General features: G+C 40.6%; 5 protein-coding genes across 8 annotated transcripts; 1 reads left to right on the top strand and 4 right to left on the bottom strand.

Annotated features, from left to right (window-relative positions):
• The first annotated feature begins 35,067 nt into the window (after positions 1–35,067).
• LOC117431089 (CCR4-NOT transcription complex subunit 6) lies at positions 35,068–69,365 on the top strand. 2 transcript variants are annotated; one of them, XM_058996043.1, is made up of 12 exons: positions 35,068–35,139; positions 53,131–53,252; positions 55,742–55,928; positions 58,616–58,701; positions 59,300–59,404; positions 59,526–59,594; positions 60,636–60,793; positions 61,152–61,306; positions 61,472–61,626; positions 64,782–65,015; positions 65,506–65,708; positions 66,720–69,365. In XM_058996043.1, the coding sequence occupies exons 2-12, from the start codon at positions 53,141–53,143 to the stop codon at positions 66,930–66,932; spliced, it is 1,677 nt and encodes a 558-aa protein (XP_058852026.1). In that variant the 5' UTR covers positions 35,068–35,139; positions 53,131–53,140; the 3' UTR covers positions 66,933–69,365. The 2 variants fall into 2 exon arrangements, with proteins under 2 accessions (XP_058852026.1, XP_033907608.2); XM_034051717.3 differs by lacking the exon at positions 35,068–35,139 and adding an exon at positions 35,158–35,328.
• A 3,430-nt stretch (positions 69,366–72,795) lies between these two features.
• Positions 72,796–83,129, bottom strand: LOC131699511 (alveolar macrophage chemotactic factor-like). The gene is made up of 6 exons (XM_058996585.1): positions 83,117–83,129; positions 76,684–76,750; positions 75,193–75,381; positions 74,268–74,388; positions 73,563–73,646; positions 72,796–72,988 (listed from the first exon to the last, which is right to left on the bottom strand). Exons 3-6 carry the CDS (start codon positions 75,251–75,253, stop codon positions 72,958–72,960), a joined length of 297 nt encoding a protein of 98 aa, XP_058852568.1. The 5' UTR covers positions 75,254–75,381; positions 76,684–76,750; positions 83,117–83,129; the 3' UTR covers positions 72,796–72,957.
• A 26,218-nt stretch (positions 83,130–109,347) lies between these two features.
• Positions 109,348–112,498, bottom strand: LOC131699510 (splicing factor 1-like). 2 transcript variants are annotated; one of them, XR_009308187.1, is made up of 3 exons: positions 112,100–112,498; positions 111,584–111,669; positions 109,348–109,578 (listed from the first exon to the last, which is right to left on the bottom strand). XR_009308187.1 is itself a non-coding variant. In XM_058996584.1 (2 exons), exons 1-2 carry the CDS (start codon positions 112,473–112,475, stop codon positions 109,535–109,537), a joined length of 420 nt encoding a protein of 139 aa, XP_058852567.1. In that variant the 5' UTR covers positions 112,476–112,498; the 3' UTR covers positions 109,348–109,534. The 2 variants fall into 2 exon arrangements, 1 of the variants encoding a protein (XP_058852567.1); XM_058996584.1 differs by lacking the exon at positions 111,584–111,669.
• A 26,472-nt stretch (positions 112,499–138,970) lies between these two features.
• Positions 138,971–151,429, bottom strand: LOC131699417 (HAUS augmin-like complex subunit 7). 2 transcript variants are annotated; one of them, XM_058996041.1, is made up of 10 exons: positions 151,316–151,428; positions 148,670–148,785; positions 148,508–148,575; positions 148,236–148,297; positions 148,052–148,131; positions 146,495–146,668; positions 145,826–145,925; positions 140,553–140,777; positions 140,232–140,343; positions 138,971–139,553 (listed from the first exon to the last, which is right to left on the bottom strand). In XM_058996041.1, exons 1-10 carry the CDS (start codon positions 151,370–151,372, stop codon positions 139,435–139,437), a joined length of 1,113 nt encoding a protein of 370 aa, XP_058852024.1. In that variant the 5' UTR covers positions 151,373–151,428; the 3' UTR covers positions 138,971–139,434. The 2 variants fall into 2 exon arrangements, with proteins under 2 accessions (XP_058852024.1, XP_058852025.1); XM_058996042.1 differs by lacking the exon at positions 140,553–140,777 and having other exon boundaries at positions 151,316–151,429.
• Positions 151,430–154,642: 3,213 nt separating this feature from the next.
• LOC131699416 (A disintegrin and metalloproteinase with thrombospondin motifs 2-like) lies at positions 154,643–388,042 on the bottom strand. Its single transcript, XM_058996040.1, has 24 exons — positions 387,605–388,042; positions 382,295–382,659; positions 313,538–313,700; positions 240,234–240,433; positions 203,947–204,030; positions 200,387–200,543; positions 197,543–197,648; positions 196,955–197,098; positions 196,362–196,494; positions 194,630–194,743; positions 193,526–193,671; positions 192,847–193,022; positions 191,384–191,517; positions 190,562–190,685; positions 190,234–190,314; positions 189,766–189,929; positions 188,606–188,765; positions 188,219–188,351; positions 187,625–187,832; positions 186,928–187,057; positions 186,527–186,619; positions 180,318–183,665; positions 164,463–164,698; positions 154,643–158,379 (listed from the first exon to the last, which is right to left on the bottom strand). Exons 1-22 carry the CDS (start codon positions 387,687–387,689, stop codon positions 183,202–183,204), a joined length of 3,564 nt encoding a protein of 1,187 aa, XP_058852023.1. The 5' UTR covers positions 387,690–388,042; the 3' UTR covers positions 154,643–158,379; positions 164,463–164,698; positions 180,318–183,201.
• Between the last annotated feature and the right edge of the window lie 188,674 nt (positions 388,043–576,716).

Genomic DNA, 576,716 nt, shown 5'->3' with positions numbered 1-576,716 from the left:
CTACTGGGGTTACTTGGACGCTGAAAAATGTCATTCCCAGAGGTTGCATCTAATGTGTGAAGATATGCATGTTATAAATCTGCATGAAAATTCAATAGCAAAAAGTTCCACTATCTAACAGTGCTTTGTCCTTGAATCTCACTGTTCTGCAGTGATCAGATTCTTAATAGGTTTCAAGCAGGGAGCCCCCCAGCCCCACCCCACCGCACCCCACCACACCCCACCACACCCCACCCCACCCATCTCCTGGAACCACAATTGTTTTAGATTATGGGCTGTCCAGATCAGAATTTACTCACACTGTACTACAGACACATTTCACAACTAGTGACGCCATTTCAAACCTACACAACTTTCAATTTGTCTTGGAAACAGGTTTAGTAATAGCAGTTTCCATCACATGTGCCCTCATTGTGGATGCAGCTGGGAAACAGACAGCCTATTAGCTAATGTCTAATTGCTGCACAGTAATTCAGCAGGGGGTATAACATGACATCATCAGCATTACAGATTGGAGTACAGGGCGCAGTACTTATACAATGCTATGATTTACCACTGTTGTTGAACCTGATTATTTGTGTGGTGTTAACAGCAGTGAGCTTCCACAGTGATACAATATACTGAATGTCTGACTGTACACAATGTGCAGATACTGGGTTAGGAAATGCCTTCTCGCCCCCTAATTCCCAGGTTTCTTTGTCATCCTTGACATAATACCACACCCTATTAATAATACTTTACATTGAACAGAGATATTTTGCTCAGATTGGTCAGGCTGCAGTTCGAAATACTCTTTGAAGATCCAGCAATCAAACCCACTCCTTCCCTCCTATAGCGCTATCTTCTCGCAAGATGATTTGAAAATCGCGTTCTTGTGACTTGTAAGGAGTGACCTGCACTGCTGAAGCGCTTTCTGATTTCCATGTTAGCCAGAGTCCTTTTTTAAAAAAAAATTTAACTAAAAGTAACAACGTTATTTTTTTCACATAAAAGGAAAAATGAACCACTAAAGTTACAAGTCACTGACCAATGTGATCAGTTCTGTGCTACATGTCATTGTGAACTTTTGGAGCAGAAAGAGAACTTTTACTGGCAAGATCTACGGACCACCCCTATGAGAACAAGCCTGTTAATAAACACGCAGTCAGAAGGGTGAAAGGTAGAATTTTAGGAGGGGAGGGGTCACGGATAAAGGCTGGATCCAGCAACTAACCTCTTCTGGTTTAAGCTAATACAGTAACTGTGTAATGACACCAGGAAGCACACATGGTCAACGGGCTTGCACTCGGAAGTAATTGAAAGGGCTGGACGCTCGTGTTACTTTCAAATACCTTGATGTGAAATAAAAAAAGAAACAAACAATGCACCATATGAAAACAAAATAAAATTAAAAACCCTATTACCGACACACAACACGGTAATTTGCATGGCATTTTGCTAAATGAAATTAAAACTCTGGTAGCAATTACTGTGCTAGTTTTGTAACAGAACTAGCACTAAACAACTAAAGTGCACGTAGGAGCTGTTAATGAACCTTCTGCATAGCTTACCTAAAATGTGTTCTTTTCTTTTCATTTCTTTTCAAATGCTATATGAACATGGCTATATGCAGCGCTCCGATAAGCTGAGTAAAAGGTGTCTATGCATTGAAAACAAATCTATGTATTATATTGATTTGGAATGTATGATGAATATGCATAGCAATTTTGCTGCACAGCTTTGAGTTTGCACATTATCAAGTGTCTTGAACTTCGTTGATTCCTGGCATCTCAATGGTCATTTGTGAATACAGTGCACGCGTTAGCTAGAGAAATGACGGGACAGCTTGTAGCCTGCCTGGGAATTACCAGAAACAATAGTAAAACAACAACAACAAAAACATAAGGTTGAATCCACTCACTTGCAATGCATGTTTGTGATGGGTGGATAAGCGGCTGTCGGATATTGCTATAACAAGGAGATCAATCTGGAATACAATATTATCATTTCTTTAGAAATATATAGCGTGTGCATGCAGGCCTTTTGTTAAGTATATTCCATCTGCAGCGTTAGAATAAAAAAAAAGTGTTTATTTACATCACTGCGATATTGTTTGTGGTTAATAAAGCAAATAAGAATAATTGTTTTGTTTTTTTATTATAAGACCACGTTCCCAGAAGACACTGCACGCCCATATGCCTATTGCATTGTGCCACTGGAGGCATCAATAAAGTGAGATATATTTGGAAGTTGTGTTTATATTAATGTAGCCCTTCCCCAGCAGTGTTTGTTTAGTTTCCCCATCCCTGTAGTTTCATAGAGAAGTATTTTTAATCTTATACAGTATATCATTAAGTTTAGCAAATTAAGTCTATATAGGATGTGCTTGATTTTTGTCTGCCTTTCTCCTGCCGTAACAACCGTTTAGAAAATATTTTATGCAAAGCATGTTAGTGACGTGCTCTTCAAAATGCTATATCAATGTTGTATGCAGTGCATTTTTAAACATACGCTGGCAGTGTGTAACAGTTAAGTATATTAGAATAAACTATGATGGGCTACTGTTTTCTTTTCTCTGTTGGCTAGTGGAAGAAATGTGTCTAACAGCCAGATTGGGGTAAACCTGTTCAGACTGCACTTGTAGATCTCTTGATCTGCCCCTCCTATGCACTGGACTTCCCTGATCTACGCACCACGTTACTGGATCCTCAGCTAATGCACTTTCAGGCACTGTTACACTACTGTGTCATTGTAGATATAACCTCTTATACTCCTAACTTGCTGCATCTTATTTCATATTGTATTTTAGTTGTGTTATTTGCACTTACTGTAAACTATACTGTATTTAAATATTCGTTTTGCATTGTAACCCTGTACTGCCCTGAAACATCTGTAAGTCGCCTTGAATAAATAATAATAATAATAATAATAATAATAATAATAATAATAATAATAATATGTAAAGTGTTGTCAGTCTGAATATAATAAGATTCTACTGCTGCTGGGAGTTTAAGGGGACCCCAAGCCCTCTGTCTTTTTTCTGCCTCCCCATTTTTTTTGTCCACCAGCCACCACTGGTGCAAAGTGATTTGCAGCTGCAAAACACCCACAATGCTGCCAAAAATATGTTTAACTGGCGGTAAGTGTCATGGTCACTAAAAATGGGACGTTCGTTAAGAATGGTTTTCACCTGGTGTTCTGCACCTGCATTAATCAATTTAAATAATATTGAAATGTATTCAAATGATGAAAAGCCTACTAAGTGGATGCAAACATTATAATGAGATGTAAGGATTTTGCCTTGCACTTGGGCAATTGTTGACCCTCCAAATACTTTCCACCTCCTCTTACAAGGTACAACATTGTAGAAGCGAGTAATTACTGTATAAAAGCACACACCTTCAGAGACCTGTCATTGGCCTCAGGATGGCTGCTGTGGTACACTTCCTGATGCGGACAGACAGAAGACCCTGCATGCTCAAACCCAAGGTCACTTTGTTTGGGATGGATTGTCCTCCCTGCTTGCCTCTCCAGCGGTGTCAGCTGTGATGTGGATGGCAGCCCTCCTCCTGTTCCTGCTGCATGTTTGTCCTGCGTTCCGAGTTTCGCTTTTGTTTGCCGCCTCAGGTCCTGCCGTCTCGGTTCACTTGGTTTGATGCACATCCTGGTGCGATTACGTGGTTCTCTGAGGTTTCACTTATCAACTCCAAGCGAACCGAATCGCAAAGTTTTATATTCGTTTGTTATATTTCTCTTCAGCAATAACAAAACATCCATTCTGGCAGTGCCAAAAGTACTACAGCTACAGGCACTCTGTACAAAGTACAGTACATTGTGGCAAATTATTTCACTTATATTAGATACAATACTGGACTTATCCTTAGTGTTGCAAATTGTAACGAGGTGAACCACGTCACTTTTATTTAGGCACTTTTTTTATTAACTTTTTAAATTATAGTAATCACGTTTTGATTTATCACTTTGATTTAATGTTAGTTAGTTTATTTTAACACATTTGTAAAGCATGTTTATTTTGTATTGCACATTGCTTTTGTACTTTAAACACAGATCCCATTGGCACATTGATGCTCTCCTGTTCTCAGCCCCCATAGGTGTCAATTGGATAATTTGAAGAAGCTGGGCACCTGGTATAAAAGTTCCTAATTTCATCCATTTGAGACACTGGATTTTATCGTTGATGTGAACCTGGGTTTCTGGAGTGGAGTGGAATGGAATGGAGTGGAGTGGAGTGGAGTGGAGTGGAGAGTGGAGTGGAGTGGAGTGGAGTGGAGGGTGGGTGGACGCACGCACTCACGCAGAGCAGGAATTGGACTTGTTTGTGTTCAGCAGTGGGTTGAGTATTTTGGACTTGTCCTATTTGTTAAATATAGTTAACCACCTGTATTTAATAAAACGATAATAAAACAATTATATTAATTGCCTTGCATATTGCCGTGGTCTTAGTTTATTTCCTTCTAGTATTCTGCCTGGCTGATCACTCGTTCTTTTAGATCCCACGATCTAAAAGATCGAGTGCGCCTCCCTGGCGCTACATGATGCTTTGTGTTGCATACCTTTCTTCAATAATACTATTGTTACCGGCGACCTTCATTATAAAAGTACATTTGGTTGTGAGGAATGTATAGTTGAAAAAAAAAGTCCAAAACAGAGAAGGTTTCATGAACTGCAACCTTGATTTAAAAAGCATTCCTTAAAGCAGCCCTGGACAAAACATCATTTAAACGGTTTGTACAGTAAAACGTTTTGTGCATTATTTCAGTGCCTCATTACAATCCACCTTGATTGCATAACTTTCCTCTTGTAATTGAGGTGACAGAGAGAGGGAGAGGGAGAGTTTGCCCTTTGACATAGAAATTCTCCAAAACATGTTCCTGTGATAATGTTCATTCCTCAAGAGGGCAGGAATAGGCAGACCCAAACATGAGCTAAGGGTAATATCCAGTCATACACAGATGCAGCAGAGACTTGAATTACATTTACAATTGTATTAATTTTTAGTGATGCCCAAGTGACCTGCAACAATTAGGTGAGTGTGGTTATATTGATAGAGAATGCCAGGCAGTGTGATAATTACAGTAGGTTACCATGGATAACTCCATTCTTATTTAAACGCTCATTTACAAAAAAATAGATTCAACTGCTTTCTAAAAACGAGCTAAACAAGGTTGTCTAGTCTTGTTATTGCCATTTTTTCTCCATTCATTTAATCTTAGTTCTCAGCACTGTCTTAAAACTCAAATCTGGGTTTCATACACTGTGCTTTTATCACAAACAGTGTAACAAATTGAAAAGACTAGAATTGTACATTGTAAGGGATGTATATACACCTTGGTGTTGGGTCTCTTGGTTTATCATGTGACTCCTAGATTAGATTACAGCCTTATTGAGACTCATGGGTTTATAGTCCTCATCTTCATGTGGAGTATTTTCTATTTGTAATATGACACTGTCAAGTGAGGCCTAAACTGACTCATTTCAACAAATGGGAAAAGGGGGGCCTCCAATTAGACACACAGGAGAAAGCATTCTGGAATAGTCCAGGAAAAACCTGGGAGGGAGTCAGCTGTAAAGGAAAAGGCAACAATGTAGGACTCCCCTAGGGTTACTATTGTGGATTTTATCTGAGGGGAGCAGCCACACAGACCAAACTGGTAAAACCAGGCCTGGTGTGCAGATGAGTTTCACACTGGGAATCCAACAGAAAAGAAAGAAGCCTTGTTCCTCTAAAAAGATTCTTCACTTCACTGGAAGGGGACACACAGGATGTACATCCGGGAAGAAGCCACTCAAGATAGTGCTTAAACAGTGAACGACTTGCACGGTACCTCGAGCTCACTGCACACGTACTACAATGAGTTTTGTTTCAAACTGGATAATGTTATGGGGTTTTATGGCACAGACAGTGAATCACAGAGATACCATGGCTGTGTAATGACTCTCCTCCTAGAAACTGATGAGTCATTAATATTGACATCAGCATACTGGAGCACATGTAGTTATCTCTCGACTACAGAGCTTGCGTCCAGCTCTTGCCTTCCCATTCCCATTCAATCCAGTGGGCTGCGATACTAATTCATTCCAGTTGGATGAGCTCAAAGGGTGAGGCTGCAGGATGATGCATCAATCCAAAATACACCTAATCTATAAATAGCACAGAACATAGTTCACTGTTTCCTGACGTCATATGCCATGTCACTCCCTTTTTCTATGACTTAATAATTGTAAAAAAAGGTTTGACTATTTTAAAATATTATTTCTAACAATGCTCTTCCGTTTCCTAGCAACTAATTAATCTCAAAACTGTATGAAGTCTTAAAGGATCCAAAAACATGTTTGGCAACCCATTCCGTATACCTATCACTCGCAGTGTATGCGTGCGTGCGTGCGTGCGTACGTGCGTGTGTGTATGGGGGAGGAGCAGGGGACTTACAGTATACAAAATCTAATTTCCCTGCGTGGATCACATTACTTACAGTGTTAAGGTCATTTTCTAACTGCTATTGTATTAATGATCACAAATGAAAGCAGAAAAAAACTAAAACTCAGTTTGCATACTGTACCTCATCTTTAACCAGATCACTGGTAAGCCAAAGTTCTTGCAAAGCTATAGGGCGTGTTAGGGTGTGTTACTCTGCAGGTGGTACAGTAGATCACTGAAGTCTTTGTCCCTTGTTGGCCTTTCCCTGTACAGCTGAGTGGTCCTCTTGATTCAGGCTTGTATTTTGACATATACTCATTAACATTATTGGGGAGGAGCAGCATTCACAGCAGAACCCACTCCTGTCCAGGCAGCACTGTTCTGTGTGTGTTTCACTCAGCAGAACCCACTCCTGTCCATGCAGCACTGTTCTGTGTGTGTTTCACTCAGCAGAACCCACTCCTGTCCATGCAGCACTGTTCTGTGTGTGTTTCACTCAGCAGAACCCACTCCTGTCCAGGCAGAACTGTTCTGTGTGTGTTTCACTCACACCAGAACCCACTCCTGTCCAGGCAGAACTGTTCTGTGTGTGTTTCACTCAGCAGAACCCACTCCTGTCCAGGCAGAACTGGTCTGTGTGTGTTTCACTCACACCAGAACCCACTCCTGTCCAGGCAGAACTGTTCTGTGTGTGTTTCACTCAGCAGAACCCACTCCTGTCCATGCAGCACTGTTCTGTGTGTGTTTCACTCAGCAGAACCCACTCCTGTCCAGGCAGAACTGGTCTGTGTGTGTTTCACTCACAGCAGAACCCACTCCTGTCCAGGCAGCACTGTTCTGTGTGTGTTTCACTCAGCAGAACCCACTCCTGTCCAGGCAGCACTGTTCTGTGTGTGTTTCACTCAGCAGAACCCACTCCTGTCCGGGCAGCACTGTTCTGTGTGTGTTTTACTTAACAGAATTGGATTTAGTTTAAAACACTTACTTAATGTATTGATAACCTTATTGAGATCACCAAGCCTGTGTGGGATGCAATGAGATAACAGAGAGAAGTAACTAAGTATCTAATGCTGACAGTGCAACATGTTTAATTGTAAGCTTCTTCACTGTGTAAAATTCTGCTTTACAGCTTTAGATGCAGAATTGCATGTACTGCAATTAGCATTGTATGCATATTCCATCAGTAATGTGTTAGCAAAATAATGGCCATAAATCCATATACGTCAGATAGAATAGTGATATTTAATTTCAGAGTTTGCTTCCAGCATACTAAATAATCCAAAGATATGTATTAGCAATTAAAATGTTATTCTTATGACATTCCATTTGAAGTCATTTCAATTTTACAGTCATAAACGTCAATTAGAAATATAGAAACACTATCAGAACTGTGATACATTCGATGACAACCGATTCAACTAGAAATACAGACAAAGAGGAGGCGATGTGATCACTTTTAAGCTTTCAAGACCTCAAAGGTCTTTCCTTCAGGTGAAAGTGAAAGCTCTCTTTCCTACTTTCATCTGAAGAAGAAACCTTTGAGGTCTTGAAAGCTTGTGATTAATCATTGTTTAGTTCATCCAAAATCATCTCTGGACTGATACATTTCAGTATAGAGTGTATGCGTCTCAGTATAGAGTGTAAGCATTTCAGTATATAGTCTATGTGAATATCAGTGTGAACTATGTCCTAAACAGCACCTCATAAATACATATGCTGCATTTTTACAATGTGTTGACAAAATACACCAGTTCAGAAATCAAAGTCTGGTTTGTTTGTGCATGTTTTTATTTATTTTTTTTATTTTTTTTTCATAACATTTTATTTAAAAAAAAAAAATAAATTAACTTAATCGCTTTGACATTAAACGCCAAGATTAGATCATAATAGTGTGATCTACTCATCAACTTAAATTCTAAACTTCTTTGCTTTTTAATTTGAAAACTTAAATTTAAGCTAAAAAATGTTCCCTAAATGAATGGGATTTGGTGGGACTTCTATTACTTACCATTTCTCAAACGATTTGCCGTCTTGGAGTCACTAAAATATTTCATTTAGTCTCCCCACAGTCCACGCTAACAGATTCCATGGAGGCGTTTCTGTTGAATCTCGGCAGCTTTTTATCCCGGTGAGTCTGGTGGCTCATCAGTGAATTCAACAACAGTTCGGTGAGCAGCTCCTGTTGATTTTAACAACTCTTATTAAACACTAGCTCTCTCTTCTTCAGGAGTAAGTGGGAATGTAAAGAATGCATTCGTGTATATATAGTATGATCCTGTCTATATATTATAGTGGAGACCGGGTTGTGTGTATGCTAGACTGATATAGCTCTATTTTGAATTCGCACCGTGGCGGGGATGTATGTTTCTTACATACTTGTTATGTATGTAAAAAGGCAGGGAGCACTTGAACAATTGAAATGGGTGCGGTTAATCACTCACTTTCAAATACAGTGTGGGTATTTTGTGCAAAACTGTCGTTGGCTGCATCTTGATCTGACTTGTCACACTATAAATTAACATAAAATGTTGTCCTTGCTAGTTTGGTGTCATTTTCCTGGTACAAATGTCATGTACAAATCTTTGATAGAGACTATAAATGTATGTCCTTAATGCACAATTATACCAAGTAGGTTGCTTTTAAATACAAAGTTATCCACGCAAATGTGCGATGCTGCACCTACAGTAGTGTGTTCAGCAGCTGTGGTTTAAAAAAATGTTGTTCATTACGTCATCACTAGTCTCTGTGCGCAGGAGGGAGGTGCTACTGTATTTATCTGCAAGACCTGCATCTGCATAGCACTGTAAATGAAACCAGGCAGATTCTTTAATAATAAACACATGGATGGGTTTCTGAAATGCAACTCACAATAAATGGTTGGGTTTTCTGTGAGGGGAAGCTATAATGATACTCATATAGACACTTCTACTGACTTTCACTAAATTCAGAAGAACGAAAACTGAAACAAAACATGCACCTCATTAGAGATTCAAGGCGTGTCATCTCTGGAGTGGGGAGGCATGTTTAAACATGTTGTAAAAAACACACATTTGTAAGAAATACCACATAGCACACATGTGGCATTTCTTACACCCACTAGGGGCGCAGTATTGCAGCAGGGCAGGGTCATGTTTCACTTCTGAGTTTTAAAGTCACCAAATTGATTCACTCAGGCCCTAGCTCTCTGCTAATCTGATTCAGTTTACACAGTCAGCTGTTGGTGTATTTTGCCTGCAGGTTTTTCAGTTTCTGTTTGGTTTCTTATTGCCGTTGGTTTGTGTCAGTCACTAGGCATGCACATGTGACAATGATAAGAGGGTTGGGCTTTAGAAGCTATGCATACCATTGATGACATTGAGACATAGTTTATTTTAGTGTTACTACATATAACACATTTATGTTTTTTATAGTTATAGATGATCCTTTAAGATCCGACTTGACACAATGTTGGGATCAATCAGTTACTAGGAACCGGACATTGATGGACCAAAAGCCTTTTATCGTTTGTTAAATGGAGCAAGGTGGAGAACTGAATGGAAATAGCTTATTTAAATGAAACGATACCTGCTAAGCAGACGGCAGACTTGACATGTTCTATTACAAGCTAAGATCAAGTTTTGTTAATGAAGTAATTTAACAAGACAAAGATATGTACAACATGAGGACATTATTGGAAGGGAACGGTTAAAAGGTACCCTTAATAACTGCTACAGTCAGAGTACCAGTGATAATAAAATAATCCCAGTCCTTTCATTTTAGATTAAATCACCCAAGATACTGGACACTATTCCAAAACATTTTACTCCTATAGACTTGGTAAAAAAAAATCTAAAGAAACCAGCCTTGGACAGTTTTATGACTATCAAGCTTAACAGCAGAACAGAAATGTTCTCATGAGTTGAATAAGGACCCACAGAGCCTTGTACCAATCCCCTTCACTGCCCTAAGATACTAGTTAGTGCTGGCAAAAGCGGTGTGTCTTCTTGCCTCGTATTACATGCATTGCGTGATCCATGCCAAGCATTACTTTTTTTTGTCTAAGACAAGGCGTGGGTTAGGCTGATGTAATTAGTTAGCTAATTGATTGTACATGTATTTAATTGTTGGTTTATTGATGTATTGATGTATTATATTGTTTAATTGCACGATTTGTTTCTGTTATGGCTTTGCTTTTGCCTTTTTCTCTTTGTTTATTGTGTGAGGTTGGCTGTAGGGTTGTTAAGGTGTATTGCTGTATCTAATAAAAGCCAGATTGGACTGCATTACTGTGTGTTGATTTCTTTGTGTGGGAAATACTTATGGTGACTGATCTGACTACACAGATCAAAAGAACTTGCCGGGCATTACACTATTCTGCAGTTAAACCTCGTAAAACAAAGAACATGTAAATAATTAACTATTGACTATAATAATAACTATTTGTACAAGGAAATTAGCTCTCAAAGTAGTTTCCCAAAGAAGATCACAGTGACCCTCAGTACAGTATTACAGAGTCCAAGTTCCTGTATACAGGAATCAGGATTTTTATCAGGATGTTTTTTTCTTACACTGTAAATTTTTTTTATAACTGTGCATTATTATTATTAGGGCTATAACATTATAAACCTGTCACTTTGACTAGACATTATCATTTCTATTTTATTTGCCTATATTTATTTTTTGGTCAGGACCACGGGTCTTGAAAACACATGTCTTAATAATTTGCTTTTTATAACAAATATGATTCCTGTATACAGAAAAATAAACTGCAGCAAGATAGTATTGGCGGACTGTCAATCAAAACAAAATTCGCAAATCACAGCTGTCAGATTGTCTATCTGGAGGCGGAACACAGAGCAAGCGCTCTGGCAATAAGTCACTGTTCAGGTCATGTGATTGTTCTGCTGGGAGAACCCTTGTACTCAGACCCTTTGTGTTCCCACCACCACATTAAAAAGAAAAACGGGCGTACTGCACACCGAGCCGATGTGCTTCTGTTGTGTAATGATTGTGTATCCAGGCGCTGTCAAACACTTCCTTTCACACAATGATTTGAACTTTCGCGGCAGCGGGACATACCAATCCTTCCCCGGGGCCCATGACGGCTCTCGGGGGCCCTGCTTGTACTTGATAACATTCATTTAAAAATCCAGTTGATGCCCGTGATTAATATGTTTTGTGACTAATTTGAAGCTATTAATATGTTTCAATATTAACTAAATTGAGTTATTAATCAAATTGATTAATATTGTTACATAATTGATTATTAAAATGTTTGGATATACTGTTAGTTGATTGATTACTGTCTTGTTCACAGTCATCTTAAAATAATGTTAGAATATAGTTTGTTAGAAAATAAAAATATATATATGTTTTTTAAATTAAAATTTTGCTGCTGATTTATGCATTTTCAAAAGGGTTTAATTAGGTTGTGCTGCATTAGAGCTGTGTGTTTTTTGTTGTTTTTTTTGGGGGGGGTCAGCACTGGGTCATTTAAAATGTTTAGAATTTAAAAATGCATGTACAGTACTAAGCTATGACACCATTTTTTTGAGCTCAAAGTCACCGCAAACTTTTTTTCTGCTAGAATGCGATTTAGGGTATCTTTGCAGAAATCAATGTCTATTGCTATATTACAATTATTTTCATCTGTATCGAATCCTATATAGGCCAACTAACATAATGTGATCACCATCTTCAAACAACTTCAGTATGCTGTTTATAAGAGGTCATTAATATGACAAGATTACATTGTTTAAAATGTGGTCTCAGGGTTTATGCACTTGTTTCCTCTCCCCTTTCATTTCCAGTGTTACAGGTAAAAGGACACCAGCTAGGGAAGAAACTAAATATTGTAGAACAGAGTTCCGATCATCATCCACTATCCGCAATGTCATTGCACACCACATGCATTATTAGTTTGATTTTTTGCATTCTTTTCTGTTATATGCCACATAGTTACACCTTACCCGGATATTCAGAACTTGAGTGGGCATGTTACTTTAAAAAAAAATAAAAAGTTACTTGACAATATAGAGGTAGATATGAACACGATAATAATAATATGCAAATTGTTTTTTTTAATGTTTCATCTGTTTGTAGATTACTGTCCTGTGTTATATTCCTTGAAAAAATGATTGCAATGTAGGTAACTCCATAGTAAGGGCTTGACACACATTTTCTTTTAGTCCTTCTCTGATTCATCATATTATTCTTTATGCTTATGTTGTGTCTTGGATAACAATTCCACTATCATATTGCATGAATGTCAGGTGTTTCGTACAATGAATACCATTGGTCATTGGCATTTCTAACACATGTAAAATCAGATCAAAACAAAATGATTTTCAAAATTCCAAAATCAACGCATCACTCTTGTATTGGAAATTACAGACTTGGTGTGCAAGGTACAATAGGAAATATACATACTTGTTAAATTATTTTTCATGCAATCATTTCATATGTTAATATCGGATAAAGAAACAGGTGTGTTGTGCAATGGCCTTCATTTTACTGTAGTTTCATTTTATTGGCAACATATGTATGAAAGCCCAGTAATATAAATAAAACAAGACGGGCGTAGGTTACGCTAATCACATTCCTAGAGATGTTTTGCGGCTATGCCAAGTAGTAAGCATAAAGAATGACAAGGTGTGTATTATCCTCACATAATGACACACCTAGTTAGACTTCTGCAGGCTGTGATACCAGATTCATATGAAACATTCCCCAGGGCAAACTGTAAGATGACTGGATATGTGAAAAAATATGTGAATCAGATCTGCCAGTCCTTTCTTTTATGCCCAAGTTGTTTTATGTGTTAAAGTTAATAACACATATCCTTGACATTTAAAGTTCTCTTTCTTGGTTCCCACTGTTCTGTAGCTGAAGCATTCTGTTCCTCTCTCACACACACCGGGAGTATGCTTGGTACTGTGTACTCCATTCCTCAGCTAATAGCCAGTTTGAGAATTTCAACAGACATTCTGTATACAGGTACAGTTTGCAAAACATATTTAACAACCTTATCCTTATTAAACCTTTAGCCACCAGAAGCATCTATTTTTAAGTGTGTACCATAGATAACACTGCTGTCTCTATATACAATACAGAGAATATATTGAAAAAACTTGCTGCGATAAGAACACGGAATACTTTGCAGGGTGTTTGTAACAATTGAAATGACTACTTTATTTAATACCCCAGAATGTATTATTATTATTATTATTATTATTATTATTATTATTATTATTATTATTATTATTATTATTATTATTATTGTTTATTTATGTATTTATTTATTTATTTGCAGATACCCCTATCCCACGGCGACTTACAATTGTTACAAAATATCACAGTACAAAGTATCAAATTACAGAATATCATATCACAGAGAACAGCAGTTATAAAGTACAATAAAATCAGTAGCAAATAAGATCATATTCCAATACGATCATGTGACAGGGCGGCTGAGTGGTGATGTCAGGCCAGAACCAGGAACTGAGACAGACAACAATACTGCAGTGCAAAGCGCTGTTGCACCGTTTTTATTAACATAAATAAAATAAAAGGTTGTAATACAAAACACAACGGCTCACAGAGCGAAAAATAAAACAGTTAAACAAAAAAAGTCTCAAACACAATAACCAAATAACTCTAAGGTCAGGCTGGGCGGTAGCCTTCACTGATCCTTCGTTCTGTTTCGTTCAGCTTCTTTAACTCTAACTCCAAAACACTCACCTACTCTCCACCCCCAGCAGGGAAGACTGCAGGGTTTTTATAAGGCCACCTTCTGCACAGGGTTTTCACAGTGATGTATTGTAAATATTTATACTGTATATAGGCTTCCTTTTTTTCTATAATATATTTTTTGCTTGGGGACAAGTAGCTGTTCAATATATGCTACCTTCGTAAGCCTGTTCCTTCTGTTCATGATTTTAAATCCCAGAAGATTGGGGTTTTTCAGCCTCAACAAGGAGCGACAGCTTGCCATGGGCCCCCCAAAAGGGAGCTGTTACCCAAGCCCTTTGGCATCTCCTGGGGATCCAGAAACCTGAGCTGATTCAAGCTGGGGGAAAGTGGCCAGTTCTGTATTAAATGATCCTTTATTATAGAAGCCTCAGGGTCCTGCTGCTGGATTCCTGGAAATGGTTAGTGTATGAGTGTGGCAATGCGCCCCGCCCCTGTGTGCATTTGTGTGTTATGTGTTGTATGTTGCGTGTGTTAATGTCGGTGTATAGTCATCGGTACACGGGATATAAACGGGTCTGTGTTTCACGTGTGATTTAAAATGTAGATTTGTATTTAGGCACGAGGAGGGCACAAATCACTTCACGTGCTGGTTAAATGTAATATGTGAGCACGGGGTTGCACAGAATTAATTCACGTGCTGGGATTCAAGTGAATAATTAATTAGTAATTGAATCCCAGCACGTGAATTAATTCTGTGCAACCCCGTGCTCACATATTACATTTAACCAGCACGTGAAGTGATTTGTGCCCTCCTCGTGCCTAAATACAAATCTACATTTTAAATCACACGTGAAACACAGACCCGTTTATATCCCGTGTAACAATGACTATACACCGACATTAACACACGCAACATACAACACATAACACACAAATGCACACAGGGGCGGGGCGCATTGCCACAATGAGGTATTTCTGAGAAGCAGTAAGGGGTCAGCCATTAAGAATGTCCCCAATAGAGGAGGGATGGGAGGAAGACTGCTTTTGGTTGTCCACTGTTTAACATGGACATAGTCCAAATACAAGCTGATTTATTCTTCCTAATTCTGTTGAATATCATTTAACAAGACATTTTGTTTGCAACTGTGGGACCTCTCCACACAGCTTTTTGTTTTACACATACAGCAGCTTATTCTGACCTCCTCACTCAGCTAATTTTATTAAACAGTTTTAATCCAGATAACGTCTTCGAATAACTTCTGAGAATAGAAAATGTATGTACACTACCCTCCAACAAGTACTAGGACTGATATAAATATGATGGACTGTAGGGACTCTCTTTTTATTTTTCCCAAATCAATTCCAGGTAAAGACCCCACAGAACCCAGTCAGCACATCATAAGGAGATTCACAAGTAGCACCTTGATTCAAAACACTACAGTGCATCTGCTACTGCTATAGTGCAAAGAAAAAAACATTTTGATTTTCGAGTAGGATAAGCAGAAAATGTGAACATGCTTGGGGAATACAATAATACAAAAATGAAGAATGAGGAAAGACATGCCCAACCTCACATTGCTTATTTCTGCATTACTCTGACAGGGCGGAAGCTCTGCCCGTGTACAGTGTGTGTGTTTTGTTATTTTTGTATTTAAGTTAGGCAGGGATGGTGTTAATTCCATCCCTGCCAAAACCTTGTGCAGAATGTGGCTGGAGCTTAATTGATTAACTGAGGATCAATTACACCAAGCCACATGCTATGTGATGGGAGTTTGGTGAGTTTTGACCTGTGTTTTAATGTGTGTTTGTATCTGTAGTGAAGGCGAATGCCCAGCCTACCTAATACAGTATTGTATTGTTTTGTTTGAATCTTTGTTTTGGCCCTTGTGCCGGTTTCTTTGTTTTTTGTTAAATGAAAGTGTGCAACAGCACCTTCAAACTGCAGCTTCTGTCTCCGGGTCTGCTTCCTGCCATTCCCCGGCTTGGGCCATGACGCTATCCTGTCACAATTACCCATTTAAAACTATTGGTACCTGTGACAGGGTAGCGTCGTGGGCCCAGATGGTATTCGGCAGGCAAAGAGACTCAGAGACAAAGAAACTGCAGTTAAAGCGCTGCTGCGCAGTTTAATAACAAAAGGAAATCAAAACACTGCTCACAGAGCAAAATAAAACAGTTAAACAAACACAAAACTGTTCAGGCTGGGCAGAGCCTTCACTGAACTTGCACCTTTAACAAAAATACAGCACCACACCACCAAACTATTCACTCAGCAACTCCCACCCAAAGGATTTTCCCCTTTTTTTATAGCATGTGGCTGGAGCCTAATTATCAATTATTCAATTAGCTCCAGCCACATTCTCACATGTATTTTGGCAGGGATAGGAAATTAACCCCATCCCTGCCAACCACCACCAAATCACCACACAACAATATTTACAGGCAGGGCTCTGCCCTGCTACATATCCCCCCCCTTGTGCGCAGCACACATGGCCCCACGGCCACCTCCCCCCCCCCCTTTGAAAGCCATCCACCCTCCCTCAAGTCCCCTATTGTCCTTCCTCTCCCATCCTTGAGGGAGGGTTAGTCCATAGTCCGGCGCCTTCCTGGCGGGACCGAGACCCGGCGACAGGGGACCCAGGCGTAGTGGATGGGGCGTCAGGAGCGCAGGCAGGCGAGCAGTCGGCTGCAGCCCCAGGCAGAGGTGCGAGCCCAGGCGACTGTGGAGCGACGTCTGGGCAACCAGGGGGAGCGGAGCAGGAGACCAGGCGACCTCCTGTGCCTGGTGGTGCTGCGACCTGGGAGTCAGGCCCAGCGACCAGAGGTCCAGACATGCAGCCTGGGTGTCTGGGAGCCCAGGTTGAGGGAACCAACCCCCAGGTGCCGGGCTATGGCACAGGGGTGGTGGTCGGGGCTGTGGTGGAGGTGGTCTCCTCACCTCCCCCCCCTTCTTCGTAGCCGGTAGCTCCTCTTTGTGCGGCTCCGGCCACAGTATTCCCTGCTGCCATGAAGGGCTGGCAGCGACCCCAAGCAAAGCTAAGCCTGTAGTGACCACAGGCAACAGCGGCAGCGGACCCTCGGGAGGCGACGGCGGCAGCGGACCCTCGGGAGGCGACGGCGGCAGCAGCGGACCCTCGGGAGGCGACGGCGGCAGCAGCGGACCCTCGGGAGGCGACGGCGGCAGCAGCAGCGGACCCTCGGGAGGCGGCGGCAGCGGACCCTCGGGAGGCGGCGGCGGGAGGGGAGCCCCTGGCCATGAGGGCGGCCGCAGGAGCTCCACTTCTCCTTCGTCCCCTGTATCCTGTGGGAAACAAAAGGCAGCCCCAGGCGATGCAGAACAGCCCTCCCCAGGCAAGGGCGACGGTGGGAGGGGAGCCCCTGGCCATGAAGGCGACAGCAGGAGCTCCACTTCTCCCAATGGTGGTGGTGGTGGAGGTAGAGGTAGCTCCTGCTCCTCTCCTCCTGACGGCCAAGGCGGCAGGGGCTCCTCCTCTTCTAGCGGCCAAGGCGGCAGGGGCTCCTCCCCTTCTGGCGGCAAAAGCGGCTCCTCCCCTTCTGGCTGCACAGGCGGCTCCTCCCCTTCTGGCTGCGAAGGCGGCAGGGGCTCCTCCCCTTCTGGCTGCGAAGGCGGCAGGGGCTCCTCCCCTTCAGGCTGCGAAGGCGGCAGGGCTTCCTCCCCTTCAGGCTGCGAAGGCGGCAGGGCTTCCTCCCCTTCAGGCTGCGAAGGCGGCAGGGCTTCCTCCCCTTCAGGCTGCGAAGGCGGCAGGGCTTCCTCCCCTTCAGGCTGCGAAGGCGGCAGGGCTTCCTCCCCTTCAGGCTGCGAAGGCGGCAGGGCTTCCTCCCCTTCAGGCTGCGAAGGCGGCAGGGCTTCCTCCCCTTCAGGCTGCGAAGGTGGCAGGGCTTCCTCCCCTTCTGGCTGCGAAGGCGGCAGGGCTTCCTCCCCTTCTGGCTGCAGCAGTGGGACCAGCAGGCTCTCTCCCTCTGCTGGTGGATGCAGAGGCAGCAGGCATTCTTCTGGTGGGAGGGGGCAGTTAGCTGGGAAATGGCCCCACTCCCCACAGATGCAGCAACAATACTTTACGCCCATGCTGCGGAGGAGGGCTTCCCAGCCATCCTCCTCCTGTGGCTGTGGCTCTGGTTCCACCTCTTCTTCCTGAGGTGGGGAGTGGTAGTAATCGGGCGACACGTGCCCAACCTCTCCAACTTCAAAACACCACTCCTCCCCCCTCAAGCAGGTCATGCAGACGTCCACCTTGCCCGATGCGCGGTGGGGCTTGCGACCAGCCCCACGCTGCTGCTTCTGCCGCTGCTTCTTTCCCATTTTTTTTTTTTTTTTTTTTTTTTTTTTTTTTTTTTTTTTTTTTTTTAAACTGCAGTCCCGCTCCGAGTCTCTAGGGGGCGCTATCCCACTTCTGACACCATATGTGACAGGGTAGCGTCGTGGGCCCAGATGGTATTCGGCAGGCAAAGAGACTCAGAGACAAAGAAACTGCAGTTAAAGCGCTGCTGCGCAGTTTAATAACAAAAGGAAATCAAAACACTGCTCACAGAGCAAAATAAAACAGTTAAACAAACACAAAACTGTTCAGGCTGGGCAGAGCCTTCACTGAACTTGCACCTTTAACAAAAATACAGCACCACACCACCAAACTATTCACTCAGCAACTCCCACCCAAAGGATTTTCCCCTTTTTTTATAGCATGTGGCTGGAGCCTAATTATCAATTATTCAATTAGCTCCAGCCACATTCTCACATGTATTTTGGCAGGGATAGGAAATTAACCCCATCCCTGCCAACCACCACCAAATCACCACACAACAATATTTACAGGCAGGGCTCTGCCCTGCTACAGTACCCCTGCTTACAAAATCAATTCTAAAAAGATTTTTAATCAGGGACAATCTTGTATCCAATATATAATTGTATTAGTCTTACATTGTAATGATCCGAAGAGTGTGTATGCTAAACCACCACTGAGTTTACCTTCAACCTGATGCCTTGTGATATAGGAAATGCCCTCAGATTCTTTAACAGATTCACAAAGCATTTTATTTACTCCAGTATCAGTATTTTTAACACATTTTTGTGTGAAGAAGAAAATATCCATGGGTAGTGTTATAAATCAAAAGAATTTCAATGGTACGCAATGTACTGCACCATGGGGCAACGGTAGCAAGTACAATGGCCCATCTATGCTTGCCCGGTTCCTAGTAGCTGATTGATCACAGAACTTTGTCAAGCTGGGTCTTAAAGGATACATGTGATTCTGCTCAATAACATTACTAGGTAGCTTACTCCACACTCACTACTCTCTGTGAAGGAGCTGATGACCTTTTCTCTAAACAGTTTCTCTGCATTTGCCACAGCCTCTTCTCTAAGACTGTAAGTTCCAGAGTGGATCATTTTGTCTTTCTTTGCAATTCTGTCAGAATGGTTTGATTTACGCAAGCCATACCACCACAAAATAAATGTTCCTGTCAGCGTTGTTGACGTTATAAGAAAGTTCATTTCATTGGTTATAAGAATGGGACAAGTTCATTTCATTGGTTATAAGAATGGGACAAGTTCATTTCATTGGTTATAAGAATGGGATACGTTAATTTCATTGGTTATAAGAACGGGACAAGTTCATTTCATTGGTTATAAGAATGGGACAAATTAATTTCATTGGTTGCTTTATTTGAAACTTCCCAGTCATTTTCCATTAGCAAAAACATGCCAGTAAAACAGAACCGTCACTATATTTACCCTGACAGTGGTTTTATGAATCAGACAAAAAAAAAACATCACGGTGTACTGTCTATTGTTATGCATAACCTGATCGTGTTTCAAAAAGAAATGTGTGCTATAACATATGCTTCTTTTAAAACTGCATTTTGAGACTAACAGGGGATGTGTTACGTGGGTGGGTCGTCACTGTATAATCATGAGGCATAGAAATCAACAAATTTCAACCATGCAAAGCTAATAAATGGACCATGGATCGTAACAGTATGGGCTTTAATTAATAGCAGGTGTGGGGTGTTGCATTTAGAAAAAATAAAGTGACTATTAGGTCAGTATTATGTAACACACATCTCAGGGTATGCATGTGTACGTCACTGAACTGGCACACGTGAGCCTTTGGCAGTACTGTATATTTTAAATATGTTAAACAATAACAAAAATCAATCATGTATTCCACAAAACATGGATTTATAGGATGCAGAAATGTGCCGCTACTATTGAAAAAGTAATTTGGCAGAGAGCAACACAGCGTTCAATTTCCTTGACAAAATCATAGCTTCAAGCGTAAGTCAGATCCCTAATGAACCCTGTCCTGTTGTTCAGAATATGTTTTGTTTGAGCTGGATCAAGGGATTTCTTTGCTGCTTACATCAGAAAAGAGGGGCCCCCATTAGTCAGATGTCCCTCTAGCGTAAGAGAGAACTGTGCTTGCATATGTGACTGATCGTTAGTACTTTAATTTGGCACCTAAATCTCACAATTATGTCCCAATTTCCCATGTGTCTGTTATCTACTCTCTTCTTTATCAGAAAGAAAGTAGACTCTGTTCACGGTTTCTTTACATTGTCCAAATGCAATTTTAGCTGTACAGACACAAGCTTAATTTTCCTTGAAGTCTGCTTTTACTGCATTGCTGTGTAAGCCATACAGGTACTGTATGCTGGTGTTGCTACTGATAAAAGTTTAAATTACATCTTCAATCTGTTTGGAAAACTTTAGATATAGTAAAAGAAACGTTTCAACTGGTACTCTATTGTCTTTTCATGTAGTCGAAACGTTTGACATTGAATTAAAGACATTTTGTTTCAGTGCTTCTGTACTGAGCACTAGCGGGCAGCACTGTTGTACAGGTGATTAAATACCTTTATGGTAAGCAACAAGAGTTTCAAATATAGAAAATGCATTTACTAACATTTTATTTTGTTTTTCTAGGCACCAAGTGGATTTTAAACTTTAAAATAAGGCACAGTATTATTATTATTATTATTTGTTTATTTAGCCTTTATCCAAGGCGACTTACAGAGACTAGGGTGTGTGAACGATGCATCAGCTGCAGAGTCACTTACAATTACGTCTCACCCGAAAGACGGAGCACAAGGAGGTTAAGTGACTTGCTCAGGGTCACACAATGAGTCAGTGGCTGAGGTGGGATTTGAACCGGGGACCTCCTGGTTACAAGTCCTTTTCTTTAAACACTGGACCACACAGTAACGAATGAAAATGCAGATCTAAAAGAAATAATTTCTAGTTGAAACAAGTTGAAACAAGTCTTTTATGGGCTTTCAAAGAGCCAGGGCACTATTTAAAAACAAACAAAAAACTTGCATTTTTGTAGTGGTTTAAGCATATGTTTACAGATACTTCAGCTGAATGTTTCAGCGGTGTTTCAGTACTAAACTAAATGGAAACTATTACTAAAATCTGTTCCCATGGCTACAGACCCAGCTCTCAGACCATCCAGAAAAATAGTCAGTTCAAATAACTGTCCTATAGATTTCTTACATTCTGTAAAACCACAGTCCAGTAACAAGTTGCTCTTTAAGTATAATGTTGTAGGTTTTGTTTCTTTTCGTCTCGATTATTGCAAAGCGTTGTTTGCAGGTGTCTCCAAGGCTGCTATTAGCTTCCAGAACTCTGCTGCTCACATGTCCCCCTGATTCTTCTTTGTTCCAAGCTAAATAGATTCAGTTCTTCAGCCTTTCTTCGTATCTCAGTCCTTTAAGTCCTAGGATTAGTCTGCTTGCTCTTTGCTGGACTCTCTCCAGAGCCACAATGTCCCTGTGGTGCTGTGGTTTCCAGAATTGGACAGAGTATTCCAAGTGCAGTCTCAGCAGTGCATTATATAACCTCATCAAAACCTCCTTGGATTTGTACTCTACACTTTTGGCTATATACCCAAGCATTCTGTTTGCCTCTTTGCTTGCTTCCCCACACTGTGTGTTTGCTGACAGCAGAGAATCTATTACAACACCAAAGCCTTTTCTCTTGGTCTGCCTAATTCTATCCCCCCAATTTGGTATTTAGAGCTCACATTTTTGCGGCTGGCGTCTAACACTTTGTATAATTCTCAAGCTCTAGTGGCCCCTGCTGAGAGGCTGCCTTCCTACTTGATTCACTACACTAGCTGAATCAAAATACATCCATCTGCCCTTAATTGCTTCAATCCTGCATCTTTAAAGCCTGCATAAGTCATTATGTTGGACACTGCTAGAACTCTCATTGTTTAAGACTGGTTTTGAGATTTGAGAATGGATGGATACACTTTTGTTAAATTTTTGTATTAATTAGTAGCGTAGTGGACACACTGTGCTAGCCCCCTAGCACCCTTGTGGTGAAAGCATCACAATATAATGAGTCATCTAACAGTGCAATAAGGTAAGGTGCAATACATGACTATTTAGAAGTATAAACATTTTTACAAATTAGATACAGTGCCTTGCGAAAGTATTCGGCCCCCTTGAACTTTGCGACCTTTTGCCACATTTCAGGCTTCAAACATAAAGATATGAAACTGTAATTTTTTGTGAAGAATCAACAACAAGTGGGACACAATCATGAAGTGGAACGAAATTTATTGGATATTTCAAACTTTTTTAACAAATAAAAAACTGAAAAATTGGGCGTGCAAAATTATTCAGCCCCTTTACTTTCAGTGCAGCAAACTCTCTCCAGAAGTTCAGTGAGGATCTCTGAATGATCCAATGTTGACCTAAATGACTAATGATGATAAATAGAATCCACCTGTGTGTAATCAAGTCTCCGTATAAATGCACCTGCACTGTGATAGTCTCAGAGGTCCGTTTAAAGCGCAGAGAGCATCATGAAGAACAAGGAACACACCAGGCAGGTCCGAGATACTGTTTTGGAGAAGTTTAAAGCCGGATTTGGATACAAAAAGATTTCCCAAGCTTTAAACATCCCAAGGAGCACTGTGCAAGCGATAATATTGAAATGGAAGGAGTATCAGACCACTGCAAATCTACCAAGACCTGGCCGTCCCTCTAAACTTTCAGCTCATACAAGGAGAAGACTGATCAGAGATGCAGCCAAGAGGCCCATGATCACTCTGGATGAACTGCAGAGATCTACAGCTGAGGTGGGAGACTCTGTCCATAGGACAACAATCAGTCGTATACTGCACAAATCTGGCCTTTATGGAAGAGTGGCAAGAAGAAAGCCATTTCTTAAAGATATCCATAAAAAGTGTCGTTTACAGTTTGCCACAAGCCACCTGGGAGACACACCAAACATGTGGAAGAAGGTACTCTGGTCAGATGAAACCAAAATCGAACTTTTTGGCAACAATGCAAAACGTTATGTTTGGCGTAAAAGCAACACAGCTCATCACCCTGAACACACCATCCCCACTGTCAAACATGGTGGTGGCAGCATCATGGTTTGGGCCTGCTTTTCTTCAGCAGGGACAGGGAAGATGGTTAAAATTGATGGGAAGATGGATGGAGCCAAATACAGGACCATTCTGGAAGAAAACCTGATGGAGTCTGCAAAAGACCTGAGACTGGGACAGAGATTTGTCTTCCAACAAGACAATGATCCAAAACATAAAGCAAAATGTACAATGGAATGGTTCACAAATAAACATATCCAGGTGTTAGAATGGCCAAGTCAAAGTCCAGACCTGAATCCAATCGAGAATCTGTGGAAAGAACTGAAAACTGCTGTTCACAAATGCTCTCCATCCAACCTCACTGAGCTCGAGCTGTTTTGCAAGGAGGAATGGGCAAAAATTTCAGTCTCTCGATGTGCAAAACTGATAGAGACATACCCCAAGCGACTTACAGCTGTAATCGCAGCAAAAGGTGGCGCTACAAAGTATTAACTTAAGGGGGCTGAATAATTTTGCACGCCCAATTTTTCAGTTTTTTATTTGTTAAAAAAGTTTGAAATATCCAATAAATTTCGTTCCACTTCATGATTGTGTCCCACTTGTTGTTGATTCTTCACAAAAAATTACAGTTTCATATCTTTATGTTTGAAGCCTGAAATGTGGCAAAAGGTCGCAAAGTTCAAGGGGGCCGAATACTTTCGCAAGGCACTGTACATAAGGAAGGCCCTCATAAGATGTGCATTTGATAGAGAATAATGAATACAGATGTACCCAGCCGCACATTTTACACTTTGACATTTTTTGGATCCTTAAGTTATTTACAGTCATTTTTAGTAAGTTCATTTTTTTAAGTTTAAAAAAAAAAAATAATTTATGTATCTAATGGAAGTTGAGATCAACTACCACACGGTAGAGCCTTCATCGAGAGGGCACTATCGCTATTAGAAAACTAATTTTCTTAATATGTTCTTTTAAAAAAATCAGGCTAAAACCTGAGAAATGTTTTAGGAAAATAGTCCCGAAAATGTTCATAAAGGATCACATAAATATTTAGAGAAAAAAAAACAAATCTCTTTTTTACTTTTCAGAGTTGTTTATTGTTTATCTGGACAGTACCAGATATCAGAATGGAGCACTATTACTGAACTGTTTGTGTCTCGGTTTGTTGTTGAAAGGTCCGGAGCTCCAGTCGAGCTGACAGGCTGTGATTGGCTGATTCGACAGTTGCAAATACATGACTGGCTGCTTTCGTTGGTGCAAAGTATTGATTGGCTGCTTTTGATGAAAAATTAAAAACATTTATACCACCTTTGTTTTGTATTTGCTGTCCAATAGATTTAATAATAGCTTTCATTACGGCACGTCACAAGGAAAAAGCAGGTACAGTACTTGCTTTTCGGTTTGATTCACAGGTCATGCTGGGATGTTCCAGTGGGCATCTATTGTCTGATAGAAGCTGGTAGCTGATTGGCTGATGGTACTGAATCGTTTTCTAGTTTTTAATTGCAAAAAAAAAAAAAAAACATGCAATGTATTGATAGTATATTTTAAGCCATTATTTAAATTAGTTATAAAATAAGCTTTATCCCTACATAAATGCGACCGAAAAAGGTGAAGATCAAGACTTAAACAAGTCCTACCTTTGTTTAACAAATTCTACCGTATTTTGGTTAGCTGTGTCTAAAATTTAGAACAGATTTAAACGTGTGAAGAGATTTACATGTGCTTTAACATGCTTTATGAATAAGGCCCATCATGTTTATAATGACAATTCAATATCTGTCATTGATCTGTGATGTATTGCTTAACTAGAACTGAAGAAAATATTTGACATGTATAAAAGCTAAACAACAGGCATTTATGAAAGGGGCGATTTTAAACTGATTGGGCCCTTTTTGTAGATATCATATCTTTAAAAGACTAATTGCTTTTTGCTAACTTGGCAGTTTTTAGACATGTAAAATGTTTTGTTCAGTTCTAATTAGGCAATAAAGCATCGACCAATGATAAATAGGGTTGTGGGCCCTGCACATTGGAACACTGTATGAGCTGGTGTGTGTTTTTCTGTAAATAAAGATTGTTAAGATTTTAATTCAAGTTTGGCAGGGATGGGGTTAAAAGCCCATCCCTGTAAAAGCATATGTGGAATGTGGCCATCCCCACATTGGTTACTGGAGTGCCAGTTTGGAGATATCGAGAGAAGAGGAGCCAGTTCCTTTGTTCTGGGGCTCAGTTAGGAACACAACCCAGAACAGCAGCTTGTGTTCTGGATGTGTCAGTACCTTGACAGCAGTGGCAGCTGGACAAAAAAATGAGGGCTTGGGGTCCCCTTAAGCTCCTAGCAGCAGTAGAATCTTATTATTGTATTTGGACTGACTTTTCATATAATTATTATTATTATTATTATTATTATTATTATTATTATTATTATTATTATTATTATTATTATTATTCAAGGCGACTTACAGGTGTTACAGGGCAGTACAGCGTTACAATGCAAAACTAATATTTAAATACAGTATAGTTTACAGTAAGTGCAAATAATGCAACTAAAATACAATATGAAATAGGATGCAGCAAGTTAGGATTATAAGAGGTTATATCTACAATGACACAGTAGTGTAACAGTGCCGGATAGTGCATTAGCTGAGGATCCAGTAACGTGGTGCGTAGATCAGGGAAGTCCAGTGCATAAGAGGGGCAGATCAAGAGATCTACAAGTGCAGTCTGAATAGGTTACACACTGCCAGCGTATTTTAAAAACAACATTGACATAGCATTTTGAAGAGCACGTCACTAACATACTTTGCGTAAAATATTTTTCTAAACGGTTGTTATGGCAGGAGAAAGGCAGACAAAAACCAAGCACATCCTAAATAGACTTGATTTGCTAAACTTAAATAAATGACCAACGAAATAATTATATACCGTGCAGGCGAAAAAGAAAGTGAACGAGTACCTGCGCTGGGGAAAATAAACAAACACTGCTGGGGAAGGGAAGGGCTAAAAATGAAAATAAATACAACAAACACTAACAAATTTGTTTCCCGAGAAAGGAAGTGGCTTCGCCTTGTGACTTATCGCCTTGTGACTTATATCCCACACCCTGTCATGCCTTATTGCTTACGTATACCATACAGTATACTACAGGTAGTTCAAATTGTGTAATAAATCAAATTCACTCTCTCAAGCTCTAACCTTCTGCATGATGTATAAACTACCTATTACATTCTAGCTGCAGAGGTATAATCATGGCGATTACTAATAAACACACTTGAAACCTGCCTTTTAAATATTATGATATAGTATTCAATTGTCACTGGTCAGTTTAATTAGCAGAATGGGTTAGTATGCTCTCTAATTCGACTCATTTTTAGTTAAAATATGTTTTATTTACTCCAAGCCATATGTACATTTTATTATTTATCTTCAAGTTGGCTTTTTTTTGGTACTTTACTTTGACTGTATTGCCTAACACAAATATAGAAAGGATATTGCAACTTAAAGTAACTGAATCATTTTAGGTGCCACTGACTCCTGTACTGGTGGGATTTTAACTTAGCACACATCGCCATCTAATGGCCAAACACTGTAATTGAGATTTATTTACTCTAAAAACATGAATGTATGTTTCACCCTCAGATCCAGACATGTATTTGCACACTGCACATTATACTGAAGAAGCTGTCAGATATGGCCTGATCGTACACAGCTGTCTCTTCAGGAGAGTCCATTTGTGTTGCTGTGGTCGCTTGACAGTTGTAAAATGGCTGGTTTCACACACTCGCACTAATCTTGGCCTCCTTAATGTTAACTTAGGCAAGGTAGCTCACGATTAGTGAGTCGTGAAATATCGAGGGTGTACTTTTATAACGCTATGAAGCTTCCCATTTAAATTATGTACATCTTATGGCAGCTCTTACCATATTTTATTTATAGCAATACAGTGACGCAATGCAATAGATCTGTACTATGGGGCAAGGGCAGCACAAACAAGGGGTTTTGGAGTCACCATTGCTAGAATGATAGCACAGTAACAACATGTGCTTATTTAAACTGCCCTAAAATGTAAACTATCTGATAAACCATTTGAGAAGCAGCCTTTATATGTATATTAATATTAGCGTCAGAGATGCCATTCCCTTTGCATTATGCCCTGTTCACCCAATGCATATTATCCTGTGTAATCACCAATACACACTGCAGGTAATCCAGTGCAGTGACGCACAGTAGCATATCAGTACCAGCTGGGGTTCTGCCAGTATTTCATAGGATCAAACTTTAGTGAAGTTGTATGTAAGGGAGTCACAAAATACTATTTTGTTTATTTGCACAACCCCTTTTCCATTAAGAGAGATTTGATGAGAGAGATTTTATTTTAAATCTGTTGTGTCTTCCTCTGAGATTCCCCCTTGCTCATGAGTTTTATGCTGACAATGATAATATATGGCATATCCACTTCATTCTTCTGCTTTCCCAAAGAAAACCTTCATTGAAAACATCACTTATTTAAACCAGGCCTAAGGTGGGAAGATATCCATTTAGCTGCACTACAGCAGTTTCTGCGATCATTTGAAGACAGTAAGAAGCCTATTTTTGTGTGTTAGTACTTAGCAGCAGGAACAAACTTCTGGGACACAGGCCTGTCAAAGTACATTTTGCGTGGCACAGTGAGGCAGACATACATTCACAAAGCTGCAGGGACTACATCCACACATCTTCTGAAATATTCATTCTGTGCGTATTTGTAGGAAACTGGGTTATTACTTTTTCATTGTATTTAATGATAGAAATGAGGAAGTCTATGCTAGTTTACCAGATTTATCATTTTTTGGAATGCCTATAAAAAGGTTATCTTGGTAAATTTTCACAGCATTTTTGCTGCTTACTGTATACTATGCATAGACCATTGTTCACCATGGTTCGTTATCATAATAAAGGGGGTACAGTAGTTACTAAGGATCGAATGTCGGTTTTGAACGCAACACGCTGTCTACTGTGCTAAAATAAACAGGCTCAGTGTAAGGCTGCCTCCTTTAAATACTACAATATACAATACACAGGATCCAAACACTATACATGAAAAACAAAGGATCCAAACACTATACATGAAAAACACAGGATCCAAACACTATACATAAAAAACACAGGATCCAGACACTATACATGAAAAACACAGGATCCAGACACTATACATGAAAAACACAGGATCCAAACACTATACATGAAAAACACAGGATCCAAACACTATACATGAAAAACACAGGATCCAAACACTATACATGAAAAACACAGGATCCAAACACTATACATAAAAAAACACAGGATCCAGACACTATACATGAAAAACACAGGATCCAAACACTATACATGAAAAACACAGGATCCAAACACTATACATGAAAAACACAGGATCCAGACACTATACATGAAAAACACAGGATCCAAACACAAACTGTGTCTACATCATCTGCTGCACCCAGTGTAACTCACAATCATCACTGGACTGGATATTGCGCAAATATGATTGCAATCACATTATTATACACTACATGCAAACATTTCAGAATTTGAACCAAAATCTAAAGGAAACAGCAAGAATACAAAATATCACTTCCCAGAAAATCTACTTTACTAGATAATTTCCCATCATCCTTCTTTTTGTTAGTCCCTTAAAGCGATTGTAGCTTACAAAATAATTCCATACATTTTTAACGCCATAAGAACATAAGAAACTGTATGACCAAGTGAAGGTCATCCAGTCCATTTAAGCCTGTCCAGTTCCTAGTAGCTGATTGATCTCAAAACTTTGTCAAGTTTGGTCTTAAAGGACCAAAGAGAGTCAGCCTCAGCAAAATGACTAGGTAACCCCTGTCCTCCCCCACCATCTGTGTGAAGAAGTGCCTCCTCCTCTCTGTCCTAAGTCTATCTCCACTTTATTTCCAACTCTGTCCTCTGGTCCTGGTTCCTGTATTGCACTTAAAGTATTGGTTAGGATTATCAATGTCAACCTTAACCAACAGGTTTTAATACTTCAATCATGTCCTCCCTAATTCTTGTTTGCTTTAGGCTAAATAGAGGAAGTTATTTCAGCCTATCTTCATTTCATTCCTTTAAGCCCTGGTATTAGTCTGGTTGTTTTTCATTGGTGGGTGCCCCGCCCCTGTGCGTATTTTGTGTTTTATGTTGTATGTGGTGTGTTATTGTTGGTGTGTATATTGGTTCTCGGGTGTCAGGATGCGAGGGGTGTGGTGATGTGTGTGATGTCAGGTTCCAGGAAAGCAGTACACAAAAAGGCAGGAATGCAGGGCAAAAACTGTGTGGCTGTGCAGTGTTTTATTAAACAAAATAAACGGGCACAAGGGCCAAACAAAAGGGTTTCACAACACAGGAACAAAATAAATCAAAGAAAGAAAAAAAGAAAAAACTTATTTCTACTTTAAAAAAATAATAATAATAATTCAAATCACTCAAATCCATAATATGAAACACAGACTAATTTCTTAACTGGATCCAAATAAGTTTTCATTATGTTTTGCTCATGTTTATTTGCACTCCAACCAGACAAACGATTCCTCCTGGCTTTCACAGTCTGTGGCTGGAGCCCAATTAATCAATAATTAACAATAAGCTAATTAAGGCTCCAGCCACATTCTCACATGTATTTGGCAGGGAGGAATTTAACCCCCTCCCAGCCGATCCCAAACAAACAAGAATCACAATCACAATAATGATGAAAACCACAATAATTACAATGAAAATCATAATGAAAACAACAGTAAAAATTATAATAATAATAACACAAATTATAGGGGGGGGCACCCTGTCACACCTGGTATAAATTGGGCTATGTAGCACGAGTGATGTATATTTGTATTTAGGCACGGGGATTGCACAATCACTTCACGTGCAGATTAAATGCGTATTAGTATGTGGGCACGGGGATTGTGCACAAATTAGTTCACGTGCCAGGATTCAAGTGAATAATTAATTAGCAATTGAGTCCCAGCACAGTTGTATATACAGAGGCACGAATCACTCACTCGGGGTTGGGTGTTCAGATTGGAGAACGGGAGAGAGGAGGAGAAAGAAATATAAAATTAACAATTGCTATGTGTGCTGGTTCTACAATCACCTGCTACTTGTTATAGGTCAGTGTTTGTTTGACTGTTTCTTTTGGCGATTGTGCCGTTTGTTTTTGTAAAGTGTTTTGTTTTGATAAAACTTTTTATTTATAATAAACCGGCGCAACAGCGCATTCAGTCACCAAACTGTGTCCTGTCTCTTCCGGATCTGACGTCACCACCAGCCACCCAGGTCACACAGCTCTGCACCTCCCATTTTATTTTTAATTGTGTGGCATGTAACACTTTACATTTGTTGCCACTGAGCTTCATGTTCTACATTTCTGCCCAGTTCTGTATGCAGTTTCCTGGGTGTGTCAGCCACTCCCAGAAACATTGTGTTGTCGGCAAATTTGACAAGTTTACATATTGTCCCCTGATCTAAGTTGGTGTAGAGAAAAAACAACAGGAGTTGTACTTTGTCAAAGGCGTTTTGGAAGTTCAATTATATGATGTCATGGGATCTTTTTGTGTCCAACCTTGCAGTGACTTCTTCAAGAAGTCTAAGAGGTTTGTCAGACAGGAGAGTCCTTTTCTGCATCTGTGTTGGCTGTCTTCTATGATACCGTTGGTGTATAGATACTCCTTTAGTTTCCCTCTTCTGTTTGATTCCATGATTTTACGTGTTATGAAGGTGAGGCTGATGGGTCTGTTGTTTCGTGGTTCCGCATTATCTCCCATATGGTTACTCACTTAGCAACGCAGCAGTAAGCTGGGGCATCTCCTGTCTTTATTGATTTGTCAAAAATCTTGCTTGCCGATGCCCTCCCTTGTTTCTTTAAGCACGCTTGGGTATGTGCCATCCAGACCAGGGGATTTGTCAGTTTTGAGAGCCCCCAATCCTCTTAGTACTTCGGTTTGATTTTGACTGCATGTTGCACATCCAGTCACTATACTGCAGGTTGCACATCCATTCACTATACAGGGCTCACTATAGGTCTGTGTACTTTTGAAACCTGTGAAGTCTCTGTTTGCAGGCCTTGCTAATCAGCAAGGCTAACACTTCATTGCACCTGGAGAGTGAAAGTGTGCTTTAATAGGAAACGTGCGCTGAAAACATATTATTTAAATTAAAGAAACACAGCCATTCACAAATTAGGTCTCAGTTTTGTATAATCTGTTTAAGCAAGCATGTCTTCAAGCATGATATATTGTATTACACAGTGTTACAGAAATCTCTGTTGGAAGGCTTTGCTTCTGATAGTCTTGCACTTTTGTGAAATTGTCCCCACCTTCTTTCCCATCCTTAACCAACCAGCTGCCTCCCCTAATGACTGATAGGATTTGCAGCAAGTAAGATGCTTGACCCTAAAGAAACTGCTCTGAGGTGAAATGATCCAAGGATCGTAAAAAGAAGGCTAGAGCAATGATGTCATAGATGGGCGGAGCTAAGACAGGGGCGAGTGCCTGGATCCCAGAAAGGTATCTTGTTCAGATTGCATATGGGAATAGAGTGCCAATGAATACATTTTGCAGCTATTTTGCAGTGACTACTAGAGTCCAGCCAAGCTAGAAGAATGGCTGGAGTAACACTGCTGTGACTCTCGACAGTCAATGCAAAATACCTGCAAAATTAGTTGTTATACGTTCTTCAGTAATCTATATCCAAGAGGTATCAAAAAAGGGGTTGTAAGTTATATGCAGAACCGTTACATCATATATTCATTACAACGGGATTGTAGTGTATAATCTTTATTTTTTTGGTAATTTTGTAATGCATACAACTGGTAGCACCAAACAGTGTCTTTGCTGGGTTAATACTATATATAGGTGTGACAGGACAGCATCACTGACAAAGCTGTTTTGACCAGGAAGGAAGACTCACACACAGAAGCTGCTGTTCACAACGCTACTGTGCTCTTTAAATAAACAAATACATAAAACAAAACGGACAAAACACAAACAAAATGGGGCTCCCGAGTAAAAGCACTCGCTAGAGTGCAGGATGCGCTCTATAGCCTGGATGTCGCGAGTTCGAGTCCAGGCTATTCCACAGTCGACCGTGGATGGGAGCTTCCAGGGGGCGGCGCTCAATTGGCCGAGCATCGACTCGGGGGAGGGAGGCTTAAGTCGGCCAGGGTGTCCTCGGCTCAACCACGCACCAGCGACCCCTGTAGTCTGGTCGGGCGCCTGCGGGCTTGCCTGTAAGCTGCCCAGAGCTGCGTTGTCCTCCGATGCTGTAGCTCTGAGGCGGCTGCACGGTGAGTTCGCAGTGTGTAAAGAAGCGGGCGGCTGATGGCACACGCTTCGGAGGACAGCGTGTGTTTATCTTCGCCCCTCCCGAGTCAGCGCAGGGGTGGTAGCGGTGAGCTGAGCATAATAAAAATAATTGGGCATTTCAAATTGAGGAGAAAATAATAAAAACTAATTGGCAACGACTAAACCCCCCCCCCCCTCGCCATACTGCCACAATAGGTTAAAAGATATTGTGACACCGTGTGTTCAAATCTCACCTCTGCTGTTTGTTGTAATAATGAAATATACATTTTAAAAAAATTATTGTAAGTAATTTAATGAAATATGCAGGCTAGAAGTGGTAAGAAAATGGACTTTTTCTTTCAGTATTTTTATTAGTGTATTGCTCCCCACAGCCATTATGCTCATTGATTAATATTCCCTTTGGAGGAGTATGAACAAATAAATACATGACAACCAGTTTATTTGTTAAAGCTTTTTAAATGTTTCAAAACAAAGAACATAACATGTGGTCAAGACAAATGTATGATCCACACCAAAATATTTCACATGTACAGAAACATTGTCAACTATATAGATGAAACTAAGTTCAGCTGTTATGTTTTTATTTTATTCTACAAATTTTTTAAAAAAGGAAAAAACACACGTTTCAGTGCATTCACCCTTTCATCGGGGCATCAAAGTATAAACAAGAATCCCACAAATATATAATTACAGATAAATACAGGTACATAAATGCTATAAATGGACCCAGTTAGACAGATTTATACAAAAACAAAAATAAATAGAAAGAAGGAAAAAAATACACATTGCATAAAAATGAAGTTGTAATTCTTCATAGATACTTAAGGTCATAAGTGCATATACAATCTGTCTAGGAATCAGACGACTGGGATTATAGCACATGCATATAACATGACAGAATTACACAATCATTTTCAACTGTCACATAATCATAGACTGGCTCTTAAATTATCTTACAAAATTAGAAATTGTAGAAAAGTCTGTTTCTTCTGCTGTCCAATGCTTTGCGTTAGCCTCCACCTCTGAGTGGGCTCCAGTAATGGCTCCTGTAGTGATCACATGCACTGAATCATGGGATAGCTTGTCCTATCCTTTTTACTACCCTTGAAATGATCTAGGAAGTACAAGTGTAACTTTGTCTGGAAGACAAAACAAGCAAACTGACTATGTTCTTTTACCAGGTGTAGTACTAGATGTCATTATTAGATTGAAAATATATGTTTGCAATATGATACTTTGTTTCAAAACTGCACATTAAAGGCCAATTTAGTGAATAAAATTAAGATGTAAGAAAACATTGTATTAGTTACAACCACTTTAAGAAAGCAATAACACACCCCAGGGTGTTCAAATATGCCTAGGCCTGCAGATATTGGACCATATTTGAACACCCTGTGTGTTATTGCGCTTATAAAATTGCACCCCCACCAGCATACCCTTCCCCAGTGAATTGAGTGTCAAGTGAAACAGGCAGAATACTTCAAATAGCTGTGTTGGTATTGTGACATAGCTGCACAGGTTGGAATGCTTGTTAGCCAATGAGATTGCTCCTTCTATTCTTGCCCTTTTATAAGGGAAACATGTACCAGTGAAGAATCTGTTTAGTACAAGGGCTCGGCCTATTCAGTTCAGTCTATTATATAATTCACAATGGTGTGTCCAATAATTACACTGAAGTACAAATCTGAGTAACACATTACTAATTCAGTCTATTTCCTGAGGGGTCAATGGGTAGAACACATCACAAAACTGCAGAGCAAAGAATAAGGCATTAGCCAAACTGTCTCTTAAAGTTTGACCTCAGAATGTCTGATTGGTTGTTTGATACCTTTCTGTGATGCCACCTGTCTCCAGTACATGCTTCTCTATAGCTGTCGCTGCCCTTTTTGAGTTGTTTAACCCTGCGACTGTGCCTCTTGGCTCTGGGTTATGGTGTGAGGTGTAACCTACAGTATCAATCCTGCCAGCCCGCCTGCTCTGTGTTTTGTGTGCAGTAGAATACATCTTTGCTTATAGGGCATGCTGTCAGATAATTCAGTATACAGACATCACCCTAATTATAGTGTACACTTTATTTTTACTTAAAATACACTTCTTTATCCAAAACAACAGTTTTCAACAGAAACAAAACAGACCTCATTTTTCTATGACCCACCAGTACTATATATTTTAATTTCTGTGTACAGTGGGCTCAGGCAGCATACAGTGCAGGGTTCTATAATTCCATTGTAATATTTGTTGTGTTCCTGTACTGTAGGCCTGCACGCTGATGTAGTGCATTGGATCGCCTTGTTATTGTTGTGCCTGTGGAAAGCGTGAGCGGTGAGGAACGTCTCAGCGTGCGGAGGTGGTGAGTGCTCCAATTGTACTGTCCATCTCCCCCGCAGCCAATGGCGTCGAGCTGTGTTATCAGTGACTGAAATCTAACAGCCGCCATGATGCTTGTTTGCTTTTGGTGTAGCAGCAGCAGAGACTGAGTGAGTCAGAAACAAAGAGAAACACCACACACTGCTCTTCACAATCTGGTATGCGTTTGCAGGTAATAAAAACAGAGCATTTTACACATTTTTATTTTATAAAATTAGCCCATGAAAAACATACAATAATTGTTTGATCAAATTACGCCGCTTGTTAGACAATGCCGTTCGCTATTGTTGAAATATGTTGCGAAAATCAAGCTAGTGTACTGATAGGCGAGAATACATGGCATAGGTACCTCGAGGAAATTGTTCTTTATTTTTGTACCATACGCTACACAGCTGTTGGTTTTTATTCGTTTATCATTGCTTTTACATTTTTGTTTTGTTCAATTATTTTATTGCACTATACTTAAACTTTTGTATACTTTTCCTTTCTAGGAAGGAGAAACGCAGTTAAAATGTTTAGGATGTGGCGATTTGTTTAGACACGTTAACAAAACATATACATATATATTTAAAATAGTGTAAGACGTAGCGCTGCTTTGCAGTTATTTTAAGTTTATGTTGTGGTATACCGTAATGCCATGTACTATGTAGTATTGATGGCTTTTTTTTTTCATTACTTGACTTCGAATATAAAAACGTGTTATTTTTCAAATATTGGTTTCAATTAATAAATCGTGAAATAGCTGCGAAATGTGAAATGATGTTTGAAATTCGATTTTCATTTTTAGCCTTGAGGCCTATCACACATTGAAAAGCCGTGTACTACTACGGAACACAGTAAAAGGAAGCCTGTGCAACATGATTGACATGTAGACTGCCCAATAATACTACTAAAACAACCGACCCAAAATTTCTACCGTCTAGGAATACACATTTCGTTTACTGTTTAGTTTTAATTGTTAATTAAACGTGTTCCCAGTATAGCGCACAGCCCAGCTAATAATACATTGAGGGTACATGCACACAAAGATTCGCAGTTTGAAATACACACCAAGACTAAAGTAAAAGCTCAAAGTAACATAAGTATGTCAGAATGGATGTATGTTTACAAAACTTGCTTACTGTAGGATTCAGCTTTACTCACGGTAGAAAATACATGTAATCTGGTTAATTTATTACTCAACTGCTTTTGTTTAAATCTGGCTACTGTATTAAGATACAATATTTGTAAAGCATTTTAACGAGTTGCTTTTATCAGCACTCCCCAGGTTACTGTGTGACAAGGTGCCAGCAATGTGAGCATTCAGGCCTGGTGTGAATATCTATGTAAATTACATTTTTATATGTAAATTGTGTAATGGTTTGCTGCAGATATCTGGAAATCGGCCTTATTAGAGGTTAGTTTGTTGGTCAACACTAAGATTGGCATAGAGTTATTTGGGCTTTCTGCAGTTACTGGACAGAATATTTGCATTTGGGAGTAACTTTATTTAGTCTTTTGGAAGTATTGCTTTGTTGTTTTTAAAGCTGTGCAGTAAAAGTACATTTATTGGTGTGTGTACTGTGATATTCCACAGGTTTTGCTATATATGCAGCTGCCTGTAGACAGTGCTGTTTGTTTCTCAAGGGATTTCGGCTGTGCGGAAACAAGACCAAAAAATCAGCTACTTGTACACTGATGGAACAAAGTGTAAGCCATACTGTAGATGTGCCTGCAGGTGTCATTTACAAGACTGGGTGGAATAAAAAGCTTAAATGCGTCTTGGCAATCGGAGGGAGTATCCTAGCCTGCTGTGTGCCTTGTGCTCTTGAGCACAATGATATAATTGTGCGCCTACAGGATTTTCAAGACCTAAGTCACCTATGCATATATATTTAATTTAAAATTCATGTTGGCTAACGTATGGAAAGGTAGGAATAAGGTGTTGTGAAAATGCATTAGTGTTAGGTGTTTTTATTCTAATTTTATTTAGTCCAATTCAATTCATAGATTTTGTGATAAGGATCCTGTGTAGTTTATTGCTTAACTACCCTGACCTGGTGGGTCAGGTACCACTCTCGTAGGCCACATTCACACAGGAGCATTTGGAGCAAACAATCTGCACCCAGGACTTTCATAGCATAATGTGCCACTTTTGTAATTAAAAATATTGGTATTCCCTGTTGGTTTGGACAGGTTTGACAGTCCTCTGATTGTTTGTTAATGCTTCCATCGAAATGTGGCTGGAAGGCATGAGGTTAGGGAGTTGGATTACTACACCATGTATTCCTTATTTGTTAGTTCTTTTTTAAAGTATTGATTTTAGGCACAGTGCAAAAAAATGTGTAATAACGGACATTGATGAAGACTTCTTGTCAGACTGTCTAGAATGTTACTACCGGTGTGGAAATGCTCAAGATGTGGACCCTGATGCACTGATAGTGTCTGATCAGTTTTCCAAACTTATCAGGCTCCTATACTGTACCTATACTTGACTATAATGTCGATGTAACAAAAAATGACCCTGGAAGTAATTAAGCCAGTGTCACTAAAGTTGAGGCTGACATTGTAAATGCCAATTTAGGCTTTTAAATTTTGTAGACAATGCAGACATTTTTCATACATTTGCTTAGTTCCTTGCTTTAATAAACAAAGATCTGTTTGAAGAGGCATAGTAGCACTTGCACAGTTTAGTTTGTAGCACTTATCAGTGTGTTCTGTAGCGTTCTTGTATTTACCCGAGTAGGTACTGTTTTATGCAAGCAGCAGACTTATGCATTTGATTGTCTTTTGCTATTAGAATTCCCTAAAATACCAGCAATAGGCTGCCATTACTATAAGTAACAATGAAACAGGAACGGTTCAAGCAATGCAAACGAAAAGCCACAGTTGTGTGTAGCTAAAACCACAAATGTAGTTTGTTTAATCAAACTCGCTACTGTGCTAGCTCAGTAGCCTGTATTACTACAGGTACGTTACAAAAAATGGATCTAAATAAAAACAATTGGTCACAGGTTGAATAGTAATAAGGCTATGTGGCCCTACATTTTTCTAAGTAAACCAAAAAATATTAATTAATAAATCTGGTAAATAACACAGTATGTGAACAAAATAATTGAAGCAAACTGATTTGTTTTATTTTGACAAAAGAATATCGCGTCTTTAAACTGAATTACTATGTTTGCATCAGCAGTAGAGAAAGTCACTTTTAGAAAGAAAGACTTTTACTAATTATTACTTGAGACATGACCCTAAAAAGGGTGTTTCTACTGCTGGCCACATCAGCCCTGGCTGCTTTTTCTGGCCTGGTTTGCTGTATCATACCTGATGTGGGCAGACCTGGGCACAAAGGTCATCACGCAGCAGGGAGGCGTGTGCTGGATAAGAAGCCAACGGGAACAGAGCTACACGTTGCAAGCTTTTTTCATGACTGCAATGGCTGTCGGAAGTGTTTCGCCAAAAAAGATTGTGGCTGCATGTGGGAGAACGAAGAAATGACAATTCTTTTAACAATCTGAGCTGACTCTAAAATCCAGAAACGGTTAATGGGTGCTGTGTGGAATATATGCGTGTGAGAAAATATCCAAAGTCCTTGGCAAACAGTTACGTTGAGTGGGAATAAAAATAGTGACGAATGTTGTTTCAATTGCAGCATCCAGTCCTCTGGCAGTGTGTTTTTTTTTTTTTCTAAACGTAGTACAGCTACGGGTTTCTTTAAAACACAGCGCAATACTATCCCACAAGCCCCATGATGACCCTTTAACGCAGGACAAGAACCTCAGAGGTTAGCCACGTTTGGGGTGGGGGGGGAAGAGCAAAACAGGTTTTTCTTGCGCAGTTGGCCCCGGCTTGCAGTGGAAATGAGGCATAGCACTCCTAATATCTAACTAGAGGACACATTTAGTGATCCTAGAGACAACTGCCCCTTTGTTGTAACATCCTTGACTTTGTTTTGGATTTTATCCACTAGGAAGACTGTTGCACCTCACACACCAATTTTAAATAAATTGTGATAAATTGTGATCCTGACCTATGTACTGTTTGAATGTGCCTCTGTGTGCATATCTTTTTATAATGTGTTTTTACTTACTCGCATGGTAATATGATGCACATAAAAGAAAATGTTTATTGAGAAACCTTATCTGTGTTCAACACATGAAAACAATAACATTTGTATCTGTTGTGTGCAGACCAGATGCACTTTATGCAGATAGTAAGTCAGCACATTAAACAGTGAAAATGTACATTAATATTGGCCTCAATAAAGCTACAGAACTGGACAGATGACTGATTTTTTATTATTATTTATTTATTTATTTTTATTAAAAACACAGTATGTGTGTTGCCTTGCATGGTACCCCTCTGTAATCTGCCTCATCCTATTGTACTAGATCATTTTTATTTTGGAATAAAGGTTAAGAACATGCATGGGTGGTATATGTCTCTTTTATACTTTGTATTTCGCCTCATTATTTCTTTATCGGGGGGCTATAGCTTGCTAGTTTTATTTAGTCTTAGGTACTGGAATACAATTCTATAACTGTAGTTGCATGTGTTAATGTGTGTGTGACTATTGTTAACCAAGACATTGAAACCGTGCTTGTAGTGTTAATTGTGTGTGTATTCTAAATAACTATTAAACCCTTTGTCAGCAGCAAGGTGCACCTGCACCCCATGGTGTTTAAAATGAACATGTCTCATAACTGAAGGTCGCGGCATATACGTACATGTGATTCAACTTGATACGCTTGCAATTATTTTGATACCAAGAACGCCCTTATCCATCTCAGGGAAACGGGAGTAATCCTTTCACAGTATGCGTGGTACATTTTTGGAGTGCATTTGCACTCCTTTCTGCCTTCCGAGGGTTGGCATAATAGGTTGCTGGGAGCTGTAGAAATGGCATATTGGTTCTAAAATTATTGATTTATCCCTAGGTTTTTTGTTTTTTTTTCTGCCTAGAGTCATTTTCATAAAACTGTGTGTCCTTTTTGTAATGCATTAGTTTCCAGCACTCTTTGATAGCTGAATTCTTTACTGTACCCTGCTTATTAACTGTTACAGTATTTAACAATATGATATTCTGTTTTCACGGAGCAAAAAAGCCTTGTCTTTCATATACTGTAGAGGCTACCACACATCACCCCCTTTTTATTAAAGCCCTGTCCTATCTTGGAGTGTATATGCGTGTACAATGCATGTGCTTCCAGCACTATTGGATTACTGCATTATTTACAGTGCCCTGCTTATTACCTCCTACAGTACATTATTTAAAAAAAAATCTAATGCAAAAATACAACGTTTTTCATGTAGGCTACAGCTAGCACTAATGCGCAGCCTGTGTTGACTTGTAGAATCAATGCCTGAAGGACAGACGATTTCAAAGTGAATGTGTCCAATCTACAGGACTTTGATAACAGCACTTTTTGGATTGGCATTCTTTTTAAAATTATTTTGAGAGATGGAGCCTGTTTTTGTGCATTCTTTTAAATGCACAATGCAATTTTTATTTATTGAAGTAATGTGTTGGCAATTTATTTTTGTATTATTATTTATTTCTTAGCGGACGCCCTTATCCAGGGCGACTTACAATTGTTACAAGACATCACATTGTTTCACATTATACAGATCACTTTATTTTTTACATACAGTTACCCATTTATACAGTTGGGTTTTTACTGGAGCAATCTAGGTAAAGTACCTTGCTCAAGGGTACAGCAGCAGTTTCCCCCATCGGGGATTGAACCCACAACCCTCTGGTCAAGAGTCCAGAGCCCTAACCACTACCAACCACTGTATACAGAAAGATTGTGAGACGAAATGTATTTATCATTTTCACAGTGTAACAGGTTTAATATTTATAAAAATAAACAAGGTATTGGACCTACTTATTACTGTACTTTGTTTATTTTATTTTTTCCCCTCCAGAACACTAGGGTAAAGGGACTTAATCACCACTTATATTCTAAGGAACATAGGCTACTGTACTATGTTCCATTTGGTTGCCAAGTGTTTTTGCATGTGAAAAGGTCAACGTCCACATATTTAAGACACACTTTTTATTGTACATTTTAATAAGCATACAGTCAGTTGTCGTTAAAACAAACTTGGGTTAGATGAATTTCCTGATGGTACACATTTTCTACAAGGTCCTGCCAAAATGTAGCGGTCACTTACTGTAAATTACTACCTGTAATATGAATTCACTTACCACAAATTTCCTGTCTCATAGGCTTGCATAGTCTCCTAGATTAACCAAGTAAAAGTGCTGACCTTCAAGTTCATTCCATTCCCCAAGCGATATCAGGATCTGGGGAAAGTAGGTTTCAAGGGTATCCTGATTTTGAAACTACCTTTGGTGAATGTTTTTGAATTGAGAATGAAATGGTGTAAAACTGACTGATTGCGGGACACTGCAGCTTTAACACTGAGCAAGTGAAAGGTAGTGTGCAGAGTACACAATGCCTTCTATATTGCTGTGGATACAGTATGCAATGGGGCTGCATATCAACAGTCAGGAGTCAAGAACAAGAACATATTTAAGTAATGATTTGGCCACATCTTATACAGTGCTGGCAAGCACATGCTTCCAGCTGTTTCAGTTTCTCAGTGTTAAGCTTTGTCGCTATAAAGAGATCTTGACTTTTGCAGTGTGTTTATTTATTTTACTATAATGAATATTTTTTGAAGACCACTTGTGTAGAAGGACTACCAAGACTTTAGTTCTCACACAGACACATTTCTGTTTTTCCCCTGCAATATCCTTTTACCCAATATCCTTTTTACCTAAAATATCATTTTTACCTTAAGCAGACAAGTAGGTTGGAGAATAGAATGTCCAATAAAGTATAAACTGACACTTTAATAAATATTTAACTTTAATTAATATTTAATTTTATGTTGACAAACTCACACTAGTTGTGCACTCTTAAGATATATTGAAATGATCAGGTGCCAGAAATTCGTGCAGTCTGCTAATCTCCTTCGAGCTGATCACACTTATGACAGTGTGTGAATCTCACCTGAGTCTGTATGTTTACCATTAGGACGTGTTCATGCAACCATAGGGGATGAACAGAGCATTTAACGGGCCTGGTTGATTAAACGCCTCGGTACCTGTTTTATTTTTTAAATATACCTAAAGCCTCTTTTAACCCGGTTGGCCTGTGAGCGTTATTGTGGGTTATAAAGAAGGTATGTTAGAAACGGCACTGTTTTAAAACAAACATTTATTTTGTGTTTATTGGGAAAAATGTAAAATCTGCCTTGTTTTGAGTTGATTTTGTGTTTCATTAAATATGTTTTACTAATTTAGGGAGGAGTGCAGTTTTATTTTAATTACTTAGTTGGCATTAGTAATGTAATTTACAAAAAAATGTCTAGAATACACACACACACAGGTGGTCAAATTGGGTCCTGTAGCACATGCAGGTGTGTGCTGGGAGGGAGTTAACTCTGCTGCGTAAATGACACCTGAGAATTAGATTTTGGACAGAGTTCAATCACACTTTCTTTTTAACTGCAACTTTTTTCACAGAAAAAAAAACATAAATCATTTTTATTATTGACACGTTTCTCACTTCTGATTGAGATACACAAATGCCTTAACAGGTATCAATTGAATTCTTAAAGAAGTGTGAAAGTCTCTTAATGTATTCAAAGTACTGTAATCAGATATAAATAATTCCTTTGAGAAAAGCCAGCATGAGTGACTTGCAGTAGGTCCTGTATGAAAAGCAACATTACAGTTGCTTGAAATTGTTTTCCGTGTTTGGCTACACCAAGACCCTGTTCACACTTGTGATTTGAGATGCCTCAGGGCCTCCTTTTCTCATATGTGAACGCTCCAAAAAAGAAAAAACAGCCCATTCAACATTCAGATTGTTTCTTTTACATAATATACAAGCTGCAGTGCATTCATAATTATGCTTAATTTGTCACAATTACATTTTCTTCCTGTTTAGGATTGTGGATCTCAATAATGGTGCTGGCATTGTTTAGTTTGTACTCAACGATATACATAGCTACAGAAGTGTGGGTCTTTACATTAAAATGCTGTTCGTTTCTTTTAGCTGCTTGCTTTTACACAAAATACTGTTCTCCACCAATATTAAGATAGTTGATGTACCATGTGAGGGTGAGATCCTCACTGTATTTCAATTGTTAGCCATATGTTCGGTTATCTTCCAAGAGAAGGGGTAATGCTAATGTTCAGTCTTTACTGGTAATGGTTAGGGACTAGAGAATAATAATAACAATGATAATGACGAGTAAACGATAGACTAGTTTAACGATCGTGTTTGTAAACAGACGGTATTCATGCAGATTAAATTAAAAGAAACACACGCAATGTATTTAACATTATTTTCATGTCTTTCCTTAGGAGTGAGCAGTAGTACTATTAGGTGGTCAGTGGTGAGTTTGCCTTGTGAATGTCAGTCATTGTGTGCAGCCTGATAGTCATTTGCAATCTGAGTGAAGTATCCATTACAAAAATAAATATTTATACTGTCAACGCTAGCAAGTAGCTGTTTCACGCATTCTAAATCCCTCTGTGTTCTTGAGAGAATAATGTGATTGTGGGCGGGGGTAAGCTCGGACCGTCACCCTGTTACACACCATAACAGTAAATCAAAATAGTCACACTGGTGTTTTTTTTTTATATATACCATAAAATTGCTACTGTGCTGCATTGAAAAAAAAATATTAATAAGAAACATCTGCTACAAAAGGATTACTGTGTATCCCGGTAGCTCTTCCATTCTGAGTGTGGGCTATCGTTCCATAAAGAAAACCAAGCAGTTTGCCACATTTTAGGCCTGCTTTTTAGTCACATGTGAATGCGCAAAGGCGCCTTGAAACCACAAATGTGAACGAGGTTGCAGACCTAAATATGGGGCGGCCCAGTAGTGTGAATGGGGTCCAAGAAACGCATTGCATTTTTTTTAATGAATAACAAGAGCTTGTAAACCATTTTTCTAACGTGCCCATATTCTGAATGAAGACAATACATACTAGAAACATAACTGTTGGGTGTTTTTAAAGATTCCAAAAAAACAAATTTCCGCAAAATACTGTCACGCATTGCATATTTTGAAGAGGGGATGCTGGTGTTTTGCTTTAGTTTTCAGAGTTTTGCAAATAGCTTACAAGTTCATTCTGTCAGATTTAATCTGAGGATTTGGGAGTTTACAGTATTATAGGTCAAGTCCCCATGTACTACATGGGAATGGATTGTTTTAAATAAAAAAAATAATAAAAATAAAAGTTTACAGTACATGCCAAACTTAATTTTGGATGAATCTAATATGATTCTGATTCTATGTACTTCTGCTGAATCCGATGAAACACGATAACCTGGTTCCAGCTCAAATGGTTTACATGCACAATATATAAAGGATTTGGGAAACGATTCCTCAAACGGGTAGCTTGAATCTGGTGCATTTAAACAGGGTAATTGATAAATTAACCAGCTGTGCATTCTGGCATCAATCATTATTAAGCGTTCCTGTGAGTAGTTTATATTCATTTGCAAATCTGCCTCTGCAAACTGCTAATATCACAGAAAAATTTGAAACTTCATGTTTCCAGTCTTATGGAAACTCCTTGGGTAAAATCTAATGTTACCCTTAACTTTGACCTGTGACTTTTTGGTTTCTGTATGACAGACCAACTGTAATGCTTGAAGAACTCTATACTCTGTAAACAGCTATATTCCTTTATTAAGTTCGATAGTGGGTATTGTACAAGTTAAATGTGTTAGTGACCATCGTATTGACTGGCTGCCATGTCTAAGGTAATGTGACTGGTTTCTCCTTTTTAAATCCCGATTTTCGCACTGGACTAAAAATCACCACATAAACAGGTGGTTTCTGAATTTTTACCAACACGGTGAAATTTAGTCACGTGCAAATCGTCCATTCATTTTATCCCAGATCATTTTCTCAGAGGTTTTCTCACATTTTTATTTATTTTTTTTAAAACGGGACAAACTCAAGCATCGTGTCTTTTTTTACTCTCGTGCAAATCGACTGTGTCAGTGTTATGTTAGAACAGATGTAGCATTTCCAGGGTATTCGCCTCAAAGCAATACCAGCCTTCACAATAAACCATATACTACATTCCTTCAAATTAAGATGCAGCCCAAATTTCCCACCCTCAATTTGAGGAAAAAATAAAGCTGCATTTACAAAGATACAACCCAGGGTTGGCCAATTTTAAATCAAGTTGGTTTAAATCACTGGTTTTAAATCACTTGATTTTTTTTAAATCATTGATTTTAAAATCATTGTTTCATTTACTACCTATTTTATATAGTTTCTCAAGGAAAAGACATGTGTTTTTAAAAATCTTTTAACACAAACATCTTAAACTCTTACTGTCTGTAACTAAAACTGTGAGGGCTGTATTCTGATCACAGCGCAAATGCAAGTACAAACAGCGCTTGCCCCCAGTTCTGTGATGCATAAGTGGGGAAAAAAAATAAAAAATACTGCACTGAAATGGTATTCTGAAGACTTGCCTTGTCTTGCCCCATTATAGAGCGCCTGCCTCATCATTAACATATTCCCTGAAGCGATTCTGATGAAAGTGCAATGGGTTCCCAAATAGACAATTGAGCTCTGTGTTAAGACCCGCTGAAACCAGGTTTATTTAGTGGTGCAATCAGGAACTTTATAAAAAGCAAAGCAGTCGTAAGTAACAACTGCGTGTGTTTGGACTGACACAGAAAGAGGAAATCAAAGAAAGAAAAGCAAAAGAAAAGAATGACTGGGATGAGTGAGGGTTTTTTTTCTTTGGTGTACTCCATCGCTAAATTCTTGTAGTTCACGTTTAGAGGATGCCACAATGATAAATAAGTTGCTTTATTTATGTATTCATTTAAGATTGAGTAATTTAGTTTGGTATGTAACTATTCACAAACCACCATTTCCAACATCCTTAAATTTACAGTTTGGAGGTACTGTAGAGCTACAACTACAGTACTATAAAAAATTCCATAATTAAAAAAAACTGATTATCAAGTAAATCAGTTGTGTTTTTCTTTTTTTAACAATCAAAAAAATCAGCAACCTGCTTTTGACCAACTCTGAGGACCACTTTTTTTTTTTTTTTAGTCCAGTGCGAATCATGCTTAAGACAGTGTCTTGACATGTCTCTACATTGTCTCTGTATTCTGTCATTTTCTCAGAAGTCCATTACATGTGATTTCCAGTAGAAATTAACTTTCACATTGTTTTAAATCTGGACATATCTGTTCCATATCGCTTGAGAATGGGTCAATAATATAGATAGGTAGGTAGGTAGATTGGTAAATGCTGGCAGAAGATAATATACCCAGTTAAAGATAATTAACGTGTGTTGATGGTTTACTTCAGCTAGCACTCTTGGTTACAAACTACTCCCAACCGTGTTGAAGATTGCAAAGGAAACACAGTTATATCTTTTAGAAATGTTATCAAATGTTTGTAAAAAAAATGGTAGAAAAGAAGGTTAATATGAAAAAAATCAGCACATTAATCTCAGTAAGCAATCGGTCAGGTAATATCTCTGCTTCAGAGAAGATATAACTTACATGTGCAAGCTAGTAGTGCTGGAACAAAAATAGATTATGTAACGTTTTTGCATATCTAGTGTTTATATAGTGTTTTATTGAGTTGAAAAAATATAAATGTATCATCGTCCGTTACCCAATATGGTAGGTTTGTGGGTAACAGTAGCTCTGCATTGAAGCAGTAAGCGGCACTGAACTGTCTGCATGAGGCATAAATGTACTTTCACAGCAAGCACTTTGAATTCAAGCAAGCTTAACATTGATTTTTTACAATGCTGTACATCTTGTGGAGGCTTTCACACCCGTCATGTAACGTAAACGGACAGCATTGAATATATACTGTATTCCTATTACTCTGTGGGTGTATATATATATATTCAATAATAGTGAGACATTGAGATTGTAAATGGTTGTTTCTGAGTAGGCTACAGGACTGAAAGGTCACAGCATAGGTCACAGGCAGGCACCTGTACAGTTTCCAAGAAACCGGTTTCAGAAAGATAGAAAGACAAACAGAGAAACCTCTCGTTTATCTACAGTTTGCAAAAAGATGTTCACCCAGTGTGAAGTATTTTGTTTAGTTTTGGAGAATTTGCATTTTTTTTTTTTTTTTCAACATCGGGTGGGACCAGGGGAATAAATGCTAAAAAGATACACCAGGGTACCTGCATTGTGCAAGTAATACAGTAAGTATTACTTGATCATTATTTTATAAAGGTTCCAACCCTACTTTATTTTTTTCTGCTGAAACTGTTCAACAGCAGAATTATATATATATATATATATAATTTTTATCTCAATTTATGAACTGGAAAACCATTTTTTTAAGCACCTTTTTTTTATTGTGTCGCCTGTAACTTTTCTTTTACTAGTTAGCAATAACAAGACACATTACAAGAAATGTTATGTTTTATTTGTTCGATAACAGACTTTCATTATCGTCCAACACAAAATGTTAGCATACATTTAACTGTCTAATTTGTCTTTCTATAAGAACTAAACACTCTTAAGTCAGCAGGCATGATATAAATATGCAAGCAGGATAACTTGAGTATATATGAAATAAATAAATTAATAATAAATCAAGCACCTGATGCAATTCAGTAGCTCGCTGTTCTGTTTTAGTTATTACATTACACTCCTCAAATGTTAAACTAGCCCCTTTTTGTTAGAAAACAAAGTGACACCCCCCTTTTACTTTTCAAGGTCAACCTTTCTGCAAATGTACATTTATTTCAGTCCCCAAGTATAGATTCTGTAGTTCTCTGTTCTTTAGTTTAATTGGAGAAAATACTTCATTCAGATTGCAGCACTGATACAGCGTGTGAGGACTCGGCAGGGCGGTGTCCCTTCTTTCAGGCTTTGTATAATAAGAGCAGATATTCTTCCAGTAAAATTGATTCCATGTAGGCCAATTTTGTCCATTCATTCTTGAATACTACCTTTTCTTCAATGGCAATCCAGTTAATGGAGCTCTTTTTAAGTCCTTTTGAACACTATTTGAGTTTTCTTCTGTTAATTTGAGTCATTCCGGGTTCTTTTTCTTGATGTTATTTTCAGCCGGCAGTTTAAGTTGTTATCCGCTCTTCTTCCTTTCTCTGACTGATGAAAGCAAACTCAGCACAAAGCAAAACTCTTTCCTGACCTTGAAGCTCCTTTACAATAGTCTGAATTCAGACCAGCACCTGGGCTTGAAGCTCCTTCACAATAGTTTGAATTCAGACCAGCTCCTGGGAATTAAGGAGTCACTCTTGGTTGTGCAGTGGGCCTCAGACTTTATCAGTGTAGTTACCGAGCTAGCCTCATTCCCTTTCTCATCATGATACAATTTTGAAGGTGCAGTGCAATTATAAATAAGTTTGACCCAAAAGAACAGGGGCATCAAACTTTATCTCTGGTTATAGAGACGAGGCCAGCTGGGCTCTTAGAAAGATGCTGGATTCTTTTTACCTGTGTTATGGTCATACATAGATAAAGATATTTATTTGTATTTGTGGTAAAGTGCATGGAAGAGTGGCAGAAGGTAAATATATTAGCCTTCAGTTAAAAAGAGCATTTATTTATTTTTTCTTATTCAGGATCTGTATACAGCATTTATGGTACTTTGGCTGCAGTACCAACATGTTGACCACTAGAGGTCACTGGTCTCCAGGACGGGTGTGGACCTGAATTGCCAATTGTAACCATAATCTTATCTAGCCTAGGTAAGCTATTTAAAGCCTGTTTGTAACAGATTTAGGGGTTGAGGAGTAGGAGACAATGGTATGTGAAAATGTGGTTTTGCGAAGTGTGTTTGCAGGGAAATGGCTTAGCTGTCCTGTTAGTTGAGGGATATAATGTGTTGTGTTTTTTTTTTTTTTTTTTTGTAAACCATATTTATTTAGCAAATAAAGTTCTGTTTATTTAAACAATCTTTGTGAAGATTGTTTTCTACCTGCCAACCACGTTACACTAATAGATACATAGATAGATATAGATAGATATACATGCTGGGACGAACACAGGATTTCCATGTTCTGACATTTGCTGATAATTTAAATATTCATTTGGAAATATTTTCATTTTTCAAAAAGTAATAAAAGCCATTATATTGCTCTGAACGCAGGCAGAGACAGCATAGCAGGGGGCGTGGCCCCTGTGTGTGTGCCTTTATTTTACAGCAAGACCTTACACTATGTAACACGTTTAAATAGAAAAATATCCCAGGAGTAAAGAATAAGCTGTGTAGAACTTACTTTACCCCAGTGAAGTAACTACAAAACAAAGGATGCCAAATAACAGTTAAAGTTGAACGTTGTTTTGTTTATTCCAGAAATAAATAGTACATAATGTTGACACTGCATTTTATTTTATTTATTTTTTCATTCCTTGCCATTGCTGTTTCTTCTCAGTGAACAGTGGCCATAGACATGTTTTCATAAAGTAATAACACAAGGTTTACTTCTGCGTTTTTTGTAGCTGAGCAAGCAAACAAAAACTGAAATTTAAACTTTAAACAATTCCAATAAAACAAACGTGGAAATGGCTTCATAAAACTAATGTGAAAAAAACTCACTGTTTTTTGCATCTCGTTTATTACATTCCACATCGCAAGTCGGAAGAAAAAATATATAATATCGGGGCTAGAAGTTAACTTTAAGGCAGTATGGAGGATTTGCTACCTGCATGGAAAGTAGGTAGCAAAATGGTCTTATTTGGTAGCGGTTTATTCGACTAATAACTATATAAAAACCTAACCCAAACTATCACATAGGCAACAGTGTGGAGTAGTGGTTAGGGCTCTGGACTCTTGACCGGAGGGTCGTGGGTTCAATCCCAGGTACTTTACCTAAATTGCACCAGTAAAAACCCAACTGTATAAATGGGTAATTGTATGTAAAAGTAATGTGATATCTTGTAACAATTGTAAGTCACCCTGGATAAGGGCGTCTGCTAAGAAATAAATAATAAAATAATAGTAGGCCTGTATTTAAATCGGATAGTATTTATTGAAACCACCTTGTGTTCAACTAAGTGATGGAACTAATGCAATTCCTTGTCTAAAAAATATTTAGTTTTTTCCTTAAGTTCTAGAAGAATGCAACCAGATCTGTCATCTAAGCATCTGATATGCCATCAGTACGGTTAACTAGGTTATGTTTTATCTGTGCAAATTTAAGTGGTACGAAATTATCCTTATCTGTCTTCAGTTGTTGACTGAGGTTTCGGTAACTTAACAAATTATGCACACCTTTTAATGAAAGCGATTTAAAAAAAAAAAAGAAAAAAAAGGTATCGTGTGCCACAATATCATAGAATCCTGCATTGTATGACCTTATAAATTATAAGGTTACAACCACAACCAAGCTGTTTTGAAAGCGAAAGCTAATTCCACCACGGTACAGCTACATTTAAGTTTCATGCAATGTGTTACTAACTGGTTTGTTCATAAATATGTATGCTCGTACCCTGCCTTTTCACTGGATTTTTAAATGCTGTACAATTTTGCAGACATTAACTAAGAAGTAATAACAGAATAAGGGATCAACCAAGGTTTTAAAAAAAGAATACGTTGGGTTTGTTTTATTAAACAGTGACACTAGTTAGTCATGTGTGTATGTATAACATTGTGTTAAAGCACACGTTTCACTAGTTAAACAGGAGAAGTACGCAAGGTAGTGATAATCTATTGTAAAAAGAAAACAGATAATGAATGCACCTCAAGATTGTATTTCATTATTCGTACTGACAAAACAAGGAAGCTGTTACTTGGATCATGGTAACATTAGCTAGCTATTTGCTTCTGTTTTTTGTGGTGTGTGTTGTTGTTTGTCAGTTGTAATAAAGTAATTATCTACCTATTATGTGTTCATTTTTAGCGTGGGTGAAATCAGGGTTAACATTATAACAAAATAATCTCCATTTAAATTAGCATTTTGTAGACACTGAATAAACTTAATATCCTATTAGGTCATTGCTTGTTATCTTATAAAATTGTAATGTTTTTCACAGTTTACTTTTGGTCTATAAAATAACCTTTATACCTTTTTAAACTGTATCCACTTTGTTCTGTACTGTAGGTATTTGTACTCTACTTTCCAATACGATTTGCATTGTGGGCCTCGTGTGTATCTACATGGGGCGGGACAAGCTATTAGCAACGGTTACCCGCTTTATGAAAGATACTAATAATGTACGTAAAAAAAAAAAAATACACTAATAACAGTAATTCTGTACGTGTTCACTCAGGGTCGGTCATATACTGCAGCGTAAGGTATCAGAAAAATGCTACTGCATAAAAAACTAGTAGCAAATTTAAAGAGTTTTGGGTAGCAACATGCTACCAAATATACATTAACTTTGAGACTTGATAATATACACAATCTATATGAAAATCACTACACAACATTTTCAGGAAGTTGGGCAGTTTAAGCGAGGCATTTCAGAATGACGTGCTACCTTTTTTCCTGTCCTATGAGATTCTGACACGCTCTAATGCAGCGCAACGCGTTTTTGTCCTAGATGGCCTTCCATAGAGATCACTATGCGTGCTCGTGCACATTCTGGTTTGTTTACTTTTTGCTGTCAAACTTTTACATAAAGGCTCGAGCTGCTGTGTTTTCCATATACTTAAAGAAAAACTGACAACGGAAAAATGTGACGTTTTGAAATCTAAAATTAAATACTGCACTATAATATGGCTTCCAGTAGACTTCTGTGATAGCATTTATTATTTTCTTTGATTACATGATGGTAAATAAAATATCTAAATCATGTTCATATATTGTTTTGTTTTTTAAATTTAATGGTGTCAATCGTAAAATTCTAGGTGCTGCAAAACTTTTGGCCAATCTCTAGGAAGGTTTCTAGAGATATTTGTTGAAAAATGTCCTGACTATGCCAGTGCTCAGCAGTTACACATATCTGGATGTTAGAACTCTGTAATAGTTACCATTGAAATTCACCAGTTCTGAAACCAAACATGTGCACATTTGTTGCATGACGTAGAAAAGGGAATTGCAAAGGGCAGACTGCTGCACAGCATTACACATTGTAGAGAATATATATATATATATATATATATATATATATATATATATATATATATATAAAATTTATTTTTTTAAATGTATTTAATCTCACATATCACAGGAAGCTCTTTTTCATTTGCCGTTTTTGTAACTAGCGCAACTTCTGGTCAGTTAGTAAATAAGTGCAAGGTCTTTTTGTCATTTCTAGTGAATACGAACTTCTGATTTTTGCATCCGAATACATATAAAAAAATATATATTTTACACAAATATTATTACACACGCAGAGGTAGTGGACAAAAAAATGGAAACACCAATGTAAAGTCACTTAATAGGGCGTTGGGCCACTATGGTATCACGCTCTGTGGAGTTCTCAGCGGACCGTTTTTGATGAAACTGGCTGCTCACGCCCCAGGTTGAAATTTGCAGTCATTTGATCTGCAGTTGCTCGCCTGTTTTGCCTTGCACTTTGAATTAATGCATGGATATCCTGGAGTATGCGCTTCCGCCCTCTGTTGCCCTTTGCTGATGATGTCCTTCCCTCGGAGTTCCATGCCGACATCACCTTAGACACCGTTGCTTGTGAAACATCAGCAAGTTGAGCTGTCTTGGTCACTGAAGCTCCTGCCAAGTGCCCCAACAATCACCCCTCTTTCAAAGTCACTGAGGTCTCCTCTTGCAGCCATGCTAGCCATAATTATAGGCAACCAGGCCTGTCCAGCATTTTTATACGTGACCCTAAGCAAGCATGCTGGGATGTTATTTGCTTAACGCATGAGCCACACCTGTGTGGAAGCCCTTGCTTTCAGTATACTTTGTGTCCCTCATTTACCGAGGTGTTTCCATTTTTTTTGTCCTCTACCTGTGTGTGTGTGTGTGTGTGTGTGTATCCTTTCTTTGATGTTAATCTTGTCTTGTATTTTGTTTGTAGTATCACAGGAATGCCAAAGGAAAAATATGATCCGCCTGATCCACGGCGGATGTACACAATAATGTCAACTGAGGAAGCAACCAATGGGAAGAAATCATACTGGGCAGAGTTAGAGATCAGTGGTAAGAATTTGGATGAGCACTCTTCTGGGGCACTTCTCCCTTGTAGAGCCCTGGACCATGAACAGTTATGTCTTCTATTTGAAGGGTTACTTTTGTCTGTGTTTCTTTAAGGAACTCCATGATGGGGGGTGGGGGACAGGGGACATTTGTAAAGTAAAGGTTTGCTGATACAGAAGAATGACTTGCTTGCTGTGTGTTGGTGCTTGTACACCCTAATTGTACAGGTGACTTATGCTCAAGGTTTGTGTCAGAATCTTTTGTGCAGTGCTAAATGTTTAGGTCGGCTCACCTCACACCAGCAACCCCTGTAGACAGGCCGGGCACCTCCGGGCCTACCTGTTGCCCAGAGCTGCGTGGACCTCCTCCGCTGTAGCTCTGAGGTGGCTGCATGGCAGGCCTGCAGAGCGAAAAGTAGCGGATGGCTAACGGCACACGTTTCGGAGGACATGTGTGTCCGTCTTTGTTTCTCTTGAGTCAGCGCGTTGGTGGCAGCGGTGAGCCGGGTTGAAAAAACATTAGTTGGGCTTACCAAATTGGGGAGAAAATTAGAAAAAGAATGGCTGATTCCAGATTTTTTTAAAATGTGACTGATAGATAACCTGTTTGGAACGGTGACTATTAAATATAGCTTTGTTTTGCCTAAGCCAGCTGCAGTTCTTTTAATTGGCCGCAATAGGGTGCTGCTGCAATGCAAACTTACAGTATATATCGCAAGCAGCATCAATTACGTGTACATAAACAACTTGTATTTTTATTTAAATAAGAACATGATTACTGTTTTATATAACGTATTTAACTACATGTAAATATTTTATTCCATTTACATGGATTAGCTGTAAGAATAACATTCAATCAAATATAAACTAATAGTTGTGATTTCATCAACAGCAAATTAGTACCACTGAAGGGTCGAACCTTCCTTCGGTAATGTGTTCCGAACCTTCGAAGGTCAAAATGTACCCTTCGTTACACCCCTAGCCTATTATGGATGCACAAGCTCGTTTGGAAATAATGAAGTTTAAGAACTAATTGGACTTTGAGCAAATTAAGTGATGAAGAAAAAAACATGCGCAGTGAGTGGATTGCTGTAAAATGAACTGTAAATAAAATGAAGGAGAATACTTGCAATATGCTTACTGTATATAGCTACCTGCTCGGAAACAAGCCAGAGAATATTACAAATATTCTTGTTAGTTGAAATTTTGTTGGCTCTGTCTCAAAGCACTTCTGCCTGTGACAGAGTTTAGTGCAATGAACAGATTAAAAACCCCACTATGCTCTCGCCATGAATGATCTCATGAGAATCGGCATAGCTGGACTCGCTGAATTTCAACCACATGCAGCAGGGGAACATTGGATGTTTGAGACATGTGTCTCGTGCCAACAAGCAGGACATGCAGTCTGGAAGTCATCTATCAGTGTGGAATCACCAGCAACTTGGGTGTGTAAAATTCAGAGCTACGTGCCAGACCAGACATGTCAATATTTGAGGAATGTTCTACCCCTGAATTATGAACATCGTAGCCTAATTTCTAGCAATATGTTGGTGTTGCAGCGGCAGGCTTAGCATGGTAATGAGTCTGTTCAGACCATTTATATCTGTTGCAATACAAGACAGATTATACAATTAGTAATTCTGTATTACTTTTTAAAACAATTTTCTAATTGATTACTTGAATAAACATTTGCACATGCCCATCCCTATTTCTTATCCAAAAATATGCTACGCTGCTGCCTATTCAAATTACACAACGAGTTATTTGACTAGGTCCTGTTTAAATTAAACACTGAATTCTTTGTCTAGGTCCTGCTTTAGCTGAAATACAAAATGATTTCAGGAAAGTATCGTTATTGCTACTCCTTGAGTTTTCCACAAACCTTGATTATTTGCCCGAGCAGCGTGAAATCGAAGATGGAACATTTGGACTTAGTGTGGGGTTTACCAGCAAGCGTGATGGCTCTGTTACTGGAAGGAATTGGTTGTACCTGGTTGCACTGCCTCCATTACCCAAGAAGTATCATTGTGGAGATAATGTGGAGACTGTTTAAAACAGACAGGACAGCTAGTTAATTTCACCAGCTATAGACCAAACAATAAACCATGTTATAGTAAGAGAGACCAACTGATAAATCTATTCAATAATCGGTAAAGTGGGCAGGTTTTCAACCCCTTTCAATATCCACCACTGCTTGCAGGGGTAGCGTTTACAACTGAACAAATGGAACTGGACAAGGCAAGGTGGTTGAGAACAGAATGTATCTGCTGTATGAAAATGCTATAGAAGCAATTCAGTTTCCTACAAAGCACAGGGGTTACTTTACAAAGATTGAAGCATAATAAATCTAGCCATTATCGAAGAAAATGATAAACCTTCCCACTGATAATTGCAAAATTGATCCAACAGGCTCTTACTGAACCTCACGGATTTACATTTAAAAATGTCTAATTTCATGAAATCACTTAATTTCACACAACTTTTATTTTGCAGGCAGAGTAAGGAGTTTAAGCACTGCACTGTGGTCACTTACGCACTTGACCGCGTTGCATATCAGTGACAATTGCCTAGCCTGCATTCCGCCAGACATTGCCAAACTCCATAATCTGGTCTACTTGGATCTGTCCTCCAATAAGATCAGGAGTCTACCAGCGGAGCTTGGAAACATGGTGTCACTCAGGTAAATGTTCATTATGTATGCATACATTTATGGTGATTGTCAAGTCAGTTGGCCATTTAACAGTTGTAGGGGTGATAATGCATTCCTATTTAATGATGTCATCTGCCTGAAGGTTCTGCAACTAAAAGGGCAATTTGGACTGAAGGTTTTACAAATTCATTTTTCCACCAACATGTTTTGGAAGCATGTCTCCTATACAATACAATGGTTAGACCCCCAGAAATAGGTGCTGTTTTTCAGCTTGGACTCCAGGGAGTATACATTTGTCTGAAATATTGTACCTGGAAGTTTGAGGATAAGACAAGCTCAGTCAAATTATGTCTATGGGACATAGGCAACAAACATATATTTTTTTTAATATTGGCTATAAAGCGTATTCAGCTAGTAGCCTGGAATTTAAAAGGTAGTGATGAGCGATTAATCTAAAATACAGTTGATTTCCAATTTATTAAACACCGAAACTGACTTCGAGCGAATAATAAACTGCGCAATTTTGATCGATTTATTATACTATAAAACTTCACTTCTTCTTTATGGTCGCTCATCATAAAAGTTTCTTCCGCATCCCAGACACCTTTGGATTCCAGCGGTTCACGTCAGTCAGCCACTGAAGCTGCTCTCACTCTGGGATCTGCAGTCCAAGGGAACCGCGAGACCCGCCCTCCTGTTAAAGCTCCCATAATGCATACAAAACAGCATCAGAAACAAAAACATACAGGGAGCGTAGCGTAGTGTCAGAACTGTTCGTTATAAACACTTGTCAGAGAAAGAAGTTGAGAGAGTGCTTTAAATGCTGTAAGTTTATAGATAAAAACTTTATTTTCTTTACACAGGCAGGTTAAGAAATGTTTTTTTAATAATAAACAAATGTTTTAATTTCCTATTGTATTACGTTTAATTTAATAATGACTCATTATTAAATTACAAGTAATACAAGAATGGCAACCTGAAAAAAAATATTCAATTATTTGAAATAGTTTTTATATTTTGTTTGTTTGCCATTCTTGTATTCTGTTATATTTAAGGCGTTTACTGCCAGCCATGTATTATTATTATTATTAATATTAGTATTATTAATATTATTATTAGTATTATTTGTTATGCAGCATTATCAACCCTAGAGAGTTAGGGATTTAAAAGAGCTTAAGAAAAGATTTCAGGCAGTGGAGACCGAGAGTGCTTATCATAGCAGAAGCTGAGGTACAGTTTAGAGTCCAGACTGTCCCTCTGCAAATTTTGTCCGATTGTGTTTGTGTGTGCTTTTCTTGATTTAAAAATAGTTTCTGTGAAGTGATATAGTTTTATATATTGGTTATGCTGCTTTAGTAAAGACTTCAATATAATGCGTACTGTATGTTTTGTAGGTTTGAAAGTGCTGTTGAAAAAAGTTATTTAAGTTTTATTGTAGTTTTTAATGAGAAATAAAAAAAAAAAAAAAAAAAAATTAATCAGAAACCTTTGTGACTTTTTTCCCCCCTAAGAATTATGTTATTATTATTATTTATTTCTTAGCAGACGCCCTTATCCAGGGCGACTTACAATTGTTACAACATATCACATTATACATTATTTCACATTTTTACAGAGATCACATTATTTTACATACAATTACCCATTTATACAGTTGGGTTATTACTGGAGCAATCTAGGTAAAGTACCTTGCTCAAGGGTATGTTATTAGAATAATCGATAATCGTCATCGCGATTATTTTCAAATAGTCGATAATTGAATTGACTTGTAAAAGTGAGAATCGCTCATCACTAATTAAATAACTTTTTTTTTTAAAGCATCCCCCTCAGGAGAGCCTATAAAAGCAAACCCACCACCTCCCCTCTTCTGCTAATATCTCATAAACTTCCAATTTTTAGTGTTATGGAAACTTCTTGGGCAACATCTACCACATTTTTTTGACTTGTGACTAGATGGCTGCCATATTGTGGTCATGTGACTTTTCGGTGTCCAGGTGATAGGAACACTTGGAGATGTTGGCTTCATCCTCGGTACACGTGTGTTCTGTGACTTTCTAGCTCAAGTTTGATTGTGGGTGTAATACAAGACAAATATCTTAAACCATTAGTGCTAGTGACTTTGTATTGGTGCTAGTGATTTTTGTATTTTCAGGGTTTTATAAACCTGCATGTTTAACGTTTTGACATCTGCACTAATGTGGCTGCCATATTAAGGTTGTGTGACCTTTTTGAAGTTACAGCTGCATTTAGTAAACTACATCTTGTCTAAATTTGATTAAACTTGTTTAATTTTCATCAAGTTAATTTATTAAGTTTTTATTTCTTAGTGCTGATATTGGATTGTCAGACTTTTGGGGTCTATTGAACTGATCTACAGTAGTGGATACAGTAATAAATTCCATCATGGTTTTTATTATGGGGAACACTGAGATCCAAAAAATCCATCAGTGTTTGAGTGTCTTAATGTATTTTTGTAACTCTTGGGTTTTATCCCAATTTAATATTTAACATTGGTAGTATTTATATCAGCCAGTGTTTAGATCAGTTGAGACCCCTCTGCCTTGAAAACAGCATTATACAGTTAATTGATGACTCTAAAAGGGGTTTGGTTATGACATGAAATTTACCTATGGTAGATTTTCACAGTAACTACACCTGTAATGCATGTTGTATCCTATGTAAATTACTGATGTACTTTTTTTTTGTTCTTTTTAAAGGGAACTGCTTGTAAATAACAACCTGTTACGGGTTCTACCTTTTGAGCTGGGAAAACTGTTTCAGTTACAAACACTGGGGTTGAAAGGTAGGCTGGTGTTTGAGTTTAGAGCAGCAGTCTTAATTCAGTTTGACCGCCTAAATATCGCACACCTAGCATCAGACTGCCAAATGAATCTCTGTGTAGAGGGACTGCCTGGCTCAGAGTCCTGCCCAAGCCATTTTAAAGTGGAATTCATGTGTTTAGGCAAAGTATTGCTCCATATTCACTCTGGTTTGACCTCCAGTTAAACACGTTAATCTGCAGGGAATTTTGTACTGTTTAGAAAAACTAAAAGAAACTAGAAGTATTTCAGTGTCTTCAATGAAAATATGAAAACATGTCTGTACTCATGCATTGCACTTTTTAAAAATGGTGTAATTTCTTTCTAATCCCATGTTTTACTTTTTTTGTATTTATGGAAGAGCTTGGAAAATAAAATATTTCAGTTGAATCCTTTTTAATTCATTATTAAATGTAGAACTTGCATTTAAAAAAAATAAATGGATCCACTTAATTTTCCCTTCAACTAGTTCCAAACCAGGGATCTATACATTTGCTAGAATGATTTAATTATGATGATCCCACTGTGCAGTGAACTCAACACTATGATATTTAACAGATTTATGTATTTTTGTATCTCCAGGAAACCCACTTGCACAAGAAGTCTTGAACCTATACCAGGAACCAGATGGAACGCGAAGGCTACTGAATTACTTGCTTGATAACTTGGCTGGTACCACGAAAAGAAGTAAGTGTCTTTTTCACGTGGTAATAGTATACCGAAGGATGCATATTGTAATATTCAAATACGTATCAACTTTCTTTTTTTTTTGTTTAACCACCCACCCCTTTTTTTTCTGTTCCAACAGTACCAACAGAGCAGCCTCCTTCAAGGTCATGGATTGTGTTGCAAGAACCTGACCGAACACGGGCTGCAGGTATTAAAGCAGCGGGTCTTTTCTGTTTATTTTGTAATTAGCAAGTGATGCTTATAGAGCTTAGTGATTCGGAAGCTTGAGTTAGATCACATACAATTTTCATTTGCAATGCAATTGGGTGTCTGTCAAGGACTACATGAACATGTCTTGTTAATGGCACAGCAAGAGCAATATTTATCACACAAACCATGTGGTTACACAGGGGATGCAAGAGGTGCACGTGTTCTACTTCAATGAGAATATTCATGTCTGTCAGTGTGATCCTTTTTGTTTGGCTTTTTTAAATGCAAAACCATGTTTACAAAAAGTTGTTTACAAGGACTTTACCATAAGTTTGAACGTGATAGTTACAATATCTCTGCACTCGGCTACCTCCACACCAACTTTGAACAAACTTTTTTGGTTTTAGCTCTGTAGCAAAAAGCAAAGTATAAAACAATATCCGATATTTTATACACAACATGCTTTTTGTTCTCTTGGTTTTTGATTTCTTGGTTCTACATTTTGATTTTTAAATTTGTATTTCATTAATTTACATTAGGCATTTTGCTAAAGCTACATAGAACAGATAAAAAAAGAACACTTTTTTGTACGTATTTGTATTAATTTATATTACATTTTTCACAATTATTGCTGTAGTGCTTAATTGCACGTTCCAAGAGCAAAATTCTGTATTGTTGAGTATACAATGAGCATATATCGTTGGTTTGCTTTTGAAGCATGTTATTGCTAAGCAATGCAAATCATTAATATCAACCTAAAAGTATATAAAGGATACTTGCCATTTTACTGTTTGACATAGCTGGTGTAATACTGATATTAAAGGTAAATAAATGAAAAGGAAGTCCTACACTCCAAATCGATTATTTGATGCATTAATTGCTAGAATATTAGATGGCAAAATAATCATTTGGCACAACGCTAGATCTAAATAATAGATGGTCTGAACCAATCTGCTTTTGTTCAAAAGTCTTGGCAATAAATGACAGGAATTTATTTTTGGTGCTTGCGTCTAATGTCTGATTTTTTTTTTCCTTCCAGCCCTGTTTTCTGTAATGTGTTACAATGTACTTTGTGACAAATATGCTACCCGACAGCTGTATGGCTACTGTCCATCGTGGGCACTGAACTGGGAGTACAGAAAGAAATCAATAATGCAGGAAATTTTGAGCTGTAATGCAGACATCATAAGTCTTCAGGTAAAAAGCTTGTACAAACATTAATTGTTCACTTAACTGTTAACGACAAACCTGCTTAGAACAACCACTTTTAAAGAGTTATCTTAATAAAGTGTTTGTTCTACTAGTATCTACTAGTATTTGACTACACGGACCCATTCTTACAACTATATTGTTTGATTCGCAAGTTCCAAAATTAAATGTTTCACAGCCGCATTGTTGTTTCTGACAAAATGATGCAGATCTCTGTCACTTTTGATTACTGTTGTCGTGCAAATAATAATAAATCCCAAGATGCCACTTGCAGATAATCTGGAGGTGCCTTGTTATGGTTCCAAATAACACCCATATCCAATTAAAATACTGTGTTCTCTTACAGGAAGTTGAAACAGAGCAGTTCTTCACCTATTTTCTGGTGGAGCTCAAGGAGCAAGGCTATGATGGGTTCTTCAGTCCCAAGTCCCGAGCCAGGACCATGTCCGAGTCCGACAGGAAGCATGTGGATGGGTGTGCAATATTTTACAAATCGGATAAGTACGTACATATGAATACTGCAAACAGTTCTTTGGTGTCTACAGTATTTTATTTTTTAACCTTTGACACAAGCGCCCTCATTTTTAAAAATCTGCTTTTTTTTATTTTCACTCTGCAAATCAAACATAACTGTGTATTAAACTGAATAAATGACTACTTTTACAGATTTAATTTGATCCAAAAACACACTGTTGAGTTCAACCAGCTGGCCATGGCAAACTCGGAGGGTTCAGAAGCCATGCTGAACAGAGTGATGACAAAGGACAACATTGGCGTGGCAGCATTGTTAGAGCTGCGGAAAGAGCTCATGGAAATGTCATGTAAGTCTCACTTGAACTCGTGGTGTTAAATTAGGCAATCCTGCAGTTGTGATGGGATAACACTGCATCTCCGATGGGGTGTGAGGCAGGAGGCGAAGCACAACACTCACCCTGAAGTGTGCAAGCAATAGATCTCGTCGTGGTATATCCATCTGCCTCAGAAGTGCCACTAGGACACACATTATTATATGTGATTATACAATGGCTAACCCTAATCAAATAAAAAATGACTAACAAAAATAGGTTTAAAGAGAACCTGTGACATAACACAGCTAATTGAAATGAATAGCATCACTATCCTTGCCGTTGTATAACTTGACTGGGAAAGAAAAATAAATATATATATATATATATATATATATATATATACACACACACACACACAGTGCCTTGCAAAAGTCTTGAGACCCCTGACCAATTCTCTCATATTACTGAATTACAAATGGTACATTGAAATTTCGTTCTGTTTGATATTTTATTTTAAAACACTGAAACTCAAAATCAATTATTGTAAGGTGACACTGGTTTTATGTTGTGAAATATTTAAGAAAAATAAAAAACTGAAATATCTTGCTTGCATAAGTATTCAACCCCTGTGCTGTGGAAGCTCCCAGTTTACACCGATGAAAGAAATTGCCCTAACGAGAACACAATTACCTTACCATTGGCCTCCACCTGTGAACCATTAAAGTTGCTGTCACATTTTCTGGATAAAAAACCCCACTGTTGAAGGATCATTGGTCAGGCTGTGAATCTGAAGGAAGATGAAGACCAAAGAGCATTCTACAGAAGTTAGAGATAAAGTAATACAAATCCATAGATTAGGGAAAGGGTACAAAATAACATCCAAGTGTTTGGATATCCCAGTGAGCACAGTTGGATCAATAATCAGGAAGTGGAAGCTGCATCACACCACCCAGGCACTGCCAAGAAAAGGCCGTCCCTCAAAACTCAGCGCTCAAACAAGGAGACTTGTGAGAGAAGCCACAGAGAGGCCAACAATCACTTTGAAGGAGCTACAGAGTTCAGTGGCTGGGAGTGGAGTAATGGTGCACCAGTCAACCATATCAAGAGCTCTGCATAACACTGGCCTGTATGGGAGGGTGGCAAGAAAGAAGCCGTTACTCAAAAAGTACCACCTGAAAGCACGTCTGGAGTTTGCCAGAAAGCATGAGAGTGACTCAGCTGCGATGTGGGAAAAGGTTTTGTGGTCAGATGAGACCAAGATGGAGCTTTTTGGCCAAAACTCAAAGCGCTATGTGTGGCGCAAACCTAACACTGCCCATGCCTCAAGACACACCATCCCTACAGTGAAGTATGGTGGTGGCAGCATCATGCTGTGGGGATGCTTCTCATCAGCAGGGACTGGGCATCTTGTTAAAATTGAAGGAAGAATGGATGGAGCAAAATACAGGGAAATACTGCAAGAGAACCTGCTTCATTCCGCTAAAAAACTGAAGCTTGGGAGGAAATTCACATTTCAGCAGGACAATGATCCCAAGCACAAGGCCAAAGCAACATTGGAGTGGCTCAAGAACAAAAAGGTGAATGTCCTACAGTGGCCCAGTCAAAGTCCTGATCTCAATCCCATTGAGAATCTGTGGCACTATTTGAAAATTGCAGTCCACAAGCGTCGTCCAACCAACCTGAACAACCTGGAGCAAATCTGCCAAGAAGAATGGGCCAAAATCACTCTGACACTGTGTGCAAAGCTGGTACACACTTACCCCAAAAGACTTAAAGCTGTTATTGCAGCGAAAGGTAGCTCTAACAAATATTTATGTGTGGGGGTTGAATACTTATGCAAGCAAGATATTTCAGTTTTTTATTTTTCTTAAAAATATTTCCCAACATAAAACCAATATCACCTTACAATAATTGATTTTGAGTTTCAGTGTTTTAAAATAAAATATCAAACAGAACAAAATTTCAATGTACCATTTGTAATTCAGTAATATGAGAGAATTGGTCAGGGGTCTGAATACTTTTGCAAGGCACTGTATGTGTGTGTGTGTGTGTGTATATATATATATATATATATATATATATATATATATATATATATCTATATCTGGCTGTGTGGCATGGGGCATTGTCCTGCTGGAAAAACCAATCCTCAGAGTTGGGGAACATTGTCAGAGCAGAAGGAAGCAAGTTTTCTTCCAGGACAACCTTGTACTTGGCTTGATTCATGCCAAAGCTGCCCGATTCCAGCCTTGCTGAAGCACCCCCAGATCATCACCGATCCTCCACCACATTTCACAGTGGGTGCGAGACACTGTGGCTTGTAGGCCTCTCCAGGTCTCCGTCTAACCATTAGACGACCAGGTGTTGGGCAAAGCTGAAAATTGGACTCATCTGGGGGTGCTTCAGCAAGGCTGGAATCGGGCAGATTTGTCTTTGTGAAGGATGCATGAATCAAGCCAAGTACAAGGTTGTTCTGGAAGAAAACTCACTTCCTTCTGCTCTGACAATGTTCCCCAACTCTGAGGACTGGTTTTTCCAGCAGGACAATGCTCCATGCCACACAGCCAGGTCAATCAAGGTGTGGATGGAGGACCACCAGATCAAGACCCTGTCATGGCCAGCCCAATCTCCAAACCTGAACCCCATTGAAAACCTCTGGAATGTGATCAAGAGGAAGATGGATGGTCACAAGCCATCAAACAAAGCCGAGCTGCTTGAATTTTTGCGCCAGGAGCGGCATAAAGTCACCCAGCATCAATGTGAAAGACTGGTGGAGAGCATGCCAAGACGCATGAAAGCTGTGCTTGAAAATCAGGGTTATTCCACCAAATATTCATTTCTGAACTCTTCCTAAGTTAAAACATTAGTATTGTGTTGTTTAAAAATGAATATGAACTTATTTTCTTTGCATTATTCGAGGTCTGACAACACTGCATCTTTTTTGTTATTTTGACCAGTTGTCATTTTCTGCAAATAAATGCTCTAAATGACAATATTTTTATTTGGAATTTGGGAGAAATGTTGAGACTCATTAACCCTTTTAATTTTTACAAGTTTTTGGCAAAATTGTTGCAGTGATCGTGTTTAAACTGTGGGAGACCACTGAATTATTTTAGTTTTTTAGTGCATGGTGCTCCATGTTTTTTAAATGTGATCTGAATAGAATAATGTTGTGTTTTTCACCATAGCTGGGAAGTCCCTTCACGGTATGGAAAAGCAGTTAATCCTTGTGGCTAATGCACACATGCATTGGGATCCAGAATACCCTGATGTCAAGTTGGTTCAGACCATGATGTTCCTCTCTGAGGTCAAAAACATTATTGACAAGGCTTCTCGCAGTCTAAAATTGTCATCGGTTTCCGGGGAAGCAAACGCCATCCCGCTTGTACTTTGTGCTGATCTCAACTCCCTGCCGGACTCTGGTAAGACCTGGTGTTTATACAATCTTTAGTGGGTTGTTTCTCTAATCTTTATAATTTACTATTTCACTGGTGATGGAAATAATTAAGTGTAGGAGTTCTTTGTAAATCAAGATTGAGAACTCTTGGCATTTTGTATGTAAAATGACATTTATCATTGTTCGATGGATCCAGTAAAACTTTAATCCGAGATGCATTTTCATTAAAGTGCAAAAATGCAGCAGGAGAGGCAGGTCTGCACAACTCCAGCGTCTGATTTGCTGGTGATAATTGATTGGCCTGCAAGGAGCAGAAATCTTGACGGCTGCAGACGTTGTACTCTCCCTTGGATTGTTCATGTTTACTGCAAGATGGCAAATCCTTGAGACAAACGGCATTACTACTGAAAGCTGTTGAATTTATGGATATCCACAAGTTTGCATATGGTGCCCAAAAACACATTAAAAAGGAATGAGGGTCATTTCTATCATTTCTGTCTTGTTTTTTGTTTTAGGTGTTGTGGAATACCTCAGCACTGGAGGGGTTGACACAACTCACAAGGATTTTAAAGACAAGCGGTACAGCGACAGTCTGACCAACTTCAACTGCAATGGGAAGAATGGAACTTCAAATGGAAGGATAACTCATGGCTTTAAGCTGAAGAGTGCCTATGAGAATGGCCTTATGCCTTACACTAACTACACTTTCGACTTCAAGGTGAGTTGTGATGTGGCGCGTCGCCTAATATTGTACTAATTTTGTTTTAATTAAGAATGTGAAAATGTTAGTTGCTTGTCTTCATTTTGGGAGACTGGTATTCATCATCAAGAAGTGCAGGCAATTTTTTGTGCTTCCCAAAGGTGTCCAAAACTGGCTGTAAGAGCTTAGTTTGCACATACAGATTTAATTGATGTCTGTTTTAAGATGTAGTTATGCAATGTTTCCATCTATCACCTGGACTGATTTTGACAGTGATGCAAACAGTATGGCTTAATGAGCAGCAGAACAAAGTCAAACTGATTTCATAGGGCCCAGTTTGGACTGTGGGCTTCAGATAATGACAGTTAGGACAACAATATTTGCCCTTTTTTTATTTCAACTACTAGGTGAATTGCATCTGACTGCAGGTAGAAAAGCCTGTAGCTCACAAGTTTTATTGGTTTCATGGTGCAGATGGAAACCTAGCACTAATTTTATTTCAAGGATCAATATTCATTATCTTGGGATATTCTTCTTATTTATTTCTTAGCAGATGCCCTTATCCAGGGTGACTTACAATTGTTAAAAGATATCACATTATTTTTTTACATACAATTACATTATTTTTTTACACATTATTTTTTACATAAAATTACCCATTTATACATTTGGGTTTTTACTGGAGCACTCTAGGTAAAGTATCTTGCTCAAAGGTACAGCAGCAGTGTCCCCCACCTGGGATTGACCCATGACCCTCCGGTCAAGAGTCCAGAGCCCTAACCACTACTCCACACTGCTGCCCTGAGAGTGGATTGATTTTAAGTTATGCTTGAACAATTTAAGACCCGACCTAAGTTTTGATCAACAAGTTACAGAGCCGGACAGGCATTGATGGGCCGAAATGGTCCCCCCTCATTCATAAATGTTGCTAATGCAAAATAAGTGAAACTTCTTGGATAAAGCATTTATAAAATAATGGTCACGTTGGATGCAGTATTTAATGAAGAATTTCATTTTGTTTTGTTCCAGGGTGTTATCGACTATATCTTTTACTCCAAGCCTCTGCTTAATGTATTGGGCATCCTCGGGCCACTGGACCCTCACTGGCTTATTGAGAACAATATCAGTGGCTGTCCGCACCCGCACATCCCTTCTGACCACTTCTCTCTTTTTGCACAACTGGAGCTTATACTGCCCTATGTGCCTCCTGTCAATGGAATCCATCTTCCTGGCAGGAGGTAGTCGCTAACCTTTCAGAGGGCATGGAACGATCTTGTAAACTAACTTGTAAAATCAAAATATAGAGGAGTGAGGTATGGCCAACAGGGATGTTTTTTTTTTCTATTTATTTTTTTTTTCATCTGTTTTAAAAAGTTTAATAAGTCTGCTATTCAGCACAATGTAGTTATGAGCCCCTTAATACTTTGTATACTGTTATATGAGCTGAAAGGTTGGGGTGTTTTTTTAGCACCCACCTTTTGGTTTCTTGCTGTTTACCACCTTGTTTTCATACAGTAATATACAGTTTTAAGCCTCAGAGTATAGATTTGAAATATTAAATCTGTAGCACTACTATTTTGAAGCCAGTAGTAGCAATCTTTAAACAGTTCTTTCCATACTTCACTCCCAAGGTTTTTACAGAAAAGTGTTTGTATAAAATAGAATTTGGATTTAGCCTTTAATGATTGTATATGAACCACAAAAGACAATATTAATGTCATTTTTGTACTTTAAAAGAAATTTAAAATTTGGGAAAATGATTGTATTTGTAAACTAAGGCTACATTTTTATCTGTTTCATTTGTAATTAAAAGAAAATTACCAGCTTGTAAAGACGTTAACAAGTGTTCTCTGCTAATATTTGCACTGTTCTGGGTTAAATTGCCCATATGTACCACATTTTATTTTGAGAACATTGCTTATTTTAATTTCTAGAAAAGCTTTTTTCAAATCCGCTTTGTCTAGTCCTTAAAACCAGCTTTCTAGCCCCTTAATTATGCAGCTCCTGTTTTTTGTATATTCCCTCTCCCTATTTCAGTTCTATTGAACTTGCTTTTCTGCATTCTCTGCTTGGCCACATGGAGGAAAAAAATCATGACCTTTTATTCTGACATATCCTCTTAAGGACTGTTAATATTAAGTTTGATTTTTGACCTGTCTGCAAAACAAATTGAGGGAGGGAACAAATACAATTTGAGCTGCTGGGGAAAATCAATTTGATAGGACCACACTCTTTTAAAAAAAAAAAAAAAAAGTTAATAAATAAATGTAAAAAAAAAATGTGCCTCTCGTTTTCAAACAGCACTGCCTGTGCAAGCAGAGAATACCTGTACAACCTCTTTTCAGATTTTTTTTTTTTTAAATACTGTACGCATTTGTGAAGATTTTATGAACTTTTGTATAAGCTGTGGCATTTTTGTTCTCATGGATTCTTGAATACCATATTGATCAGGTAGAGAACGGCAAATTAAATTTTACACCTGCCAGTCCTTGGCATTGCTTTCATCTCTTTTGCACAGTGCTTTTGAATCTGTTTTTCATTAAGGAACATTAATCATGTGATACCTTTTTGTCATTCATTGTGTGCTCTGATCTTAACATTCTTTGGTTGGGCTTTTAAAATTTAGTTTTTCAGCAGCGTAAAACCCCCCATCCCACCCCCAACAGACTAATCGCCCATGCAACTATTAAAGATAATTCTATATTCATAGTGACCAAACCATGCTCTTCTGTTAAGCTAGGACATTGCTATATATTCTATTTGTGTATGGTGCCATCTGTAGTATATTCACATTAAGCCAAGTGTAAAGATCTTCTAGTTTAGCTGTTGCAGTGCTTTCTGTATAAGGTGTGTTTTTTTGTTGTTTTTTTTTTTTTTTTAAAGGGAAGGCTTTCTCAATGAGCTATAGCCTGGTCTAGCTTGTTTTGTTTCATCTGCAGGCAGGGAATCAAAAAAGAACAGGATATGGTGGTCAGTGTGATTTTAGGACAGTGGTTCCCAACCCTGGTCCTGGGGAGACCCCCTGTGTCTGCTAGTTTTCATTCCAACTGAGCTCTCAATTACTTAACTAGATCCTTAATTGGACTGATAATTTGCAGATTTCAAGTTAGCTATAACATTTTATAACTTAAACTCAGCAACCTGTTTTAAGAGCTGAAAACCAATTAAAAAGGTATAATTAAGCAAATTATCAGTTTAATTAAGAGTCTAGTTAAGTAATTGAGAGCTCAGTTGGAATGAAAGCCAGCAGACACAGAGTCCCTAGGACCAGGGTTGGGAACCACTGATCTAGGAAGTCATACATTTTGTATGAATTACAAATTGCAGCCATGAATTGCTGCACTGAATGAAGAACAATTGACAAGCACTTAATGTAGATCAATTGTGCAGCTATACCTGAAAATTAATCTTCCTATTTCTATTCAAGTTTTTAAGAAAATAAATTAAAAATGCTCAAACTTGCATTTAGATTTTAGCAAATTTTACAGAAACATTTTGATCTGAAGTCCTTGTCTGGGACCTGCAATTACACAGTATATATATATTTTTTTTGTGCAAACATGTCCAGTTTGTAATTAGTACTTTAAGACGCTGGTAGTATTGTAGTAGATTAAATACGTAGTTTCTTTTGTAAAGTGTGAATAAAAGGTGTTTACTCCTGTTTCCTTTCTTAAACATTGTGCTGTTAATGTGTCATGATATACAATAGTAATGTGTGTTTTTATATATATAAAATGTGTGTGTGAAACCAAATTCTGACTTCTTTAGAGATGTTAGCAGTCTGAATTATAGATTTTTAATGCTGCTAACACTGGGGTTACAATTTTATATTAGCAGGGCACAAATCAGGGTATGTCCCCCTTTTTTTGTTTGTTTTTTGTTTTTAAAAATAAGTGTTCATTTTTTTTACCAAATAATCTCAAGACTTGTAGCTTTAGTTTGTTTCGCATGTCTCTTTAGCCCCAGCTAGTGGTGTAAATTACTGGGTTTATTTTTTTCACTAAGACTCCTCCCTAGTTTTCTAAAGATCGTGGTATCCCTTAATAAATAATAGTAACCCTTTTATTTAATTTAAGCAATTATTTAAATATCAACTTTTTAAGCAAGACATCTCACAAAAGTAGTTTCACCCAAAATATGACCAGTTTTTACTGAGTGATATTTCTCATGTTGTTTTTTCCCCAATTGTAACGGGGAGTGATAACAAGGTATATATCCTTCCTTGTGAGAACACCAGGGGTATTTAGACACATTGCATTTTAGACCAATAAAATAGACCAGTCTTGGCAGTTAACACTGTAAAACTTGTATTTCTGGGGTAAAGTCAAGAATAAATATCTCGGCTGGTAAATGCATAATGTTTTATTGATTGATCTCTATTTGATGAGGGAACAATGATCTATTCAGAGTACCAAAATGTTAAGTAAAGAAGGGGTCTGAGTGGGGAAAGGGCACAACTTTTTCCTCCCACAGTCGATCAGTATTTCTAGAAAATGTGTAACATTTTGGGGTACCACTGCTCTTGTGTGACTGCTTGCTCTTTAAATTAATTTCCATATATGAAAGAGCAGACTAGTATCTAGTCAGGGATACCAAGATATTTACAAAGGAATGTCCCACCCCAAAGCACCACAAACCAGCAGGGGGTGGTACAACACTTTTTTCCAGGATGCTGTATATATTCCTGAAAGCGCAAAAGGTTATTTTAGTACCACACTTACACACACACACACACACATGAATCTGTTGCATCTTTGTGTACTTTTTTTTTTTTTGAGGAGTCATAGCTGTGGTCAGATTTAGAAGAAGTGATTTGCATTTCTAAAAGTCCTTGTTTTGCTTGCAAAATTAAAATCATCTTTCCATTTGTTTAGAGTAGAAAGAACTTGGCAATAACTGTTCATTTTGGATATTTTGTTGTTGACAGCCCTGATCCATTTTGCAGAAATGCACATCTGAACAGCAGTTTTTAATTTCCATTCCTAAGCTTTGTGTAAATCTATGATTGCCACCTCCTGTTTGCAAGTAGTGATAGTAGTGTAAATGATCAGGATTGCATATCTTTAGATGGCTGACGAATACATATGTTCCACTATGTAATGCACTGGACCAACTCTTGTTTACCATTTGTGAAAAACCAGCAAAAACACACAGTTTAAAAGAATGTTACATCAAAAAAGGCAGCTGTTTTTAAATAAATATTAGGAACTGTAGGGTCCTAATGGTAAACAAGGGATTTTCAATCTACTGTTATCCTTAACAGTTTTCCTGGTTATCTTTAAACTAGTTTTATGTTTATATAGGGTCAGCTTGTTTCTTTTACACCTATGTATTTTCCTACTTATGGTTGAACAATAAATGATATATCTGTTTCAACCTTTGTGTAGTGAATCTTTATTTTCCTCCTTCAAGGTGGCATGTGGAAATCTTCATAAATGTTCCTTCTAAATCACTATGTCTCACTGGAATTGGGTTTATCATAAGCTGTCTATTGGTAAATATTTAAAGATTTGTTTGAACGCGCTGCAGTTAATACAGGCAGCTAGTTTCTTTTTCAAGACCCATAAGAGGATCCATATCCTGGAACTGAAACACCTCGAAGATGTGATAAGCACATTCGTTGATGGTCTACCAGTGCAATGTTTACCTTAATTGTAGTTTGCTATCTGATTTAAGATAAGAACGTGTACAAATGAGAGGAGGCCATTCGGCCCATCTGAGCTCGTCCATTTCCTTGTAGCTGATTGATCTCACAATTTGGTCAAGTTGGGTCCTTAAAAGATCCCAGTGATTCTGCCTCAACATGACTAGGTAGCCCATTCCATGCCCTCAACACTCTGAAGTGTTTTCTTCCCTCTGTCCCAAGTCTATTCACTTAATTTCCAACTATGTCTTGGTTTGTGTACCGCGTTTAAAGTATTGGTTCAGGTTAGGTCAATGCCTTTTTAAGATTTTAAAGACTTCAATCATATCCCCTCTAATTCTTCTTTGTTCTAGGTTAACTTATAAGTAATCCCAAATCGTATGCACTCTTGCTGTTAGTAAAATACAGCCGCTCCTAATATCAGAGTGCAAACAGGCTCAATCCAAATCACATTTGTAGAGGTGGATGGTCATTTCCAAACTATAGTCAGACTGTAACCTTTGAGCTGCTAAACAAAAATGCAATATTTATGCACAGTGGTTTAGATATACTACTGTATAATACTGTTAAATCAATTCAAGATCATTATTTTCATTGACATTTTTTCCATTTCTGAGTTGTCCTGCGTACCCCCTGTGACCCTTAGAAGTACCGCTGGTGGAAAGCCTCTGTTCTGGGCTAAATAGATTGAGTTCCTTCAACCTATCTTCAAAGCCATTTCCTTTAAACTCTGGGATTAGTGTGGTTGCTCTTTGCTGGACTCTGTTCAGGGCCACAATGTCACTTCAGTACTATGCTGACCAGAATTTAGACACCGTATTCCACGTGTGTTCTCACCAGTGCATTATGCAACCTCCTTGGATTTGTACTCTACACCTTTGGTTATATACCCAAGTCTTTCTCTTGGTGTGTATATGTATATGTGTGTATATATATATAATTATACATACATACATACATACAGTAGCATATACTGTTTTAGTAATTTGATTGCTTCTCAGGTTAACTGTATAATTCAGGTTTTCCATAACAGGTTAGTCATGGAATTGTCTGACTCCCATTAGATCATACAAGTAGCCTTTGTCTTATTTTATAATTCCTGAGATATCGAATTTAACATCTCTACTGTAGGCTATTTCTTTTGTCAAATAAACTGTTTCATTTTATAATGATTTTCACTATTTAGCCAGTAGATGACAGTGTCTAAATTAAGAGAAATACACAATCTCTAACAGAATGTTCAGTTTTAAAACTTTATTTGAAGGCAGTAAGCAAGCTTTGCATACAAAATATAGGCCTATAGTGCACACAGAGAAAACAAAACAAAGGCAAACGTGTGTGTGTGTGTGTATATATATATATATATATATATATATATATATATATATATATATATATATATATATATAGATAGATAGATAGATAGATAGATAGATAGATAGATAGATAGATAGATAGATAGCTAGCTAGCTAGATAGATATTTAAAGATATATTACTCAATTATTTTAACTTCAATTAATTAAATGTATTAGAAATTTTTTTTTTTTTTTAAATGAAGGTAGCTATGGAATAATCAAGGTGCCTCTTCCATTGAATCTTCATTGGGATCTCAGTGAAGACTTTCAGATAGTTGGATTTGGTTTGGAGCTGTTCCTGTCAAACACAATTCAGGTAAAATAATCAGAAAATGGACAAACAATATATTCTGAAGATCTTCATTTACACATTTAAAGAACAGTTTGACTTTCTCCTTAGGTTAAAGGAACTGTGGTTAATTAGAAACCCCTTGTCATTTATTCTGTGTTCTACCATAAAACAACACTATCACTTAAAAGTGATACTGTGCTAACAACATTATTTGTTCATATCATTAAACAACTATAATTATTTTTAGTGTCAGTTTTGTAACAGTTATAATGCTTATAATAGTTACTTCTTAGATAACAAGCTATCAAACCCACTCGTTTCCTCCTCTGACATGACATTTATTTAGCAAGATGATATGAAAAGCACGTTCAAGGTTTGACTCGCACTGATGAAGTGCGTTCTGATTTTATGCATTAACTGTAGTCTTCTTTTATGTAAAAAGTATATTATTTTTTTCACATAAAATGTAATCCGTTACCTCATTGTTACTTTATTACAGTCACGATTTACATGTAATGCATTACTCCCCAGCACTGTGCATAACAAGAATGAGTCTTAAAAACCAACGACTGCAACGTACCTTTCCATCAGCCGGCTGAGGGCTTTTTGTACTCTTGGAGCCTCTGGATTCAAACACACCTGAATCCCATTTTTCAAGGTAGCACTGTACAGAGAGACCGTAAAAGATACATTTACCATACGCATGTATCAGTTTTCAAACAATCCACTGGATTACTATAGTTAATAAGGAACTTCCAAAATGCTAAATAAAGTGTTGGGTAGGATGCGTTTTAGACTGCATGGATTTGTCTTTTAGTGGAAAGAGTTTTATTGATAACATTGAGAGCCAGCTTTGGGGGAATAAATGATTCTGTTCTCAATACATATAACAAATGACACCTTAAAATGAGTGCCACCTGATGGAAGTTCATTAATTTCTGTACGTTGTCCGTTATATAAACACACTACAAGCCTCAGGTGCGTCTCTCTGATTTCATCACAAAGGAATCACAGACACAAGTTTGCCACTCTGTGATCCAAATCTGTAAACTGGTACTATTTCCACTAGTAGGAGTGTATTATCCTTTCAAAACTTGTTTTAGCACAGAAAGTGTTTGATCTCGGTTGTATGTTGTTATATAATAAATAAATATAGTATATTATAATAAATAATAAATATAGTTTTCAGAGATAACATGTACGATAAAGGGCTGTTGTACATCAATGTCCTGTATGTAACAAATTACAAATTCTAAATGAACAAATGAACTATTGCCATACTTACATGATCTCAATATTGTCACAGGAGCTGCTCCGAGGAATAATTTCAACTTTGGTTATGCGTCTGACAGGAAGACCTTCCTTTACGGTGCGGCACAAGCATCGAGAACCACTGTGCCCTGAAACTGTGAATTTCAAGATTTAAAAATGACGGGTCATTGGGAAGAACACTTAACATTACACCTGCACTGTAAGAGCACAGTGTAGCTTCAGTACAGCTGCATGTTTAATTACAATATCGAGTCTGACAGCGTGTATGGACAATGTACTGTAATTGTTAAGAGTGCAATAATGGTGTACATCATACATGCAATTAGAGACACTGCGCAAAGTGTTCTCGTGAAACACTTTGTTAAAATGGTAGTAAGCTGGTATACCAGTTCATTAACTAAAGTAAATCGCTGATTGAAGACCTGCCTTCAATAGAGCAGGTCTTTGGTCTTTGCTGATATTTCAGTTTCTCCTCAAACTGCATTGTTCCTACTACACAAAATACCCCCGCTGCAACACCTGAAGTACACATAAAGCACTGAGATCTGTAGATGTTGGGACGTTTGTCTTGCAAATGATTAGGTCTTTCTGACTTTCAGCCCGATTTTACAAAAACTGCATGTCTTATATTGCCTTAGTTGTTCAATATAGCAGATTGGTTCACTGACTTACCATTTGAAGGCATTAAACCAGCCTTGTGAAAATATAAATCACTCCAAAAGTATCTTCATCTAAAGAACTAAGTTAATATAAACTGAAGTCTTATGCATGTATGAAAACTCTCCGAGCAGTTTACAGTTAGAATCACAAACTGTCTGCCTGCATTCTTCTCTAATTAAAAAGGGTTACACTTCTCAAGTTGTTGCATTGAATGCATTTTCTATCAGAATAACCCGCCTGCTTGTAAATATGAAAGTAGAAGAGAGATCAGTGCTTACCATCTACAGCAGATGCTATGCATACTGTGAGCAGTGCAAGAAGAATCACTCTGCAGACCATTGCTCTTTGTTGTGTCACTTCCTTCTGTGTGAAAGCTGAGTTTGAGTTTGGTCTTGCAGTCTGCAGAGCAGGTTTAAATACAAGGTGCTGACCGCAGAGCTGCCGGTGGTATTGTATTGTGTTTCTGTCTGTAATGGAATAAAAGATCGGGTACAATGCAATCGTCCCCCAGTGGAAGTTTAACACCTAAGTGGGTAAAAGTCATTAATCGTGTAACTTGGCTTAGTGTGGTTAATGAAACCTATGATGTGTGAATCCTCCACTGGGGGAACTTTTATTTTCATCCCACTTAGCAAATGCAATTAAAACAATGTATTGGAACTTAAGCTAAAAGTTATGTCTTCATTTCTTTTAAATAAACAAATGGTGGGTGGGTGCCAGACCTTAAAATGACAGAAACAGTCCGCTAGATGATTATCGTACAATACCCATAGGTAGGTTAAAACATGAAGATTCAAATTTAGTAACATTTTCAAAGACAATTTAAATAGAAATGGCCGATGCCACGTCACAGGTGCATTAATTCAACATCACCAGCATCACCTCTAAAAGTAAAAAAAACTCTATCAACAGCTATGGAAGCAGTTTGCTTGTAATTTATTGAGATAATCAGCCTTTTATGAGTTATCATAAACCTCATCTCTCACACATCATCCGGTTTAAATGCATCAAAGCCACTGTCAAGCAAGAGACTCTTCACCATTTTCTTCAGAAGAAATCCAATTGTCATAAAACTGATTACCACAGATCTACCTACCGTTACACTGGGTAGTCCAGGATGGGTGCTAATCAAAAATCTGTGAAACCAGCCCAAAACTTTCTTTAGCAGAGTGGCAGACCAAATAAAGGCTCCTCGGATTGAATGAACCTTAACAAAGCTTTCCATGAATATTTGTTTCAAAATATTTTGATATCTTTTTTTATTTTTTTTATTTTGTTTTATTTAACACCCATTGGTTGGTTAAATTCATATAAATGTTGCTAATGCTACTGATATTGTAACAGTTATATTTAAATGGTTAATCAAGGGGTATTAGTTTTAATAATTAGAAAGTCTAAATAACATTTATTGTTAACTGAAAGTGAAACAGTACAGTGTTTAAAAGTAAATCAATAAGAGTTTGTGATATAGTGTTTCCTAGGGGGAATGTTTTGGGGGGAGCTCAGTTCCGCTAGGGGAAAAAAAAAAGAAAAAGCGGGCGTGTGTCTTGTGGTGGTGTGCTCACATTATGCAGCGAGAGAACGGTCCGTGAGTTTAATGTGGAATGCCTGTAATGTTGGACTGTGATTAGAAATCACCTTCTTGGAAACAATATCTGGAATGGTCTTGATTTACAAACCCACACAAAGTCTCAGCAGTCTTACAATATGAACAGAAAGCATCTGTGAAAGTTGTATGGTTTTAGATGTCATTTTGGTTGTACATATACCTGCTGTATGTAGATGCTGGTATGAAATTCCTATAGCAATTACAAGAAGCAGCAGAACAAGAGGCAGCTGAAACGAGAACATAAGAAAGTTTACCAGCAAGTTTGTAGTCATGTCTTTTATGTACACATACAATGTGCCTATTCAGCCAGTAGGGGTCATTCATTATTATTATTATTATTATTTATTTCTTAGCAGACACCCTTATCCAGGGCGACTTACAATTGTTACAAGATATCACATTATTTTTTTACGTACAATTACCCATTTATACAGTTGGGTTTTTACTGGAGCAATCTAGGTAAAGTACCTTGCCCAAGGGTACAACAGCAGGGTCCCCTACCTGGGATTGAACCCACGACCCCCTGGTCAAGAGTCCAGAGCCCTAACCACTACTCTACACTGCTGCCCTCATTACAATTTGACTGCAAAGATGACCTCACTATATTTTATTGTCATGTTCAATACATGTAGCATATTGGTTTTATCAAACCCTGTAAATATGAAAACACCATCTCAATTGTTTTTGCCATATGAATCTTTTGCCGTGGCAGTGTTGTAAAATGACTACCACTAAAGGGTACATTTTCTTGTAAAATACCAATGATCAAACTTGACTACATCACCCAACCACAAGTCCATGACTACAATAGTTCGGATGTTTTAGGTCACAAATGGAAGTGAACAGTACCTTTAGATTGTGATGGTAACATTGAAACTATTAAGATGGCCTCTCGTGTGGTTTATGAGATATTAACATGTGAAGTAGCAGAGACAATCAGGGTGTGCAATGACATAGGCTTAGAAATATTTTAGAGAACTAAAAGCCGTATTGTCTGATTAACATTTTTCAAATGATCTAAACATATTGTTTTGTTTTAACAACATTGCTGGCATACAAATGTTACAACTGCTGATGACCAGCGTGATTATTCTTGATTGCTATTCAAATTAAAAATAGGATTTCTTTTTAAAGACATTTGATTGAAAGAATAATAGATAACAGCTGTGCACCACTACTATAATCTGGTCTATATCATTGATATGGTCAGAGGTTCAAACTATGAAAGCATTTACTCTAGTCCATTATTATTATTATTATTATTATTATTATTATTATTATTATTATTAACAATATACAATTACTCCCATGACTGTAATGTTTAAAAAATAAAAGAAATAATTAAATGTATCGTTTTTTCTTTTTTTTTAGCATCACATGTCTAATTATTATGTTTGCTGTTTATTCAAATATATTCTATGACAAATATTGTTGGAGTTCACTTTGTACATTTCTGCTTCAGTCAGCACCTTTTTAAAACTAATTTTAAAGCAACTCTGTGGCTTTAACAGACCTCTCAGAAATGTCTATCTGGTACACCACAGTGTAATACAGTACTGTAAATACAAACCAGCCCTTATTAATGCTGTTGAAATAAACATCTTCCTATCTCAGGACTGTAATCCAGTGTCCTTGCTTTGAGTTTCGAATGTGTTTAGTCTACCGCTAAACTGAATCAGCTGGTCTCAAATATCTATGCATATCACAGAAAACCACCAGCACTGGAACATTATAATACACAAAACGTTTCCAAAATATTATAGAAAGAAAAGATAAAGAAACATGTTAACATTGAAAGACACTGAAAAAGATTTCCAGTTGAAAGTTTGTCATTGAATTTTAGTTTCTTGTAGTATTTCTTAATTCAGAACTATTGAGTGTTTATTAATTATGGACAAAAAATGATATTATAAACAATATATAACACAGCACCTCTACATTCACAAAGCACATTCACCCTTTGATCAGCATTGGAGCCCTGTATGAAATACACATTCTGTGTGTTTATCTGTGATGTAACCCAACCAGGTTAGGTAGGTTTATAAGGTGAGCTGCTGGTGTTTAAATAATTAAAACAGAATCCCTTGACTTTGCTGCCCAAGAACATGGGAATAAGTATGTCCTTATAGAGAAACAAAAGTCTTTGTTTTAGGTAGAAACACAATGGGCACATTCTTATAGGTTCTGGATAACAAAAAAGGATGATTTAACAATAATTATGAAATCTAAAAGCTAAGTATAAATAAATACATTGTTTTAGCTTAAAAGCAGAGGATATATAATCAAATACCTTGAGTTAATTGAAACAAAGATGTTCTAATTTATACAACATTTTACTATCATTATCACTATAAATGTATCATACACAAATTAAAAGTGCAAGCTTAATCGTTATTATTGCCACATATTAACATGTCAATCCTATCCACTGCAGTGAAAGACTGCATGTTCAGTATTAACATGTCAATCCTATCCACTGCAGTGAAAGACTGCATGTTCAGTATTAACATGTCAATCCTATCCACTGCAGTGAAAGACTGCATGTTCAGTATTAACATGTCAATCCTATCCACTGCAGTAAAAGACTGCATGTTCAGTATTAACATGTCAATCCTATCCACTGCAGTGAAAGACTGCATGTTCAGTATTAACATGTCAATCCTATCCACTGCAGTGAAAGACTGCATGTTCAGTATTAACATGTCAATCCTATCCACTGCAGTAAAAGACTGCATGTTCAGTATTAACATGTCAATCCTATCCACTGCAGTGAAAGACTGCATGTTCAGTATTAACATGTCAATCCTATCCACTGCAGTGAAAGACTGCATGTTCAGTATTAACATGTCAATCCTATCCACTGCAGTGAAAGACTGCATGTTCAGTATTAACATGTCAATCCTATCCACTGCAGTAAAAGACTGCATGTTCAGTATTAACATGTCAATCCTATCCACTGCAGTGAAAGACTGCATGTTCAGTATTAACATGTCAATCCTATCCACTGCAGTGAAAGACTGCATGTTCAGTATTAACATGTCAATCCTATCCACTGCAGTGAAAGACTGCATGTTCAGTATTAACATGTCAATCCTATCCACTGCAGTGAAAGACTGCATGTTCAGTATTAACATGTCAATCCTATCCACTGCAGTAAAAGACTGCATGTTCAGTATTAACATGTCAATCCTATCCACTGCAGTAAAAGACTGCATGTTCAGTATTAACATGTCAATCCTATCCACTGCAGTGAAAGACTGCATGTTCAGTATTAACATGTCAATCCTATCCACTGCAGTGAAAGACTGCATGTTCAGTATTAACATGTCAATCCTATCCACTGCAGTAAAAGACTGCATGTTCAGTATTAACATGTCAATCCTATCCACTGCAGTGAAAGACTGCATGTTCAGTATTAACATGTCAATCCTATCCACTGCAGTGAAAGACTGCATGTTCAGTATTAACATGTCAATCCTATCCACTGCAGTGAAAGACTGCATGTTCAGTATTAACATGTCAATCCTATCCACTGCAGTAAAAGACTGCATGTTCAGTATTAACATGTCAATCCTATCCACTGCAGTGAAAGACTGCATGTTCAGTATTAACATGTCAATCCTATCCACTGCAGTGAAAGACTGCATGTTCAGTATTAACATGTCAATCCTATCCACTGCAGTGAAAGACTGCATGTTCAGTATTAACATGTCAATCCTATCCACTGCAGTGAAAGACTGCATGTTCAGTATTAACATGTCAATCTTATCCACTGCAGTGAAAGACTGCATGTTCAGTATTAACATGTCAATCCTATCCACTGCAGTAAAAGACTGCATGTTCAGTATTAACATGTCAATCCTATCCACTGCAGTGAAAGACTGCATGTTCAGTATTAACATGTCAATCCTATCCACTGCAGTGAAAGACTGCATGTTCAGTATTAACATGTCAATCCTATCCACTGCAGTAAAAGACTGCATGTTCAGTATTAACCTGTCAATCCTATCCACTGTAGTGAAAGACTGCATGTTCAGCTGTGGCCAAAAGTTTTGCATCACCTAGAATTTTAGGACTGAGACATGAAAAAAAGAAATTATATGGAAAACTACATTGCGTTATGTAATTAAAAAAAAAAAAAAAAACATGGAATGATCCACAGTGCAAAGAGAGCTGTTCAACACACTTCAGTGACGGGGTGTGCAGGAAATTAACCTTCAGGGGCTTCCTTTAGTTGCACATGCACCTGACAACTTCCTGTAAAGGAAAATAATTACGAGACACCAGTGACTAGCGTGTTTCTTAAGAAACATACAAACATAAAAACATATTTTATGAACGAGATAATCTAGATCTTTTATTTAACATTATGTAATCAAAAAAAAAATGTTGATCTCTTTTTTAATTGCTGTTTTTAATTGAATGGTTTGTTCATTTTTTGTGTGTGTGACACGTTTTGGGATCTCTATACCAATGTATTTTATTGTGATTTTCTTTGTTTTGTCTTATACAGTTCTTTTTTGTATGAAAAGTGCTTTATAAATAAAATTTGATTTGATGATGTAAAATCAAATTTAATGTCAATAAATTAAAAATGTTATATGCAGATCACAAAATGAGTTCAACACTAAACCTGCACTACATATAGGACATTGTGGCCTTGGAGAGAGTCCAGCAATGAGCAACAAGACGAATCCCAGGGTTTAGAGGACTGAGTTCTGAACAGGGATCCTAGGAATACGTTTGCTGCGGAATAACGTGGAAAAACACGGATTTTCTATGCTATCGGATAATTTTTAGTTTTACACTTGAGGCGGGGCAAAAACATGCAGGGCTTTTTTTTGTTTGATAACCAAATCAATACACTTATCATATATAATCATCAACACAGGCAATTCTGCTTTAAATTTAGTAAACATACTTGGTCAATAAAACTGCTTCTGGTGTACAGAGGTCAAGGTTGAACGAGGTGCACTGTCAATGTCACATTCGTGTTGAAACGCAGCTGCAGTTTACTTCAGTATCCAGTGCGTTGTTACTACTGAACAAGCTGTACAAAGATGCTGAAAATGACCCTTAAAGATCGAGTTAATGAGTTTCGCAATAGCCATCCTGGTGACAAAGACTAACGCGAGATAAACTAATATAAATACTATTTTTTTGGTTTTTATTATTACTACACAGGCGTATTTGTAATATTTAAAGTAAAATGTTACGTTTGTTTATATTATTGATTGAAGGCGCTCTGACGAGCTTGTAACTTCCTTCGAATTTGAAAGTGTACCAATAAGTACCTCCTGTGTTAACTGTTATTCAATAGTACTTTGTGTATCTTATAATGTAACGGGGGGACTCAATTTTAGCCTTTTATTTTTGTTTTATTTTTTATCAGAGAATTTCTTTGTTTTTATTGCGGAAAACTTGGCTACCTGGTTATCCCTAGTTAGGTTGAGGGAAATTAATTTAACCTAGAAAAAATAATGTTGAAAGGATATGAGAAAGTTAACCCAAGTCAATAATTTAAACTCATAAACGGTGTTCAGATGACATAGCTGGAAATTAAATGGAGGCAGACTTAGGACAGAGGGTAGTGAGAGTATGGTGTGGGTCATCAAGCCATATTATTGATGCTGAATCACTGGGATCCTTTAAAACCTGATATGACAAAGTTCTGGAATCAATAATCTCCTAGGAGCCAGATGAGCACTGATGAGCTGAATAACAACCTCTCATTTCAGTTAAATAGTATTCATTAAATAGGATATATGTGTATATTTTGTGGTATAGGCCTATTTATTTACATTATGAACTTTAGATATAAATGGTAGAGAACATCTTTGAAATGCTGAATGCAACTTCTGTCTTGCAAAGATATGTGGTAGGCACACATACATTTCAATACCTGATTGTCAGTTCCGGTGAAAAACCACCTGCATCAAACACCCACATCAAAAACATATTACACCACCCTCTTCCAATGTAAAGGTTTGTGTTCTTAAAATACATACCAGTGTGTGAAAATAATGGTAGGAGGAGTAATATCAACATGGGACCACCATACATTGGATTTCCCCAGAGATGTGTAATCAAAAATAAGTAAGTCATGTAATACATGTCATACACAATGTTTACACACTTTTCTGGACTGATGTATGCATCCATAAGTTCAAACACTTAAATATGTAATAGGTACCTTTAGCTTTAAAATATGTCTTCTGTTTTTCCATCATAGATGCTTACTTATTCCTTGTTATCATCACTTAAATACAAATACAGTTGACGAGGGTCCACAGTACAGGAGGGTGTCACAAAGACGGCCGGAGTGGGTGGCGTCAGACCAGAAACAGGAACACAAACGACAGAGAGATGTGGAGTTTGGTGGAGCTGAGCGAATGCTTTCGCTCAGCATTTAATGAATAAACAGACAGAAAATAAACGGTTGTAACAAAACACAGGACACGGCACTATACGCCAAAGTAAAAAGACAAACAAAACGCACTAAACACAAACGGTGCACGGAGACAAACAAACACGGTGAGTACACACACTTATCTTTACTTCTAATGATTTTAACTCTCCTCTCTCTCTCTCACCCGTTCTCCTCTTCCGAACACCTAACCCCGAGTGACAGAAACGTGCATCTATATATACTGTTGTGCTGGGATTCAATTACTAATTAATTACTCACTTGAATCCCAGCACGTGAATTAATTCTGTGCAACCCCGTGCTTGCATATTATATTTTAAATGCACGTGCGTGATGTGCAATCCCGTGCCTAAATACAAATATACAATTTAAACACACGTGAAACACAGACCTGCTTATATCCCGTGTACCAATCTATACACCAACATTAACATACGCACGCATATATACAACACAGAACACACAAATGCACACAGGGGCGGGGCACTTTGCCACATATACCCCCCCTTGTGCGCAGCACACATGGCCTCAACGGCCACCTCCCCCCTTAAAAACCCAGCAGTCCAGGACAAAGTCTCGGGCTGGGAAGGGAGGCTTCAGTGGGCCCATGGCTGGAAATGCTGTCAGCTCCCCTGCCGGTAGTGGCACGGCTGACAGCATGCTGGTCCCGTCCTGCAGCGAAAAAGCTGCGGGGGCAGGTGGTCCCCCGACCTCCCCCTTCTTCGTAGCCGGCAGCTCCCTCCTGTGGGGCTCCGGCCACAAGAACTCCTGCAGTGAAACTGCTGCTGGGGAAAGTGGTCTCCAGACCTCGTCCCCCTTCTTTGTGGCCGGCAGCTCCCCTTTCTTGGGCTCTGGCCACCGTACTCCCTGCGGAGGTACGGGCAGCAGAGGCAGCTCCTGCTCCTCTGCTCCGGGCGGTGGCGGAGGCAGAGGCAGCTCCTGCTCCTCTGCTCCTGGAGGTGGTGGAGGCAGAGGCAGCTCCTGCTCCTCTGCTCCTGGAGGTGGTGGAGGCAGAGGCAGCTCCTGCTCCTCTGCTCCTGGAGGTGGTGGAGGCAGAGGCAGCTCCTGCTCCTCTGCTCCTGGAAGTGGTGGAGGCAGAGGCAGCTCCTGCTCCTCTGCTCCTGGTGGTGGTGGAGGCAGAGGCAGCTCCTCCTCCTCTGCTCCTAGTGGAGGAAGCGGTGGAGGTGGCGGAGGCAGAGGCAGCTCCTCTGCTCCTGGCGGCGCTGGCTCCCTCCGCTGTGGCGGCTGGGCTGGTGCGCGCCGTGCTGCCTTCAGCAGCATGAATAGAGGCTGCTGGGGGACACCAGCCTCCTGCCCCTCTCCCCCCCAAAAATTTCCAGGGGGTTGGGCCTGTAACTCCTCCCCTTCCGGCTCTTGGGGCTGAACCAGCAGGCATTTTCCCTCTGCTGGTGGCTTGGGTCCCAGAGCTGTGGAAGCCCCGACTTGCCTCCCTTTGGGCTGTGGACGCACTGACTCCTCCCTTTTGGGCTGTGGACGCACCGACTCCTCCCTTTCGGGCTGTGGACGCACCGACTCCTCCCTTTTGGGCTGTGGACGCACCGACTCCCCCCTCTTGGGCTGTGGACGTTCGGGCTCCCCCCACTCAGGCGTAGGACGTTCGGGCTCCTCCCACTCAGGCGTAGGACGTTCGGGCTCCTCCCACTCAGGCGTAGGATGTTCGGGCTCCTCCCACTCAGGCGTAGGATGTTCGGGCTCCTCCCACTCAGGCGTAGGACGTTCAGGCTCCTTCCGCTTGGGCACTGGCGAGCTGGCATAGGGGCATCCTGACCAGTCATGTCCCCCTTCCTCACATCGCCCGCACCAGCTCGGTGGCACCTCGGAGCAGTCCCTCCAGCGGTGATCCACCTCTCCGCACCAGGTGCACCAGGGGAACAGGTTCTCTGGCTCCTCTGGCCGCTGTTGCAGTTCTGGTTGGGGCGGTGGGAGCAGCAGTCTACCCCCCCCCGCTGGTCGTGGAGACTGAGGCGACCCCTGCTCCTCCCTCTCCTGATGGACAGGGCAGTGGGCCACGAAGTGCTCACCTCTGCAGATGGGGCATCGTTGGGGTAGCTGTCCGAGGGGGTACCAGGGGCAGTTGGTGCTGGAATGCCCAGGCTCAGCACAGCAGTAACACCCGGGCTGCTGTTCCTCCGGCTGGTGTTGTGGTTGCTGTTGCTGCTGCAGCGTTCCTTTCCCCCTTCTCTTCTTACTCCTCCTCCCCACCTTCCTCTCCTGGGCCGGTTCCTCCTCCTCCTCACCTTGGAAGGGGCAGATCGCCACCGTGTGTCCATAGACTCCACAGGCCATGCACCAGCCTTGGTCCTCGAGGCCCCCGAGGAGGTCCTCCAGGTCCCGGCAGCCGTCTCTCCAGCCTTCCATTTTCACTTTTTTTTTTTTTTTTTTTTTTTTTTTTTTTAAACCAGTCCTGTGGGTTTTTTTTTTTTAAACACAAAACCCCCTCTCCTGGTCTGACGCTTGGAGGCGCTGTTATCCCACGATGACACCACGTGTCACAAAGACGGCCGGAGTGGGTGGCGTCAGACCAGAAACAGGAACACAAACGACAGAGAGATGTGGAGTTTGGTGGAGCTGAGCGAATGCTTTCGCTCAGCATTTAATGAATAAACAGACAGAAAATAAACGGTTGTAACAAAACACAGGACACGGCACTATACGCCAAAGTAAAAAGACAAACAAAACGCACTAAACACAAACGGTGCACGGAGACAAACAAACACGGTGAGTACACACACTTATCTTTACTTCTAATGATTTTAACTCTCCTCTCTCTCTCACCCGTTCTCCTCTTCCGAACACCTAACCCCCGAGTGACAGAAACGTGCATCTATATATACTGTTGTGCTGGGATTCAATTACTAATTAATTACTCACTTGAATCCCAGCACGTGAATTAATTCTGTGCAACCCCGTGCTCGCATATTATATTTTAAATGCACGTGCGTGATGTGCAATCCCGTGCCTAAATACAAATATACAATTTAAACACACGTGAAACACAGACCTGCTTATATCCCGTGTACCAATCTATACACCAACATTAACATACGCACGCATATATACAACACAGAACACACAAATGCACACAGGGGCGGGGCACTTTGCCACAGAGGGTAATTGTGAAATTAATGAGACCCGTTGCTGTTTGGATCATTAAAATAGACCTCCTGATTCATGACATCTTCAGGAATATTATAATAAACTAAATTTAGGTTTACAAATGCTTCATCAGGCTGTTATCTCCAATACTCTACAGGGCTGATGTAAGGATAGGCGTAGTGCAAACAATTGTGGCTGCAAAATCCAAATTGCCTAGCGACCAGGCAATTATTTTGCACTGCAAATAATTAAGAGCAATGCAAATTACTCAACACGCACAAATAATGAGCTGCAATCATGATAATGAGGGTTGCAATGAGTGCTGCCTGTGCATCAGGGTATTTAGCGGCCGCATTTACAGCCCAGAGGTGAGGTGAGTTATGAGTACAGAGAGCAGCAGGCGCTGTATGAGATTTGTGAAGCACAAAAATCAAACCAAACTAAAAAATATGTCAGAAGAAGGGCAGTAATGTCCTCTTGGCGCACGGAAAAGAAAAGAAACTTTTTCTGAGGAGGAGAGGCCTTACAGCTGAGGTCACTCCAAATAAAGTCAATGCTGTGAGAACAGTCAACCAGGTGATTATAAAATTCAGCTTTTAGGTCTAGGATGACCTGCGAAGGGGATAATGCCTTCCCACTACATCCTCCAGCATCCCAAATAAAGTGACCCTGGGTTTGAATATGCAGGGTCTTCTCCGCCTTGCCCTTCTCCTCCAAATGCTTTCCTACCTGTCCTCAACAAGAGCCAAGCATGGCCACATCAGGAAGTGTACCACAGCAGCCATCCTGAGGCCAATGACAGGTCTCTGAAGGTGTGAGGTTTTATACAGCTCTTAATTACTCGCTTCTACAATGGTTTGTACTTTGTAAGAGGCTGCAATATGGGTGTTTTGCAGCTTCAAGTCACTTTGCACGTATCCTTACATCAGCCCCCACGTGTTTTATCTTCATTCTTTTGGGGGGGAAGAGGGGGTGCAAGATTATTAACGACTCCTATAGACAATTGTTTTAGAAATGTGTGCACATTCTGATTGATATGTATACTGTAGGTTTGATTTCTACAAAAATGAATGCACATTTGAAATGCCTTTGTGTGTTGTTTTTAAAGGCAAAATGTTGACATTTCTGGATTAGGAAAACACATTATCAATGTGTCTTGAATCTATACAGAGATGCATTTATTAATACCGGTACTTATTTTGTTTTTAATAAGCAGGCGTTTACTGTGGAATACCATGGTGGTAAAAATAACCTTCAGTTCTTGTTCTGTTAGATCTGACAGCCTCTGATTCAGGATCACCTTCAGTTCTTGTTCTGTTAGATCTGACAGCCTCTGATTCAGGATCACCTTCAGTTCTTGTTCTGTTAGATCTGACAGCCTCTGATTCAGGATCACCTTCAGTTCTTGTTCTATTAGATCTGACAGCCTCTGATTCAGGATCACCTTCAGTTCTTGTTCTGTTAGATCTGACCGTCTCTGATTCAGGATCACCTTCAGTTCTTGTTCTGTTAGATCTGACAGCCTCTGACTCAGGATCACCTTCAGTTCTTGTTCTGCTTTTGATACTGCGGATCATTCTGTTCTCCTTCGTGATTTAGAGCTGGTTTTAAGATCCTAATCTTAATCTATAGAGTATTAGATGGTCTTGCTCCATTATGTTTCATGGAATTGTTATCGCCATACATCCCTGGCCATACACTATGCTCACAAGATGCCTGTGTGTTGCAACTTCCAATGTTTAAAATGCGCATCAAGGGAAAAGGTCATTTTCTTACCTCGCTCCAAGATTTTGGCATTCCCTACCACCTTTAGTCAGTCAAGCAGTCTGTGCCTTTTTTTAAAAAGCATTTCTTTGTACAGTACATTGCCTTAAGGCTGAGAATTGGTTTTAAATAACTGGCTAACAATTAAAATATGTCTTATTCATTTTAAACTATTAGTTTGTATTCATATTTTTTCTGCTAAAAAGTCTTTAGTGCTTTGGGAGGACCTGGTTTTGAATGGCACCACATCAGTGCAATGTTGTTGTTGTTGTTGATATTGTGTATTATATAAAAGAATACAGAATCACCTATCAAACATAAGAAATACAAAAAGTAAATGAACCAATAGTTCAGCAAAATGAACATTACAAGAATGGCCTACAATTTGTAGTTTTAGAAGAAATAAAATTAAATCATGTACAATACAGAAGAATAAAGGAGAATAAATAGATTTTTTTAACAGGGGATCAAGGATGTGAAAATCATACTTCACAAAAAAAAAGAAGTTTCCCTCCAGCGCATCCCGTGTATGAGTATGGCAGTGGAAACCCCTGTCCTCCTGAGTGTTCCGTAAGTTCACTTCATCTTCATCAGTACTACAGTACATCAGTAGTTTGCTCTTGTATAAAGAGCTGCAGAACATGCTTCATGTGCTGCGTTCTGCTGATATTGTCTTGACACTGTCAGCCAGTGTGGTTAGCACCTCTTAGGTAAGTTTCCTCTAGCACACTTCATGGGTTTTCCAGGTAATGAGTGAGCATATTAAAAGGTACATAAGGACCTTTTTTATTTTATTGTGTTACATGTTCCCACGTATTGCTACAACTGTTAGGTGTATGTATTGTTTTAAATTTATTTATTTTTTTACATTTTGACCACTTTTTTAAACTTTTAAATTGCATTCCCTGCCTCAAGAAGGCTTCACATGTACCTGCATGGACCTCTCAGAACTACATTTCCCATCATCCTCCTGCTCACATATGTAACTGAGATGGATTTACCAGTGAGCATGGTGAGTATATAGTTCAATGATTACGTATTTAATAAGGGGGGTTCTCCTTTTAGAAATACAACTATGTTTCCAATTCCCAGCATAAACAGCCTGATCCCCTTGAAGTTACTACACAACTATAGACCACGCCATATCATTGATCAAAATAGTAGGTCAGGTTGTTTGGATAGCAAAAGCAGACATCACCAGCGCTTTCAAAATCATGCCAATCCACCTGGCTTAATGGCATCTCTTCAACAGCGAGATACATTTTATTTCTCAGTCCACCTGACTTTGCAGAGGCAGTCCTAAGATTTTCAACACCATGTCAGAAGCTTTTTGCTAAATAATGACCACATTCCTTTCGTTCTTTATCTTCCCAATGAAAAGTGGAAGCTCCTAGGCATCCCATCAAGGTATCCAAGCTCACATCATCAAGCTACTTGGCCGTTGGTCATCTGAAGCCCACCACCTCTATATCCGAATGACATTAACAATCAAAAAATGCTTTTTCACTTCATTACATCTAAATCAGCACATGTGGCATTGGGGTCCCGCTTGGTTATCTTTTGGGGGGGGGGGTCTATTACTTCATTCAGCTGGCCACGCAGGTTTGGCCAAATGACTCATCTATATCACGCTCCGTAATCATCAATGCAGATATCACTATTCTCAAATTAGTGTGGGTTTTGTCCTAAATTACTTTAATTCAGAATATAGCTCATGATTGTCAGGACTGCCCAGTCCCTGACCACATTCCGGCGCCTCCTTAAGACTCACCTCTTCAAACAGCACCTGTAGAACTCCTCTGTTTGTATCCTGGGACACTATCACCCTTCATTTAAATGTGCTTTATTTTGCTCTTATCTGCCCCCTATTTTACTTCATTTAATCCTGTACTTCAGAATACTGTAATCTGCCAAGTGTTTAACCTGTAGTATTTTGTATTTAATCATATCCTGATGTAACTATCACTATTATCTGCTGTATTATTGAATTGTGGTTTGTCACACTTGAACAAAAGTTATTGTATTTCTTGCTCTTATTGTATTACTTGTATTGTAACACTTGAAATGTATTTGCTTACGATTGTAAGTCGCCCTGGATAAGAGCGTCTGCTAAGAAATAAATAATAATAATAATAATAATGATTGTAGATGCAAATGAGGGAAATATATTGGAAACCTTTATGCTCAATTTGACTAAACATTGCAGACATGTGTTACAATAAGCAACTGAATATACTAGTCATGCAGATTATATCACAGCAAAAAAGTTCCATATCTTGTTTTGTTCATATTTGCTCTGTTTCTATAGTTTATAGTTTTCATTTCAGGGAAAACAGTAAATCCAATTGCACTCTGTGTGTAAAATCTCTTGTTCAGTAAACCTCTTGGTAAGCTTGAGTTTTAATCTAGGATGGCTGAGCTCATCTGAGTTTGTTGGTATAGTATCAGCTCAAGGTTTTGATCTCCATCACAACACAGCAACACAACTGAGCAAATATGCAGTCATTTCCTCCCTCACCTTTCATCTGCATTCATTACTAATACCAACATCAATAGAAATGCTTACTGTTGCTGCACTGCAATTAGAAAGGACCGCAGCACAGACTTACACAAGCACTTTTATTTTAAAACTACAAAGATAAAATGGACCCCACATAGAAGTACCAGAGAGGTAATGATCTATTACTCCAGTATCTTTTCAGTAACAGAAGTACCAAATATTTATCATTAAAAAACACACACAATGTGCTCTATTCACAAAGCTTTCACTTATGAGTGACTAAGAATGTTTTTTCAAATGGTTTTGTTTTTATAAACGTTTAATATGAACTAAACTGTTCTTTACCGTTGTTAATGAAACCAAAATTAAACTTGACTTTATTAATAAACACAGCCTTTGAAAAAACATTCTTTAAATAATGTTCTGTATATTTCTATTAATGTGTTTACTGACATAGTAATTTTAATCCAGCTGTCGCTTTTTGGTTAAGCCATGGCTGGATTAAAAAGATAAAGACAAGTACTTACATGATTTCCACATTGTGACATTTAGGATTTCTATCAGCACCAGCTAATGGAAGAAATATCTGAAACAAAAAACAGTATTTTACTCAAAACTACAGTGTAATCTTTCTTTTCTCATTTAAGCGGGGTATTTTAAGTTTTCTGGTGACATAAAAATTCATCATTCAGTGAATATCTCATCAACCATTTACTGTAATCTAGCAACTTTGTATTTTGAGAGTATAGACCTGTGACCTAAGATGGCTGCCATAATGTGTGACTTTTAGCTTTCCAGATGATAAAGACCCAATGCTTTGAGATATTGGCTTCATGCTTGGTACACAGCTGTGATTCTCTCTGATCGTATCATAGAAAAAGTAACCATGACATTTTTAAAGCTGCCACTGCTTCATATCTCAAAAAAACATTACAAGTATCATTAAATCATATTTGCTGCTCTAAAAGATGAACAAAATGAAATTGTTAATTTCACGTAAAATGATATCCCTGGAGTTTGAGATTGTGTGACTGTTGAGTCGTTTGGGGAAGTTACCATCCTTCCACGACTTTAAACACACAGTATCTGAATAAAAAGCAAAGAAACATCTTAATAAATTGAAGACTACATCAGCCGAAATGCTTACTTGACTATATAGTCAAGTACTGACACACTATTTTAACCACCTCTACTGGACCAGAGAACACAGTTGGAAATGAAGTGAAGATTGACGTAGGACAGAGGGTAGGAGGCACTGGGTTACCTAGCCATTAATGCTTAATCACTGAGATCCTTTAAGACCCGATTTGAGAAGGCTTTGAGATGAATCAGCTACTAGGAACCATACGAGCATAAAAGTGATTAGGTTCATGTTTTGATTGGGGATTATATTTAAAAAATGAAACCTTTTCAATTACATATATAGCATTGCATGCCTACAAGTGAAGAAATCCCAGTGGAAAAAAAAGCAGTCAGTCGGCAAGGTTGCAGATGCTGCAGTGCAAAGCACTATCATCACGAGAGCCACAGCTCTGAAGATCATCTTCATGCCTCAACACCACCCACTTCCTTTTGAGAGTCATCTACTGGGGCAAATGGCAGGCGTGTCAGTCGACTGGTTGCACAGTATTTATAGATGTGGCTGAAGTGCTGTGTATACAGGCAAGGGGGAAATTTCAGAACATAAAATGATGCATAGCAACAGAATTTTACAAGGCCCATGGCGGCTAATAGGTTATACAGTTCTTTTTTGAACTGCATAGTCTCTTAAACCTTAACGTTTATCGCATGAATATAATAACAATGTCCGACGCAGTTCTATATTTGTATATAAACCAATGCCATATGATTGCATAAAGAAAGAACTCACCCTTATTAAAGTCCCTTCTGCAGTAGGGTTTATTATTGAATTATACAATCCCAGTCGGCCATTAATAATGTAACATTGTGACCTTTCCTGCTTCTCGACTACAGCATGGGAACCTGGTATAGATCCCAGGTTCTAAAATCCCTATTTCTAAACTATAGCATGGGAATAGATGGAGACAGGTCACAATGGTATAGCGCTGTAGTCTGGAGCCATAGGTAAGACGCAGTGCAATGTGTGTTCCATATTATAACGTGAATGCAAGTACGAGATCATTGGCATTATAGGGAGTAAATCGAAGCCTTCTAGTCTGTCCCATGAAATAGCGAGAGCACTGTACTTTGATTATTTCTTGTTAAAATGATCAGTTTGTTTGTTCTTTTATACTAAATGTTTAGTACAGTACATACAGGCCATTATTTCTTCAGCTGTGTTTATTCTGCCTGTTCACTTGTAAATGCCCTGGCCTACCAAAATAAATGTTTCCTGTTTTACTCACTTGCCTACAAGTGAAAGACAAATGCCTGGGAGGGGTATTTAGCCATTTAACCATTTAACCCCAATGGAACCTCTTGTTCTTTATACGGGAAACCAAACTTTTCTGGAAAATATCCTTCCAATCATTCTGCCTGGTTAAGAATAAGTACAATTTAGGGTACCACATGGTAAAAGCATAGCAAAGTGTAATAAAGATTTGTAAAACCCAGAGAGGAATGGTAAAGCCTATTTTAAAATACAGCAATTCATGGGAAAGTATGCTAAATGTATAGTATAACCATGGGAAAAGCATAGGAAAACTGCAAAATTACTGTGCAAATTTACAGTGGAAAACTTTTATAAGGGGTCATGTGTATTACTATTAACAGGGGACTGTTATCTATTCAGTGACAGCAAGATATTTAGTCATCACAACACATTTTATAATACAATGCTATCGATAAAAAAAATTAGAGAGAGAATTTGATCTTCATTAGAGGAAGTTATTTGGAACAAAGAAGCACCAGCAGGTTTGAATGTGTTTTGGATTATTATGTGACTGTCCCAGGTAATTTACAACACAAGCAAAGAACCAAAAACATATTCAACACACAAAATGGGGACCAGTGATACAAGAGATAAGAGAATTCAGTTTACAGCCTTTGTATTTAATTTTATTAATCTAATACAAAATACATTTAACAAAGAAGTTGCAACATATTTACTGGTACTGTTGTTATTTATAGAACAATTGCTAAAATAGTTTTCACTTAGTGGTTAACACTTCTTATCTCTGAGATTCTCCTTATCTCCGCATCATATGACGTATATTTTTCCATTCTCTAAAGACTAATTTAGTTGGTGTTCGCACAATAATATGTTACCAAAATGGAAAGTCTAGTATAATCTGTGGTTCTTTGCTGAAGGTAAAAAAATGCACTGCTATTACCACTTGAAATGGTGTTGAGATTATAACCTGTTTTAGATACAGTGTGCTCACATGTGGTTACAGCTTCTTAAAAAGTAGTCTGGACAATATGTGAGTTATTATATAATTCACACTGTTCTTGGAAATACGGAAATTAAAAATGATGATCTCTAAAACAAAGACAATTATAGATCAGAAAATACTGCCACTGTCAGTACAATCTGCATGTACCCAAATAGACCCAACTCTCTACAGTACTTTTAACATGAGACTCAACCCAAAAAGTCCCAACTCTGTACAGTACTTCGAATATGAGACTCAGATTTCTGTCACACTGTACAAGCCATGTTGATTATCCCACAAAGTGATACCAGATTAAAAAAGGAACAATAATTTGATTTCCCCATGGAAAAGAGATTGCTTCATCGGTGCCCAGACACAGAAAATAGAGCGGTCGGGCGCCATATAAGCATTCTTAAGTTAATACTTAAGTTAAGGTTCTGCCTATAGGAAAAGTAGCAGAATGGCGTTCTGGTGCATTTCAGCACGACTACACCAGAAGGAGGGGTTCTCGTCTCCCCAACATGCATAGGGGTCGAGAAATGAGCGATTAAAGGGGACGGGAGAACGTCAAAGTGCTAATTCTTTTTTCGCGAGTATGAAAGAATCTAACGAAATAAGATCCCTTTCACGACAAAGTAAATCAAAGTCCAAATGATTTTTTCTTGCAAACAGATTCTTTGTTTGTGAGAAGAATTATTTTGACGTGAGATGAGTGACGAAAAAAGATTTTAAAAGATAAATTAAACACATTTCTGACTCCCTAAATGGAAAGATACGGTTACAGTTTTTTAAAAAAAAGGAAAGCAAGACAGCTGCCTCACGAACAAATACTTTTTCTCACCAAAAAATATTGGACCTTCAAGGCAAAGAATCTTTTTTTGCCAAGTCCAATTCTTCTTCCCTGAAGAGCTGTACTGCGCATGTTTAGACCAACCCCACATTTCAAATCCTTATAACCAAACCAGCGAAAGGCACTATTCTGGACCGGTCCATTTTGTACCCTGAACATTTTAGACCAAAATTAAGCCGTTCAGATTTTTTACATTACATGGCCTACCTAAGAGATCTAGCCCCTGAGACCACACCTGCAATATTTAATGCAAATCCATCGAACAGGGTTAAATGATTAAAGTACAAAAATTGGGGTTTAACATTAAAGTGCCTACGTAACCCTAACTGTATATTTGCTGCTGATATGTTATTAAGCCACCAGCCACTTCAAGGATTCTTACAGAGTGATAAACCTCTTTATTACATAAACCTGGGCAAAGAGATCCCAGGTGTATTTGTCTTATTTTTCTGTCTGTTTGTACTGCCTTTATATACCATATAAGATGAAAAAGATTCATACTGGATTGCAATATTACATTTATAAAAGATATAGGTTCATTTAGGTATATTGTGATGATTGCAAGAGTTCAATGATTGGTAATTGCTTGTATGTTGTACTGGCCTATAGGCTTAGATTGGAACACTGCTGTGCTTGGTTGTGTTGAAATGCACACAGACTACTAGTTTTCATGTTGTATTTGAAAGTGTTTTATGTGTGCTTTTCTTTGAGATTATTGAGTGTTGTGGTTTTGTGAAGCACGAGTCACATGAGAATTACTGTTCCTGTCTTTATTAACTTATTGGTTTACTTGCCTTTGTATCACCTATTTAATCTCCTTGCCTTGGTTTGTGTAAAATGATGACTCTTGTGCAACTTTAAATTGGGATATAATTAATACTGTAAATGACTTTTCTGTCCTTAATAGTTAATAGTATCGATGAAAAGTACATTCTTGCATTAACTTATGTGATTATGGCTGGTTCACTATCCCAAACATTAAATGTTTTTTCTTTTTTTTTTAAATAAATATTTTATACTTAAATTCTTGTGGTGTGGTCTGTTGGGTCCCTGAGCTTCTCACCCTGGATTAAAAGAACTTGTATTGGTGTCCCTTTTAAAAATATTTTCTATTTTTTAAAACAAATTATAGTCTTTTCTATAGCAGCCCCTGGTTAACAGAGATTAGGTAAACCTTTGAGACTAAGTTTACCACACAGAGTGAACAGAAACCAGGTGTTGATAAACATTTGCTGATTTTAATGTCTACAGATCCATCCCTGTGCTACAGTCGGACATGTAAAACAGGGGAAATCCCTGACTAGCAAAGTTCAAAACCGAAACAACACCTTGTTCACAGTTTTGAAAATGTCCTTGTAGTTGAGTCATATGGTAAAATACCAACGTGATTTCACATCTTATAGTTCATTATTATGATTATTATTAATTAGTCATTTAGCAGATGCCTTTATCCAAAGCGACTTACAGAGACTAGGGGGTGATCTATGCATCACAACTGCTGCTGCATAGCCACTTACAATAGGACTTGGGTTTTACGTCTCATCCGAAGTACAAGTCATTTGGTAAAATAACAGAATGACAGTCATGTCTTCAGTTTTCACAGGTGTTACTCCCCAACACAGCAAGAAAACACTGAACAACATTGAAGAAAATGGTTACGAAATACACATCATTGTTTTAGTTTAAAAAAAAAATACTTAATTCTATATTATTATCTTTGTAGTTTTATTTTCAAAATAAAACTGTATTTGGTGGATTTTGATTGATACATTCCAATAAAGAGATGTGCATCCAGTTAACTATACAGGAGATTCCGATTAATGAGGTGTCACTGAATTTAGAATTGATCAGATTGTGAGAAAGTCTAATAGACTATGGTAAAGTGTTTAAACTGTGCATGAGTCTAATAGACTATGGTATAGTGTTTAAACTGTGTATGAGTCTAATAGACTATGGTAAAGTGTTTAAACTGTGCATGAGTCTAATAGACTATGGTAAAGTGTTTAAACTGTGCATGAGTCTAATAGACTATGGTAAAGTGTTTAAACTGTGTATGAGTCTAATAGACTATGGTAAAGTGTTTAAACTGTGCATGAATCTAATAGACTATGGTAAAGTGTTTAAACTGTGCATGAGTCTAATAGACTATGGTAAAGTGTTTAAACTGTGTATGAGTCTAATAGACTATGGTAAAGTGTTTAAACTGTGCATGAGTCTAATAGACTATGGTATAGTGTTTAAACTGTGCATGAGTCTAATAGACTATGGTAAAGTGTTTAAACTGTGCATGAATCTAATAGACTATGGTAAAGTGTTTAAACTGTGCATGAGTCTAATAGACTATGGTAAAGTGTTTAAACTGTGCATGAGTCTAATAGACTATGGTAAAGTGTTTAAACTGTGCATGAGTCTAATAGACTATGGTAAAGTGTTTAAACTGTGTATGAGTCTAATAGACTATGGTAAAGTGTTTAAACTGTGTATGAGTCTAATAGACTATGGTAAAATGTTTAAACTGTGTATGAGTCTAACAGACTATGGTAAAGTGTTTGTTGTTTAAACGTTATCATTAATACATAGATGGTGAGGGACCTGTGAAGAGTCATACTGACCACCAGGCCACTCTGATATTGTTTACATTTCGCCACAATTTGGGTGCAGTCTGGTCAAGGCATCTGTAGGCTAGTACAAGAGTCTTGAACTGGATGCGAGCGGTGATCGGGAGCCAGTGGAGCGAGCGGAGTAGTGGAGTAGTGTGGGTGAAGCGAGGCAGAGAGAACACCAGGCGGGCAGCAAAGTTCTGGATGAGCTGGAGCGGACGGGTGGCGGACGCAGGGAGGCCAGCCAGGAGGGAGTTGCAGTAGTCTAGGCGGGAGAGTACCAGGGCCTGGACCAGGAGCTGGGTAGCATAGTTGGTGAGGAAGGGTCGGATTCTTCGGATGTTGCTCAGGAAGAATCGGCAAGTGCGTGCCAGAGTGGAGATGTGCTGGGAATAAGAGGCAGGGGTCCAGGGTGACTCCAAGGTTCTTAGCTGAGGAAGAGGGAGAGAGTGTGGTAGATTCCAGAGGAATAATAATTATTATTATTATTATTATTATTATTATTATTATTATTATTATTATTATTATTATTATTATTTAGTAATTTGGCTGACTTTACTCAAGATGACTTAGAAGTATTAATCATAATTTGCGCAAAATACTTAACTATAGATATGATTAATTTTGTATGTGTATAAAAAATAACAAACACAAATACACATAGGCTACAACTAGTAATGATTAATTTTATTATTTATTTGTTTGGCAGACTTACACAAGGTTACGTACATAGAAAACTAAGAAGAACTGTAAGAAAAATAAAAAATAAAATTATGGTGCACAAACTTGTAATCTGAGTTTCTGACAGCGTGAAGTAGCACTCTAGAAAGAACACACCGTCTGGATCAGAGATATATAGCTATGGTCTGGAGGATGTAACTGACGCCATTTTGGCTCACACAGAGTTCTTATCATGCACTAAGTAAGCGGGAATTTGGATCCAACATGGCACATACGGTCTTCAGTTTTATAACACTCAACGAACTGAGAGACAACCCAGTTTCCTTGTTACAATGAACAAATCAGCCAGACTCGAGAGGTAAGGAATCATTTCATGACTTTTGATAGGCTGGTAACTCGACTCCTGTGCGCCACGCAGCTTGTTCATAGGGTGAATCAAAAGAACTGATTCAATAGGGACTCTGATCTGATTCCCATCGTTCACCTTAGTGAGTCGTTCAAAAAGAACGATTCGTTCGCGAACTACACATCACTAGGGAGGACAGTGCATCCACCGACGAAGTGCCCGGAGCAGGTGCAGTTTGGACGGAGGCTCAGTTGAAGTAAAAGCAAATGTATAACCCCTGGCTTGTCATGCAAAATTCAAAGCTGGGCTGTACAACATGCAAAAAGGTAGGGAGCTTGGGTCCGGAAAAGACTGTAGGGATGAAACTAGCAAAAGAGTGGGTGGAATGTACAGTAACGTCCTGTGCCTCCGACGTGCCCGAACCAAGGCCCATTTAGCGGCAGCAAGCATTGTAGCCAAGGCTAAAGATGACACCTTAACACAGGTTATAATTACATTGTCTGGCTACATTGTGTTTGTCACTTTTTTTCTCATGTGTTCCGGTACCTCAGAGCCCCCCGGAAACCCCCCCTCTCGCTCTCACTATGTGTTCCAGGACCTCCCGATTTACAAATTAAGCACTGGTCATACTTGTACTTGCTAGAACCAAAGTCATTGTATTTATCTTGCTCTTAATTGTATTATTACTTGTACTGTGATTCTTGAAATGTATTTTTGTTTACAACTGTAAGTCGCCCTGGATAAGGGTGTCTGCTAAGAAATAAATAAATAAATAAATAAATAAATAAATAAATAAATAAATAAATAAATGGTTGTTTATAAGTTGTTTATAAGGAAGAGATAGTCATGTATCAGTGTGTATAAAATGAGCAGTTTTGTTGCAGCTGGTGCATGTGTAGTGGTTGAATGAACGAGTGCTGGCAGCCTGTCTCAGTCGCTGTAGACACAAACACAGGTTCAGCAATGTGGTCCAATGTGACTGTTGTACTGCAGGAAACAGTAGTAATTTCAATCATCATCTTTCAGCACCCATGTGTCAAAAACATGTAAGAACACAACTGACTCAACCCGATTCACTAATCTCATGACACAGTTTACATGACCAGAATCCATTGTTTTATAATCCGATTTAAACAGGATTTCACATGCCATGTAAAAGTACTAATTGACTAAATATAAGGTAGAATTATTACTTTTCCCAAACATCTCTTGTAGGGCTTCCATTTGTTCTGCCTTGTGTGTGTTACCTTGTATACACCATTACAAATGTATCAGAGACTGAATAGAAACCATACATTGTGATAAGGAAAATACATCTGATAGCATATCTTTATATCAGCCACAGGAAGGAAGAAGGTTTACCAAACGCTCTAGAGCAGATTGATTTTGCACACACACTGTCATGGCCTAGACCTGCCTTGCAGCACAAGAATGCTGAAGGCCCACCAGTTACATACAACAGAAACAGAATGAAAAATAAACCTTCCAACAGCATGTTTCAACGACAACTTGACAACAAATGGCAACAAAGAGGGCAAAAAGCACAATAGTTCAGTAAATCACTGTGTATAGGGTGAAGTGGTGTAAAATGCTGTGAATGAGCAGAGGCCTGTCAAATGTGGTTGTGGGCATCTGTTGACAAATGGGAGACAGAAAGTTGCCTATAATTGTTGTAGTGCTGCTCCTCCTATAAAGGAAGGTCCCGCTGCATGAACCTAGCGAACCGTCCTTGTCACTGTTGCAAGGCCATTCAGCCCATCCAGACTCATCCAGTTCCTTGTAGCTGATAGATATAACTTTGTCAAGTGATTCAGCACCAGTGAACACACGTACAGGAGGTTATCATCAATTAAAACAAGTCAAACCTGTCAACTCTCCCTTATTTGTTGGGACTGTTTTTTGGTCACTTCTCCCAGACAACTCCCAGGACAGATTTCCTCCCTTAATGTCAGCAAACCATTAATTTCTGCAAAAGTCATGTACGGTCTTTGGTTACTGCAATCCCTGTCTGTACCTATCAGGGTTTAGGACCCAGGGGAACACTATGGCAGGCATGCATCAAGTGCACCAGGCAGGCTTACATATCGTCTATGTCAAGTATACCTACAACTACAGTACAATAAGAACCACAGGGGCCAGAGAGAATCTGATTGCTAAGCAAGTGGGAGAATGCCTGTTTGCACATAGAGGTGGAGCCAAACATCGTTGAGAACAAAACTGACATTCAGCATTGTGCCGTATGTAAGTGGAGGTTTATTCCAAATTTGCAGAATGAGGTAGAATCTTTGAGCTCCAGTTTCTTCAAATGAGTCCATTAACTCCCATTTGTGCAGTTTTGCTAGTTGTGCGCGTTGCCGAGCAAGGCTTTCCAGATTTGAATTTAGAGTACGAAACGTTTCAACCCAAATATCCGACTCCTTGAAGTCAGCGACTTCCAGCTCCAAATCACCGACTGAGATGCCAGTGGGGACGAATCATAAACTTGAACAAAGTACTGTGTCTGTGAAAGTCCACAAAATGAGACTTGAACGACATTAGCAAAGCAGATGTAAATGCCACAAGCTGCTGCAGATTTCGATTGTTGCTAGTGTCCTCTGCCATGCATGAATCTCAAAACATTCGTAACATCTCAAAGTGAGTCGGTCTGCCAGTCTTGATATCTCTGATGAACAGACTGAATTTGCAAAAACTGCCTTTGTAGAGACAGGACGGTGTTTCCTTGCCCTTGAAGTTCTCAGTAAATGACAAAGACGCATACTCCTTAGACATGCGTACACTTTTAATCCAGTCATTTGGAGACCACTCAAGTTGTTCCCACCAGCCTTCTGGTCGGAAGATTGCCCAACTGTTTCAATCTACTGTCATGGTAGCAGTACTACTGGGCAGCAGTGTGTATTTTTCCTCGTCTCACCTTCTGTATTTTTCCTTGTCTCACCACCTGTATTTTTCCGTGTCTCATCTTCTGTATTTTTCCTCGTCTCATCTTCTGTATTTTTCCTCGTCTCATCTTCTGTATTTTTCCTCGTCTCACCACCTGTATTTTTCCGCGTCTCACCTTCTGTATTTTTCCGCGTCTCACCTTCTGTATTTTTCCGCGTCTCACCACCTGTATTTTTCCGCGTCTCACCTTCTGTATTTTTCTGCAAATGCAGCCTGTTTTTGTCATGAGATGATGTTGTAAATTCGATTTTTTTGTTTGAAGCCAGTCGTTCACTGCACATGAGACAAAGTGGAAATCCTGACTTCTCCACAAAGACGTACATATCAGTCCATTCTGGCTTAAAAGAACGGTATTCCTCATCTGACTTCTTTCTTTGCCATTTTTTAAATGAAACTAAAGAGCTCTACACTACACTTCGAAACTGAAAAAACGCAGTAAAAGCATGGTTACAGATTGTGGCTCATGTGGATATCGCTTGTTGACAGATCTGTCGACCAATCAAAACACGATGAAACAGAATCCAGGAATGCAAGCACATAAGAGCAGTGTACAAATAAATAAATGATTAAAGCGAGATATCACGTCCCGTGATTGTGTGTGTGTGTGTGTGTGTGTGTGTGTGTGTGTGTGTGTGCGCTAAAAATGATTTGGGATACCTCAGGGAAGCCTATTATGAAATGCCTGTGAGAATGTACAGCCCTGTGAGCTGTCCTGGATGGGATCTTTATTTATTTATGTATTTTACCAAGTTTCATTGGCCCTTGTGTTTTGATTGTGCATTAAGCATTTCTTAACACAAGCTAATCGAGCCAGACTGACACTGGCCTACCCCCTCCAGGCATTCCCAGAGAGGAATGCACAGTTCCAAAATCTGGAGAAGTAGAGTATGATGACGTTATGATGACATCAAAAATAAAAACATTCCACTCTGGGTGCCACAAGTCGCTGTAAACATTGTCATTGTCAGTAATTTGGGTTCTCTTATCTTAAGCAAATCTATCTGTGTCTGAATAGCATGCGGCAGCTTGTGCTTCTGGTTAAACTAGGCACATAGAAACCAGTAATGGAGTGGATATTAAAAGCACTGGCTGATAGCATATTCTTTATTCATGTCTACTGTTCGTTTGTGTGTTACTCGGGTGCCTCTTAACCATGCTGTTAAGTGTGTTCTGGATACTGTCTCTCCTTTGGTTGCAGATTCTAAAGGCTGAAGGTATGCATGTATGTATGTATGTATGTATGTATGTATGTTCAGATTTTTACTATATTTGGGTTTAATTCAGACTACTAAAAAACTGCTAAAAATCTGGATTTATTTCACATACAAAGAGCTGTTTCAATGTTATACTCTAAAATGTTTTCCAAATAGTAAAGCTTAGGTCAGATCAAACACAAATGTTCTTGCTGTATTTATGTGTGCTGTTTTTACCACAGTTGTATGGTATGGATGGTTTATTTCTATAAACCCGTGTTCTTTATATCTTTTTATACAGCTTCATAATGGTGAAGGAATGAAACAGGCACAGTTAGATTTTTGTCAGTTTCCCCCATATCCACCTGCTGGATATTAATAAGGCAGGGGCTGGCACCAAATATCCACCAGACATAACGTTACCTTTTTAATAATACATTAATACAAGAACAAACATGGCTTGGGAACCCATTCCACACCCTCATCTGCTTGTTTTTCCCCCTCAGTCTTCCCTCTAATTACCACCTGTGTCTTCTGGTCTTGCTTTCTGTTTGAGTTTAAATTATTTTAATCAATTCTTTTAAAAAGTGTAATACTTGAATAAAGCAAGCAAGGGTCCTAGCACCAAGCCCTGTGGAACCCCACTCAGTACATCAACATTTTTACAAGTCAAATTTTACCTTTCTGCTTTGGGAAGAGTCAGTTCAGTGAGCTCATGGTATCCAGAGTGTGACCTTTTCTTTTGCAATGACTTTAATTCACCCCCTGCTCAAGACATGGAATATGGTTAAATGTTATTTTCTTATAATTCAAAGATCCCTCATTTTCATTTCAAGTAATTTCTTTTTGTTGGTGAGAATGTGGTAAAATATGCAGTGGTAAGGTGGCAGGGCTCTACGGTGTGACCATCAATTTTGTTTTACAAATTTTGTCAACTACAAATATAAATTGATCTGAAAAACAAAATCAACGATGTGAGCTTTCATCACTGTTTAGTTTAGAACCAAACAATATTGTATAAAACCAAAAAAAGTCCAAATGTGTCTTTTTAATTTCTCATCTCATATCCAGTTAGAATCGATGAACTTTTTTTTTTATGTACTGTACAGTATTGAAAGATATAAAAATGATGATTCCAAGGACATGAAATAACATTTCAGTGAGGTGCTATACTGACATACAGAACTACTACATATACCAATTAATCTAATTGTTTTTTCCATAATAATAATAATAATAATAATAATAAACATCTATCAGACTAATCAATGTTAACGGCACCATTAACTCAAACAGGTGTTTTGACTATTGATAATGTTTAGTACCTGCAGTCTCTGCACTTAAAAAGCAGATTTTATTGGATTGGTCAACAAGAGTGAGGCATGTGGCTAAACTTTGAGTGCTGAACTCTGTAACAGTTACTTTGTTGTTACAAGATTGTGTCATTTTTTGAGATTTTTTTTATATATGCCTAATATTTGTAATTGTGCACCAAGTCCTGCACTGAGGGAGGCATGCTGGCAGAATCTGACCCTACCAACTGTGCAATTAAAAAGTGCTAGCATACTAAAACGTGGAGACCATACTAAAAAATCAAAAACATCTTAAAGCAAATTAAAGATCATTTAAAAGATTTGATATTTTGGAAAATAATAGTCTATTTATTTCGTTGATGCAAAAGTATTCAACTCCGCAGGTGCTACTGTATGTAAAAAAGGAAAAAATATATATAGATGTTCAACCTCACATAAAAGTACTACTTATTTTTGCAAAATTGTGTATTTCTGTATTTTTTTTTTAGTGTATACCCACATGTTTTCACTTGGGCGCACTAAAAAAAGGTAGTGTAGAGCTGTGATTGAGCTTTTCTTAAGAGTGTCCCACTATTTCAAATCATTTACAAAACTAAAGCAGTTAGTTTAAAGAGATACTGCACTTGTAAAGAAAGGCTAACACTAAGTCATTTATTATCGAAGGTACATTTAATGTCTATTAAATCATTATTATCATTAACTGTTACAAGCTTTATTTACTAAGCTTTATTTGTTTTTTTGTGTTGTTTTATTAAGATAGCTTTCAGTATATTATGTGAACAGCCGTAACCATGGAAAAAATAAACAAACAGTTACACCACACTTTAGCAACAACAGTTTCCATTCTATTGGGCAGCAGTGTGGAGTAGTGGTTAGGGCTCTGGACTCTTGACCAGAGGGTCGTTGGTTCAATCCCAGGTGGGGGACGCTGCTGCTGTACCCTCAAGCAAGGTACTTTACCTAGATTGCTCCAGTAAAAACCAAACTTTATAAATGGGTAAATGTATGTAAAAATAACATGATATCTTGTAACAATTATAAGTCACCATCGATAAGGACATCTGCTAAGAAATTAATAATAATAATATTGAAAGACAACTGTTTTATCATACCAGTCCCCAAGAAATATGCATGTCGGTGCTTGCGTGCTGTAGCCTTGTGATTTCCAATCTTGTCATGACATTTCTGGTATTTTTCCTATGTTCATACAATTGCTCATTATGCCAGCCTGACGGAAAACACAGTCTTTCAGATGAACTAACGCTATTCTGTTGTTTTGACCAATGAGTTTAAGTAACAAAGTAAGTAGACTAGAGGGAAACGTGTTCTATTACGTGGCACTGCTACTAAAGCCCCTTTCACACTGGCACTCCTGCCTGGGTCCCGAGCAGGGTTCTGGCTCCCGGGTCACAATCCCGCGTAGTGTGAACCCACGTACCTGGGTGTGTGTCAACACGCTTTGTCCCGGGTTGAGCGAGACAAAATGCATGACGGCCGTTCATAAGCCGATGAAATAACAAACAACCATGCCTGCGTGAAAGTTTCACTTCTGCAAGAAACATTTCTGTTTATTCTGTTTAGCTATATTTTTGTTGATTAAGACACACCATGAGTCAGATTGCAGCAGGGATGTAGAAACATTTGCTCTAATCAAGATTTGGGCCGACGGTTCAATCCAGAAAAGCTTGGATGGAAACGTCAATAACAAGCTGCTTCCGGGCCATTGATACGTGCATTGCGTACTTGCGTCTGTCACCCAGGTCAACCCTGCTTTATCAAAAGCAGTGTGAAATTGGGTACCCGACCCATATGACACTGGGTCCTGACCCAGGTAGATTCCGACCTGGGTAGAACATGCCAGTGTGAAAGGGGATTTAGACGAAAAGTTCCCTGTTAGTTTTATAATTTAAAGATTCCTGTGCCTCTAACTATAGAAAACATGTGTGTGTTGTCATTAGAAAACATACACATACATCAATCTAAAAAAGAATTATCCTTAAGAACCAAAAAAGCAACAAAAAACAATTTCACAGTTAGTTTGATGGGTCATAAAAATATATTTTGTAGATATACTTTGGGGTACTAAAACAAACAAGGAAAAGGTATAAAACCTGGGTAGAGAGTTCTGGCAAAGTACACCATAGTGCCTGGTCTTGAAATTCTAAATACATTTCACTGATAAAAAGTCCAATGATAAAAACCCTTTACACCTAGGTAGTTAAGGACTTAAGCACAGTCTACATTTGTATTTTACATATGTAGGTCTTCCTGGACCATGATCAACATTTTGCCATTTTTCCTTTCTAGGTGGGAATGCAATGCAGAAGCAACAGGTAATATACAATTCCAAAAATCCCCTTGGAGTATCTGAGTTTAAATGCGGCTCAAGGTCAGACACTGGGACACAGCCTGCTTGAAGCTGCTTCTTCCCTCAAGCCGATCGGAGTTCAACCTGAGTGAGAGTCCTGAAGTTGAAACCCACAATGGACACAATGGATTTGCCCCTGAAAGGAAGGGCTATTCATTTATTTCAGTTTGAAAGTACATGTACAGCAAAGCACTGGGATATACTGTATAGTCAGAAATATGCAATCAGGAGGTTATGATAAGGTTTTATATTACATGGATAGTAGCTATAGTTACACGGTGACTTTCTCGGTCAATCAAGATTAGCTCGGGCAAAAACCATTTGTCTCACAAACTAAACATGTTGTGCAGTTTTCAACACCCAATGATGCCTGAAATCTTTGTATTAGTCAACAAGAAAATGTAAACACAGAATGAGTATTTTCCATCAAAATGGTTCTGCCTGTTTCAAAGAGTCCTAATGGAGATGGGAACCTATCTCCATCTAGAATAAACCACCTGTTTGGACCTTAGAGAAGAGCAAGTGCTCCGAAGATATCAAATGCAGTAGCTACGATATTGTATTTACTGTATGTGACAAAGTTAAAGAGGATTTAGAGTCAAGCCCTTCGGCATGTTAATACTGCAATTTTACTCTGTTTTTTCTGTTCATCAGACATCAGATTCCAGTCTGACATGCAGCAGTCTGTTTACAAGACCGGGTAAGATAAATTCCTTTCTTTTCTCAAGAAATTCCCAAATACTGTCATTTGATTCTGTGCCTTCAAAGAGGTACAGAATCAAATGAAAAGTTAAGAATTACTGTTTGGTATTCTGTCCTAAACCAGCAATTTGTCAGTCCCAAACCACTGTGACATAAATTAGATATTAAATAAACAGGGAAACAAATGTTAATCAGATTATTCTGCCTTATTGCAACTGTGGTACCATTCAATAGAGTGGAAATTGTAAAGGGATACTTGAATTGAAACCACTGGTATAGGCTACGCAATAATTATTTTTATATTTAGGAAATGTTTTATATTTTTTGTTTCATGTACCCAACTGTGGCAAACTGGTAAGTGGTAACAGGTGTATAGCAGGTGCAGTGCGGATACAGTAATTCCAAGAACGCACAGACAACAAAGTACGGGTGAAAATGATTGTTTTAATGGTTTATAATCCAATGGTCTGATGACCCGCCAGTAAATAATAAAGAGCTGGCAATACACAACAATGTGTATTGCACAGTAATAAAACGAAGGGCTGCAGTCCCGCAAATAATAGACACGGTACAAAACACACACAATTAGACACACACAATCACTGTTCCAAAGTGAGTGCTCTCAGTGCTTGTGGTGAAGTACAATATACTACGTGCTATTAGTGAAACAAGTGCTGATAACAATGTTTATTCGTGACGGTAGTGCAGTGGTGATCCGGTTTCGTGCTGGCCCTCGGCGACAGCTCCGGATCTGTGTTTAGCCGTCTAGTGATTACAAACACAGACAATTACTAAACAGACAAAGAAACAAACAAAACACTCACAAACTCCTTTCGTTATTTATTTTGGGCAATCTCCCGGTCCTTCCAGTTTCCACGTAACAAAAACCCAAGAGAAGGAAAAGATTTACAATTCTCCAGCCCCTTTATGCGATTATGCATGACCCCTTGGTAAACGATTACAGCTGACTCTATTGCCTGCAGCTGTTACCTCGTTTACCTTCCAGGTCAATACATTCTCGCACTGGAGTCTCGTCTTTTTCCAGGCTGATTGACTTCCCGACCCAGGGAATGAACTGTCAGGACAACCTGTCCAAAGCCTTTCCCTTTCACTTCTTTGTATCCTCACAGGTCGAGAGAGAGATTTACAACCAGAACTCATTATATTTCTGTCACATATCCCACCGCTCAGAATGGAGCCGAAGGAACACTCAGCTGAATCTATCTTTCCCTTTACTCCCCCCTCCCGGGAAAAATAATCCGCATTTTGATGGTCTTTCCCTGCACGGTGTACCATGCGGTACATGAAGGGCTGCAACGCCAGATACCACCGAGTTATCCGGGCATTGCTGTCCTTCATTGTACTTAACCACTTGAGTGGGGCGTGGTCTGTGACAAGATCAAATGAGTGTCCCAGCAGGTAGTATCATAAAAAGTGAATAGCCCATTTGATGGCCAAACACTCCTTTTCGACTACGGAGTAGTTGCATTCCCGAGGTAGCATTTTTTTACTGATGTACAGTATCGGGTGTTCTACTCCATCTACCTTTTGAGACAAAACAGCACCCAAACCCACATCCGAGGCGTCGGTGTGGAGGATGACTCTTTTGGTGAAATCTGGTGTGATAAGAGTGGGGGCCTGGCAAAGTCTACGCTTAATAGTATCAAACACCCCCTGACACTCAGCTGACCACTTAATTAAATTTGGAGCACTCTTTTTGGTGAGGTCAACTAAAGGGTTAACCACTGTGGCGTACTTGGGGATAAAACGGCGGTAATAACCGGCTATTCCCAGTAGTGACTTCACCTGAGTCTTGGTTTTGGGGATCGCTGCATCAACCAAAGCCTGGATTTTAGTGACTACAGGTCTCACCCTTCCATTCCCCATTAAAAATCCCAAATATTGAGTCTCTATCTTGGCAAACTCACATTTTCTCAAGTTAGCTGTCAGCCGGGCTACCCTTAGAGACTGAAGGACGGCTGCAATCCTAGCCAAATGCTCTCGCCAGGTGGAGCTGTAAATGACCACATCATCACGCTGCTGCATATTCATGATGTGGGTGTAAAACCTGATCCATCAGTCTCTGAAAGGCAGCAGGCGCACCATGTAGCCCAAACGGCATGGTTTTAAAGTGAAACAGCCCCTCTGGTGTTGAAAATGCTGTTTTCTCTCTAGAACTGCGGGTTAAAGGGATCTGCCAGTATCTCTTCGTCAGGTCCAAAGTGGAGATAAACCTCACCTTACCCAGTCTGTCTAAAAGTTCGTCGACCCGAGGCATAGGGTACGCATCGAACTTGGCAATAGCGTTTACCTTCCTGAAATCCACACAGAAGCGGTTGGTGCCGTCTTTCTTAGCCACTATGACAATAGGACTGCACCACTCGCTCCTGGAAGGTTCAATCACCCCAAGTTCGAGCATTATTATTATTATTATTTATTTCTTAGCAGACGCCCTTATCCAGGGCGACTTACAATCGTAAGCAAATACATTTCAAGTGTTACAATACAAGTAATACAATAAGAGCAAGAAATACAATAACTTTTGTTCAAGCAAAGTACGAGTGTGACAAACCACAATTCAATAATACAGCAGATAATAGTGATAGTGACATCAGGATATGATTAAATAGTGATAGTTACATCAGGATATGATTAAATATAAAGTACTACAGGTTAAACACTTGGCAGATTACAGTATTCTGAAGGACAGGATTAAATGCAGTAAAATAGGGGGCAGATAAGAGCAAAATAAAGCACATTTACATGAAGGGTGATAGTGTCCCAGGATACAAACAGAGGAGTTCTACAGGTGCTGTTTGAAGAGGTGAGTCTTAAGGAGGCGCCGGTCCCATACCTCTTTGCGAACGCCACTTCGTCAACTTTCTGGGATCCGGTAAGGTCTCTCCCGCACGATGACACCTGGTGGAGAGATAATGTCATATTCAACCAAATTAGTTCTGCCGGGCAAGTCAGAAAAAACATCGCTGAATTCCTCAATAAGCTTACGCAGCTCCCGTTGCTGGTCTGGAACCAATTGTTCCCCCATCGGAATGATTTTTGTGCTAGGAGTCTCTGGAGAGGGGCCTAAATCATCCTCTATGTTGCCTGGGGCTATAAACAAGACCTCCCTTGCCTGCCAGGGCTTTAATAAATTGACATGATAAATTTCACGTTCATTACGGCGATCGGGCTGTCTAATTTCATAATTCACCTTTCCTATAGCCCGAATCACTTCATATGGCCCCTGCCATTTAGCACATAACTTGGATTCTGAGGAGGGAAGCAGCAGCATTACCTTGTCTCCTGGTTGAAAGGTTCGAATTAGTGCATTTTTGTTGTAATGCTACTGTTGTCGGTGCTGAGCCGATCTGAGGTTGTCCTGGGCCAAACGACCGACCAAATCTAGGCGATCTGGCAGCCACGAGGTCAGGTGGCCATCTCCTGTATCCATGGAGACACGGCGGCATACCCCACACTAAAAGTATATTTATCGGTAGGACCGATAAAACGTCACCTGGTAGTAGGGGTGGCGGAAAGGGTGCCACACCCAGTTATTCTGGGCCGAGACTGGCCAAAATTTAAAGAACTAATGCAAACAATGACAGTCTCGGCCGCACACGTAAACGTGGCAGAAGAAAAGAAAAGGGAACGGATTGGTGATGTGTTTCCTTTTCAAGCTGAAATGTTTTCTCCTATTTTCCGTCCTAGAAAAACAAATAAGGAGAGACGGACCGCAAAATGGGAGGGAGCATCCCTGAGACAAGGCTGGGGTCTGGTGGAAGAGTGCTTGAATGGTAACAAACACCAGTCAAAAGGAGTCGGAACGCAGTGTGACCGAGAGGGTCACACTGCTTCACTACATTTTTGGAGGAGCCTTTGTGCTCTTCCCACCCCTCTGTCAACAGATCGAGGATGCCGCGAGGCTGTCGGCCATACAAGAGCTCGAAGGGGGAGAACCCTGTCGAACTCTGCAGCACCTCTCTCACTGCAAAAAGGAGGTAGGGAAGGAGCGATGCCCAATGTTTTTGCTCTTGCGTTACAAACCGTCTCAGCATCGACTTCAAGGTCTGATTAAAACGTTCCACCAAACCGTCCGTCTGTGGATGATAAACAGACGTCCTGATGGGACGTATTTTTAATATTTTATATACCTGCTGTAACGTGTTAGACAGAAAATTGGTTCCATGATCAGTCAAGATCTCTTTGGGGATCCCTACTCTCGCCATAATCTGTACTAACTCGGTGGCTATTGCAGCAGCACTAGTGGACCTCAATGGAACTGCCTCTGGATATCGCGTTGCATAATCTACCACTACTAATATATGCATATACCCAGAGTCAGAAGGTAGTAGAGGGCCCACTATGTCCATTGCAATGCGTTCAAAAGGAGTGGAAATAATCGGCAGTGGAACCAAAGGGGCGGGGCGCACTCGACCCAGCGCTACTCGTTGGCAGTCTGGGCATGTGGCTACATATTTCGACACATCAGTATGAAGACCTACCCAACAGAATCGAGCCAATATCCGCTCCCTTGTCTTGTCAGCTCCGAGGTGCCCCGCAAAAGGGATATCATGCGCCAGCCTCATGACCTCGGTCCGACAAGACGGGGGAACCAATAATTGTGTTACAGGCTGTCCTGTGCCCGCAGCTAGATTTACCCTATATAGTAATCGCCCCTTGATACTGAAGTGTGGATATACTAGCGCCCCAGCGCCATCAACATCCTTACCTTCAATAGACCGGACCTGCCCCCGAGCGTGCACTAGTGACGGGTCATTATGTTGGCCCCACACTATGTCCGCACTTGAGTGCCACATGTCCGGTATATTGAGAGGGGCCGGAGTAACATCTGCCCTGGATGGCCCAGTAACCTTGCCCTCTCGGTCACACTGCGTTCCGACTCCTTTTGACTGGTGTTTGTTACTATTCAAGCACTCTTCCACCAGACCCCAGCCTTGTCTCAGGGATGCTCCCTCCCATTTTGCGGTCCGTCTCTCCTTATTTGTTTTTCTAGGACGGAAAATAGGAGAAAACATTTCAGCTTGAAAAGGAAACACATCACCAATCCGTTCCCTTTTCTTTTCTTCTGCCACGTTTACGTGTGCGGCCGAGACTGTCATTATTTGCATTAGTTCTTTAAATTTTGGCCAGTCTCGGCCCAGAATAACTGGGTGTGGCACCCTTTCCGCCACCCCTACTACCAGGTGACGTTTTATCGGTCCTACCGATAAATATACTTTTAGTGTGGGGTATGCCGCCGTGTCTCCATGGATACAGGAGATGGCCACCTGACCTCGTGGCTGCCACGACACACCGCCCAAGAGAGCTGTTCTAATCAAGGTTTGCTCACATCCCGTGTCCACTAATGCGTGGGTTTTCACATTGCCTAAAACCACATAAATCATACAAGGCCCCTCCCGACCGTTTTCCCCACGCTTACCTATCTCAGGTGTCCAATTACATACGGCCACGTCACACTCCATGGCAGCGGGGCATGACCTGGCCAGATGTCCCTGTTGGTTGCATCTAAAACAAATCGGGGGGACAGAGGAAACAGTGGTTAAGTGTCTATCCCGCTGCTGGTATGGCAACGGGGCAGGGGCAGCACCTCTACCCCAGCTGGGGGCCAACCTTGGTCTCCATGGAGGGGAGGCAAGGTGGCCCATTGGGGTCGGAGGTCTGGGTCCCGGGATTGATGGTGGTGGTGGTGTTGGAGGAGAGAGAGATGAGGGTCGGTTGTTCCGAAGGGCAGGAGCCGACAGTATCCCGGTCCGGGCAGAAACTAGGGAGTCCTCGTAGTCCTCGGCCAGTTTCATAGCGCCCTCCAGGGTGTCGGGGTTGTGGCGCCGTATCCAAGCCTGGGTATCGGCGCCGTATCCAAGCCTGGGTATCGGCGCCAACCACATGGCAGAACTGCTCCACCACTATTGCTTCCCTCATTTGCACGTTGGTTTTGGTCTCGGGGGTCAGCCAGTGCACCATGTGGTCACATAACTGCTCAGCAACCACCCTGGGGCGTCTCTCCGGGGATCTTCGGTACTCCCTAAACTGAACCCGGTGGGTCTCTGCCGTTATGTTGAGGCGGCGGAGAATGGCCTGTTTGACCAGGTCGTAGCTGGCGGCGTTGAGGTCGCTCATGGCCTGGTAGGCTGCCTGAGCCTCCCCGATCAGGCAGGGTCCCAGCTGGCTTGCCCAGAACTCCCGTGGCCATGACGCAGTGGTAGCCATTCTTTCAAACGCCACTAAGTACGCCTCCGGGTCTTCCTCCACTGACATCTTCATCGCCCGACATCGCTGGTGCTGCGGTAGGGGCTTGCACTGTGGACAATGCTAGCCCTACCCGTTCAATGAGTGCGGTGTAGCGCTCCTCTCTCCTTCTCTCCTCTGCGTCCCGTCTGCTCTCCAGTGCCTCCAGCAGCTCCGCTAGTGCGTTGCGATCCATCCCACTACTAACACCACGTGTGGCAAAGTGGTAAGTGGTAACAGGTGTATAGCAGGTGCAGTGCGGATACAGTAATATTAGTGAAACAAGTGCTGATAACAATGTTTATTCGTTACGGTAGTGCAGTGGTGATCCAGTTTCATGCTGGCCCTTGGCGACAGCTCCGGATCTGTGTTTAGCCATCTAGTGATTACAAACACAGACAATTATTAAACAGACAAAGAAACAAACAAAACACTCACAAACTCCTTTCGTTATTTATTTTGGGCAATCTCCCGGTCCTTCCAGTTTCCACGTAACAAAAACCCAAGCGAAGGAAAAGATTTACAATTCTCCAGCCCCTTTTATGCGATTATGCATGACCCCTTGGTAAACGATTGCAGCTGACTCTATTGCTGGCAGCTGCTACCTCGTTTACCTTCCAGGTCAATACATTCTCGCACTGGAGTCTCGTCTTTTTCCAGGCTGATTGACTTCCCGACCCAGGGAATGAACTGTCAGGACAACCTGTCCAAAGCCTTTCCCTTTCACTACTTTGTATCCTCACAGGTCGAGAGGGAGATTTACAACCAGAACTCATTATATTTCTGTCACACCAACGTATTACAAATTTGACAGAAATGAAAGTTACAAGCAGAAATATAATTGGATGCATTAATCTAACCTGACCTACCTGAAGTGAATGTTTATTATACATTTAATAACTTTATAAATATTTCCCCTATTGACATGGTTGTTTTATATACACTGACCAGTCACCTGGTAACTTTATACATGTACAGTTTTTTTTTAAATAAATTGACCGATTTTGCAAAGTAACCGTAACACATGCACAGTTGCCATTTGCTTTAGGAACAGAAGCTGAAAATAAAAGTTCAATTTTAAACATTGGAATTTGAAAGGATATACTTTGTTTTTGTAAACACAGTCTATCTTTCTCTGCAGGTGGTGACACAGTGAAGGTTCTTCAAAATGTGCCTCCCTTCACTACACTGACAGTAAGTACAACACATATTATTTTAGGACTGTATTTCCAAGGCGACTTACAGAGACTCGGGTGTATTAACTATGCATCAGCTGCAGAGTCACTTACACAACGTCTCACCTGAAAGACAGAGCACAAAGAGGTGAAGTGACGTGCTCAGGGTCATACAATTAGTCAGTAGCTGAGCTGGGATTTGAACCGGGGATCTCCTGTTTATAAGCCCTATTCTTTAGCCACTGGACCACACAGCCTCCTAGCATTTGAAGTAGTATGAACTTACCTGTAGCATTTCTGAATTCAACCCATTATCCGTTGTGACAAGGAGGTAAATCTAAAAAACTAAGGCAGACATGCGTTTTAAAAAGCTGCGAAAATTGTGCGGCTTTCCAGTGTCTCTTCTGCAGCATCAAATCAAACAATCCCTGAAATTTAAGGGGCCGCAAAATACTGTGATTGGCCTTGGCATATTGTGTCCGGCGGTCAACTGTGTCTTAGAGAACACTTTGCTTGCTTCATGAGGGGTGTTCTCTTAGCCAGAGTCTACTGTATATTAAAGCATACCAGCTATTCAAGGTGAAGAAGGAATAGAGGAGAAGAGAAGAGATGAGTCGAGATGATTCAGGTCAAAACGGCAATTATTTTATTCAGTAGACAACTCAGACAGCTGTTCAACCAACAGTGACTGCATACAGCTGTACAACACAACACCGACTGCATACAGCTGTACAACACAACACCAACTGCATACACTCTGCCCCGAGATGCTCACAGGCTCCCCTTCAGCAGTCCCTTATTACAACATTACAACATATTACTTCTGCCCAATCACAGCCCCCCCGCCCCTTGTTTCAGTCCAGTTGCACCCCTCCGTCCCCTGAATCCCTTGACCGCACCGGCAAGGGGTCACCACCGGTGCAAAGTTGCATTAATGTCTGTCCATTGAGGCAGTCTCATGCAGCCCCTGCAGGCTCTAGCTCCCGGGAGCAATTACAGGCAGGCCACCCTGCACTGTGCACACAGGTAGAAGAGAAAAAAAGACAAGAAAACAGACAAACCTCTCGTTTATCTACAGTTTGCAAAAAGATGTTCATCCAGTCTGAAGTATTTGTTTGAACAATGTTTCATTTTGGAGAATATTTGCATTTATTTTCAACAGACTAGGGTGGAGCCAGGGGAATAAATGTTAGAAAGATACACTAGGGGCCTTGCATTAAATGACCATACAAAAAAAAAGTTGCAAGTAATACAGTGTAAGTATTAATTAATCATTATTTTATAAAGGTTGCAACCCTACTTTTTAAGTTAAAAATTAAATTAACAAGAGCTGTATCTGAAGATCCCAACGGGGTTACAGCAGCATACTGTTTGGAATGTGAACAGTCGATCAGCAGCAGGTAGAAAGTGTTCAAACTATTTTTGTAAAATAATTATAAAGATAGTCATTCCTGTCTGTGTGTGAAATGGGAAGGTGCTTAACTTTCAAAAATGAAGTACGGTAAAGAAAGACTGCAAATACTGTACAGTGCAGCAAAGATAACAGCACTCAAAACAACTGATGAAATGTGTAATTAGAGCTTCTGTTTTTCTGTGTTTATTAGTCACAGGCATATTCTTCAGGTGTTTTTGTGCGTCTAGGCATTTTTTTTACAAGTTGCAATTCTGTTTTAAATCCCACGAGCGTGTAAATCCTCCCTATCTAACTGTAACATAGCTTTAAATCCCGAGCAAGAACAATCCTGTTTCTAATTGTAATCTCGTTTTAAATCTCGACTGTATTCAGAACGAATCAATGCCAGATATAAGTCAAGAAGAAGGGACTTTGCCCAACTACACTGGGAAAGTTTTTTTTTTTTGTTTTTAACATTTCCAGTGTTTTTCCGGTGTTTATTGGATATACACCGATTTAAATAATCTTTTTATCAGGGGTGTTTTATTGGTAGTTATTGGTTAAAATTGAAAATCAGAAGCCCTATATATAATGTATACTAAATATTTATAACATTCCCATTCCCATCATGATTATCGTGATAATTTACAGTCGATAATTGTCCAACACTAGGATACCTAAAAAATTAGATAAAGTGGGTAATCTTGAGGACTGTTTTCATAGTAATATCATTATAGGTAATAGCAAATCATGTTTACTTGATAAAAGTGTGAGCTACTCAATAGTAGGGTTCTCCTGGACATGAGTACTCTCTCCTGGTCAAACAGCCAGCCTCATGAGTACGCTCTCCTGGTCAAACAGCCAGCCTCATGAGTACGCTCTCCTGGTCAAACAGCCAGCCTCATGAGTACTCTCTCCTGGTCAAACAGCCAGCCTCATGAGTAATCTCTCCTGGTCAAACAGCCAGCCTCATGAGTACTCTTTCCTGGTCAAACAGCCAGCCTCATGGGGACTCTCTCCTTGTCAAACAGCCAGCCTCATGAGAACTCTCTCCTGGTCAAAGAGCCAGCCTCATGGGTACTCTCTCCTGGTCAAACAGCCAGCCTCATTTTGCTCACAGACTGACATCAACATGGTAGGTCACTTCTCTTGTGAGATAAAGTATTGTCTTTTCTTCTGTTTAGTACAAAATGAGTACATTGCCTCCATCTGCATCGTCTCTGTTTAACATTACCCAAAATGGAGAAATCCTTGTTCCAGCCAGTGGCTACAGCTCCAAACAAGCGGATCAGGTAATGTATTGTCTAACAAGACTTCAGTGTGGAAATGCTATGAGTATACATTACCCTTGTTTCATTTTAATGTTTTCATGCAGTTTGTCAAACTCCGAAGCTCAATTTGAAATGTGTTTCCTGCACAGACATGTTTTAAGACTACCGTATTCCCTTGCTTTTTTCTGTCAGACACATTTTTTCAAATTATTTTGGCCTTTTAATATAGTTTTTTGCCAGTCCACAATAGCAATCTCAGTAGCTTTAGCTGCTGTATCATTAAATGATTAGTATGTGTGTGGGTGTGCGTAGGTGCGTGCGTGAGTGCGTGCGTTGGAGGAGGTTGGTTCAGTTGGCAAGTGTGTTTGTTTTTTATTATTTTCAGACTTTTTAATAAATTAACAAACTTTAGTCAAAACGCAACATCGTACATTACACTACATGTATTATATTCATCTGGGTTTGCCAGTTACCATGGCCTACTTTGTTTTTACTCAAACCATGTTTAATAAAATAAACCAGACGCCAGACTAACCCATGTCTAATTATCTTATACATGTCTGAGGTGTGTGGTGCCTGAATCACTTAGGATGTGCTGAAAAGATATAGACAATGTCGACCCAGTGGACTTTTTCGACCTTCAAAAAAGAAACAAGGTCACAAATGGAGATTAGGTAAAGGGGCATTCAGAACAGAAAATAGGAGACACTTTTTTACACAGCGAATTGTGAGGGTCTGGAACCAACTCCCAGATAATGTTGTTGAAGCGGACACCCTGGGATACTTCAAGAAGCTGCTTGATGAGATTCAGCGATCAATAAACTACTTAACAACCAAATGAGCAAGATGGGCCGAATGGCCTCCTCTCGTTTGTTATGAGATCTTTCGTATGTTCTTATGTTCTTCTATATATATATTGTGATGGAGTATACATTCACAACACAAAGACTGAGGCATTAGGACCCTGGGGTTGAGGAATCTATACTCCATCTTGGTGAAGGAGCTGGTGGAACCGGCAGTCATATTGCTAAAGGCCTTACAAAATTGGTTAATTGCTTAATTGTTTGTGTAATGAAGGGCACCTGTGATACATAGATAAAACAAGCACATGGAAGAACCATAGGGGAGCGGAGAACAAAGGAATGAGACCAAACGCTGAGGTAACAAAACTGAATGGATAGTTTGTTTTAGGGTAAGCAGAATTAGCCTGCCCCTGTTTAGTTTGGAGAAAAAAAATAAGTGTTTAGTTTAGGACCCAAGAAAGGGTTAGGTTTTGTTTGTTTATTTGATTTTGTTTTCCAAAATAAATACAACCCACAGAGGGTAACTATACTACTGTTGTCGGTGTTTGTTATATAAACATACCTGGTAGTGGGTGGAAGACTAGACAATACAGTCATAGAGTGCAAGCAGGAGCAAGAATTCATCACAATATATATATAGATATATAGATATATAGTAACGATCCTGGTTCCTGCAGGCAGGCGCACACACAGGGCGAGGCAATCCACACACAGACGGAGGGCGGGCGCGAACCCGGGACCTCTCGCACTGAAGCATAGCGCTGATACCGCTGTTCAAAAGAGGGGAGAGTGTAGCGTGCACGGGGGAAGGCAGCAGCAGGGCTGGTAGGTGACGTAATCTCAAACAATGACATAAGCCCGATATACACTCCTTGCAATGGAGCCGGCTCTTTTGTACAGCAGTATTGGCGCTATGCTTCAGTGCGAGAGGTCCCGGGTTCGCGCCCGCCCTCCGCCTGTGTGTGGATTGCCTCGCCCTGTGTGTGCTCCTGCCTGCGGGAACCAGGATTGTTACTATATAGATAGATAGATAGGTAGATATAGATTAATTCATTTTTACAACCCCCCACTGCGATGCAGAATATTCACTTATCCCGATCATCCGAAAACACAACCTAACTCAAGCAGTCAGCAGCAACGTCACAGTGCGCGTCAGTCTTTCAATTAAAGCTACAGAACCACGTTAGCTTCTGAGATCAATTAGTTACTAGCGACGGGATGCACTTGACCCTGTCATTTGTGAAAGTTCTTATGTTCTAATGATGTTTTTTTAGTATTAAGATCACTGCAGGTCACAGATGCATGTGGTTCTGATTGGGTGCTCTTTCGTCTGTTTGTACAGACGTACAAGCTGACCATCACTGTGGAAGAGGAACCAGGGGGAGCATCGTGCACTGGATTAGTGAATACACCGTGTAACAATTTTTTTTTTTTTTTTGGTTCCTGGGTAGTAAGTGTTATTTCCTAATTGCTTATGCCTCAAAAGTATAGAAAATGGCTATTATTCCCCACAAACTTTGCTTTTGTGACCAGGACAGTGATATTTTGAAATTTACCTATTTTCCAGAACATTCCAGATAGATTCAGTGCTGAGTAAACTTGGAGTAACTTCTAGAACTTTCCAGTAATATAAATAGTAGTATAAATACAGGGGCCTTAAGCCCACCAGTTCAGTTTAGTTCCAGCTGCCTAACTGGATACATATCTGCATTTTTCTGAGATGGCATCAAGGTCATAGGAGACTTCAAAATGGTGGCATTCCTGATGGGTCTCCAAGGCGGTTTTACCAAGTTTCCCTGCTATCTTTGCCTTTGGGACAGCAGGGACACCAAGGCGCACTACCACAGGCGGGACTGGCCACAGCGGACCGAGTTCTCTGTGGGGAGGAACAACGTGAAGTGGGAGCCACTGGTGGACCCCCGGAAGGTGCTGATGCCACCACTGCACATCAAATTGGGCCTTATGAAACAATTTGTCAGAGCTCTAGATAAGGAGTCGGCAGCCTTCAAGTACCTTCAAGACTTCTTCCCTAAGCTGTCTGAGGCAAAGGTCAAAGCCGGTGTCTTCGTCGGACCACAGATAAAGAAGATCCTGGAGTGCAATGAATTCCCCAAGAAGCTCACTAGTAAGGAGAAAGCGGCTTGGAACAGCTTTGTCGCAGTGGTTCGGGGCTTCCTAGGCAATCACAAGGCCGAAAACTATGTGGAGCTGGTTGAGACTCTGGTGAAGAACTATGGCACAATGGGCTGTAGGATGTCCCTCAAAGTCCATATCCTTGATGCTCATCTTGATAAATTCAAGGAGAACATGGGAGCGTACTCGGAGGAGCAAGGCGAGCGCTTCCACCAGGATATACTGGACTTTGAACGCCGCTAACAAGGACAGTATAACGAGAACATGATGGGAGACTACATTTGGGGGCTGATTCGTGAAAGTGATTTACAGTATAATCGTAAATCTCGAAAAACTACTCACTTCTAAATCTTTTGTAGTCATTTTTGTATTACTTTAGTATAAATACATGTTAATTTGGATTCATATGTTGTTTTTTTCTGACTTTATGTGAACGAAAAGACACAAATTCGCCCGTTTTCTCATTGGAAATAGGTAAATTTCAAAATATCACTGTCCTGGTCACAAAAGCAAAGTTTGTGGGGAATAATAGCCATTTTCTATACTTTTGAGGCATAAGCAATTAGGAAATAACACTTACTACCCAGGAACAAAAATTGTGTTACATAGTGTTTCCGGTATACTTTGTGAACTTCACGTAAGGTCAGAAACGTTTTTTTGTTGTTGTTGTCTACTCAGCAAAAATATAGTTATTGGGTTTAACATATTCATTTGCAATTACATATTATGCCCACAATGTATTAATATATCCATACTGGAGACACAAAAAAAGATATTTAGTCATTAAATGTATTGTATTTCTTTTATTATTATTTATTTCTTAGCAGACACCCTTATCCAGGGTGACTTACAATTGTTACAAGGTATCTCATTATTTCACATTACACAGATATCACATTATTTTTTACATAAAATTACCCATTTATACAGCTGGGTTTTCACTGGAGCAATCAAGGTAAAGTACCTTGCCCAAGGGTACAGCAGCAGTGTCCCCCACCTGGGATTGAACCCATGACCCTCTAGTCAAGAGTCCAGAGTCCAGAGCCCAGAGCCCTAACCACTACTCCACTGCTGCCCCTTTTAGTATGTTGCGTCCCAGTTTATCAGTACAACTGTATGACTAATGGTTACACCAAGTGTCAAACATGAAAGCGAACGAAAGGAAAAATAAAAGGATACATTTACATTGGTTTTATAAGTAGCATATACGATGATAATTCATTGTGTTTGTTATTCACCATCCTTGTAGTACTGTATATTTCATTTGTTTATAGTTTGAGTTCAGTTTCCATAGTTATTTTCACATTCACATGTCTGCCCCCCTCCCCTCCCCTCCCCTCCCCTCCCCTCCCCTCTCATAAGTCCTGCCAATCAATTTCCAAATCTTGGGAAGTACATTGACATGACAAACACGTGTTCTTAAAATACACAGCGACCCAATGGCAATTTGGAACTTTTTTCTTAAAAAGGGCAGATCTTTAAATGTTCAGAGCTTCATGTGCACCACCATCCATAATCCATTATTGTTCATTTTGTTCCTAGCCCATGTATTGTTTACATGCTGTTGGACGCGAATAGGGGCTTGTGTCCCCTGTACTGCCCCTCAAAAACACAGCATTGGGGTGGACAATGCAATTACACACAAAGAGCATAGTGCAGTACTTTCACCTATGATTAGTGTTCAATAATATTCCATTAGAATTGGGCCGTTTGAATGGGAAACTACCCCAGCACACATTTTTCATCAGAGCGCCAGAGTTGTTGTAAGAAAAGCGTTCATATGGATATAAACAGGATGCACTCATTTATGACATAGGATGTGGGTAATAAATATCAAAGGAATTGTGATTATTATTTGAAAAATGGTATCCTCCTTGATAAGGGTGGGGGAATGAAATATGTACAGAGTTCACATAGACGTAACTTGCTGTGTGAGACACCATTTTAGTTCTTTAAACCTTTTAATGATTCTTCCCCCAGGAAGAAATCATACTCTGCAAGTATTCGGGAGAATATAGGGCCTATGGCACTTGTAACGAAAGTGACAGCAAATGGCGTGTGTGTGCATTATGAGATAATAGAGCAGAGCCCGACAACCAGCAACTTTCAGATTAACGAAGGTAAGAAATCTTCAGGAGAATCCTGTATTAAAGGTATGTTAATAAGGGATCGTCTCCATTAGTATCTTGGCTTTTCAATTGTGTGGATCAGTCATGGGTCAGTAATTGATAAATCATTTTTAATACGCTAGAATTACCCACTGGTACACTCCTGTTGACACTATTCTATGTGCCTGTGTGTTCAGAGAATTATAATGTCATCTCACTTTCCCTTAAGGCTTTTTTTTGTCCTTTGCCTGCTTTGCAGTTACAGGGGAGATCAGGACCACCTACAATCTGGATCTGGACTTTCTGGACAAGTCCATCTTCAGTTCAATTACAGGTCAGAGCATATGACCCGATCCATCTGGTCAGCGCAACAACCCTCGTCAACATCACTGTGCTGGAAGCCAATGACATTCCTCCCTTCTGCACTCCTGCTGTTTTTGTGTAAGAAAACAATATGAGGGTTTTAATTAGGGGTTCAAATACACAATAGGTTTTTTCACTTGGTGTGTTAGGGGTGGGTCAGGGAGTGCCACAGAACGTGAGAATATGCATCAAGTAGGACTAGTTGACCAAACTACAGCCTAAAGCCCACTATCCAGTATTTACAAGGCAGGTAAACGGAGAACAGTTACAATGCAAGGTGTGCCTAATCTGATTGAATAAATGCTCTCCACTTGGTTCATCAGTGACCACAGTTCACAGGCGTATGTGAAAGGAGCTCACTGTAACATACATAGGTGGAGGAAAAATCTGAAACACCTGCCATAGCACTGTCAACAGTCTACACCAGCAGCAGCACTGTTTCAATGTAAATAGTCTAAAAGGTGTTTAATCAATAGGAAAACAAGGAAGTACATTCAAGTGAATGCATAAGTGGTTAATGAATAGGAAGCAGAAGTTTGATGTGGAGAAAGTCATATTGCAGGCTAGTACTCAGTGGGGTGACGCAGGGATCGGTCATATTGAAGGCTAGTACTCAGTGGGGTGACGCAGGGATCGGTCATATTGCAGGCTAGTACTCAGTGGGGTGACGCAGGAATCAGTGCTTGGATTTCTGTTTCTTATTTACTGTATATCAATGGCTTAGCTCAGGGCATACTGTAATTATCAAACTTGTAAAAGCAGACACAACACGATTTTAGCCATGCAGGAAATCCAAAAGGATATAGAAGATACATGGCAAATTTAATTTGATGTCAACTAATGGGAAGTTCAAATACCAGCAGAAAACAACTAGAAATGGCCCACCAAGAGAAAAAAGCTTGATGTTATCATGAGCTTATTGCTGTAAGCAATCAGATAGTATGGGAAACCAAGTAAAAAGGCAAACAGCATGCTTGGGTATATGGTAAGAAGTGTAGAGTACAAATCCAAGTGGTTATGGTGAGGTGGCGTAACGTACCGGTGAGACAGGTATTCAGATCTGGTCATCACAGTACCAAAAGGGCAGAGTCCAACAAAGAGCAACCAGACTAATCCAAGGGCTGAAAGGAATAAGCTATGAAGACAGAAAAACAGCGAGAAGGGCTCGGAGGACCTGGTTTGAATCTAACCAGTGAATGTAATTCTCAGAAAGCATCTTAATGGTTACAATACAAAAAGGAACAAAAAACATCCACTGGTTTTATGACTGTTGACGATTAACAATATACTTGTTTGTGATTGTTGCTGTCTTGTTTCAATGTACAGGGATACAGTTCCTGAGACCACACCCATTGGGTATAAATTCTTTAATCTAAACTGTAACAAGGATCAGAAAAAACAGACGCTGTCCTACAAGATCATTACCAATGCCAACTCCCTTTACAAGTTCTGACTTCAGAATGGGGAGTTTCAGGTGATTAGCTACTATTTATTAACTTTGTGTATCAGTCACATACAGTATGTTGATTGTACTTCAAAAACCTGAACTTAATACAATTAGCCAAAATGTACAGCCCACACAGATAAGGAACAATAAAGAACTTCGTAAAAAGTCAGAACGTCTTCTGTAACATTACCACACAGAAATATCTATACGAATTTCATAACTTTCTATGTTTATCCAGGTGAATAATACTATAACATATGACTCTGCTGAAATGGCAAGCGTCAATTTCCAATATTTTGCCTCCATCAGTGTGACAGACAGCAGCACAGTGCCTTCACTCTCAAGTAAGTATCAAAATCCTCATTTTCAAAGGGTACATTTAACTGACACATTCATTTAACAAAATTAAAAATACATATTAAAATGATTAATAGACTAGTAAAGCTCTACTATACTTAAGGTTATTGGACGTATTGATGTGTACAAATGTTATTTTTTAAATTGGGTGCATACCTTTATATCCCAGTCAGAGGGCAGTACTGAAATATATGAGTGATAGACAGGAGCAAAAATCAGTGAGAACAATTAAACCTAAACCACTTGTAATTGTCAGTAGTATCAACACATAGAGCAACCAACAAATCAGACTAGTTTGTGATTGTTTTTTTCTGGCACTGCTTAGTGCTTGGCTTCACTCTGTTCACATGATCATGCACTCGGAGAAAGCTTGTTGGAGTTAATTTGAGTTAATAAGCATAATCACCCACAAGGTAGGCTTACATAACTTGGGATCCAACCATAAAAATAACAAACAACTATGATGCCTTTGATTTGAGCAATCACTCCAAAAGTTTCATTTTTTCATTCTTTATAATAATTCATAATACATTTTAGTGTGCACATGTAAAATATAGATACAAATAACTGCCGCTGTATACCACTGGCATACTGGTAACTCTGTATACCATAGAAAAACATGGAAATACATAAAGATATTTTTATAAGGACAAATAACACAGATTGTGATTTGGAACTGTTTGTAAATTCTACATTATCTAGCAACAACATGACTAGGTAACCCATTCCATCCCCTCACCACACTGTAAAGAAGTGTCTCCTACTCTGTCCTTAGATTCCAGCTGTGTCCTCTGGTCCTGGTGTCTGTGTTGCGCTTAAAATATTGATAGATTTAGCATTTTCAACTCCTTTTAAGATTTTAAAGACTTCAGTCAAGTCCTCCCTAATTATGCTTAGGCTGAACAGATTCAGTCCCTTCAACCTGTCTTGGTAGCTCATTCCTTTTATATATGTATGCACTTTGTATTTACCTGTGAATTTCGAAATGTCACATTCTTCCATTTATGTCAGTTTTCCGTTAAGTATATGGAAAACTACAAAGCGGTATGTAATTCAATATGTTAACGTAACATTATTCAGCAGGTTTCATTTGACTTTCTGAAGCATTTAGGGTGATGCAGAACTTTTGGCCATAGCTGCACATTGTATGATTGCATTTGATTTTCTGAGGTTCAGCATTCTAAAGTTGCACACTAGATGATTCAGTGTCACACAGCCAGTCCTGACCCCTGGTAAACGGGAATAATTTTGACGGATTCCTGCAGACCTGACGATCAGTCAAGAATTTGTGACACAACAGAATTGACTAGTGTGTGATCAGCTCAGGCTTTTTTATTTGTAAAAACTATATTATAAAATATATGTGCTGATGCTGTGTTACTCCAAGATAAATGTAATAGCTACAAATAATTTATATAAAATGTGAAAAAATATTGAACAATATGTAAAAAAAAAAAAAAAAAAGGTATATGTTCAGTTTTAAAAAGCTAGCACATGAATGCATCAAAAAATCCAATAACCAGCCTGTACACTGTTGGACTAGTTTTTTTAATTGAAAAATGCCAGTATATTTTACTCTGTATAAGAAACACTTCAGACATTTCTAAAAATCCCAAATCAATCACAAGGGGCATTTAGTAAGCAGAATCTAAGCAGAATGAATATATATATATATATATATATATATATATATATATATATATATATATATATATATATATATCTGTAAAGCTACATCTTAGTTGGTGCTTATCTTGGCGAGAGCCGAGTTCAAATCAGCATGAAGTTTTAACATCTACTCTCGTGTAATGGAAATCATATATATATATATATATATATATATATATATAGTTCATAAATAAAATGACACGTTCATATTTTTGTTAATAGCAGTAGTCAACATATACATCACTGTGACACCAGTCAATCAGTATGCTCCAGTCTGTCACCCTCCCTGCCAGTTTCCTGTTAAAATGATGAGTCCAATAGACACTGCTGTGGGCACAGTGAATGCTACTGACCGTGACTGGAAATTCAACAACGTCCAGTTTAAAATCATTGGAGGGAATCCCAATCCACCACTGTTTGATATCGGCCGTCGCACTGGTGAGTGTCCTGAACCCAACCTGGAGAACTGCTTCTGGTATTATTCATGTATAGGGCTGCTGGGCTATCTTCAGTTCGTTCTGAATGTCTGGAAAGTGCACCCCAAGGGAAGACACGTTCCAGAAGTGTACTCTGGTGTGACTCCACCATTTGAGAGGGACAATTTATTTAGGTCTGTTTGCATCTTTTACTGTTATGCCCTCTATGGACAGGAGATTGGTCCAACCTTAATTAGGCAATAGCTGCTTGTATGATTATAGAAGTGAAGCAAGTGAAGCACTGGTTTTGTTTTTTATTTGTGGTCTGTACATACATACATACATCAGTGATTTGAAAAGCAGGTGCATCATTACCTGTCTGTGCTGCAATGCCTTTATACATGCAGGGCTTATTTTAACACTCGCCAAAATTGTCAAATGCAACACCTTTATTTAATGGAGATTATAAATCAGCATTTTTTTATATATTTTTGCTGCTGATTTTGTATGAACATTAATAATGTTTGCTTATGATTTAATCCAACTATCTCCGGGAGCCGATTCACAGCCCCTCACTAAAATGGGCTTGAAAAACAGCGGCGATACCAAACCTGCTGCAGAACTCAAAAGACAGATCCTGTCATTTGAGCTTTTTTGGGTGGGCGTAGAGAACGACCAATACAGGATGAGAACTGAACTTCAATAAATAAACCTAATACCCCAAATGAATGTAAAGAATATTGCATGTGAGTTTGTGGCTAAAGTCAGCTACAATCTAGTAAGGCTTGGAGCAGGTGATTTATGGTGTGTTTACACTTACAACTTGGACCACAGCTGGCGTTGAGTAGATTAGATTAAAAGATTCTTATCATTTGAGCCATCCGTTTACACTTGAGACCTAAGCTGGCTCAGGACCCATACGCACGCATAGCCCCTGCCCTGTAGTGTGGGCCCGATGACTTCATATCCATCACCCCTTTTGTGAAGACATTTATTTATTTTTTGGTGCTAAAATAAGCCATGACATGTAAAGTTGCTGTAATATTAAAAAATAAAATCTGTGAATTGTTCTGGAACTAACCAGTCTATCTGGTTGGTATTCTTGCATAATTAATACCCACCAGTATCTGATACCGTGTCTTTATTTTCTATGGGGGTAATCCATCTCCTCAACAATCTGGAATATGAACAACTTAGAACCTTCAATCTGGAAATCCAAATAGTGGATTTAAACCAGGATATTGAGCCAGACCCCAAGAATCAAAAGACTGGCAGCTGTACCATCATTGTCTATGTGCAGGTAACAGCATCAGAATCATTGTCTATGTGCAGGTAACAGCATCAGAATCATGTCTATGTGCAGGTAACAGCATCAGAATCATTGTCTATGTGCAGGTAACAGCATCAGAATCATTGTCTATGTGCAGGTAACAGCATCAGAATCATTGTCTATGTGCAGGTAACAGCATCAGAATCATTGTCTATGTGCAGGTAACAGCATCAGAATCATGTCTATGTGCAGGTAACAGCATCAGAATCATTGTCTATGTGCAGGTAACAGCATCAGAATCATTGTCTATGTGCAGGTAACAGCATCAGAATCATTGTCTATGTGCAGGTAACAGCATCAGAATCATTGTCTATGTGCAGGTAACAGCATCAGAATCATTGTCTATGTGCAGGTAACAGCATCAGAATCATTGTCTATGTGCAGGTAACAGCATCAGAATCATTGTCTATGTGCAGGTAACAGCATCAGAATCATTGTCTATGTGCAGGTAACAGCATCAGAATCATTGTCTATGTGCAGGTAACAGCATCAGAATCATTGTCTATGTGCAGGTAACAGCATCAGAATCATTGTCCTTGTTTTTCACATAGTTTCGATTGGTAATGTTGGTCTGGACAATCATGCATTAAAGAAGATGATAAACTGAGTTGGCACGGTTATTTCCGAACAACTGGAAATATCCATCAGTGGGTTCTTTTTTAAATACTTCTGGCAGAGGACAAGCCGCCAACCAGAACACATTTAAACAATAACAAAACCTACGGCTTCGCCGTCATATTTATAAATACATATAAATTACTACAATAATAATAATAAACAAATACAAAATAATACACCTGCACAGGGGCGGAGGGGTACTCCGTTCTAAAAATAAATAAACAATACATTTTAAATCAAAATGCAAAACAAATACATTTTAAAGAAGGGCTTCGCCCTGCCCCCTTTTCATGTGCAGGGCTCCTCGCCCTGTCACAGGCCTGTATAAATCTTGGCTCCTTACTTGTTGTGTAACATTAGCAGTTTTCATAATAAACACATATATTAAAGTTCTCCCAACGCTTTTACTTGTGTCTGCAGGATACCAGCCCTGTGTGTAACCCATGGTATTATATAAAGACCATCTGCTCCACATATTCACCAGAAAGTCAAGTGATAACTCTCTATTGCACTTCTACCAATGCCTCTGTTTCCTATGAAATTATAGGAGGTAAGATATTCATAAATATAGAGAAGTTTTACTGAAAAGTTGTGTTCCATCAAACAGTGGTAGTAGATACATGAATTCCCATGGCTTCGTAATGAGGGCAGTTTGCAGGTAGAGGTTGCATTGTAAACATATCTGTAGAACTTTTCATTGTTAGTGCAAATGCATCCCTGCAAAATAAAGTGCAGTACAATGTTGTTTTAAAGCAATAAAAAGGCCAGGCACCCTCAATACAGCAGCCACCATCTTCTTAGCTAACAATGTGACCTCCCTTAATGAAATATGTACAAGTACATGAACCTGTAATATACTGTACACTGTTTACCAGACATAAACAAATTTGAAAGGCGGACAGGATCTTGAGTATTGTTTTCTATCTTCTTATTTGAGAATTAGGCACTTTGCTCTATCTATTAATGCCTAATTCAGTCAAATATAATTATACATGTAGTTTGAACTTTCATGGACGCTCTTTTATGTATTTAAACTATGTGCTATCTACAGACATGCTCAGATTTGTTGGTACCCTTACAGCTCATTGAAATAATGCTTCATTCCTCCTGAAAAGTGATGAAATTAAAAGCTATTTTATCATGTATACTTGCATGCCTTTGGTATGTCATAGAATAAAGCAAAGAAGCTGTGAAAAGTGATGAATTATTGCTTATTCTACAAAGATATTCTAAAATGGCCTGGACACATTTGTTGGTACCCCTTAGAAAAGATAATAAATAATTGGATTATAGTGATATTTCAAACTAATTAGTTTCTTTAATTAGTATCACACATGTCTCCAATCTTGTAATCAGTCATTCAGCCTATTTAAATGGAGAAAAGTAGTCACTGTGCTGTTTGGTATCATTGTGTGCACCACACTGAACATGGACCAGAGAAAGCAAAGGAGAGAGTTGTCTGAGGAGATCAGAAAGAAAATAATAGACAAGCATGGTAAAGGTAAAGGCTACAAGACCATCTCCAAGCAGCTTGATGTTCCTGTGACAACAGTTGCGAATATTATTAAGAAGTTTAAGGTCCATGGAACTGTAGCCAACCTCCCTGGGCGCGGCCGCAAGAGGAAAATCGACCCCAGATTGAACAGAAGGATAGTACGAATGGTAGAAAAAGAACCAAGGATAACTGCCAAAGAGATACAAGCTGAACTCCAAGGTGAAGGTACGTCAGTTTCTGATCACGCCATCCGCCGCTTTTTGAGCGAAAGTGGGCTCCATGCAAGAAGACCCAGGAGGACTCCACTTTTGAAAGAAAAACATAAAAAAGCTAGACTGGAATTTGCTAAAATGCATATTGACAAGCCACAATCCTTCTGGGAGAATGTCCTTTGGACAGATGAGTCAAAACTGGAGCTTTTTGGCAAGTCACATCAGCTCTATGTTCACAGACGAAAAAATGAAGCTTTCAAAGAAAAGAACACCATACCTACAGTGAAACATGGAGGAGGCTCGGTTATGTTTTGGGGCTGCTTTGCTGCGCCTGGCACAATCTGTGCAGGGCACAATGAAATCTCAAGACTATCAAGGCATTCTGGAGCGAAACATACTGCCCAGTGTCAGAAAGCTCTGTCTCAGTCACAGGTCATGGGTCCTCCAACAGGATAATGACCCAAAACACACAGCTAAAAGCACCCAAGAATGGATAAGAACAAAACATTGGACTATTCTGAAGTGGCCTTCTATGAGTCCTGATCTGAATCCTATCGAACATCTATGGAAAGAGCTGAAACTTGCAGTCTGGTGAAGGCACCCATCAAACCTGAGACAGCTGGAGCAGTTTGCTCAGGAAGAGTGGGCCAAACTACCTGTTAACAGGTGCAGAAGTCTCATTGAGAGCTACAGAAAACGTTTGATTGCAGTGATTGCCTCTAAAGGTTGTGCAACAAAATATTAGGTTAGCGGTCCCATCATTTTTGTCCATGCCATTTTCATTTGTTTTCTTATTTATAATATTATGTTGAATAAAAAATCAAAAGCAAAGTCTGATTTCTATTAAATATGGAATAAACAATGGTGGATGCCAATTACTTTTGTCAGTTTCAAGTTATTTCAGAGAAAATTGTGCATTCTTTGTTTTTTGTGGAGGGGTGCCAACAAATTTGAGCACGTCTGTAAGTAAAAAAGGTTTGTGTAAACATCTTCCAATGAAACAAATACATGCATTTCTTTAAATGTGCCATTGCTAGGTAACACCAATGAACAATTTTCTATGAGGGGATCTACAATATTCACCCAGAATGCCTTCACTTATTCACTCTGGGGGTGGTTGATCCCACCTCCTTTGAGCCCCTGGTTAGAGTAACCGTTGACACAGCTCCAGAGCACACCGCCACGGCAACAGTGTTAGTGCAAGTGGCATACTGCACGACCACAACCACTACCACCACTACTGCGGTATGAACAACTGCCAAGAGAGTCTATATGTATTCACTGTGGGACTTGAAGCATCTTGCCTCAGATATTTTACCTTGGAAAAAAGATGATCTCAAGTCATCTACCTGGTTAAATAATGTTAAAAAAGACAGTTACCAAAGCATGTTATACTATGTGAAATGTACGATACAGGTACAGGTTGTTAGATCCCTCTCTTGGGATTGTCTGCCCCTCTAACATGGCCTCTTCTCACCACCCAGACAACCACAAGAACAACAAGGATCGTCACAGTGATGGAGTATTACTGGGCTCCGGAGCCTTGGTTTGTGGCAGTGATGACTGTAACTGGAGCTCTCCTCATTGCGGTTGTAACACTGCTGATCTGGAAATGTTTCAAAAGGTATTATAATTTACTTAAGGGTTTACTCCTTTTCATATTCTTAAATTAAGGCATAGGTTTAATTTGTTAACTGAAAGTTCTCCTGAGGTTTACAGGCAATAAGTATCCTCAATGGCATTTTATTTGCTATTTTAACTGAGTGGTTCTGGGTTTTGTTGTTCCAATACTGAGTTATATTTTTTTCTCAAAATCTGTGTTTACCTGGCATTGAGCTTTTCTGGAGAATCCCAACTGTCGGGTCAATGACTTGAAAGGAAAGTGGAAGTCTGTTCATAGACATTGTGTGTGTCTGACAAAGAACTTACTGTTTTCTTTTACTGTGCATTATGTGGAAAAATGAGCAGTAATATATTTTCCTGGGTAACACTTTATATTAAGGTGCTGCTTATTAACGTTTTATAAATGTTTTATAAATATGTGTGCTTAATAACTATGTTATAAAGTGTTAATAAGCATTACAGACGGTTTATAACCATGCAATAGCCATAGACTGAATTAGTTTTGTAAAGGGGACACTTTGTAGCCACCTATTGTACTTTGGGATGTTTAAACATAATTTGTCTGTGGCTATTGCATGGTTATAAACCATCTATAATGCTTTATTAACACCCTATTGCATAGTTATTACACATATATTATACATTTATAAAACATTAATAAGCAGCGCTTAATATAAAGTGTTACCTTTTCCTGTAAGAGGATAGATAAGATATTTTTTGAAGTTCGTGTGCTGTTAAACTTTTTTTTCTTGTGGTCTTTCAATTCAGATTCACTTTCCTTGTTTGAGTTAAACCACAATAATCTGTAGCATTAAAAAGGGTCACTTCAGAAGCTGTGTGTGTCAATTAAGAGGAGCACCGATTTTCTAAATTACTTTTTTGGAAAATGTGTTTTGTGGATATCCTGTCTGCATTTTTAGTTACTAATCCAAATCTTTGTCCCACCCGGTTTCTGGCTCTGGATTTTCAGGTCTTCCCTGTGTAGGCAGCCTCCAGTTAAAGAATCTAAGCCGAAACTGCAAATTAAGCAAGTGTGTAAGAATGGTGGGCTAGGTCATAGATGAAGAAAGTAGAGTAGCTGCTTTTTTCTGATGTCATTGTGACATACCATAAACAAGTTGTGAGGGTAATGATAGGAGTATCTATACAGCAATGTCATCATAGGAGACAGCCAACACGGAATGAGAAAAGGACTCTCCTGCCTGACAAACCTGTTAGGCTTCTTATACACATCATGTATGTACTTGGACTTCCAAACAGCCACTGACAAAGTGCCACATGAAAGGGCTGATCCTCAAGCTGCTTTTCTTGGGAAAACAAAGTAGAACAAATGGATACGAATCTAATTAAAACACAGGAAGCAGAGAGTACTTGTGAGAGGGGAAACCTCTTACTTGGGAACATACTCAGTGAGCTGATGTTTCTTATCTACTCCTGTCAACTTCTTAGATTGGGGGATAATAGTTATGGACAGTTACAGTCGTGAGGTTATGGAATGGGCTACCTAGTCATCTTGCTGAGGCAGAATCACTTGGATCCTTTGAGACCCAACTTGACAATCAGCTACTAGGAACAGCTTTTTAAATATTACTTACAGTGCCTTGCATAAGTATTCACCCCCCTTGGACTTTTCCACATTTTGTAGTGTTACAACCTGGAATTAAAATGGATTTAATTGGTATTTTTACCATTTGATTTACACAACACACTTAACACTTTGAAGGTGTAAAATATTTTTTTATTGTGACACAAAAGTTAATTAAACAAAAAAAAGACATTTGTTGTTTGCATAAGTATTCACCCCCCTGAGTCAATACTTGGTAGAAGCACCTTTGGCAGCAATTACAGCTGTGAGTCTTTTTGGGTAAGTCTCAACCAGCTTTGCACATCTGGATCCTGCAATTTCTGCCAATTCTTCTTGGCAAAATTGCTCAAGCTCTGTCAAGTTGGATGGGGACAGTTGGTGAACAGCAATTTTCTTGCCACAGATTCTCAATCGTATTGAGGTCTGGGCTTTGACTGGGTCATTCTAAAACATTCAGGTTCTTGTTTTTAAACCACTCCAGTGTAGCATTGGCTGTGTGTTTAGGGTCATTGTCCTGCTGGAAGGTGAACCTCCGCCCCAGTCCCAGGTCTCTTGCAGACTGAAACAGGTTTTCCTCTAGAATTTCCCTGTATTTGGCTCAGTCCTGACCAGTTTCCCAGTCCCTGACGATGAAAAGCATCCCAATAACATGATGCTGCCACCACCATGCTTCACTGTGAGGATGGTGTTCTCAGGGTGATGAGCAGTGTTGGCTTTGCGCCACATGTAGCGTTTTGCGCTAAGGCCAAAAAGTTCAATTTTGGTCTCATCAGACCAGAGAACCTTTTTCCACATGTTTGCTGTGTCTCCCACATGCCTTTTAGCAAAATCCAAATGGGATTTGATATGGGTTTTTTTCAGCAATGGCTTTCTTCTCGCCACTCTTCCATAAAGCCCAGCTTTGTGGAGCATCCGGGTTATAGTTGTCCCATGGACCGTTTCTCCCATCTCAGCTGTGGATCTCTCCAGCTCCTTCAGAGTTACCATTGGCCTCTTTGTTGCTTCTCTGACTAATGCCCTCCTTACCAGGTCACTGAGTTTTGGTGGACGGCCTTCTCTAGGCAGAGTCGCGGTTGTGCCATATTCTTTCCATTTTTTAATAATGGATTTAACGGTGCTCCGGGGGATGTTCAAAGTTTGGGATATGCTCTTTAACAAACTCTGGGGCCTTCCAGTGTCATGTGACACTTTAATTGTACACAGGTGGACTCCATTCAAATAATTATGTGACTTCTGAAGGCAATTGGTTGTACCAGAGCTTATTTAGGGATGTCACAGCAAAATACTTATGCAATCAAGACTTTTCAGTTTTTTATTTGTAAATAATTTTGAAAAAGATGTAGATTTTTTTCCCCACTTCGACATTATGGACTATTTTGTGTAGATCAGTGACAAAAAATTAAATCCATTTTAATTCCAGGTTGTAACACTACAAAATGTGGAAAAGTCCAAGGGGGGTGAATACTAATGCAAGGCACTGTACACCTTTTTTTTACATTTTCTCAGGTCTTCTGATCTAAAAGGTCTGTCATACATGCAGGGTGATCCACCTCCCAAACCAGATGACCCTCTGATGAAGAAACCGAGTATGCCGTCTCTGAACCAGCAGAGCACAGTAAGTGCTGCCAGTCTGCTTCATAAAACATGCCATTACCAGTCTGTCTGCTACATTTCCTTTGGGAGAGGATTTACATTTCTGTTTGCAGGCACTACTTACAGTTTTTTTAATTCCTTTAATTCCCATGTGTTATTAAAATGTTTATTTTGATCAAAAGATGTATTTTAGTTTACAGCAAAGCCTTAAATTATTAAGGGCATTTTGTACACTGGGTACTCTACAGGGCTTCTATGTACATCTAAACCTACAGGGCAGGTTGGCAGACCATGGCATATCAGCACAGTTATCTTGCCGTACCATACTTTACCATGGTTAACCATAGCTCTAGTGATACACCATGTCTGCCTACGCTTTACCATGCTTTCACTGCCCTTTTACTATACCTGCATGCTATTACTACATTTACTAACACGTTTTAGGGGTGCCATTTTTAAGGGAATATTGCTTTCTTGCTCTGTCTGAACTTGTAGGAGCAATCTATATAATAAATAGGCAAATGTGTATAGTTAAAGAATAGAACAGAAAGCAAAAAAAAAACCCCAGTGGCTTAAATTATTCATGTATCCTTTCTTTTTAGAAATTTGATGGAAAAGCAGAAGACCCTGGTAAGTTTTCTATGTAATCCTTACATGTTTTGTCTATTTTTTCTTTGTTCACATCTGGCCAGTACAGTTTTTTTCTTGTTAAGATTTTATTTGGTGAAGTGTGATGCTTTTGTTTCAGTGGGAATAGTGATCTGTACCATTAAGGGGGGATGGTCATGTGGCTCCATGCATTCAAATCCATAGGAGACTATATAAGAGGTGTGAAGGGGTAATGAAGAGTGGTTGGTCTGAGACCCTTTGTCAGTATACCTGTGTGTTTCATTCAGGTTATGGAGATGTATAAATGATGGTACCTGTGTGTTTCATATGTGCACACATCCATCCATCCATCTATCTATCTATCTATCTATCTATCTATCTATCTATCTATCTATCTATCTATAGTTTGTTTTTATATATAAGACATTTTCAACATTATAAACACTATTTAAAAATAAATAAAACAAATATATAGCTTTTTTGCTTTTTGTTAACTAGCCTATTACCACCCTACCACACACACACCATAATAGATAACTGTACAGATGGCCATTTCACTCATTCTAATAACCTCTTCAGTCTGTGCGTCAACATTAAATAGATTTGGGGATTTTTTATTGATGATCAAACATGATCATTCAAGGTCCCAGCACCAAAAAGACACACACACACCATGGCATCTGTTACAAGGCAATATAATACAAACTTGGGAGCCATGTTGTACTTGACTCGGAGAATGGTCCTATTTGACTTCACATAATATATGCTAATAAAGTAAGCTAGTGTATCATGAATCTCTATTGCTATTTAATATTCCTTCACAACTTCTTACGGTAACCGCTACAGAAACAAGCCAGGTTTATACATGACAGCCTTAAGAACCCCAGGATACCTACAACCTTTACACATACAGCCCAGATAAGCAGGGGGATTACTGCAGAAAACAGAACTACTTGTGGAAACCTGGCTTGTTGTTTTCTTGCAAGATTGTTGGAATTTTAATTGTGATTTATTTTGTGTGTGTGCGTGTGTGTCAAGCACTAAAATAAACCAGTGCGGTTTGCACTTGAACTCCTGAACAGGAATGTTTTATACACCCGGCCTCTTACACCTTACAGAAGGCAAAGCGAAAGTATTCCTGAGGCACCACAACGATGGAAATAAGTCAGTGTTTCAAGTTTGAACCTACACAATTTCTATCCTGTGAGCTAATTTAAGATTTCAAAAATAAGAAAGGATTGTGTCTTCACATTATTTTTTAACAAACTTTCTGTTTAAAATATTGGTTTAGTTATACAAACTGTTAACAGACCTGTTGTATTGTTTTAGTTACAGGCCAGCAGTATCTCTACAGTTCCAGCACTGGAGAGCGTCGCTGGATGTGAATGGGGATTGTGTCTTGGGGTTAAAGGTTGTTTTCACATATTGTCTTTTACATAAAACACAAAAATAAATATATATGTATGTATGCCAACAATTGTGATTGTACAGGATAAGCTATATAAATATATTTGTACATCAACTTATATTATGGGACACATTTCCTGAGGGGGCTTACCTTAACATTATCTAAACGTAATGAATAAATTAAATGAACAGGACAAGCATGATGTGTTAAACAAATCAAAATAAATGACGGAATCAGTGCACACACTGTGTTTGTGTTCTCTTGTCTTGAACACTCTCTGACAGAATCAGTGCACACACTATGTTTGTGTTCTCTTGTCTTGAACACTCTCAGACGGAATCAGTGCACACAGTGTTTGTGTTCTTTTGTCTTGAACACTGACGGAATCAGTGCAGTGTTTGTGTTCTCTTGTCTTGAAAACTCTGACGGAATCAGTGCACACACTGTGTTTGTGTTCTCTTGTCTTGACCACTGTGACGGAATCAGTGCACACACTGTGTTGGTGTTCGCTTGTCTTGAACACTCTCGGACGGAATCAGTGCACAGTGTTTGTGTTCTCTTGTCTTGAACACTCTGACGGAATCAGTGCACACAATGTTTGTGTTCTCTTGTCTTGAACTCTCTCTGACGGAATCAGTGCACACACTGTGTTTGTGTTCTCTTGTCTTGAACTCTCTGACGGAATCAGTGTACACAGTGTTTGTGTTCTCTTGTCTTGAAAACTCTGACGGAATCAGTGCACACACTGTGTTTGTGTTCTCTTGTCTTGACCACTCTGACGGAATCAGTGCACACACTGTGTTTGTGTTCACTTGTCTTGAACACTGACGGAATCAGTGCACACACTGTTTGTGTTCTCTTGTCTTGAACACTCTCTGACGGAATCAGTGCACACTGTGTTTGTGTTCTTTTGTCTTGAACACTCTCTGACGGAATCAGTGCACACTGTGTTTGTGTTCTTTTGTCTTGTTATATATGAGTGTGCTGTTGAACGCTCAGCTGGTATATAGGTAAAGGGCAATGTTTGGAATGGTTATCTGATTTTACTGGCTGGAGAATAATGGTATCAATTTATACAGATGTGGGGCAACAACTGCAGCATATCATTCTGAATTTAAAACACAAACAAAGTCTAGTCCTTTATGCAAGAGAGATGGGTCAGAGATACCAACGTCAGGTGCTTCCCAGAAGGGAGGTACAACCTATTCCATTGAAGATGGAACACCTGCTTAACAAATGCTAGACAATAACATTAAAATAGTAACATGGAATGTTAACGGTCTCAACACATATGATACAAGGAAAGAAGTACTAACCTACTTAAACATTAGAAAGCAGAAATTATATTTGTACAAGAAAAACATTTGTTGAAACAAGATGTACACGGGCTCGGACAGCCATGGCTGGGGTCCTACTATCATAATACATATGAGTCTCAGAAAAAGTGTCAATACTTTTTGCAAAGTCATTACATGTGGCAATCCAGAAGGAAATAAGTGACAACGAAGGAAAAGTCTTAAGTTTAAAAAATAAAATAAACGTCTACATAAAGAAACGCACGATTAAAAAATGCATCTCCAAAGAAATTAATGCATTAATCACAGAAGTTAACTGATATGTATACAATTTAATAGTGTTACATGTTATGCATTCATACATTTCAAAACAACAAGGCACATAACAAACGTTTCCTACATACAGTATACATATGTACAGCAGCTGCACCTTTTTAATTCATCTTACATTGTACTCTAAACTGCAGTACAAGAGACTGACTGACTGTCAAACATAACAGCCAAACATTTATCCAACAATCAAATAAGGGTTTATAGATGAACACTTGGCCAAAATTTGATGACCAAAAATTAAATATTTACTATGAAAGTTGTTTCACCTTTACATGAATAACCAGTGTGTATTTGCAGAAATGAACCTGTCTGCTGCCACATTCTTATTTTCTCCATGTGTATCGAATCCTATGGTTACCCACTTGTTCTCATTTTAAGGTAATTTAAAAATTATTCATCTTTTAATATGTATTACATCTCATAATGCTAAACAATCCTGGAAAATGAAGTGTTTTAAAGATGGTAAGTAAATTAAAAAAGGATGCAAAAGCAGGAAACAACACCTTAAAATAAAGCAAAATTGCACAAGTTGGGTCTACATAATACTGATTTCCATAGTAAATATTTCACTTGTAGGCAACCCCCCACCCCGACCCCCACCCCCACCCCCACCCCCACCCCCACCCCATCCTATACAGACCCCTGTCCTTTCGGATTGAAGAGTGAAATAAATGGAAGTTAAACAAACCAGTAAACAGACTCCTCAATATTTAAATTCCTGGGTTTTTGTTTTGTCCTGGAAACTTTATAACACACAATTTCAGATGTACCTCATTTTGCTTTACATTACAATAAGCAAAATTGAGACTATTGTATGTTTTTTTTATATATATATAAAAGAAGCAATGATATGTTATCTAAAGAAGATTTAAATAGTGGGTTATCAGGTTTTTCAAAAAGTGTGACTTCTCTTTCATGATGTACCTGAACATCAACCTGTGACCAAGGTGACAAACAAACGACATCCTCTCTGTTACTCTCTCCTCTCCCACACTTGGAATCCTCTCTCCTCTTCCACACTTTAAATCCCCTCACACACTCCCCTGCACTCTCTCCACTCCCACACTTGAAATCCCCTCACACACTCCCCTGCACTCTCTCCACTCCCACACTTGAAATCCCCTCACACACTCCCCTGCACTCTCTCCACTCCCACACTTGAAATCCCCTCACACACTCCCCTGCACTCTCTCCACTCCCACACTTGAAATCCCCTCACACACTCCCCTGCACTCTCTCCACTCCCACACTTGAAATCCCCTCACACACTCCCCTGCACTCTCTCCTTTTCCCCTTACTCCCTCCTGTAGTCTCTCTTCTCCCCTGCACTCTCCTCTCTCATGCGCTCTCTGCTCCTCTGATATATGCACAGGAAATCCTTGTATCTCCTCTTCAGCTCTTCAATCTTAGCAGCTGAAAGAGTAAGAGAGATATGACTGCATACTTCATTGCATGCATGTGTTTCTATGTTACAGTCTTTAGAAATACTAAAAGTATTTTTCAGTGTCTTCACCCTAGAATTATTATTATTATTATTTATTATTATTTATTTCTTAGCAGACGCCCTTATCCAGGGCGACTTACAATTGTTACAACATATCACATTATACATTATTTCACATTATACAGATATCACATTATTTTTACATACAATTACCCATTTATACAGTTGGGTTTTTACTGGAGCAATCTAAGTACCTTGCTCAAGGGTACAACAGCAGTTGGGGATTGAACCCACAACCCTCCGGTCAAGAGTCTAGAGCCCTAACCACTACTCCACACTGCTGACCATAATAATTACAATCAAGCTTCCAAGGGTAGACAAAAGCACTAGAGTTCAGTAGTCTCAAGTTGGTACAGACCTTGCCACTCAATCATTTGTCTCTCTTATAATTAAAATGTAGCTCAGGTTACATACAGATTTATGAAATGATGATTGGTGATTGGGATGCGGATCATTGAACCCCACTATACCAGGATTAGGTACAGTATTGGGGATCCCCACTCCCACTCCCACTCCCACTCCCTACACCTACCCTGTCTAAAGGACCCAAGGAGGAGGGAGAGAAAAGATGCATGTGTGCAACTCACGCAGAGACTGCATGTGTCCTCTGCTCCAGAACCGTCTGCACTGCTGCTGTCCTTCTACTGTGCTTGTCAGTGCCAGGGAGGTGACAGAGAGCTGATTCAGGGCCTGGAGCTCCTAGAGACACAAACACAGACACAGAGCTTGTCACAACTTGATAGAAAACCAATAGCCAGTGTTTGTAACTCCTTGGTGCTGGCTGTGTCCAGTATTGAAGGCCTGTGCACTCTCCTTCAGTGTGTGTCACTGTCACTGTCACTGTCACTGTCACTCTCTCTCTCTCTCTCTCACAACGTGTCCCCCTCAGTCTCTCTTCACCTCAGTACCTTGGTGCAGGCAGCGAGCAGGCTGTGTGCAGTACTGAAAGCCTCTGCACTCTCCCTCAGTTGAGGAGCAGCTCTGTTACAGTACTCTCTAAAGTCACTGTCGTAGAGCTGGCTGAAGGCAGTCATGAGCTGGGAGAGGTCGACAATGGCCAGGCGGAGAGCAGGGGGGGAGAGGTGGGTAGTGCTTCTGCCGCTGCTCTGGGGGTCCGAGTGCAGGAACACACACTGAAACGAGAGGAATACACTGGCGGTCACAGTCGGTTTCATTTAAACTTTAATGGTTGTAACAACTCGGATAACATTCCAATAGAGTTTATAATAAAAAAACACTCCAGTATTAATGTGTACGAGACTTCATGTGTACAACACTTATGTGTAAGTGGAATATGAATAAATACTGAATATTAAAGTAAATGTTGATACCTATGAAAGTGTACTTTGTTTTGTTCACGTTCCTACTTTTCACAGATGTATTTTTTAGTTTCTTTTAGCTGTTTGAACATTAAAATAATGATATTACGTCAGGTTATCATCACAACTTTGGTTCCCCGAAATAGAAATGTAACCATTACCGCATGGGTATTTACCTCCTAAAAAGACCCGAAAACCTGAATCATTTATATCAAAGCTGCTAGATGAGCCTGTGGTCGCAGTCATGGTCCGCCCCCAAGGACATTAATTTACTGCGCTCACAGACCTGAACGTCATTTTTCCTTCAAGCCTGCTGCAATCACAGACGCAGCGACCTTGAAGGTTAATGGTTATTTTTTTATTTCGGGGAATCAGGGTTATGATAATAACCTTCCCTTTCAAGTACAAAATGTAACCATTACCACATGGGTGAGTGTACCAAAGCCGTTGCATGGGCAATATTGCAGAACAACTGGAATCCTACAAGGCTAAGCCGAGAGGCCGCCCTGTGTGTTACCATACGCAACCCCACTAACAAGTAGCTAGAGCAAAAAAATTGAGGGAGAAACTCACCTTTATTCCTGTGTTCTAAGGGTCGACTAAGAAGCCACCCTTAACTCTCTAGTTTCAAAACCAGGGTTTTGAGTATCCAAGACATTAAATGTCTGTAGAACCAAGTAAAGGTATGGGGAGTAGCTCACATCGCTGCATTGCAAATGTCCTTGACATTTGCACCCTGGAATAAAGCCCACGAAGTTGCCATGCCCCTGGTGGAATGGGCAGTGAGCTTTTCTGAAGGGGGCAAGTTGTCCAGCTCATAGGCAGTCCTGACTGCATCTGCTATCTGTTTGGGCAGCCTCTGCTTAGACGGGGCTTGACCATGGGACTTCGCCCCAGAGCAGATGGACAACCTCCAATCTTTTGCCCTATCAACATAGTAAGCCAGGTTTCACACTGGGTAAAGCATATGTAGCCGTCACTCTGTCAGACTGGAAAGGAGGTGGATGGAAAGCCTCAATTTCCACAGACTGGTTGACATGGAATGCCGAGATTGTCAGAGACAAATGGATGTGGGGTGCTCGTACATTTCACTAGAGAACATTTTTAAACTAACTAACTAACTACTAATACCTGTAGAATCCATGTGCATCAGCACACTGCAACCAAACGAAGCATTCACCACTCTGCAAACTTCAACATTTAGATGACCAAAACCAACATCACGAGAATGAAAGAAACAACACCCAGGACCCTATAAACAGTGCTGACCAGGCAGCAAAAAGAAGGGAGGTCATGATTGTTGGGGACTCCATACTGAGGAACACAGCAAGTTCAGTTCGCAGTTTGGACCCCCTTACTACAACAGTGTGCTGCCTTCCAGGAGCCTCAGTCAAGCACATCACTGAGAATGTGGACAGGCTCCTAGAACGAACAGGAGATGACCCGGTAGTTGTCGTCCACATTGGTACAAACAACATTGGAAGAGACAGGCCAAGATCCCTGCAAAACAAATTCAGAGAGCTAGGAAGGAAATTAAAAGACAAGACCAAAACTGTGGTCTTTTCTGGGATACTGCCGGCGCCTTGCAAAGGACCATATGGACAGCTGGAAATACAAAATCAAAATGCATGGCTGAAATCGTGGTGCACACAGGAAGGCTTCACCTTTCTTGAACATTGGAGCACTTTCTACAACAAGGACTATCTATACAGGTGGGACGGACTGCACTTAAACAGAAAGGGAACCAATCTACTCGGAGAAAGGATCCTTCAGGCGGTACAGAAGCATTTAAACTAGAAAGGAAGGGGGGAGAAAACAAAAAAACAGAAGGGAGACTACATCAAAACAAGAGCAACAACTCAGGTAAGACCACTATTAAATGTATTTATCTTAATGCTAGAAGTCTCAGAAACAAAATGTTAGAACTTGAAGCTACTGCACTAACAAGTAACTACGACGTGATAGGTGTTACAGAAACTTGGTTGTCTGAGAGTGATGGAGACGAATATAATATTAGTGGGTACACACTATATAGGAAAGACAGGCAGGACAGAAGAGGCGGAGGGGTAGCGCTATACATAAGAAATAGCCTTGAAGCCCAGGTGTTAAATCAGGACAAAGAAAACAATGCAGAATCAATATGGGTCAGAATAATGGACACAAATTCAAAAGGCATAATAATAGGAGCATGCTATAGACCGCCAAATTCAGACGCTGAGCAAAATAATCAGTTATACAATGACATTCGAAATGCGTGTAGAAAAGGAGAAGCCATACTAATGGGGGATTTCAACTTCCCCTGTATAAAATGGGAAAACCCAATGGGGGGCACGACGGACGAAATTGAAATGGTGGAAATGACAAATGACTGCTTCCTAACGCAATTTGTCAAGGCACCGACTAGAGGGGAGGCATGCCTTGACTTAGTCTTTTCAAATAATGAAGACAAAATAACTAAAACAGAGGTCAGAGAGCCATTGGCAAACTCAGACCACAACATGGTCTCATTTGAAATATTTTTTAAAACCCCAAAAGTAATGACTAAAGCTAAGGTTTACAATTTTAGAAAAGCAAACTACAAAGGTATGAAACAGAGACTAACAGAAGTAGATTGGAGTAAAATAGAGAAAACATCCACAGAAAAAGGGTGGCTGTTTTTTAAAAATGTAGTACTAGAGGCACAAAACAATTACATCCCAAAAGTAGACAAATCTAAATCTAAAACAAAATGGCCAAAATGGTTTAATAGATCAATTAAAAAAAATATTCAGCGAAAAAAGGCACTTTACAGAGCGTTTAAAAGGGACCAAAAACAAAGCACACAGAAAGAGTACTTGGAACTGCAAACACAAGTCAAAAGGGAAGTTAGAAAGGCCAAGAGAGAGATAGAAATCAATATTGCTAAGGGGGCTAAAACCAATTCCAAAATGTTTTTCCAATATTATAACAGCAAGAGAACATTCAAAGAGGAGGTTAAATGTCTAAGAGACACAAATGGCAAAATCATAGATGAAGAAAAAAAAATAGCAAATATATTAAATGATTACTTTTCACAGGTTTTTACAAAGGAGGACATGGACAACATGCCCCACATGTCGACCTGTTCCTATCCAGTTTTAAATAACTTTAGCATAACAGAGGCAGAAGTGTTAAAGGGACTAGGAGCTCATAAAATAAACAAATCCCCTGGGCCGGATGAGATCCTCCCAATAGTACTCAAAGAAATGAAAGAAGTTATTTACAAACCTGCTAACCAAGATCATGCAACAGTCTCTTGACACAGGGGTTGTACCAACAGACTGGAAAATAGCAAATGTAATACCAATCCACAAAAAGGGAGACAAAAAGGGACCTCAAAATGGAGTGAGGTAACCAGTGGTGTACCACAGGGATCAGTATTAGGTCCTCTGCTATTCCTAATCTACATTAATGATTTAGACTCTGATATAGTAAGCAAACTCGTTAAATTTGCAGACGACACAAAAATAGGAGGAGTGGCAGACACTGTTGAAGCAGCAAAGGTCATTCAAAATGATCTAGACAGCATTCAAAATTGGGCAGACACATGGCAAATGAAATTTAATAGAGAAAAGTGTAAAGTATTGCATGCGGGCAGTAAAAATGTGCATTATAAATATCAGATGGGAGATAGTGAAATTGAAGAAGGGAACTATGAAAAAGACCTAGGAGTTTATGTTGACTCAGAAATGTCTTCATCTTGACAATGTGGGGAAGCTATAAAAAAGGCTAACAAGATGCTTGGATATATTGTGAGAAGTGTTGAATTTAAATCAAGGGAAGTAATGTTAAAACTCTACAATGCATTAGTAAGACCTCACCTAGAATATTGTGTTCAGTTCTGGTCACCTCGTTACAAAAAGGATATTGCTGCTCTAGAAAGAGTGCAAAGAAGAGCAACCAAAGGCATGTCGTATGCAGACAGGCTAAAAGAATTGAATCTATTCAGTCTTGAACAAAGAAGACTACGCGGCGATCTGATTCAAACATTCAAAATCCTAAAAGGTATAGACAATGTCAACCCGGGGGACTTCTTTGACTTGAAAAAAGAAAAAAGGACCAGGGGTCATAAATGGAGATTAGATAAAGGGGCATTCAGAACAGAAAATAGGAGGCACTTTTTTACACAGAGAATTGTGAGGGTCTGGAACCAACTCCCCAGTAATGTTGTTGAAGCTGACACCCTGGGATCCTTCAAGAAGCTGCTTGATGAGATTCTGGGATCAATAAGCTACTAACAACCAAACGAGCAAGATGGGCTGAATGGCCTCCTCTCGTTTGTAAACTTTCTTATGTTCTTATGTTCTTAAGAGTTTTGAGTGCTCCCAGATCTTATTTGTGGCCTAGCTGAACCAATTCGCCAATTTAGCTTGACCACATTCTCAAGTGTTTTTTTTCTTTCCCTCCTAATTAGGTCAGGCCTTCTATTCAATTACAGACATTTTCAAATATTTGTCTGGCTTGCCAAGTAATTTATATTGCAAGGATGGGCAAATATTTTTATTCACACATCAGGAGTCATAAATCATCTGGAGAAATACATTTCTGGAAATTGTTAAGCTGTGAGACATCTTCTCAGTTCAGTCTGGGACTCCAGAGAAGCCGGTGCTTGTGCTCTAGGCCTAGCTTTCATCAGGATAACCTCAGCTTGTGTGACTATTGTTTTATTTTGTGTCTTAACTGCATCTGTCTCTAACGTTTACCAATTCCATTGCTAGCCAGGACTGACCGTCCAGCTACCCTTCCACAAATGCTTCCAATGTATTTAGAAACGTATTTAGAAAAAAAGGACCCACCCTCTTCTCTGCTGTCCTCTCCTCCCCTCTGTACCCCAGTGGTCTCACCTCTTTGTGGATTTCCTCTAGCGCAGTGTTGGTTTTCTGCAGGCTCTCAGTCACCTCCTTCAGGGAATCTTCCCTCTGTTTGCTGGGGAGGTTGCGGCTTCTGAACCAAAGAAAAGAAACAAACATATAACAACGATTTAAAGTAAGCAATGACGATGATGACTCTGACTTTACATTCCAACAGACTCCCTCAGAAGGGTTCAGAGAAACACTATTTAGTTACTACAGGTTACGGACCACACCAGATTTGTTTTAAGCACTTATATAGCACTCCCAGTATAACCATGGATATGTAATCCAGGGTGTCCCACCCCCAGTTCAGTAAAAATGCTCAAATTAGTCAAATTAGTACAGACCAGACAATTGTTCCAGCTAAATGTGTTATGATAACACATTCCCCTTAGTTATGATAACACATTCCCCTTCCCCTCTCTCACTTCTTGGATGTAGTGTTGCTGCTCTGCCCTGCAGCCTCCCTCCTGCTCAGCAGCTCTCTGATCTCCCATCCCCTCCCCTTTCTCTCTCTTTCATTTCCTGTTCCCTCTCTCTCACTTCTTGGATGCAGTGTTGCTGCTCTGCCCTGCAGCCTCCCTCCTGCTCAGCAGCTCTCTGATCTCCCATCCCCTCCCCTTTCTCTCTCTCTCTCATTTCCTGTTCCCTCTCTCTCACTTCTTGGATGCAGTGTTGCTGCTCTGCCCTGCAGCCTCCCTCCTGCTCAGCAGCTCTCTGATCTCCACCGGCCAGGGGTTGCATGTGGGGTGAAGCATCGTTTGGAGATGAGGGCTGGAGAAGAGCTCCTTTAGAAGCGCCTCATTCCTGCACACCTGCTCACTGAGAGGCTCCCTGAAAACACACAACACAATACAGTACAATACAATATTTGCCATACAACACAGCACAGGGTTACAGCTGGGGCTGTGCCAAACAATTATTTTTCTGATCAAATATTCTATCAATTAATATATTGAATAATCAATTATTCGGATAAACTTTAGTTGCTACAGAACTAAAGTTGTTCAAAATAAAAGTCACAGGTGGTGAGTTGCACTTGCACATTTTCTTGGGTAAGGCTAGATTAGCTCATTAATCAACAGCATGCAGCAAGTCCAGCTGCTGATATACTGGTATCAGAGATGGAAAATCTCCGCTTTTAATTCAGATTATGGATTTCCAAAGCCGTACAAACGTCATTACTTGTCTGTGTGTAAAACAAAAAAAACAACCCTCCTGCCCCCCCTCTGTGTTCCTATATTGATCACTGTCAGTGCGCACAAAGCAGGTAGTTCTTAGCTTTACATATTTTTCATAGCATTACATCTACTGAGGCAAAATACATTTTATTTTATTACAAGTCCCCTAATGTATGTTTACTACTTATATTGAAAAAATACTTATTTCTGACAAAAGAATTGTATTCTTCTAGAACCCCTTTCACACTGGCATGCTCTACCCGGGTCGTGACCTGGTGTCATGCGGGTCGGCTATGCGATTTCACACTGCTTTTTGAAGAAGTAGGATCGACCTAGGTGACGGAAGCAAGTACACAATGTGCATACGCAATGCCCCAGAAGCAGCAAAGTTCACATGATCACCCTTTCATCTGTTCAGGCTTTCAAGATGAATCGTCTGCCCAAATGCCGATTAGAGCAAATGTTTCTTCATCCCTGCTGCAATCTGGCTCATGGTGTGTCTCAATCAACAGAAATATGGCTAAACAGAATAAACAGAAACGTTCGAAACGTACCTTCACGCAGGCGTGGCTGTTTGTTACTTCGTCCGTTTACGAACACCCTGCATGCATTTTGTCTTGCTCGACCCGGGTCAGTGTGTTGACCCACATGCTGAGGTTGGTCGCTGCCGACACGGGTACATGGTTTCACACTAGGCGGGATTGTGACCCAGGTAGGCAAAACCCAGGTTGGGACCCGGGTAGGAGCGTCGGTGTGAAAGGGGTTTAGTACAAAGTACAAAAAATGTGCAACAAATGTTCTTGTGAGCGGGAAAGGAAATGTGTGCTAACATTAGAAGATCCCTTTTCTCAACCAAAAGTAAAATATCATGAACTGTGACAAATTAAATTTCTGGTGGTTATAGTTATTTTTCTCAGGAAGGTGTGTCAATATTTCAAGAAGCATACACTGGCCCTCGACCCACCTCTCAGCTTTGTATGCTTTCAGAAAATGTTATATATATATTTGAAGATGGCATGATGGTCATGTCTCTTACCCTGCCTCACTCTCATCTCTCGGTAACACATCCACCAGCTGTTCCAGTAAGGCGAGCTGCCGCTGAGGACTGGAAACACCCTGAAACCAGTAAACAAGACCAGTCACACCAGTAACAAGCCAGCACACAAGAACAGTCAGTGCTCCTCCCCACACTGGTTTGTTGGGCCCCGTTTGTAACTCACCTTGATGAGATCAAAATCATCCTGGCGACACAAAAGCATCTCATGGCAAAACTGCACTAGCTCTGACAAATGGGATGGGGAAAGAGAGAGGAAGAGAAAGCGGTAAATAGATTAAAACAATAATCTATTTATTTATGCAATCAAGAATCTGTAATGTTTGCATTTACAGTGCAATACTTCCTGCTCTGCACTAGAAAAGTAGAAGCTTTCATTTCAACATCTTCTGCTGTATTGGCGGTCCCTTCAGAAGCTGGGTTATTTTATTATTTCACCTTTTATCTGGGAGTCTGGTTGGGGTCCCTTCAACTCAGAGAAGCGCTTCTTCATGGGGGGGCAGATACTGTAAGATAGAGAAGGGAAGCAAGCAAGTGGATTTATAGCATACTTGATATTTGTGCTTCTCAGTGTGTGTGTGTGTGTGTGTTTTACGTTACCTTGTGCAGATCCACTGCAGAATGTCCAGTCTGTGCATGGAGGGGGTGCACAGCAGCTCCTTCATGCCGTCAGCCTCTCTGAGAAACAGCCCTTCAACTGAAGGGCAACCCAGAGCCTAACGAGAGAAGGCAAGAACGAGGGAATGAGAGTATAGAGATTTATTTCCTTTCTTATGTCATCTTAATAAAAGCTCAATTTCCACTTCTCTACCAGTCAAACACAGTACAGACCTGGGTTTTCTTACTGGAAGCAGGACCCTTAATAAATGCTTGTTTTCTCTGGGGGGGGGGGTTATACTAAACACCCTTTTTAATGGCAGCCGCATGTCTACCCCTTCCCCTTTAAATCTAAGCCCTGATGTTTATCAATAAAAACCTTGGTTTCCCTAATGTTAACCTCGTTACATTTATTATTTTTAATAGATGTCACGCCATTTTATTGGTAATAAAAATATCCCAAATAAGGGCTGTCCTAATTAAACAAGAGGCGTTTGAGATGACCTCAGTCACACTTTGTTTCTAAATGAAAAGAAAAAGAATGAAATCACATCACATCACATTATTATTAAATGTTAAATACATCATTTAAAAAACGAGTCAATTGTTTTTTTTCATTCCTAAACAAAATGAATCCGTTTTTTATTTCTACATGAAATGAAAAAGAATGAAATCTCATCTTATCACAAGACAAGGCACCTGCGATGTTGACACGCCAACTTTCTTTGCAACAGCAGCCTGAGAAACCACAGGAGACTCCAGCAGCTCCTTCAAGAGTTCAGTGTGTTTTTACAACATGTATTCGTGTGCTAAATAATGTTTTCCACTTTTAATTACATGATTTCCTTTATTGTTTATAGCTGCTACAGATTTGTGCTCAACAGACTTTCTAATCCTTCTCATCAAACTCATAGTGTTAAATAATCAAGTAGATTGCTGTGACAAATTCCTGAAAGCTATAAATGTGAAGATATGCTTGTGGGGAGCCTGTGGTCTGGTGCATTGATAGCAATGTACCTGGATCCTATTGTTCAGAGAACCATTGTAAGATACATGTACTGTATAAAGTTTTATAAGCATTTTCTGCACGGATCTACCTGGGGTCGACAATCTTTCTTTCTTTGTTCAATTTTTGCTCTTAATGCTTTAATTGAACACATTTATTTATGGAAGTAACTTAACATTTGTCTAAGCCTTCAGGAGTTAAAAATATAAAGCTATCTGTCAGGATTGCAGCTCTGGCCCTTGGAGATCAGTGTTGTGCACGTATCCATCCATCCCTGTGTGTACACCACCGACATAGAAATGGTTATTATTCCTATTCTCCGTTTGATACATTTTTCAATTACAGTAATATGACTGTCAATGATAAAAACTAATTCCTGTAAGGATGATGTACACAGGTAATTAAATGTAGAAAGATCAACAGGACAGTTATTTTTCTGTCCATGTAATGATTGCATGTCAAAGACTAAAAGGCAAGTAGCTACTATGTGTCTTGGTACTACTGTAATAACTCAAAATAGTATTTACTGTTAACTTTGCAGCAGTGTTGCCCCATCCCCACAGAAAAAAAAATGAAGGACAAGAGGTTTATAGAACATTAGGGATGTTAGTATGAAATTAGCCTACGAAACAAAACATTTGTGTTTGGGTTGAATGAGAAAAGTAAGTGTGTGTGTGTGTGTGTGTGTGTGTATGTATATATTCGGGTCACAAGATGAACTTTTTCGCTTTTGCGTTTTGGGTCAAAAAATGTGACTTTAGGGTCAGGCTCGGGTATGAATTTGAATCACCAAAAACGTCTGTAACCCTTTCCCAAATAACGTATGATTACGAGGCAAATAAATATACCGGTATTTCGTGCACCAAAGCAGGAGGCGATTAGGGAGGAGTCAGCTGACTAAGCAGCGTTCTCGTTATGTTTTCGTGTACGACAATCACAAAACTGGTACATCACCTCTGTGAAAGCACAGGTGTAGCTCCCTTTCAACTGGTGGCACGAAAGGGCTAGCCAGGTATTTTACAGTAAAGTAGACAGTTAATATGTTACAATGTTAACATATACCCAGACCACTAAAAAAATCTACCACGCTGTATAGCCTATTGTATAAACTGAATCTGTGTGTGAGCGTGAGAGTCAGACGGCGCAGGCAGGAGGTAAAGGACACACGTTTGCGGGTCGGGTATAGAGTTAGAAGACGGGGCTGTAGCGGGTTGGGGTCGGAAAAGGGTCGTACAAATCTGACCGCGCAGGACTCTACATATGCTACGCGTTCATCATTTGAAAATACGGTATCACAATTAAACGACATAAATAGCATTGCGAAGAACCGTCTCCCTGTTGTATCCCATTTAAGCAGAAATCCCGATTATCAGTATCCCGATTAGGCGGCGCAGACTGTACAAAAAACACAAATATAACTATTATTATTATTATTATTTATTATTATTTATTATTATTATTATTATTATTATTATTATTATTATTTACTTCTTAGCAGACGCCCTTATACACAGCCATAAATAATATAGGAAGTACCGCGTCTAGTTGTGTACCGCTATCAATAATCTCAAAATGGGCTGCTGTTCCGTTTCTCTCGTTTTAAAAAAAAAATAATATCCGCTAAATCAGTCTATCTTGTTTACCTGCAATTTGTTGTAAATCTTGACAGAAAGCTCACGTTCTTTTAAACTACCCGCCATCTTCCTTCTTTCCTTGAAACGGAAGCGAGTTAACGTCACAATGCTATTGGATCTATTGCTCTTATCCCGGGCTACTATTGGACAGCGCTTCTACCCAAAGACCGGCTAGTTGCTTTTCTTATTGGTCGCGAGCGATCGATCAAACTGCAGTCCCGCCTGTCCACAACAGAGTACCGTATAACCGCGCAAATAGGTGTATGTACTTTGATACGCACATTTTTAGACAATTCTGTTAATCCTTTGGTTTTCATTTTGAAACTTTTCATATATGCCCACCATATTCTGCCCCAGTCCATTTGATTGGGGATAACCTGGGCTTGAGTGTGTGTTTTATTACCAATCCTGCTGCAAATTTGCACACCGCGGTTGAAGAAGGCACTCTGATTGGCTATAATATAATTGTGTTAATAAAACAATTAATAATCCTCTCCCTATACCGAAACCCTAACCTTAAGGCCAGTATCCTATACTGCAGCCATTACACATCTAAAGTAGTTCACGTTTGGCAGGGAATAAGCGTTTTTGTTACTTTAAAGAAAAGTGACAGGAGGTGCTGACATTTCATGGTACCTTTGTAAGCACTGCTTCCAGAAGGAATCAGTAAAATAGGACAATCAATCCCATGATTCATTGCGTGTAATCACTACATGCGCCATTATTGGAGCCCACTCAGAGGTGGAGGGTAAAAAGCATTGGACAGGCAGCAAAAGAAACGGACTTTTCTGCAATTTCTAATTTTGTAAGATAATTTAAGAACCAGTCTATGTGACCGTTGAAATTGATTGTGTAATTCTGTCTGTGATTATAGCACAATGCATGTGCTATAATCACAGTCGTCTGATTCCTAGTCAGATTATTTATAAATACTTTATGACTAGAAGTATCTATGAAGAATTACAACTTCATTTTTATGCAATGTGTATTTTTTTCCTTCTTTCTATTTATTTGTATTTTTTAAAGTCAATGTGGTATGCTTTTGTATAAATCTGTCCAACTGGGGTCCATGTATAGCAGTGATCAAGGCAAAGGTCAGTACAAGAAAGAACAATGCATCAATTAAGTTAATGGTAGTTAGTAATAAAATAGTTACTGTAAGAATATAACAGGTAAGCTTACACATAATGCATCCAAAACACAGGAATCCCAATACTTTAAACCACCTTTCTAAGCAACGGTATTATACTTTCAATCTTCAGTTGCAATCCGCTTGTGCTTGCTTTATTCATGCAATCTTGCCAAACTTAAAGACCTATGCTTTTTTAGCATTGAAAAGATGATTTCAGGACCGAACAGGAAAATACATGACGTTTCAAGTACAGTATGACTTTTCTTCAATATAATAAAGCTAGATACAGGTAGTGAACAAAAAAATGGAAACACCAATATAGTCACTTAATAGGGCATTGGGCCACTATGGTATCCCGCTCTGTGGAGTTCTCAGCGGATCGTTTTTGATGAAACTGGCTGCTCGTGCCCCAGGTTGAAATTTGCAGTCAATTGATCTGCAGTTGCTTAATTAACGCATGAGCCACATGTGGGAAGATTGTGTGTTATGAGATGTTGAAAGAATTGTGCAGCGCTCCAGTTTCTCTGATGCAGCATAAAATCAAACAATTCCTCAAAATGAGGGAGCTGCAAAACGAGAACACAAGGGCAGGTTCCTAGCTCGGGTTCTAGTGAGGAAGCCCAGCTTCTCTGGCAGAGTGACAGAGACTGAGAGGGAGTTTGTGTAAAGGAGTTAGGGAGAGAGTGTGTTGCCTGGAAGACAAGGAGGCACAGTTTCTTCAGGAGGAGGGGGGTGAGGGGACAAGAACGGGTGTGTGGAAGGAGGCAGCAGGGAGTGAGGGAGAAGGGACAGAAGGAGTAAGAGTATGGGAGTGTGTGTAACTTGAATTAGGATCCCCAGCCCCTCCAGGAGAGACGGGCGGCTGGAGGGAGGGTGTGTGTTACATGGAAGAAAGGAGGACATGAGAATGTTAGGGGACAGATGGGTCAGGGAGATATAAGGTGAAAATGAGAAAATAAGTACAGGGACCACAGCGACAGGGAGACATGATGTCAATACATTCAGATAACATAAAACAAAAAATGGATGGCAGCGGAGCTGGAGCCGGAGTCGGAGCCGGAGCAGGTGATATTACAGAATAGCTCCATCTACAGACCAATACTGGTACTAACCTTTAATTAAACAAAACTTATGAATTAAAACGAAAACCACATTAAATAGTTTCTTTAAATTAAATTTGTTTATTTACATATCTTAAATATTTGCAAATTGAATTCAATCAACAAAAAAAAAAACCAACCAACACATAAATGATTGTCCTGTATCTAAAACAGACTCTGGAGACTGGCATCACCTGCCAGTCTCTCCCATTGCTAATTGACTAATGTGGGGATTAGCTAGCAGTATAAATCAGATCCAGTTAGACCTTGTATAGTTTCTTCTGTAGCCATGCTACAACCTATTATGCTTATGTCACAAAAAAAGGTTCTTCTGTTGCGATTTGTTCATAGAAGTAGAACTGTCAGATGGGATTTAGTGAGAGGGTTTTAATTTAAAAGGTTTTAGAGGAAGATGCATCATTTGTAAATGAATCCATCATTTCTGATAAAACAGTGACGTGTACAATAAACAGTTATATTCTTTTATATTCTCGTGATTACTGATGAAGTTGGTGGTGTTGTATAGTGAGTGTATTTTAAGCAGCTGCAGGGGGCTAGCGACATTTCTGTACACTTTTTTTTACTGTTCCTCTAAAATAATGCAACAGAGATAGAAACCGTTCATTTTTTTTTCTTTTCCAAACTGAGTTTTTTTATGTGATTAACCCAGTTTGACCCTGTAATTATGTTTAATGTGTTACAAATTAATGTTGGACTTTGCAAACGTGTTATTGAGTACACATTTCAAATATGTCTAGATGTGTTTTAAATCTATGAATACATGGTCCAATTTGATGAACCAGTGAAGGAAATGTGGACCACATTTTGGTGCATTAGCACTATGCTATTGCAGAAATCTGATCCTTCCCTTCTGAAAGTTTACCACAGTACTGTTGCACGTCATTTTTGCAGTTGTGCAATTCTTTTCTCATAGTTATACTGTGCATATACCATAGTTGGTCTTGGTTTGCCAGGTGTATTAATATGCTTTTACCATACCTCGCTATTATTTACAATGCTTACCTATGCCTTGCCATGCTTTCACTGTGCTTTATTACACTTTGTCTTGTATTAATCTCAAAGCACAAAAAAAAACAACATACATTTTGTTATATAAAGCTTTATTGTTTACTGACCAATAATGGACAGAAGTACAAAGTTTAAAATATATACATTATCTCAATTTGCAGTTTTTCTAACTTGCATTGTCTTCTGACAAAAGTTCAGAATGTTTGTAGGGTGACATTCTGATCCAAAAGAAGTTCAGAAAATGAAACAATATTGGAATTCAGGTTCTGCACAACAAAGTAAGAGACAGGTCTACTATAACGGAGCTCCGCCTCGCGGCTAGTGAGTAAATAATACTCCCATAAGCCGGTAACATGTACTTCCCTCTCAACTACAGAGCTTTGAACAGTATGGTTTGCAGTTCACATCCAAGCCTTGCCTTTCCGTGCATTCACTTCAATTGTCAGAGATGCCAATTCATTACACTAACCTGTAAATGATGGAATTCTGGGCGGGACAGAAATTCCTCCAGGCTTAAAGTTGCATATGTGAGAAACTTCAGTCTGGGTTTCGGCCTTATCATAGCACCGAGACAGCACTAATTAGAGTGGTTAATGATGTGTTGTTATCCTCGGACACGGGCACACCTTCTTATACTATTAGATTTAAGTGCTTTGTTTGACATTGTTTTAATTGATCACCTTGAAAATCTGGTAGGATTGTCAGGTTGTGTTCTGTCTTGGTTTCAATCCTCTCTCGAGAACAGGTCACAATTTATTAAAATAGAGGAGGAGACCTCTTTTTTGTCAAAGGTTACACGCAGGCTCCCACAGGGCTCAGTTCTTGGTCCAGTTCTGTTTTCTTTGTATATGCTGCCTCTGGGCAATATTATTTTGTTGCTATGGGGTTAATTTCCATTGTTACGCAGATGATACGCAGCTATATTTATCCCGAAAACAGGGTGACACCTCAGCTGTAAATATTTGAGTACCTGTCTTGCTAACATAAAAGAAATGGATGTTTGAAAACTTTTTAATGCTGAACTCAGATTACAGAAGTGATGATTCTGGGATCTCGGAAGCAACAAAGTAATATGTTTGATGTACTCCTCGGTGGCTTCTCTTATGAACTCACAGACAAAATGAGAAATGTAGGTGTGATCTTCGACCCAAATCTTTCTATTGAGACACACATCAGGAATATTACTAACATTTATTTTTTATCATCTAAGAAATATTGCCAAATTAAGAAGTAATCTTTCCCACTCAGATACTGAGAGATTGATGCATGCTTTTGTATCTTCTAGAATTGATTATTGTAATGCCCTATTCTTTGGTATTCATAGCCATGTTATATCTCAACTGCAACTTATGCTGCAGCTAGATTTTTAACCGGGACTAAGAGACAAGGTCACATTACTCCTGTGCTAGGATCTCTGCACTGGCTTCCAGTCCGATTCAGGATAGATTTTAAGGTGTTGCTTTTAATTTATAAGGCATTAAATGGTCTTGCACCATCATATTTAAATGATCTTTTAATACCATATATTCCTAGATCCCCACTCACAGGTTGCTTACTGTCCCACAAATTAAAAAAAAAAAAACAGGTTGTAGAGCATTCAGTTATAGGGCCCCAAAACTCTGGAATGATCTGCCTAGCTCTGTAAGAGAAGCATCAAGTGTCACTCCTTTTAAAACAAGATTAATGGAGCGTTTCTATGCTAAAATGGTTTTCCTTTTATTCTCTGCATTGTTTTACTGTTCTGTGTGTTTTTTCTTTTGTTTTTCTTGCTTTCTCATTAATATTTGTCAATGATTTTTATTCATGTGAAGTGCTTTGAGGCAATTTGTATTGTGAAAGGCGCTGTATTAAAAATAGATTATTATTATTATTATTATTATTATTATTATTATTATTATTATTATTATTATTATTATTATTATTATTTCCATGGTTACTGATATGTATACTTTAAAACCAGATTTTTGTAACCATTTTTTTCTACTTCAAGATAAGATATTGGAATCAATATTCATTGAATCAGCATTCATAGCGCTAGTCGATTGCTTGTTTTTTATAGTATGTGCATTGCCTTGCAATTCCATATCTTACCATGACAACGTAGCTCTTAATGGTATAGATACAGCATCACTTCCCACCACAACCACTCCACTGCGGGCTTGTTAGCACACTAGTTATCGAGCACCTTTTGTGTCAAGATTTAAATAAGGATTTACAGGGGTTTCCCTTCATCTTTAAAAGCTGCCATACATTTAGATGTTCTTAGAAACAAAATGAAATCAGTACAAATCACAGCACTGTGAAATTAGTAGCTCATTGTTATAGATTTTGTTAAGTAACAAATGCTATATTAATTTGTATAACAATATTTGTATGTAAAAATTAAAACGCAGTCTGTATAAAATGTCAAAGAGCACTGCTTCACGCAGTTTGTTTGAATGACTTAAAAACAGTGGTAAGAGCTAGCTTCAACACAGGACTCCCTTCCCTCCCACCAGGGGGAGCACAGTGAGTAATATACAGTATATGGAATAGGTTGCTGTACTATACTCTCAACAAGAGTCACTACCTACTAGTGGACTTGAGTGGGTGAAGAATCAGCTTGTATCTTATGCAGCACCCTATACTATATATTTTTAATATATGCACTTAAACAGTATAGCTAAATTGCATGTGACTTAATTTCAAGCTGATACAAACATGCGAAGATGGCGGGTGAACTCCTCATCAAGGCAGGGAACTCAGCAGTTACTATGGCCTCCCCTACTAGCAAGACCATACGAGCTCTGGTACCAATAGAGTTGGGATGAGGGCGGGGCGAGAAGTGAGAGGTGACACTGGGCACAATATGCTCTGTGAGCAAGCACAAGCTACGGTAGTTTCTAAGTAGTGGCATGCAGATTTATTTTAGCTCAGCTAGATTTACATTTCCGCGATGGCGGGGAGCATACAAGCTGTGACCCGGGCCTCTTTCCAGGCACTTCTGCAGTCCGTTATCCAGTTATAAATCATGCCGTGCTTCTCTGGAAACTCCGATTTCAAGTTGCACAGGTTTTCCTCACTCACTGCAGCACTGCTGCCTTTGCTTTTGAGCTCTTCTGGGATCTTGACAAGGCTGTGGTGTCTCCTGGCGTTGGTTTTAGGGTGTCTTTCTTTGAGATTGTTTTCTTTAGGAGGACAAGGCCAGACTTGAGCTGGAAGATTTGCAGAGCTGGTTTCTTTATTGCTTGGAGTTCCAGGAGCACACTGGGAATCCAGTTTGGTTTGTGCTTCCAGGTTAAGTTCAGGACAGCTGTTTTTCCGGGGCATGGTTCGGACAGGTTCCCTTTGTGTTTTGCTGAATCTGGATGGTCCCTTTGAGTCTTTGAGATGAAACGTGTCTCTGTGTCCATACAGCTGTTCCAGCGGGTCAGCTCTAAAAAGAGGGGAGACGTTCTTATTGAGAGTGAGGCTGACCCCCTGTAGGGAGATGATGTCAGAGAGCAGGGTCCTCTGAAGGCAGCTGCTCAAATAAGGAATCACGGGAGTCGGGGGTGGAGCCAGGGGGGGCAGTCTCAGCAGGTGAGGAGCTTGCTTCTGGGAGTTGAGTCGGTTGGAGCTCTGGACTTCACAGTCCTCCAACACAGGGAAGGTGGGCCGGGCCAGCTGGCAGATGGATTGCAGGTAGTCTTCTGAGGACAGGGAATCAGAGTGGATGTAGAACCCACTGGAGAACTTGTTACTGTCATTCATGTCCTGCAGGATCTCCTCATAGGCTTCACAAATTGTGGGGAGCTGCTTCTTAGCGAGCAGTCGAGATCGGGGACGCATGTCTGTCAAAACAAAATATGATTTACTATATTAGAAGCCAGATATATAGAGTAAAGAGCAGTAGAGAGGGTGGGGTGAAAGGAATATTAAGACATGTAAAGTGCCGCCCCCTAGGAACCCCCGGTCACGGTCAGCAGTGACATAGCCTGGATTTGAACCTGCGATCTCCAGGCTATAGGGTGCATCCTGCACTCCACACAGAGCGCTTTTACTAGATGCGCCACTCAGGAGCCCCATAAAGTGCAATTTTAATAAAAATTTTAATTGTTGTATTTTAGTATCTTTTGAAATGTGAGTTACTTTTTTTTGTATGACCCAAGCTGATTTTTTTCTGTCTACTCTAAAGAAGCTTTAGATTTAATGCAAATGTATGCAGAACTGCCCCTCTTAATATACCAAGTATAAAGAATAAAAGAATATACTTAAAACATCAACTACAGTGACATGTTTAATCAAGCAATCAATCTATTTTATATAGCGCCTTTCATAGTGGACCACCATCACAAAGCGATTTACAAGATGCAGTTACAAGAAAATCCATAATACTTTAAAATACAGAGAACTGCATAATATATGGTATACAAAAAAAAAAAACGCATAATACATTAAATACAGTGGAAACCTCAATATTGCTGTCAATATCAAAATCAGTGTTGATTTCATCTGATTAAATCTGTGAATAATTTCTGTCACAGTGAAGCACTTCAAAACAGAACTGTGTTTGCAAGTAATGACGCAAATGTCAGTTTACGAGGAGATTTTAGTTTTGATTAATTTTGCCAGACCAATCTTACTGAAATAAATATCATTGGGGTTGGCAGGACATGAAAAGCTTTCGAATTGACACAGACAGGTTTGCCTTGTAAATCTTTGACACATGGGGAGCCAGCATGCTGTGCCACTGCAGTTTCTAGTTGCTAAGTGCCACAGGATACTTGTTTAAGTATCTTACAGTTGGTCTTGAAAAAACAATGGCAGTTTAATGCACAGTGGTGCATACGCATTGTCTAGCTGGTTACAAAAGCATGTTTGACATGTCTGTGTTTTTTTTTAAATTTAGTCGTCGCCAATTATTTTTACCCCGGTTTTCACCCCAATTATTATCTGTATCCCCGGCTCACCGCTCGCAACCCCCCCGCCGACTCGGGAAACGGAGGCTGGAACACGCGTCCTCCGAAACGTGCTCCTTCCAAGCCGTCATTTTTCGCACTGCAGATCCACAGCAACGCCACCAGACCTATAGTGCCGGAGGACAACACAGATCTGGCGGCTCCACTGCAGAGCCACAGGCGCCCTATCGGCCACAGGGGTCGCTGATGCGCGGTGAGCCGTGGATTCCCCTGCCGACCTAAGCCCTCCCTACCCGGGCAGCGCTCAGCCAATTGTGCGCCGCCCCCTAGGAACTCTCGGTCACGGTCAGCTGTGACATAGCCTGGATTCGAACCTGCGATCTCCAGGCTATAGGGCACATCCTGCGAGGAGCGCCTTTACTGGATGCACCACTCGGGAGCCCCTGACATGTTTGTGTTGATTGAAGAATTCAGTCATGAACATGTAGGGTCTGATATGTTGGGGTTCCGACTGAAAAATATTGGGTTAAAAACAGGTTTAATCTAAAAACTACATTTTTATCACCAATTTCATGTGAAACTGGTTTAACACTAATTAATACTCCATTGGTGTAGTCTGATGTCATGAAAATAATCTTCAACCTGTTCACTGCGTTTCATCCAGTATACTGGACCATCAATACACTCGTTCACAATCAGTGTGAAGTGTTGATAGCGCTTGAATGCTTTTCATGCTTAGAATATTTTAAACGCTGTTTATTTATTCTCAACCTGGATACAAGTTTTGAGGGATTGATCCATTTTGATCAGTATATTTCTGCTTTAGTTTTGAAATATTCAATAACAGGTTTAAGATATTTCACTGGTTCGGGTGCTAAGGTGGGTCTCCCCCTGCAGCAACACATATCATATTTTCACGACTTTTAAGCCTGAAAGTTTCATATTAACAGTCTCTGTCAATGTCACAAAGACGGCCGGAGTGGGTGGCGTCAGACCAGAAGCAGGAAATAAAACGACAGAGAGGTGTGGTTTGGTGGAGCTGAGCGAATGGTTTTGCTCAGCATTTAATAAACAGAACAGAAAATAAAAAGGTTGAACAAACAAAACACAGGACATGGCACTTCACGCCAAAATAGAGACAAACAAAACGGACTAAACAGTAAACAGCCAAATGAGCAGACAAACACGGTGAGTGAGAACACTTATATTTATGTTCTTATTATTTTTACAATTATTACCTCCGTCTCCTATCCCGTTCTCCACTCACGAACACCCAACCCCGAGTGAGTCAAACAAGCATCTATATATACTGTTGTGCTGGGATTCAATTAATAATTAATTATTCACTTGAATCCCAGCACGTGAATTAATTCTGTGCAACCCCATGCTCACATACTATGCTTTAAATGCACGTGCAGTGATGTGCAATCCCGTGCCTAAATACAAATATACAATTTAAATCACACGTGAAACACAGACCCGTTTATATCCCGTGTCCCAATCTCTATACACCAACATTAACACATGCAACATACTACACATAACACACAAATGCACACAGGGGCGGGGCACATTGCCACAGTCAAATATAAAATGTCTTGTCATATTAAGAATATTTACAACTGCATTGGCAGTACTGACATCAATGCATACACTTTTTTTTATCTGATACAAACTAGAGTCAGTGGTGTAAATACTAGAGCAGTAGGTATTTATGGGAATGTGAAATATTACATTGCCATGATCCCTCTATCATTTCAAACACTCGGTGATAAACTCTGATCAGACATTTTGGCTGATGCCTTGCAAGACTTCTAATTAACTTTTATAACAAAAGCATTGAAAAATGTGTTTGTTTTTCTACCGGAGCTCTAGCCATAGTGATGTAGTCAGAGTAGCAGTGAAATGGCTAGACTGCTACAATAACACATTGGTAAACAGCTACATCTACCCTGGGCCCTGCAAGTGCAGGAGTGCAGGAACGCAGGTCCAGCTCCGATCAAGTGGATTTCCTCCAACACTCACTTTAATTAGGCTGTTTGGTGCATTCGAGAAACACAGCAAAGCCTGAGTTCAAATATTCCTCCCTCTCCTCAGCCCTGCACTCCTCTCCCTACTCAAGAAACTTCATTATATAAAGGGAGGGGGGAGGATTGTAGGCATTGATCCATTCCAGTTGGGAGGTTATTCATCTGCTGTTAAAAATGGACTTTGGTTTTCCTTGTGCATAAGAACAGGACCAGGAGAATGATATGCTAAATATTATCATTTAAAATAACATTATCTACTGTATCTCTTTCCTTTGGTTTAAGAAAGTCACGTTGAGAAAAACATGACGGATTAAAATGGAAAAGTACAGCTTGCAGTTAGGCTGGTGTGACAGATCAGAGGCTCTGTACATGTGTGCGTGGGTGTGCACGTGTGTGAGAGTTTGGTGGCTGGTGGCCATCTTGGTGAAGGAGGCTGAAACCAAGATGGCCACACTTGCACAGCCACATGGCATTGTTTGATTGATTGTTTAATAGTTTGAATGGAAATGTGTGGAATGTGGCAGGAGGTGATTGGATGCTTGATTGAATCAAGCACCTGGCCAAATGGTATGAAAGGAGAAAAAAGGATGTTTGTTTGGAGAAAGCATGGAGGAAAGAAAAGGGAGCGTGGAGGAACCTTCATGAGACTTTCTCTGATGACATCCCAACTCTCCTTTGATACAGTTGCTTGTAACCTGCAGTTTGCACATCACTTTTTACAAAAAAAAAAAAAATCTCCCTTTCTACAGTTTTCTGGCAGTTTTATGTCCCCTTGGCTTAAAGCTGAATGCTCTGTCACCTGCCTTCTTTCTCTGTATCATGGAACAATATGCAAACCTTCATCCTGTGATCTAAGAGAGCAACTAAGGTCAGCAAATCTTTTAGATATAGGGAGCAAGGCTATTTAAAGCTGTATAAAAGTTAGAAGCAGGACCTTAAAAATCAATCCAAAACCGAAAAGCAAGCCAATGCAAGGCTGCTAACACCGAGGTAATGTGTTTGTGCTTCTTTGTTCTAGTTACGACTCCGGCAGCAGCATTTTGCACAAGCTGAAATCGAGATAAAACACAACTTGAAATATCAGAGAAAAGAGCATCGCAATAATCAATCCTAGATCTTATAAAAGCATGCATCAGTCTCTCAGCATCTGGCAGCAAAAGATGTGCATTATAAATATCATATGGGAGATACTGAAATTGAAGAAGGCAACTATGAAAAAGACCTAGGAGTTTATGTTGACTCAGAAATGTCTTCATCTAGACAATGTGGGGAAGCTATAAAAAAAGGCCAACAAGATGCTCGGATATATTGTGAGAAGTGTTGAATTTAAATCAAGGGAAGTAATGTTAAAACTTTACAATGCATTAGTAAGACCTCACCTAGAATATTGTGTTCAGTTCTGGTCACCTCGTTACAAAAAGGATATTGCTGCTCTAGAAAGAGTGCAAAGAAGTGTGGAGTAGTGGTTAGGGCTCTGGACTCTTGACCGGAGGGTCGTGGGTTCAATCCCCAGTGGGGGTCACTGCTGTTGTACCCTTGAGCAAGGTACTTTACCTAGATTGCTCCAGTAAAAACCCAACTGTATAAATGGGTAATTGTATGTAAAAATAATGTGATATCTTCTAACAATTGTAAGTCGTCCTGGATAAGGGGCGTCTGCTAAGAAATAAATAATAATTGCTGCTCTAGAAAGAGTGCAAAGAAGAGCAACCAGAATTATCCCGGGTTTAAAAGACATGTCGTATGCAGACAGGCTAAAAGAATTGAATCTATTCAGTCTTGAACAAAGAAGACTACGCGGCGATCTGATTCAAACATTCAAAATCCTAAAAGGTATAGACAATGTCGACCCAGGGGACTTCTTTGACCTGAAAAAAGAAACAAGGACCAGGGGTCACAAATGGAGATTAGATAAAGGGGCATTCAGTACAGAAAATAGGAGGCACTTTTTTACACAGAGAATTGTGAGGGTCTGGAACCAACTCCCCAGTAATGTTGTTGAAGCTGACACCCTGGGATCCTTCAAGAAGCTGCTTGATGAGATTCTGGGATCAATAAGCTAAACTTTCTTATGTTCTTATGTTCTTATGAAAACAGCACATAATTTACCACTCTGAAAAGTCAGTTTCAGTACTATAACCCTGACTGAAATGTCTCATATACATTATGTACTGCAAGAAATGTAGTAAGTTGGTTAGCCACTACTCTCTCTAGAATTTTTGATAAAAAGGGGAGATTAGGAATAAGCCTAAAATTGTTAAGAACTTTTGGATCCATAGTAGGTTTTTTAAGCAGTGGTTTTACTACAGCAACCTTAAAAGGAGTTGAGAACACCACCAGAGGAAAGAGAACCACTGATAAAACTGTAGAATGAATTCTAGAGAATACTAGATCATGTCTGTTTATTGAAGTTTAATAGTATCGTATACTCTTAGAACAACAAAAATGTAACTTATCATTTCTATGAGAATTTTGAAAACATTTGATTAGCGTTAATCCCACAGAGTGACACATATACAATACTTTCTATGAATTTCCATTAAAACAGTATACGCTACTGTTTTTATTGTCAACAGCCATAAAATTCCTTTAAAACGGGACTAATTTCTGAATACTTAGTTTTGGTGGTACTATTTGCATTACAACACTCTTCTTCACAAATAATTGCTTTAAGAACAAATTCAGTTCTCTATTAATGGAAAACGATTGAAAAAAATCCATATTGTGTCTCTGAAGAATAAACAACCACACAATGTAGATTCTAAGCCACTTCTGAATTCCATTTGTGGGGTTTAGTGACTCCTCTGAACCAAACCACATACAGTTATTTCTAAATCTAGTCAAGTGCCAGATAAAATCCCATAGCCTCTTCCTTGCTACTCTTGCTAAACAGCGGAGGTCTGTCTCTACACAAAATGCTAGGTTTAATAACTGACAGCAGAATATATACTTTTGAATGATCAAGCACTGTTTAAGATGCCTCACCTGAGCAATGTATTCCTCTAATGTCTGTAGTGCTGGTCTCCTCGCTGTGCTGCAGGCTGCTGTACAAGAGCTCCTGAATTCCAGTCTAATTCAATATGCGTCTCAAGTCTGCTTGTGCATCCACTGGAACAGCTCGCAGTCCGCTCCTGCTGAAATTATTGCTGTTGCTAAATATAGCCCTGTGGACCCTGGCTGTGCTTGAGAGCTATCATTTGATGAATGGATGTTATTGATGCCTGGGGAGAAGGAATGAATGAGCAGTTGTAGTAATCCCCGGTCTCTGCCTTATCGGTTTATACTGTGTACAGCGATTCAGTCAAAAATCTACCTGCCTTTTTAATTCTCTGCTTTATTTCTATATGTTATTTTTTTTTAGTTCCGAACACTGCGGAAATAACGCAGAGGTTAGTAGCATATTAACGGAAAGCTGCGTTGTCTCCCATTCATTCAATTTGACATTACAATATACCTTTGTAAGTTTACTGGAATCCTCATAGTCTTGCCTGGGGTTCAAAAGGATATGAACTGGGGCTCCAGGGCAATTTAAGCTCTCAAGGTAGAATAAATAGGGTGTACAAAATGTAAGGATTGTCTCCCCCACACATCGTTCATGCTCTTTGATTTCCAATTCTTGTTTTGTTTATTTTTTTTTTATCCCTGAAACATTTTTTTAAAGTTTGAGATCAGGAAGGATCATAGCAGTATGTTCACTGTTGCAGTGCTGCAGCCCATTAAAACGCTCCTTCTCGTTTGATCCCACAAGGGCTAAGCAGTTTTATCTTTGTTAATTGTGTTAACATATTTCTTTGGACTTGATAATCTATGTTTACATTTTAAAGATATATTTTTGGGGGGTTTGGTCAGGCTGCAGCTCAAAATATTCTTTGAAGGCCCAGCTATAGAAGCTAGTCGTTCCCTCCTCTGACACAATGTTCTAGCAAGATGATATGAAAAGAGGATTCCTGTAACATGTGCTGTAAGGTTGGACTTGCACTGCTGAAGAGTTTCCGATTTCCATGTTCTGCATTAGCTGTAGTGATTTTTTTAAAAATGTAACTAAAAGTAACTACGTTATTTATTCACATAAAATGTAACGTTACCACATTTAGTTACCTGTCTGAAAAATGAACCATTAGAGTTACAAGTGACTGAAAAATGTAATCCCATTACAGTAATCCTACCACTGGTTATCAATCAATCAATCTTTATTTTACATAGCGCCTTTCACAGTGGACCACCATCACAAAGCGCTTTACAGTGAAAAAGGATAATACATTAAATACAGTGAAAAACAATGCATAATACATTAAATACAAGGCTAGGATGTGAAAAGAATTCTAAAACATTGTGGATGCATAAAAAAAAAGTAGCAACGACACAACAGCTAATAACAGATATCAGGCTTAAAGAACATGGAAAGCAAGAGAGAACAAGTGGGTCTTGAGAGTTCATTTAAAGCGAGCGACGGTGGGAGCGTCACGCACCAAAGCTGGGAGAGAGTTCCAGAGAGTCGGAGCCATGAAGCTAAATTATTATTATTAACTGTTATTATTAAAACGCCACACAAAGAGACTCTTCTGAAAAGAGTTCACACATTACTTCAAAATGTAGATAGATAATCTTATCACAAACCCTTTGCTACAATTAAGGTCATTATTAGCCTCACAAGCTTTTTGATTTGGTCTTTCTAACCATGTGTAATGAGCTCACAGAAGGTTGAATTCAGAGAACAGCAAGTAGTGTTTGAAATGATAGTTTCATTGGGTCCATTTGATTTGTTTGATTATCATTATAATTTTTTCATTCAATATTGCCTGTGTCAATTTCCAAGTGACTTTCAATGCCACGTGTTCAGAAGTAAAATATATGGTTTCTTTTTTTTGGAACCCAGTGTGAACAGAACAGAAGGGCATATTGTATTACATTCATAGTCTCTTCAACTTTCTCTATAAAGAAGCATGTGCAGCCTAAAAAGAGGATTTCTAACATCTTTCCCAAAAAGTGACCTCACTTAGTAAGCTGAAAACCATCAAATATTCTGCTGTAAAAAGGGAATCTAGTTTGGTTGTCACTAGAGAGCTCTCTCAGTTTTCAAGACTAATTTGCATTAAGGAGCACATGACCTAGTTTGCAATGAATAACATTCTTAAAAGTGTATGTTGCAAGCAACTCTTAAGAACAGTGCAATAATATTTCACAAAAAATTAAACGTTAATCAAAACATACTGGTTAGTTCAAGCTTTGTGAATAGGGCTTATATTGGTGGATGCATGGCGTTTTTACACATTAAAAAATCCGAAATACGCACTAAATTTAAATTGAATGTGCACAGCTTGTTTGCCTCCCCTCCAACTTCCACTAACAACTACATCTCCCAGCATACAATGCCTTCAGTTACTAGGAAACTGTACACAAGAAAAACCAACCCAACAACATTATCCAATCTAGCTAGCCCTGTTGTCTTTGCAGCCAATCACAGTAAGAATAAGAAAAATTCAAAGTCCAGCTACAAATCCAACTGGAACCACCGTAAGAGGCGTGTGAAAGCTTTCCTTTTGCATAGTTAACTGTGTTACCACACACTTAAAAGGGGTACAATAGAGTAGGGCATCTGTGAAGCCTAAGGGCAAAATGGCTGCATTTTTGCAGTCTTTAAAAAAAGAGGTCCCATAAGCTGGCATTTCTGTTCCATTTGTTGTTATTTTGAATGGCCAGTTTTCTGTTGAGTTAAAATGGTCAACAGCTTGAAGCAATGTGCCTGACTCCCCCTGTGTCTCAGGGTTTGCTGACACTGGGAGCTGGTGTTTGCTCACAGCATATACACAGAGGACTCCTGTTTTAAAGCCATTAGAGGACCACTGGGCACTCGGCCCATACTAACAAACCCCAGGTCCAATTCTTCCTTTTTACACTGCTCCACGCGAGGTGGTCGCATTTAGTTCCTCGGAATAAATATATGTATATTAACCTAATGAAATATAAACAATTGGGGTAAACTTGGCCCACTATTTTATTGCAGTAGGAACTAGTAGCAACATGAATACAAAAAGTGTGTCTTGTTTAAGATTTCATTTTACACGGCTGAGCCTTTTTTGTATATTACTTGAACTCTTTTGTAGATTTTGGACAGATATACATGTGCATATTACTTATTACACCAGGCTATTCATTCCAATGAATTTCCACTCCCAATGGTATATGGCAGTATTCAGGATCTGCGATTACACAGAGTGCATTCTAAACATTAAAAATCGAGCCCTACAGAACGCAACACACTGTGCACAGACTGGGATCCAACAGATTAATGTTAACATTTATTTGACTTAATTTACAAAACATATTCAATTTAGTAGCAGGGAAGTTGACCCCACATGAGTTGAATTACTCAAAGATATAAAAACTATTACATTTGTTACAAAACTAATCCTCAGTATCCCATGTGCATGTACTGAACTAGTTATCTTGTACTTTCCAAGCAGCATACCAAGTCTGTGAAAGCAAGGCTTGATATTTAGAGTAGACTTCTGATCAACTGCTTCAGTCTTACACCATTAAAAAAAGACACATTCTACAGAAATGATTTTAAAAAAGCATTACCTGCAGAGGTTTCTCATAGGCGGGTGCCTGTCGTCAAGAGTAGTATTTAATTTAGAACCTTGAAAAGGTCCCTTGTCTGTTCTCTGCAGTGCGATAGGCTTAGCCTGTGCTGGTATGCTGCAAGTGTGCTCTGTACAGGAATCTAGCCATGCACTATTTATGAGCTAAAGAACTACCACCTGGGGGGCTGGGAATGGGAGGGGCCGCATAAAGCTACAAGCTGGATTTGGAACTAGAGCTTTCTGGCAAAAGCTTAATGATTCGTTGCTTTGATTTAACAAGGACTTAAATCATTTTAACAGCAAGAATGCACATCAAATGGGTTCATTATTATTATACAAATCTGTAGTTTCACCAATCAAAACTAATTTAGACTTTGAGTGTTTAAATAAATACTTTTTTGTAAATGCATTGTCCTTCACAAGCATGATTCTTGTAAATGGTGTCTGACGAGCTAGATACCAGGTGTTCAGTTGGCAGGTGCTTCCGTGTCCAAGTTAGCTAATTATTGATGTCTCACTGGGAATGCCCTCAGAAGTGCTGATTCTTTGGAACATTATGGAGAGCAGACTTTGCTGCAGACTGCCACTCTCTTCTTCAAAGAGCTTAGAGGCTGGTGATCATTGACCTGGGAGGTGCAAGGGTAACAGAGCCCCTGAACCATGGAAACGGAGCACTTTCTTTAACCTAATTTATAACTCATTCTATCAAAGATGTATGTCCCGGGATGCTTTGCTTTTGTTTTCAAGAACACCCAAGTGCAGCTTAATCTTGTTCCCAAGTGCAGTTTAATCATGTTCCCAAGGCATTTTCTGCTGTTGCTGTGCCAATTAGTGAACAGATGTTATAAACTGAATGCTAAATTGAGTAATGAAAATCACAGGAACCTTTAGCATGTGTTCAAAATAAACTCTGTTTTAAATATCACTTTCCTTATTATAATGAAGGACATCTGGCATCTCATTTCTTGAGTATAATTAGAAGCAACATTGAAAATCCTGCACACAAATTATTCACACAACTCAAATCAAATATTCCAATAGATTTGGATACATATGGATCAGCGCATGGCTATTCTCTTCTCAAATGGAAATGTTATTACCTTTTAAGAACTGATCTTGGCTGTGCAATGGTTCTGTCCGAGGGGGCAATGGTAGCACACAAGGTCAGCTACAATGGCAAAAGCCCTGGTAGATTGCAGTACTATGGTACCACATCAGTGCCAACGTGTTACAGTTTCACAACCACTGTACAATTGTTCCAAACTCAATGTGTTTCCATTGATTTTTAGGCTGTGGTCGGCTAATTCTACATCATTTGTGTAGAGTATTGGTGCTAGACACCTATCAATCTCTACAGTTATACTGCAGCTATTCACAGAGCCAAGCTCTGCACCTATGTACACAGTCATGATCACAACGGTGCAGTATTCATGGAACGCATAGACCGGCAACAAGTTCAGCTTAAGGTAGAGGAATGGTAAATCTACAGGTGTAAGATTGCAAGGCAATTTTAAATTCATAGCACATGTAAAAGGAAGACTCTTGCTAAGCATCACTGCCAGCTGATAGGGAATGCACTGCACAGATCCACAGCCACCATTTCCCACAAAACCACCCAGCTAACACCTCCAATATCATGCCTGCTTGTTCCAGACTCTTGTTTTTTAATAGAAACTCTGCTTCCCCTCGAGGGGTAGCACTGAATAATGAACATAGCGCCGACACCGCTGTACAAAAGAGTCGTCTCCTTTGCAAGGAGTGTATATCGGGTTCATGTCTGTGTGTGATTACTTCACCTCCCAGCCCTGCCGCTGCCTTCCCCCGTGCACGCTACACTCTCCCCTGCCAGCCTCGGACTTGCTCACCAGGCTACAGTCCGACAAGTGCGTGCCGGGGTACCTGCATCCACTTCTGACACCAATGTAGGGCAGCAGTGTGGAGTAGTGGTTAGGGCTCTGGACTCTTGACCGGAGGGTCGTGGGTTCAATCCCAGGTGGGGGACACTGCTGCTGTACCCTTGAGCAAGGTACTTTACCTAGATTTCTCCAGTAAAAACCCAACTGTATAAATGGATAATTGTATGTAAAAATAATGTGATATCTTGTAACAATTGTAAGTCACCCGGATAAGGGCGTCTGCTAAGAAATAAATAAATAATAAATGTAGCGAGCGATCTCGGTTAACGTAGGCAGGCGCATCACACAGGGCAAGGCAATCCACAAAAAGAGGGTGGGCGCGAACCTAGGACCTCTCGCACTAAAATATAGTGCCGATACCACTGTACAAAAGAGCCAGCTCCTTTGCAAGGAGCGTATATCGGGCTCATGTCTTTGTGTGTGATTATGTCACCTACCAGCCCTGCTGCTGCCTTCCCCCGTGCACACTACAATATAAATGACATTTTAGAGCATTCATAAATAGTGTCAAACTTCTTCTAAAACAGTTTTCTAAATTTAGTGCATAAAAGGGTTTATATATATTATATATTATATATATATATATATATATATATATATATATATAACAGTATTAAAATAGGTCAAATGAATACAGAACAGAATGCATTGTATAGATGACGTTTACATTTAACAAAAGCTATGTTATTTTGATTCTTGCATCCTTGCATGTATAGACGTTATCCTTCGGGCACCCTCTGCTGCAGCAAACCACAACTCAACTCCCACTATTTATTTGAACAAATGTCGCACGACTCTCGCAATGTATGCTAGAGATCTCACTAAGACGCAACAAATATTTAAATTTGTATATTGCGGCTCTTTTCATTAACATATTTTCTCTTCGTACATATGACGAAAATGCAAACTGTGGTATGTTTGCGCTGCGACTGGCCCACCTTAGTACATCTATCACTATTTCTTTTGTGTAATTAGCACAGTGACATCTTCAAAAGTGCCTTTAAAAATCAATGTATCCCCATTTCAATGACAATTGTCTACTTTATAATTCCCAAGTATGAATCTTTGCTGAACATTTTTAGCTAACCTTTACCAGTTCGTAAACAGGTTACTACCATATAATACCCAGCATTCCCCAATTAAACAACATTTCACTGTTAGTGGGCTAGGTATTAACAGTTACTAGAATAAAAACACTGAAACATAGAGGCAGAGAAAAACCCACTGGAACTTCCCTTAGTAAATCACAATAAAATTAAACATTATCACAAGGTTCCTAATGTTCTTTCAAAGTCAATGGAAAAGGAATTCATGAAAGAAAACTAACATTTCTGTGTTAGTCATGTTGTCATAATAAATGGTTTCTCATTATCGGTCTTGCATGCCTTCTAAAATGCTAGGGATGTTTCTTGCAAACATGTAAGAACTTGCCCAGTACAAACAAACTAACAGAGCGTTTGACCCACACCGGACACTTGTTCAATCTAGTTTTTATTGGTTTGTAGTGGCAACACTCATTGTAGTTTGTATTTATTTATTTATTGCATTTATAAAGCGCTTTTTATACAAAAGTATTGCAAAGCACTGTACAGTGCATAGCAGAAAAAAAGAACAAACCACAATACATTTGTATAGCATGTCACACATAAAACTGCCACAGTTACATTAAAACCCACTAAGATAAGAAAGCCATTTTACAAAAGTGTGTTTTTAGTCCTTGACTTGAAAACTGTAACAGTCCCAGCTTCCCTGGCAAATGAAGGCAGAGCATTCCATAATTTAGGAGCGCTACAAGAAAAAACCCTACCTTCCGTGTTGCTTTTGTTGACCATAGGAATAACTAGCAGCCCCTGCAAAGTCTTAAAATCAATTCTATACTGCACAGGGAGCCAGTGTAAAGATGCCAAAACAGGGGTAATATATTCACTTTTCCTGGTTTTAATCAGAATTCTAGCAGTGGTATTCTAAACAAGCTGCAAGTGGGATACCAAATGTTTTGGGACACCAGAAAAAAGTGCATTACAATAATCAATTCTAGATGAAACAAAGGCATGCATTTTTATTGTTTGTAGTGGCAATGCTCGTCGTAGTTTGTATTGGTTTGTAGGGGCAATGCTCATTGTATAACATGGTGTGGTAGGGTAGCGCGTGCTCATTGTATAACATGGTGTGGTAGGGTAGCCCGTGCTCATTGTATAACATGGTGTGGTAGGGTAGCGCGTGCTCATTGTATAACATGGTGTGGTAGGGTAGCGCGTGCTCATTGTATAACATGGTGTGGTAGGGTAGCGCGTGCTCATTGTATAACATGGTGTAGTAGGGTAGCGCGTGCTCATTGTATAACATGGTGTGGTAGGGTAGCGCGTGCTCATTGTATAACATGGTGTGGTAGGGTAGCCCGTGCTCATTGTATAACATGGTGTGGTAGGGTAGCGCGTGCTCATTGTATAACATGGTGTGGTAGGGTAGCCCGTGCTCATTGTATAACATGGTGTGGTAGGGTAGCGCGTGCTCATTGTATAACATGGTGTGGTAGGGTAGCACGGCAGACAGGCATAAAACATCATTTTTTTCAAAATAAACAAACACAAAAGAGGCAGGGCTGAGTTGTGATTGCAGAAGCTCTCATTACCCTTGTGTTAGCAGCCTTTCATTGGCTTCTTGTAAGGTTTAGGTCCTACTTTTAACTTCTAAAGCTTTAAATGATTGATTGATGCCTGTCTGCAACGTGCCTGCCTGTATCATGTGTCTTTATCCCTGCCCTTTTTATGAGAGAAAAATGAGCTTTGCAGCCCATGGACATGTCAGTATTAAAGGTTCTCTGCTATGTATCTTTCACATTTACTGCATACAGTCTAGCTTATTGGAGTGTTCTGTCTATATCCTGGTAACCAGTCACTTACATACCAGGTTATATACAGAGATCCAGGTCAATTGACTGAAATGCAGGAACTGAATCAACATCTTCTATACTAAGATCACATCCATATCGTGCAATGCACTACACCTAGTAAATTTAAAGCAGTAATTTATGGAGAGCGCTCATGCCCCTGTTTCTGGTGGCAAGCCCCACTAGCACTTGTCCTGTCCTCTATTATTAACCAAGCTGATCTTATCCTGCTGCAGGCCCTCATTTACTCCCTTGTTTGCAGCATCCTGTTCCCCTTGGTAACTGATTCATTTAGACCTTGCAGTAATAATCCCCTCACAACAACTCATACGAGCTTCACATTTTTGTTTCCACTTCATTGGTCTTGGACAGGCCAAGATAATGATTAAAAGGAATTTGGGCCATTCATCAGTGTCTTAAGCTCTTTGCAAGTAAATTGCTTTACTGTCCCAAATGCTAAATTATGACCCTTAAATTAGGAAACCAAGGCTTGTAGAGGTTCTTTAATCTGCCCAGGAGGTTATGTGTCACCAATACACAGAACACTATAATTTATCCCATAGTTTCACTTCTTTACCCCTCCACTCAGCAGCCAGTCCAAGGCTATCAAAGCCATTGTAGCAAACAACATTTCCTTAAACCTTGTTACCTTTTGTGCAGTTATATTACATAGATCTTAAATATGTATTTTTGAAAAAAAAAAAAAAAAAAAAACACACATGTTATAGTTAACTTTTCTTTGTATTAATAAACCTCAATAGAAAAGGGACTTGGCTGTCTGAGTGTAGATGTAGTTTGTTTTCTACATCTTGGCTGCTGAATGTTGCACTGGTTTTATTTGAGCCATTAATAAATGGAGGTCCTATTATCACATTATATTCCTCTGTGATCTGGAGTACCTAACAGCTAACTCACATCAGTGAATCACTGAAGCAATAATAAGATCAGTGAAATGTACTGCAAGAATTAACTGAGCGCTCGTTCAGCACCAGACTTCTTTCCTCCAGTATATTAATGGGATTGTACACAAAGCGCACGAGTCAAACACACTGCAGAGCAGAGCTTGTATTTCCTAGCTCTGTTCAGCAGTACAGTACAATTGTCTAAATGAATACTTCACACCACCTGCATTGGCATAGTATTTTTGTTTTCATCATTTTATTAATTCCATAATGTGTGCTTCCTAATTCCGACGTATTAGTGTTTCTGCACTTATGGATGCAAGGTCTGTTTAATAGAGTCACCAGTATACAGTATTTAACCTCTGGGCATTCTTTGCGCAAGCCTGAACAACTTCTCCTGAACTAGCAGCTTTCTTACAAGACATTACTTTGCTGTTTTGTTGTTTGGTGTCTGCTCTCGTTATTTATTACCAGTTTCTCCTTGTGGTGTTCTTGGTCTTGCACTGTGATTTAGCTCTTCAGAATAGCACGTATGATTTTATTTTTCTAATACGTGAATGCTGTTCGGCTGCTATATGTCAAATTACAGGGTGATATATTATTATTATTATTATTTTTTTTTTTTATTTCTTAGCAGACGCCCTTATCCAGGGCGACTTACAATTGTTACAAGATATCACTTATTTTATTTATTTTAATTATTTTTATATACAATTACTCATTTATACAGTTAGGTTTTTACTGGAGCAATCTAGGTTAAGTGCCTTGCTCAAGGGTAAAGCAGCAGTGTCCCCCACCTGGGATTGAACCCACGACCCTCCGGTCAAGAGTCCAGAGCCCTAACCACTACTCCACACTGCTGTCCATATATAAATGTCACTTGTTATGTGGGTGACATGGTGATGGTAATTTTTCTTAAAACAATAACCGCATTTATTATAATGTATAAACCCATTTCCAATATCGCTCTCTGAAAACGACAGATTTACACGTTACAACAAACTAAAACAGACCACTCTAATTTAGTTCATAAATCAAGGTTGTTACACGGGCAAATGATTTACTAGGAATCTATTTAAAACAATGGAATTTATTAAACATGCATTCAATCTAATAAGTTCAGAAAATCAACACAAACAAGTAATAATGCAGAATGTCACCCTAAACAATCGCACAGTCAATATTACATAAAAACAGCGTTCCAGTCTAAGTTCCACGGAAAAGCCCTGTCTAAACAGCAGCTGTCGAGGTGGATTGCAGACTCAGTTAGGACTACATACGACCTAGCCAACCTACTCCCACCAGAAAAGGTCACTGGTCACTCCACAAAAGGCCTTGCAACCTCCTGAGCGTTTTTCCAGGGCACATCTGTCGCAGGCATTTGCAATGCTGCAGTATGGGCCACGCCTCACTTTACCAGGTTCTACAGACTGAATGTCATAGATCAGCAGAACCCTGGTTTTGGGACCAGAGTGTTAAGAGCAGCCACTCATTCTGCTTTTTAACACATTTTATTGTGTTCCACTTTAAGTCCTGGGGTAGTTAGCCATTCATCCTTTTTTGGACTCCTGGTGTTAAATGCTGAAGTATATACTGAATGAGGGTTCTCTCTCACTGTACTGTGAACTATATGCCATGGACCCTTACGGTCCTCGGCCAGAATGCTAAAGGCAGTTTATCTTTGTTTTAGCACATCTGCCGGTGCTGCAAGTCCTTCCCTTGCGACAGTTTGGGTATTGTATCCCATTTAGTAATGATGCATACAGGGCTCTTAAAGGAGCAGCTTTGATAGACGTGCTCAGGTAATTCAGGCTAGAAGAGATTATATCCCATTCGGTAATGGTTACATTTCTATTTCAGGGAACCAGGGTTATGATAATAACCTAACATTTGAAGAAAAAAACATTTGTTCTGATTATGGTGCCTCTACAGAGTGGGTGACGTACCATTTGGATTTATTACTTCAACATGTACTGTAACTCAGTCACTATTCAAGACATGCAATGCTTTCTCTTGGCATTAACCCCTTGTTTGGGGTGTTGAATCTATTGATTAGTTCAATAAGTTTCCTCCTCTGAAAGGTACAGCTCTGTACTACAGCCCTCTCCTCCATGGTGGTGCGCAGGTTTTGGAGTCCTCTGGGACTTTCTGGATAGAGTGGTTCTTCCAGAAGAAATATTCCAATTCCACAGTTAAAGAAGGGATGTTCAAAGGAAGACAGGAAGCAATAAGCCTTGCTGTAGTAAATGTTTTGAAGTTTGAAATGATAAGACATTAAAACCCTCTAAGGTTTGGAATTGTATTTCCTCAAGGAAGTGCAAAAGGCAACAATGTAGCCATTATATTTCTCAGTGTGTTTATTATAGGGCTCCATAAACTCCATTGCCACTTCACTCCTGTTTACATAAAGAAAATTCTTATTATTTTCCCCAGACAAAACGTGTGATGCTATTCCAGTTTTTAAGAAACCCACAGCTATTCCAGACTCCAGGGCTAATGTTAGCATCGCTATTGGGCTGAGTGGGAAGAACAGGAAGTTACACAGCCTCACCACTGGAGGGGATAACTACTCACAGAACACAACTCATACAGTATTTCACAATAATGTCTATTCATCTCTGTGAGATGTGAGCTTCCGTCATTCCTCTGAAACAGAGCTCACATAACATTCAACAGCTCAATCAAGGCATTCACTCCAAGATCCATGTTTGTATAAATCACTCCTGGGCTCAACCTTCATCAACCAGCTTCATAGAAATGTGGCCCAGAAGTCTAATCTACCAACCGCTGGTGCCTTCTAGAAGCCTAAGTCACCAATCAAAAGATAATTTAAAATAAAATATATACATAATTGATTATTTCAATTTTAAACCAGAGAATGCAGAGGGTCCTCATAACTGCATAATAATCGCACAGTACTTGAAAATATGTTTAAAACCGAGAGCATATCAAGTGAAATGCAATCCGAAACATCACTAAAAGGATAGGACTGTAGGATACAAGTTGGGTGAAGATTGGTGCAAAAAACAAAGTTTGCTGAAGATTAGTGCGATGACAGACAGACAGACAGACAGACAGACAGACAGACAGACAGAGACACAGTCAACCTCGTGGGAGCCCAATATAGGCTTGTGTAGAAATCCTGAACAAGAACACAGGCACCTCATTTCAAAATCAATATGCTCAATGCAACAAACCATACCTACAACCTCTGTTATATGTTCTTTAGCATTGGAAACTAAGAGGGAACACATTTTGTAAGAACCCTGTCACAATTGGCTTTTACTGAGTGAAACAGGTAGGACTATATACCTGGGAGGTGTTTGCATACTTCTTCATTGGTGAGTTTACAGATACACTGTAAACTACAGCGTTTAACTACATTGGTAACCTGTAGTGTTTAATACCCTTATAAAAGTGTCCCATAGTAAAAGCATAGCAAAGTGTAAAGAAGCACTGTGAAAGCATGGTAAAGTATACGCAAGCATTGTAAAGAACAGCGAGGTATGGTCAAGCATATTAATAAACATGGCAAACCAGGGTAAGCGATGGTAAACGCATAGCATAAGCATGGGAAAAGCATGATAGCAAAATATTGTGGTACACTGTTATGGGTAACTAACTTTTTTGTTTTTTTACACAGCCACACTAACCCGTTTATCAAAGCTTTCTACACACATATACACCCCTTTCTTGTGAAACTAAAACACACCAACAGTGTAGCACACCAAATAAGAACCAGCTGGTCGTTTCTCGTTAGCTCTCAGAGAGTTTCCTGAAATTGGTGCAAGTTGTGTTCAATGGTCTGTATCCCTTTACAATGTCTGCTTTGTACTCACAAGAGGGCCACTTGTTATCTCCTTGTACGGTACATTGTGAAGGTGAGAATGTGTGGCTCTCTGCTGCCCTCTAGTGTGAATTTAAAGTAAGTAACACTTGTGTTTCGTGCTATAATTCCTGTTATAGTAGCATTTGTCAGGTGTATTTTCTATATTTATTGAAGTGATATATACTGTATATACCCATGATATGCTGTAACGGTACATGAATGGTTAATGTTTATTTCAATGTTTATGTACGGCAAAGAGTTATAAGCAACCTTTTTTTTAAGATAACTTTAAACCCTTTATTTGATTTGCATTTCTGAGCTACAGGAGCTTGTAGATTACAAATCACACTCTTGCTGCTGCAGGGAGTAGAAGATGCATATCTGTTTAGCTGACGGTTAGAGAGGCTTCAATGAGTCTTGCATACCTGTCCCATTGAGTTTTCAAAATAAAGTAAACTAAAATCTTAGTGGCCTGAATTCAAATGAATACTTACGTAAGAAAAGGCATACAACTATTGTTTTATATTATTTGGTAGAATGATAGACTGTGATACAACGCTCCTTTAATTGATTTTAAAAAAAGTAAAAATATCAAAACATAAAGACAACCATGAGATGCTTCTCAATCAACTCAGCCCCCGCCGCCCCTGGTTCTTACGATTGGTCAGCAGCCAATACGTGATTTTGCACGACAGCAAAGCATACACAAACACTCTTTCCATCCACCTATCGAGCTAGTTTATAATTTACTCGGTAAAACTGCCACAAACATAGCAGCGATTTAAGGAGGAAAAAACAGTTGTCCAACTAATGCAGATTATACCGAGTAAAAGGGGTTTCTCTGTGACGTTTAAGGTCGTTATCTCGAATTTGCATGTGTCTCAAAGTTTTACTCTCATTAAATATATTCGACGGATACTCGATCGCTAGTCTACCAAGTAAACACGCTAAGACTTGTCAGCCCCTATTCCTATTGTAAAGTCGCTGTGCGACGTGTAAAAATACCTTCATTTCTTGCTGCGATGGATCCTCGTATGGAAAATCCCTTAAGAATGTTTCTGTTTGGAAGACTCCTTTTGCTGTACCTTTGCCAGCTGTGACCACCGTTAAAACGATTAACAGAGACGGTGGCGGCACAGACTGGCCCTGCTGCAATTGGAATTGGAATTGGAATTGACCACAGGCCGGTTATACACAAGCTGTAATTGACCCATAGGGTCCATTAAATTGGTTTAATTTAATTGCTCAAATGAAAAGAAAATAAATAAATAAATAAATAATCCTGTAAAAATGGAGCATCATGACTACACACTCAAATAACTCAAGCAGGAGAACATTAGGTTTACACCACTTTATTTACTAATGGTCTAAACTTGTTACAAAAAATACAAATGTTCATTCTTTTACAGCTTCATAAATAAAAAAACTACTAAAAACAATGTTCTTCCACTTATGTTGTTAGCTTGTTAAAGTTGTTCTAACATTTTCTTAAATAAAATAGTAGTACAAAAACAAAAACTACTTTTTTTTTTAAGTAAAAAAACAAACAAACTTTAAAATAAATAACTACCAATGACTGGGTAGAAAAGCTGAACTAAAACATGTAAACAAATCACGGGCCTGTTGAAATCACCTCCTCTTGTCACCTCATTGTTCTCTACCGCCCTCCTGGACCGCTTACTCACTTTCTTGATGAGCTTCACTTCCTCCTCTCCTCCCTCCACCCCTGTTGTTCTATTAGGCGACCTCAACATCCACCTCTCCAACCCTAACTACTCTGCTGGATTTCTGACCCTTCTTCACTCCTTCGCTTTCTGCCTCTCCTTGTGGCCCCCCCCCCCCCCAACAGCGGGCCGTCAACTGGACCTTGTCTTCACTAGGGACTGCTTGCCCCCAGCCCCCTCTGTCATTCCTCCTCTGAAATGTGATACTTTACAATGTGAAATTTTGCAATGTGATACTTTGTACTGTGATATTTTGTAACACCTGTAGGTCTGCCGAGAAATAAACCGATACAGACGGGGATTGCAGGGTCACACTTTAAAATAAATGTCTGTAATTCCAATGTATCTAACACATGCTTTCCTATTGATTTCAAATGAAATTCCTATTGAATTCAAAAGTCACAAGCATGAAATCATAACATTACCCTTAATACAAATGAAATAATCATGAACAGACACTTATTTTAAAGTTTTATCGATTGCAGTAACAGACCGGTATCCATGATTTTATAACCTGAAATGTTAGCGAGAAATTGACTTGTGCAGAAATTAAAGGTTTGCTGACCAAAAGGGGTTTAACAGTAGAGTTTTGAGCAAAATACGGGAGAACATCTGTCCTGGGAGTTGTCTGGGAGAAGTGTCCAAAACCCGGAAGAGTCCCGGCAAATAAGGGAGAGTTGACAGGTCAGAGTGGAAGTGTGTCCCCACAGATGAAACTACCTTTAGGCTGAGGATAAGCTCTGCTTTCTGATACGCAGAATACATCAAATGAAAAAGATCATGTCATTCTTAAAAACTGCAAAAATGTTTGGCAATAGGAAACATTTTAGTAGCTTATTGTATAAAGGCACTTTATTTGGATCAGGTGCTATTTTATTTTTCTTTTTTTTTTAGATAACAAATGAGAAAATAGCGTAGGTGTGTTGTCCAGGCAAAATATTATGTATGCATGCATACAAGCAGACCAAATAAATGCAAAAACATGACAAACTTACCTTTCATTTCAGCTCAATCCAGCCTGATGCTACAGGTATTCTCCTGGTCCTACTGCAAGTCTTTCAGCCCTTGCCTTGCCATTAAATTCAATTAAATTCAATTCAAGAGGCCAATTCATTGCACTTTTGACACCTGTGTGAGTGTCCCTGCTTAATGAGAACACTTGTTAATGAGAACACAGAGTTTGGTGTTTTATTTTGGTTTTGTTTTTAGGGAAAAGATTTGTAATTGTATTATATTTATGCAGTGTTGCATCTCAAGAATGCTCGGCTGGTTTGTATTAATGCTGTAAAATATTTCAAACAAAAGCACCAGACTTAACTCAGGTGAACAACACAATGGGCAGCAGGACAGCGCAAACAAGTGTTGAGCATGAGACTGATGACGAAAGCAAGCTCCAATGATGTGATGAACAGCAGAAACAAGGGCTGGAAAACAAGCACCATGGGCGGGGAAGAGCACATTCTATTAACCCTTTCTATTCTACCTTTCATGGTTTCAATCTTAACTGCGTGGCTTTAGGGTTTCACACTTCTTTGTACCTAAAATGTATTTGTTTATTTTATCACAGAATATGATATAAAGAAAAACACAGACACCTGTTTTGCAAAATACCACAGACACTTGAACTTTAATAAATATTAAAAATAAAGTTCTAATTCATATGTACAGGTAATGTACAGATACATCCTATTCATTGCCGCTACACTAAGACGCTTGTTAAAGTGTTTAAGGCAGTGTCCTTAATTAAGCCAGCTAAGCTAGTGTTGTAGTTGATTAAAGATAAGCCAGTACATAGAAGTGCATGAAAAGGTCATGGCGCCCATTTGGAGTTTCAGGTGTGGAAAGTGGTCCCTAATTACTTTGAAAAGAGTTTTTACATGTTTTGCTGGAAATTCCTGTAAAATCTTACAGTATAACAAGACACCTTCTGCGGTTCCTTTTGGCTTGCCTCTCTGAGCTGCAGCAGAGCTTGAAGATGACATTCACAGCGGCATAACTGAAGGAGCATTCCTCCCGCTTCAGAAACCTGCTGCTGACACTGCCCTTGAGTGCACAGAAGGGTAAACTATGAAAGCATGAAGCTTGCAGTTTACCAGGAATCCCTGAATAGCGATACTTAGCAAACTGTGAGCATTTCAAAATCGAGAATATCAAATAAAAGGTCTATCTAAAGATGGCATTGACAACAATGTGATGGTACACATCGTTTGTGTAGTGCGGCACTCCAAAGATTCACGGTGACCAGTTCATTTCTACAATTCAAAGCCATTCTAATATACACGTGCAATGAACACACATCTCCTGGTCTCCTTGTTGGAATTTATTGTGTGCTAAGGTCAAGATTCTCTTTCACGTAAGGGGAGAGCTGGTTGAAATGTTTTTTGTTTTTATCACAGTGGAACGTCACTCATCCAAACCTCAACTAATTTGGGAGCATTTCCAGTGTCAATGGCTCCATGAGCTTTTACCCACTCACTCTAATGCAAGATAGCACAGTCCTAGCCTAAGCACCCAGCCTGTCATTCAGCCCTGGGCCTCCATCAAGAGACTGGTAAAGTCATGTTCCATCTAGCCACCCGCTGCTTCATATAGTCCAGTCTGCAGGCCACTTGTTACAGTGTATGAAAAGCCCAGAGGAAACTTCAAGCTACCCTGTCTTTAGTGATCTGACACCAGCTCTGCCCTACAGGACAGCAGATCAGATAGACGGCATAACAGAGAATGCTTAGGTGGATTGTAAAGTAATTCTAGATAGCAAAATAATTTCATAAATCTTACCTGTTTTGTACTTCCATTAGCTAAATAGGTCTGAAATGTGCAGTTTTGAAAGAAACACATGTTATAGCACACATGTTTTTTTTTTTCATTTTAAAACAGGATATCCCTCCAGGTGAAATGGACAAGCAAGTGCAACACTAAATGAATGCTTGACTTGCAAACTGATTTCTTTAACCAAGTGTAGTTCCAGATTAAAATAAACATATATCTACATTGCAGAGGACATTGGGCTGAATGGCTTTCTGTTTTGTGGCAATCTGACTAATGATTTTTTATTCTTTTATATGAACCTGATTTGAAGACCTATCCTGAATCTATAAGCTCTAACTTTTCAGCTGTTGGTGGGTTATGCACAACACATTTTACACACTAGAAATGTCAAACAGGCACTTGGATAATTTAATTTGTCCTGTAAATCAGGAATGCTGCTGAAGCAAATACTGTATTTGAATATTATTGCAAAAAACAACCACATTCATGTGCCCAATAAGTTTCTGTTTTCTTTGGTAATTTAGTGGCTTACCCAGCTTGAGTGGAGTCTGGAGGTGTTTCACTATTATAACACAGTGTTGCACTGTACATTATGGAGTTCTGTTCATTAAAGTTCAAAACATATTCTAATATTCATTTGAATTGTTTAAGAATATTAAAAAAAATCCAAGCATAACAAATTCCCGGGACTAAAACTAAACGTTTGCATTCCATTGCAAGAATCTCAGTTTGTTGGTTTGGCTCAATAAGATGCAGTTTGGATGAAGAAGATTCCACATGTAGTGTACCGCAAATATGAAATAAAACAATAAATTGCATATTAAAATGCAAAATAACTTTTTATAAAATCTTGGCCAATAGGTATCATTTAAAGTGACTTAGTCATTTAAACAAATTGTGCAAATAAATTGTCAGTTTAGTTTTTTTTTTTTTTTTTTTTTTTTTAGCATTTCTTCAAATTGAAGTGATAGAAACATCTGTATGATTCTTTTGTTCCAGTATCTGACATAGCACCAATAGAGATTTCTTAGGTATTAATTACAATGTATGATAAAATGGTTATATCTCTATAAGAGAAATGCACACTGTCCTTCAACGCCTGGTTTGTCTTTAGATTTCAATCTTTAAAGTGCCTTCCTTTTGTTTCTCAGCTATAAGCTGCTGGATTCTTTGGTTCTTAGTTTTTTCCACAAACAGCCTTTTTCTGGGTATAACATTGTGCTGTGGGACTTCGTTGTCCACCCTGTGAATTTTATTGGGCACATCGATGGCGTTGGTTTCTCTACTGTCCTCAGTTCCATTTTGGCTGCTAGGTGTAGTGGTTGTATGCATGGCACTGGCTGGCTCAGTGGTAGGCCACATTGTGGTAGGCGACATTGTGATCGGGTCTGGGGAGGTAACAGTAGGGGGTTGGTGCTCCTCTATGTTGTTGCTTTTGTTTGAGAAGGAATGTGAGCTGTTGTTGATCTCATTGCAGGACTTGCAACACAGCTGCTGGTAGCCTGGAATTGAGCAGTACCGCGCCAGGGCTTCCATGCGGCAGAACACAGACTTGTCACCTTGGCAATGGTGCCCTGAAAAATATGGAATGATGTTAGCTTCAGAGTGGCATAGAAAATGGTAACGAAATCAGTGGGTTTGTTTACATGCGGTCTTAAAATATAGCATGCACCATGAAAGTATGGTGTAGCGCCCACTTGTGGTATGACAATGGAATGCATGACACAATTTATGTGCTGAAAGTCCAGGCCAAAGCTGTATTTCACAAGTAAAAGCACACAAAATATCGACGTAAGACAAATATGCGCCGTGTGCATGCAAACACAACATGTTGCAGCATTATTAATGTTACCCGACTTCAGTAGAAATCTCGCTCATTGAGAAACCAACACACACCTTGAATGATTTCAGTTTGTAATAAAGCAGACCTCAAGCATTAGAAAGAGAAAGAGAGAGAAAGCACAGCACTTTCACCTAAGGTGAGTGGACACAATATTTGTATTTTACTATCAAAGGTACTATAGAATGTTTTGTGTACATAAAAAAGCATTAGCAATTGCATTTATTAGCAGTAAACTAAGCGTAGCCAGCAAAAGGCTATTGCACACTTCATTCATTTCTTTATCCAAAAGACAGAGAAAATAATTGAACAACCATCTACATTTCCTCCTACACCTTGCACACCAAGTCCGTAATTACTGTGTGACAGTGATGTGATCATTTGGGAATCTAATTCACTTTGCTTCGATATGATTGTATGTGTATTCAAAATGACAGTGACCAATGATATTCATGGTAGGAGAAACCTGACATTCATGCAATACGATCGCAAGGCACAACATCAAATTGGAAAAAAAATTCATACTGGCTGCAGCCAAGCATAAATAATGTAACAATCAATTATGAACCAATATGAACATGATAGGCGATAATAACATGAAGTACTCTGTATGCTGTTCAATGCCGATCTGCAGATGGGGACTAGCTTATAAAGATGTCCGGGCAACGTGTTTTGAAAAAGCACCTCAACTGAATCACTGATGTCTTGAAATGAACGCGGAAGCTTTGAGCATCCAATCTGAGTAGAAAATGATTATAAAAAGGACATTGCTTGCACAGGAAAACGTCCCAGATGTTAATTTAAAGGCAAGTTGCCTATTCCACTCATCACACTGTTAGAATGTACACTTTTGTTAACTTTTGTCAACACATTGCACATCAGAGACTTTGAAAGCAGAACTCAGGGAGATTGTTTGAATTTCTACAACATTTTAAATAGGATTTTATTTGCAGTATAGTAAAGACAAAACCTAAACAATGAGATGCAGGCTTCCCAAATTTCTTTTGTATGAAAAAAAAAATGATAGAAAGTTACAAGTTCACAGTCACTTTGGTAAAACACTTCATTAGTTTGAAATCTATAAATAAATAAATAAATAAATAAATGTGTCATAATAAATATTTACAAAACATTAATAAAAGTATCCCTGATAACCTAAAGTGCATATAATGTAATGCACACTGCCCACTGACCCTCATAATGCCTTTCATTGCAGCTGTTATGGCATTGGGATCTTTAATGCCACTAAACAGGGAAGTTCTTGTTTAAAAAGAAAGGAGATAACAGTCATAAGAATGGTTAGTACAGTCAACACCAACGCTATTTACAGCATTTCAGTGCAAGTCCTTCTTGCCAGTTTCATTATTGAACTTGGAATACCTTCTACAGATTCACAACAATAATATGTGATCACATTATAATGACATGCTTGAAGTGCTTAGAGAGGTTTGTCTTTTCAGCCCTGTAAACTGACAGATATATTCAAGTGTTTTCAAAGCTGCCGTAACTCAGTAGCAGCTTTTGGTATTGGTAAATACTGATTTGTGTTTATATATATGCGTGTGTGTGTGTGTGTGTGTGTGTGTGTGTACAGTATACGCTTTCAGTTCTGGTAGTAAATGCCTGTACATTCAGTCTTGGATAAGGCATTTTTGTAATGCAAATAAATAAGCTTGAAGGTACAAGAAACTGCATGAGGTATTCAATTGTAACCAAGATTTAACTGGTATGTTTGGCAAATACAAAAGAAACACACACACACACACACACACACACACACACACACACACAACACTACACATGTACATGTCAGGATGAAAGATCCTTCAATGGAGAACATGTAACCCTTGGCTTTAATGCCATAAGTGCCTTTAGATATTTACTGCAATAATTAATAGCCCCCCCCCCCCCCCCCCATTAGTCCATATTCATGTAAAATTAATAACACACACACACACTGAAAACATTAATATTATATGTTCAACAACAGCCAAAACGGTTATATTCACCACAGCTTATTGTATGAAGTTTGCAAGCACAAATAAGCTGCATCAATTAAGGTTAGTATTAACAGTCAGGAAGTGAGTAGAAACGCAAGGAAATGAGGGATACCCTCCCATACTGCAAACTACCCAACTTCAGAAATGATTGTTGAACTAGTCTTTCTTTTCTTTTTTTGTTTGTACTAAATAAATGAGTAAATTAGCACTTAGAAGATGTCATTATCGTGATGCGATCACATTCACAATAAAATTACCTCTGGCTTCAGCACAGAGGAATATCGACCAGTTAAGAGCTTGTTTCCACAGTAACCGAGCAACAGGCAGGCAGAAGACAACACCCAATCAGAGGCCTGCAACGGCGTGGAGCTCCTGCTTGAAACAGCCAATTGAAACTCTTTGGCCTTTGTAATGACCAGCGCAACAACACAGCTCCAGAGAGAGAGAAAGCCTCGGCACCTTGAGCCAGGCAACAACAAATCAGCCCTTAGTGCAGCTCAGCTCATTAGAGAGTAGGACAGAGAGAAATAGAGGGTCCATGTCAGAAATGGCATGCATTTAAGGCCAAGGTCAGAGTTATAAAGTGGTCGTTTACTTGAAGAAATCTTCTGGATGGGGAATTCAGAATCTGGTCTGGAGAGCCACTGGATCAGGAAGTTTCCTTTTTTGCTTTGGTCTGAAGTGTTTTCTGAAAAACAACAAACAATAACTTACAGTAAATAGCTTGTGCTTGTGACCTTGGGTGCGGTAATAGTTTATCTTAATGAGATATCTCACCCAGTCCTTTGTTTTAAGAAATCAATGCTGACCAGTAAGACCTGGCATTCTAAAAGGGGTACAGCAATTTAGAAATTGCACAAACAAAAGGAGTCTTAGATTTCTGTCATCATCCAATATGTATAATAAGGAGAACCGGGTAACTATAAACTACAAGCCAGTGCTCATTCACATTGTGGTTTAACTGGTTTGATCAGATGCTCAGACAGAGTGACTCACTGGGGCAGGGAGGCAGCCTGCAGACTCTGCTGCTCTCTGGCTTGGCTTCCACACACAGTCCGATGATGTTGTCCCTGGTACGACACAGCGCCTGTCTCTCCTGAGTACCATTGCCACAGGTCACAGAACACTGGGGACACGAAGAACAAAGATACAGGCATTTCCAATGAATCAGTGCCAGAACACGTCATCTCAAGTTATTCAAGTGGCTTTGATGGGGGCTGTAGAAATGACGATCCGTGTGGCAAGGCAACAAACCCCACTCACACCAACATTTTTAGAACCACCTACTAAAAGAAACTGAATAAATTCAATGACAAACATTTTGACTTTCTAAATGTCTTCAAAAAGCCAAAATGCTTCAATGTTTGTTTTTTTTCCTGTCAATAACCAACCAGCTGCTTCCCTTATTGACTGACATGCTTTTAGCCAGAAACACACTTTGACTCAGAAGACACTCCTGAGGGGAAATGACCTAGGAAGTGCAGAAGAACTGAATCCTGAGAATAAGGCATAGAAACTAAGATCTTTCTTTAACCTTAAGTACCAGCTATCATGTTCAAAAATGAAAATACATATTTGCATGACGTGTTTCTTTCAAAACTGCACTTCGAGACTTGTCAGTAATGGAAGGTAACATTTCTGGATTTGTTTTGTCAGCTACAGCCATGCAAGTCCAGTGCTTGCAGCCCCTCACCTGTGACCATGGTCCTGTTCTCCACTGCGCCGGGCACAGCTCTCGGTTGCAGGGCTGTCTGGATTCGGGACGGTCATCGTTGCAGTATTTGCTGTGGATGGATCGGTTGGTGCCGTCGTGGAGGGGCTGGATGCAGCGCACAGATCGCACCTGCTGTCCCGTCTTCCCGCAAGTCTTGCTGCAAGACTCCCACTCGCCAGTGACCCAGCTGGTAAGAAAGAAACTCAGAACTTTGTAACTCCTGGGTGGAATAAAAGCTCTTCAACTGCTGCGTACCGTTGGAACATTTCAACCTAGGCAAGCTTGGAGAAGCACAAAGACATGCGGTTTGGTATTATGTGAACATATTGACTGGTGAGAATAGTCTTTTTAAAACAAAGGCAATGGGTCTGACCAAGCAAATGTTCCTCAGCAAAGATTGCTACTGAAATCATGCAGATATTACAGTATTTATAGAACCGTCCTGCAGAATATAAAAACGAAGCATCTGCCTCCTAGCAACAGAACTTGAGGGTAAATCAAGAACATTTTTATAAACAATGTAGAAAACAGAAGCATGACACACAAGCAAGGTATAAAGTTGTGCTTTCTTACATAGGTTGGGAGCACTCCTGTAAGTTGCACATCCTGCGAATAGCCTTGGGCTTTTTGATCGTTTCACAGTAGCTGCGATGAACCATTTTGCCATCGGTCTTCCTGCGACACCCATACCTTGTAAACTGATAACCTGGACATTGAAATAACCTGTTAGTAGGGAGTATGATCGACTGACAGACTTCTCTCCATTATTTTAAAGCAATTTTAATACATTAGCGGCAGCTTCCCAAAGACATTTGTTACCTCGTAATATCACCTTTTTCAAATTTGTTTAACAGTGCTGGTAAACTGAAAAGCAGGCACAGAGGGAGGGCTCTTGTGTATACATGTATGATATGTTCCAGACGGATTGATCAATAATAAACATTTCTAAAGTGTAGTTACCTCCTCCACAGGGCTTGGAGCAGTGGGACCATTTCTTCAAAGCCCATTCATATGAAGCCACATCTTCTAGAACATTGTTATTGTCAAGAGTGGACAGAGAGTCTTCGTGGATCATGTATTTGTACAAGAGAGAGATTCTGGAGTCTCCATTTGGGACAATCTGTGAAGTAGAACACAATTTCAGTGCTATCAAAAACATTGCATTTCTTTTACAGGCACTGGCAGGTGGTTTAGGGCTCCATAAGATGGGTAACCAGGGGCATCCCAGAGACAGCAGGGCAAGCTCACAATATGCGCAACGTTGCGTTGTGACACCGGGGGCAGCAGCAGTAAGTAGTGAGAATGTTTTAAAAGTCAGGGCTCCACAGACAATACAGGTCCGTATACTTTAAGGCAGTGGTACTCAATTTTGGCCCTTAAGATCCAGTACAGTTCAGGTTTTTGCTCCAAGCAGGTTCTAAAATACCTACTAAGAGGCACTTAACTAATTTAGGCCCTGCAATAAAGACTAGGCCTGGAATGGACCTAGAGGGCCACTGCTTTAAACGGCAAATTTGGTCATACCTCAGACTTGGTCAATATTGAGATATACTGGATGTTTCATCAGTCAACTGGCCTTGTTTCCAGTATCAACCAGACATGGTGCATAAACAAAAAACAGATACGTATCTATAATACTACAACTACAATATGTCAACTCGTCCATGGTATTGTGAATGAGAGTCAGGTGCAAGGATACACACAGTGCACCAGTGTTGAGGTATGCTCTACAGCTGGCTGGTATAATATCAAACCCAAAGAACACCATGTGCATCCTGAGTGACTGCAGGCAGATAAGAGGTCTGTAAATATCGGAGTGTATGGAGTGTTTCGGGTCCTCATTAATAATCTTCACTTCAACTTTTATCATACACTCCTACCTTGCTATAGATGTTGGGATTGCATTTGACCATGCTACGTCGTTGTGAGGCCCTCTGCATGTGTGTTATGTTTGTGAACCACATCCCATCTGGTCGGAACTTTCCGGAAACATGTCCAGTTGGCAGAGGAAAGATTTCTGAATATGGACTAGAACTAAAGAGAGGGCAAAACTGCAGCTTTTTGAGATTCTTAACATTCACACTGATTTTTTTTTTCCGCCTACACTACTAGCAATTTACCATAACCATAATCCCGTAGTTCAGCGGGCCGGTGGTCTGTATGGTCTCTTTGTCATCGTCATTGTGATACTCCCACTCCACTCCGGATTCAATGAACGATCTGGATTCAGGAAATTCACCCTCTCCGTTCAGGATAAACTTCCCTGTAGCCTGGTTCTTAACAGCTAAAAGTCAAATGATAATCTTTGTAAAATCCAGTGTTATCCAGTAATAAACGATGCAACCAGATTAAAAGCATTTAAGGATATGTCAAAACAGGGCAAGTATTGTGTAAGGGTTTAAAAAGAAACGCTCAGAAACGCTTCTCAGTGATGCAATATACTGCACAGGACTTCATGTGTATCAAGGTCTTGTCAAATGTTTTTTTTACATTTTAGATTGATGCACACTGTGTTAACTCACTTGCCTTTCACCTATGAAGACAGGAGTTTAAATCTGATACATAAGGTTTTTTTTTTCAAGCCTTACCTAGAATATGCTGAGTGGTGTCTGTTTCCTGAATGAACAGGTGTCTTGCTCCAGGTGGAACTTCAAACATCTTAAGGAAGCCTTGAGTGACGCAACATAAGAGGCAATTATTTTTCTGAAATAACATACCTGACTACACAGATATATATATTTCACAGATATATTAATTGTGATAGGCCTAATTTTCATACAATTTCGAATATTAAAACCAAAACATATGCTCTGCTTCTCATGTGAGGCCCTCTGGCCGCTGACTGTGAACTAGGGTCATCTTGTTGGAGTCTTATCAGAGCTCACGTTGTACTGTATCTATATTTGACAGCCTTACCGTGTTTCTTGGGCACTCTGGAGAAGGTTCCCTTCACGACTTTGCAGTGGGAGTTGTCTCCTCCACAGACGCCACACTTATCCTCCTGCTTCGGGGAGCCGATCACCTTGTCACAGCCCACTTTCTGCAGAGGCCGGAACAGCGTGAGTGAAGTTAAGATTCCACTGGTCTGTTTCTAAACCAGGCACCTGCTTATTTACTATTTACAACACATTGCGTGATTACTCTTCAGACATTACATCACCAAGCAACCCACAGTTGGCAAAGAACTGTAAATGGAATTGGACACATTGGACAATACAGTACCTGGGTTAGTGTAACAGGGTTGAGACTGGGCACAAACTGGCAACCTTGCACACCACAATGGAGCATAACCACTCTACAAAACAGCCTGGCTCTGGATCGCCGAGGTTAAAGGGTGAAAAGTGTTGTGTTAAAAGCTCTATAACCACAATGCAGACGAGCTTGACTCTTTTGCATAGTGATTAAGATACTCGCTTGCGGTGTGTGGGGTTGCTGGTCCAGTTCCATCTTCCTCTCTGTTACATTAGCCAGGTGGTTGCTGTGTACTATATTAATGGTTGTGATACACGATAAACATAACAGTATCTTTACGTGTTAAATAACACTGAATAATAAATACATATAATATATGGTTGGTAGGAATAAATGCTCCACCTATATAGCCCATTAGGACCATCGTGATGCCTATTGTATTACCTTATTAAAGTTGGGGATCACTAGAAGTTTGATAAAATTAGCTGACATTTTGTTTTATGTATGTTTTATGTATCTTTCTAACTTGAGCAGACTGCCACTCACCACACATTCACCTCGAACACAGATGCTGTAGGGGTCTTTATAGGAGCAGCGTGTCCCGTCGTGTGCCATCCTCTTCATGTACACAATGTCGCGCGTCTCCTTCGACTGGCAGTACAGCTGGCATCTCTCTTTTGCTGGGGGGCAGAGAGGGCATAGATGGAATGTGAAGGTACAGTATAAACACTTTCTTACCCAGAGAAACAATTAAATACTGCTGCACTGCGGCAGGGCTAAGGCCCTGTACATGTGAACACGTGTGAAATGGGGTGTGTTTTGTGTATTTGTAAATAAAATTGTATAAATTTAAATTAGTCTGGCAGGGATGGGGTTAAAATCCCATCCCTACAAAAAGCATGTGCAGAATGTGGTCAGGCTCAAATTGGATAACTGCTTGCCAATTTGAGTGCGACCACATGCAGAAAAGAAACCACTTCCTTTGTTTGGGGGCTCGGTTAGGAACGCATGCCGGAGCAGCAGGCTGTGCTCGGGTTGTGAGCAGCACCGAGACAGCAAAGCTTGGATGTAGCTTTCATTTGTATATTTTGCTGTTTAACTCTGTGTGGAAAGCACTTAAACTGCAATTTCCTGCCTCCTGCGTCTGGTCATCAAGCCGCTAGTCAGTCTTGACGGTCCAGCTACGCTATCATATGCGCTATTGAGAGAATCACAGAATAAAGCTGTGGACCAGCTGTAAAGACACTATCTCAGAGTGTCCGTACCTTGAAAAGCCATAGTACAGGATGAAAATGTATTGTAAATTTCATATGAGAGGAAAATGTATCGGTTAAAATGATTGGAGAGATAAAGCATGTGCAAAAATGTATGGAATGAAATATGGAAAATATTTAACCATGGGTAACCTTGTAAAAGAGATTGGTTAGTGGTCGGTTGCACTTGAATGGAGTAACAGCTAGAGCTAAATTCTATTGATAATTAGTAAGATAACAAAGATGGTTTGGAGGTGACACAGACAGAGACGCCTCTAATACTGCCAGGATCATCGTGGACCATCGGTGAATCAGTCTCTCTCCTGGAATTCAGGCAATCTGATCAATTGCCTATCTCTGTTAATATTAGAGGCACGTATTGTATCTAAATAATAATGTTCAATGTAGAATGTAATGTGGGTATTTGGAATTAATAAATCGTAAACATTGTTAACATTTTAAACATGCTCTGGTCTCATCCTTTTAGCGTAACAAAGTAGTTCATACAATTATTACCTTAATTCACAAACTTTACACTGGCAACTCTGTGGCAACTTACAATGGGTTAAACAATGTAAAAAGGTAATACAGCATACAGATATAAAGCCAATAGGTCGTTATCATCTGGAAATCAGTAAGTCACAGGATCTCAATATGTCTTTTGGTCTATGCTGCCTAAATCACGCTTACTTACCACCACTATAGGGTTTTTCCGCGGCCTGTCACCAGATACTGGCTCCTGCTTTCTGTACTTACGGTCAGAGTGCTCATAAGGCAGCCAGTGGTGCTTGGAGTTCTGGTACTCAAAGAAAGGATCCCATTGCTTGCACTGATCCTCTCTGAAGTCTTCAAACAGTTTGAGGCATTCCTGCGTGTTACACAGCTGGAACTCGTAACTTGGGCCATAGCAGGTGCGGCCACCATTGGCAGGGCTGCAAGGAAATCAAAGGTTAGCACTGCCATTGCTCACAGGAGCATTACATTTTATAGAAGGCTGTAAAACCACGATGAAATGGTAAACTAACAGAAATGTATTGTTTCATAAAGATAACGTCACACACTGAAATGTGCAGCCACAGCTAAAGGCTGACTTTCTTAGAAAACAGACAGTGAAGATGTGTAAAACAACAATAAATAAATCATATGTATTGTCCTTCTTTTATTGAATGTATTCTCACTGCACTCACTGCATCTGGTACATTAATCAAGAATAACGTGCTTCTGACAGACACTGGACTGGCAAGACAACAAGCAACCTTTTGAAAGTATTGATCTGCAATATATCACTGAGCTGGTCGTGGTTTCCAGCGTCTATGAAATCAGATTTAAAGAGCAGATACAGAATCAGATTTTAATAGCAGATACTCAATTTTGATTGGCTGAGGGACTTGGAGCTCTCCAACAGCAATCAGACACAGGAAGCCTGCTTACTCACAGAGGGTTATCACACTGGCGAGTTCTGAAGCGCACCCCGCTCCCACATGTTCTGGAACAGGAGCCAAACTTGCTCCAGGGTCCCCAGTTCCCATCCTGCTTCAGGATGTCGGGGGTCAGCCAGATACAGTGCCCTTTAAAACAGTGCTGAAAGAGAGGAGCCTCAAGTTACTGCAGGATGAGAGAGGTGCACCCAGGTCAATACAGTGCCCTTTAAAGCAGTGCTGAAAGAGAGGAGCCTCATGTTACTGCAGGGTGAGAGAGGTGCACCCTGGTCAATACAGTGCCCTTTAAAGCAGTGCTGAAAGAGAGGAGCCTCATGTTACTGCAGGATGAGAGAGGTGCACCCAGGTCAATACAGTGCCCATTAAAACAGCACTGAAAGAGAGGAGCCTCATGTTACTGCAGGGTGAGAGAGGTGCACCCTGGTCAATACAGTGCCCTTTAAAGCAGTGCTGAAAGAGAGGAGTCCCATGTTACTGCAGGGTGAGAGAGGTGCACCCTGGTCAATACAGTGCCCTTTAAAGCAGCGCTGAAAGAGAGGAGCCTCATGTTACTGCAGGGTGAGAGAGGTGCACCCTGGTCAATACAGTGCCCATTAAAACAGCACTGAAAGAGAGGAGCCTCATGTTACTGCAGGGTGAGAGAGGTGCACCCTGGTCAATACAGTGCCCATTAAAACAGCACTGAAAGAGAGGAGCCTCATGTTACTGCAGGGTGAGAGAGGTGCACCCTGGTCAACACAGTGCCCTTTAAAGCAGTGCTGAAAGAGAGGAGCATCATGTTACTGCAGGGTGAGAGAGGTGCACCCTGGTCAACACAGTGCCCTTTAAAGCAGTGCTGAAAGAGAGGAGCCTCATGTTACTGCAGGGTGAGAGAGGTGCACCCTGGCCAATACAGTCTACCCCTGGAGTACAAAAAAGGAAAATGGCACAAACAACATCCAGAAGGATCTTAAACATCACAAAAAAGGAGAGGTCTGTAATAAAAAGCTTCAAAATGTAAGAAGTAAGTACTCTAAACCAGAAACCTACACTTTTATGGTATACGGCTGTAAACTTTTTTAAAAGCTTAATAAATTCCAGGCCACTAATTTTAAACTCACCTTCCCAGAGGCACACACTGTCCCGTCTAGAGGGGGGCCCTTCTTGGTTTTACAAAAGTACGGATTGTCTGGATGACTACACCAGAGCTGCTTACACGGATCAAATGTGCGGAACTGAAACAATAAAGAATACACCATCATCATCATCATCATCATCATCACCACCACCACCACCATCATCATCATCACTACCATCACCACCATCATCACCACCATCATCATCATCACTACCACCATCATCATTATCATCATCATCACCATCACCATCACCATCATTATCATCACCACCATCATCATTATCATCATCATCATCACCACCACCACCATCATTATCATCATCATCATCACCATCATCACCACCACCATCATCATCATCACCCACCACCACCACCATCACCACCATCATCATCATTACCACCACCATCATCATCATCATCACTACCATCACCACCATCATCACCACCACGATCATCATCACTACCACCATCATCATTATCATCATCATCACCATCACCATCACCATCACCACCACCACCACCATCATCATCACCACCACCACCATCATTATCATCATCATCATCACCATCATCACCACCACCATCATCATCATCACCCACCGCCACCACCACCACCATCACCACCATCATCATCATCACCCACCACCACCACCATCACCACCATCATCATCATTACCACCACCATCATCATCATCATTTATCATCCATCATCGTTATAACTATTACTATTATTGGTAAATACATGGTAACTTTAATTTTCCTATAAACGTTGGTATTTTAAATTAGGAATGATGCACACCCAACTGTTCATAATAAGAGTCCAGGGTTTCTGGTGGCATAACTGACGAGAGCGCTAGCATTTGATTTAGAATTACAGCCTGACAGGTCCAGTTTGGTGTAATTATTTGTTATAATACACTACATAATGACATAACAGACAGATATTGTAGAACTAGCAGTGTTTATTTTTAACAAGAAGTGTTGAGATTAACATCGGAAAATAGAATTTAAAAAAAATCGTACAACAAATACAATTAATACAAATAATACAATTCATTTTAAACCTCAGAATTTTTTTGGGCAGGGGGCAGCAAAACTACATGTATTATTACTAAGAATCGGAGGAGAGAATTCACTTGGCTTTTTTGGAGGGTGGAGTCTGCTTTCTGAGGGCCATCAGCCTACATGGCCTAACATCCCATGGAGGACTAGGTCATTTCTTACAACATTTCTGCCACTTGTTGTTTTTTAAAAATACTTGCATTATTCTACTCTTACACAAATGTATCTCTGTCCTCTTCTGATAACACTTAGTCAGCCCCATGCCCTCCATGGGATGTTAGGTAGTTTAGACTGATGCCCCTCAGAAGGTAGAGGTCTTGAGTGACGAGGAAATCATCCAACTCCACCCTCCAAAAAAGCCAAGCGAATGTTCTAATCTGTCTTGTTGTGTGTTGTGCTCCTCTACCTAGCTGTCATATAATCTCGGGCATTTACAGAACAATTCAGTACTGTATGTTATGTATTTACAGGCAAATGGGTTGTATTGTATCTTTTTAGGAGGTTTCTTAATTGGTAAAGTCATATAAACGATTTTACTGTTTTCACTGCTTTGGAAGATTCCTTCCCCTGTAGCTGTGTATAACCCACTGAAGTCCAGTAGAGTTTGCTAGGGTACAATTCCAAGCCCCTGTCCCAGTGGCCCCCTCACTCACTGCAGTGCACATCATGTATCCGATGCCAAAGTCGAAGCGGCACTGCTCGTTCATGGAGTAATGAATGCCCGGCAGCTGGGGGAGGGATGGCCAGTCGTGGTGAAAGGGGTCATCACGGAGACAATCATAGGCACTGAAAGAGAAGCACACAAGTTATCTATTAAAGCAAAACACATGTTTTTAAATGTTTTAATTGTAGATTATGTTCAAGGCCAGCAATAACAGGGAATGCAACAATAAAGAGCAGCTACTACAGCTACATACTTTTATAACACATACTGTATCTTACATCGGTATATATACCAAGTCAGGCCTGCTTACAGAAGTCTCAAATGTGCAATTGAAAAAGAAACACATATCGCAAACATGTGGGATGACCATGAAAGTGACTATCTCAAAGCAAGACCAGCAAACAGATGTAATAACTGAGCGATGGTGTTGCACTGCAAACCATTCCAGTCCTAGTTAATAAATGAGGGTGGATGCTACAGAGTAAAGTGCTTAATGAAGGGTGGATGCTGCACAGTAAAGTGCTTAATGGCACCGCCAGGGTTTTGATTGAATCCAGGTCCAGGACAAAGATGGTGACTCACTGCAGGTATCGGATGAGCTCCTGCTGGCTGCAGCGAGACCAGTGGAAGCGATGGAAAGCTGCCTGGACCAGGGGAGCCATTATGCTGCCCATGCGCACCTCGTCCCCGCAGCGGTTCCCCTGCCCGTCGTGCTCCATGCCCAGCCTGACAAGAAGACACTGTGTTAAAGGTGTTACAGACTCACGCCTTCAGCAGTCCTACACTGGGCAAGTCATGCAACAATTCCAAACATGGGTATTGCTATATAGTCAAATCGACCAGGAGATGACAGATAGTCCAATATGCTTTCGATTGACATGTGTTACATGTGAACAGAGGTGATTGGCTTAACTTTGGGAATGAAAGTGGCATCTTCAGCCCACTTTTTGACTGGAAGGTGGGCGGCAGTAAGTCGGGCCATTCAAATTGGGGAATTGCAAACGGGTAAAATAGATGTAGCTGGGCTTTTTTGTTAAAAGCATTGGTTATTACAACTTATGACTTGTATGTAATGTACTGGAATCACAGTATTTTTTAAGTGTTGTTGTGGGCTTTATCAATCACAGTGCTTGATGCAGCTTCTATTAAAAGGTACTGGAAGGTACTTACACATGGCCTGTTTCGTGAGCCACGACGAACGCAGAGGAGAAGCCATCCTCGTGGTTCAGAGTGCAGCTCCGGACAGGGTGGCACATGCCAGTCACGGGGGCGTAGCCTGGGCACACACAGGGAGGGCACGCAGAGCAACAATACATACATGCAACACAGAGAGCAAACTGAGATGGCTTACTGAGTCTCCGTTAGTTTGATGAGGTGTCAACTGTCAGTATCCCTGACAAGTCATTTTATCATATAGTATATGTCTTTTACAGTAATACTGTTGCTTTTTTAAATGGTTGGAGAAAAAAGCCTACAATTAAAATATTAGAGCAGAAATGTGTTTGTTTAGATATTAGAGTTAAGGACATATTTGGGTGAATTATATGGTGTGTTTACAAAGCAATTTGGAGTACAGACCACCTTTTTTTAGTATTAATATTTCAAATTAAGGTTCCTTGGTATTGAAACGCAAACACCTCAAAAGTTCATAACATTGTTGTTGTTCTTGTATAAACAGTATTTAATATGTGCAATATCAGTTTTGAATTGTTAAAATAAGCCAAGAAAAATGTTAGGTTATTATCAAATCAGCATGAAGTTTTAACATCTACTCTCGTGTAATGGAAATCATATCCCTAGTTCCCTGAAATAGAAATGTAACCATTACCTTATGGGTATTTACCTCATAGAGACCTGAAACCTGAATAAGATATAGCAAAGCTGCTCGCAGAGCCTGTGACGCAGTCACCCGAGGGCACCCGAGGGCATAAAAATATTGTGCTCACAGATCTCAGCGTTATTTTTCCTTCAAGCCTGCTGCTATCATGGACGCAGCGACCTTGAAGATTAATGGTTATTTTTTTATTTCAGGGAATCAGGGTTATGATAATAACCTAATGTTCCTTTTCAAGTACGACATTTAACCATTACTGTATGGGTGAGTGTGCCAAAGCCGTCGCAAGGGCAAGATTGCAGAACGACTGCTAAGCCGAGAGGCTGCCCTGTACGTTTCCATATGGAACCCCAGTAGCTAGAGTGAAAAAACTGAGGGAGAAGCTCACCTCTATGCCTGTGTTGTAAGGGTCGACTGAGAAGCTGCCCTTAACACTCTAGTTCCATAATCAGGGTGTTGAGGATCCACAACATTGTCTGTAGAACCTAGTGAAGGTATGGGGAGTAGCCCACACTGCTACATTGCAAATGTCCTTGACAGATGCACCCTGGAATAAGGCCCACAAAGTTGCCATGCCCCTGGTGGAATGGGCAATGAGCTTTTCTGGAGGGGGCAAGTTGCCCAGCTCATAGGCAGTCCTGACTGTGTCCACTTGGACAGCCACTGCTTAGACAGGGCTAGACAAAAAATAGGATGGACTGCCTTCAACTTTCTGTCCTGTCAGCGTAGTACGCCAGGGCCCATACTGGGCAGAGCGTATGGAGCTGCCGCTCTGTCAGACTGGAAGGGAGGTGGATGGAAAGCCTCAAATTCCACAGACTGGTTGACATGGAATGCTGAGATTGTCTTCGGCAAAAAGGCAGGATTGGTACAGAGAGTAACCTTTGTCCTGGCTTCTGTAAAAATTAAGCAGACTTTTGCTATGGAGAATGCCTGCTTCTCACACACCTGCTTTGCAAAGGTGAAAGCAAGCAAGATAAGCGATAAGAATTTCAGATCAGCTGAATCCATGGGCTCAAATGGAGGCTTCATGAGTGCATTATGCACCACGTTTAGCCTCCAGCAAGAAACAATGTCCTTCATAGGTTGTCAAAGCCTCCAAGACCCTTTAAAAAATTGTCCCACCAGGAAGTGAGCTCCTCAGGAGACCGAGTCAATTTTGATATGGCAAGCTGAAATAGCTGCCAGATAGACCTTTAACATGGAGGCACAGGGGACTCTTCTTGACAGGAGGTCCACAGCCCAGTTTGTCACCCTGGGTAAATGTACTCTCTGTAGTCAGAGGAGGTTCTCGTGTGCCCAGCAAACTGAGGCCACCCTGGTGGTCGATGTAGGCCACCACTGTTGTGTTGTCTGTATGGACAAGCACATGTCTCCCTCAAACCTCCTGCAAAAAATTCTGCAAGGCCAGGTAAACTGCCTGTAGCTCTAAAACATTGATATGTTGACCCTGCCAAGGGGGGTTCCACACACCTTGCGCCCCCCTGCCATTCCACACAGCGCCCCGGCTGGACGCATCCATGGTGATCACCTCTCTTCTGGTGACTGCCAATCGCTATGGCGAGACGTAGATGGGCAGGCTGTTTCCACAAAAAGAGTGCCTTTAGACAGTGATGAGACACTGTCAATAGGTGGTTGCAGTTCAGCGTGGGCTGAGAAACCCTGCTGTTGAACCAGGCCTGCAGATGGCTCTGCGAGCAGCTTTGGTATCTTATTCAGGTTTTCAGGTCTTTAGGAGGTAAATACCCATACGGTAATGGTTACATTTCATACTTGAACAGGAACTAAATGCCTGCACTGCTGTCTGGAAACTGGTCAGATAAAAAGCTTTCATTTCCCTTAGCTAGTGCCAGAGTTGGGAACCACTGTTCTGTAGTAACATATTGTCCCCTCTTGTTGATATAGTGTCATCCTTATACAATCCCTTGTCAGATCCCAGATCCCCCATGACAATATGTTCCCACTATACCCCTCAATTCCAGTCAATATTTATATCATATATTACTATAGAACAAGGGTTCCCAACCCTAGTCCTAGCTAAGAGAAACTAATTTAGGACTTGATAGGTCAGGAAAGCCTGGACTAGAACAGACCAGTGATGGGAAGCACTGCTATAGAATATATGTTGCTACTGAAAAAACTTCTTTGCTGTGTTGACTCCAGAGTTCTGTGTACAATACCTTGCATGCCAGAGGGCCCGAACTCCTGCCTGGTGAGGAATATGGCGTGGTCGTGGTACTCTGCGTGCCCGACATCCGGCTTCTGCTGTAAGTAGGCCCAGCGGCACACATTCTCCAGGCTCTGGGAGGGGTTTCCAACTTCAATCAAACTCATCGACTGAAACGAAAGACAGGGACACTTCTTAGTGATGAGTTTCGGTTAGTTACATGATTTAAAAACGGTGTTCCTCGCTCTTAAACCATTTAAAATAAATCCAGGCCAAACTGGTGGGACAAAAATGGGTCCTTTCTACACATTTCCATTCCTACATGTAGATCTCTGACACCACACAAAGCTCAGCCTGTCAAACAGCTCGGTAAGCCCTGAAGCAGCTTAATGCTAGTAGTCAAGGCTTTAGTGGGTAGCAGACAGCCATAATATGTGCTAGGTTGATTAAATCCCAGGTCTTTGGGAGATATGGAAGATATTCAGTACTGCTAAAAAGAAAGAGTATTAGTGAACATCCTATGGTTAAGTCTTTAACGTTATGGATACAATATGAAAGGAGGACTGTGGAAACTACAGTTCAAAACACTGAACACAAGCTGAAGCATACAGCACCAAGAAGTGTTGGGAGATCTAGAACAAATATTCAGTGCTGTGCTGAGTGAATATTTGTTATACCTAAACTCATTTTAGAACCTATCTTGCTTTTATTAAAATCTAATGATAGAATGACCACGCTGCTGAGCAGGTGCGGAGCTGAATCTAAGGAAAGTAATTCTCTGAAATTCTTTTCTGTATGCTGTACTTGTTATATAAACAGACAACTCCAAAGACTGAGTGAGCATTTCAAGTGAGCACAGCCATAAACAACTCATTCCACCCCTTCAGTGGCTCTTGGGTTATTGTGATTTTCTCAATTTCTTATAGTACTCAATGAACATTCATGATTAAGGCTACAATTTTGGCACGGCATTATTAGAACTACATTTCCCATCATCCTCCTGCTCACTGGTAAATCCATCTCAGTTACATAAGTGAGCAGAAGGATGATGGGAAATGTAGTTCTGAGAGGTCAATGCGGGTACTTGTGAAGCCATCTTGAGGCAGGGAATGCTATTTAAAAGTTTAAAAAAGTGGTCAATATGTAAAAAAAAAATTAACACAATACACTCACCATACGTAAACATGTAAAAACAGTAGCAACACATGGGAACATGTAACACAATAAAATAAAAAAAGTGGTCCTCATGTACCCTTTAACTTGTTATATTCTTTTTATTGTCATCTAATCAAAAATATATTATGTACAAAAAGCCCAAAAAAAAAAATAGATCAGCTATTACCAGTTAAACATGTTATATACGTACTGTAGCGTCGCGTGTAAAACGAAAGCAGGCCACAGAGGCTGTAGTTTCATGCTCGAATTCAGCGGTTTATTAGCACAGGACAAATACAAAATAAAAGACCACTGTCCGCCGTGGACCACACCAAAGCAAACCAAAATAATAAAAACCTATTTCCCTGTGCTAAATCCCAGTCTCTCACTCTTTCACTCACTGCTTGTTTTCGTCTTCTTCTCTCACAACTCGCTCCCCAACTCCGCTCGCTCTCTGGCATGCACTCCTATTTATCTATTGACGTTAAACCACATCATCCATCCGCCTTCACCAATCTCCTGCCAGCATTCTAGGGTTGCAAATGCATGTCCAGGATTGGTGAACCCGGACAGACTGGCAAGCAACACTCCCACCCCTGCATTGTGTACATTATGTACTCCACATGGAGTGCTAAACTATACTTTTCTTCTGTTCTAACTATATTTTCTCATTCTCATTCTCATTCTCATCCTCATCCTCTCCGAGAACACAGGCCTGCTTTTATGCCATGTGGCTGAAGGTTAATTGATAGGCAATTACCCAATTATGCATCAGCCACATTCCAGGCAAGATACCTCTTTTCTTTCCAACCAACACTTACACCCGTGCATACACACACCCTTTTTCTCTCTCCATTCCCCCACCTTGCCACAATATAGAATGGACAATAAAAATATAAATTCAATAAAATAACATAAATAAAAGAAAATTAAACACATTAAAAGTAAACAATCTTCAATTTCCCTTGTCTCAGGTACATTCTCAATATGTTTATAACTCAGCGCTGCTATGCTGTACACCCAGAAAATGTAATACATTTACTTGTACTCTCCACCAGAATCAACCAATTTGTGAACTTTAATGCAGATTCCCCTCAGAGCCCCTGTCAAAATATTCAGTGCTTTCAAAATCAAAGCACTAGGTGGTGCTCCAGCCTTGCAGGACACAGTGTATGCCAGCACAGACAATGTGCTGTGAAACTCAGAGAACAGGTCTGTTGTTATTATGTACAGTGCTTGCAATGAGTAGCAGATTACTTTAATGCAGCGATCATAATTAAGACTCTTGGGTCCGAGGCATGTAATGGAAAAGATGTGCGTGGAGTCAAATAAAAACTGTAGAAACAATGTAAAGGTGCAACAGGTCTTCCACAGCTAATTAGAAACCAGCTAGCTGAGAGTGTCATTGTCAAATTAATTTCCAGTGATCGACAGAGAGCCCAGAGGTGACTGCTTCAGGCAGTATTCTTCACAGTGCTTAGAAACGTTCTAGTCTGTTCAATTGAGCCGTCTGCGGTGGTTGGGGATTGTTCAGTAATTAAAGTCTCAGATGTGGCACGATCCTCATTTCTCTTAATTTAATTCATAAAGGGTATTTGTTTTCAGTGCATTGGCTCTCCAGGGCTGCTAGGAGTCACAATAAGGAATCACCGGTTCTGCTGCACGGTGTGCTCTGTGCACTCTGCTTTACCACAGAGCAGACCTGCTATAGTCCAGTAGATGTATACGCTACCCCAGTAGGGTTAGCTGGGACACAGTCTGACACTGCACTGCTATTCTGTGAGCTGACTGAACACCTTTTCCTAATAGCTGTATTGTACTGTGAAGATTTCCAGCAAACACCTACAGTATAAAGCTTAGAAGAATTGGCACTATGGTTCTAACGGCTCACTCATTCAGAGGTTTTCTTTCTTAATTCTTGCTATGATTGACTAACTGTTGAGAAATTATTCATTATTTTGGAGTGGGGGGTGTTTTTTTAATATGTGCTGCAGCTTTTGTGAAACTCTGAGGTGCCTGCCCTTCTAAAAGTTTGCTACAGTAAATATGCACAGTAATTCTGCAGTTTTCCCCATGGTTATACTATGCATTTACCATTGTTGACCGTGGTTTACCCTCTCTGGGCTTTACCATGCTTTCACTATAGTTTATTATACTTTTGCTGTGCTTTTACTATGGGAAACGTTGGGTTTTACCACTGCCAAAGACACACATGATTTTAAGAATAAAAAATCCAATGCAATTAAGGAGCATATTGGGGTGCTAGGATTGAAAATTAGTTTGAATCCCACCTTGATAGTATTAAACAAATGGGACACCACATCTATAAGATTCTTCTTGTTCAGTATTAGCAGCCATGTGTATGATATGCAGTCATATATTATTGAAATGAAGGTAATAAAGCATTCTCAAACTTACCTTCCCATAACCCAGCATGATGATGCGCACCAGAACCACATTCACATGGGCACCCAAGGATTCATCATGGTAAATCTCATTGACCTGAAGAAACAGGAAAGAGAGTGAAATGCTTGTTATCAGAGTACACAGAGCGGCATCAGATGAAAAACTTCAATCTTCTATAATTAAAGTTCAGCTAATTTATTCTGGGTTCAACTGTAGATAGAAACATTAGTGCTATTTTAAATGTAAGAAAACAGTCAAGACAAGATTACAGCAACAACTCAATCCAGTAAATATAACCGTTTCTGCTATAATTCCTGAGTGCTGGCTACTGTCTTTGCCCAAATAAACCTTCAGCAATTGTGCATTATTAAAACCTGCCCTGACTAAAACCACAGTCTTACATAGCCACCAATTGCCAAATACCTCATTTTATTTCATACCCTATTCCATTTGAATTCCTGACACTTTTTATAAAGTGATCTCCAATTAGGATTCTGCTAGCAGTTCTCAAACATTAAAATCACAGCCTTTACTCCATCACTTCCTGTTTGGGTTGGATCTGCATCTCCTGCTTTACTCCATCACTTCCTGTTTGGGTTGGATCTGCATCTCCTGCTTTATTCCATCACTTCCTGTTTGTGTTGGATCTGCATCTCCTGCTTTACTCCATCACTTCCTGTTTGGGTTGGATCTGCATCTCCTGCTTTACTCCATCACTTCCTGTTTGGGTTGTATCTGCCTCTCCCCGCATTAGATTAGAGGTGCAGGGCATTTGGATTATTTTTCACTTTCCCAGACTAGCAAATCCTTTAGAATGAAGAGACCTAATATAACCTGAAATACTGTATGATTCAAACTTGTCACATGAGACAGGGCCCAGGTGCTTCCTGCAAAGTGCTGTTCAAATTCCAAGCCAGCTTCTAAACTGTAAAAAGACTTTGGCTGCTTGTGACTCTAATGTGTGATTCATGTGAGGGGCCACTCCATTTACATACAGTAGTATTCCACCAGGCTATTCAGAGGTAGGGCTGCCACCTGGCCCCATAATTCCGGAACACTGCGAGACAGAACAGGACTTTGAAGTTGCCTTTAAACTGAAGGAAATCAACACGTGAGTCGCGCGCTAAACCTTTGCTAAATTGATTCTGTTGATTAATTATCTTGAGGCAGCATGACAATACAATGATAGCTTTGAACAAATTAAATAAATAAATAAATACCATCATCAATATTTATTTATTTTATTAATAGTTTTAAAAATATATATTTGAAAGTATTTATTTATAGTTTCTAATAATATATCACCGCTCAAATCATTAATACTGACCAGCTGTTCACTATTCCTGACACCAGACAGCGTGAACACCTGATCAGTGTTATTATTTAATTGGGAGGGTCAGTATAAATTAGAGCTATATATTACTAATTAACAGGATATAAATAGCAACTTTTAAATCTTGAGAACTGAAATACTAATTTTACAAAATAAAAAAGTATCTTGAATAAACATATGTTTAGGTTTATTCAAGATACTTTTTTATTTTGTAAAATTAGTATTTCAGTTCTCAAGATTTGTATTATCACAATGATTCGGATAATTAAGAAGCAGTACAAATTAAGCAAGTGTTTAGCACTCAATTTGCGTGTTTATTTCTTTCAGTTTAAGGGCATCTTAAAAACCCCATCCCGTCCCAAAGTGTTCTGGAATTATGGAGCCAGGTGGTAACCCTATTCTGAGGGCACACAAAGTCATAGACCATCAAGCCATTTTACAATTAGTAAGAATTAGTGGCGTTCAAATTGAATTAAAATAAAACATGTAACACACACATTGTTATTCTAGCCTTTTATTCTAGTTTTACAGAATGATTGAGGCAGGCATTAAAAAGTTACAAAGTAAGAAAATCATTTCTTAGAACACACGGATATGAACATATTTCCACTAAGAGAAAAGCACCCCCTGTCTATGTTTGCCTATGGTTCATAAAGAACTATCAGGTTACCAAGCAGCCCTAATTGACACTTAGTGGAACATTGAACACTCCAGGGGAAATGGAACAAAAGGGTTTGACAAGAACGCAGCCAGCATGCGAGAGAATAACGCATCTCAGGTAGATGTGAATGCCTGGGTTTCTGAAAACATAAAGAAACACTCTTTCAACTACGTGACTGAAGAAGATCTGATCATGTGATGCTGTAACTAAGATACCTACTGCAGCTGCCAGTCATCACAGACCTTGAATCTATCATAAAAATGCAGCAACCGCCCAAGAGCCTACAGGGGGCTCAGAAGTGAAGACACCATTGACCAGGTAGGTTGGTTATTTCACTTGAATTCATTTCATTTTGAACAAATCAGGTGCTTGAGATATTCATGCAGATAACCGAGACAATGGCAGTGGCTACAGTCAGACATTGAGGTTCCCCTCAGCTCTGTTACAGAGAGAGTGCTTACAACAGTAATATTGCTGTTTTCCTATGGTTTTCCCTTAGTTATATAGTATCCATTTACCATAGTTTGCCCTGTTTTAGCTTTACCATACCTCTTTGGGATTTACAATGCTTTTACTGTGCTTTATAACACTTTGATATGCTTTTACTATGGAAAACATTTATAAGGGAGGACAACTCATTCGTGACCTGGACACCCCCTCAGTCCTGGGACTTTCTCAAGCAAAGACTGACAATTGTTCTGAATTCTTTGGGGGTTTTCAGAGGAGGAGTAACCCTACAGGGGTGAAGTTAAGACCACACAACTCACACTTCAGTTGAATTCACCCTGGCCTCCAGAGAAAAAGGCAAGAGAAACTAAAAGGTGTGATAACCAAAGTATTCAAATTAATCTTATTAGCATTAGTAACATTATCACCACCTTCCATTCTGCTTTGTTTAAATGGGGGAACTGGAATTAGACACAGCTACACATGATTCTATAGTTCATTAAATATTGGATTTGTTTGATGGTAAAATGGGAGAAATTGATTTGCTGCAAGATTAAAGTTGTCCTGCAATTTTAATGAGGAACTGGTTTAGAATAAAATAAGGTGCACTGAAAGATCAGCACAGAGCGCAAGTCAGACTGAAATTGAAGATCCAACTTTTCATTTAAAGCCTATTGCATTTCATGTATGCTGCCACCAGTTGCTAAGCAACCAACAACTTCAGTAGAAAGCCCCAGATGAAACAGCCACAGTTCTGAGACACATCCATCTGTGCAGAACCACCAGCAAGGCTGCAGTGGAGAAGTCCAGCAATGTGTAAATTAAGTTATGTAATGTGACTGGTGCGATGTCAGGAATACTCTACAGGGTTAGGGAAGCTTGAAAAGATTATGTATCACTCTACTAAGACCCCACTTCGAATATTGTGCTCAGCTTTAGTAACCTCACTACAAAATAGTAATCATTTGAACTACGTCTTTATAAAAACTCTGTTATCCTATCATGCTGTGCTCTTCTGCCCTTGTTGCACATAACTCTAGTATTAACAGTGCAGTTTGTACAATATATATTGAATAGTGCCTGTGTAGTAATTCTTTCTGGAGGTGTCTTGACTGGGAATGTCATATAAACAGCCTTACAGTAAGTTGGTTATCCAAACAAATATTTCTTCTCAATTAGTTTGGATAATAGAGGTTTCACTGTATTGCATTTTAGAAAGTACTGCATGGGGGGACCAAAGGCTAACTTCCTTATACAGACTTGCAGAGCTGGAGACTGTTTAGAAACTGCACTCGGAATGAAAACTAAACCATAAGGGTTCAAATGAAAAGAGCATGGGAGCCAATTAAGAGAAGATTTACAACCTAACTCTAGAGCACAAGACCATTTGGACTCAATATAATGAGAATACATTATGCAGCTCTTGCCCTGCAGTGCATTGGGTTGCAAGCAATTACAGCTCTCTCCACACTGCAATGAGCTTACATATTAATTAGAAAAAATGAAGAGCCTCTCCCTGTTACACAGCATGGAACACCAGTAGAATCTCCCCACTGCCCCATCGTCCATCTAGCAGCTCCCTGTCCAAAAGTCAGCAGGCTCCCAATGGTATGCAGTTGGAGAAATGATCAGGATTCCCTCCATGTTTCTCACAAAGCAGAGAACAACATTCACATTTCACCTGGTAATTTAACATTCCACTCCAGAGATTTAGAAATGCCATTTGTTTCCTGTTTGACGAGTTGAACACTGAGAAGTTCAGCTGGACGTTTAGCTCTGAGCTGCAAACTCAGTACGTTCAGCACTCAGAATGCTTGTTTTTTGTTTGTGTTAATCAAGCTGTGCACAATACATATATTCCTTTGTAGCTTAGCCAATCAAGAGACCTACATTAGCAATACATTGAAAAACATCGTTTTGGTATGCTGAGTTAGCCGCTGAAGTGGATCAGCGTGGGTGGAGAGTCTGGGTTTATCCAGTAGAGGTGGGTTGTCAGGGATTCATCGCACATTCCATGACCTGGCTACTCAGAGGTACTGGATTCAGTGGACAGGAATTGCAGCATATGGTGAAGGCTCTATCCCAGGAGGCAGAGAGAAGTAGCAACTGGCTCTGGTTGAGGAGGAAAGAGGCCGATAGGAGACCTCAAAAGCGAGGTGATGGAGGAAGTTAACATCAATGAAAAGGAATGGATGGCTAAGGTAAGTAAACTGGTCTGGGTTGGGTGGTGAATGGAGGGGAGTGGTGCTGGAGCGCCAGCATCACTGTCGAGCCTTCCTGAGGTGTCGTCAGCTGGTCGACGAAACACCAAAGACGGGAGGTGCCCACCTGATGACCCCTGCAAAGTGCCCCACCCAGCCCTTTCCAATTTGATTCAATTCAATGTTATCATATATCAGTGCTTGATTCAACATACAAAAACAAAACAACAAATCTTGTTGAAAGTAAATACCTTCTTTTATTTGAAAAGTTACAAAAATAAGAGTAGATTGTATTAGATTGTAGTAATTCATTTTCAATGTATAATCAACGATTATACAAAGTATGTTCAAGACAAATTAACCATATATTGTAATTAAGATTCTAAATATATTCAACATTCAACAATGCATCATAGATTAATATTACTTCATATTCAATTTAAACAGAATTAATCATACAATCGATTTATGCACCATGGAAATTCATAAGTTGTTTTGCTACTAATTCTTATATGCAAAGAAAGTTGAAAGAGTCTCGCAATGAAGAATTACTGTATATAGCTTTCTCCTTGTGGATAAAGTGTTTCAGTTTAGAAACCTGTCTTCAGTTTGAAGTCCTCTTCAGTTGAATGATTTCTGAAAAAAAAACAAGATGGCTTTTTCTTCAGTACTCCATGTCCCACAATGGAGCAAGGAAGCGCCAATTCGAGTAAATTTAAAAAGCACTTTGGAATTAAGTAACTTCAGTATTCTTCTGTTTACTTCTTCATTTATTTTAGCATACTTTTAGATTTAGTAGCAACAAAGTCTTTTTATTCATTGTTTGAATTCAGATCTTTTCTTCAAGAAGTCATTTTCTTGTTGGCCAGCAGCTGCGTTTTAGTTTTCATTCCTTGAAGTTAGAATGTTGGGAGCTGTTGTTGAGTCTTCAGCGATTCAGTCCAATTGTACACACTTAGATGTTTCTGTGTGGCTTTTCCAAGAGTAGTATTGTCTTTTGATTTGTTTGAGAGAGAGATCGATTTTCCATGCTGCAAGCATTTTTCTAACATTGCAAATGCGCAGGACATGGTCAAGATTATCGAGTCACAGAAGAGTTCTCATTAGAATATTTCTCATTATTATTTCAATGATTGGCTATTTTGATTGTCAGCAAGATTACATCATAAGTTCACTCCCATCTTCATTTGAACAAAAGGGTCGTAAATCACAGAAAATGTATTCATTTAAAAATACTCTTTTGTGAAATAACTTTTTCATTTTTACTTGATAATCACGTTTATATTTTCCTGATGTGATTTCACACAATGCAGTACCAAAATAAATCATATAAGTCCCATAATTATCATTCTAATTAATTAATTAGATTAATTAGTCGTCAGTGGAATAAATTATGTTTTTATAACAGTTAACATAAACCAACACAGCAGGGGATTTAGCTTACCAAATGGCATTCTTTGGTATGAGATGAGTTTGTCAAAATCTCTCTTAGAAATACAGTCAATGGTATATTTTCATTTATTTAAGCAAATATAAATTGTACTTTTTATATCACATCATAGCAACAGAGCAGATTTCATCAGTGATCCGAGTGAGCAAAGAAAGTCTCGCTCTGAGACGCTCAGTTACTTAACGCATCCTGTTAAGTGGCTGAGTTTGGTGGCTATCACCGTTTTGAATTTACTGAACTCTATTCAGTGCTAGGGTGGGTTATTCTAATATCCTTTTTTATTTTTTCTGGAGTATCTCTCCGTTTGGACATGTGTGCTTAAATGATTTGAATGAGTTCAGTTTCAGGCCCTGTATAACAGGTCAGGGGAGGCAGGAGGCCATTAGGGATTGATTAATAATGCAGCAAACATTACCAACAAGCTATCCTCACACTGAAACGACCCCCTACTCCCGGCCTTACATACACACACACACTGACAGGGTAGGAAAGGGATCAAGTTCAGTGAGGATTTCTGGAAGCACCACATTCAAATTAAAGTCTGTCTTCATTGGACAGGAAGGCACTTGCTTCTGTAAATGTAATAATGACAGCTATACCTGATGTTATCATCACCTGCCTGACATTTCATTTGAAAAAATGCATGTTTCATCCAGCTTTGAGAAAACAGAAACAAACAATCCTTCACCTTTCTCAGTTTCTATTTGAGTTCAGGGAAGATTATTTCTTTTTAAGGTCAAGTACAAAATGTAACCATTACAGCATGGGTGAGTGTACCAAAGCCATCGCAATAGCAATTTTGCAGAATGACTGGAATGCTACAAGGCTAAGCCGAGAGGCTGCCCTGTGCGTTACCATACGGAACCCCAGTAACAGTAGCTAGGGCAAAAAAAAATGAGGGGGAAACTCACCTCTATGCCTGTGTTGTAAGAGTTGACTGGTTGAAGGCAGCACTATCGATCACAGGAAACTTCACATTAATCAAATTATCAAGCAAATCAATTTGTCTTTGTACTTCTAGGCCGGGTTCTGCTTTAAGAGGAGTGTTGGATTGTTTTGGGGATGCAAAAATAAACCAGCAGCCATTTCATTCTGAAATGCACAAGGCACACACTGGCTTTGAGAGCATACAAGGATTATTATTATTAGAAGGCATTTCATCAGTACAGATCTACAGCATATCAATGCCCTGTCCTGTTTGTATACAGTTTGTATTGTCACAAACAACAAAGAAAGCGCTTCTGATAATGTTGCTGATGCTAATAAGAGATAAGAAAAGGGATTTGAAAGGCTTGGTTAGAACTCTTTTAATCGTAATAAGGACGATGAAGGCCCCTGCAATATTCATACAGAATCCCTCTAAATGCACTCAATGTGCTCTCAACCGTTAGAGACAAATTCGGAAGGACACGTCTGATCGCAAACTTAGTAGCCTTCTTGCTCTCTCATGTGACAGGTCTGAGTGCTGAGTATGCAAATCGACAGAGGAGCTTAATGCATGCACACCAGCAGTTATCTTAAGTCTTCTAGTTCAAAGGGATCAAAAGGTGTGTTCTTGTTGCATGCCTCAGACAGCATCCAATATTTATAAGCCCGGCAAGCAGCCTGAAGCACTTCCTCACCGGAGGAAGGACTTGACATGTCCTAGACCTCAAGGGAGCGTCAAAAAGTTCACAAACTTACACAGAAGTGAATATGAAAAATGAGGCATATTGAAGTGCTACCCAAGGGTTTAAAATCCATTCTCTTCCCTCTTATTAACATTACAGGTCCCCCTTTGTCTGGTGTTAAAGGGGGACCTGTAATGTTAATAAGATTTAAAAAGATTTAAATCTAAATCTTTTGGCTCTTTTTTTAAAAAATTTTTTACAATATTTCAGGATGTCTACATATTTAATAAAAGTTAAAAGTAGCTGTTGCTGCTTCCTGGTACTCTACCTTATCACTTCCTGTGGAATACTGTTAAGTACATAATTGTCACTTTCACAAATTATGTCCATTGAAGGCATGAAAAAAGACTTCTAGTCAAAACGTTTGTCTTTGAACTTTCTTTTAGTATGTATACATTTAGTACTAGTCATGGTACCCTTGAGCAAGGTACTTTACCAAGATTGCTCCAGTAAAAACCCAACTGTATAAATGGGTAATTGTATGTAAAAAAAATAATGTTATATCTTGTAACAATTGTAAGTCGCCCTGGATAAGGGTGTCTGCTAAGAAATAAATAATAATAATAATAATAATAATAATAATAATAATAATAATAATATATCAGTTTCAATTCAGGCAATGTTACCTACAGTACAGTACAAGGAATGATTAGCAAAGTACAGCACAAAAGAAACCAAAAGGTGCAGATCTTTAGTGATTACACATTGGAGGGACACAACTAACCGCCTCCTTCATCATGAGAGATTCATCATGTTCTTGATATTTTCTGTTTGACAAAATACAAAGATCTAGCTGAAACTCTGCAGCAGTAATTCTTCATTGTCAGTTTGTTATAGGCTTGTAATGAACTCACCAGCAGGTACTTGTGGGTTTAAACAGACCAGTTCACGCTACACATACACTACTCTACTGCCAGGGTTAAGGAATGTTAATTGAGACAAATTGCTCCAGAAAGAAAAACTGCAGACTTGATTAAACTCATAATCCCACGGCTGCTTTTTGTCTGCTTTTGAAGTCTTCCAGAAGAAAAATGTTATTGCGCCCACTCTTTCACTTCACTTTGCGGGGTGCCTTGCTCAGAATCACTGCTTACAGTACCTTCTATAAACAGCTCACTGAAGGATGAGTCTCTGGATATTCATCAGGGCACTGATAACTCAATTCTAGCAACCTTTTGTTCTGATTCACCTTCTTAAATTAATTGTAGCTAACACAAGAATCTTACCCATTTTTCACTTCGATTAGCAACATAGAAACATAATGTTATAGCAAACATGTCTGCTCATATTAAAATAGACATCTGGTAGTACAATCCAAGGTCATTTCACACCAGCAGTGTCTTCTGGTTCAAAGAATATTACTGAGCATGTCAGTGACTAGAAGAAGCAGCTGACTGGTTAGTGGCAGGAGGTAACCCGAACCATTACTTTAAGAGCAGCACAGAAACCAGGAACAGAGGAAACAGTTGGAAATGAAGTAGAGATAGACTGAGGAGAGGTAGTGATACTTCTTCACACAGAGTGGTGAGGGGATGGAATGGGCTACCTAGTCATGTTGAGGAACAATCACTGGGATCCTGTAAGACCCGGCTTCACAAAGTTCTGTATCAATCAGCTACTAGGAACTGGACGAGCATAGGTGGGCCGAATGGCCTCCTCTCGTTTGGAAATGTTCATATGTTTTTTATTTGAGACCTATATAATGAATGAATGTGCATGGCGGGTAAAATTGATGGAACTATTTTGTTAGCTACAATTACTTTAACATTCTTTGTACTTTTTTTAAGCAAAAGTAGCCTTTGTTAACCACTTTGTTAATAGCCTAGTTTGTTTACATTCCCAAACGCAGCTGAATAGACGCAAGCTTCCACGCCTTTGAACTCTGATGCAACTAAATCACCACAAAACTGTGGGTCCTTCTGCTTCGAATTTAGTTATACTAATAACCGTTTACAAGAAGCACTAAAAGAGACAATATTTTTAACATAGGCATATGTGACAATGTGCCCTGCCCTTGTGTGCGTTTCTGTATTGTATGTTGCGTGTTGTGTGTTAATGTTGGTGTATAGAGATGGCTGCACGGGATATAAATGGGTGTGTGCAGCACAAGTTATTTAAAATGTATAAATGTATTTAGGCACGGGATTGCACATCACTTCACGTGCATTTAAAGTATTTAATATGTGAGCACGAGGTTGCACGTAATTAATTCACGTACTGGGATTCAAGTGAATAATTAATTAGTAATTGAATCCCAGCACAACAGTATATATAGATGCACGTTTCACTCACTCGGGGTTGGGTGTTCGTGAGTGGAGAATGGGTGTGGACAGGAGTTATAATAAACAAAAAGAATAATAAAAATAATAGTAAGTGTTTTCACTCACCGTGTTTGTTCGTTTGTCTGTGCATCCACCGTTTGTTAATGTTAGTGAGTTTTGTTTGTCTCTTATTTTGGCGTGAAGTGCCATGTCCTATTTTCTGTTTGTTCAACCTTTTTATTTATTTGTTATTAAACGCCGAATGCAGCCATTGCACTCAGTTTCACTCATCACCACCGTCTGTCTGTGTGTTTCTTCCGGGTCTGACGTGTCACTACCAGCCAGCCTTGTGACATATGGTTGTCAGAAGCGGGATAAAAGCACCCCCCAGACTCAGGCCGGAAAGAGTACAGCAGTTTCTTTGGAAAAAAAAATGACAATGGCAGAAGATGCCAGGAAACTACGGGACTGCATCCTGGATAATGCTGGGCTGGAGGCCCAGTCTATGCCCATAGCCACCCGGATCCTGTGGCTGATAGACAGGGAGCAATGGGAGGCCTATGGGAGGGAACACACCCTAAGCACCTGGGAGGAAGCTGTGGAGTTGGTCCTCAGCTACCTGGAGGCAGCTATAAGTGGAACAGCAGCCCAGGTAGCAGGGTCTCCAGCAGGAGGATTCATGGCCAGCTGCACTTTCCTATAGATGGGGGAGGAGCTCGAACATCCTACACCTGAGTAGGAGGAGCCCGAACGTCCTACACCTGAGTGGAAGGAGCCTGAACGTCCTACGCCTGAGTGGGGGGAGCCCAAACATCCCCAGCCCAAGAGGGGGGAGTTGGTGCGTCCATAGCCCAAAAGGGAGGAGTCGGTGCGTCCACAGCCCAAAAGGGAGGAGTCGGTGCATCCACAGCCCAAAAGGGAGGAGTCGGTGCGTCCACAGCCCGAAGAGAGGGAAGTCGGGGCTTCCACAGCCCTAGGACCCAAGCTGCCAGCAGAGGGAGAATGCCTGTTGGTTCCACCTCCACCAGCAGAGGAAGAATGCCTGCTGTCCCCATCTCCACCAGCAGAGGGAGAATGCCTGCTGTCCCCATCTCCACCAGCAGAGGGAAAATGCCTGCTGTCCCCATCTCCACCTGCAGAGGAAGAATGCCTGCTGGTTTCCCCTTCAGAGGCAGAGCCGCACCAGTCCCCTGCAAGAGAGGCAGGGCCGCACCAGTCCCCTGCAAAAGGGGGAGACTACATGCTGCTCCCACCTCCGTCGCCAGGAGACTACACGCTGCTCCCACCTCCATCGCCAGGAGACTACACGCTGCTCCCACCTTCATTGCCAGGAGACTACACGCTGCTCCCACCTTCACCGGCAGGAGCAGAGCAGCCAGAGCTGCCTCTGCCTCCACCACCTTCACCGGAAGGAGCAGAGCAGCAGGAGCTGCCTCTGCCTCCGCCACCTCCACCGCTTCCTCCACTAGGAGCAGAGCTGCAGGAGCTGCCCCTGCCTCCGCCACCGCCCGGAGCAGAGGAGCAGGAGCTGCCTCTGCCTCCACCACCGCCCAGAGCAGAGGAGCAGGAGCTGCCTCTGCCTCTGCCACTTCCAGGAGCAGAGCAGCAGGAGCTGCCTCTGCCTCCGCCACCTCCACCAGCAGAGGGTGAATACCTGCTGGTTCCGCCTTCACCGCTGTGGGAAGACTGCTGGCCCTCCCACCTCCACCAGCAGAGGGTGAATACCTGCTGGTTCCGACACCACCAGGAGCAGAGGAGCAGGAGCTGCCTTTGCCTCCGCCACTGCCAGGAGCAGAACAGCAGGAGTTGTCTCTGCTTCCCGCACCTCCACCACAGGGAGTACGGTGGCCGGAGCCCCAGAAAGGGGAGCTACCAGCTACAAAGACAGGGGGAGAGGTCAGGAGACCACTTTCCCCAGCAGCAGTTTCGCTGCAGGAGTTCTTGTGGCCGGAGCCCCACAGGAGGGAGCTACTGGCTACGAAGAAAGGGGGAGAGGTCAGGAGACCAGCATCCCCCGCAGCAATTTCGCTGCAGGAGTGGACCAGCATGCTGTCAGCCGTGCCACTACCGGCAGGGGTGCTGACAGCATTGCCAGCCATGGGCCCACTGAAGCCTCCCTTCCCAGCCCGAGACTTTGTCCTGGACTGCTGGGTTTTTAAGGGGGGAGGTGGCCGTTGAGGCCATGTGTGCTGCGCACAAGGTGGGGTATATGTGGCAATGTGCCCCGCCCTTGTGTGAGTTTCTGTGTTATATGTTACGTGTTGTGTGTAAATGTTGGTGTATAGAGATGGCTGCACGGGATATAAATGGGTGTGTGCAGCACGAGTTATTTAAAATGTATAATTGTATTTAGGCACGGGATTGCACTTCACTTCACGTGCATTTAAAGTATTTAATATGTGAGCACGAGGTTGCACATAATTAATTCACGTGCTGGGATTCAAGTGAATAATTAATTAGTAATTGAATCCCAGCACAACAGTATATATAGATGTTTGTTTCACTCACTCGGGGTTGGGTGTTCGTGAGTGGAAAACAGGTGTGGAGAGGAGTTAAAATAAACAAAAAGAATAATAAAAATAATAGTAAGTGTTTTCACTCACCGTGTTTGTTCGTTTGTCTGTGCATCCACCGTTTGTTAATGTTAGTGCGTTTTGTTTGTCTCTTTTATTTTGGCGTGAAGTGCCGTGTCCTGTTTTCTGTTTGTTCAACCTTTTTATTTATTTGTTATTAAATGCTGAGTGCAGCCATTGCACTCAGTTTCACTCATCACCACCGTCTGTCTATGTGTTTCTTCCGGGTCTGACGTGTCACTACCAGCCAGCCTTGTGACAGCATATCAAGTAACAACCTTCCTAAGAAGGAGACCTACTGTATAATGTGTTGGTTAGTTTTCCATTTAATTTCCTAAATATTTAAACTTTAGCATTAATCACTTGAACACTTTGGGTAGGTTGCTTACCAGTCAGAAAACAATCATAAGATGCCCCTCCGATTACTTGTTTTTAATATACATGACTGCCACTGGTCCTATCTGTGTGTAAGACTGCATGTGTGTTTTATAGAAATGACTGCCACAGCTCCTATCTGTGTGTAAGACTGTATGAGTGCAGCATTTAATTGAATATCTAAAAGACTGTGTGAAAATATTGAATATGAAATAAATGGGCTTACACCAGTTATTCCATGTAATCACTAAAGCGAACACTTTTATTTGACAATGGTTAAACGTTTAGTCTAATCATTTAACACTTGGATAATGTTAAATATGGTTAAACTCTTTCTAAACTATTGTGATGAACTGCGGTTCCCGCAGGCAGGGGTTTCTCACAGGCGGAATCCTAGCGGCACACTAAATTGATTATGATCGGGGACATATCAGGCATATCAGAATGTACGGCATAACAGTGTCTATATAGCAAAGGACTCCGGTACTAAAAGGTGCTGGATTCGAGTGAGAGGTTAAGAAAACCTGCATTCACTCCCCAGTAACTGGCATTATTAAATTAGACGTACTTGTCAATACAGATCAGCTTTTCGGAAATACTAGGTCCTGTGGCTAAACAAATGTGGCAGGAGATAGTTGATGGGGTTAATGGGGTTGGTACTGTAAAAAGAGATCATATACTGCCAGAAGTGCTTGCAAGATCAACGTCAGGCTGTAAACAAAACTGTAGGGTCTTCTCACTCTTCTGGGTCATGTTCCAAGATACAGTGCTCACCCTTTATAACGCTATAGTGGGGAGTCATAGTTACAAGACCATGCCATTTGTGTTCCGCCTTATAACGAGTATAAAAGGGCTACTGTAATGGCATTATGGAGCAAATGGGAGCCATGACCCCACCGTGTTATAACCGATTCCACACTATAACAAGGCGCGTTATAACGGGTGAGCACTGTATCCCCTCCGGTATTATTGGATAATTATAACGGGTGAGCGCTGTATCCCCTCCGGTATTATTGGAAAATTAAACATAGACGTTTTTATTATTACCATTGGCTTAAATACATGTTTCTAAACGTTAAGACACATCTCATTCTCCGCCTGGTCTGAAGCACCTGTTAATTATGATGCCGGTAAGGGTCAATTAACGGCACAATACAGATGAATTATGAATCAGACGAATAATATGTTAATGAGAAAATAGGTCTCTAAGGGCACGTTATTGTAACGTCACGATGAGTGACATTTTTTGACGGTAAATGGTTTATGCATCACCTGATGAAATACTGTCATGTTAAACACTATCACTGGCACAATAAAGGAGACAGTACATTTTATAAATATGGGCCCTAGCCTCCTATACACATTGTGGATTGCATTTGTCTATAATCCAATAACTCTTGATTTTATAAAAACATGTTAACCTGTATATTCACGCTTCCATGTTCTTAATGTTGCACTTACATTCAAACTGCTCTACACAAACTCTGCCTCACAGAACAATATTAACAACATTACACTTGTAATAAATGTGTTTCATTAGTAGTATGACTGATGTTTCCTTTCAGAAGAAGAAAGGTGCTCTAAACGACTTGGAGTAACTAGCTTTGAGCCTCCCCCAGACCTCTGACAGTGCCTGGAAGTCTCTTCAGTGCATTTGGAGTCTCTTTGTCTTTAAATGTTAGCCAAGGTTGGTTCTCTTGTTAATATTTAAAAGCAGAGGTAGAAGATAAATGTTTCATCATACAGTGCATGTCTATTCAATGCCTCAGATACTGGAAACAATACTGTCAACCCAGGTGTTAAAACTACAGTATTTAATTACATTGCTATATACTTCTGAATGACATGCAATTGCCAATTATTTTCTCTTTCTCTCTGAGATATTTTGCTATGCTTAAACCTTGTTAAGAGACCAACTAAAATGCTTTCACACAGCAAGGAGAGGAAGGGTCACGTGCTGACTATTCCTCGCTGAAGAAGCTTCATTATTTGTACATTTCTCAGTAGCACCTTTCTGTAATGAGAGCTGGTTTAAACAGATGTGATAACATGGCCCTTAGCAGCCGGAATACTTGTAATTTAGTGATTTATACTTGTTATGGATACACGAGTAAGAGAGGTGTGCAAACAATGAATCTCAAGAACTGCTTCTATTGGAAATGATGTCTCCCTTCCAGTCCTGGATTGAAGTGTTGGTTATTTTATTATTTCAGTTTTAATCATGATGTATAGTACATATTTCCCATTTTAAAAGGCACAGTGATAATTCTGAGTACCCGCCTGGGAAATGGCAGTTAAGGAGTTTAACATGAATGAGGAGGTTTTGAGACTGAACTGATTGATTTGAATGGTGGTAAAAACAAGTGCAATTGCTGTTGCATCTTTTACCAAGGTTTCACAAAATCTAAAAAGAATGAAAACATATCCAAAAAGTACTTTAGTTTTTAGTGAACAATATTATATTGCAATTCTGGTACACTTTTTCTGTAACTTTTGATTTGTATCCCTCTCCCTATTCTTGTGACCATTTGATATTTAGCACTGACATTTTATTAATATAATTGTACTTCAAAATTGTATTTCACATTTCTCTCTTCATTGAACAACAAAAACAAGAACTATTATTTTATATATCTTACAATGAAAAGGTAAGGTCTTCAGTGCAGCTTAACAGACTTCACATGGAGTGGAGGCGTGACTGAGACTACAAAGAGATGGAGTGATGCGGCTGTCTAAACAGGCTTTTTACCTCTGTTTTCTCTGTTTGAAATGCCCAATGAATGTCAGCTCACTGATGTAACCTACCGATCTAGGAAGGCTGAAGATCTCTGTTCCCGCTGTCAAGACAACCACCTCCCGATCAGTAGGGGTCGCTGAAGAACAAGCCATGAGCTGGCAGACATGTACTACACCTTGGCGTGAACAGGATTCTAACCCCATTGGCATGCCTCACCCTGCACCCCAAGCAGCTGTGCTGTTACCAGGTCAATGACTGGGGGTTCCAAAAGGCTTTTACTTTCGCTTGACTGTTGGACAACGCATGAGTTCATTGTGATGGAATAATGTCATTGGTAATTTTCCTATATGATAAACGCACACAACATGGTAAAGTGAATTAGGTTTTTTAGTGGTTATTTATTTGAAGCTGTTGGAGAAGAATATATTATTGAACGTTCATTGTAGATACCTCAATGCTGTACTTCTGGTCAACTTAAAGGAATTAAATTGCAGATGAAAAGAGTCATAGGAACAGCACTGATTGGTACTCAAATGCGAGCCAATGCATCTAGCTTTGGGAGATCTTTTAAAGTAAATAAATGGCAAATATTTGAAATGTCTTGGGGTTTTATTATTTTTAAGTTTAAATCATACCTTTAGTCAAGGCACTGATTTTTAGTCATAACTTTAGTCAAGGCGCTGAGTTAAGTCATGGTTTTAGTCAAGGCACTGAGTTTTAGTCATAGTTTTGGTCGAGGCACTGAGTTTTAGTCATAGTTTTAGTCAATGCATTGAGTTTTAGTCATAGTTTTAGTCAAGGCATTGAGTTTTAGTCAAAGCGCTGAGTTTTAGTCATAGTTTTAGTCAAGGCACTGAGTTTTAGTCAAGGCACTGAGATTTAGTCAAGGCACTGAGTTTTAGTTATAGTTTTAGTCAAGACACTGAGTTTTAGTCATAGTTTTAGTCAAGGCACTGAGTTTTAGTCATAGTTTTAGTCAAGGCACTGAGATTTAGTCAAGGCACTGAGTTTTAGTCATAGTTTTAGTCAAGACACTGAGTTTTAGTCATAGTTTTAGTCAAGGCACTGAGTTTTAGTCATAGTTTTAGTCAAGGCGCTAAGTTTTAGTCATAGTTTTAGTCAAGGCGCTGAGTTGTAGTCATAGTTTTAGTCAAGGCACTGAGTTTTAGTCATAGTTTTAGTCAAGGCGCTAAGTTTTAGTCATAGTTTTAGTCAAGGCGTGAGTTTTAGTCATAGTTTTAGTCAAGGCGCTAAGTTTTAGTCATAGTTTTAGTCAAGGCGCTGAATTTTAGTCATAGTTTTAGTCAAGGCGCTGAGTTTTAGTCATAGTTTTAGTCTAGGCACTGAGTTTTAGTCAATGCACCGAGATTTAATCATAGTTTTAGTCAAGGCACTGAGATTAAGTCATAGTTTTAGTCAAGGCACTGAGTTTTAGTCATAGTTTTAGTCAAGGCGCTAAGTTTTAGTCATAGTTTTAGTCAAGGTGCTGAGTTGTAGTCATACTTTTAGTCAAGGCGCTGAGTTTTAGTCATAGTTTTAGTCAAGGCACCGAGTCTTAGTCAAGGCCCTGAGTTTTAGTCAAGGCACTGAGATTTAGTCATAGTTTTAGTCAAGGCACTGAGATTTAGTCATAGTTTTAGTCATGTCGCTGAGTTTTAGTCATAGTTTTAGTCAAGACACTGAGTTTTAGTCATAGTTTTAGTCAAGACACTGAGTTTTAGTAATAGTTTTAGTCAAGGCACTGAGTTTTAGTCATAGTTTTAGTCAAGGCACTGAGTTTTAGTGAAGGCACTGAGATTTAGTCAAGGCACTGAGATTTAGTCATAGTTTTAGTCAAGACACTGAGTTTTAGTCATAGTTTTAGTCATGTTGCTGAGTTTTAGTCATAGTTTTAGTCAAGACACTGAGTTTTAGTCATAGTTTTAGTCATGTCGCTGAGTTTTAGTCATAGTGTTAGTCAAGGCAATGATTTTTAGTAATAGTTTTAGTCAATGTGCTGAGTTTTAGTCAAGGCACTGAGTTTTAGTCATAGTTTTAGTCAAGGCGCTGAGTTTTAGTCATAGTTTTAGTGAAGGCGCTGAGTTTTAGTCATAGTTTTAGTCAAGGCGCTTAGTTTTAGTCATAGTTTTAGTCAAGGCACTGAGTTTTAGTCATAGTTTTACTCAAGGCACTGAGTATTAGTCATAGTTTTAGTGAAGGTGCTGAGTTTTAGTCATAGTTTTAGTCAAGGCGCTGAGTTTTAGTCATAGTGTTAGTCAAGGCACTGATTTTTAGTAATAGTTTTAGTCAAGGTGCTGAGTTTTAGTCAAGGCACTGAGTTTTAGTCATAGTTTTAGTCAAGGCACTGAGTTTTAGTCATAGTTTTAGTCAAGGCGCTAAGTTTTAGTCATAGTTTTAGTCAAGGCGCTGAGTTGTAGTCATAGTTTTAGTCAAGGCACTGAGTTTTAGTCATAGTTTTAGTCAAGGCACTAAGTTTTAGTCATAGTTTTAGTCAAGGCACTGAGTTTCAGTCATAGTTTTAGTCAAGGCGCTGAGTTTTAGTCATAGTTTTAGTCAAGGCGCTAAGTTTTAGTCATAGTTTTAGTCAAGGCACTGAGTTTTAGTCAAGGCGCTAAGTTTTAGTCATAGTTTTAGTCAAGGCATTGAGTTTTAGTCATAGTTTTAGTCAAGGCACTGAGTTTTAGTCATAGTTTTAGTCAAGGCGCTACGTTTAAGTCATAGTTTTAGTCAAGGCGCTGAGTTTTAGTCATAGTTTTAGTCAAGGCGCTAAGTTTTAGTCATAGTTTTAGTCAAGGCGCTGAGTTTTAGTCATAGTTTTAGTCAAGGCACTAAGTTTTAGTCATAGTTTTAGTCAAGGCGCTGAGTTTTAGTCAAGGCACTGAGTTTTAGTCATAGTTTTAATCATGTCGCTGAGTTTTAGTCATAGTGTTAGTCAAGGCACTCATTTTTAGTAATAGTTTTAGTCAAGGCGCTGAGTTTTAGTCAAGGCGATGAGTTTTGGTCAGTTTTAATCAAGGCACTGAGTTTTAGTCATAGTTTTAGTCAAGGCACTGAGTTTTAGTCATAGTTTTAGTCAAGGCACTGAGTTTTAGTCATAGTTTTAGTCAAGGCGCTGAGTTTTAGTCATAGTTTTAGTCAAGGCACTGAGTTTTAGTCATAGTTTTAGTCAAGGCACTGAGTTTTAGTCAAGGCACTGAATATTAGTCATAGTTTTAGTCAAGGCACTGAGTTTTAGTCATAGTTTTAGTCAAGGCACTGAGTTTTAGTCATAGTTTTAGTCAAGGCACTGAGTTTTAGTCAAGGCACTGAATATTAGTCATAGTTTTAGTCAAGGCACTGAGTTTTAGTCATAGTTTTAGTCAAGGCACTGAGTTTTAGTCATAGTTTTAGTCAAGGCACTGAGTTTTAGTCATAGTTTTAGTCAAGGCGCTAAGTTTTAGTCATAGTTTTAGTCAAGGCACTGAGTTTTAGTCATAGTTTTAGTCAAGGCGCTAAGTTTTAGTCATAGTTTTAGTCAAGGCGCTGAGTTGTAGTCATAGTTTTAGTCAAGGCACTGAGTTTTAGTCATAGTTTTAGTCAAGGCACTGAGTTTTAGTCATAGTTTTAGTCAAGGCGCTAAGTTTTAGTCATAGTTTTAGTCAAGGCGCTGAGTTGTAGTCATAGTTTTAGTCAAGGCACTGAGTTTTAGTCATAGTTTTAGTCAAGGCACTGAGTTTTAGTCATAGTTTTAGTCAAGGCGCTAAGTTTTAGTCATAGTTTTAGTCAAGGCGCTGAGTTTTAGTCATAGTTTTAGTCAAGGCACTGAGTTTTAGTCATAGTTTTAGTCAAGGCACTGAGTTTTAGTCAAGGCACTGAGCATTAGTCATAGTTTTAGTCAAGGCACTGAGTTTTAGTCATAGATTTAGTCAAGGCACTGAGTTTTAGTCATAGTTTTAGTCAAGGCACTGAGTTTTGGTCATAGTTTTAGTCATGGCGCTAAGTTTTAGTCATAGTTTTAGTCAAGGCGCTGAGTTTTAGTCATAGTTTTAGTCAAGGCGCTAAGTTTTAGTCATAGTTTTAGTCAAGGCGCTGAGTTTTAGTCATAGTTTTAGTCAAGGCACTAAGTTTTAGTCATAGTTTTAGTCAAGGCGCTGAGTTTTAGTCATAGTTTTAGTCAAGGCACTAAGTTTTAGTCATAGTTTTAGTCAAGGCGCTGAGTTTTAGTCAAGGCACTGAGTTTTAGTCATAGTTTTAGTCAAGGCACTGAGTATTAGTCATAGTTTTAGTCAAGGCACTGAGTTTTAGTCATAGTTTTAGTCAAGGCGCTAAGTTTTAGTCATAGTTTTAGTCAAGGCGCTGAGTTTTAGTCATAGTTTTAGTCAAGGCGCTAAGTTTTAGTCATAGTTTTAGTCAAGGCGCTGAGTTTTAGTCATAGTTTTAGTCAAGGCGCTAAGTTTTAGTCATAGTTTTAGTCAAGGCGCTGAGTTTTAGTCATAGTTTTAGTCAAGGCGCTGAGTTTTGGTCATAGTTTTAGTCAAGGCACTAAGTTTTAGTCAAAGCTCTGAGTTTTAGTCAAGGGACTGAGTTTTAGTCAAGGCACTGAGTTTTAGTCATAGTTTTAGTCAAGGCACTGAGTTTTAGTCATAGTTTTAGTCAAGTCGCTAAGTTTTAGTCATAGTTTTAGTCAAGGCGCTGAGCTTTAGTCATAGTTTTAGTCAAGGCGCTAAGTTTTAGTCATAGTTTTAGTCAAGGCGCTGAATTTTAGTCATAGTTTTAGTCAAGGCGCTGAGTTTTAGTCATAGTTTTAGTCATGGCACCGAGTTGTAGTCATAGTTTTAGTCAAGGCGCTGAGTTTTAGTCATAGTTTTAGTCATGGCACCGAGTTGTAGTCATAGTTTTAGTCAAGGCGCTGAGTTTTAGTCATAGTTTTAGTCAAGGCACCGAGTTTTAGTCAAGGCCCTGAGTTTTAGTCACGGCACTGAGTTTTAGTCATAGTGTTAGTCAAGGCACTGAGATTTAGTCATAGTTTTAGTCATGTCGCTGAGTTTTAGTCATAGTTTTAGTCAAGACACTGAGTTTTAGTCATAGTTTTAGTCAAGACACTGAGTTTTAGTAATAGTTTTAGTCAAGGCACTGAGTTTTAGTCAAGGCACTGAGTTTTAGTCATAGTTTTAGTCAAGGCACTGAGTTTTAGTCAAGGCACTGAGATTTAGTCAAGGCACTGAGATTTAGTCATAGTTTTAGTCAAGACACTGAGTTTTAGTCATAGTTTTAGTCATGTTGCTGAGTTTTAGTCATAGTTTTAGTCAAGACACTGAGTTTTAGTCATAGTTTTAGTCATGTCGCTGAGTTTTAGTCATAGTGTTAGTCAAGGCAATGATTTTTACTAATAGTTTTAGTCAAGGCGCTGAGTTTTAGTCAAGGCACTGAGTTTTAGTCATAGTTTTAGTCAAGGCGCTGAGTTTTAGTCATAGTTTTACTCAAGGCACTGAGTATTAGTCAAAGTTTTAGTGAAGGTGCTGAGTTTTAGTCATAGTTTTAGTCAAGGCGCTGAGTTCTAGTCATAGTTTTAGTCATGACGCTGAGTTTTAGTCATAGTGTTAGTCAAGGCACTGATTTTTAGTAATAGTTTTAGTCAAGGCACTGAGTTTTAGTCAAGGCACTGAGTTTTAGTCATAGCTTTAGTCAAGGCACTGATTTTTAGTAATAGTTTTAGTCAAGGCGCTGAGTTTTAGTCAAGGCACTGAGTTTTAGTCATAGTTTTAGTCAAGGCACTGAGTTTTAGTCATAGTTTTAGTCAAGGCACTGAGTTTTAGTCATAGTTTTAGTCAAGGCGCTAAGTTTTAGTCATAGTTTTAGTCAAGGCACTGAGATTTAGTCATAGTTTTAGTCAAGGCGCTGAGTTTTAGTCATAGTTTTAGTCAAGGCGCTAAGTATTAGTCTTAGTTTTCGTCAAGGCGCTGAGTTTTAGTCATAGTTTTAGTCAAGGCACTGAGTTTTAGTCATAGTTTTAGTCAAGGCGCTAAGTTTTAGTCATAGTTTTAGTCAAGGCACTGAGATTTAGTCATAGTTTTAGTCAAGGCGCTGAGTTTTAGTCATAGTTTTAGTCAAGGCGCTAAGTATTAGTCTTAGTTTTCGTCAAGGCGCTGAGTTTTAGTCATAGTTTTAGTCAAGGCACTAAGTTTTAGTCATAGTTTTAGTCAAGGCGCTGAGTTTTAGTCATAGTTTTAGTCTAGGCACTGAGTTTTAGTCAATGCACTGAGATTTAATCATAGTTTTAGTCAATGCACTGAGTTTTAGTCAAGGCACTAAGTTTTAGTCATAGTTTTAGTCAAGGCGCTGAGTTTTAGTCAAGGCACTGAGTTTTAGTCATAGTTTTAGTCAAGGCGCTAAGTTTTAGTCATAGTTTTAGTCAAGGCACTGAGTTTTAGTCATAGTTTTAGTCAAGGCGCTGAGTTTTAGTCATAGTTTTAGTCAAGGCGCTAAGTATTAGTCTTAGTTTTAGTCAAGGCGCTGAGTTTTAGTCATAGTTTTAGTCAAGGCACTAAGTTTTAGTCATAGTTTTAGTCAAGGCGCTGAGTTTTAGTCATAGTTTTAGTCTAGGCACTGAGTTTTAGTCAATGCACTGAGATTTAATCATAGTTTTAGTCAATGCACTGAGTTTTAGTCATAGTTTTAGTCAAGGCACTGAGTTTTAGTCATAGTTTTAGTCAAGGCACTGAGTTTTAGTCATAGTTTTAGTCATAGTTTTAGTCAAGGCTCTGAGTTTTAGTCATAGTTTTAGTCAAAGCGCTGAGTTTTAGTCATAGTTTTAGTCAAGGCACTGAGTTTAGTCATAGCTTTATTCAAGGTGATGAGTTTTAGTCAAGGCGATGAGTTTTAGTCATAGTTTTAATCAAGGCACTGAGTTTTAGTCATAGTTTTAGTCAAGGCGCTGAGTTTTAGTGATAGTTTTAGTCATGGTGCTGAGTTTTAGTCATAGTTTTAGTCAAGGCACTGAGTTTTAGTCATAGTTTTAGTCAAGGCACTGAGTTTTAGTCAAAGCACTGAGTTTTAGTCATAGTTTTAGTCAAGGCATCGAGTTTTAGTTAAGGCACTGAGATTTAGTCAAGGCACTGAGTTTTAGTCAAGGCACTGAAATTTAGTCATAGTTTTAGTCAAGGTGCTGAGGTTTAGTCATAGTTTTAGTCAAGGCACTGAGTTTTAGTCATAGCTTTAGTCAAGGTGATGAGTTTTAGTCAAGGCGATGAGTTTTAGTCATAGTTTTAATCAAGGCACTGAGTTTTAGTCATAGATTTAGTCAAGGCACTGAGTTTTAGTCATAGTTTTAATCAAGGCACTGAGTTTTAGTCAAAGCGCTGAGTTTTAGTCATAGTTTTAGTCAAGGCACCGAGTTTTAGTCATAGTTTTAGTCAAGGCGCTGAGTTTCAGTCATAGTTTTAGTCAAGGCACTGAGTTTTAGTCATAGCTTTAGTCAAGGTGATGAGTTTTAGTCAAGGTGATGAGTTTTAGTCAATGCACTGAGATTTAATCATAGTTTTAGTCAAGGCACTGAGATTTAGTCATAGTTTTAGTCAAGGCTCTGAGTTTTAGTCATAGTTTTAGTCAAAGCGCTGAGTTTTAGTCATAGTTTTCGTCAAGGCACTGAGTTTAGTCATAGCATTAGTCAAGGTGATGAGTTTTAGTCAAGGCGATGAGTTTTAGTCATAGTTTTAGTCAAGGCACTGAGTTTTAGTCATAGTTTTAGTGAAGGTGCAGAGTTTTAGTCATAGTTTTAGTCAAGGCACTGAGTTTTAGTCATAGTTTTAGTCAAGGCACTGAGTTTTAGTCAAAGCTCTGAGTTTTAGTCAAGAGACTGAGTTTTAGTCAAAGCACTAAGTTTTAGTCATAGTTTTAGTCAAGGCACCGAGTTTTAGTTAAGGCACTGAGATTTAGTCAAGGCACTGAGTTTTAGTCAAGGCACTGAGTTTTAGTCATAGTTTTAGTCAAGGCACTGAGTTTTAGTCATAGTTTTAGTGAAGGTGCAGAGTTTTAGTCATAGTTTTAGTCAAGGCACTGAGTTTTAGTCATAGTTTTAGTCAAGGCACTGAGTTTTAGTCAAAGCTCTGAGTTTTAGTCAAGAGACTGAGTTTTAGTCAAAGCGCTGAGTTTTAGTCATAGTTTTAGTCAAGGCACCGAGTTTTAGTCATAGTTTTAGTCAAGGCGCTGAGTTTCAGTCATAGTTTTAGTCAAGGCACTGAGTTTTAGTCATAGCTTTAGTCAAGGTGATGAGTTTTAGTCAAGGCGATGAGTTTTAGTCAATGCACTGAGATTTAATCATAGTTTTAGTCAAGGCACTGAGATTTAGTCATAGTTTTAGTCAAGGCACTGAGTTTTAGTCATAGTTTTAGTCAAGGCACTGAGTTTTAGTCATAGTTTTAGTCAAGGCCCTGAGTTTTAGTCATAGTTTTAGTCAAAGCGCTGAGTTTTAGTCATAGTTTTCGTCAAGGCACTGAGTTTAGTCATAGCTTTAGTCAAGGTGATGAGTTTTAGTCAAGGCGATGAGTTTTAGTCATAGTTTTAATCAAGGCACTGAGTTTTAGTCATAGTTTTAGTCAAGGCACTGAGTTTTAGTCACAGTTTTAGTGAAGGTGCAGAGTTTTAGTCATAGTTTTAGTCAAGGCACTGAGTTTTAGTCATAGTTTTAGTCAAGGCACTGAGTTTTAGTCAAAGCTCTGAGTTTTAGTCAAGAGACTGAGTTTTAGTCAAAGCACTGAGTTTTAGTCATAGTTTTAGTCAAGGCACCGAGTTTTAGTTAAGGCACTGAGATTTAGTCAAGGCACTGAGTTTTAGTCATAGTTTTAGTCAAGGCACTGAAATTTAGTCATAGTTTTAGTCAAGGTGCTGAGGTTTAGTCATAGTTTTAGTCAAGGCACTGAGTTTTAGTCATAGCTTTAGTCAAGGTGATGAGTTTTAGTCAAGGCGATGAGTTTTAGTCATAGTTTTAATCAAGGCACTGAGTTTTAGTCAAAGCTCTGAGTTTTAGTCAAGGAACTGAGTTTTAGTCAAAGCTCTGAGTTTTAGTCATAGTTTTAGTCAAGGCACCGAGTTTTAGTCATAGTTTTAGTCAAGGCGCTGAGTTTTAGTCATAGTTTTAGTCAAGGCACTGAGTTTTTTAGTCATAGCTTTAGTCAAGGTGATGAGTTTTAGTCAAGGCGATGAGTTTTAGTCAGTTTTAGTCAAAGCGCTGAGTTTTAGTCATAGTTTTCGTCAAGGCACTGAGTTTAGTCATAGCTTTAGTCAAGGTGATGAGTTTTAGTCAAGGCGATGAGTTTTAGTCATAGTTTTAATCAAGGCACTGATTTTTAGTCATAGTTTTAGTCAAGGCACTGAGTTTTAGTCATAGTTTTAGTGAAGGTGCAGAGTTTTAGTCATAGTTTTAGTCAAGGCACTGAGTTTTAGTCATAGTTTTAGTCAAGGCACTGAGTTTTAGTCATAGCTTTAGTCAAGGTGATGAGTTTTAGTCAAGGCGATGAGTTTTAGTCAAAGCTCTGAGTTTTAGTCAAGGAACTGAGTTTTAGTCAAAGCGCTGAGTTTTAGTCATAGTTTTAGTCAAGGCACCGAGTTTTAGTCATAGTTTTAGTCAAGGCGCTGAATTTTAGTCATAGTTTTAGTCAAGGCACTGAGTTTTTTAGTCATAGCTTTAGTCAAGGTGATGAGTTTTAGTCAAGGCGATGAGTTTTAGTCAGTTTTAATCAAGGCACTGAGTTTTAGTCATAGTTTTATTCAAGGCGCTGAGTTTTAGTCATAGTTTTAATCAAGGCACTGAGTTTTAGTCATAGTTTTAGTCAAGGCACTGAGTTTTAGTCAAAGCGCTGAGTTTTAGTCATAGTTTTAGTCAAGGCACTGAGTTTTAGTCAAGGCACTGAGATTTAGTCAAGGCACTGAGTTTTAGTCATAGTTTTAGTCAAGACACTGAGTTTTAGTCATAGTTTTAGTCATGTCGCTGAGTTTTAGTCATAGTTTTAGTCAAGGCGTTGAGTTTTAGTTATAGTTTTAGTCAAGGCACTGAGTTTTAGACATAGCTTTAGTCAAGGTGATGAGTTTTAATCAAGGCGCTAAGTTTTAGTCATAGTTTTAGTCAAGGCGCTGAGTTTTAGTCAAGGTGCTGAGTTTTAGTCAAGGTGCTGAGTTTTAGTCATAGTTTTAGTCAAGGCAGTGAGTTTTAGTCAAAGCGCTGAGTTTTAGTCAAGGGACTGAGCTTTAGTAATACTTTTAGTCAAGGCGCTGAGTTTTAGCCCTTTGCGGTCTTACGTTTGACCTGGTCCGACATTGCAATTATTCCTATCCGGTCCAATGTCGGACCCTGTCCGACATCATCAAAAAAACGCAAAAAACAGGTTTCTAGTTGTTTTTTCGCCGGAAAAAGCCGAGAAAACCATTCAATGGCTGAGTGGGAGAGACAGGAGCTGAGACAAGACGAAAAAAAAGGGCGTATCTCATGAATAGTCATACGTGCCCCTGGCATCAGATGGGGCGGCCATAAGAAAACAAGCTGCCTGTTACTGATTCAGCGCACAGAGAATAACAGGGACATTTGCAGAGCTTTTTTGAGATGTTATAGTAATAAAATAATGACTTGGATCTCATTATTTATGGGTTTGGTGATAAAACGAGTGATCAGGAGATGATCGATCGGTATGTACGACTATTATTATTATTATTATTTATTTCTTAGCATATGTGAAAGCTATAGCGAACAAAAGGGTGGGGCGGGGCTGGAGATGCCTAGTGAGTGCTTTGTTGATATGCAGGGCCTTTTAAAGCTGTTTGACTGTGGAAAAAAATACTTTTAAACAGCGCGTCTAAAATTAACTGCGCGTGAAAATAAATTGGACCTGACGCGCCTGACACGCACTTAATAAATGGACTGCAAAGGGTTAGTCATAGTTTTAGTCAAGGCACTGAGTTTTAGTCATAGTTTTAGTCAAGGCACTGAGTTTTAGTCATAGCTTTAGTTAAGGTGATGAGTTTTAGTCAAGGCGCTGAGTTTTAGTCATAGTTTTAGTCAAGGCGCTGAGTTTTAGTCAGAGTTTTAGTCAAGGCGCTGAGTTTTAGTCATAGTTTTAGTCAAGGCGCTGAGTTTTAGTCATAGTTTTAGTCAAGACGCTGAGTTTTAGTCAATCTGGCAGTTTTCAAACCTGTCGCATTGCCTATTTGTTGCTTCTGGTGTGTATGGTCACGTTGCTGCAAAAGTATTTTGTTGCCCATTGTTGACCAGCGAAGAACACGACATAAATTTTCGTTGTGATGATAATTATTTCAATTTTTATATTGTTTTCGTCACGTTTCTATATTTTCTTTTAATCACTTTGCTGTCAAAATGTATGGCCACTGTATTGCTCTTTCATGCATATCATCTTGCCATTCACTGGTATTGTAGAATATTATTGTTTTAACACTTATTCAGATGGATAGTTGCATAGTGTTTAGCGATGCATTATTGGGTATGGTCTTCCCAACTAGCTAATGCTTCACTCTTGCAATTATCATTGGAACAGTTTTTTGTTTTAATTAATATGTTGTCACAAATTCTTACAGTCATCCATGTCACTTCATGCTAGATTTAGATTGAAGGATGTTTGGTTGAAGTCTAAAATCTAACACAATTGAGTTTGTAAACCGCATTCTACCTGCATAGCCTTCTGTGCCTGTAGCAGTACTTTACCTTGCTCACAGTCCACTTTGCTTACATTCCCCAACGATAGTTGTAACAGTAGAAGGTTTGTCCTCCTATTAAACCTGCTTGTCATGACATCATTGAATAGTCATGTTGCTTCTTGCAGCAGTACCAAGTCATACATCTACAAGCTCAGGAAACTAAACAGAAAATATTGTTTTGCTGATAACAGATGCTGCCACCAGGCTCTGACAGGCAGGGTTGAAGGAGAACACTGCAGGGTTCAGCAGTTGTTGCTTGATCAGCAATGGAAGATACAAAAAAGTGTGGATTCCAGCCAAAGAAACGGTCATCACTCACACTGAAAAGCCCTACTGAGGAGCATCATGTAAATGAATGCCATCTGGATGACTTCCCCAAGGATAACTCTACAGTTACAAGTTTGGTTAGCAGTCTGAAATCATATGTATGTATCCAGTGGGACTAAAATTAATCAGACAGTTCCCTGGCTTTTAATAAAGTTACAGTTTGGTTCAATCTTGAAGAATATGAAGACTACATACTGAACACAATGAAATTTTCTCACCGACCTATCATTCTAGTATAATTTGTTTTCGTGTTCCTGACATCCTTGAAATTTCATTTTGAAATTTGAACTCAGCATGGTTCATAGCAATATGTTCTCTACAAGCACGTTTGCATTACCTTTAGCTTCACGATGATTATTATTGTCATCTGAATGCATTTCCCCTGTGGTTTGATCTACTGTAACTTATTGAAACGAACAAACCGGAAATCATGCAGGTCCACCAAGTAGAATCTAAAAAATCTGTTCACACTAGAAGCTTATTCCAGATTTGATGCAGTTTCGTTCTTGTTCAGTGTAGACACACTAAAGCTGGGGTTGACTGTGCAGTGCAGTTCTGTGATCTGCGCCTGTGTAAAGCACATCTTTACGTGTAGGACACGTGCATGGCTTAGTTTGATTACACATGCTAATGACTCTGCTAGTAATTAATGCTGATTGGAAACTCCCCCAAGAGATGGATTAGTTAGTCCAGCAGTCGGTCGCACTCATAGATGCATTACGGAAAGTCTAAACAAAACACAATTCATATGATTTAGCATTCATTATTATGTGTTACTCGAATTTTCGATGAATCCAGGAATTGAAAACTGAAGTCCTTGTACATATCAAACACTGTAAGTGTGACCATACTGTACAAGCACCTGTGTTATATACTGTCTCAGTAGCTAAGAGCATGCATCAACTGCTGCAGTACACACAGCAGAGGGAGGGATACCACTTATACACATTATGAGTGAACATTGTACTAAAGAAAATAAAGGGATTACACAACTGGCTTTCACAGGGCAAAGCTGCCAGTAAATCCAGGAACACAAAAAGTAGGTATTATGGCATCTAAAACTAGGTATTGATTGATGAAATGTATTCCCACTACAGTCTATTACACTGTACATTATACTTAAACAATAGAAAGCAGTACGAATACTCATTGCAGTGTTCTGTATGTTATATTGTACACCATTTTTTAAATATTCTTAATATTTCAATACTGTACAGCAACTTACTTAAGTTTTTATCTCGAAAAATTATATGAAGGGCCTTATTTAAGAAAGGGTGCTAAACTTTATGGGGCACGATAATTGCAATTACTTTGCACGTTAATGATTTTTGTATTTACTATTCAATTTTATTCATTATCACGCGAAATAGTGTGCATATTATGGTGCACACTCATTTTATTGTGCCATACTATGGTAATGAGAATGAATATGTGATTTGTATGGTAATGCATGATAATGTATTTAAATGAGCATTCAGCTGAGAATAATGAGATGACTTATTCACATGGTATTTACTAAAGGGCGTTATTTCAGTGTGCACATTAAAGTGATCATTTATTAGAGCGTATAGGAACCAGGCTTTAACCAACCACTGATAGGAGCGCTGTTTTTCTGGCCTGAAAACTAGAGATGTGCAGTTTGATTCTTTTTAACTGACTCGATTCATTTGATTAATTTAGTGAATCAATTCAACAGATTTGTTCATGTGATCCACTGATTCACTAATGCGAAATAAATAAATACATCTTGCTGAATTACTTAGTTATGAAAATTTGTTTGAACAAAATAATCTGGCAGCAAGGGCCATTTAAGTTAAGACTGTTCACTTGGTGGACCGCACCGTAAAAAAAAAAAATATATATATATATATATATATATATATATATATATATATATATATATACAGCTCTGGAAAAAATTAAGAGACCACTGCAAAATTATCAGTTTCTCTGGTTTTACTATTTATAGGTATGTGTTTGGGTAAAATGAACATTTTTGTTTTATTCTATAAACTACTGACAACATTTCTCCCAAATTCCAAATAAAAATATTGTCATTTAGAGCATTTATTTGCAGAAAATGACAACTGGTCAAAATAACAAAAAAGATGCAGTGTTGTCAGACCTCGAATAATGCAAAGAAAATAAGTTCATATTCATTTTTAAACAACACAATACTAATGTTTTAACTTAGGAAGAGTTCAGAAATCAATATTTGGTGGAATAACCCTGATTTTCAAGCACAGTTTTCATGCGTCTTGGCATGATCTCCACCAGTCTTTCACATTGAGGTTGGGTGACTTTATGCCACTCCTGGCGCAAAAATTCAAGCAGCTCGGCTTTGTTTGATGGCTTGTGACCATCCATCTTCCTCTTGATCACATTCCAGAGGTTTTCAATGGGGTTCAGGTCTGGAGATTGGGCTGGCCATGACAGGGTCTTGATCTGGTGGTCCTCCATCCACACCTTGATTGACCTGGCTGTGTGGCATGGAGCATTGTCCTGTTGGAAAAACCAATCCTCAGAGTTGGGGAACATTGTCAGAGCAGAAGGAAGTGAGTTTTCTTCCAGGACAACCTTGTACTTCATGCGTCCTTCACAAAGACACATCTGCCCGATTCCAGCCTTGCTGAAGCACCCCCAGATGAGTCCAATTTTCAGCTTTGCCCAACACCTGGTCGTCTAATGGTTAGACGGAGACCTGGAGAGGCCTACAAACCACAGTGTCTCGCACCCACTGTGAAATGTGGTGGAGGATCGGTGATGATCTGGGGGTGCTTCAGCAAGGCTGAAATCGGGCAGCTTTGGCATGAATCAAGCCAAGTACAAGGTTGTCCTGGAAGAAAACTTGCTTCCTTCTCCTCTGACAATGTTCCCCAACTCTGAGGATTGGTTTTTCCAGCAGGACAATGCCCCATGCCACACAGCCAGGTCAATCAAGGTGTGGATGGAGGACCACCAGATCAAGACCCTGTCATGGCCAGCCCAATCTCCAGACCTGAACCCCATTGAAAACCTCTGGAATGTGATCAAGAGGAAGATGGATGGTCACAAGCCATCAAACAAAGCCGAGCTGCTTGAATGTTTGCGCCAGGAGTGGCATAAAGTCACCCAACCTCAATGTGAAAGACTGGTGGAGATCATGCCAAGACGCATGAAAACTGTGCTTGAAAATCAGGGTTATTCCACCAAATATTGATTTCTGAACTCTTCCTAAGTTAAAACATTAGTATTGTGTTGTTTAAAAATGAATATGAACTTATTTTCTTTGCATTATTCGAGGTCTGACAACACTGCATCTTTTTTGTTATTTTGACCAGTTGTCATTTTCTGCAAATAAATGCTCTACATGACAATATTTTTATTTAAAATTTGGGAGAAATGTTGTCAGTAATTTATAGAATAAAACAAAAATGTTCATTTTACCCAAACACATACCTATAAATAGTAAAACCAGAGAAACTGATAATTTTGCAGTGGTCTCTTAATTTTTTCCAGCGCTTAATATATATATATATATATTGTGAGACAGCAGGGAGGGGGTTAAAACCTCTCTGCAGTAAAAACATGTGCGGAATGTTTTCTGTTAATTGTTTTATTGTTAATTATCACCTGCACCTGGCTATGATTGTAAATTAGAGCCAGGTGCAGGGTTTATAAGGAGAGCAGTCAGTCTGCTCTAGGCTGCTGAGTAGAAGGAGGCAGGAGAGGTGCTTTGTCTCAGAGTAGCCAGAGAAGAAGTAAGTGCGGTGTGACACCAGTGTGTTTTGTAAGGACGGGAAAACAGCTTAGCTGTCCCGTGTTAGGAAGGGTGTTCCTGGAAGTTGAGTTAGTGCTCCAAGAGGAGCTAGGTGTTTATTTTGCTTTTGTATTTTGTGTGTTTTGTTTACTTTTGTGTTTATTAAAAATAGCGCACCAGCGCTTAAAAATCCATTTCATTGTTCTGGGTCGTATTTTTAAAGGGGCAACGAACCTAAGTGGGGGCAAGTTGTCACATTTGGTGGAGAATGCGGGCAGAGTGTGTGGGCACCCCTACGACCCAGAAAATGGATTTTAAAGAATTGATCGTAATGATCAATCGTAACACCGCTGCTCAGAAAGAGCAGACAAAGAAGTGGAGACAGGAGTGGGGGCTACCGGATCCGGAGCCGACAGAGCTAGACCTGCTACTCCAAAAGTGGGAGCAAGCAAGAGGTACCCTGCTGACTCCAGCTCCAGAGCCCAGAGAGGAGGAGCTGCCGCTTCCAGAGCCCAGAGGGGAGGAGCCGCCGCTTCCGGAGCCCAGAGGGGAGGAGCCGCCGCTTCCGGAGCCCAGAGGGGAGGAGCCGCCGCTTCCAGAGCCCAGAGAGGAGGAGCCGCCGCTTCCAGAGCCCAGAGGGGAGGAGCCGCCGCTTCCGGAGCCCAGAGGGGAGGAGCCGCCGCTTCCGGAGCCCAGAGGGGAGGAGCCGCCGCTTCCGGAGCCCAGAGGGGAGGAGCCGCCGCTTCCGGAGCCCAGAGGGGAGGAGCCGCCGCTTCCGGAGCCCAGAGGGGAGGAGCCGCCGCTTCCGGAGCCCAGAGGGGAGGAGCCGCCGCTTCCGGAGCCCAGAGGGGAGGAGCCCAGAGGGGAGGAGGTGAAAAGCATACATCCACCACAGCCCCGACCACCACCCCTACAGTCCAGTTCGGCGCCGCTGCGTCCAGTCCCTCACCCCTTGCTCCTGGACACCCTGCCGGTCTTCCTGGACCTCCCTGTGCTGGACCTGGAGCCCAGGAGTCTGCAGCACTGGCCACAGCTCTGCCCCTGGTTACCTGCTCCGCTCTCCCCGAGCACCCAGACGTCGCTGGGCTGCTGCCAGACGTCGCTGATGCTCCCCCTGTTAGCTGCTTCGCTCCCCCTGGGTGATCGGACATCACTGCACCAGTTCCCAGGGGAAGACCTGTGTCCACTGCGGCATCCTCCAGTGCCCCGGCCTACGCTTCGGTCGGCCCTGTTAGCCCGGTGGGGTCCCGTGTCGCCGGTTTGCGGTCCCTTCCTGGCAGCGCCGGAAGGACCGACCCATCCTCAAGCCCGCCCGTGGAAGAGGGCGGCAATGGACATTGCTGGACTTGAGGCTGGGTGGTCTTTTAAGGGTGGAGGGAGGTGGCCGTGGCATGGCCGGTGTCTTGAAAAGACATGGGGGGGGGATGTGTGAGACAGCAGGGAGGGGGTTAAAACCTCTCTGCAGTAAAAACATGTGCAGAATGTTTTCTGTTAATTGTTTTATTGTTAATTATCACCTGCACCTGGCTATGATTGTAAATTAGAGCCAGGTGCAGGGTTTATAAGGAGAGCAGTCAGTCTGCTCTAGGCTGCTGAGTAGAAGGAGGCAGGAGAGGTGCTTTGTCTCCGAGTAGCCAGAGAAGAAGTAAGTGCGGTGTGACACCAGTGTGTTTTGTAAGGACGGGAAAACAGCTTAGCTGTCCCGTGTTAGGAAGGGTGTTCCTGGAAGTTGAGTTAGTGCTCCAAGAGGAGCTAGGTGTTTATTTTGCTTTTGTATTTTGTGTGTTTTGTTTACTTTTGTGTTTATTAAAAATAGCGCACCAGCGCTTAAAAATCAATTTCATTGTTCTGGGTCGTATTTTTAAAGGGGCAACGAACCCGAGTGAGTTGTGCTTTGTCACAAAATATATATATATATATATATATATACACACACACATATCGTAATGTATGTGAAAATGTCTATATAAACTGTATGTAGGCCAATATACTCAAATATACTACTCCAAACACATTACCTCCACTGTACAATTCCTAGTCATCAATAAGTATGCAGGCACAGTTTCAATTAATCAACATATTAATTAATGTATTTTATAATACAGAAATAGGCAGATATAACTAGAAGCAGCTTTCCTAGAACACTGACAAAAAGCTCAATATCACAAATGTAATATAATGGAGGAAATGGAAGAGTATTTTATTTCAATGGAATCCTCAAACAGTAAAACAAAAAAGATAACTGCAAGCTGTGAAAATGTGATTTAGTAAACAGTACCGCTTTGAAATGTACCTTTTATGACTTCTGTTCAGACGCTTGACACTTCTTTTCTGGCACACTTGATAACAATGCTCATTAGTGTTATAATTCTGCAACTTTTCCACATATACCTGCTGATGCAGAATCCAGTGTAAGAAAATGGGTACTTCTGCATTTCTTTCTTGAATTTTTTCAAGCACTCTGCTAGCCAGGCCACTCTTTTTTCCAGTCATATGTTGTAATCTCAACTAGTTTCTTTCAAGGTAATTCTGCACTTTCCATGGCTTCTTGAAGTTAAAAAAAGTCCTTTCCTGTGGTTGTGTTGTTCACTTTCAGAAAAAACCTTTAGTTGAGACTCCATAGCTTCTTTCATTTCCAGTAAACTCAAAATACGTTGCTTTGTGCAGCATGTCATAGCGATGTTGTATGTTTATAATCTTTCATAACTGCAACCGTTGCACTGCAAATCAGACATATTGCCTTGCCGTCCAAATTATTCATTAAACAAATAATCATCTGGCTAACAATTTTGTAATCTTCAGTGTTCCACGTCCACCTTTCACTTCTGTGACATCACCAACTACTTGTTTGCCACTGATTTTAAATTTTACACAAAGTAAAATAAATAGATTAAAAAGTAAAATAAATAGATTAAACAAGCCTGAGGAAACGGATCTTGTGCACCATTTGAGTGGCTATTTTACTACCTCTGTGAGCTGTGATTGGCTTAACGGGAATGTCACTCATAAACGCAGACTACGCGTGTTATATTAAAGAGGCGGGTTGTTTTAAAGAATTTCAAAACGATACAGTACATTAATGCAATTCTAGAAACTAATGGGCGGGCCGTATGCATTAAAGGGTAAAGGAAAAAGGCTTTTTATTACATCAGACAAGGAATGCATGTTAAAATTCAAAGGTAAGCATTGCAGTTTCACTTTACGTTGCTTCTGCCTGTCCTGCTGCTTAGTGCTGTGTCTGTTGATCGCTCATTTTCAGTCAATGTAAGCCACCTCCACCTTCACAATAAGCTACTGACCAAAAGATACGCCTGGACTGCTGGGGCTTTTGATATCACAGTGGTGACGGGTAAGTCTCTGACATTATCATGCACATTACATTATCACTCACGATACATGTAGTGTGCACAGTATGGTGTATGTAAATTAGACAAATACAGTGCAGGTAAATGAATGCGTTCTCTGTTAGTAAATGGGACAGTACATTTAGATTTATTAAATGAGGCCTGAAGTGTGGTGGAGAGCAGGTGTATTACATGTGTTATTAATAGATTGTGAAAATAAAGTGACATTACCAGCAGCCTGTCCCAATTATATTTCATCCCAGACATTTTAATATGATGAGAATAAGTGAAGGCTGGCATTAACACAAGTGATATTATCAACAAGTACAATACAGTATATTGTGCTCCAGTATAATGCAATATATATTCCTGTCATGGTAATCAAATCCTTGATGTTTGAAATGCTTACAAAGCTTTAAGGTTGTCAACACCTGCATCTAATCCATGTCACAATTACTAGGGAACAAATAACATATTGTTTAACTATAATTATTCAGGAAAAGCACATCAAACTCATTGTTTTGGATCGCTTTGCACCACCGTTGCTAGTACGTTTGATGTTTTCTTTCATTTCACCTTATTTTGGCATCTTCCGTATCATATGTTACAGGAAATATGAAAGCGCTTTATTGGTCTACTGGATATAAAAAAAAAACATGCATGGATGCTTCAAACGAAATTCTCTGGACAATGTCACACCAAGATGGTACAGCGTACTCTCCCTGCTGAAGCAGAGACATACACATGCTGTGCAGCTTCAGTTACTGCTTAGAAGGGATAAGAGAGCACTCTGGGCATACTTCCATGCATCAGGCAGGAATCCGAATGATCAAAATCACAATATTGCATGGTATGGCAGGGTCATATTACCCCTCAATAAAACAGAAAAATAGAAGTGGAAGTATATACTGCGGAGAGAATGCACCCGGGGAACAGTGAGTACCCTGGGGTACATCTAGGACTAGAAAGGGTTAATTCATAGCCTAAACGCACAGTATTTACTAAAGGGTTCACTACCTTCCAGGTTTCAAACAGTTTACAGTCCACTGATGCATTGTAAACAGCTGTCATTGAATACAAAAATATAAAGATGACTGTAAATCAAGTGTACTTTAATGGAAAATGTGTTCGATAGTGTAAACAGTGGAGATTTAAACAAACAACCTACTAAACGTAGAATTACTGTACAGTCTTTGTACATTATACAACACCCCATAATAGTATTGCCACTGTATGCCAAATACCACTATAGAATATCGAATACTACCGCAAGCCTTATATATAACAGTATTAACAGAGAGCTCATTTGATCATAGGAACTGACAGAGAGAGGATTGTCGCTGTCTTTATAGAGAGCTGGTCACAATTATTGACAGTCTATCAGAATATCACCCTACAGTATGTTGCGTTTGTGTGGTTGTTATCTTGCTGCTGGACTTCGAGGCAGTGCACAGTGAAATACACCTGAAGTTCTTTGTGCTGTGCTTGGAAGAAGTACTCACGATATTCATCAGTGTCAGCAGGTAATTCTGCACGTCCTCCTTCCCATGGAACTGCACGACTGAGTCGTCGACCCCCAGCAGCACCTCGATGTTGTAATTGTCGTCAGCGATGTGACGGCGGGACCGCCGGGTCTGGTTCAGGTGCTGCTCCACTCCGCGGTACATGGTCTCCAGATCAAGAAGACCACCCAGGTCATTTCCTAAAACAACAGCAAAAACAAAACGTTAGGCAATTATCATAACCCTGGTTCCCTGAAATAGAAATGGAACCATTACCGCATGGGTATTTACCTCTTAAAGACCCGAAACCTGAATAAGATATATCAGATCTGCTCTACATAACTAAGAATGCTTACCAACCCGGAAGACTTTTGATGAGTTGACAGATCTATCTGATGACGAACTTTTACACATTACCAGAGACGGTATTTATAAAATTATTTCTGATCCTAGTTCCTGAGAGATGTACAGTGCCTTGCGAAAGTATTCGGCCCCCTTGAACTTTGCGACCTTTTGCCACATTTCAGGCTTCAAACATAAAGATATGAAACTGTAATTTTTTGTGAAGAATCAACAACAAGTGGGACACAATCATGAAGTGGAACGAAATGTATTGGATATTTCAAACTTTTTTAACAAATAAAAAACTGAAAAATTGGGCGTGCAAAATTATTCAGCCCCCTTAAGTTAATACTTTGTAGCGCCACCTTTTGCTGCGATTACAGCTGTAAGTCGCTTGGGGTATGTCTCTATCAGTTTTGCACATCGAGAGACTGAAATTTTTGCCCATTCCTCCTTGCAAAACAGCTCGAGCTCAGTGAGGTTGGATGGAGAGCATTTGTGAACAGCAGTTTTCAGTTCTTTCCACAGATTCTCGATTGGATTCAGGTCTGGACTTTGACTTGGCCATTCTAACACCTGGATATGTTTATTTGTGAACCATTCCATTGTAGATTTTGCTTTATGTTTTGGATCATTGTCTTGTTGGAAGACAAATCTCCGTCCCAGTCTCAGGTCTTTTGCAGACTCCATCAGGTTTTCTTCCAGAATGGTCCTGTATTTGGCTCCATCCATCTTCCCATCAATTTTAACCATCTTCCCTGTCCCTGCTGAAGAAAAGCAGGCCCAAACCATGATGCTGCCACCACCATGTTTGACAGTGGGGATGGTGTGTTCAGGGTGATGAGCTGTGTTGCTTTTACGCCAAACATAACGTTTTGCATTGTTGCCAAAAAGTTCGATTTTGGTTTCATCTGACCAGAGCACCTTCTTCCACATGTTTGGTGTGTCTCCCAGGTGGCTTGTGGCAAACTGTAAATGACACTTTTTATGGATATCTTTAAGAAATGGCTTTCTTCTTGCCACTCTTCCATAAAGGCCAGATTTGTGCAGTATACGACTGATTGTTGTCCTATGGACAGAGTCTCCCACCTCAGCTGTAGATCTCTGCAGTTCATCCAGAGTGATCATGGGCCTCTTGGCTGCATCTCTGATCAGTCTTCTCCTTGTATGAGCTGAAAGTTTAGAGGGACGGCCAGGTCTTGGTAGATTTGCAGTGGTCTGATACTCCTTCCATTTCAATATTATCGCTTGCACAGTGCTCCTTGGGATGTTTAAAGCTTGGGAAATCTTTTTGTATCCAAATCCGGCTTTAAACTTCTCCACAACAGTATCTCGGACCTGCCTGGTGTGTTCCTTGTTCTTCATGATGCTCTCTGCGCTTTAAACGGACCTCTGAGACTATCACAGTGCAGGTGCATTTATACGGAGACTTGATTACACACAGGTGGATTCTATTTATCATCATTAGTCATTTAGGTCAACATTGGATCATTCAGAGATCCTCACTGAACTTCTGGAGAGAGTTTGCTGCACTGAAAGTAAAGGGGCTGAATAATTTTGCACGCCCAATTTTTCAGTTTTTTATTACTTTTTTAGTTAAAAAAGTTTGAAATATCCAATAAATTTCGTTCCACTTCATGATTGTGTCCCACTTGTTGTTGATTCTTCACAAAAAATTACAGTTTCATATCTTTATGTTTGAAGCCTGAAATGTGGCAAAAGGTCGCAAAGTTCAAAATACTTTCGCAAGGCACTGTATCTACCATTGATACTTTTACAGTTTTTAGGTAGGAGTACATTTTAAAATGTATTTTTTACATACAAACTAGATAATCGTACAGTATATGTCATCATAGAGTGAAAACATTAATCTCTTAATAAACTTCAGATTCTCAGCTGTTTAGAAATAATACTGTATACTGTAATACTGTATACTTTCGGTGGCTATTTGTCCTGATACACAAGCCAAAAGTCACATTATGTCAGTCAGACCTCATACAAATAGAATGTTCTCTGGAGCGGAAGGGTTAAACAAAGGTGGGCCTGGCAACTTAACTGTCGGCATTTCGAAAGGGTTTTAATTTTCGGTAGAAACGGCAAAATATGCTGAATTCTTCTACTTGTTAATCCGTTAAAAATATCCTCGCATTTCATCCGTAATTGTCTGCGGTTCTTGGGAGCTTTAAATGAATGCGTAATTAGCATTTAAATGTCCAGTTCAAATGTGTTAGCAATGTTATATAAACACAATAGAAACCTGTCCCAAAACAGCGGGAAAAAATGAGTCAAATGCAGTGCAAACAAGACCAGCGGTAAAGGTAAAAAGCTGATTGCGTCATTCGCAGAGTTTTATCAGAACAAAAAAAGCTCATATTCTGATTTGCTCGGACTACACATTTTATGGCAAGCATGTTGTAAACGTTGTAGCAAGGACTGTGGCTTAAGATGTTTTTTTACTTAAATAGATAAACAGGTGTTGATGCTGGCTTAGCTTTATCAACATGTTTAGCAACCGAATGCATGGCTTCCACCATATACAGGGGTTACAGTTTTGTTCAATGGCTTGTACCCACACTATAAAAATTGTTCCAGCACCACTGCTTCGATCTGCAGTGCTGTCACTCTTTTTATACTGGCGGATAGTCGTATTAACCATTCTGAAGCAGGCGGAAAGCGAACTGGTAGAAGAAATTATCAAACACTTTGGATTCTTAGATCATTATATATTCCACCACAAAGAAAGTGTCAGAATAACTAGAGAATAATATAACCTAACTTTATATAGGTCAATTAGGAGTGACTTTTATACTTATACATATTATAAATTGCTTTTTTTCCCCCACAATATTGACCATTTTGTATTAGAAATGAAAAGATCAAACGCACAATGATGAGGGGAGCAGTGAATCTTCCCATTCTGTGCCCACAATAGAGGGTCACACACTTTTCACAGACACAAACCAAACAGTAGTTCTGGGGGTCAGAAAAATGAACATGCTTTACCTCTCCAGTTGATTGCTGAGACGTAGGGAAAATAAAAAAAAAAGCAAATCAATATGTTTGTCAAGCAACCTCAAGGACAACGTGTTCACTTTATAGTTCATTGTGATTGCTTGTCTGACCTGCAGAAATACCCTCCTATTGACAACTTGAATGTCTCTGAAGTATTAAGGAATTAATTAATTACAATCGCGGCTTACTACCTCTCAACAAACGCTTTTGCATAAGAGAGAGAGAGAGCAAGAGCAAGAGAGAGAGACAGAGCGAGAGAGAAAGAGACACAGAGGGAGAGAGAGCGTGAGAGAGAGCAAGAGAGAGAAAGAGAAACAGAGAGAGAAAGAGACACAGACAGAGAGATAGTGAGAACAACTCAATCCTGCCTTAAACACCATAAGACTTGTGTGATTTCTCAATATGTGCAGCCATTAACTTGGCAAACTAAAGTGACCACTAAAGGTTATGTGTTGTTTGCCACTGGGGCAGTCCTGTTAGTTTCTATTGGCATCTGAAAAATATCAAACTGATTTCAGCTGGTCCTCAGTTAGGATTGCAGACTGGCAGAAATATGTCTCTTCAAATAGTTTTCAAGGACTAAGTAACCCAATTAGACTCCTATAGAGGTGGGTGTTAAGCTGAACTGCAAGGGGAAGAACAAACTTAACAAGCCTGAAGAAAACACTAACTAGAAATGATCAAACAAGGTTTACAATGATATCAGTACTAAGTAGTAGCGTCTGGACACAGTTTGAATGGTAGACTGCAGATAGACCTGGCTGAGGGGGACGCAGCATGTGTGTCTGAAGGCTATATATAGATTGTGCACTCTGTTCACTGGTAATGCAGTTTGAATTTAAATCAGTGAAGGGATCATATGTGTCATTTCTACAAGATTATCTCTTTCCTTTATCATTCACAGAAAACCTAAACAGATTACAGTTGTCTGCTGGACTAAAATATTCATGTCCTACGTTATTAAGCTTACCAATTTAAAAACAAAACAGCTTTGCTTCTGGATACTGCAAGGCTCTGTCAACCCTGATGCTGTCTAGCAGCGTAACTACACCCCAAATGACAATGCACAACCCTCTGTATCACGACTGATGTCATGATAGGAAGCCTCAAGATACTGTTCATAAATCATTTCACACCGAGTCCAGCTGCAGCCTTGAAGACAGGCACAAATCAGGCACTAACTACCAACTTCCCTTTCACATATTTTCTTTCTGCTATTTCAATACCAGCGTACAGCAAGTGTAAAATAGCTTGAAGGTCAGTAATTTCATGCAATACATTAATGAAGAGATTATGTTATAAACACAAATGAAGGACACATAAGAGAGAGGAGGTCAGAGGGAATAAAAGAGCGGTTCACTGAACTCGCTGCCAGGCTTAAAGAGAAAAGAAGTCAAGTCATCCTCTCTGGGGCGCTTCCAGTTCAGAGAGCAGGGAAGGAGAGGCTTAGCAGAATACTTGGTTTAAATATATGGTTATATATAATAATTAAATAGAAAATGAAAAAAAAAAATATTAAGTTACATAAAGGCTTTATTATTATTATTATTATTATTATTATTATTATTATTATTATTATTATTATTATTATTATTATTATTATTTATTTATTTATTTCTTAGCAGATGCCCTTATCCAGGGCGACTTACAATTGTTACAAGATATCACATTATTTTTACATACAATTACTTTTCTAATTTTTTGCACATTATTTTTACATATAATTACCCATTTATACAGTTGGGTTTTTACTGGAGCAATCTATGTAAAGTACCTTGCTCAAGGGTACAGCAGCAGTGTCCCCCATCTGGGATTGAACCAACGACCCTCCGGTCAAGAGTCCAGAGCCCTAACCACTACTTTTATAAGAGAATAACTGACAATGCATATAAAACGTTGTGTTAGATAAATTACTTGACGTAACAGATACACATGTATTTTGTAGATACATACTTATGCATCAATTATTTTTCGTATACATGCAGTTTGAGTTCTTCTAAGCGTACATTCAGTCAAACTATTGTAAACGTTGTTTATAAATCTAAATAGTCCTTGTTGCATCGCATCAAAAGGAGTTTAGTTTAGTGAAGAAGAAGCTGTTTACGTATCTGTTGGGATCTCTGTTATGACTTTATTAAGCTCTGTATTCAAGCCAGTTCATCCTGGTTGTGCGCACGCACACAATAAAGTTGTTGTGTTCAAGGTTTCCAAATGTTCAAGGAAAACAGCAGTTAGGTCTTTAGGGACTGCCATAAGCTGAGTTGTTTAGTGTTTCCAGTTAGACAGTGTGTGGTGCTGACTGTAAATACAACACAAAAAATAACAGACCACCAATGTAGGTGTATAACATAGTAAAGGTAATGAGAAAAGTCTTTTTTTTTTCGGAAAGTAACTGTAATATTATTACTCCCATTGAAAATCGAACGTGTTATATTACCTTGTTATTGACAAAAGCAATATTAGTACAGTAACGCATGACTTAAGTAATGCGTTACCCCAACTCTGACTAGAGTAGATGAATCCCTTACATACTGCTGGATGATTCTGGTGAATCACAGTTTTCTGACAGTGATTCAGTTTACATAATGCAGGTGTTCTTACTATTATTTATTTTTAAAATACATTTTCAGTTCTAAACCATGTGTTGTTTTGTTTTTTTAACAAAAGGCTCGAAATTCATTGTATTTAAAGGTTAAATTGCATTTGACCTTGTAGCAGGGCAGAAGAGTCCTGCATGTAAATATGGCTCAGGGCAGAGCCCTGCTGATAAATGTATGGTTATGGGTTTGTGACAGGGTGGCTGGGCAGTGACGTCAGGACAGAAGCAGGAACTAAACAAACTGACATCAAGTCTGCAGTTTTAAACAAAAGACGCGGCGGCGCCGTTTTATTTAAATAATACAAAAATATAAATAAAAGGTTTAAACAAAAACACACTGTGCTTGCAGAGCAAAATAAATATTTTAAATAAAACAAATCACGAACACAAAATAATAAAAACAACACAGTTCAGACTGGGCAACTGCTGTCACTGTTCCTGTATTTAACTAAGTTTCGTTTTCTCTCTCCTCACTCTCTCCACTCCTCTCATAAACCCCACCACGAGGGTAGAGAGCTGCAGGCTTTTATGCAGGTGACCATCTCCCAATTAGCAACAAAATTAATCACTTAATTAATTCGGGAGATGGCCACCTTCTGCACGAGTTTATTAATTATTACTGTGGATGGGGCTACCCATCCACGCTACTAAGCAAATACAATAACAAAACAAAACACGGCTTCGCTGTCAATAAATACAACTAATAAATCATAAAACAAAACAAATACAAAATAACAATCTGCACAGGGGCGGAGGGGGAAACCCCGTTCTAAAAATAAACAAATAAATACGTACAGGCCTCCTCGCCCTGTTACAGGGTTGAAAGGGATTACGATGAATTTAAAAAAGGAATGATTATTGTGGTATTATGATTTGTTGTATTGTATTATATGGCATTGCATTGTTATAGTTTAATGTAGTTTGGCAGGGGTGAAGTTTGGAGCTCGTCTCTGCCAGACTACATCTTGTGATAATGCGTGATTGGGAGCTAATGAGTTATTGACAGATTGGCTGTCGACCACGCATGTTAAAAGTCTCGTGCAGAATGTGACGGTCTCCAGATTGATTAATTTATTGCTAATTTGGAGATGGTCACGTGTATAAAAACCCAACAGCTTTGGCTGAACGGGGTGGGTGATCAGAGAGGAGGAGCTGAGAGAGAGCTGGGAGAAAGAAGTGAAAAGAAAAAAAACAACTGCTTCTTGTGCTGGAAGGACCAGCATGATACTTGTTTTGGTGGATGTATTTGTGTGTTTGAGATTTGTTTTGGTTCAACCTTTTACTTGGGGCTCTGTGAGCTGTGCTTTTGTCTGTCCGTTTGTGTGTTTAATAAACACGTGCAGAAGCGCATCAACCCACAGTAATTGTGTGTGTCAACTTCCTGGATGTCACCACTCAGCTGCCATGCCACAAGCCCCTATTTAAAAAGAAATCAACAAAATTTGTAGGCAGTGTTATAGGGTCCTTCAGGTAACCGCATACTTTTTTCTGTACCTTTATCTCTTTGAAACCCCCTAATCCACTGAATAGTAATTTAAAAAACATACATTTTTTAAACATATCAGACTTTCTTTGTACTTATTGGAGTGGAAAATCAGTAAAAGTGCTTTTTATAGTTCCTTGTATACTATTCTCTGGAGTGCCCTGAACCAAAAAAAATAACATTTGCAAGTCTCTACTACTAAAAATACATTTTCTGATGAATTTCAAAGATAGAAAGGCAAAGTCAGCTAACAATGTGTACAAAAATCACAAAATCATAATTTCTTGTAATTTGTCCAAACATTAATATTTTTCAACAAAACTTTCTGGAAATTATAAGGTCCCTCAGAAAAACAAAACCAAAAAAAAAAAAAAAAAAATATAGCGTTAACAAAAGAGATACGTTTTTATGGTTTCTTGAGTACTTTATAATTAATGCCCCATGTTTTTCGCAAATACGAAATAACACAAAATGTAACATATAAAATAAAATAAAACAAAATGCAAATATAAAAAGAAATAACATGAACCATCATTATAAAACAAACACTGAGTGACATTTTTAAATTGTGAAGTTTATGCAGAAAATATTTTAAATAAATGCTTGCAATCGTAGTTGTCAAGGCTCAGCCGTTACCATAGACACTGTCTGACGGGAAACAGAATCTCTGACTAGGACTTGCACAGATGTATAATTTGGAGCGAGTCGTTTGGGAATTAAAATTGTGATGGAAGAGAAGAGACGTTTGTTTCTAAAATGCCCAAATCAAGCGTAACAATTAAACAACAGTGCAAATAATTTGAGCATGAGGGGGTGCATGCAGCTGACGGTGACCAAATAATGATGTGCAACTGTCGGCTGGAATGGGAGTCGAAAGATACCATCGCTAAGCATCTTGGGATACAGGAAAGGACAGATTCTAGAGATTTTCTTTAGGTGGAAGAACCCTGCCTTCATCACTGTAGAGATGTGTGTGTCAAACAATAAAGTCTAAATAAGCCCATTCCATTCCTTCAAATGATGTTATGAAGGACACGCTGCCAACTATCAATTGACCTCAATTTTCCTGTAATGTCTTATAGACATCCCCCCTTTACCTTGTCAAATCTTTACAAGACGTGTTCCACTGATGCAGTTATTACTTGGGAAATGCTCTGTTGCCTTCCCTCAATAATCCTTTGAGGCTTCTGCGAGTGTCTCTTATGTGAAAATCATAACTTGTTTAATACATTGCTGTAAATGTGCCTGTTTTGTTCTTCAGCTGACTCCGTGTGTGTGACCCTGAGTAAGTCACTTCACCTCTCTGTGCTCCGTCCTTCTGACGAGACGTAAAACCAGGTCCTATTTTAAGTGACTGCAGCACCAGTTGTTGATGCATAGTTTACCCCCTAGTCTCTGTAAGTTGCTTTGGATAAAATCATCTGCTAAATAACCATTTAATAGTAATACTAATACAAATCGAGGTTAAAGTAAACCTGCCTGAATTATTAGAAAATGTGGGAAAAAACCCAAAAGAATGATCTGTTGCAGCCCTACAGTATAACATGTAACCCTACTCTCTCCACAGCCTCTTTCCACTGTGTTTGATCATATTCAGTAAGAATACTGAGTTATATAAACTGAGTAAATAAAGAAGGACTCACTGAACTTGGAGGTACCACGTGGTCACATAGGTATAGTTACTTCTCAATTACAGACATAAAAATGTAACCTAACGGCATGTGCTGGTTGTTGGACTCAACAAGCAGAAAGAAAATGGAGAGTAAAAGCACATTGTCTTCAGTACAATAGAAACAGCTCCATGAATAATAACACAGTCAACAGGGTGCAGGGCCACCAGGGCCACAGCACTAATCACATGTGACAGACCTGCAAGGTGTTTAACCTGTTCTGGAGGGATATGTGAGTAGTTCTCAATGAATACAAGCTCCAGGTCCAGGGTGCAAGCCTGCTCTGTTCTCCAGAATGCCCCTGGCTTCATCCCTTTTGAGACTGCTCCTTGTAAAGCATTAGTAATCTTGGCAGTCTTGGATATGGGGCTGTCCATCAACTGAACACCTGTTACCAGCCTTCTATCTGCGTCCGACAGGTCTGTCATCTTGACCATTGTTACTAATTTGGAACAGGGAAATACAGCTTTTATATATTGCATAACACATACCATGTGCCTGATGCCAAATACGTGGGATGCACATCAGGTTTGTGGCATGCCACGTTTATTGCTGCTTGTCAGGAATGACCTTTCTGACGCCAAAGAGTCTTTCCTAACTTGAGATAGATCTTCACATGCCATTCAGTCCTGCTGTTTGGTGCATCTTCATGGTGTACCCTGCAGCAGTGTCTTGAACTCGCTGTGCTTCTTATGTAAGAAGAGAGAAACCATCTTGGTACTCGCAAAAAAAATCAACACTCAAAAATAATATGATCATTTTACCAAATATACCACTCATTTCAAATATACTACTCATTTCCCTGAGCTACAGCGTGGCTTGCTGATGACACTTGTAACCACCTACTGCTGCAAGGAGCAAGAAACGGGAGAGTGATGCGAAGGCTTTAGGGAGGGAGAAAGACTGTGGCAGCAGAAGAAAGTCAATTTAGGGAATGTACACAAACTGGACTGATAACATGGTCGTCTGCCTTTCTTTCTTTCTTTCTTTCTTTCTTTCTTTCTTTCTTTAACAGACACCAGTTACTGTAAAGTGCATTATAAACAGAACAGGATGGTGGGGCTTGCAGCTTTAAGAGTTAACAAAGTTAATTGGAACCAGCTGCTTTATTGAGAGTGTTCCGAAGAATAATTGCTCTGCGGGGTGTTTTTTTATCTGAGAACTGTCAGTCAGCATTGATAATGAAGTGACCATGGCGATCTCCATGCTCGGTGTAGGCTGTGATCCTCATCAGAGAGCACTGTTTCCTAAAGAGACACAATCCCTATTCTTCAGCAGCTGTTCAGACACAAGTATTTCATCTTCCAGATTCCTCCGTCTCTCACAACACAGACGCGGTCAGAAAGGGCAGAGCTGGCTTCTTTTTTTCAGGCTAATTTTGCTCATTAGAAAGTTATAGCAGGGACTTCAATTGAAGCACTAACAAGACAACAAGCTGGAGCACCCTGTACGTGCTGTGAACTTAACGCTAGGATTTGACATAACAAACCCCAAATATGGAAATGTTTTAAAGACAAGCTGCACGACGTTTGCTCAACGTTAAAAAAAAATATCTGTAGATGTTTTATTGTGCTCCTTTGATTTTCATTCTTCTCTTTAAATTAATTGTAGCTAACAATATATTTCTCCGGCATGCACATTTATTCATTTTATAGGTCTCAAATGTGCAGTTCTGAAAGAAACACATGTTATAGCAAACATGTATTTTCATTTAAAAACATGATATGTGGCACTACACACTAGATTCAAGAAAGCTCCTCGTGGAAGCCATGCTTTTTGACTATCTTGTACTTTGTGGGTTATTTCAGTGAAATTGTCCCCACCCCTTCACAGGCTTCTTTCCTGTAAATAACCAGTCGTCTGCTTCCACTATTGACTGACATGCTTTGACCCAGAAGACACTGCTGAGGTGAAATGAACCAGGAAGTACAAACAGCTAACCCAACAATAAGGCATAGAAACCAAGAGTTTCCTTTAACCTAAAGTAATACCAGATATCAGGTTTGTGTGTGACGAAGTGCCCGCCCCTGTGTGTATTTTCTGTTATATGTTGCGTGTTGTGTGTTAATGTTGGTGTATAGTCATTGGTACACGGGATATAAATGGGTGTGTGCAGCACGAGTATTTAAATTGTATATTTGTATTTAGGCATGAGGATGGCACATCACATCACCTGCAATTAAAGTATTAGTATGTGAACACGCAAAAGTGCACTTTAATTAATTCACGTGCAGTTGTACCGAGATTCCAATTGAATGATTGACTAGCAATCGAGTCTCAGTACAACTGCATAAAAGCAGCATGTTTTCACTCACTCGGGGTTGGGTGTTTGAGAGTGGAGAACGGGAGAGAGAGGAGTAAAAGAAAAGTAAGAACGTACATATAAGTGTTTTCACTCACCGTGTTTGTTCGTTTGTCTGTTAGTCCACCGTTTGGTGGTGTTTATCGTTTTGTTCGTCTATTTATTTTGGCGTAAAGTGCCGTGTCCTGTGTGTTTTGTGTTCAAACCTTTTATTTTCTGTTCTGTTTAATTATTAAATGCTGAGCGCGATCACGCGCTCAGCTTCATCAAAACCCCAAGTCTCTGTGTGTTACTTCCTGTTTCTGGTCTGATGTCAGCCACTGCAGCCGTCTTTGTGACAATGTGTGATATAACATGCGTTTCTTTTAAAACTGCACAACTGAAACGTATGGAGCTAATGGAAGTGCAAAATGGTTACGATTTATGGCATTATTTTGTTAGCTAGAATTACTTTAGGGTAGCCTTACAACAGCGTACTGCAGTAAAAGCATTGCAAAGTGTAATAAAGCACAGTGAAAAGTATGATAAAGCATGGAGATTTACTAATCAAACAGAAGGTCTGAGCGGGGTACACATGCCTCACCGTCAAATGTTCTGCATTCCAAACAAATTACCAATCATAAGAACATAAGAAATTCTAGAACGAGAAAAGGCCATTTGGCCCATCTATGCTTACTTGCTTTGATACAAGCGTGGTCCGTTAGCACTCAGGCAAGGAAAAAAAAAAAAAAAACCTAACCAGTTAGTAGGGAAATGAAACCTCTGAGAATCCGTGGATAAACGGACCGCCCTTCCTCCAGGCGGCTAGCTAAAGGTTTTATTATGGTCACAGAGAGGCTTATTTTATTAATCAATCAATTTGTATTTATATAGTGCCTTTTCACAATACATCACCGCAAGGCACTTTACATGGATAAAAACATTGACAAACATTAAAAAGAAGTAACAATGAGCAATTAAAAATGATCAACACAACTATTTAAAAAAAATCAATAAAACAGTAAAACAATAAAACAACAAGACTCAGCAAGAGAGAGTGATATTTATAGTATTATTTAGAGTAAGAACATCATTTTAGGGAAATAAAAGCTTCGGTCTTGTTTTAAAAGCAGAAACAGTCGGTGCTTCCCTTACAGGACTAGGCAGGTCATTCCATAATGTAGAAGCTCTATAGCTGAATGCTCTACCACCTGTGTTTTTTTGTTTTTTTTTAATTTTCTCCCCAATTTGAAATGGCCAATTATTTTTTAGGCTCAGCTCACCGCTACCACCCCTGCGCTGACTCGGGAGGGGCGAAGATGAACACACGTTGTCCTCTGAAGCGTGTGCCGTCAGCCGCCCGCTTCTTTACACACTGCGAACTCACCGTGCAGCCGCCACAGTGCTACAGCGTCGGAGGACAACGCAGCTCTGGGCAGCTTACAGGCAAGCCCGCAGGTGCCCGGCCAGACTACAGGGGTCGCTGCTGCGCGGTGAGCCGAGGACACCCTGGCCGACCTAACCCTCCCTCCCCCCGGGCGACGCTCGCCCAATTGAGTGCCGCCCCCTGGGAGCTCACGTCCACGGTCGGCTGTGGAATAGCCTGGACTCGAACCGGCGACATCCAGGCTATAGAGCGATCCTGCACTCTAGCGAGTGCTTTTACTGGATGCGCCACTCGGGAGCCCTATTTTTTATTACAGTAATAACGAGTAACCTGGCATCCTGTGATCGAAGTGAGCGACTAGGAACATACAGGGTTGAAATATCATATCAAAGCAACATCTTAAAATCGATCCTAAACCGGACAGGAAGCCAGTGCAAAGATGCTAGCACAATGTGTTCTTGTCTCTTAGTCCCTGTTAAAACAAGCAGCAGCATTTTGATGCAGGAATCCCAGAATCATCACTTCTGTTTTATCGGAGTTTAACATTGCAAAGTTTTTAAACTTTCATTTTATGATGTCAGCAAGCTGAGGTGTCACCCTGTTTGACAGATAGATATAGCTGAGTATCGTCAGCGTAACAATGAAAATTAACCCCATGTCTATGAATATAATGTTGCCCAAAGATAGCATATACAAAGAAAACAGAATTGAGCCAAGAATTGAGCCCTGTGGGACCCCACATGCAACTTTAGACAAAACAAATTGATAGGATCTGAACCAAGACAGGACACAACCTGACAATCCCACCATATTCTCAAGGCGATCAATTAAAGAGTGATTGATGGTGTCGAATGCAGCACTTAAATCTAGTACTATAAGAACCGAAGGTGAGCCCATGTCAGAGGACAACAACACATCATTTACCACTCAAATAAGTGCTGTCTCACTCTATGAGAGGGCCGGAACCCACGCTGAAATGTCTCATATATGTTATGGACTGCAAGAAATGTGTTGTTGCTCGACAACTACTCTTTCTAGGACGTTAGATTGGAAACAGGCCTCTAGTTGTTAAGAACATTGGGATCTATGGTTGGTTTCTTGAGCAGTGGTTTTACTATGGCAGTCCTGGAAGAGTTAGGAACAGTACCTGATAAAAGGAAGCTGTTGTCAATATTTAAAACTGTGGTATTCATTTTGGTGGATACTTCTTTAAAAAGTGGAGTAGGAATAGGATCTACCACACACGGAGTAGATTTCATCTTCTTAACTATGTTAACAAGATCCAGTTGAGAAATCGGAGAAAAGGAGTTTGTTTATGTGCAGTGCAACCAGGGGTAGAAGTATCACTATTGTTGTTAAATGACACATCTACATTTGGTAAACTGTCAGATATCTGATTTCTAATGTCAGTAACTTTGTTCAAGTGATTCATAAAGTTATCATAATTTACCGATGACAGAGTATTTGATAGAACAGACTATGAAGGTGAGTTTGTTAATTTTGACAGATTATCTTTCCAAATGAGATAGTGGACCTGAAGTTTAGTCACTCTCCATCTATGTTCTAGTTTGTGACACCTACGTTTGTGTATATGTGTTATTAAACCAGGGGGAAGATCTTTTTTGTAACCACATTCTTAATTGTATAAGGCACTGTAGTATCTAAGGTATTTTTTAGTGTGGTATTATTATTATCCACCCACTCTCCAACCAATCCTGACTAAGTGCTGAGGTAGACAATGCTTCCAAGAACTTATCCGTGGTTGATGAATTGAGAGATCGAGTTTTAATACAACATGCCGGGAGTTTCATGGGACTTGGTATTAACACTTCAAAAATAATAGCAGAATGATCTGAAACTGTGAGATCAATGACAGGTTCTGAATCTCTAAACCACGAGTCATAAGTAGATCAAGTGTATGGCCATGAGTATGAGTGGGGCCAGAAACATGTTGAGTAAAACCAATGGACTCAAGCAATATCATAAAAGACCTGTGTTTGGAGATGCTGAGGGAAGTGTCCCTGCAAATGCAGATTGGGGTTTTATTGGTTTTATTCAATGTGCTTATTTAGCAGCAAATGGACCCTGACAATAGCAAATTGAAAGGTGTTACCGGATTCTGCTGAGTCAACGCCAAGGGGCCGTAAAGTCCTCTTTAAGGCAAAAGTGTGGGAGGGCGTTGACTCAGGCAGGGGCGAAATTACAGGCATTATTGCAGAGAGTACTTTTAACATTAGGTAGATAGATTCTGTTTACAATTAGGCTTGATTAAAATTCAAAGGTAGAGCACAGCACACAGTCATGATAAAGAATCAAGAAGGGCACTTAACATATTTAATGACTGGTGAAATATAATTCAGAGTTGCTGCAGTATGTCCACTGCTTTGTCATTTCAAATATTTTCACAAAACAAACATTAAAAACTTTAAAGCTGCAGTGTCTAGTGAAAAACTCTAAAATAAAAAAGTCGCTACATTTAGAAATATATAAAACACGTGAAATTTTCGGTCCACTAAAATAAAGGGCTTTACATAATCTTTGCAAGTAAGAAATGGCAGTGTCCAGTGTGAAAACAAAACACTAAACAAAATAATAAATGAACATCCTAAGTAGCACTATAGCATTAAAATGTCCAATACCAAAAAATTTGTCTAAGTTACAAGCTCTTGGTTTCTCCAAAACCACCAAACTCCACGTCTTCAACATCTGAACAGAGCAACTACTTCTAGGCAGTTTTTTCTATTCACGTGAGCTGCGATATTTCCCCTCAGGCATTATTTGTGCATGGTTATTAAAAACCGGAAATCCATGGTAAAAGTGACCTTCAGCTAAAAGTTGGGATGGGGCAATCGTTCGGCAGACTCCGGTATTATTTAAACTTCAAACCAGACTCCTCTCTGTGTAATTGGGGACATGAGGCAGGGTATACATTAACTAACACCTGCATCCTCTCCCTTTGTGAGGGAGAGATTTATTGTTCAGTGTCATGATCAAGGTTGTTTTATGGGCAATGGTGGGGTAATGCGACACACATCTGCTGTTAATACAAGGTTTGTAGGATTTTATTTTTCATACTGTTTTTTTTCTAAACGATGCAGCATTACAAAAGTACAGTAGTAGTGGTGTCATGTTTAAACATTGACCCAAATGTTTAGATTTCTGCTTAACCGACAAAACAGACCCACAGTAAAGTCTAGTGTTGTCTGAGTAAAATGGACCCCCAAAACCCTAACAGTGGTTGCAACATTAATAGCAATAATTATTGATATTCCTCCTAAATTACAGCCTGACCTCTAGAATCACAGCAGTTGTAACTCAGTATGACATGGAATCAATGCGTTCCTAGGGTGTGGAATATTACTCTATTCCCCTGGCAATGCATCTCTGTGTTTGACCAGTTTTGTGGAGCCGCATCGGAGGCACCCCTCAAACTGGCTGACACGCTGCGGAGCTGCATTGTCACAGTGCTAAGGACGTTCTCAATTGCACAGTTTATTAGTACTGCAGTGAATTTGAGAAAATGCTAGCATCAACTACACAGGACCCCCTACTTTAATAAACCATAAAAGAATATAACAACTCCGCTAAGCTTTTCAATCCATTCTCTAATTACATTATCACAATTTTATCACGACACAATGTATCACATTTATTATCTTAAAAACATCTAACCTTTTTTTGTGGCGCATTTTCTAACAGGATCCAATCTTATTTATACGAGTTACTGAATTATGACTGAACCTCTCCTTAGAAAGTTTAAATCTGAGAGGGAAAGCGCAGGTATTATTTCATTTTTAATTGTAACGCATGGCGTAAATTATGTTGTAATACTAATGGGTTTAAACTAATGGGAAAAATAAAAGGCTGGTGACTGTATTGCTAAAGCTAACATGTATGCCAATAACACTTAGCAATGACATGTTTAATCACAATGTGATAAGCAATTCTCCAGAGTAATGAATACTATATTCTTATACTAATAATGCTACCACCAAATTTCATGACAGTTGGATCAGTGGTTCTACTGACATATGCAAAATGCAAGTGTGGCATACGCACAGATTTATGGACAGACAGAAACCCCTGTATATATCTCCCGGATATAGTCTCAATAACTTAAATATAATAATGTTTCATTGAATAAGCAGTTCTCCAGAAATATGAAAAAATGTGTGAAGTGTGACATACCTATGTACTGTACTTACGACCACCTCCACTCTATGTATAGTCCCTTCACAGGCCTGGGATGATAAGAGGAGACAATATGTATCTTGATTTGAAGACTTAATGCTTCTTGTGTGGTTTGTTTTAGGATGCAGTTTTGTTTAATTATTAGTTTCGGGTTCACAGAAAAACCTCAAAGAAGCTTGAACTTTATGGATTTGAAGACTTAAATTATGCCCTGCAATTTCTGGGGTAATTGGTCTGATTTCTAGGACAGCAGGAGCCAGAAAGTGCATTCTTTTGGAGAATTGATCAAGGCTTCATTCCTGGAGTTTAGACAGGACTCCAGAGGGAGGAAATAAAGCTGTCTACCAGGCATCAAGCTAATCACAAACCCAGACTGACTCTGCACTTCCCTTTCTACAGGAATCACTCTGATCCAGACACAAGGACGGTGTGCAGAATGTAAGGACAGGGATCTAGGCTTCATCTCAACACCTGGAGCCTCCAGATCCACACTGCAGCTCGGGCTGCCCAAGTTGATGTGTCTGTTCCGTGAAGACAGTAGATCTATCCTGAATAATCCTGCAGATTCACATTACTGTATACATGGGTAGACAGTGTTTACTGAGAAAATGCAATCCTGTGGTTTTATGCAGTATATAAACTCATGCACCTGTCTTTGAGTATAGAGCCAACGCTGGGGCCAAAGTGGATATCTAACAGTATTTATTCAGCTTCCTTCTCGTCACGATTTTTCCATATCGTTGTTCCCTCTGCTAATCTAACAGACACACACATTCCATATCGTTGTTCCCGCTGCTAATCTAACAGACACACACTTTTCATATCGTTGTTACCTCTAATCTAACAGACACACACTTTCCATATCGTTGTTACCTCTAATCTAACAGACACACAATTTCCATATCGTTGTTCCCTCTAATCTAACAGACACACACTTTCCATATCGTTGTTACCTCTAATCTAACAGACACACACTTTCCATATTGTTGTTCCCTCTAATCTAACAGACACACACTTTTCATATCGTTGTTACCTCTAATCTAACAGACACACACTTTTCATATTGTTGTTCCCTCTAATCTAACAGACACACACTTTCTATATCGTTGTTCCCTCTGCTAATCTGACAGCCACACACTGAGCAATCTTCTGTTCAGCAGATAATGTTAATCCGCAGTTAATTTGCAGTTTATTTGCAGTTTATTTGCACCGTTGTGTTTTTAATTTAAAGGATAATTTGATTTAAGCAGCACACATTCATAGATACACCTAATCACTAAATAAATTAGGACTGTGCTGAATCAACATTATTTTTATAATTATATTTTTTCTGTATCCTACCCAGTGATTGTCAATATATTTGTTCAATGCATATTGATTGGTTTCTCTAGTGACATTTCACATCAATATAGTGAGAAACTGTTGGTATATTTGAGAAGGCAGGTTACACAGTCTGACTACAGCCAGACCACTGTGCCCCACATCCAAGAAGAGAAAAGAATGAAAATATCTACAAAAGCAGGAGCAGTGATCATGTTACCAGTGCAATCAGAAGGGGGAGCAGTGATCATGTTACCAGTACAATCAGAAGGGGGAGCAGTGGTCATGTTACCAGTACAATCAGAAGGGGGAGCAGTGGTCATGTTACCAGTGCAATCAGAAGGGGGAGCAGTGATCATGTTACCAGTACAATCAGAAGGGGGAGCAGTGGTCATGTTAACAGTACAATCAGAAGGGGGAGCAGTGATCATGTCACCAGTACAATCAGAAGGGGGAGCAGTGGTCATGTTGCCAGTGCAATCAGAAGGGGGAGCAGTGATCATGTTGCCAGTGCAATCAGAAGGGGGAGCAGTGATCATGTTACCAGTACAATCAGAAGGGGGAGCAGTGATCATGTTACCAGTACAATCAGAAGGGGGAGCAGTGATCATGTCACCAGTACAATCAGAAGGGGGAGCAGTGGTCATGTTGCCAGTGCAATCAGAAGGGGGAGCAGTGATCATGTTGCCAGTGCAATCAGAAGGGGGAGCAGTGATCATGTTACCAGTACAATCAGAAGGGGGAGCAGTGATCATGTTACCAGTACAATCAGAAGGGGGAGCAGTGATCATGTTACCAGTACAATCAGAAGGGGGAGCAGTGATCATGTTACCAGTGCAATCAGAAGGGGGAGCAGTGATCGTGTTGCCAGTGCAATTAATTGGAAGGGGAGTGCTAATAGGAAGGGGAGCTCGCTTGGTGATTTTAAGAGACTAGCATCCCCAAACAAACACATATTAGGTAAAGATTTTGCAAAGAATGTATGATTGACGTTTCTTTAAAATTTGAAAACATAAATATATAGTGACATTAAACATGTAACCGTGCAGAGTCTTTGTTGGATGAGTTAAGTAAACACGGGTGTTTACCCAAAGCAGCAGGATTGTGTACATTATGTAAGGATTTGGGTTTCTTCTATTAAGATATTCTCAGTTATGATGAATAGCTGCCGAGTTCAGTCTTTTCATACGTCCAACAACTGAAACCCTGCTAATTCCATACACAGTTATGGAGAAGCACCAGAAATACATGTTCTTTTCTTTCTTTAAATGGAAAACTATGGCCATGTGTAATAACTACGGTATACAGGAGACAAACCGCTGCTCAGCTGAACTAGAAGTAAGGCTAGCTCATATACTGTAATAATAACAGCACAAAGGAAGAGCTGCATTGGATTAAACTCATGGTTTTACCATGAGTTTAATAAGACACACCTGAGCTTGTTAGCTATAAACTGTGGCTAATCAACCACATATTAAAACCTGGCATGGGTGAAACTGCTGTGCAATAGCAGTCTTATTTTCATCCTAAATGCTTAACATCTATGTTGCCCATGACTCAGGGCCCAATTGTGTATGTTTATAGAGAGGAATAAAATCATTTGAACTGTTTACAACAGGCAAAATCTACTAAGAACAATAACAAAGTTAATGACCATGACATATATTGACAATATGTGTAGAGTAGTATTGAATAAGAAATGGCAATGAAATGTTTAATCACAATTTGATAAGTGGTTCTCCAGATGAATGCAAACATGTAAGATATACAGACACACTGAGATATTCTCAATAATTAATACAAATAATATTCATTTCAAGTGTCATGCCAATTGGATAGGTAGTCCTCCAGATATATAATGAAAAGCATAAGTAAACCCTAACCCTAACTCTAACTGAAGCCCTCCTTCCTGAAACTAACATTCATTAATTCACTTGAATTATAATCTTCTTATACTTATAGCTGCTTGGAAAAAGCACCAAACAGGAACACAATCAACAGTGATAAATACAACGGCTGCATGTTATGTTAAATAATTACACACAGTTTCTTATTTGATGCTAAAAGGATAACGGTGTAATGTAATCTTAAGGTAAGCAGTTTTGTTTTTGTTAGTTTTCTATAATTTTTAACTATTGGATTTCCTCCAAAAATCTCAAAAGATTCAGACAAGGGACACTAGGCTACTTCCAGGACTAAATAGTATGAGCTATGAGGATTAAATAATGAAATATGTTTTAACTGCAAAAAGACAGCTAAGGGAGATTGAAGTTTATAAAACCCTAAATACACAGATAAAACTAACCCAAAGACTGGGTATGAAGTATTTTGTTTGCACAGTAAGAAATTAATGAAATAGTTTCCCAGGTGAAGCAGGAGCTGCTAAAAATTCTAAATTCATCCCAGGTGCTGTTGATTCTAGAGGCAAACATTGTGCTAGTGTAATAGAATGGAGGCTAGGCGCGAACCTGTGACCCTGCATACCTCAATCAAGCACCATAACCACTGTGCAAAAGACAGCTTTTTAGCTCATCTCATCTCATCTTACCGACAGGGTCCAGCAGTGCATTACAGGGCTTGTAACCAGGAGGTCCCCGGTTCAAATCCCACCTCAGCCACTGACTCATTGTGTGACCCTGAGCAAGTCACTTAACCTCCTTGTGCTCCGTCTTTCGCGTGAGATGTAGTTGTAAGTGACTCTGCAGCTGATGCATAGTTCACACACCCTAGTCTCTGTAAGTCGCCTTGGATAAAGGCGTCTGCTAAATAAACAAATAATAATAATAATAATAATAATAATAATAATAATAATAATAATAATAATAATAATAATAATAATGGTAATACACAACACTGCCAATTGCACAAGCAAGGGACAAGCCTGGATGGGCCTCACAGCCTCACAGAGAGCATTGACCTCAGATTTGATTGCTACTCTGCTGGCCTAATATGACCCAGCCTTGCCACTGAATGGCAGACCAGCTGCTTGGTAATGATTCCACTAGCTCTGTCCTTGTCCCCAAAGCATTTGTCATCCAAACCTGATTAGGAATTCAGGGCTAGAGCAGACTCAGAAAAGCCTCCCTGTAACACCAGAGATGACCAGACATTTCAGAAGCACCACTCAAGGAATCACGCAGGCTCTGTAACACCAGTGTGGACAAAGAAGGCAATGGAAGAACGTAGTGAAGGCTCCAATGAGTTATATTTTGGTGTGCAATTTTACATAAGATTAATACACTGTATATGCTTCCCCATCTCTAACATCTTGGTATGTACTGTAGCCACTTTAGACAGTGAGCTCACAGTCCGGTGTGTGCCATATGGAATGGGTGGAGGACAGATCTGTCTTTATATCACTGAGCATTACTTCACATGGCATGAAACAGACCCAGAGGGGCACTGTGTAGTTGACTGACATCACTAGCTCCAAGGAAGCCTGATTCAATAACAAGGACTTGGAGGTTCATGGTAACCCAAGGGGAAGCTAAACCTCTTCAGGGGGGTATCTAAGCATATTTTCAATGGAGACTTTAGTCCAATGTTCATTTTTACACTGCAATATAATTCCTTAAATCAGAAAGTCAGACTTGTTGGTAGTTCATTGAAGGGACATGCCCGGCATTGAAGCTGTGAACCAAATAAGCATGTCCCTGTTACAGTTTGCAGCAGAGGTAGGTTTTAGTTATCATTTATAAGTTTAGTTCAAGAAGCAAAGCAAACCTATATTTTCTGTACTTATATATATTGGGAGATATGCTGGAGGGAAATGAAACTTGTCAGGAGGCGACAGTAGACCATGGGTAAGAGGAAGGGATAGCTGACAGGTTGTTTTAAAAGGGATGCTCTCTAGAGCATCCTATTCTCATCATTTGACCTCTAAAACAGCTGATAAAAGAACCTGCAAATCAGTCATCATGCTGTAATTCACCATGATGTGCTTGCAGTCCCGCTGCTGCATATCACCACATGGTGGAGACAGGTGTCGGTCTCAATGTCTAGGTGAGCAGTAGTCTAACTCGCTGGCCTTCATGTCTTTTAGGTAGAGGCAGAGCTCATCTGGTGAGTGAAATGAGTGACACCACATTACTAGTAGTCTCTGCTTGAGAGGACTGGGTGGAGGAGGTGTTCACTTTGAAGCGGTGAGGGCACGCTCTTGTGCCACCTGCATCACTGTGCCATTGTTCCTCCCCTTTCATGGACACCAAAATAAAAGATCCAAACTTGTAACAAACCTCCAGCACAATCCTGCAGCAGCAGCATCCAATGCATATTCATCCTGTACCGGTGTAAATGCTTTCTAATTATAGTCTGTGCAGAATCAATAGCAGCTGACACAACTTTAAACACATAACGGTTAATCATATTTCAAAAGCGTGCTCCAGAGCTATAACATTAAAGCAGTGAGTACAATCAAAACACCAGAACATTCCATCTTATTTTGCGTGTCGTGACTACCAGCTGACAAAATCCTAAAGATATGGATAATGGCATTAACTGTGTTCTTTTATTTTCATCAAAACAGAATTGATAAGAAGTTAATATGTTCAGTTGAACCGGTCTCTTCTATCAGTTAATATGTCCACTTGACCCTGTCTCTTCTATCAGTTAACATGTTCAGTTGAACCGGTCTCTTCTATCAGTTAATATGTCCACTTGACCCTGTCTCTTCTATCAGTTAACATGTCCAGTTGACCTGGTCTCTTCAATCAGTTAAAATGTCCACTTGACCCAGTCTCTTCTACCAGTTAATGTGCCCAGTTGACCTAGTCTCTTCTATCTGTTAATATGTCCAGCTGACCCTCTCTTATGGTATAAAAGTGACTTATCATCTTAACCTCGACTTTAGATCTGTGATAGTCTGTTCAATATGGCTGTCTGGAAACTATCCTTTGTTATAAAAAATAATAATAATAATAATTCAGAAAAGACTGATGGCCATCTTTATCTTTGTGTGTTTATTATGTTTTCATGTAAAGAAGGATACACCTACTGATAAAATATTTTAATTACAAATTCAGCTAAACTCCATTTCTGTCAGAGTTCATCAGATTATAATTAAGATCAAGAATTCTACAAACATAACTTTCTTATTTAATTAACTGCTCTTTTCAGCTGCTCGTTTACCGACTCTGGAATTACAAAAATAATATAATTAAAAATAATATACATGTACATTCCTCACAAGAACTGTCTCACACCACTTAATGTGGCAGTGCTTAAGATTTATAATATCCAGAACCATGCTTAGCGTCTGTCTCTTTAGGCATTCTTTCATTTAAAGGTTTTATGGAGGAAAATGGAAATGAAATGACACTGGTTTCTATGAGCTGTATAACCACATGGTAGGTTATAGTAGTACATTCAGGGCTTACACAGCCACTGGGCTTGAGGTGCCCTCCCATGCTAAATGGTACAGCGCACTCCGTGGGGAACATTAAGATGTAATAAAATACTACATATAATAGGGTGCAGCTTTCTTTGTAGGTCTTCACACAATCAGCAACTCAGTACAATAGGGATTCAAACCAGCAGCTCCTGGTTAAATCTGGCACATTAATGCACAATATATTAGTGTCTGTGTGGCACCCTAAAATTATCTAATTTTCTTCATAAAGTTGATTAAAACCTGCTGAATAATGTTACGTTAACATCTTAAATGACATACCCCTTTGTAGTTTTCTGTATACTTAACATAAAAACTGACAAAAATTGAAAAATGTGACATTTCGAAATCTAACATGAAAACACACAATATCTGAAAAGATGACACAAATCTTGAATCTTGACACATGTTACTCAATTAAAAGTAAACAAAAGGTCATGCCAGTCCAAGGACAGTATCTAGGATCATCCAGAAATAGAAGAAGACTGGAAGCTGTAAAGCTGCCCCCAGGTCTGGACACCCAAAAGTCATCACTGCTGGCCAGGATCAACACCTATTCCATTCACATTTAAGAGATATGACAGCCAGTATTGCCCACTTACTGCGCATCATGAGAAGGTGTCTCTTGCAGAATGGGCTGGTGTCAGGGAGGCCAGTTAAGAAGCCCTTTCTGAGCAAGAAAAACATCAGAGATCTCCTGAACTTTTGTCGAATATACAAAGACTGGACCAAAGATGACTGGGCCAAAGTAATTTTCTCTGACAAGTTTTGGAAACCGAGGTGGATTAAGAGTTCAAAGATACAAGCCAGAGTGTACTGTCCCAACGCCGAAGCATCCGGAAACTGTCCATATCTGGGGATGCTTTTCTGCCAAAGGAACAGGATCCCTACACGTTTTACTGAAGGGGACCGCTATGAACAAGGACTGGTATCTGAAAACACTCCAAGATCACCACCTCCCTACTGCTCAGAACCATTTTCCCCACTGTGATTTCTACTCCAAGATGACGGAGCCCCTTGCCATCAAGCCAAACAAGTGCAGAAATGGTTAGAAGACGACAGCATCAACGCCACTGCAATTTCAACCTGGAAATTCACCGGATCTCAATCCTGTTGAGAACGTGTCGGGTCTGATAGGACAAGAAATCAGGAAAAGTCAACCGTGCAACCGAAACAAACTGGAATCAAGTGTAAAGACTGCATGGAGGAAACGAAAGGATAATGACCCTTCAGTGACTCATTGAGTAAATGCCTGACAGGTTTAAAGAAGTCTTAAAACACAATGGAATGCACTACAAATATGAAGTACTACTATTATAGCTTCTGGTAGACTCTTGCGATATCATTTTGTAGTTTTGTTGATTACTGATGTTAATTATGTCTCAATACTAAAAATTTTATGGCTACTGTGTTTATTATTTACGAACTGTGTCTTATTATTTCGCGACTGCAACCCTTTGTTTTGGAACAGTATGTGTATTGCCTGGGATTATTCTTTGTGGTCACCAGGCCAGGATTATAAAAATAAAACCTGTTTGGATCGTGAACTTTGTTGTCTGTCTTCTGTTTCATAATCACATCACCACTACACCTGCGCACTGCAAACCACTTTGCCACAGAGCTGTAGAGAAACAATCTTCCTCGTCCCCTGAAGTTATGCCAATCTTTGAAACTGTAGCCATACTGCTGCTAATATAGTAATTTCAAGAGTAGGAATTGAAAGCAAACATCGTCAAGCTTTGTTACACTGTAGCTCAAAAAACACAGTTTTAGTTGCACTAATAACGTTTTACAAACCACATCTACATAGGCTTAGAAAGCAACAACCTTCTACTGCAGACATGTTTGATGATAGACTGTCACAAAGACGGCCAGAGTGGGTTGCGTCAGACCAGAAGCAGGAAGGAATACAGAGACGGTGGTTGTGATGAGCTGAGTGCAATGGCTGCACTCAGCGTTTAATAACAAAAAAAAAGGTTTAAACAACGGAATACAAAACAGGACACGGCACTTGACGCCAAAATAAACAGACAGACAAAACGACTGACACTTAACAAACGGTGCACGGAGACAAACAAACACGGTGAGAACAAACACTTATCTTTACTTCTAATGATTTTAACTCTCCTCTCTCTCTCACCCGTTCTCCTCTTCCGAACACCCAAACACGAGTGACTAAACGTGCATCTATTTATACTGTTTGTGCTGGGATTCATTTACTAATTAATTATTCACTTGAATCCCAGCACGTGAATTAATTCTGTGCAACCCCGTGCTCGCATATTATATTTTAAATGCACGTGCGTGATGTGCAATCCCGTGCCTAAATACAAATATACAATTTTTAAATACACGTGAAACACAGACCCGTTTATATCCCGTGTACCAATGACTATACACCAACATTAACACACGCACGCAACACACAAATGCACACAGGGACGGGGCACTTTGCCACATATACCCCCCCTTGTGCGCAAGACACATGGCCTCAACGGCCACCTCCCCCCTTAAAAACCCAGCAGTCCAGGACAAAGTCTCGGGCTGGGAAGGGAGGCTTCAGTAGGCCCATGGCTGGCAATGCTGTCAGCTCCCCTACCGGTAGTGGCACGGCTGACAGCATGCTGGTCCCGTCCTGCAGCGAAAAAGCTGCGGGGGCGGGTGGTCCCCCGACCTCCCCCTACTTCGTAGCCGGCAGCTCCCTCCTGTGGGGCTCCGGCCACAAGAACTCCTGCAGCGAAACTGCTGCTGGGGAAAGTGGTCTCCAGACCTCCTCCCCCTTCTTCGTGGCCGGCAGCTCCCCTTTCTGGGGCTCCGGCCACCGTACTCCCTGCGGAGGTACGGGCAGCAGAGGCAGCTCCTGCTCCTCTGCTCCGGGCGGTGGTGGAGGCAGAGGCAGTTCCAGCTCCTCTGCTCCTGGCGGTGGTGGAGGCAGAGGCAGCTCCAGCTCCTCTGCTCCTGGTGGTGGTGGAGGCAGAGGCAGCTCCAGCTCCTCTGCTCCTGGCGGTGGTGGAGGCAGAGGCGATGGGGCTGATGCTGGCCACTCAGAGGGAGGCTGTGGTGGTGCTGGCTCCCTCTGCTGTGGCGGCTGGGCATGTGCGCGCCGTGCTGCCTTCAGCAACATAGCTAGAGGCTGCTGGGGGACACCAGCATCCTGCCCTTCTCCCCCCAAAAAATTTTCAGGGGGTTGAGCCTGTAACCCCTCCCCTTCCGGCTCTTGGGGCTGAACCAGCAGGCATTTTCCCTCTGCTGGTGGCTTGGGTCCCAGGGCTGTGGAAGCCCCGACTTGCCTCCCTTTGGGCTGTGGACGCCCCGACTCCTCCCTTTTGGGCTGTGGACGCCCCGACTCCTCCCTGTTGGGCTGTGGACGCCCCGACTCCTCCCTGTTGGGCTGTGGATGCCCCGACTCCTCCCTGTTGGGCTGTGGACGCCCCGACTCCTCCCTTCTGGGCTGTGGACGCCCCGACTCCTCCCTTTTGGGCTGTGGACGTTCGGGCTCCCCCCACTCAGGCGTAGGACGTTCGGGCTCCTCCCACTCAGGCGTAGGACGTTCGGGCTCCTCCCACTCAGGCGTAGGACGTTTGGGCTCCTCCCACTCAGGCGTAGGACGTTCGGGCTCCTCCCACTCAGGCGTAGGACGTTCGGGCTCCTCCCACTCAGGCGTAGGACATTCGGGCTCCTTCCGCTTGGGCTGTGGACACTCAGGCTCCTCCCATTTGGGCTGTGGACGCTCAGGCTCCTTCCACTTGGGCTGTGGACGCTCAGGCTCCTCCCATTTGGGCTGTGGACGCTCAGGCTCCTCCCCATAACTGCGGAAGGGACAGTGGGCGAACAGGTGATCCTGGTCGCAGAGGAGGCACCCCGGCGATGGCTTGTTACATCGCCGTGGATGCCTGGCCCTTAGGCGGCACTCCTCCTCCCTGTCTTTCACCTCTTTATCCGTCTCTGCCTCCCGCTTGGGCTGTGAAGGCAAAACCAGCAGGCATTCACCCTCTGCTGGTGGAGATGGGGACAGCAGGTACTCACCCTCTGCTGGTGGAGATGGGGACAGCAGGTACTCCTCTGCTGGTGGTCCTGCTACCTGGGCTGCTGTTCCGTTTATGGTTGCCTCCAGGTAGCTGAGGACAAACTCCACACCTTCCTCCAAGGTGTTTGGGGTGTGTTCCTCCTGATATGCCTCCCATCTCTCACTGTCCATCATCCACAGGGCCCGGACGACTATGGGCAGAGACTGGGCCTCCAGCCCAGCATTCTCTAGGAACCAGCCCCGCAGTTTGATGGCGTCTTCTGCCATTGACTTTTTTTTTTTTTTTTTTTTTTTTTTAATCCAGACCCCTCCTGGTCTGACGCTTGGAGGCGCGGCTATCCCACGATGACACCACGTGTCACAAAGACGGCCAGAGTGGGTTGCGTCAGACCAGAAGCAGGAAGGAATACAGAGACGGTGGTTGTGATGAGCTGAGTGCAATGGCTGCACTCAGCGTTTAATAACAAAATAAAAGGTTTAAACAACGGAATACAAAACAGGACACGGCACTTGACGCCAAAATAAACAGACAGACAAAACGACTGACACTTAACAAACGGTGCACGGAGACAAACAAACACGGTGAGAACAAACACTTATCTTTACTTCTAATGATTTTAACTCTCCTCTCTCTCTCACCCGTTCTCCTCTTCCGAACACCCAAACACGAGTGACTAAACGTGCATCTATTTATACTGTTTGTGCTGGGATTCATTTACTAATTAATTATTCACTTGAATCCCAGCACGTGAATTAATTCTGTGCAACCCCGTGCTCGCATATTATATTTTAAATGCACGTGCGTGATGTGCAATCCCATGCCTAAATACAAATATACAATTTTTAAATACACGTGAAACACAGACCCGTTTATATCCCGTGTACCAATGACTATACACCAACATTAACACACGCACGCAACACACAAATGCACACAGGGACGGGGCACTTTGCCACATAGACCTAGACAGCAGTGGATCTTAAAAGCATGACCTAACCACCTAGACCTGCTCCATCGCAAACCTCTTTCAGACACAGAGCCTATTGACTGTATTTAGAGATGAGTAATAAGAGGTAATACATCAACACAGACAAACAGCTTCTGGAATTGAAGGATGCTGGGGTTTAGATCCATCTATTCACATTCATAAAATACCCCCAATTGGCTTTTAATTGGCTGCCTGTGGGATCAATTATATAGCCTTTAAAGGACAAGACAGTGCTGGTTCAATGTGCTGAGTCTGCAAAGTGCTTGTATTAATCTTGAGGAAGTCAGGGGTGAACGTCTCAACAGAATAGCACACTCTTGATCAGTTTTGAGAAAACACCTATTGTAGCACAGTAGACACTGTGCCTTGTCTTACCATTGTCATGAACACTGACTTGCAACAGGAGGATGCAGCCATGTATGCATACTGTAGGTATGTGCTTCATGTAGCAAGTGTTACATCTGGTTCAAGGGAGGGCTATTACAATGCAGTTTCATTTTTTCAACCTTGAATGTACAATAAAAACAACAATGGATAACCAAAAGCCGTGGAGTTAAAAAATACACATGTCCTTCGATTCAGCAGCTTCCAAACATCTGCCTGCTCAGGAGACTGCTCTGATGTCTTGCCGTAGTCAGCTGAACCCATGTTATCGTGATCAATGTGTTTTCGATTTTTCAGGTCATTACTGCAGCCCTTTAAAAGGGAGATACCATACAATATCATTCCCTTGTCCTCCGCTCCTTTCATTTGAGCCCTCTGTGGTGGTCAACTTACAACTCCTAATTTAATAAATATCCAAGATAATCCACTGAGATCCCTGTGACCATTAGGAATTTGGCCACAGCCAATATTTAATGACATTTTCTTCAACATAATAAAAAATACAGAGTAGACCGACAAAGATCACAAATCCCCTGTAGATCACAGCAGAAAGGATGTGCTGTGCAATATTACAGAACACGACTGAACCATAATAAAAGCAGTCTGCTTCTGGAAGCCATTGCACTCATCATTTTAACCCTGTCCCAGATTTTGCACTCACTGGCGTATACTTTTCTGTGTCTTTAGTGCAATGAAAGAAGCCATGTAAATAGTACAGTTTTCAATTCATAAACCTGTAACATAAATCTGAAAATATATTACAGGGGAGAAAATGTCCCACATACCTAACCAACTTTCAAGTAGAGTTCATATTTTAGGTTGACATTTTATATATTGTTATAACATTCTGTAAAATAAATTATTTGCTTATTTTCTTATTGAAAATACAAAACAACATATTCTTAAGAGATGCATAGTAATATCTTCAACAGTCTGGTTCCCTCCCCTGGATCCTGCTACACTAAACTGACTTACTATTACTCTGAATAACAGACTGAACCTGCATTGAACGGAAGAGAGGCAAGGGCTGGCCATGAACCGATAACCTCATGGTTTAAAGACAAATGTCTTGCCATTCAACTAAAGAGCAAACTCTGTAGTGGAGAGGGCATAAGTACGTGTCTTATGCTGAAGTCAGTATTATTAACTCATCAGCAATTAGGAGGAGATCCAGTACAAACTGTTGTGGTGGAAAAAGGTTATGATAAAGTAATTGTAACATAAATCTGTAACTATCTTGAGACAAGTAAACATGTATTTGGATACCTTCTCGACCTGCCTTTAGCTATGTATAAACAATATTTTACTATAAAATATTCTAGGGTGTTACTACAATATCCTTCTATCTTACCATCAAAACTACATTCATATCCAAGTACAATCAAAAGTTACACTTAAACATATGAAAATATATTATACAGTAATCAAAGAATTGATTCATCCGGCATATGATTTTAAGTTTAGACAATATTCAACTTTGATTCAATTCAATGTTATCATATATCAGTGCTTGTTTCAACATACAAAAACAAAATGACAAATCTTGTTGAAAGTAAATACCTTCTTTTATTAAAGTTACAAAAATAAGAGTAGATTGTATCAGATTGTAGTAATTCGTTTTCAATGTATCAAGTATTATACTAAGTATGTTTAAGACAAATTATATTCAGTTGTAATTAAGATTCTAAATAAATGTAACCTTCAACAATGCATTTATATTCCAGCATGTAATTCAACATAGGTTATTATTACTACATACTCAATTTAAAATTAATTAATTATATAATCAATTTATTTAAAACCATGGAATTTCTTAAGTTCATAAGTTATTACTTATATGTGAAGAAATTTGAAACAGTCTAGCAAGGAATAATTATATAGCTTTCTCAGCTTGGTTAAAACATTTCCAGTTTAGAAACTTGATCTTCAGTTTGTAGTGCTCTTCACTCAAGGTTGTAAGGAAAAAACAAGACAGCTTTTTCTTCAGGACTCCATGTCCCACAATGCAATGGAACCACACACCAAGGGGTTTCCTCTTCCTGTTACAGGCTACAGCAGCGGACGGCACAGATTAAAAACAATTAATACAAATGAAACCCCTCTAGTCATTTACCCTCTTTAGGGGGGTATTTTGCCACAGCTTACTACATACTACATACTCTTTTAATGTGCATCTTTTTTTGGTTAAAAAGAAAAAAAAATACTGTAAGCCATCTATGTATATTGGTTGGAATTTTATTTTCTTATGATGACCTCTACTTTTGTCTGTATTTTAGTATATATGATTGTAGACTATAAATTAATACATTTGAAGTACCATTTGTGTTTGTAGTTGGCAGCTATTATACATGCATACCATGTATGTAACACTTCATTATATATTTATTAAGCTATTATACGAACATTTTATATGCATACAAATGTGTGAAGGTGAATGTGTACATTGTACATAAAGTATGAGGGGAGTCTGACAACATTAAATAAGTTTAGGCAAATTCCATGTCAATGATCTCGATCACATTCCTAGTGCATCGCTGTGTGTCCTTGACGCCTGTTCTTCGTTCTTGTGCATATAAGACACAGGTGTTAAAAGCCAAGGATGCATTGCAAATCCGCAATTACCTAAGGAAACTTTATTGTAATATCTAATATGCCGTTTTCTATACCAAGAGTTCAGTTGTATAATTCAAATAAAATCTACAGTAGAGGTATGTATGCAGAACCCTTAATTAAAACCCTCTTTTTCCAAGTGCAAATTCACTCCTGATAAATGATGACAATTAACACAGATTTGCTTTTAAATTCCCACACAAGCAAAAGAAACAGTCGCAAGCAGCACTGCTCGTTAAGATATGAACATTATTTTGTAAATCAACATCATTTCAGAAATCACATTAGGATGATTATTTAATAACGAAATAGGCATAACGACAGCTTGAAAATGCCAAAATCAATGCTACACACTGATGTCTTGATTATCATTGGAGTTACCATTTATGAACTTTTGAAAATCCTGCCCATATTTTCAAAGCGTTTACTTCAATCTTTAATTAACTCCTATATATATATATATATATATATATATATATATATATATATATATATATATATATATATATATATATATTTATAAGTTATACAGAATAACTTCACTATAACGAACACTTCTTATAACGAACCCCCGTTTTTAATGATCCCAACAGCAGGAACCAGTTTTTTCAATGGAAATCAGCCCTATTAAATTGATCACTTTAACAGGATCGACCCGGATACAACAATTTCATTACTGACTGACACCAAACTTTCTCCAATGTAAATGTGTTATTCTCTCAGTTAAAACAAACACCACAGATGGCTAATTCAAAGATAACCTATAGTAGTGCGAATCATGCATGATGTATGCAATCACTGCCTACCTGCCATCTTCACACAAATTGCAACCTGGCAACGGGCGTGAGGAGGCAACTGCAGCCAGGCAAAGTGAGTGAAGATGGGGAGTAAGAGATTGTCTTTGTCCCTGAAAACAAAACTTAAAATGACAGATGATCTGGACCATGAAAGAAAATCTCCAAAGAGCACTGTTGCAACCATGCGGGCCAACATGATTTAAATTCCACTGCGATGCGATTTTGATCTACTGAAGTTTTAAAACCAAAACAAAGGAACGACACTGCAGTGTATTTGTAAGAGACACATAGCTAAAAAAAACAGGCACAGCTTTTAACAAAGCCAGACATTTAAATGATGTTAAATTCTAAGGGAGTGCTCACACCATAATGGGAATAGGTGCTCATTAAGAGCTCTGAATGTGTGCATGTGGGGGGCACACCATTCTGCATTGATCCTCTTTTTCAGCAGTTTGTTAACATGACAACCCTTTTGAACCCGTTCAGTTTGTCTTTGTTTTCAATGACAGCCACAAGCACAGCCTGGTTTCGTGTGGCTTTGCATAGGTCATTTGCTTTTTTCATTCCATTATTATTAAGTTCCCTTGACCACAGCGTTAATTCCCAAAGACAATATTGGGAAAATGTTGGCTTCAATGCAAAGCTGTTCTGAAATCAGATCCTAAGACACCACAGCCAACAGAAACAACGTTCTACTTCTAACTTCTTGTGTACAGTGTACTCTGGAGCATGTTTTACAATGCTGTGGAAATGCTTCTTGGTTATTATATCTTGAAGAAAAAGCGCCCCCCCAGCAAGGGGTTTGCACTGCAGTGTGTGTAACGTCTCACTCCATGCAACATGCAGGACTTCCAACAGTACAGTCGCTGCTGACTAGAGACTTCACTTCCCAGTGTGCAAACAGTCACTCCAGGAAGACGTTTTACTAGAAACGATTTAGACTGAAGCTTTAACTGTTAAAATCACAAAATGGAACTAATCATGAAACAGGAGGGTTGCAGCAGGGTGAATAAGCAGTTGAAATGAAATCTTGGCAGTCAATGGACTTCAACTACATCAGCCTCAGGGGCGCAGGAGAAGCTTTCTGCTTAGTCCCACAAGCACACAAGTCCTAATCACCAGCCCAGCAAAAATACCAACAGGGTTTGCAGGCTTTAGCTCACGAGAGAGGGGTTAGAGTGAGGATAGGGAATGAACAGCCCTCAGCCACGGTGATCCTTGGAGAATCAGTTTGTGAAGGGAGAGAAGGAATCTGAGCTGCAAATCTACCTCCCGACCAGGAAGGGTGCCAAGTAAGGTTGGTGGTACGCCTTGACTGGAATGGGCCGACTCGATGGTAAGACGGAACAGGAAGTCGGCCATCTTGGTGAAAGGACGTAGCTGTAAGACTGCTGAACAGCGCTATTGTGATCAGCTGTGTTGCGAGAGGCGATTGGATAGAGCGCGGCATCATGCTGATCACAGGGAGGAGTTTAGTAGTACAAAGGGAATGCAGCTACGCGAGTACAGTCCCTTACGCTGAAACGCTAACACGCCAGAGTGCTGCGCTTGTGTTTTGTTTTTGTATTGTTGCAGATGAGCAGCAAACTGCACATCACCACACTGCATCTCTGCACTGGAGCCCCTGCACTTCCTGATCACCTCAGCCAGATTCACCAACTATGCTACCCAGCTCCTGGTCCAGGCCCTGGTACTCTCCCGCCTAGACTACTGCAACTCCCTCCTGGCTGGCCTCCCTGCGTCCGCCACCCGTCCGCTCCAGCTCATCCAGAACTCTGCTGCCCGCCTAGTGTTCTCTCTGCCTCGCTTCGCCCACGCTACTCCACTACTCCGCTCGCTCCACTGGCTCCCGATCACCGCTCGCATCCAGTTCAAGACTCTTGTACTAGCCTACAGATGCCTTGACCAGTCTGCACCCAGCTACCTCCAGACCCTCATCTCTCCCTACACCCCCACTCGACCTCTCCGCTCCGCCTGCACTAGAAGACTAGCTCTACCACCGCTACGCTCCCCTGCCTCCAAAGCCCGCTCCTTCTCCACCCTTGCTCTGCAGTGGTGGAATGACCTTCCTACAGATGTCAGGACTGCCCAGTCCCTGACCACATTCCGGCGCCTCCTTAAGACTCACCTCTTCAAAGAGCACCTGTAGAACTCCTCTGTTTGTATCCTGGGACACTATCACCCTTCATGTAAATGTGCTTTATTTTGCTCTTATCAGCCCCTATTTTACTGCATTTAATCCTGTACTTCAGAATACTGTAATCTGCCAAGTTTTTAACCTGTAGTACTTTGTATTTAATCACATCCTGATGTAACTATCACTATTTAATCATATCCTGATGTAACTATCACTATTACCTGCTGTATTATTGAATTGTGGTTTGTCAAACTTGTACTTTACTTGTTTTATTGTATTTCTTGCTCTTATTGTATTACTTGTATTGTAATGCTTGAAATGTTTTTGCTTACGATTGTAAGTCGCCCTGGATAAGGGCGTCTGCTAAGAAATAAATAATAATAATAATAATAATCACGTTGCTGGTGTAGTTGGGACTGTGGAGTATTGTTTTGTTTTGTTTACACTTTTGTTTTCACTGCAATTCCTGCGTCCCCAATACCATTGTTGGTAGCAGGGACAACCCCCCCTTTTGTGAATAAGACAAATAAACGGGGCTCCCTTTGTAAATAACCCTGTGTTTGGACAGTACACCATTGCTGCCCCACTCACTTCTTGACACTTTTCTATTCGTGCTAAATTGCAAGCCAACACCAATAACTCAAAGTTTCCATTGATGAAATGAAGTCATAGTAGAAAAATACAAGTGTTCAGAAACTTTCTGGAAATGAAATTCTAAATGTTGCATTTCCTTTTTCTTCTTTCCCTATGAAAGTCTGAAAGCACACCACCTTCCCCACTGGGGTCTGCTCTTAGGACCCTCAAAACAATAAACTTCAGCTGCTAAAGTGATGCAAAGCCAAGTCACAGCGGCTGCATATTTGAAATTGAAATCATCTTATTAGCTAACACTGAATGTGTTGCATGATCTTTCCAACACCTAATGTCGAATTTTAATTAACATCTGCATAAATATTTCATTTATTTAAATCTGCTGCTACCGTTCTGGCACCGCAGGGATTTCTTGTCATCGAACTGCACCTGCACAAGTATGAAGCTCCCTACAACTGTGCATATCAAACACATTCAAAATATTACAGTATAAAGAGGGAAATTCACAAAGCCATTTACTAATAAGCAATGCTGGGACAAATATCCGAAGAAACTTTTTGTTTACATGTATTTGAAGCCAAGGACATGTCTGTGTCCCCCAGAAATGACACACTTGATAGAAATGATAAATACATATCACAGTGCATTTTGCCTTGCACCGATTTACCACCTTGCCAGAATTTGCGTTTCTAAATTAGCAAGTAGAAAAAAAGCTCAGTTTGCGTGGGACTTCTATATATAACAAAACTCTTAGATCAACACAGCCATTCTTGGTCCCCTACTTACTTCTGGCTGTCAAAACAGTTCAAGCATGTGCACGCAACACTAGCTGCTAAATAATGAGCTCATATTTTGGAAGCAATTTAATCTGGGTCCAGTTCTGTCTGCCTTTCCACATCAGGTACATCACTCCAAAATACTGCATTGGCCTAGCTTGCAAGATAAGTCTTGTATAGTGATCAATGTTTTGTTTTTCTTTTGTCTTGGTTTTGTCTTGTGATCCTATATGACTTAATATTGTTGCTTTCTTTCAGTCTACAATGTACCCTTTCCCACATTTATTTATTTTCAAGTTAAAAAACAATGTTGTTTTACGGAAATGTCTTCGGCCACTTTTATTGCGAAGACACAACAATTATACATTGTGCCGTTTTTACCTAAAATACACACAATATTTTAGTTTGAATCATAACTACTGTATGGCATCCTTTGTTTTGTAGTTAATTAACTGAAATGAGGCCGTCACAAGCTATTCTTATTACAGGTTACTAGATATATATCATCAGTAGGTACTTGTGTACTAAGTACTTGTGTATGTCAACTTTATTCTATACATTATTAAAGGTATAGTAATTGTTATTAATACCTGTTCGATTATCCATACAAATCGATTATGCAAACTAATATCGGTCGCATTAGTTCGGATAATTGACTCACTCACTCATAGTGCTGTCTGCACCCTGACCCCCAGTCCAGAGCTCACTCGCTCACAGTGCTGTCTGCACCCTGACCCCCAATCCAGAGCTCACTCACTCACAGTGCTGTCTGCACCCTGCCCCCAGTCCAGAGCTCACTCACAGTGCTGTCTGAGACAATATTCAAATAGAGAATTTTAATGCTTAGTGCTTATGTAAACAACTATGGCACAAAGTTTCCCCTCAGCGAGATAATGCCCCTCAGTCCTGTCCTGTCCTCAACACACCCTACCATTCAATCCTGGGCATCTCTCAAGGACTGATCTACACAAAATAAGCTTAAGAGGCTTGTGAATTAGCCTGCTCCGCCACCCATCCCAATTTCCTTCCTTTTACTGCATGTGACGGAAATATAATGAGTTGTGGTTGTAAATCTCCCTCTCAACCTGTGAGGGTATGAAGTAGCGAAAGGGAAAGGCTTTGGACAGGTTGTCCTGACAGTTCATTTCCTGGGTCGGGAAGTCAATCAGTTTGGAAAAAGACGAGACTCCAGTGCGGGAATGTATTGACCTGGAAGGTAAACGAGGTAGCAGCTGCAGGCAATAGAATCAGCTGCAATCGTTTACCAAGGGGTCCTGCATAACCGCATAAAAGGGGCTGGAGAATTGTAAATCTTTTCCTTCGCTTTTGGTTTTGAAATAGACCCGGAAGGACCCGTGCTCTGTGTATTGAGAGTATCGTGAGTTTTTGTTTTGTTTGTCTCGTCTATAATTGTTACTTGTGTGTTTATAGACGGCTAACACGTTCCGGAGCTGTCGCTAAGAGCCAGCACTGAACCCGGAACAGCACTGCACTATTTGTCACTCTTTAAACTGTAGCACCCACCATGAGCACTACAGCACACACCCAGGACTGGTGACCATGGTTGTATATTGTGGGAGAGATACTGTGTTTATTGTTTAGGGCTGCAATCCCTGTTACTGTTCTCTGTGTTTTACACATCGCTGTGTATAACCAGAGTTTATTATTTGGTCACCAGACCTGGATTATAACTAAAAATAAAATGTATATTTTTTCCATACCAGATTACAAATCTCTGTCCGTTTATTCCTGCACTGCATCACCTCTGCACCTGTACATAATCAGCAACCACTTTGCCACACTGCACAATGAACATGTTTCTGTACAATATTGTTTCTGTACAATATTGTTCTGTACAACATGTTTCTGTACAATATGTCATTTCTAGAAACTCTCAATGAAAGGTTTCTTATGAATGTTTATAGATATGCACTATTGAGTATATCTGCACTTTATCTCAATAGAAAATCATCACCAATAGGAATTTGTTTCCAATACAAAGAGTTGCAGGACTGAAAGGAATGCATCCCTTATATCCAGCTTGACCAAAAAGTATTTGCTTCAGTCCTTAATTGAGTACAATTGCAGAAATTCATTGTCTCTACACGTGACATTATTTGTTCTTAGGAGTCTTTCCAGTCAACTTTTGAGTCTACAATAAATTGTTTTAACCAGCTCTGTAATTGTTTTATTGAGCCTTGTGTTCAATTAAGTAATTAACAACAATTTGGGGAAAATCTTTTAGGTTTGAATATTCCTTTAAAATAAGATGAATATTTGGATATTATTTGATTTCAAACATGGGTAAATTTCAAACAAGGTAAATACCTTTTGCCAAAACTTATTATTGTAGAAGTTTTTATTTACAGTACTGATTCAACTAAAGCATATCATTAACATTTTATACTGTCTGTTTTTAAATGTAATTACATATGAACAAGCATATGATTTACTCATAAATTCAGATGAAATAAATAATAATTCACACAACCCAAACACTAACATTATTTAATCATGAATAAGCACGCATTTTAAAACACCACCAATTTGAGAAAGGGTAGAATAGATTCTAAATACGTGTGTACTTCAAATGAATTCAATAAGAAAGGTATTACTTCATACATAACTAGAAATGGGAATTGTTGTTAACAAAAACAAAACATTTGCATTGGGAATATCGTATCAGATCGAATGGGTTGTAAACGTGAAATAAAATGGCAGCCATTTTAGCTCAAAGGTCAATGTTATGGTCAGCAACACACTGATAGGAAGTCCCGAGCTCAAATGGTTTGTGAGGCTTTGACACTGGCACCAAAGGATTCGTTCTTCTTCTATGATACCCATGATATAACGGAACCGAGAGAATCATTTAATACAGCTGTGTAGTGAGTAAGACGCTAGCACCACAGGTAAAAGGTTTTCATACTGGAACACTGTAAATATCAAGTAGATTTTCAAACTCATACAAGCTTCCCTCACCGAGATGCTTATTTATATTAGAAATACTGACACTTATTTGAATGTGTAACCAGAATCTTCTTAGTCTAAAAGATAAATTAAAAGGTGTCTACTTTCAAGTTTATTCAGTTTAAATATTTCTGGTAATTCTGTATGTCCACACAAATAGAAAGCAGAGCCACAGTAAAAATGGCACTTTTACATTATATTGTGCCTATTCAAATCAGACATAAGACATTATTGTTAATATAATCTGGTGCAGTGATAACATTCTGATGGGATAACATTCTGATGGGATAGGTGAAATCTTTAGCAACTGGGCATTCATAACTGTGTACTGTAAGATGTCAGTTTCATAAACATCAATGTTGAATCCTGATCACTTACACATAATGTATCTATATAATACCCAACTGTCACAAAGACGGCCGGAGTGGGTGGCGTCAGACCAGAAACAGGAACACAAACGACAGAGAGATGGGGTTTTGGTGAGGCTGAACGCGTGATCGCGTTCAGCATTTAATAAACAGAACAGAAAATAAAAGGTTGGAACAGACAAAAACACTGGACACGGCACTATAGCCAAAATAAATAGACAAACAAAACGGACTACACAGACAAACGGTGCACGGAGACAAACAAACACGGTGAGTGAAAACACTTAACTATTCTTCTTCTTATTATTATTACCTCCGTCTCCAATCCCGTTCTCCACTCACTGAACACCAACCCTGACTGAATGAAATGTGCGTCTATATATACTATTGTGCTGGGATTCAATTACTAATTAATTACTCACTTGAATCCCAGCACGTGAATTCATTACGTGAAACCCCGTGTTCACATATTATATTTTAAATGCACGTGCGTGATGTGCAATCCCGTGCCTAAATACAAATATACTATTTAAATATACGTGAAACACAGACCCGTTTATATCCCGTGTACCAATCTATACACCAACATTAACATACGCACGCATACATACACAAAACACACAAATGCACACAGGGGCGGGGCACTTTGCCACACCAACACTTTAAGAAATATGCTTTTCTAATGTATGTTTCTACATTTAAATATATACTTACCTTTTAAAGTATTACTTTGAGTAGATCACTCAAAAATGTGTCATTGCAGCAGCTTTGCCCATCTGTAGTTTAAACCTGTCTCCATTAAACTGGGTTGACTACGACACCTCACAAGATTTCAACTTCCCACAGTGGTAAAGAAGGGACACCAAGTGACCAGACTGCGCACTGTTACACACTGTATGTTGAGGATGTTTATGACCTCTCTCGTCAACGGCACAGTAAAATGACCTCTCGGCATACTTTTAACAAAGCTTTCCATAATAAAAGCATAGCAAAGGGTAATAAAGAACAGTGCAAGCATGGTAAAGCACAGGTAAGCATTGTAAAGCCAGGACAGGTATGGTAAAACATATTAAACACATGGCAAAATCAACAGAAACTTGTATGAATTTGATCCATTGCCATGAGTATCATTCCCATCATCAGAGGTAAGCTTGTGAGGCCAGCATTATACTGCAGCGCTGACTGTGAAAACTGGTTCAATCTCATTAAAAACTGAGCGAAGCTTCAAATCTGGCCCAGTGAGCCAGCATTTAAAAGAACAAAAATAACGGAAAGACAAAAGGGCAGCCAAAACCTTTGCTTTCAAACTGTAATTCAACTGGAATCCATCACCTTATTAAATGAACACAGATGTGAGCCATCATTACGACAGCCCGTAATGTTTAGACAGCACATAACACAACATCTAACTGATTATTTGACAACATAAGCACAAGTTGCTAGGATGGTTCTGCAAACATGCTCTTTCTGGCCCAGCTGAAGCATGCACTGTGCTGCAGCAATGTTGTGTCCAAGGCTGTGCTTTCATACTGTGTGTTGCCAAACGACAAAGACAGTTTTTGTAATAGTTGGAAACTCCAGTAACTCTGGCAGCCGGCTGGTCTCTAGACAGAGAGTCAGTCAGCTGACACAGGGGACAGCATGTACAGTATTCTCTGAAAGCGTTCCATTTTTAAGTTTTTATTGCAGTAAATGGAATGAAAGCAGCTCGCAGACAATATAATGGCCCGTCACCGAGTTAAAAACATGCAAATATGTGTTTTACTAAATAAAATTATTACATGCAATTGACTAATACTTCATATGAATTACAGGAAATTAGTTTCAATTTACGTTCAATGGAGTTTCTTTTTGTAACTTATCTGAAGTACAAAATGAACAACAAGCAGCAACAAATCAAAACCAAATTGCTTGAATTTCCTAGAGAAATCAACTATTTTATTATTTACATGTAGTCTGGAAATGTTATTTTGCTATTTAACTAAGTGTGACGGGGTGCGTCGGCAAGGAGACTCAGAGACCGGAAACGCTACATTTAAGCGCTCACACGCATTTATTTACAACAATACATATACAAAACAACAAACTTCAAAACCAGGGAATTTAATCCCTCCCTGCCACCTAATATAATATCATAGTACCTCTTGTTCTGCACTTATTAACAATACTCTGATACTGTAGGAATATCACTGGAATCAAGCCCAGCTGTTGGAAGTCTATTAAATAGATGGGTGCCATATGTCTGCTGTTTAATCAGGCAGAATGTCATGAATTGCCTGTAAGATTTGAAAGTAGATGTGGCCGGGGTGGGTCTGTGCCACGATGCATTTATTTCATGGAGGCTGAATGGCACTTCAAACCTATCTGAGGTGAATCAAATCAAATAAAAAGGCAAACAGTTTAAAACAGTGTCTGCATTAAGAATACAACCAGTGCACGGAGTGTTCTCATAGTGGCACAATAATTGCACAGTATTCATACTTTAATATGTCAGCTTTTGCTGCATATTAAAAAAGGCACAATGATCAACATTCCGAGTGTGTAGAACACAAGAATCATAGAATACAGGTGTGTAACAAATTTGAAGGCACCTCAATCTAGAAACCAGAAATTCACGCGACCACAAGATTTGTAAACTGGGCGTCTATATTAGGAGTACTCAATATGACTGACCCATTATCACATCAATATTGTGGCAGAAAATGTTCTTCCAAAACTGAGCAGACATGCAGCATGACATCACCCCCATCCTGCTCCCTATCGCACCTGTAGGTTATCATGCTGCTCTCTCCTAATGTGCCATTACTTTTACCGGTCAAGGCTAATCTAGTCGAACAGTGTCATAGAATGGAATTGCATGCAACTTTTGATAGTCAATTTGGTCACAGAAATGTCTATAAAATGAAGAGATGTTTCAATATCAAGAGGGATTACTCAGTCAAGCACTGGACACTGGCATTCCCGTTAGCATCCTGCTTGGATTTTCTGTTCAATGCCCTTTTTGTTTAGAGTTGTCAGTGCACTTAACTACCGTATTACACCGGTATCAGCCACCAAGCCTAAATATCTTGAGAATAACAGCAAATACAATAAATATGGGAGCCGTTTTAGTCTTGTACATCCCTTTATAATAATCCCACAGTGGTATGGTAAAGCATATTGAGACAAACCATGGTAAAATCAGAGTAACCAGAGGAAAAGCATGAGAAAACTGCACCATTTTTGTGGTAAACTTTGATAAAGGTATCTGCAATACAGTTATTACAGCAGCTCTTTGCGGGTTACTGAAGATCTCTTTAGTTCAGCTCTAAGCACGATGTGGATTATGTAATACAGTGTTTTTCAACCTTTTCATCTCAAGTACCAGTGTTTCCAGCAGGGACCACCAGGTGTACCAGTAACTATGTGCAATCTTAAACTGCTGTTGTAAAACTGAGACCTAGCCCATTACAAGCAGGTTTGTGTCTGTACTCACTTGTTTGTTGCCTCATTCTGCTGAATGGTTAATCTATGCAGTTGATGACTGCAATTAAAGCAGCATGTTTATATTTGAAATATTTTACAAGTGTTGTGTATTGAATTGGTGACAGCATTTTTAATTGTGTCCAGCTGTAATATGGAAATAGCATGCTATAACTCTCATTCTCAGTGTTAGTGAAGTCTGATCTGACAGCATGTAACACAGACAGCTCTTATGATTGTATGTTACTGTTAAATGGAGTTTAAGCGCTGACACGCTATTTCTAATAACAAAAACACAAACAAAAACAAAATAAACACCTAGCTCAAACGTAGAGCCTACCTTCACTTTGAACAGGTCCCTGACTAACACGCAGGACGGCTAAGCCGTTTACCTGTCAATAAAAAAAAACACACACACACAGTTTTATCACAGCACTTACGTTTACATTGACTGCTTAGAAACAGAGCACACCTTCCGTCTCCTTCTACTCAGCAGTCCTGTGCAGACTGACTGCACCTCTTAAATACCCTGCACCTTGTTCTAATTTACAATAAAATAAATTAAACAATTAAACAAAATGTGCATACGCACATGTTTTATGCAGGGAGGATATTAACCTCCTCCCTGCTGTGTTACAATATATTAAAATCCAAAGGCACGCTGCACGAAGAAATGCACAGCCACCTGAGCTGTAGCCCAGTCACAGATCCTTGTTTTTGTTGTTTAATACACATATTCACAAGTGACCTGAAGACCTTGGCTGCTTCTCAGTTCTAGGTCGGCATTTGGTAATGTATTTCTTTTATAAAGGACAGGCTTGAAAACAGTACATCCGTCAATCTTGCCTCAATTCCCAGTTTTCATTACCAACGGTCAGGTCTAAAATGAAACATCCACTAGCAGCAATATGAGAATTGTGAGTGAAAATAAAACACAAGTAAGGAAATGTTGACACTGCTCAGAATTAATGTCTGCGTGACTGTTGCTCGACTGTCACAAAAGCCAATACCCTAACCTGAAAGGATGGAATACATTGGATAAACAGGACACTTTAGAGCAGGGGTGGGCAATTCCAGTCCTGGAGGGCCGGTGTCCCTCCTGGCTTTTGTTCCAACTTTGCCCTAAATTACTTAATTGGACCAATTATTACCAATTATTGGTCTAATTAAGTAATTTAGAACACAGTTCTAAATTACTGAACAGTCACTGAACAGAAAGGCACTGCGTCCATTTGTTCAATTGATAAAAAGGCTAGAATCCTGTGGCGGAGTGTCCCGCCCCTATTTATTATTATTTGTATTTTTGTTTGCAGCGCGGATGAAAGCGCAGCGTATTTCTTATTATTTATAATTTAAAACCCTGTGAGGATGCGTGGCTGATCAGCTACTGATTATTTAACTAGCTGACAGTCACGCATCCTTACCAAACGCATGCAGACTGTGGCCGAGGGGTAATAAGATAATTAACAGCTAGCTAACCCCTCGGCCGTCAGAGTATAAGAACCTGCAGCTGTCTGTGCTGCAGGGTTGGGTGTACAGAGAGGAGGTATGGGGAGATAGAGAGGAGGCAGAATTTAAAATAATAAGAAATACGCAGCGCTTTCATCCGTGCCGCAAACAAAAATACAAATAATAATAAATAGGGGCGGGACACTCCGCCACAAAGCCACAGCTAGCTGTGCTACACAGAGGAGGGTCAGTCACAATTAACAGTCTGGCCTGTGGTGGTTCAAAGAGGGAAGCCCAGCTTATTTACAATTAGCAAGGAATTGATAAGCAAGCAGGACCTGAAAACAATGGAGATTAAATCATAATGCTGAGTTCAAATCAAATCATTTGACCAGGACCAGCTCAGGTTCTTACAATATTTACAATGTTGTCCTGGGGAGCAGAAAACTTGAGAATTACTCACCTGCATCGCACAGACAGACACCTCCTTAAAGCACCAGATTGGAAACCATACCTTGTGATAATAGCACAACAGCACTGCATCTGAAGTGCAGGGTGACCCACATGAATCGCTGTTCAGGCCTTCGCACTCCTTCTGAGTTCAGAGGAAAGTGGGCTGGGGCTGGTTGAACTGTTGATAAGCTCTGTTGATTATGGTTGGTAGGTGATCAAAGGCAATTCATCTTCAATTTATCTTCACTTCTCCTGTTGGCTAAGTGGGTTGCAGCATTGAGGCGATATTCAAAATGGACATTTCAAACAGGATAGATAATACACTGATGAAAGAGTTTGTTCTCTTGATGAATGTAAAGCTTTAGAATGTAAAAATCTGCAGAGGCGTGCCGTAAGGCCCTTCAAGGTATTCTCTGCTGACCAGGCAGTGTCAACTAAACCGCTGACAGCAGTCAATTTACAGTGCTCGCTTATATGCTGCGAAATATACTCCTTTTCCTGAAGGGCCTGCGATGCGATCAACCAATAGAACTGCATTTTCTCTGCGGCAGTCCAATCATAAGTGAGTGGAGGCGGGACATAAACAGTTGAAGGCATTCTGTGCCTCGGCTGAAGGTCTTGAGTAAGTTTAACCAATGGGAGAGTCAAACATCTGCCCCTTGTTATGTAGGTGTCCAATCATTAGTGAGCAGAGAAGGGACATAAATATGCTAGGGTAAGCAGTGTAAGAATAGCTGAATTTTACATGATTGCTTATTATAGAGACCGTTATTAAGAATTATATTGAGAACTTCAAAGTAATATTTCAAATGGCTTATTACATTTTTTTATGTCTTCAGACAACGGAGACATCATATTTGATTTAGCTACAAATCAATTTTCAAGAAGAACTTTCTCAGAAAAATTGGAGACTGTTAAAAAAGGCAGGTATACACCACAGATACCTGAACTGACACAGGAAGGGAAGGGATATACTCGCCACTTCCAAAATTCAAATTATGAAAGGTATCCATGGCTTACCGGTAGCTGTCAATTAAAAAAAATATATACTGCTCTTTTGTTCAGTACAGAAAAGGCTACAGCAGTGGTCGCCAACCTTTTTAGTAGCAAGATCTACTTCTGGTATTGACAAAAACTTAAAGATTTACCTTACTCTACTATCAACAATTATTCTGTATGTATGTATGTAAGTATGTATGTATATATATGTACTGCATGGTCTCTGTCAGTTTTATGAAGTCTGGGCAATAAGATAAAACAGCAATTCTGATGCAGTCAGCCAGGTGATCATTGCTCAAACGGGTCTGGTATTTCAATTTTATTATTTTCATTTGTGAGAAAGCTCTTCCACATAGACATGTTGAACCAAAGAACGCTTTTATTCACAGCAGCACTTCTTAGCAAAGGGTGCTTCTCACTGCTGACAGTTTCCCAAAGATCAAGCTCCTAGTTCTGGCTTTCAGTTGAATGTCGGTCTGCATCGTGATGATTTGTAATTGTAGCTCAATACTGTAAATGAGTTCTGAAATGTTTGCGCTGTGTCACTTATATCTCAATATGCTCAATATGAACAAGCTTGGAATATTCGGTCAAATTCATTCCTCAACTCTGTTAGATGTTCAGCAAAGTTTGTGACGGTAAATAAGTCTTTATCCTGGACTTTTGAAACTAATTTCACATTGGGAAAATGCTGCAGTGAACGTTTCTTTATCTGATAAATCCACAAACGTAACTGGAGTTTGAAGGCAGTCACTGCACTTATCATATTAAAATGTATGTGTCCTTCCCCTTATTGTGATGCTATATCAGTTAGAAATGCCAGATCAAGCAGCCACTTATCATCTGACAATTCTTCGTATTTATCTCGCCTAGACTCAAGAAACTGCTTTATTTCCGGCAAGAGGTAAAAAAATCTTTGCAACCCTTTACCTCTATTGAACTACCTTATGTCAGAGTACAAGATCAATTCATCATAAACTGAATCAAGTTCTTCAAGCAAACTTGAACAAATGATGCTGAAGGGCTCTGACTGAGTTAATGATCTTTACCACCACCTGCATAACATGGGTGAAACTGATAACTTTCCCAGAGAGTGCTTGCTGCTGAATGACAGAATGGTAGTTAATGAATGGAGGAATTTCTGGTTCTGTTTAGCAGAAACTAATAAATCCAGATTTATCTCCTACCATTGCTGAGGTCCAATCTGTTGTAATTCACTAGCTTTTGCAATGGATTTTTTTTTTGAATGTCCTGTAAATATCTTCCTCTCTTGCTCTGCCATTTAAGGTGAAAGTTGTTAGAATGTCTTCCTTAGTCGATCCGTCACTAAATATCATTCTAACAAAAATTAGAAGCTGAGCCATGTCTGTTACATCTGTGGATTCATCCATTTGAAGATCCAGCGATTCAACTCGTCTTGCGACTGTATTCACTCCAAGAGACATGCTTTGGATTGCCTTCAAAATTGTGTCTTTCTTTCTAAAATCTTTAAACAAGGTTTCTGCAGTGATACGAATAGCGTCTTTAATTAGTGCACCACCAGTGAACGGCTTCTTGTGTATTGCAAGTAAATGACTAACCTTGAAAGAAGCTTCCAGTGCGGCTTTTCCCATTGTAGTCGGTTTCTTGAAAAAACATTGCTGACATTGCAAGGCTGACTTCAGTTCAGCTACTTTTTTTAGCTATACCACAAGCACTTTTTGTTCATTGTTATGCTCATGCACTTAATTTGGTATTGTCCCAAAGTGCTGAAAAAATTAGAGAGTGCAAGATTTTTTTCGCAGTCTTTCAGGATTGGCAGCATCTTTCTCAAGGTCCCCACAGCGCACACAATTATTGGACGAAATCTGCCAAAGACACCTTTCACGGGTAGCACCTGCACGCTGGAATTTCTCTCTCTTTCTGGAAAAAAAGCAAGAGGTGACGAGCTTTTTCAGCACATTCTGGAGAGCCCAGAAAAGTCTGACCGCAACACTGTACATTAGTTAGTGGTTTCATTTCACTCCGGAACAGTTTTGAGTTTAAATTTTTGCTGGAGGCACTTAATGTTGTTTTTACATTCTCTGAAGTGCTTTCCCAAATTTTCAAAAAAAAATGCTTCGGGGCTCCCGAGTGGCGCATCCAGTAAAGGCGCTCCTCGCAGGATGTGCCCTATAGCCTGGAGATCGCTGGTTCGAATCCAGGCTATGTCACAGCTGACCGTGACCGAGAGTTCCTAGGGGGCGGCGCACAATTGGCTGAGCGCTGCCCGGGTAGGGAGGGCTTAGGTCGGCAGGGGAATCCACGGCTCACCGCGCTTCAGCGACCCCTGTGGCCGATAGGGCGCCTGTGGCTCTGCAGCGGAGCCGCCAGATCTGTGTTGTCCTCCGGCACTATAGGTCTGGTAGCATTGCTGTGGATCTGCAGTGCGAAAAATGACTGCTTGGTAGGAGCACGTTTCGGAGGACGCGTGTTCCAGCCTCCGTTTCCTGAGTCGGCGGGGGGGTTGCGAGCGGTGAGCCGGGGATACAGATAATAATTGGGCATGCTAAATTGGGGTGAAAATAATTGGCGACGACTAAATTTATAAAAAAAATAAAAATAAAAAAAAAATGCTTCGATATGAGCTTCTATCTGAACGGATTGGCCAAAAACTTGTTTCAGAGAAAGAGAATTTTGATTATGTGTACGAAGAAACTGTCAATGATACCGGCCCTCCCTTCAAGAGACAGCGACTACAAGGAGAGGGGTCTCGTTACAAGCGGCTCTACTTTGAGATCATGGACAACATTCAAGATCAGTTAGCCATCAGGTTCAAAGATTATGAGAGATTACCCTTCCTCTCATTGCTAGACCCACAGAAGTTTGCTGCTTAGAGCAGAATTTTCCAGAAACTGTGCTTTTTTATTTATTTCTTAGCAGACGCCCTTATCCAGCAAACGCATGGGGAGCATTTTGATGCAGTGCGGCTAAAAAATGAACTAGTTCTCATGTATTCAATGATGTATTTCCAAGGAAAACATCCAGGTGATCTGCTCTATTTTTTTTCAATACTAATGGACTTAAAGACAGCCGTTACTTGCCTGATATTGACCATTCCCGTTTCTGTGGCTTCGGTAGAAAGATCTTTTTCTGCCCTCAAACGGATCAAGATTTATTCCAGGAATACCACTCGACAAGATCGGCTGTCATCCTTGCCAGTTATTTCAGTTGAAAGTGAACTTCTTCTGCAGTTGAAGTTGAAAGACACATTATACAATGACACAATCAACCACTTTGTGCAGAAAGAATGCAGAATGGATTTTGTGTACAACTAATCTGAGCTTGTTCAAAATATAACAAGTTTTTTTTTAGGTCCAACTACTGTATTAATGCAATATTAAAGTCCCCCCTTGGCATAGCATGTGTACATACGATAATCTCCACTCAGCTGCTGTCTGTAGGTCTGTGACATGCAGCATCAAAAAGTCCTCCAATTTATGTACTGACAAACCATGGCTGCTACAGCCGCTGGCTGTATCTTCGCTTTTCATGTCTTACATTACTCAAGAATTTTGATCTGGAATCATATTGCATGAAGGCTTGTGTCTCTTTCAAGTAGCGAACCTGTGTTTGAGGTACTGTAGATCTCTACTGGTTCTGCTGTTTCACTGCACGCCGCAAACAAATGCTGCAGGCAACAGACTAGAAAGTCATGTAATGTCATTGTCAAACAATACTTTAGGAGTCACAAAATTAGTCTCATCTATCAATCCTTTCACTGTGCAATGTATTTACTTTTGCTGTTTATTTTATTATGGTAGATGCCGAAGACACGTGTTTACCACTGCTTTATAGAGTGGAGAACCGCTTATCCAGTTGTCATGAAACTTGGTATTATGACCCCCTTCACCCCCAAATTAAAAATATTCTTCTATCAAAAAGGTTATCATAAATCAGTAGTCCCTCGCTAAACCGGACATGTCTGGAGGGAGACATGATTTGTCCAATTAAAAAAATAAAAAAAATTATATATATATATATATATATATATATATATATATATATATATATATATATATATATACACACATACAATAGTAAAACCAAATGAATATCTGTAGCACACTTTCTTTTTGCTTTAGCCTACCGGTAACACAAAATAAATCACGCTGTTGCATTGTACACATTACTGTACAGTAGGCTCTTTATTACACTCCCTTTCTCTGGAACCGACGACAAAACCCACAACCAGGTCACTGCGCTGCCTAAATAAAGTCCTGACTGACCTGGCTGAGACAAGCGGACATAAAAATAATAAACACTGAAGGTAACCATAAAAACACAGACAGAAAACAACCAATAAACGATACAACACACACACACACACACACACACACACACACAGTCCAGAGGCCAGCCCCCACCGATTGCTGCCGCAGTTCTCAGTCTCTCAGCATCTTGCCTGATTGCGCCGTTACAATAGTAAAAGATTATTTTTTAATAAATCTAAATTATTTTAGCGCATTTTCTTTTTTACTGTAGCCTACTTAGTACACAATTAACAGAACACATACTTTACAGAAATAATCATTTAAAAATGTACATAGCAACTTTCACAGTGTGCTCATTGCAGTTTTTAGATGTTCTTTTGTTGTCATCTTTTCCTTCCGTTTTTGACATCCAGACTTGAGTTTCTTTTTATTTGGAGGCTACAGAGGTTCGGCAGGTTTAATTGTTAATGGTTTAAAATCCTCTATTTGTAATAGGCTTTTAAAAATAGACGTTATGATAATGAGGCTCGACAAAATGCTTGTCAAATGAAAGTCTTTGAAATGAAAGACTTTGAAATGAAAGACTCCAATAGGGAGTGAGAAGGGGCGGGGCTAAGGGAACAGGATGCAAGCAGGAAAAGAGAAAAGAAAAAAGGTGAGATCTGAAAAGTTTCACTGCACTGCACACATACAGTATAGTTTAGTTTAGTGAAAACTAAACGTTTCTAGACCTAAAGGCTGCTTGAGAAGGATAGCTGGCACAGAAATTGTATATTTACTCATATTTGCAATTTCAACTGTACCCCCTTCACCTTGAACATTGTAAATGTGTTCAACCCCAAGTCTCTTAGGGCTCTTGGTGGATATTAAATATACTCACCTTTGGGTTTCTGATTCAATTTAATGTTTTGTTTTGCTTAGTGAAAGTATGTTATTTATGTAAATTTGCAAACATGTGATTTTTGTTTTTGCTTTATTATCAGAGATTGACTTAACATAATTTACTGAATTGTAAATTAGGATTTATGATGGATGACCTGCTTCCAAAATGATATTAGCATTCCCCAACATTTCCCTAATAAATGCCAACAGGCTCTATGTTTCATGTCAAGTTGACAAATGTTTCAGCTAATCCCTTATTCAGTGTTACGAGTTGATTTAAAAAACAAGGGCTACTTTCTAACACCAGCTCCTAAAAAGTTACTACATCTCCTGACTTAACATTAGAACTCGAAGTTTCCATTGTCCTGTGTTCTTCTAGTTATTCAGCTGACAAAAAGTTAGTCAATTATAAATCAGAAGCACATTTTTTTCAGTAAATGAATACATTTTTAAGAGGTTCCAGTTTAATTAGAGAGAAATCTGAAGGCAAATTAAAATAATCCAGTTTTGAAAAAAAAAAAAAAATAGAAAAAATGTTTGTGTGCTTATCCTAATATGTAGGCTTCCATTGTGTGTAAAGTGTACAATGCATATGTTTTAAAATGTTGAAATAATCCACGGAAATATACATGGTATGATTCAGAAATACTAGAACGTAACTTAATGAAATGACAAACATTTAGACTAGAAGGCTTTTTTGGAAGACATTGAAAAAGACTTCTAGTTAATACGTCTCTTTGAGTATTTGTGAGTCACGAATAACTTACACCTGTCACATAAAGGTTTAATCTGACCCACATTAAACAAGTACCATACCCACTAACAGAACAGGCTTACCAAATAAATAATGCTAACAAAAATATTGAATTGTGAAACACATATAAAATGGATATACTTACAATGCAAGAAAGAGAGACTTGGAGCAATATGATTTGATGCATGAACAGACCCAATAAATGCATTGGCTAAAGGTTAGGCTGTTAGATATAGGTCATGTCTGAAAGAATTTAAGATTCAGTTTGACATAAAAAAAAAAAAAAAAAAAAAATTAGTAGTTATGTGGCAGAGTATATTGTATATATATATATATATATATTATATATATATATATATATATATATATATATATATATATATAATCTCCCTCGCACTGCCTTCTGCCGCCTCCTCACTGGATCTGCAGCTAATGCACTATCTTTGCATTATTGCACTACTAATATGTCATTGTAGATATAACTTGTTGTATCCTATTGCAAATTGTATTTTAGTAGTATCATCTGCACTTACCATAAACTACTCTGTACTACTGTAAACTTGTACTGCCCTGTAACACCTGTAAGTCTCCTTGGATAAAGGCGTCTGCCAAATAAATAAATAATAATAATAATATGGTTTGTGGGAGTGGTCAACATGCTTACAGCCACCAAGGTAACCAAAAAAGATTCAGACAGCATACAGAACTAGGCAGAATCGTGGCAAATTAACTTCAATGTCAACAAATGTAAAGTGTTATACACCGGTCACAGAACTGTAAGATCCAAATACCAAACGGGGGGGGGGGGGGGTTGATAGAACTAGAACAGGTATACCAAGAGAAAGAGTTTAGTGTTTTAATTGATTTGATGTGCCGAATGGCCTGCTCTCGTCCGTAAGTTCTCTTTGTATGTTTTAATTGAAACTATTGATCTTTATACTTGAATGACACAGACTCCTCTCACCACAAACATGTTCAAACTAATGACTTGTCTCATTATTACAGTAGCTTTGTGTTTACCGTACATTTGTGTAGTTGTTGTGTTTGATGCAATTTGGAAAGGAGCAGCAGTGATGTTTGATGGATCAGGAATGAGGAGGGGAGCGACAGCAAGTTTATAATGGGCACTGACCTTTCAGCCAGCAGGAGAGCCCACCCCATGGCATTACAGGATGAGCGATGTGTCAGGGCAAATCATCCTCCAGCTGCACATTCATCAAGAGTCCTGTCAGAGGAGTGAGGCCAGCACCCCAGGGGAAGCTGCAAGGTCTGTCAGTTTCTGGAGGCTCTACCTACGTGCTGATTCAACCGGCAATGTCCGTGTGAGGAAAGGGGATTTTATACATATTTGCTGCATTGCAGCGTTCTATGCTGGATAGACTGAGAGTCCATTTTCAGTTATAATTGCACTTAACACACACTGTGCAATCCTACTTTCTTTACTGAACCTCCTGAAAGGTTCTCCTCTGCAGTGGATCAGCATGGAAGAGAGGTCTACCTGATTACCTGATTTGCACTCCTATTAGCTAAATAGGTCTCAAACTACTTTAGGTTAAATAAAGTTCTCAGTTTATATGCTTTATTTTCAGGGAACCTGTTACACTTGCACTTCCTAGGTCATTATACCTCAGCAGTGCCTTCTTGGTCAAAGCATTTTGCTGGCTGACAGTGTAACTTTCAATAGGGGAAGGAGATGGTTGGTTTATGACAAAAAATAAGCCATTAAAAGGGGTGGGGAAAATTTCACCCTCCAGGTGAAATGACCAAAGCAAGTGCAACACTATCTAAAAGCATGGTTTGTAAACAGATAATTATTTAACGTTTTGTAGAACCAGCTATGTTTTAAACTGTAATTGCATAGTTTCTACAACATGTCGTTCATTCAAAATTGCACACCTGAACCCTGTATAATGAATGGAAGAGCATAGCAGGTATGATTTAGGGATTTCTTTTGTTAGCTACAATCACTTTAAGAAAGTACAGTAGACGCTCGTTAGTAGCAACATAACAGTGCCCTTTGCTATGTTGCTCTTAAGCGACGGTTGCTGTTATGGGGAGTGACGTCTGAACAAAGGCAGCCTGCTTTTTCTGATACTTAAAACAGCTACAGTACAGGCTACATTCTTTTCAAGTATATTTGTAGCTAAGACACTTTGTAAAACATTTCTAAAAAAAATCAATCAAACTCGTCCTCTACCGGTACATTTATTTTCTTTACTTTTTTAAATGTAGGTCACATGTTTACAGATACAATATTATTGTCATTATGAAGGAAACAATGCCCAATGGCATAAATAGATACTATATAATATCATACAATAAGCAAGCTTTTTTTTTTATGTCTATTCTTTTGTATGATCCTTAAACAGCTGCATTTTCTTCTAGTTGCAATCATGTCAAAGCAAACATTTTTAGTTTTTTTAATACATTGCGGGGAATAAACGCTGCAATGATCAAGCAGAGAATGAATTTGCCTTGTAAAACAAACTGCTAAGCGCACTGTACAGACTTTTGGGTGCATTCGTGGGCAAATAATGGAAGTTTTACGGTATCTGGATAAGGGCGACTGCTGAGGATGTGATGTCACAACGATGTTGCTGTTCAGAGGCAGCTATGTTGCTGTTACCGAGTGGATTTTTAATGGCAAGGAAAGTGTTCCCAGGGAAATGCTGCTCGGAAGCGGCGGTAGCCCAGGTGTTGATACTAACAAGCGTCTACAGTATATGGGAAACAATGAGAGGGAAAACACTGACATACAGCACCAGGGTAGAAAAAAAAGGATATACAATATCCAAAATTCAGTAGGGGCACAATCAATTACAGAACCTTAGTACTAATTAGTAGGCAGGGTACTCTCCTCCCTGTCAGACGGACTGAGGTTTTACAAATCGAAAAAGCTTAAGGGAATACTTGGTCGCTCTGCAGGCCAGTTATCTCTCTGGCTTCCTCCTCGCGAATCCTTAATGTCTTCCAGTTCTGTCTCAGTGTGTGTTAGGTGTTCTGTGGGAGGCGGATTGGGAATTGCCACATGGAGCATTGGCTAGACATTGATTCTCTTTATTGACATGAAAGGGAAAACGCACATCATTGTGAGCATTACCTTATTTCAAACAGGGTCCGCACTGACACAATGCAAGTAAGGCACAGTACAGTACGTCCTGAAAATAATGAAAAAAAGAGATTGTAAAAGTGAATTCCCTTGAACGCTTTGCCCCAGAACTCTGCACAGTTTGATCAAAAGAAAGATGTTTCCAAGACGACACTTTGAAATTAATTATCAATCATTTAGGTGATTCAGCCAATCAAAGAGCAGTGTATACAACATTTTAAGAACCTACACTTTTGTTAATACTGTTAATTCATATTTGACAAACATTTTATGATGAAACAAGTGACAAACTGTAAAAAAAAATTGATGCAGCGGTTTTTGATCCTGGTATTGACTAGAGCAGTGGTTCCCAACCCCGGTCCTGAGGACCCACTGCTGGTTTTCATTCCAACTGAGCTTGCAATTACTTAACTAGACTGTTAATTGAACTGATAATGTGCTTAATTAGACCTTTTTGCTTGTTACTTATAAAATGGTACAGCTAACCTGAAATATGCAGCTGAAAACAATTAAAAAGGTGTAACTAAGCAAATGATTAATTCAATTGAGGGTCTAGTTAAGTAATTGAGCTCAGTTGGAATGAAAACCAGCAGACACAGGGCCAGTTAGGGAACCGCTGGGCTAGAACATGTGAAGTGTGAATACAAGCTGTACCCTTTACTTGTTTTTAAACTGCAGTTGAATGGAATTCTGAAAGGTGCCTCAGGTATCATTTTTGAAAGCAGGTGACGTCAACCGTGCTGATGAGGAGAATACAGCACAGCAAAAACGGCATGAATAGGGTTTCTCCATGATGTGTCGTGGAATATAGAAGGCGAAACGTGCACTCGGATCGGTTGATAGATCCCGAGCCGTCACCGGATCACACATAAAATGAAAGCAGGGCAATCTCACTGTCAAATATCACAGACCAGGGCTGTCATGTAGGACACACCGCTCTGTATATACCTGAAGTGGCTTTCCAAACAGCAGTAAGGAGGGCACTAACCAGAGAGCAACAGGAAGAGGATTACAGAAGGCGATGCGCAGCTGAAAAAAGATGTACGAACCGGTGATGCTTTCACTGCCTCAATATCTCAAACATTGGGGAAGATCGCATGAAAAAAAGCTGAGAAAGTGAGAAACATTTTATCACGCTGCTGCAGAGCTTAAAAACGGGCTTCCCAATGAAGAGTGAGCACTGCCAAAAGAGAAAAACCCCACAGAATTGAAAGCAGCTGCAGGGACTGCAGAACAGCAATCAACCCCATCAAAATAATGATGCTCTGCATTATACTAACTGTGTGGGCTCAGAAACCTGCACAACATCATCACTACTGCACAGCTGCAGGATGACTGAATGCTAGTATTACAGTGAGACTTGACGATTGACCGGTGTGATTATAGGCTAGTCTAATTCCCAGCCGGGGGCTTTGTGCGCATTTGAGACACACCTAAATCTGGGTACGGCCACAGTACCGTATGCAGCTGCATACATAATTAGGACAAGATTCTCTTATTAGAAGTAGTTACGAGGTCTTGAGTATAATAGTCTCTGTGTTTTGTTCTCAAGGCTATGGTATTTGAACCAGCATAAACATGCTATTTTTGGCTCAACAATGATCTGGTGTAAATGGCTTGTTCTGCCAAAATGTCACTGCTGTCTGTGTTCAGAAAACAACCCATTCATCTCCCGGCTTCCTTTCTGAAGCAGTCCAGCAGTATTCATGAATGCATTACAAAATCATACCTGTTGTGCCTTGCCACTCGCTACATACTGTAGGGTTGAAATGTGCAGTTTTGAAAGAAACACGTTATAGCAAACAAGTATTTTTATTTTAAAACATGACATGACAAAATGTACTGGTCTTGCCTTACAGGAAGTCCGTTACTGCTTCACTTCCTGGGTCATTTCACCTCGGCAGCTAGGTCAAAGCATCTTACTGGCTGAAAGCATGTCTGTCAATAGGGGAAGAAGCTGGTTGCTTAATAGGAGAGAAGGCCCTGAAGTTCTGGAACAATTCCATTCTTCAGGTAGGCTGGCCAAGGAATGTAAGGCAACCCAAAAACAAGGCTTGCAGACATTGTCCAGCACCAGATACCATGTTATAAAATGAAATGAAAATACTAAAACAATTCTTTAAAAACTGCACATTTCAGATCTTTAAAGTGAATGGGTAGCTGGTGGGGAACATTTATGGAATTATTTTGCTGGCTTTGAAGTCAATTTAAATGCGGAAACTTCATGAGCTGCCTAGTTGAACATCAAATATTGCATTAGAAAAACTGTACAAGGAAATAGTCAGTAAGTTTAGCCATCACATTTTGTTTGCATGTCTCGCTGCTAGTTGTTGGCTCAGCCAATCACATGCATTCCCTGTATGTAGTCAGCTACAGTATCTATTACAATTGGATCCCCTGCATTCGAGAACCATCTACTGAAAAACATATACAGGCAAAAATACCGAAAAAGTAGCCCATCTCATAACAGCAGTTCCCCGCAGGGCATTGTCAGAGCAGTAACATTTTTGTCGGGAGCGTTTTGGAATATAACAGCGCAAAATGTCAGTTTTACATGTCACTGGCTGATCACAAGAACAGTTCGACTACAAACTGATGAGACTTCTGATGGCTGATTTATGCTATGATAATAAAATGTTCATTTTTGTTACTTATTATGTTCGTGATTATAGCCAGCAAAGTGGTCTTGAATACTGTTATAGGTTATTATATTTGATAAGTGTTTTGAAGCTAAAGTGTATTTTTCAGTTCAGTTCTACCCATTACACATCAACTTGTATGCTAGGTCCATCTCAAATGTCAAGCCGGTAATGGAACCATTTCAAAAACCAAAAGATCAAAGATTTTCTCTACATGAATAATATCGTGGCATGCTGAACTTATTTTTAAAATATTTAAAATTTTAGTAATACAAGGAGCCATCCCTCCCAATCAAAGTCAGCTGGTCCAAAACAAAACATTAGTGTCAATGTTTAAACTACATTTGTTAAGCAAAAATTTTTGCTTTTACAATTATAATTTCCAAATCTGTATTCTCTGTAAGGCACAGAAAGATAGTTACATTACTGCTAAAGGAGAAACTAAGTCTGTTTTGGGCTGTCATCATTTGCTGGGGCTGTTGTTTAGCTAGACAGCATTTCATTAGATTTTTTCTTTTGCCCCCTTAACTGGAGAGAATGCAAAGCAAGTCCCCAGCAAGAACAAGCAAAACAATTTAATTTCCAAATGATCACAGAAGAATCGGACTGCTCCTCTTTTGCCCCTTGTCGTTTCATTTTATGCTATTTTGAGAAAAAAACGTACAATTAATTGAATGACCAAGTTGTGGGACGTGTTGATATACGTATATGTACTACACTAAGGAGAAATACATTTTACATACTATGTTTTTCTAGATGTTGGAGATGCATTTAAAGTGTGGTACACCTGGTGCCATTTTGGATCGATTAGCATTGTACCTTTCCATCAAAATGTGTCAATTTCCCAGGACAAGTTGAAGAACCATCATCTTACTGAGACAAAAATACACCCCCTGATCTTCAGTGAGTTGCAAATCTTGTGTTAAGAAATGCTTATAGCTGTGACAGTCGTTATTTAAAATGAAGTGCATTGATTTGGAATCAAGATTTGTTTTTTGGGTTAGCTTGAAGTCATATGACACTTCAAAGACTATGAAGCAATTACCCTGATGAGTCAGGAGGGCAAGATCGGACTAATCTTCTTAAAACAAAACACATACACTGTAGTAAGTATAACATCTTTTTTTTTGATGTTGTGCTATGAGCACAGGAAGCATTTATTAAATAATGACATGTACACTAACCATACTCAGAGAAATAAAAGCTAGGAAAAGTGGAAACCTTTGAATTGATCTGCTGCAGACCCTGGTAGCCACGGTGAAGTAAGGGAAAATGGAAGGTGGAGAGTGAGTTAAAACAGAAGGTGGAGAGTTCTGCAGAACGCAGTTCAAAAATTGCACGTATTTATGTTTGAGAAATAAACTGAAATATGGAATGCAGTTCATTTTTCAGTCACACAGACAGACGGACTGAAAGAGGCACAGATTGTACTCCGAGTTCCCCCGGGCTGAGATTAGGTTTCTCTGGGCAGAGCTTTACAGAGGCAGAAGATGTATGAGCCTCCAGCACAGTGCTCAACACTCCAATGCATTGTTGTAATGAGGGTGCAATGCAGCGTGCTCCTGTGTTGTGGTTTGGTAAGTTTAAAAGCATCCACTTTGGGTCGTGTTTCTTTAGGGATAAGAAGACATCCCACCCAATCCCACCAAATAACATCAAATGTATTTTTATCCCAAAGTCATCCTTCAAAGACTAGGACGACCCTGTCTATAATACATCCATCTCTCCCAGCAGACTGATACTAAACTACAACCCTTCCTCAGGTATAGCTGGCCAAAGGATACTACCCTACATAGCGTGCATTACTCTTTACATTCGAATTACATTCACAGCTTTAAACTCCCTTACAAATGACTGCATAGCGCTCTCTGATCTTTCACCATTCCATAGTTCACTCATTTGGTTAATGCAGTTAGGCCACGTGTCAGTAAATTGTAAAAGTCCTATATTTTCCTGTGTAAGATCCCTTTATTAATTCACTGTTTTCAATATGTCAGGGAAATAAAGGAAGAGCCCAATACTGTACTTATTTCTAAAGATTTTCTTTAACTGACTTTTAAAATAACATATGGTAGTGGATCGCTTGTGTTTACCTTTCCAACGCTCAAAATGACATCTTCAAGATCTCAGGAGGCAAGGAAGCACCTAATGTCTTTTCTGCAGCTCTCTTTATCTCTTTCTGTTTCACGCACACCCTTTCTGTTTCCTGACCCAGCATTATCTGCATTAGTACCAGTCCGACACCACATTGCACTGTGTTTCTTAGTATTTCAGTTTCACCGATTGTGAACAATTCAGGCTCCCTCGAGCTAAAGAAATGCAGGACGGGACCAAGATGTTTAGACATTTACATTACTATACAACAGCACGGTGTTTTATGGTAGTGAAATTATCTACAAGTCTGGGTTTCAATGCTGAACAGAAGATTCTAATTTCCTTTCTGTGGCAGGGTAGCTGAGTCGCCTGACGTCAGGCCAGAAGGATGAAGGTAAACACACACCAGGCAAGTACTGCAGTTAAAGTAAATGACGCGGCGCGTCTTTTTATTTTTAAATAACAAAAATAAAATAAACATTTAAACAAAAACACTGTTTAAATAAACAAACCCTGTACAGGGCTGCTCGCCCTGTTACACTTTCTTTTACGTCTTCCAGTAAAATAGTTCTAAAATTGTGGTTAACACTACTATAATGGTAGGAACACTCTCCACACAGCAGCAATACTCTGAAAAAGATTCTTACAAACTGACATCCATTCCACAGCAACATGCTGAGGTAACACAAGACTAAAATAAAATATTCTATATGTGGACAGTGCTTCTCTCCAAAGTGGAAGATATATATATATATATCTTAATAACTAAATATAAAAGTCCAAAACTTCAAAAAGCTTAATCAGAATTAAAGGTAAAACTTATAAGAAACTAAACCAAGTAAACAATAAATTTGGCTCGTGCCTTCAAGTGTGCTAAATTAAATTAGTACGCTGAAGAAGGCACTTGCTGAAACGTTTGTTTACTTGACTTAGTTTCTTCTGAACTTTAATATATAGAAGTTTGAATCCTGTCTCTGATGGTAGAAGCGCTTCGGGCACAATATCTTTCTTTGTTTCTTTCACAAGCGTGATCAGACACTAAATATTAAATAGATAATTCCATGTACACACACAGCATTGCCCAGGATGAGACTGTACTGCAGAATGCTGTCTCTCAGTAAATGCTGGGTTTATGTACCTTCAGATGGGTAAACAGGTGGCTCCATTCCAGATAATTATACATACTAATGATATGGCTTTCTTTGAATGACAGACAACATACTGTCAAGCTTTAGGAGGCAACAGGTGTTTAACCAGTTTACTGAACCTCCCACTTTTGAGCTGCAGCTGGTCTTCAAAAGCTCCAACCTTTGAAGGAGGTGTTTCCTCCTTTGTGAGGGAGCCTGTGCTGATGAAAGGTTCGCTCGCTGACACCCGCTCTCCAGTTCCTGGGTGTAAAAGAGGAAACTGACTTGGTTGATGAAGAAAGTAATACTCCGAATTCAGTTGTTTTAATTTAATTTTACACATCATTTAATTAGAATACTCCATGAACGTTGACAGAACACTGTGGTTATTTCAGTCAAAAGAATAGTCGCCCCATTTCTGGGGCTCGTCCGAGTTATTAGTCTAGCCTCATTGGTACTCTATGAACATTCCTTGTGGATCCTCACACATGTGTATTCACTGCTTTATTCGCTCAGCAATGTACGAAGGGAACTTACCTGGAATCACCTTGTAAAACAAACAAGAAAAACACTGTCCGGTATAAATCGCTTCAGCTCAGACTAAGGCAGTTCAGAACTGGAACTTACTAAAATGATTCAGGCTGTTAAGGGAGCATTCCTACAGATCACATCTCCGTAAACAACATCAGGAATTATAGTTTGATTAGCTGAAGTGGCTTTTGATGAAGAACCTTTGTATTTGTTCTATAAGATCAACATAAAACTTAGTGAACCCTGAACCCTGTTTCCCCATGTTAAGCACCTCGTATTATTTCCTTATGAAGCTCACATTACACTCAATAGTATAAAATTTGGAAATCCTAAAAGAAACGTAATAAATTCAATGACAAATGTTTTGATTTGATGTCTCTACTATCCTAAGTGTTGTGGACTATCTTTCAGTACAGTATATTAAAGAATATACTTTCACTGAAATTAGTTATCTGGCGTTGTTACTGGAAAGGCACTGCAAAGAAAGCATGGGGGGAGTCTGAAAGGTATGAACCCACACATGCATTAAAAATGAAACTTCAGCTGCACACTGGGAAGTGCAAACAGCACTGAAGCTAATAAAGGGCAGGGAAATAGATTGTAAACCTTAAGGGGCTGCCCTGTTAACCTACCCTTCAAGACCATCTCAGCTGGAGGGCTCCCCAGCTCAGAACGGCAGGGTAGACAGAGCAGCAAAATCAATGAGGACCGATTGAGTAAATCCATTTCACATGAGAAGGAAGCCAGAGCTGGGAAATGCCTCGATGGGTGTTTTTGTAACTGCATTTTGTGGCCCCATAGCCGTGAAGCTGCATTGATTCATGGGTAAAACTGAAGAAATCAATCGCTTGGATATCCTGCTGTTTTGTATATTCCACTGGGAGTATTGCGAAGGTCATTTTTAAAAGGTTTTACTTGTAAATGTTGCATATTAAGTTTGCTAGCTCTTTCCCCTTATTAATATGTTGCAATGTAAGCTTTTCATGTTGAAGGATAAATGAGTATTTTGTAATATAAGTTATCATTGTTTGTGTGCCAAACCAGGTGCATATGAAATGGATTTTAATCAGATTAAATTCAGTGGGGTTTTCAAAGTGCCACTGAAATACAAAGAACTCTTGAAGGATCTAACTGGCAAATATCTTCTTAAGTGTACTTTTAACCTTTTTAATTAGGATCTAATGTAATGGTAATGCCTTCAATCTAATCTGTTCACTTTCATATATTTGTATCTAAGCCACAACAGTTCTTTACCTCATTTATCTTTATTAAATGAAACATCCCATCAAGCCAACATCTGGGGAGATAACTACAAATATAATGAACCCTTTAACCACCGCAGACTTCTGTGCAGTCCACAAAAGATAACACTCGGCTTGCAGCCTGTTATGCATTTCCTAGACATGCCTGTCCTGTATTATTTAGCAAAAGACACAAACTATTTATTTCCATAAACAGTTTGTCAACTTAGTGTTGTGGTCTGCCTGTACAGTTGCTTATTGTTAATGGTGTAATGTTACAATCACTTTAAAAAGTGTCCCTACCTCGCATGAACTATATGTGGGGCCTGTAAACAAACTGGACTGCGTGTGTCAGACAGCAAACTGTGCTGCTGTATTATTGAGTGTGTCCGTGTGTGTGTGTGTGTGTGAGTGTGTGTGAGAGAGAGAGAGAGAGAGAGAGAGAGAGAGAGAGAGAGAGAGAGAGAGAGAATTCCACTGGTCCCAGTGCTGTTTGTGCTCCCCTTACTGGTGTAAAACTAGCTTGCAAGTTCATACTGTTGTGGTTGCTTTGCTATGAGGTACCAATCCCTGTTGAGTTTAAAAACTGCTTCATAGGATCTTAACTGTGGGGTTAGAAACTAAGCCAGAACAAGCAGACGGGCAGGATACATGAACACACACAATGAAGGCCTCCACCTCGGTGCTCACTGGATGTTGTCATGTCCAGTATAAATCAAAACACACAGCTGTACAGTGGATTCCTTCAGGGAAGCTGCACAATGCCTGCTCTCCACAATGGCCCATAGTTTTAAGATATTCTTCTTTGATACTGAAAAAGCTGCTTCTTAAATATTGAAAAGGTGAGAAAGATCCAATGTGGAAACACACTATCCAATACATATTACAGCTAGAGAGGCTCTACCAGACAGATCCAGGAAAACTAAACTGATTCCTTCAAATGTGGGGTCCAATGATAAATGCAAAAATAAATAACTTTAGTTAAAATAATGTTATACATTATATTGAATATCTATTGGCATGTATACTTGTGTTGCTGGCTTACTACATTAACTTTTACAAAATATATTTTGATTACTGTTATGATCAAACTAGCATTTGTTATGTAATAATGATCTCCTATAGTATGGACTGTGGGTTTAGATGTATATGTGTATGTACTGTGTATATTATATATATATATATATATATATATATATATATATATATACAGACGTGCTCAAATTTGTTGGTACCCCTCCACAAAAAACGAAGAATGCACAATTTTCTCTGAAATAACTTGAAACTGACAAAAGTAATTGGCATCCACCATTGTTTATTCCATATTTAATAGAAATCAGACTTTGCTTTTGATTTTTTATTCAACATAATATTGTAAATAAGAAAACAAATGAAAATGGCATGGACAAAAATGATGGGACCGCTAACCTAATATTTTGTTGCACAACCTTTAGAGGCAATCACTGCAATCAAACGTTTTCTGTAGCTCTCAATGAGACTTCTGCACCTGTTAACAGGTAGTTTGGCCCACTCTTCCTGAGCAAACTGCTCCAGCTGTCTCAGGTTTGATGGGTGCCTTCTCCAGACTGCAAGTTTCAGCTCTTTCCATAGATGTTCGATAGGATTCAGATCAGGACCCATAGAAGGCCACTTCAGAATAGTCCAATGTTTTGTTCTTATCCATTCTTGGGTGCTTTTAGCTGTGTGTTTTGGGTCATTATCCTGTTGGAGGACCCATGATCTGCGACTGAGACAGAGCTTTCTGACACTGGGCAGTACGTTTCGCTCCAGAATGCTTTGATAGTCTTGAGATTTCATTGTGCCCTGCACAGATTCAAGGCACCCTGTGCCAGGCGCAGCAAAGTAGCCCCAAAACATAACCGAGCCTCCTCCATGTTTCACTGTAGGTATGGTGTTCTTTTCTTTGAAAGCTTCATTTTTTCGTCTGTGAACATAGAGCTGATGTGACTTGCCAAAAAGCTCCAGTTTTGACTCATCTGTCCAAAGGACATTCTCCCAGAAGGATTGTGGCTTGTCAATATTCATTTCAGCAAATTCCAGTCTGGCTTTTTTATGTTTTTCTTTCAAAAGTGGAGTCCTCCTGTGTCTTCTTCCATGGAGCCCACTTTCGCTCAAAAAGCGAAGGATGGTGCGATCAGAAACTGCCGTACCTTCACCTTGGAGTTCAGCTTGTATCTCTTTGGCAGTTATTCTTGGTTCTTTTTCTACCATTCGCACTATCCTTCTGTTCACTTGGGTCGATTTTCCACTTGCGGCCGCGCCCAGGGAGGTTGGCTACAGTTCCATGGACCATAAACTTCTTAGTAATATTTGCAACTGTTGTCACAGGAACATCAAGCTGCTTGGAGATGGTCTTGTATACTTTACCTTTACCATGCTTGTCTATTATTTTCTTTCTGATCTCCTCAGACAACTCTCTCCTTTGCTTTCTCTGGTCCATGTTCAGTGTGGTGCACACAATGATACCAAACAGCACAGTGACTACTTTTCTCCATTTAAATAGGCTGAATGACTGATTACAAGATTGGAGACATGTGTGATACTAATTAAAGAAACTAATTAGTTTGAAATATCACTATAATCCAATTATTTATTATCTTTTCTAAGGGGTACCAACAAATGTGTCCAGGCCATTTTAGAATATCTTTGTAGAATAAGCAATAATTCATCTCTTTTCACAGCTTCTTTGCTTTGATCTATGACATACCAAAGGCATGCAAGTATACATGATAAAATAGCATTTAATTTCATCACTTTTCAGGAGGAATGAAGCATTATTTCAATGAGCTGTAAGGGTACCAACAAATTTGAGCATGTCTGTATATATATATATATATATATATATATATATATATATATATATATATATATATATATATATATATATATTTCAATACAAGTGTTTGTTTACAATTGCAAACATTCACTCGGATATAAATGTAATTTGTAAAATTTAATAAAAAATATTGAAACAGGTTCACAGAGTCCTCATTTTAGCAGACTGCACCTCCTAAAAACATCAGTCATTCGGACTCACCTGCCAATAGTACAATTACTGTCTTGCAGTCTCATCATGACTGAACCTGACTTGCAAAAGGGAGTTTGTTTGTATTTGTTACTGACTACATGCAAACAGCCAGGTATGCTACTGAATGACAAATCAGTCTTTTAAGTGTGTTTGTGATTGTTCTTTCAACCAGTTTCCAGCTGTAGGCTACAGTGCGACTCAACACTTACAAACCTGGCACAGTAAGCAAGAGCCTCTACAGCAGTAAATAATGCTGTCCCCAGCATCGATAATTTCACAAGAGCTGAGTGCTAAATAACCACTGGAACACTCCCCCCCCGACCCCCGACCCCCGACCCCTGACCCCCGGGTACTCATTCCATTCTGAAGCTGTGATTTCCTAATTGAGCCTTCCCCTTGCAAAGGAAACTACTCTGATTGCTTTCAATTGCAAAGGCTACACAGGCTACAGCAAATGTATTTGTCGATTCAGAAAAAAAATGAAAAATGTGCCTGAGGTTCTTTTAAAATGATTTATTTTTGATGGATTACTGGCCTGAAATATTGCTGGCTTACCGCTGGATAATGAGGAGATAACTACAGAGAGTGTGTTACTTACATTTCCAGCTGGAAAACAGTCCAAGACAGAGTTAATGAAGCTGAGGGAAATATAGAAATAGTGCTCAAATACACACACACACACACACACACAATAAGAGATCAGTGAAAGAATTAGGTACTGGTTAGACATGTTCACACAAGTTCCCTTTCCAGTATTATGAACATTGTCAATGCTGTGTGTCTAACACTGTGTCCACCCATTTGAATGAAGTGACCTTTTGCCAATCATAAACACTTGTAGTAATGAAAAGCAAACTCAATGTGGAGTAGTGGTTAGGGCTCTGGACTCTTGACCGGAGGGTTGTGGGTTCAATCCCCAGCGGGGGACACTGCTGCTGTACCCTTGAGCAAGGTACTTTATCTAGATTGCTCCAGTAAAAACCCAACTGTATAAATGGGTAATTGTATGTAAAATAATGTAATATCTGTATAATGTATAATGTGATATCTTGTAACAATTGTAAGTCGCTCTGGATAAGGGCGTCTGCTAAGAAATAAATAAAAATAATAATAACACTGTACAAGACCCAGACTGAATACATCAACCCTGTACAACACCCACGCTGAATATATCAACCCTGTACAACACCCACGCTGAATATACCAACCCTGTACAACACCCACACTGAATATACCAACCCTGTACAACACCCACGCTGAATATACCAACCCTGTACAACACCCACGCTGAATATACCAACCCTGTACAACACCCACACTGAATATACCAACCCTGTACAACACCCACACTGAATATACCAACCCTGTACAACACCCACACTGAATATACCAACCCTGTACAACACCCACACTGAATATACCAACCCTGTACAACACCCACACTGAATATATCAACACTGTACAAGACCCACACTGAATATATCAACACTGTACAACACACTACATTCTTACTGTAGACTGCCCTTTACAACATGTGTGCTGGTATTATTGTATGTCCTGGCAGAGTGACGCTGTACCTGCTGTGCAGCGCACAGCAACAGCATTGCCTCAGTCAGGATTTTAAATCAAGGACATATTCTTCAAATAAAATTTAGAACAGGTAGCAACCAATCTTTTGATCTCAGGCTGTCCTGATCTCGCTGTGCTGTTCTTCTGCTTGTTAATGATTGGTGCCAAATCTAAAACATCAAACTACTTTCTGATGAAAGGAGCTGAGCGCCCTGGGGTCAGGCCTGACAGTTTGAGAAGAGCCTGGTGAAGAGTGCTATTGACCAGCGAGCATCAGTAGCTCTTTTGACCAAGAAAGTCTTGATTCCTCCCTCCTTTCAGCATGAGCTTTCATTTTTATAAGCTAAAAGACTTATGAGTTATTGACAAACTGGCTGTCGGACATGCAGATGATAAAACAGAATGTGGTTGAGGGACAAACTAGGTAATTCAGTTAATCCCTCGACCACAATATAAAAAACAGGAGCTTTTGCTGATCAGGGTTGGTTGTTCAGAGGAGGAACGTAAGAGAGAGAGAGAGATATGTAAACAGTCTGAATAAAAGCAATTGCTACTCATGCTGGCTATAAACCAGCAAGATACTTGTTTGCTCATTGTCTGTTTTGGCCAATCTTGCCGTTTATATTGTATTCAGTGTTTTGTTTAAATACTTTTGTTTTATAATAAATCCACGCACCAGCACTTCATCCGCAGTATTGTTGTCATTCTCTTCCTGGTCTGACGTCACCGCCAAGCCATACCTGTCACAGAGTCTTAAAGCTACAGTGTCCCACAGTTCTGTTCAATGCTCCAATAGGATATAATTACAGGATGATTATTTACCATATCCTTTGTTAGGAACCAGACCTCCTAGTTGGTTTAGGGTCCCGAAAGCTTCTTCCCTCCCTGAATCCTTTTGCCACTCTGTAAATGTTCAACTGAAGCATGTGTTGTTTTTGGTTATAGAGGTCAGCACACCGTATTGAGGTTAAATGTTAAAAAAACTGCATTGTGTTCATTTGGTTATGTTGCACCATTGTGAGCTATTTTTGCATATCAAGCAAACTGGGTGTTCAATTATTTGTATAAAATACAAAGAATTCACTGACATTGAAACTAGGACTACTGTAGGAGCTTTAACAAATAATACAACAGCAATACAGCGAGTGCACTAGAGTGTTGGTATCAATATGCTATAAATCCCATGGCTTAAAGGGATAGACTCAGGAGAGAGGGTAGGTGAGAGTGATGAGGGTATGGAATGGGTTGCTGGGACCAGCAAGATCAATCAGCTGTTAGGAACCGGATAAGCACTGCTGGGCCAAACACCCTCCTCTCATTCATACATTTTTTCAGACTTTGTCAGGTTTATTAATTAGGGGATACCTTAAATGCCTTTTACAAAATAAGCGTATTAGTTTTTCTACAGCTTTTATAAGTTGATGGGTACAGTACATTTTCCAATACAGACTAATGAATGACCTTGAGATGAATCTTTTGAACAGTATTGAGAGTTCTGTAAATATAAAGATTGTATAGTTGAAAGCAGGTAGTCTAGAATCAAGTTCCTGCTTGTCAAATAGCTACTTAAAAAATCTCACACTGCTTCCAGTCGCTGAGTTGTATAACTACTGATATAACCGTTTACAGGAAATACATGCAGTGAAAATAACATTTCAGCAAGGGTTCCTGAAGTACAACGCTCAGTGGATCGCTACCGCTTTAAAAAATGAAATATTTAAAAAAGAAAATATTAATTTCACTAAATCTCAATTCCATAACAAAAATGCCTTTTGTTGCCATGGACACCGCCATCAAGCTGTTTTTCTGTCCTGTCTTCTGTTTCCTTCAGAGACTCTTTTTTTTGTGCTTTTCTCTTTTATGAAATGTCAATGTAACATTCTTACTGCCAACACAAAGACTGAGAGGTGCAGAAAGCAACAAGCAGAGGGATCCACTTGCTCTTCATAAAGACAGCATTCATTTCACAGAAAAAAAAAAACAAAACACTGTTTAAGCCAACTGCAATTTGAACCACTTTTTGTGAAAGAAGTTGGTCATACTCCTTGCTTCTTAATACTTCTCAATTTCATTTTTACTCTGAGCTTGTGTCACATAGGGAAGATGAATGTATTGGCCAAGCCAGGGCACAGACTACTGTACTTCCCCCAGACATCCAACTCAAGTGAGACAATATGGGTGCTGGAAAGATTTTACATGAAGTTTCATGTATATAAATGATCTTCATCAAGGACATAAAAAAGCAACAATTCAGCTCTCTCCCCTTATAAAAGATGACAATAGCAAAAAGTATAGCAAAATGTGCATGGTAAAGCATAATGTCATGAAGCGAGCTAAGGTCTTTAGGCCTGGTCTGATGTGGAAGATATACAAAATAGGCACAGGTGTTCAGGCAGCAACTTTGTCTAATTTAGTGGCGGAAATATCAACTGGCTGTAATTATGATTCTGAAGTGTGGCAGTCTGGAGATGTGGATATACTGTCCAGAGCATTAAAATGGCTCAGGGGGTGCCTAGAATGACACACCTAAGTGAACAGGTGGAAATGGACAAGTACAGGACTTCATAATTGTCCTGCAGGAGATTAAGATTTGGGCTAAGGATAATATATTCCAGAAACTGAGGGCCCTTCCGAGACAAAAAGATTGTAACTGTGACAGATGTCAGAAAAGAAAGGGAAACACTAAGGGAGATTGTAAAGCCTGTTTTCCTAGATAGGAACATGCCTATGCTAGAATTAGCTCAGGAAAACTGATCCATATTCTTAATGGAAAATAAATAGTGAGGGTAACTTGTTCTAATCACGCAGAATGGGCAGCAGTTGAAATCCCAGAATGTATAAAATGTGGGGAGCACACAGATGAAGTTTCAGTACATTACAGGGGTCAGCCAGAATTGGTTCGGCATACCTGCGATGCTAAATATTGGATAATGGAGCTAGTTCTGCTACTTTCCTTGGAGGAGAAGGGATCCGAAGCAAGACTTCCATCTTGACTGAATGCAAGGTAGAGATCTCAGTCAGAGGAAACAGAAGACGATGGAGTCCAGCTTGACTCGAACAGAGGTCTGTGTTTCCTCCAAATAGCAGCTTAGAATTACCACATATTTAAATTTTTGTGAACTGATCGGGTGATATTTTTCGAAAAAATTACAGCATAACAAACCTTCTGTTATTTAAAGCCATGGTGTTTCTTGACTTCCAACATAACGACCTTACTGCTGCAGTCTGGTGCTGTTCTTCTGAGAATTACCACATAACACACTTTTTGCTAACTGTACTGGTGCAATGATCAAGTTATGATGTTTAACTAAGATAGGACTAAAAAGTATTAAGAAACATTTAGAAGTGTCAGCTTGCTAAAATTCTTCTTCTTGTTAAGGCGTTGAAAAACATATTTCTCATATAAACCAAGCTAGCACATTATATGCATTTTTACTTAAGGCAATATATGTATTTTGTACCGTTTCAGTAAAGCATTATAGGTATATCAGCTTTCAAACACATTGTAACCACACAGCATGACCGGATACAGTGACATCAATTAAGATGCGTTGGCAGCTGTCAGACAGAAATAAATACTAGAGTCAAACCCCACTAAATTGTTCTCAATCTCCAATCTCAACCTGAGGTTGTGACTTGCTCAACGCAACCTTTGTAGTCTGAATCCCGAATAGAGACTCTGCGTGAAAACTCTCTTACCTACTTGACATCACCTGACCGCTCTGAATTAATTACTCCTCAGGGCGAGAGTAGCACTGTTCTCTGCCTGAAAAATAGGTGTCTTACATATGTAGAATATGCTGACACTGTTAGTTTTAAATAGGTGAATATGATTGTTTTGTATGCCTAAACAACATAGTACTAAGTTTTTAGAATAGGATTGCAGTCTCAAAGGATTGTTTTTAAATTGGAAGTGTGTATTATTAATAAACATGGTCTCTCTGAAGGAGGCTGTTATCCTCTTATAATTATTGTCATGAATGTTTGTTTGTTATTCTTAAAAGGTTTGTCAGGTTGCTTAAACTAATTTCACTTGAGCCTAGAGCACGAATATATGATCCACCAGGAGCTGTAACCCTCCTGTGCCTACCCTTATAAGACATGAAGGTGACAATAGGTAAGCATTGTATAGCTCGGAGAGGTATGGTAAAGCATGGTAAACTAAGGTAAATGCAAAGCTATGGGAAAGCTAAACTGCATGCATTACAGTGGTAATAAGTGTTTTCCCATTTACTGAGGGACAGAAAGCAACCCAAGCAAGATTATGCTCCCAGGTGATTTAAAATTGGAAATTTCAAGTGATTTAATACAAAAATCACCAAAACAGTGATGAGGTGAAATTGAATCAGATTACATTTAAGAGATCTACTCTTGGATATCTTGAACTGAGCCATTGACCACACTCTCGCTCATATGGTCCAGGTGACACAACGTTAATGAGATGGGTGGGAAAGGGCTAATCCACCAACAGTGTTTTGGTGATTTTTTCCAATTATAAATCACCTAGGAACATAACCATGCTTGGGTTGCTTTCTGTCCCTCTGGAAATGAGAAAACGCTTGTTACCAAGTAGGAGCTAGGAGTTTACTGGAGTAAGGTGGAAATGGCACATTTTTGTCCACTTTGACCTCAAATTCTCTAGTTGTAAACAAGATGCTTGAGTCGCATTAGAGATCCAGTGAACATCACAATACAGAAACAAAACAATGACAAAGCAGAACCCTCTTCAGCTAGGAATATATGATAAATAATCTCCAAATGCAGTCCGGAAGCCAGGGTTGGCCTTTTCTGCCTTTTTACTGTCTATATAATTTCACTGAACAAGAATAACAGGCCTCCCAACCCCTTCCCTAAAAAGAACATATTCAAGGAACCGATTTCCTCATAAAACTGGAGAACCCTTCCTAACGTCCCCTGCCTGCCAAAGCAACAATAACTTTAAATTCTGTTAAACGATTACAAGATTTTCCATTCACCAAATTCCACATCAAACGCAGCACCTCAAAAGCCCCTGTAATTACATTCGACAACACAGCAGCCACAAAGTGTGCTATTTATGTGAGAAGGAAGGCCTGGAGAGGGCTGGGAAAGCCTCACATGCTGTAGGTTCTTAGGGTGGAAACGGCTGTAAGGCCACAGAGGCGCACCATTCCCTCATTGTATGTTTTATTGTATTATGTTTCCGCAGCCTGGGCCTCATTTGTTTCCATTAGTTTAGCAGAATGCTTTGATACCCTTATAAAAGTCATTTCAGCGGCCCCACATTCCCACATGACAGGAAAGCGACAGACATAATGCAGAGCAGCTACTTTGTGCCAAAGTCAATCAGGGTCATTAATAATACAATGTACACATTGGTATTTACAGCTTGCAGCACAATGGAATTAGACTGTTCTGCACGCATCCCAGTCTCCCTTCACAAGCTGGATAGCGGAGGGAATAATCAGCAAAGTGCAGCCAAAATATTACATCAGTTATGAACAATGTACAAGGCAATTCTCTGGGGCACACTATTAAATGAATATATCCTTTTTTTTCAAAAAATGTAAGAACATTATATTACATTATTTTTTGTCTTAAATGTGTGTGTGTGTGTGTGTGTGTGTGTGTGTGTGTGTGTGTGTTTTGTACTGTATGTGTGTATTTTCTTTGCTCAATTTAGAGCGCCCAATTATTTTTACCTCTGGTTTTCTCCCCAATTTTGAATGTCCAATTATTTTCTCTTAGGAACTCAAGAGCAGGTGTCAGTGAGTTATTGGCCTCTGGAGGACAAAGGCCAGCTCTACAGAAAACTGTGATTTAATTTAATTTAATTTAGAGTTATTAGTATTAGTTATGGAAACAAAATCGTTTTCACCACAAATCACTGACTCTAAATTTGTTTTCCTCACCAAAGGGTCAAAACCACATTGTTGGTGTCGTGCCCCCTTATAAAAGTTTATCACAGTATTTTTGCAGTTCTACCATGCTTTTCCCATTGTTATTCTATGCATTTACCATAGTTTACCCTGGTTTGCCATGTTTATTAATATGCTTTACCATACCTCACTATTCTTTACAATGCTTACCTGTGCTTTACCATGTTTTCACTATGTTTTAAGGCACTTTAGTGTGCTTTTACTATGGGAAACTTTTCTAAGGGTCATCAGTACCATAAAAAAATAGATCACTGGTGGAATAGCTGAACCAATGTCCATATACACACGTCAACAAATATTATTGTGTTCATAAGCCTAGTCATGCATACAAGCGATATGCAATGGTGAGACCCTCAAGAGCCAGTTTTATTTCAGATGAACCAATGCTTCTGAAGATGTAACTCGATGTCTTGATTAGTTTGTGAACCAATGCTTCTGAAGATGTAACTAGATGTCTCGACTAGTTTGTCTCGACTGACCTTTGCCGTGGAAGTCGCTGGTTTGGTTGCTGGGACTGGTTTTGATGGAGGACTTGCGGTAGACGATGTGTTGCCGACCCCCCTGCTCCTCCTCTCCCATCTCTCCACCCGACTCCACAGGCTCGATGAAGAACTCCTCCTTCTCCATGCGGATCATCCCAGCCTGCAGGGTTAACACAGAAACAATAAGGACCTCTAGTACTAGTATTCCAATTCAAAACAACTACAAACTGAACGCTGCAGCAATATCTTGATTCTTACACGTAAAATAATACTGAAACAGTGAAATAGTGAAGGGTACGCACACTGTATAGTAGTACATGTACAATGTGAATTAGTGAAGGGTACGCACACTGTATAGTAGTACATGTACAATGTGAATTAGTGAAGGGTACGCACACTGTATAGTAGTACATTGTCACACCACGTGTCACAAAGATGGCCAGAGTGGGTGGTGTCAGACCAGATCCAGGAAATAAACAACAGAGACTTGGGGTTTTGGTGAAGCTGAGCGCGTGATCGCGCTCAGCATTTAATAATTAACAGACAGAAAATAAAAAAGGTTGTAACACAAAACACAGGGCACGGCACTGGTAGCCAAAATAAAGAGACAAACACAAACGAACACACACTAACAAACAGGGACGAACACTAAACAAACACGTACTGTGCTGGTCCTCCAGCACCACGTAGCAATTGCTCACTTTCACTTTCTCTTTCTCGTTCTCGTTCTCCTCACTCTCTCCCGTTCTTTCGCCCTGAACACACAACCCCGAGTGAGTCAAACGTGCATCTATATATACTGTTGTGCTGGGATTCAATTACTAATTAATTATTCACTTGAATCCCAGCACGTGAATTAATTACGTGCAACCTTGTGCTCACATATTAATTACTTTAAATGCACGTGAAGTGATGTGCAATCCCGTGCCTAAATACAATTACATCTTAAATAACTCGTGCTGCACACACCCATTTATATCCCGTGCAGCCATCTCTATACACCAACATTTACACACAACACGTAACATATAACACAGAAATGCACACAGGGGCGGAGCACATTGCCACATACATATACAATGTGAATTAGTGAAGGGTACGCACACTGTATAGTAGTACATATACAATGTGAATTAGTGAAGGGTATGCACACTGTATAGTAGTACATATACAATGTACTGTCAACATGGTCTGAGTTATAGAATTGTGAAACATGTCTGGCTTCGTAACTTTTTGTGGGTGCGTTTTTCTTTCCTGAAAGAAATGTGCTAATGCCGATCTCGGTAAAGGGTTTTTAGAATGTAGCCCATACAGTACTCAGTGTTTGTTTAGTCAATGCAGATAGGAGCATCTTCTCGAGCTTTGATCAACCCACCATACACCAGCAGTTAGTATAATCAGTAGTTATGGTAATTGATAACAGTTGTCCACTAATTCATTTAAATGACTGTATTTACAGCATCCATGACTATAATAATCTAATTACATAAAATGCTTCAGTATTGGTATTTTAAACCTAAAGGAATCAACAAGCCTTGCATAAAAACACACAACACACTGTATAAAATCCAGTATCTGAAAATAAACAGACGAAAATAGGAGACAAACTAGAATTCAGTGTTCTTTCAAACAATAACAAAAGCATTCCTGGAGACATGTATTTACATTTGAAGACAATACTCTTACATCTCAGACCCAGTAGTCTCTATCATTGACATTGAACAGAGATTAAATAAAAACATGACTGTGAGTCACGAGGCTTTCTGAATTGAAGCAGTAAGCCTCTGAATTGTGGAACGCACATATGTTACTGAAGCAGTGTTTTTACTGTTCTTTTTTAGTAGTTTACATGTTGGTTGAATAATTGCATCATGCTGTTAGATACGTAAGCTCTCTGGTTCACTGGAAGAGCACGCTGTAGGAAGAGCGCAGTGCAGCAATCAGCCACGAGAACCCATTAGTGTGCACCTGCCTATATACTCAAGATCAATGGAGACTGCTAAGTACATTACAGCAGAACGCAATACACAGAAAGTAACTCTTTAACCGTGGAAAACTAAAGAAATTGTGAGCGTTATAGCAGAGGCCACGGTTAATGCGAGAGCGCTCTACCGAGGGATTACTGTACTCTCAAACACATTTTCATCAGCCTCCACTATATCGTCATTTTCAGGGATTTCATCCTGTGCAGGGGATCATCATAAAGCTGCATCTGAGAGGTTCTAACTCATAAGTAACGTTCATGTTTCAGCACATCCTTAGCTTTGCTTTTTAACAGGTGTTTGCATTATTAAATTGAGCGAGACTCAATGACATTCCTAAATAAGCCAAAGAAAGTAGCATTTAAACTTTGTGAACAGCTCTTGGTGTATTGAGCACAGGAGCACAACATTTTAAATCAAATTAAAATGTTTTAATAAGGATAACGTTTGTATTACTTTAACATTAGCCATTAACATTAGCTATTTTTTTTTTTTACTCAAGAATATTTGTATGTAAGTCTAGAATACTCTAGTATATGCGCAGTTAATAAATAATTGTTCAATAGATTCCTTTTCAGTTAAACAAAAAACACAACTGTCCTCTATATTTGGAATATATTTATTCTGACAACATTACAAAATCCGTTTAGGCAAATTCCATGTCAGTGATCTCGATCACATTCCTAGTGCATCGCTGTGTGTCCCTGATGCCTGTTCTTCGTTCTTGTGTGGATAAGGCAGACGTGTTAAAAGCCAAGGACGCATTGCAAATTCACACTCACCTAAGGAAACTTTATTGTAATATCTAATATGCCGTTTTCTATACCAAGATTTCAGTTGTATAATTCAAATTAAATCTACAGTAGATATCAGCTGTAATATAATGTATGTATGCAGAATTCAAATAAACTACAGTTGCATTGATAATTTCTTGGTAGTAACATTACACTGGGTGCAAATAACGGTGTATCATTTTAGCAATACAACAAACATTCCGTAAGGTTACCAATGGTTAAAACAAGTGAATAAAACTCATTCATAACCACAAGTATAGAAAAGGCTAAAATATTTTCAAAACTACAGATGTTGAATTATCGAGGTAGTCTGTAAGAAATTAACCCTGGTCCTGCACACTCTCTCTCTGTATCGTCAGCATCACAGACGCAGTCATTTAAATGTCTGTTTCAAGGTGAGTTATATACTCTTTCGTTAATTAAAACCCTCTTTTTCCAAGTGCAAATTCACTCCTGATAAATGATGGCAATTAACACGGATTTGCTTTTAAATTACCACACAAGCAAAAGAAATAGTCGCAGGAAGCACTGCTCGTTAAGATATGAACATTATTTCCTACATCAACATAATTTCGGAAATCACATTAGGGTGATTATTTAATAATGAAATAGACATAACGACCGCTTGAAAATTCCAAAATCAATGCTACATACCGATTCCCTGATTAACACTGGAATTATCATTTATGACCGTTTGAAAATCCTGCCCACTGTGTTTTAAGATTCAGATTGAAGGTGGGATAGAATGGTTTGACAGTTAGTTCGGAAATGTTTTTTCCAGCATTCAAAATGGTCCCTTAATTGTTACAACCCTACAATTTAATCTCTCAGTCATTTACTCTGAGGTAAAACCAAATCCAACTTGTATTGTTTTAATCAGTGCTTTACCACTGTGCCAACCAGCTTTCCTTTCATACAGGCTTCCACTGGCACAGGAACTCAAAACACTGCAGATATCCCAAATGCTCTCGTACTCCACACTGAAACACAACCTGTGGGAACAGGAATACATTGCATTTATAAGAAACTTCAGAGCTGCATCTCACTGGTTTTGTGACACTGACAGTTTTATTTTCCTTTTCATAAAAAAGATGCACAAAATAAAGGTGGCGATAAACAGGGGAGCCATATGGAGAGCTTAGCTGAAATGTGCTATGCTTTTTCCACCCACTTGAAAAACAAGGCCAAAGAGAAAGGTCTCTACACGCAAATATATTCCCATAAAATACAAATGGAGCATAAAAAACATCCTTCAGGTCCAATAAACGCTGCTCAGCTTCAATGTGATAGGCTGCTAAGCAGAAAAGACAAAGACCATGAGAAAGCTCAGTTACTGCACCCCAGGGACTGTCATCCCCTTCCAGTGCTGCTGTTACAGTAACACACACCAGCCTGCCCAAGAAACAGTTCCAACAAAGTGTGTTAATCGTTCTGCTTAACAGCGACACATTGGAATAATAGGGAACCATAGTTACAAGACTGTGTATGTGACGGGACTGGGGGGGTGGGGGGGGGTTGGGTCGGAATCCCTGTTTGACCCGCCTATCAATCATGGCGATGACACAAAGAGATTGAGCAAGGGTGTGTCGCGCTAACCTCTTTGATTGGTTGAGGGGCGGGTCTTGGGGGGGTGGTCGATCTGTCCTGTTCCTTTAGTGAGCCCTTGCAGGATACCACACAGCGGAAGCTCTGACCGGAGCAGTGGAGTACGGACTGAGTAAAAGAAAAGGCTGCCTGTTCCTGACACAGCAGCAGGCAGCAGTGGAGAACTAAAACAGGCAGCGGAGGCTGCTGAAGTCAACAGCTGGACTATTAGTTCATACATACCCATACTGGTGAAGTACAGTGCCTGGGACGTTATTTATATAAGCTCAGGGGGAATCTGGGCACCCCTCACAGTATTGAGGGAATAGGAGAACGTCATTAGATTTCATGCCTCGCAGGTTAGCGGAGGTGGCGAGAGACCTTGCGTATAGCAGCACCTTTCTTTGTAGTTTTGTAGTTGTGTTTTTGTTTCTTGTTTTGCTTCCTCTTTTGATTATGAATTATTATTTCTGCACGTACAGAACCTCAGGGGGATACCACTGCTGGTAGCAACACTGAGGGTATCCAAAATACAAGCACTTGTGTGTTTAATAAATCCTGTGCGCCTGTACGGTGTCTCAAAGACACTCTCTGACTCCTGTGTTATCAGTGAATCACCCACACATCCTCTCACAGGGTCTTTTTATAACAATAATGCCAGTGTGTAAGCCACTGTAATGGCATTTTGAGGCTCACGGAAGCCACCAACATGGTGCCTTATAACTGATTCCACTTATAAAGGGGACTGTAACAGGGGTGATTACTGGATTAAGGTATCGGGACACAGAACATTGCGTTTGACATGCCACACATGAGCGCAGGTTTTATTCAAGCGTTCACAAAGAACCTCACGTGACGATACCAACAATGGTAGGACCCATACAATAAAACAAAACAAAACACAGCTAAGAAATAAAAGTTGCCATGACGACGACAAGGCGTTACCTCCACTAAAAGAAGGGTCCCGCTAAAGGTTACGCTGCACTCCACCCTGCTATACTTTAGGGAATCTAATATCCCTGAACTAATTCCTGGTATACAAACCCTGACCCCAGTTACATATACGGCGATCGGTGGTTTCAGTCCTACAGGTTTCTCGTTGTCCGGGTAGCGTGGACAGTCTCCATGGCCCTGCAGCAGCAGTGGTCTGGCTCTTTTGGATTTCCAGCAGCAGCACTGAATTCTCATGGATTTACAGCAGCCCTGAGGTGACCTTTTTGTACCTGACACCCCGCTGGAACACACCCACCTGCTGATTAGGATCCCACAGCTGGCAATCACACACAACAGGTAGGATCTCACAGGAGCGTCAGGTTCTTCATGAACTATTCACATGTGCAGGAACTTCAGAACGTACTGTTCTGAAGTTAAAAATCTGTTCCATGAAAGTTTGATATATATCATCTAAATGTGATGTGTGCACAGTCCCCTGTGCACTGAATTTCTTCTTTAGTTTAAATTTTTGCAATAAATTGTACATTTGTTTCACAACATAGTTTTTTAAAGTGCTAATACCATTAATCCGATCTTCATTGGCCTTATTAGTTAATTTATGAAACAAAGCACTGTGCTGCCTAAAACCTATTGGGTGCACAAATAAGTATTTATTTATTTACTTTTGCCTTTTCCATGCGTTTCTGACAGGCACATGTACAAATAAATAATGGTTGGTTTGTATTTAAATTTAAATATATTTTCTTTGAAAGCCACCCAGGCAGGTTGTTCCTGCTGTAGTGAAGCCCCTCAGCTGCACTCTGGGTCCAGTTCATGTCTACCTGGTTCGTCTTGTCAGTGTACACACAGCACGGAAATCAGCCTTCAAGCCTGGGGTGACAAGGGTGACCGAGGTTGAGGCTCAGAGACAGTTTAAAGTTCAAAATAAAGTTTTTAATTCACAAAAATACAAAATAAACAGGCACGAGGGCCAAACAAAAAGGTTTCTAATAAAAATAAACACAAAACAAAACTTACAAATAAAGTTTCCAGGCTGGGCGTTGCCTTCACTGGACCAAAACTAACAAACCCGCACACACAGACAAATACTTCTTCTCCTTCCAGAACTCTCTCTCCCCAACTGGGAGGCTGAGGCCTCCTTTTATGCCAGGTGGCTGAGTAATAATTGAATAATTAATTGGTGGATTTCTCCCACCTGAAGCAATCAACCTGGGCAGGGAGGAGAATTTAATTCCTTCCCTGCCAGTATTTCTAAGGGCAGAGCCCTGCTCTGCCACACCTGGATTAACTGGACTGTACAGCAAGGAAATGCTGGGACTGTAGTCATGCACAATTCAGTGGCATTCCCTGTTCCTGTGGACTCAGCAGCTTTTGAGTGCTGGAGCCCTCGCTTTTCACCTGCATCACTTGCGCTAGTCCTGACCACCACATTGGCAATGTTCCCCTGTCATTAGAGTCCAAGATCCTGATCTGATGCTGTTTTACAAGCCTTGTCATGCTTCGGAACTGACTTACACTAACTAATTGCATACTCACTTGTTCAATCTGACTGGCAGGCTACTAGAATTAATATTCACTGTTGCATATGGAAGCTGTCTACTTGTGCTATTCAAAAGGGAATTGCTGTGACATTTCATCTGAAACCTGGAGTCTATAGAAATGTTATTGCTTTTCACCAGGACTTGTATTACTATTCAGGTTATGTTACAGATGGACAAAGATGTGAAACCTTAATCCTGCCAACAGTGTTGAAGAGGGCACTGATTATACATCATCCATGTGTTTCAATTGACCGAAATGAAGATTGATTCAGGTTTGTAGAAAGGACACCCAGATAAGCAGAAAGTTACTTTCAGTAATTTACTTAAACAGGAAGTTCCTGAACCAATCCCCATATTAGGCTCCGAGATCTACCTGTTTCTGCCCTCCCACAACACATCCCAACCTCATCCTTGTTGCTATGTATATGCAGCTATGAAAGTGAAGATGCTAGCATAGAGTAATCACTGATCAAATCTAACCAACAACATGCTGTCAGTTACACTGACACTGCATTTACTATCAAAGGAAAAACATGTTGCATTTGTAAGTATTGAATTTAGAGCATTTGTTTTTAGCCACATGCTATTAGCGGTACAAGGGGGTGTTGTGAACCACTGCGTTGGGGAAAGGAGAAGATACTCACACAGGACTGTATATAATCCACTGCGGCACTGAATATAACAATGTACCACAAACTACCATTACAGAACGCACACACCCTTCCACGGTCTCATTGGTGTTAGCCCGATCTTAACCGGATTGGATAAAACACTTTTCTGTTCTCCTGCCTGTATGCCGGGTGTTATGCTGTCAAGTGTGAAATTCACCACTCAAGGACTTAGCAGAAATACAATACTACTGTTTCAGACATAAATGAACTGTAGAGGTATAAAACCAAACAAATCCAGTAAATTAGTTATAATGGACAAAGAGGAACTCCAACAGTAACCACATGTTAGTCCGTGTGGATACTTTTCTGTTCTTGATGGTGCGCTGTATTGTTTGACTTCCTGGCAGATATGTAGAGCACTTAAGATATAAGTTGTGTTAGGCTCTCTACAATATTGTAAGTGGTGCGTCCTTCAGCAGCCAGGTAAGAGTAGATCCAGGCTTGCTGTGTTGACAGCAGAGTATCTTAATGACCTAGCTTAACATCTTCACATTACTGAACAATGACTGAACCACTGTCTTTATCAGTTCCAAAAACATTTTATTCAAATATTAAGACAAAAGAGATCAAAGCACACCCCACAACTCCACTGTATTGAATCACTGTTGCAAAGAATATAACTGTGTAATTATACAGGTATTTTGTCTCCATAATCCCTAGACTATGATACTCCAAATAAGTTATGCTAAATAATATTAATACCAAGTTTCATCACAATTGGATAATTGTTTTTTTCAGACTTGTGGAAAAATGTAGCTAAAGTGTGACATACAAACGCCTCCACGATACCCGTCACAGAATAATACAAATAATACACTTTATTTTCCTAAAAAGAAGAATTTAAATACCGAAATCAGCATTAGATAATTATAAAGATCTAAGGTACATGTGCGTTTCTTATCATGAAATAGCACCATGTGAATGCGTTACTGTGAAGATCTGTTCTTCTTGCCCATCATTTGGTGGCTCCAGCAACTTCCACTGCATTCTTTTTTCTCATTGCAAAGTAGCCCACTGTCTTTGCAAACCCTCCCTTCCTCCCCCATCCCTCCTGAAAGCTGCTGTTCTCACAGCGCTGAGCGGAATCCCTTGACTCATCCGGGCGGAAGAGGACTCCCGAATGGAATTCCAGGAACTTGATTATAGATTTCGAATGGTGGGGATGGTTCGATTGCAGCTCTCCTCTGAGTCACCTCAGGGCTGAATCTGTATCAGCTGTTTTTGATGGTGCTGCTACCTGTTCACAATAGGAGCTCGACCGGTATCCTCACAGTTCAAATACAAATGTCTTACTATACAGAACAGCTGATGAGCAAGCTCTCCTTATAAAAGTTAATGCAAGGACACTCATATCTATCAGCCCTGGGGGTGGTCCTAGAATCGTCTTACCCATCATTATCGGGCTCTTACAATCACATCTACTCGCTCTGTAGTGAATGCTGTCTCACAACAGCAGGGCAAAGCAGCTTCCTGCTCTCCCAGTGTGTTATGTAAAACAACACCGTGCAGAGAAGTCTGTGTGGAGCAGATTTCATAGTGACTGAAGTAGTGATCTACAGCACAGAAAGCTTTACCTTCTTAAAGTAGCGTTTCTTTTTTAAATGAATCTCAAAATAAAACACAGGCAAAGCACAAATATTTTTTCTGTTCTGTTTTTTTTGGCAAACAAATAAGAAATCATAAACATGGGAGCTGACAAAGACAGCAAACAGCCACCCTTTTCATTTGGTGGTTATGCTGCTATTTCGGTTCTGCGGAAACTAAACTAGTAATTATGGACATTTTCTTGCCTCCCCGAATAGAACAGTTCCAGTTCAAACTTACCACAGGGACAGGATACTTAAATCAGCAAGTTGTATGAGAGAAACTTCAGGACAAATGTGTATTTCCATTAGCTTTGCCTATAGCGGAAACTGCAGCTTTAACACAGCTTCTACAGCGGGGGCTTGTGTCTGCTGCAGCCCCGGCTACTGATGGAGTTTGAGGAATGACAATATGAAATAATTAAACTGCTAGGAATTAATAGCAGCGTAAAAGGGGAATCATTTTCGTTTTGATTAAAAAATCATCTGAAAAAACAATGAAATGAACTGTGTACAATTCTACCCATAGACCATGTTTTCCAGGGTAGCCCCAATTGTGTCAAACATATATATATATATATATATATATATATATATATATATATATATATATAGATTTAAAAGTTGTGGATGAACATACACTAAATACAATACAGTACGTTCCTTTCTTAAAGTAAGCTTTCATTTCTCTTCATACATGATCGTCTTCAATTCCATATAATATTAATAAATAAATAAATAAATCAGGTGGTTTGATAAAATAATTTATAGCATAGGCCTGCAGCGTATTTATTACTGCATTAATGTTTTATTTTTATTTATTTTTTTCCCCCAAAGTAACATTGTTTGACACATTTGGGACTACCCTGAGAATAATTCCAAGCAGTCTCACTTTGACATGGAGGGCTGGTCACATCTTCTGGAATCAGATCTTCTTCTTCAGATTGGCTTCGGGTAAAGTGTCTGTCGCGATGGGGTCATTCACGAGACAACCCCATTTCGGGTCTCTACAAATGTAAATTAGCCTGGAGTCCTATATAAACACAAGTAGCTTTCCAGTTAAGGTGAGAAAAAGCAGTAGCTATAGAATCATATTTTCCAACATGTGGAATATATTTGACTTTATTAATGATTCAATGGAATCAACTAAAATTACACATTTCTCAAAGTATAAATTTATTTCCAAAAAAAAAGAAGTGTCACAATTATTGGCACCCTTGTTTTCAGTACTTGTGCACCCTCCCCTTGCAAGGATAATGACACTGAGTCTTTTTTCTATAATGTTCAATGAGATTGGAGAACACATTGGGAGGGATCTTAGACCATTCCTCCATACAGAATCTTTCCAGATCCTTGATATCCTTCGGTCTGCACTTATGGACTGCCCTCTTCAATTGAAACCACAGGTTTTCAATGGGGTTCAAGTCCGGAGACTGAGATGACCATTGCAAAATGTTGATTTTGTGGTCAATTAACCATTTCTTTGTGGATTTTTTAATGTGTGCTTGGGGTCATTGTCTTGCTGGAAGATCCACTTGCGGCCAAGTTTCAGCCTCCTGGCCACAGGCAACCAGGTTTTTGGCTAAAATGTCTTGGTACTGGGTAGAGTTCATGATGCCGTTGACCTTAACAAGGGCCCAGGACCAGTGGAAGCAAAACAGCCCCATAACATCAAAGATCCACCACCATATTTTACAGTAGGTATGAGGTTCTTTTCTGCACATGCATCCTTCTTTCGACGCCAAACCCACCGCTGGTGTGCGTCGCCAAAGAGCTCTATTTTCGTCTCATCTGACCATAGCACCTGGTTCCAATCGAAGTGCCAATGCTGTTTAGCAAACTCCAGGCGCTTACGTTTGTTGGTTGCTCTCAATAAAGACTTTTTTCTGGCAACCCTTCCAAATAGCCTATTGGCATGGAGGTGGCATCTATTTGTAGATTTGGAGACTTGGTGACCCCAAGATGCAACCAAGTTCTGTAATTCTTCAACTGTGGCCCTTGGATTTCCCTTTGCCTCCCAAACCATCTGCCTCACTGTGCATGGGGGCAAGATACACTTGTGTCCTCTACCAGGCAAGTTTACCACTGTTCCAGTGGTTTTGAACTTCTTAATTATTGCCCTAATAGTGGTAAGTGGTATATTTATTTTTTTAGCTATTGTTTTGTACACACTGCCTGATTTATGAAGGTCAACAACCATTTATCTCTTTTCATTTGTGAGTTCTTTGCCTTTCCCCATGGTGATGGATGGCAAATGGATTTCTTATGTGTGTTACCTCATTTTTATACCCCTGTGAAACAGGAAGCCATGGAAGGCCACAATACAGTTCCTTAAGACTGAGATGAACTTAAAGAAGTAGAATGTTAATGCAGATTTAATTTTGTTTGATTTTATTTATAAGAAACTTTAGGGGTGCCAATAATTCCGACACCTATCTTTTTGAGAAAGAATTGTATTACTTATAAAACTTTTTTCTCTGAGCAATTGTATTAGAATAAAAGAATATGGTTTTCCCATATATTTGAGCATAAAATATAGCTCATTACCTATGTTGTTTATTTTATACAGCCTTTTTTGCTCATCTTTATCAAGGGTGCCAATAATTTTGGAGGGGACTATATATATATATATATATATATACACAGTATATATATATATATATATATATATATATATATATATATATATATATATATATACACACACATACACAGTATATATATATATAAAGTTGTAGTCCAAAGTTTACATACTTCCATGTAAATTTATCATTTCTAGAAGTTTCTCAAAAACAAATAATTATAGAAAAAAAAATTGTAGGAAAAGTTTTGCTTTTGGCAAAGAGAAAAAAAAAATGTCTACAATTATTTATGTCAGCAATTTTTTTGCAAAGCTCCCAAAATGCTAATTAAAGTATTCATACCCTGACAAGGAAAATGAAATTAATATCTAGTTGAGGCACCTTTACCAATAATAACCAATAATAACCTCTTTTAAACGATTAGGATATTTGTCAATGAGCTTTTGGCATTATTCTTTAGTGATTTTTGACCATTCTTCAACGCAGAATTGTTCCAGTTCATTCAAATTCCGAGGACTTCTCTTGTGCACTGCCTTCTTCAACTCATACCCAAATATTCTCAATCGGATTTAGATCAGGACTTTGACTAGACCATTCCAGAACCTTGATTTTATTCTTTTTAACCATTCTGAAGTAGATTTTGATGTGTGCTTTGGATCGTTGTCGTGTTGGAATGCAGTTGTGCTTTAAACTAAGTTTTGTAGCGGAGGGTTTCAGATGATTGGCCAGTATCTTTTGGTATGCAATGGAATCCATTTTAACATGTATTAGAACTAAATTTCCTGTGCATTTAGAGGAAAAACAGCCCCATATAAGGATATTACCACCTCCATGCTTGACAGTAGGTATGGTGTTCTTTTCTTTGTACACCTCACCAGACTTTCTCCAAACGTAATGACTATCAGCGTGACAAAATAGCTCGATTTGAGAATAGATTTAAATGTGCTGTAGAAATGACACCTGAGAATAGATTTAAATGTGCTGTGGAAATGACACCTGAGAATAGATTTTGGACAGAAAGCAAAACAAAAAAACAGTATCGGGGGGTGGGGGGGTTGGGGCATCTAAAGTAAATATGACGTTGAAGAAAAGTTTGAAATGGAGGGGAGAAGTACAAACGGGAGTCTAAATTGCCATTACACAGCAAATAAATAAACTAGCTGATCTTGTGAATTACACATTTAAAATATTGTATTTATAATTAAGAACTTTTGATGATATACAGAAAGGTATTATACATTTAACCAAATACTCACCTTACTGATAATAGTAAATATGGCCCTAAGTCTCTTAATACATTTTTTGTAAAGATAAAAGTGAGGGCTTACCTTTGTTTAACATTTGTGTGATGAGCAAGCTTAGCTGGTCTCAACAATAATCACATTTCATCCTTTGATGACTTGGAGGTGGCATTTTAATAATACAAATGGTCATTTTACAAAAATATGAATAAAAAAAAATGTAACAAAATGGCAGAAAGCTTGTATTCCCACCGATGCTGTCCTACTGTAGTACTGCGGTCACGTGTTGTTTGCAAACACAAGGCATGCAGAGTAAAAAAATGATATCATGCTTTATGTTGTCTTGTTTATGTAAATACACCCTAAACAGAGCAGAGCATGAGAATTAAAGTGAAAATGTTCACTAACAGTGTGTCCAGACTTGAACAATATGAGCCAGATAACCACGGTTCGGGAGGGGGGAGTAATCTTCGGCTCCCGACCAAATCCTCCGGCGCACATTGTGCTCGTGAGCGCAGACATTCTGAAGCTCTGTTTTCCTCCCAGACATAGAAGCACTTGCCTTCTCCACTAAACTTTCTTTAGTAGTTTTTTGAGTGTTTGAAGTAAATGATTTTACCATAACACTTCCTAACCAGGCAGTATTGTGTAGGCTACATAACTGCATTTCCCATGCTGCACAAGATTAATATTTCTGACCTTTAGACACTGATTAAGGGTCCCGAGTCACCCACTCACCACAAAATCCATTCGAAACAAAATGTTGTCTGTATTTTATACAGCCTGGCTTATACAAAATGCCCAGCTTGTCTGGCTCTATTATAAACCTGTAATTCAGCGATTATCTTAACCCCGGTGCCACTATTCTATAATACATTGGGGAAAAGTTATATAGCCAGAGGAGTTTGTGCAGATATTTGCTAAACTCTACCTGAAGTCTGGTGGAACACATATCTGGGTGCAGGGAGTTAAAGGGCGTTATCACTGTGAGGAGTGTAGAGTGATCCACATAAAGGGCGTTATCGCTGTGAGGAATGTAAAGTGATCCACATAAAGGGCGTTATCACTGTGAGGATGGTAGAGGGATCCACATAAAGGGTGTTATCGCTGTGAGGATTGTAGAGTGATCCACATAAAGGGCATTATCGCTGTGAGGAGTGTAGAGTGATCCACATAAAGGGCGTTATCGCTGTGAGGAGTGTAGAGTGATCCACATAAAGGGTGTTATCGCTGTGAGGAGTGTAGAGTGATCCACATAAAGGACGTTATCACTGTGAGGAGTGTAGAGAGATCCACATAAAGGGCGTGATCGCTGTGAGGAGTGTAGAGTGATCCACATAAAGGGTGTGATCGCTGTGAGTAGTGTAGAGAGCTCCACATAAAGGGTGTGATCGCTGTGAGGAGTGTAGAGAGATCCACATAAAGGACGTTATCGCTGTGAGGAGTGTAGAGAGCTCCACATAAAGGGCATTATCACTGTGAGGAGTGTAGAGTGATCCCCATAAAAGGCGTTATCACTGTGAGGAGTGTAGAGAAATAAATAATGTAGTCCTGGTCATTCAGGCTCATGCAGTTACAGATCACACAATGCCATACTAAATTAGCTGGAGTACCCTAATGGCTATGAATGTAATTAAAAAAAAATCAATGACAAAAAAGTAATATACAATACTGCAACCGACACTGACCAGTTCATGTGAACCAGTAAGTTTAACCCAGGCCTCCAGAGGTGAAAGGCTATTGCATTAACGGTGCCATATCCTCTGGTGTTTCTTTCTTTCTGCAGCGCCACTTGAACTCCCCACTACACTACCCCAAAGTATATTCCAAGTGTCATCCATTCCAGTTGGGGTGAAACTTGAAAGTTGCTAGGTCACAGGCGAGACAATCAAAGCCTACTTCTTACATAACCCAGTTTAAGCATGCCCGCCCTGGAACATACAAATGGGAACACAATTAATGTATGGCAGACTCATTAAAGGAATGAGTTCTGAACAGAAAACATCCGCTTTTTAGAATCCAGACGGTAATAAAATTCCCCAGCCTCGCGCAAACTTCAAACAGCGCTGGCTTTCAATGTAGGAACAAACAGGAACATAAAAGAGCAGCAGCTGCTGGGAAATGAAAGACTTGAGGTGGAAACCGAAAGGGACTCGGAAAGTGTATGTAAAATCATAAACTTGTTCAAATAATACAGCCATGCGTCTTTCCACAGCGCTACTCCACTATTCCAGAGAGAATGAAAAGCTATGCACATAAAGTTTTATACACAAATAAATGTATAAAAAGTGATGGAGGGAAACATTCTGATTGGTCCCAATGTGTTACAGTTCAAGCATGTAAATGTTTTTTATCCTGAAGTTTGAAACTGACACCCCTAGTACGAGTGGTAGTAGTAGTCTTTTAGAAAAGCAAATAAAAATGTCTAGACTATCAGCAACTGTAAAGCTGGGTAGATGCACTGCCCCTGTTTTCACTATCACAGAGCAGGTCCTGGCTGGCTTTCTCCTCCACTGGGCTCTTCCCCAGAGCTGGGAGGGTTCGGAATGTTACAGCACATGGAACACAGGGAATCACTCAAAGAATGCTTGAGGCAATCCACTCATACGTGGCTAGTCCAGTCCCATACAATAATACTATACTGTAGAGTACAGAGGCTGACACGTTTACACTGTACAGAGCGGGCCACACTCTTACAAAGATCAAGGGAACACTGTATGAAATGAAATTCAAAAGATGTATAGATCACAGAATATGAAAATATTATTAAAACATATAATAATAAAATATGCCACTCCATTACAGGTACATTATCCATATACATTACAGCTTTCCATGGTTTCTTATGTATTAATTGGTATTAGGTTGCTTACGTTTGTATTTGCCATTAATGGTACACCATTGAAACTTGCCTTGAGAGAATTCAATTGACACTTTTAATAAAGTTTAATAAACACTGTGGGCTGGATTCTCAAAGAGTTTTACTAGCTTTTAGTTTCTGCATTTTTATATATATATATATATATTGTAAGACAGCGGGTTGTGTGAGACAGCAGGGAGGGGGTTAAAACCTCCCTGAAGGGAAAAAATGCACATTTGTTTAATTGTATTTTGCTTGATTGTTTTATTGCTTAATTATTCCCTGTACCTGGAGATCATTATTAAATTAGAACCAGGTGCAGGGTATAAAAGAGGAGCAGTCAGAATGCTCAGGGCTGCTGAGTAGAAGGAGGCAGAAGAGGTGCTCCGTCGCCGAGTAGCCAGAGTTAAAGAAGTAAGTGCTGTATCAAACCTGTGTTTTTGTAAGGACGGGGAAACAGCTTAGCTGTCCCGTGGTAGACCGGGTGTTCCTGAAAGTTGAGTTAGTGCTCCAGAAGAGCTAGGTGTTTATTTTGTGTTTTGTTGTGTTTATTTATTTTGTGTTTATTAAAAATAGCGCAACTGCGCAAGAAAATCCATTTCAGTGTCCTGGGTCGTGTTTTTAAAGGGGCAACGAACCCGTGTGAGCTACGGATCTTTCACTATATATATATATTGTGATGAGGTGTGGGGTACTGTGGTCGAGGGCCGGTATTTTGGGCCACGGATTTTGCGCAGTCTGTACCCTTTTTAAGGAAATGTAGTCTTGTTGGTCTGGCGCAACAGAACTTCAATTCCCAGGAGGCCATGGGACTGATGGGCAGCCATTTTAGATGGCATAATTATAAAATAGGTGATTGGGTCATTGATTCAATAGCTGCCTTCAATTAAACAATTGGGGGCCTTTTAAAAAGGGCAGGGTCAACCTGTTGGTGGAGGAGAGTTGGAGAATGAGCCGTGAGCTGTGTGAAAAGGGAAACAAGAACAGAGTCTTTTGTGCAAGGTAGGACCTAAAAGTCCTGGTGTTTTGGAGCCAGTAAGCAGCTTAGCTGCCCGGACTGTTAGGGATACTTGCTTGTTTAGTTAGAAATCCATAAAGGAGTTGGGCTTTTGTTTGTTTATCTTGGATGTTTTTTTTTTAAGCACTGTAAATAATAAACACACAGGTGCCGACCTGTTTGAATCACATTCCTGGAAGTCTGGCTTTCTTTTATGCTAGAGGACAGTGTAAAAGGTCCAGAGGAAGGGACAAACATAACACACAATTTCAGAGTTGTCACAATATATATATATATATATACAGTCGCCACTGCTTAGAACGGGCGTGTTTGTGTTAACGTGAGTCACCCACAGTAAGCGATGGACAGTATAAACTCCCACACAGTAACCTGACATTCAAAATGTCCCCCATCCCCAGTACAAAAATCAAAACATACAAGCCTGTATGTGGTTAAATATTTAAGACACTCATTACACAAATAAAAGGATGTATTAAAACCTATGAATGTAATAAAAAGTACGGTAGTCCATCGCGTATCCGACTGTGATGGGACCAGAGTAAGGGCGGATATGTAAAAAGGTGGATAAATTAATCCTGTTTTAAATACCAATTAAACACAGCTGTAACGATTACTGTACTGTATTATTATTGTTTTGAGACAGCTTTTATTAGGGAGCTCCCCTAAATCCCTTGTTTAGAAAGATACAGGGTATTAATGCTTGTGACAGAGTAGCCTTCTGCCGCGTGGCTGCAAAAAATGCCCATCCCCTTCCCCAGTCCATAATCAGGTCCATTCCCACATTGTCCCGAGCTTTTTGAAGCAACGTTGCATTGTTTGCTGACTGACAGAGTTCCAAGCATGCTTTAGCAAGCGCACAGCATCTAACGGAGACATTTTATTAACATGCTGATGCTGATGCTCATCGCTTTTCTCTTTTCAGCCATTGTTGCTTGCTGTTGCAGTCAGTGCTGTTTTAAACCCGACACTGTGTACAGGGATTAAATAGCTACGGTACAGTCCAGGGGTAATCGCTCAGCAAACAGCTGATTGATCGATCTGTCAAGCTTTTTTTACTACAGTAAAGTGCTGCCTTTTGTATTGAAATCTATGTGAATGGCAAGGTAACAAGGTGTAAACGGTTGATTTGTGGATTAGTAAGAGCGATTACTACAGTATAAGCAGTGCGTTTGTTATTGAAATCTACGTAAAGAGATCCATACAGCTGAGTTTGCCTGAAATATACAATGTGCTTAACACGGTATAAATGATGCCTTTGTTATTGGAATCAATGGAAACATCAAACGCCATTTGTCCGATATAAATGGCTGCTCGAAATAACCCTGTATGGTGTAAGTGGTGGCGACAGGATATACCACACACACACACACACACACACTCATAAAATAAAAAAAAATTTCAATTGACAAAAACATCCAGAGACAACTTGTCAACCTTTATGACAGCTAGTGGAACATTAACCATCCCATTAACAATCAAATACACGTAACAAAATGTGTGCATATTTTACATTGGAAAATGCCACATCTATGAAGTGATGGCAAGACATATTAGAGTCCAAAGTCCGAGTCTTTAGAGTCATGGATTAATTACAGTTTGATATGCGACAGTTCTCGTTGTAGTGCATAAACACTTTGATAATACGCACCATGCTTAAAATGAAAGCTTTGAGGCCCATGGGGTCCTTTAATTTCACAGCTTTAATAGGGCAAGTTTCAAAGAAGCCTGTCTCTGCCATCATATTCAAAATGACCCCATGTACCATGTCCCTCACATGTCCTTTTGAAATTGGAGCTAAGACAAGGAACAGATTTGATTTGCCTCATAAGATCCTTAGAGAGAAATCCTGCCCTCTTTTGTGTTGTGATTTCATACTCATTAGGGTGAGTGCGTCCACAGGCCAACACATGCAATTCCCCTGAGTGATCTTGCAAATAAATCAGGCAGGGCCAGCGAAGAGGTCACCCACCCCTCAAGGTAGTGGAATTGAAATAAAAAACAGCATGCAAACATGGATAGGAAATTAATACAACCTGTAGAAAGGCCCATTGAGTCCTCTCTCTTGATATGGTTTCTCGCGTAACATCACTAGTATGTGCAGTCCTGGATAAGGAAGCCCCTACCTTCATAATCTCAGTAATACTAAAAACAAGCATGTTAAAAACTAGACAAATGTCTATTTTCAATTTTATCACAAGCACTGAAGTAATATAAAACAGAATACAAACGTTGGAATGAAATGGTAATACACACAGTAGCGAAGAATTAGTAAGGAAACTATACACATTAATCTAAGAGAAAATGCGCCGCCCCATATGTGTTGAAAATGCCAAAGGAAAAAAAATTTCAAACACAAAAAAAATTAAAAGGTGTGAGATCCCCCAAGGAATTTCCCAGGAGGGTCTGTTGGAGCGTTCAAATTTGGTAAAACGAGAAGTCCTACATATATACTATGAACAATTCATTTTGCTGGCAGCAGATATTGAAGCATAACCAATCTACACACAGCCTCACTGGGAATGCTTACGAAAGCATTAGATACAATACTTTTATACTGAACTTTCAATTTTATATCAGCTTTATATGACTGCTGCATTTGATAGACCCTCTGATACATTTTAATCAAACTGGTATTGGATTTATAAACAGGCCAGCAAGAAGTGCTCAAACCTGACTGCCAAGTTAGCAAACCTTCTAATTACTCAAACAAGCATCTCTTTAAAGTGATGTACTGCTTATATTACTGTCTATGCTGTGCCAGCAGCTTAGCAACAGGGAGCAATACAGAAACCCAGAAGTCCTTCTCCTGCCCTACAGTAAGTGTTGCTGGAACGGCTGACACCACACCCAGTTAACAGCACAGACTGCAAGGGGTCCCCGATGGTCTCCCCTGATAAAAGCATGGTCGTGTGGTGTGCAGGGTGAGTCACACAGTCAGGGGAGCGCAGGGGTCCCCAAGTGGTCTCCCCTGATAAAAGCACGGGCATGTGGTGTGCAGGGTGAGTCACACAGTCAGGGGAGCGCAGGGGTCCCCGAGTGGTCTCCCCTGATAAAAGCACAGTCGTGTGGTGTGCAGGGTGAGTCACACAGTCAGGGGAGCGCAGGGGTCCCCGAGTGGCTCACCTGATAAAAGCACGGGTGTATGGTGTGCAGGGTGAGTCACACAGTCAGGGAAGCGCAGGGGTCCCCGAGTGGCTCACCTGATAAAAGCACAGGCGTGTGGTGTGCAGGGTGAGTCATACAGTCAGGGGAGCGCAGGGGTCCCCGAGTGGCTCACCTGATAAAAGCATGGGCGTGTGGTGTGCAGGGTGAGTCACACAGTCAGGGAAGCGCAGGGGTCCCCGAGTGGCTCACCTGATAAAAGCACAGGCGTGTGGTGTGCAGGGTGAGTCATACAGTCAGGGGAGCACAGGGTCCCCGAGTGGCTCACCTGATAAAAGCACGGTCGTGTGGTGTGCAGGGTGAGTCACACAGTCAGGGGAGTGCAGGGGTCCCCGAGTGGCTCACCTGATAAAAGCACAGGCGTGTGGTGTGCAGGGTGAGTCATACAGTCAGGGGAGCACAGGGGTCCCCGAGTGGCTCACCTGATAAAAGCACGGTCGTGTGGTGTGCAGGGTGAGTCACACAGTCAGGGGAGTGCAGGGGTCCCCGAGTGGCTCACCTGATAAAAGCACAGGCGTGTGGTGTGCAGGGTGAGTCATACAGTCAGGGGAGCGCAGGTTTGTGTCCTGGCTGTGCAAAGTCAATGGTCTTTCCTGGGGATTCGGCGGGAGCATCGCATTGGCTCTGGTGCTCCTGCGGGTTTGTGAGGCAAAACCAGCAGGGAATGTTTCTCCTCATCTCGCCACAGCAGACCCTACCGGCCAGGCGGCGAGAGGCCGGTAGCTCACTGACATCCGCTCTCCAGTTCCTGGGTGTAAAAGAGGAAACTGGCTTGGTCATGAGATCACAGGACGCCCACTGCACCTTCAGTTCTCCTGAGCTGTGGGGAATTACTGCGGAGAGGAAACATAATTGGACATTCCAAACCCACGATCTTTCGTATTTGTTTTGAATTTGGCCTTTTCACAGAAGAGTTGATACTTGAACACAAGCACAAACATGACCTCTGCATTACAGTCACTATATTGGTTTCCAATACTGTATATACAGTACAGGGTTCATACAGTTTTTGTCATACACATTTCAAGGACTTTTCAAGGACCATTTTGACAACTTTCAAAGACGTTACTTAGCAACCATAAAAAAATAAATAAGGGGGTGCTCCCGAGTGGCGCTCCGCGTGGAGTGCAGGATGCACCCTATAGCCTGGAGGTCGCCAGTTCGGGTCCAGGCTATTCCACTGCCAGCCGTGGATGGGTGTTCCCAGGGGACGGCACACGTTTCGGAGAACGGGTGTGTCTGTCTTCGTCTCTCCTGAGTCAGCGCGGGGATGGGGAGGTGAGTTGGGTTGAAAGAATTGGGCTTTCCAAATTGGGGAGAAAACAAGAAAAAATAATTGCAGCTTTAAATAAATAAATAAATAAATAAATACATTTTTTAAAAATCTGTGGAAGCAGCCAAGGAAACAGACAGAGAAAACCAAACTTCAGTCTTTAACAACATAGGGTGCAGTTCAAACATTTTCTCAGCAATTTTTCATGACTTTTCCAAGACTTTTTAAATGTATTCTTATTCCAGGGTATTTCCAGGCCTGGAAATTCCCATTTTCAAATTCCACGACTTCCAAGATTTCCATGACTGTACGAACGATATGCATCACAACATATGTGATGGTCCTCATGAGCTATTTGTGTGATGCTTAATAAGAGCAAATGATCATTTAATGATTGACTACTTTGTTAAAAGACAAGAAATAAATGATGGGGAGAGTATGCATACATGCCAACTCTTCATTCAAGAGCCATTCAGTGAACTACAATGAGCTCTGTTGTGCTTTTACCCTTGTATTGAAATACAAATTATACATACCTCTTCAATGAATCGTTGCACCCCTAACTCTAATTGGACAAAGAGTTTATTGAGGATGTACATGGTGTTACAAGGTATGAATCATATGCATTTGATCTTTAGTGAGCAAGGGGTTTGACTTGGGAAATAGGTGGACAATTAATCTCCTCCCTCAGGGGTCTTGCATTTGTAATCTGTCCTACTAGCTGCTGGAGCTGTGTGCATGAGATCCCATTTGTAACACAGTAAAGGAACCAATTAAGAGCAGGCAAGTCCCAGGTAAAGCAGCAAAGACCATGCCAGCCCATAGAAACCCCTACATGTGTTACTCTAACAAATCATTCTTGTGAACCACTTAATGGAGACAAGACGTTTATTGCATTTGCTAATGAACGACTCTGGGGTGAATTGTGTGATTAACTACCGATTCACAGTTCCAGGAATTTTGTCTAGCTATAAAAATGCAGTTAAACTGCTGTGTCTGCATTTTTGTATGTGCAACGTACAGAACAGAAAACACTGTGTTTCTTATGTAGGTAGTAGAATACCCAGCTCTCATAAACTACCCACAAATATTAAAAACGTGTATGTGAATATTTTATTTCAAAAGGATAAAAGTTATAATTGCATATAAAATTGGAGTGGTTTTAGTTGATTACGAAATTAACATTAAATGATTGTGTAAGCAATGACACTGGCAAGAATACTTGGTTTTGTGTTGTAACAAGTTGTATTCCAATTATTTAACAATCCTAAAAGGAAATGACTTGGAAAATCTGAGTATCGGCACATCCTGACTGCAGATATAGCCTTCATTAGCCCGAACAATAAAAGGACAAAATGCAAAAATAAGATTAGTGCTAAGGAATACCAATAGCACGTTATGGCATCAGGAACAGCTCTCAAGATACTGCTTGCTGTTGATCTATAAAAAGAAATGTGAAGGTGACCAGATTCGTTTTCAAACTAGACAATCATGTTGTTATACAACTTGCAGTAAAGCTAAATGCCCCCCTCCCCCATTATTTGCATTATTTCAGACCTGCACGCCCAGCTGTTTAAAACATTAAGCTTCTCTCATTGCTTCTGACACAAGCATCTGTTTACGATTACTCCCAGTGTTCAGCCACCTCTCGTTGATAGATTTTGTTTCAATCTTTTCTGCTCGTTCCTCCAGATTTACTGATCTTGCAGTTTTGTGTGCTGAGTAAGGCAGCATTAACCTATGCAGGCTTTTTGCTCTTACGGTACAAATTACTTTTCTGCTCCTCTGAGCCCCTTCTGGTAAACATACCCTTCACCTCCAGCACAGCAGCACCCATCTTTACACTATAAAGTAGCCTCCTGTGTGGAGTTCCAAAAACGCTTAGTGATGTGCTTTGTGAACTGGTCTAGCGCTGTGTGGCTTTCCAAATGTGACACTAATGTTCAGTAGCATTTCACAAACACTTCAGTGCTGGGAATTGCCAGTGTCAATATTTTGCATTTCTGGCCTCACAGTTGCAGAATAGGTTTCAGAATTGAATGTTGCATTTTTGAAACATGCACACACTTTTGTCTAAGTTCTCTGTCCCCCACATGATGTATTTTGTAAAAGCTGCATCTCCCTGTCGCAGGACAGTTTCACTCCGGATAAGACAGCAAGGACCTGACAGCAGATCTCAGACAGTGTAAGGGAGGACAGGACTTAGAGGCCGGTGCTTCTTTAGCTAGGAATGCACAAAGTACTTTCACGAGGTATAGTGTCTATGGTCTGTTCTGGAAAAAAGACTTTGCTGTAAATTTCCCTACAGGATCGTTGACGAATGGTCAAGTATCCTTCCAGAACAATTCAAACACTCATCAGGTTGAATCAGTGTCTTCCTGGGGTTTCTATTTCTGTCCATCCCCTGTAGATGCTACTGGATGCTACAGGAGTGCCCATGTGATTATTGCATGGCAAAACACCTACATGATTTGATGTGATGCTTTGCCTATATAAGGAAGAGCAGAAAGCCAGCGTAATACCCACAGCACAGGCTTTTCTGTTAGCCACTGTTAAGGTTTCTGTGTCAGTTGGCAATTCCCAATCCAAATCACTTTGATTTGATCTGTTTAGCAATCCAACAATCTGATCTAATTCTGTTTATTTAATGCCACATCTGGCATGAGCCTGTGAGAGAGAGAGAGAGAGAGGGAGAGAGAGAGAGAGAGAGAGAGAGATAGATAGATAGATAGATAGATTGATACAGACAGACAGATGTACTATGGTGTACTATGTTGATATTCTATATACTTGATCTAAATTGAATTCCCTCCTAAATATTTATCCAGTGCACCTTTCCTCTGGTGCGATGTTTGAAACCAAGTAGATTAAGCTATATGTAGTTACTATTGCAGATTGGTGGCATCTTGAGGCATGAACAAACTATGCATTCTGTCTAATGTGATAGAAAGATACAGGCAAAGAACAGTAAAAATAAATCATCTCGCAAAAATGATCTAAGCACAAGATTATCAGCAGTGGTACTGCGGAAGAGCTACACATGGTACGTAAGCTGTTATCAAGGAACTGTTCCAAGTAAAAAGTCGTGCCTTTTAAGATACAGGCATCTCATAAGACCGGATATCTCATAAGAGCGGACATCTCATAAGAGAGGACATCTCATAAGAGAGGACATCTCATAAGAGTGGACATCTCATAAGAGGGGACATCTCATAAGAGTGGACATCTCATAAGAGAGGACATCTCATAAGAGAGGACATCTCATAAGAGAGGACATCTCATAAGAGCGGACATCTCATAAGAGAGGACATCTCATAAGAGTGGACATCTCATAAGAGTGGACATCTCATAAGAGCGGACATCTCATAAGAGAGGACATCTCATAAGAGTGGACATCTCATAAGAGGGGACATCTCATAAGAGAGGACATCTCATAAGAGTGGACATCTCATAAGAGCGGACATCTCATAAGAGTGGACATTTCATAAGAGCGCCTGTCAGTCATGGCAATGACACAGAGAGGTGGGGAAGAGGGTGTATTGGCTTTCCCTCTCTCTGAGTGGCTGAGAGGCGTGCCCTGGAGGATTGCTCACCCTATAAGATAACGCTCTGTTGTTCCCTCAGCCTGCCCCTCTAAGACGAAACGAGCCAGCTGACGGAAGCTCTGCTGCCGGACTGAGCACGTCCAGAGAAGAACGAGCACAACAACAAACTAATTAAAAAGAAAAGGAATTTTTAGGAGCGGGGAAAAACTTGGGCAGAACCCCGAACAGTACGAGCAGGTTGAGGGAACGGGTGAGCATAGGACGGAGACCCGGGCCATGCGGATAGCGACAGTCGGGGTAACGCTGCCGAGTGCAGCACCTTTATTTTTTAGTTTTATTACTGTGTTTTATTTTCCTTTTTTCTTTCGCCTTTTGTTTTCCTTATTCTTTTGAGCACCTGTGAGTGCGAGACATTGGATTACCTGTATTGCTATTACTGTGGACATGACTACTGTTGTTGGTATTCAGGCCACAGACAACAGCACACTCTGCTAGCTAAAGAGAAAATAACTCCAACTCAAAGAAAATAATAAAACTGGGCACCAGTGCTGTGTTGCAAATAAACCTTCTGCCTCCCGTGTGTGTCAGTGAATTGCCCACCACCCTTCCACAAGCGGACATCTTTAGGTGACAAGAACGATCTCAGCAGTTTCAAGCATTGCACTGGAGAGCTGTTTGTATTGATCACATAGCTGTAATGTGTTAATTTTCTACATTAAAGTATGGCCTCCACATCGATGATTGGATGACACTGGCCATGTCATGTAAAACCTCTTACTGCTGCAAGCTTATTTTGTCTCACCGAGTGCCATAGTAGCAAGTGCCCCGACAGGCTTGTGCCCCGACAGCTAAAATTACCTTTGGGGAAAGTAAATAAACAGGGTTGTCAACAAGGTCAGCTCTTTGTAATAAAAGACAGATATGGAACAAAATGTTGTCACTAACCACGAAATTCCATGTGCATGTTACTTCCAAGAGAACTGGTCTGCTTACGAGTAGTGTAGCGGGTATGTGATTATTTCATTAGCAATGTTCATGGTCTATAATTATCTAACCTGAACTTCAACCCTCATGAAAGACTGCTGCCCCTGGAGTGCGAGACAGAGAATGAGCAATTAAAACATGCATGCATGCATTGATGAATTATTTACATTATGAAATTATTTTACTCAGCTTAACTGAATTTTCTACTGAATTCAAACATCTGTCTTGTTAAAACAAACCAGATACTTCATTTCCATGTGAACCTCTCCGCCAACACAACACCGCTCCTCTGCCAAAAGAAACATATGAGCTGTATTCAGGGATAAACTTTACATAACAAACAAACTGCTCTAAAATGAAGTTTCACAGAAGACAAGAGCACTACAGATCCTTCCCAGGAACAATTTCTTCCTTTCACTACCTTCAGCTGTGGAGAAAACCTTGTTGCATCACTGCCTGGGTGAAACACAGAAACAATCACTGAGAATCCCCACTCAAACCAGACTTGGAGCTCTAAGATGATTTAGTAACTGCTCAGAGAGACCTTGTTGTGGTCACAAAGCTTCAAGGATGGCACTATATTACTATACATGTAAGGCAGGAAGGGAGTAGTCAAGGTGGGACAGTACCAGGGCCTGAACTAGGAGCTGCATGGCGTAGTTGGTGAGGAAGGGGTGAATTCTGCGTATGTTGCAAAGGAAGAAGCGATAGGAGCGTGCCAGAGTAGAGATGTGCTGAGAGTAGGTGAGGGAGGGGTCGAGGGTGACACCGAGGTTCTTGGTGGATGAGGAGGGAGAGAGGGTTGTGGATTTAAGAGGGATAGAGATAGCGTGATCAGCAGTGGGGTTTACCGGTAAAACTTAAGGTTTACTTTTCCCGTAACACATACATTATTGTATGTTCCTTATAAATAATGCAATCCAGTTTGTCACACATTTCATCACACATTTTAAATGGATGGTCTCTCACACAACTGAACAACATGATATGCAAATTGATACAAAAGTTGCAAAGATCTGCCTGCTGCAAGACAAAAATCTGACACTTTGACATTGTCTGCAAATAACAAAAAGTGTCTATAGTTTTGTATGGAACAAAATTCTTATCACTTTCTTATTGTTTTGCTGTTTTCTAATCTGAAAGGCTATTTCCAATTAAAAAAAGGAATGCCCGTGATCATGAACCCTAACCCTAAAAATGTATTTTTAGGGTTCAGATTTGCACCTCCAACTTCCCTGAAGGGATTAGTGATGCCATCATTGAGGATTGGTCACGTACCCCTCCAGAACAATTCAGCCCCCTTGCAGGATGCCACATTGAACCTCTGCCTGCCCATGGTGGCAAGGTTATGGCTGGACCCTCTAGTTCTGTCTAAATCCTTCAGGTTAAAACAACAGGTTTCTTCCAGAATGAAATTGAGTGCAGTCTGCAGTCACCTTCATTAGAACTCTAGCCTAGACAGCGAGGCATTCTGGGAGCTGTAAAAAGGTCTACATTATAATGAAGGTCGAAGCAAGGCAATTACTTGCAGTTAGACAAAGTTAAAATGACCTTGGACCATGGATAGGCCAGGGAATCCTATAATGAGGAAGAAGGATACTTCAGTTTGTGACCAATCATTTCCATATCTAAGGCACTGCAGCACTAATGATGAACATTACAACACTATAAGCGGGCTGGAAAGTGTAACCAAAGTACCATTAGCTGAACAGCCTCCATTGTGAGGTAAGACTACCAGAAACCAGTCAAACAGACACAGGCTTCGGCTGATGTCTTCTTGACTTTCTTACAGATCGAGTCAGAATTTATGATTGCATATTATTAATACATTTCTACAGCATGGCATTGTAAAAACTGCTTAACTAGCTTACAGTAGGTCTCACACAGCAAAGACAATGATATTAGTCCATAGCACAGATAAAGGTTTGTCTTAGTTTTGTTTTGATATCTAGTTTATGACATACAGCTGGTTTCACAGATCCTGATTAGCACTAACCTTGGTCTTTCCAATGCTTTACGTCAGGTGAGGCAGGCTGAGAGCAGTGCTAACAGGGGGCTGTGAAACCAGCTGTGAATGTTTGGACTTTCCTTGTAGGTATTAAGCAAAATAAGCAAAATGTTTATTATAGGATAAATGTGCCCAAAGAGAACAATTATATATTTTAAAACATTACAAAGACAATTCCCAACACCTGTAATTAGCAAATAACCCTATAACTGACTAGGATGAATTATCTCAATTAGACATTTCTGAAGAAAAACAGAGCACCCCTCGTGGCGGCCTACACATTTATAAACTTCATGTTTGAACTATTGTTTTGTTTACCATGGAAATCTTATTTTAATACAAACACTACCATTCAATAGCTCAGTTGTCATGTGTTTTGTTTACACAACAGAGCTTGAAGATTTAGAACCTTTTATACTAAGTTATAGTGAACATCACTGCGGAACACTGCAGCTTTATTCCAGCTAATAAAACAGAGACGAGTTAGATTGCTAACCAGCATTAAAACCAACAGTGAGGCAAACTTTACACTTTCAAAAAAATCATGACATTGATTACATTAAATTAAACACAAGAATATGTAATTTTTATTTAATTCCGTGTTCTTTTTTTATTTTATTTTTTAGCCTGAGGGCCATTTTAATTTGCTATGACTCGAGAAACCCCAGGGAGTGATTAACTCAGAGAGAGTGAGAGAGAGAGAAAGAGAGAGAGAGAGAGAGAGAGAGAGAGGAGGAGCAGCGATTCAGGACTGATTCTGTTTATTGTAAGGATTTGTTTCATTATTACTTCTGAATAATGCAAGTTCTATTAATAATGTATGTTTAATTAGCTCAGCTATGTCTTAGGAGCTCACTGGTACTGTATTTCTTTAAAGCTTCAAATCTTTATATCCATTGTGGGGAGAGACAATTCCAATTAACCCCAACTTTTTATCAGCTGCTCATTCAAACTGTGGACTTCCTCTGTGTGACCTCTTTTGGTGTAATGACAGTGCTGAGCGGTTTTGTATTTCATGCTATATTATTAGATGTGTTCTACCTTAATAAAAGTGTAATCAAATAAAGTATACTTGTATTTAATTGATTTAAAATGTTAATTGGTTAACCACAAGTTCAATATACCCTTTAGATGAAGTTGAAGCATTTTTCTTTTTTGTAATATAATATTTCTCTGTCAAAGATCACTAACACAATTGCACCTGCTGTATCCAAAAAGGTGTCAGACGTGCTTTCCTTAGCTGTCTCTAGATGGTGAAATCAAGTGCTGAGGCTCTGGTGGTCTCAGTACATAGCCTGCATTGCCTTTCAAATAAGCTTCTTGTTTCTCCATCGAATCAAGGCAGTTATCATGTTCACCATGTAGAGAAGGACAGATAGACAGACAGGAATAGGACCCTAAACAGTTGACCCTAAATTGCTGAAAATTGCAATTCAAATGAATACAATCAAAAACGCTTTTGTAATATTTAAGCTCCCAAAGTCTAGTTTCAAACATAATTATGTCAGCGTGCCAACAGCATACTGCCATTCCTAAGCATACAATACCATTTGAAACACAGCAGTTAATGGATACCATTTGCTAAACAACACATCTCTTTGATAAACACCAGCTTCAATCAAGCTACAGAGTTCCTGATTTCAAGTCTGTGACTCCCAAAAGCCCTGTCCGTGCAGGACTGCGGACCGCCACTCATTGTTCTACCTCCATCACCTTAACAGTTATTCTTAGTGACCAGCAGGCCAGAAATTACATTACATTTAATGTTACAGGAAGTCCACATTTGTTTGACTTAAGAAAGAAGAGTCTAAAATGGCTGTGGCTGCAAAGACTTGTTTTTGTGTAGTGTACATTAAATAAATAATTTCTATTATTCATCCTTTTACCTTTTCAGTAAGCTATTTTGGACAAAGACGAGGCCTGGGGTCATAGTATTTACCCCAGTGAAATATTAACAAAACTAAAAACAGATCCTTAGCTGTTTCCCGTTAGTTTGGTTTTGCGTTTTACAGATGAATGGTGCAAAGCTCTGGTCTAAGTGATTAGTGATTTCAGCCCTTGTAATCTACATTTTCACAGTGTAGTAGTGTTCAGACGGTCCGTACATTCACCTGTGGCTGCTAGGCACTTATAAAAAAAAAAAAATCTAAACTACAAACAGTTCCCCATTTCCAGAGACGACCTGGGGAGAGAAGGGGAGCTGGAGACATCACCCTGAGCTTCACATTCACAGATAAACTACATGAAACATTGCTGTATCATTTTCAAATCTGCTTTCCTGACATATGTCAATTTAAAAAATGTGTGTTCTATGTCCTGTGAAATTTAATTCATTAGGATTCACTTTTAAGTTCTCCAACAAATCAACAGAACAGAAGTTTCCAGACTTTGAAAACAACACCTTCATTTTTTATTTTTTTATTTATTTATTTTTATTTATTTTAGGTTTGCAGTCAGAACTGGATACAAGCCTTGATGAGAATTAGAACAGTTAGGTCAAGAAGTGGATACAGTCCTTGATGAGAATTAGAAGTAAGCCTGCACCCAGCCGAACGCGACCTTGCTGAGCTTCTGTGATCTGATGAGACTGTACAGCAGCAGATCTTTCTTTTTTAAAAAAACTGGTTTGTAATATTCATTGATGAATTAAAGCGGTGCAGTAACACTTAGAAAAACTCTCATTTTCCATGCTTTTCCCATGTTTATACAATGCATTTACCATGGTTTGCCATGTTTTCTAATCATTTATCATACCCTAAATACCCTCTTTATCATACCTCTCTGGTCTTTACAATGCTTACCTAGGCCTCACCATGCTTTCACTATGCTTTACTACACTTTTACTATGGGACACGTTTATAAGGGAACGGTGCAAGCATGCTTACCACTGAATACAGTGCTCGCCGTAGTGCATACACTCTTACTGAAGCAGCTGACTCAAACCTGCATTCCCTGAAATATGCCTGGCTGCTTCCCTCAGGTATTTGCAGTGTTATTCTGCGCCAGAGGCGCGCTCCAGTGCAGCTGGGGAATCTCAGGTTACATTCATAAAACCCCTCGACTCAGGTGTAATGGGACAGGGGCTCCTATTATCTCCCTATCTGTTACTTCATTCTGTCCATTGAGAAATGCTACACATTCTACGCATAGCCCTATTGAAGTTTCCCACAGTATATTTGCTTTACTCTACCTCTGTGCTTTATAATGTGTATCTGTGATTTACTATACTTACACTGTGTTGTATTACACTTTTCTGTGCTATACAAGGGCTATCAGATTTTAATGAAGCTCACATAACTGTGTGGAAATGCTTGCAATCCTAACTAAAAAAAACTGTTTATAAAAATCAAAAGGTTCTACTCTCTTACTGGTTTTAATTATTTAAAGTAAATGACCTGTAGTGACATTCCTCCAACCAAGATCTCTACATGCATTTATTTATGAATAAATTGCTTGAAGTGTGCATTAAATAAGAACAATGGTTCCGTTTTTAATGCGGGAGGCTGTTTCAGATATGTTTTCTCATCTGATAGAGCTTTCTCATTGGCTCAGGCACTTGTTTTCTCAAAAAAGGCGGGTTTAAAATGCAGATTCTGAAAGAGAACTGCAATGTGTCATCAGAGGATGATTTTTCAGAGATATGCATCGGAAAACATCAACGACAACCCTTATACATGTATAAAACACACTTTCTTCCAGTTCAATGTGTTACAGGTGTTTGTAAGTGACTTGCCAAAGCTGTTTGTGAAACTGCACATTAACAACGTCTCCAGCTACTGCAGGTTTTGATTTCTCAACCGACATCTATATTTTAATACTGCGCCAACTTGTTTTATCTTAGATAATATCTATAATTATTGTAGCTGAAGTACTGCAGCATTCTAATAGCTAGTTGCAACAAAATGGTTTAATGCTAAACTCAAGCAACCCAGCACAGTCAAAGTACGGTATTTGTTTAAACCTAAGAACTGTCAACAGGAATAAGAGGTTGTTTACAGTTTTTACAGTTTGGTCACAGTTTTAGCGGACCATGTGCTCAAGCCCTGTCCTTCTTTGCTTACATAGTGAAGCCAGTTAAACACACCCTGTGCGTTCCAATACTGGCTTGGTCTTTAGATATTGTCATTTAGGAAACGTATGGCTTAGTACACTCACTTTTTAATTGTCTAGAGTAAACCTGAGCTTCAACACCTAAAAGGGTGCGTCTGTCTGGGGTATTTAATGTTGTTTAATAGCACATAGCCTTTATTATAAAAAGGATCACTACAACATACATTCAATTCTTTCTTTTCTTGTTTAGGGTACCCCCTGCCACCCCACCCCACCCCACCCCCGCCATTCCGTCCTGGGACAACACTCACTTCCAAAAAGAGCTATTAGAACCAGCAGTTAAGCATACTGCTCAATATTCTGGAAGGACACAAGTTACTGTATACCTTTTAGAACAGGCCTCTTTACCTGCTACTGCTACTCCTCTTAACAAGCATGAAGCAGGGTGGAGCACTTCAATAAGCATCGTGCCTGGAAGCACTGGCCCTTAACCTTTCAGAGCACAGTGTGTACAGCGTACACAGTCACTTAGTCCACTCGAGGGGTTACAGTTCCACCTCGCCAGGGGCTGCCGAACAGCAGGACAAGCACTACCCTAGGATAGTCTGATCTTTATGGCTCCCCTGTCAGCTCTTATCTTTATAAAAGTTGTTGTTTGTTTTGGTATTAGGCAGTTTTAAAAAGCTGCCATAAAGATGGAATAAATTTTGATAAACTTTTAATGACAGTAAATTTGCACGGCCATTTTGCAGTTTTCCCATGCTTACCAATGGTTATGCAATGCATTAGTTCACCATGGTTTGATTTTTAATATGATTTACCATACTCTTTCTTTGCTTTACAATGCTTACCTATGCTTTATTACTTTATTTTGAAGGGGTTGTGTTGTGATGGTCATTGAACTGAAGACCCTATTACAGCTTAGCATTATCAATACTGTAGACAGAGCACTGCTACTCCAGTAATGTTACTGCTTTGGTCCCAGTCTTCTTTTGAAGTCAGCCACCAGCTTAATTACTTAAGAAGTCAGAGGCAGTTTTCACATCTGCAGGCTGTTTTGTGATGAATAAATGACTCTGGGACTCTTGAAGAGAGTCCAGTGCATTTATCATGCATGGTTTCTCTCATGTGAACAGTGAGCAGGGCCTGTCTGCCTGCCTCAACACAAAAAACACAACTCAAAATGACAAGGCTTGGCATGCACATTCCTTATAAACCACTGCCCTGAAACGAAGACAAATAGCTTCAAATGTTAACTATTTAAACATCTATCAAATTATCCTCAAACAGCACAGCAGCACTGGGATGAAGCACTGGTGTGATCTCTTTTTAGACGTCAGTATTCTGTGCAGTCTCGGCTATGGAAGCATCTGAAACGGAGGGGGACTCCCCACCACTCCAATGTGTTAGCTTATGATTCACCAGCAACAAAAAAAAAATATTCACCAATGTTTATAAACGTTAGTGTAGTTGCATACAGCCCAGGTTTTCTATTACACTATTGAATTCATGTAAAACTGTGAAGAATCTAAATACTGATTAAAACAGGGCCCTCCCTGGTGTTTTACACTAAAGAGACTCACACAGTGTTATAATCGTGAACCATTCGTCAGCGGCAAAGGGTGCAAATGCACCCCAGCGTGTTTAAAATATCTCATGGCTCTTTAAAGAAAGATCAGGGCTATCCTTACATGTGATTAAACTTTGATTGTTTACCTTGATACCATGTGTGTCCTTATCCAACTTGGAAAACAGGAGTGATCCGCCTTCTGAGGGTCACAGAAACTATACGTTTTTCACATCCCACAATCACAGCTCCAGCTTACTGGCGGAATCGATTGTTGAGAGTTGCGGGAGAGCTGGGGGAGATGTAGAAACGGTATATCGCTTCTAAAATGATTGATTTATAACACATTAGTTTCTAGCACTGTATTTGACACTGAAATAAACAGAAAAAAACTGAAAAGTAAAGAAAGCTACAACTGAAATAACTCTGCTCACAAGCACTGTTGCTGTATTTCATACCCTGAGTACACAAGGGACCTATTTTAATGATCTTAGCTCTGTTACGGTTTAATTCAATGCAACAGTGCCCATAGCATATTCCACTGTGTTTCAACCAAAGTGTCTTCAGTGTGACTGTATGAAAAGAAGTTCAGTATGTTAACAAGCTTATACAGAACAGCAATCACTTACAGCACTGTTTGTAATTATTTGATTATTCAATTTTGGTGAGGCAGTTTTTTTTAATGTTATATCTCACTGCTTCTCCTTGTGGCTGATTGAAAATCAATTGGAGCTGTTGATGTGCTGGTTTCAACAGCTACAGGTTCATACTCAGCCTTCCCTAGTGGAAGCATCCTAAATACCCTCTGTTACATTAGGACAGGTCTGTGTCTGCTGGACGTGGCTGTCAGATCCAACATTGGTTTTAAGGACTCACTCATTAGCAGTGTGTTCTGCTTCGACATACACACACACGCACGCACGCTCACACACATGCACACACACGCACGCACACACACACACACAAACACACACACACACACACACACACACACACACAGACAGCTTCCATTGAACTCCCTAACCTTTTAACTTTAGGATGAAACCTGTATTACCGTTTACACTTTCAACATGTTGGGAATGCTTGTCAGAAAAGCCATTGATCACTTTTTACAGTATACATTAGGGCTGCATGCATTTATGTATGATGTATGTGTTGTATATATAGGAAAAGACTGAAGAAATTATAATAATGAAATACATTGGACTGCACTGTACACTCACTGCATTGTAAAACAAGCTAACACCGGTATCTGGCCTGCGAGTTTTTGACAACAGTTAAACAAACAAACACTTAAACTCGGTAACTTAGCAGCAGTTACTTAGCAACCTTGATGTCCTTAATGTAGTGATACTTTATCGACAAGATCTTGCTGCATCATTGGCCCAGAGCTGCATGTTAGATAACTTATATGGATGACCTGCACCTCTCATCAACCCCATAGCAGTACAAGATGAGAGCTACAGTGCTTCACGAATTAAGCTGCTGTCTGCCCTGTGGGCTTAAAAGATCACATGTCAAAGAAGGGCAGGGGGTGCAGAGGGGCAGGAACGCTGTTCCATTGCCCCGGGGTAGCTTCTCTTTCCACACTATTACAAAGTCACTGGAGAAGCATGCATGCTTCGTCAGCTCACCTTTACAAACACCACACTACTGACCTTGTGTCTGAGAGAGAATTAGGAGCAATCTGACACTGCAGGCTCCCACCCGGATTCTATCGAAGGATTGTGTCATTTAGCATTCCACAAATGACCACTCTGAGTTGAGCAGCTTATTGATATTGATAGTTATCGGATGTACTAGTGGCAAGTTTACCTTGGCAGCTCAGAAGAAGTTTAGCAGGGTGCTTTTACAAACGCGAATGTGTGCCGTCAAAGTGAATGTAAAAATGTGTGTCGGTATGAAAAGTATATTACATATCATATTTATTAAAGGGTGAATACTATTAGTAGGATTTCACTTACAATTTAATGCAGAGCATTCCTGTAGTCTCAATAACTTATAAAAGTGCACCACAGTAAATGTGCACGGTACATCTTGACTAACAATTGATCGAGAACAAAGAGGTCATCTTTGTGGTGCTTGAAGATGAGTTCGCCTCTCTGTCCCTGACTTCCTTATTCTGGAGCATTTCACACTTACACAACTAAAAACTGAAATTAATCAAGTACTTGTACAGGTGGCTTGTTAACTTCATCCAGTACTGTGGAAGTAATCCTCCACATGCTGTTTGAGTTAATCCGTTATGTAAAGCAGACAAACATCATCACGTGGTTATCTTCAACTCCTGGGGTAGGCAGCTGTTTGCAAGTTGGCTATATACAGGATTTCAATGTTTACCATGCTAAACTTTATCGCAGTCATTTTGCAGTTTTCCCATGCTGTCCCCATGTTTATATTAAGCATGTACCACAGTTTATTATGGTTTGTTTAACTTCACCTGTAGTGGAAGGTGACGGCTGCAGAGTTAAAGGCCTTGATTTATATGCACAGCAAGATACACTTTCAATGCAGATAGCAAGCATGCTGAATCGACCTGTACAGTGTCCAGGGAGTTCCTCAGGATGGGGGACGGCACTTTGTTAAGAGCATCCCTTTTATTAGAACCATCCCTCCCCCACTACTTCAGAGAGTAAGAAGCAGGTATAAACTAAAGAGCTGACTAGCAAATTCCACAGAGCCTGTGGCTAGTGGGGAATCAATACTGTCTATTGATGTACATTGCACTCCTAACTGGCATCAGCAGCCTAAAACCTAGTCAAATGTGCGCTCACTTATCACATACATGTTTGAAGCTGGTGTTCCCTTTACATGTCATCATAAGAATTTCAAAAAGCTGATTGGCAATCCTCTATGATAAACAAAAAACATTTTTAAAAGATTCCTGTTCATTAGCAGAGCAACATTCTCCACAGCAATTTGCATCCTATTCAGCTGATCTAAATGGTGACTCTTTCATATATTTTATAGGCTTGAAATGTTACACTGATGGCATCACGATATAGGTCACAATAAGATACATATCACAATGCATGCGATGGTCCACATGGGCTGCTTAGTGTGATGCATAATAAGATCAAATTATCATTAATGATGGGCCCGAATGATGAGTTACAGAGAATAAATAACTATAAAACACACTTATTCTTCCTTCAAGAACCATTTGGTAAACTACAATGAGCTATGCTGTGCTTTTACAACAAACGGTGCACAGCTCCATTACTATATGACATAGCATGCAAAGAAAGTATCCTGATTATGCACTGGCGTATACTTAGGGTTATGGTTACGGGCTTGTGGTGGAGTAAATTAAATATATGTTTATTTGTTTTAGCTACCACACAGAATTTCTTACAATGACTGAAAATCATTTCCTTCTCAAATAAGATCATTATTTATATTTTCATTCCTGCTTAAGACATTTACTTCGGCTTCCAGGCCACATGTAGTTGGTAAAGAGATGTGGTTTTCAGGGTTTTATAAGGGGAACAGAACAAGTCAAAGAATGAATTTTACCTGCGCAAAGCCTTTGTTATTACACCATCTAAGGAGTAAAGCAATCACAGGCTTCCAGGAAGTCAAGGAAACTGAGAACTTAGGGCCTCATTTACGAAAGAGCACTACACATTATGGAGCATCATAATTGCAATTGGTGTGCACGTTCATGACTTCCGTATTTACTATTTCAGTTTTATTAATTATCAAAACAGTGGGCATATTATGGCGCACACTGATTTTATTGTGGCACACTATGGTAATCAGAATGAATATGCGATTTGTATGGAAATGCATGATAATGTATTTAAAAGAGGCACTACGCTCTGAATAATGAGCTTTATTCACACTTTATTTACTAAAGGGCGATAATCGTAGTGTGCACCTTAAAGTGAGTGATAATTAGTAGTTTGGAAACCAGGCTTTAACCACTGATAGGTGCACTATTTACACCTATTTTTCTGGGCTGAAATCTATCTGGCATCATGGAGGCATTACTTTCATTAAAGTTTTCATATAGAGTAGTGAAAATGACCTGTAAATAACAGGTTATATTAAGCGTGAATAAACGTGAATGAATGTTATAATCTCTTTGATTTTATTTTATAGTTCATTACATTGGTACAAATAATAGAGTGGTTAAATAAAACACTGGATCAAGCAGGATATTCTAATATAAAACAACCTCCTCCACTGGAATTTCTAACTCCTCTGCGTGCAGTTTTAGTTTGCGTTGCTCATTTTCGGTCAATGTAAGCCACCTCCACCAATGGAAATTCAAAAGCACCTTTAAAGTAATTGTACTGTCGAAAACAAAATAGTTCCATAAAATGTCTCTGCCATTCACATCTATACATTATATAGGTCTCAAATGTGCAGCTTTTTATTTATAGCACAAATATACAGCTAAGGCCAAACATTTTGCATCACGTATTAGAATTAACACATTTTGCTTCATAAAGTCGAATGAAACCTGTTGAATAAGGTTACATTAACATATTTACCGCTGTGTAGTTTCCCCATATACAGCACGGTATTTAACGAAATACAACATTGAAAAATGTGACATTTTGAAATCTAACATGAAATACTGTACTATTATTATGGCTTCCAGTAGACTTTTGCAATATCATTTATTATTTTCTTTGATTACATGATGTTGAATAAAAGATTTACATCTTTTTTTTCTTTTATTATGTCTCAATCCTAAAATTCTAGGTGATGCAAAACTTTTGGCCACAGCTGTATTTTCATTTCAAAACATGATAGCTGGTAAACTAACTACACCACTGTAGGTTAAAGGAAACTTTGGAAGCCATGCTTTTTGACTGCCCTGTACTTCTCAGGTAATGGCTTCTTTCCTGTCAATATCAAATCAGCTGTTTCCCCTAATGACTGACATGCTTTCAGTCAGTAACATGCTTTGACCCAGAAGACACTGCTGAACTGCAATGACCCAGGGAGTACAAGTGCAAACAGATAACACAAGAAAAAGACGTAGAAACTGAGAATTTCCTTGAATCTGAACTACCTAAAGTACTCTGTACCAGATATCAAGTCAAGTACACTGTTTTAGCTAATAGCCACTAGTCATAATGTTTGTCTTTTGGCCTAGTTTCTTTTAGTTTTACCTTAGATTATAGAACCAAATGTAAGAGTGACTGTGAGTGAAGCCACACTGCCACGGTTCACAGGCACTCTGTATCATTACTTGTTTTGTCCACCATCACTTGCACATTCTCAATTTTTATGGCCCGTAGAGAGAAGGGTCACTTTTGAGACTGCTATGAAAACAGCAGCAGATCTAAATAGCATCATTATTTAAATGAAACCAGGAAACTAGAACCAGAAGTAAAAGAGAAAGTCACATGCACTGCTAGATTATCATAACTTTGGTCACAAATGACCTGAACAGTGAGAGTATAGCATCTGCCATGTTTGCACGACACTGTGATGAGGACACTAATGAAGGCACATGTGTGTCTCTACTTGATTACTTCTTATCAGGGACAGCCATTTACATAGAAGTGTGTGCTACACCTTGCAGACATTTCCAATTCGTGGTCCAATCTCTGCATGTCTTACACTTGGTATAAACGCATCATCATGGGTTGCACTTGGAGAACACGTTCTCTCACACTCCAGGATGAGATCTTCTGTGACTTTCACACTAATGAATACAATTCTTGACATTGCTACAATAAAACAGCAGTTGCACCCATTGAAAAGCATCTCAAAATATAATTAAAAAAAAACAGTTTCATTGCACGGCAGATAATATCTGCAGCAGTGCTGGCGTTAGGACAGCATGCCCACAGGCCAGTAGGGTTATTACTGTTCACGCTTACAAAATTAATTACACAGACTGGCAGCTCTCAATGAACTAAAATGCTGGTGTTCAAACAGAGTGTAGGCAGTGCTGCACAGGGACAGCAAGCGGGGGTGAGAGAAGCAGATGGTACAAACACAGTCAGCGCTTTCACATTGTGGAGAATGTGCCAACTTCAGACACTTTACGCAAAGATACAAACAGAAGGAAACATTTGAGAAAACTTGTAGGGCACACTGCTATATTTTACTGGTGTTGCAAAATACTCACTTAATAGCCAGATTTAATATTCAAGTACAGTCGATGCTTGTTTGCAGCAACACCTTGTACGAGCAACCGCCTCTTACGAGGAACATTTCCCTTGGGAACACTTTCCCTACCGTGAATTAAGCACTCGGTAACAGCAACATAGCTGCCACATAAGAGCAACATTTGTGACGCTGTGATGTCACATCCTCTGCCTACTTGCATCATTTTTTTTGTGGCAAAAACAGACAAAATGCCAAGAAGTCTCTCACTGAAAGAAAAAGTACAGATTATCCAAAACTCCGGGGGCTACTCAAAACCAAGTTGCAGTCAAGTGGGAGTTTTTATGTAGAATTTGGAATCAAAAGGATAAGCTTTTGGCTGAATACAAAGACAGACTCGAATAGCTGCCGTAAGCGCGGGCGTGAAGGAAAATCCCCTGATGTCAACCAGGCTCTCCTTATATGGTTCAAGGAGAAGAGGGCGCAGGGAGCACTGCTTGCTGGACCCGCAGTCAAGGAAAAAGCCCTGCAGCTTGCCGCTTCACTTGGATTGAACGATTTTAAGGCAAGGTTGATTTACCAGATGGAAGAAACGCTCCAATGTCGCTTACAAAATGAGCATGGCGACAAACCAGCAGCTGAGCAGTGGCAGTGCGAAAAACGTCCTCACATTCTTGAAAAGTTTTCCCCGGCTGACATCTACAATGCTGACGAAACGGGACTTTATCTGAAAAGGCTCTGTGACAGAGGGAGGGAAAGCTTCAAAGGACAGGGTAACTGTGCTCCTCTGTGCCAACATGGATGGGAGTGACAGACGCTCGCTGTTCATGATTGGGAAGTCAAAACAACCCAGGTGCTTCCCGAAGGTTTTCAGTAAACTTTCCTTCAGTAATGTCAGTTCAGCGAATGCCTGGATGACAGGTGAGATTTTCATCAACTGGCTAAAAAAGTGGGATGGTCAGCTTCGCTTGCAGAGCCGTAAGATATGCCTGTTACTGGACAGCTGCTCCGCACACACCCAAGGAGTGGTCCTCACTAACATTCAGATCGAATTTTTGCACCCTAACACTACATCTTTGATGCAACCTATGGATCAAGGTGTGATTATGAACACGAAGGGACATTACTGAAAAAATTGCAAACCGGATTATTGTTGCTCTTGATGCGGACCCCAGCGCAGGTGTTCAGACAGTTCTGAAAAATGTCAATTTGCTAGATTGCGTTCATCTTGTTGCTGAGGCATGGAGCCGACAACAATTTCCAACTGTTTAAAGAAAGGCAAATTTGTTGTGCCAGTGGAAGGTGTGCTAGACAAGGATATGGAAGAGTCTGACGACTCCCTGAACAAAGTTCCACTTCCAGTCAACATGGGAAAAGAGGACTTAGTAGGTGTTGTGGCTGTGGTTGAGGATTTGCTCACATTCAGAGAGCTAACCAATGAAGAATTACTGAGCGCTGCAGCTGCTGCAAGGCCAGAGAAACAAGCTTGTGTTGACGAAACACATCATAATCAAGAGGATGCTCAAGAGAGCGAGAATGATTTTGATGAAGTTCCACCTCTGACAAACTCTGAGGTGTTGAAGGCTTGGATTACACTTCGACACATTTCACAGCTAGAGGGACTTGGTGACAGGGTCTACCGGTCTCCTTGGGACATTGAATCCCATCTTCAAAACAAAATTGTGACCGAGAAGAAGCAGTGCAAATTAACAGAGTTCTTTAACCCAAAATGAGTGAGTTTATCCATTCTTAATTAATTTACAAGTTGATACTCACTGTATAGAATACACTTTGATGTGGAATAATACTTGGAATTAAAACATAAAAACGTTAACTCAATTAATACCTCTTTCTTGATACAATATGGCAGTAGGCTACAAATGCAAAACAGATACGTATACTAATCTAACAATGTAGCAATAATAATAAACATACATGACATTGTTACAATTATAGATTGTCTCCATCTGAATGTTATTTTACAAATATATTTGAAAATAAGAGTATAGCGTGTACTGCAGCTGTTTTACGTATCAGAAAAAGCAGGCTGCCTTTGGTCAGACTACACTCCCCATAACAGCAACAGCCACTTAGGAGCAACATAGCAAAGGGGCACCGATATGTTGCTACTAATGAGCATCTACTGTAAAATCTTCAGTACATCACTCACCCTTATAAAAGTGTACCATAGTAAAAGTATAGCAACGTGTAATAAAGCATTCTGAAAGCATGGTAAATCATAGGTAAGCATTGTAAAAACCAGCAAGGTATGGTACAGCATGTTAATACACATGGCAGACCCTGGTGAACAATGGTACATACAGTGCCTTGCGAAAGTATTCGGCCCCCTTGAACTTTGCGACCTTTTGCCACATTTCAGGCTTCAAACATAAAGATATGAAACTGTAATTTTTTGTGAAGAATCAACAACAAGTGGGACACAATCATGAAGTGGAACGAAATTTATTGGATATTTCAAACTTTTTTAACAAATAAAAAACTGAAAAATTGGGCGTGCAAAATTATTCAGCCCCCTTAAGTTAATACTTTGTAGCGCCACCTTTTGCTGCGATTACAGCTGTAAGTCGCTTGGGGTATGTCTCTATCAGTTTTGCACATCGAGAGACTGAAATTTTTGCCCATTCCTCCTTGCAAAACAGCTCGAGCTCAGTGAGGTTGGATGGAGAGCATTTGTGAACAGCAGTTTTCAGTTCTTTCCACAGATTCTCGATTGGATTCAGGTCTGGACTTTGACTTGGCCATTCTAACACCTGGATATGTTTATTTGTGAACCATTCATTGTAGATTTTGCTTTATGTTTTGGATCATTGTCTTGTTGGAAGACAAATCTCCGTCCCAGTCTCAGGTCTTTTGCAGACTCCATCAGGTTTTCTTCCAGAATGGTCCTGTATTTGGCTCCATCCATCTTCCCATCAATTTTAACCATCTTCCCTGTCCCTGCTGAAGAAAAGCAGGCCCAAACCATGATGCTGCCACCACCATGTTTGACAGTGGGGATGGTGTGTTCAGGGTGATGAGCTGTGTTGCTTTTACGCCAAACATAACGTTTTGCATTGTTGCCAAAAAGTTCGATTTTGGTTTCATCTGACCAGAGCACCTTCTTCCACATGTTTGGTGTGTCTCCCAGGTGGCTTGTGGCAAACTGTAAACGACACTTTTTATGGATATCTTTAAGAAATGGCTTTCTTCTTGCCACTCTTCCATAAAGGCCAGATTTGTGCAGTATACGACTGATTGTTGTCCTATGGACAGAGTCTCCCACCTCAGCTGTAGATCTCTGCAGTTCATCCAGAGTGATCATGGGCCTCTTGGCTGCATCTCTGATCAGTCTTCTCCTTGTATGAGCTGAAAGTTTAGAGGGACGGCCAGGTCTTGGTAGATTTGCAGTGGTCTGATACTCCTTCCATTTCAATATTATCGCTTGCACAGTGCTCCTTGGGATGTTTAAAGCTTGGGAAATCTTTTTGTATCCAAATCCGACTTTAAACTTCTCCACAACAGTATCTCGGACCTGCCTGGTGTGTTCCTTGTTCTTCATGATGCTCTCTGCGCTTTAAACGGACCTCTGAGACTATCACAGTGCAGGTGCATTTATACGGAGACTTGATTACACACAGGTGGATTCTATTTATCATCATTAGTCATTTAGGTCAACATTGGATCATTCAGAGATCCTCACTGAACTTCTGGAGAGAGTTTGCTGCACTGAAAGTAAAGGGGCTGAATAATTTTGCACGCCCAATTTTTCAGTTTTTTATTTGTTAAAAAAGTTTGAAATATCCAATAAATTTCGTTCCACTTCATGATTGTGTCCCACTTGTTGTTGATTCTTCACAAAAAATTACAGTTTCATATCTTTATGTTTGAAGCCTGAAATGTGGCAAAAGGTCGCAAAGTTCAAGGGGGCCGAATACTTTCGCAAGGCACTGTATATAGGTAACAGAGTTCTACTGAGTACCTGCATTACTTCAGCTGTTCAGATAAAAAGGGAAGCTGCTCTTTTTCTCACTGCCATGAGCAGGTGCAGATTTTGAAAAGCCATGTGAACAATGTCCCTATTTGAATGCAAAGAGGTGGAAAGCTCTCTTTAGCATGACGCCTCTGGCAGCTCCAAACTGCACTGGAGCATTCAGTCCACTAAAGCAGCCGAGAGAAATCAAAACAAACAGACATCAAACTCCAGCAATCTCCACGATCACGGCTCACACATGGCAGCTCTGACACATCACCTCCCTTGAGCGACTCCGCACTGCACATCTCAGAGCTACTGATGCGCTACAATCCCATCTCCACAGCTAGAAGGGCCCTCTGAATCTCTGCAGCCCCAAAGCAGAGTTAGATAGAAGGGGTGAAAAGAGAAGGGTTTAACCTAGCAGGGTGGAAAGGGGGGCAGTGTTAACTAAGCCACATGCTTTTAGTGGAGACGATAAGAGGTGTCAGACTAACAGGAAGCAGAATAGTGCTGGGAAATGTCATTTACTGGGCTAGGCAGCACTGTAGCCTAAAGACTCCTTTAAAATCTGGCTCAAGTCACAGGTGAAACGTTTGGAGGTCTCAACTTAGCCCCTAGTTGATTAGCCCACATCACAAACCCACAATGCAATGTGACAGCTTGAGAAAGGCACAGGACTGAACTGTCATACAAGAGTAAACAGGAATTAGGAATAAATAAACGGAGGTCACACGGACATTGAACAGTATGGTTCACGTCACATGGAGATAGGTGCACATTGACTGTAGACTGATGCCATTAACACTTTGGGCGATGTTCAGTGTAAATCAGCTTGAGTCTAAATGCTTCATTGATAGCCAAGTCTTAAATATTGAGGATTTATTTACTGGTGCTTAGAATGTTTGATTCTTCAAGTTATTCTGAACTAATTCAGGAAATGCAAATCTTTCAGATACAACGCGATAGATGAACTGCTGCATGCTGGTACTTTTGCTATTGGTCACACGGTCTGATTCCAATGAGTCAGAACTACAACATGAAACAAATCGGTTACCAAGAAGATTCAGCAATGTTTCTTCAACAGCAGGGAGTGCTAATATGAGGCGACACCATGGATTTTCAAACCTTGATTAACAGTGAGGTGCTAAAGGGGGGTAACCGCTTCCCTAAATCCACAAACACCAAAATTCTAAGAAAATAAAAGCAGCAGCTCCCCACAGTATTACCGACTGGGACTCAAAATTCTCAAATTGCAATGCAGTGTAGATGATCTCCACATGGTGCAGTCTGTGTCGAGCGATTGCATCAGCATGAGCCATGTGACCTGGAGCCTGTGTGCCTACCCTAGTGGTGTTGATAGTATCATCTATTATCATCTATAGGACAGTCCCATAAACAGATCCTTCACACTTCATTACATTAATAAACAGTTATTAAGGCAAATTGCTGACGGTCTTTTGCAGTTTCACCACAGTTCCAATACTGTTGATTAAACATAATGAAAACAATTAATCACGAGGGTTGTGCTCCTTGTCAGCGTTGGAGATTACAAAGCCCCTGGGAGAAACTGAAGGCCTCTAACTACACACATCTGACCGCATTGGCCTTTACAATGCACGCTGTTTACACTTCATTACTGACTTAAAGAACTCCAGAACAAGGGCAATTCACTGAGAACAAGCACAAGAAGTACATAAAAAAAACAGGGACACACAAAGTAACCGTAGGTAACAAAATAATTTCATAAATGTTACCTGTTTTTCTCAAGCTTACAATGTCTCAAATGTGCAGTTTTGAAAGAAACACAGTTTTTGTTTTCATTTTAAAACACATTATTTGGAACTACTTTAGGTTAAAGGAAGGTCTGCGATGCCTTATCCTCAGGTTATTTGTTTGCACTTTGTCAGCCTCTTTCAAAACTGGACATTTGAAAAGATCAGCATCAAATCGAACCTGCCATCAAACTAACTTGTCTGTGAGCCAATTCGGCACACTCTGCCTACCTCTTTCAGCAGAAGGATGTTATAGATACTGTCTAGCACACTAAGAAAGCAAGGCAGCTCTTTTTAAACTGTAGTTTTTGTTATAACAGGTACTGAAAGTTCATTAAAACAGTTTATGGAGTACTTAAATGGTCTGACCCCTCTCTTAAATTCATAGTTTCATGGTCCAAAGCAAACAATATACTAAGGTTGGTAAAAAAATGTGCACTATGTTGTATCGTAGGGAAACATATAGGAATTATTTGCTTTAGGCAGAGTCATCATCCAGAATACTTAAAGAAAAATATACCAACTGGTCAATACCTTAGACAACATAGGATATGCTAAACAGATAACTTTATGATTACACAATTTTTGGAAAGAGGATACCACGAAAAATGGGTCGATCAAGCTTTAAGAATGAATAGGGAAGACCTTTTACAAACAAGTAAGAAATCAACCAATTTGGAGCAACAATTAGAATGTTACTTCATATTCTTCTTGTTCTACAAAACTAAGAGAAATTATATAAAAACACTGGCATATCCTATCTAGTGACCTGAGTTTGGGTTCCGCATTCTCTAAACCCACTTGTTTTGTGTTTAAGAGAGGCAAACATGTACAGGATATGTTAGTTCACTTGCAGGTGCACAATCAGGGCAGCTATCATACCATATAGACAGACAGAATCAGCAACTAATAAAAACTATTCTGAAGAAATGTATTTCACATATGAAAATCTCACAACTGCAGCTACAATGGAAGCTGCTTTGAAGAAAAGGGACTCCTAAATGTCCTAATAAGTGTGACTGCCACCAGTAAGGTAATCTAGAGGGACACTTGAAGCGTAACGTTACGAAACCAGACTTAAAAAAAAAAAAAACTATCAGAATTAAAAAGTATTCTGAAAATGTAAATTTCTGTTTTAATTTTAGCATCAATATTACTTGGCAAATCAACACAGATCTGATTTCCTCTCCCCGATACGCAACACAGGAACACTTATAAGCAGAACTTCTGTCCCCTCTGCAGAGCCCTGCAGGCAAAATAACACTGCTGGATCATACTGTGCTGCCGAAACATCTGGGCACAAACAGAAAGGCAGCAGCATCTGGGATGTACTAATCATGTGCTAACTTACTCCATATGGAGTGCAGTAGTGATTACTGTATTGCATTTGTGATTTCAGGGAAAAAATAAAGTGTATTTCTTTGTATTTCTAAATCGAATGGGCATAGATGATAAGCCTTAGCAGGTCTGCTTTTCAGAATAAAAGGTAAGTGAAGATTTAACAAAGCCATCCCCCAGCAATGGCATCTTATTTCACTGAAGCTGAACTAGCTAGATCTGCATTGCTTGTGCTTCCTATGGCTAGACACAGCAAGAGACTGCAACAACAGCGTTCCGCCTGCAGGGGGCTGTGTTAAACACTATCAGCACCAGGACAACCTGACTAGAACTAATAAAAACAGTTTCAATATAGATCATATAGGGGCATACCCAAGACCAACACTAGTTAAGTGTGGTGTGGAGTTGAATGCAAACGTACGGTTTTCCTTTCATTTTCCAGAAAAAACAATGTCAAAGTCTACTTCTCATCAGAAATTAATGCTACACCACAATCTATTTAAGTAAATCTGCCGAATTTCTAAGTAATGAAATCAGCTTAATATAAAGTAATACTCAGGATTAACTTCTTCCGGTCCCCTATGACTTGATACAACCATTCTGGCAGATCTAAATCAAGGCGAGATTGCCTCAGCAGCAGTCTCAAACAGCCGCTGATATATATTTATATTAAACTGCTATTACCTTTACATTCAGATTCAACATTACAGATAGCTTGAGATGTGGTTTCATTGCCTGAAATGGCTTCTGATTTTGCTACCTGTTCCCCTGCAAATGGTATGAATGTTTTTCAGTGGAAAAGGTATCTGCTGGTTGCTGCACCTCAATCTGGAAGACAAGAGGGCACCCGAGTAGTCTTGCTGCCTGTAACAAACACACAGCTAGGATCTTTAATCTTTTTGCTGTTGAAAGCACATCATTTAAAACTCTGATATTGTGGTTTCTGAGTCAGCGGACCTTAAAGTACCTGGGGAAAACATTTGAAATAAAAACCTGTTTCCTGGTCCTCTTCTTCTTTTCCTTCTGCATTTTGTTATATTTATCAATGTTAACTACTATATAATATCTGTTAAAGAGAAGTGTAGACAAATATACTGTGATTAGGAATCAATCAAAATATCTTTCTATGTGTGATTTCAGCTTAAGAAACCAACAAGTCAAGTACTTTTTGGCTAATGCCTTTCTCTGATGTGATGGTCTTGACTCGAACCCGTGCTAGTAGTGGTCATTAGGAAGATTCACTTCGGCAGCAATCCTCATATTGTGAAGGGTCTGATGGACAGGCTGTTGTCTGTGTGATGCTGAAGCTTATTCAACAAGTGTGTGTATATCAGGTGTTTTACAATCTGCCTTACCGAATTGATGGGGAATTTCTTTTTTCACTGTTTCCAAGGGGGAGGCAGCATACTTCCAATTGGCAGCAGCAGCCGTCCTCAGAGATCCATCCAGTGAGAAGACCTTTCAAGAAGTTCCCAGTGGAGATGGTACTTCCCTGCTATTACCAGAACCAGCTGCTTCACAGGGTCTCCCACAGCCTGTATCCGGCTATACAGTACAGAAAAAGTGGTGTCTAGATATGCTCCATGACCTAGTGTTAGGATTTCAATGCAACCCAGAAAGGTAAATACACCAAAAATGTCTTGGCTGGGAGTCTAGATGTGATTGTGTGACCTGCCTCTTACTGTTCAATCCTGACTCCGGCGATCAACACTGCAGTGAAAATTTAAAAGCTCATCAACCTCTTTGTAAAGGTGACAGTGAGTGTGATCCCATCAGTGCATTTTGAACTACGGTTTGTGTTTTGCTATGATTGCCAGCTACGTCCAAACTGCTGTTTGCCCCGCACTCAGACTTCATATGCACCACATAATCCACAGTATGACAGCACGTTTCTTTATTAGAAGGATGAACATTCATTCAAATACATACAGGGCAGTTTCCACAAACCTCATGTGGAGACAGTCTGAGTCACTCTGCGAGGTCATCCTCAGTGCACAACGTGTGGTCTTTCTGACTTCACTGTTAGCACAACGGTGTTCAATAAACAGCAGAACAACACACGTCCTGCATAGGGTTACCAGACGTCCCGGGAAAACTAGGATTGTCCCAGTTGTCAGCCTAAATTTGTTGTCCCGATCGGAAACAGTAAAATTGTGAAATCGTTCTGGTTTTACAAAACTGTAGCAGTGTGCTCAGCAAGTTGACAGACAGTCATTTATTATAAAAAAATTAAATAAAGAAAGGCATGGATTACTTGTTTAATAATTCTGATTAACTTCCTTAATTAAACAATGCTGCTTTGCTTGGATGCCATGTTTTAAAACAACAACAACAACAACAACAACAACTTATATATAATCTCAGTTTGAATACAGTTGTTGTTGTTGTTGTTGTTGTTTTAAAACATGGCATCCAAGCAAAGCAGCATATATATATATAGTGAGGAAAGGATAGCGTCGCCTTTAAGAAATGGCGATTTATGAAGGAGAATAAGGAGAAGAACGCTCGGGTAACACGCTGGTTTTTAGCTTTACAGCCTTATAAGTTCAAGATCGAACACAGAAGGGGAACACAGAATGCAAATGCAGATGGGCTCTCAAGGAAACATGTGGTTAGTTGGTCCGCTCAAACCGATAGGTTAGAGCTGGGGGGGGAGAATATGTGAGGAAAGGATAGCGTCGCCTTTAAGAAATGGCGGCGCTAAGGAAGAAACTACACAACCCAGAAATCCGAGTGTCAATTAATGAGGTGGGGTTTCTGGGTTTAAAAAGGAACAGGGCAGAGCCATAGGGGAGAGAAGTGTGGGGAATACGGCCCGGTTGTGCTGAAAGGAAATAGCGTGCAAGCTCCAGTGTGTTGGGAAACAACTAAAAAGAAAGAGATCACAAGGTAAAGCTATCGTTTGTGTTAAAATACAGTCGGCGCTTAGTTTTTTTTCAAAGTGTGGTTTTTCCTCTTGGTGAGGTAGCCTTTTGTTTGTTAAAGTTTATTTTTATTTTCTGTTGTCGGGGTGCGACTTGAAGATAGTGTACTCCGTAGCAATTTAAAAGAGACCCGCTGTATTTTGTGCTATGCAGTTGTGCGCCGCCACAACCATAGTATGTTGTGTTATATGCTTTATAACCCGGAGAGGTATTGGTTATTTACGTGTTGCTGAGACAGTAAATAATAACCAGAAAGAACGGGCTTGTGAGACTGGACATGCAAGACATTGTTTATTCATAACACAGACACAAGATACTTTGCATATAATGAATACAGGAAAAATGGACACTGGCTTTTAGAAGAAACACAATTTGCTTTTGTGGATGACCGGGAGTTGGCTGCAGGAGTTCTCTCTCCACAGCCCGGATATAACTTGTTTTATCCTTGTTCACTTCTCTGGACGTCTGGGGTTATCGCTGTTGTGTTCATTAAAAACGGATCCATCCTTCTACTTACCTGTGCTACAGGACTACTCTAGCAGAGGGAGCCGATCTAATACTTACCTGTGTTACAGGACTACTCCAGCAGAGGGAGCCTGTCTTGTTCTTACCTGTGCTACAGGACTACTCCAGCAGAGGGAGCCGATCTAATACTCACCTGTGCTACAGGACTACTCCAGCAGAGGGAGCCTGTCTTGTTCTTACCTGTGCTACAGGACTACTCCAGCAGAGGGAGCCGATCTAATACTTACCTGTGTTACAGGACTACTCCAGCAGAGGGAGCCGATCTAATACTCACCTGTGCTACAGGACTACTCCAGCAGAGGGAGCCTGTCTTGTTCTTACCTGTGCTACAGGACTACTCCAGCAGAGGGAGCCGATCTAATACTTACCTGTGCTACAGGACTACTCCAGCAGAGGGAGCCTGTCTTGTTCTTACCTGTGCTACAGGACTACTCCAGCAGAGGGAGCCGATCTAATACTTACCTGTGTTACAGGACTACTCCAGCAGAGGGAGCCTGTCTTGTTCTTACCTGTGCTACAGGACTACTCCAGCAGAGGGAGCCGATCTAATACTTACCTGTGTTACAGGACTACTCCAGCAGGGGGAGCCTGTCTTGTTCTTACCTGTGCTACAGGATATACTCCAGCAGAGGGAGCCTGTCTTGTTCTTACCTGTGCTACAGGACTACTCCAGCAGAGGGAGCCGATCTAATACTTACCGGTGTTACAGGACTACTCCAGCAGAGGGAGCCTGTCTTGTTCTTACCTGAGTTACAGGACTACTCCAGCAGGGGGAGTCTGGTGGATAGTTACCTGTGTGGCGGATATACTCCAGCAGAGGGAGCTCAACCTACACCTACCGGTGACTCAGACTAGCTCGAGGGAGGAGAGCTGGCCCTGTTCTTACCCGCGGGCTGACTCACTTCAGTCGGAGGATCCTTGGACTTCTGTTGCTATCTCCCTATCCTGATATAGCTAGAGAGGGTTGAAGAAGTGAGTTAGCCAGTGGCCCGTACAGCGCGAGAACCGTGACAAAAACTGTTTATTTTATGTAAATATTGTAAACAAAAATTACTTGCCTGCAAACGTATTGAGTCTGTGCCGGGTGGTGGAACGGGAAAGCCACAGTTCAGCAGCACGTGTCCACTGAATCGTTTACATTTGGTGTCAGAGTGGGATCAGGATCGACTGGAAACATACTCCAGTCGGCCCACGAAGTTCAATAAGATGGAGACCACTGACGTGTTGATTCGGGCTCTTTTGCACGCTACGGCCGTGCAACAGGACCATAGTGCTAAAATGCAGGAGTTTCAACAGACGGCTGTACAGCAAGAGACCAACCGGTTAAATGTACAACAATTGGAGGTAACCCGACAGGAGTTAGCAATTTTAAAGGGACGTATGGACCAGTTGAGGGAACCTCCATATGTGTCGCCAATTCGACCCTCCCACGTCTTACAGAAGATGACGCGGGAGGATGACGTAGAAGCGTTCTTGCTGGCATTTGAGCGCTCCGCCACCAGGGAGGGGTGGCCGTCAGAAAAATGGGCCGGGATTCTGGCACCGTTTTTGGTGGGAGAAGCACAGAAGGCCTGTCACGACTTGGCCCCACAGGAAGCTGAGAGCTATCCCCATTTAAAGGCAGAGATCCTTGCTCGGGAAGGGGTGACCTCGGCTGTCCGGGCACAGAAATATCATGCCTGGGGTTACACCACCGGAGTTCCACCCAGATCCCAGATGTATGATCTGATTCATCTGGCCACTAGGTGGCTCAAGCCGGATATAAATAACGCAGAGAAGGCAGTGGAGATCCTGGTCATGGATCGGTATCTGCGGGCATTACCAGCCCCATTGAGGAAGTGGGTGGGGCAAGGAGACCCCACTACCATTAATGAGTTTGTGGATCTTGTAAAGCGACATTTAGCCGCTGAAGAACTCTCCCGTCAGCCCCAGATCCCGGCCGCATGGAACCCAAGACAAACGTCATGGAGGATTCGGACGCCTATCAGGTCGGGTAAGCAACCGGTGGTGCCGGAGAGGGGTGAAGAGCGGTCGATGGCCGTGAAGAGACTGGGGACAGAGGGGGAAGTAAGGGTAGAGACCCGGGGTTATGGTAATTATCGCTGTTTTAAATGCAACCAGTTCGGTCACATTGCTAAATATTGTACACAGGAAGAACGAATGGAGTGTAATATTGTAAAATCTGGTAGCAATGAAAGTCATTTTTGTGGGAATATAATCGTGCCGCGTCATCCTGAGGGGACTTATCCATATCTGGTTTGGGTAAAAATTAATGGGAAACGGGCAGAGGCTCTCGCAGATTCGGGGAGTGCTATTACGTTAATTACGCCAGAATTATTGGCAGACAGTCCAGTGGATTATGATTTTAAGACCGGAATTACTTGTATCCATGGGGATATTAAACACTATCCGACTGCGGTAGTCTCCATCGAAGTCGGGTCTCAGGTGGTAGACTTCCGAGTCGGAGTGGTACTTCGTCTTCCCCACCAAGTAATTCTTGGACGAAATATTCCAGGGTTTGACACCCTGGTTAAACTTGGCAGGCCATTGGTGAAACCGGAAGTAAACAATAAGGCAGAAAATACGCAGGTGGAGAGTCCCTATGACATTTTCCCATTTTCCGACCCAGATATGTTTATTGAAGGCGGTTGCATACGAGTGAGGAAATCACGCCGGCAGCGCCGCCAGGAACGTGATACTGTTACCCAAAGTTTAACGGGGGTCTTAGCAAAACACAATCGTAAGGGAGTGTCGACACAGTGTGATGAGATGGAAATTGTTACGGAAACAGGAGAGGTGGCATTAGAAAACTCAAGGGAGGGGCCCTGGGAAGATTGTCTTCAACTCCAAAGTGGAGATTTTGCTAGGGAACAGGAACAGGACCCAACTCTTGTAAATATCCGAGAGCGGGTGGTGTCAGTAAATGGTACCAGGGTAGAGAACACTGTGGTTAACCCACTTGAACACTTTATTGTAAAGAATGATTTACTGTATCGCTGTACGCATCTTAACCAAAAACCAGTAGAACAGTTGTTGGTTCCCCGAGCTTACCAGTCACAAGTGTTATACTTAGCACATACACATTTGTTTGGAGGTCATTTAGGGTCTGAGAAAACCTTGCAACGTATACTAAAAAGGTTCTATTGGGTGGGGAAAGGCTGTAGATCGGTATTGTAAATCATGTCCCGAATGTCAGTTGGCTAGTCCAAATCCAGGATTACGAGCTCCGTTACAACCTCTTCCGATTATTGAGATACCGTTCGAAAGAATAGCTATGGATCTAGTGGGGCCATTAAATAAATCGGCTCGTGGGCACGAATATATTTTGGTTATATTAGATTATGCTACCAGATATCCTGAAGCTATTCCTTTAAGGAACACAACTTCCAAAACTATTACTAAAGAGCTGATACACTTGTTCTCTCGAGTGGGTATCCCTAAGGAAGTGTTAACGAACCAAGGCACCCCATTTGTGAGTAAATTAATGAAGGATTTTTGCATAACTCTTAAGATTACGCCAATTAGGACATCAGTTTACCATCCTCAAACAGATGGACTTGTGGAACAGTTTAATAAGACCTTGAAGTCGATGCTAAAAAAAAGTCGCTTCAAAGGACGGGAGGGACTGGGACCTCCTATTACCGTATTTGATGTTTGCTGTTCGAGAGGTTCCACAGTCCTCTACAGGGTTCTCACCGTTTTAATTGTTGTATGGGAGACAGCCAAGGGGAATTTTGGATATAGCCAAAGAAACGTGGGAGGCTCAAACATCTTCAGGTCGTAATGTGGTTGATTACATCATGCAGGTCCGAGACCAGATTGATAAGGTGACCCCCATCGTAAAGGCCCACATGGAAGAAGCGCAGGCCCGACAAGCGGGTCAGTATAATAAATCAGCAGTACGCCATACATTTAACCTCGGAGATAGAGTTATGGTGTTAGTGCCAACTCCAGAGAGTAAACTATATACTAGATGGCAGGGGCCATATGAGATAATAGCTCCAATAGGAGAAGTGAACTATAAAGTGAGACAACCGGATAAGCGGAAAACAGAACAGGTGTATCACATTAATCTTCTTAAACCATGGATAGATCGGGAAGAACTGGTAGCATTGGTGGTGTTTGGTAAAGAAGGGGAGACAGGACGGGAAGAAAGGTCCGTTAATATAGGCCCCTCACTCAACCCCCAGCAAATTCAAGAAGTTCAGGAATGTGTTAAGGCAAATCGAGATGTGTTTTCTCCCATACCAGGAAGGACTTCGGTTATTCAACATGAGGTCCACACACCCCCAGGGGTGTGTGTCCGGGTTAGGCCCTATAGGATCCCAGAGGCTCAACGGAACGAAGTGATTCACGAGGTCGAAGCTATGAAAAGGATGGACGTGATCGAGGAGTCCTCGAGTCCATGGAACAGCCCTATTGTAATGGTGGCCAAACCCAATGGAACTTGGCGGTTCTGCAATGATTTTCGGCAGTTAAATCAGGTATCCAAGTTTGATTCCTATCCCATGCCAAGGGTAGATGAGTTAATTGAGAGGCTTGGTTCGGCCAAATATTTAACGACCTTAGATCTTACCAAGGGATATTGGCAAATCCCTCTTAGCCCCGAGTCTAAGGAAAAAACAGCTTTTTCTACACCTCTAGGGCTGTTCCAATATAAAGTGATGCCGTTTGGATTGCATGGTGCTCCTGCCACTTTCCAAAGGCTTATGGATATAGTTTTAAGACCTCATGCCCAATATGCATCAGCTTATATTGATGATATTGTGATATTTACAGACTCCTGGGAAACACATCTTGAAAAAGTCAACGCAGTACTACAGTCCCTAAGAGAAGCAGCGCTTACAGCGAATCCAGCCAAATGTTTTGTGGGTTTGCAAGAAGCCCAGTACTTAGGGTTTGTGGTTGGGGGTGGTAAAGTTAAGCCCCAGATTAGTAAAGTGGAAGCTATTACTAACTGGCTAGTTCCGAAAGATAAGAAACAAGTTAGAGCCTTCCTAGGTTTGGCAGGTTATTATAGGAGGCTTGTGCCTGAGTTTTCCTCCATTGCCGCCCCCCTTACCGATTTAATAAAAAAGACGGCTCCGGTTCATGTGAGATGGAACCCCGAGACAGATAAGGCATTTAAAGCAATTAAAGAAGCCATATGTAATACTCCGGTATTAAAGGTACCCGATTTCTCCCAACCCTTCGTGTTACAGACAGATGCTTCAGAAGTGGGTTTAGGGGCTGTGTTGTCACAGGTCATTGATGGAGAGGAACATCCGGTAGGCTATCTCAGCAGAAAGCTCCGACCCCGAGAAAAGAAGTATGCTGTCGTAGAGAAGGAGTGCTTGGGTGTAAAATGGGCAATTGAGGCCTTAAAATATTCTCCTAATAAAATATTATTAGGAGAATAAGGAGAAGAACGCTCGGGTAACACGCTGGTTTTTAGCTTTACAGCCTTATAAGTTCAAGATCGAACACAGAAGGGGAACACAGAATGCAAATGCAGATGGGCTCTCAAGGAAACATGTGGTTAGTTGGTCCGCTCAAACCGATAGGTTAGAGCTGGGGGGGGAGGATATGTGAGGAAAGGATAGCGTCGCCTTTAAGAAATGGCGGCGCTAAGGAAGAAACTACACAACCCAGAAATCCGAGTGTCAATTAATGGGGTGGGGTTTCTGGGTTTAAAAAGGAACAGGGCAGAGCCATAGGGGAGAGAAGTGTGGGGAATACGGCCCGGTTGTGCTGAAAGGAAATAGCGTGCAAGCTCCAGTGTGTTGGGAAACAACTAAAAAGAAAGAGATCACAAGGTAAAGCTATCGTTTGTGTTAAAATACAGTCGGCGCTTAGTTTTTTTTCAAAGTGTGGTTTTTCCTCTTGGTGAGGTAGCCTTTTGTTTGTTAAAGTTTATTTTTATTTTCTGTTGTCGGGGTGCGACTTGAAGATAGTGTACTCCGTAGCAATTTAAAAGAGACCCGCTGTATTTTGTGCTATGCGGTTGTGCGCCGCCACAACCATAGTATGTTGTGTTATATGCTTTATAACCCGGAGAGGTATTGGTTATTTACGTGTTGCTGAGACAGTAAATAATAACCAGAAAGAACAGGCTTGTGAGACTGGATGTGCAAGACATTGTTTATTCATAACACAGACACAAGATACTTTGCATATAATGAATACAGGAAAAATGGACACTGGCTTTTGAAGAAACACAATTTGCTTTTGTGGATGACTGGGAGTTGGCTGCAGGAGTTCTCTCTCCACAGCCTGGATATAACTTGTTTTATCCTTGTTCACTTCTCTGGACGTCTGGGGTTATCACTGTTGTGTTCTTGGAAGTCTTCATTAAAAACGGATCCATCCTTCTACTTACCTGTGTTACAGGACTACTCTAGCAGAGGGAGCCGATCTAATACTTACCTGTGTTACAGGACTACTCCAGCAGAGGGAGCCGATCTAATACTTACCTGTGTTACAGGACTACTCCAGCAGAGGGAGCCAATCTAATACTTACCTGTGTTACAGGACTACTCCAGCAGAGGGAGCCGATCTAATACTTACCTGTGTTACAGGACTACTCCAGCAGAGGGAGCCGATCTAATACTTACCGGTGTTACAGGACTACTCCAGCAGAGGGAGCCTGTCTTGTTCTTACCTGAGTTACAGGACTACTCCAGCAGGGGGAGTCTGGTGGATAGTTACCTGTGTGGCGGATATACTCCAGCAGAGGGAGCTCAACCTACACCTACTGGTGACTCAGTCTAGCTCGAGGGAGGAGAGCTGGCCCTGTTCTTACCCGCGGGCTGACTCACTTCAGTCGGAGGATCCTTGGACTTCTGTTGCTATCTCCCTATCCTGATATAGCTAGAGAAGGTTGAAGAAGTGAGTTAGCCAGTGGCCCGTACAGGGCGAGAACCGTGACAAAAACTGTTTATTTTATGTAAATATTGTAAACAAAAATTACTTGCCTGCAAACATATTGAGTCTGTGCCGGGTGGTGGAACGGGAAAGCCACGGTTCAGCAGCACGTGTCCACTGAATCGTTTACAATATATAATAATAATATATATCGGTCGGCACGGGTACCCAAAGAGCCTCCAATAGAATAAACCGGATTCTTTCAGCAGAGACAGAGCCTCCAATCAAGTTGAGAGTTATTTCTCACGCATGCTTTTTGTCAGGCCTGGGAGCAAAGCGAGTCTGTCATCAAAGAGATCAAAGTGCTCTCTCAACTTGATTAGATGTAGCCACCAAACACTTGCAAACATATTATATCATTAAATCTAAATAGAAACCTGATATTAACACACTTACTCTGTTTATATAAAACATGTTCTGGTTTAAACGTTTATCATATTTTGTCATTGACATTCTGAGTGCAAGACCACAGTCTCAGTGAAATTATAAGTGCAGCGACTGCTAATAGATTCCAAAGGGGAAGTGATTTACAATTCAATTTATATGGAATTTCACACGTGTCCATCAACCAGGAAGGTGCTCACCAAGGTTTATCTTGGGCTGTCCAGAACGTCAATTGCAAACGGCACTCATTTAATAGTGTCACTGAATATGACAAACTTGACAAGAAAGTGTGTACCTACTTCTTTACTTAATATTTGATCATGGTTAAACCTTGCTTGTCTTAAACGCTTATGTTAGAGAGTAATTTGTTTCAAATTCTACGCTAAAAAAGTTTTTTTAAACTAAAAAAAAAAATGATTGTCTAAGGCCATAAAGTGCATCGAGTACTTAAGAACATGTCAGTTTGACAACAAAGGAACCAGAATCTATTGTTGCAGTTCAACACGATTTGAGAAAAAAGGATGCAGGGAGCTGTGGTACCATTTTTACACATTGCATTACATAAAAGTACTTTGTAATATAAACGAAATTATTGGATAGGGATGAAAAGGGGTAATGTTGCCTTTTACATCTGCATTTTAGAAACGCACTACTGTTACTGTTTTGTATTTTATTAAAAATATTAGAATTCTGCGTAAACGCGACCTCTGGAGTTGACACCCCACAAAACTTCAAACAACATCTGCATTTATTCATTTGAACTACCCCTGAGTAAAAATTAAGAAAAACAACGAAGATCGTCCCAAAAGTTGTATCTTTGGTCAGAAGTGTTAAGCATCCCGGCAAAATAATGACATAGTGAGTCAAAATAACAAGATAGGTGGGGCTCCCGAGTGGCGCATCCGGTAAAGGCGCTCCACGTGGAGTGCAGGATGTGCCTTATAGCCTGGATGTCGCCGGTTCGAGTCCAGGTTATTCCACAGCCGACCATGGAGGGGAGCTCCCAGGAGGCGGCGCCAAATTGGCCGAGCGTCGCCCCGGGGTGGGAGGGTTTAGGTCGGCCAGGGTGTCCTCAGCTCACCGCGCACCAGCGACCCCTGTAGTCTGGCTGGACGCCTGCGGGCTTGCCTGTAAGCTGCCTGAGAGCTGCGTTGTCCTCCGATGTTGTAGCTCTTGGGTGGCTGCATGGTGAGTCTGCAGTGTGAAAAAAAACAGTCGGCTGACGGCACACGCTTCGGAGGACAGCATGTGTTCGTCTTTGCCGCTCCCGAGTCAGCGAGGGTGGTAGCGGTGAGCTGAGAAAAATAATTGGCCATTCCAAATTGGGAGAAAATAATTAAAAAAAAATTGGCAACTACTAAATTAAAAAAAATAATAATAATTTAAAATTTTAAAAAAAATGAGATAGTAAGACGAAATAACGAGATACTAAGTCAAAATAATGAGATAGTATGTAAACCTTATAATGGAAATTTAAAAAGTATTTTTTTTTTTTTGTTTTTTTGGTGGCGGAAATGGGCTTCCATACATTTGTCACCCCTCACCACTAGAGAAACTGCACATTCCTTGTGTTTCAGGCTAGCACTAACCTCAACAGGCCTGGTTATTATGACATGAAGCTGTTTAACCCTCAGCAAAGCTTCCAATACACTGGAATTGGATTGGACTAAAATGCAGAAACGTAAGCTTGTATTTATTTGGTTACTTGGTTACAGATGGCTCCACTCATTTTTTTTTCATTTTGTGGAATGAACATAAAATACCCACACTGAGAGCGAGGATTAAGCAGAGGAATCTGCTGAAGTATTTTAGTGTGAATCGTCTGAAGAATACATATTTTTGGGGTGCAAGTCTAGGCAGAACAGAATAGCTTCAATAAAACACCAGGTGGGTTGCCTTTTTAGTATTTCATAGATACAGTTTCTGAGTAAATTCCCTAGAAATTAGCTATTGACCTCTCAGCTTGGTCCTGATAAACAATGTATACCCTAAAGTTATTGTTTGCAGTCCATTAACAATTCAAGTACGAATGGTTTAGCTATTAACTAGATGTCACGTTGGGTTTGTCTTTACAAGTCTAACCTGTTGCAATCCTAGTTTTCCAAAGTAAAGACTGCTTTCATGGACAGGTACTAAACAGGGCTTGAGTGCTTCCTTGAATCTTGTTGAGAGGTTCACTGTGTGCATCTTAACAGGGAGTGAAATGCGACGGCCATGTGGAAACATAATTAATGAAGGCTATCAAAAATGTTTAAATTAAACAAAGTTAACTATTAATAACAAGACCCTTTGCAATACTTATGATGGTCTTGCTGGGCAATGTGGTCTGACGTGTATTAACTTGAAATCATTCAAGCTCTCTGCACACCGGATGTGTGGTGAGTGAAGCAAGCAAGGTGATGGAGTCCCACCAGCACAACAATAATGCACTCTTCCTCCAATGCTGGTTCCACTCCAGGCTCCTGACTGGTCAGTTTTAAAGTGACAAGGCAAGCAAAACATGAACCCAATCCATTTCCAGATGAGCTCTCTCACCTCGCTTCCTTCGCACTGCAGCTGATTGGGCTCTTCATATCAATTATTAAATCATTTGTCTCTCACTTGCTTTCATCGCTTGCCATGTGTCTGATGTGAGAAGGGCTTAATGATGGGCAAGTTTATTAAAGGCATAACCATACAGTAAATCAAATCATTCATCAATCAACGCCTAGTAATCACACAACAAACTTAAAGTTCTGCACATTCCTTGGTTCAATTTGATGAGCGAACAAGGTTTTTCAGTGATACCTTTTTAATAGGAACAGCTCAAATATGTTTAGACATATTCAGCATACAGCTCTGGCCAAAAGTTTTGCATCACCCTATAGAATTAACTAATTTTGCTTCATAAAGTCGAATAAAACCTGCTGAATAATGTTATGTTAACATATTGAATTAGATACTGCTTTGTAGTTTTCAATATACTTAACGAAAAACTGACAAAAATTAAAAAATGTGACATCTAACATGAAATACTGTACAGTAATCCACCGCATATGCGCCTGTCATATCCACCCTAACCATTTATCCTCCATGATCAACCTCCATCTCGATCTCCTGCCTGTCACTCAGCAGCGAATGCACGCACACACATGGCGGACAGCTACCCTGTCACAAGCATTAATACCCTGTATCTTTCTAAACAAGGGATTAGGGGAGCTCCCTAATAAAAGCTGAATCTCAAAACAATAGTTGTGTGACTATAGTAATTGTTACAGCTGTGTATAATGGTATTTAAAACAGGATTCATTTATCCACCTTTTTACATATCTGCCCTTACTCTGGTCTCACCGCAGTCGGATACGTGATGGATTACTGTACTGCTATTATGGTTTCCAGTAGACTTCTGCAATATCACTTTGTAGTTTTTTTGATTACATGATGTTCAATAAAAGATCTAAATTATGTTCATATAACTTTTTTTTTTTTTTTTTTAACTTTTGTCTCAATGCTAAAATTCTTGATGCAAAACTTTTGGCCAAAGCTGTACACTTGCTTTCAAGACCACAAAAGTATCTTTGGGTGAGCAGTGAAAATGGAAGGCTCACTACTCTTTGCCTTCCATTTCCACCAAGTATTGACAGACTATAATGCATAAGACAACAGTATAAGCATAGTAAAACCTGTTTCTCTGCTTTGTAGGAATAGAGATGAGATTACAATTACTGCAAGCAGATCCAGATCACGCTTTACTGCAGGTTTTACAGTATTCCACTAGCGCTTACCTGAGCTGCAGTAACTGTTTTGCCAGCCCTGTTACTACGCAGCACTTTGGAAAAGCACATCTTGTGATTGCAGCAGATCTATCTTTACTGTTGGCAGCCCGGTGAAGATATCTGTGGATGGCACTTGTTCTGCTGTTCCTTTGTAAACAGCTGTGCTTGTTGGACTGGCCTTTCACTTCACACACAGAGCTGAACGAGGCAGGTTAAACATAGGAAGCACTCAAAATACACTGATTTCACTGGCTGTGCACAATGCTTGTGGAAATTATTACAACTCTGAATTCCAAAAAGGCAACAAGACATGAAGTAATGTTGGCAGTGCATATCTAAATGCTTCTGCCAAACCAAGCATGCATCTTTGGGCTCTGAAACAATAGTGTTTTCCATGTAGGTATCTGAGCTCATATAGGGGTTGAAGAAGGAGGGATCTAGACAATTTACCACCTAAGCACTAAACTGAATTACAGAGGGGACAAAAGGACAGAGTATGGAAAGAGGATACTGAAGTAATGCTGCAGAGACTGAAGTTCAGATGTTAGACACAGCATATTATTTTCATCATCCTTGAGAGTGTAAGGTACTGCCGACCCAATCATTGTCACTTCGAGGGCTGTGAATACAGTAGTTTAGAGTTTAAACGTGTAAACATTTTCCAAGTGTTAACTGTTTAGAAATGTTCTTAAACGTTTAGCTATTGTCGGAAAATATGCATGTCAAATACAGAGCAGTCTTTTCCGTGTTCATTTTCATGCTGCAGAGCATCATGAAAAAGTAACTGCAGTCTAATGGAGGGCTTCTAAGTATACTGCAGTTTAAACATTTTGGAAATGAAACGGAATGCAGCATCCCTATGTATAACCCCCCACTGCTGCAAGTATGAGCTGGAAGAGGGGTGGAGGCTTGTGGCTTTATAACTGAAACTACCTTTGGGCAAGGCAAACACTTATCAACACGATCCGCTTCTTTCTGAAGATGCAGGGTGAACAAAGAGCTAAGCTGTGGGCGCAGGAATTATATTTCAGTGTACAAAACACATAGATTCACAGCCTTAAATGTGGGATACTGCAGCTTGAAATAAAGCTTATTAAATATATAAATACATAAACTCCATCGTATCCCCTGGTGGGGGTAGAGTGCAGGTTGGAATTAGACTCATTACCATCCTTCTTTCAAAACACCCATTAGCCCATTACAGATTCTCTCTATACAAGCAGTCCTAACCCAAAAAGGTGTATATCTATATCTGTCAAACTCTGTCAACCTCTGCGAGACATTAACCCAAGGTTAGGTGAAAGACTCTCCCTTGGGATAAGCGGTAAAAGGACAGGTTTGTGAAGTCAACCCCCCAGGCAACTTTAACAAGAATCCAGGCAAACACCTTTAGATCCAGTCCCCCCCAACAGATACTGCATGTTCTCAGACACCTTTCATTTCTTATAGTAACACAAAATGTTCATCACAAAGGACAGCACACACTCACTCCTTTTCCAAGCATAACTAAAAACTAAAAGCTGGAAAAGAAACATTAATTGGGAAACAGAAGTATATTACTAAATTTTTCATATATTTTTTTTCAGTAAATGTCATCATACATGGATTTCAGTTTTCACATTTCTCTGACCTGTTGAAAAATGTCATAGTTCAGAGGTCAATCAGAACTAGCAACTGAGAAATTCAATTATTTCAGTACATTTCTAATACATTTAACATGGTATTTGACACATGGGTCACTTGGGTGGTCTGTATTAAAGTAAAAAATGTTGGTTTTGAAGGCCTTTCTTTACCCCACTGAATTAACTACAAAGAAACGATGCCGTACTGTAGTTTGCAGTAAGTTCAACTTTGTTCTTGCGTGTATTTCAGGCAAAAGAATACATAAAGCGCACATGTGGCAAAGCACCCCGCCCCTGTGTGCATTTGTGTTATGTGTTGTATGTTGGTTGCGTGTGTAAATGTTGGTGTATAGATTGGTACACGGGATATAAACGGGTCTGTGTTTCACGTGTATTTAAAGTGTAGATTTGTATTTAGGCACGAGGAGAGCACAAATCACTTCACGTGCTGGTTAAATGTAATATGTGAGCACGGGGTTGCACAGAATTAATTCACGTGCTGGGATTCAAGTGAATAATTAATTGGTAATTGAATCCCAGCACAATAGTATATATAGACGCACATTTCGTTCAGTCAGGGTTGGGTGTTCGGAAGAGGAGAACGGGTGAGAGAGAGAGGAGAGTTAAAATAAGTAAATCAGTAAAAACGTAAAGATAAGTTTGTTTGTACTCACCGTGTCTGTCTGTCTGTCCGTGCACCGTTTGTTTAGTGTTAGTCCGTTTTGTTTGTCTCTTTTATTTTGGCGTGTAGTGCCGTGTCCTGTTTTGTGTACCGTTTAAAACCTTTTTATTTGTTAATAAACGCTGAGTGCAGCCAGTGCACTCGGCTCATCATCACAACCACCATCTCTGTGTATTCCTTTTCTGGTCTGACGCCACCCACTCTGGCCGTCTTTGTGACAGCACATCACTTTTTTTTGTTTTAAACCCTGCCATTGTCATTTTTTTGTAACAAGCATTTTCATAAAGTAATAGTATTACTGACATCTACTTCTGCCATTTTTGGGCTGAACAAGCAAGTAAAAACTGTCAAATTAACTTAAATTAACACTTCAATACAATTAATGTGTTGAAAGGAAGCACGCCAATTTGGTTCTCGTCCAGTCCAGACAACACAAAATTGATTTTTGCCTTTGAATACCTGTGGTGCAATGTTCATTCAGCGGGGTCGAATTTGTAATATTGTGTTTAAATAAAATACTTTTGTATTCACTGTGAACAGTAATCTGCCTGTATCGCAGCGATGGGCCCTGACTTTGTTTAACTAACATGTATTGTGTCTATTGTTAGTATACATTATGGTCCTATATTTAATGTATGTGAAACTTGAGAAAAATACTGCAGTATAAAAAAGTATGAAAATATTTTTGGTGTATTAAACATCCTTGGTTCGTTACTTCCTTGACATGTATTGTTAAAACATTTGAGCTCGGCATTTTTCACAGCAAGATTTTCTCTGCTAAACACTATCAAAACACACTTCCAATTAGTTCCCAACAAGGGCTTTTTGCATCATCTATGTGATTATTAGACTCATCTTCAGCACTTGTGCAAGCTTCCCTGTAGTGAAAAGGAGTAGTTCATTTCTTTTGATCCCACTGGGATTGTACTTTATTAAAACTGTTATTATTGCACAAGGGGAGCCTGCGCTTTCACCACATAATGTGACCTGTTCTATATATTTTGTTAGGTGTAATAAATAGTTCAGTTTATTAGCTGTCTAAAGTGGACCTCTACCCATTCTGTTTGCACTACAGTAAATCTGTTAACCTGTTTTCTTTTCACACTTCAGGGTCCGAATTGTTTTCTAGTGTTTCTAGTTTCTAGTGGATGTAATGAATGAGTGTGACAGCGACATCTGTGCAACCTTACGAGGGGACTGGCGCATTGCTGCATTCCCAAACACACCCAGAGCAGAGCTCAGTGCAGCCGGAGAAACTACTAGTGTCAAGTTCATCAACATTTAAACAAAGATCTGTACACAGGAATTGGCACATACTTCACTGTGATTGGTTGATTTGTGATAGGTGATATATGATTATTGTAACCTTTATGTGTAGTTCAGGGGGCAATACCTAGGACTCTTCCCCCCCTATTCCATCCTGCCAAAATATCTGTCAATCTCCCGGTTTATCTCCTTATTTTTCAATATCAGCATAATCCCAGCTGTCCAGGGTTTGAATGTACCGCAATTTTCCAGGGTGGGTTTCATCTAAATCAGCCTCTGGACGGTGTCCTCTCCGAACTGCTTTCCTCTACAATACTGACCGACTGTCAAAACTGGCCCACCAACAATCTCGGGAAAGCATTTGAAATCTGGCATTCAAATCCCAGCAGGAAGCGATTGGACTTCTTTTTCTTCTCTGCCACTCCATCGCCGCCATTGTTATTTGTCTGATTACATAGATTGACTTCAAGTGTAAAGGGCCTTATCCATAGAGTCATATGTATTATAGTAATAGGTATGGCAAAGATGTAGTCCAGGGGTTTGCTGCAGGACTACATCCCCCAGAATGCAATGGGGTTGGAGTACAGCCAGGAGTGGAATCACCTGGCTCTACTTCAATGAGGGACACCTGCCTGTGATCTCAGTCTCGAAAACCATCATAAGCTGCAGTTGTACTCAGACATGACTTGCACATGCCACTTGGAATCGCGGAAGCAATGGGGTACCAGGAAAATAATACATGAAGTGTAATGAAGGGAAATATATTATTATTTCTACATTGTGTCTAGTTGTGTAATTCAGTATGAGTGAGACGGTACAATAACACTGTATTCAGCTAATTTGTCACAGTTTCAGAAACAACGTGTGTAATAAAGGTACATCCCATTCCCTTGGCTGCACAAATTTAGTCTGTTTTTCCGGTTTTAAACTTTCATTTTAGTTTTACTGAAAACCGTCTGGACGTCAAAAACAGCTGAAAGAGTAAAAATACAAACTAATCATAGCCGACTTGCTTCCCTAGTGATATCGTGAATGGGTGAGTGGGCATTAATGTCTGTAATGCAAATGGACTCAGAAACAATGTACTGTTTGATATTATTTATTAAAAAACTACACAATCTAGGGGCTCCCGAGTGGCGCATCTGGTAAAGGCACTCCATGTGGAGTGCAGGATGCGTCCTATAGCCTGGAGGTCGCCGGTTCGAGTCCAGGCTATTCCACTGCTGACCGTGGACGGAAGCTCCCAGGGGGCGGCACACAATGGGCCGAGCGTTTGCCCTGGGGGAGAGAGGGCTTAGGTCGGCCAGTGTCCTCGGCTCACCACGCACCAGCGACCCCTGTAGTCTGGCTGGGCTCCTGCGGGCTTGCCTGTAAGCTGCCCAGAGCTGCGTTGTCCTCCGACGCTGTAGCTCTGGGTTGACTGCATGGCGGGCCTGCATAATGAAAAAAAGCGGTGGGCTGACTGCACATGCTTCGGAGGACAGTGTGTGTTCATCTTCGCTTTACCCAAGTCAGTGCAGGGATGGTAGCAGTGAGCTGAGTCTAAAAATACAATATGACATTTCAAATTGGGAGAAAAAACGGGGTAAAATCAATTGGTGACTACTAAATAATTTTTTTTTTTTAAAAACTACACAATCTGGGGGCTCCCGAATGGCGCATCCAGTAAAGGCGCTCCTCGCAGGATGTGCCCTATAGCCTGGAGATCGCTGGTTCGAATCCAGGCTATGTCACAGCTGACCGTGACCGAGAGTTCCTAGGGGGCGGCGCACAATTGGCTGAGCGCTGCCCGGGTAGGGAGGGCTTAGGTCGGCAGGGGAATCCACGGCTCACCGCGCATCAGCGACCCCTGTGGCCGATAGGGCGCCTGTGGCTCTGCAGCGGAGCCGCCAGATCTGTGTTGTCCTCCGGCACTATAGGTCTGGTAGCATTGCTGTGGATCTGCAGTGCGAAAAATGACGGCTTGGAAGGAGCACGTTTCGGAGGACGCGTGTTCCAGCCTCCGTTTCCTGAGTCAGCGGGGGGGTTGCGAGCGGTGAGCCGGGGATACAGATAATAATTGGGCATGCTAAATTGGGGGTGAAAACCGGGGTAAAAATAATTGGCGACGACTAAATTTATAAAAAAAAAAAAAAAAAAAAAAAAAAAACTACACAATCTAACTGTATTTATTATTTATTTCTTAGCAGACGCCCTTATCCAGGGCGACTTACAATTGTAAGCAAATACATTAAGTGTTACAATATTTGTTAAACTTCCCTTTTAGAATAATTCCCCCTAAAACAAGCAATAAGCAAAAAGCTACACAAGAATGCAATTTACTCAGGGCATCATTCATTTGTACAACACTTACTATAGGAAGCAGCCAAAGGGAGTAATCTGCTTATAGATAGAGAGATTTGGCAAGCTTCCCATCTTTGATCTGGTGGGTGTATTTTTCCAACACATATGAAAGGTTACAGTTGTTTCATATAAATAATAAATAGCTTTGTAACATATGTGCTCTTGTGTCAACCTTTACCAACATTAACATTCCTTAACTTAACTAAGATCCCTCATACAATACTTTACTGTGATCTCAAATCCAACAGAAACAACTCAAAGCAAAACCGCTCTTAAAAATAGAACAACCACAAAACCTGCTGGATGGGCAAATACTTCAAAAGAATGATGTCATGTAACAAAATCATCTTTTAATTGACAGTGATAGACCCTCCAAGTATTGGGTAGATGGGAAATTGAGAAGGACTAGGGGTGGGGCATCGGCCTTGCTTTCCCAATATTCATGCACTGATAATCGACCCCTTTAATTGTTTATGGGTAAAAATGTTGACCCTTTACTGCTCTGTGTATATTCCCATACCTATTTAATGCCTATTTTCTCAATGTCACATATATTGGACACTGGGCAGCAAAGACAACTGCAATGGCGGTACCCCAAAATGTTACATTTCACCCTCAGACTTTTGCCTCCTATTAACTGAGAGAAACCAAAGAAATCGGTTATCCAGTAAGATCAGTGGTATGTCATTCAGTAAAGCTCAAAAAGTGGACAGATAGTCTGTTACCCTGTATTGGGCAGCAGTGTGGAGTAGTGGTTAGGGCTCTGGGCTCTTGACCGGAGGGTTGTGGGTTCAATCCCTAGTGGGGACACTGCTGCTATACCCTTGAGCAAAGTACTTTACCTAGATTGCTCCAGTAAAAACCCAACTGTATAAATGGGTAATTGTATGTAAAAATAATGTGATATCTTGTAACAATTGTAAGTCGCCCTGGATAAGGGCGTCAGCTAAGAAATAAATAATAATAATAATAATAAAATACATCAACCCTGACAGAGCTACTGTAGTTTATCAGATCACAGGAACCTATTGATGGAATTACAGCCTTGTTATGTACAGAAGGGTCTACACATTATTATTTACATTACCACAAGGCTTCAGAAAGCAAAATCTGTTTTAAAACACCAAAGTTCAAAATGGTTTACACTACAAGATGTCAATAAACAGAGCCATCTAAGCCCACGGCAGCCAGTTACGTTCAATCACAAAGGTCCTGCAAAACACACCATCAGCTAATTACTTGCTTATAAATAATCAACATCAACAAGAATGTGCCATGGCACAAAAGTGAAAACAGTTGAGAGTGTTTAAAAGGATGTTTTGGACAATTATACTGTGTGTGCACCGTAGAAAGTTTTAAAACGCTAGGTTTCCACTTCGGGACCATTTACTGGCAATTATTAGTTTTTTTTTTCTCAACTTTGGAACATCTCTGAAGGTACAACATTATGGAGCAGTGTTGGTGTGCTGGTATTCGACTCTCCCAATGCCCTCTGTGCTGGACAGTGTCCCCTTCACAGGGAGTATTATTGGTGTCACCCAGCTTAAATACGTTGCTTTTCTTGGCATATTATGTATTTGCCCTAAAAAAACCAGCACAAAAACTGATACACAACAGAAAGCACTATCTTCATAGCAGCAAACTCTAATTTATAGATAAACCAATGAGACGCCCTCTGTTGTTCTGCAGGGATTCACCTGACTCTTGCTGAAGGACAATGTAATATCATTTTCTAAACACTCACTGAGAAGCTAAAACACTTGAGGCAGATTATCAGATCTCAATAGGTGACTTACCAGGCCATCGCAGTTGCTAATAGCAACCGAAGCTCCTTGCACATCTGTGATATCTCCAACATAGAAGCAATCCCCAAGTAACGGTTCCGTGCGAGTGACGTTCGTATCCTCCTGCCATTCTATCTTGGCTCCAGGTGCCACCAGCCTGGAGTTCAGCCTCAGTCTCAAGTGAAACTCCTTCCCAAACACGGTGACGTTGAAAAACAGCCTGTCGCTGCGCGGCTCGTGGGAGGAGCCCTCGGTGTCCCTGCGCGAGCGTCTCCGTCCGTGTGCTGCAGACACCGCGTGCGACAGGAACCGTCCCTTGGAGTCAGTGCTGATTGGAGTCACCAGTCCATATTCCCCAAGTGTGCCCTGCAGTGACTCTGTAATAAAGGGAAACTGTTTAAAAAAACAAACAAACATATTCCTACAATTACAGGACGTCGAAGCCTAAAGACCCTCTCAGCTTACCATGAAACTGAAGTAAACAGCTACGTTCAGCAGGGTCTCAAGTAAAAACCTGCTGGTAGCAACACAATAACACCTGAAGCGTGATAACACGTTACAGAGATATTGTACAAGCCAACATGGTTTTTAATTTAAAAAGCAAAAGCATGCATAGTATAACCTTAGGAAAAGCATGGGTAAAAAACTAAATGACTGTGGTAAACTTGTATGAGGGGACTATTGAAATCCAGTAGGAGTCTAGGTTGAGCTAATTGTTGTTGTTGCCTTACCTTTAGATTTGCAGTGCTTTTGCCTTGTAATTTATGCAGTTAACCATGCTTTTCCACAGAGTTTTTAACATACTGCTGCTTGATTTACCACACTTTCAATATGATTTACTGCACTGTGCAATACTTTTAGCTTTGAGAGCCATCTCAGCTTTCTGTGTTGGACACACCTGAGTTTAATCAGGCACATGATGAATGTGCAGCTAACTTTTAATTAAAGCCCAGCATACACAAGGAAACATGTTCTATAGATATTTAGGATCAATTTCAGGAAACATTTTTAACACTTGAACACAAATGAAAATAATTGAATAGACATATGACCCTATTCATAAAGCAATAACATGCCTGTAAATGCGTAGGTCCCTCTGAATATGCCGGCACAGCACTGGTCCCTCTGAATATGCAGGCACAGTACTGGTTTATGAATAATGGCCATTGCCCTGAGCAGAATTCATATTAAAACTATAACTATATAACATCAAGCTTATGTGTGTTTCAAATTATTGCCTACCAGTTGTGTATCATTAACAGTGTTTTCCTTTTATAAACAAGTGTCAGCACCAGCACTGGAACAGAGCTTATTAAAATTAGGCCTTTTCTGTATTGTGGCAAGCGATACGATATGATAAAGCGCTGGACTGTATTATCTTAATGGACTGCCAAAACTTCTACACAATAATTCCCAATTAGACAGACGTGCAAGACAGGAAGTATGGCAACACTGGAATGTTTTCTTCATATCTAATATTCATAGAGCATCCCAAGAGCCAGACCACCACATTTACATATAGAGTGTATCTCTAAGTGACCACAACATTTAATTGTACAAAAACAGCCAAGTTAGAACAACAATGTACTGCATATAGACCTGATAACAAAAATTGTCAAGACACCGCAAAGTGTTCGCCTAATAAAGATGTGATACAAAACAGACATGTCAGTAACACTCATCCCTGCTAGGGCTGTGAACAGGACGAGTAAGTTGATTACCATGACGCACATCAGCAATGTAAGTGGGACATGCAGATGGAAAACGCACTTTCGACCATCTCCACAATATCCACTGCAGAGGAGAAAAGGGCCAAGTGAAAGGATCTGCCTTTCAAAGATACTTTGGACAAACTAGCCTCCCTACTCTCCTTTTGTTCATAAACCCAAACTTAGCAGCTTAGTTAAAACAAGTGAAATGAGAAATGAGGTATATATATATATATATATATATATATATATATATATATATATATATATATATATATATATATATATAAGAATCAACCAATAGAAGAACTGCATTTTCTCTGCGGCAGCCCAATCATAAATGAGCAGAGGTGGGACATAAATATGCTAGGGTAAGTGGTGTAAGAATAGCTGAATTTCGTGCGATATTGCTTATTATAGAGACCGTTATTGAGAATTATATTGAGAACTTCAAAGTAATATTTCAAACTACTTTTTACAATAAAAAAAAAATGTCAGACAACGGAGACATCGTAGTCTATTTGAGTTACGAATCAATTTTTAAGAAGAACTTTCTCAAGGAGCATGGTTACCTTGGTCGCAGCAACATTAGTGCTGACTCCCATCTGGTTGCTGCTCGCTGGTGGGAGAGCCGTCCCCCTCTACGCAAGTAGTTTCCATTACGGCAAATTATGCATCTATTCGTTTCTCTTGATCTAGTTAGCATGCATTTTGATTAACGAGTTCCCCTTATCTAGTCCTTGAAATACTATCTCCTGCGCTCCAGATACTATCCTGTACTCACCAGATACTGTCCTGCGCTCCAGATACTATCTCCTGCATTCCATACAAGAGCGCTGGAGATAGTATCTGGAGCCCAGGAGATAGTATCTGGAGCGCAGGAGATAGTATCTGAAGCGCAGGAGATAGTATCTGGAGCGCAGGAGATAGTATCTGGAGCGCAGGAGATAGTATCTGGAGCGCAGGAGATAGTATCTGGAGCGCAGGAGATAGTATCTGGAGCCCAGGAGATAGTATCTGGAGCCCAGGAGATAGTATCTGGAGCCCAGGAGATAGTATCTGGAGCCCAGGAGATAGTATCTGGAGCCCAGGAGATAGTATCTGGAGCCCAGGAGATAGTATCGGAGCCCAGGAGGCAGCATCTGGTGAGCATGAGATGGCTTTTTTTTTTTTTCACGATGTCCCTTTAGAGGTCCCGTAAAATCTCAGGCAGGAAAGGCCGATATGAAACTGTACAGGTTTTGATGCATTATTTTTGAGAAAGGGCCACTATGTCAGGAATATTAAACTGCGGGTCTCTGGGTTCATAAGGTCCCAATGAATGATCTTGAGGGTCTAAGGGAGCTGTTAAAGAGTTTTAATTATATGTTGGAAAACTCTTACAGTGTAGAACTCTTTGATATTTATTAGGGTTCTATTGATGGTAGGGAAGTGTGGCAGGGCGAAAGCCCTTAATGTAAATAGTGTGTGTGGGGGAATGTAAGGTTGGCAGGGATGGGGCCACATGTATAAATTGGGGAGAAGTGCTTTGTCTGGTGGAGGTGTTTGGGAGCGAGTTTGTGTTGGAATGTTGACACATGGTGAAGGTGAAGGTGAGGGTGAATGCCCAGGCGACACGTAGGTATTATTTTGTTTAACTCTTTTATTTTGGCCCTAGTACCCTGGTTGTTTTGTGTATTTGTGTTCATTAACGTGTGTACCAGTGTTTAAACTGCAGCTTTTCCTGACCAAGTTGTTTCTGACGCTATCCTGCTACAGGAAGCAAAGAAGAAAACATGGATCACATTAATGCCTACTCATGTTAATTCCTCAGCTTGCATTGACAGCTTCTTCTCATCATTACGTGACATGTGGAACCAAAAACCTGAAACTCCAGGTTTGTAGTAACCTTTGACCATGGATGGCTAATGGTGTATTAAAACAGCTGGTGGACATCATCCCAATGAACTCCAATCAGAACCAAGCCCCATCATAATTAAGATATGAACTGTGGACTGAGAGATTCCTTGTTAAATATCTATACGGGTGTGTCTGACTGAAAAAAAAAATACAAATAAAAAATAAAACCTTGATTAGTGAGGGTATAACAAAGCTTTCAATCTTAAAGGACGAGTGTGAAGATTAGTAAGGTCCTGTGATAGGACAAAGTCAAAAGGGCTACATCAGGAATGATTGCACATAGAGAACGGATACAAAGTTTCTGGACCGAACTTACTGGAATGGATCAAACACATAGAATTACACTAATACTTCACCACCCTCTGTAATGGTTTTACAGCAAATCTATAAAGTAACTTCTTGAACTGGCATTACATCTTCAAGCTCACATAAGAGTATGAGCTGCCTGGCAGCACTGAAGCAGCGGGCTGGTGCCAGGGATGCTTGCATTGAGTTAGTATTAGAGTGACAGCGCATTGTTACAGCATTCTACCCATCTCCAAGCAAGCTTTACACACAACCTTGACACTGCAGGCACTGCTCTAACAGAAAAGCTTTACAGACTAAACAGACTGACAGAATCATCCAGTAAATTAAATGTTTACAGACTTATACATATATTTGACATATTTAAAAGGTTTTAACATTATAGTGACATGCAATACTATGTGCTATACCAACAAACAAAAAAAGGGTTTTGGAGAAGAAAAAAAGTCGCAAATCCTCATTATGTTATAACATCATACCCATGCAATTAGACTGAATAGTTTAATGGTTTTCTAGATGGGAAAACTGAACTACAACTGCTGAAACAAAACAAAAACATATTTTTAAATTTACACTCAGAGCTTGAGCTTTGAAACCTTTTATACAAAAATACTGAACCTGTATGTGGTCATTACACTACCTTTGGGAATGTAGACAAACTGGACTGTCAACGATCTCAGTGTTCTGATAAAGTGCCAAAAGTCAATGGAATATTCTGGAAAAAGGACACCAAAAGCCCCAAAAATCCAGTAGCATCTTTTCAAAAACGTATAACCTCAAAAAAGCTTTGACAAACAACTCAATTTAGGATATCCACAAACTTTTTGTGTGTTTTTAAACAGCTATTTTTAATGTAATAAACATGTATTTGTTTCCTGCTAGTTTTGATAACATACAACATTTCAAAGCCAGTATCCCCATGGTTTTCAAGTGTATCCTTGAAAAAAGTTTTACCCTAATTCCTGATCAATAGTTGGGACTGTGTAGCCTGCTGTGAAATGTCAATAATTTGTCAATGTTAGATGAACATATCAATAACACTAGCAGGATACCCATCCATTGCACATGCTTACTGACTTATATATTCACCTTACGAAATACCATCTCACAAAACAGAATGTCTAGTCTCTTAAACAATTATCAGGTAGTAGTGGAATAGTCTTTCTGGAAGAATTAGAAACATGCACTTACGAACATCATAAGGCTGCTGACTTGGCACTACTCAGTGTGACAGCTAAAAAAAAAAAAGTGCTCATAACAAAAAAATAAAGAAACTAAAACTACAATGGTACATATGAAAAAAAGTTAAACGAATAAAAAAACAGTGGGGAAATTATGACAAGGAAAAATACAATTACATACAATAGAAGTATAATATACTTCGTGAAACTGTGAATGACACACATACCTATATTATTTGCAATATAAAGGCCGTCCGTGTGCAGAAAGAATGGTAAAAGCATTAAGAAAGCAAGTCCATGTCCGAGATCCATTGCAGCGCCACACTGCACACCAATGTGAGACGGAGTTTGGGATCCAGTGTTAAAGTTCCAACGCGTTCAACGAGCCGCCACACCGACAAAGCAGGCTGCAACTAAGCGCACCGGGAGGGCTGCTCCCTAATCTATTCCTCCGGTTACAGCACAGACAGCACACTCACTCACACAGCAAATCCGAGCAGCGGAGAGGATGGGAGAATACTACTACTGAAAACACAGGGCGTGCTGAGAGTGAAGTCACACTGATTGACAGAGCCGCTCTCTCACAGGCAGGGAAGCAGGCAGTGGTTTGTGCAGGCAATGTGGTCGCTTGGCTTGTATGTTGTGTCGGGGACGGGGTCGTTCTGTCAGTAATGTTATTACACCAGCGCTGTCTGTGCGTTTGAAAGAATTCCAGGCGGCTGTAAGAACTGAGCGGAGTGAGAGTTTTTGTGCTGCGCTGAAATTACCGTAAACACGGACGAGCTTCGAACAAGCAAGGGCTCCCTCTATAGCCCTTGTTTGTTCGATATATTTCGTCGTCGTCCCCGTCACTCAACTAGGATCACCACCAAACACTTATCTGAGAACTCATAAAATTGAAATAATATGTGATATGGTTTAATTCCTTTTTGGTATATATCTGTCTCCAACTCGTTACAATGTCAAATTTTGGACTTTTTTTTTTACTGCACAGTTCCAGTAACGTTATATTTTCCACCAAAAAGTTAATGGTTGAATTTCTAGTTATTGTATTAGTCAATGTATTTGCGTAAGTGGTCGTTGTCAAAGCTATTGCTATCCGTCTGAAACGTGTAAAGGTAGGTCTGACAGCATTGTCTGGTATCACCAGGCTTGGGCAAAATACTTAGGTAAATACAAAATACTCGAGAAAAAAAATCTAAATCACAAATGCAAACTACTTTGGAAACACTGTATTTTCAATACAAAATACAATTGTATTTGGAAACTACAATTTAAAATGACAAAATACCTTTAATAAAACAAACCCTGATTTTCATAGGTTAGGTGCCCAGATATCCCGTTTTGGACGGGACAGTCCCACTTTTGGAACACCGGTCCCAGTGTCCCCAGAACCTTTTTTGGCACGCTCATTTGGTCCACAGAGCATCTTTGCGCAGGTAACAGACTAATGTATTTTCATGCAGGTTGCTGTTTAGGCCTACTTACTATCATATCTAACTTGTTACAAATCTGGAGAATTACTGAGCAGTCAACGTTCATATTTGCAACCAATCACAGAGAATTGCGGGTGGGTTTATCCGTGGTTAATTTGTAAAGAAAGAGGTGCCGGGGCGCAAGCAATGACAATAATACCGTCCTTAAGAAGCGCACATTAAAAAACATGCTCGTGTATTTGAAAGAGTATTGTACTAGTGTTAGATGTTTACAACCACGTATTCTAGTAATTCAACATCATATACAATGTAGTATACGTGCAGAAAAATTTATCAAAGGCAACCGCAGGACAAATAAAAATCATGTATACATGTTTTGTCATGGTTTTGCATTTAAATGTTTTTTAAAACAAATACATTAAAAAGCATTCAGAGGACTCTAGAAGGACACGAACGTTGGTTTGCCCCACGGTCTGCACAATTATCAGCGATGTGTATGCAACAGAAGCCACTGGTAGATTATAAAAACGATTAATTAAATTTAGGCTAGGTAGTTGTTATCTTAGTATGTTTTTATTCTATATAAATTAATATTCATTGAAAAACGCAAAAGAGAACCAGATCGTTATTATTTTTTATTGTTTTGGTTTAATATAATATAGCAGGCTAGTGTTCCTATTGAAGTAGGCTACAATTTTTTTTTTCATTAAAAAGTTGTCGTTGTTCTTTGTTGAAATTACTACTCATTTAATCAAATCAAGTAGTGTAAGAAGTTGCTTGTATCGTTCATGACGTTTTTCAAATCAAGTAAGCTTATTTGTGTATAAAAAAATATCAATAGAGTTGCAGCCAGTGTCATATTAATTAAAGGCATTCAAGCTGAAATCGCAAAGTAATTTAAAGTAGGCTACAAACGTGGCAGACTTGATACAACTGTGTTGAGAATTTAAAAAGTAATCATTTTATGAGATTTTTAACTAGAGCTACTGGGGCTATGACTCTGCACGTCCAGAGGGTCCAAGTTAAGCACTGGTTTATCCACTGAATGTTGCTAAACGAACTGGCGGCTATCCTCGTTTGAATCACCCACCACTCTCGCTGCCTGAAGTTGGAATTGTTCTCTTCGTCCATTGTATTTGTATATATGATTGCAAAACACTTTGCTTCGTGTGTAGCTATAGGCAACAATTGTAGAAATCGACGCTGTCATGTCACATCAAGTTTACAACGCAGTGCATTGAAGCTTGTGCATCAAAATGGCCCATCACAACAATAGCAGGGCTGTAAAATATGACACATTATGACACATATTTTCTAGTGAAATAAGACTATATTAACTTTCAGTTCGCCACAAGTACCCTCTAAGAAACGTATGTTAGTGAATAACTAGTTTTTTTTCACATTTGTGAAATTCTTCTTGTAAAAATACTTTACAAGTTTCAGAACATTTTTTTATTTCTTTAAGTGTACATGTTGTGTTATTTTTAGCAATAATGAAATACAATAGTTTCAGTTCTCCATACCCATTTAATTTCTTTAAAAAAAATATTTACATTGATAATTGAGTATTGTATATGATACAAACAGTTTAAAACAATTACAAAAAAAAGAAATGCGTCCTCCTTTCATTTTACCTTACTTCTTTAAAGAAATATCTAAATAAGCTGCGTTAGAGGCTGGATAAATCGCTTTTTAATTTGGTGACCCTTATTTTTATTTCTGTGTTAAATATATTATAGAAGAAGTATATTTTAAGAAAAAAATCGAGACAAAGATTAATGCTATCTGTTGCGTATGTGTGATAGCTATACACAGTATTTTATAAGTAGTTTACTTTATCACACCTATTCATTGAAAGAAGAAAAACAACACATTGATAAAAACATGTTTTTCCTTCAGCAAAAGAGGCAAATGTCAGGGCTTGAATTACTGGGTGGGGTCGATCCCTTTATGTTTTTCCAAATACTTTTATTTCCAAATTTCCTTTTCAACATGTTTTAAGCCGACAGGTATCACTTAAACAGAAAGGAACCTGTTAAAAACGTATCAGTTGTATGATGTCCTGCCTTGTCTGTGCAGTGTTTCAGTACCAATCAATAATAATGAGAAAGCATCTCCTGACAATCTGAAAACTTCTCTGGGCATTTTACTCAGGCTAATGCTCATATGAAGGAAGATTAAATATAAATAGTATTCCTTTTGTAAAAAGAAGTGACAACATTTAATTTAATCAGAACAGGAATACAATTTAATCGTGTTACACCTTGATCCATGTAGCCTATACTGTTGACTCAAAAAAATAAACTCCAGCCAACATCAGCAAATAAATTAGGCACGACATTTTATCATGGAATTAACAGGTTTTTAACAGGTTTCTTTCCGTTTTAAGCAATGCTCGTCAGCTAAAGCATGTTAAAGGGGGAATTTGGAAATACTATTTGGAGAAACTTAAAGGGTTTGCCTACCTGGATTACTATTTACCAGACTTAACAACTACTTCAGAAGGAAATTCCTGTTTCTGCAATCAGGGCAGCTTCTAAACAAAACTCAGAAAACCTGATTGGTGGGTTTCATTTATTGCACACAGTCAAAAGATAGGGTATTTGACACATTTCATCATCTTTAATAGTAATAGTTTAATAGTAGAGGGTATGACATATTGAGATATGTAATGTTTGCAGGTTGAACACGGGATAGCATAGAGATAGAGCAAGATGGAAAGTGGAACTCAAAGAGAGAAGATGCAGTTTCTTAGCAGAAAAGGGACTAGATTTTCAGCAGTAATCAGCAGTAAAGTAGAATCTCGGAATTTGATATTATTGAATTGCTACTGTGTAATGTAATTACTATACTTGTTGTGTAGAAATTAAAGTAAAACATTCCACTCTGAATATCACCATGAGTCTCTGCATTCACTTTCAATATGATATTAGATCAAACACTGGCCACTACATTTCGATAGATATCTGGTGGAATATTGTGCCAATTCTCCTTCAGACCATTTGACATTTCGCAAAGGTTGGTGGTCTGATGCCTAAGATGGCATTTCAAAAGGCCCCACAGTGGTTTGATGGAGATTAGGTTGTCACTCTGGGCCAGCAACTGCAAATTTTCAAAATGATTGTTGATGAACCACTGTCTAACACCTGGAGTGTTCCAGTGCAAAAAGAGCATCTAGGTCCAGAGCTCCTCAGACAGAAGAAGCTCGACTGAAAGACTGATGTACATAGAATTAGACACCACTTAAATCAGGAGGAAAACATTAAATAAATAAATAAATGAGATTACAGTGGCTGTTCTCCATCAATTCTCTCAGTCACTAATGTGTTTATCAAGCCAGGCTCTGTCAGTCACTAATGTGTTTATCAAGCCAGGCTCTGTCAGTCACTAATGTGTTTATCAAGCCAGGCTCTGTCAGTCTCTAATGTGTTTATCAAGCCAGGCTCTGTCAGTCACTAATGTGTTTATCAAGCCAGGCTCTGTCAGTCACTAATGTGTTTATCAAGCCAGGCTCTCTCAGTCACTAATGTGTTTATCAAGCCAGGCTCTGTCAGTCACTGATGTGTTTATCAAGCCAGGCTCTGTCAGTCACTAATCTCTCAGTCACTAATGTGTTTATCAAGCCAGGCTCTGTCAGTCACTAATGTGTTTATCAAGCCAGGCTCTGTCAGTCACTAATGTGTTTATCAAGCCAGGCTCGCTCAGTCCCTAATGTGTTTATCAAGCAAGGCTCTCTCTGTCAGTCACTAATCTCTCAGTCACTAATGTGTTTATCAAGCCAGGCTCTGTCAGTCACTAATGTGTTTATCAAGCCAGGCTCTGTCAGTCACTAATGTGTTTATCAAGCCAGGCTCTGTCAGTCACTAATGTGTTTATCAAGCCAGGCTCGCTCAGTCCCTAATGTGTTTATCAAGCCAGGCTCTGTCAGTCAGTAATCTCTCAGTCACTAATGTGTTTATCAAGCCAGGCTCTGTCAGTCACTAATGTGTTTATCAAGCCAGGCTCTGTCAGTCACTAATCTCTCAGTCCCTAATGTGTTTATCAAGCCAGGCTCTGTCAGTCACTAATGTGTTTATCAAGCCAGGCTCTGTCAGTCACTAATGTGTTTATCAAGCCAGGCTCTGTCAGTCACTAATGTGTTTATCAAGCCAGGCTCGCTCAGTCCCTAATGTGTTTATCAAGCCAGGCTCTGTCAGTCACTAATCTCTCAGTCCCTAATGTGTTTATCAAGCCAGGCTCTGTCAGTCACTAATGTGTTTATCAAGCAAGGCTCTCTCAGTCATTAATGTGTTTATCAAGCCAGGCTCTGTCAGTCACTAATCTCTCAGTCATTAATGTGTTTATCAAGCTAGGCTCACTCAGTCCCTAATGTGTTTATCAAGCCAGACTCTCTCAGTCATTAATGTGTTTATCAGCCAGGCTCTCTCAGTCACTAATGTGTTTATCAAGCCAGGCTCTGTCAGTCACTAATGTGTTTATCAAGCCAGGCTCTGTCAGTCACTAATGTGTTTATCAAGCCAGGCTCTGTCAGTCACTAATGTGTTTATCAAGCCAGGCTTTGTCAGTCACTAATCTCTCAGTCATTAATGTGTTTATCAAGCCAGGCTCTGTCAGTCACTAATGTGTTTATCAAGCCAGGCTCTCTCAGTCATTAATGTGTTTATCAAGCCAGGCTCTGTCAGTCACTAATGTGTTTATCAAGCCAGGCTCTGTCAGTCCCTAATGTGTTTATCAAGCCAGGCTCTGTCAGTCCCTAATGTGTTTATCAAGCCAGGCTCTGTCAGTCACTAATGTGTTTATCAAGCCAGGCTCTGTCAGTCTCTAATGTGTTTATCAAGCCAGGCTCTGTCAGTCACTGATGTGTTTATCAAGCAAGGCTCTCTCAGTCACTAATGTGTTTATCAAGCCAGGCTCTGTCAGTCACTAATGTGTTTATCAAGCCAGGCTCTGTCAGTCACTAATGTGTTTATCAAGCCAGGCTCTGTCAGTCACTAATGTGTTTATCAAACCAGGCTCTGTCAGTCACTAATGTGTTTATCAAGCCAGGCTCTGTCAGTCACTAATGTGTTTATCAAGCTAGGCTCTGTCAGTCCCTAATGTGTTTATCAAGCAAGGCTCTCTCAGTCACTAATGTGTTTATTAAGCCAGGCTCTGTCAGTCACTAATGTGTTTATCAAGCCAGGCTCTGTCAGTCACTAATGTGTTTATCAAGCCAGGCTCTGTCAGTCACTAATGTGTTTATCAAACCAGGCTCTGTCAGTCACTAATGTGTTTATCAAACCAGGCTCTGTCAGTCCCTAATGTGTTTATCAAGCCAGGCTCTGTCAGTCCCTAATGTGTTTATCAAGCAAGGCTCTCTCAGTCACTAATGTGTTTATCAAGCCAGGCTCTGTCAGTCACTAATGTGTTTATCAAGCCAGGCTCTGTCAGTCACTAATGTGTTTATCAAGCCAGGCTCTCTCAGTCCCTAATGTGTTTATCAAGCCAGGCTCTGTCAGTCACTAATGTGTTTATCAAGCCAGGCTCTGTCAGTCACTAATGTGTTTATCAAGCCAGGCTCTGTCAGTCACTAATATGTTTATCATACTCGTGTGCTTTTGTATAAAATAAGGTTACAACCACTTTATAAAATGGTTGTATAATGGAGTGATTATACAATTTAGAGCTCCTATAATTTTTCAGTGTGAGCCTGTTTTGAAATTGTACCTTATGAATACACAGGGTGATTGATAAACAAATTACCATTACAAAAAAAACAAAAACATAATTAGTTAATATTTTAGAATTGTGCTCTGCCTGACATATGGAACCTGCCTAATTCAGCTCCTCCACAAGCCAGCATTCTGTATAAATCAGCATCATTTTGAATTAAGATCATAGTGTGATACCCTCTACAACCCAGAACCTGTCTATTCTCCAATCCGGCATGATTTGTTAGTTTTGTCTCCCCAAAATGACTGTAAGCCTGACTGTGCAGTCTGGCACCAAGTCATGTGGCTTTTGTTTTCTTAGTTCATATGTTGTGTAAATCCCTGCTGGTATACCTGGCCTCTTCTGGTGTTGTACTGTAATGGATCTTTTTAAAGTGTTCAAATAGTTTGTCATTTATACCTAATAGTACAGTTTTAGATTTTATAGTACAGTGTTAGATTTTACAGTACCTCTGTAAAACAGCTGAGTGTATTATCCAACACAATTAGTGTGTCTTGGCTTTGGTCTGTCTGCCAGCACTTTGCTATGACTTTCATACATGACCACTGAGGGGTAGATGTGCTAAGATGGGCCAGTCGCAACCCAAACATACTGCAATTTGCGTTTTCGTTTTTGAGTTTTCGAGTATACATTTTGTCGTATGTACGAAGAGAAAATAAGTTAGAGAAAAGAGCCGCAATATACTAATTTAAATATTTGTTACATCTTTTTAGCAAGATCTCTATCATTGCAAGAGTCGTGTGACATTGTTCAAATAAATAGCAGTAGTTGAGTTGTGGTTTGCAGCAGCAGAGGGTGCCCGAAGAATAACGTCAATACATGCAAGGGTGCAAGAATCAAAATAATTGTTTTTGTTAAATGTAAACGTCATCTGTACAATGCATTCTGTTCCATCTTCATTTTACCTATTTTAATACTATATATATAAACGAAAGGCAGTTTAATCCCATCAGATTCTATAGTGGGGCCCCCACCTTCATGTTGGGGAAACCAGAAATGTCATAGAAATTAGTTTTCAAGGGCTTGTAAGTACACCCTGGCTTTAGTGAAAATTAGGTACTTGGGTCTTCTCCTCAAAAATGCATTGAGCACAAGAAAAAGCAGACTGGGAAATGCCAGCAACAATTGTGATGGTTTAAAAACATGCTTTCAAAAGTTAAGAAATTGATGCAACTGGTTTGCGACCATTGCGACAGGGGCAACACTTTAATAAATCTATTCCTCAGCCCATACGTTCTTCAGCATCGTATATGTTCCCTTATGCTACGCCAGTCTACCAGTAAACCTGCAAACCTGAAACAAACCAACACAACACAAAACACAAAAGGAATATTGAATCCCCTTATATACTGTACACTACCCTACAAGTTTTTGACAGAATGAATGGGTCTGGGGCATTTTTTCTTGTTGCATGTTTTACCCTACCCAGACTCCTTGCTTACTAAATATTATAGTAGCCTTGAATAGATCATTCTAAGATTTTAATGAGCAAGCCTTCTTGCTGATATTATGTACAGTAGTTACTGCAGAACATCTGGTTGGAACATTTGTTTTGTATTTTCCCCTATGGTTTTGGACGAGTGGTCTTAGATGTTGTTATGCAGGAAAGCAGGAGGATTTAGTTTCACAACCACAATAATGTATTAAACAGAATAGAGGAAACAGAACTATATAAAGGAACACAAGTTAAGACTATTTAAAAGTAAAATAAGAAAACTAAAAAAATGCCTGAATGCGGGTATCAATAATTTCTTTTAGTAGACTCACACTGAGCTACTCCTAGCCTAATCTCAGTCTCAGAACCCAGAAAGACAATGAGCGAGCTGAATTGCCTCAACCTATACCTGTCCAGATAGCCCCACCTCCTGACCAGCCCAGGTGTATGGGTGACCTTTTAAAATCCAAATATTTAATAATAAAAAATAATAATATTTCTCATCAATTGACAAACCTGGCATAACAGTTTAGACCTGAAATTTGATCCTTGGTCTGTTATGACTTCTCTTTGAATTCCTACACTTGAACAACTGTACTAAGACAGTAGCTACTTGTCGTGCTTTTACATGCCTCAAAGGAAAAGCCTCTAGATAACGTGTAGCGTAATAACAGATCACCAGAATGTACTTATTGCCTGATTTACCACACTCCAAAGGACCAACCACATCCATAGCTATCCTTTCAAAGGGTACATCTATGATGGGGAGTGATGAATGAGCGGCTTTAGTCACTTTCCTGCCTGCGTAAGACAACTGACACTTGGGCAGGATTTAACAAATGCATTGACCTCTGTACACTTTCAAGCTGCTGCTCCTGCTCTACTTCCCTTCATCTCCTCCCTTCTCAACACCTCTCTCCTTTCTGGTCTCTTTCCCTCTGCCTTCAAACAAGCCTCTATCACTCCCATCCTCAAAAAACCTACCCTCGATCCCCACCTCCCTCCAGAGCTACCTTCCTGTCTCCCTCCTACCCTTCCTCTCCAAAACCCTTGAGCGGGCTGTACACCGCCAGCTCTCTGCTTTCCTGTCCAACCACTCTCTGCTCGACCCTCTCCAATCTGACTTCTGCTCTGCTCACTCCACTGAAACCGCCCTCCTGTCTGTCACTAACTCACTAAACTCTGCCCGAGCTGCCTCTCTCTCCTCTGTCCTAATTCTCCTCGACCTCTCTGCTGCCTTTGACACTGTCGATCCTTTCTCGCTGACCTGGGAATCTCTGGCACTGCTCTGGCCTGGTTCTCCTCCTACCTCTCCAACCGCACTTACCAGGTAACCTGGCATGGAGCAACCTCCACACCTCGCCCTCTCTCAACAGGAGTCCCCCAAGGGTCAGTCTTGGGTCCCCTCCTGTTCTCTCTTTACACCCGCTCCCTGGGCCCCCTCATCGCATCCTATGGTTTCTCATACCATTTCTATGCTGGTGATGCTCAGATTATCCTTTCCTTCCCCACCTCTGACTCCACCATCCCCTCCCGTATCTCTATCTGTCTGTCTGCTATCTCCTCCTGGATGCACTCACATCACCTCAAACTCAACCTCTCTAAATCTGACCTCCTTTTCTTTCCCTCCTCCTCCTCCTCCCCCTCCTCTGATCTCTCTATCTCCATTCCTCTGGAATCTACCACACTCTCTCTGTCCTCCTCAGCTAAGAACCTCAGAGTCACCCTGGACCCCTGCCTCTCTTATTCCCAGCACAACTCCACTCTGGCACGCGCTTGCCGATTCTTCCTGAGCAACATACGAAGAATCCGACCCTTCATCACCAACCGCCACCCAGCTCCTGGTCCAGGCCCTGGTACTCTCCCACCTAGACTACTGCAACTCCCTCCTTGCTCCTCTCCAGCTCATCCAGAACTCCGCTGCTCGCCTGGTGTTCTCTCTGCCTCGCTTCTCCCACGCAACTCCACTGCTCCACTCACTCCACTGGCTCCCGATCACCGCTCACATCCAGTTCAAGACTCTTGTACTCGCCTACAGATGCCTTGACCAGACTGCACCAAGCTACCTCCAGACCCTCATCTCTCCCTACACCCCCACTCGACCTCTCTGCTTCTCCTGCACTAGAAGACTGGATCTACCTCCTCTACACTTCCCTGCCTCGAGAGCCCGCTCCTTCTCCTCTCTCGCCCCGCAGTGGTGGAATGACCTTCCTACAGATGTCAGAGCTGCCCAGCCCCTGACCATTTTCCGGTGCCTCCTCAAGAATCACCTCTCAGACTGTACCTGTAGAACTCCTCTTTTCCCTCTGGACACTTATCACTCTTCCTTAAATGCGCTTTACTTGCTCTTATCTGCTCCCTATTTTACTGCATTTAATCCTGTACTTTAGAGTACTGTAATCTGTCAAGTGTCATTTAATCTGTAGTATTTTGTATTTAATTATATCCTGATGTAACTATCACTGACACTGTTATCTGCTCCATTATTGAATCGTATTGTCATACTTGTACTTGCTAAACCAAAGTCATTGTAGTTTATCTTGCTCTTAATTGTATTAATACTTGTACTGTGATTCTTGAAATGTATTTTTGTTTACGACTGTAAATCGCCCTGGATGAGGGCATCTGCTAAGAAATAAATAATAATGATAATAATAATTTACAGTCCTGGCCAATAGAAACGTCTGACAATGCATGCATGTTAGCCCATACTGTTTTAGGGACAACTAACTGATCTCCCTCTATACAGAAGGCTATTGTTCAATAAAAGCTGCTCCTCCTGCAAACCTGCAAAAGTCACTGTAATTGCTCTAAGCTCTCTGGAACTTCCCAATCCTTCAACAGAGGTAGTCTGTTGGCTCTGTACTTTTCCCTCCCTCTCTGATTTTTTATTTTTTGCAGGGTTTTCCCCCTCCTTGACTTCCATTGATCTGAACTTTTAACGGGAAGTTTTGGCACTAATTTTGTATTTCTTGAGAATAGCAGTCTTCATCTTGTCATAGTCCATTGAGTCACTGAGTTTCACGGAATTTTTTATTTTGTCCTTAAGATTCCCTCATCGCACAAAACAATGTGTTTATGTGTTTTTGCTAAAGTTGTATCAGTAACTGTGTACTATAAATATGTGTTTTGTTTTATGAAGCATAATAATATGAACAGAGAAATGCAAATTAATTGCCATTGTAATCAAACATAACTGTTACAAGGTTTTGGCAGGCCTGCTATTAAACCACAGATTTGAGTTACTAAAGCAGCCAAACAGTGAGTTTTAATGAACAGGTTAAATGAGTCGAGGAGCTCATACTTGTGGAAGTCAGGTTTGGAGGATTTTTTTTTTAAATTGTAATTTTTTTAAATTTGTTTTTATTTATTAGACTAACAAGGACAATATGCAGGACTGCTTTTAAAATAGCATTAGGGCACTCCAGGGCACATGTTGTGCTGGATCTCATTACAGGTGGTTGAAAGTAGTGCACCATAACCTGCACCCCGGAGTGCCTTAATGCTTAACAATTGAAAATGTTCATTTAGAGTTGCAGCTGAGTTGTTGAAGTTCTGAACTATTTTTTTATTTCTTTCTGCAAATGGGAGCAAGATGCTAAGATAAAATCCTATCCTATTCCATCCACCAGTTTTGATGTACAGCATTCTCATACCAAAATCAACACTCACTGTTGACAGCAATAAAGACCCCCATTTATCAAAGCCAATATTACCCTTCCTTCACTCAGCCCTCCGACAAAGTCCTATGCATTAACTTTCATAAAGGGAAATTAGGCTCCAATAAAGTTATGTTTCTAGGATATTAATCTCAGAGCTATACAGAGAGAGCTAAACAATAAAAGCACAGTGGAAAGCAGAGGAATGGAAGAGCTCAGAAAGCCTGGCAGTGGCGATGATTAAATCACTGTGCTACTGTGAATGCAGCTCCCAATGTGCTGGAAGATTTTAATATTATGATTGTAGATTTTTTAGGAGTGTCTCTCTGCGTGTTAATAAATAGCTGAAGAAGAAAAGCACCTGTTGGTAGAAAAGTCTGCAGATGACTTTACTATTCTGGGTCAGGATCTTTTTCATGCAGATATCCTTCTTATTGAATTTGTCAGGCATCACTTGCAATATATGTTAGCCAGAGTTAACACATGTTCATGAATTGTATCTAAAAGGTTGGCATAATTTTTAGTTTGTCAGGCTATTTGTAAATGGTATTTAACTAGGTATTTTTCTTATTCTGTATTGTCCTAATTTGTTATTTTTTAACACACATTTTACCTTACTGTAAACTCAAACTTGTTATTTAATAGAACTGTCTAAATACTGTACACCCCCCTCCCCCCGTCATGTTAATAATATGACATTTATGTGTACTGTTAATTTGCATATTTGCATATATACTATACTTGACGCGGACAGGCAGGCAACCCCCAAAACAAAACTTACAAATAAAGCTTCCAGGCTGGGCAACGCCTTCACTGGATTCAAAACGAAAAACAGCACACACAGAAAAACACTGGCTCCTTCTCCTTCCAGAACTCTCCCTCTAGCCAGGGCCTCTCCCCTGGCTTTTATCCCCTGTGGCTGGAGCCCAATTAATCAATAATTGCTGATTGTTCATTTAGGGCTCCAGCCACATTCTCACATGTTTTCCTGGCAGGGAGGAATTTAACCCCCTCCCTGCCAGTCCCAACCACGTTCATAAAGACGGGGCAGTCCCCCGTCACAGAAGCATTCTTACCTTTGTATAAGTTAGTGATCAGCAGATGTGTCAGCCGCATGAAGAGCACAGCGTGTGGTTTTCACTAACTACTGTGCAGAATAAATGCATTTTATGGGTAAATATCGGGACTTTCTTCCTATGCATCGGGACGCGGGACATTTGCTAGGAAATCGGGACTGTGCCGACCATATAGGGACTGTTGGCATGTATGAATTTGGACCGGTTCTGATTGTCATATACACCTACTTCTCATCACGTTGAGGTAATTTTTTTTGTAATTATCATTATTATTTATTAATCATTTTTGGTCAGGGGTCTCCTTTGAGCTAGGGGCCCTGCGCAAGTGTACCTCGTGAACAGTTGTTAATCCGGGCCTGTAGGTTATGCAGCTTCTTTTTTAGTGATCTTTAGGTAAGTAAAACAATATATATATATCGTTTTTTATTATGGTATTTATTTTATTTCTTTATTTATTACATGTTTTGAGTTTTGAGTGTAATGTCGAATTATGCTCGCTCACTGCAGCAATTCCCCACACCAGGTTTGAGCATCCTCCAATCTCACATCGAAACCAGTTTCCGGTTTTACACCCAGGAACTCGAGAGCAAGTATGAGCGCTACCGGCCTCTGGAGGACAAAGGCTGGCTCTGCCTCCCTAACTCACAGGAGCACCAAGACCAATGTGACGCTCCCTGCAGAATCCCCAGCAAAGACTGGTGACTTCGCACAGCCAGGAAAGGAAGTGAAACTTTAACAGTGAAGAGCAAACAATAAAAGGGGTTTTCATGTATTGTGTAATACACCACAGTGGAATTCACAGCCCGACTGACAATACTCTTACAGGGATTGGTATATATGAAAAAAGATCTGAACAGTGACCTGCCTAAATCCCACAGTGATTTAAATAATTAAATACTGGTTCATAGTTTTGCAGATAAAAAAAGACCTCTATGAACTGTAAGATGTGTATATCCCTTTAATAATTATTTTAACAATGGCTATGTTCAGATCAACTGAAAATCCCCCTATCTCACTAGTATAAACAGTTTATCAGATCAGGAGTCACTCAGACACTCAAGCCCTAAAGTCATTGTTTAAGAAACCAGCTACAATGAATGACATGCTAATAAAATGAGTTTTTGATGTCACTGTAAAGTATACAGACAAACACAGACTAGCATCCCTTTGAAATGGAAGACGGAATGTATCCGGTCAGTGTGGAATGACCCCTGAAGCACACTGCCGGAGAACCTGAGGTTAATCACATCAATCAGCCGTGATCATGCAGAACATACAGCAGGTGTACAGAATACCTCTGCAGTAGGGTTCTCAATCAGCATGGACAATCATGCTTATCCGCTAAATCCCTACAGTCAAATAGCAAGAGGTGAGAGGTCAATCGAGATCATCCCCAGACTTCCATAATCCTTTCAAAATGGATAGGGCTTCCATAGCTGCTTGTCAATCACCCTGTTTAATATGCTGAGGTTTAGAGAGCAGCTTGCAAAGCTAATACTGTTGAGTTAAAATGGCTCTCAATATAAGCACTGCAGGCTACATTTAATGGGGAACATTTATCAAGGTCTTTAGACTGCATTTTGCATCCTTATTTGTGAAAGGAAAATATAACTGTTACTTTACATAATAATTATTTACATCATGAGTTAAAAATTTTGTTAGAAAAATAGTAGCAAGGGCTGGATTTCCCACATCTCGTTATTAGGTTGTGTTGCAAATGCTTTCTTTTAAGTTATATATTTGAGTTTAAGGGGCATGCAATGTGAAAATAAATGTTATTTAGAAACAAGGGGAAATATCCAACAGAGGCTTACAGAATGAAATAAGTCATGATCAATACAGAAGAGTGGAAAACAGGACCCAAGGAACCTAATGAGATCAAGTTTTTGGCCTTTCTTTGTATGCGGAAGGGGCGGGTCGATACAGAGCATCCACGATTCCCTTAACGACAGATTGTTGTGCATTGCATTATGGGGTGATCAACATGCCAGCAAAAAGAAATCAGAAGTAGTACAGTAAACAGTAACATGCAGAGAGAAACTGTCGTTTAAGGAGAGGTGAGTGACGAATCCACGCTTTTCTAACCAGTCCACAGTTCACTGTGCTCTCTGAGTTCTCCATCACAAATCCACAGTTTTTAGTTCAACTGGAAAATAAATCAATTAATCAATTAATGAATGAATCAAACGGCAGCTTCATAGAAAGGTTTGAAATGTGTTTTTCTCACTCCAGACACTTTGGTTCACACACACATCACTGTGACACTTGTAATGATCCTTTTGGTTTTCTAATACTATAGTTGCTGGTATCTTTAAGAACAGTGCTTTCCATTCTAAATTTTTAATTGACACACCCTTAATAACACAGACTCCACGTGTAGTCTAGTGTACACAGATCTGCAGAGGAGCAACACATGTTTTTGTGTTGTGGATGTTTTGCAAGTTACATTATGGGATAACTTTCCCATTTGTACTTGTATTATTTTTTTTTTTTTTAGTCCACTGCACTTTATTGTGGATGTAAAGAGATTTTGTTCAATTTGTTCATCTTTAGTAAAGGAAGACTATTTTGTCTTTCTGTCCTGCATTATTTTCAACTTGGAGGAACGCTTCAAATGAAGGGCCTTCCATCCTTCACAACACTGTACTCTCATTTCATATTGGAGGCTAGCGTACTGTATTTGGAGAAAGGATTCCATTACCTTAACAGATTCACTAGAATGACAATAGGGAAGAACCAGACACCATTCATTATAGCTTTTGAAACCTCCCCTATGAATTAAGCTCATTGGGCCAGATTTATTTGAAGTCAATATTTTGCTTAGTATTCAACGCCCTTACAATTTTAGCTGAACACATTTTTATACAACAACAACAGCTGAAAAGAACAGAACATATTAAAATGCAAACCATTAGCAGGAGACATATGGAAAGGGAGCAGAAAGAGAGAGGAAAGGGTGGACAAGACTTTGAGAGATAGGAGTTTGCTAGCGTTTGATAGGAAAGGTTACAGAAGTTCATTCACAAGTTCATAACAATGCTTGACACAACTTTAATAACAACGCTAGAAGGGAACAAGGACGTGTGTATGACAGAGACAGAGTGCTGAATAAAGCTGTGGAAAGTAATCTGTCCACATCTAGTTGCTTTTCTTATAAAAAGGCAATTTCTCCACATCATGCCAAAGCTAAGACTAGTAAATTAGATCTGTCCAGAAACATTTCACAAAAACAGTCCCCCCGTTAGCATAATGGGACCAGCCACTGGGACCAGGAAAGCTGCCCATCGTAAAGTTTTATAAGATGTGCTATCAAAACCTTGGCAACAGTTTGTTTCTGGGGGATATTGGCAAGGAGGTACACATTTCAATTAAAGGTGACCTTAATCATTCTATAATTCTGTAACGTCCACAGTTCAGCATCTAATCCTATTTAATTACCAACCTATGAATAACCGGGTTTCCAAGATCTGGAGGGAACTGTTATATAAATTAACCTTTAGACTGGAGAGGATTCATTAAAATGAGTGAATGCATTACAACCTTGGTCAAGGGAGTGGAGATTCCAAGCATGCTTCCAGCACAGATACGTACAGGATAGCTGATTCCAGGCAATTAAGTATCTAATAAAAAACCCTGCAACACATGAAGCTGAGAGTAGAGCTTGGTCGCCGATGTTGCTAATGTTGGAACGAGTAAGATATCATACAGAGCTATCCATGTATTTATTTTTTATTTCATTTCATTTATTTCAAGTGCCCTCAGCAGGAGTTTTAAGACATTAAATAGAAATTAAGCATGTAAAACATGTTTATTATGTTTTAGAATAATACTGTTATTTTGTTATTTACATATGGTTCCATTTCCTTACAGCATGTCCATTGACTGTTTATTAACTTAAATAAATGGGCCATTGCTTACTAGTTAAATACTTATTTATGCCACTGAAAATAAAGCATTACTGAATGTTTTTCATATTACAAATATTGGCAAACGATCACCTAATTTGAGATTGCATTAAGACTGCTAGTGTGGAGTAGTGGTTAGGGCTCTGGACTCTTTTTTTTATACTTTTTATTTTTTTTTTAAACTTAGTCGTTGCCAATCAGTTTTTATTATTTTCTCCCCAATTTGAAATGCCCAATTATTTTTAGGCTCAGCTCACCGCTACCACCCCTGCGCTGACTCGGGAGGGGCGAAGATGAACACACGCTGTCCTCCGAAGCATGTGCCGTCAGCCGCCCGCTTCTTTACACACTGTGAACTGACCGTGCAGCCGCCTCAGAGCTACAGCATCGGAGGACAACGCAGCTCTGGGCAGCTTACAGGCAAGCCCGCAGGCGCCCGGCCAGACTATAGGCGTCGCTGGTGCACGGTGAGCCGAGGACGCCCTAGCCGACCTAACCCTCCCTCCCTCCCCCGGACGACGCTCGGCCAATTGAGCACTGCCCCCTCGGAGCTCCCGTCCACGGTCGGCTGTGGAATAGCCTGGACTCGAACCGGCGACGTCCAGGCTATAGAGCGCATCCTGCACTCTAGCGAGTGCTTTTACTGGATGCGCCATTCGGGAGCCCCAGGGCTCTTGACTCTTGATCGGAGGGTCGTGATTTCAATCCCAGGTGGGGGACACTGCTGCTGTACCCTTGAGCAAGGTACTTTACCTAGATTGCTCCAGTAAAAACATAACTGTATAAATGGGTAATTGTATGTAAAAAAAAAGTGATATATGTATAATGTGATATCTTGTAACAATTGTAAGTTGCACTGGATATTGGTGTCTGCTTAGAAATAAATAATAGTAGACACTGTGGTGGGTGGGTGGGTGGGGGGGCAAGACATAAATTAAATAAAAATGTATGGCACTCTGTGGCAATGTGCCCCGCCCCTGTGTGCATTTGTGTGTTATATGTTGCATGTTGCGTGTGTTAATGTTGGTGTATTGTCATTGGTACACGGGATATAAATGGGTCTGTGTAACACGAGTGATTTAAAAATGTAGATTTGTATTTAGGCACGAGGATGGCACAAATCACTTCACGTGCTGGTTAAAATGTAATGTGTGGTCACGGGAGTACACTTAATTAATTCACGTGCAGTTGTACCGAGATTCCAATTGAATGATTGACTAGCAATCGAGTCTCGGTACAACTGCATAAAAGCAGCATGTTTTCACTCACTCGGGGTTGTGTGTTCGGTGAGTGGAGAACGGGTGAGGAGAAGGAGGAAAGAAGTAAAGGAAAAGAAAGGAAAGTAAATTAAACTAAAATAACCATTTATTTCACTCACCGTGTTTGTTTGTCTGTTCGTTTTTGTTTACCTGTTTATTTTGGCCGCAAGTGGCGTGTCCTGTTTTTGTGTTCTCTTATTTTGTTTATTAAATGCTGAGCACAACCAAGTGCTCAGCTTCACCAACCTCACTGTCTCTGTCTGTTCTGTGTTTCTCCCGGTTTCTGGTCTGACGTCACCCACTACAGCCGTCTTTGTGACACGTGGTGTCATCGTGGGATTATCAGCGCCTCCTAGACTCAGACCAGAGCAGGAGTACCGTGTGTTTTTTTTTTTGTAAAGAAAAAAAAATTGATTTTTTTTTGGAGAAATGGAGGGAGGAAAGACTCTAGAGAGGAAGCAACAGCAGCACCCATCCTGCAGGCCAGTGACAGAGGAGGTGATTGACTGGCTGCTGGATCAGGAGAAGCAAGGGGGGCCCAGAGTAACATCAGCGCAGCAGATGCAGGCGGTGTTAAAAAGGTGCCCTGCACCGCTACTAGCAAGGCTGTTGTCCTCTCTAGCGCCCAAAGGGGAGGAGCCCGAACGTCCTACACCTGAGTGGGAGGAGCCCGAATGTCCTACGCCTGAGTGGGAGGAGCCCGAGTGGAGTCGGTGCCTTCACAGCCCAAAGAGGGGGGAGTCGGTGCTTCCATAGCCCAAGAGGGGGAAGTCGGTGCTTTCACAGCCCTAGGACCCAAGCTGCCAGCAGAGGGAGAATGCCTGCTGGTTCCACCTCCACCAGCAGAGGAACAATGTCTGCTGTCCCCATGTCCACCAGCAGAGGAAGAATGCCTGCTGTCCCCGTGTCCACCAGCAGAGGAAGAATGCCTGCTGTCCACATGTCCACCAGCAGAGGGAGAATGCCTGCTGTCCCCATGTCCACCAGCAGAGGAAGAATGCCTGCTGTCCCCGTGTCCACCAGCAGAGGAAGAATGCCTGCTGTCCCCGTGTCCACCAGCAGAGGAAGAATGCCTGCTGCCCCCGTGTCCACCAACAGAGGGTGAATGCCTGCTGAGTTCCCATCCACCAGCAGAGTGTGAATGTCTGCCGGTATCACTTCCCCCACCGTCACCACCCGGAGGAGAGGAGCAGGAGCTGCCTCTGCCTCCATCACCTACCCCTGCAAGGGAGGGAGACCCGCACCAGTCCCCTGCAAGAGAGGCAGAGCCGCACTAGTCCCCTGCAACAGTAGGAGACTACACGCTGCTCCCACCTCCATCGCCAGGAGACTACACGCTGCTCCCACCTCTACTGCTTCCACCACTAGGAGCAGGGCAGCAGGAGCTGCCTCTGCCTCCGCCACCTCCACCGCTTCCTCCACTAGGAGCAGAGCAGCAGGAGCTGCCTCTGCCTCCGCCACCACCCGGAGCAGAGGAGCAGGAGCTGCCTCTGCCTCTGCCACTTCCAGGAGCAGAGCAGCAGGAGCTGCCTCTGCCTCCGCCACCTCCACCAGTAGAGGGTGAATACCTGCTGGTTCCAACTCAACCGCCGTGGGAGGACTGCTTGCCCCTCCCACCTCCACCAGCAGAGGGTGAACACCTGCTGGTTCCGACACCACTAGGAGCAGAGCAGCAGGAGCTACTGGCTACAAAGACAGGGGGAGAGGTCAGGAGACCACTTTCCCCAGCAGCAGTTTCGCTGCAGGAGTTCTTATGGCCGGAGCCCCACAGGAGGGAGCTACCGGCTACGAAGAAAGGGGGAGAGGTCAGGAGACCAGCATCCCCCACAGCAATTTCGCTGCAGGAGTGGACCAGCATGCTGTCAGCCATGCCACTACCGGCAGGGGTGCTGACAGCATTGCCAGCCATGGGCCCACTGAAGCCTCCCTTCCCCGCCCGAGACTTTGTCCTGGACTGCTGGGTTTTTAAGGGGGGAGGTGGCCGTTGAGGCCATGTGTGCTGCGCACAAGGGGGGTATATGTGGCAATGTACCCCGCCCCTGTGTGCATTTGTGTGTTATATGTTGTATGTTGCGTGTGTTAATGTTGGTGTATTGTCATTGGTACACGGGATATAAATGGGTCTGTGTAACACGAGTGATTTAAAAATGTAGATTTGTATTTAGGCACGAGGATGGCACAAATCACTTCACGTGTTGGTTAAAATGTAATGTGTGGTCACGGGAGTACACTTAATTAATTCACGTGCAGTTGTACCGAGATTCCAATTGAATGATTGACTAGCAATCGAGTCTCGGTACAACTGCATAAAAGCAGCATGTTTTCACTCACTCGGGGTTGTGTGTTCGGTGAGTGGAGAACGGGTGAGGAGAAGGAGGAAAGAAGTAAAGGAAAGGAAAGTAAATTAAACTAAAATAACCATTTATTTCACTCACGTGTTTGTTTGTCTGTTCGTTTTTGTTTACCTGTTTATTTTTGCCGCAAGTGCAGTGTCCTGTGTTTTTGTTACAACCTTTTTATTTTCTGTTTTGTTTAATTATTAAATGCTGAGCGCGATCACACGCTCAGCTTCACCAAAACCCCACGTCTCTGTGTGTTACTTCCTGTTTCTGGTCTGACGTCACCCACTGCAGCTGTCTTTGTGACACACTCTTATAGCTATACTTTACAATGGCTATGGCACCGCCATAATTTAGATTTAATCTAGGTACTGCATTCAATACCAATACCAATTAAGCAACTTGCATACAGTAAACTGGTATCCAGAGAACATGTTCTTGCAGATCTTTTCAATTATACACAGGGTTCACAGAGGTCCTTGAAAACCTTGAAAGTGCTTGAATTTGAAAGTGGTAAATTCAAGGTCTTGAAGTACTTGAAATGAATAGTTTTTCTACAAGGTGCTAGAGGAGGCATGTCTTGTTTGCGGCATTTACAAAAAAAATTAGAATATCTTACTTTATGTTAAAAAAAGACGTATTGTAATGCATGGGTCACATTGACCCACGTGGTGGTTCTAGGTAGAACTGTTTATAACTTTATCATTTTTGCAATTCTGGCAAACGGCGTCAGGATAATTATATTCATATATTTAGGAAAAGTCAAAAACGGACATACACATACGATTTACAACGGAAGAGTAATTAACATTTTAAATGCAAAATGGGTCAAACTGACCTGCATGGCAGTTCTAGTGTTAAAGAACAAAAAACACAATAAAACACACCCTACATGAACATTGCTTTGACCTGTAGTCTACACTGCACTGTTTGCAACAGTTAATGTTAGCAGCAGTGTATCTGCAACATTAGATACAATGTTTTTTTTATTAAAAATCTGTCATTGTTCTTTATTGAAATGAATGCTCAGTTTTCATATTGAAGCTTGTTGTGTACTACTCAGTCAATCAAATCGATAGTGTAGAAATTTGCTTGCATCGCTTAAGATGTTTTTCAAGTCATGTAAGCTTATTTCTGTATAAAAAAATGAAAATCGAGTAACAGTCCTTCTTTCGCAGCAAATAGCCCTTTTTCCATCCAACTTTTTAACACACAAAAACTAATGCACACAGCAAATTTGCCCATAAAATGGTGTGGAAAACTGTTTAATTCGACTTATTACTCAACTTATTATTACTTGTTACTCGCATGACACATGCGTTCGGCAGAGATGGTTTTATTTTTTGCTCGCTGCGACATTTTATTCGACATTTGCTTGGAAAACTGTAGCGAGTGTCTTTCTGGAGCTAGTGCTCTTCCTTAGCCATTCAAGTGACATCAAACTGTCAAATATGCATGCTCTCGGCCCAATAATAAATGGCGTCAGAGAAAACAACCTTTTTCTAACAAGCAGAGAACATAAGGAAGAAAGTTGTTTTTAGTAGTTATTTTGTTTATGAAGATGTAAAATAATTGTCATTTTTCATGTATGTTTTGTAACAAGTTTAGACCATTAGTAAATAAAGGGGTGTATTTTATTTGCGTGAGTTGTTTAAATATGTGTATTGATGCTCCTTTGAAGTCACAATGCTCCATTTTCACAGGATTTTTGTTTTCTTCGTTTGAGCAATTTTTTAAAGTCTGGTTCAAAATTAAATTAAACCAATTTAATGGACCCTATGGGTCAATTACAGCTTGTGTATAACCGGCCTGTGGTCAATTCCAATTCCAATTGCAGCAGGGCCAGTCTGTGCCGCCACCGTCTCTGTTTAATCATTTTAACGGTGGTCACAGCTGGCAGAGGAACAGCAAAAGGAGTCTTCCAAACAGAAACATTCTTAAGGGATTTTCCATACGAGGATCCATCGCAGCAAGAAATGAAGGTATTTTTTAAAATCGCACAGCGACTTTACAATAGGAATAGGTGCTGACAAGTTTTAGCGTGTTTACTTGGTAGACTAGCAAGCAAGTAAAAAAAGGTAATGGAAAATCGTCTAGCGAATATATTTACTCAGTATAATCTATATTAGTTGGAAAACTGTTTTTTCCTCCTTAAGTCGCTGCTATTTTTGTAGCAATTTTACCGAGTAAATTATAAACTCACTATAAATGGATGGAAAGAAGGCTAGTCATCTTAAAAGGCACATGCCTGAAATTGTAAGGTAATTAAAATATTTTTGCTTACAGTATATTACTTTCCCCATCATTCAGCCCTCATTAAAGATATAAAATAATGTACCCGATCTGAAGCAAGTGCAAAACTTGCCCCAATATTTAAAGTAAAAAACAGAAATATTTTAAAACTAGCAAGAAATGACTTGGATGCAGTAGCAGCAGTTACATTAATGTTTTAAGTTATTTTATTATGGGCAAACTTTGCCCTCTAACTCAGTGGACCATATTTAGAAGCAAGCACAAAGGCAAAGACACAATTTCTCAGAGGACTAAGATAATTTTAATGGTATAAAACAAGAAATAACTCGACTGGTCCTTCCTGCAACTAAGTTTATACTGTTTTATTCAGTAAAAATAAGTTGGTACTGGTTGTGCCATTTGGTGCTACTTGCATGTATTTGTAATTAATCCATGCTCAGAAAGTACATGTTAAACATTTTATGCTGAAACACCTGCCCAATATTGTCGGTTTGCAATGACTAAAACTGTAACTTCACAACAGCAAAGTTTACTTGGTTCCTGGAGCTTCTTAATTGTTAAAAATAAAAATTGCCTATCTACACTCTGCATTTAGTCCTTCTGTTTGCCCGCCAGTTTTTAACAAAGTTAGGCACCTATGATTGAGACACAAAATTCTTGGACTATTGCTCCTGACGTTGATTAAAACACTGAATTGTTGTACTGTTTTCAGAATGAAACAGTCACCTATAGGTACCAGGACTGATTCACTGTTATTGAATAAGCAAGTTTACTGGTCCAGGGCTTATCTATATGCAAGAAGTGAGTATAAATTTGATTTTTGCTCTTATGTTATTATACCGTTAAATATACTATTAATGCAAAAGCTTTATTTTTACAATTGGTTGGAGTACCTGTTCCTAACCTCAGGGTCCTATAGCCTCCATATTACCGTTTGGAATGTATACCCCATCACAAGGTATATATACATTGTGATGGGTCCAATATAAGGATGCCCCGAGGAGTTGTGCATCACGAGGTGAAGCCGAGTGCCTCCAAACCCTAGAAGTCCATATACTGGACGTATATGGACACCCTGAAGGGCCTTATTGCATTTATCTATAAGTTTGAACTACACACTAAATAAAGCTGAGTAAATTAATGTAATTGAAACAGGGCTATTTATTTTTGGTATGTGTTGAATTGTACATTGCTATTGAATGTACATTGTTTAAAAGCTGAAAAGATCCACCAGGAGGCGGCATTATTATTATTATTATTATTATTATTATTATTATTATTATTATTATTATTATTATTATTATTATTTATTTCTTAGCAAATGCCCTTATCCAGGGTGACTTACAATCGTAAGCAAATACATTTCAAGTATCACAGTACAAGTAATAATACAATTAAGAGCAAGATAAATACAATGACTTTGGTTCAAGCAAGTACGGCGCCCTAGATAATACTACACGTCTACCTAGACCTTCCTCACCAAGCCCAGACCCATTTTACTTGACAGAGCTTCAGATTTCATTAATTGTGTCGGAGAGTGGTGGATAATGTGCAGCAGTGTATTTTTGTGTTTTTCTGTAACATTTACATACCGTTAAAATGACATTATTTGAAGTGACAAAGTCAGGGTGAGTGTGTATATTGACAGATTCGTCGGTTTTGTTTTCATTTATATATTGGTTTATTCCAGCTCGGAGACAAACGTATCTTGAAACTGTATATTCTTCCCCTTTTTACATTTCCATAGACATCCCTTAGTATTTTATTAAGATGTGCATTTTCCACAGTTGAGACATCTATTTCAAATTGTTTCTGTTTTAGCCAGTCCTGAAACACAGCAATTGCCCACTTTGCCATTTTTTTAAAAATATCTGCTGTTTTGCTATCTTCAAATTCATTTAATTGTTCTTCATCCAAATTGGCATGTCTACTTACTACTTTGGGGATTTATTTGGTGGTTCAGTTTCTTCAGAGACATCAATTCTGTGAGGCAGCACAGTGATTTCTAATATGTGACAAGGCTCCAACTGTCCATATCCATCCAAAATATGGACAACTGGAACCTTGCTTGACCAATCAGGTTGCTTGTTAAAATATCAGATTGAGGGCTTGATACTAGCTGAATTCATAAGAAGGGAACTAAATTAGATGAAACAAGTTGTTTTGATCACAGTTCAAGCTTGCACACAAATTTAAGAATTAAAAGACTTTGTTGGATTATCCACGGTTTCTAGTGTACTGCAACGAGGGAGTGAAATGGCACAAAAGGCATAAAAAACAGAGTTCTACAAATGTCAAACAACTATGTTGCTCAATTAATAATAATGAGAGATGTGTTCTGTGAAAAGATATAATTGCTTCAGTGCCATTTTAATGTTTTTCTTTGCCTGTTTTTTTCTTTGGAGGATTAAATGAAATAAAACATCTTGTATAAAGTCTTTTAGTCTTCAAAAACTTTAGCAATGGCACAACATAGTATGCTTGTTTTCAATATGCTGTCATATTAATTATTTATCATTTCCTAGTTCTAGGATGTTTGGGTGCATAAATGTTGAATTAAAAAATACTTTGGCTGGGGGCTCCCGAGTGGCGCATCCAGTAAAAGCACTCGCTAGAGTGCAGGATGCGCTATATAGCCTGGACGTCGCCGGTTCGAGTCCAGGCTATTCCACAGCCGACTGTGGACGGGAGCTCCCAGGGGGCGGCGCTCAATTGGCCGAGCGTCGTCCGGGGGGAGGGAGGGTTAGGTCGGCCAGGGTGTCCTCGGCTCACCGTGCACCAGCGACCCCTGTAGTCTGGCTGGGCGCCTGTGGGATTGCCCGTAAGCTGCCCAGAGCTGCGTTGTCCTCCGACGCTGTAGCTCTGAGGCGGCTGCACGGTGAGTCTGCAGAGTGTAAAGAAGCGGGCGGCTGATGGCACACGCGTCGGAGGACAGCATGTGTTCATCTTCGCCTCTCCCGAGTCAGCGCAGGGGTGGTAGCGGTGAGCTGAGCCTAAAAATAATTGGGCAATTCAAATTGGGGAGAAAATAATAAAAACTAACTGGCAACGACTAAATTTATAAAATAAATAAATAAATAAATAAATAAATAAATACTTTGGCTCGCTGAATTACAACTATTACACTGACAGCCAAATAGTTGAATAAAAAAAAAGTCAAATAGATTGACTAGTCATCACTTAAATAAAAATATAACAAATCATCTATTTGATTGTTGCTCTATTTGTGAACGTATGGTTTCACTTTATGAATACTTTGCTGTTTGTTCACTATATTTTAAAACTGATTGCACTTTTTTAAACTATGTATTATTGTTTTAAAATGGCGTTTATATGGTTTGCAACTGCAATTGCACTTCCGTTCATCTGAAACAGCATGCTTCCCAATCACTTGACAATCACAGGACGTGTGGTTAGTCGACTATCAGTTTCTGAGGTTGTCTGTTACTTTGCTATTCGATTAGTCCACTATGCGTTGCTACCCCTAGTTCGGTTATACAATACAAAGATATGCAGCAGGGGAAAGTAAAAATACATATAGGAATATAAGCACAGCATTGCAATAGCAGTCTAATGGTGGATACACACAGGCAGCCTTATTGCATGTCTATTGACTGTGTATTACCATGCAACTTAACTTCAATTAATGGCTTATTGCAAATCAAAATAATAGTATAAATGTCATGCAAAATAAAGTGTTTTCTTATGGATGCATGTCTTACATCCTTTATTGTTCTAATAATTTAAGATGCAATGTTATGTACATAACACTGACAGTCCCATGTTTGTACACTGTACACGCACTGTGCAATAGTACAGAAAACCACAAGATAATTATAAAACGATGAGCTGCGCACGCACTATGCAATAGTACAGAAAACCACAAGATAATTATAAAACGATGAGGTGTGCACGCACTGTGCAATAGTACAGAAAACCACAAGATAATTATAAAACGATGAGGTGTGCACACACTGTGCAATAGTACAGAAAACCACAAGATAATTATAAAACGATGAACTTTGCAACAATTACATGTTGTCAGAGTTGCAATTATTTCCTGTTTAGATTAATTTATAGATATTCATTCCCACTGCCTTTTAATATTATCAATTTCAAACTCTTTTGAACTTCACAACCTTAAATGAAAGATATATGAAATTCAAGCAGAATTTCATGAAAACCACATTCAATAGCCAGCCCTACTTTTTTTTACAAAGTCTGATAAACACAATTTACAGAACACATACTTCGGAAAACTGTTCCATGCATCATTGACAACTTTATTTAATGTATTTAATCAATATTTCTTAAAATAATACTACTACTACTACTACTACTACTACTAATAATAATAATAATAATAATAATAATAATAATAATAATAATAATAATAATAAGTATAAATATTGTTTCCTTCAACTAATTTGTGTTCTAGCTTGCTATTGGATAATTCAATACATAGCTTGGGGCATAGATGTAACAGTTGATTTTCTTCAGATTTTGTCATTACCTATATCCTTGAATTAAGAGACACACCCCTGAGCAGCTAGCCATGGTGCAGCTTATAAGTGATGCCTTTAAACACAACCAAACCACAAAGCGAACCGTTGCTTTCAATAAACGTGTAGCTCTAACGCTGTGGGGCGGAAATAACTGTTTTATGCAGAAGTTATCTTTATTGCCTTTTGGCTGCTAGCTGGGTTGGAATTATACTTATCTGCAAGCAATGTGTCTTTATATATAAAACAACATGTTACTTAATTATCCAGAATTGCAGCGATGTCATTGGCTGTGATGCATTACATCAGAACAGTATGTCACTAACAGAACCGCTCTATGCTTGGCTTACACAGCTGCCATTGTACTGCTACTGTATTGCCCATCAGAAGTAGACTCATCAGTAACATTGTTCCTGAGTCCTTGATCTGTTGCAAAATTCAATCAGACACACTATCCTTGTGCTTGAAATGAGGAGTTAACTAATGATAATACAGTTCCTGTTAGGTGCTGAACTTGTATTAAACGGAAATAACACTGCCATGTATTAAACGGAAATAACACTGCAGTGTGGAGTAGTGGTTAGGGCTCTGGACTCTTGACCGGAGGGTTGTGGGTTCAATCCCCAGTGGGGGACACTGCTGTTGTACCCTTGAGCAAGGTACTTTACCTAGATTGCTCCAGTAAAAACCCAACTGTAAAAATGGGTAATTGTATGTAAAATAATGTGATATTTGTATAATGTGAAATAATGTATAATGTAATATCTTGTAACAATTGTAAGTCGCCCTGGATAAGGGCGTCTGCTAAGAAATAAATAATAATAATAATAATAATAATAATGTTGTGCCACTGAATTGCTAATCGGGAGGAGTGTGCCGAGTAACAAGTATAAACAAGTGTGCATATCAAGTATGACAATTTCTCAGAGTAGCAGTAATACACAATTACAAAGCTTATTACTCATTCTAGATGACTGTGATGGGAACTGATAGACTTGTGCTGTAAAGCTGTGGCTAAGAATTTGGAGAAATACAAGAAATAACTGTTTTTATTTTCCTCACATAAAGACATGTTTTGCTCAAACATTTTCCCATTCTTTTGATACAATGTTTTTTTTTTTTTTATGTTTTGGAGCTCTACACTGTAGGCCAGTTTTCCTGTTTCATGTGTTCCCTCTTCTTTCTCTTGTGTTTTTCACAGATGGATATACTTAGTGCCTATTAAAGTTTTATATAGTGAAATATCAGCCTTTACTTTCTTTTCTAGCATTTTAATTTTTTAATAGACTTATTAAAACTCAACACATGGAAAATGTGATGACATTTTCAAATAACTAGAAGGACTGTTTTTTGGTAGTATAACAGCCAGCTGGACCAAACTAATGCCATGAGGTTTTATAACATTTGAACTCTATTCCATAATTTCGATTGGCCTACTTAATGTTTTACCTCTTTTAAATATATACTACATTGTACCATGATAATGCATTCAGTAACCCTACAATGGCAATACAATGGCCCTGTGGAATCAAACAGAAATGGTGTTTGACATTCGTTGAATGGTATCCCTTTCCCAGATTGCAGGTGGGTTCACAATGGGTTCATTCATTTATTTTATGCCGATTGGGATATGTACTTCCTTATACGTTTATCATAGTAAATACATAGTAAAGTGTAGGAAAGCATGATAAAGCTCATATAGGTAAGTACTGTAAAGTCCAGATTGGTATGAGAGATGGTAAAGCATATTAACAACATTGCAAACCAGGGTAAACTTTAATGCATAATATAAACATGGGAACATCCGGGGAAAACTGCAGAATGACCAGGGTACGCATTTAAAGGCTTAACAAAGTAAACAACTGTTAATTGTGCAAGGGACAGTGCATGACTCCAGCTGAACTCAAGTGTATTTTTTGTGACTTGACTTGGCCTTTACCAATCTGCACTCAGACTTCTGAGGGCTCAGACTCAAATAGTACCAGAGTGAACTGCAACACTGACAAGAGTGTCAACTGTGTCCTTTGATGAATGCACTCGTTACTGTCCTGTCAGCTCAATCACTGTGATGACCTCTAATGACCTGCTTCACTGGGGAGCAGAATCATTAACAAAAACACTTGCATTTCATTATTGTAATTGCAGAGTTACCTGATAATTACATTTTGGACCAGCAGTATAAAAGATGGTCTATTAAAAAGATCAAAACAGTGGCAGATGCTGCCAGAATTTAAATAATAAAAAACTAACAGTGTGTGTGAGTTTCGTAAGTGTACTTTTGTCTTTAAAAGCAAGTAAAATGCCGGAATTGGTTATATTTAGAAGGGGTAATTAGATCTGATACTGTTGAAATCAATTAAACACCCCGGAGGCTAGCGAATGGAAGAGGCAGCACATTCTCACAGCAGGTGATTCCTAATCATGGCTTGACAGGGGAGTCATCTGGTCATCTGGTTACCAGTGTTTCACCCCGACAGGTGCTGATTGCTTATCACCATAACAACTACACCTTTAACTTTTATAACTCTTTTGCCTTTATAGGGGTTTAGAAACAGCTGGATAATAATAATAATAATAATAATAATAATAATAATAATAATAATAATAATAATAATAATAATGCGTGTATATGAAAGTGTGTCCCTTATTAAGATAGGTAATTTTACAGGACGTTTTCACTGATTCAGAATGGAATTTCCTCTGTTATATGAATTGCTGTGCTTCCTTGGCTGTCAGTCCCGTTCACTGGATTTATATTTATAATGTCCAGCTTCAGGCTCTCAGACATATTGCCACTCCAAACAAAACACAATGGGCTAAATTCTCAAAGCTATTTACTCCTAATCATCATTAGCACTTGTTTTTTCAGAAAGGACAAATTCATCCAATAAAGTTACCAAACCAAACAAATATCCCAAACAAGCCACCTTCTGCTTGATTCAGTGGATAATTACCAATTAATTCAAAATGACCCAAATTCACACTTTTAGGACCCTATTCTGATTGCATGAGTGCAATCGCGAATGCAGTGGTTGAAGTCAATCGCGTCTGCCCCGCAGGGAGCGGCTTCTCCAAAAGTTTGATTCTAATAAAATTAAAAACCCAGCGCAAGTGCGTTTAGTGACGCAGTGACAGCACCCAGCCAATCAATGCTGAGTAGGTTGGGGAATCTGCTATCCAGTCAGGGCCAGGCAACAACCACTTTAAGAGAGAATGCGCTTGCGTCACCATTTTTGAATATAGAAGTGGCAATCATGTCAAGCGGCAGTAGGACAGAGCAAGAAAAACCAGCGCAAGTCAGAGCTGCAAGTGGTAGGTCACTCGCTGAGAGAATACGTAAACCACGCTTCACCACACAGGAGATTGCTATATTAATATGTTAACATTAATTCGTCCACTACTTCTGGTCCTGGCTATTAGCTGTGCCCCACATTATTGCTTTATATGTGTTTCCCATGTTTTTTTTGTTTTTTTTTTGGTTCTGTATGGTTTATGTATTCTCTACCAATGGCCTGTCCTTCTATGTGCTGACTAGGTCCACACGCTGTACTAAACATCATAAAACATTTTCTTTATGTACCATACTTTTTGTTTCAATAAACCAATTTAGCCTAACCACGTTGTTTCTTTTGTAATGCATTAATTAAAATAATATTACATACCTGATATGCTCTTCCTCTCAATTGATGAAATTAAATGTTTACACAGGTCTGCAAAATCCTAAGTTTATTCGATAACCTACCTGGGACAAATATGTAAATTTTCCGCAATTTAAGTGGTACTTGCTTCCTTACTAAAGTGGAGTGCTGTCATTTGTTAAAGACAAGCATGCAACATCCCCCAGCAGTTGCTGCCGACATTCTCTGTCTCTGTGTTGTGAAGACTTGACCATACATTGAGACTGCACGTTCTACATCCATTGAATTGGTTGGAAGTAAGGCAACACTTTGCCAAGTTACACAGATGTTGAAATCGATTAGAAACAGTCTCATAACTTGGTTACCCTCAAGGGCATCGGGCATTCTTTAATAAAGGCTGTATATGCAGCATGTTCACTGTCATGTTGTTTTTCCCATCCAGGAATTCATTGTATTACACCGAGTCAAAAGAAAAAAACGTACTGTTTTTTCTCTTTACTGCACTTTCTGTTTAAAACTAATAAGAGATTAATAAGAGATTAATCAGAGATGCGTGGTTTATTTGAAAATATTAAACATTCAAGCATTCTTTCAAGCAGAGGGAACGTGTAAACAAAGTTAGACATTTTAACTGTATTGCTGATTCTAATGCATTTTATATTTTCTTAAAATACCTTTAATATATGTACATGGTTTAGATGACTGCACACGTAATTGTTTTCATTTTCACTGTAAAATGTTGCGAATACTTTGAATACTTGTTGCAGCACTAATACCAAATACCGTACTGTAATAGGGAAGGAAAAGGTGGCCCTGGCAAAAGGCATCAATGATATGTTGAAAGAAATTTAACACAGTCTCAACCCCTATGTTTATTGTCAAGAGTATGTTGAAAAGAGAATTAAAGGAAGAGAAATGTATGTGGAAGAGGGAAAGTTGTTAAGAGCCTATGAAGCACATTTTTGTGCCGAGAATAATCAGGAAAGGTGGTGAAAACAATGCACAGAAATTAAAGTTTGGACTGATAGGTGTGATGAATTGAAAAAGAAAACTGAAAACCAAGAAAAAGACGTGTCTGTATTGCGGGCAGCATTAACAACGGCAGCCTCTTGTGGAATTGACAGGAAGTTGTTGGAAAGGGAGTTGTTAAGAAGGGAAAATGTTTCTTCGAAAGAGCAAATGAAGGATGCACAGGGAGCCTGTCATGCTTTAAGTGTAGGGTGTGCCCATAAAGGAGAAAAGCTCGACCATAGCAGATGCACAGCTAAGATTCAGAAACTGGAAAATAAACTGCAGACACACAAGGCAGTAGTGGCAGCATTAGGGTTGTAGCAGACAGGGAATTTGACTGATGACTGGAGCATTCCAGAGGAGGAATGGGATTATAATCTACCTCAGACCCGAGCTACCGCTCTGCCTATGGCTGAGTGTAGGTGCTTCAGTGGGATGAGTGGAACTGACCGGTTGTCAGTGCTGCCATAGGAGACCAGCAGTGCCCATTTTTTATTGACACTGGTGCTTCTGTCGCCATCCACACACCACAACCCGCACCACAACTCCTTTCTCAACTGGTAGAGCTGTCATGCTTTCTGCTTTCCAAGGCTCTAATGCTGCTGCGTTTATTTCTAAATCTGTTTCTCTCACACTTGGTATACACTCTCTCTCTTTCTCATGTGCTTACCGGACTCTATTTCTATAATATGTCCTGACTTCTTGAGCCAATACGGTATTGTAGGTGATGTGTTAAATAACATCCTGTGGGTAACTGCAAGCCAGGGTAGTGCTTTTGTTTCTGTGTGTGTCAGGATGTGAGTGCTGTGGAAGGGAGTGAATGTCCAAACACAAAGTAGTTTGCCCAAAAATGTGCATGTTTATTAGAACACCACACACACCCTATACCAACAATGGTATAGGGGTTTATGTAAGGGGCCTGTGGCAGGGTAAAAGCCCTGCCGGTATAATGTGTGGGTGTGTGTGGGGAAGATTGGGTTGGCAGGGAGAGGGTTAAATTCCTCCCTGCCAGAACAGGGAATGATTAATTAGGCTCCAGGTGTATAAAAAGGATAATCATGGGTGTTAATGTTAGAGTTAATGTTGATGAAGGTGAAGGTGTGGTTTGCAGTGCTGTGCTGTGCTGCATTTGTGTAAAACCTTTTGTTTTGGCCCTTGTGCCTATTTGTTTTGTTTGTTAGTGTTTTGTCTGTCTAGTTTTGTAAATAAAGTGCTTAACCTGCAGCTTCTTGTTTCTGAGTCTCTCTTCCTGTCTGGAAACAGCTTTGCCAGGGACGCTATTCTTTCACAGGGCGGGTCAGATTTGCAGCTCAGATTCCTTCTCTATTGTTCAGTGTGCTATTGAGAAACTTGAACTTTGTCTTTCCCTGCCTGATGTAGGCTATCTCAATCAGTCTTACAGCAGCTGCTGAGACACCTCTTTCACAATCCACTTTCCCCCTCTACCAGGTTGTCTTCGCTTGGCAGGAACAATCCTGCCCCCTTCCACAGCTCTGGCATCTGAATGTATTTCCCTCTACTATAGCCATCCCACTTGGGGACACCACGCTTTTGACCAAACTATGGCCAAACTCTCTTCTGCTGTATGGTGGTCTGATATGGCTAATACAGTATGTGAGTATATAGATTCATGTATGTGAGTATATAGATTCCTTGTTTGCAAACTAATCCTGCTTCCTCAGCTGAAAGGGCATATCTAGGTGCTGCACCCCTACCCGCTGGCCCATGGAGCCACATACAGATTGATTTTATAGGTCCACTATTGAAAACCCTCAGAGGTTTTTAATATTGTTTAGTGGTCATTGACACATTTTCCAAATGGATGGAGGCTTTCCCAGTGCAGAATGCCACGACTCTCGCTGCTGCAAAAACTGTTAGATTTCAAGTGTTCTCGAGGTGGGGACTTCCCGAATCCATAGAGAGTGATCAAGGCACTCATTTTGCAGCCGTTGTCGTGGAACAGGTACAAGCAATGTTGGGGATTAAACAAAAACTGCATATTTCTTTTCACCCACAGAGCAGTGGGCAAGTTGAAAGGGGAAACAGAACTTTGAAAAACACGCTGAAAATTTTTTGTCATGACCATGCGTCAAAGTGGGCAGAAATTTTGCCCCTGTGTTTAATGGCTATTAGAGTGACACCACATTCTACTACTAAGACATACGAATCAATTACAGGTAGAATAATGTGCACCCCTGGTACCAGACTGGTACCACTCCTCTATTGTACTAGAAAATTGGGTAGGGCAACTTAAGGAACATATAGACAAGGTAAAGCATTGGGTAGCAAATAAAACAGGCAGGGCGCAACAACAACAAAATAAATATTTTAACAAACATGTGAAACCATGTGAGTATGCTGTAGGTGACCAGCTAATAAACAAATATTGTGAACCACGGAGTCATTCCTTTAATGCAGCTTGGCTGGGACCTTTCAACATAGTGGACAGGGCTAGTCCCTCGGTATATTTGATCAAGAAGGTTAGCTGTTGGGACAAAGCAGAACGCAGGTGGTATCACATTAATCAGCTAAAACTGTGCAGCAATTGGGAGTGGGAGCTATATACAAAAGAAAAGGGGATAGTACAGTGCAATTAATAAGTTTTCTTTTAAACTGTCTTAGCTTTCATCTTGGTGTGCTCTGGGCGTCTTGCCAAAATGAGAGATAAGGAGTGCAGTTTTTTTGTGTTTTAAGTATATAATTGTACTGTATCTTAAAGTGTGTAACCAGAACATGAGAAGGGAGTGAGACTGGCTTGGTAACTATAACTGAACTGATAAGCAAGGGCTGCTGGACGACTGACTTTGACTCCCTAGAGTTCCAGGTGCAGTGGAGTGGCTAATTTAGTATAGTTATTGTAATTTTCAAGGTTAAGAGAGAAGCCTGTTTTTGTTTCAGTGAGTTTGCACACTAAGCACAGTGTAATAACAATACAGTGCACATTTGTTGGCAATTTATTTCTTTCCTTCTTGTAATAGGTTTAGCCAACCGAGAAACAAAAGCATGCTATCTGTGATTGATTGATGAAGGGGAAGCAGCACTCCCAGGAGAAGTTTTGTGAATTTCACAAACCTGTAAAAAAGGTGAAACAAACCACAGATGAGCAGCTGTATGACTCTTCCAGTTACAGAAAAAGCAATGCTACAAACAATCTTTAGGGTTACTGTAAGTGAACACTTAATCTTAAAGTATGATAATAAACTGATGCTGTGCTGTGACGGAGAGCGAATGAATCCGAATCAACAATCTCCCTCTCGACCGGTGAGGGCACTGTACAACAGGAACTGCGGGCTTCATACTGAATGGTTGGGCAGTTCATTCCGGGGACAGTCGGAAGCCGGCCATTCAGGAAGAGGGCGGCGTTACGGTACCTGGAGTCATCGCCCTAGTACGGTGAGCGAAGTTTCAGTCATGAATTGGAGGAGACGTGATTGAACTAGCTATCGGAGGGGGCGGGGCTTAGGGTACTTTAGGGGGACGTGACGCCTTAATCGCTTCCTTTGTTGTGGTTAATGGGAGGAGGCAAGGACGGAACCTTGAATGAAGTGTGGTTCCATTGATAAACTGTTGTGTTTGTTTTGCCAGACGGCTGATTCGAAGCCGGAGCTGCAGGGAGAAGCCAGCCCGGACCTGAACGCACACGAGCACCAGCACTCAGAGCACCGCACCTGCACCAGAGCACACAGTCTGGAGACGTGTGGTTGTGACTGTATTTCTTGTTTTGTGTTGGAATTATTATTTCGGGACTGCAACCCCCTTTTGTTTTGTCACTGGCAATACCCATTGCTGGGTAGAGCCAGCTTTATTATTTGAGTCCAGTTTTCGCTGGCAATACCCATTGCTGGGTAGAGCCAGCTTTATTATTTGAATCCTCGTCAAGGAACATTAAAGAAACCTGACCTGTGAACTTTGTGTTTGTCCTTTGTTGGAGCACCTGGAATCACCTGTACACCGGAGCACTACAAACCACATTGCCACATGTGCTTATTACAGTAACAAGGCAAGATGAGGCTCTGCATGCTGATCGTGGGAATCCTGACGTGGATGTCATGGCAGTGTGCCCTGTCCCTGTGCATATTTTGTGTTATGTGTTGCGTGTGGTGTGTTAATGTTGGTGTATAGGTGTTGGTGCACAGGGGTATAATGGGGGCTATGTGGAGTACGAGTGATTTAAAATGTATATTTGTGATATGTATTTAGGCACGGGGATTGCATTATCACTTCACGTGCAGATAAAATGTGTATTAATATGTGAGCACGGGGAATGCACAAATTAGTTCACGTGCTGGGATTCAAGAGAATAATTAATTCGTAATTGAATCCCTGCACAACTGTATATATATAGGTGCATGTTTTACTCGCTCAGGGTTGTGTGTTTGAGAGTGGAGAACGGGAGAAAGTAGGGAGTAAACTTTCAATTAAAATAACAATTACTATTTCATGCTGGAAGCACGAGCACGGTACTTGTTTGTTCGTCCTCTGTTTATTTATTTTGGCAAACATGCCATTTGTTTTGTGTGCTGTGTTCAGTGTTTTGTTTAAATCTTTTATTTGTTTGTTTATTAAAACACTGAGCGCCGTTGCGTCTCAGTTTCGCCCGCAGTTGCTGTGTGTTTATGGTTCATTTCCTGGTCTGACGTCACCACCACATGCACCACTCAATCCTTCTGTGACAATGTCCATCCCCTCGATGAGAAACGATGGGGCGTAACCAGGCATGTGTGGACCTGAAAAAGGGATCTGAAAATGGACTGGCTATCACCCCTAACCCCAGCGTGCTGCTGCAAAACGTGCACTACGAGCTAATGCTATAATTTATTAACCTTTGTATTTCTTTCTTTTTGTTTTACACGGGTCATTTTGGATGCCCGGGTACCACCAAGGATAACACATGGAGGATCAAAGGCAGGCAAACCAGCTAAGTGCACTAATACAACTTTTATTCTTTACACAGGAATGTATTCTATACAGCTAGAATTTTCCATGGTCATCAAGGTTTTAATTGTGCAAATACTTTTGTTTAAATGTAAGAGCAATATGTGTAAATACTACTTACAAAAACCATAACACCACAAGCCACTCAATAAAACATGATGTCTAAAACAGTAAGAGCAATATAAACTAAAAAAAAAGTATTTATAAAAAAAAACAAAGTTTTGATGTCCAGGTCCTTACAGCTTAAACCAAAGCTCAGTTCCAGTTTGTCCGTGTCCATTATCGAAATCCCATTGGTTCCCTTAACTCGCAGAACCCTCCGCGCTGGCTCCACCCCGATTGCCGTGCTGATGCACCTCCAGATGCTAGTGGGAGAGAGAGAGAGAGAGAGAGAGAGAGAGAGAGAGAGAGAGAGAGAGAGAGAGAGAGAGAGAGAGAAAAACACAGCAGCTTAGCCACCAGCCAACTGCAAGACTGGCTCTCTCTCCCCCTCTGTCCTTGCCTCCACTGCTCTCTCTCACCTCCCTCCTATCGACTCCTTCTCACAACTCTCCGTAGACTCTGCTACCTCCACCATCTTCTCCTCACTCACCTCCTCCCTCGACTCCCTCTGACCTGCTCGCCCCTCCCCTCCCCATCCCTGGCTCTCCTCTGCTCTCCGCTCGGCAAGAATCACACTGCGGTCTGCTGAAAAGAAATGGAAGAGAACCAAACTCCCTGCTGCCATAGACCTTTACCGCACTCTCCTCTCCTCCTTCTCCTCTACTCTCTCCTCTGCTAAATGTGCTTATTTCCAATCTGTATTCCAAGCCTCCACTAACAACCCACGTAAACTATTCTCTACCTTCTCCTCCCTCCTAAACCCTCCCCCCTCCTCCTCCCTCCTCTATCTCCCCTGATGACTTTGCCTCCTTCTTCTCTTCTAAAATCTCAGATATCCTGTCACAAAGACGGCCGGAGTGGGTGGCGTCAGACCAGAAACAGGAACACAAACGACAGAGAGATGGGGTTTTGGTGAGGCTGAACGCGTGATCGCGTTCAGCATTTAATAAACAGAACAGAAAAATAAAAGGTTGGAACAGACAAAAACACTGGACACGGCACTACACGCCAAAATAAATAGACATACAAAACGACTAAACGCTAAACAGACGGTGCAGGACAGACAGACAAACAAACACGGTGAGTGAAAACACGTTAACTATTACTTTTACTATTATTATTATTTTACTTCACCTCCGTCTCCAATCCCGTTCTCCACTCACCGAACACCAACCACAAGTGACTAAAACGTGCATCTATATATACTGTTGTGCTGGGATTCAATTACTAATTAATTACTCACTTGAATCCCAGCACGTGAATTCATTACGTGCAACCCCGTGCCACACATTATACACATTTTATCTGCACGTGAAGTGATGTGCCATCCTCGTGCCTAAATATAATTATACACTTTCTAAATACACGTGAAACACAGACCCGTTTATATCCCGTGTACCAATCTATACACCGACATTAACACACGCAACATCCAACATACAACACAGATCACACAAATGCACACAGGGGCGGGGCACTTTGCCACATATCCGCAAACTCTTTAACACCTCTCCCTCCCCCGCACCCCCTCCTGCTCCAACCCCTACACCCACTACATCCCCTACTAACTCGCCCTCCTTCTCCACCTTCTTGCCCCTCTCAGACTCTGACCTCTCCTCCCTGCTCCAGGGTCACAAACCCACCACGTGTGCCTTGGACCCCCTCCCCACTCACCTCTTTCAAGCTGCTGCTCCTGCTCTACTCCCCTTCATCTCCTCCCTCCTCAACACCTCTCTACTTTCTGGTATCTTTCCCTCTGCCTTCAAAAAAGCCTCTATCACTCCCATCCTCAAAAAACCTACCCTCGACCCCACCTCCCTCCAGAGCTACCGTCCTGTCTCCCTCCTACCCTTCCTCTCCAAAACCCTCGAGCGGACTGTACACCGCCAGCTCTCTGCTTTCCTGTCCAACCACTCTCTGCTTGACCCTCTCCAATCTGGCTTCCGCTCTGCCCACTCCACTGAAACCGCCCTCCTGTCTGTCACCAACTCACTTAAGTGTGCCCGAGCTGCCTCTCCTCTGTCCTAATTCTCCTCGACCTCTCTGCTGCCTTTGACAGTGTTGATCACTCTATTCTACTATCATCTCTTGCTGACCTGGGGATTCTGGCACTGCTCTGGCCTGGTTCTCCTCCTACCTCTCCAACCGCACTTACCAGGTAACCTGGCGTGGAGCAACCTCCACACCTCACCCTCTCTTAACTGGAGTCCCCCAAGGGTCAGTCTTGGGTCCTCTCCTGTTCTCTCTCTACACCCGCTCCCTAGGCCCCCTCATCGCATCCTATGGTTTCTCATACCATTTCTATGCTGATGATGCTCAGATTTTCCTCTCCTTCCCCACCTCTGACTCCACCATCTCCTCCCGTATCTCTACCTGTCTGTCTGCTATTTCCTCCTGGATGCACTCGCATCACCTCAAACTCAACCTCTCTAAATCTGACCTCCTTTTCTTTCCCTCCTCCTCACCCTCCTCTGATCTCTCTATCTCTGTTCCTCTGGAATCTACCACACTCTCTCCCTCTTTCTCAGCTAAGAACCTTGGAGTCACCCTGGACCCCTGCCTCTCTTATTCCCAGCACATCTCCAGTCTGGCACGCACTTGCCGATTCTTCCTGAGCAACATCCGAAGAATCCGACCCTTCCTCACCAACTATGCTACCCAGCTCCTGGTCCAGGCCCTGGTACTCTCCCGCCTAGACTACTGCAACTCCCTCCTGGCTGGCCTCCCTGCGTCCGCCACCCGTCCGCTCCAGCTCATCCAGAACTCTGCTGCCCGCCTGGTGTTCTCTCTGCCTCGCTTCGCCCACGCTACTCCACTACTCCGCTCGCTCCACTGGCTCCCGATCACCGCTCGCATCCAGTTCAAGACTCTTGTACTAGCCTACAGATGCCTTGGCCAGACTGCACCCAGCTACCTCCAGACCCTCATCTCTCCCTACACCCCCACTCGACCTCTCCGCTCCGCCTGCACTAGAAGACTAGCTCTACCTCCGCTACGCTCCCCTGCCTCCAGAGCCCGCTCCTTCTCCACCCTTGCTCCGCAGTGGTGGAATGACCTTCCTACAGATGTCAGGACTGCCCAGTCCCTGACCACATTCCGGCGCCTCCTTAAGACTCACCTCTTCAAAGAGCACCTGTAGAACTCCTCTGTTTGTATCCTGGGACACTATCACCCTTCATGTAAATGTGCTTTATTTTGCTCTTATCTGCCCCTATTTTACTGCATTTAATCCAGTACTTCAGAATACTGTAATCTGCCAAGTGCTTAACCTGTAGTACTTTGTATTTAATCATATCCTGATGTAACTATCACTATTTAATCATACCCTGATGTAACTATCACTATTATCTGCTGTATTATTGAATTGTGGTTGTCACACTTATACTTTGCTTGAACAAAAGTTATTGTATTTCTTGCTCTTATTGTATTACTTGTATTGTAACACTTGAAATGTATTTGCTTACGATTGTAAGTCGCCCTGGATAAGGGCGTCTGCTAATAAATAAATAATAATAAATAATAATACTTGTTGCAGCACTAATACCAAATACCGTACTGTAATAGGGAAGGAAAAGGTGGCCCTGGCAAAAGGCATCAATGATATGTTGAAAGAAATTTAACACAGTCTCAACCCCTATGTTTATTGTCAAGAGTATGTTGAAAAGAGAATTAAAGGAAGAGAAATGTATGTGGAAGAGAATAATCAGGAAAGGTGGTGAAAACAATGCACAGAAATTAAAGTTTGGACTGATAGGTGTGATGAATTGAAAAAGAAAACTGAAAACCAAGAAAAAGACGTGTCTGTATTGCGGGCAGCATTAACAACGGCAGCCTCTTGTGGAATTGACAGGAAGTTGTTGGAAAGGGAGTTGTTAAGAAGGGAAAATGTTTTTTTGAAAGAGCAAATGAAGGATGCACAGGGAGCCCGTCGTGCTTTAAGTGTAGGGTGTGCCCATAAAGGAGAAAAGCTCGACCATAACAGATGCACAGCTAAGATTCAGAAACTGGAAAATAAACTGCGGACACACAAGGCAGTAGTGGCAGCATTAGGGTTGCTGTACAGGTGTAGCAGACGAGGAATTTGACTGATGACTGGAGCATTCCAGAGGAGGAATGGGATTATAATCTACCTTAGACCCGAGCTACCGCTCTGCCTATGGCTGAGTGTAGGTGCTTCAGTGGGATGAGTGGAACTGACCGGTTGTCAGTGCTGCCATAGGAGACCAGCAGTGCCCATTTTTTATTGACACTGGTGCTTCTGTCGCCATCCACACACCACAACCCGCACCACAACTCCTTTCTCAACTGGTAGAGCTGTCATGCTTTCTGCTTTCCAAGGCTCTAATGCTGCTGCGTTTATTTCTAAATCTGTTTCTCTCACACTTGGTATACACTCTCTCTCTTTCTCATGTGCTTACCGGACTCTATTTCTATAATATGTCCTGACTTCTTGAGCCAATACGGTATTGTAGGTGATGTGTTAAATAACATCCTGTGGGTAACTGCAAGCCAGGGTAGTGCTTTTGTTTCTGTGTGTGTCAGGATGTGAGTGCTGTGGAAGGGAGTGAATGTCCAAACACAAAGTAGTTTGCCCAAAAATGTGCATGTTTATTAGAACACCACACACACCCTATACCAACAATGGTATAGGGGTTTATGTAAGGGGCCTGTGGCAGGGTAAAAGCCCTGCCGGTATAATGTGTGGGTGTGTGTGGGGAAGATTGGGTTGGCAGGGAGAGGGTTAAATTCCTCCCTGCCAGAACAGGGAATGATTAATGATTAATTAGGCTCCAGGTGTATAAAAAGGATAATCATGGGTGTTAATGTTAGAGTTAATGTTGATGAAGGTGAAGGTGTGGTTTGCAGTGCTGTGCTGTGCTGTATTTGTGTAAAACCTTTTGTTTTGGCCCTTGTGCCTATTTGTTTTGTTTGTTAGTGTTTTGTCTGTCTAGTTTTGTAAATAAAGTGCTTAACCTGCAGCTTCTTGTTTCTGAGTCTCTCTTCCTGTCTGGAAACAGCTTTGCCAGGGGCGCTATTCTTTCACAGGGCGGGTCAGATTTGCAGCTCAGATTCCTTCTCTATTGTTCAGTGTGCTATTGAGAAACTTGAACTTTGTCTTTCCCTGCCTGATGTAGGCTATCTCAATCAGTCTTACAGCAGCTGCTGAGACACCTCTTTATTTACATACTTCACAATCCACTTTCCCCCTCTACCAGGTTGTCTTCGCTTGGCAGGAACAATCCTGCCCCCTTCCACAGCTCTGGCATCCGAATGTATTTCCCTCTACTATAGCCATCCCACTTGGGGACACCATGCCATGACCAAACTATGGCCAAACTCTCTTCTGCTGTATGGTGGTCTGATATGGCTAATACAGTATGTGAGTATATAGATTCATGTATGTGAGTATATAGATTCCTTGTTTGCAAACTAATCCTGCTTCCTCAGCTGAAAGGGCATATCTAGGTGCTGCACCCCCACCCGCTGGCCCATGGAGCCACATACAGATTGATTTTATAGGTCCACTATTGAAAACCCTCAGAGGTTTTTAATATTGTTTAGTGGTCATTGACACATTTTCCAAATGGATGGAGGCTTTCCCAGTGCAGAATGCCACGACTCTCGCTGCTGCAAAAACTGTTAGATTTCAAGTGTTCTCGAGGTGGGGACTTCCCGAATCCATAGAGAGTGATCAAGGCACTCATTTTGCAGCCGTTGTCGTGGAACAGGTACAAGCAATGTTGGGGATTAAACAAAAACTGCATATTTCTTTTCACCCACAGAGCAGTGGGCAAGTTGAAAGGGGAAACAGAACTTTGAAAAACACGCTGAAAATTTTTTGCCATGACCATGCGTCAAAGTGGGCAGAAATTTTGCCCCTGTGTTTAATGGCTATTCGAGTGACACCACATTCTACTACTAAGACATACGAATCAATTACAGGTAGAATAATGTGCACCCCTGGTACCAGACTGGTACCACTCCTCTATTGTACTAGAAAATTGGGTAGGGCAACTTAAGGAACATATAGACAAGGTAAAGCATTGGGTAGCAAATAAAGCAGGCAGGGCGCAACTACAATAAAAGAAATATTTTAAAAAACATGTGAAACCATGTGAGTATGCTGTAGGTGACCAGCTAATAAACAAATATTGTGAACCACGGAGTCATTCCTTTAATCCAGCTTGGCTGGGACCTTTCAACATAGTGGACAGGGCTAGTCCCTCGGTATATTTGATCAAGAAGGTTAGCTGTTAGGACAAAGCAGAACGCAGGTGGTATCACATTAATCAGCTAAAACTGTGCAGCAATTGGGAGTGGGAGCTATATACAAAAGAAAAGGGGATAGTACAGTGCAATTAATAAGTTTTCTTTTAAACTGTCTTAGCTTTCATCTTGGTGTGCTCTGGGCGTCTTGCCAAAATGAGAGATAAGGAGTGCAGTTTTTTTGTGTTTTAAGTATATAATTGTACTGTATCTTAAAGTGTGTAACCAGAACATGAGAAGGGAGTGAGACTGGCTTGGTAACTATAACTGAACTGATAAGCAAGGGCTGCTGGACGACTGACTTTGACTCCCTAGAATTCCAGGTGCAGTGGAGTGGCTAATTTAGTATAGTTATTGTAATTTTCAAGGTTAAGAGAGAAGCCTGTTTTTGTTTCAGTGAGTTTGCACACTAAGCACAGTGTAATAACAATACAGTGCACATTTGTTGGCAGTTTATTTGTTTCCTTCTTGTAATAGGTTTAGCCAACCGAGAAACAAAAGCATGCTATCTGTGATTGATTGATGAAGGGGAAGCAGCACTCCCAGGAGAAGTTTTGTGAATTTCACAAACCTGTAAAAAAAGGGGAATCAAACCACAGATGAGCAGCTGTATGACTCTTTTCCAGTTACAGAAAAAGCAATGCTACAAACAATCTTTAGGGTTACTGTAAGTGAACACTTCAATCTTAAAGTATGATAATAAACTGATGCTGTGCTTATTACAGTAACAAGGCAAGATGAGGCTCTGCATGCTGATCGTGGGAATCCTGACGTGGATGTCGTGGCAGTGTGCCCTGTCCCTGTGCATATTTTGTGTTATGTGTTGCGTGTGGTGTGTTAATGTTGGTGTATAGGTATTGGTGCACAGGGGTATAATGGGGGCTATGTGGAGTACGAGTGATTTAAAATGTATATTTGTGATATGTATTTAGGCACTGGGATTGCATAATCACTTCATGTGCAGATAAAATGTGTATTAATATGTGAGCACGGGGAATGCACAAATTAGTTCACGTGCTGGGATTCAAGAGAATAATTCATTAGTAATTGAATCCCTGCACAACTGTATATATATAGGTGCATGTTTTACTCGCTCAGGGTTGTGTGTTTGAGAGTGGAGAACGGGAGAAAGTAGGGAGTAAACTTTCAATTAAAATAACAATTGCTATTTCATGCTGGAAGCACAAGCACGGTACTTGTTTGTTCGTCCTCTGTTTATTTATTTTGGCAAACATGCCATTTGTTTTGTGTGCTGTGTTCAGTGTTTTGTTTAAATCTTTTATTTGTTTGTTTATTAAAACACTGAGCGCCGTTGCGTCTCAGTTTCGCCCACAGTTGCTGTGTGTTTATGGTTCATTTCCTGGTCTGACGTCACCACCACATGCACCACTCAATCCTTCTGTGACAATGTCCATCCCCTCGATGAGAAACGATGGGGCGTAACCAGGCATGTGTGGACCTAAAAAAGGGATCTGAAAATGGACTGGCTATCACCCCTAACCCCAGAGTGCTGCTGCAAAACGTGCACTACGAGCTAATGCTATAATTTATTAACCTTTGTATTTCTTTCTTTTTGTTTTACACGGGTCATTTTGGATGCCCGGGTACCACCAAGGATAACACATGGAGGATCAAAGGCAGGCAAACCAGCTAAGTGCACTAATACAACTTTTATTCTTTACACAGGAATGTATTCTATACAGCTAGAATTTTCCATGGTCATCAAGGTTTTAATTGTGCAAATACTTTTGTTTAAATGTAAGAGCAATATGTGTAAATACTACTTATAAAAACCATAACACCACAAGCCACTCAATAAAACATGATGTCTAAAACAGTAAGAGCAATATAAACTAAAAAAAAAGTATTTATAAAAAAAAAACAAAGTTTTGATGTCCAGGTCCTTACAGCTTAAACCAAAGCTCAGTTCCAGTTTGTCCGTGTCCAGTATCGAAATCCCATTGGTTCCCTTAACTCGCAGAACCCTCCGCGCTGGCTCCACCCCGATTGCCGTGCTGGTGCACCTCCAGATGCTAGTGGGAGGGAGAGAGAGAGAGAGAGAGAGAGAGAGAGTGAGAGAGAGAGCGAGAGAGAGAAAGAGAGAGAGAGAGAAAAAACACAGCAGCTTAGCCACCAGCCAACTGCAAGACTGGCTCCTTGCTACACCTCCACCCCCTTCACCCCCACTCTGGTAAAGCATTATAGCAGCATGTTAAGCACCACAGATCTACGCCTCAGCCATACAGTGCTCCCTCACCTAGGCTGGCTGGAATGCCGGTACTTAACTCAGACCAGAGATGGGGTAGTGCCACAAAGACGGCCGGAGTGGGTGGCGTCAGACCAGATGCAGGAAATAAACAGACAGAGACTTGTGGTTTGGTGGAGCTGAGCGAATGGTTTCGCTCAGCATTTAATAAAACAGCACAGAAAATAAAAGGTTTGAAACAAAAACACAGGACACGGCACTATACGCCAAAATAAAAAGACAAACAAAACGTACTACACTTAAACGACAGACGAACAAACACGGTGAGTGAAAACACTTCTAATTTACTTTATTTTCTCCTTCTCTCTCTCCCGTTCTCCACTCACCGAACACCCAACCCCGAGTGAATGAAATGTGCATCTATATATACTGTTGTGCTGGGAATCAATTACTAATTAATTATTCACTTGAATCCCAGCCCGTGAATTAATTCTGTGCAACCCCGTGCTCACATATTACATTTAACCAGCACGTGAAGTGATTTGTGCCCTCCTCGTGCCTAAATACAAATCTACATTTTTAAATACACGTGAAACACAGACCCATTTATATCCCGTGTACCAATCTCTATACACCAACATTAACACACGCAACATACAACACATAACACACAAATGCACACAGGGGCGGGGCGCATTGCCACAGGTAGCCTTGGGGGTAATCGCAGTGACAGGCAACTCCGGTCTCCTTGTCCACTAATATCCATTCAGCACATTTATATTTCAAACAAAAGAACAGCGTATTCCCCTGGTTACTATCCAGTGTTCTTTGTCTCCCTTTCTGGATACTGGCACTTCATCTAGCAGTTCCATTTCCTTGTCCTGCAGTCTCTGTGCAGTGGACTCTCCTGCTCGGTTTACTGCTCGCAATGCCCCTGTGCTCCATGCTCCGTGGTCTGTGCTCCGTGTTCCGTGTTCATGCTCCATGCTCTGTGCTCTGTGCTCCCCTTTCCGCGTTCCGTGCTCCGCGCTCCGTGCTCCATGCTCCGTGCTCCTCTCAGTTTTTCTGTTTTCCTCTCTGCGTTTCTCTGCTCCCTTCTCTGTTTCTATCTGGTTTATATAAGCAGGTCTAATGCAATTGATCTCCTGAATGCTGCCCCTGAAGATGATCGATGGTGGCTGGTTCCTTGGAAACCAGTCTGCACTACAATATCCCTTGTTTAACCTATTTCCAGCAATCAAAAATAAAATAAATTAGGGGCTCCCGTGTGGCAAATCCGGGAGTGCAGGATGCGCCCTATATCCTGGACGTCGCCAGTTCGAGTCCAGGCTATTTCACTGCCGACCGTGGAAGGGAGCTCCCAGGGGGAGGCGCACAATTGGCCGAGCGCCGCCCGGGGGGGGTGGGGGGGGTTACGGGGCTTTGGTCGGCCAGGGTGTCCTCGGCTCACCACGCACCAGCGACCCCTGTAGTCTGGCCGGGCGCCTGCAGGCTTGCCTTTAAGCTGCCCAGAGCTGCATTGTCCTCTGATGCTGTAGCTCTGAGGTGGCTGCATGGCGGGCATGCAATGTGAAAAAGAAGCGGTCGGCTGACGGCACACACTTCAGAGGACAACATGTGTTCGTCTTCGCCACTCCCGAGTCAGCGCGAGGGTGGTAGCGGTGAGCTGAGCCTAAAAATAATTGGCTATTCCAAATTGGGAGAAAAATGATAAAAACAATTGGCGACTACTAAATTTAGAATAAAAAAAAATTAAATTAATAGTGCACACAAATCAATATACACAAACATATCAAACAATACACATACATGAATCAAAAACTACTAATTAGTGCATTAAAGAATACACCCCAAATCTTTGGAAACAGCTGTTGACATTTGTCTAAATATAGACGTCTAGACGTCTGCACATGTTACCGATTTGAGAACACAGGTATATATATTAATATATATATATTAAAAAAACACAGGTGCTTGCACACAATGGCAAACAACAAGACTGGGAACTCTGCCACAGTACCCAAGAGACCATCAAAAAGTCAAAAACTCCACACTGACAGAAAGATCACACTGTGAGTGGATTTGTAAGTTTGCGCTGTGTATTTGTGCTGTGCATTAGTAAGTTTAAGTTGTATGCGCGTTTGCAAAAATAAATATGAAATCACACATAGCTCACTGCTGTTACAAACTTGAGCTGTCTCTGCAGGGATGCAATTGTGACATCCCTGATTTATTGGAGCACTTTTCTTAGTACTAAAGATAGAAGCCCTCACCTCAGATATAACAAAAAGGCAAACCGAAATCTACAGTTTATTCAAAACAACATAAAGTCATTAGGTGGGGAGAGGACACAAGCAGAGAGACATTTGAAATATCAAAGCGAGATCTCCCCTCCTGCTACACATGAAAGGGGAAACCGCAATACAGCAGAGAGATGTTGATGGTCCAGTTTTTTTACATTGCAAAGAGCATATAAAGAACATAGTTAGAACTGCTCAGCTGCAGTTAAATAAATCAGACCTGTAGCTAGGGCCCCGTTACACTTCCCAGGGTTTCCACATTATTGCCTGATAGGGTTACAACACTCTGTGGCTAGGTTTAGTTATTTGTGTTTTAGGAACTGTGAATTTGGAGTCTCATACTAATCATTACATGACCACTAGAATTGTAACTTGAATGATGATTAAACCTTGCTGATCTGTGAATACATTATTTAGATTTGCTCTGGTTCTGTCAGCTTTTATTTCTACTGAATGAAAATGGCCTGAACCTAGGCGGAATGCGTAGGCTATGAGTTACTGAGACATTTTTCTAAGAGGAAAATGTATACAATGCGTGTACGTCCTCTATACACTATTAATATATTTTATTTAGACTTTAATAACAAAACATACAAGACTCTTTTGTTTTTAATATCTCAACTGTTTTATCTGTATAGTATCATTGTATTGCTAATTTGGTGGGAAGACGCGAGTGAGGAGACAATTCTGGTATTAAAAGGATGGTTTATTTACCAACACAAATATTATTGTGCATCTGCAGAGCATCTGAGACAGGCTGTTCTGTTACAGGGACAATCAGGACCCACTAGCAAGCCCCCTGTGGGCTTGATGGAACTGTGCAGGGATAAAGGCTCACATTTCTTCCCCTAAATATCATGTAATTGGAACACTGCCACATGCATGATCTGCACTACAATTATTATCTTGATAAGCAACACAGATATTGTTTCAAAGCGCCTTAATACAGAGGTCCCTTATGCAGTCTGACTTGTTCACCTTGTCACTTTGCTTTATTCTCAACTTGATAGCTCACACATGTTTTGGGGAAGCTACATTTGGTGAGAAAATCAAACTGTTGCTTTTTAGTTTGCACTGTGTTAGGCTTTTTGGAATTATTGCTATTTCCTCTCTAGATGTTGATGAGTTCAGAAAACTAAAGAATACTGACTGAGATCCACCTCCTCTTCCTGTCAAAAGAAATCCAGCAAAACCTCCTAACCCATCAAACAGGATGTGTGTGGAAACTCTGGCTCAATATTTGTATAGTACTTTAATAGACCATCCCAATACTGTTACTGTACACCTCTGTTATAACAGGGAAGCTTTTGAAATGCATGTTGGATGCTGCATGTGACTAATCTAATAGAGGAACAATATTTCCCCTTGGCATTTACCCAGAAAAACATAATTAAATGAAACACTGTACCCCATCAGACTGCTTTCTCCACCCTGTAAGGGAAATTGTAAAACATGACTACCAAAATAAACACTTTAAATTGCACCATGAGCAGAAGCAAAGCCTGTTCACAAATGACACTTCAGTAGGCAACATAGAACTTCCATTTACACCAGGGGAATCCTTATAAATAGGGGTCTACTTAAATTGTGGTAAATTTACGTATTTTTCACGGGTAGGTTGCTGAATAAAATGAGGATTTCACTGACATTTTGCGGACATGTTTAAACATTAAATAAACCTAAGTAGACAATATTTCAGAACACTATAAAGCCTAAAAATAGTGATACTTGCTTCCTTACTAAAACAGAGTGTTGTCATTTGTTAACGGCAAGCATGCAGCATCCCCCTGCAGTTGACTTGCCTATACATTGAGACTGCACATTCTGCATCCTCTGAATTGGTTGGAAGTTAAGGCAAAGCTTTGCCAAGTTATACAGATGTGGAAATCGATTAGTTACCCAAGGGCATCTGGCATACTTTAATAAAGCAATATATGCAGCACGTTCGTTGTCATGTTATTTGTCCCATGCAATAATTTATTTATTAGTACCGAGTCCAACTGCGAAAAAGTAAGCAGCAGGTTGAAGCGAGGTGGCTGTGCCAGATCATTGTAGTACTGATTTAACTTTTTGTCTGCGCTGACTTTCCAGTTTGGTTTTCCGTTCTGTTCAGCAGCCTCTGTAGTAACCTTTCATTTAATGTGTGATTCTGAAGCTAAATGGTGATCAATCGTATTTTCTCCAAAGACACATTAGAAGATGTGCAAAACAATTACCTCCATCTGCATGTACAGTTTCTTTGGGAAATATCTTGACACGATCATCAGCCAAAATATACTTTGCTTTTTTTGCTTTGTCGTCCATTTCTACTATTTTACCTCCAATGCTGAAAACTAGATTTTAGCAACCTAAATGAAAACAATGCACCACTGACTTTGTCCCACCCCTAACTGCACACTACAGGTCACAGAAAAGCAGCACAGATGCACTGATAGGCTGATTAAAACTTTGTCAATAGCTACTGAAAAGGGTTCTGTCAGTGCAAGCAAACAGCTGCAACAAAAGGTTAAAAGAGTTGGAATTATAGATTGGTGGAGGCAGACACTCATTGATGGAAGGTGGCATGGGGGGGTGAGGGTTATGAGCTGGTCATAACGCACCCCCCTGCATGCCAGACACATCATTTTAAACTCGTACATATCAGTTATACAGATTATTTATTACATATTCATTTTACTTCATGATTACAAAGCATTCGACCTGATATGACATTCCATAGGATGTTTTCTTTTCATTCATAAAAATGAGATTAGATTAGATTTAAAAAGAATATATATATATATATATATATATATATATATATATATATATATATATATATATATATATATATATATATATATATATACAGCTCTGGAAAAAATTAAGAGACCACTGCAAAATTATCAGTTTCTCTGGTTTTACTATTTATAGGTATGTGTTTGGGTAAAATGAACATTTTTGTTTTATTCTATAAACTACTGACAACATTTCTCCCAAATTCCAAATAAAAATATTGTCATTTAGAGCATCTATTTGCAGAAAATGACAACTGGTCAAAATAACAAAAAAGATGCAGTGTTGTCAGACCTCGAATAATGCAAAGAAAATAAGTTCATATTCATTTTTAAACAACACAATACTAATGTTTTAACTTAGGAAGAGTTCAGAAATGAATATTTGGTGGAATAACCCTGATTGTCAAGCACAGCTTTCATGCGTCTTGGCATGCTCTCCACCAGTCTTTCACATTGAGGTTGGGTGACTTTATGCCACTCCTGGCGCAAAAATTCAAGCAGCTCGGCTTTGTTTGATGGCTTGTGACCATCCATCTTCCTCTTGATCACATTCCAGAGGTTTTCAATGGGGTTCAGGTCTGGCGATTGGGCTGGCCATGACAGGGTCTTGAACTGGTGGTCCTCCATCCACACCTTGATTGACCTGGCTGTGTGGCATGGAGCATTGTCCTGCTGGAAAAACCAATCCTCAGGGTTGGGGAACATTGTCAGAGCAGAAGGAAGCAAGTTTTCTTCCAGGACAACCTTGTACTTGGCTTGATTCATGCCAAATCTGCCCGATTCCAGCCTTGCTGAAGCACCCCCAGATCATCACCGATCCTCCACCACATTTCACAGTGGGTACGAGACACTGTGGCTTGTAGGCCTCTCCAGGTCTCCGTCTAACCATTAGACGACCAGGTGTTGGGCAAAGCTGAAAATTGGACTCATCTGGGGGTGCTTCAGCAAGGCTGGAATCGGGCAGATTTGTCTTTGTGAAGGACGCATGAATCAAGCCAAGTACAAGGTTGTCCTGGAAGAAAACTTGCTTCCTTCTGCTCTGACAATGTTCCCCAACTCTGAGGATTGGTTTTTCCAGCAGGACAATGCTCCATGCCACATAGCCAGGTCAATCAAGGTGTGGATGGAGGACCACCATCCTTTAAGAAATGGCGTCACTGGGGAAGAAACTACACAACCCATAGTCCCCAGTGGTAATTAAGAAGGTGGGGTTAGAGGATTTAAAAGGAAGCGGGGCAGAACAAAGGGGTGCGATTGTGGGGAACTCTGCTCGGTTGTCCTGCCTGCTCAAGCTTCCAACGACTATTCCAGTGAGGAAGAGGATTTAGAAAGTGCGTCAAATCTAAATTATAGCGATTGTGGAAAAGTCTAGCATAAAGCGTTTTTACCTCTTGGTGAGGCAGAATTTTGTTTTGAATTGATTGGTTTTGTTTGATATTTCTGGGATTAAAAATATTTCACGGTGTTTACACTGTTTGGTCTTCAGCTGCAGGAGCAGCTATACTTTGACCGAGTGTATTGTTTATATGAGCAGGATTTGCTACAAATATTACGTGTTCTTCAGCTGCAGGAGCAGCAATATTTTGATTGAGTGTGTTGCGGGACTTATTAAAAACACTGCACAGTTACAGATGCAGGTGCAGCGACTGTGCACCAAGAAACGAGTCACAGAACCAGGTTTGGCTCATACAGTTTGGATACAGGTGGCCGGAGTAACGGTACAAGTCTAAGAAGGAGGGGTACTTTGGGAATAAAACCATAAAGCACAGAATCAGGTTGTGAGAACAATCTTTATTATTGCTGGTTCCTTCTGGCCTGCCCTTGCTGTCTTTCAGGCAGCCTAGGATAGAGGACGTACTGTTCCAGGCTTGCGCCACCAGAGGGAGTCCAACCTTTACTCACCTGTGTTCCAGGCTCACTCCACCAGTGGGAGCCCAACCTATCCTCTCCTGTGTTACAGGCTCACTCCACCAGAGGGAGCCCAACCTTTACTCACCTGTGTTCCAGGCTCACTCCACCAGAGGGAGCCCAACCTGTACTCACCTGTGTTCCAGGCTCACTCCACCAGAGGGAGCCCAACCTGTACTCACCTGTGTTCCAGGCTCACTCCACCAGAGGGAGCCCAACCTGTACTCACCTGTGTTCCAGGCTCACTCCACCAGAGGGAGCCCAACCTATCCTGTCCTGTGTTCCAGGCTAACTCCACCAGAGGGAGCCCAACCTGTACTCACCTGTGTTCCAGGCTCACTCCACCAGAGGGAGCCCAACCTGTACTCACCTGTGTTCCAGGCTCACTCCACCAGAGGGAGCCCAACCTGTACTCACCTGTGTTCCAGGCTCACTCCACCAGAGGGAGCCCAACCTGTACTCACCTGTAGTCCTGGCTCACTCCACCAGAGGGAGTCCAACTTACGCTCGCCGTAGCACAGAGAGGGAAGAAGAAGTGAGATAGGTAGTGGCCTGTACAGGGCAAATGAACGCAAGAGAATATATGTTTGATTGTTGTATTACTTGTATTGTAACACTTGAAATGTATTTGCTTACGATTGTAAGTCGCCCTGGATAAGGGCGTCTGCTAAGAAATAAATAATAATAATAAAAATTGTAAATAAAAGTATACACCTGAATCAGTGACGTGTTCACTCCAAGTTTGTGAAGGAAGTTACCGGTGCCCAGCAACACCACACTACCACTCTTTTACATATATATATATATATATATATATATATATATATATATATATATATATATATATATATATATATATATACAGTGTGTATATATATATATATATCTATATATATACAGACATATATATATATATATATATATATATATATATATATATATATATATATATATATATATAGTTGACACAGATAAAGCATGTCAGGGATCCCAGCAGTAAATCTGTAAATTCAAAATTAGAGCCACCAAATGTATTTTTTCCAAGAATGCCATTTTTCAATCATGCAAACATGTTTATCATGAGAAAGAATCCCTTTTTAAACCACCCACCTACCATCTGCTCTGCATAAATGTCTACTGTTATTCTACAGTCAAACATCTCAATGCTTTATGGCTTTATAACCCACTAATTTAAAAAATGAATTCTTGTAGAACTTCTGGCATGCTAGTTGTGCATGTGGGGATGGGAAAGCTATGACAGCTCTTATCCATATATGAATCTACACAGAAGACTTGCAGTCAGGCAACATGTCAGTCACCTTCAACATTGACAAGTCTCTCTAAATGACAGCTACATAAGAAAATAACATCAGTGAAAATAAAATGAAATATACAATATCCTTGTTTCATTAACTGATATACTCAGTTGTCTAACAGTTGAATTTCAATTACCATAAATTACCGTAAATTATCCCAAACAACAGGGACTGAATGTCAAGTTCTGTAGAGTCCCACTACTTAAAAATATGTACGCCCCCACAAAGTTCTTCTTTGGGCTGGAGAAGAAGGCAGCAAAGAGCAGCGTGATTCACTACCTGAAGACCCTCGCTGGCCAAGTGCTGGAGGAGCCAGCAGAGATCTGTGGTTTCGCTGCGGCTTTCTATAAAGATCGCTTCACAGCAGAGGCTGAAGTAGAACAGGAGGTCCAACGATTCCAGTGTGATCTCCTGAAGATCTCAGAACAGTAGGCAGTGGGCCTCAAGGCCCATTCACATTGCAGGAGCTGGCTGCTGCAATGAAGGACTTAAATCATGGGTTACTTTTATAAGGAGTTCTGGTCAAGGCTAAAACGCTGCTTGTAGTGCGAGCTGTGTAGAAAAAAAAACTTTTATTAATATTTATGTGACTGGAGATAGAAGGGAGAGAATTGAGGTTTTTTTATCAACTTTGGATGTAACTCTGTCAAAATTCAACTCTGAAGAATGTATTTTTCTTTTTTAATTGCACTACTAATTATATGTTAGATAGGAACCATACTGAGCATTATGCCCAGTCCGCCAGGAAGATACATAGAATTGTGGAGAAGTGGGAGTTAGTACATGTGTGGAGGCAGGGGTGAAATTCTCAACAAAAAGAGGAAATGGGATGGAATGATGTCAGTGTAACACATATTGTACACCTTCTTAAATAGATTCTTCAACATACCATGATTTTCTTCCCCCACACACTTTCTGCCAATCAGCTTTGTGAAGTCTTTTCAGGAACATTTTTTAAACCAGATTTACAAGTCAGCATGGCAAATACTTAAATTATTTATAAAACTGACAGTTCCAGTTTTTAGAACACTCTTTTCAGAAAGTGTTTCTCATTTAAAATTACAACAGCCCCTCTCAACTCTCTACTGGATCTTAATTCTCAGACAATCTGCACACAAAAAATCAGGTGTTCTGCTGTGTTTTCTTTTTTATTATTATTGATCTGACAACAGGTCAAACTAAATAGGTTAATCAATCATAGACATTAATATAATTTAATACAATACCTAAGCTAAAGTATATTACTAATGTATTGAAGTTAAATAAATACAAAAATGTTATCATAACCTTGGCTCCCTGAAATAGAAATGTAACCATTATCTAATGGGTGTTTACCTCCTAAAGACCCCGAAACCTGAATAGATATACCAAAGCTGTGCACCAGTGCCTGTGAAGCAGTCATGCCTGCCACCCGAGGGCAAAGAAGACAGCACGCACAGATACCAGCATCGTTTTACCTTAACAAATGCTGCAATCATGGAGGCAGCGACCTTGAAGGTTAATGGTTACATTTCCATTTCAGGGAACCAGGGTTATAATAATAACCTAACATTCCTTATCATGTATGACATGTAACCATTACTGCATGGGTGAGTGTACCAAAGCCGTTGCAAGGGCAATATTGCAGAACTAAGCCGAGGCTGCCTTGTGCGTACCCATTAGGAACCGCAGTAACAAGTAGCTAGGGCTAAAGATTTGAGGGAGAAACTCACCTCTATGTTGTAAGGGTCAACCCTGAAGCCACCCTCAATACTCTGGTTCCAAAGCCAGGGTTATGTGGATCCATCACATTCAGTCTCTAGAACCTTATAAAGGTATGGGAAGTTGCACACATCGCTGCATTGCAAACGTCCTTGACAGATGCACCCTGGAATAAAGCCCACAAAGTTGCCATGCCACCGGTGGAATGGGCAGTGAGCTTTTCTGGAGGAGGCAAATTCATAGGCAGTCATAGGAAGTCGCTCATAGGCAGTCCTGTGTCAGATTCGCAGACATCACTTTTAAATTTTTTTAAATCAGCAGGGATTCAGTGGTGGTGTTTACATGCAAGTTTTAATCGCGCTACTATAGTGCATTCATGACGTGTCACGCACAAATGGCGCATGATTGTGCTTGTTCCAAAAGTGCACGGCAAAAAAAGTGTGTGACTTAAGTGTCATTACACTTTGGTAAAGCACGGTAAAGTGCGCGCTAATTGGCTTAATTAGTCCCATAGCAACAAACTCCACAGTCGTGCAAAATACTAAAAATAGACTTTCATGAAATAACACGATACCTCCTCCACTTCCCCTATGTAAAAGAACGCTCTTCTCTGGGATACGGTCTTTCTGTCCTCCTCTGTAGCATAAGTAAGATTTTCCTTATCCCAGTCTTACTAAAACAAATCAGTTAAATATCCATCCATCCATTATTATCAATCCGCTTCTCCTGATGAGGGTCGCGGCTAAATTATATATTGCATACAGAGATGTTGATTTATACCATTATTAATTAATTTCAGTGTATTATGAACGATGCATGAGAACTACTAAATCGTTATGACCAGCATTATTATCATAATAATAATACTACGAATAATGTAGCTATTTTCCCGCAGGATGTTTCAAGCTTCCACCCCTTTTGACAGCACGCAACACCAGGTCCGCTGGACAGATGAGGAAACTCTCCTCCAAATTATTGCGGACCTGGGGGTTATGGATGAACTGGATCGAACTCTCCAAAGAAATGCCACCATTTTCACCAGTATTACCGGTGCTCTGGCTGAACTTGGAATAAATAGAACGCTCCTGCAGGTACGAGATAAATTCAAGAAACTGAAATATCTGTACCTGCAGGAGAAAAAAAAACGCCTGCAGTCCTGCAGTCAAAGCTCGAGGTCCCAATTTCGGGTTCTGGGAAATGCACCGTTAATGGGTGACCGGCCAGTGGCAGTGGCATTGGACCATTTGCTGGAATCCTCATCCTCCCAGACGTACTGTGAAATACCAGCCCCATCAATACAATATGGTAATTGCGCCAGTCATCGTTTACTTTTCTAAACTAAAATATGCTACCGCAGTAAAGTTAGCTTGACGTCTGATATTCGTTTGATATCACCGTGTAACAAATTATTATTTTTTTTGGTTCCTGGGTAGTAAGTGTTATTTCCTAATTGCTTATGCCTCAAAAGTATAGAAAATGGCTATTATTCCCCACAAACTTTGCTTTTGTGACCAGGACAGTGATATTTTGAAATTTACCTATTTTCCAGAACATTCCAGATAGATTCAGTGCTGAGTAAACTTGGAGTAACTTCTAGAACTTTCTAGAACTTTCCAGTAATATAAATAGTAGTATAAATACAGGGGCCTTAAGCCCACCAGTTCAGTTTAGTTCCAGCTGCCTAAGTGGATACATATCTGCATTTTTCTGAGATGGCATCAAGAGGCTGCAATGGTGGCATTCCTGATGGGTCTCCAAGGCGGTTTTACCAAGTTTCCCTGCTATCTTTGCCTTTGGGACAGCAGGGACACCAAGGCGCACTACCACAGGCGGGACTGGCCACAGCGGACCAAGTTCTCTGTGGGGAGGAACAACGTCAAGTGGGAGCCACTGGTGGACCCCCGGAAGGTGCTGATGCCACCACTGCACATCAAATTGGGCCTTATGAAACAATTGGTCAGAGCTCTAGATAAGGAGTCGGCAGCCTTCAAGTACCTTCAAGACTTCTTCCCTAAGCTGTCTGAGGCAAAGGTCAAAGCCGGTGTCTTCGTCGGACCACAGATAAAGAAGATCCTGGAGTGCAATGAATTCCCCAAGAAGCTCACTAGTAAGGAGAAAGCGGCTTGGAACAGCTTTGTCGCAGTGGTTCGGGGGTTCCTGGGCAATCACAAGGCTGAAAACTATGTGGAGCTGGTTGAGACTCTGGTGAAGAACTACGGCACAATGGGCTGTAGGATGTCCCTCAAAGTCCATATCCTTGATGCCTTGATGCTCATCTTGATAAATTCAAGGAGAACATGGGAGCGTACTCGGAGGAGCAAGGCGAGTGCTTCCACCAGGATATACTGGACTTTGAACGCCGCTACCAAGGACAGTATAACGAGAACATGATGGGAGACTACATTTGGGGGCTGATTCGTGAAAGTGATTTACAGTATAATCGTAAATCTCGAAAAACTACCCACTTCTAAATCTTTTGTTGTCATTTTTGTATTACTTTAGTATAAATACATGTTCATTTGGATTCATATGTTGTTTTTTTCTGACTTTATGTGAACGAAAAGACACAAATTTGCCCGTTTTCTCATTGGAAATAGGTAAATTTCAAAATATCACTGTCCTGGTCACAAAAGCAAAGTTTGTGGGGAATAATAGCCATTTTCTATTCTTTTGAGGCATAAGCAATTAGGAAATAACACTTACTACCCAGGAACACAAATTGTGTTACATAGTGTATTCGACTCAGGCTAACCCGACATGAATGAAAATAGCTGTATCTCGCCAACCACAGAAGCTAGAGTGCTCAAACCAACTTTAATTTAAAGGAGACCAATTGTGAATTGTTTCACAGTCTCTGTTTTACATGTGAATCCTAAGAATAATTTCTGGAAAATAATAACATACCGCACATACGCACACTTAGCCTCAGCCACGCGTAAAGAGCTTTATCTCCCCAACCACAGTAGCTAGAGCGTCCAAACCAACTTTAATTTAAAGAAGACCAATTGTGAATTGTTTCACAAGCTCTCCTTTACATGTGAATAAAACAAATAAATTGTGAAAAACAATAACATACCGCATATACGCACACAGCCTACCTGACACGCATAAAATGGCTTTATCTCCTCAACCACAGCAGCTACAGCACTCAAACCAACTTTAATTTAAAGGATGCCAAATGTGAATTGTTTCACAGTCTGTGTTTTACCTGTGAAGCCTAAGAATAATTTGTGAATACAATAACATATCGCATATACACACCACCGTCCCAGCGTCAATTAAAAGTGCTTGATATCCCCAACCACAGCAGCTAGCATTTTCAAACCAACTTTAATTTAAAGAAGGCCAGTTGTGAATTGTTTCACAGCTTCTGTTTTACAAAATTATTTTCCTAATAATGATTTGTGAAAAAACAAATGGTTGGGGATATCAAGCCATTTTACACGTCAGGCTAAGTGTGTGCGCATATGCGATATGTTTTGTTTTTCACATATTATTCTTATTCACATGTAAAATAAAAGCTGTGAAGCAATTCACAACTGGTCTTCTTTAAATTAAAGTTGGTTTGAACGCTGTAGCTGCTGTAGCTGCTGATCCAGGAGCATCGTCTGATGCTAACGGTAACGGCTCCATGTTCACCCGTACAAGTTCCAGCAGTTGGTCAAACGTAGCTCGGATGACCCAAAATGTTTAAATCAATTGTTCGTCAAAGAAAGACTCGTGAAGCACAACCTCCTCCCACCAAACAGAGGGACGATGATGCACCCACATTCGTCTTTCCTGCCGATACAAAAATAGAGGTCTGTAGCCTACATAGGGATGAAGTGGATGAGGTTGTCTGCTGGAAAGAAAGCTCTAGATAAAAAAGCAATAGATGCATGATTCCTTTCCTGCAAACCCATTGCATGGGCCTGAAGGAGTTCTTCCCATACAAGAATTAATCTAGCCAGTGTTTGTCTGCGTCTTCTCCATACATCCATTTTTGTCGCAACTACGTTATAAGTAGGCCTATGATTTTATATACCCTTATAACTAATTAGCAAATACACACAAATTATGTATTTATTATATTAACAGCGTTTGTGTAAGTTTCCACATTTTCTGCATAATTAATTTTAATATTTCAACAAAGTACCTGTGTTTGAAACCAACACATCATGAGTTGTTTTTAATATATTTGTTCCACATTAACACATATTTGTGATTATTGAACGCATACTACTTTTGTTTAGCACATTAACAGTTATGCAGTTGGCTAAGACTAATATATATGGGTGTGTGAAAGGACATCAGTAGCCTAAGAAGCATAAGAAAAGCAGTAATGGGAATTGGTGAGTGCTGTCGGTTTTTGTACACATGCTACTTCTACCATTTCTAGAACAACTAATTCTAAACAATAATAGCAATAACTATTATTATTTTTTTCTTCTTGGCAGCATGAACCGTTTTAACTGCAAGTCTTTTGCATTCTAGACAGATGGGGGGTAACCTTTTCTTCATTTCTGCCTAGCGCGTAAAGCCTCATGTAAACCCCTATGAATTATTTGAAAGATATCCTTTATCGCGCAGCATCTCTTTTCAGCGTGTTTGGTGATATTTAAATAAACCTTCCCATTATTTTATTATTAATGAGGTTGTTTGCATTTGGACGACTAAATTCTCTCTCTAAAATAAACTCTCATGTAAACGTGGAAGCAGAACTGTCATGACAATAAAAGTGCGAGAGATCTGTTGTCACGCTTTTCCGTTTTTGCTTGTAAACTGCCCCAGTGATTCAGCTTCCCGGCAGTAGATGGCGCTGAGCTAACTAAGATGCCCTTAACCCAGATCACGTGACCGTGATGCAAGTCACCTTACAGGGGGGCGCCATCTTGGTGAAGGAAAGTCAAGGTGATTACACAGATAAGAATACTTGTCCCAACAGGATTGGTGTTCCACTAACTACAGAAGCGGGGATCTGAGTGTAAAAGGGACGCATTTGTTTTAGTCAAGGTTATTCAAGGTAAAGAACTCTTTTCCACTCTTGAAGGACAACAGTAACCTTTTTCTGGAGGACGACCTTCACGTAGATTCCTTCCAAGATCCCTGCATATGTGTTTGTTATTATTTTGTCAACAAACAATAAAGAACGTTTATACAGGGCTCTTCAAATGAATCTAAGTGATGGTCGTCCTCCAGGAAAAGGTCACTGTTGTCCTTCAACAGTGGAAAAGAGTTATTTAAAACAGGGGTTCTCAACCTTCCCAGCATATACAAAATGTCTGTCACACGTTGCATGTGCCTCGATTTTACTTTCTTAACTTTGTGCTTATAACTGCTGTAGGTACCTCAACACTACCCAATCTCTGCCTCACTGTGGGATGAGGGATGTCAATCATATTGTTATGAAAGTTTTCTTTGTATTTAAATATTGAGTATTTAAGGGTTAAATTCACCTTTTAAGCTAGCGTTAAGTTTGGGCTATCTGTTACTATGGTGATTGGGGAGGGGTGCAGAGAACACAGCTGCCTTGATTTAAGGTTACTTGCAAGTTCACTGCTTAAGGTGGGAAAATTGGTACAAAGGCAGCAGTTTCTCTTGTTCGGCAAAGATGGGGAAATGGTGAGAGTTTATTCTGTTTGTGAATATCTGCTGTTGGCAAATACAGATAAGAGATGTTTATTGTCTATGTAAAATTGTTTCTTGTTAATCTGTTTGAAGTGTGTCACTGCAAGCTGCATGTTTTCAGGACCTACTTTAATTAATTAAAATAAAACAAGTGTTTCAGCTTTACTTCTGTTTTGCTGTGTGTTATTTCCCATCCAATAAACTACAAAAGGTTAACTCCCTGTTTTTATGCTTGTGTCATTTTTAAAGTTTTAAGTGTGGGTGAAATTAAATGTTAGTGGTCTCTCATTTGTGAGATATATGACAATATGTTACCATATACCATACCAGCACAATAGTTAAAGGTTGAGAAGAAAACAACAATATCAATATTAAAATGATATATTATAAATGTTTAACTGTAAATCCCTCTCTGGTACTATGCGATTATGAGGCCCTGCACTGGTTTAATTGTTAATTGATTAGCCACTTGAATGACCAGGGTAAAGCGTTAACGTAACTAGCTCATCCCAGTGTCTTCGGATTCAGCATGGATAGCTGAGACACAATTAGACAACCCTGCTGTCTTTGTCAGTGGTCAGTGCTGTTGGCCGTTCTGGTGGAGGATAGTGCTATCGACTGGATTTCCTGGCATACAACAGTGCGTAGTTGACTCATTACATTATCTTATGAATGCTTAGTCAAAGATCTTTATGCACTTACAATTTAACAAAATTAAACAAAAACACACTGTGTGCTCGCAGAGCAAAATAAAAGGTTTAAACAAAACAAATCTCGAACACAAAAGTAAATAATAATACAGGTCAGGCTGGGCAGATTGCCTTCACTGTTCCTATATTTAATTTTTAAATAAATTTCTCTCGCTCTCCGTCTCTCTGCTCGCTCTCTCTTCTCTAACACCCCCCACCCCGAGTGCCAAGAGCTGCAGGCTTTTATAACAGATGACCATCTCCCGATTAGCAACAAATTAAATCACCTAATTAATTCGGGAGATGGCCACCTTCTGCACGAGTTTTTAAATGGGGCTTCCCATCCACGCTACTAAACAAAAACATTTGGCTATGCCGTCACTAACAAAACAAAACAATAACAAACCCCGCGGCACTCGCCATCATTTAAAATACATAACATTACTAAATCATAATACTAATAATAATACAAAATAACACGGGCGGAGGGGGACCCCGTTCTAAAAATAAATAAACAAAACAATGTACAGGACACCTCGCCCTGTTACATACACATACAAATGTTTTGTTTTCCTATATTAATACTGTGCCTTTACAGTGTTTTTTTAATTTTTATTATATTGTTCTATTACTCTGCTTACCATACCTCTTCCGACATTGTGATTTACAGTGCTTTCACATATTACACTGTGCTGCGTTATATTTTATTTTGTATTTGTCATCCTTGTGTTTCTCTTGGTAGACTGTGAGGGTAGTTTATTTTAAAGACTGTGGCTATTGTTTGGGCTTTGTACCTTTACAATACATTTAACCTATAACAATAAACTGTGTTGAGTCTAAAAAAATGAAACAAATGGTGAATTTTCACAAAAATGTACTTCAATTGCTTAGAATATTTTATTCTTGAAATTCACCATGCAAATTATACATATCATTAATTGCAGTTTGGTTGGGATTTTTTTAGCATATTAAAATACCACATAAACATGCTACAAATATTTAAAGTACGAATACCAAACAGCCTTTATCAAGCAGGCTACACGTCATCACATGTACGCAGAGCACAATATAGGGACATGTAGATTGCTATGTAGATGTATACTGGTTTACAGAATATGCATTGTGTAGATCAGTGGATTACATTTACCTTTTAAATGACAGATACTATTCTTTTAAGTCCTGTTGATGTTAAAAACGAATACAGTGGAAACAATTATGAGATCATGTAAATAATCTATATATAAAACAGGGAAATAATGTGGTCTAATTATTTTTGCACTTCAAAGCACAGAAAATCGTCAAATGCTGGTTTATATTTTCTATATACTGGTCTATGGGTTAGTTCCCATAATCAGTCTAACATGGTCCACTTGACCAGATCAGATAAACTAATTAATAATATAATAATAATCTTTATTTTTAATATAGCGCCTTTCACAATAAAAATTGCCGAAAAGGACTTCACATGAATACAAAAATAATTGAATGCTCTACCACCTGTGTTTTGTTTTTGTTTGTTTTTTTTAATTTGTGGGACAGTAAGTAACGTGGTGTTCTGTGATCTGAGTGGGTGTCTAGGAATAGGTATTTGACTGTTCCAACTCCAGCAGGAAAACCCAGTGACTAAGGCCTGTACTCCACTCACCTGCAGAAGTGTTTGTTTGTTCCAGCTCCAACAGGATAACTTAGTGACTCAGACCTGTACCTCTACAGGAGCTGCAATACAACAGAAATCAACTAAACTGCGTCGCCGACACATCGGTTAAAGATGCCATTGTGACTGCTTGAAACTGTGTTTGCTGGACAAACTTACATATAACATAACTAGACATCTCTGCAATCCTTCACCTCCTCGTCTACTCTGCACTAATTAAACTCCACCTCTCATCCAGCGGCTTTACGGACAGAGAAAAATGACTTTGCAGTTTGGCATCCTACCAGACTCCAGGATAGAGAATGAGTGAAACCAGAGCTCGTTCTTCCCTTTTAGTTATAGTTTCAACCAAGACTTCAGACGATAATGAGGTGAAAAAAGCTGTGAAATGCATATCGTAATATGTTCGTGGTCATTGGCTGTATTGACTATGTAAGCAATTTTACGTGTCGGAAATGTAATGTCAATCATTGACAGTTAAAGTATACTCACTTGAAGAACGAATATCTACCCCTAGAGACATCATTAAGTCTGAGCAAATTATTGATTAGAGTGTTAATAATGTTACAGCAATAGGGCCTGCTACTGGCACAGGTGGAGGGGCGGAGGGCGTCTCTGGTTCTGCAGACATTATTTTGGATCCGGGGGCACCCACTTCCCCGCTGGTTTGCTTACCTGAACAAGCTGTCTGATCTTCACCCCCAGTAGGTGGAAATCATTGGGTATCTGTTAGAAGGGGATCTAAGATCAGGGTTTCTTTATCTGTGTCTCCAAAACTCATCATTAATGACAGATTTAATGCTCTCATTAATTATTATAATTATTATTATTAGTAGTAGTAGTAGTGACTTGCTCAAGGTCACACAGTGAGTCAGTGAGTGAGTCAGTATTTGAACCAGGGACCTCCTGGTTACAAGCCCTTTATTTTAACCACCGGACCACACAGCCTCCTATTAATCACAGCAAACATGAGATTACTTCTGTAGAAGGGCTCTTAGTTGGTGACTCTGTTAAAAATGTCTGCACAGCATTCAGGAACACAATATCTGTTAAATGTTTTCCAGGTGCTAGAGTTCTTGATATTGCTGCTCAAATGGAAAATCTAGTTGAAAACTATAAGCAGGTGTCCACTATTATTGTGCATATAGGCACTAACGATATTAGACTTGGAGAATCTGAGATACTCATTTTAAATCACTTTGTCAGAAAGTAAAACAATTAGATAGGAATATCATTGTGAAGCTTTTAGTAGACTACTTTCTCTCAATAGCTGGCTAGCAGACTGGTGTGCCTCAGAGAATCTGAGTTTTGTTGATAACTGAGATAGTTTTTGGGAGAGACCTGAGTTCTTTAGTAAAGACGGCCTGCACCCAAATAGGAGGGGTTCAATCAGATTGGCAGAAAATATAGAGAAATATCATAAAAACCTTTGTCTGAATATAGCACCATTAGAAGTGTTTCACGAACTTGATCACATGATCAAAATCCACAACTGAATTATTCTATTAGGGTAGTGGCAGTTCCCCGTTGTCAATTTCCATCTACTTCCCTGGGTTTATGTTGGGAGAATTTAATTAAAGTTAATACAATGTCCCCCTGTGATAACTTTATTAGTTCTGTATCGACCATTCTTCGTTTGGCTTTACTAAACACAAGATCTCTGTCTAATAAATCTGTCTTAATTAACGACTTTATTTTGGAATCAGATTTAGATAGTTTAACTTTAGTTGAGACGTGGCTGAAGCAGGATGATAATGCATCGCTAGTAGAGGCCTGTCCTACAGGGTTCTCCGTCTATCAGAAGGTGTGTCCTGAAGGGCGAGGTGGTGGGATTGCTAACATTTTTGGTGAAGATTACTCTTAATCATGAGAGCATAGAAGGTTATTTGTCATTTGAAATTTGATCATTTGTTCCAGTTATTTATTGGCCTCCTATTCCCAACTCTCCTCTCTTATTTTTTTTATCAGTTTTCATCACCACTAGCTGTCAAGCATGATGAGATTGTGCTGTTAGGTGATTTTAATATACATGTCGATGTACACAGAGATCCCCTTGGAAGAGATTTTATGATATTACTTAAGTCCCTTGGTTTTTCTCAACATGTTACTGACCCATGGTCATACTCTAGATGCAGTTATTTCTCATGGTCTAAATATTCAGAACTTGCCCATCATTGATCTCACGGTTTCAGACCACTCTGCTGTTATTTTTGAAGTATTATTATCTGACTCTATGAAACTCCCAGCACGTATTGAAACTCAATCTCTTAATTCATCAACTATTGATAAACACCTGGAAGCATTGTCCGCTGCAGATTTTACCAAGTCAGGATCGGTTGGAGAGTTGGTTGATAATTATAACACCACTCTAACAAACACCTGAGATACAATTGCACCTTCTAAACTGACGAAAGAGGTTCTAAAAAGATTTCCCCCGTGTTTTAATAACACAACATGTCTGCACAAACTTGTGTGTCACAAATTAGAATGCAGATGGAGAGCTACTAAACTTCAGGAAATGTTAAAGAAATGTTAGTAATATTCCTGATCTGTGTCTCAAAAGAAAGATTTGGCTCAAAGATCACACCTACATTTCTCATTTCGTCTGTAAATTCATAAGAGAAGCCACCAAATGAATAAATCAGACATATTACTTTGGTGTGTCTGAGATCCCAGAATCACTTCTGTTTTATCATAATTTATCATTTAAAAGTTTTTAAACATCTTTTTTTTATGTTAGCAAAGCAGGTACTCTAAATATTTACAGCCGAGGTGTCAGCCTGTTTCAAGGATACATATAGCTGTGTATCATCCACGTAACAATGAAAATTAACCCCATAGCTTTGAATAATATTGCCTAGAGGCAGCAGAACTGGATCTTCAACAGATTGGGACTAATTCTGTTTAGTTCCTGGTGATTTTCTAGTCCCTAAATTAGTCCGCTTGAAGTGGTCTAAACCACTGGTACACTGCAATTGACCCTGAAAGAACAACAGAGATGATTTCTTGCTTATAAGTGAATATGTACAGCTGACTCTGTCTCTCTTATGGTATGAGCGCGTCTTGTCGTGAGCACTTTGGCAAGGGGACTGGAAGCCAAGCTGAGCAATTCTGTCACCCAAACTGCTTGATTAAACAAGAGAAGAGGTCAACAAAACTACCAAAGACTATTTTTAGAGAATACCAGATAGAACTATTCAGTTCACTTCCCCTTGCAAGCAAGCACTACTCCACTCTGAGGAGCAGTCTAACCGGGTCACCCACAGTGCTAAATAACACAAGAGATGGAGTCAGCTGTTTATTTATTTATTTATTGCATTTACATAGCGCTTTTTATACAAAAGCAACGCAAAACACTGTACAGTACATAGCAGAAAAAAAGAACAAACCACAATACATTTGTATAGCATGTCACATGATTTTCATTACATGAGAGTAGATGTTAAAACTTAATGCTGATTTGAACTCGGCTCTCGCCAAGATAAGCACCAACTAAGCCATAGCTTTACAGTAAACTAATGTGATCTATTTGCATCTCCATCCATTTGTGTTTCCTTCCATCTGATGACGTAGATATCCTTCTGCCTGGTGTTGATGGCTGAAGTGTAATGCTGGCTCCAGGGATCAGCTTATTTTGCCTCCCCAGCACATCAGCACACACAACAGCTGTGATGCTGGCTCTGAGGATCAACCACAGTGCGGTCTCCCCAGCGCACCAGCATGACAACCGTCTGGATTGAGCTACATCTTTGGGGTCTTCAAGTGGGCACCTTCCATCCTCAGTGTTTAATCGACTAGCCCACATACAACTGCCACAATCAGACCATTTAACTAACACATTTAAATAAGAGTATACACATAATAATACAAAAGAAGCAATTTTAAAGTTACATTAAAACCCACTAAGATAAGAAAGTCATTTTATAACAGTGCTTTTTTATTCTTGACTTGAAAACTATAACGGGCTCAGCTTCCCTGCTTTTGTTAACCCTAGGAATAACCAGCAGTAACTCCTGCAAAAAAACTAGGTGCTAATCCATTCAGAGCCTTGTAAGTTAACAACAAAATCTTAAAATCAATTATATACTGCACAGGGAGCCAGTGTAAAGAGGCCAAAAAACAGGGGTAATATGTTCACTTTTCCTGGTTTTAGTCAGAATTTCAAATCAGTTAACTGTACATGGTAACTAATTAAAAATAACCATGTTTTATTTGCTATTTTAAAAAGATCACAATACATAGTTAATGCTGTTGTCCATGTTTGTCAGTTGGTGTTCTACTGTGCACTAGATGACACTTTTGGCAAAATAAGATTGTGACAGGATTGGCAGAGGTTGAGGCTCAGAGACAGTTTGAAATTCAAAATAAAGCTTTTTAATAAACACAAATAATCAAACAAAAAGGTTTTAAACATAAAATAAACAAAACAAAAAAGCAAAACTTACAAAAATAAAGGTTTCCAGGCTGGGCGTTGCCTTCACTGGATTCAAACACAAACCAACAGAAAAACAGCACACACAAAACACTGGCTCCTTCTCCTTCCAGAACTCTCCCCTAATGGGAGGCTGAAGCCTCCTTTTATGCCAGGTGGCTCAGTCCTTAATTGAATAATTAATTAGTTGATTGCTCCCACCTGAAGTAATCAATCTGGGCAGGGAGGAGAATTTAACTCCTTCCCTGCTAGTATTTCTAAAGGCAGAGCCCAGCTCTGCCACAAAGATGTTCAGGAATGTTCTGAAATCGGATGTTTTAATTGTTTCTTCTATATAGAGATTGTATACTTTGAGTTATTCTCTTAATGGTTTGTACACATCTGTATCATTTTCTAAATTCAATTACCAATGAACCCTTTAATTGCTGCATGGTCATATTAATGATGCAGACCACATACGTTGACATCTGTATTCTATGATTCTCTCAGTTTAGTTCCATCACAGGTGGTGCCCACTAGATATTACCCTTTTCACTTCCACATTGTTTTTACCCTCATATGATACAGTTCTTTTTTCATTAGATTATGCCGCTGGGGTTACTTTGTCCGGTCACAGTGGTTTAAAATGGCAATGTGTTTTTATCTTTTCAGAAACAAAATGTGGTGTAAATAGTTTGAGAAGAAAAGAAGGGGCCATGATACAGTTTCAGAATTCATAAAATCTAAATCTTCAGCTCAAAGAATAAAAGGGACCAGTCTTCTTATCACTAATGCTAATAGATTTAAAAACCTTATGTCTAAGTTAGCATGCCTTTCATAATGTGAGTTATTCTCTACTGGATTTTTAGATGCAAACTGATCAAAAAGTTCTCACCTTTTTTTTTTTTTTTTTGCAAAAGTAAGAGATAAACTGGCCAAGTCTAAAAAGCCAATCACAGCGGCATGGAAAAAATATGTGAGTAGCTGACTCCTAATATTCCTCATTTGTTATAGAGTAAATAATCTTATCAGGCTGTTTTAGTAGAGAAATGTTTGGCACCAACTCCTGCTTATTTAGCTCTGCATTCCTTTATAGTGATACAGTGAAACACACACGCACACACACACACACACACACACACACACGAATGGTGCTCTTCTGCCAAGACAAAGAGCAATACCAGAGATTCCTGAGGAACCCAACAGACCCTAGGCCTCCTGTTAATGCTGTAGTGAGCTGTCTGTGCCGAATAGAAAACGTTTTAGCTCCAGTTACAGCTAGACGTTATGGTTATATCCTACTCGGTAAAATAAATAATTATACATGAACCGATCTCATCTGGAATGAGATGTACCATTCTCTGGCGTAAGGAAAATCCAACTTTTAATGTTGCAAAAGCAACCACAAACTATTTTTTGTAAAAAAAAAAAAAACAACTTTTTTTCCTCTCATAAAAAACTTAAAAGACCAGTCTGACCCACTACAAAAACTTCAGGCTACGAATTTTTTCCCAGCTTGGCTTGTTTACATGGAAATTTGTGTTGGCTGTCAGTTATTGCTGATACACTATACCACATGTTTTTCTGTTTTACATAACGTTATCTGGTTATCATATGATATCAACAATGCTGAACAATGTATACAAGGTCATTTTTTATACTGTTTGCATTATATTTTGAATTGCTTGTATTTGACAATTTTCATGCCTGTCAGTAATGGTTTATTATTTTCAGTAAGTTCAATGTACTCTGGCAGGGGAGTGTGTTGTTTGCTACAGATTCACTAACTCCTGACCAGTAACTTTTTTTCTGTTTGGGTTTTTTATTTGATTGATTGTTTACTTTTTAGCTTTATTTGTTGTGGTTTATTGTGACATAACATACAGGTGTTCTTAGAGTCCTTACATTGGGTATCGTAATGTATACAGAAGCAAGCATCAGTGCTCTATCATTGCAACTTGCTTAAATGCATTTGAAAATACCTGCTTTTGGTGGATTTCTATAATCTGCAGGACTGATTTCTTGTGGCTGCTTGGAGTCCAGAGCGTATCTTCAAGTCAAGGTATTACCTGGGATCCTTCAGAATTTTCAACACATCCTGAAGGAGGCTCATACTTCAGAAGTGTTTTCCTTCATTCCTTTGAAAAAAAGATACATGTATAATCATTTGATTATATTCCAATTATATTTGCAGGACACAATACAGTTTGAATGAACAAAAATAACATTCCCAACCATGCACAGTGGAAGCAGCAAATCCAGAAACTCAACTTTGTCTTGGATTTTGCCCGCTCAGAAAACAGCTTCTCGTCATACACTCGATGCGCCCTGTAGTTATCACTTATGTAAACACTAGATACAGAAAGAAAGCACTTTTTCTAAACACCTTAAATCAGTTTTAAAGGTAGTTAAAATTAATTTAAAAAGCAAATGAAAGTGAAACAACAGGATTTAAACTGGTACAGTGCTAATGCAGTGCCCCCCCTTTATAACAGACCCTCAAATCAGTGGAATTTGGAATGAAAACTGACTGAAAGAAAGTAAGTAACTTTTCCAACAGTTGTAAAATTGTAACTTCAACTGACTGTACAGAATCACATTTTTTCAACTTATTTTTTCATCTTTCTAAAATAATAATAAACTTTTATCGCTGCATCTACAACATCAGAGAGAATTGTGAAATAACTTACACATGACATTCCTGAATCCAGATCAATAAGAAGATCATTACACCAGAACGTTTACCGACCGTTCAGAAAGGACTCTACAAGTGATCTGCGCAACAGTCACCTGCTTACACACTGACAAGCATTCTCTATTTTAAGATCTTGTTCTTATCTGAAAAAATATTTTGAGAAACATTGCAAGGCAGAAATGAAATGACAGAATGTGTTCCCATGTACCTGTACAAAAGGAGAGAGACCGTCAACATTCTAACCACTTACAGTACTAGCCTGTTTACTTAATACTGTTTTCAATTTTAAAACTAGTAAAGCATTTATTTGTTAGTTGAATATATTCATTAAACTCTGTAAATAAACTCCTACAGTACTTGGTAATAATCAATAATCATAATAAGTAGTTTGTCTGGGAAAGCAAATTAGATTTTTCAGTGGTGGCAAATGGGATCCATGACCATACCACCATATCAGGTTTAGTGGTATAAAAGGGTGGTGCAAGGGTAGGACACCAACTAGCAAATAAAGGAAAGATTAAAAATTGTATGGTAAAGCACAATAAAATAAATAAATAAATAAATAAAACATGGAGCAACTCAGCTCTTACTACAGTCTATTCAAAATGAATTTGAAATAAACCTCTTGAGAATCACATTATTTTTTACATTAATTAGTGGTCTGGCTTCTCAGTTGCTTGCATCTGCTTTATTTGTTTTATTGTGTATTTGTTGAAACTGGCTGGACTTCAAAGGTCTATTATTAAACGGTGCACGCTTTTGAACCCTTAAATTCACAAATATTGCCTCATACTAATAAAGCTGTGGGAGCAGCACCATTGCAAACAGTCTACTAGAAATGGGGAAAGGCAGATCTAACAACATTTAAAACTGGCATGCTAGTGGGTTGCGTGTTGAGCACCTGGCAGAGTAGCAAGGGCAGGCATGTTGGTAGGATGCTTTAAGAGTGATCAGTGTGTATCAGAAATGGCAAAACAAAGGGAAAGCGAACATTTAGAGGATTTACGCCTGCCCACTCACATACAGTTATAGAGGATTTACGTCTGCCCACTCACATACAGTTATAGAGGATTTACGCCTGCCAACTCACATACAGTTATAGAGGATTTACGTCTGCCCACTCACATACAGTTATAGAGGATTTACACCTGCCCATTCATATACAGTTATAGAGGATTTACGTCTGCCCACTCACATACAGTTATAGAGGATTTACGCCTGCCCACTCACATACAGTTATAGAGGATTTACGTCTGCCAACTCACATACAGTTATAGAGGATTTACGTCTGCCCACTCACATGGTTATTAAGATCCATCTTCAGTCTCTGCTTGTACTACAATCTGTATCTGGACTCTCTAAGCTACCTTCTGGGACCCAACTAGCACCAAGTCCATTTAATCAGGATCAACGTTACACCTGCTATACATTATCCTCTGAAGGATTTCTGCATCTTTGTATTTCCTTGAGGGGTCATGAATACAGTTTTCTGTCATGTAGCAGCCAATTTGTAAAATTCCTTCTGGGAGTTCTCAGAGGAATATGGTAGCTTGGGTCTGAGCTTGTATACACTGAGGAGTAAACAGACACTGAAAACTGAAAACTCTCGCTCCTTTCTGTTTGGCAATTTCATAGTTTGCCTGTTTTAAAGTAGAAAATCAATATGCCGACTGGCAGCCTCCTTGCTGTGTTGACAAAGAGACAGATTGCTCTATTCAAACCATATGCATTTTTACAAAATATTCAATCAGTGCACCCGCTGAGCAAACAGCTTTGCTTACAAAGCATTCTCCATTTCCAATATACATTGAACACAGACTTATTAAATCAACTCCAATATTAAATTGTACGTTGGCTGAAGTACACGTTTATGTGAAAATAAAAATCAAATCACAGGTCAGCTTAACTGAAAGATGTAAATAAGATCATGCTTTACTAGCATTAAAGGTAACAAAGACTCCCTGCCACAAAGCCAGCATACGCCATTCAAATTAAACACAATGATCATTTATTTTTTCTAATCAATGCTTTCCCACCTCAGTGGAATTAAGATATGTGTACCTTTACAAAATGTACTGTAATTGGAGAGATTTGTATTAGTGGGTGAGGGAGGGAGCTGTTCAGTCTCCATGCCTCAAGCCTGCCTGGACTGGAGGGAGCACCCTTTCTCTTAGGGGGTGAGGGAAGGAGCAGTTCAGTCTCCATGCTTCAAGCCTGCCTGGACTGGAGGGAGCACCCTTTCTCTTAGGGGGTGAGGGAGGGAGTGGTTGCAGTTGGCTCCATTGAGCAGACCTTGGCTGCAGGTCTAAAACATACATCTGAAAACATGTTGTGTGATCCACTGACTGAACAAACTATGAAAATCCAATACTGGATGTAACCCCCTGCCAAGCCAGGCCTGGAGCACCTACCTGTGTTCCTTTGAGGCACGGTGGGAGTTTCTGTTGGCCACAGAGATGGGGAGATCACAGTGGTGATTGTGTTACTGAACCTAATTTCCAGTTTTATACACATTGTGCCTTATCAGCCACTGGTAATATCCAGAGAAGAGTATTTGTGTAGAGGGACACTAGACACAACAAATGGGGTTCAGGAGGTGCCTGACTCCTGTGAACATCCCAACCACGGATGGCACTTGATTACACCTGAAGAAAAAAGAACCAGACCGCGAAAGATATGGTGTTCGAACGGAATTTTGGTCAAACGGCAGCCATCTTGGATTTACTGTGCATGCTGAGTTTCAGTAGTTAAAAAAATACAAAATTATTATATTAGAATAACATCACAATTAAAATTAAAAAAATGTACTTGTGCTGCATTTTTTTTTGTTAAAATAGCAAATTGCTGACTTGGCTGTACAAGAAGTGCCTCTAAAAACACAGTCTCTCACTGTAAACCACCTGTCAAAAGTATAGGGCACCAACTGAGCAGTCTGTACTGCAGTAAACTGCGGATGGGTCATTTTAAAAGGGGTAATGTTTTGTTTACAACATCCTTAAATGTTGTTTAGATTCTGAGTAAATTACCTTGATTAATTGTTGGAAAACAGTCAGTCTCCGAATTTGCAGTCTTAAAGTAATTACTCAAAATACTAATCTGTGTTGTTAAAATAAGCCAATATAACCTACATTAAGAACAATACAACAATCCAGTTAGTTCCCCTCGCAGGCTTTTTGCATAATCAATGTGAGACTAAAGGTAATAGGGTAAGAATAATACGATTTTTAGTCTCAACATATAAAAAACAGACTCTGCATTTAGCCTACTATCTTACCTTTAGTCTCACATTGATAACACACAAATACCTTGTGAGGAACTAACTAGAAGTAACTGGGGAAAAAACACTGCTACAAGCATTGTTACAGTAAGTTCAAACACATTTCAAGGATGCAATGAAAAAAGGAAACCAAATACCATGAATGATAAGTTGATTCGTTAACTTTGTACACCCCATTTATTCTACCTTTCAATACAACAGAAAAACTGTCATGCCAGCCTGCATTGTGTTTAATCATTTTTTGTAACAAAAGTACTGGTAGATGTAAAGTTTAGTGAAAATTCAGGTGATTGGTTCTTCAGATGTAGCCTTCATCAGCCCAGCCAATAACCAGCGAGAACTCATGAATTGCACTGCACCACTGACTAACAAATAAAAACAGACAGTATATATTTGGCTTACCGGCTACTCATGATAATACGAATTAGTGGTATAATGCAAAATGTGTTGCTAGTCCATTGAAATTCGTATGAATGAGAATTGACTGTCCTCCTGTAAGTATCATAACTCTCAATGCGGCACCATGATCTATTTTGTGTTAATTGTCTAAATTACTAAGTAGGCCAAGTTAAAAATAATAATTAAAAAAAAAATGCAAACCTGGGTGTACAATGCAGCAGCATGATTTATTCTGTGTTACCGGTAGGCTAAAATAAAAAGAAATTGCGCTAGGTATTCATTTGATTTTACTACTGTACTGTATACTGTATAGGCCTACTGTACAGATTTATATTTTTACATAATGTAATGTGTAGCCTACCCAAAACACATTAGTGTTATTTCAGAGCAATGATTTATATTTAAAATACTATACACTAAATGTATGTGTTTGCAATTTTATTGTATTGTTTTTAAACCAGATACCTCCTTATGTTGGACAAACATGTCCTGTTTCGCGAGGGGCTGCTGTATGATTACGAAAAGCTTTTTGATAGAAACACATTTTTTATTTGGGGGTGAAGGTGGGGGCCCCATTATAGAATCTTATGGGATTAAACTGCCTTTCATTATTTATTAAAAAAAAAAAAATGTTGTACGAGATCTTGCTAAGATGACGCAACAAATATTTTAATTAGTATATTGTGGCTCTTTTCATTAACATTTTCTCTTAGTACAGAATGTATACTTTCAAATTCCATATTCTTTTCCAGACACTAATGTACACATTCAGAGAATTTGGAAAAACTTTTGGAGCAAGATTTGAATGCACAATGTGCTCAGAATAACAACAATAGCATTTATTTCCGCAGATAAAACCCTATTGAGATAGAATGCTCAATTCAGTTAACGTTTAGCTGGGAAAAAAGGTTTTCTGAAAATACAAAACCATGCAGTAAATGGCAGACATTGATCCATTTCTGTTTTCATCCATCACTAAGAATGTGGTAATCAAATAGGGGCTGATCCACATTTTCTCTGTTTACAGCATTAACATATGTTTTTCTAAAAGTTCATTGAATATGGCCCACTTAAAAGAGGGACGAAACAGAAAAATGTAAAAAGCAGATATATGTAAAAATGTGTCTCTGCCATCAGTCTGGTGAAATGGAAAATGTTTTTGCTTCAGATGATAAGTTTTAAAAGTCTGTGTCTGGCTCAATCTGCCAGCAGACCTTTCTTTTCCAGCTACATCTGGTTGATGTTACATCATAAATTCCACTAAAGAGAAAGAAATGTTTTGCAAATACAGCGAAGGAAAACATTTTAGAACAAACCATTAAATTCAGGTTCCTTGTTGGTCCACATTTCCAGTCCTTTGTCATGCTTGTCTGTACGACCATTAAAGGTGTAACCTTGAAATATGCAGAGTTAACAAAGCTATTTCAGTCAATCTTATGCAATATGTATGACCATCAGTCTGTAGATCACAAATCCGATATGAAAGATGCAAACTGTATCTACATTTTTTTTGATGTTGACTAAAATGGATACATTTTCTTAATTAACTTCAAACAAATTAATGTTCTGTGGGTTTGGACTATTGTAGTCTGCAACAGGGATGTGTCTGTTTCGAAGCAGTCAGACAGCAATGGGTAAAGGCTTTATCTGCAATTTCTGTTTAGTTATCATTTAACCCAATTTTAAAAACCAAATAGTAATATTATAAGTTACAGCATAAGTACTATGATTTTTAGCAGATATTTCCAAGTACTTCTGTATCATATCAATGTATACCCCTAGCCCCAAAAGTTTGCCATAGTAATGTTGTGGTTGTCCCATCCTTTCTCATGGTTATACATTGCATTTACAATAATGAACCATGGTTTGCCATGTTTGTTTATTATACTTTATCATACCTCTCTAGGCTTTGCAATGCTGTAATAATGCTTTCACTAAAAGGTTTCTTAACTGTGCCATATTTACTTTACTTTTCAAATAAAGAAGCTATAAAAAAAATTAACAATAGCCATACAAATCTGTATTTGTTTATCTTTTAAATACATTTAAATGTACTTGAAAGAAATGTCATATGTCACAATGTAATGTATTTGTGTAAAACAATGTAATGTAAAACCCCTGTTGAACCTTTTTCTTTACAGGTAACATACAGGTAGGTATTACATTTTAAACACAGGATCCACAATGATCCTCCTCGTTTCAGTACTTTATAGTTTTAGAGTGCCCCTCCTTAAAGAAAATGGATAGCTTTTTTATTTATTTTTTATTTATTAGTGACATCCTGGTTTTATATTTCAAAGTACATCATCTTTGTTAGTAAGCATGGCCAAAAAACGACTTTATCCACAGGGCAGTTAAAACAGTTCACGTTAACACAGTCCAACAGATCTGGTTAATACAGTATTTTTAAATGGTTTGCTTTCCATTTACTCACCACCCGTAGCTCCAGCTCTGCAGCCCTCCAGCCCAGGGTATTAATGCAATCAGTCACATTCCAGTCAATACATATCCTTCACATTATTTCTTAAACTCTGTTAGTTTTCTCTTTCTTTATACAATACAATGCAATTGGTTTTTATACAGTGCCTTTCATAAGTTATCACAAAGCACTGAACAATTAAGAATAAGCCAAATCAAAAGGTACATTTTTAACCTCCTCAGACTGTATGGCTTCACCAGCTAACAAGTATTATAGGTCAGAAGTAGGACTAAGCTCAATTTTCTGCTTAACAGTCAGTCAGCATAAGGATGCCAAGACATGTGCTGTCTTAGTTTGTGCTGTGTGGTCCAGTGGTTAAAAAAAGGGCTTGTAACCAGGAGGTCCCCAGTTCAAATCCCACCTCAGCCACTGACTTATTGTGTGACCCTGAGCAAAGTCACTTAACCTCCTTGTGCTCCGTCTTTCGGGTGAGACGTAGTTGTAAGTGACTCTGCAGCTGATGCATAGTTCAGACACCCTAGTCTCTGTAAGTCGCCTTGGATAGAGCTAGACTGAGCCCTGAGGAACCCCAGAGGTCACTGGCAGAGAACCTGAAGAATAGCCACCCATTGTAACAAACTGACACCTAGAGGAAAAGTAAGATTTAAACCAGTAAACCAGTCAAGCAATGTGATGGAGATACTAGCGTCGGATTTGAGACAGTCAATCAATCTACCATGGTGTACAGGAGCAATTTACCAGAGTCCACCTGTAACAGAATATCATTAGTGAGCTTTAGCAGCACTGTTTCAGTACTGTGTAAAGCTCTAACTCAAGATTGAAACTTTTCAAAAAGATCGCTATGTTTGAGCTGTTTGCTCAGTTGAAGAGCCACCACCCAACATTTTAGTCAGGAATGGCAGGTTGGAGATGGGCCTATAGTTATCAAGCATCTCAGGTCCCAGCTGGGGCTTTTTAGCAGAGGAGTGATGGCGGTGATCTTGAAAGCTGGTGGAACGCAGCCAGAGACCAAACAACTGTTTAAGATCTTATAGAGATTACTGGCCCCATGACTGGCAAGCACTCAATGAACAGTTTAGTAGGCCGTGGATCAAGCACATAGTTGGTTTATCTGTTTCAAACATGGCAGATTGCCCCTACATCATTTACACAGAGCTTGTGTAAATTAAACCCAATTGAACCCTGGTATGCTTTGCTGTACCTGTTTCATAAAACCTCCACATCCACCGCCTCAGCAATGAAGATGATAGACCCAGTCTCCCAGGGAAAGGGAATCAAGGCCTAGAAAACAGTAATGCATTTCAATTCAACGCTTGTCTTCTTTCTGTTCCTTAAGGATATTATCTTCAAGTATTGCTCATCTTTGTTAGACAGCTTTTTGGGTCTTCCAGTCCTGGGTTTGTCAATTGCATATGATGTTTCTCTGTACTTGTTGATTATGCTTCAGATACCAGACCTTGAAAATCGAGTGATGTGAGATATTTCACTCAATGTCTTTCCTTCTTATGCAAGTCAAGGTTGTTATAATAGTAGAAAACACTAGTGGAGGCTTTGAGTAAATTGTTGATGCTCATAATGCACCAGAGTAGAAAAACGCAACATGTTTAAGAATTTTGCATACACTGTTTAAGAAAGAATGTCCTAGCATTTAACTAAAGAGCAAGCTCTGTAGTCGACAGGCAGGTATGTGATGTCAGTCTTATTAACTCATCAGCTGCTATGAGATATACCACAAGCTCAGGTGTGCACACCTTAATCCTGACCTGAACATCCCCTTCCATTTGTTCCTTACAATTGTGCCAAACTCTTCAGTGGTTTCTGTTGCAGACCAAAGTCCGTTGGCTAGACCCTCAAAAGGCACTGGGAGCTGGTGTAGAGGTCTGCGGCACTGCCAAGCCACCTCTTAATTACAATTCTGCCACTGTGGGTCTCAGTTTTCTCCTCTCTCTATTCTTAATGTATTCCTCAGCACATCTCCTGTATTTGCAGAGCCTGCTTTTTCCCTCAGAAAGTCTGCTGTTGTCAGATTTGAAGGTGAAACAACTTATACACCTCAAGAGGACTAAGGGTTACAGTGCAAGGCACCAGAGCCAGCATGACACAGTCTGCATGACAGCATGACACAGTCTGCATGACAGCATGAAACAGTCTGCTGCTTTGCGGGCAGATAAAAGCAAAAGGCTTTTCACAACTATAATATAAAAACTCTTAGACTCGGAATGCTATTGACAAACCAAAATATAAAATGTTTAACACATTGAACATTCTATAAGAAATATCGACATAGTCTTTCCCAAATTCACTTTTTAAATATTGCATTTCTTTGACCCATGTTGGCATTGGTATTCAGATATCTTATTACAACTCTGTGCCCAGCTACTTAGATTTCAAGATACTGTGATTCCTTTGAATCTGTGATCTCAGGAATATTCCCATTAAATCAGTACAGTAAAAACAATTCTGTATACACCATAGATATAGTTAGGGGTTTATATGCTTATCTGAAATGCTACATAACTAAATAAAGTAATAACAGCCAACTAAATGGAAGAAGTTCTTGTTTTTACCAGGTAGGAGCAGCTGAGAGCTGGCTGTCCTTGATAGGGCTGTCCACGTAGGAGCAGCTGAGAGCTGGCTGTCCTTGATAGGGCTGTCCAGGTAGGACCAGCTGAGAGCTGGCTGTCATTGACAAGGCTGTCCAGGTAGAAGCAGCTGAGAGCAGGCTGTCATTGACAGTGGTGTGTCCTGGTGCTTTCTTCGGCTCTTCTCAAATCAATCTTGCCATTTTGAAAGGGCAAAGAGAAAAAACATTGAGATGAACGCCCTTGTATTCCTGCTGACAAGGTCTCCAATACCCACAGGCACAATTACCCTGCCTGAGACAGACAGCCACATGTGACTGATGTGCAAAACTGAGACTACAGCTTCACAACCCCATTAAGATTTCAGTAGTTTGGGACAAACACCAATCACAAAATGTTTTAGTACAAATATTTATTGTAGAGAATGCAGAGTATGCGATTTAACAGAAAAGTATGCTGTATATACACATTCATTTGGCATCAAACCTAACTTGGTTTGAGGGTTCGCTGCCTGGCCGACTGGACGAGGCTGAGACCCCCATTTGATAAAACATAAAAACTGTTATTAAGAAAGGTGGAGATGGGGAGGTGGTGGGTTACGATGAAATCAAAACGCAACTGAGAGATAAGTGAAGAGGGTATTTATAGTGCTAACAATTTAAATTAGCTAATGTGTAAATTGAATGATGCAATTTGGTGATGCGGAGATTGGTGTCTGACCCTCCTCCCGAACTTTAATTATAAATTTCATTTATTGCTGTTGGCAGCCATTTGTTTTTCTGTACAGGGAGATTAACTCCACATAAACACTGAGTTAATTCGGCCCCATGCTGAATACTACATAGAGTAAAGGAGCTGCATAATCCCACAGTTTAAACATTGTGTTAGGCTTTGCCATATTTATTAACTGGTAGCAGTTAAGTTACTATGTAGAATCATGTGTGTTTGAAAGTATAATATGTTGTTTGTACTTACAGAAGTGTCATTTGTAATAATATTTTTTTGGTATTATTGCTGAAGAATATAATTAGAATTATTTTCCACTTGTTTTGTATGATCAACATTTGCCTGCTCACCTCAATGGAAGTGCCCTGTAAGTCAAATACTGCCCCCCCTGACGATAGAGGAGAATGACACTCGGTTCGCTATTTCCTAAAAGAGATAACTTTGCAAATGCAACATGAACTCCACTGATGGTATTGTTTTATATAAAGTAATACTGGCTTTTTAATACAGTTTATTATTATGTTTGTATATGCATGTGCAGCACATCATCACAGATACTTTATCTAATGACAATATGCACACTATCAGAAACTTGTATTTGTACTTCATGTCCAATTAGCTGTTCTACTGTGACTGGTATCCACACAGCATTCCTGATCAACAGTCCTACATTTCGAAGATGAGTTCCAATGGAAAGCCAGATAAAGACATCCTATCCTAGTCTCACAGTGTGAAGGTTCCCCTAGAGTGCACTCCAGGTGTTGGCTTTGAGGAGCTCTTTGTAACTCTACGGTCTCGCACACACAGATTGAGTTCCATACATAGAGGAAACTGTATGTCTGCATCCAATACTATGTGTTATCAGTTGTGTTTTAGCAGGGGGTAACCAGGGGCACAATTAAAACCCTTTCTGAACCACTCTGACTTTTGAGCAAAACAGCACCAGGTGTTTTTAGTATTTGCTCTGAATATGATTGTGAAAACAGTAATTAAGCAAGAAAACAAGACAGTGGTTTAATGTTTCTTGATTAATCTACAATCAAAAGCAGCAGCAAGATTAATTTAAAATAATTAACAAGAATTCCACACTACTCCTATGTTTGTAATTATAGGGTTACCAGCTCCATATTTGTATTTACTGTAAAGATAAAAAATGGAGTCATTCACACATCACCCTTAAAGTGTTAGGATAAGGTTATGCAAATTATGTTTTTAAATCCCTGGGTATTTCACCTGTATATAGCAAACAATGACATTAAGAAGCAATGGCAGATGTTTGTGGAATTAAAGTATTTCACAGCCTTCAGCGTGCACTGAATTCACGTGTCTTCATGACCCAGGATGAAACCTCCATGAGCAGCATTGACTGTTGTGCCTGAAATCCAAATTCTAATAAGGTTTGGAAACATTGTAATCAGTGAATATCTTAAACCAGAGACCAATCTGCACCTGAACCAATAAGAGGATTGGCGTATTAAAGGTTTGAGGGAATTATATATAAATATGGGTTTATCTGGGGTGTCTTACAGACCTCAGAGATAATACAAATTAAAGATTATATCAGACATAGTTTTATAAAAACACAATTTGAATATGCATGATTATTATTATTATTATTATTATTATTATTATTATTATTATTATTATTATTATTATTATTATTATTATTAATGGTGAGATGTATCTGTTGTGTCTCATGTAAACATTGCATACTCACTAGTCAGTCTTATAATAGACTGATTATTAATAGATCAGGTAAGTAAGTTGGTCTATGATGTCATAGACCAACTCACGGTCATGTGATCTTGTTAAGCCAATCACAGCACTTAATTTATCCAAGCCATTTCATAAATATTGTTGTTGACAAGGACAATGAAGGTGTATTATTTGAAAAAATAGCACTAATTCTTCTTTTGCTCGGTTTCACATGTGTTTGTTTATCTGGAAAATTCTTAGCTGAAGTGTCTTTTAAAAAGTGATATTCGAGACTTCTACCCTCTATCACTAAAACACAGTGTGTGTGGTAGCTATTAAAGAGACACTTGCAAAGGCTGTCAAAATATTTGAGATGAACTGGGTTATTGCCCCATATATAACCTGCAGTAGTTGTTGCCAAGTTGATTTTTTCATAGCAATAATGATTTGTATTCTCACCCCTCAGTCCATTACTCTCTGTGTTCTTGCAGAAGAATAAATAGTATTTATTTATTTTCCCAGATGTAGGATTTAAAATGCCTGTTATGCGATATGTTTTTATAGATAATAAAACTGAAGTTATGGAAGTGTCAGTAGAAAAAAGTGTAAAGCAGTTGCTACCAAACCTTCCCTCTCAACTTTTAAAATCTGTGCTGGAGAAATTACATGAGATTGGAGCAGACAGGCTGGAGGACTTGGTGCTTGTGGAAGTGGAAGAGACTACCTGCTGCTCCCACCTACGTCAGCAAGAGACTGTCTGCCCCTCCCACCTCCACCACCAGGGGAGGACTACCTGCCGCTCCCACCTCCACCGCCATGAGAGGACTACCTGCCGCTCCCACCTCCACCGCAATGAGAGGACTACCTGCCGCTCCCACCTCCACCGCCATGAGAGGACTACCTGCCACTCCCACCTCCACCGGCATAGGAGGACTACTCCTAGCCTGTAACTCCTAGGGCTGCCGAGCCTGCAATGCCTAGGGCTGCCGAGCCTGCGCCGCCTAGGGCTGATGAGCCAGCAACGCCTCAGGGCGCTTGTTTGCCATCGCCTGGGGATGCTTGTTTGTCACTGCCCGGGGATTTGCTGTGGTCACTGGCATAATATGCCATGCCGCTGCCAGCATTGCCCTTAGCAGCATTTCTGCTGCCGGTGTGTGCCACCCCGCTGTCAGCTTTGGCGCTGCCAGCTTTGCCACTGCCAGCTTTGCCACGGGCAGACTTTCCGCTGCCAGGACTGCCCCGGTTGAAGGAGACAGCCTGGGAGCCATTAATGGCTCTGCTTACAGCATTTCCGCTGTCAGCTGCGAAGCTGACAGCATTGCCATACATGGGTCCCTTAAAGCCTCTGTTCCTTGCCCAGGACTATTACCGGGACTTTTGGGACTTTAAGAGGGAGGTGGCCTTTGAGGCCATGTGTGCTGCGCACAAGGGGGGAGATATGTGGCAGGGTGCCCTGCCCCTGTGGTGATTTTGTGTTTTGTGTTTTATGTTGTCTGTTTTATGTATTGTTGTAGTGGTGCACAGAATGTGGGTTATGTAGCACAGGTGATGTAAAATGTATAATTGTATTTAGGCACAGGGATTGCACAATCACTTCACATGCAGATTAAAATGGGTATTTGTATGGGGGTAAGGGGAGTGCACAATTAGTCCACGTGCAGTCTGTGCCGAGAATCAAGTGAATGATTGATTAGCAATCGAGTCTCGTCATAGCTGTATAAAAGAATGAATGTTTCACACCCACAGGGTTAAAAATTGGAGTGGAAACAGCACGGTACTTGCTCTGTATCTGTTCGTTTGTTTCGTCCACTGTTTATTTGTCTGTCTGTTTGTTTGGCCAACATGCCGTTTGTTTTGTGCAAGTGTTTCGTGTTTTGTTTAAACCTTTTATTTTGTTCCTTTAATAAACGCACAAGCAGCGCATTTATCATTTTGCAGTACTATGTGTTCTTCCAGGTCTGACGTCACCCCTACAGCCAACCGGATCACACCATCTCAGTCCCCAGACGAGATGTTGTGGATTGACTTGAAAGCTGCTGTTGCAAAAAGGAAACCAAAGTCGATTGCAGAACTCAAAGCTGTATGTGTTAAAGAATTGGCAAAAATATCTCTGGAAAGATGTCAAGAACTGGTTTCAACATACAAAAAAGACTGCAAACTGTAAAGGAAGCACACACAATACTAATGCAAGGGCGCCCAAATACTTTTGCCAAAGTATGAAATTAGTTTTTGCATGTTATTTTTCATTGTATGTATGCTATGTAATCTTTTGTTGTTTTATTATAAAGCTGAATCTCTACTTTCATTTATATCTTTCAATAGAACAATTCGAAATTATAGAAATCACTTTCTTTGTGGTTTTTCAATTTTTTTTAACTGCCCAAATACTTTTGTCTGTGACTGTGTGTGTGTGTGTGTGTGTGTGTGTGTGTGTGTGTGTGTGTGTGTGTGTGTGTATATATATATATTACCTGTCTATATTCTCAATAAAGAAGTACAAACATCTTCCAACAGAGCAAACGTTCAGTAACAGCATGTAATGATCAGGGATGGACAACTTTGAGGTAGTACTAGTAGAAGAAGGCCATAAAACCCACTAAAAACCTTTGGCTGGCCATGCATTTATCTGACGTCTAGCACCTTATTTGCGCTCAATGATACATTGGTGATTAGAAGTGAGATAGATCAAAACCGTTGAATACGAAGAGAGGGAGCCAAGGGGAGACCTAACCAGAGCCGGCATGCCATTACTGCTCGAGTGGATTCTGACAAAGGAACGGAGCGTCTCCAGAGAGTGGTAGTCCTCGGGTCACCTCACTGTATGGAGAAGGGGAGTGGAGTCAGAGGGTGCGCGGCACACTGACACAGAATGACAGGGCTCGTCCAGCCAGCGGGAGACGGCAGAGATGCACCGCACCTCTCACCCTGATGGACCGAGGACAGGACAACACAGCGGGGGGGGGGGCAGGGTCCAACGACGTGTATAGTCAGTAAAACCACAGGGCTCAGTCCCGAAATGATAATAACAATAAATACACACTTTAAAACACCTATACGATCACCAGTCCAACAGTGAGTGCTCCGGGTGCAAGTAGTGTTGTGAATACGTGAAATAGTGCTAACAGTGGTGCAGTGCAGTCCAGGTTTGATGCTGGCTGAATAGCAACAGCTCTTGGATATTTAGCCGTCTACAATGACAAATAACAACAGTTAATGAGACAGACAATGCAACACTTAACACTCACGGTTTCGTTTCACTCCTCACGGTTATTCCGTAACCATAACAGAGGAACAGATCGCTCGGCCACACACCCTGATATACCTTCAGTCATGCCCCCTTTGGCAGCAAGTGCAATCACGTCTCCTCCAATCCATGACTGACACATCGCCTACCAGAGTAAGGCGCTGACTTTTGGTATTGTGGCTTCACCTCCTTTTTGGATGGCCGACTTCCAACTCACCTTGGAATGAACTGTCAAACCATCCATCCCGGGGCACACTGGTCCTATTACGGCATGCCCTCACAGGTCAGGAGGGAGATTTTTAACTAGGATTCATTCGCTCTCTGTCACACCCTTTATACAGAAAAACCCAGCCAAAACATGTAACATGTAGACATAACAAGACACGTTATTGGACCCCACAAATCGAACGTGGCACAAACACAACACGATTAGACAACATTCACAAGCACACTGGGGCCACAACTCGATCACACTCCCCCCACCCACCCAGAGGTGCACTCACTCACATGCACAGACACTCAGAACATAGACAAAGCATGTAACAGCGACACAAAACAATACAACAATACAGTGCAGATCGCTACAATACAATTAACCGTGTATTAACAGTGTAAAACAAGAAATGTCCCTTATAGCAAATAACCTTTTAATTGGAAATGTATATACATGTACTTTAAAGACAAATCTTTTTTCAGTGTGCAGAAGAGTAGAGGATTAATAATTGATCATCCTGTTTTTTTTCTCATTTTGATATCACTCAGTGTAAAACTTGTGGTTCAAGTTAGGCTATATTCCATTGGCACTGCCATGACTTGCAGATACAAAGCACTGGGGTTTACTTCCAATTTCTTTAAGAAATCACACTCCCACTGTGCAGGGAAGACCTGGTTTTCTCTATCTATTACACAAATTGTCCCACGCACCCCCGGGGGTACATGTACCACAGTTTGGGAACCTCTGCTGTAGAGGACCGTGCTTGTGGGATGTCTGCTCACTAGGGTTCACTGAAGCGCAAGGAAGAATAACAGTCGATGATGGTTTTGCTTCCCTAACCTGTGGAAGCACCAGAGCCAATGTTGCTGAGACCGGCAACAGCAAGGACACGAACTTGCACTCCCCTGACTGTATCACTTACACTACACACCACGCAATTCCTTTACTAGCTTTATAAAAGGTTGTGGGAGGCTTCAAAATAAAAGGTGCAACCACGTTTATTTACACAGACAAAAAACGGTGCACAAAACAAAAAAAACATACAGTCACTTTAAAAAACACTATTTACAAATTGACAGGTTATGGAGTAGAGTATATTGAGTCCTGGTCCTTTAAATACCACAGTCCCGTGCTTGACCAGTCCTTGGCAACCGAAAAGCAGGAAACAGCTCTGCTTAGTCTAACGAAGATTCGCACAGAAAGGTTAAGGCTTATATCAAGCACCTGCACGCTCTCTCTCCTCTGTCCCAGGAACACTGTCCTGACCGTTGGAGAGGTTGCCCCTTTTGTACACCTTGGCTCCGCCACATACTCGATTATCTGAGCTTGGAACTAGGTGTACCAGCCTCCTAGCAGGCCGAGCTCCATGGTAAATGGCAGATTCACTGCACCACTGAGGTCATTGATTGAAACAACTACCCAGGGATCACGTTTAACCCTTTGCGGTCCATTTATTAATCGCGCGTCAGGCACGCCAGGAATAATTAATTTTCACACGCGCAGTTAATTTTATACGCGCTGTTTAAAAGTATTTTTTTTCACAGTCAAACGGGTTTAAATGGCCCTGCATATCAACAAAGCACACACTAGGCATCTCCAGCCCCTCCCCAGCCTTTTGTTTGCTATAGCGTTCAGCTGTGTAAGAAATAAATAATAATAATAATAATAGTCGTACATACCGATCGATCATCTCCAGATCACTCGTTTTATCACCAAACTCCTCAATAATGCGATCAAAGTCATTATTTTATTACTATAACATCTGAAAAAAGCTCTGCAAATGTCCATGATAGTCTCAGTGCGCTGACGCACTTAGCCAGCTTGTTTATTATGGACGCCCATTATCTGATACCTGATACCATGTATGACTATTCATGAAATACGCCTTTTTTTTTTTTTTTTTTTTTTTTTCCGACTTGTCTCGGCTCCTGTCGCTACCACTCGGCAATTGAATGGTTTTCTCGGCTTTTTCCGGAGAAAAAACGACTAAACACCCGTTTATTGCGTTGCTATAATGATGTCGGACCCAGTCCGACAAAGGACCTGTGAGGAATAATTGCAATGTCGGACCCAGTCCGACAATGGACCGCAAAGGGTTAATCTAACCAATCCCCTGTTAAATGTGACCAATCCCTGTCCACAGAACTTGTGTCGTTTCAGACCTATCCTAGCTCAGCGCATCCATTGTCCTGCCCTCCCTGATTTGAAAGTGCAGCGGTGGTGGGATCGAGTGAGGTTTTGTTTTAAATAAGGACGTTTTAGATTAATACTGCCATTCAAGTTGCCGACAGTTCAATATTTAAAAGATATTTTTAGCATATTGCAGGCTAGCTATTCAATTTGATTTGAAAATGCAGTGGCGGAGTGTTTTAGATTTAAATACGTCGTTTTAGGTCAGTATTGTCATTAAAATTGCCGTTCAATTTAATGAGTACATTACGTCTTCATACTGACTACCCCAGGTTATTGAATGCAGCTATTGCATTATAACCCAGTTACATTAATAATATTATTGTCAGAATAAGTTGACAATCGTTTCAGGCTTGGCCAAGCCCCCTCTGTTTTTTTTTTCTCTCCTTATTTTATATAGGCTTTCGAGCAAAGTTAATTGAAGTCACGTAGGTTCTAAATTGCTTAATTAGCTTGGTTTCACTACAGGTGTTTGTTCTTAATTGTTTAAGGCACCTGTTTCATTTGATGAGAGCAGGGAGGAGGGGGGGGGGATCTGACTTATAAATAAAATCCTTTTGTTTAAACTGTTTGTAAGGCTGAGAAGGGTGAGAGAGAAGGTTCTCTGGGATTTTGAGACTAGCTTCTCTGAATCTCTAACAAAGAAAGAAAAGGTTAAATATTCTAACTTACTAAAGTAAATTAAATTCATTTGAATAGTCTTTTGATAATGTTTATTATTGTTATTTTTCCCCAATATATATATATATATATATATATATATATATATATATATATATATATATATATATATATATATATATATGTATTATTCTTTTTCCATTGGACTATTTTTTGACTTTTTTGTTTGGAGGATCTTTTACTTTATATTTGGTTTTTTGCAATTGGTTTATCCTACTGCCTAATTGGATTTTTTTTTTTGTGGGGATTCATTTATTTTTTCTCTTGGGGGGGAAAAAATGAAGTTCTGATGGCAACACTTTCCAGGGAGTGGTAAGACCAGTCTATGGTGGTTAATCTCATTTTGGTTCTACATTTTGAGATTTTCTATTTTGTATGATTTTGTTTTCTTTTCACAGTGCAGAGACTGTAACAATTACTTTGGGTATATATGTGTTTCTCTGGTTATTGAGTTTGCTGCAGTGTCAATATTCATATGCTGTTTGTATGTCTGTATGTTACAATACACTCGAAATGTCCCTCTCTAAAGTTTTTTTTTTTTTTATTAAGTCTTTCTAATTTGGGGAGGTTTATTACAGCATGCTAAGGACCTCAGGTGTATCTTCATTTTGAGGCTCAGGTAGCTGTTCACTTCTCTTTACTTGCTATCTCAGACATTTAAAATATATTTCTTATAGGGTCAGAATGAAGAGGAAGGGGAAAAAAGTGGCTCCAGTAAATAGTTACAGTCTAAAATCTAACATTAAGTTCTTCATAAAGATTAAATACATTTCAAAAAGTTAGCTTGTAACATCTCAAAATATCAAAGAAAATGGATAGTACAATCCAAGTTTTATTTAAAAACATCTTGTTAGTTCCTACTGCTCAGAACCCATATTAAATATATTATACTTTTTTTTTTTTATTCACACTCTTAGATTCTAAAACATTTGCTGTTCTTGGTTTAGTGAAACTTATACATTTTTGATAGTCTGTTGTTCATGTTAGGCTGTTTGTTGATAATTAGGCTACTGTAATATGTAAGTGTAGGTAGCTTGAAACCAAAGTAAGATGCATGCAACTGAAATACAGAGAAAATATATTGGAATAAGCAAACCAAAACCCATAGCTATAAAATACCATCACTGAAAAATGTTCTCATCCATGCTTCTTAAACTTTAATATGGCTCTAAACCTTCTGGGGTTTTATTATTTTAATAAATAGAGAGCCAGTGCAGACAGAGGTGGATGTTATGGGTGAGTTTTATTACTGGTACAGTAGCATGTGTTAATAGATAAAAAATAAAAAATAAATTACGATAACAGCTGAAGAGCTCAGTTGAAGAACAGATGGACCTGAGAAAATGCCCACAGTGGCCTTATGTAACTATCTAAGGGTAGGTTAAAAAAAAAAGTACAATTAGTACTATAATCAAAGCACATTTAATGTTAATAATGTAATTACTTTTATTGCAAAACAATTATTTATATAATTATATAACAGCCATAAATTATTACATAAACATGGTACCTTGTGACCACTCTGAATTCATTTTTGTAATTAACTCTGAAAGATGTTGAATGTGAATAACTCCACTAGATAAAAATTAATTTTTATAATAAACAACTTTTTTTGCGACAAAGGGCAGGAGGCTGCCCAGAAAATGTGGTTTGGCCAAAAAGATGAATACAAACCATGCCAAGAATGTTTAGTACTCTTTGTGAAGAGGAGTGTAGGGAGCTAGCCACAGAGTATATTCGTCTCATGATGAAAACATGTCCATTCAGCACCCTGGTAGCAGGGATGGATGATGAAGAGCAGGTAGCAGTGAGGTATGCTCTAGGATATCTGTTTCATTTTAGCTTTTAACTCTCACCTAATTAAGATTCAAAGTATTGCTCAAGGTTTTTTTCATTACTGTCTTGATACATCAACCAGACTGATCCAAGACCATTCTTGAATAGCGTACCATACCAGCACTTAATAAATGAAACAATATGGTACTGGAATAGCTGCATGTTTCTACAAGTCAGATGAATGTGTTACAGACTAGCTGCATGTTTCTACAAGTCAGATGAATGTGTTACAGACTAGCAACATGTTTCTACAAGTCAGATGAATGTGTTACAGACTAGCTGCATGTTTCTACAAGTCAGATGAATGTGTTACAGATTAGCTGCATGTTTCTACAAGTCAGATGAATGTGTTAAAGACTTGTTTAAATGTATATAAAAACAGGAGTGGAGCTCTATGCATGGTCCATGATGACCCTTTGGGCCAGAATTGTTAAATTGTTTTAAGCTACTTTTTATATCCTTTCTTGGGGAGAATTATTGAATTTTTTTTGGTTTGCAATTGCAGAATTCTGAAGTACATCTTTTGTTTTAAAGGTGAGGTGCAGTGATAAAGTCACTGTGTGGTGTATTTATCCTTTCTAAACATGTCCTGAAAGCTGCATTCATCTTCATTACTTATAGGTATGAGAAAATGCAAGTTTTTGTTGCGACAGATTTAAAAAAAAAAATCTTTGCTACCTCTACCCGGAAGAGAGAGGGTGCGTGATGTCACAGCAGGACAACAATCCATGTCAATAAAAGCAGTAAGATGGCAGATGGTGGGTTTGAAAGCGGTCTCACCGGTTTGGACGATTCGCGTGGGAGTTATGATGTGGACGATGGTTCGCCTCCACATTCCCCGACATCAGATTCCAATGAGCAGAACTTAAACACAGGACCGATTAGGACATACATGTTTGAGCCACTAGCCAGACCCAGAGATGACAGAGAGATGGCTGTGGATGTGGAAGACGTGCTTGCTCCACATACAGAAATGAAGGCTTCTGAATGGTTAGTACATGTACTCCTAAGTTTAATTTGCATCTGTCTTTATGCAGTGAATATATTGTATATGATCATCAGAAGCGACGCTTGTCTGCTGGTTCGGGGTGCATCCTCATCAGGAGGATCCCACTGAATGGCAGTATCTTTTGTCAGTGGTTCGACGTCAGGCTCTTCATGGATGACAGATTGCGTTTCTGGATTGTCCTCATTTAGCATCTTAAATCAAACAGATCAGAAACTTCGTATCTGTATTGGCTTCACATGTAACAAGCCTTTATTTTCTGGTTTAACATCTCTGGATTCACAAGTACAAAGCAAGACCAGTTGACATAAATTTACATTATGTAGTCCAGGATTAGTGCTAATCACAGTTTGTGAAACCACTGGTTAGAGTTATTATTGCTGTTTGTTTATTGATTTTACTTTGACAATTGTTTAGGTGTTCTGCACTTGCTTCGCTCCCGTTTCTTTCAGCCTGCATGTTTCGAACAGGGCAGTTTGTGTTTAGGTATGAAGACTACCATGGGAAGCAGCACGCTGAGCAGGTTGTTAACCTTGTACTGTTGTCTGATGACGGTGGAGTAGCACCACTGAGCTTGATTGATGCATACGAGAACCAGTGGCTGCGTTTGCTGCACGGGTGCCCCATGCATGAAATCGGTAACGCTCGAATATGACATGAATTTATTAATATGTACAGGGAGGATTAGGGCTATATAATAGCATCAATGTATACATATTTTCATCAAACAGTAAGATAATTATAATGTAATGAAAGGATCATGTTCTTACCCTCTGCACATCCATTTTCCTAGTACCTGCTCTCGTGTACATATCTCACTGCTTTTAGCAGTTGATGCTGCTGTCCTGCAGGTACCCTCCAGGTAAATAGATGGTACTGCATCATACTCAAATCTTTTTTTGCAGCCCCCATCTTAACCATCATCAGGTTTATGAAGCTGTCCTAAGAAGTGAGTGCTGCAGATGCAGCTGGTGTTGGGCTTCGCATCCCAAGCCCTTGTCCTCTTCAAAGTCCTGGTGTGTGGGAGCAAGCGTACACTACACACGTGTTCACCGTGGTCACTTCCCGGGGTGCGTTCCACACGTGTCGGACACAGCTTTGGTGAGCAGTAATGCATGAAAGCAGCAGGCTGGTCGGCTAGCTTATCCTGGTGTGACGTCATGCATACATTAACCGCAGGCTTCCGGGTAGCTAGACTTTGAACAGCAGCATCCACTTCAAAGTTGTTTTTTATGCACTTAGAGTTAAAACCGACACATTAAAACTACACAGATACTTGTATTGACATTCCAACAGTGCCATACAAGTGAATTCTGAAAAAATCCTTTCTTGCAGTTGTGTTAGATCTACAATAACCATTGTAACAAGCAGTGTGCTAAAAACGTCTTTTGTATTTCCCATTCTATTGTTCTTATTTTACTAAAAGGAGACTTATGGCTTTTTTGTTGTTTTTAAAGGTGAAAACTCTGAAGAAACAACTTGAGCAGACTTAAACTTCTGAAATGTTGATGCAATGTAAGGGCTTCAAATTCAAGTACTTGAATACAAGAGTAGTGTTTGTCCTTATTTATTTACCACTCAGCAGTATCTAAATGCTTCAGCGGTCAAACATTTACCACCCTCATTGTACACAGTATTACAAAATCTGCTCCATTACTCTGAACTGCTCCAGTTAAGCTTTTGTCACTGTGGTTTAGCTGGTGTTCCATATGGATAGGTAGGTGTATATAAACAGGAGCTGCAGTGAACAGCAGTTCCACAACATGGGTGTGCCCCATCTTTAAAACATTACTTCAGTGATTGTAGATAAACAAAGACAGACACATTTTCTCATTTTCCACTATTTTATTTTTTTTTTAAATAAAGTACATAAGCAAATGCTTTAAAGAACAGGTCAGCATGTTTTTCATTAACTTCCAATTAGAAAATAAGGATCTGTTTCTGGGGCATTTCTGTTTGGGTTCTATGAAGAATCATGTATACATGGAATAAAATGTTTTACATAATGGGTTCACTGTAAAGCCAAAGAGTTGCAGTTGCTGTTCCATACGTGGCTCTCAAATTAGGAGTTCCAAACCATTAGTACCAAGTTTATTTTGGAACTCCTTACAGATATACTTTCATTTTGATGCTTATTTTATTTTTGAATATAAACAAAGTCCTCCTGCAACAAGTCATAGGCTATGTTTACAATAGAAGTACAACACAGTGTGAGGAGAGTTACATTCTTAATCTTAAAACAAATGCAACTATCAATAGTCATTTTTACTGCAGCACGGGTCAACAGATATGAATCTAAAATATAAACTTTCTATAGGAGTTGCCTAATGTTGTTAATGTAGCAATAGCCAATATCAATAAGTTGTAGTAACAACATGCCTACCATTTGTTGAGAAGGGCTTCTAATTCTGCATTTTAACAGAAATGCATAATTTGGTTTGAATAAAAAAGCAAAAGAAAATATGAGCAAAACAAATTGACAAACTCATTTTAGTCCAACTACTAACTATGTGAAGACCCTCCACTCAGTGGAAAGGAAAAAAACCCTTTTTAGGGGGAAACCTTTGGTGGCCCTGGCGGAAGGGCTGTCCCCACTCTGGACATTCTAGCAATAAACTGTTGTGCAGAAGATATCTCAGATGGGAAAGAACGTATGTATGATTCAACTGCTGATGAGGTCCAGCGCCCCATATTTTTAATTAGATGCTGGTTAATCTTTGCTCTTGCTGCTGATGTACAGCAGTGTGGAGTAGTGGTTAGGGCTTGGACTATTGACTGGAGGGTCGTGGGTTCAATCCCCAGTGGGGGACACTGCTGTTGTACCCTTGAGCAAGGTACTTTACCTAGATTGCTCCAGTAAAAACCCAACTGTATAAATGGGTAATTGTATGTAAAAATAATGTGATAACTGTATAATGTGAAATAATGTATAATGTGATACCTTGTAACAATTGTAAGTCGCCCTGGATAAGGGCGTCTGCTAAGAAATAAATAATAATAATAATAATAATAATAATAATAATAATAATGTGGCTGCCCGGATTCTGAATGAATGAGGAGTATTGAATTGCAGGGGAAGTCCTGCTCTAGAAACCAACGTGGACAGATGAGATGTGAACCAATGTCTGGATATAACAGTCCGGCTTGAATTGATGAACAGGGGGGCAGAATTTGAAATAGGTTTGCGTTCTGCAATATATTTCTGAATGGAAGCATACGGACATAGAGGAGAGTCCATTTTTGATAGCTGAATAAATTGACCTTGCAGAAGCTGATCCATTTTGGAAATGCGCAGGAAGAGGATAAAGTGGGAATATAAGATGAATGTGAGATCACTGCAGCGGATACCCAGCATAGGAAAGCTGGCAATATAAGGAACTGCATATTCTGAGCATCTTAAAAAAACAAAAAATTTGACATATTCAGTTTGACATATAGTTTCCATTGTTAGGTCATCAAATGTAGAGAAGCAGCCTTGACAGAGGATTGAAATCAAATTGCCCAGAATATCTATAGAGATAGGCAGACGAGAAGGAGAAACGGTCAGAGAGCTCTTGGAGACTCCTCGCAGGAGGAGATGGACAGCAGGTATTGATACGCCATCAAGCAAAATTGGTATTGTGTTCCTGACAGATAAGATTTGATTGTAGCTGGTGCAAGATGTAAATAGTCCTTTGTGTGCACTATAAAAGCCATAATCCAGTCCTAGTTGAATGGGATTGGATTAATCTTGCTTTGGGAGCAGAAAATCAAATAGGTGGTCCAGCCGGTGGAATAAGAGGATGTGGTGGAAAGAGCAAGTGCTGCAGTTAACTGTGTAGAAAAATTAATTTTTTCTTCCCAGCATATCCCAATGTCACATGTGACCCTAAAACCCTTCCTCCTTTGTACAAGGTGTGAGCACCTTTTTTGAGTGAAAAGTGTATGTGGCAGAGATGCATGGCTCTTTGATAGAACCAGCTTAGTGTCTTTTCACACTGATGGGAATGAGAATGTAAAGATGGGAGCTTCTAAAAACTGTCACCCTCACCTGTAGTGGCTTTGACAGACTCAGAGCAGAAGCAGGACGATCTTTGGTATACAAATTGAACATTTGTGAAACTGCAACAATGCTAAAATATTGTAATAACTGTACTGTTATAAAGAATGGAGAGCAGGCATTACCTAATGTTAGAAATAAGTTTGTCTGTGTTAACCTTGAAAGGAAGAGGCAAATTAGTTCTTGGAAACGTTGGTTTTGCTGTGATAGAAAAGACATATTTATTACAGGGAAACAAGTTTAAAAGTGAAACAATTTAATACAAAGCTGTAACCTAGTTTACTAACTTGGGCACATGCATAAAGCTACAAGCTTTTTGTCAGCAGATTTAATGCAGGGTACCACTCGGCTTTTGCTCACTCAAGCAAAACAGTATTAGACATTGAAAGTTGGTTTGCTGGTCAGCTCCCATTCAAGGCCCTTGGCTATGTATAAACTGTTATATTTTACTAACAAGAAGCACTGCATGAGTGAGGCAATAGTGAACATTAGCAGATAAAGGAAATTAATCTTGTCTCTCAAGCACGGTCCTCTAGTCAAGGTTTTTGCTATGTATAAACTTTTAAATTAAGTAACAACATAAACAAAGTTAATGTTGATTACCTCATTATGTTATGAAATTAATGAGAGCTTGGTAGTTGCTTGAAATTGAGATGTGGACCTCTTATCTGTAGAGATACCGGTCTGAGCCGTTTCTTGAATCTGGCCAAAACATAACTTCATGCGATGAATCTGGAAGAGCGCTGACAGTAGAGTTTCATATTAATTAAAAGTAAACTCTGGTTAGAAAGTGGGACACTCGGAATTGCTATCTATAAATTGTCAAGGACTACTGGAAGCAGGGGATATGGCTAGAGAAAAGCCAAGTTTTTTAAACACATTTATATATAAAGCGAAACCAGTCTATTGAGAAAACTAAGTGTGTTTTTAATGTTGAGAAGGAAATATATTTTAGACCAAGACTAGAATAATTAAACAGAGCTGGTGTTATATATTAAAAAGCATCTTTCTATAGATACTTATATCTTAATAAGTAATAAGGACTTTGTAGTACCGGGAAATATGTTATCAGTATTACATCACATATTTTGGCAGACATGACCCCTCCCCTCTTACCTGGTCCCCAGCAGATTAACAGTTGCTACTCATCCCCCTATCCTATCCTTTGAAAAAAAAATCAATTGACACGATCCCCCTACTCCACATTCAAATAAAGATCTCTTATCTTACCAGGTCCCCAGCAGACCTTTTAATATTCAAATTAATTTGCCACAAGTTTGCCTAGTTACAGAGAAGGTCCAAATCCCTTTGAATTAGCTGGGCTGCAGATTCAGAGTCCACTACTCCCTCAAGTTTGGTATCATCTGCAGATTTGACGATCTTACAATGTGTATTTTGGTCCAAGTCATTTATATAAATGAGGAACAGTAAAGGTCCAAGTACATACCCTGGTGGTACCCCACTAAGTAAATCCCAAAAAATCAAATTTTACACCTCTTACAATTAATGTCCTGTGTTTCTGGTGATTTTAATTTATGTATGTCTTCCAGTTTGTCAAAGGTTTTTTGAAAATCAAGATAAATTATATCATAAGCGTTGCCATCATCTACATTAGCTGTAACGTCTTCAAAAGTCTAATAGGTTAGTTAAGCATGACCTCCCTCTTCTGAACCCATGCTGGCTATCCCCTAGAATATTGCTGCTGTGTAGTCTTCAAGCTTACCTCTTAATATTGCTTTCATCATGCATGCTATGGAAGTTAAACTACTAGGTCTGTAATTACCTGGGTCTTTCTTATCCCCCTTTTTAAAAAATGGCACATTTGCAAACGTCCCGTCTTCAGGGACCTCACCTGTTTCTCTAGAACTTTTCATGATAGTAGCCAGTGGTATAATTTATTTTTTAAGCACCCTTGAATAAATCATATCTGGGCCTGTTGATTTGTGATTTTTTTAGCGCCTGTATCTTATTTAATACCTCTACTACACTGATGCTGTGCTCTTCAAGACCTATGTGTGCGCAAACGGGCGGTGAAATCATCACTTGCAATCTTTCTAAAGCTGTTTTGGCCTTCCTAACATCAGTTTTTACATGTTTAAGCATACTCCAATATTCTTCCCAATTGTTTGCTCTTCCATCTTGTAAGTCATATACAGCTTTTTGTTGTAAGTATATATTTTTTATTGATCTGTTTAACCATCTTGGTGACTGGTCTTTTTCATAGTATGTATATTCTGTCTGTGTCTTGCATTATAACTTGTTATAAATCTGTTCCATTGAACCTCAACTTTCCTATCATACAATTTTCCTGCCCAGTCTATTTCTCTCAGTTCTTGTCTCAATGATACACTAGTTAGTGCAGCCTGTTGCCTGGAATCCCAGGTCATTTTGACTGTAACCATGTTATGATCACTTTATGCCAGTGGTTCTATTATATCTATATCTCACAGCATGTCCTGGTTGTTTGTGAACATCAGATCTAAGATTGCTCTGTCCCTTGTCAGGTTTTTGATACACTGGGTCAGGAAGCAGCCATTTACTGCAGCAATCCATTCCGTTTCTAAGTTACCATATCCCACTAGATTTCCTCAGTTTGTATTGGGAAAATTGAAATCACCCCTGATTACAGTATTCTTGCCTGTAAATGCATTCTAATTGCTTCATATAATAATTTGCTATCATTTCTATTCTGACCTGGGGGTTTGTAACATACCCCAATAGAAAAAACTTTAGTGTTTTTACTTAACACCTCTCCCAAAACTGACTCGCTTTGGTTTGTAGACTGAAGATAAATCGATGATAAATCATTTCTGGTCTTGCTAAGGATTCTTTCTGTGCTCCATGCCAGGATATCTGCTCCCCTATCATTAAGGTGGAAGTCATTTTTCCTGTAAAGTTCGCTTTAAGGATCTACCACGATCTTTAAAGAGTCATGGGATGTGTTCATTTTAAACTCGCTGGGGTGCATTTGCACCTCTTGCTGCTGACAACAATTTAAAAAACTTGTTGTGCCAACAGTTCCTACACTGACTTAGGAGAGATTAACAGGGAGACTGTGCAAGAACCCCATATCTTACAATCTTCACAATTAAAAAGCCAGGCTCACTTGCATGAGCAGCTAATATATTTTCCTTTGCACACATGACCTTTTTTGTACTGACTCCTCTTACCTGTGCCACACTATTATATCATTCTATATTATAACAGCTGGGTCCTATGCAGCCTGGCATTGTTAGCACATACCTTTCAGGTACTCAGTGTAGTAGGAGGCAGCATTTTTGTGGCAACTGACCATGTGAAGTGTGCTGGGATGTTTGTTAATTATCAAACAGACATAAGTATTTTCATAAAATGTGATAATTTCACAACAATTCTTTTCATTGTTGATCGCTTAAACCAGGATCTATATTAGGCACAGTGGACCACTATAGTGCACAATGTACTATAAGAAGCTATAAAAAGTTCTAAACATGGAAGAATATTAACACATAAAGCATAATTTTAAAGTGTTCTTCAGCCCTCAGCCTCAGATTGGGAACTGCTAATTACACAGCACATAAAAGTGAATGCAGCGGGGCTGTACTGTGAGAATGGTGCTGAATTGAGGGAACCAAAAAGCATGTGAGAAGGTGGACAGGTTAAATTGGATAATTGATTGCCAATTGAACCTGACCACTTGTACATTAGGGGAAAGGTTAGTACTTACCTAGTCAGTTCAGAAACTCCAGGTTAGGCTACTAACTGTACTTGTTCTGAACCGAATATACAAATATAGATAATAAAAAATGACTACTACATTTAACTCATCATTATCCTCAGATTCAAAGACAAAACAAATACAATAATGCTTTTAATATATATACAAGAACAAAGTTTACAAATGAGAGGAGGCCATTCAGCCCATTTTGCTCATTTGGTTGTTAGTAGCTTATTGATCCCAGAATATATTTATATATTTTTTTTAAGATCTAGCTCCCATCCTTTATAGTAGAAATATTACATCTGAATGTATTTAGCTGGGCTGGTCGTACCATTTTGAACGTACGGCAATACTGTCTGTATCGGAAACTGTTTGGGGGAAATACACTGTGGAGGAAATGTGTCTCGGGACATAAACATTTTAATAAGAAAATACATTTAAATATCTCAAGGGTATAAACATTTTAATAACAATAAAAAATAATCTACAGAACTATATGTACAGTTGTGGTGACCTCCAAAAATGAGAACTTCCTTTATGTCTGAGTGTCTGTTTACTCTTTGGAGTGGCACACGGCATGGGTTGATTTCAGAGCTGGCACTGCTCCAACTGCAATGGCTGCCAATTTCCTAAGAACCTGGCAGGTTTAATCAATTGTAAAACCACGAGAATTATAGCAATGCTAAAATATTCAGGGAATTCTCTGTGTACTCAATATTGTGATAAATTTCATGTAGCCATTCCCAAATGTATTAATTGATTGCCAATGTGGGGATGGGCACCTGTATATAAGAGGAGACAGTGCCTATATTCTGCTGCTGGGCAGAGGTAGTGCTGAGGAGGGAAATGAGAGACGCAGGTTGTGCTCTCTGTCCCTGCACTGGGATAGTGATTGAGAGACGCAGGTTGTGCTCTCTGTCCCTGCACTGGGATAGTGATTGAGAGACGCAGGTTGTGCTCTCTGTCCCTGCACTGGGATAGTGATTGAGAGACGCAGGTTGTGCTCTCTGTCCCTGCACTGGGATAGTGATTGAGAGACGCAGGTTGTGCTCTCTGTCCCTGCACTGGGATAGTGATTGCTTGGCTGCTCCTTTATTTTGTTTTAATCGTTTTTCATTTTAGTTTGTTCATTTTCTAAACTGCAATTTCCTCTCTCCTGTGTCTGCTATTCCTGCTGCTAGCCAGTCTTGACAGACCAGCTACCCTTCCACAGCTACAATTTCTCACTCTTCAAAATGCATATTCCCATCACCCAGTTCAATGTGTTTCTATGACGATGGTTTATTTAAACCAGGATAAACAAACCAAACAATCCCACTCAATTCCAATAAACTGACTTTGCCGTTTCACTTCTATGACCCCATTGCAGCGTCCATTCCATGAGTTCATCAGTGTGCACATATTTCTTGTATTGTGTGGAAATCAAAACACTTTCATGTTTGTCACTACTAGGACCACATAAGGATGTTAACTCTGGACAGACTCAGACTGTTGTTATTTATTTATTTATTTAACATTTTCTGTCTAGGATAAACCCTTGAGATTGAACAAGGGTGCCCCAGAGGACTACAGAGTGATGACCAATGATTTAAAAAATAATTTTCTTGGTGTTAAAAGGGCTTGTTGGCACAGTGGATTAATTCACGAGCCTGGATGTGTTTCACCTCTAAAGGCTTGGGCTTGAATCAGGCACAGGCCACAAGTGAAATTAGTTTGGTGGTCCAACATAAGTGTCAAAAACGCAAACCCACCAAACAGTCTCTGCTTGGGTGAGTCCTTTCCTACCACTGATTAGCAGCATTGTTGCTGCTTCCTTTGTCTTTTTACCTTGTTCTGCTTTTCACTTTATACGGGATATGAAGATGTTTTAAATGCAGCACTGTAGATGTAATCTCTGCTGTTAAGTAGCTTATCACTTCCTGTGTTGCAGAAGGTCAGTCTCACAGCACCGGTCCCGGACAGCAGTGTTCAATAAGCGAGGTGACGGCATGATTAAGCTTAAGAATATTTTTTTATGGGAATGATAGGATAGGTGTGGCCCAGGATCTCATCTTTTGGCTTGAAAATGAGACGCCCTCTGAAAAGGAGATGCAGCTGCAGGGGAAGAGTGGAGGAGGAGGAGGAGGAGGAGGAAAGAATCTAGATAGAGGCAAGTCCCAGCTTTAAACGATTGGGGTAAACCAAGGACGGAAGAAGAGGAGCTTTAGATACCTCAAATAATCAGTAAAATAAGAATAGATCAAAATTTGTATTAAAATGAAGCTCAGAAATACCAGGAGTTACACAGCGGTTCATGTATATACATTAATTAATTATTGTTAAACTAATTTAATAAAAGTGCAAATGATTTTGCATTTAGTGTTTGTTTTATTATATTTCATTTCTGGTAGACTAAGTGAAAAAGGTTCTGTAACTCATTATTGATTTCCAGGGATTCTCAGGTTTCTTATTACTCTGTATCTTGAGCTCAAAGTTGTTTCTAGATTGGGTATAGAGCAGGTAAAAACCATGTGTTGAAGGTCTGTTTCCAAAAAAAAAAAGTTGGTTTAGGCATGCAGTAATTAATAACAAAAATCAGATGTATCGTGCAGAGTGTGAGCTTGCCAACATAGGGCTAAAGGAAAGACCAGATTATGATTCAAACTCACAAACATACAGGATCCTGCCAAAGTTTTGCTAATACCGGGGAGGACATTACCATCAGGGCAGCTCACTGAGACTCCCCTAGAAGGAAACAGAACAGCAGCTATACTGCACAGTATCTGTGTGGAGGGTGTGTTTTCAGGCACGCAGCCAGCCTCAGCATTTAGTGTGTTGGTTTATTATAGCCAGTTACTATGACAATATTAATAAAAATTAATAACACCCTTCGATTTGAATTCAATCACTGTACTGACAGAAAAACAACAAAGTAAAAGTACAAGCACAGTAAATAACACCACTGTGCTCACTACAAATATAGATTTAAAAACTTCCATCTTTAGCTTTCCACTTCCTGTGATACATTTTTAACCCAGGTTTATGATTTCCATTACATGAGAGTAGGTGTTAAAACTTCATGCTGATATTGGACTCTGCTCTCGCCAAGATAAGCACCAACTAAGACATAGTTTATTTTACTGTAAACTAATGTGATTCATCTGCGTTTCCTTCCATCTGATGATGTAGATATCCTTCTGCCTGGTGTTGATGGCTGAAGTGTAATGCTGGCTCCAGGGATCAGTCTATTTGCCTCCCTGGCGCATCAACACACACAACTTCCGCAATGCTGGCTCCAGGGATCAACCACAGTGCGGACTCCCTAGCGCATCAGGATGACAACCATCTGGACTGAGCTGAGTAGGGTACTTCTCTGGGGTCTTCAAGTGGGCACCTTCCATCCTTGTTTGGTCAACTAGCCCACGAGACCTTAAGAGGGCTTGACAGTGATTCTGGCGTCCCAGCATCACCGCCCTCCGTCCCCCACTCGCCTAAGCCCAGCTTACTTAACTTCCTTTCTATCAACGTTGCTTTCTTTCTACTGTGCTTGAGGTCCCCAGCCAGAATCTTTTCGTCTCAACCAGAGTCAGTTGCTGCTCCTCTCTGCTGCTTCAGTACGCGTCGCAACTCTTGACCACTAAATCTGATGTCTGAGAAACCGGGTTGTGGAGTGTGCCACAAATCCTCGACAACCCACCTACACTGGTAAACCTGGGCTTCATCCTCGCTGTTCCGCTTCAGCAGCTAGTTGAGCGTACCAAAGTTTCTTCTTTTTCATACGCCTCATCCACATGAACAAGGCGTGCTGATCCAGACCACAAGACAATCTCAGGTGGGAGTACACTGGCTGGGTGTTTGACTAATGGTGGGTAGACCTCGGATCTGCCGCCATACACCACTGCTGTTGGTCTTATTTTGGTAAACTCCAAGCTATCTCATAAAATATTGGAACCGTTGCAGACTTTAAATGGCCAACCTCCGCCAGATTTTGGAACTCCGCAAACATTTTATCTGACCCTGACTGAGTGCAGCAACTAGGCCTTCTGCTAACAGTCTATTGGTTGGCCTTTAACTGTACCTTCAATTCTCACCGAAAGAAGACTTCCCTGAAACACAACATGTTGCATTGATGTGGTCCAATTACTGTTGCAGCAAATATTACTGAAGGTATGAATACAGTTTACTAAAATTCAAAGTTGTAACTTGTTTATGTTATTTTCATTATACCATGTAGCTGCAAGGTTTTATATAGTCACAATATAGTTTACCATTTTAGTGATTGTTTCCAAACTTACAGTTTCAGAATAGGGGGAAAAATATCAATCAGACTTATTTAAGTAAAATAATGATGTATAGATAATAAACAATATATGATATGCTGATTTTAATTTCCAGATTGATTTAAAAATGTTAAACAACAGTTTCAGACAGTGCATCTCATTGAAGTTTCCCCTTTGGAAGAAAGACCCCATGTGCGATTTTTTTCAAACAGTAATTGCATCCAGTTCAGGTTATTTTGCTGTGCACTTTAAATATATAGTAGACCGCATAAAGATGAAAACAAATAACGTTTTTGTGTGCAATATAATCATTTGTGTGCAATGCAACAGATGCCACAGCGTGAGACCGGGCTAGTCAATCCTTGGGTCAATGATTTGCACCTTGCTAGTAAGTATGCAGACACAATTTTAAATAATTAAAATAATTCATAATACATTCACGTTGCACTGTTTATTTTGTTGCATTGTCACATCCAAGTTGAAAATCTTCAGCTAAGCTTTAGCCAGTCTCCAGCTAGTCAGATTAGCCAGTCCCAATTTCTTCAGGCCAGTCATAACCTTATGTAACCCAGGTTATTTTGTGCTTGTGAGACAATCCCTAAGTAACCAGAGTTTTCATTGCAGTCCGTACTTTATTGATGGTCCCTTACAGAAAGAAACGTCTAGAACTTTCTTTCACTTCCCATTCCTTAGCGCGTGGTGAGCAGAAAAGACAAGAAGGCGGCCTAGAGATTAAAATAACAAGAAAAATATTGAAAAATATTGAGTAATTCTTCAAGATTATAGAAAATAGAGTACCAGAGAGATCGGGGATACTGAAACTGAGCCAAGTTCGAATGGTTTTTCGTCTGATGAAAAAGAAAATAGAGAATCCTGGCTGGTTTTTGTTTTTTTGAGATTTAAGAAGATCCCAGAGGTTTGACTGCTACAACTTCGGCCAACTTCAACTGTCTTCAGTGTCATTCCTGCTTTATGAGCAAGGACAAACCTTGAAAACCAACACTGCTCCAACTTGGCGGGTGGTAGGAATAGTTGAATAAAGTGCACAAAGACTGTTTTTTATTTTCTATATATTTTTTTTTTTTTCCTTGAGAATTGACTCCATAGGGTACAACTGGACTAGATAACCAGCCTCCTTTGAACCTAAGATTCAGATAAAGATTTGATACCTCTATTAGAACCGTTGCTTACCCTTAAAAGGTTAAGTACTTTGTTACACTTACATTCAGCCCATCTGGGGTATAGTGGTGGCCTGTGTGTGAGAGATAGCTGGTGACTCATTTGGGATCATATGTTTAAGACATTTCATTGGAGAAAAAATGGGTTAAACTGTCCACAAAAAGATGGGCGAGTGCAGCACCAGACACAAGTCCTGTTTCTTCCAGGTAAATTAGGCAGGTGGTGTTTAACACCAAGGGGTAGGTTTAGTCTCAAACCAGTTGCAAATGAGTCGAAGTCTTCACTGAAATGTACTAAACAGGAGCAATGCTATTTGCGACTTTTTAGTGAATGCTTTGCGGCAGCAGTTTTTCTTTGCAGTTCAACCTCCGATGAATATGTAGTTATGGGTGTTCCTGTATAAATTCACAAAAAGGGGGTGGAGTGCAAATCAGGGTTCTCAAATATCATACGAAAGCTGCAGGCAATTGTGACACTTAAAATTGCATCATTTTTTTAAGAACTTTTGAAAGTTTTAAACATTAGCAATTGTTGCTGGCATTTCCCAGTCCGCCTTTTCTTGTGCATTGCCCGATGTGCTCAATGCATTTTTGAGGCGAACAGCGAAATACCTATTTTTCCCTAAAGCCAGGGAGTAGTAGACTGCACACATGTGCTGCTAACCCTTCCAGCTCATTCTGAGCATCTGTATAGGGATAGGAAACACACCTGTTCTATTACTCATCACTGTGTGTTATATGGTTTGGTTGGCTGGACCTCTTTGGCATTGCAAAGGCTGAAGCACTGGTGTATATATATATATATATATATATATATATATATATATATATATATATATATATTATACAAGGCTATTTTATGTAAGCTACCTCCAAATATAAATGAATACTTTACAGTCGCTTGTAGTAACTACAGTCTTAGATCACACTCATTCTTGTATTTTACGGTTCCTAAAGTGCGTACTGAGGCTGATAAAAGATAATTTGCTTATTTTACTGGTCATGGAATGAGTTACAGTCTAAACTTTAACTTGCAGTCTCAAGTAACTTTAGTACAATTCCAGAGTACGCTGCATGATTTTCTAATTGAGAGTTGTGCTTGTTTTAAGTGGTTGATCACACCTGTCACTAATTGATTGTCACTAACCGATTGTTTATTATATTGAGTGATTTGTCTTAAATGTATTTTATTTCTGTATTTGTATTTTTGTATTGTGTGTTGTATTGTACTGCTGCTACCTTTCTTGGCTAGGTCTCATTTGTAAAAGAGGTTTTAATCTCAATGTGATTTCCTAGTAAAATAAAGGTTTAATAAAACTAAGGTGCAGGTGGTTTGTAATTGTGCACAATTTAGCACTGCACCACTGACTAGCGTAAACAAAAACTGACCGTATACATTTGGCTTATAGGCTACTCATGATAATATGAATTAGTGGTATAATGCAAAATGTGTTGCTAGTCCATTGAAATTCGTATTAAGGAGAATTGACTGTCCTCCTGTAAGTATCATAGCTTGTCAATGCGGCTCCATGATCTATTTTGTGTTAATTGTCTAGGCTGCCAAGTTAATAATAATAATTACAAAAAAAACACTAAAATAATTTAGTTTCAATTTAAAATAATCTTTTATTCACACTGCACCAATATGTGCAATGCAGCATCATGATTTATTTTGTGTTACCATACTGGTAGCCTACAGGCTAAAGTAAAAAGAAATTGCACTAGGTATTCATTTGATTTTACTACTGTACTGTATACTGTATAGGCCTACTGTATAGATTTATATTTTTACATGATGTAATGTGTAGCCAACCCAAAACACATTAGTGTTATTTCAGCGCAATGACTTATACATTTAAAATACATTTAAAATACATTTAGCCCTATAAATGTATCCTGATGTTGGACAAACTTATCAAGTTTAGCGAGGGGGCTACTGTATGATTTATGAAAAGCTTTTTGATAGAAACACACTTTTTATTTGGGGGTGAAGGTGGGGTCCCCACTATAGATTCGGATGGGATTAAGCTGTCTTTCATATAGGCACAGTATTAAAATAGGTCAAATGAAAACGGAACAGAATGCACTGTATAGATGACGTTTACATTTACAAAAACAATGTTATTTTGATTCTTGCACCTTTGCATGCATAGACATTATCCTTCCGGCACCCTCTGCTGCAGCAAACCACGACTTAACTCCAGCTTATTATTTGAACAATGTCGCACGACTCTTGCAATGTATGATGCTTGAGATCTCGCTAGGAAGACGCAAAAAATATTTAAATTAGTATATTGCGGCTGTCTTCATTAACGTATTTTCTCGTACAAAATACAACATTTTCACTTTAAGTGTTGCAACGAAAATGCAAATTGCGGTATGTTTGTGCTGTGACTGGCCTATCTTAGTATACCTACCCCCAAGAGTGAACCAAAACTCAGCTGTGGGAATACAGAGTAAATATTTTAAAGTAACACCTAGAGGAGTCTGAATTTTCAGAAGCAACGACGATGAGCTACTTACCATCCACTTTCATATGTGTGCAGTGCATTTAATAATTGGCCATTAAATTAAAAATATACTGTATATATACAGTCAACTCTCATTAACATGAATTTCATGGGACCAGCAAAAAAAGTGTCTTATCAGTAATCTAAGCTAAATGCATACTGTCAGTTTTTAATGGTTACAGTAACACTGAAATCAAGTTTCAATTACAGAACAATGAAAAGTATTATACATTTAAAAGTACTGTGCATTTGATTTAAAATACGGTTATAAGTGAACTTATAAAACATTGTAAATGAACTGCACTTGAAACCTTCTGACTATGGGCATTTTTAAAGCACAAAAGCAAAGGGTCCTCAACATCAGAGTATTGAGCAAATCAGAAACGCTGACGACTTGCACCCAGTGTGCTGTTCACAGGCCTGTATTACTGTACTCTGGTTTTTCAGAACGGTTGACAGTGTTTGCAGGAATGTTGAATTCTGCAGCAACATTTTTCTTTTTCTTGTACAGGGATGCATTATCCACAGCTTTCAATACCTCCACTTTTGACTGCATGGATAATGTATGTTTTTTGTGCTGCTTCATGGAAATGGCATTGATGCATGAGCTCTATGGCATCTCAAAATGCATCATAGGATCAGTAGTCCCAAAACAGCAGTAAAATACAACATAGAGGCTGTAATCTGGATGCAAGTTAATACATTTCCCAATAAATTTGGAACTGGGGGGGGGGGGGCGGGTCCATTTTAATTCACACAAACAGGAAATTTGTTTTCAGTGAATTCGTATTGTAAGTAATTTGACTGAATTGACTATGTATATATGTATGTACGTGTGTGTGTGCATGTATGTGTGTGATATATGTATATGTATGTTTGTGTGTGTATATGTGTGTGTATCTATCTATCTATCTATCTATCTATCTCACCTCCAAAATTATTGGCACACTTGATAAAGATGAGCAAAAAAGGCTGTATAAAATAAACAACACAGGTAATGAGCTATATTTTATGCTCAAATATATGTGAAAACCATATTCTTTTATTCTAATACAATTGCTCAGAGAGAAAGTTTTTTATTAACAAGTAATAAAAAATATTCTCAAAAGGATAGGTGTCAGAATTATTGGCACCCCTAAAGATTCTTATAAATAAAATCAAACAAAATTAAATCTGCATTAACATTCTAGTTCTTTAAGTTCATCTCAGGCTTAAGGAACTGTATTGTGGTCTTCCATGGCTTCCTGTTTCACTGGGGTATAAAAATGAGGTAACACGCATATGAAATCCATTTGTCATCCATCACCATGGGGAAAGGCAAAGAACTCACAAATGAAAAGAGACAAATGGTTGTTGACCTTCATAAATCAGGCAATGGGTACAAAAAAAATAAATATAGCACTTACCACTATTAGGGCAATAATTAAGAAGTTCAAATCCACTGGAACAGTGGTAAACTTGCCTGGTAGAGGACGCAAGTGTATCTTGCCCCCACGCAGAGTGAGGCAGATGGTTCGGGAGGCAAATTGAAATCCAAGGGCCACAGTTGGAGAATTACAGAACCTTGGGGTCACCAAGTCTCCAAATCTACAAATAGATGCCACCTCCATGCCAGTAGGCTATTTGGAAGGGTTGCCAGAAAAAAAGCCTTTATTGAGAGCAACCAACAAACGCCTGGAGTTTTCTAAACGGCATTGGCACTTCGATTGGAACCGGGTGCTATGGTCAGATGAGACGAAAATAGAGCTCTTTGGCCACGCACACCAGCGGTGTGTTTGGCGTCGAAAGAAGGATGCGTGTGCAGAAAAGAACCTCATACCTACTGTAAAATATGGTGGTGGATCTTTGATGTTATTGGGCTGTTTTGCTTCCACTGGTCCTGGGGCCCTTGTTAAGGTCAACGGCATCATGAACTCTACCCAGTACCAGGACATTTTAGCCAAAAACCTGGTTGCCTGTGGCCAGGAGGCTGAAACTTGGCCGCAAGTGGATCTTCCAGCAAGACAATGACCCCAAGCACACATCAAAATCCACAAATAAATGGTTAATTGACCACAAAATCAACATTTTGTAATGGCCAGCTCCAGTCTCCTGACCCCCATTGAAAACCTGTTGTTTCAATTGAAGAGGGCAGTCCATAAGCGCAGACCGATGGATGTCAAGGATCTGGAAAGATTCTGTATGGAGGAATGGTCTAAGATCCCTCCCAATGTGTTCTCCAATCTCAGTAAACATTATAGAAAAAGACTCAGTGCCGTTATCCTTGCAAGGGGAGGGTGCACAAAGTACTGAAAACAAGGGAGCCAATAATTGTGACTTCATTTTTTGGGGAAATAAATTTATAATTTGAGAAATGTGTAATTTTGGTTGATTCCATTGAATCATTAATAAAGTCAAATATATTCCACATGTTGGAAAATTAGAATATAGCTCAGTACTGGTATTATTTATTTTATACAGTCTTTTTTGCTCATCTTTATCTAGGGTGCCAATAATATATATATATATATATATATATATATATATATATATATATATATATATATATATATATATATATATATACACACAGTATATATATAATTTCTCCAGAAAAAAAGAAGAAGAAAAAAAAGCATTCTAACTGTTTGCCTGGCTTTGAGTACCAATCACTACTATTCCCATGACTGACAAGTTTTCAACAGCAATTTAATGCCTCCATGCGCCTTTAGAAAGCTGCTCATAAGTACAGCGTTGAAGTTTCTGCAAGGAGTGTTCGGTACATTTTCTACTCCAACAGCTTCAAATTAATTATCATAAAAAATTCACCTTTACCATAATGTGTATATTTTTCATATGGGAAAATCTGAGATCAGTGAAATTCTAACAATACTGTATATATTTGGTAAGATTTACTGGAGTTATTTTGTTAGCGCTGTGTACTTTAAGGTTATTGTAAAGTGACAACAACAACAAAACAAAAACAAACAAAAAAACTCCAGCAGAATTGAGATGCCAGATCTTTTTTACAGGCTGAATTAGTTCCTGTATTTTATTAGGGATAGTCAACCAACCATCATATTTCACTCCTAACAGCTTTAAGAGATCAGATAAGAGTGAGTGCCCAAGAGGAAACCAACTGGATCAAATTGTATCTGCAGCATGAAAACAAACCTATAAATCTAATGTGGAGCTATTACTGAAGAGTGGTATTTAAAGGGGGGGGGGGTAAATATTAATCATAGCATTGGTACAACCATTTATATACATAGAATCCCTTCACTTATTCATTACAATAATGCGATCAGTAGTGGATTTCTCCTAATATGATCATTGTGGCTTTCTCGTCAGTGTGTAGGTATCCAAAACGTATCTGTGAGACTGGGCACTGTGTAGTCCTTCAGGGGCTAGCGAGACTGGGCACCCCGTAGTTCTGCAGGGGCTAGCGAGACTGGGCACCCCGTAGTTCTGCAGGGGCTAGCGAGACTGGGCACCCCGTAGTTCTGCAGGGGCTAGCAAGACTGGGCACCGTGTAGTTCTGCAGGGGCTAGCGAGACTGAGCACCCCGTAGTTCTGCAGGGGCTATCCTTCAGGAATGCTACAGGATTTATTTTTCTGCCCCGCTGTCAATGTGGCAGTACTTCAATTACAGGTTACTTCAATGGAAGTCAATCCTGATCCTACACAAAATCCCTGATGCACTGATGTTAGTATTTTTTTTTCCAAAATTATGAAAGGATTGTTAAGGCCTCACTACCAGAGTGGGGTCTCTCCGATACAGGAGAACTAGGGAATGCCAAAACATAGCACTGAAAGAGGGGATTGTTCAGAATGAAAACAAGAATGTATGTACTTCACTATGACAGTTTAATTCTGACACGACTCTTTAAACAGGTTTCTATAAATATGCAAAGCTCTAAAGCAGTAGAGGCTCTTTCCGCCCATTCCAATCTCTGACCTGTAATCAATGAATCATGGAATAAGGTTCTGGACTGCTCAATGAAATAATCAAGGACGTAGCTGGAACAAGGCCCTGGGCTTGAAAAGACTGAGAGATAACTAAGTTAGTACCACTACACTTAGTGTGATACAGTCTTACGTATTGTACAGGTGCCTCCACAAAGTGATAAAGATGAAGATTAAATACTAGTATAAACATACTGAAGAGATAACACAAATCTGATATAAACACACTGAACACATGACACAAATCTGATATAAACACACTGAACACATGTGTGGCGGAGTGTCCTGCCCCTATGTATTATTATTTGTATTTTTGTTTGCGGCGCGGGTAAAAGCGCCACGTCTTTTATTATATATTTAAAAACCCTGTGAGGATGCATGGCTGATCATCTACTGATTATTTAACTAGCTGACAGTCATGCATCCTTACCAAACGCGTGCAGACTCTGGCCGAGGGGTAATAAGATAATTAACAACTAGTTAAATCCCTCGGCCAGAATATATAAACCTGCAGCTCTCTGCACTCGGGGTGGAGTGTAGAGAGGAGAGTACGGGGAGCGGAGAGAAAGAACAACATTAAAAAAACAATTTCTAAAACGTGCTGGATTATCCAGCACGACACTTCCTTGTTTGTTTGTTTATTCGTTTGGCCCTCGTGCCCTTTTGTTTTGTGTTTTGTTAAAATCATTTGTTTGTTTATTAAATACGCTGAATGCAATTGCATTCAGCTTCACCCGCCCATCCACTGTTTTGGTTTGAGTTACTTCCTGGTCCGTGACATCAGCACTAAAACCGCTCTGCCACATATGGTGTCCTGCGTGGGACAAACAACGCCTCCAACAGCTGGACCAGGAAAGGAAAGGACGTTTTTTTTTTTGTTCTTTTTCAAATAGTGTTTTTTTGTGTTTGAAAAAAAAATGGATAAAGTGGATGCCTACATGGAGAGGTGGCATGAGCATCAGAGGGAGTTAAAGGAAGGAGGGGCCATGTGGTGCCTCGCCTGCCTGGAGTATGGGCACCTCCCTGAGGTGTGCCCATATGAAGACCCCCTCTTTGTGCAGGCCTTTGATCGAGGTGAGGTGGAGACTGCGGAGGAGTGGATCCACCTGAAGGCCATACCATCGGCGCAGGTGGATCAGGAAACCTGCCTCACCTGCCTCAAAGGGGAGGAGTGGTGCTTTGCCGTCGGCAAGGTTGGGCACAAACCACCCGACCAACCCCCTCCATGGCAGGAGGTGGAACTGCTGGTCCCGAAGAAGGGAAGGAGGGGCGGTGCCAAGAAGGCGAAGAAACAGGCTACAGCGCCCGGAAGGGGGGAGCCCGAGCACCCAGCGCCCAGAAGGGGGGAGCCCGAGCACCCAGCGCCCAGAAGGGGGAGCGTGAGCACCCAGCACCCAGAAGGGGGGAGCCCGAGCACCCAGCGCCCAGAAGGGGGGAGCGCGAGCACCCAGCGCCCAGAAGGGGGGAGCGCGAGCACCCAGCGCCCAGAAGGGGGGAGCGCGAGCACCCATCGCCCAGAGGGGGGAAGCCCGTGCATCCATCACCCAGAGGGGGGGAGCCCGTGCATCCATCGCCCAGAGGGGGGGAGCCGTGCATCCAGCGCCCAAAGGGGGGGAGCCCGTGCATCCAGCGCCCAGAGGAGAGGAGCCATTGCTGCCGTCTCCAACGCCAGAAGGTGAGGAGCCCTCGCCGCTGTCTCCAGCACCAGGAGCAGAGCAGCGGGAGCTGCCTCTGCCTCCGCCACCTCCACCACCAGGAGCAGAGCAGCAGGAGTTGCCTCTGCCTCCGCCACCTCCACCGCCAGGAGCAGAGCAGCAGGAGCTGCCTCTGCCTCTGCCACCACCACCAGGAGCAGAGCAGCAGGAGCTGCCTCTGTCTCCACCACCACCAGGAACAGAGCAGCAGGAGCTGCCTCTGTCTCCACCACCGCCAGGAGCAGAGCAGCAGGAGCAGCTTCTGTCTCCACCACCGCCAGGAGCAAAGCAGCAGGAGCTGCCTCTGCCTCCGCCACCTCCACCAGCAGAGGGTGAATGCCTGCTGGTTCCACCTCAGCCGCCGTGGGAGGACTGCTTGCCCCTCCCACCTCCACCAGCAGAGGGTGAATACCTGCTGGTTCCGCCTCAACCGCCGTGGGAGGACTGCTTGCCGCTCCCACCTCCACCAGCAGAGGGTGAATACCTGCTAGTTCCGCCTCAACCGCCGTGGGAGGACTGCTTGCCCCTCCCACCTCCACCAGCAGAGGGTGAATACCTACTGGTTCCATCTCCACCTCCACCAGCAGAGGGTGAATACCTGCTGGTTACACATCCACCATCATGGGAAGGACTGCTCCTGCCCTGCCTCGCTTCACCCAAGGATGCCTGCCTCGCTTCGCCCAAGAATGCCTGTTGCTCCGCATCGCCCGGGGCTGCCTGTTGCTCCGCATCGCCCGGGGCTGCCTGTTGCTCCGCATCGCCCGGGGCTGCCTGTTGCTCCGCATCGCCCAGGGCTGCCTGTTGCTCCGCATCGCCCGGGGCTGCCTGTTGCTCCGCATCACCTGGGGCTGCCTGTTGCTCCGCATCGCCTGGAGAGCCACCAGTTACAGGGAACGAGGGAGAAGTGGAGCTCCCGCTGCCGCCTCCATGGCCAGGGGCTCCCCTTCCGAGTTCATCTCCCGAGGGTCCGCTGCTGCTGCTGCCGTCGCCCCCCGAGGGTCCGCTGCTGATGCCGTCGCCCCCCGAGGGTCCGCAGCTGCTGCCATTGCCTGCCGAAGGTCTGCAGCTGCTACCTTCGCCTCCCGAGGGTCCTGTTTTGCCTGGCGTCACTACCAGTCCTGCCATGCGGCAGGAAATACTGTGGCTGGAGCCTGTGACAGGATGAATGATGTGGTGCAAAAGACTGCCAATGTCCAAACGTATTCTCCCAAAACAAGTAATTTAATAATCCACACAAAACAAAAATATCCACAAAATAATCCACACAGGAAAATAATACACCCTGATACTAGCGATGGTAATCAGGGCAAAACAAAACAAGGTCCACGTTTCAAAAATAACAAACAAAAAGACACTCCTTAACCACAATCCTCCGTGCACGAAACTGTGCTCTCTCCAAAGGGGACTGTGGTGCGTGCGCTGTGCTGTGTTGTGCTGTGCGATGAGGGGAGTGCTCTGGGGTTAGTGCTGGCTTGGTAGCAACAGCCTCCCGTCCTCCTGCTCCTCTACGAAAACACACAAACACGTAACAAAACAAACAAACATACACCAGCTCCGGCCGGTCAATTATTGTCTCAGCGCAAGGGGAGATGCTGATGTAGCTGCTTCCCCTTTGTACCCAGAAAACTCCTCCCTGCAATCAACGCGTCGCCTGTTTTCTCCAATAGAGGGCTGCCCCGCAGCTGACTGCAATGGAATCGTCCTGAGTACTCGCAGCTACGCGCCCCTCCTAATATAGTTACCTTCCGGTTTCCACCTACCACCGAGGCAGATCTAGGAGGCAGCTTACCTTCCCCCTTGCACAGCGCCCTTTCTAATCGGGAGGGAGATTTACAGCATCGATCCTTTCTCTCTCTATCACATATCTCACCCCTCAGAGTGATGCCGAAGGAACACTCGGCCAAGTCTACATTCCCCAATGGCCCCCCCTCCCTTGAAAAAAAATCTGCATTTTGATGCTCCTTACCCGCAAGATGTTTCACTGTATAGTGGAAGGGTTGCAGCGCTAGATACCACCGAGTTATCTGAGCATTATTGTCCTTCATCGTATGTAACCATGTGGCAAAGTGCCCCGCCCCTGTGTGCATTTGTGTGTTCTGTGTATGTATGTATGCGTGCGTATGTTAATGTTGGTGTATAGATTGGTACACGGGATATAAACGGGTCTGTGTTTCACGTGTATTTAAAGTGTAGATTTGTATTTAGGCACGAGGAGAGCACAAATCACTTCACGTGCTGGTTAAATGTAATATGTGAGCACGGGGTTGCACAGAATTAATTCACGTGCTGGGATTCAAGTGAATAATTAATTAGTAATTGAATCCCAGCACAAACAGTATAAATAGATGCACGTTTAGTCACTCGTGGGTTGGGGTGTTCGGTGAGTGGAGAACGGGAGAGAGGAGGAGAAATAAAGTAAAAGAACGTAACGTAAAAATAGTGTTTTCACTCACCGTGTTTGTTTGTTTGTCTGTGCATCCACCGTTTGTGTGTTAGTACGTTTTGTTTGTCCTTTTATTTTGGCGTGTAGTGCCGTGTCCAGTGTTTTTGTCTGTTCCAACCTTTTATTTTCTGTTTTGTTTATTAAATGCTGAACGCGATCACGCGTTCAGCCTCACCAAAACCCCATCTCTCTGTCGTTTGTGTTCCTGTTTCTGGTCTGACGCCACCCACTCCGGCCGTCTTTGTGACAAACCACCTTAAAGGAGCATGATCAGTGATGAGAGAGAAAGAACGCAACAAGTAATAGCGAAGAGCGTGAGTAGCCCATTTGATGGCTAAACACTCCTTCTCAATGACGGAGTAGTTAATCTCCCTAGGAGCCATTTTTTTGCTCAAATAAATAACAGGGTGTTCTACCCCGTCAACTTGTTGGGACAGGACCGCCCCCAGACCAATGTGGGAGGCATCGGTCTGCAGGATGCAGACCGATGCATCGGTCTCTTTGCTGAAATCTGGTGAAATCAGAGCGGGAGCTTGACAGAGTCGCTTCTTGATTAAATCAAATGCCTCCTGACACTGCCCTGTCCATTTAACTATTTTTGGAGCAGCCTTTCGGGTGAGATCTACCAGGGGGTTAACTATGGTGGCATATTCGGGCATACAGCAGTGTGGAGTAGTGGTTAGGGCTCTGGACTCTTGACCGGAGTGTTGTGGGTTCAATTCCCAGTGGGGGACACTGCTGTTGTACCCTTGAGCAAGGTACTTTACCTAGATTCCAGTAATAACCCAACTGTATAAATGGGTAATTGTATGTAAAAATAATGTGATATCTGTAAAATGTGAAATAATGTATAATGTGATATGTTGTAACAATTGTAAGTCGCCCTGGATAAGGGCGTCTGCTAAGAAATAAATAATAATAATAATAATAATAATAATAATAATAATAATAATAATAATAATAAATCGGCGGTAATAGCCGGCTAACCCCAGTAGTGATCTCACCTGTGACTTGGTTCTCGGGATCGCCGTCTCCACCAGCGCCTGGACTTTGGAGGTGATCGGCCTCACCCAGCCATTACCCATAATGTAGCCAAGATATTGGGTCTCCTGTTTGCCAAATGCACACTTGCCCAGCTTGGCTGTTAGCCCCGCCTCCCTCAGAGACTGGAGGACGGCTGAAACTCTAACAATATGCTCTTCCAGGTGGAGCTAAAAATCACCACATCATCAGTGTACGCGGCGGCATACTGATGATGGGGAGCTTAGACCTGGTCCATCAGTCTCTGAAAGGTGGCAGGAGCTCCATGCAACCCGAAGGGCATGGTCCGGAAATGGAACAAGCCATCTGGGGTAGAGAAAGCAGTTTTCTCTTTCGAGCTCTGAGTCAGTGGAATCTGCCAGTATCCCTTCGTCAGGTCCAAGGTCGAAATCAACCGCGCCTTACCCAGTCGGTCGAGGAGCTCATCTACCCGGGGCATTGGATATGCATCGAACTTGGAGATGGCATTAACCTTTCGAAAGTCTACGCAGAACCGAGCGGAGCCGTCCTTCTTGCCCACCATCACGATAGGACTGCACCACTCGCTCCGGGAAGGTTCAATGACTCCGAGCTCAAGCATATCCTCCACCTCCTTGCGAATAGGAACCCTGCGACTCTCTGGGATCCGGTACGGTCTCTTCTGGACCCTGACCCCTGGTGGAGTAATAATAGCGTGAGAAATTACATTAGTCCTGCCGGGCAAGTCAGAGAAAACATCATTAAACCTTTCCACTAACTGGTAGAGCTCTCGTTTCTGATCCGGAAGTAACTGTTCCCCCATTGGAATATGAGTTGTAGCGGGTGGATTGACAGTGGGACCAAAATCCTCTTCCAAACTGTCACCAGCTACAAATAGGGCCTCCCTTTCATTCCAGGGTTTTAGCAAATTGATATGATAAATTTCGGTTTTATTTCGGCGATCGGGTTGTCTAATTTCATAATTTACTTTACCAATTTCCCGAACCACCTCATATGGCCCCTGTCACTTAGCATACAACTTAGATTCCGATGTGGGAAGTAGCAACAGTATTTTATCACCTGGCCGAAAAGTCCGAATACGTGCTTATTTATTGTACTGTTGCTCCTGGCGATGCTGAGCTAGTTTTAGGTTCTCCTGCACCAAACGACCAACCAATGCTAGGCGGTCTCTTAACATAATTACATATTTGACTATGTTTTTAGAGGTTTTTGTTTGCTCCTCCCACCCTTCTTTCACAAGATCAAGGATACCTCGTGGTTGCCTCCCATACAGCAGCTCAAAGGGAGAGAACCCGGTCGAACTCTGAGGCACCTCTCTCACTGCAAACATTAGGTAAGGGAGGAGTTTAGCCCAATGTTTTTGCTCTTGGTTGACAAACCGCTTCAGCATCTGTTTCAAGGTCTGATTAAAACATTCCACCAAACCGTCCGTCTGCGGGTGATAAACGGAGGTTCGGATCGACTTAATTTGCATTAATTTGTATAATTCTTTCAAACATTGTGACATGAAGTTCGTTCCGTGATCAGTGAGGATTTCTTTTGGAATCCCTACTCTCGATATAATATTCACTAACTCTTTAGCAATGGCTGCGGCACTAGTGGATCTCAATGGTACTGCCTCTGGATATTGGGTCGCGTAGTCCACCACTACTAAAATGTGCGTATATCCAGAGTCAGACTGGCTCAATGGACCCACTATGTCCATAGCAATGCGTTCAAAGGGAACTGAGATCAGGGGCAGTGGGACCAACGGGGCCGGGCGAACCCGCCTCGGCGCTACTTGCTGGCATTCCGGGTTTTCCGCTACATATCGCGTCACCTCACTAAACACTCCCATCCAATAAAACCGAGCCAATATTCGTTCCCGAGTTTTATCGATACCTAAATGACCCGAACAGGGGACATCATGAGCCAACCGCATGATCTCACGTCGAAAAGACTGAGGAACGAGTAGTTGTGTTACAATCTGGCTTGTGCTCGTGGCTTGGGATACTCTATATAGTAAGTGCCCGACAATAATGTGGTGGGGATATGTAAGCGGCCGGCTATCCTCTACATCCTTCCCCTCGATAGACCGAACCTGCTCCCAGATGTGTGCCAGCGAAGGATCGTTCTTTTGCTCCAACGCTAGGTCCACATCTCGGTCCCAGAATTTCGGGATATCGAGCAGAGTTAAAGTAGCTTCAGCACTGGGGGCCTCAGTAACCTGCCCCCGCAGGTCACACTGGGTCCCAACCCCCTTTCCCTTATATTTGACTGATCTTGAGGCTTTCCCCACCAAACCCCAGCCTTGTTTCATTAATGTTCCTTCCCATTTTTCAACCCTTCGCTCTTTTTTTGTTTTTTTGGGGCGAAATCGAGAGTGGAACAAATCGGTGGGCAGCGGAAAGATATTCCCAATAGTTTCCCCCGCTGCTCCCATGGTCTTCTCTGCCACAGCCACGATTACGCGGCGGGCATGACATCCAACTGTCAAATCTAATTTAGTGAGGGGGTAGTCCTTGTTATCCCCATGAATACAGGAAATGACCACGACCCCTCGTGACCACCAAGGTACCCCCTTCAATAGGTCACCCCACACTCCAGGGCTGCTGGACAATTCCATGCCAGATGGTCGACCTCCTGGCACTGGTAACAAGTGGGGAGAAAGGGTGCCCACGGAGCCTGCGTGTCCCGTTGCCAGTTGGGCAACGGGGAGGGGTACTCTGCTCTTACCCCGCTGGGGGTCGCCCTCGCTCTCCATTGTGTTGGAGGGAGGCCGCCTATGGGGTGATGCTGCAGTGCTGGTCCGTGGGTAGTGGGGTTGAAGCGTGGTGGTGGTGGTGCCGCCGCTTGCAGTTTATTGGAGGCAGGAGCAGGTGGGGCAACCACCGGAGCGGCAGGTAGAGCATCCTCAAACCCTTCAGCCAACCTGACCGCTGCATCCAGCGTGGTGGGACGGTGGCGGCTGACCCAGTTTCTTGTGTCTCGCCCCAGCACCTTAATGAATTGCTCAATGGCAATGAGCTTGGTGACCTGCTCTGCGCTATTGGTGCCGGGGCAGAGCCACCGGGTCATGTGGTCCACCAGTTGTTGCGCCACCATGCGGGGTCGCAGTCCTGGGGGTCGCTGGTATTCCCGGAACCGGCGACGGTGGGTTTCTTCTGTGATGTTAAGTCGCTGGAGAATGGCCTGCCTCACTCGCTCATAGTCGAGGGCATCTTCATTGGATAAGGCTTGGTAGGCTGCCTGGGCCTCCCCAATCAAATTGAGCCCCAACTGGGTAGCCCACCAATCCCGATACCACTGCGCTGCCATTGCCTGCCTCTCAAAGGCAACTAAATAGGCCTCGGGATCATCCTCCAGCGACATTTTTACCACCCTTATCTTCGGTAAGGGTGGCGTTGGTTCTGTCACCGGTCCCCCCCGATTGGCTTCCAGGAACATGGCATGCATCCGCTCCGTCATGGTCACCATTCCCTCCTGGTGTCTTCACTCCTGTGCCTCCAATATCGCTAGCAACGTGGCGGCGTCCATCCTGAATCCCTCTTCTGAACACCAACTGTGACAGGATGAATGATGGTGCAAAAGACTGCCAATGTCCAAACGTATTCTCCCAAAACAAGTAATTTAATAATCCACACAAAAACAGAAATATCCACAAAAATAATCCAAACAGGAAAATAATACACCCTGATACCAGCGATGGTAATCAGGGCAAAACAAAACAAGGTCCACGTTTCAAAAATAACAAACAAAAAGACACTCCTTAACCACAATCCTCCGTGCACGAAACTGTGCTCTCTCCAAAGGGGACTGTGGTGCGTGCGCTGTGCTGTGTTGTGCTGTGCGATGAGGGGAGTGCTCTGGGGTTAGTGCTGGCTTGGTAGCAACAGCCTCCCATCCTCCTGCTCCTCTACGAAAACACACAAACACGTAACAAAACAAACAAACATACACCAGCTCCGGCCGGTCAATTATTGTCTCAGCACAAGGGGAGATACTGACGTAGCTGCTTCCCCTTTGTACCCAGAAAACTCCTCCCTGCAATCAACGCGTCGCCTGGTTTCTCCAATAGAGGGCTGCCCCGCAGCTGACTGCAATGGAATCGTCCTGAGTACTCACAGCTACGCGCCCCTCCTAATATGGTTACCTTCCGGTTTCCACCTACCACTGAGGCAGATCTAGGAGGCAGCTTACCTCCCCCCTTGCACAGCGCCCTTTCTAATCGGGAGGGAGATTTACAGCATCGATCCTTTCTCTCTCTATCACAGAGCCCCATGAAGGGCAGCTGCCGGCCACGAAGAAGGGGGGGAGGTCAGAATACCAGCTCCCCCAGCCGCACTTACGCGGCAGGAAATACTATGGCTGGAACCCCATGAAGAGGAGCTGCCGGCCATGGAAAAGGGGGGGGAAGTCAGGAGACCAGCTCCCCCAGCCGCACTTTCGCGGCAGGAAATACTGTGGCTGGAGCCCCGTGAAGGGCAGCTGCCAGCCATGAAGAAGGGGGGGGGAGGTCAGGAGACCAGCTTCCCCCGCAGCAATTTAGCTGCAGGAGAAAGGGTGGCCGTAGCCCCCCTCGGCCAGAATATATAAACCTGCAGCTCTCTGCACTCGGGTGGAGTGTAGAGAGGAGAGTACGGGGAGCGGAGAGAAAGAACAACATTAAAAAAACAATTGCTAAAACGTGCTGGATTATCCAGCACGACACTTACTTGTTTGTTTGTTTATTCGTTTGGCCCTCGTGCCCTTTTGTTTTGTTTTGTTAAAATAATTTGTTTGTTTATTAAATACGCTGAATGCAATTGCATTCAGCTTCACCCGCCCATCCACTGTTTTGGTTTGAGTTACTTCCTGGTCCGTGACATCATCAACCTCACCACTGCGAGCCAGCCTGCCACATCATGATACAAATCTGATACAAACATACTGAAGAGATAACACAAATCTGATATCAACACACTGAACACATGACACAAATCTGATATAAACACACTGAACACATGACACAAATCTGATACAAACATACTGAAGAGATAACACAAATCTGATATAAACATATTGAACACATGACACAAATCTGATATCAACACACTGAACACATGACACAAATCTGATATAAACACACTGAACACATGACACAAATCTGATACAAACATACTGAAGAGATAACACAAATCTGATATAAACATATTGAACACATGACACAAATCTGATATCAACACACTGAACACATGACACAAATCTGATATAAACATACTGAACACATGACACAAATCTGATACAAACATACTGAACACATGACACAAATCTGATACAAACATACTGAAGAGATAACACAAATCTGATATAATCACACTGAACACATGACACAAATCTGATATAAACATACTGAACACATGACACAAATCTGATATAAACATACTGAACACATGATACAAATCTGATATAAACATACTGAACACATGACACAAATCTGATACAAACATACTGAAGAGATAACACAAATCTGATATAAACATATTGAACACATGACACAAATCTGATATCAACACACTGAACACATGACACAAATCTGATATAAACATATTGAACACATGACACAAATCTGATATCAACACACTGAACACATGACACAAATCTGATATAAACACACTGAACACATGACACAAATCTGATATAAACATACTGAACACATGATACAAATCTGATATAAACATACTGAACACATGACACAAATCTGATACAAACATACTGAAGAGATAACACAAATCTGATATAAACACACTGAACACATGACACAAATCTGATATAAACATACTGAACACATGATACAAATCTGATATAAACATACTGAACACATGACACAAATCTGATACAAACATACTGAAGAGATAACACAAATCTGATATAAACATACTGAACACATGACACAAATCTGATATAATCACACTGAACACATGACACAAATCTGATATAAACATACTGAACACATGACACAAATCTGATATAAACATACTGAACACATGACACAAATCTGATACAAACATACTGAAGAGATAACAATCTGATATAAACACACTGAGCACATGACACAAATCTGATATAAACATACTGAACACATGATACAAATCTGATATCAACACACTGAACACATGACACAAATCTGATATAAACATACTGAAGAGATAACAATCTGATATAATCACACTGAACACATGACACAAATCTGATATAAACATACTGAACACATGACACAAATCTGATATAAACATACTGAACACATGACACAAATCTGATATAAACATACTGAACACATGACACAAATCTGATACAAACATACTGAAGAGATAACACAAATCTGATATAAACATATTGAACACATGACACAAATCTGATATCAACACACTGAACACATGACACAAATCTGATATAAACACGCTGAACACATGATACAAATCTGATACAAACATACTGAAGAGATAAGACAAATCTGATATAAGCATACTGAACAGATAACACAAATGGCTGTTTAACTGATATAGAGCAGGGTCCACACGATCTTGTGTGGTGCTAAAATGTTTTCAACTCCTTGATTAGGGGTATAAAGGAAAAGCACACTTTCCGAATTAGGTGTTTGCTTTCCTGTCAAGTTTAATAGCAGACTCAATTGCTTCCAGACGAACCTTTCTGAGATGCTGTGATTCCCATTCAGGGCAGTGTGCTGTTGCTGAGCAACGGTAGATCTTTTCTGTGAGGAGGCTTGATGTTTTCATGGATGAAGCTGAAGGAAAGCACGGTGGTGAAACACAAAGTGGTTCGCTGTAAATACAAAGGCAGTAAATCCATACTTGGCAAGGAATCACTTTGCTGCTGTTGGTTTTTACTGATAAGCTTATAATACCAGAACAATACATTTCCTAATATGATCCTACTATATTACTGCTCTTAATGCTTACATGCCTGATAATAAGTATTATTATCAGGCACTTGTATTATTGCTGAGTTAACCAATATACACACCCTGTTTACACAACAGCAATCACGTTTCTATTTGTTTAGGTGTCTTCATTTAGAATGGGGTGCCCTTATAAGTTTGCCTGGTAAATGTGTTAATTCATTTTACAGCTGACCATGCTTATATATTTACGAGGGGTTTCCCTTTAAGAATTTTTTTTTTTTGTTGGTAGGTATTAAATGAAAACAAACAAGCCTATTAATAAAAGTGTTTTCACAGCAGGTAAAGCTGCCTTTCCCTCACATTTAATGTGGAGTGCCAATCAATGACACTTACCTTCTGCACTGAGTGATTTAAAAGCTAATTTGAAGAACGTTTTCATTTCTCATAGGGCACTGGCATTTGTACTGCCGTGCCGAGGCTGTAAACTGATAATGAAAATATGAAGCTAGCAAATGCCACTGATTCTTCATGTAGACCTCACTCAAGAGCTCCAGCTGTGCAAACTGGGATATGTATTTCTGCATTTAATCAGTCGTTACCTCTTGCCCAGGACTACAATCCTGAAAAAAAATGATTGGGAATTATATTTTTTAAAGAATACATTGTTGTTTACATTGCCTACGTTCATTTAGCAGATGCCTTCCTCCGTGTAGCTCTTTGGCCATCTTTGATTACTCTGTAGAGGGGGTGGATGCCAAATGCATGCTGTGTTTCAGCTCAAGGAAACCACAACTAGAATTTGTATAACAATAAAAGGAAATCCTGTTATCTGTTGTTTACATTGTTGGTGTGTTTGTAAATTAATATAATTTCACAAGAAAGCCTCTCAGCATGGGCTTGTGAGGTATACAGGGCAGTTTGCTGGTCTTTTGTTACATGTACAGCACAACTTCAAGATGAGTCTGGCCTCGCTGGCTTGTAGGGTGTGAGGGTTTCTGTAATGTCTCTGTATGGATCATGCCTAGGTGATGCCTGAGTCTTTCATTTGGGGAGGCTATTCCACACTTTTCACCCTTTATTGAACCCAGCGATGTACAGTAAGATATACACACACACATTATATATAATCAAGTCTTGCATTATTTGTTTTATTACTCTGTTACTAGTGAGTCTGAATACTAAGTTTCATTCATTGTGTTGAGTTTGAAAAATAGTCGGACTGACGGACACAAATAAAAGCTGTAAACCAGATTCATTCTCCTGCGTCTTTGAGAACGTGTACTGTATAATAACACTATGTAACACAATTTTTGTTCCTTGGTAGTAAGTGTTATTTCCTAATTGCTTATGCCTCAAAAGTATAGAAAATGGCTATTATTCCCCACAAACTTTGCGTTTGTGACCAGGACAGTGATATTTTGAAATTTACCTATTTCCAATGAGAAAACGGGTGAATTTGTGTCTTTTCGTTCACATAAAGTCAGAAAAAAACAACATATGAATCCAAATTAACATGTATTTATACTAAAGTAATACAAAAATGACTACAAAAGATTTAGAAGTGAGTAGTTTTTCGAGATTTACGATTATACTGTAAATCACTTTCACGAATCAGCCCCCAAATGTAGTCTCCCATGTTCTCGTTATACTGTCCTTGGTAGTGGCATGCAAAGTCCAGTATATCCTGGTGGAAGCACTCGCCTTACTCCTCCAAGTACGCTCCCATGTTCTCCTTGAATTTATCAAGATGAGCATCAAGGATATGGACTTTGAGGGACATCCTACAGCCCATTGTGCCGTAGTTCTTCACCAGAGTCTCAACCAGCTCCACATAGTTTTCGGCCTTGTGATTGCCCAGGAAGACCCGAACCACTGCGACAAAGCTGTTCCAAGCCGCTTTCTCCTTACTAGTGAGCTTCTTGGGGAATTCATTGCACTCCAGGATCTTCTTTATCTGTGGTCCGACGAAGACACCGGCTTTGACCTTTGCCTCAGACAGCTTAGGGAAGAAGTCTTGAAGGTACTTGAAGGCTGCCGACTCCTTATCTAGAGCTCTGACAAATTGCTTCATAAGGCCCAATTTGATGTGCAGTGGTGGCATCAGCACCTTCCGGGGGTCCACCAGTGGCTCCCACTTGACGTTGTTCCTCCCCACAGAGAACTTGGTCCGCTGTGGCCAGTCCCGCCTGTGGTAGTGCGCCTTGGTGTCCCTGCTGTCCCAAAGGCAAAGATAGCAGGGAAACTTGGTGAAACCGCCTTGGAGACCCATCAGGAATGCCACCATTTTGAAGTCTCCTATGACCTCCCAGCTGTACTTATCATACTTCAAGGCGTCCAGCAAGGTCTTGATGCTGTTGTAATCCTCTTTGATGTGCACCGAATAAGCCAGGGGAAGAGACGGGTACTTGTTACCATTATGGAGCAGCACGGCTTTGAGGCTCCTGGATGAGCTGTCAATGAAGAGGCGCCACTCATTCTGGTTACAGGCAATTCCGATTGCCTCGAACAGACTGGTCACATTGTGGCAGAAGCAGAGCCCATCTTGACGGGTGAAGAAGCTGGAAAAAGGTTGGAGACGCTTCCTCTGATCTGCGACTTGCACACTTTCATCCAACAAGTTCCATTGCTTGAGCCTAGACGTCAAAAGCTTGGCACTGGACTTGGTGAGACCAAGATCTCTAATCAAGTCGTTGAGGTCTTTTTGGTTGGGGTAGTATGGGTTTCTCTCCTCAGCTCCACCTCTGAAATTGTCATCTGGATCTACAACATCTTCCTCGCTCTCTGACTTGCTGCTCTCTTCTAAAGACGGCTGCTTTCTCTCTGGAGGAGTGGGTACGGGGAGCTCATGGCAGTGTGGCACCGGGGCGATGGATGAAGGAAGGTCCGGATACGTGATAGCAGGTGCATTCTTGCCAGTCCGACGTTTGGAAGGGTCCACCATGCAGAAGTAGCAGTTGCTTGAGTGGTCAGTGGGTTCCCGCCAAATTCTTGGGATAGCGAACTTCATGGCTCTCTTTTCCCCTCTGTACCATCCTACAAAAATACTATTTTTTTCACCCATGACTAATGTGTAAGAGATTCTCGCAACATTTTTCATATATGATATATTTTTTCAATAACATTGAAAATTGTAAAACATTTTAAAATTAAAAACTTTTACAATTTTAAAAATTTTAACAAATTTTATAACATAAAATTCCGAGCAACAATTGTCCATCTTACCTTCCAGAGTTTTTTTGCAGTGCTCGCAGGTGAAATGAGGTGCCCAGGGTTTGTCTTGATCCCTGACAGGCATGCCGAAATATGCCTTGTAGGCCTCACACATCTTAGCAGATGTTTCCACTGAGTACTTTTTCACTCTTGTCTTGATAAATTGGCCGCAGACATAGCAAAATGCGTCTGCCGGATGCTTGCAGCCTCTTGATGCCATCTCAGAAAAATGCAGATATGTATCCACTTAGGCAGCTGGAACTAAACTGAACTGGTGGGCTTAAGGCCCCTGTATTTATACTACTATTTATATTACTGGAAAGTTCTAGAAAGTTCTAGAAGTTACTCCAAGTTTACTCAGCACTGAATCTATCTGGAATGTTCTGGAAAATAGGTACATTTCAAAATATCACTGTCCTGGTTCAAAAGCAAAGTTTGTGGGGAATAATAGCCATTTTCTATACTTTTGAGGCATAAGCAATTAGGAAATAACACTTACTACCCAGGAACCAAAAAAAAATTAAAAACTGTTACACGGTGTAATTTATAGCACAAAACAGACCTCAAAACCACTCAGGGATGCTACATATATATTTTACATTGTTTTTTTTATTTATTTTTTACCAACATAAGGCGGCCAAATAAATTAACTTTAACACAGCACTAGCTTGTACTTTAAAACACGTTATGCCTATTTAAGCAAATTAGAAAAACAGTAAGGATAACAAGCTGCATTGTTTTTTAAAACCTTTAAATCCGTTAACCTGTTCTGCAGTCCTACAGTACCTACACCAATTTCAAACACCATTTCCATCACTTCACACCAATTTAAATCAATTATTAATACTGACTATTAAGCTTCTAAACACGCACTTACTATCGTACTTATAATCAAGGGGCATTCAACGTATTTCATAAGGTACATTTGCAAAAAAAAAATAACTGCACTCTTACCAGCTCAGATCGGCGGGAAGAATGGACGTTAAACCATCAAAGCATTGTCTCCTCGAATGACATTGAAATGCACTAATCCTGTATTTTGGACCTTGGTGATACTGCAACAGGACCATCATAGCCTTGTTTACTAAACTATGTGTATGTGTATCAAACTGTCTTAGGTAAGCAAAACCATTCATTTTCATAAGAATATTAAAATACGTTTTCATATTTAGAGTACAGTAAGCAGGCAGATGCGGTTTTCTGCTTTGCTTGCAGACACTTTTTCATAAGTTCAAAAGACTCCGCTTTCACCGAAAATGGAGTGAAGGCCTGGAAAAATCAAAAAAACCTTCAGAAACATTCATAATCTGGCACCACAAACAGTGTTCTGAAAGGTGGCATTTGTTCAAACAGTCGAAGGAAGTATGTTCTGACTGTAGCGTCACAGTTATCAAATTCTCACAAAACGGTGGTGCATGAAAACAGACTGTATGCTACGAAAATATTTTGCCACAAGTTCAGTAAAATCAGATTCGGATCAAGCTGTTTGTATATATAACAGCAATTCGAATAAATGTAGAAATTGTGAAGAGGATGTTCCAGGCAAGGAAATGAGCGAAGGGAATTCTGAGTTTTTGTCGGCTGCCTCCTGCAGCGGTACGGGGGGGCTCAGATCGGTGGGAAGACTTTATTAAATTAATTTAAATGCAATTGAAAGAAATCCCTGTCTTGCTCTGTGGTTTATTAAATGACATTAAGTGGATGGTACAGAAATATACTTTGAATTTCTATTGCAATTATTTACCTTTTGTGTAATTGCAGTTATTATAAATTGAGCACAAAATTGTTTGAAAATTAAAAACAATTATCTTTTTTATTTTTGAGTATTGCTGTTAGATTCATAAAGCTGTAACACAAGGTTATTTTTCATTAAATTATTATTTTTCATGTTTCAATAAACATGTTTCAGAACGCTAATAATTGGTATTCTGGGTTCTAATTATGATATCTGATTCTTACTGGCTGTGAAAACATTAACAGCCTTTGTGAAGTTCTATGCTCCCCACTGGCAAACTTGTGCAGAGATAGAGAGAGCCTGAAGTTGCCACCGTGAGAGAGCAGAGGGAACGATGCCACACCTCTGTATTCAACCAGTAAGAATAGTGTTTCATTGATTGAGAACATCATAATAAAAAATGCTGTCTCAACAGACATTACAGTTGCCACAGAGCTAGAAGATCCCATTTATAAACTGCAGAGTCAATACAAAGACTTTAAGAAACAAACATCTTTCAAGTTAAAAGAAACAAAAGGTGGGCAGTCCTGATCAGAACATTCCCATGTGATTTCCTTTTGACAGAAAACTATTAGAATCCGGTCCTTTTCCACTGACTTTAAAGTAAAATAAATGAATAAAATCCATCCCTGGCTCTGTTAAGCTGGATACTGCTGGTTTGTGCTGCAGATGACTTCATGCCGGCCGTGATTGTGAATGACTATGTCGTGCTCCGTTATGAAAGTAGTTTGAATGAAAACAGCTGTTCGATCTGTTTTGCATGATATGTATGGAAATAATAGATGGCAGTGTGCAGTGTCATTAAAACTTGCTTTACCAAAATATGAGGGATTTATACAGTTTTCAGAAGTTTAAAAATTCTTACAAAGCTTTAACCTGTGACTAATTTAAAGTCTATTTTGATAGATCAAAAACCAGTTATTAATTAAACTTTTCTAGAGACCAAAGACTATTTAGATCTGGTTGAGGGATTTTATTTAAAGTTCTCTGTTCATTAGCAAGACAGCATGGGTACATGAGAAAAGTGTAAAGTATTGCATGCGGGCAATAAAAATGTGCATTATAAATATCATATGGGAGATACTGAAATTGAAGAAGGGAACTATGAAAAAGACCTAGGAGTTTATGTTGACTCAGAAATGTATTCATCTAGACAATGTGGGGAAGCTATAAAAAAGGCCAACAAGATGCTCGGATATATTGTGAGAAGTGTTGCATTTAAATCAAGGGAAGTAATGTTAAAACTCTACAATGCATTAGTAAGACCTCACCCAGAATATTGTGTTCAGTTCTGGTCACCTCGTTACAAAAAGGATATTGCTGCTCTAGAAAGAGTGCAAAGAAGAGCAACCAGAATTATCCCGGGTTTAAAAGACATGTCGTATGCAGACAGGCTAAAAGAATTGAATCTATTCATTCTTGAACAAAGAAGACTACACTGCGATCTGATTCAAACATTCAAAATCCTAAAAGGTTTAGACAATGTAAACCCAGGGGGCTTCTTTGACCTGAAAAAAGAAACAAGGACCAGGCGTCACAAATGGAGATTAGAAAATAGGAGGCACTTTTTTACACAGAGAATTGTGAGGGTCTGGAACCAACTCCCCAGTAATGTTGTTGAAGCTGACACCCTGGGATCCTTCAAGAAGCTGCTTGATGAGATTCTGGGATCAATAAGCTACTAACAACCAAACGAGCAAGATAGGCTGAATGGCCTCCTCGTTTGTAAACTTTCTTATGTTCTTATGTAGCGTGGGACAACATGAGTAAGATAGGATGCTAACTGTGGGTGTATGTAGCATGGGGCAACATGAGTAGGATAGGATGCTAACTGTGGGTATATGTAGCGTGGGGCAACATGAGTAGGATAGGATGCTAACTGTGGGTATATGTAGCGTGGGGCAACATGAGTAGGATAGGATGCTAACTGTGGGTATATGTAGCGTGGGGCAACATGAGTAGGATAGGATGCTAACTGTGGGTATATGTAGCGTGGGGCAACATGAGTAGGATAGGATGCTAACTGTGGGTATATGTAGCATGGGGCAGCATGAGTAGGATAGGATGCTAACTGTGGGTATATGTAGCGTGGGACAACATGAGTAGGATATGATGCTAACTGTGGGTATATGTAGCGTGGGACAACATGAGTAGGATAGGATGCTAACTGGGTATATGTAGCGTGGGGCAACATGAGTAGGATAGGATGCTAACTGTGGGTATATGTAGCATGGGACAGCATGAGTAGGATAGGATGCTAACTGTGGGTATATGTAGCGTGGGACAACATGAGTAGGATAGGATGCTAACTGTGGGTATATGTAGCGTGGGGCAACATGAGTAGGATAGGATGCTAACTGTGGGTATATGTAGCGTGGGACAACATGAGTAGGATAGGATGCTAACTGTGGGTATATGTAGCGTGGGGCAACATGAGTAGGATAGGATGCTAACTGGGTATATGTAGCATGGGGCAACATGAGTAGGATAGGATGCTAACTGTGGGTATATGTAGCGTGGGACAACATGAGTAGGATAGGATGCTAACTGGGTATATGTAGCATGGGGCAACATGAGTAGGATAGGATGTTAACTGTGGGTATATGTAGCGTGGGACAACATGAGTAGGATAGGATGCTAACTGTGGGTATATGTAGCGTGGGGCAACATGAGTAGGATAGGATGCTAACTGTGGGTATATGTAGCGTGGGGCAACATGAGTAGGATAGGATGCTAACTGGGTATATGTAGCGTGGGGCAACATGAGTAGGATAGGATGCTAACTGTGGGTATATGTAGCGTGGGACAACATGAGTAGGATAGGATGCTAACTGTGGGTATATGTAGCGTGGGGCAACATGAGTAGGATAGGATGCTAGCTGTGGGTATATGTAGCGTGGGGCAACATGAGTAGGATAGGATGCTAACTGTGGGTATATGTAGCGTGGGGCAATATGAGTAGGATAGGATGCTAACTGTGGGTATATGTAGCGTGGGGCAACATGAGTAGGATAGGATGCTAACTGTGGGTATATGTAGCGTGGGGCAACATGAGTAGGATAGGATGCTAACTGTGGGTATATGTAGCATGGGACAGCATGAGTAGGATAGGATGCTAACTGTGGGTATATGTAGCGTGGGACAACATGAGTAGGATAGGATGCTAACTGTGGGTATATGTAGCATGGGGCAACATGAGTAGGATAGGATGCTAACTGTGGGTATATGTAGCGTGGGACAACATGAGTAGGATAGGATGCTAACTGGGTATATGTAGCATGGGGCAACATGAGTAGGATAGGATGCTAACTGTGGGTATATGTAGCGTGGGACAACATGAGTAGGATAGGATGCTAACTGGGTATATGTAGCATGGGGCAACATGAGTAGGATAGGATGCTAACTGTGGGTATATGTAGCGTGGGGCAACATGAGTAGGATAGGATGCTAACTGGGTATATGTAGCGTGGGGCAACATGAGTAGGATAGGATGTTAACTGTGGGTATATGTAGTGTGGGACAACATGAGTAGGATAGGATGCTAACTGTGGGTATATGTAGCGTGGGGCAACATGAGTAGGATAGGATGCTAACTGTTGGTATATGTAGCGTGGGGCAACATGAGTAGGATAGGATGCTAACTGTGGGTATATGTAGCGTGGGGCAACATGAGTAGGATAGGATGCTAACTGTGGGTATATGTAGCGTGGGGCAACATGAGTAGGATAGGATGCTAACTGTGGGTATATGTAGCATGGGACAACATGAGTAGGATAGGATGCTAACTGTGGGTATATGTAGCGTGGGGCAACATGAGTAGGATAGGATGCTAACCCGCCGGGACAGGTTTTGAATGTGTCTTTTGTTTGCATTCCAATCCAGTGGTGTGCTGCTGAAATTCAGGATGGAGCTGCGTGTCGGTAGTTCAGACAGTACTGCCACCTATGTGTGCTTTATGACTCATGTGGCGAATAAAAAAAACATGATCATTCAGTATCCTCCCTCTCTCTCCGTCTCTGAGATTGTGGGATTTGGGAGGCGCGTGTTGTTGCCAATCTGCGTTCATTGCATTATTTTTTTTTTAAGTTTTGAAATATTTGTTTGTTGTTATATATTCTACATTATTTATTTTTCTATTGACAGACTGATAGGTTTTGCAGAACCCAGAGATGGGGGCGCAAGTAGCGTCCAAAATAAATAAATGTTTTTTTATTATTATTATTTAAAATGTATATGTGACATCAAAATGCAAAAGTGGGACACCTGCCATTTTTATGAATGCTTCTTAACAATGTTTTCACCTCAGTATCCAATTCTAAAATAATTTCTATATAATGTATAATAAACTCTTGTTGAATCATTGCACTTTTCCTAATCCACGTGTATGACCGTTATAACCCATTCCTCTCTGCATTTGCACAGGTGCTTACCTTTTATCTTTGGTGGAGTAGGCCTTATAGGGTACTATTCCTTTACTGACATCACTATCAGTGTGATTTCAACTTTTAGAGTCAGCCATTTCACATAAACAAAGAAAATACTGAAATTAAAATATTCTACAAATTGTATTTTGTTTGCTGTCTCCAAACCAGATCAGTGTCAAGCTGTTGGCGAGCATGTGATGTGAGTGCAAAAAGTCTGTTATATAGTTTTATGTAAGATTGCACTTTGTCTAGGAATCCAGGACAAATTCCGTTCCAGAGGCATTTAGCCTGGGACTTGATCTTTATATTTAGGGACTGTCCCATCCAATTAGGGATGGGTGGTCACTCTAGGTCAGAGTTTCTGTCTAAAATGGTTCCGCCGGTTTCAAATCCTATTGGAGATGGAAACCTATTTCAAACAGGCTCTGTCTAAAATAAACCACCTGTTTGGGCCTTACAGAAGGGCAAGTGCTACAAAGATATCGAATGCAGAAGTTGTATTTATGTGACGAAGTTAAAGAGGATTTAGAGTCAAGCCCTGAGGGGTCATGCATTGCCAGTATCACTCACAGCCTTGTCATTCTTTGCCACCGGTTGTTTTTATGATATCCTATTATACTCTTATGTGTTATTTATTTTCATAAAGTGCAACCGGGTATGGAGGATATTTTATGCCAAAGTGAATAAATAAACAAATATATAAATAAATAAATGCATGTCTATACATTTATTTATTTATTTCAACATTTATTTATGTATTTATTTATTTATTTTTCATTTTGACATAAAATATCCCCCATAACCGGGTACATGAAACTGTAATTTAATAAACCACATACATTTAAAAAAATAGGCTTCATTAAAATGAGCTCTCTAACTTTATTTTTGTCTTCTTTGTCCTGAAGTACTTGCTTTATTATTATGTTCTATTAAATGTATCTTCTTTTCTTTCTCCATATCTCCTGAAACACACATCTGTTTTGTTTTTCTCTGCCTTTACTCCCTTTTAAAACCCACCTGTCCATACGTAAAAACTGTCATTTGTGTAACGTATAGGTTTCTCATTTAAATATTGGAACAATCTCAGTTCTCGCAGGCAGGGGTTTCTCGCAGGTGGAGGTGGGACGCGAACTCGGGACCTCCCGCAATGAAACATAGCACCAGTACTACTGTTCAAAAGAGCCGGCTCCCTTGCAGGAGCTGGTATCAATCTTATGTCTTCATATTTGATTGCACCACCTACCAACCCTGAGCCTACCCCCGTGCACGCTACACTATTGAATAGATATTCTGCCACCTTTATGAAATTGCACCCATTCCATCTGTTTTTCAAAAAAGTTTTTCATTTTTTGATGGAACCAACGTTCGGGTTAAAACAGACGGAGCCAACGGCAGCTCCCAGGAGGCGGTGCACAATTGGCCGTGCGCCACCCGGGTGGGGAGGGCTTAGGTCGGCCATGATGTCCTTGACTCTCTGCGCACCAGTGACCCCTGTAGACTGGCTGGGCACCTGTGGGCCTGCCTGTAAATTGCCAAGAGCTGCGTGGTCCTCCAACGCTGTAGCTCTGAGGTTGCTGCGTGGCGGACCTGCAGAGTGAAAAGAAGCTGTTGGCTGATGGCACACGTTTCAGAGGACAGCGTGTGTTCGTCTTCGCTGCTCCCGAGTCAGCGCGGGGGTGGCAGCCGTGAGCCGGGTTGAAATGATAAAACAATTGGGATTTCCAAATTGGGGGGAAAATGAGAAAAAAAATATTGGCAATTCCAAATTAAAAAAAAAAAAAAAGGAAAAACAAGAAAAAACAGAGCCAGCAACTATAAAACACACTTAGTGTTCATTCAAGAACCACTTGGTGAACTACAATGAGCTGTGTTGTGCTTTTGGTCTTGTATTACAATAACGGTACATACCTCTATTATGATACAATACATCACATAAAGAAAGTATCACGATTCATCGTTACACAATGAATTGTTACACCTCTAAGAGGGAAGGAAGCATACACTTGATTTGAGACGTTTAAGGATTTCATTTAGCATGGGTCTGAAACGGTTGATTTCTGCATCAACAGGAATAGACTTTTTTTTTCTTGTTTTTTAATTTTTATGAAGACAGTTTTTGTGGGACACATGTGTTTCCAATTAGGGGTAAACCAGATGTAACCAGTAATGTGAGCAATGAAAATTTGAATTCTCATTTGATGTGATGCATTAGTATTGCTTACCCTGCATTGGTTCTCATCAGTGAAAGCAAGTACGTGACCTCATTTGAGCTCCATAAAGGTTTTGCTGCCAATAGGATATTACTCAGTTGCATGCCTGACCCCTGACTGTACCTCATGTATTTAAACAGCATGATGAGTGTTTCATCCCAGGACTGTTCCTCTACAGTGTTCTACCATTCCCTCCCATCTCACTCATACAACAGCACTCTCAGTGAAGACCCCAGCGACAGGGTTATAGTGGAGGCTGTTGCACGGAGGTCAGGATGTTTTCAAAGCCATGGCATGTCTGGCACATGTGTCTGGAAACCCACTTTTCTACCTGTGATGAAACTTCATATTAGCATTATTTAGCACATGTTAGTAAGAGTATTTCTTGGGATACAGAGGGGTGTCTGTCTGTCCATACATCTGTCCATATGTATGTCATTCTTACATTTTTGCATGTATATTGAGGACACAAAAAGTTATTTAACAAATTCACCTACTGTAAATTAGTAATTTTAATATACTTTAACACGATAACGCCTCATTCCCTTACCGAATGACATGTAGGTCTTAAATACTATCAATTTCCAATAAACTTGCTATTTCTTATTCTATACAATTCTGTACATACTGTTGATAACAGATAAAATAACAAGGGATTTGAAAGTATTTATTCCTAGCTGACATATTTCATAATCTCATACCTCAGTGCTAGAAGTCCAGTCTTGCAATTCCACATGTGAATGAAGGAAACCTCTAGACAGATGTATTCTGAAATTTAAAATAATTTTCTTCTAGGAATGGGGCTGCTTTTTAAAGCATTGTACTGTTTAAAACAGTAAACTGATTTTCCAAAGTGAGAACAACTTAAACTTAGTCTGGAATACTGTAACTGAATAACTGGTCATTTATTTGCTGCCTGTTTGTCATTGCAATCAGTAACTGCATTAATGAGAATACCACTTTAAGATGACAGGCAACAACAAACTGTTAAAATTGTAATTACAGCAGGAAACAAGACCATTTCCATTTAACTACCTACTTATTCCAACAGTAGTTATAATGAAAGAACGAAAAACAATTGGCATTTACCCAGTAAAACTGGATTATTACCATAAAATTACACCGTAATTACATGGCTATTTGTGCACTGTAATCTAAAGAACTACCAATTTACCAAAAGGGGTTCCAACTAATAAAATAATTCCATAAATCCTACCTGTCTTGTGTTTGCTTTTTAGATCTCTTATGTGCAGTATTTTCATTTAAAGAAATGAATGGCACCAATTCAGGAAAAAGTTTTCAATTTGCATGTCTTTTAGGTAGTCGGGTAGTTTCATTTCCTTGGTATTCTACAGTAATTCATTGTCTTCGGGTAAAAGCACGTCGCTGGCTGGCTGCAACACATGCAAGTCATAGGGAGGGGCAGCTAGTTGGTAAGTGACAGGAAAAAGTGATGGGAATAAGCGCCCTCTACTGGTGAAATGACCTAGGAAGTGCAAGACTACCTGAACATACTGCATTATTCAAATTAGTTAATTTCAAAAAAGAAAATGTGCAACATCTTGCAGGTCACTTTTATTCCAATAGTACAGCTGGTGTTTTTAATAATGCATTGTCTAAACTAGTGCTTTTCAACCTGTGGTTCGGCTTACCAGTACTGGTACCTAACAGACTTGCAACTGGTGATTCCTCAACCACAATGCTCCCTCAATCGCACCATCGTAATGTATGGATGTATCGATCTGTTTGTACCACTGAATCACAGAGAAATGAAAAATTATGATGCAGGGCTCCAGACTGCGACTGAAATGGCTGCAAATGCAACAACAAACAAGTTTTGACAACTGTTTTTTTCTGGGTTAGGCACAAAAATGCTGCCTCTCCCATTAAAAGCATTGGTCAGTGTTTATGAATGTAACATGACGTCAGTCTGTATATTAAAAAAAAAATGCATATCACAAGGACGGTAACAATTTGATCGAATAATGTAATTGCACAGAGGTGCTGTATTAACACAGCAGAATACGGGAACCCCAGTTTCATGCAACAGTTGTGATGGGGACCAAACATGTGTGAGTACTGTTGAGTAAAAATGTAGCTTAAAATGTTGCATTTAAGAAATGTAGAACAAGAATAGCGAACAACTAAAATAAAAATACACTTAAGGTTTGTGTGTTGCACACGTGCCATCACATAATCACATAATGTTACTGTAACAAGCTGAAAAAAGTTATCTTTGTGAACTCCAATAAACCAACGTTATCTTTCGGCAGTCACATCGTAGAGTGACTCAATAGTTTTGAGTCAACACAAACAGTTTTTATTTTTGCATCTGTTGCATCTTGCATCCCAGATCTAGTAGATTAAGTTACATTGTTTACCATCAGGGGTTTAAGGATGATTTAATTGAGCTGCAGATTCCCCAGTTAGATGATGAGCTGATGATATCTCTTCGCAGGCACAGTAATTTAAGATCACTGTTACCATAACGAAAAACAGTATGTAGCGTGAGTTTTGTACTAAAGCAGGGTCAGCTGCTGCAGGGAAAACAAAGTTTATTTCTCAAACACACCCATTTTAAGAAATACTTGGGACTGTAATTAGGAAGTATACTACTGAGAAAAAACAAGGGAATTAAAAATGAAATGTGCTGTAGCTTACTTGATTGCAGTAATAAAAAAAACGTCATTCAACTAAATGTAGCTCTCAGATTGTGCTAATGGAAATATCTCAAATATATGACAATGTACTTGCTGTGGTGTATTTAATATTGTAAATATAGCAGAATGGACTCACTGCAATTTAACAATAACATGTAATCATAAGAGTGTTACATGCTGTCAGATCAGACTTCACTAACACTGAGCATGGGAGCTGCAGCATGCTATTCCCATATTACAACTGGACACAATTAAAAGTGTGGTCACGAATTCCATACGCAACACTTGCAAAATATTTAAAATACAAATACTGAGTTCATTGTAATCATCAGCTGCTGAAAAACACTGGTCTAAACTGTGACTGTATTAAGATTTGCCTTCAGTTGAATGAACCCCATTGTAGCTAACAAAACTGTAGGGCTGCAAGTTTGGTTCAATGAAGTAAGCAAACCCCCTCCAACTCCAGTGTTCATGTGTCACAGACTTGCAAACCCCCTCCAACTCCAGTGTTCGTGTCACAGACTTGCAAACCCCCTCCAACTCCAGTGTTCGTGTGTCACAGACTTGCAAACCCCCTCCAACTCCAGTGTTTGTGTGTCACAGACTTGCAAACCCCCTCCAACTCCAGTGTTCGTGTGTCACAGACTTGCAAACCCCCTCCAACTCCAGTGTTCGTGTCACAGACTTGCAAACCCCCTCCAACTCCAGTGTTCGTGTGTCACAGACTTGCAAACCCCCTCCAACTCCAGTGTTCGTGTGCCACAGACTTGCAAACCCCCTCCAACTCCAGTGTTCGTGTGTCACAGACTTGCAACCCCCCTCCAACTCCAGTGTTCGTGTGTCACAGACTTGCAAACCCCCTCCAACTCCAGTGTTTGAGTCACAGACTTGAAAACACCCTCAAACCTCCAGTGTTCGAGTTTTTCCAAACTTTTCTCATTCATCGTTTTCTTTTTCTTTTGTAGTGGTGCACAGCACTGCTGTAGGCGGCCTGCTGTAATATAATATGAAACATCAGTGGCCAAACAGATGGCCAAGCAAAATGGGGAAGACTTATGGAATTATTTTGTTAGCTACAATTACTTTAATGCTGCAGTCACTGTGGATACTTGCAATGCTCGTATATAAAACACAGTGGACAGCAAAGCATTCCTGCTACGACACTTTCCTCCTGTAATTAAATTACAATCTCAAGCCCTCTCTGTAATAAACCTTGTCTTCCCTTCCTGCTTTGTATGTGCAGCTTCCTGTGTTGAGGATGCTGTCATTGTGAGTGCCAATTAACACTTACACATCGAGAGCAGCAGATAATATCAAGGGGGGATCAAAATGAAACCCAATGGAATGATAGGGAATGCCAGTTCATTTTCGTTCTCCTTGTATGATCTGCAACTTTCTAAATATTTCAGTAGACGCTAGTAAAAGCCAATCTTTAACATGGTGTTTTATTATTCACCTGTCACTGGAGTAAAAATATGTTTTTCTTATGTATCATTATATTGTACTGTAAAAACATATCTGTAGCGAAAGCCATCAATTACTGGTTTATCTATGCTGTTTGGGGACAGAGGAGTTATTATTTAAAACATTCAGCCATTTTTTACAAAAGGAATGTGAACTAAAATGTGCCTCTTTCTGTTCTAGAAGTAAATCCAAGCATGTTAGTATTGCTGACAGCTATTCCAACTCTGCCAGACACAAGCACATGTCCTTGAGGTTTTCCTGTCTTTCCATTTGCTTTTGTTGCTCCTGTGGAGGTTTCCATGGGAACTAGAAATGAGTTTGTCGAACAGGTTAAGTCCCCAGTTTTGTAGAAATTAGAGAACTTCTCTCTTGCTATACACCTGAGGTTAAAAGAAGTAGAAAACAAATTTCAGCTAATACCTCCGTCATGTATAATTTATCTGACTGTAAATGTAACTATCAGTTGTTTTCTGAGCTTGAATGAGGATGTCATTGACCCTACAGCTGTACACTGGGCCAAGCTGGTTCAGTGGTGGAATGGAGATCATTTGCATTTCTGATATCTGAGTGCACATAATGAACCATGAAAGTAGTTAAGTTACCAAACCAAGCAGATGTACCTTAGTGTAAAATCAAACACAATGTGAGTTTACCATAGCAAAAGCATAGTGAAATGTAATCACACATAGTTAAAGCATTGCAAAACATAGGACTGCATTGTAAAGTCCAGAGAGGTATGGTAAAGCCTATTAAACCGTGATTTGGCATGATCATGTTTTATAACATGCTGCAGGTTTAGAATATCTTGTAATTGTCTGAATATGAACTCACTCATACTAATTCTTCTTCTTAAAAAAGGAGCTGCTGCAGCCTGGTGGTGTAATCCTCAGGTGGGTAGCACTGAAAGAGAAATTATAAAGTGAAAATAAAACCAATAAACAACTTGAGGGAGAAGAAAGGCCTTGGTTATTATTTAATGTGCATATGTAGAATAGTAGACAGGTGCATTTAATACACCTACTTTGCTCTAGAATTAAGCAAAATTATCAGGAAAAAAAATAAGCATAAACAGATGAATTAAAGAATGTTTAATAACAGCTACAGTCCAGAGAAGTTTCTGGAATTTCAAACTGTATTTATGTCGTCAGTACAGACTTTATTAAAACATTCTTTAAAAGAGTCAAAGCAGCAGTGCCTTCCACCAAACCCTGTTACTGATCTATAATCAAATCTTTATTTGTTAATATAGCGATGTGGCAGGACGGCTCCAGTGGTGACGTGCCCAGACCCGGAAGTTGACACACACAGGACTGCAGGTTGATGCGCTAGTCAGTGTATTTATTAAAAAATAAAACAAAAAGGACTCTCACAAAAAACACTGTTCACAGAGCAAAATAAAAAGGTTAAACAAAAACACAAAAATACTCCCTCCACCCACAAAAAGCACTGTCCCAGCATGAGTAGCAATTCCCTACTTTTTCTTTTACTTTCGTTTTACTTTCTCCCGTCTCTCTCTCATTGTTCACTCAAAACACCCACCATGAACACACAAACAGGCATGTTTATATACACGTGGCCATCTCTGAATTAGCAACAAATGAATCAATTCAGAGACGGCCACATTCTGCACAAGACTAGACGGGGGGGGGCTTCAACCTCATCCACGCAGCCAAACAAAACAAACATAAATATTGTGTTTTAAATAAACACAAAATACATTTAAATACAACACCAATAGCTCTCTTCTGCCCTGCCACAATCGCCTTTCACAATACAAATTGCCTCAAAGCGCTTCACATGAATAAAAATCATTGACAAATATTAATAAGAGAAAGCAAGAAAAACAAAAGAAAAAACACACAGAACAGTAAAACAATGCAGAGAATAAAAGGAACACCATTTTAGCATAGAAACACTCCATTATAAAAGTGTGTTTTTAATCTTGTTTTAAAAGCAGTGACACTTGATGATTCCCTTACAGAGCTAGGCAGATCATTCCAGAGTTTTGGGGCCCTATAACTGAATGCTCTACCACCTTGTGACGGGGTACACCCTATCCCTGTGTTTATTGTATTATTTTGTATTATTATTTTTTAAATGTACAGTGTTTGTTTAAAAGAGGGTTTTGTTAATGTTTTGCAGCATGGATGGAGTTAAAATCCCACATTCAGGTAAAACTTGTGCATAACATGGCCATCTCCCAAATTAATTAAGTCATTGCCAATTGGGAGATGGCCACATATATAAAAGCAAAGCAGCCACTCATAGAGGGTTGATGAGAGTGGAGAGTAGGAGAGAGCGGAGAGAAAGTCACAGTAAGATAAAACTTTAAAAGCAATTACTTGTTTGTCTCTGATTATTTGTTTTGGCCAACGTGCCTTTTGTTTTGTTCAGTGTTTGTTTTGTTTAAACTGTTTGTTTGGCTGTCAAGCCCTTTTTGTTCATTATTTAAAATGTATTTAATTTAATAAATACGAGCACAGTTGCGACTCACCCCCGCAGTACTTGTGTTTGTGTCTCCCTGGTCTGATGTCACCACCAAGCCACCCTGTCTAAACACCTGTGTTTTTTTATTTTTTTATTTGTGGGATAGTAAGCAACCTAACATTCTGTGATCTGAGTGGGGGTCTAGGAATATATGTTATTAAACGATCTTTTAAATACGATGGTGCAGGGCCATTTAATGCCTTATAAATTAAAAGCAACACCTTAAAATCTATCCTGAATGGGACTGGAAGCCAGTACAGAGATGCTAGCACAGGAGTAATGTGATCTCGTCTCTTAGTCCCAGTTTAAATTCTAGCTGCAGCATTTTGTATAAGTTGCAGTCGGGATATAACATGGCTATGAATACCAGAGAATAGGGCATTACAATAATCAATTCTAGTAGATACAAAAGCATGCATCAATCTCTCAGTATCTGAGTGGGGAAGAATACTTCTTAATTTGGCAATATTTCTTAGATGATAAAAATAAATGTTAGTAATATTCCTGATGTGTGTCTCAAAAGAGAGATTTTTGTTGAAGATCACACCTACATTTCTCATTTTGTCTGTGAGTTCATAAGAGAAGCCACCAAGGAGTAAATCAGACATATTACTGTGTTGCTTCTGAGATCCCAGAATCCTCACTACTGTGAGTTACTGAGTTAAGCATCAAGAAGTTTTCAAACACCAATTTTTTTTATGTTAGCAAGACAAGTACTCAAAATATTTACAGCCGAGGTGTCAGCCCGTTTCAGGGATAAATGTAGCTGTGTATCTATCATCAGTGTAACAATGGAAATTAACCCTATAGCTATGAATAATATTGCCCAGAGGCAGCATATACAAAGAAAACAGAATTGAGACTGTGGGTCCCCAAATATAACCTTTGACAAAAAAGAGGTCTCCTCCTCTACTTTTAACAAACCTGTTTGAGAGATCGAAACTTTTTGAATTTAAGATATCATTGAATTGTTTATAAAGAAATATGATTTCACAAAGGGATCGCAGGAGACAGGCTTCTACTTATATTAAAATAGAAGATTTCTCTTTCTGAGATTTGACAGTGCTATTCAAAATGCTAGCTGGAAGGCAAATGATATGCCTGTGCATTAAAAAAAAAAAAAAACTTTGCAAAACAAAGCTAGCTTTGTGGTGTTGCTCTGGAGATAAATCATGGTAATACAGAAAAGTAGTGGATAAGAAATTAAACCTTCAAAAGTAGACTATCCGAGGCCTCTGGGTATATAATGTACATTCTCTTTTCACTCTGGGACCGGCTCTAGTTTTACTTAATAGTGGTTCAGTTCTGTATGCACAGGTTTTAGCTCAGATATTAAATTAATTGTTGATAACAAAAATAAGGTTACCTGTTTTACAAGTCCAACAGCTAAATAGATCTCGAATGTGCAGTTTTGAAAGTAACACATGCATGTTACTGGCTGAAAGCGTGTCAGTCAATAGAGGAAGCAGCTGTTTGGTTAAGGACAGAAAAGAAGCCATTGAAGGGGTGGGTACAATTTTACCCTCCAGGTGAATTGACCAAGCAATTGTAGTACTAACTGAAAGAATATCTTGCAAACAGAGATTTTAGTACAATATATCATCTTTTTTAAATAACTTGTTTCTGGGCTGGACATTTGAGATTTATATAACAAATGAAAGCACCCACCTTGTAAGAGTTATGGGATTATACCACTAATTTTGTAAGAGTTATAGGATTATATCACTCATTTAGTAAATTATGGGATTATACCACTCATTTTGTAAGAGTTATAGGATTATACCACTCATGTAGTAAATTATGGGATTATATCACTCATTTTGTAAGAGTTATAGGATTATATCACTCATGTAGTAAATTATGGGATTATATCACTCATTTTGTAAGAGTTATAGGATTATACCACTCATTTAGTAAATTATGGGATTATACCACTCATTCTGTAAGAGTTATAGGATTATATCACTCATGTAGTAAATTATGGGATTATATCACTCATTTTGTAAGAGTTATGGGATTATACCACTCATTTTGTAAGAGTTATGGGATTATACCACTAATTTTGTAAGAGTTATAGGATTATACCACTCATGTAGTAAATTATGGGATTATATCACTCATTTTGTAAGAGTTATAGGATTATACCACTCATTTAGTAAATTATGGGATTATACCACTCATTTTGTAAGAGTTATAGGATTATACCACTCATGTAGTACATTATGGGATTATATCACTCATTTAGTAAATTATGGGATTATAGCACTAATTTTGTAAGAGTTATAGGATTATACCACTCATGTAGTAAATTATGGGATTATATCACTCATGTAGTAAATTATGGGATTATATCACTCATTTTGTAAGAGTTATGGGATTATACCGCTCATTTTGCTCAGCAAGAAAATAGTGACCTAAAACTGAAAGACATATCGGAAGTAAAGATTTACAAAAAGGTTCTAAATGTAATTATTATTATTTATTTCTTAGTAGACACCCTTATCCAGGGCGATTTACAATTGTTACAAAATATCACAGTACAAAGTATCGCATTATAAAATATCGCATTACAAGAGATCACATTATAAAATATCACATTACAGAATATCATAATACAGATAAGAGCAGTTATGAAAGTACAATAAGAATACAGTAAGGTATAAGTAAGAGCAAGTTTGACTCAGAGCAGTTATAACTTATTGTAAATATTTGCTTATATGAGTAGTCCAGTAAGAACATGTAGTAAGTATGATAAATGGATGAGAATGAAAACTAAAGGCTAAACCCAGAGCCATACCTCACCCAAGCTAAAGCTACCTTTGTGCAATGGACAGAGAGAGGACTGGCAGCTATTCTGTCAGTCCCAGGTTTAAACTGAGGATCTCTCTCTCCCTGCTCTTTCTGTATACAAGTGGTCAAGCTAAATTGGCAATCAGTTATCCAGTTTCACATGACCACAATCTCCCAAGGATTTTATGTTCTCCCCCAACCAGTCCAGCCGCATTCTCACATGGCTGACTTGGAGGGAACTAGACAAAACCAGGAATGTGAAATCCCCGTGCCAATCACTGCTCCTCTTTCAGCGCTGGCCAGTTCACTTCCACTCGTACGGGCATTCCCTCACACACAGGCGTTCACTGTCCTAGAATTCTTTTTCAGAACTGGAGCCAGCCTGCACATTTTCATATAGTGTGTGAAAACAGTATCAGGCCTACTCTTACATAATAACCTTGAGAATTTTTCGATAGTTAAAGAAAAAGGAGAGGCATGCTGGTAGACGTACAGCTCATTCACATGAGACACTCCTAATGAGAAAAACATGTGTTTTACTCCATTTCATTGTTACAGCAAAAACATACCAATGTGGTTCTATAATAGCTTGAGATCTCCACGGTATGCTGCCATTTCTAAGCTAATAAATGTGATTTTAAGGGCAGAAATTACAACTGGGCAGAGAGATGAACAGAAAGAATTGGTCTTCAGGGCATTTCTTCGATGGTTGTGTGGATTTTTGAGCTTGACGGTATCCTGGAACAGCAGATATTTAAAGGCACAGGTACAGTGAGTCTTATTTCTGCATTACTATAGACCACTGACTGTCAAAAAGTTATTTTTTTTATAACAGCAAATTGCTATTTGGGGTAGCTCAAAATAAACTACAACGATTTCAGGAAGACATGGGGGAGTACAATTCTGCAAGTACACTTAAAGAAAAAAAGAATGAAAAATAAGTTCAGGTTCACAGCTGTAACCCAGGCCTCATGACTCATGATCATCCTGCTCCCCTGGCTGTACTGTTGATTGCTGTTAGCCCTGCAGGGGTTCTGGGTGTGGGCCCACGGTTCCTCGTCACGAGAGCCCGGGTCGTTTCACTGAGGCTGTCGGGGTTCTTAAACCCGCTGCAGGGCGGCTGCTGTCGGGCATTGTGCCCACAAGTGTCCCGGTTGTCCGTAGTTCCAGCAGAGCTTGCCTGGGAACTTGAGTGCTATCAGCTGCTGGTGGTGACTGCCTGTACAGAGCATCTACTTCGGGGAGCCAAGACAATGCAGGCATGCTGCCGTTAGTTCTCCCCTCGCAGGGCTGGGCTTGGCGAACCATGAGTCTTTGGTGCTTTTTCTTCGGCCGTTACCTCTTCCCACTCTTGGGCCAAGTGGAGTGCCGCTTGCAGTGTTTGAGTCCATCGTAATCGCAGGTGTTGTCTCAGCTCTCCGATCCCCAGCGCCTCAATGAACTGTAGCCTGTTCCTCCTGCTCAGCGGCTTTCCCTTTCCAGCTCCGATGCTAGGCTGGCTAGGTTCTCTCCCAGCTGATGCAGGCAATGCAGTAACCGTCTTTCAGTCCCTGTGGGTCAGCCAGGCTCCCAAAGCAGCATGCGAGAGCCTAGCTCAGTGCTGTATAGCTCCCCCAAAGCTATATATTACTGTGGTAATGTGCCCCACCCCTGTGTGCATATTATGTGTTGTATGTTGTGTGCGTGTGTTAATGTAAGTGTAGATTTGTATTTAGGCACGAGGAGGGCACAAATCACTTCACGTGCTGGTTAAATGTAATATGTGAGCACGGGGTTGCACAGAATTAATTCACGTGCTGGGATTCAAGTGAATAATTAATTAGTAATTGAATCCCAGCACAACAGTATATATAGACACATTTTCATTCACTCAGGGTTCGGTGTTCGTGAGTGGAGAACGGGTGAGAGAGAAGGAGAAATAAAAGTTAGGTTAAATATCAATTGCTATTACGTGCTGGTAGGACCAGCACGATACTTGTTTATTTAAAATTCACCGTGTATGTTTGTGTGTCTGTCCGTCTGTTTACTGTATAGTCCGTTTTGTTTGTCTCTTTATTTTTGGCGTGAAGAGCCGTGTCCCGTGTTTTGTGTTAAAACCTTTTATTTTCTGTTCTGTTTAATTAAATGCTGAGCGAAAGCATTCACTCAGCTTCACCAAACCACCCCTCTCTGTCTGTTTATTTCCTGCTTCTGGTCTGACGCCACCTACTCCGGCCGTCTTTGTGACAATTACTTTTTCTGCACTCATGTGCATGGTAGAATTTCTGAAATACGTATAAAACTGACCATTGCAAATCTTTAACAATATCATCATTTCAGGTGGGAAGAAATTACCTGTGCACATCCTAAGTGCATGCTAAGAGGTCATTTTAATTCACATTACAGAACTTCTACCTTGCTCAGGCTTACTCAGAGTCCGAAAGGTACAATATAATAATGGCAGCCGTCACTCTTACAACAATGCCCCTTGTTCTCACGCAAGCCTTAATGAACATTCTAAGGTTGGTTAATGAGTTCTGGGGGCATGAATGCTAAAGACGTACATCAAACAGGTCACTTTGGTAAGATACTTTTACGTCTATTTTCCACGCCTCTAGATTCCCTCCCCCTTCCCAGTTCCTATATTCCTAATAATTTGCAAAGTGGTTTTCAATATTTGCAACTAGCCTACTTGCCCCTGACCTATTTAGGTGCAGTCCATCTTTCTTGTAGTATGTAGTTCTTCTCTGAAAGCAGTCCCAAGTATTTAAAGCCCTAACTCTACTAAACATGTCAACCCCTCTACCAATAACAGATCATAAACCTGACGAAATAATTCTGCCTCCTGACTCTTTCAACTTCCTGGTTAATGATTTCAAATTCTCTTTCAATACCTCAGATTTTCTGTTCCTTATTTCATTTGTACCAACATGTACAATGACCACAGGCTCTTTTGTGTGATGATGTAATAATGTGTGCACTCTAGATTCAATATCCTTGATTTTTGCTCCAAGGAGGCAGGTAACAGCCCTTTTCTAGGGATATTTACAGCTTCACCTCACCCCTTTGTTCATCCAACACACAGTCATCATTGCTCAATGTCTCCTCTGTATATCGACTGCTCGTCTTGCCCTCCCCTTCATACTGTAAGGAATAATGTAATAATATTTTCTGTGTATACGATGAGAGATTTACTGAAGTGATTTGTTTTTGCAGATTAAACATTGACATTGCTGGTGGGAGCCGCTATTGTGAAATCACTTGTACAAGCAGGCCATTGAAATATAACAAATAATACACTTAGGAACACCCATACAAGTGATGGTCACCGTTTCCACTGACAAACACTTTAACCAATTAATAAGGCCCATTCACACTTCCGGTGTTTTGAACAGTTCAGTTCATTTGAAAGAATACAAGACTGCTCAGACAAACCCATTTATACACTATAGTACTACACAGCTGGGATGTTACAAAAGCTTCTACATCACAGCGCTTACTCTTAACTTTCTAATCTTATCAGTAAAGCCCAGAGATGACACTGTAATTAGTAGAAAGGCTGTTTTCATTAAATTACGGTTTGGCACATTTGTAGCCGTTTTTTCTCGCTGTGAGCCAGATTAAACGAGATTTCTTCATCTTCCCCTGAAGGCATTTTACCAGCAAAGAGCCTTTGTTTTACACTAGCAGCCCTAAAGCTATTTCTTTCTCTAATAAGATATTTTAAAGGCTAAAAAAAATGCAGCATCCTTAGTTACTATCAAAGAACTGAAGAGTAAGAGCACGAGTCAGGGGCCTATGGGAAAGTACAGTACTTATGATTTGAATCTTAATTATCACATTGTGACAGAGATCGAATGAGTCTTAGTGTTAGATCTCCCTTTCGACCTGTGAGAGCACGGTGTACGAGGAACAGAGTACCCTTAATGAAATGGCACGACAATTTATTCCGTAGGGTAGATGGAAGTCGGTCAGTTCGGAAGGGGGCGGAGCTATGGCACCCGAGCTCAGTGACCCAGACGGTAAGCGGCGTGGCATCCGAGGACTGGAGGAGCGGATGCGCTCGTTAACCTCGGGGTCATGGGCAAGGGTATAAATAGGGGGCATGGCTTGAGTGATCTGTTCCTTTGCATATGGTTAAATTATATGACCAAGAAGGAGCCCGTTTGTGAGATCGACCGTGAGTGTTTTGTGTCTGTGTTCTAACACTGTGTGTCTTGTGTGTTGTTGTCTCACTAAAGATTACTGAGCACGATCCGGAGCTGCAGCCGCAGGCCAGCGACAAACCCGGACTTCACCACTCACCTTTTCACTACTGGAACTGTCTTTTGTTTTGCACCTTTTAGCACTTGAATCACGCACTGTCTTTGTGTTTGTGTTTAGTGTGGGTGTCGGAACGGGACTTTGGGGTTGCGGGTCAAACCCGTAGGATTATAACGAGAAGTGATACACGCCGCTGTATCACTTCCAGCATTATTATTAGTTACAGGTTTTGCCTTGAGGCTCTGGACATTTATTAATTTAAATAAACACCCTTGCACCTGTACCAACGTTTGTCTGTGTGATTCTTCTGCACTGCACTCACCTGCACGTCATTACCACTTTGCCACACGTGGTGTCAGAAGTGGGATGGACTACGCAACACTGTCGGCGCTGCTGGAGCAGCTGGACAGCAGACGGGAGGTGGAGGAAAGACGGAGAGAGGAGAGGTACACTGCGCTGATCGAGAGGGTCGGGCTGGCAATACCTCCCACAGCATCAGCAGAATGCAGCTTCAGAGCGCCCAAAGCACGGACGCAGAAAATGACGGCGGATGATGATCCAGAGGCATACCTGGTGGCATTTGAGCGGCTGGCTACCACCGCGTCATGGCCCCGACAGTTCTGGGCAAGCCAGCTGGGACCCTGCCTGATTGGGGAAGCGCAGGCAGCCTACCAGGCGATGGGGGATGACGACGCCGCTCAATATGACCTGGTAAAGCTGGCTATTCTCCGCCGTCTTAACATTACGGAGGAAACGCACCGAGTGAGGTTCAGGGAGTACAGGAGGTCCCCGAACGTACGCCCCAGGGTGGTCGCGCAGAAGCTCTGTGACCACATGATACACTGGCTCACCCCGGCGCTAAAAACAACTGCCCAGATGGGGGAGGCCATCGTCATTGAGCAGTTTTGTCATGTGGTCGGCGCCGAGACCCAAGGATGGATACGGCGCCACAACCCCGACACCCTGGAACAGGCAGTCAAGCTCGCTGAGGACTTCGAGGACTCCCTGGTATCCGCCCAGACCGGGCTACTCACCCCGCTATCTCAACGGAGCGGCCGAGCCCCACCTCCTCTCTCTGCTCCACCAACCCCACCACCAGGACCGGTTCAACGACCTCCGAGAGCACCAACCCCAATGGGCGACCTTGCCTCCTCTTTATGGAGACCAAGGTTGGCCCCCAGCTGGGGTAGAGGTGCTGCCCCTGCCCCGTTGCCATACCAGCAGCGGGACAGACCATTTAACACTGTGCCCTCCTTTCCCCCTACCTGTTTTAGGTGCCGCCAGCCGGGACATCAGGCTAGGTCATGCCCATCTGCGATGGAGTGTGACGTGGCCGTCTGTAATCTGGCATCTGAAGCGGGTAAGCGAGGGAAAAATGGTCGGGAGGGGCCTTGTATTGTTAAGGTGATTTTTGGAAATGTGAAAACCCATGCATTAGTGGACACAGGGTGTGGTCAGACCTTAATTAGAGCATCTCTCTTAGGCGGTATGGTGTGGCAGCCACAAGGTCAGGTGGCGATCTCCTGTATCCATGGAGACACGGCAACATACCCCACAGTAAAAGCATATTTATCGGTCGGTCCGATGAAACGTTCCCTGGTAGTTGGGGTAGCGGAAAGGTTACCACATCCCATTATTCTGGGTCGGGACTGGCCCAACTATAAAGATTTATTGAAATTAAGGGCAGTCCCGGCCATACACGCAAATGTGGCAGAAAAAGTAGAAGGGGAAATGATTGGTAATGTTTTTCCCTTTCAAGCGGAAATGTTCTCTTCCCTGTTCCGGCCGAAAAAAACAAACAAAGAGAGAAGGCTGCGGAAATGGGAGGGAGCGTTAATGAGACAAGGCTGGGGGCTGGTGGGAGCCTGTTATAACGGTGAAAAACGTCAGTCGAAGGGGGTCGGAACGCAGTGTGACCGAGAGGGCGAGGTTACTGGGCCATCAAGGGCAGATGTTACTCCCGCCCCGCTCAATATACCGGACATGTGGCACTCGAATGTGAACCTAGTGTGGGAGCAGGACAATGACCCATCACTGGTGCACATTCGGGGACAGGTCCGGTCCATTGAAGGTAAGGATGTTGAAGGCGCTGGGGCACTAGTATTTCCACACTTCATTATCAAGGGGCAATTACTATATAGGGTAAACCTGGCCGCGGGCACAGGACATCCTGTAACACAATTATTGGTCCCCCCGTCTTGTCGGCTGGAGGTCATGAGGCTGGCGCATGATATCCCTTTTGCGGGGCACCTCGGAGTTGACAAGACAAGGGAACGGATATTGGCTCGATTCTTTTGGCCAGGTCTTTATAAGGAAGTGTCGAAATATGTAGCCACATGCCCAGACTGCCAGAGAGTAGCGCCGGGTCGAGTGCGCCCCGCCCCTTTGGTCCCACTGCCGATTATTTCCACCCCCTTTGAACGCATCGCAGTGGACATAGTCGGCCCTTTGCTACCTTCTGACTCCGGGTATACGCATATATTAGTGGTGGTAGATTACGCAACGCGATACCCAGAGGCAGTTCCATTGAGGTCCACTAGTGCTGCTGCGATAGCCAAAGAACTAGTGCAGATTATGGCAAGAGTAGGGATCCCCAACGAGATATTGACTGATCATGGAACTAATTTCTTGTCAAATACGCTACAGCAGGTATATAAATTACTAAAAATACGTCCCATCAGAACGTCGGTTTACCATCCACAGACGGACGGTTTGGTGGAACGTTTTAATCAGACTCTAAAGGCGATGCTGAGACGATTTGTGAATCAGGAGCAAAAACATTGGGCATCGCTCCTTCCCTACCTCCTTTTTGCGGTGAGAGAGGTGCCGCAGAGTTCGACAGGGTTCTCCCCCTTCGAGCTCTTGTACGGCCGACAGCCTCGCGGCATTCTCGATCTGTTGAGAGAGGGGTGGGAGGAGCACAAAGGCTCGTCCAAAAATGTAGTGCAGCATGTGCTCCTACTGAGAGATCGCCTAGATTTGGTCGGTCGTTTGGCCCAAGACAATCTCAGATCGGCTCAGCATCGACAACAGCAGCATTACAATCAAAATGCATTAATCCGAACTTTTCGACCTGGAGACAAAGTAATGCTGCTACTTCCCTCAGCGGAATCCAAACTATGTGCTAAATGGCAAGGGCCATATGAGGTGATTCGGGCTATAGGAAAGGTGAATTACGAAATTAAACAGCCCGATCGCCGTAACAAAAAAGAAATTTATCATATAAATTTATTAAAGCCCTGGCAGGCAAGAGAGGTGTTATTTATAGCCCCAGGCAATATAGAGGATGATTTAGGGCCCGAGCTAGAACCCTCTAGCACAAAGAACATTTCGATGGGGGAACAGTTACTTCCTGATCAGCAACGTGAACTACGTAGGTTAATTGAGGAATTTAGCGATGTTTTTTCTAACACGCCCGGTAGAACTAACCTCGCTGAATATGACATTATCTCTCCCCCAGGTGTCACAGTGCGAGAGAGACCTTACCGGATCCCGGAAAGTCGACGGAGTGGCGTTCGCAAAGAGGTATGGGACATGCTCGAACTTGGGGTGATTGAGCCTTCCAGGAGCGAGTGGTGCAGTCCAATTGTGATAGTGGCCAAAAAGGACGGCACCAACCGCTTCTGCGTTGATTTCCGCAAGGTAAACGCTATTGCCAAGTTTGATGCGTATCCCATGCCTCGGGTCGACGAACTCCTAGATAGACTGGGGACGGCGAGGTTCATCTCCACTCTGGATCTGACGAAGGGATATTGGCAGATCCCGTTAACTCGTAGTTCTAGAGAGAAAACCGCATTTTCAACACCAGAGGGGCTGTTTCATTTTACAACCATGCCGTTTGGGTTACATGGTGCACCTGCTGCCTTCCAGAGACTGATGGACCAGGTTTTACACCCACATCGTGAATATGCGGCAGCGTATATTGATGATGTGGTCATTTACAGCTCCACCTGGCGAGAGCATTTGGCTAGGATCACAGCCGTCCTTCAGTCTCTAAGGGCAGCCCGGCTGACAGCTAACTTGCGAAAATGTGCGTTTGCCAAAAAAGAAACGCAATATTTGGGGTTTGTAATGGGGAATGGCAGGGTGAAACCCGTTGTCTCCAAGGTCCAGGCCTTGGTAGACGCGGCAATCCCCAAAACCAAGGCTCAAGTGCGGTCGCTACTGGGGTTAGCCGGTTATTACCGCCGCTTTATCCCCGAGTATGCCACAGTGGTTAATCCCTTAGTTGACCTCACCAAAAAGAGCGCACCAAATTCAATTAAATGGTCAGAAGAATGTCAGGGGGCGTTTAATACTGTTAAGCAGAGACTTTGCCAGGCCCCTGCTCTCATCACGCCAGACTTCACTAAGAGATTCATCCTCCACACCGATGCTTCGGATGTCGGCTTGGGTGCAGTCCTGTCTCAAATGGTAGGCGGAGTAGAACACCCTGTTCTGTACATAAGTAAAAAAATGCTCCCTCGGGAGCGCAACTACTCCGTCGTCGAAAAAGAGTGTTTGGCCATTAAATGGGCTACTCACTCTTTAAGATATTACCTGCTGGGACACTCATTTGATCTTGTCACTGACCACGCCCCACTCAAGTGGTTAAGCACAATGAAGGACAGCAATGCCCGGATAACTCGGTGGTATCTGGCATTGCAGCCCTTCATGTACCATATGGTACACCGTGCAGGGAAAGACCACCAAAATGCGGATTATTTTTCCCGGGAGGGGGGAGTAATGGGAAAGGTAGGTTTAGCCGAGTGTTCCTTCGGCTCCACTCTGAGCGGTGGGATATGTGACAGAGATCGAATGAGTCTTAGTGTTAGATCTCCCTTTCGACCTGTGAGAGCACGGTGTACGAGGAACAGAGTACCCTTAATGAAATGGCACGACAATTTATTCCGTAGGGTAGATGGAAGTCGGTCAGTTCGGAAGGGGGCGGAGCTATGGCACCCGAGCTCAGTGACCCAGACGGTAAGCGGCGTGGCATCCGAGGACTGGAGGAGCGGATGCGCTCGTTAACCTCGGGGTCATGGGCAAGGGTATAAATAGGGGGCATGGCTTGAGTGATCTGTTCCTTTGCATATGGTTAAATTATATGACCAAGAAGGAGCCCGTTTGTGAGATCGACCGTGAGTGTTTTGTGTCTGTGTTCTAACACTGTGTGTCTTGTGTGTTGTTGTCTCACTAAAGATTACTGAGCACGATCCGGAGCTGCAGCCGCAGGCCAGCGACAAACCCGGACTTCACCACTCACCTTTTCACTACTGGAACTGTCTTTTGTTTTGCACCTTTTAGCACTTGAATCACGCACTGTCTTTGTGTTTGTGTTTAGTGTGGGTGTCGGAACGGGACTTTGGGGTTGCGGGTCAAACCCGTAGGATTATAACGAGAAGTGATACACGCCGCTGTATCACTTCCAGCATTATTATTAGTTACAGGTTTTGCCTTGAGGCTCTGGACATTTATTAATTTAAATAAACACCCTTGCACCTGTACCAACGTTTGTCTGTGTGATTCTTCTGCACTGCACTCACCTGCACGTCATTACCACTTTGCCACACACATATATATATTTTATGATCTTTCCATCATTCCGGCTGGTTTTTATAAACATATTCTCTTTCATCATAGACGAATGTAACACAAGCTAGATCAGTAAAGTGTTTAAGAGTCATCACGATCTAGTGAATCTAGATTCCTCTGGAATTGCTATTGAAAAGCAGTACCTGTACACAATACCTGTTGGGTACTGGAGTTTGCTGTCTCTTATAACTATAAGACACGCTTCTGCTCAGTCCTGCTTTGCATGTGTCTATGATAAAAGACAATCAGACAACTAGTGCTGGAGAGCTGCTTCTGAACCCAGGTCAAAATACAGTAACACATTAAACACTGAGTCAATTCAACTGATCTCAACACGTTGCAACCAAATACTAATGTTTAAATAACAGGAGCAAACCTACATGTTACATTCTTTTAATGATAACAAATAAACTAAAGAAATGTTAGAGATGTTCTCAAAGTTTCCTTGGCGGTATATAAATTCAAAACTTTAGATCCATTCTGGACCCCAGTATTTGAGTGTTTGCAAAACCACCTACAATGACCAATAATATCATAAAGACGCAAGAGGACATCAAACAGATATGGAAATGTAATTTGAAGCTACTTACTTTAAGGCTGCTGAAACTTTATTACATTAAGCTTGCAGTTTCCCTAGCATTTCCCATGCTATATAAAACAGTTAACTAAGGTTTTTCCTGTACTTTAGGGTGCCTGTCTTTTACCATGCTTTCGCTGTTTGTTTACCAAGCTTCACTGCACTTTGTTATGCTTATGGTATGTAGTCAACCATAAACTGACCAGAAGGAGGTTGCTAAACTGGATCCAGTCACAGTAAGAGTGTTTTTCTGCGGCCATCTTTGATAACATAGGTCTGAATTGTATATTCTATTTTGGAAGTGTTTGATGGCTACCACTAATCATGTTGAGAGTGTTTATTTCTCTTGCACTATTTGTATGACAGTTCTGACACCACAAAGAGTGTGTGAGAAATACACTCCCACCACGATCAGAGGAAGACATTGAACACTTAGAACCATATATTAAAATGTTATCTGTATAGAGGATGCCATGATAGTGACGGAGTGATGGAAGACTTAAGGACACACACCATAAGGCTCGGTTCGGAGGTCTGGTATGCGCTATGGAATGGCACGTGGGTATTGTCTACACATAGATGGAAAATACACGGTATGTATTCAAAACAAGAGAGGCAAACTCTTATGATATCAGCAGGGGTGTTTGTGTTTTCTGTCATTGTGGCATATTGAAGGAAAATTGAATAAATCATTGCAAAACAAAATAGCTGCATTCTTCAAAAAATAATGCACTGGTAGGCTATTCAAGTGAAAATAACATCCAGTTGCTCATTCTCTGCAAATTGTTAAGCTACAGCTACTTTGGTAGTTTTATTTCCTGTACATTCGTGAACATTTTGAAAATGGTGAACAACCCCTAAGTTTAAATCCTGAAACACAGCTAAATAACCTATATATTAAAAAAAAAAAGTGCTGCAAAAAAGATACAAAGTCAGGTGACTGCATAGTGGTGATAGCAATGGCAGGTGTGTGTGGTGCTTTTACTGTTAATTGTGTCGTGTATTTGTTTAGCCATAATTCACTCATGCTCTCCGACGCTGGTTTCCCTGCCGTATCGTGTAGGTGTAGCCGGCTGGATATAAATGAATATGTTTAGGAGGCTGTGTGGTCCAGTGGTTAAAGAAAAGGGCTTGTGGGTTTGTGTGTGTGCGTCTAGCCTTGAGGATGTCTGCCACAGCATACCGGCCCTCCGTACCATTCATGTGTGTGTGTCTAGCCTTGAATATATCTGCCACAGCAGACCCCAAGTAACCTCCTGGTACATCCTGTGCATCTCCTCTGATTATTACCCTTTCAATCACTTCTGTGTTCTGTAATCGTAAGCACTATGCAGCTCTCATTCAGTCCATGTCATTGCTTGAGCTGGCATTCAGAATCCTCCTGCTGTACCCTTCATGTCAGCTCCTCATGTCTATTACAGTCACCCTGGCTTGTTTGGACTCTGGAGCTTTCATTGAGATCAGCTCAGAGCTTACAGCCCAGCTGCATGCTTTGCTTTTTGTCAACTCATATTGGCCAGCTGTGCTTTGGCAGCTGTAGAGCCCATTGGTTTATTATCAGAATCAGCACCTTGTTGAAAGCGACACGAGATTTGAGAAAGACAACACTAAGTTGTAAAATGGAAAATAAAACAGTGCTATTGACATATATCGTTATTACTGCTTCTGTCTGGATGAGAAGACAATGCCCTCTAGTACTTTTAATCATTTTAGTATTTTAATAATTATTTTAATTGTCTAACTCTTCTCTCTTTTGAATTTCTGTATTTTGCATGTAGGGAAAGGGATAGCCACAAACGGTCTATTCAGTGAAGAGCTTATTGATAAAAGCTTATGCAAACTGATGGTCTTTGGTAATTCTCAAACAAGCTGTTTTATGCAAGGAAACATGTTTGTGTGAAACATGTAGATTCAACTTTTAGAGTCAAGGGCGATGCACCACAGGACAGGCAATGTTAATTGACAACAAACTCACAAGAAAAGTAAAGAGTTACTGACTGCCTGCCAAGATAGGCTGGAACATATTCCAGGTATTGTTAGTATTATGGGAATGGGAATCAGGAGAGATAACGGAAAGGACAGCGCAACCCACCTGTTGCTTCGTCCCAGCCACTGTAATGAGACAGAGAGACTCGGGATGAATTGAACTCAGCTCCACCTCTTCTGTTCCAGATGTGAAGGAAGGCCCCCTCCACTGTGCTTTCCGCCTATAGACTGGGGTAATACCATTTTATGGTGTTATGCTTAGTGCTTAACATAACTTGATTGATTGTGTAGAGATTGAGTAAAACATTGTGATTTACCCGTGACCTGTTTTATGTTTGTGTTCTTGCCATACCTTCGGCACCCTTTTACACAAACATAATAAGGTGAGGGTACCCCTTATGGTACAATCTTACACCTAGGATTACCAGGTAATTGTTTACTGTCACTATTGAATCTGAGGATATTTGCCTATAATGTTAAAAAATATATACTGTGATCTATTAAGATCCCCAAGGTCAGGCAAATGCCTTACTATAGACTCATAGAGCTACATTTCACAATGCTAAGTGATTATAGGGTTACACAGTGGCAAACGTCTATGTACAAGGCAATATTAACTGAGTAGATGCAAACAAGCTTTACACACTGCAAATGTCTAAAAAACCCATACAGAGTCTTCAGTGTCCCATAATTCTGCTGTGTACTGCTTTACTGTTGTTATTGTAACAGTACTCACTCAATGACAAGAACAGCGAAAAAGAAAAACAGGAAGGTAATCAAATGCACCAGTTGTGAAATGTAGTCCTTCCATAAGAGAACCGTAGCAGGTACAGTTATAACTTATAGCTGTCCAAGACAACTCTAGTGTTAATAATGGTCTGTGAAACTTGCCGAAAAAGTTGAGCTTTCCTAGAAATGAACTAAGTGTTCTCTGAATAAGCAGTACTTCCTGGCCAGGTAATTAATTAACAAAAACTACTAGAATCAATTGAATGTATCAGTTGTTAGAATATGTAACATACAGTATAATCTTGGAATTCTTTCTATCCGTTTGTGACAGGGTAGCGTCATGGCCAAGCAGTTACTGGCAGGGAGAGCGCCTCAGAGACAGGAACGCTGCAGTGAAGCGCTAATGCACACGATTAATAACAAACAAACACTAAACAAAACACATGAACAAGAGCCAAAACACAAGGTCTAGACAAAACACTCACGGACATAAACAGGGCACAGCACCTTTACCCTTACCCCCAACCCCAACCCCAACCCCAACCCCAACCCCAACCCCAACCCCAACCCCAACACCAACACCAACACCAGCTCTAAACTAACACCCGCAATCACCATTTTAATTAATCATGAATCATTTATTTTCGGTTCCAGCCGCATTCTCACATGTTTTTGCAAGGAGGAATTTAACCCCCTCCCCGCCACACACACACACTTCTGCCCTGGCAGGGCTTTCACTACCACACTGCCACACCATTATATACCTATATTTAGTCCATAGGCAGTAAAAGGTTGAAAAAAGAATAATTCTGTTCACTGTTTTCATTTACCAAGAGGTGCCCCAGGTGTTTTTTTTAAAGTGGGATTAACTGTATCGACATTGAGAACAAAGCAGCGGCTGATGTGATGAATGTTTTTTTGTGATGTGCTACTCTGCAGTCTATAATTTAAACTGTCAACAAAATCCATAAATCATAAGAAAACGGTATGCAAAAAATGTGTAAACAGCGCTGCATTGTTTTACTATTATTTCTTGTTTGTATTAAAAGTGATGCTCTCTTATACTGAAACATTAATCTTTCAGCACATGAGATAGCAGCACACCTGTAGAACATCTGAAACCTGCTCAAATCAAGTTAAAAAAAACTGACAGGTTTAAATATGCACAGAAACATATTTGGCTGTCATGGGAACAGCACCATCTGCCACCCTGCCTCCACCGACCCTGTCGGAAACACTGACACATGCAGACTGCTGTGAATTAGAGGCTCTTCGTTGTGGAGAATGGATCCTGTAAACAAGGCAGGCTCTGTCAGCAGAATGTGCTGTGCAGCAGAGCTAGAAAGGAGGCAGTGGAAATGCTTCGTGGTCTGTCAAGATTTTCACTTTAAAGATGCAGTGACCCACAATCGCGTTCAATTTCACACACAAACGGTCTGTCAGTCTATCTGCACAAGGGTCCTAGTTTAGCTTCCTGTGCATCTGTTTGACTGAACCGGGCTGACAGGTCCATTGCGTACATTCCTTAAAGGTTGTTTTAGCTGTGAGGATAGTCATTCATAACGCTGAAGAAGGCTTGAGCCTTGACTCGTTTTACCTCTGTTTGGGATTGTTTGACGACATGTAATTATTTGCCTACAGCATCGTGGCATTCTCTAAAAGAAAGTGTACTTTGTGGTAACACAGATGAAGGCATTAGCAATCATGTCTGTCTACCTGATTTGTTGTAGTTTATTATTCCTCCATTCTTGTGCTTCTTCTAAGCTTGCTTGCCAGTACCATGTGAGGCAAATACATACGCGTGCCACAGCTTGAAGTGATAGGAGGTTAGACATGACACGTTGAGCATGGTTGTAGATCCGGAAGCAGAACAGGTCCATTTTCTTTCCACACGTGTTATTGCTATACTGAATTAAGGTGTGCTTGTAATACTCCATGGATCTAGAGTTCAGTATGAACCTCTTTTGACATCCTGTACATTGAAATTCAAGACTTTTGTTTAGCGCTGTTGTTGGTTAATGACTCGTGACATCACAATGCAAAGATGTGCTTGTGTAAGGAGCAATGTTGTGTACTGCACTGCCGTTAAGGATTCTGACCCTTGTCGGTGAGGTTAAAAGCTCTATACCCACGAATGCAGACGAGCCCAGCATTCCTATCAGTTCTTGCATCACTGCAAACAGAAACAGATGCAATGTGTATTCCGGTGGCCGTGGAAATCACTGGGATCAGTTAGATGAGTTATTTAGAGGTGGTGATGCAGGCTGGACTGTAATACTTTCATAAACATGCTATAACAGTCAGACAGAGGTAAAATTAGAAGAAATTAAGTTTTTTTTGTTTTTGTTTTTTTTATCCATCATGTAACAGGGTGAAGGAAGATGGATGGCGGAAAAACTGGACTCCCGACAGACAGCTACGCTGGCTGACGGACGTGACCTCGACATGATAGCCCAACATAGAATAGTGATTTGTTGCAGCAGATTAATGGTACAGAGAAGGGAACTGTGTAAATGAGTCTGATGGTTGAGTGGGGGGGAGTTTGGTGCGGGAGCAGAGCAACGGAGACAACAACAAAACAAACCACGGAGAAGCTGACTCTTGTGCATTACTTTCCAAGGAGGACTAAGTGTCGGGGCGAACCAGGGAACCTTGAGGGGTCGGAGAGATGCAGAGAAGCGAGACCATACCTGCTAAAGATGGTGGCAAGAGGTAGCTTGTTGTGTTTTGAATGTACTTGTAAAAGAACTGAACTTTACAACAGTAAAACATGTGTTGCATTGCAATCTGAGGCTTTGCCTTTAATTATCACAACACCCCATCCCACAACCATTCTCCAATAAGTCACAGATGGATTTTTAGCATTTTATAGCCCTGGGATTTTATAGCCCATGGTTGTCTCATAATTACCCCTTAAAATATGTGCTGGTGCTTCCCAGTCCTGCATAATGCTCAAAAAAATTCAGGTCTGTATTTACCCCCAAGTCAAATAAACTTTGGCTAATGCTTTTTTCAGTCTTACTAACCAAAATACTGTTTCTCTGTCTGACTTAGTTCATAACAGTGTATATAGTTCCTGAAATACTATTTTCATGCTAACTATAGACTATTTTATGGAATTGCCACACAATTACAGTGTGTGGCAGTGTTACCATATGACTCCATGTACACTTGGACAGTTTGGGACAGTGCAGGCTTTTGAACTCGAATCGCAATGCATTGTGGTACATTTTACCCATCTCAGGTACCTTTCACGGCAGGACTGCACTTACCAGAATGCATTGGGGTGTGAGTTAAACACCTCAACTGTCCTAGTGTACATGGAGTCATATGGTCACCCTAATATTTTGTATAAGACACACCCCTTGCATAACCTCTAATATGCATCCATATCAAATAGCCTATTTACTATTTGGAGTACTATTACATTAAGTAATCTGTGCACCTTGTAAAAACATGCTTGTTATACACAGAGATATCACTGCATGTATTACCTTATCTCAAACCATTTTGAGTAATTATATAAGAAAATAATATGCAAACAAGACTGGTTAAAACACTATCGTTCTCATGCCAAAGTGATCATTAGCAACTGTGCACAAAACCTCGAGACAGTAATGGTGTTTCGACAGTCACAAGAGACTCTTCAGCTCATGAAAGAAAACATGATAAGCAACACAATCCCTGTTATAGGGTTTAATACAGCTCTGTGTGCAGAGCCAACAGGCCCTATTCACAAAGCTTTCACTTGGTAGTTCAGTAAAGACTGGCTTTTGAAGTCAATACTGTTTATAACACCGTGTAACAATTTTTTTTTTTTTTTTTTGTTCCTGGGTAGTAAATGTTATTTCCTAATTGCTTATGCCTCAAAAGTATAGAAAATGGCTATTATTCCCCACAAACTTTGCTTTTGTGACCAGGACAGTGATATTTTGAAATTTACCTATTTCCAATGAGAAAACGGGCAAATTTGTGTCTTTTCGTTCACATAAAGTCAGAAAAAAACAACATATGAATCCAAATTAACATGTATTTATACTTAAGTAATACAAAAATGACTACAAAAGATTTAGAAGTGAGTAGTTTTTCGAGATTTACGATTATACTGTAAATCACTTTCACGAATCAGCCCCCAAATGTGTTCTCCCATCATGTTCTCGTTATACTGTCCTTCACTGACAGCTCATCCAGGAGCCTCAAAGCCGTGCTGCTCCATAATGGTAACAAGTACCCGTCTCTTCCCCTGGCTCACTCGGTGCACCTCAAAGAGGATTACAACAGCATCAAGACCTTGCTGGACGCCTTGAAGTATGATGAGTACAGCTGGGAGGTCATAGGAGACTTCAAAATGGTGGCATTCCTGATGGGTCTCCAAGGCGGTTTTACCAAGTTTCCCTGCTATCTTTGCCTTTGGGACAGCAGGGACACCAAGGTGCACTACCACAGGCGGGACTGGCCACAGCGGACCGAGTTCTCTGTGGGGAGGAACAACGTCAAGTGGGAGCCACTGGTGGACCCCCGGAAGGTGCTGATGCCACCACTGCACATCAAATTGGGCCTTATGAAACAATTTGTCAGAGCTCTAGATAAGGAGTCGGCAGCCTTCAAGTACCTTCAAGACTTCTTCCCTAAGCTGTCTGAGGCAAAGGTCAAAGCCGGTGTCTTCGTCGGACCACAGATAAAGAAGATCCTGGAGTGCAATGAATTCCCCAAGAAGCTTGGAACAGCTTTGTCGCAGTGGTTCGGGTCTTCCTGGGCAATCACAAGGCCGAAAACTATGTGGAGCTGGTTGAGACTCTGGTGAAGAACTACGGCACAATGGGCTGTAGGATGTCCCTCAAAGTCCATATCCTTGATGCTCATCTTGATAAATTCAAGGAGAACATGGGAGCGTACTCGGAGGAGCAAGGCGAGTGTTTCCACCAGGATATATTGGACTTTGAACGCCGCTATCAAGGACAGTATAATGAGAACATGATGGGAGACTACATTTGGGGGCTGATTCATGAAAGTGATTTACAGTATAATTGTAAATCTCGAAAAACTACTCACTTCTAAATCGTTTGTATTACTTTAATATAAATACATGTTAATTTGGATTCATATGTTGTTTTTTTCTGACTTTATGTGAACGAAAAGACACAAATTCGCCCATTTTCTCATTGGAAATAGGTAAATTTCAAAATATCACTGTCCTGGTCACAAAAGCAAAGTTTGTGGGGAATAATAGCCATTTTCTATACTTTTGAGACATAAGCAATTAGGAAATAACACTTACTACCCAGGAACAAAAATTGTGTTACATAGTGTAATTCATGAAGCTATTCAATAATGTTGTTGGATAATTTAATAAAAGTTAGGAACCGTTTTGTAAATGCGCTGTTTTATATAATAAACCTGCTGTGAATAGCAACCTGTGTTTAATAGGTAGCACCCAGGTTCTTCTGCACGCACCCTACACTAAAATGAAGGGATTTCATAACTGAAATGCATGCAAACATTAAAGCTAGATTCTCAAAGCTGCTTGCTACAAACCATCATTAACACATTTTTTTTCAGAAAGGAAAAATGCACACAAAGAAAGTTACCAAACTAAAAACCACTTATAAGCCGTCCTCAGTTGTTGCTCATGTTAGAATTTTAACTGGGGTTTATTTTCAGGAAAACAAGTACGCTAAGGACAATTTGAATACAGCAAATAGCTTTGAAAATATAGCCCTTTGTTGATTACTGGAACACAATAGGAGCTAAAATAAAGAATGTGTTAAAAACAGCAGCAGTTTAATGAAGGATAAACTGTAAGATGAATTAAAATGTGTGAAAACTAACACAGTTAAGAGGAGCACAGTATTGGGTGCTCAAAAAAAGGAATGCAGTATGTAATTGTAGTTCACTTTTAAAACAGCTGTGTGTTGAATGTACATTAGTTTAGTTTCCATGTATTTATAGAACAACACCAAAATAAATCAGGGCACTGAACTACGGCTTGGGGTTTCTACTGCAACACTCACTGGGTATGTTAATGAGACTATAAATTAAAAAGCAATGAAACCGAATAATTCAGAGATTATACGAGATTAATTCAAAGAGCCATCAAAGTTTAAGCTTTTCATTAGGCTGTGCAAATGCTTTCTCTGTTTAATAACAATTAAATTCAGGACTAATTGCTCAGGGACAAGGCTTGCGAGCACATTTGCAATGCCAACAAGTGCACAAGGCTCCCACACATTATCATGCATCTCCTGTAAAGGCCAGTTTTAGCATTGTGTGTGTTCACTTTCTGTTTATTAGCATTGTGTGTGTTTCATTGTGTGGGCTGTGCTGGAGTATAGATGCATGCCCCCAATCACAGGGCACTTGGACCGTTGGCTTTCTGAGAGAGGTTGTTGCCCACAGTTCCATGGGGTTGTGGGATACAGTTTAGCTTCACTGTGGACAAAGATGAGTGCAGGCTACTAGACTGGCAGGGTTAAAAAACTTTGTAACGCAGTCAAGTGAAGGGGTGCCAGGTAGAGTGAGAATACACTGCACAAACCAACTACTAACTTGTCTGACACACGTTACCAGAACGTAAACATACCAACCCCACTTGCTCTTATTGTATTACTTGTATTGTAACACTTGAAATGTATTTGCTTAGGATTGTAAGTCGCCCTGGATAAGGGCGTCTGCTAAGAAATAAATAATAATAATAATAATAACCCCGTCTAAACCCTGTGTATGTGGGGACAAACAAACAGCGAAAGTAAACAAAGTGCTATACTGGCCAAAATGTTTAATCTCAATAAAACAGTTCTGGAATAAACAGTTCAAAACGATAGTCCACCAGTGTAGGGCTAGAAAGTGGTACATCGTCACAATGTGGTACGCCTATCGAAACCTGACCCATGTAGCATCAGAAAATGGTACGCTGTCAATGCTGTGATTGACTACTGCACAAATCACTACAAACAAGACAAACTAGATCACCCACAATATTGTACGTGTACAATTTTAGATAACCCAATGTGTTGCTCATCCGTTAGTCACATAAATGTACAGAATTGTGAAAAAATATATATTAACAAGAATTTTAAGGGCCACCGTACATTGTACCCCTTTCAGATGGGCGTTTCCTTGTTTTGTGAGCTAAAATCATTTGCGCATGCCCGGGCAAGCACAGTACATGGAGTACCACTTTGTAGCAGCCTTCTACACACAGCCCTCAGAGCACCCAGCAAGCGAGCTAAGAGCTTGCCTTTTTATATGCTAGCTTTAAAGAAACAGTGTCGGTTTACCTAGTCCACTACAATTTATGTGGCGAGAAAGGTACGGCAGAAATTTTCAAGATGCTTTTATAAATACTCTGCATCACAGATCACACAGCTGTGCAGGTGGGGCAGCAGATGCAACCGACCGAAGGAAAAGAAAATATTATACAAAACGGTTTAAAATCAAATGTTTTATTGTAAAGCTAACAATTTGAGTTACTGTGGAACTACCTTTTCTCTCAGTGGAAGGTTACACAAATAACAATTATTAAAAACTTAGTTTTAAAGACTTCTTTATTTACCAACAACACACTCATAAACCCATTTAATAATAGCAATAATACACGCTAGGGTCTGTCTTGCTCTGAAAAGCGATCTCTGTTCATCATTTAAAAATACTGTATCCCAATTAAACGAAGTGACATCCCAATTAAACGACTGTGTAAGGGCAGAACCCTGAATGTAAATAGTGATGGGGTTATGTGTTTTTGTGGTGGTTGGCAGGGATGGGGTTAATTTCTATCCCTGCCAAATACATGTGAGGATGTGGCTGTTCCCAAATGTGATAATTGGTGCTAATTAGGAACAACCACAGGATATAAAAGGGCATCTTGAATCTCTATTAGAGACTACCAGGGAGTTGGGAACAGAGTGAAGCACTGTGTGTACAAAGAAAATATGAGTGTTTGTAGTTTAAATGATAGACAGCTGTGTGTTGTAAAGAAGCTGGTGTTTTGGGATACAGGGAAACAACTTAGTTGACCCGTCTTAGTTTAGTCAAAACAAGTGTTAAGTCTAGGTCTCCGAATGGAGATAGGCTTTTGTTTTGTGTTTGGTTTATTCTGATTGTGTTGTAGTTAATAACAACCTCCAGCCTGTGTAAGTGTTTTCCTGCCATCCTCAGCCTTGACCGGAAGCCACTCTACCACAACGACATAAATAGCATTGGAAAGGACCGTTTCCCAGAGTTCTGTGCCTTTTAAGCAGAAATCCCAATTATCAGTGTCCCAATTAAGTGGCTCCGACTGTACTTTCAACCATTTCCTGTGTGCCTCCATTATTCAACACCCTACTACACAATGTCTTCACAAGCCTTAGACCAAACAACACGTGTATTCTTCCTTTGTGGAAATAGGCAGTTTTGTTAAGAACAACAAAATCAATGTGGAGGGTCTGTATCTGTGTGTTGTTGTCTGCTATGCAGAGAGCTGCTAACAGTCATTTATTCTGAGGAAATCCAACCCAAACTAAGCCTTTTACCACCTGGGATTCTTTTACTTAATTGCATGTTTACAGACCTGCCTAAAGCAGAAATGCCTATTTTTGTAAATGGAAATAATAAATCAAATGTTTTTAATGCCCTGGTACATCAAAGAAAATACTGTTACAACAATAACACACACAGAACCCCCTCGGCTGCATCGGGCTTTACAAACAAACCCGAAATACAGTGGAACCCAGAACACAGTGTACAGGTTTGCACATCTCGTTATTCATGAGATTCAATTCTAGTTGTCTCCTGCTTTTTCTCTGTCTAAGTGGTGAGAGTTTTTCTTGCCCTGGAGCACCTATGGAGCTCACACTTTCCCATCAAACGTGATGCCAAATGATCAGTGGGGTATTAATAAGGCTGGAGATGAAGTGTTCTCAAGTGAACAGGATAATAATAACACTGCTTCTTAAGTGAATTACAGCAGCTAGGATACCAAGGGTTGTTATGGAAACAAACGAAACCTGCTTGGGAGTTTGAAATTGGAGGGGGAGGGGTACCTGTATCACCTATCTGATGTTCAATATTGATGCTGTGATACAGTGCACCCCCTTTATTCACTATAGTCTGGAGTCATAGTTACAAGACTAGGCTATTTGTGTACCCATTATAACACAAATGAGTGGAGTGGAATGGCATTATGGGGCAAATGGGAGCCATGACCCTGACGCATTATAACTTGTTCTGCTGTATAAAGAGATGGCTTATATAGGGGACAACTGTATGTGTTTTACGCAATGGCATGATGTTGAGATGCCATCACTTCCTGGATCTCAAATGTTTTCCATGCTGCACTTCCTGTTGAAGGCACTATTAAATGAAACAGTCTAAATGTTTGCCATGTATTTTCTTTAAAGGAATTCAAAAATCCCAGAATCTTCACCCATTGATTTGTCTTGAGCACCAATCACTGCTTTACTTCATTTCAATGTCAACATAGTTCTTTCATGCTACTGAAGTTGACCAGAAGTGTACCATTGAAGTATCTGCAAGAAGCAATCAATACATTTTCTTCACAAACAGCTTTAAATAAAATGAGCATAAAAAATAATCATTATATAGGAATATGTGACACCTACAAAATGATGGCATTGCATATAAGGCAAGGTTTAGTGGAATTATTTTGTAAGCACCATGCACTTTAATAAGGGAGAGAAGAAAGTCCAGGCCAGTGACACTAGCTACAGTCAGGCACATTACCAGCCCCGCCACCAGCGCCTGACTGAACACCACCTGCCTTTATCAAGCAGGCGCTGGTGGCTTTGTAAAGGGGACCAATACCTATGGGCTAGGTTGAGCACCAAACTCATTTCACATGTGACCTGAGCTGAATTTGAAACTGGAAAAAGAAACTAACAGTTCATTTGATATTCAAATAATACAAGTATAGAAGAAGCAAGCCTGTATAGAACAGTCCCCTGAAATGTGCTTATATATGCATTTAATTACAGTAGGTGAGGATAAACTGCCAAAACAGCACCATATTTAAAAAAAAGACAGCAGGGAATTGAGCTGTATATATTTGTACAGTGCATTTACATTACTGTAACATTGAGCTCCATGCAAGAAAGAAAGCTGCAGTAATTGGTCATTATAAAGAATGCAGTTGTGTGTTGGTTTAACATTCAATTGCCAGAACCCCAAACTGTAGCTACTGGTGGAATGCCAATGCAGACCCAGTCCTCAGCCATGGTATGAGCGCTGCCTGTGTGTCTGTGTGTGTCTGTGTGTCCTTGGGTGTGTGTGTGTGTGTGTGTGTGTGTGTGTGTGTGTGTCAGTGTGTCTGTGTGTGTGTGTGTGTGTGTCTGTGTGTGTGTGTCTTTGGGTGTGTGTCTGTGTGTGTGTGTGTCTGTCTGTGTGTGTGTGTCTGTTTGTCTTTGGGTGTGTGTCTGTGTGTGTGTGTGTGTGTGTGTGTGTGTGTGTGTGTGTGTCTTTGGGTTTGTGTCTGTGTGTGCGCCTGTTTGTTCAGCAGGGTAGTGTTGGACTCATTGTCAGTACTAGAAGGAATGAGTCCTGCCTAGACTCATCAGGAGTCCCGGTCTCCCCTCGTGGGAGGGTGCTCATTGTATTTCTTGCTCTTATTGTATTACTTGTATTGTAACACTTGAAATGTATTTGCTTACGATTGTAAGTCGCCCTGGATAAGGGCGTCTGCTAAGAAATAAATAATAATAATAATAATCAGGAGCCCCGGTCTCTCCCCGTGGGAGGGTGCTCATCAGGAGCCCTGGTCTCTCCCCTCGTGGGAGGGTCCCCTCAGGAGTCCCGGTCTCTCCTCGTGGTAGGGTGCTCATCAGGAGTCCCGATCTCTCCCCTTGTGGCAGGGCGCTCATCAGGAGCCCCGGTCTCCCCTCGTGGGAGGGTGTTCATCAGGAGTCCCGGTCTCTCCCCTCGTGGGAGGGTGCTCATCAGGAGCCCCGGTCTCCCCTCGTGGGAGGGTGCTCATCAGGAGTCCCGGTCTCCCCTCGTGGGAGGGTGCTCATCGGGAGCCCCGGTCTCTCCCCTCGTGGGAGGGTGCTCATCAGGAGTCTCAGTCTCTCCTTGTGGGAGGGTGCTCATCAGGAGTCCCAGTCTCTCCTCGTGGGAGGGTGCTCATCAGGAGTCTCAGTCACTCCTCGTGGGAGGGTGCTCATCAGGAGCCCCGGTCTCTCCCCTCGTGGGAGGGTGCTCATCAGGAGCCCCGGTCTCTCCCCTCGTGGGAGGGTGCTCATCAGGAGTCTCAGTCTCTCCTCGTGGGAGGGTGCTCATCAGGAGCCCCGGTCTCTCCTCGTGGGAGGGTGCTTATCAGGAGCCCCGATCTCCCCTCGTGGCAGGGTGCTCATCAGGAGTACCGGTCTCTCCCCGTGGGAGGGTGCTCATCAGGAGCTCTGGTCTCTCCCCTCGTGGGAGGGTGCTCATCAGGAGCCCCGGTTTCCCCTCGTGGGAGGGTGCTCATCAGGAGTCCCGGTCTCTCCTCGTGGGAGGGTGCTCATCAGGAGCCTTGGTCTCTCCCCGTGGGAGGGTGCTCATCAGGAGCCCCGATCTCCCCTCGTGGCAGGGTGCTCATCAGGAGTACCGGTCTCTCCCCTCATGGGAGGGTGCTCATCAGGAGTACCGGTCTCTCCCCGTGGGAGGGTGCTCATCAGGAGCTCTGGTCTCTCCCCTCGTGGGAGGGTGCTCATCAGGAGCCCCGGTCTCCCCTCGTGGGAGGGTGCTCATCAGGAGTCCCGGTCTCTCCTCGTGGGAGGGTGCTCATCAGGAGCCTTGGTCTCTCCCCGTGGGAGGGTGCTCATCAGGAGCCCCGGTCTCTCCTTGTGGGAGGGTGCTCATCATGAGGCCCGGTCTCTCCTCGTGGGAGGGTGCTCATCAGGAGTCTCAGTCTCTCCTTGTGGGAGGGTGCTCATCAGGAGTCCCGGTCTCTTCCCGTGGGAGGGTGCTCATCAGGAGCCTCGGTCTCTCCTCGTGGGAGGGTGCTCATCAGGAGCCCCGGTCTCTCCTCGTGGGAGGGTGCTCATCAGGAGTCCCGGTCTCTCCTCGTGGGAGGGTGCTCATCAGGAGCCCCGGTCTCTCCTCGTGGGAGGGTGCTTATCAGGAGCCCCGATCTCCCCTCGTGGCAGGGTGCTCATCAGGAGTACCGGCCTCTCCCCTCGTGGGAGGGTGCTCATCAGGACTACCGGTCTCTCCCCGTGGGAGGGTGCTCATCAGGAGCTCTGGTCTCTCCCCTCGTGGGAGGGTGCTCATCAGGAGCCCCGGTCTCCCCTCGTGGGAGGGTGCTCATCAGGAGTCCCGGTCTCTCCTCGTGGGAGGGTGCTCATCAGGAGCCTTGGTCTCTCCCCGTGGGAGGGTGCTCATCAGGAGCCCCGGTCTCTCCTTGTGGGAGGGTGCTCATCATGAGGCCCGGTCTCTCCTCGTGGGAGGGTGCTCATCAGGAGTTTCAGTCTCTTCTTGTGGGAGGGTGCTCATCAGGAGTCCCGGTCTCTTCCCGTGGGAGGGTGCTCATCAGGAGCCCCGGTCTCTCCTCGTGGGAGGGTGCTCATCAGGAGCCCCGGTCTCTCCTCGTGGGAGGGTGCTCATCAGGAGTCCCGGTCTCCCCTCGTGGGAGGGTGCTCATCAGGAGCCCCGGTCTCTCCTCGTGGGAGGGTGCTCATCAGGAGCCCCGGTCTCTCCTCGTGGCAGGGTGCTCATCAGGAGTCCCAGTCTCTCCCCGTGGGAGGGTGCTCATCAGGAGTCCCGGTCTCCCCTCATGGGAGGGTGCTCATCAGGAGTCTCCGGCTGCCTCATTTGCTATAGCTGGCTGCACTAACAGGTGAGACCAATGGGCCAATGTTTTGTGGCAATTACATTATTTTATTGTAACAGAAAGAATAATGAAATCTCTTTTATATTTTGTTTCCTGACTGAAATGTCAATATCAGTCATCAGGGTAGCATTTATTTAACATGTTGATTGTGTTTAAATGTTTTAACACTGGGGTGTAAGCATCAAGGTTCTTGGTCCATAGCCCAAGCTAGTTCTGTTTCCAATTGAGTAGTTGAAGATGGTGGGCAGAGAAGTCTATAAGTACTGATCCACAAGAAGAGTGGCAAAGATATCCCACAGACTTGTCTATAAGCTGTGACAAATCCACAGGAGGTCATACCCAGTTGTAATGAAGACACACTGAATGGGTACCAGCACTGACAACACTTCTTTACCAAACATATTATTGTTCATTTTTATGTTGGACTGATGGTTAAAAATAAAATCTGTATTGCAAATCATGACATTGAAAGTTAATTACGTTGCAGCAACAAAGTAAACAGATCAACAAAACTCAGTTCATACAGCATGTCTGCAAAACATTAAATGACTACCTTGCTCAATACAATAGACTAACCTGCTAACTGAAGCTAATGGCAACTCGCATTCAAATTAGGTCTACACATAGTACTGTCATTTTGCAAACACAGGTGTGCATCCACCTGGCTCATGGAGTTTCAATGTTGTAGACACAGGTGTGCATCCACCTGGCTCATGGAGTTTCAATGTTGTAGACACAGGTGTGCATCCACCTGGCTCATGGAGTTTCAATGTTGTAGACTTTGGAATTACGTTGTCTCGCAATCCAGCATACATGCTGTAGCCATAATAATGCAAGAACACAGACATTGAATTACCTGTTTCAACCACACGGGTCAGGATTCTTCCCATAGGCCACCACTGTAATGATTTAGCATCTCAGCCCATTGAATTGAATGGAAAGGCAAGGGCTGGATGCAAACCTGCAAACCATACAGTTCAAAGACCATCGTCTTACCACTGCACTAAAGAGCACGCTCTGCAGTCGATAGTTAAGCGCATGTCTTATGCTAAAGTCATTATTATTAACATTGGCTGGTAGGAGGAGATTCACTACAATATCTCTCTGGGATGTTTGCTTTGCCATTCATTATGCTTTATTACACTTTGCTATGCTTTTATTATGGTAAAGTTTCAAAAGGGTTAGCACGAAATATTCCATTTGTTTTTAACTGAAGGTAACTTCCATCTTTAGCTTTCCACTTCCTATGATGCTTTTAGGGTTTAGGGTACGCAGGATGTGTGTTTGCGTATGCCTGTCAGCAAGCCTGAATCCAGACAGCTAAAGTATTGATTGATTATCCGAAACCACAGTGTGTGCCAATGCTACTGCACTGCCATATACAAACAACCAGACAACAACCGTCCAGGGGGATTTCATGAATACCAAACCCTATTTAATTAATCAAAACAGACTTTAAAAAACAGTCTCAAAAGTGAAAGACAAGGCTTTGCAGACTGATCCTGTGTGCCAATAATAATGTCAAAGGGAGCAACAGCACACTCTCCAAGGGCCCCTGATTCATGTTCTATCAACAAAACCACGGTACAGAACATTGCTAACAGCCAGAACTCCCTTCACGGTAAGAAAGCACTGCAGCAATACCAATAACAGTGTTCAAAAGTGTTCTTCAGACCATCAAAATGGGTGCTTCATATTTCAAGCAAATCAATCAACCGCAAGAAAAGCAGTGAAAGTGCAATTGTCATGCATTCAAACATTGTTCATTACAACTGCTGAAGTCACAAATCTAGAAAAAAAAAAGTTCCATTCTGGGTGCACAATGTGACTTCCAGGAACGTAGATGATCTACTCATGGATAGTGGAATCAGGAGAGTTCTCAGAAGTCATTACCTCTCGAGTGCCAGAATTGAGCAAAAGAACCCAAAGAAGAGGGCTTTATCATCTGGTAATGACTCCTCATGAGGTTAAATGTCCCGAGCCACTAACTTTTTATTTATTATTAGGATTTAAGTGCACGTTTGTGTATTTGTTTAAATCTCAGTATTTAAGCTACCGTTAGGTAGTTTATATGTGTTAATGCAGCTTGTGCTGTTTGGAACTTCTTCACAGGGTGTTGTGGCAAAGTGCCCCCCCCCTGTGTATGTTATGTTACGTGTTGTGTGTAAATGTTGGTGTATAGGCATTGGTACACGGGATATAAGCGGTCTGTGTTTCACGTGTGTGTAAATTGTATATTTGTATTTAGGCACGGGGATGGCACATCACATCACGTGCAAGTAAAAAGTAATATGTGAGCACGGGGAATTGCACTTTAATTAATTCACGTGCAGTTGTACCGAGATTACAATTGAATGATTGACTAGCAATCGAATCTCGGTACAACTGCATAAAAGCTGCATGTTTTCACTCACTGGGGGTTGGTGTTCGGTGAGTGGAGAACGGGTTAGGAGACGGAGGGTATTATAAAGTAAAATAATAGTAAAAGAAGCTCACCGTGTTTGTCTGTGTAGTTCGTTTTGTTTGTCTGTTTATTTTGGCTCAAGTGCCGTGTCCTGTTTTGTGTTCTGTTTGTTAAACCTTTTTATTTATTTGTTATTAAACGCTGAGTGCAACCATCGCACTCAGTTTCTCTCATCATCACCGTCTGTCTGTGTGTTTCTCTCTCTGGTCTGAGTTCCTCCCTGCAGCCGTCTTTGTCACACGTGGTGTCAGAACCGGGACAACAGCGCCTCCAGGGCTCAGGCCAGAGCGGGAACCGCAGTTTTTTTTGTGGAAAAAAAAAAAAAAAAAAAAAAAAAAATGGAAGGCTGGAACTGGAGAGACGGCTGCAGTGAGCTGGAGGATCTCCTCGGCAGGTTGGAGGACCAAGGTTGGTGCCTTGCCTGCGGGGTGTATGGGCACTCGGTGGCTGTCTGCCCCTTCCAGGAAGAGGAGGAGGAACCAGCCCAAAGGAGGAAGGTGAGCAGAAGGAGGCAGAGAGGGGGAAAAGTGAGGAGGAAGCAGAGGGAGCCAAGGTGGTGCACCATGTGCATTGCTTATGGGCATGAGGACGAGGACTGCCCAGAGCAGGAGCCAGGGGAGGAGGAGCCCGAACGTCCTGCGCCTGAGTGGGAGGAGCCCGAACGTCCTGCGCCTGAGTGGGAGGAGCCCGAACGTCCTGCGCCTGAGTGGGAGGAGCCCGAACGTCCTGCGCCTGAGTGGGAGGAGCCCGAACGTCCTGCGCCTGAGTGGGAGGAGCCCGAACGTCCTGCGCCTGAGTGGGAGGAGCCCGAACGTCCACAGCCCGAGTGGGAGGAGCCCGAACGTCCACAGCCCGAGTGGGAGGAGCCGGTGCGTCCACGTCCCAAGAGGGAGGAGTCGGTGCGTCCACGTCCCAAGAGGGAGGAGTCGGTGCGTCCACGGCCCAAAAGGGAGGAGTCGGTGCGTCCACGGCCCGAGAGGGAGGAGTCGGTGCGTCCACGGCCCGAGAGGGAGGAGTCGGTGCGTCCACGGCCCGAGAGGGAGGAGTCGGTGCGTCCTGTGTCCGGAGGGGAGGAGCTGAAGGCCCAAACCCCTATTTTTTTTTGGGAGGGACGAGGGCGTGAAGCTCAGGCTCCACAGCAGCCGCTGTTTTTGCTGCTGAAGGGAGCCCAGCGGAGACGCCCGCCACCAGCTCTACCCCCGCTGTCGGAGGAGCCGGCAGCGCCACCAGCCCTACCCCCGCTGTCGGAGGAGCCGGCAGCGCCATCACCACCACCCGAGGGAGAGGAGCAGGAGCTGCCTCTGCCTCCACCACCACCCGAGGGAGAGGAGCAGGAGCTGCCTCTGCCTCCACCACCCAAGGGAGAGGAGCAGGAGCTGCCTCTGCCTCCACCACCACCCGAGGGAGAGGAGCAGGAGCTGCCTCTGCCTCCACCACCCGAGGGAGAGGAGCAGGAGCTGCCTCTGCCTCCACCACCTGAGGGAGAGGAGCAGGAGCTGCCTCTGCCTCCACCACCACCACCCGAGGGAGAGGAGCAGGAGCTGCCTCTGCCTCCACCACCACCACCCGAGGGAGAGGAGCAGGAGCTGCCTCTGCCTCCACCACCACCACCCGAGGGAGAGGAGCAGGAGCTGCCTCTGCTTCCACCACCCGAGGGAGAGGAGCAGGAGCTGCCACTGCCTCCACCACCACCACCACCCGAGGGAGAGGAGCAGGAGCTGCCTCTGCCTCCACCTCCCGAGGGTCCGCTGCTGCTGCCGTCGCCTGAGGTCGCCGGGGCCTCTGCTTTGCCTCGGGTCGCTACACTGTGGCCGGAGCTCCATGAAGGGGAGCTGCCGGCCATAAAGAAAGAGGGGGAGGTCAGGAGACCAGCTGCACTTTCGCGGCAGCAGATAGTGTGGCTGAAGCCCCGGAAGAGGGAGCTGCCAGCCACGAACAATTGGGGGGTGCCAGACATTCCACCATGGCCACCCCCAGAAACAACTTGCTTCCCCCTCTTCCGGGACTTTGGGACTGAGGGGGGAGGTGGCCATTGAGGCCATGTGTGCGTTGCACAAGGGGGGGTATATGTGGCAAAGTGCCCCCCCCTGTGTATGTTATGTTACGTGTTGTGTGTAAATGTTGGTGTATAGGCATTGGTACACGGGATATAAGCGGTCTGTGTTTCACGTGTGTGTAAATTGTATATTTGTATTTAGGCACGGGGATGGCACATCACATCACGTGCAAGTAAAAAGTAATATGTGAGCACGGGGAATTGCACTTTAATTAATTCACGTGCAGTTGTACCGAGATTACAATTGAATGATTGACTAGCAATCGAATCTCGGTACAACTGCATAAAAGCTGCATGTTTTCACTCACTGGGGGTTGGTGTTCGGTGAGTGGAGAACGAGTTAGGAGACGGAGGGTATTATAAAGTAAAATAATAGTAAAAGAAGCTCACCGTGTTTGTCTGTGTAGTTCGTTTTGTTTGTCTGTTTATTTTGGCTCAAGTGCCGTGTCCTGTTTTGTGTTCTGTTTGTTAAACCTTTTTATTTATTTGTTATTAAACGCTGAGTGCAACCATCGCACTCAGTTTCTCTCATCATCACCGTCTGTCTGTGTGTTTCTCTCTCTGGTCTGAGTTCCTCCCTGCAGCCGTCTTTGTCACAGGTGTACATAAAGTTTATTCAAGTTTATGGTGGTCCTCAGCCCTGCTATTTCATTTCTAGCTGCAATTAGTATTAATGAAAGTGGTGAAGAGTGATACCATTTGTAATGCAGTTTTGAGAGTCCAGTTAATATCTATTAAACTGTGTTTCACAGAATTCCTGCAACTACTAAATGAAACTTGTATTATAACTCCATACAAGGACAATGCAACACTGAACATTAATGCATTTGTTTGATACTGTCATAGCATTCCAAAAATGAAGTCTTGAAAATCAGGAGGCTTGCTGTACAAACTTCCCACCACCCAGCACAGGCATCAGGGTTTTATGCTGTTCTCACTGATCTCCTTCACGGGCTGGAGTCTATTCGGCTTCCCTCCTGCTCCGCTTTTAAACTCCTCTGATGTCATGGCCCAGCCAGCAAGGGCATTAGGCACTACAACCCCCCCACCCCCACCCCCCACTCACGTCTGCAAACACAGTGACGAATTCCAACATTTCACTGAACATAGAACATTCCGTCCGAACGCAGCAAGGCCCCCGGCTAGAGGTAACTCTGTGGACTAGCTCAGAAACTACTGCTCGAACCACAGGGGCGAGAAAGATTGATCACCTCTAAAATCAGTCTTGTTGTTCTACGTGGCCTACAACCCCTCCACCGATTACATAATGTATTGAGAAAGGAAAAACAAACTGCTAATGTTACAAAACTAGTAACAGTAAGCAAAAAGGGTAGTTAGAAAGAAGGAGTTCTCCCCAAGACTTTCAAATTATTTTCTTGTGGTACAGTACCATTACATTTGTGCATTATATTATCTATTTTATTATTGTGTTTCCCAATACTTGTTGGAGGGATGGTACAATATACAATAAATACATCATATATTTAAAAACAAAATCATTGCATTACATTGTACATTCTGTCATTTCTCTATTAGCAAAACATCTTTAGAATTTCAGGAATCTTTGGGATGGCTTGCTTCTCTGGTAAAGTGTTCAGCAGTTCTGCAGTTATTCTCTAAAGACACTTGTGCAATATGGTGCTGCACAGCGTGGCTCTGAAAACCTGGCACATCTGCAACCAGCATCGGTTCTGAAGCAGCTCTCACTGCACTTGATTGATAACATGTGGTGCGCAGTTCACAGTGAGGTAACCCTCATATACTCAGTGTTTCATTGGTAACACTGAAACATCTAATTTTATTACATAAAGCTTTTTTTGTAATATACAGGGTGTAATATTCCAGACCCTGGGTACTCACCTACAACAGGACCTGGCCATGCTACAATAATAGCTTTGGATTAGAAAATATATCCCTGTTTCTTTTATTTATTTTGTACTTATTACTTATCTTACAATGATATATTAGGTGTGCTTCTCTGTTGTATTTTTGTCTATGTTAATTACCATGAACTACTCCAGAAAAAAATAGCTTTTGAAAAGTTCTCAAAGCTGAACAAGAGGAAATGTGATGGAATCATGGCAGCATTATACATACGGTTCACTTTCAGAAGCATTTTTTAAAAACAGATTTGTTAGTCAGCAGCAAATACTTACGTTAAGAAAATAATGATATTATTTTTCTCTGTAGAGCGGTTCCCAGAATTCATTGATACACATATTTTACTTTCAAATGGATTTTATTTCACATGCCCTAGAAAACAGCTATATATTCAAAATTCCGTCGTATTAATTGTTTTGAAGGTTTAAAAGAAGAAAAAAAAACTAAAATATAAAACCAGGAAACTAAATTTAACATTTCATGACAGTAAACTTCCTTCAGATGTCTAGCTTTCCATTTCTTAAAGAATTAGTAGTCGATCAGGGGAGGGACCGACCACGTTATTGACCAATCATATAAATCCATAGGTGGATGAGACTGACCGATTGGTTTAATAATGATTAGATTGAGGGCTCCCGAGTGGCGCATCCAGTAAAGACACTCCTTGCAGAGTGAAAAATAACGGATGGCTGATGGCACTCGTTTTGGAGGACGCTCGTGCTCGTGCTCGTGCTCGTCTCTCCCAAGTTAGTCCGGGGGTTACAGCGGTGAACAGGTTGAATAATAATTGGACATTCCAAATTGGGAGAAAATCAGGTTAAAAAGAAACACGTGAAGCATGTACTGTACAGTCATTTTAAAGCAGACATCTGGTACTACACAAGGTTAAAGACATTTCTCAGTGTGCTTGCCTTGACTTCCAGGAAGTATGTTATTGCTTACTTCCTGTGTCATTTCACCGCAGCAGTGACTTGTGGGTCAAAGCTTGTTACTGGCTGAAAGCATGTCAATCAATAAGGAAAGTACCAGGTGAAATGAGCCAGGAAGTGCCAGACATTCTAAAAGCATGGCTTGCAAACTGAGATTTCAACCTAGTGTACTGTAGTACCAGAACTGTTTTAAAATGAAAATCCATGTTTGCTAGAACGTGTTCCTTTCAAAGCGGCACATTTAAGACTTCTGTAATGCACGAATGTGCATGGTAGCGGACATTTGAGGAACCGTTTTGTTAGCTGCAATTACTTTAAAGCTGGCATTGGTCTTACACTGTGAAAGTCAATCTCATCTCATTTCCAATATCAAATTGGGGCTGCAGTCGGTTCCATCTGCAGTCTAAAATCCACTCTGCAACCGGACACAAGTCAAAGAGCACCTGATAAACAGTCTGCTGAGGTCCCACCTGCTTTCTGAAGAATATACTTAAATCTCATATCAGAGTTATAATTCTTCATGAATCCTAAAAAGAAATTCCAATAAAGCAAAACCACAACTCCAGTTTCAAGCACTGCTTATTGTCTCAGTCTCAAGCTTTTACAGAGCCCCTCACGAAGGGAAACAGTGCTTGATTGCGTACATCGCCCTTCTATTGTGGCTTGAGCATATTCCAAAAGCCATTCCACAATACAAAGATACCCTCCAGTGCTTCTGAATGATCTCTGGAAATCGCTCCTGTCAGGCATAATTGCTTAGGTACAATTACATGTAATTATATCATTAAGCTAATCTGTTGGAGATATTAAAATAAGAAAGAAAGAAAAGAAAAGCTAGCAGAGGAAGTATTTCCTTGGGAAACCTGTTTTATGGTGACCTGTGGAGCTATTTGTTTTGTACTGTCGTGCATAACTGCTCTTAAAATAAGTGATTAAGAAAAGTAAGAAAAGTTACAGAAAGAATGAAACCAAAACCAATGACATTTCTAGGAGCTGAATGCCAGTCCCTTCCTTATTAAACAGTGCCATCTACTGTTTAAACATGGTACTGTATTTTGAGAGGCCAGATTCACTCCAGTTTTGCTCTGGTGAAAGGTTTTTGTTTTAATGGTATCAGACACCTGAAGTAAACAAACACCAAGCTGAGACTCGGACCTGCAGCCTTCCACAATGAACCTCCCTCTCTGTTTGCAGCACTAGGAATGTTTTTACTGGCATTCACATCCCATATTTATTACAGAGAACACTCTGGTTGTAATTAGTAACCAGAGAGCTACACAAAGAAAACCACATTATTATTTGCGACTGCAGTAGAAACTGTTTGCCAGTGCTTGCTGGAGTGCAGAGTATTGGAAGTGCCCTGGATTTCAATGTGCAGCCCAGGGTGTGGGGGAGAGAGAAAGGAGGGAGAGAGAAAGGGAGGGAGAAGGGAGGGAGGTCGAGAGGGGGGGACTCCACTGTACATCTGCTTGTGGTGTATCTGCTTTTCGCTGCTCACTGCCACGTCCTCTATCTGCGTGACTGCACAGGCAATGCGCTTGATCAGAAAAGAATAACAGGACTGTAATAGAATAAAATTAGCCAGGAACAACTTACCCCAAGGATTCATTTTGCATTATACTGGTGCTATCCTAATAGCGATTTAAAAAAAAGCTAAATAACAAAAACTAGGATCACTGTGTAATTTTTATATGCAGTATTTGGATTCTCATGTGAGATGGATCTCAGTCTCATACGCAGTCTTTGGATTCTCATGTGAGATGGATCTCAGTCTCATACGCAGTATTTGGATTCTCATGTGAGATGGATCTCAGTCTGATACACAGTATTTGGATTCTCATGTGAGATGGATCTCAGTCTGATACACAGTCTTTGGATTCTCATGTGAGATGGATCTCAGTCTCATACACAGTCTTTGGATTCTCATGTGAGATGGATCTCAGTCTCATACACAGTCTTTGGATTCTCATGTGAGATGGATCTCAGTCTGATACACAGTCTTTGGATTCTCATGTGAGATGGATCTGTGTCTCATACGCAGTCTTTGGATTCTCATGTCTCCATATGGAATTTCCTTCCAAGTGGGAAGTCACTAGAATTCACATGCCCATGTGGTGCCAAAGGCTTCCTTTTCAATTTGCGCATAGAGCTCTTCTGTGCTTGTGACCACTCTTAAGGTGGCATGCTTAGCTCTTGTTAGATTTCATTAAGTGCTCACTGCTGGTGGGATCCCCAGCTCCACTGGTTCTTTGCAGAGAAGGTCTCTTACAGGCTTTATTTTCTCTGTTAAATATGGCAGAAATTTGTTTAGGTGGTTAACCATTCCCATGAATCTCCTCACCTCGCCAGTGTTAGTTGGCTCTTTCATTGCTGTGACAGCTTGTACTTTCTCTGGGTCAGCTCTGACTTTTGACAAATAGACAATATGGCTCAAAAATGTGACACTGTCTTTGTAGAATTCACATTTCTCATTCAAAATGATCCCAGTACCTTGGATCCCCTGCAGAGCTGCGTACAGACGCTCATCATGTGCAGCTTGTGTTGCTCCATACATCAGAACATCATCCATTTGGCACAGTACCCCTTCTAGAACTTGGGACATTCTTTTGTGGAAATATTCAGGTGCAGAAGAAATGCCAAATGGCAGTCTTTTGAAGAAAAATCTTCCAAATCCTAATGAATGTAGTTAGAATAGCAAATTTCTTTGACAACACTGTTTGCCAAAAGCCTGAATTTACATCGAGCTTCGAAAAGAGTGGCACCTCCCAATTCCCCAACACATGTTTCACTGATGGTACCGTGTCTCTCTCGCTGTACTGACTCGTTGAGTTTTGTGAAGTCCATGCAAATCCTAACTTTCCCATTTGCCTTTGGAACAGCCACCATACAGGCACACCAGTCTGTTGGTTTGTCTCTACGCGACATGGCCATTCTGGCCAGCTCTTGCTTCACTTTAGGCATAAGCGGGTTTGAAATCCTCCAGGCTGTTGTCAATGGGAATGATTCAGCATTACGTTTTATTTCATATTCTCCCTCTAGCTTCCCTAAGCCCTGGAATAGCTTCAGAAAGTGTTGCTTTACAGCTGACACATCAGACAAATCTACTGTATTTCGCAAACCAGTCCAAGAGCTTGAATAGCTGGACGCCCCAGCAGTGCAATTATAAGACCTGTAACAACATACCCTTTCAGCTCTGTAGTTTTGCCATCTTTGCAAAAGGTGGTCAAAATGATTCTTTTACCTGCAATGGGCTCATGCTTGCTTGTAGAATTCTCTGTCTTCTTCAGACAGACAAACTTCTTTTCTGAAGAAAAGCTTTTCTGGAGTGACAGACTGTGGCAATGTGCTCCGCCCCTGTGTGCATTTCTGTGTTGTATGTTGCGTGTGGTGTGTTAATGTTGGTGTATAGTCATTGGTACACGGAATATAAACGGGTCTGTGTTTCATGTGTATTTAAAAATGTATAATTGTATTTAGGCACGGGATTGCACATCACTGCACGTGCATTTAAAGTAAGTAATATGCGCGCACGAGGTTGCACATAATTAATTCACGTGCTGGGATTCAAGTGAATAATTAATTAGTAATTGAATCCCAGCACAACAGTTCGTGTGGGAGAAGTTAGACAACAAGCAGTGGAAGGGTTGAAGAGCATAGACAGCAGCGCTCTACCAGGTAAACTAAAACTCTGGTGCTTTCAGTTTGGTCTACTGCCGAGGTTGCTGTGGCCACTGACTGTGTACGAGGTTTCTTTGACAACAGTAGAGAAGCTGGAAGCTTTAATCAGTTCATACATCAGGAAATGGTTGGGAGTTCCACGCTGCCTCAGCAGAGTGGGACTTTATGGTAAAGGAATACTGCAGCTACCAGTCTCTGCTCTAACCGAGGAGTTTAAGTGCGCCAAGGTCAGATTGGAAATGACATTAGTAGAGTCACGCGATAAATGCGTAAGGGAGGCAGCACCTGTGTTGAAAACTGGAAGAAAGTGGGCGGCAAAGAAAGCTGTGGAAGATGCAAAGGCTGCCCTTCGAATTGGTGATATCATGGGGCAAGTTCAGCATGGAAGAGGGGGTCTTGGTTTCAGTTCAACTCCTCCTACATGGCACAAGGCGGCCCCAGCTCAAAGAAGGAAGCTGGTAGTCAACGAGGTGCAAAAGCAGGAGGAGAGGATGAGGTGTATAAAGGCCATTTCCCAGGCCAAATGGGGAGAATGGATGAGATGGGAGAGTGTGGAACAACGCAAGATTGGCTGGCAAGACCTATGGTCAATGGAACAGAGCAGGATCAGTTTCCTCATCAGGTCAACATATGATGTTCTCCCATCACCACAGAACCTAAACCTCTGGGTAGGAGAGGATCCCTCATGTCCTTTGTGTTCATCACCTGCAACATTAAGGCACATTTTGACAGGATGTAAGGTGGCTCTTAGCCAAGGACGGTTTACTTGGCGCCATGACCAGGTGCTGCGATGTTTGGCCTTAGCATTGGAAGACAAGCGTAACATGACCAATAAGTTGCCACCTGTTCCATCAAAACATTACACACAAAAGACAACATTCCTCCGCCCAGGAGAGCAACCACCAAGAAAAGGTGTTAAAACCAATCCTCGCCCAGGACAACTGGAAGCTGCTAGACTGGAAAATGCTGGCAGATGTTGGTCAACGGCTTATTTTTCCACCTGAGATTGCCACCACTAACCTTCGACCAGATATTGTCTTGTGGTCTGGATCAGCACGCCTTGTTCACCTGGTAGAGTTAACAGTGCCATGGGAGGATGCTGTAGATGAGGCGTATGAGAGGAAGAAACTGCGGTATGCTCAACTAGCCACTGAAGCGGAACAGCGAGGATGGAGAGTTCGGGTTTACCCAGTGGAAGTGGGTTGTCGAGGATTTGTGGCACACTCTACAACCCGGTTTCTCAGAGACGTCGGATTCAGTGGCCAAGAGTTGCGTCGCACAGTGAAGAACTTATCTGAAGCAGCAGAGAGGAGCAGCAACTGGCTTTGGTTGAGACGGAAAGATTCTGGCTGGGGACAGGTAAGTAAGCTGGGCTGAGTTGAGTGGGGGACGGAGGGGGGTGATGCTGGGACGCCAGAATCACCGTCGAGCCCTCTTGAGGTGTCGTGGGCTAGTCGACGAAACACTGAGGATGGAAGGTGCCCACTTGAAAACCCCAGAGATGTACCCTACTTAGCTCAATCCAGACGGTTGTCATGCTGATGCGCTGGGGAGGCCGCACTTTGGTTGATCCCCGGAGCCAGCATCGCAGCCGTTGTGTGTGCTGATGCGCCAGGGAGGCAAAATAAGCTGATCCCTGGAGCCAGCATTACACTTCAGCCATTAACACCAGTCAGAAGGATATCTACATCATCATATGGAAGGAAACGTAAATGGATGGAGACGCATATGGATCACATTAGTTTACTGTAAAGCTACGTCTTAGTTGGTGCTTATCTTGGCGAGAGCCGAGTTCAAATCAGCATGAAGTTTTAACATCTACTCTCGTGTAATGGAAATCACCAGCACAACAGTATAAATAGATGCACATTTTATTCACTCGGGGTTGGGTGTTCGGTGAGTGGAGAACGGGTGTGGAGAGGAGTTAAACGAAAAGAGTAATAAAATAGTGTTTTCACTCACCGTGTTTGTTCGTTTGTCTGTGCATCCACCGTTTGTTAATGTTAGTGCGTTTTGTTTGTCTATTTATTTTGGCGTAGAGTGCCATGTCCTGTTTTTGTGTTCTATTGTTTTGTTTATTAAATGCTGAGGACAACCAAGTGCTCAGCTTCACCAACCTCGCTGTCTCTGTCTGTCTGTTTCTTCCGGGTCTGACGTGTCACCACTCAGCCAGCCTTGTGACACAGACACATCAGCACCTACGTCTGTTTTAAATTCTATTTCAGTTTTCCCTACAAACAGCTTGACTAGCTATGCTTTATCTGTAGTATCAGAAGTTTTTGCAAATCTGCAGACTGCTTCATAGTGGCTCTTCTTTAGGCATGTGTTGCAATGTGTATCTTTAGCTCGACACTTTTGTTTGCTGTGTCGTGACATTTTTCCACATCTTGTACAGCATTTCTGATTGTTAAGCTTTGACCCACAGCTGTTTTGTTCGGCTGTTTCCAGACTGTTTTGTCTAGTGCTGTACACTTTCTTTTCAATGTCCATATTTGAACTAACGTTTTCTGTTTGGAAATGATTTCTCATAATTTCCCGCTGCTTTCTGACTGTTCACTTTGACAAGCTATTTCCTGCTTTTTCCAGTTTATGGTCGTTTCACTGTAAAGCTCTCCATAACCGCAATGGTCTTACAAACAATAAAGCGCTGTGATTAAGCTATCTACAGTGTCGCCTGCTTCTTGCTGTCGCTGGTTTTCTTTCGGAAATGACATTGCTCCGGTGTACGAAATGGGATTCCAGTGCATCTTTTACAATGTCATATGCAACCCCGGTTCCCTGAAAGAGAAAATAACCATCAAGGTATGGAACATTGCTGTCAGGCAGTAGGGATTGGCTGAGCTTTATGTCAAAGCTGCCGATAGGCCTCCACGCAAGCTGCCGTGTAAGCCCGCCCCCCTGGGAGCTTACTATACACAACGCGTGGAGAGTCACTTCCTCTTTTGCCCTTCAGGCCGTGAAGGCCTCCAGAGCGACCTCGCGGCTTGATGGTTATTTTCTCTTTCAGGGAACCGGGGTTGCATCCGCAACCTATCGTTCCCTTTCAAGTTGAAAATAACCATCAAGGTATGGGAACAGTGTACCCAAGCCGTCATCGGCAGTAGGACAGACTTACGTCATAACGCAACTGCATAGGCAGTACATCTACGCATATGCGGAGCTGCGCCTCAGCGTCTATGCTCGCAATGACACCTGTCCTAAGGTGGAATAGTCACACCATATTGTCAACCACTCTACACGTCCGCAACCTGAGGCGTCATAGAGTGTAACACAGATGCTCCAAATGACGGAGCAGAGGATTCCAGTACATTTAACCGGTAGAACCTCGTAAATGTATGCGGTGTAACCCAACTGGCTGCAGCGCAAATGTCAGACATCGGCACCCCTCTAAAGAGGGCCCAGGATGTTGCATACCCCTAGTGGAATGTGCCTTCAACTGCCCTGGTGGCGGAGGGCCCATAGAATCATATGCTAACTGAATAGCATCCACTATCCAATGAGAAAGGCGTTGCTTAGACAACGGCTGACCCAAGTCTTAGAACCATGGCATATGAACAGCTGTTCTGTTTGCCTCACATTCCTTGTGCGGTCAATATAACACCTCAATGCCCGCACAGGGCAGAGCATGTGCAACCGCTCTTCCTCTGGGGAAGAAAAAGGAGGAGGATGGAACGCCATCAACTCGACTGGTTGGTTCATGTGAAACGGGGATATGACCTTGGGTAAAAAGGCCGGATTTGGACGCATGGAGACCTTAGAACCATCTCCTGCGAAACGAGTACATGATGAATGCACCGAAAGTGCACGTAACTCGCCCACGCGTTTTGCTGATACCACTGATAGCAAAAACGCAGTCTTTATAGACACGAACTTCATATCCACACTATGGAGAGGCTCGAACGGTGCCTTGGTAAGGGCTTCTAGCACCACATCAGAGCTCCATGACGGTAAACTGGTCGACCTTGGAGGCCGCAAGCGTCTTGCGCCCTTTAGGAACTGAGATGCCAGAAAATGGCAACCAGGTGATAACCCGTCAATGCGTACATGGCAAGCCGAAATAGCGGCTAAATACACTTTAAGTGTAGAGGGAGATTTCCCTTCATCTAGCAGCTTCTGCAGAAACTGTAATATCACTGCCATAGGGCAGGAGACCGGGTCATGGCCCTCAGCCAGACACCAACTCTGAAACAATTGCCACTTATACGCATACTGCGACCGAGTAGAGGGCGCTCTCGCACTCTGAATGGTCGATATAACCGCCGTCGAAAGCCCTAAGGCTGACAGGCGCTCCCGTTCAGGGGCCAAGCCCATAACTGCATGAGTTTGGGGTTTGGGTGCCATAGCCCTCCTTGGGCTTGGGACAACAGGTCCGCTCGCAGAGGGAGCTCCCTCGGGCAACCGTGCAACAACTGCACCAGACTCAGGAACCATATCCTCCGAGGCCACCGAGGAGCGATCAGAATCACTGTCGCTTGCTCTACCCTGACCTTCTCCAAGAAGGCGGGGAGCATCGGAATCGGTGGAAATGCATACAGGAGCCCTGGCGGCCATTCGTGAGCCAGTGCATCGACTCCTAGGGGGCTGTCGAGGTCCTTCACCGAGAACCATAGGGGACAGTGCGTGGTCTCTCACGAAACTAAGAGATCGACTTGCGCTGTGCCGAACCAGTCCCAAATGCGCTCTACCACCCGAGGGTGAAGACGCCATTCGCCTGCAAGAGGACCTCCTCTGGACAGGAGATCCGCTGCGTAATTGGCTCTGCCCGGTAGGTGAACCGCACGCAGAGAGGCTAAACGCGGTTGTGCCCAAAGCAACAGCCGTGTTACCATCCGGTGAAGACCAGGGGACCGCAAGCCGCCCTGGCGGTTGATATATGCCACTACCGTGGTGTTGTCTGACCGCACTAGCACGTGCTTGCCTAGAAGCACTGGCAAGAAGTGCCGAAGGGCGAGGTCCACCGCTCTGAGTTCCAGAGCATTGATGTGGGCCGACCTCCAGGGTCCTGACCACACTTCGCGAGTCCCCAACCCGTTCCAGACTGCTCCCCAACCCTGGTTGGAAGCGTCGGTCGTAATAACCTCCCTTCGGAAGATGGGACCCAAGCGTATGCCCTGGCGGATGTTCGATGGAACTTTTCACCAGCGCAGTGCTTCCCAGCAGATTCGGGATACCCTCAACCTGCAGTGTTTGTCTCTCCGCGGATGCAACGCGAAGGCATTGAACCAGGCCTGCAGAGGTCTCTGGTGTAGTAAGCCCAAAGGAAGTGCTTGCGAGGCAGCAGCCATCAACCCCAGCATGCGCTGACACAGCTCCATGCTGACTGTTTCTCTCAACCTGAATAGGGAGAGACACCGCTCCAGCGAGGCAACTCTTTGTGTCGACAGGGTCGCTTCCATGGACACAGAGTCCAGATGCAGACCCAAGAATTCGGTCTGTTGGCTCGGCACGAGGCTGCTCTTTTCTGAATTGACCTTCAGACCTAGCCGGTGAAGATGGTTTGTAACCATCACTGTGTGCTGTGCCAACTGCTCCTTTCACTGCGCACAGACGAGCCAGTCGTCCAGATAGTTCAGCAGTCGGACGCCTTGAGCCCGCAAGGGAGCTAAAATGGCATCCATACACTTCGAAAAGGTTCGAGGAGCTAGAGACAGGCCGAATGGCAGGACACAAAACTCGTAGACCCTGCTCTGAAATGCGAATCGTAGGTACTTCCTGTGACCCGGACAGATGGGAACGTGAAAGTATGCATCTGTGAGGTCTACGGTCTGTCGCCCTGCCGGACAGACTGGACAATGTGCCTGTGCGTAAGCATCTTGAACGACAACACCCGTAGGTATTTGTTCAGTAGTCGCAGATCTAAAATAGGGCGGAGCCCGCCACCCTTTTTTGGCACTAGGAAGTACTTGGAGTAGAACCCCTGGTCGGTCAGAGCAGGGTCTACTAGTTGAATGGCACGCTTCTTGAGCAATGCCTGTATTTCCGCATTTAGAGCTGAGGACTGAACCGAGTCCTTCACTGCAGTTACCACCACTCCCCTGAAGGGGGGGGGGATTTCAACCGGGAACTGAAGGGTGTACCCGGTGAGTATAGTTTTGCGCACCCAGATGTCGTTGGTGCATTGTTGCCAGAACAGGAGCTGTGGAACAGTGTAGGGGTGGGTTAACGGCTGCCGGGGTTTCTCAGGGCTGCTTAGGCTGCGCTCGCTCACGAGGGGCCTGGCCAGAGCCACGAGGACGTGGTCTGCCACCTCCTCTAGGGCACCACCCTCCGCGCTGCGGTCTTGCAAACGCGGGTTGGCTGCGTGCTGAAACCCCCAAAGGGGCGGTTTTATTGCCCTGTGGTTGCGCTTGCTGCTGCGGCGGTGCCCTGCACCACTGGCGCTCCTGTGGCCACCTTGGCTGGAAGGGTTTGCTTGGCCACATCTTTGCCAACTGCTGCAATGCCTCATGTGCCTTGACAGAGCGTTGCAGCATCTCCTCAACCGCTGGGCCAAACGTGTGCCCCGGGGATATAGGAGCATCTAGCAATGGGGCCTTATCAGGCTCCTGTACCCTGGCCTGCGAGAGCCAGAGCTGCCTTCTTGCCACCACAAGAGAAGCAATGCTCCTGCCCTGTGCTCGCGCATTCAGCTGAGCCAGCTTAACCAAAAGCTGCGCAACTGCACCCAGCTCGGTCCTAAGTCCAACAGATGGGAACTCAGGCAGATCACGAATCAGCGCCGCCTGGTAGACCGTCAGGAGGCTGGCCACGTTAGACAGCCTAACTGCCTCTGTAGCCACGGCATACCCCTTTTTCAGGTGGGCCTCCGTAATCCTACACTGCCTGTTAGGGCAGGAGGGGCCCCGATAATGTCGGTGCCTTTACTAGCGCGGCGAACGCAGCGCCCACTGGCGGAAAGGACGCTAACCCAGCTTCGCTCGCCCCGTGCATGGTGAAGGCTGAAGCCTTGCGAGAAGTTGCAGGGGCGGAGGCCGGGGCCCCCCAGGTGGACTGCTCCTCCTTAATAAAATCCGGGAATGCCGGGAGCATCCTGGACTGAAGGGGCGGAGCCGATGGCAACTCAAATAGAGAGCGTCGTGTTGGCTCTAACGCAGGCCAGTCCACACCTAAGTGACGGGCTGCCCTCTCCACCACTGACCACATAGGGTCATTAGTATCCAGCACTTCAGGGTCATCCTGCCCAGAGTGCTGGGATGCCACCTCAGGCTCCGTGCTCTCTTCAAAGAGTGGATCTGCGTCAGATGCATCCCTTGAGACAGCATCGGCGTCCCACTCTACTTCCTGGGGTTGGCCGTGAGGCACTGGTGGAAGAACCATCGGCTGTCTAGCGATGGGTCCAGTTGCTAGCTCTGGGGCACGAGGCTCCACATTCGCTAGGGTCATGAGGAGGGATTGCTGTCCCATCATGAGCTCCATGAACTGTGACATCTTGGAGGTGAGCTCAGCCACTCCAGATGTGTCCTGATAACGCCTGCCCCTTCGAGGGGAGCGAGAGTGCCTTCTCCGGCCAGGCGATCAAGATCTCGATCGAGACTCCCGATGGGGGCGTGCCCCGCGAGAGGAGGGACTGCGGGAACGTTCCCGAGTACGCCTGGCTGGAGACCTCTGACCAGCTGTAAGCTGGGAGGATGGGCTCTGAGGGAGCTGAGACGTCACCGGCGGCGTCACAATAGATGACGGTGGGGCCGAGACGGTGTGGGACGAGCCCGAGGATGGGGAACGACCTCCAACCGCCTTCCTAGCTCTCTGGCGAAGGGTGCGCGTCTGAAACCCCACACATAGCTGGCAGTATGCCCTATCTGCCAGGGCAGATGCGGCATGGTCCGGCCCCAAGCATGCAACGCAGTCCTCATGTGGGTTGCTGGCAGGCAACTTGGCCTGGCCAGACATGGTGTGTAGCCTTCGCAAGCACTGACGAGCAGTAGCGAGCGAGGATCACCGATGTGCATGCGTGGAACGCCGAAGCGTCTAGCACTGACGTCGAGCACCGAAGTGCATGCGTCGAGCACCGAAGTGCGTGCGTCGAGCACCGCCGTGTCAAACGCCGAGGTGTGTGCGTCGAACGCCGAAGCATCGGGCACCAAGCGTCGAGCACCTGAAGTGCGTGCGTCGAGTGCCGCCGCGTCAAGCGCCGAGGTGCGTGCATCGAGCGTCGAGGGTGCGTGCGTCGAGCGTCGAGCACCGAGGTGCGTGCGTCGAGCGTCGAAGGAACGTGCACCGAGCGTCGAGCACCAAGCGCTGATGGAACGTGCACCGCTGAGCGCCAAGTGCAGAAGCACTAAGCACCACACGCCGAAGCGCTGCACAAAGCGCCAAAGCGTCGAGCACCGAGCGTCGAGCACCGAACATCGAAGGAACGTGCACCGAGCGTCGAGCACCAAGCGCTGATGGAACGTGCACCGCTGAGCGCCAAGTGCAGAAGCACTAAGCACCACACGCCGAAGCGCTGCACAAAGCGCCGAAGCGCTGCACCAAGCGCAGAAGCGCTGACACCAAAAGCGCCGGAGCGCGAGCGCCGAAGCGCGAGTACCAAGCATGGAACGCTAGCACAGACGCCTATGCGTCAGCTGACCGGCCAAGCGGAGACGCTAAGTGCTGGTACAGTGTCTGATGCCGTGCAATACCTACCTGATGGTGCTGGGGAATTACCATGTTGGTGGTCAACTTCCTCTGTAGAGTGAAAGAGAAAAAAT

This window comes from Acipenser ruthenus, chromosome 22 (assembly GCF_902713425.1).
Source record: "Acipenser ruthenus chromosome 22, fAciRut3.2 maternal haplotype, whole genome shotgun sequence".
Classification (NCBI taxonomy): domain Eukaryota; kingdom Metazoa; phylum Chordata; class Actinopteri; order Acipenseriformes; family Acipenseridae; genus Acipenser; species Acipenser ruthenus.
This window is presented reverse-complemented; position numbering and strand designations above follow the sequence as displayed.

Bases quoted from the DNA above. Each gene is read 5' to 3' on its own strand.
- LOC117431089 (XM_058996043.1), top strand. From the start codon at position 53,141: ATGCCAAAGGAAAAATATGATCCGCCTGATCCACGGCGGATGTACACA. The intron at 60,794-61,151 runs GTAAAAAGCTTG...GTTCTCTTACAG, and splicing joins CAGACATCATAAGTCTTCAG to GAAGTTGAAACAGAGCAGTT. The intron at 65,709-66,719 runs GTGAGTTGTGAT...GTTTTGTTCCAG, and splicing joins ACTACACTTTCGACTTCAAG to GGTGTTATCGACTATATCTT.
- LOC131699511 (XM_058996585.1), bottom strand. From the start codon at position 75,253: ATGGTCTGCAGAGTGATTCTTCTTGCACTGCTCACAGTATGCATAGCA. The intron at 74,389-75,192 runs GTAAGCACTGAT...TGAAATTCACAG, and splicing joins CATAGCATCTGCTGTAGATG to TTTCAGGGCACAGTGGTTCT. The intron at 73,647-74,267 runs GTAAGTATGGCA...CTCTCTGTACAG, and splicing joins TGTGACAATATTGAGATCAT to TGCTACCTTGAAAAATGGGA.
- LOC131699510 (XM_058996584.1), bottom strand. From the start codon at position 112,475: ATGAAACTGGCCGAGGACTACGAGGACTCCCTAGTTTCTGCCCGGACC. The intron at 109,579-112,099 runs GTAAGCGTGGGG...TCTCTCCACCAG, and splicing joins TAATTGGACACCTGAGATAG to GTGTCATCGTGCGGGAGAGA.
- LOC131699417 (XM_058996041.1), bottom strand. From the start codon at position 151,372: ATGGCGGGTAGTTTAAAAGAACGTGAGCTTTCTGTCAAGATTTACAAC. The intron at 148,132-148,235 runs GTGAGTTACAAA...TACTGGTTTCAG, and splicing joins ATGATTTTGATCTCATCAAG to GGTGTTTCCAGTCCTCAGCG. The intron at 140,344-140,552 runs GTACTGAGGTGA...TTGTGTCTCTAG, and splicing joins TGCTCGCTGCCTGCACCAAG to GAGCTCCAGGCCCTGAATCA.
- LOC131699416 (XM_058996040.1), bottom strand. From the start codon at position 387,689: ATGGATCTCGGACATGGACTTGCTTTCTTAATGCTTTTACCATTCTTT. The intron at 196,495-196,954 runs GTGAGTCACCAT...CTTCTCTTTCAG, and splicing joins GAGCTCATCCGATACCTGCA to TGCCTATGATTGTCTCCGTG. The intron at 188,352-188,605 runs GTAACTACACTT...TTCAATGTCCAG, and splicing joins CTCCAAGCCCTGTGGAGGAG to GTTATCAGTTTACAAGGTAT.